The 560,357-nt window shown below is 43.2% G+C and overlaps 1 protein-coding gene and 1 pseudogene across 2 annotated transcripts in view; one reads left to right on the top strand and one right to left on the bottom strand.

Moving 5' to 3' along the window:
- Window positions 1–73,397: 73,397 nt before the first annotated feature.
- On the bottom strand, window positions 73,398–470,764 carry LOC311108674 (MAM domain-containing glycosylphosphatidylinositol anchor protein 2; the record flags this gene model as incomplete). The annotated part of the gene is made up of 18 exons (XM_084151384.1): window positions 73,398–73,486; window positions 74,863–74,962; window positions 75,091–75,221; window positions 86,170–86,331; window positions 114,877–115,032; window positions 120,984–121,004; window positions 131,296–131,473; window positions 135,756–135,904; window positions 148,253–148,522; window positions 193,652–193,945; window positions 217,612–217,849; window positions 217,911–218,002; window positions 233,285–233,554; window positions 233,995–234,127; window positions 249,765–249,961; window positions 321,034–321,208; window positions 341,874–342,013; window positions 470,692–470,764. The coding sequence occupies 18 exons, from the start codon at window positions 470,762–470,764 to the stop codon at window positions 73,398–73,400; spliced, it is 2,868 nt and encodes a 955-aa protein (XP_084007510.1).
- Window positions 470,765–553,384: 82,620 nt separating this feature from the next.
- LOC311108409 (putative nuclease HARBI1) overlaps window positions 553,385–560,357 on the top strand; it is a 7,822-nt pseudogene continuing 849 nt past the window's right edge. Inside the window, exons 1-3 of the transcript in view lie at window positions 553,385–553,497; window positions 553,653–553,816; window positions 560,288–560,357. The exon at window positions 560,288–560,357 is cut by the window's right edge and continues 849 nt beyond it. The product of the transcript in view is annotated as a putative nuclease HARBI1 (transcript). The remainder of the gene's footprint in view (window positions 553,498–553,652; window positions 553,817–560,287) is intronic.

Raw genomic sequence — 560,357 nt, 5'->3', positions numbered from 1 at the left:
CATAAACTCCTCCCAGTCCCAAATGAGTGGCAAAGCCTCTTAATAGATATGGCTAACTCAAAGGGTCTTCTCAAGTGTAGCCAAGACAACAGCGCATATGATACATTTCCTCTTGATATTGAAAACAAGTGAGGTAGAGCAAGGGGGGAGGCGGGATGAGAGGAGGAGAGAAAGAGAGGAAGAGCGAAGGAGATTGTCTGGGCTCTCTTATTGACTCTCTCCTCCCCCCGCCCCCTTTCTGTCTCTGTTTCGATCTCTCTGCCACCCCCTTTTCTTACTCTCTCTCTGTCATCCAGATGCTGTTCTCAGATCAGCCCATGTGTTTCTTTCTCTCCAGAGAGCCAGTCCCACTATTTTGTTATGTCTAAGAGAGCATGTGTTGTGCTGTGTGTGCTGGAGATGTGCTGTGTTGTGTTATGTGTTGTGGGGTGTATAATGTGAACGTCTGCTGTATGAATTGGTGATCCCAACGAGGGAGATGCATGTGTGCTATCTCTCTGTGTACTGTACATGTTTTCATATCTGTATGGAGTCACTATGTATGTTTACACGTGTGTATCCCTGTCCTGCTGTTTGTGTGATGATTTGCAATGGTGAATCGGAAATATGTAGTTCTGACTATGCTCTATAGTGGCGCAGTGGTCTAAGGCACTGCATCGCAGTGCTAACTGTGCCACTAGAGATCCTGGTTCGAATCCAGGCTCTGTCGCAGCCGGCCGCGACCGGGAGACTCATGGGCGGCGCACAATTGGCCCAGCGTCAGCCAGCGTAGGGGAGGGAATGGCCGGCAGGGATGTAGCTCAGTTGATAGAGCATGGCGTTTGCAATGCCAGGGTTGTGGGTTCGATTCCCACGGGGGGGCCAGTATAAAAATAAAAAAATGTATTCACTAACTGTAAGTTGCTCTGGATAAGAGCGTCTGCTAAAAATGACTAAAAAAGAGGTGGTCTAGTTCAGTGGAGGCTGCTAAGGGGGAGAACGGTTCATAATAATTGCCAGAATGGAGCAAATGGAATGGCATCAAACACCTGGAAGCCTTGTGTTTGATGTATTTGATACCATTCCACTGATTCCACTCCAGTCATTACCACAAGCCCGTTCTCCCCAATTAAGGTGCCACCAACCTCCTGTGGTCCAGTTACAACCAAATAGTTAACATTTACTTGACAATCCCTTGAAAACGGCACGCAGTTGTCAATGGGTCTCCTTGCCCCCCAGCAGGCATATCGAACGCTCTGCACCTTAGTGTGACGTTTTATTGATAATGACATGAATACATCCTCCAAGTTGCCATATGGACCAAAACAAATAGATGAATGACTACTGACTCACAGTATATGTTTGTCACTGGATGTTTGGCGTATTGTTACTTGGCAAGACACATAGTAAGACACATAGTAGAAAGGACAAAGCCTGTCAATACAACCACATATGGTTTATACAAATCAATATCTATAGTTGCCAAGTGGCCAACCTATAATAGGTACCCAGGAGGTAAACAACTAATCTAATTCAACTCGGTCTTCATTGATCAACACTGTTGCTATCCTGGTAACAAAATGACTTCCTCAAATCTCCATGCAACATCATCCACATGAAAGAAAGACCAGAATACCACAGTACTTACTAGATAATTATGTAGTAAACTGTAGAATACTATACTACACACTGTAGTATATCTCAATCATGTATAGTACTTACTACAAAATGTTGTAGCATACTGTAGAGTACTATACTAAATACTACAGTACACTACAGACCGCAAAAACACAACAGTAAATACTACAGTAATGTCCATTAAAACCCTACAGTTTGCAAAAACACTACAGTAAATACTATAGTATATACTACAGTATTTAATTTGCATATACCCTGCCCATTGCCCTCCCCCATATCTCAATTTGTGCCACCCATAAGTGAGAAACCTACATACCATGTATAGACCATATATTTTGTTCCCTACAGGTTATAGAAAAGAGCAGAAGACCATTCAGACCTCAGTCCTACCTACCTACCTACCTACCTACCTACCTACCTACAGGTTATGGAACATTTGCTCTTTTAGTATTTTGACCAGTAGGTTTCCTCACGGACAAAGCCCCCATTGCTATGTCAAAGATAATAAAACAAAAACAATACAGTAAATACTACAGTAATGTCTGCTAAAACACTACAGTAAATACTACAGTATACTACAGTCCCAAAAAACACTACAGTAAATATTACAGTATACTACAGTCCACAAAAACACTACTCTATATATTACTTTTTTTATTTCAGTATTTATATTATAGTAAAATGTAAATACTACAGTATACTACAGTCATGTCTGCAACACTACAGTAAATACTACATTATTCACTGTAGTGTTTTTGCAGACCATAGTATACTATAGTATTTTTTCATGTTGGCACCAACACATGTACTGTAGCTAATTAAACTCAAAGTCTGATGAATGCATACACATATGTACACTACATGACCAAAAGTATGTGGACACCTGCTCATCGAACATCTCATTCTAAAATCATGGGCATTAACATGGAGTTGGTCCCTCATTTGCTGCTATAACAGTCTCCACTCTTCTGGGAAGGCTTTCCACTAGATGTTGGAACATTGCTGCGGGACTTGCTTCCAGTCAGCCACAAGAGCATTAGTGAGGTCGGGCACCGATGTTGGGCAATTAGGACTGGCTCACAGTCTGCATTCCAATTCATCTCAAAGGTGTTCGATGGGGTTGAGGTCAGGGCTCTGTGCAGGCCAGTCAAGTTCCTCCACACCGATCTTGACAAACCGTTTCTGTATGGACCTCGCTTTGTGCTGATGTGGAAAATAATCACTATACTTTATTTAAAATCAATGTTCTTCCAGAGTTTTTGTAGAATCAAGAAAGACTTTATTACAATTCAACAAAGCCGAGCTGGTCTGCAGAGTAGCTCCCCTGTTCCTCTCCGCTCTCCGTCTATATAGTCCCATTCACACACATCCCAGCTCAAAGCCCCTCCCTCTTAGGTTCTCCTACCATTATCTTCAGTTTCCCACTCCCTACCGCTCCGCCCACTTCCTTAGTCTATGATAGGGCTATATTTGACTGTCATTCAGTTTAGAAACAATATTATTACAATCAATCACACCCTTGTCATGCAAAAACAATGATGTTCAGTTTTAAACTCTGTTCAACCCCGGCTCACCCTGGCTTGACCTGAAGATTGATTGTTGGACAGGTCCACACTCAATCTCTCAAACGTACACAAACCCACTCCTCTTCTTCCCTCCCGTCATGCTGTAATTACTCATGACTAGTCTAAACACTGTTAAACTCTGGCGCCGCACTTTGTTTGAGAAAAGATGCATTAGGCAACAGTCTGGTTTCAGTCTCTGATAAGGTAGGACAGCCATGGATTAGGTAAGAGCGAGCAATTCGACCCTAGGTCAGATCCCCATTTCACACATACACAAGCCCAGTGAAAGGAACCATTCAAGTTCTTGCCTAGCAACAGAGAATCCTCACTATATATTCGCCACGTCTGTGATTTAACTTTGGTTATTCAATAGTTTACTAAAAAATCTTCATCAGTGCACGGGGGCATTGTCATGCTGAAACAGGAAAGGGCCTTCCCCAAACTGTTGCCACAAAGTCACAGAATCGTCTAGAATGTCATTGTATGCTGTAGCGTTAAGATTTCCCTTCACTGGAACTAAGGGGCCTAGTCCGAACCATGAAAAACAGCTCCAGACCATTATTCCTCCACCAAACTTTACAGTTGGCACTACGCATTCGGGCAGGTAGCATTCTCCTGGCATCCGCCAAACCCAGATTCGTCCATTGGACTGCCAGATGGTGAAGCGTGATTCATCACTCCAGAGAACACGTTTCCGCTATTCAACAGTCCAATGGGGGCAAGCTTTACATCACTCCAGCCGACGCTTGGCATTGCACATGGTGATCTTAGGCTTGTTGCGGCTGCTCTTCCATGGAAACCCATTTCATGAAGCTCCCAACGAACAGTTATTGTGCTGACGTTGCTTCCACAGGCAGTTTGGAACTCGGTAGTGAGTGTTGCAACCAAGGACAGACGATTTTTACGCGCTTCAGCACTCGCCGATCCCGTTCTGTGAGCTTGTGTGGACTACCACTTCGTGGCTGAGCCGTTGTTGCTCCTAGATGTTTCCACTTCACAATAACAGCACTTACACTTGACCTGGGCAGCTCTAGCAGGGCGGGAATTTGACGAACTGACTTGTTGGAAAGGAGGCATCCTATGACGGTGCCACGTTGAAAGTCACTGAGCTCTTCAGTAAGGCCATTCTACTGCCAATGTTTGTCTATGGAGATTGCTTGAAATAGCCAAATCCACTCATTTGAAGGGGTGTCCACATACTTTTGAATAAATAGTGTACGTAAGGGCGCGCGCGCGCTCACACACACACACACACACACACACACACACACACACACACACACACACACACACACACACACACACACACACACACACACCACTCCAATAATCTGTTGTTGTCTGCTTTGGATAAAACCAATAATCTGATAGAGATTGAGAGAAAAAAAACCCTGATGGGTAAGACTATGACTATGAAGCACAGGGAGCCCGGCCAAACTTGCATATTTCACTCCGATATTTCATGCAATTCAAAGAGACCATAAATAATATCTAATGACAATCAATAGGTGTAATGTTGCATAATTATTGTTCAAATAAGATTAGTTGTTTTGCACTTTTACGTCCAATTGAACACAATTACAGTCGCTCAGCTTCTGGTTGATTTGGCGTCAGCCATGATTAATCATCTCAGAGCCCACAGTCACCAGGGCGGCTCACAACAGCTCAGCAAGGCATTGTGGGTTGCGACAGGGCGGAGTAGGCTTGGTTTCTGTGTACGGTTTCCACTCCCCTCCCTTTGGGTGAGGGGAACACCTGGCACAGCAATAGGCAGGAAAGAGAGAATGAGAGAAGGAAGGAGGGAAGGAACGAGGGAGGGAGGGTAGATGTTTTCTTTCGGCTGAGGGAGCATGCCAATGCTCCAGTACACTCACTCGCAACAGATTACACACAACAAAAACACACACACTCCTAAAACTCACAATACTCTACTATGTCTGACCTCAGTTTGACCCCTGGCCTGCATCTCAGTGTCATGTTCATAAAGTGTGTGTGCGTCTGTGTGTGTGTGTGTGATGCCTGTGGTGGTATCTTGAATGGGACGGTACATCAGTGAGACAAAGGTCCTGTTTCTCTGGGCTGCTAATCGTCTCACTCACCTTCACACAGCTCCTTAGGGAAGGAGGAATAGAGGGATAGAGGGAAGGAGGGATAGAGAGAAGGAGGAATAGAGGGATGGAGGGATAGAGGGATAGAGGGATAGAGGGATGGCGGGATAGAGGGATGGAGGGATAGAGGGATAGAGGGATAGAGGGATAGAGGGATAGAGGGATGGAGGGATGGGGGGATAGAGGGATGAGGGATAGAGGATAGAGGGATGGAGGGATGGAGGGATAGAGGGATAGAGGGATGGAGGGATGGAGGGATGGAGGGATAGAGAGAAGGAGGAATAGAGGGATGGAGGGATAGAGGGATAGAGGGATAGAGGGATGGAGGGATAGAGGGATGGAGGGATAGAGGGATGGAGGAATAGAGGGATAGAGGGATAGATGGATAGAGGGATAGAGGGATAGAGGGATAGAGGGATGGAGGGATAGAGGGATGAGGGATAGAGGGATGGAGGGATAGGGGGAAGATGGAATAGAGGGATGGAGGGATGGAGGGATGGAGGAATAGAGGGACGGAGGAATAGAGGGACGGAGGAATAGAGGGATGGAGGGATGGAGGGATAGAGGGAAGGAGGGATAGAGGGATGGAGGAATAGAGGGATGGAGGAATGGAGGGATGGAGGCATAGAGGGAAGGAGGGATAGAGGGATGGAGGAATAGAGGGATGGAGGGATGGAGGGATGGAGGGATGGAGGGATGGATGGATAGTGGGATGGAGGGATAGAGGGAAGATGGAATAGAGGGATGGAGGAATAGAGGGATGGAGGAATAGAGGGATGGAGGGATGGAGGGATAAAGGGATAGAGGGATAGAGGGATGGAGGGATAGAGGGAGAGAGGGAAGGAGGGGTGGAGGGATGGAGGGATGGAGGAATAGAGGGATAGAGGGATGGAGGGATGGAGGGATGGAGGGAAGATGGAATAGAGGGATGGAGGGATAGAGGGATGGAGGAATAGAGGGATGGAGGAATAGAGGGATGGAGGAATAGGGGGATGGAGGAATAGAGGGATGGAGGGATAGAGGGAAGGAGGGATGGAGGGATAAAGGGATAGAGGGATGGAGGGATGGAGGGATAGAGGGATAGAGGGATGGAGGGATAGAGGGAAGGAGGAATAGAGGGATGGCACAGAGGACTAGTCAAGGGGAAAGGCAGAGGGAAATCAGACTGTGAACGATTATAATAATAAAAGGAGAGAGAAAGACAGAGTAAAATGAGGAGAGGAGAGAAAAGGGAAGAAGAGAGGAGAGGAGGAAAGGGAGACTAGAATCATTGTGTCCTGTTGTGTCCCTGTGTTTAAATATGTTATATCTTACATTTAAAAAATATTCAATGACCACTAAGGAGTGTTATTCATTCAAACCTGCACCTCAGTGTGCGTGTGGCCCCGGGATATACCCCAAGTCAAGGCTGCTCCCTCTGTCTCTTTGAGGTGCTGGGTGTATGAATAAACCAGAAGGCCCCAAAATAGTCCTGAATTATTAAGAGGGCGAATGGCAAAGAGAAGCCTGATTATCGCCAGAGATCAGTCCACAGCCGACTACAACAAATCAGCCGTCCATGTGTCTTTGAGATGCAAACAACAAACAACATAGCATATTGTGCTGGTTTGCAGAATTGATCCCATTGTAAATTCCTTTGTTGTCCAGAGGATCTGGGTTAGTTATTGCTGGAACTGTTGTTGTTGTTCTTGAGAAGACCAGTGAAAGGCATAAACTGACGCACACCCAAAAATGTTTTGTAGAGTTTGTGGACTGGGGTGGTCTAGCAGTCAACCACTGCATGCCAGCATTGGTTAGAATCCAGCCCATTGCTTTTTCAACCAACATGTCCTTACTTTTCTTCTCTACCACTCTCTGTCCTATCCAATAAACAATCAAATACATAAGGAGTGGGACTACTCCACTGTACCAAAAAATTATTCCACCAGCTAATGTCTAGGTGACGATCCCAATCCTTTGTTAGTGGAAACGTGCAGCTACGTGTATGCTACTTTGGAGGTTTTAAATCATTTGGTGTTTGCATTCTGTAACGTCTGTCAAGAATGAAGTTCAAACAACCCATTTGTTTTTGTCAGAAGAACATTCTCTCTTCAGGGCCCTGAAAAGGATGAGTCTCATTGCCATTCAGTGAGTGTGTGTGTGCTGCTGTGTGTGTCGCTGTGTTTGTGCATGTGTATGAGTGTGTGCGTGTATACGTGTGTGTGTGTGTGCATGCTTGCATGTGTATGCACGCCTGCACGCTCATATGTGTGTGTGTGTGGGTGTGTGTGTGGGTGTGGGTGGGTGTGTGTGTGGGTGTGGGTGTGTGTGTGGGTGTGGGTGGGTGTGTTTGTATGATTGCCAGTACGGTCACCTCCATTGAAGCCCCAGAGCAGTGAGGGGATTGGGCCTGTCAAAGTGCTGCTGTTGGAAAATAATTTATTGTGCTGATATATTCCCAGGTAGGTTGTGTAGGGCTATGTGCCAATTTATCTCAAGGACTGAACCTTTCAGATTGCATTGGGCTCTATACTTCAGGACTCTGGACCCTCCAGCATTCAACAGCAACAACGCAAACAGAAACTATAGCTAGTCCATTTTCTACAGCACTGCTAAGGACCAGAAATGGCTCTGTGTGTAAAGCAACAATCCAAACATCTGTGATCCAGGAGCTGTTGTACTCAGCCGGATGAACCTATTGATTTTAACCAAGCTTTTCCTGTAGGACGGGCGTGAAATTTAAAGCACACAAAAAAAAGACCCAAAAAAAATTCCATTGCAGGAGAAAAGTACAAAACACACATTGAGGAAGAAGCTCAAAGGTTCCCAAACCCTTTGGACTGGAGAAACCGTACAAGCTTTAAACAGAGAAGCAAAATCTTTAAATCTCACCCCAGCTCCCCTCCATCCACTACTCACCTCACATCACCTTATCGACTCACCCCTGTCCCTGTCCTCCATACCCCCCTCTGACACCCCTCCACACAAACACACACACCCACACAAACCTTTCTTGAAAATTGCTTTCTCTGTCGTCTGAGCCACAGAGTGATGTCTCAGCACTGGCCTTTTGATCTGCAGGTAACCTGGGGATGTTTCTGGACCAACCACTGTGTCTAAAGGTTAGGGTTGAAGGTCAACAACTGTGTCTTAATGTTAGGGTTAAAGGTCAGGGGTTAAAAGTCATGCTGCTCCATGTCAGACACCATGACGGGACCTGACTGGACCTCCTTGGTGACTACATCCCTGGTGTTTGTTCAAGGGCGTCCAGAGGAAAGTGAATTAGGACTTCATAGTTTTTATCTTTATCTTTCTTTTTCACTCTTTGTTCCTCTCAGAGGTTCACTCTCTTTCCGGACTCCAGGCCCTTACTCTTTTTACCTGTCTCTCTCTACACCTCACCCCCAGTCTCTCTCTCTTTCCCTCCCTCCATCTCTTTTTCTCTCAGGGCCCTAGGCCCCCACAGAGCGGTAGTCCCCCCACAGAGCGGCAGCCCCCATCCCCCCCACCGTCCCCACAAGGCACCTCCACAAGAGTGTGAAATTTAATTGGACACCTGCACACAAATAGCACCAAAAATAGCCCTCCCTGTTTACAATGCTGCGAGGAAAGAGGTTGAGGGAGAGAGAGAGAGAGAGAGAGAGAGAGAGAGAGAGAGAGAGAGAGAGAGAGAGAGAGAGAGAGAGTGTTTCTTGTTTCTGCCCAGCCTTGCATGACAATGTAATACAAATCCAGCTTAAATTCATAACAGTGAATTGGAATTTCAAGTACTTTGTGTTGTCGGCACAAATCTCTAACACACGCTAATGTCTGCACAAATCTCTCACACCAGCATGAATCTTTCCAAATGTAGTTCACTGTGCGCCAGTGGCGTGTATTCATGAATGCCATAATTTTCCTTCAATTCGCTGAATCTATCTCACCGGAGAAATCATCCGAGTGAGGGAAACAGCGCCTCTCTGTCTCAGTAAGTGTAGCCCATGTATCTGATTCTGTCTGGACAAAAAGAGCATGACATGTTGATTGACTGATTGATTGATGCCAGCAAGCATTTGGCCTCCCTTGATAAAAAATAAAATAATAATTAGACAATCAGCGTTGAGCTGAGCTCAGCTGACGGTAGTCCTAGCGCAGCAAAACCAGCCCCCAAGGAAGGCCAGTTTGGATTTGGCTTAACACCAGTGTTGTGTTCGAGACCACCTAAAATGAGACCGATTCAAGACCAAGACCGGAGCAAATCGAGTCAGAGTCAAGACCAAGACCAGGGGGGTGGGGTGGGGTGTGGTGGGCGGGGGTGTGGTGGCGGTGAGACCGAGTCAAGAAAAGAGACTGGGAGGGGGACAAAGAGTCCGAGACAGAGTCAAGACCGAGACCAGAAAAATGCGGGTCCAATTCAAGACCATGATTGTAATTTTGTCAAATCACCACCATAATAAGAGCTCAAAATGTCCAGCATTTCTGTGTTCATATTTCAGAACAACATATGGATTCTTTAGACATTCAGAATAGTGATAAAATGCATGCTGAGGGAAATAGAGCCACAAATTATTACTAACCTGTCACGGGGGTCTATGTCGTCCAAGTATGACCAAGGCGCAGCGTGTCCAAGAAACATGACTTTATTAATTCAAAGTCTGGAACAAAACAACAAAACAAGACCGATACGTGAAGTCCTCTGCAACACTGACAGAACTTAGAACAAAAACCCACAATTCCCACAGGAAAACATTCAGAATAAATATGGCTCCCAATCAGAGATAACGAGCCGACAGCTGACACTCGTTACCTCCGATTGGGAGTCATAGACCAAACCTAGAAATGCAGCCAACAGAAAAGCAAACCTAGAAACAAAACCAAAACCCAACAAAACAAAATACACCCTGGCTCAAATACAAAAGTCCCAGAGCCAGAGTGTCACAGTACCCCCCCCTAAAGGTGCGCACTCCGGGCGCACCAGCATACAGTCTAGGGGAGGGTCTGGGTGGGCGTCTGTCCACGGTGGCGGTTCTGGCCCTGGTCGTGGTCCCCACCCCACCTTAGTCACTATCCGCTTCCGTAGCCTCCTCCACATGACCACCCCCCAACTAAACCCCACTGGATTAAGGGGCGGCACCGGACTAAGAGGCAGCACCAGGATAAGGGGCAGCACCGGGCTAAGGGACAGCACCGGGCTCAATGGCGGATCCTGGCTGGCTGGCTCTGGCGGGTCCTGGCTGGACGGCTCTGGCGGATCCTGGCTGGACGGCTCATGGCTGGCTGAAGGATCTGGCTGCTCATGGCTGGCTGACGGATCTGGCTGCTCATGGCTGGCCGACGGATCTGGCTGCTCATGGCTGGCCGACGGATCTGGCTGCTCATGGCTGGCCGACGGATCTGGCTGCTCATGGCTGGTTGACGGATCTGGCTGCTCATGGCTGGCTGACGGATCTGGCTGCTCATGGCTGGCCGACGGATCTGGCTGCTCATGGCTGGCCGACGGATCTGGCTGCTCATGGCTGGCCGACGGATCTGGCTGCTCATGGCTGGCCGACGGATCTGGCTGCTCATGGCTGGCCGACGGATCTGGCTGCTCATGGCTGGCCGACGGATCTGGCTGCTCATGGCTGGCTGATGGATCTGGCTGCTCATGGCTGGCTGACGGATCTGGCTGCTCATGGCTGGCTGACGGATCTGGCTGCTCATGGCTGGCCGACGGATCTGGCTGCTCATGGCTGGCTGACGGATCTGGCTGCTCATGTCTGGCGGAAGGCTCTGGCTGATCCAGTCTGGCGGAAGGCTCTGGCTGATCCTGTCTGGAGGAAGGCTCTAGCGGCTCCGGTCTGGCGGACGGCTCTGAAGGCTCATGGCAGACGGGCGGCTTTGCAGGCTCAGTCCAGACGGCCAGTTCAAGCGCCTTTGGGCAGACGGGCAGTTCAGGCCCCGTTGGGCAGACGGCAGACTCTGGCCGTCTGAGGCGCACCGTAGGCCTGGTGCGTGGTGCCGGAACTGGAGGTACCGGGCTGAGGACACGCATCTCAGGGCTAGTGCGGGGAGAAGCAACAGGGCATGCTGGACCCTGGGAACGCACATAAAGCCTAGTGCGGGGAGAAGGAACAGGGCATGCTGGACCCTGGGGACGCACATAAGGCCTAGTGCGGAGAGCAGCAACAGGACGCACAGGACTCGGGGAACACACAGGAGGCTTGGTGCGTGGTGTAGGCACTGGTGGTACTGAGCTGGAGCGAGGAGGTGGCGCCGGAAATACCGGACCGTGCAGGCTTACTGGCCCCCTTGAGCACTGAGCCTGCCCAACCTTACCCGGGTTGATGCTCCCCGTCGCCCGACCAGTACGGGGAGGTGGAATAACCCGCACCGGCCTATGTGGGCGAACCGGGAACACCATGCGTAAGGCTGGTGCCACGTACGCCGGCCCGAGAAGACGCACTGGTAGCCGGATGCGTTGGGCCGGCTTCATGACATCTGGCTCAATGCTCACTCTAACCCGGCCGATACGTGGAGCTGGAATGTACCGAACCGGGCTATGCCTGCGTACAGGAGACACCATGCGCTCTACTGCGTAACACGGTGTCTGCCCGTACTCTCGCTCTCCACGGTAAGTCCAGGGAGTAGGCGCAGGTCTCCTACCTGACTTCGCCACACTCCCTTTAAGCCCCCCCCCAAGAAATTTTTGGGTAGTACCCACGGGCTTCCAGCCTTGACTCCGTGCTGCCTCCTCATACCGCCTCCTCTCGGCTTTAGCTGCCTCCAGCTCTTCACGAGGGCGGCGATACTCTCCCGGTTGTGCCCAAGGACCCTTTCCAGCCAGTATCTCCTACCATGTCCATGAATCCTTTATAGGCGTCCATGAATCCTTAGGCGCAGGGTCCCGTTGCCGCTTGACACGCTGCTTGGTCCTATGATGGTGGGTTTTTCTGTCACGGGGGTCTATGTCGTCCAAGTATGACCAAGGCGCAGCGTGTCCAAGAAACATGACTTTATTAATTCAAAGTCTGGAACAAAACAACAAAACAAGACCGATACGTGAAGTCCTCTGCAACACTGACAGAACTTAGAACAAAAACCCACAATTCCCACAGGAAAACATTCAGAATAAATATGGCTCCCAATCAGAGATAACGAGCCGACAGCTGACACTCGTTACCTCCGATTGGGAGTCATAGACCAAACCTAGAAATGCAGCCAACAGAAAAGCAAACCTAGAAACAAAACCAAAACCCAACAAAACAAAATACACCCTGGCTCAAATACAAAAGTCCCAGAGCCAGAGTGTCACATAACCCAAACACAGTGGGGAACAATGGGCCTTTTACGCCTTCAGAAAAGGGCTAAGGATTTATAAAACAATAATAATAATAATAATAATAATAATAATAATAATAATAATAATATTTATTATTATTATATTATTATTGTTTTCAATGATTTTCTGATTGAATCTCTTCAGTTTTTGTTGGAAAGGTAAGGGTTAACACTGAAGAGAACTAAAGATCCATTCAGGATTTTTCTTTGCTGGTTTCTGGGGAGATACATCTAGCTAGCTAAATCAGCCATTGGTTAGGCCATCAGAAGCTAGATAAAGGCATGCAACTGTATTAGGGCAACTGTATTTGGAGTGACAGTGGAATCAACCAATCCCATTTTGACTTAATGGGTATATAAATATGTTATGTATCATTAAGGCAAATGTTGGGAAATGCCAAAGGTAAAATATAATAAACATGGTTGATATTTTATAATCCAGATGCATGCCTAAATAAGGAATATTTCCAATACAGTGTGTAACCGTGCTTTAATGAATGTATGTATATAATTTTTTAAGAAAGTGTCTGAGCCATGCCACCTATATAATGAGATAAGGGAAAGAGGCCTCATATGGAAAAGCGCCCATGGCCTTTTGGAGTAAACCACATGTGGCATCTAGACGTTGAAAGATAAGGGTAGAGTTAATAATTTGCCCTAAGGGGAGTAACTGTATATGCTATGAAAACATGATTGTGCACTTGTATTTGTATAAAAGGAGATCTTTGAGCCAAGGAGAGCCAGTTGTTCCATGGAGCAGCTTGGCTTTGTTACGCAATAATAAAGTATAATTTTTGGATTCACAAGCTCCAGTTTCTTGAGAGATATTTTTGAGTTGGCTACTTTTGAGTCAAATATTTCTACGACATAAATGGCGAGCTAGTCAGGAGTTGGAAACAGGGACCAGAGACGGTGGACATCTGCGGCTGTGAAAAAAGGCTTGGACGGACCAAACAAAGAAAGCGGCCGCTTTTTTGAAAAAGGTAAGCCAAGTTCTTACTTATATAGTATAAAGTTTGTGTGGTTCGAACCGGGGCCCGGCCTCAGCTGCAGAATACCAAGTAGAACCAGAAAATTAGAGACTGGGAGCTTTTGGATTTAAAAATACATGTCGATGTCACTCTGTTGTTCGTCTGAACCGTCTGTTCAAGTCATTTGATTCATTTGATTCATCCTGCTGATCGCTTTGTCTGGGTTGCTTTGGCATGGGCGGCTGTCCATCTGTTTGAATGATCAGATAATAAATTGGTCAAAGCCCTACAGATACCGCTCTAAACGTGTCGAGGAAGTGTATCGTTTAGAGGGCTGCTTAGGTAGGCAAAAATCCTGCGCAATACCGCTTTTTTCTGTGTCAAGGAAGTGTATCAGAAAAAAGGGCTGAATTTACAGGTCGCTTAGGAAAGCGTAAGATAGAAGTCCAGTAAGGTGTGTCGAGGAAGTGAATCCCCTAGAGGGCTACATAGGTAGATATAAATCCTGTATAAAATCGTCTTTCTTGTGTCGGGGAAGTGAATCAGAAAGTGTCGATCAGGTAAAAAGTTAGGTCATCTGGAGTAGGTGACACCATAAATTTGAGTTAACACCTGTCATCCTGAGTAGGTGAACGGGTTAAATAGCCACAAGGGCTTCAAATATAGAGAAAGTGTTAAATAAAGTAGGTCTGCTCATCATATATGGGTAAATGGTTTGCTTGGGCGGCTGTGAGTCATTGAACTGTCTGATTCATTTGGGCACAAGTGGCTGCTCATCTGTGTAAGTGAGAAAAATAAGAAATCCTGCAAGTAATAGACTTTTCTGTAAGGAAATATATTTGAGGTTGTTTGAAGCTTCTGACTGGTGGAGAAAGGGCATGCCCAATCTCGCATTAGGAAAGAGAATAATTAATGTTATGTGGATATACATTTACCAACTGAGTGGAAAATTCACATTACTAGGAGGGGTATGAGAAATCCTGTTGGAGGAACAGGTCACGTGTACCGGTGTGATCATATGACGTCTATGCATTGTATTTTGGTCAATCTTTCAGGGTGTGTTTCTGACATTATATTTGGAAACTTTAGAGGTGATGTAGGATTGTGATAAATTGACTACAGTAAAATAATAACTGGAATAGGGTTAACATTCCAAATTTGGGCCCTTTGATAGAATAAAATATTCCCGTAGGTTATACAAATAGTAATTAAGCGCGTTTGAGAACAACATTGTGTGAATGTGGAATGAGATTGGTATAATGGTGTAAATGAGTCGCACTCTGAAGTTTGAATGATGAGATATAGAGGTGTGTATGATAATTATATATAAGTTTGAATAATAAGCTTTTCATGTAAATTATATTTTGCCTGTCATAGAATTTTGTAAAATCTGTGAATAGTGACCAGCCTATACGATTCTGGGAGGATTCTATGACTGAGGGGAAGGACTTGGGTAATTAGTTGTTGTTCGTTCCGCTGAGACTAGATTATCATTAACTGATTTGTGGCAATAAAGAATCATTAGAAACATGAATGGTTTGGTTGATGTGAATATATTAGAATATAATTAATTTTATATGGCACCGCCATGCAAGATGTTATGAACACTTTGAGCCGATGGGAGAGAGGAGGTTTGCCCACACCTCCTCCAACAATACCACCACCCTCACCCATACCCATCGTTCCATCTCCGGAGTCCAGTGGGATTCGGCTCTCGCTCCCGAGGGCTTATGATGGCACCGCGGCCGGGTGTCAGCGTTTCCTGCTCCAAGTAGAACTCTACCTGGCAACCATTCACCCGGCGCCCTCGGGATACGAGAGCGTTTCCGCCCTCATCTCCTGTCTGTCCGGCAAGGCACTGGAGTGGGCCAACGCAGAGTGGAGGGGAATAGATGCCGCTACAGTCAGTTATGCAGAGTTCTCCCGCTGCTTCAGGGCGGTTTTCGGTCATCCCCCAGAGGGGAAAGCAGTGGGGGAGCGTCTGTTCCACCTCAGACAGGGGAAGAGGAGCGCGCAGGAATTCGCACTGGATTTCCGGACTCTGGCGGCCAATGCGGGATGGAATGAGAGGGCCCTCATCGACCACTATAGGTGCAGCCTATGGGAGGACGTTCTCCGAGAGTTGGCCTGCAGGGACACCAACCTAAGTTTCGATCAGCTGGTGGACATGTCGATTCGTCTGGATACCCTGTTGGCTACCCGCGGACGTCCGGAGCTGGGGCCGTCTATTCCATCCCCCAGCACCTCCGAGCCGAGCCCTATGGAGCTCGGAGGTGCTGGTGCTAGAGAGAGGAAGAGAGAGACCAGGAGAGAGGCCGTCCCCTGCACCAACTGTGGCCGCAGAGGACACACTGCGGTTCGGTGCTGGGGAGGGTCTCCTAGGGATCGAGGCAGCAGGCCACGCACTGATGAGTCATTCCAGGTGAGTAAGCGCCCAACTCACCCAGAGCTCTCTGTTGTCCACATGTGTATCCAAGTTGTGTTTCCCGAGGTTTCTTCTCACTCCCAGCATAAGGCGCTAGTCGATTCAGGTGCAGCTGGGAATTTTATTGATCGCAGTTTCTGTTATAAGTTAAGGATTCCCCTCAGACCAGTTGATGTGCCCTTCCCTATCCATGCCCTAGACAGCCGCCCTTTGGGGTCGGGATTGATTAGGGAGGTCACAGCGCCACTTAAGATGAAGATGCAGGGGGGTCATGAGGAGATTATACAGTTGTATTTGATTGACTCTCCTGCGTTTCCCGTGGTGTTGGGGCTTCCCTGGTTAATATCTCATGACCCCAACATTTCATGGCAACAGAGGGCTCTCAGGGAATGGTCTGATCAGTGTGTCGGGCGGTGTATAGGTGTTTCCGTAGGGGCAACAACGGTGGAAAGTCCGAACCAAATGCCCGCACTGCACATTCCTCCTGAGTATACAGATTTGGCACTCGTCTTCAGTAAGAAGAGGGCGACTCAATTACCACCTCATAGACAGGGGGATTGTGCGATAGACCTCCAGGCAGGCGCTGCACTTCCGCGTAGTCATGTGTATCCTCTGTCTCAAGAGGAGACGGCGGCTATGGAGACATACGTCACCGAATCTCTGGGACAGGGATACATACGGCGATCCACTTCTCCTGCGTCCTCTAGTTTATTTTTTGTGAAGAAGAAGGATGGGGGTTTGCGCCTGTGTATTGATTACCGTGGTCTCAATCAGATTACCATAAAATACATTTATCCTCTCCCTCTGATTGCGAGGATGACGGAGTCATTACACGGGGTGCGATTCTTCACAAAATTGGATCTCAGGAGCGCTTACAACTTGGTGCGCATTATTTTTATTTTTTTATTTTTTTCACCTTTATTTAACCAGGTAAGCCAGTTGAGAACAGGTTCTCATTTACAACTGCGACCTGGCCAAGATAAAGCAAAGTAGTGCAATAAAAACAACACAGAGTTACATATGGGGTAAAAAAAAAACATAAAGTCAGAAATACAACAGAAAATATATATACAGTGTGTGCAAATGTAGCAAGTTATGGAGGTAAGGCAATAAATAGGCTATAGTGCAGAATAATTACAATAGTATTAACACTGGAATGCTAGATGTGCAAGAGATGATGTGCAAATAGAGATACTGGGGTGCAAAAGAGCAAAATAAATAATAATATAGGGATGAGGTAGTTGGGTGGGCTAATTTCAGATGGGCTGTGTACAGGTGCAGTGATCGGTAAGGTGCTCTGACAACTGATGCTTAAAGTTATTGAGGGAGATAAGAGTCTCCAGCTTTAGAGATTTTTGCAATTCGTTCCAGTCATTGGCAGCAGAGAACTGGAAGGAATGGCGGCCAAAGGAGGTGTTGGCTTTGGGAATGACCAGTGAGATATACCTGCTGGAGCGCAGACTACGGGTGGGTGCTGCTATGGTGACCAATGAGCTAAGATAAGGCAGGGATTTGCCTAGCAGTGATTTATAGATGGCCTGGAGCCAGTGGGTTTGACGACGAACATGTAGTGAGGACCAGCCAACAAGAGCGTACAGGTCACAGTGGTGGGTAGTGTATGGGGCTTTGGAGACAAAACGGATGGCACTGTGATAGACTACATCCAATTTGCTGAGTAGAGTGTTGGAGGCTATTTTGTAAATGACATCGCCGAAGTCAAGGATCGGTAGGATAGTCAGTTTTACGAGGGCATGTTTGGCAGCATGAGTGAAGGAGGCTTTGTTGCGAAATAGGAAGCCGATTCTAGATTTAACTTTGGATTGGAGATTCTTTATGTGAGTCTGGAAGTTGAGTTTACAGTCTAACCAGACACCTAGATATTTGTAGTTGTCCACATACTCTAGGTCAGACCCGTCGAGAGTGGTGATTCTAGTCGGGTGGGCGGGTGCTAGCAGCGTTCGATTGAAAAGCATGCATTTAGTTTTACTAGTGTTTAAGAGCAGTTGAAGGCTACTGAAGGATTGTTGTATGGCATTGAAGCTCGTTTGGAGGTTTGTTAACACAGTGTCCAATGAAGGGCCAGATGTATACAAAATGGTGTCGTCTGCGTAGAGGTGGATCTGAGAGTCACCAGCAGCAAGAGCGACATCATTGATATACACGGAGAAAAGTGTCGGCCCAAGAATTGAACCCTGTGGCACCCCCATAGAGACTGCCATAGGTCCAGACAACAGGCCCTCCGATTTGACACACTGAACTCTATCTGAGAAGTAGTTGGTGAACCATGCAAGGCAGTCATTTGAGAAACCAAGGCTATTTAGTCTGCCAATAAGAATGCGGTGGTTGACAGAGTCGAAAGCCTTGGCCAGGTCGATGAAGACGGCTGCACAGTACTGTCTATTATCAATCGTGGTTATAATATTGTTTAGGACCTTGAGTGTGGCTGAAGTGCACCCGTGACCAGCTCGGAAACCGGATTGCATAGCGGAGAAGGTAGGGTGGTATTCGAAATGGTCGATGATCTGTTTGTTAACTTGGCTTTCGAATACTTTCGAAAGGCAGGGCAGGATGGATATAGGTCTGTAGCAGTTTGGATCTAGAGTGTCACCCCCTTTGAAGAGGGGGATGACCGCGGCAGCTTTCCAATCTCTGGGGATCTCAGACGTTATGAAAGAGAGGTTGAACAGACTAGTAATAGGGGTTGCGACAATTTCGGCGGCTAGTTTTAGAAAGAAAGGGTCCAGATTGTCTAGCCCAGCTGATTTGTAGGGGTCCAGATTTTGCAGCGCTTTCAAAACATCAGCTGTCTGAATTTGTGTGAAGGAGAAGCGGGGGGGGGCATGGGCAAGTTGCAGCAGAGGGTGCAGAGTTGGTGGCCGGGTTAGTGGTAGCCAGATGGAAAGCATGGCCAGCTGTAGCAAAATGCTTGTTGAAATTCTCGATTATTGTAGATTTATCGGTGGTGATAGTGTTTCCTAGCCTCAGTGCAGTGGGCAGCTGGGAGGAAGTGCTCTTATTCTTAATGGACTTTACAGTGTCCCAAAACTTTTTGGAGTTAGTGCTACAGGATGCAAATTTCTGTTTGAAAAAGTTAGCCTTTGCTTTCCTGACTGCTTGTGTATATTGGTTCCTAACTTCCCTGAAAAGTTGCATATCGCGGGGGCTATTTGATGCTAATGCTGTACGCCACAGGATGTTTTTGTGCTGGTCAAGGGCAGTCAAGTCTGAGGAGAACCAGGGGCTATATCGGTTCTTAGTTCTGTATTTTTTGAATGGGGCATGTTTATTTAAGATTGAGAGGAAATTATTTTTAAGGAACAACCAGGCATCCTCTACTGACGGAATGAGATCTATATCCATCCAGGATACCTGGGCCAGGTCAATTAGGAAGGCCTCCTCGCTAAAGTGTTTTAGGGAGCGTTTGACAGTGATGAGGGGTGGTCGTTTGACCGCGGACCCGTTACGGACGCAGGCAATAAGGCAGTGATCGCTGAGATCCTGGTTGAAGACAGCTGAGGTGTATTTAGAGGGTATGTTAGTCAGGATGATATCTATGAGGGTACCCATGTTTAAGGATTTAGGGTTGTACCTGGTAGGTTCGTTGATAATTTGCGTGAGGTTGAGGGCATCTAGCTTGGATTGTAGGATGGCTGGGGTATTAAGCATATCCCAATTTAGGTCACCAAGCAGTACAAACTCAGAGGATAAATGGGGGGCAATCAATTCACATATGGTGTCCAGGGCACAGCTGGGGGCTGAGGGGGGTCTGTAGCAAGCGGCAACAGTGAGAGACTTATTTCTGGAAAGGTGGATTTTTAGAAGTAGAAGCTCAAACTGTTTGGGTACAGACCTGGATAGTATGATAGAGCTCTGCAGGCTATCTCTACAGTAGATTGCAACTCCACCCCCTTTGGCAGTTCTATCTAGACGGAAAATGTTATAGTTGGGGATGGAAATTTCAGAATTTTGGGTGGCCTTCCTGAGCCAGGATTCAGACACTGCTAGAACATCAGGGTTGGCAGAGTGTGCTAACGCAGTGAATAACTCAAACTTAGGAAGTAGACTTCTGATATTTAAGTGCAAGAAACCAAGACTTTTGCGATTACAGAAGTCATCAAATGATAGCTCCTGGGGAGTAGGAGTGATACTGGGGGCTACAGGGCCTGGGTTAGCCTCTACATCACCAGAGGAACAGAGGAGGACTAGAATAAGGATACGGCTAAAGGCTTTAAGAACTGGTCTTCTAGTGCGTTGGGTACATAGAATAAAGGGGGCAGATTTCCGGGTGTTATAGAAAAGATTCAGGGCATTGTGTACAGACAAGGATATGGAAGGATATGAGTAAAGTGGAGGTAAACCTAAGCGTTGGGTAACAATGAAAGAGATAGTATCTCTAGAGGCATCAATTGAGTTGGTCTCTGAGTGTATGGGGGGAGGAACAAAGGAGCTAACTAAGGCAGGTTTAGCTAGGCTGGGGGGTCTACAGTGATATAGTACAATTAGAAATAACCGAAACAACAATAAACTAACCATGTTTGGGCTGAGGCTAAACATAAACAGGATGTAGTACCGTAAAAAGGAACAGTCCAGCAGATATCAGCTGTATAGCTGAGTTATCATAAGGTCCGGTGGTAAGAGGCCACGGCTAGCGTGTGCTACGTCCGTTTTGTTGTAGCCAGCTGGTAGCGATGAATCCGGAGTTAAAGGTCCAGTGATTCAGTGATTCTGGCGGAAAAACTGATATGTTCTGGGTCGATAACGCGCTGTGCAGACTGGCCGAATATCCGGTGATCAATGTCCAGTGATTAAAAATTAATCCCGCGGAAAAAAATCCAATATTCTGGGTGAAACACCGCTAGCTGTGGCTAATAGCAAGTAGCTAGTTCAGTAGCTAGTTCAGTTTAGTGAGTAAGAGGCCACGGATAACGTGTGCTAACGGGCCAGGGCTAGCAGATGGATGGAATCTTCGTGGTTAACGTCGTAACCACATCAGACGATTTCGTCGGCAGACCAGTCGTGTAGGATCGGCGGGGCTCCGTGTCAACACTAGGTGGTCCCGTCTGGTTGATAGAGAGGTAGATAGCCGGGAGAATGGGCCTAGCTCGGGATGATTAGCCAGACCACAGCGTCCGTTTTGTTGTAGCAAGCTGGTAGCGATGAATCCGGAGTTAAAGGTCCAGTGAATCAGGTGATTCCGGCGGAAAAACTGATATGTTCTGGGTCGATAACGCGCTGTGCAGACTGGCCGAATATCCGGTGATCAATGTCCAGTGATTAAAAATTAATCCCGCGGAAAAAATCCAATGATCTGGGTGAAACACCGCTAGCTGTGGCTAGTAGCAAGTAGCTAGTTAGCTGGCTAGCTAGTTTCAACTGGAGATTCTAGATAAAAGGTAAGTCAATAATAGAATCCGTTCCACATTGAGTGAGGCGGGTTGCAGGAAAGTATATTTTGTAGAAGGATGAAAAGTCTGATAGGGAAATATGTACGAAAAATACAAAACAACAGGGTATTTACAGGCTATTTACAGACACACAAGAGAAACAGGACTGCACTACTTCACCATCTTGGAACGATCGTGGTCATGGGGAGGGAGGGAGATTAATGGAAAACAGCATTTAGTACCACCTCGGGTCACTATGAGTATCTCGTCATGCCCTACGGGTTCATGAATGCTCCTTCAGTCTTCCAATCATTTGTGGACGAGATTTTCTGGGATTTGCATGGACAGGGTGTAGTGGTGTATATTGATGGCATTCTAATGTACTCCGCTACACGAGCCGAGCATGTGTCCCTGGTGCGTCGGGTGTTGGGTAGGCTGTTGGAGCATGACTTGTATGTGAAGGCGGAGAAATGCCTGTTTTTCCAGGAGTCCATCTCCTTCCTGGGACATTGGTTGTCCGCGTCAGGGGTGGAGATGGAGATTGACCGCGTTTCAGCCGTGCGTAATTGGCAGACTCCCACCACGGTTAAGGAGGTGCAGCAGTTTTTGGGTTTTGCCAATTACTACCGGAGGTTTATCCGGGGTTTTGGACAGGTAGCAGCTCCCATCACCTCCCTGCTAAAGGGGGGCCCGGTGCGTTTGCAGTGGTCGGCTGAGGCGGACAGGGCGTTTAGACATCTGAAGGACCTGTTCACCTCGGTTCCGGTGCTGGCACATCCGGACCCCTCTTTAGCGTTCCAAGTGGAGGTGGATGCGTCCGAGGCGGGGATTGGTGCTGTACTGTCTCAACGCTCGGGCACGCCTCCCAAACTCCGTCCCTGTGCCTTTTATTCTAAGAACCTCAGCTCAGAACGAAATTATGACGTGGGGGACAGGGAGCTGCTAGCGGTGTTTCAAGCCCTAAAGGTGTGGAGGCATTGGCTTGAGGGGGCTATACACCCTTTTCTCATTCTGACTGACCATCCTAACCTGGAGTACATCCGGGCAGCGAGGAGACTGAACCCTCGTCAGGCTAGGTGGGCCATGTTTCTTGCCCGGTTTGTATTTATGCTCACGTATATACCAGGGTCACAGAACGTGAAGGCAGACGCCCTGTCCCGGCGATATGACACAGAGGAGAGGTCCATTGAGCCCACTCCCATACATCCGGAGTCTTGTCTGGTGGCACCGGTGGTGTGGGAGGTCGATGCGGAGATCGAGCGGGCGTTACGTACAGACCCTACTCCTCCTGAGTGTCCAGAGGGGTGGAAGTACGTGCCACTCGAGATCCGTGATCGACTGATATATTGGGCTCACACGTCACTCTCCTCTGGTCATCCGGGTATAGGTCGAACGGTGCACTGCCTTAGCGGGAAGTACTGGTGGCCCACCTTGGCAAAGGACGTGAGGGTTTACGTTTCTTCCTGTTCGGTGTGTGCTCAGTGTAAGGCGCCTAGACACCTGCCCAGGGGGAAGTTACAACCTCTACCCGTTCCACAATGGCCATGGTCTCACATATCGGTGGACTTTGTCACGGACCTTCCCCCCTCCCAGGGGAATACCACGTTTCGTTGTGGATCGGTTTTCTAAGGCCTGCCGTCTCATTCCAATGCCAGGTCTCCCTACTGCCCTACAAACTGCTGAGGCCCTGTTTACACCTGTCTTCCAGCACTACGGGGTGCCTGAGGATATAGTGTCTGATCGGGGTCCCAAGTTCACCTCTAGAGTCTGGAGGGCGTTTATGGAACGTTTGGGGGTCTCGATTAGCCTTACCTCGGGTTTTCACTCTGAGAGTAATGGGCAGGTGGAGAGAGTAAACCAGGATGTGGGTAGGTTTCTGAGGTCCTATTGCCAGGACCGGCAGGAGGAGTGGTCGGGGTATATCCCCTGGACAGAGATAGCCCAAAACTCACTTCGCCACTCCTCCACTAATCTTACTCCTTTTCAGTGTGTGCTGGGGTATCAGCCGGTCCTGGCACCCTGGCATCAGAGCCAGATCGAGGCTCCTGCGGTGGATGAGTGGTTTCGGCGCTCGGAGGAGACATGGAACGCTGCGCATGTCCATCTGCAGCGGGCTATCAGTAGGCATAAGGCGAGCGCCGATCGCCACCGCAGTGAGGGTCCAGTTTATGTACCTGGAGATCGAGTCTGGCTCTCGACTCGAAAGCTGCCCCTTCGCCTGCCCTGCCGGAAGCTGGGTCGGCGGTTTGTGGGGCCATTTAAAGTCCTGAGGAGAATGAACGAGGTATGTTATAGGTTACAACTGCCCATAAATTACCGCATTAACCCCTCGTTCCATGTGTCTCTCCTCAGGCCAGTGGTAGCTGGTCCACTCCAGGAGAATGAGATACTGGAGGATCCTCCGCCACCCACTGGACATCGAGGGGGCTCCAGCGTACTCAGTCCATTCCATCGTGGATTCGAGACGTCGGATGGGGTTCTGCAGTATCTCGTGGAGTGGGAGGGGTACGGTCCGGAGGAACGGTGCTGGGTCCCTAGGAGGGACATCCTAGATCCCTCCCTCTTGACGGAGTTCCACCGGAGTCATCCGACTCGCCCCGCTCCGCGTCCTCCTGGCCGTCCCTGAGGCCGGGGTCAGCGCACGGCTGGAGCCGCGCGTCAAGAGGGGGGTACTGTCACGGATTCTGCCGAGGCTGCTCCTCCTCCTTGCTCGGGCAGGCTTCGGCGTTCGTCGTCTCCGGAGTACTAGCTACTGCCGATCGATGTTTCGGTGTTTGTTTTGTTTTGTCTTGAGTAGTTACACCTGTTGTCTATTATGTTTGATTGTATATCCTATAATTACCCTTGTCTTACGTTTGGTATTTGTGTGTTATTGTTTTGTGTCTAGGCGGTATCGGCATTGCTGTATTTCATATTGCGTATATGGTGTTTTTCCCTCCTGGTTCTGAGTTTTTTTTTTGTTCTTTGCTATTAGTAAAGTCTGCTAGTATCTCTGTGTCCTGCGCTTGACTTCCCTCGCCGCATACACATCGCACCTGACAAGAGCCTCCGTGACACAGAGAAGAGCAGTCTCAGTTGAATGACCAGTCTTGAAACCTGACTGGTTTGGATCAAGAAGGTCATTCTGAGAGAGATAGCAAGAGAGTTGGCTAAAGACGGCACGCTCAAGAGTTTTGGAGAGAAAAGAAAGAAGGGATACTGGTCTGTAGTTGTTGACATCGGAGGGATCGAGTGTAGGTTTTTTGAGAAGCGGTCAAGGATGTTGATGAGCGAGGTGAGGTAAGGGAGAAGGTCTCCGGAAATGGTCTGGAGAAGAGAGGAGGGGATAGGGTCAAGCGGGCAGGTTGTTGGGTGGCCGGCCGTTACAAGTCGCAAGATTTCATCTGGAGAGAGAGGGGAGAAAGAAGTCAAAGCATAGGGTAGGGCAGTGTGAGCAGGACCAGCAGTATCATTTGACTTAACAAACGAGGATCGGATGTCGTCAACCTTCTTTTCAAAATGGTTGACGAAGTCATCCACAGAGAGGGGGGGGGGGGGGGTAAGAGGATTCAGCAGGGAGGAGAAGGGGGGCAGTATTCTCAGGTTACGAGTCTCAATAACAGGGAATGTAGAGATAGAAGAGGAAAAAAGGAAGCAGCAGGTTTTCACACCAGGAAGAGGAGAACAATCACAGTTAGATATAGACTGTGATGGATGAACAAGAGTATGATGGGAAAAAGGATGTGGAGAAGACAAGTAATGAGGAGGATGAAGAACTTGAACAGTATGCTAACTCTGAACAAGAAACAGAAAGAGATCCAGAGGGGGATCCACTGATGACAACACTGTTCAGGACATCATTGATGGAAGCAATGCCAATGCCTGTCAGAAGCCAACTAGAAGATGTGGTGGGACTAACGGCAGAATCCCGCAAGGAATTCTGCGACCATATTATCCACGCAATGGAGAGAGATTCTGAGAAAACGGGGACAATTGCAGCTGGAAGAGATGACAAGAAAGGACAAAAAGAAAACACAAGCTACACCGTCAAGGAAGGTCAACAACCACTGCCCAGCAGCAAGGCCAAAGAGCTCCTACCTTACCAGTAGTGAATGTGTACACACAACAATCCCCTGGACAGTGGCAAAACCAGAATGGTGGACCAAGAAGACCAGGGGTCTGCTGGGGGTGCAGTAAATCAGGACATACAAGAAGTGATTGTCCTACCAAGCCGTGGTGGCCTAGGCAACCACAACAGGGTAATCGGCAAGGGAATGGGCTCACCTTGGCTGAATGGCAGCAGTCTTAGAACTTGTGGGAAGGACCAAATCAGGATAGCTAGAGAAGCATTTATTTTGGACTAGGGGACAGGATACAGCACTAACTTCTTGTGGGTTCTGGATTGATTACACAACAATTTATATTTTTACTAAAAACAATGTAACAGGTTGAAATGATTAGATTACTGGAAAGTGGTTATGGGTTTGTTATGTTATAGGTGTATATTCCACTTAATGAAACATGATAAATGTCTGCTGTGTCTTGGTTGGGAGTCTTTTCTGGGATTGATGGAAATCCCCTACAGAATGAATGATGAGGGAGATGTAGGAGACCCACGTCTCAAACAACATTTTAATAGATACTTGGGATGAAATATCACTGATTCCTTACACTGAGAAATTGACTGTATTTGTGGTTACGGAAAAGCCTTGGGGTTTAAATCTTATGGGACTTTATGTCGTTTTATGTGCACTGGATTTTGGAATTCATCGGGAAAGAGAGGAGTCACAAGTGATGTTCTTGAGGGTTTTCTGAGTAGGAGAATTAGGAGATGTGGGAATAGAGAGTGAAAATTTCGAATTTAGATTGTTTGGACTGGTTAGGAGGTATCAAAATGTAAACTAACTAAATGTGCACTTTTTCTTCCAGGAAAAAGGGGGGAGTGATTTTCTCTTTTCTTTGAAATACTTTCCGAGACTATAAATAGGGCCTGGCCATTTTTGTTTGTTTATAGTTTTACTATATGGTGTTTAAATAACCACAAACAACCCATTTAGTATGAAATGTTAGCTGTATAGGATTTTTATTTGTATTTTAGTTTTTTTCACGGGATGGAAGTGAAATATCTTAAAGGGGCTTTTATTTACTGAGGGATAAGTAAATACGTGTGATTTATTTTGAAAAGAGGACTTACTAAACACTCAGGATACAACATTTATTAAATGTTTTGATGGTTGTTAATGATTAGTCTACTATAGAATGAAACACTTATTTGAAGGGTTTGAATGACCTCTGACCTTTGTCCTGACTTTTAGTGTGATTTGATCACCCATACTGGAAAGCCGAGTGACATAGGATGATGAGTTTAAGGTAATTTATTATACCGAGTTAAGGGTAATTTATAATACTGATAATTATGAAGAAGTTTATAATTTGGCAATAATCCTATATATCATTCCAAACATGACAAGGATGAAGTGAGAGAACTAGTCCTGAATGAGGGATATTCCTTCAATAATCCCGTGGGATGCAATTAAATTAAGATATTATCAAAGGTTTCATTTATTATTTTGGTTTAACAGACAATGCTGTTGTTTTGTTTTTGAACGCATGAATCACGATGTGAGTCATGTGTTCAAAGGGGGGAGTACTGGTCGGAAGTACTGGTCACATGTTTGTTTTTTTGGTAAATATGCTAATTGTATTAAGTATATGAGGAGTAGTAATTTATGTGTTATGGGTTAGGATAAATGTTTTTTGTGATAGGAGGCAGGGTGTAGAGGCGGTCTGTCTATGAAATGAGTGGACAACAACAAGCTGGAAGCAGCTGTGCTTCATAATCTCAAGGCTTATCTTGACAGATGAGAGGACATAAGTAGCATACTGTGTCTCACCTAACCTAACAATGTTCTTAAGATTTTCTTTTCATGGGTGTAGATAACTCTGCCCAACTGAGTAGGAGAATCTGAGTATTTTCTGTGCCCTGGAGACTGTGATGGCAAAAGACTACAGAAGAAGGAGCTGGAAAGACCCTTTGTGGAGGGGCCTGTACCAGGTGTTGTTGGCTACCTCAATGATGGTAAAAGTGGGAGAGACCGATACTTAGATCCATGTTTCCCACTATAGGAGTGTTCCAACCCCAGGAGAGGAAGATGGCCCCCCATTGGGTAGCATTGTTGTCTTTTGTGTTTGTCTGTGCTTGTGTGTCTTTGCAGCAGTAACTCCGAGCTTCCCTATGGGTAGGCTGGTAGAAGGACACTTCGCAGACCGATGTCGATAGATTGAGAGGGACTCTGGCTGATCCGGAGACCCTAGTGACGGAAGAAGGTTAACAGCTAAAGTGACCATACATCGTCGTCCAGGTTACACCAACGGCGGTACGGATAGAGGGGAGCGTGACCTGGTATCATCTAAACCATTGTACCAGAGTGAGGGAACCGATGACTGAGAGATGAGAGAGCTGAGGATGCTGGCGAGAATCAGATGGGTCAGGATGGCAATTACTGATGAGCTACGTGTTCTTGCTGATTCCCTCGGCGGAGGGGCAGACCTTCGAGATCTTCGAGACCTTCGAGACCTTCTAGATATTCCAGATATTCCAGACATTCAAGACGCACCAGATATCCCCATCATTGATTTCTCTGCACTTGACTAGTTCCCTGAGAATAAGGGGAATGGGGTACTAATAACAGTAAAGAGCAGAAAAACAAGACATAGAAGGGATATAGACAGGATTCAAATGTATAGTCTTGCACAGGCAGGAACCATAACTAAAATGCAGGAAGGGATCACTATTAAAATACAAGGGTTAAAAGATTATTGGTGTGGGAGGAACCAGCACAAAGAGTATGGGGAAGTGTGACCTTAAGATAATGAAAGAAAGAGACAGGTGAATCATAGACATAAGGAGAACAGCCCAAGACTTAGATAAACAATTTGATGTAGTATTTAGTGTTAGATTTCCAGGGGGAAGTGTTATTGGAGTAGTTATTCCTTGGGAAAGTGCACTAAACCCAGTACATGTTAGAGCCATACCAAATACAGAAGAAAGGGAATGGAAGGAGCCGTTAAACAATGATTGGTATAGATGAGTACAATATATTCCATTACAATTAAATAAAGAAAATAGTCTAATATGCACCACATCTCCGTTTTAAATAATTAACAGTAGTTCAACATCTCCACAGTTACTAGGACTGTGCTATGATTCAACCACAACTTTTGTCATATAAGGAACTCGGAAAGACCATATTGGCCAGCAGAATGTTTGTAATATTTAGGAAGTCCTAAATATAAACAATTTTATAATCAACCAGGATGGGGAGAGAAGGGTAAGGAATTAGTGGTTAGAATAGGAACAAGGAAAAGGAAAACGCCAGAGTAATGTCAAATAGACTATGAGCAAATATATAGGAGTAGCACAATAAAACAATTGGGTTATAGAATTTAGAAGAATACAAGGGAGAATTTGAAATATGTGGCATTTATACAGATAACCTTTGGAATACAGGGACCCCTCAAGGATTTTTTTAATCAGGCAGCAGGATCAAGTATTAGAAATTGGCATTAAGAATGATTGGTTAAACATAATAACTTGTCATATAGTCAATGCTTATAGGGATGTTTTGGATTGGAAATGAACTCAACTAAATTGTTATGATTTGTCCTTTCTTGAGGTTGCGACGGATGGTGTCTTGATGCATAGCAGAGATAATTTGGTCCAGAACGGTGTGAACCTCAATAAAACAAAAGAAAAACCTCTACTCGGCTGAAGAGGAGCAACAAAGGCGTTGAAGATGTTCCTGTCCAGCATCACCTCTACCAGGAGACCTGAATCAGAACCAGCATCCAATCGAAGCAATCAACTGCCTTTTCTTTTCTCTTATGCCTTTTCTCTCAAGAGTGTGACAGGAGTCCATTTGGAGTGGGCATGAATAGAGATTTATTCAAATATAACATCTCTGATGGTGCTGGTATACTGGTTGGCAAATGGACAAAACAGAATGGGGGTAGAGGTGAGGTGGTTCAGGTGTGACATTGGAATTGGGATATTGCCATGGGGCAATCCAAGATGAGCTATGAAGCTATCTGAAGAACATAATGAAGACGCCAGAAGATTGAGTGCTAGTTAAGGTATTACGTTGATTAAGGAGGTATTATACACTGCTACATTTATAGTAATTTAGACTAGGAATGCATTAAGATACTGATCTGTTGTAATTCTCGTTATGAGGAAGTTAATGCTAGAATTATGATAATATAAATATACATTCTGCCAGTGTCAATATGTGCCAAGGTGATATTGATTATTTTGATTGTTATAATACTTGTGATATGGGTGAAAAGGGTTATGTAAGCTAAAGATGTTGACACCATTCTTAACATGTCCTAGATATTATTGTTAAGACAAAGTTGCATTTTTTGATGTGCTAGGATACTAACACATAAATGGGAAATGCTACAACTAAACAAAAGTGGGGAGCAATGTTTACAAAGAAATACATCCAGTTCAGGGAGCTCCAGGACAGTATGTTAATGAATATGGGAAACCTTGTAATGTTAAAGGAGGACCAGTTGCAACAGCGCGGCATTAGATCATTAGAACACATTCGCCAAAAGCCACAAAATACACCTGAATGGATTTCTGCAAATATGTAAACACCATGGGAGTCCTCTTACATTTGAGAACTTTACAGTTATATTGATCAAACATCCATGAAAAGGTAGGCTCTCTCTCCCTCAGTTATGCACATCAACAACAAGAAGATCAACAACTAATGCTAGCCAGAGCAAGATGAGCTAAAATCTAACGAAGGATCTTTAGATTAACCCTCTTAAAATTGCACTGATAAACGATGGGGAATTGTAGCCTCCTTGTCCTTCTGCAGCTTGCCTGCTAATGCATGCTTGTCCCAACCAAGCACCCAAGCTAACTGGCTAAAGTTGGCTAGCTTGCTAGGTAGCTACTTCTAGACACAAATGAGACAACACCTCACTCTGACCATTTTACTAGCCCTAGCAGAACTGGTTAGGCTGTTTACATGTTATCTAGGGCGTTCTTGACTAACTATTACAATTTTTGCCTACATTTACTGACACAGGTCACATTTAGCAAGTGTTGCACGTGTGTAAATTCATCAGTTGTTCTGCGCTCTGGCACACTCAGACGAGAGTGCTCTGAAATCGGAGTAGATAGCCAGAGGGAATTTGCGAACGCAAGAGAAATGCTAACTGGATAACAATTGTTTAAGTTCTTGCTAGCTAACCAAATGACACCTGCATCTCTAGCTGTGTATAGCCACCGAAAAACGATATGAAGGGAAAAAGTCAGTCACGTTATTACTGACCTTGCTAGTTTGATTGTATTGACATTCCCAGCCTTAGTTACATTTGTCAATTTTTGACCAGAATATTGAGTATTTGAAACTGAATTCCCAATGGAGGCAGGAAAAAATGTACCAGGCCAGCTGTGATTTACAACCTGATATCAAAAAAAATTGGACTACCAAGAAATGTATTGGTGAATTATATTAATCATGCATTGAACTGCATCCATCTATTCTGCCAACAATGCCTTAGTGTACGTTATGGAAAGTTTAGTCAAATAGAATATATATTTTTTAACTCTTATAAAGTTGGTTTTGTAGCATAAATCAGGAATTTGATATTTTTTATTGATATTTTGATTGTCTGTTTGTTTCATATCTGCAAAGTAGTTAAAACGCTGTCAGTTCCACTTTAAACTTTAGGTCACTGGTTACTTTGTGTGCTAAATGTGAAATGTTTTTTTGCAATGGGAAGTAAATGCTTAATGGTTGTGTTTTTGTATTTTTATGATTGGGACCAACTGGCTTATTATGTCAGAGTTTATGGACTGCTTATCCTTTAACATCATGCTGTGTGTGACTGCTGTCTTTCTATCTGCCCTATGCAGGGGTGTAGTGGTGCCTGGAGAAGTGGGTATACTCTAATTTTGCCAAAAAGTTCCCAAACAGCCCGCTCAGGAAAGGAAAGTCACCCTGTGTGAAAAATCATGTATTCCTATATTTTTAATGAGTTTTCCTATAGATTTTTAAGATGTTCACTCTCAAAAAGAAACTTTTTTTAATAGAAACAATAAAAAGATGTGATGGTCTGTGATTGTTAAGAAAATAACTGCCGGTCTCACAGTAATTGACCGTTAATTAACACAAACACATTTAGCATCTCCTGGCTTCCACACATAGCATACAAGCCATTGATGCAGTCCTTTGGAACATCTACATTTAAAAAAGTACAATAAATTCATGTAATATAGTCAGCTAGCTAAACAATGAACCGGCATAATCCCAACTCATACTACTACAAATACGAACATTGTCATAGCTGTAATATGAATCTGTAGGTAGCTAGAGCTAACAAACTAGGTTCAATGTTAGCTAGCTAACATTAGGCTACAACTAGCAATGCAAATGTTTTTCTGATTTGAATAATATTACTACACAGATCATGCACGTAACGTTAGCTAGCTAGCGAGCAAGCTAACGTTTGCTAGCTAACTAATAGTATGCTTTAACTTGCAATAAAAATGACTTTCTGACAAAATTAGAAGCTAATATCTGAAAATGTAGCTAGACTCTTACCCGTATACATGGATGAACGCTTCACGGCAGCGTTGTGTCAAGTCACTCTGGTTCACACTGACATTGGCATGTGCAGAAAGTAGCCCATCACTTGTCACATCTGATCTGTCAATAGCGCCTGCTAAATTCAGGGCATCAATGTTGTTGAGAAAATGTCACGCTCTGGCTCTGGGACTCTGTATGTTGAGCCAGGGTGTGTTCATTCATTGGGTGTATTTCTATGTTGGTATTTCTGTTGGGTTGTATTTCTTTGTTTGAAGGAGTGACTCCCAATCAGAGGTAACGAGTGTCAGCTGTTGGCTCGTTGTCTCTGATTGGGAGCCATATTTATACTGTCTGTTTTCACCTTGGGGTTGTGGGTTTTTGTTCCGTATTCAGTCTTTTTCACTGTGGACTTCACGTATCGTCATTGTTTGTTGTTTTGGCATTGAGTACTTTAAGTTAATAAAGTCATGTTCGCTCAACGCGCTGCGCTTTGGTCTCCCTCATTGGACGATCGTGACAGAAAAACCCACCGTACCAGGACCAAGCAGCGTGTCCAGGAGCCAAGGGTCTGGACATGGGAGGAGATGTTGGATGGTAAAGGGTCTTGGACTTGGGAGGAAATCCTGGATGGGATGGATCGCCGGCCATGGAGTAAAACAGTGGAGAGGCGACTGAGAGAGGAGCAACGGCGTCAGCAGGGCCATCGTCGGAAGGACGAAAGGCAACCCCAAAAAGTTTTTTGGGGGGGGCACATGGCTTGGGCGGCTGGGCAGCAGGAGGCTGCCACAGGGAGACGTGGAGAGAAGGCTACCGGATTACGGTAGCCATTGGCGAGTAGAGGGAGGGAAGTAGTTGAGGCACGGCGTGAGAGACTGAGGTGTGTTACCAGTCCGGTCCGGCCCGTTCCTGATCCCCGGTTAAGGCCAGTGGTGTGTGTTCCCAGTACGGACCGGCCTGTTCCTACTCCACGCACCAAGTCTACGGTGTGCGTCGCCAGCCCAGCCCGGCCTGTTCCTGCCTCTCGCACCAAACCTACGGTGTGCGTCGACAGCCCTGCCCGGCCTGTTCCTGCTCTACGCACCAAGTCTACGGTGTGCGTCGACAGCCCTGTCCGGCCCAGTCCTGCTCCCCGCACCAAGTCTACGGTGTGCGTCGACAGCCCTGCCCGGCCTGTTCCTGCTCTACGCACCAAGTCTACGGTGTGCGTCGACAGCCCAGTCCGGCCCGTTCCTGCTCCCAGCACCAAGTCTGTGGTGCGTTTCGTCAGCCCTGTCCGGCCCAGTCCTGCTCCCCGCACCAAGTCTGTGGTGCGTTTCGTCAGCCCTGTCCGGCCTGTTCCTGCTCCACGCACAAAGCCTACGGTGTGCGTCGCCAGCCCAGCCCGGCCTGTTCCTGCTCCACGCACCAAGCCTACGGTGTGCGTCGACAGCCCTGCCCGGCCTGTTCCTGCTCCCTGCACCAAGTCTACGGTGTGCGTCGACAGCCCTGCCCGGCCTGTTCCTGCTCCATGCACCAAGTCTACGGTGTGCGTCGACAGCCCAGTCCGGCCCGTTCCTGCTCCCCGCACCAAGTCTGTGGTGCGTTTCGTCAGCCCTGTCCGGCCCAGTCCTGCTCCCCGCACCAAGTCTGTGGTGCGTTTCGTCAGCCCTGTCCGGCCCGTTCCTGCTCCCCGCACCAAGTCTGTGGTGCGTTTCGTCAGCACTGTCCGGCCCGGTCCCGCTCTCCGCACCAAGTCAGGGGTGCGCTTCGTCAGCCCGGTCCAGCCCATTCCTGCTCCCCGCGCCAAGGCAGTGGTGCGCGTCGTCAGCCTGGTAAGGCCCGTTCGTCCTCCACGCACCAAGCCAGGGGTGCGTGTCGTCAGTCCGGCTCCGGCCAGCGGGGCTAGACAGGACCAGGGGTACTTTGGGGGGTTGGAGAGGAGGTGGGGATCAAGGCCGGAGCCAGAGCCACCGCCGAGGAGGTATGCCCGCCCAGCCCTCCCTTGTTTAGCCCGTATTGAGGCGCGGTCGCAGTCCGCGCCTTTAGGGGGGGGTACTGTCACGCTCTGGCTCTGGGACTCTGTATGTTGAGCCAGGGTGTGTTCATTCATTGGGTGTATTTCTATGTTGGTATTTCTGTTGGGTTGTATTTCTTTGTTTGAAGGAGTGACTCCCAATCAGAGGTAACGAGTGTCAGCTGTTGGCTCGTTGTCTCTGATTGGGAGCCATATTTATACTGTCTGTTTTCACCTTGGGGTTGTGGGTTTTTGTTCCGTATTCAGTCTTTGTCACTGTGGACTTCACGTATCGTCATTGTTTGTTGTTTTGGCATTGAGTACTTTAAGTTAATAAAGTCATGTTCGCTCAACGCGCTGCGCTTTGGTCTCCCTCATTGGACGATCGTGACAGAAAAGTAGCAAAACTTTTGTGGTTCTTGATGGCTAAAGTTATATCTTTCAGAAACAGCGCAGTAGAAAGGACTATCAACACATGCTAAACAACTCATGTTATAGACAGAAGCATGCTACATGGCAGACCAATCCAAAATCTCAACCAATCATGACTATTGGGAAGGTTCCTGTCTTTTAACGTGGCTAAACCAACTAGGCTCGTAATTTAACAATTGTATTAGTATTTATGGATGGAATACAAGTTTCTTATTAAGGCACATGAAAGTTTACATGTTCCAGAAGGCATTTCTGCCAAAAATAAAATTTGATAAAAAAGTAATGTTTACATTCAAATGCAGCTCCTGTGAAGTAGTAACTTGCGACATACGCCTAGTTTCCTGAAACGAGTCACAAATATTCCAAACATAGTCTGGGACAGTTGTGGGATGCGATAGATCCCAAATTAATACAACAACTAGCATCTAAAAAACGTTTTTACTCAATGAGGCTGACGCAACAGATCAGAACGTTTAGCTTAAAATAAACTATTAGGCTATTTCTTCACATTATACGCGCAGCAATGCGCACACGGCATTAGGCTATAAGCGCACATTTTCCATTAGCGGGAAAACACCATTAGCAAATGTGACTGCAAATGTGATTATGCATGTAATGCTTTTATTATAAAGGTTCATTTCTATGGTGAAAATTATCTTCCCACAACTTGAAACTCACTCGCTGCTTATGTATGCCAGTTAGGCTCTACACCCCTTGTAAAGCGGATTAATGTGCTTAATTTTAAGTTTAACTGGCATACAGAAGCAGTGAGTGGGGCAGGGGAAAAAATACATGTCATCTATACACTTAAATAGCGAATGGAGGATGTCAGGGGTGCTGAAGGTGGGTGTGGTGCAGGAATCAAGCGCAGGACGCAGAAACTAAGTCCAAAAGACTTTAGTGAAATATTCACGTAGTACACGAGCACAACAAGCCCGGAGGCAAAATAAAGGCGCACACAGGCGTCAAACAATAGGCGCACTAACATGTGCGAAAACCTCTCCAAAACAACGGAGGGAAACACGTAGCTCAAAACACCAAACAGAAGAGCAATCACACACACAACACCTGACACACACAACGAGAACTAAATAGGACACTAACGAGGACTAAGTAGACACAGGTGTACAACATCAAGACAAAACCAAACAAACATGAAACATAGATCGGTGGCAGCTAGTACTCCGGGGACGACGACCGCCGAAACCTGCCCGAACAAGAAGGAGGAGCAGCCTCGGCCGAAACTGTGACAGAGGATGCTTTTCCCGTGGTTCATTTTCATGCCAGCCAGGTAGGCTATACTCCTGTTGTAAAGAGAAGCAATGTGCTTAATATTTGAAAAGTTGAGAAATAAATATAGTAGGCATAGCCTATAGAAAGCTGATGGGATCCTCCTCTTTTTAATAGAGGCCATCCCTCGGTTTTCTCACGCAATTGCATAGCCTCTAGAAATGTTGCGCAACATGAGCTCATGGGCTCTCATGAAGTGTTTGATTAGATTTTCGAAGACATTTGCATTGATGTCAGAATGATTAGAGGGACAATAGAGTGCTGAGTACCAGGCAGTTAGCAAGTTTGGTAGGCTACTAATGACCATCAGCAGCATCAGAGTTTGGAGAAGCCTAGTTACTAGTCATGTGGAATTTGACTGCCTTCAAGACTCTTGACTGCCGGTGTGGCGGTAAGACGGTCACCGTAACAGCCCTAGTCTAAGTTTACAACAATGCTTAAACCACATCAATCTGACTGGGTGGGCCTGTCAGGGCCTGACTCCCTAGTGGGTGGGGCTGTGTCCACCCAGGTCCATCCATGTCTACGCCCATAATGCAAACAGCTCATGACGACAATTGCGCATCACAAATAGCTTACTAACCAACACTTCGGACTACATTTTTCCAATACCTGGTTTGCATACCCATTGTTCCCTTAGTTAGCATATACTGATAGATATCATAAATTGAAATGTCTTTCCTACCCTACCGGCTACCGATGTCATTCTTCTGTGAGCTGCTCCATGCCAAAACCAGTTGAGAGCTGCACACTTGCTGCCTGCAGATGATATTCCGCTGAAACTAGGCTGTGTGAATATATTTCACATGCTTTGCGATTGTGTAGGCTACTTAGTGCATGATTTCTCAATTGTACTACATAATTGATAAGTCGTATACCTCCACTACACTACTTTGAAACGCATCATTAGGGATTAAGAAGTGAGTATACGCAATGCCCACTGAAAAAAAGTGGGTATAACCTGCGTATACCCTCCACTACACCACTGGCCCTTTGTGTTATACAAAAAGTGCGCTGGTATTACGGTTGCTGTCCTTTCAGAATCACGAACCTGTCACACACTGAAGGCCTATAGGTTCGCCACTGGGCAAACATGCCTATAATAGATAAGGCTGTTAAGATATTAATGTTTCAAGAAAGGAGTGTAAAATAGTTGGGAAGAGATTTTTGACGTACCGATTCCATGGCATAGTGTTTATGAGTTGATACGCAAAACGACGCCGGATTCAAAACTTATAATTTTTCAATTTAAATTATTATATAAAATTCTTGCTACCAATAGAATGTTATTTATATGGAGGATACAATCTTCCCAGCTCTGCATATTTTGCTGCAAAGAGACAGAAACATTAGATCATTTTTTTTGGTACTGTCCATTTGTAGCTTGTTTTTGGACACAGGTCCAGGAATGGCTAAAGGATTGCAATATTTACCTGGAGCTAACCCTGCAGATAGCACTACTGGGTGATCTGAAAAGTCATAGTCAATCGATCAATAATTTAATAATACTTTTAGCAAAAATGTTTATCTTCAATTTACGATCTGTAGAAACAATGAGAATAAAAAGGTTCAGAACTTTTGTAAAACATCACAGTACAGTTGAAAAATATATGGTAAATAGAAATCCAATATGGATGGTGTTAAGAGATAGATGGGAGATGTTGAATGAAGCTGAAGGATGGGACTAATAACAACAACTAATAACAACAAGATAACTAATGTAAAGCATACTTTGTCCATAATAAGTATATAGGTTATAGGTTGAGAGCTTTTGTGAAAGAGCAGTTAGAAAAATATGGCATATAGAAGCAAACCAGATGGACATCATGCAAATGATCGGAGGATGTATGGATTTTTATATCTATGTATGTATATATATGTGTGTGTATGTGTGTGTATGTATGTGTATGTGTATATATATATATATATATATATATATATATATATATATATATATATATATATATATATATATATATATATGCGAGAGAAAAAAACACATGGGGGATTGTCAATTACATTGATGGAAGTTACAATCTATCTGAAATATTAAAGCTGATCTATCCCTTAAAAAAAGAAAAAAGAAAAAAGAAAAAAAGAAAGGAGTTTATATATTTGGCCTGGCGAAGCGGTTTTATGCGCTGACAGAATGGAAGCTGATAATTTTTTACTCCACTGGTCTGGGGAAGAAATTATGAGTCCTCACTTTCCGAGACCGAGTCAAGACCGACTACAAATGTATCTGACACCAAGACAAGACCGAGACACTCAATTTGTGGTCTCGAAACAGGACTCATACAACACTGCTTCATTCCAATCAAATCACATCAAAAGCAAAACATCATTGTCAGAAGAACGTGTCTGTTTCTGGTCTGCTTGTGTTGTTGTCCTGTAGTAGCTAGCTAGCTAAATCAACCCTTTCCCAAGCCATGGATGGAGATGGGGATTTGGACTTGTGGTTTTAATTCTCCGTACAGGCCAATGATTATACAGTGATTCTGATCCAAGCATAAATTCATACAGTATATGGTGCCATTGGCCTGAGATGATTGAAGTTCAATATGTAGCCTAGATGTAGACTAGTAGGCTCACGTTAACTAGCTAGCTAACTTAGCTGGTTCATTGTTGCCCATGAAAAGAAGTTAGGCTAGCAAGCCTTTTAGCCAGGTAGCCTATGAAAACAAAAACTAAAAGCATGTACTACTGTATGACAGAGTCATAGACCGTTTTGCCAACATGAAAGAGAGGAGGATGGCATTGGCATTCAACTACTCTACAAGTAGGGTGAGTCAACATGTTTTTTCTACTTAAAATACCATTTGAACAAATTCCGGACATGAAAAAAGTCCAGACTTTTAAAAAAATATTTTGTTTTCCTACCTTTTCAGGACATTAAGGTGAAATATTAAGGTCCAGATAATGTAGGAAAACAAGTACACACACACACACACACACACACACAAACAGAGAAGAATCAGTGCCATGGACAGCCATATGTTATTTAGCAACATTGATTGGACTAATTTGTTTTTGGTATCTTTAAGTTTTGTTTTCACTGTATTAGACTAAGTATTTATAGCCTAGTTGATTTAATGATGTTTAAATGTTTAAGTTGAAATGGTGCTGAAATAGCAGCGGGAGTGCCCCTGTTGTCTTTGTGCTGACTTGCGGTAACTCTATGGTTCTAAATCAGTAGTTGTTTAGTAAACTGTCGGAAACATTAACTTGCTTGACCATGTAGGTCATGTAACTGTTTGATACATGCAATATTTGCTTTTTATACAACGGGTGGGTCTAATCCTGAATGCTGTTTGATTAAAACCGCATTCCAGACGGTGTCTATTCCACAAGTTACCACCAGCTAAATCTATGATGTTAAAATGCCAGTTTACTCTGTTCCATCTGACTGTGCAATCCACTGTCTCATCAGCCCAGCCAGGCAATTTATAAACTTGGTCTCCACTATAAAAATCATGTAGACATGATCTCACATTTCCTTTAAACTAACATTTAGTTTTCAACAGCGGAGATCTGTATAAACCTTGCTGTCTCTCTCTTCAACATTTGCTACATTGTTTTAATATTCAAATTCGATCTCCAGTTGTCCCATAGTAATGAACGTGTCAGGAGTCGGGGCGAGGCAGACATGCAGGCAGCGTTTCTCAGCCAGTCGAAATTATGAATCAGCTGGCATCGTTTTTATGGATATATCCAAAGAAATGTCAATTGAAAAAGGTAAAACGAAATGAAGTGCAGCTAGTTTGCAGTCTTTCCAGCTTCAGTTTGAAGTGATTGTGTTAGCTGTGTTGTTGGCTAGCTCCTCTGAACAACAGTGTCCTGACGAGTGAGCACATTTTCTATGCCAGGCGAAGTTGTGCCTCATTAGCTCATTGTTATGGATGTATCCAAATAAATTTCACTAGAAAAAAGCTTAAACAAATGCAAATGCAGCTACTTTGCTGTTATTCTGGCTGCACTTTTTGATGTGACTGTAAGTTAGCCGTAGTTGGCTAGCTAGCAAGCAAGGGATAAGAACGTTGCCAGCCAGTATGGCAATGGAACATTTAGATGAACGACTGGGTCGCGTCCATAGATACAGAACAAAAAGACTGACAGACTGGGTCACGTCTCTAGCAACCGAACCAATAGAACAAACGACCAGCCGGCTTGGGTAGCAACCCTAGATTTGTGTCGGGACTATATCTTGTGGAAGGATGAAATAGTATGAATAAATTCATCAAAATAACTTTTTTAATGAAAATACGTCAATCATTATTTGAATATGTTGATAACCCGTTGTATAAAAGTGATAATGCCCTCGAAGCCAGTGTTTGGAGGATATATTGGCACGGTTTGCCGGACCTCGACTTCTTCTCGGGCCTAACAACACCCATGCCAATATATCCTCCAAACACCGGCTTCTCGGGCATTATCACTTAAGTGGACTTCACCAGACAGATGTTGCTCTCTGGTTTTGTGATGAAAGAAACTTATGTGTGGTTGAACTTATTCCGCCACTATGTGACTGTTGTCTTTTTGTTGTCTCTGCCTCATTATATATCATGGTGGCGTATGAACGAATGGGTTATAAAGCAAACAACACAATTATCACAACATAGGTTGTAATATGGCTGTTTTCCTGGCTTGGTTTCCCCAGTGACTTTACCCACGCACCGCTACTGCTGTGAACCTCTCTGAATTTTTTTTTAAATGCAGAGGAACAATACTAAAGATTAGTTTCAGTCATTTCATGAAATGGGGAATAGTGAATGACTGAACGACTGGGCCATTGGAGACATGTTGTTGAATCTCAATAGTCTAAAGAGGCTTCCTTTCCTTGTATGTGAACCAGCTCTCGTGATCGACTGGGTTGTCTGTCTACCACAATACTGCATTAGCCCGCTGAGCAAATCCCTTGGCATTTACCCGGGCAGCTAACAAGTCTTCATGTCTCAAGTCAATGGTCCCTTGTGTGATACAAGTCTGGTTCACCTTACCACCTCCGTTACACTGAAATGGATCCCCTCTGTCTGTGTGTCCACATGACCTAGTATTTACAGTTCCTCCTTATTGATTGGCCCTGGAGGCAGCATGGGCCCCAGTCTCACTCTCAACCAACCCAATATATATCTCCTCATCCCCCTAGGGACCCAGCATCACAACATAACAGAGCACAGCACACAATTAAAAATGTACACTTGACTGTGTTTAGCAGACAGCCAAAATAAAGTACATTTGGACAAAGTTTGAGGGTAAATACAAAGTTAGAGAGAATGAATAGCAGAGGAGTCGGTGGTTGGCTATAGTTTATACAGATAAATAGATACTGTAGATAGAAAGACGGATGGACAGACAGAAACACACACACACGTCGCAACCTCAGAGAGGTGTCTCAACAGTGTGTATCGTGTGTTTGACGTCATGCCTCTGGCAACATTTTCCACAACACATCTTCGGTTTCCAGACAGCCGTGTCCCACCTATATGACACTATATTAGCTATCTGAGGTCCTTGTGTGGTAGCACCTCCTCCCCAGGTGTTGATGTGTTTCAGGCTATGACTGGAACCTCAGACGCTGTGAAGTATAGAGAGCCACACTCTAGTCCCACAACACAACACATCAACACAACACGTAGGAATGTTTAAACTTACAGTCACCTAGTAAGCATAGGGCCTGAGAATAACACCATGAATAATAAGATGATTGCACTGCAATATGAGTTCAAATGAACAAAGGTTATCTTACATTGTGTATAAGATGCAGATTTGATAGGTGGACGTGCAATTTATAACTTTAAAGTTGTTTAATAAAACAACCGTTTTTTTCTTCTTCTTTTGTATTAAGATACAATATACTTTGTGGGAAAATTATCAAATTCTTTGACCAACATGATAAACTTGAACAAAAAAGCCATCATAGTATGACCCCCACAGAGCCGACGCCCCTCCCCCAAAGAAAAAGCAATCATAGCTGAAACAACAAAAACCACCACAACCACAATGTTGCATTCTAAAGGATAATATAATATTTACTTTCTGTCCTCTGCAGTCAGTTGAGGAACACAACAGTCCAAAACACCGTGGCACTGATACTGTACAAGATCGAAGAACCTGCATAGCGTAACTGGGAATCAGCAGAATATGCTAGAGAACTGACACAGGGACATTTTTCAATTGTGAGATTATATGTAAGCACTGACAAAATAAGCTGTTCAGATAGAGCGGCCTCCCCTAAGGTAATGCACTGGTGAGGTTTCTGAATTCTGAATCCATTCTGATGCTAATATTCTTCTAAAGGAAGCCTGGGTGTTCTACTGTAAAACTCTTTCCTCCGGATCTCCCTTCTGGTTCTAATTGACTTGTCTTTGAAGTGAGGGGAGTATGCTGGACTCCTTTGTTGTGGCATTGGCTTCAAAGGACACTCATGTGATGGGAAACATTGAGAGAAGAGAGGAAAATTACCGACTGGTTAGTTAGTTAAGACATCATCTGTTACCATGGAGTCATGGAGCTAGAAAAACAAAGGAAAGCAAACCCACTGGGCACAGACGTCAATTCAACGTCTATTCCACGTTGGTTCAACATAATTTCATTGATATTACATTGAAACAACGTTGATTCAACCAGTGTGTGTCCAGTGGGAACCCATGCTGATTTGACTACAGTACCAGGCAAAAGTCTGGACACACCTACTCATTCAAGGGTTTTCTATATTTTTACTATTTTCTACATTGTAGAATAATAGAGAAGATATCAAAATTATGAAATAACACATATGGAATCATGTAGTAACCAAAAAACTGTTAAACAAATCAAAATATATTTTATATTTGAGATTCTTCAAATAGCCACCCTTTGCCTTGATGACAGCTTTGCACACTCTTGGCAATCTCTCAACCAGCTTCACCTGAAATGCTTTTCCAACAGTCTTGAAGGTGTTCCCACATATGCTGAGCACTTGTTGGCTGATTTTCCTTCACTCAATTGGGTTGAGGTCGGGTGATTGTGGAGGCCAGGTCACTTCTTTGGTTACTACATGATTCCATATGTGTTATTTCATAGTTCTTCACAATTATTCTACAATGTAAAAAAATAGTAAAAATAAAGAAAAACCCTTAAATAAGTAGGTGTGTCCAAACTTTTGACTGGTAGTGTAAATCTGGATCCAAAAGTTGTCATACGCTACGCAGTGTATGTGATTTGACGCTCTCTACTCTCTCACTAAAATTCTTACTCTGTGTGATTTGGATTTAAGAGGTTACAAAACCCTTCTATGGATTATATGTCTATGGCCACAATGCAACAAGCTCTATATTTGGTGCGCATGCTGACCAAACCGTAGTCTTCCCCACTGTAGGCATACTGGTAACTGCCAAAATAATGGAAACACGAGTAAACGAGGGATTCAAAGTATATGTTATGGTGTGGGGTGCATTTTCCTGGTATGGTTTAGGTCCACTTGTAAAATCTATGCCAAGGCGCATTGAAGCTGTTCTGGCAGCTTGTGGTGGCCCAACACCCTTTTAAGCTTTTGGTGCTTAAGTTCTAAATACAGTGCATTCGGAACGTTTTCAGACCCCTTGACTATTTCCACATTTTGTTACGTTACAGCCTTCTTCTAAAATTGATTAAATAGTTCCCCCCCCCCCCCCCCCCTCATCAATCTACACACAATACCCCATAATGACAAAGCAAAAACAGATTTTTAGACATTTTTTCAAATGTATTAAAAATAAAACACTGAAATACCAAATGTACATAAGTATTCAGACCCTTTACTCAGTACTTTGTTGAAGCACCTTTGGCAGTGATTACAGCCTTGAGTCTTCTTGGGTATGACGCTACAAACTTGGCTCACCTGTATTTGGGGAGTTTCTCCCATTCTTTTCTGCAGATCCTCTCAAGCTCTGTCAGGTTGGATGGGGAGCATCGCTGCACAGCTATTTTCAGGTCTCTCCAGAGATGTTTGATCGGGTTCAAGTTGTGGCTCTGGCTGGGCCACTCAAGGACATTGAGACTTGTCCTGAAGCAACTCCTGCGTTGTCTTGGCTGTGTGCTTAGGGTCGTTGTCCTGTTGGAAGTTGAACCTTCGCCCCAGTCTGAGGTCCTGATCTCTCTGTACTTTGCTCCGTTCATCTTTCCCTTGATCCTGACTAGTCTCCCAGTCCCTGCCGCTGAAGAACATCCTCACAGCATAATGCTGCCACCACCATGCTTCACCGTAGGGATAGTGCAAGGTTTCCTCCAGACGTGACACTTGGCATTCAGGCCCAAGAGTTCAATCTTGGTCTCATCAGACCAGAGAATCTTGTTTCTCATGGCCTGAGAGTCTTTTAGGTGCCTTTTGGCAAACTCCAAGCGAGCTGTCATGTGCCTTTTACTGAGGAGTGGCTTCCGTCTGGCCACTATACCATAAAGGCCTGATTGGTAGAGTGCTGCAGAGATGGTTGTCCTTCTTGAAGGTTCTCCCATCTCCACAGAGGAACTCTGGATCTTTGTCAGAGTGACATCCCTGACCAAGGCCCTTCTACCCCGATTGCTCAGTTTGGCCAGGCGGCCAGCTCTAGGAAGAGTCTTGGTTGTTCCAAACTTCTTCCATTTAAGAATGATGGTGGCCACTGTGTTCTTGGGGACCTTCAAAGCTGCAAAAAAATGTTTGCTACCCTTCTCCAGATCTGCGCTTCGACACAATCCTGTCTTAGAGCTCTACGGACAATTCCTTCGACCTCATGGTTTGGTGTTTGCTCTGGCATGCACTCACAACTGTGGGGCCTTATATAGATAGGTGTGTGCCTTTCCAAATCATGTCCAATCAATTGAATTTACCACAGGTGGACTTTAATCAAGTTGTAGAAACAACTCAAGGATGATCAGTGGAAAAAGGATGCACCTGAGCTCAATTTCGAGTCTGAGCTCATTCCATGTATTTATTTCTGTCACTGGTGGGTGCCAGAAGGTCTGCGTGCCAAGATAGCTTGGGGGCCACTGGTGCTAATCTTAGAAGGAGTACGTGATGGAATATACTGACTAGGGTGCAACACGATACCATATAGGGTGATACTATTGTTGTTGTGAGTGACACTCAATAATGGTTGGCAACTGTTGGATGGAATTAGCTTGCAAAGCAATATATAAACTGAGAGATTTTGTATGCCTATCATTCAGATGACAATAGGCTACGCCCGTACTGCTTGTCATGTGAATCCGGTACTGTAATAATTAAATACTCTGAACCAACTCTCCATCTAAGTGTTTAACTATTCTCTTACATCCTGAGGTACTCGATACCAGAGGAAATCGTCATAACAGATTGGCGTCACGAACAGGATGCAGTTTACAGCCGAACTAACAGGTAAGCATACTATAATTTTTTGATTTATTAAAATTCTGCTTATCTGTGGTAAAGCTGAGCTGTAACAGACATTTAAAATGCATTTTTTTTTTGGGGGGGGGGAATAGATTAGTTGTATTCAAGTACGTAAACAGATGTAAGGAGAAATAACAAATTAGACAATGACATGGTGCTATGATTCTAAACAGGGTTTGTTCAGAGTATTGAGTAAAAAACAACAGAGGAGAAGGAGAGTGGGTTTAACAAGATTGGGCGTAGGGTATTTTAATGTGTACGACATTATAAAGATAGAGGTTTGAGTCCTTTAATGTGAAAAAAACATTATAAAGTTGTTAAGAGGTTCAAGTCCTCAACAAGACAAGATCGTAAAGTGTGATAAAGTGAGGTTTAAGTCCTTTGGTGTTGAATCATCATAAAGTGTGATAAATAGGTTTGAGTCCTGTGGTGTGTAAGAATCATCATAAAGTGTTAGATGTGTTAAGAGGTTCAAGTCCCCAACGATATTTGTTAAAGGTTAGAGTCCTTTGTAAAAGCCCTATAAGAGAATTAGTCCTTTGTGAATTACTCAAAATGGTCAGGAGAGAGAGAGAACAATAACTCATACTGCATAAAGAATCAGAGCAGATACAATTAAGCATGTTGAATCATGACACCAATGACAAAATAGGCAAACAAAATTTGAATAAAGATCAAGTTGGGGATATTATTCAAGTATTTGATTACTAATATTGCATGAACTAATAAAAGTAATGGATAGCCAACTTGGTAGACCAGTAACTGGAAAGACAGTCAACATTAAGATTAAATCAGAGCTTCATTTACCTTGAAGAGAGAGAAAGGAAATGACGAAATTATTACAGACAAATCCGCATTTAAAACAAGTCTCTTATAAAAGTAGTGAAAATCAGACAATGTGCGAATGGATGTTAAGTAAATTGTGATTTTTCAATGGGGAACCATATATCAGTGATTTATCAGCATGGACATATAATGAGGATCTTCAATAACAATTTTTTTAAAGGGATAAGTTACAGATAGCGCAAAAATACATAACGAAGTGAAGTAATTAAATGGAACAACATAGGCTATCTTATGAACAAAGAGCAGAAAGTAATTTTAATCTGAAGGGTGCATAATAAGTTATAGAAGTTTTTGATAATTTGATAGGAATTTGGACAATAAGCTTTGCTATAACATTATATTGTGGTTCCGTACATCAATGCCCCTCATATAATATCAAGGAGTGGTATGGAGAGTGTGAGGTTATTTTAAAGAGAGGCTTGACTTTGGCTTGACTTTGACAGGGTTTCCTGAAGGTTAGAGAACCGATGAGGATTCCATGACAGGAAGGTCAGTGTCCAGGAAAATGTTTTTATTTGTTTTTTTGGTTCTGCTGGGAGTATGTTTGAAGAAGTTGATTTGTGTCGATTGAGAATCATAAAAAAACACAAAGGGATTGTTTGATGTGAGTACCTAGGAGTTTTAACGTTCTATATGGATTATGTGAATATATGAAAATGGGATGAATTTTATGTGTGTGTAATCAATTACTAGAGAGGTGATAAGGTAATAATTCGAATAATATTTATATATTAACTTGCTCACCCAAACGTAGACGTACGTCAGGGGTGGGAAATAATAAATAAAGGTTTTCTGAGTTGGTGCCATTAATGGATCATTTGATAGAGATAAGGTTTAAGAAATGAACTGCCCATAAGGACTGGAATTTATAGACGTAACTTATAACATAGTACAAAGCCAATTTATGGTTTCAATTAAACTAATTATCATTGCGGAGCTAAGGGGATGACGTGAAGGAATTTCATTATGGATAAGATGTTAAGACGACAAACAATTGTCATTGGGCTATTTGTGGGATTTCTTTGTCATTTAAATAGCATTGGGATAATGGCATAGGGTAAAATCTGGGTTTCTGAGTGTAATTCAACTGTTGGTATGTGTTGCTTAGACAGATACTGCAGACAGTATTTGGTTTGGTGATGTAGAATGGACGATTTAGCAGCGTGTTTGGTTCAAATTGAAAGATTTACTTATGCCATCAGAATAGCGAGACAATTTCGAGGTGGTCATTTTTTGAGTTACTAGTTTAAACTACTGTGAATGGAGTCGTAATTTTAATAACTAAATTGAATATTAATACTATGGATACAAATTCAATATATGCTTGTCAACTACAGCAAGTGTTTGGTTTGGTACTTGTAGCCTACTTAGAAAGGACAGTTACCTAGATTTGCTGACTTCAAATAATGGCGGATTGGTGGTTTCATAAGAGCTGTGGCTATTTTCTTAGTTGATAACAGGGGAAAATAATAGTATAGTGCCGAAGCACAGGGAAGCGAGTGTCTTATCTTAATGGGAAGTGAAGCAAGGGGACAAACAGAATAAAAAGAGTATTAAAAAACACCAGGGATAAAAAAAAAGCAGTGTTGGAAAGAAGATACCATTAACTGAGGAATATAGAAACTTTTAGCTGAGATCACTACAGAAGTATTACTGACCCAATATCGTAACAGAGACACTGAACCAAACATGAAACTAAAACAGCAATCAAGGATTGTGAAAGTCATCAAGTTAGTTTTTAACCCTACCATAGAGGTAAATGCAGAACGCTGTTTGAGAATGGTTTTTATTTGTTGTCTGGAGAGTTTCCAGGTGTTTGTCTGCGGGTGTTAGCAACTGGGGCTCGCTGAACGTGAGAGAGCTGTAAGTGACATAATGGGTTAAGTTTGGTGTATTGGGATCACTGGTTGCTGCGGAAAAGGAGGAAGTCTAAGGGGGGTGAGTGTAACCGGTGTGAAATGGCTAGCTTCTTAGCGGTGCCAACTAGTAGCGTTTTGAGTGGTGACGTAACTCGCTCTGAGACCTTGAAGTAGTTGTTTGCCTTGCTCTGCAAGGGAAGCGGCTTTTGTGGAGCGATGGGTAATGGTGCTTCGAGGGTGACTGTTGTTGATGTGTGCAGAGAGTCCCTGGTTCAAGCCCATGTAGGGACGGAAGCAAAACTGTTACATTGATGCTGTTGACCCAGATCACTGGTTGAATTGATAAGATTATACGAAAGGGATTGTCCTACCAACCCATGGAGGCCTAGGATAACATAGTATTTAAAGTGGCATCCTTGTGAATAGATGTATTGTTTGTTTTGACTATAACTTAACAATTATTTGTCACCTCCTAAAGTAACGTTAGATGGAAAGACAGAGGTAGAGGATAATAGAGATTGTAGAGGGTTTCTGTGTTAAAAGGATAGTAGGTTAATTGGGAAATGAGAAATGTCGAATTGGATTATTTGAGTAGACTGGTATTAAAATAATGCCTTCTAGTAATTTGAATGCAAATAGGTTATTAGGTAGTAGTGGTGTAGAATTGACTAAGGCCATGATTTAGTAAGTGGGTGAAAGAGAGTCGTGCTCACTGGGCTATATCAGGATGTAAAGGATGCAGGGGGTAATGTGAAGCAGAGATCTGAATGGTTGAATAGGAAACGTTCTTTGACAATTTTTTATTATTATTATTATTCAATTATATAGTTTGCGTAACACCAGTGAGTTATGTAGACAGTTAATTAATTCTAAAAACGATAATCTGTTTCTGGTACGTTGAACAATGGGAGGTTGTTTTTACTATTACGCTGATGGGGAAGTAAACATTTTTTGTAAGTTCTGATCCACAAAGCTGATTTCCGCGACAATTTCGCTGTTTAAAAAAGTTTTCTTTAGCTAATAAGATGAAAACATTACTTCAAACTACTTTGGGTACCTTGTTAACATTTCAACAACATGAAATCCATGTCTTAAATGTTGCTACGTTTCGGAAATAGCAAAGAACTGTAATCTGCTTGACACATTAATGTTACTTACCTTACAGATCACAAAGTCAGGCTGGCATGTTTTTATTTTAAGCTGCCCTTCCCTTATCTACACTGAAATATTATTATTTCAGTAGTTCTCTATTATGGTAAAAACAAATATATCTCTTAAAGCTCATTAGTACACCCTTGTGTACAGTGCCCTCCACAATTATTGGCACCCCTGTTTAAGATGTGGTCGAGGACTTCCAAAAATTCTCATTTTTTTTAAACAACATAGAACCCAAATGCAAAAAAATAGAAAAATCCAACCTTTAATTTAAGTACATTACTTTGGTGTAAAAAAAAATAATCACACATTTAGAAAAAAAAATACTTGAAATCATGTGTCCCACAATTATTGGCACCCCTGATGTTAATACTTTGTACAACCCCCTTTTGCCAACAAGACAGCACTTAATCTCCTCCTATAACATTTCACAAGATTGGAGAACACAGAGAGAGGGATCTTTGACCATTCTTCTTTGCACAATCTTTCTAGATCATCCAGTGTCCTGGGTCCTCTCTTATGCACTCTCCTCTTTAGCTCGCCCCACAGGTTTTCGATTGGGTTGAGGTCTGGGGACTGAGATGGCCATGGGAGGACCTTGAGTTTGTGACTGCTGAACCATTTTTGTGTAAATTTTGCCACATGTTTTGGATCATTATCCTGCTGAAAGACCCAATGACGACCCATCTGCAGCTTTCTGGCAGAGGCCATCAGGTTTTTATTTAAAATGTCCTGGTAGTTCAAAGCGTTCATAATGCCATGCACCCTAACAAGGTTCCCAGGGCCTTTGGAAGAGAAACAGGCCCACAGCATCACAGATCCTCCACCATACTTCACGGTGGGCATGAGGTGCTTTTCGGCATACTCATCTTTTGTTTTACGCCAGACCCACTTAGAGTGTTTGTTGCCAAAAAGCTCAATCTTAGTCTCATCTGACCAAAGCACACGATCCCAGTTGAAGTCCCAGTGCCGCTTAGCAAACTCCAGACGTTTACGGTTGTGAGTGTTAGTGAGAAAAGGCTTTTTCCTTGCATGCCTCCCAAACAGCTTGTTGGCATGTAGAGAGCGTCTGATGGTTGTTTTGGAGACTTTGTGACCCCAAGATGCCACTCTTTGATGCAATTCTGTGACAGTGAGCTTAGGATTTTTTTTTACTTCTCTTACCATCCTCATCACTGTGCGTTGTGGCAAGATAAACTTGGGACCTCTTCCAGCCTTGTTTGTCACTGTTCCAGTTGTTTTAAACTTCTTAATGATTCCTCTGACTGTAGATACGGGCAAGTTAAGGCGAGTGGCTATTTTCTTGTAGCCATTGCCTGACTTATGAAGGTCGACACAAATCTGCCTTACTTGAATGGTGTGTTCTCTTGTCTTTGCCATGTTGACAAATGGGTAAGAGAATTAGGCCTCTGTGTCACGTCATATTTATACCCCAGGGAAACAGGAAGTCATGAATTACTAATTAAACGTTCCTAGATACCCTGACCAACTTTAGCAACTACAGAAAAATATATTTAAAAAAAAATCAATAAAAATTTTCAGCGGAATTGTTAGGGGTGCCAATAATTGTGGGACACATGATTTCAAGTTTTTTTTTTCTAAATGTGTGATTTTTTTTTTACCACCAAAGTAATGTACTTAAATAAAAGGTTGGATTTTTCTCTTTTTTTGCATTTGGGTTCTATGTTGTTTTAAAAAAAATTAGAATTTTTGGAAGTCCTCGACCACATCTTAAACAGGGGTGCCAATAATAGTGGAGGGCACTGTATATGTGTCTATTGTAGGACCTAGGATACAACAATAAATAATGTGGAACTAACAAATACCATCAAGGGATACCTTACAACTTACAATAATGAACACCTTGTGAAACAGCTGTGAAAACCGACCTGGAAATATTTTATATTTAAATATATAAAGTTTGATCTTGTTTTGGTACAGGTGTGTCATTAATTATTTTCACAGATGTTTTGTAGACACTCGCATGGCAATCATAGACTGAAATACTGAATTCTGGTGTGTGGAATATAGAGGAGGTGGTTGCTGTGTGGGTGGGAGGTTCTGCCTGTCACTTGTTCTCAACAGGCAGCCAGTCTCAGAAGGGGGACTTGAAGAGGGAGACTGCAAAGTCCAAGCACTGCTGCTCTCTTTGTTCTGAGTGTTTGAAGTGCAAGTGTTTTAGTTCATCTGTGTATCTCACATATTATGTGCCAAGTATAATAGAGCAAGAAAACATTATTATAAGTTAGATAATGACAACATGACAATAACAGTAGCTGTAGATGATGTAATGTAAAGTTGGAGGGTGGTTGGTAATGGAGGACATCAGGTCTGTCTGGGTGTTAGGCAGAACCCCTAGGTCCTGGAGAACAGGAGCAGAGTTAAAGGGAACAGGGTAGGAGACAGAGACGTAAACAAGCAAACACACAGGTAACAGGTAGATCAGGTATGTAAAAATACAGCTATTGAATGATTTTAATTTAAATTAAATGTTCAATTAGACATGCAATAATGTTAATGGCAGACATAAAAGAATGGATGCCTTTCTGTATTTTTTTTTATGTCAGTGGGGTTGATGAGGGAGACCCATGGGGCGGCGCACAACTGGCCCAGCGTCGTCCAGGGTAGGGGAGGGAATGGCCGGCAGGGATGTAGCTCAGTTGGTAGAGCATGGCGTTTGCAACGCCAGGGTTGTGGGTTCGATTCCCACGGGGGGCCAGTATGAAAAATTTAAAAAATAATAATAATAATGTATGCACTCACTAACTGTAAGTCGCTCTGGATAAGAGCGTCTGCTAAATGATAAAAATGTAAATGTAAAATGTAAGGGATGGTCCCTGGAAAAGATAATAGCGAGGGGAGTTGTGAGAGAAACTCCGGGTGGCGTCATGACCACTGGGGTCATACACCTTAACACCTTACCTGGCAGCGGAGGTTACTTAACGTGACCCAGTGGTTAGCCTTGAGATTTACTATCTGGAGAAACCCCTGGGCCAGTGTTGGTACTGCTGACAGCATGGCGATGCCGCCCACCACGAGGAGGCCTTCCATTCCTGGGTGCTACACCTGCAAAAGAGCTTGAGCATGATAATTTGTACAATTGTCTAACCAGGAGTGTGACGCAAGGATGACCGTTCCTGGTACCCGTCAAGGGACTTGCCCATGGCAGTCTTGAGGGTCTGGTTGGTCTGTTCATCCAATCCTGAAGGAGGGGGTAGGAAAGGGATATGTATTGACAATGGAAGATATTGAAATATGTCTAATTATGTACCATGGAAAAACAAAAACTAATTGTAAAAAAAACTCAAACAAACCATTGGTGAGAGAATATAACCTACAACATCCATACCTTGTTCTAGAGTTCACGACCTAGGTCACTCAAAATGACCTCAGGAGAACCATGGGTGTTGAAGATGTCCATCATCGCCTTGGAGATGGCCTCGCCAGTCTTGTCCTTGATGGGTATCATACAAAATGAAAATTATTTTTTGTTCCAAGCAATCTTTTTAATGGATTACAGAAGGGAATTTAGAGTTAAGCACATTCTCTTCCTTTAATGGGTATTGCCTCCACCCACTTGGTAAAGTAATCAGTTGTCGTCAGACACCAGCTGTTGCCAATCCTGGATATCGTGAAGGGTCTGATGAGGTCCACTCCTAACATTTAAAGTGTTAGAGAGAAGATTACTTTATTCTGACCCGCATTTGTGTCACACAGTATGCAGATTTTCATATTTGTAAGGATACTGACACACACACACACACATTCTATATATTGAACTCTGCTGTGGTCAAATAAAGCAGCCATTACTAAACAACTTATCAGCATTTTCATAATGACACTTACCGATCTTGTGCCATGGTGAAACAAATGATGGGCTTCAACTCCGGCGCCACAGTCTTCACCCTCTCAAACTTCTGGCAGGCTAGACAGGTACTGACCTTTGAGCACAAAGTGACAAATTGAAACATTGTGTGCTCTTTGATATGACATTAATTGAAATCATAATAATTTAAGATATAATAGAATGTGATTGATAAACAAAAGGTTATTTCACTTGCCCAGCTGTCCACATCCTTGACAATCCCACGCCAGAAGATGCAATCTCACTCCGAAATGGCCAGCATGCATCTCAGTCAGCATGGCCTACTTCTCCTCAATGAAAATCACCCTCCTGTGAGGCTGGCCATCCTTCCTCCGTAGGTACATGTGATTGCCTAACAAGATGGAAGACAAGAGTTGTTGAAATATTCAAGTCTAGGTAAATTTGCACTGCTGTCTTTCTCTCTCTGTTTCTCTCTCTGTTTCTCTCTCTGTTTCTCTCTCTGTTTCTCTCTCTGTTTCTCTCTCTGTATCTCTCTCTCTCTCTCTCTCTCTCTCTCTCTCTCTCTCTCTCTCTCTCTCTCTCTCTCTCTCTCTCTCTCTCTCCATCTCTCTCTCTCTCTGTCTTTCACTCTCTCACTTTCATCCTTTCTTTCTCACTTTCTTCCTCTCTCTCCACCTCTCTCTCTCTCTCTCTCTCTCTCTCTCTCTCTCTGTCTCTCTATGTCTGTCTCGCGAAGACACCTAGTTAAGGGCAGTTGGAATTACCATCATTTCTTACACATATCCATTTCATTGATCAGAGTTAACTTATAGCTAGATACCTCAATATGACAGACATATATCTAAATGTATAGCCCACGGGCCTGGGCCCAGGTGCTTCAGCCCCGGTAAGCCCCTGCATTAATCAGGCCCTGCTTGCAGCACAGTTGGTTTGAATCAACACTTGTTTAATGATAGATATATATTTTCAGAGCAGCAACACAATGTTCTGTACTTTGAAAGGGCATGAACTGTTACCTACCTGCAAAGATATTTGCAAAGATATGTCATCATTTGATGCTTTCACAGCTTGTATTTCATGTCCTACCTGATTCTCTTGAGAAGTCTGGAACTGTTTCCTCATACTTTCGGTATGAAAGTAGATACTTTTGGTGTAACAATCACACTTCCAGCTGTGTGCCTTCTGACTCTCTAATAGCAAGAGTTGGTCTCCATCAATAAGAGGCTTGAACGAGGGCATTTAAAGTCACTCCTCGTATCTGTCATCACTCACTAGTCTAAGCGGCATCACTATCGTCAATAAGACAGAGAGCAGGATGAGCAGAGTGTGTGGGTGGTTCTTTTTACAATGTGTAATCAGGACATGACTAATAGAAAAGGTCATTATTGCTTCTCCAACACTGTTAATGCTATGTGTTGTGAAAGACGTCAGCGTTAGACTGATGATCTAAAGGTCTCTGGTGTCATCGCTGTGGGTGTGACTGAGATACTAAACACATCTGATGACTAACCTCCCACAGAACACACACTACTGTATTACAGAGATGAAGTTGCCTATAAGTTAACCACAGATTCAAGATCAAATTACCAACATTTCAATCAAAACCTTAATCATTAGAGGCATGTACTGTAGAATACAGAGGTAGAATACTCTACCACAAACCACACAAGTCTTCCCTTGTGCTTTTAGGGTTGAACCATGAGAAGCACCTAACTACAGATCTAGGATTTCTCTGCCACCAATCCTGCTCATAACAATTTGATACATCAAACAATATCTGACCCTGGATCAGCGGTAAGAGGGCAAATTGTATCTTCTCAATGACATACAAAACAGATCTGATGAGTCTCTCTCGCCTACATTATAACTTTCTATCACATTACAGAGCACAGGGCCCATATTCACAAAGCATCTCATAGTAGGAGTGCTGATATACTGTAGGATGAGGTCCCCCCCCTGATTCATTACGATTTAAAAGGCTAAACTGATCCTAGATCAGCACTCCTAGTCAGTGGCGTATCCACAGGGTGGCCCAGGGTTGCCAGTAGCCACAACCCCCCCCTGAAATCTGATTGATCACCCCAGTGGCCCCCCAGAAATTCTGAGCTCTGATAGGTTGTCTCTGAATATATTGATAATTTTGACCAAGACGCGCACCGACAGCAAGACTCATCAATTTCACCGGAGATTAATCTATTACACCAGAGAAAGCATCTGAACGAGCGAAACAGCACCCCTCTGTCATAGTATGTGTAGCCCATTTACCTGATGCTGTCTGGCCAAAAAGAGTATAACATGTCATATTATTTTTGGCCCGACAGCATCAGATACCTGGGCTACAAATACTAAGACAGAGTGGCGCTGTTTGCCTCGCTCGGATGCTTTTTCTGGTGAAATAGATTCATCCTTTTGTGAACTGAAGGACAATTATGAAACACGGATATAATTTTTTATTGTTAACATTTTTACATGCCACTTTAACATAAATACTTTGTAGGCTGAATGTCATTACACTTATGGTGTTTGTAATAGTACCTTTCCATTCAAATGGCGGGTGCACTCTGCACAGTTCGAATGCTGGGCTTATTTAGGAGTAGACGAATGTGAGCAGGTAACCTATTTAATATACTTTTTGAAGTGATTTGTTTGATAAATCTTGGGCTCCCGAGTGGCGCAGCGGTCTAAGGCACTGCATCTCAGTGCTTGAGGCGTCACTACAGACCCTCTGGTTCGATTCCAGGCTGTATCACAACTGGCCGTGAATGGGAGTCCCATAGGGCGGCGCACAATTGGTCTGGGTTTGGCTGGTGTAGGCCATCATTGTAAATAGGAATTTGTTCTTAACTGAGTTATATAAGGTAAAATAAAAATAAAAAACAATAGTTGTGTTCATGACACATTAAACATTTTTACATTTACATTTTAGTCATTTAGCAGACGCTCTTATCCAGAGCGACTTACATATTTTTTTTTATACTGGCCCCCCGTGGGAATCGAACCCACAACCCTGGCGTTGCAAACGCCATGCTCTATCAACTGAGCTACATCCCTGCCGGCCATTCCCTCCCCTACCCTGGACGACGCTGGGCCAATTGTGCGCCGTGAGTCTCCCGGTCGCGGCCGGCGGTGACAGAGCCTGGATTCGAACCAGGATCTCTAGTGGCACAGTTAGCACTGCGATGCAGTGCCTTAGACCACTGCGCCACTCAGGAGTACCAAAAGGTAATACATTTTTACAGTTAAATTACATGTCTTTACTATAAAGCCCATAAATTACTTTCAAGACAAGACTACATAGGAGGTCCCGTGAAAAAAATTGAGACCCCCGAATGTCACAGTATAATTCATACTCTGGATGGCACTTTCAAGGGAATTTACTGCTGTATGCTAATACCCTTATATACTGTAACGAAATGGTGACTATCTTAACAATGGAACTCTAGTAGGCTCTTTGGTATCACATTAATTTATGTCAGTCTCATTAAGACTCTAGAACTGGCAGTGTACAAGCTTAACCCTTATTAACAGAGTACAACATAATACATGAACTGGCACTTTCACCCACGGTTGTCCAAACAGTGCTAATCAAAGGCTACGCCACCAACAAGCCACACCTCCAGATCCTCAAATAGGCTGCCGCTGCTACATTGCTCCACCTAAGGGGTCAGTCGTCCCCGACAACCCCGAAATCCAACACAATGTCCTGAAACTTGGACAGGGGTCTTCGGCGGTGGCGGTGTGATTGCCATCCTGACCTCAAGATGGGAGACTGCGGCGGTGGCTCCCTGGTGGCCGTGGAGACTCCCATTCTGACCTTGCCCCTCAAGTTAGGAAACCACTGCGTTGTCCGATGGTCCAGGGCTATGAGGAGGAGTAACCACTCTTTCCAATTCACGAGGTGAATGAGGTTGGTAAGGCACCAGACGATCTTGTCCAAGAGTCCGAAGCTGAATGCGGTAAACCACATCAGAACCTCTGCCCTAGTTCCCGCACAGCTTGCCGGGTAGCTTTCGAAGGTATGTCCACTGTGCCACTGATCACCTGCTGGGGCACACTCACCTCTTTAGCTGCTCCTTCTCATCTGGGGGAAGGATCTTTGTGGGGCTGTCTGTCACCAATTCCTGCCGAGTCACCTGCGGCTGCCATTGTCTTCTTCCACTTGTTGTGTCGTGAGGCCACAAGTTGACAACAATACATTCCATTCTAAGACTTACAGGTCCTTTTTATTGACAGGCCACTTGAGGGTCTATCACAAGACAAATAAACTGCCCCTTTATGACTCTGAATGGACTGAGGAGGACAAGAGAACAGACCCCCTTAATGACCCACATGTATGACAAAGGAACCCTTATTTTTCCAAACTCTCCTCAACAAAGAGGAAATGGCCCAAAAGAGCAAAAGGACATTTTTAAATACGTTTCGTCCCTGTATTAAAAACGGTTGGACTCATGACATATCGGTATAAATTGTGATACTTTTCCTCTCTTTTATTTTTATGCATTAAAAGTGTAATACGTGTTTTACTTTAATAGAAAGGTCCAGATTTTATCATGGTCATGGTCTAATGTTAGCTAAATTATGAAAAAAAAAAAGGGCAACATTTCTTTAAATTGACAATTCTGTTAGCATTTTCAAATCTGAGAATAAATAGAGCCGAATGTATTGATAAAAGTCACCTTGTCAGAGAGAGATTTACATGGTTGTCAACACGAAACACAGCCCATATTTTAAGTGTTTCTAAAATTCCCTATGGGAAAAATGAATGGTGGAAAAACGATTGGAATCATTTCCCTGTTTGACCGTCAATTATGGGTATTATGACACCTCCACTGTGGGGCTCTAGCCTCCTCATTTTCGAAGGTTGCTATGGGCACAGCTAAACAATGGAAATGATGGATTTGACTTCTGAATAAATTATTTGAAAGTGTACATTTAAATTCATTTTATTCAAGTTCTCTAAAGTTAGCTAGACCTAGTAGGCTAGTTCTGTTGTGATAATGACGTTAGTTGTGTTGTGTCAGAGTTAAGGCCAATAACTATACCGATACCTATAATGATAAACTATAAGCTACATCAATCAATCAATCAATTTTATTTTATATAGCCCTTCTTACATCAGCTAATATCTCGAAGTGCTGTACAGAAACCCAGCCTAAAACCCCAAACAGCTAGTAATGCAGGTGTAGAAGCACGGTGGCTAGGAAAAACTCCCTAGAAAGGCAAAACCTAGGAAGAAACCTAGAGAGGAACCAGGCTATGAGGGGTGGCCAGTCCTCTTCTGGCTGTGCCGGGTGGAGATTATAACAGAACCATGCCAAGATGTTCAAAAATGTTCATAAGTGACAAGCATGGTCAAATAATAATCAGGAATAAATCTCAGTTGGCTTTTCATAGCCGATCATTAAGAGTTGAAAACAGCAGGTCTGGGACAGGTAGGGGTTCCATAACCGCAGGCAGAACAGTTGAAACTGGAATAGCAGCAAGGCCAGGCGGACTGGGGACAGCAAGGAGTCACCACGGCCGGTAGTCCCGACGTATGGTCCTAGGGCTCAGGTCTCTCAGTTGGCTTTTCATAGCCGATCATTAAGAGTTGAAAACAGCAGGTCTGGGACAGGTAGGGGTTTCGTAGCCGCAGGCAGAACAGTTGAAACTGGAATAGCAGCAAGGCCAGGCGGACTGGGGACAGCAAGGTGTCATCATGCCCGGTAGTCCTGACGTATGGTCCTAGGGCTCAGGTTCTCAGAGAGAAAGAGAGAACGAGAGAATTAGAGAGAGCATACTTAAATTCACACAGGACACTGGATAAGACAGGAGAAGTACTCCAGGTATAACCAACTAACCCCAGCCCCCCGACACATAAACTACTGCAGCATAAATACTGGAGGCTGAGACAGGAGCGGTCCGGAGACACTGTGGCCCCATCCGAAGAAACCCCCGGACAGGGCCAAACAGGAAGGATATAACCCCACCCACTCCGCCAAAGCACAGCCCCCGCACCACTAGAGGGATATCCCCAACCACCAACTTACAATCCTGAGACAAGGCCGAGTATAGCCCACAGAGGTCTCCACCACAGCACAAACCAAGGGGGGGGGGCGCCAACCCAGACAGGAAGATCACGTCAGTAACTCAACCCACTCAAGTGACGCACCCCTCCCAGGGACGGCATGAAAGAGCACCAGCAAGCCAGTGACTCAGCCCCTGCAACAGGGAAAGAGGCAGAGAACCCCAGTGGAGAGGGGAACCGGCCTGGCAGAGACAGCAAGGGCTGTTCGTTACTCCAGCCTTTCCGTTCACCTTCACACTCCTGGGCCAGACTACACTCAATCATATGACCTACTGAAGAGATAAGTCTTCAGTAAAGACTTAAAGGTTGAGACCGAGTCTGCGTCTCTCACATGGGTAGGCAGACTGTTCCATAAAAATGGAGATCTATAGGAGAAAGCCCTGCCTCCCGCTGTTTGCTTAGAAATTCTAGGGACAATTAGGAGGCCTGCGTCTTGTGACCGTAGCGTACGTATTGGTATGTACGGCAGGACCAACTCGGAAAGATAGGTAGGAGCAAGCCCATGTAATGCTTTATAGGTTAACAGTAAAACCTTGAAATCAGCCCTTGCCTTAACAGGAAGCCAGTGTAGGGAAGCTAGCACTGGAGTAATATGATCAAATTTCTTGGTTCTAGTCAGGATTCTAGCAGCCGTATTTAGCACTAACTGAAGTTTATTTAGTGCTTTATCCGGGTAGCCGGAAAATAGAGCATTGCAGTAGTCTAACCTAGAAGTAACAAATGCATGGATTAATTTTTCTGCATCATTTTTGGACAGAAAATTTCTGATTTTTGCAATGTTACGTAGATGGAAAAAAGCTGTCCTTGAAACAGTCTTGATATGTTCGTCAAAAGAGAGATCAGGGTCAAGAGTAACGCCTAGGTCCTTCACAGTTTTATTTGAGACGACTTTACAACCATCAAGATGAATTGTCAGATTTAACAGAAGATCTCTTTGTTTCTTGGGACCTAGAACAAGCATCTCTGTTTTGTCCGAGTTTAAAAGTAAAAAGTTTTCAGCCATCCACTTCCTTATGTCTGAAACACAGGCTTCTAGCGAGGGCAATTTTGGGGCTTCACCATGCTTCATTGAAATGTACAGCTGTGTGTCATCCGCATAGCAGTGAAAGTTAACATTATGTTTTCGAATAATATCCCCAAGAGGTAAAATATATAGTGAAAACAATAGTGGTCCTAAAACGGAACCTTGAGGAACACCGAAATGTACAGTTGATTTGTCGGAGGACAGACCATTCACAGAGACAAACTGATATCTTTCCGACAGGTAGGATCTAAACCAGGCCAGAACTTGTCCGTGTAGACCAATTTGGGTTTCCAGTCTCTCCAAAAGAATGTGGTGATCGATGGTGTCAAAGGCAGCACTAAGGTCTAGTAGCACGAGGACAGATGCAGAGCCTCGGTCTGACGCCATTAAAAGGTCATTTACCACCTTCACAAGTGCAGTCTCAGTGCTATGATGGGGTCTAAAACCAGCATACATAACTATAAAACGTTGGTGAGTATCCACACTAGAGGAAAGTTTATCGTTCTACAGTCCTACAACTGACAATCAACTGATCAAGGCATCCTGACTGAACGCTGCCTATTAATAAGGTGATCACACAAGACCATTCATGAGGTCTCTAACGTACAGATACTGGTTCAGACCATTCAGTGCTTTCAGGGTGTGTTCACTGTCATAGTGACAACTGAAAATAATGTATGCCTAATGAAAAATAATATAGTAACCCATATTTAAATGTAGCAATTCAACAACAAACACCATTTAGCCTGTGCATTTTTTACAGCACATCATTGCCTCCTTCCTCAAGTGGTTTGCAAGAGATTTAAATGTTTCAACAATACAATTATTATTCCTGGGCTACAACAACACAGTGCAATGACAAATGTATTATTGTTATCAAGTGAATACACAATTATTTTCCATAGGCTGTAAAGAGCAGTGATGTACGCTATTTTGAATAACCGCTCACATGTCCTGTTTTGTATCATGCCGAAATAACAGCATAGGCCATTTGGATCAGTTTGGGTCTATTCTCGACAGTTTAGAAGGTCAAGAAAGGTACATTAGCAGGCCAGTCATATGGTGTAGGGCAGGCCTACTTTGTCAGGATGTAGCACGGTTTTAAGATAGGTCTACTATAGGAAAATATGGGCTTCTCCTTTTCAACTCCCCGCCCGTTAATACTGTAGCCTATTTTACATTAAGCAAGCAAGAGCAAGCGTGCATCTCTCCTCCAATAGGCTATTAGTAGGCTAAAGAAAATAAGACTAAATAAGTGTCCAACAAACTTTTGTAGTCTGGCTTTTTCTGGGACTCCACAATATTTAAAAGGTATAGCAATGGCAGCAGAGAGGCCAGGTGCGTAATTGCGCAACAGAATAATGAAGACAGGCTCGAGATGTAGCCTAAAGTTAAAGCGTATGCCTATTAACCCATAATTCATAAGCTCAATGTTAGGCTTAATACTGCAGTGTATCTAGTCTATTTACAAAGAGAAAGAAAAAAACGTTTTATCAGAGAACGAAATCACAGGTAGCTTACACTATCAGCGCTCCTGAGGCTGCGCTGTGTGCGGCTCGAAAAGCTCCCTATTGTTTACGCTTTTTAGGGACAAGAAATGTATCCTACTTAGGCTACAACAACACAATGTATTGAAAAATGTAATTATTGTTTTCAAGTGACTACAAAACTCTAGTCTAGGCTGAAACTGCAGTGAATAGCCTATGTCATTTGAATAAGCGCTCAAAATCCTGGTGTTTTGAATGCATATTTATTTCGAAATAACTGCATCCTGATTGGGCAACCATTTGGATCAGTTATGGGGGTTTTGTCGGCAGTTTAGCCTACAAGGTCCAGGCACATTAGCAGGACAGTAATATGATGTATTTTGTCATGATGTATCAGCTAACAGAAACATGCTAATGCAAGAATTTCTTGCGGCGCGCAACGCGTATATGAATAATGATAATGCGAGAGCACGGAAGAAGTTGTATCCATAATTTCCGCGTTTGGCTTCCGTGTTTTAAAAGTGTTCGAAAATGAGGTGGCTACCTCGCTCTCAATCAATATGACCATGTCATCAAGAGTCTGGTGAATGTAGGTACTTTTACATGTGATGAGGTGAGTATGGAAGTTCATTTTAGATTGACTTGTGGAGATTCTCACCTCAATAACTGTGTTAGTTTCCGTAAGCATATTCAATTGATCTGTATGGTTTTCCATGTTAATGATTGTACTGTATTACATTCGTACCTGGTATACTAAGACCACTGTAACTACCTCCTTTTCCAATTTATTTAGTTTAGTAACAAAAACCTTGAAGTTAATCTTTTTGCATTGAAGTCCTTAAATGAGTGATTGGATTCTTGAAGTCTGAGAACTCGACAACCTTTCAGAATGAGAATATAGAAATGTAATATTGATTGAGACTGCTGTTGATATAAATATTAATGGTATAATGGTTAATGATAACCATGGTAGAGTTAATTCAAGGGAGCTCTATAAAAATAATAATTAATGGTGCCCCACTTGATTAATTTGAATAGGATAACCAAATTAATTACGATAAATTAGATCAATTAATTATTCCAGTAATTAATCAATAAATTATCTTGAATATCCATAGAAAAAGTCACAACATACTGCTCCGAAGTTCCATCACAGTCTTTCATTTGAAGTTTCCACGTTCCAACATCTAGGCATGCTCCCACTTGACTGAGGAAATCCAACCATAGGATGCAGTCATCTTGGATATTGGCCAACCAGAACTCGTGCTACAATGAGACATTGCTGACTCTCACCGATAAGGACCTCCGGCCCTTCATGTCCGCAAGCTTCCTTGTCACAGTGTGAAGACATACCGAGGTATGGATCCAACCCGGAGGGGAAGGGCCCACTGTGTCTGGAAGAACACCAGGCCGAACAAGGGATATTGTGGAAACGGTGTCAGTAAACGCCTGGCAGGCCTCACCGCTGATGCTGCATGGAAGGTAGACCAACTTGCCCCAAATGACCAACTTGACGTTCCGGCTCAACGAGGCAGTCAGGGGACTGGAATGATGTTCCCCTCACTTCATCATCCCCGTGACATTTCACGTCGGCTCAGGGGCGGGCAAGGGCTGAGGTGGAGCTTCACAGTGGCGAGCGATGTGGCCTTTCTGGCCACAGCGGAAACAAATTATCCCAGGCTGGCGTTGACCTCTCGAAGTGGACCCCACGGTCGGTGTTCCACCTTGGCTTGACAGACCACCTCATCTGAGTCACTCTTGGACTCCACCTCTGTTTCGACCCGCCGTGTCCTTGGGGTAACCCGACTCTCTGGGCCCAAGACATTCTCCACTCTATTGGAGCCTCTCTGTTGTCAAGGCCCGGAAGAAGGCATGTAGGGCCAGTTCAGCCATGGCAAACAGGGGGTATTGTCTGGTGTAATAACCCATATCTGCAGCCAGGGCTCCACGGCTCTCACCTACATTTCTCTTGCGACCTGCTAACTTCTCCTGCATGCTCTTGCTGGAGTCTCTACTGCCAAACCTCTACCTCAAGGCGGTAGTAGTCCCTCTGCTGATCAGAGCTGAGGTCAAGTAGGGCCTGTAACGCATGCCCTTCCAGGAAAGGCAAGCTGCACAGCCATTTCCTCTTCAGCCCATCTATTCTGCCATGCAGCGAGCTGAAACTGGGCTAGCTAGGGTTCCTAGGGCGCCACCCCCCCGCACCTCATTCCTTTGACCACCACCATCTGGTCCAGATCCATCTCAAGGACAAAGAGGCACCTCACTTTCCTTCTTCTTCCAGGTGGCGAAGCTCCTGGTATGAGCCCTCAGGTGCTGGATCCATGGCCGACTTGTCTGTTGCTCCCAGGCGCCGCACATCATCCTTCCCCCACGTCCATGTGGGAGGGGTGCAGGGGGGGCCACTTCCCGCTGAGGCTCAGCTCCTGGAGCAGAATGCTCAGCTCCTCCTCTTCTTCTTCTTACTGCCCGGTCTTCTTCACGGTGTCATCCATCTCGTGAAGGCTTGGGTGTATAGCTATACCAATTCTGACACTCGAACCCAGGTCCAGCGACTGTCAAGCCAACACCTCTTGATGAGGTCCCTAGGTGTTGGGTTAAGGTTGCTACATTAATGTAGCGGCGGCAGCCTATTAGAGGATCTGGAGGTCTGGCTTGTTGGAGGCGATGCCTTGGGTTAGCTCTGTTTGGACAACCGTAGGTGAAAGTGTCATATTATGTTGTACTCTGTTAATAAAGGTTAGGCTTGTGCACTACCAGTTCTGCAGTCTTCATGAACTGACATAAGTGCAAGCGATAACAAAGAGCTAACTAGAGTTCCATTGTTAAGGCAGTCACCATTTCATTACATTGGTGTCAGAAGTGGGATGGAGCAAGGGCGGCCACCGGAGAGGCGTGTACACGTGAGGGACTTGGTATAGGGAATCGTGGAGACATGGTCTCCCGAAGGAAGGGGGTAATGTAGAGACAAACACCTAGCGACCTGTTGGTGTATTTGTTAAGGTATTGGCTTGACAGTCACTGGACCTGGATTCAAGACACGGTTGGTACTACCCCCCGAATTCGCTACAATACCTATTGAATATCTACACACCCCTTGCACAGTCTTCACATTTTGGTGCCTTAAAATTACATCTAAAAAGGGATTACATTATATATTTTTTCCTACAGATCTACACAATCTACTCCACATAGTGAAAGAAAGTTATAGAACATTTTGCAAAGGGTGTGTAGACTTTCACTAGTGACTGTAAAATCCTGACCTTAAAGGCAAACACTGTAACAAGACTTTTGGAATTGATTTATCATTTATTTGAACAGGGAAATGTACCAAACATAAGCTGAAGCATTCAATGCGTTGAATCATCATAATTATATTGAAAAAATGTTGTGGACACGCCACTGCTCCTACTCTGTCACGCTTTGTGAATACAAGCACAGATGTCTGTGTTGCTCATGCTGTCGGGCCCCGCTCTCTGATCAAAAGCCCTAGTTACGCGTGGTGACTCGTGGAGTGTCAGGGAGGCACGGGGGCCGCTGGCTACCTCTCCGACGGGACCGACTGTTTAATACTTCAGGCTGAAGTTTTGTGTCAACATGGCTGAGATTACATGGCTCCACATGAGACAGATTCATTTATGTCACATCACCCATGAGTGGAAAGGCAAGTCTTAGGGCCACGGGTTGAGAAAGAGAGAGTGTGTGTGTGTGTGTGTGTGTGTGTGTGTTTGAGTGACAGGATGTATGGAGAGTGTTGTGTCAGAACTCATAATGGAAAAAGTAATAATTATGGAGTTACTTTGAGACTGTTTAGGAACAGACTGTTGGTAAATTGAGATGCAGTTGATGAAGAAAGATGATGGGACCAACTTTAGCTATGCCGGTGGGTGTTTGTGGATTGTCTGTGTGACTTTGGCATACAAAACCAAACAGCTGTGTTTCATATTGTTGTTTGTGCACACTGTTCTAGTGGATGATCTTAAAGTTGATCTGCCTTTTTGACAACTTTGAAACCCATTTTAAAACACACATCAGGGGACAGACAAAACAACAAAAATATTCTGAGGCGACAAGAGCCCTAACTCACCTCAAATCGAATTCAAACTCCTAACTCCTGCCTTTCTTTTAGTTCTAATGGATATCCAAAAAGACGTTGACATGTCTAGGCTCGTCCTTAATCTCCTAAAATCACTCCCAACTGAATGCAAATGACAAAATTGCTTGCAAACGTAACACAAGCTGATGCCTGTTGATGGAAAACAGATCAAAATTGCCCTTCATAACATGTCAATACCGAGGTTGCATCAGACATGATCGTCTGGCTGCTGGGCTTGACTTTGACAGACAGCTGGTACGGCTGAATAGATTTGTTTTGACTGACGCAGCTAGCCCCCTTCAGAGGGACATTAGCGGCCCATTAACATTCCATGACATTTTCACATCCGCCCAGGAAGCCAACAGTAGCCATGTAAACAAAGCACTGTCGCGGTGCATCGCAAGGAGAGAGGGGAATATAATGTAATGTAAAATGGCATTGTTCGCAGGGATAAGATACCAGGTGCGCATTCTAATGTGGATCTACGGGGTCAATCTGTGGGCTGGGCTGAAACAGAGGAGAGAGAGAGCGAGAGAGCGAGAGAATGGAAAGTGCTTAGAATTTGAAAGGGCATATGCTACCAGGGGTTATCAGCAGGAGAAACAATATGAAATGTTTATGAGAGTAACTTATCATCTGGACAAAAAAGGTTTGTCACGCTATATGGAGGCCACGCAGGGGATAAAACAAGATCATAAAGGCGACAACGGTACCTTTACCTTTAGTAGCTTTAAAACACTGTGTGAAATAAATACTTTTTTTGCACTTTGAGTGCTTACCCATATGATACAACCTTGGTATTTAATACACTCCTGGATATAAATGTGCACCTGGCCCAGCTGTGTCCATCCATAAACCTAGGTATTTCCTGAGGCCTGAACCTGCTGCCAAAACTGGTTGAAACAACGCCATTACAAACACGTGATTTACACCACGTCATTTCAAACAGCATTGCCCACTGGGCTGTCTATACAGATTTGTTAGTACTGGAAACTGTAAGTGTATGCAATATATACATTATATATACAGTTGAAGTCGGAAGTTTACATACACTTAGGTTGGAGTCATTAAAACTTGTTTTTCAACCACTCCACAAATGTCTTGTTAGCAAACTATAGTTTTGGCAAGTCGGTTAGGACTTCTACTTTGTGCATGACACAAGTAATTTTTCCAAAAATTGTTTACAGTCACTTATAATTCACTGTATCACAATTCCATTGGGTCAGAACTTTACATACACTAAGTTGACTGTGCCCTTAAACAGCTTGGAAAATTCCAGAAAATGATGTCATGGCTTTAGAAGCTTCTGATAGGCTTTTGAGTCAATTGGAGGTGTACCTGTGGATGTATTTCAAGGCCTACCTTCAAAGGCAGTGCCTCTTTGCTTGACATCATGTGAAAATCAAAAGAAATCAGCCAAGACCTCAGAAATTTTTTTGGGGACCTCCACAAGTCGGGTTCATCCTTGGGAGCAATTTCCAAATGCCTGAAGGTACCACGTTCATCTGTACAAACAATAGTACACAAGTATAAACACCATGTGACCACGTAGCCGTCATACCGCTCAGGAAGGAGACGCGTTCTGTCTCCTAGAGATTAACGTACTTTGGTGCAAAAAGTGCAAATAAATCCCAGAACAACAGCAAATAACCTCGTGAAGATGCTGGAGGAAACAGGTACAAAAGTATCTATATCCACAATAAAACAAGTCCTATATCGACATAACCTGAAAGGCCGCTCAGCAAGGAAGAAGCCACTGCTCCAAAACCGCCATAAAAAAGCCAGACTACGGTTTGCAACTGCATATGGGGACAAAGATCGTACTTTTTGGAGAAATGTCCTCTGGTCTGATGAAACAAAAATAGAACTGTTTGGCCATAATGACCATCATTATGTTTGGAGGAAAAAGGTGGTGCTTGCAAGCCGAAGAACACCATCCCAACCGTGAAGCACGGGGGTGGCAGCATCATGCTGTGGGGGTGCTTTGCTGCAGGAGGGACTGGTGCACTTCACAAAATAGATGGCATCTTGAGGAAGGAAAATTATGTGGATATATTGAATCTCAAGACATCAGTCAGGAAGTTAAAGCTTGGTCGCAAATGGGTCTTCCAAATGGACAATGACCCCAAGCATACTTCCAAAGTTGTGGCAAAATGGCTTAAGGACAACAAAGTCAAGGTATTGGAGTGGCCATCACAAAGCCCTGACCTCAATCCTATAGAACATTTGTGGACAGAACTGAAAAAGGGTGTGCGAGCAAGGAGGTCTGCAAACCTGACTCAGTTACACCAGCTCTGTCAGGAGGAATGGGCCAAAATTTACCCAACTTATTGTGGGAAGCTTGTGGAAGGCTACCCGACACGTTTGACCCAAGTTAAACAATTTAAAGGCAATGCTACCAAATACAAATTGAGTGTATGTAAACTTCTGACCCACTTGGAATGTGATTCAATAAATAAAAGCTGAAATAAATCATTCTCTCTACTATTATTCTGACATTTCACATTCTTAAAATAAAGTGGTGATCCAAACTGACCTAAGACAGGGAATTTTTACTAGGATTAAATGTCAGGAATTGTGAAAAACTGAGTTTAAATGTATTTGGCTAAGGTGTATGTAAACTTCCGACTTCAACTGTATGAATCTGTGTTGGAAAATCTGCCCAAACAAACATGCTCTCTTTCTCTCTTTCTCTCTCTCTCTCTCTCTCTCTCTCTCTCATACACACACGCACATGAACACACGCGTGCACACACACGCACGTCCATAGCGGCCTGTAAATCTCAGGGCAGCCTGAGGGTAGCCTGGAGGCAGAGGGAGACGGATGTCAAACCCCTGCATCTCATAAAACAATAAAATGCTCTCCCGCTGTTCCTCCATGCAGGGCATCACACACAACAACAAAAGAATAGGCAAGATGCACTAGTTCTCACGAACAACCTGCCTTATGAGGACACGGCCAAGACATGTCTTATGAGGACCCGGCTAAAACATGTCTTATGGGCACACGGCCAAAATATGTCTTATGAGGACCCGGCTAAAACATGTCATATGGGGACTTGGTCTAAACATGTATTAGGGACACGGACAGAAGCTGTCTCATGACAAGACAACTTAATACAGATGTTTTTTTTAATTTACAATAATAAACTATTGTATGGAATCCCGTTATGTATGTTTCATATTATGTATGTACCGTGATGCTAAATGCACCTGAGCCTGTTTTATGAGGACATGTACTGTATTCATGATGAGAGTAGTTTCTCTACCCAACAGCAATGCTCTCTTTCTGTATACAACCACCCAAACACATCAGTGTAAACTATCTGACAGGAGATGCCTAAACAGGATTCCTGCAATTATAGAGAAAAAATGTTTTCCCCTGCATTTAACGTTAATTACGGTGGTGGGTTTTACACTGAATGACAAATTGAGGATGTGTGGTATTTAGACAGTTACATCATGAAGGACTTAGGACTTGGGGCGCTGTGGGCTAAAAACTTCTGTCTCTCATCCAAGTTCTCAGTTCATAGTAAGCATATTGTTATTATTTATCTCCCTCTTGCCTGTCTCTGAGGGCTGGAGGAAGAGTCGCCTGGCTAAACCCCAAGCAGCCACAGGCTAACCCCTCAGTGGTAGGCAGCTCCACAAAAAGAGCAGGGCCACTATGTGAAAAGAACAATTTGCACAGAACACGAAAGCTTTTTGTTTCCATTCCTTTGAGTTGAAGACAGGTGATCACTGGAGGAATAAAGTGGGCGTCTGCGAGACCACAAACTGACGGGACGAAGGTGTCAAGATCAAACCTGCGAGTCGTGGAGAGGAGAAGAGAGGACGTAAGGGGACTAATGACAACACAAATTGTGCTTATTCAGGAAGTTACACAAGGTATACAAACAGGCGTGCCTATCTCCCATCCCCAGAACAGGACTAATTCAACAACCCAAACATCAAATATATTTGTTCTTTATTTTAGCATTAGTTGCAGGTATGGCACAAAAAACTGGTGATAAATCCAAAGAAATACAGTGAAAAAGAAGCCTAATTAGCACAGAACAGAGAAGAATGACAGGTCGTTATTATTACAAGGTGTTGGCACAGTACAAGATGGGAAACATAATCGTTACACAGCTCTCAGAAACATCCCTTACAATAGAGAATTTCATCTCTTCAGTACTCTTCTGTAGCAATTCAATGGCTTCCTCTCCTCGTCTCCTTTCATCATTCTGCACTGAAAGGAAAACATGGTTACATGTTAAAAATTCCAAATTCAAATTCCCAAATATCTACCATGTTGCTTCCACTTATCCTAGGGTGTTTTTAGAGCAGTTGACGGACAGGAGACAAGAGGAGGAAGCAACTTCAGATTATTCAGATACACCACAAGGTCATAAACCGATTGTGACAGGAAGTGATGCAGGTAAGGGTTGCCACTTCCTGTGAAATGTTATATTATTGGGATGTAATAATATTAACACCTGGTGAAGAATGGCACAACGTGACAAAGCCCTTCTGTTATGATGGACAATAGTGGCTACAAAAATTCTCAAAGCTCAACATAACATAATTCCTTATTCAGGAAGTAAAGACAACATAGGTGCACTTTAGCACTTTTCTTATTCCAGCCTATCCCACAAAATCAAAACAATGCACATGGATATTAAACCAACATATACTTGGACTTGTTATTGAATTTCAAACTTGTACTTAGTTGTATGAGTACAATACAGCATGTGGTGGGATTGCCAAGTACAGTAATACGTCTTTGTCCAGGTCAGAATAAATCAATAAACAGGTTGGTTCCTCAATAACCTCCAAAACTTTTATAGCTTTCAACAACATGGGGCGCGGCAAAACGCTACGTATCATTTTCTGGAGATAAATAACTGTAACATATCTGTGACCCTGTCTTTTATAAAGGGCGTAGGTAGGCCTCGAAACAAATAATTATTATGGCACCCTCATTTTTTATTTACATTCAATATAATCTGGGCATAAAAAAGAAGAAGAAATGAAATAATTCCCTCCCCCCATGAACCCAACCAGACTCTACAGCATTGACAGTACATGTAAATGTTATAATGTCCTAGTAAAACGTACACAATATGAGAGGATGTTATTAATGCTCTATAACGGCCGCCTATCATTCTGCTCTGTTATGTAAGGTATTTTTTCTTTACATGTATCTGTTTCTTATCACACCTATTGTACACTGCATATGCCCGCACATATACACAACCAGCTCGGACCAAACCAGGCTTATATTTCTAGTACTATGTATTTTCAGCACAATACATTTTCTGTGCCAAAAGTCGCAACACCAACCAAATTACAATTCTTTACCAACCAAATTACTTGTCCTTTATTGTCTCATAAGACTCATTCTAAATCGTCTGGGACTGGTAGTTTTTCACATAATTTCTTTGCATTCATGTCTTTGGATGGGTAACAATGTATGAATGTCAATGTAATCGATGATTGTGTAAGATGTTTCTTGGGGTCTATAAGCCTGACTTTGTCTGAGCAGGCCACATACAGTATATGTGCCATATATACTGCATTTTATATGTCGAGAGCTTATATGTTGTGATTCCAGTTCTCCAACATAAAACACTGATCATAAACCTTTAAAATAGAGCTTCTTTACATTTACAAGCTATACAACTACCAAATAGGTTTAACTTATGTTTCAATCGTCGGGTTTTGATACTTCAGCAATGCAAGGGAGACAACAAGAAGATAAAAGGAAGTTAAAAGTCAGATAATTTTCCCAACAGAAAAATATAAGAAACAAGACCAACAAGTCCTGAAATGTTTTTTTTTATAACCAACAATGTACTGAATTTTTTCTCAATTTCTTTTAGTCTTTTTTACAATATGTTGTTTTTAAAAACCAGCTGGTTAAAGTAATGGAGGGTCTCAGGTAGCTCTTCCACAGTCAATCTTCACAGTTTGTGTAAAAGCAGAGAAACATTCTCGCTAGAGTAATAAAATATCAATATTATTATCATTATTCATATTTTTCTCACACATTGTTCGATGTAAATGGATGTGTGTGGGGGGCGAGGCGTACATTATTCCATCTAACGTAGAGCCTGCAGTCGCCATGTCCTACTCCCCTCCCTGTACAACACAATGTTTTATTTAACAATAGTTCTGTTCTTTTCTTTAAAAAAGTATGTTCGGAGGGGATGGAGTCGCTTTCGGAAAAAGAGCGATGCGATCGATAGCGAGTGTCTTTGTCCTCCTACAGTATGTGATCTCTGACTGTCTTTCTGAGAAGCTCCACAGCCCCTCCTCCCTTTGTAGTCCATCGTTTTTACCCCTCCTCTGCATTTTCACAAACTCCTTTTTTGAAACGGCCACAACTGCCTGGTTTGTGACAACTTGCAATAGTCCTGTGACCTATGCTGCTCGGTCTGCCTGACTTTCCTCCACCATCCTTTCCCTAAAACACACACTCACACATGCAGGCACACACACGACTTGAACTGAATCCCTCTGAGCAACTGTGCCGCCCACCAGCACTTATGGGTCAAAATAAACATGTTGAAAATAGCCCAACATGAGTGACAGCAGAGGGAACATCATCATCATCATTGGTGTGTTTGATGTTACCATTCAGGTTCACAATTCGGTCTGTTCTGTTTGTAATCGGAAGGCACTTTGTTTCATGGCAGAAAGTGGCTTCTGTTCCTCAGCTGCAGGGGTTGGCCTGCTGGCTGGTGGAGACCAGAGACACCTCTCTTCTCATCTGCCTTTCACCTTCCCCTCTGGTCTCCATCCTCTACTCCTCCTCACCACTCCTTCCCCTCTGGTCTCCATCCTCTACTCATCCTCACCACTCCTTCCCCTCTGGTCTCCATCCTCTACTCATCCTCACCACTCCTTCCCCTCTGGTCTCCATCCTCTACTTCTCTCATCCACTATGCCACTGCCTTCTTTCTTTCTTTCTTTCTTTCTTTCTTTCTTTCTTTCTTTCTTTCTTTCTTTCTTTCTTTCTTTCTTTCTTTCTTTCTTTCTTTCTTTCTTTCTTTCTTTCTTTCTGTCTTTCTTTCTTTCTTTCTTTCTTTCTTTCTTTCTTTCTTTCTTTCTTTCTTTCTTTCTTTCTTTCTTTCTTTCTTTCTTTCTTTCTTTCTTTCTGTCTTTCTGTCTTTCTGTCTGTCTGTCCATCTCCACCTACCTCTATCTGACTGCTACAGACCTCCACCTCCCTATATACCTAATCTGTCTTAACCCCAAAGCCCTTCCTACCCCTCTCCTCCTTTCTGCCCCACCCCTCTTCAACTCTGTCTCCTACCTCTCTCCTTCATCTAACCCAGATACCTTGGGCCTGCCTTCCTGGTCTCAGATACCTTGGACTAGTGAGCACAATGTTGTAAAATACTTAGGCAGCTACTGGGGAAGAAGGGAGAGGGATCTGGGATAGATAACTAAACGTTGTCTGAGTTTCTGTTTCCTACAGTACAGCACCAAGCCGAGAGAGAGACATGTCAAGGTGTGGAGGTCAGGTGAGGGTGGCTGGGCAGAGAGAAAAGTGTCCATGATGCGCATCAGGAGCAACTCAATGAAGATAAGATAAAACACAGAAAAGCTCAATTCCTCCACACCTTTCAATTTAAGTTTCCTAACTGACTGGCAAAATTGTCCTTGTGCTTTACAAATAGTTCTCCCACTGCGATAGTGAACACTCCCACTAAAGTTCAGGCGTCACAACACATTGCTTTGCTTCGCGCTCGTAAAAGTGCTCACAATCATGTGATTGGGGAACAATTTTCTGGAAAAGTTGTCTCTTAAAAAAATGCGCAAATCTTCTTTTATTACTATTTATGTAGTATTTTTTTTCCCTTTTTTTGATTTTCGGCCCTCGGTGGTGGTCTGTGCTTGGAGCACCTCGCTGCCGCCTTCTAAATGCATGAATCTTTGGTGATTGGATGCTGAGGGTACAAGAACACAGACGCCAGGGCCGAGGTCAGGCTGAGGCCGGACCGTTCGCCTCCGCCAGACGATGCAGGGCAGGGTCACCTTCGACCCCACAGGAAGGTCATCGCCAAGGTGACACTCAGCGGCCATATATGGGCGGATGTGGGCGGGGCTGAGGATCTGAGATCTAAAGGGGGGCGGAGACAGAGACAGAATTATAAGACGTTCAATAACATTTGATGTCATCATGACCCTGAAATCCCAATTTTGGCTTTCCTCCCAAAAATATCTCCAAAAAACAATATCCAGGTGAAGTCAAAATGATACATTATAAGACATTTTATTAAAACACATGCTTTTTCCATGGTGGCAGTGAGGATCATGTAAGATTCATGGTGAGCGATGGTAAATCCATTATACATGGAGAGAGTCAGAGTCTGTCCTCGACCTGGGTGACTAACTCTTTAACTACTAATTAAGTGATTAAACTGATCTGAATGATAATGGCACCAGATACACTGCAGACAAATGCACAGCACACTGTTGGACTCAGAAGTATAATGACTGGATATTGTTTAGTTTACTTTAGTTTATTAAGATATTCTTCCTGGATATTGCAACTGGAGATATGCTAGACATTGTACATTTTCTGTTTTACATAGTAGATTTTGAAATAGTGACCAGTCTATGCTCAAAATCATATTCATAGCTGCATCGTTATGAAGGTATTCATTTTACTAAAAAGCAATATCACATTAGAGAGGTCCGTTACAATTGTACATAAGTGTTTCCCTTTATTCAATTCCTACAAAAAACAAACACACATCCTTCAATCAGTTATCTCAAATAAAACTAACACGTTTATTTCCCGTTTTCCAATTTTCAGTGTAAATGAAAGCAGATGGGAAAAAAAGAAAAAAGAAATAAACGGAAAATGAAAATGACAAAAACGACAAACTACGCACGGCTACATTTCAAAGAAAAAAGGTTTGGTATATGTGTGTGTAACAGGTCCATTTAGAACAAAGCTTTAACCAGAGATCCTCTCCCTCCTGCAGTGAGGAACATAGTCCTCCTCCTCCTAACTTGCCAATATGGCCGCCTCGTCAATTGCAGGCCCGTTTTTCTATTTTCCCTCACTCTCTCGGTTTGTTCCCCTCATTCTGCAATTACAGTGCCCCACTCCCTGCGGTCTTTCGCTCGTTCAGTCGCTCCGTTCCATCGGGACTACTATCATTCATGTGATTACAGCCCCGTTGCTATGGCAACATCCCCAGGGTTTTCTTTATTACTAGAGAGAGACTAGCTGCCAGGTAGAAGTGCTCCTCCTCATAGGCAGAGAGAGAGAGCACAGATTACAATCAGCTTAATCTATCTACCCCCAAATCCTAACTGACTTCAGAACTGACCTTGGTTCAGCCTCTAGGAGCAACCCTAGGCACATTTCTAAGATGAGCTTACCCTCTCCCAAATCCTTATCTTATCCATCAGGGTGTTAAACATACAACTGTCCTTAGATCAGCAATTAGGGATAAACTCCTCCTTCTGTGTTTTTGTGCTTACTAATGGGGGGTAGATCTCGACACTCTCCCTCCTCAAGGGTGACGTCATCAATTGCGATGTCCCCCTCGATGCCTGGACCTCGGATACCCTCCAGCACCACCTGAGGTTGGAGAAAAAGAGAGAGATGGAGGGAAAGATAGAGAGACTTTAAGTTAGGATTCGTCCCATTACTGACTCCTGAATCATCCAATCACACAATCATCCAATCACATGTCCAATCTTACTCACCTGGAAAGAGGTGGTTGGGTGGATGCTGACTTTGGCTTGTTTCCAGCGGTCGCCTTGGTTACCACTCAGCGACCACGCAGGCCCCTCGGCCACTGCCTGACCCTTCTGTCTCAGGAAAGCGTTTAGGGTCCCTACAGATTAGAGAGCGACCACATGGTCACACACGGTCAAAAGCTGTCAGATATGGTCACACATGGTTAGGGTCAGATGCGGTCAAGTGTTGCCAATAAGCATCATCCATAATGTAATATTGCAGCGAGCTTTTCAGGGTCCCTAGAGGAAATAGACCACACGATCAGATATGGCCAGACACAGTCTGAAAGGTTCAGAAGGTCAAATCCTCCCAATAATCAGCTCAAGGGCTTTTACCGATTCCATATCACAGTATGAATCAGGATATTGTTTTTTCAACAGATGCTTAGGCCAACCCTTAACTTAAGTAACATCGACTGACAGATATTCAATATCATTATGGTCATTTAGCAGATACTTTTATCTCAAGTGACTTACAGCTAACACATGAAGACACAATCGAACCCACAACCCTTTTGTTAGTCCCATGCTTCAACCTATTGAGCCATCTTCTACACCACAATTAAACGCACAGCATGGCCCACTGGGGTGACTTTTCTCTGCTTGTGATCTTAACCTTGTTTGATACGTTACACGTATCAATGCTGCTAGTCCAGACTAGTAGTGTAACTGTCTTTACATTGGACCTGTGTACAGAAGGCTTTTAACACCATGACACTTCAATCAGATCGACAGCGTCATTGCATAACATTTTGTGTAGCTTCACAACTATACTGAATGCATGTATCTACCATCTACCATACAAGTTGATGCATACGTTGGATACATCCAACGTATATATCCACACAGAACGCACTGCAACTGCCTCTGCAACGCAATGCTGCAAGGCAAACGCAGCATTCCATTGGAAATGAATGTACTTCTGTTGTACCAAAATGAAATGACGCTGTCGATCTGATCAATGTGTGAAGGAATAATCTGCAGAGGAGCTGTAATGTTCAGTTGAGTTCTATTTAGTTATAAGGAATGGGTCAGCTTTCAACTGTTGCTGCTCATTTGAATTTTAACCTGTTTTCAATGCGTATAAATTATTGAAAAGTACAGACTTGAAGTTGTCGTTTTCTTAAACAATAATTATCTTTACTCCTAATAAGGAGGCAATACATTTGACTGCTTCCTAAACTCACAACTCCTCAATATTGAGCGGTTGACGGAGCACATACAGTGCCTTCAGAAAGTATTCACACCCCTTGACCTTTTTCAAATTTTGTTGTGTTACAGCCTGAATTTAAAATGGATTCAATTGAGATTGTTGGTCACTGGCCTACACACAATACCCCACAATGTCAAAGTGAAATTATGTTTTTAGAAATTGTTACAAATGTATTAAAAATGAAAAGCGGAAATGTCTTGAGTAAATAAGTATTCAAACCCTTTGTTATGGCAAGCCTAAACAAATTCAGTAAACATTTGCTTAACAAGTCACATAATAAGTTGCATGGACCTTGTGTGCAGTAATAGTGTTTAACATGTTTGAATGACACTCTGTATCCCACACATACAATTATCTGTAAGGTCCCCCAGTCGAGCAGTGAATTTCAAACACGATTCAACCACAAAGGGAGGTTTTCCAATGCCTTGCAAAGAAGGGCACCTATTCAAAAAGCAGAAATTGAATATCCCTTTGAGCATGTTGAAGTTAATAATTACAGATTAGATGGTGTATCAATACACCCAGTCACTAATAAGATACAGGCATCCTTCCTAACTCAGTTGCCAGAGAGGAAGGAAACCGCTCAGGGATTTCACCATGAGGCCAATGGTGACTTTAAAACAGTAACAGAGTTGAATGGCTGTGATAGAAAACTGAGGATAAATCAACAACATTGTAGGTTACTCCACAATACTAACCTAATTGACACAGTGAAAAGAAAGAAGCCTGTACAGAATACAAATATTCCAAAACATGCATCCTGTTTGCAACAAGCCACTGAAGTAATACTGCAAAAAAATATGGCAAAGCAATTCAGTTTTTGTCCAAATCCAATACAACACATTACTGAACATCACACTCCATATTTTCAAGCACAGTGGTGGCTGCATTATGGCATGTGTATGCTTGTAATCATTAAGGACTGGGGAGTTTTTCAGGATATAAAAAAAGATACAGAATAGAACTAAGCACAAGCAAAATGCTAGAGGAAAACCTGGGTTCAGTCTGTTTTCCACTAGACACTGGGAGATGAATTCACCTTTCAGCAGGACAATAACCTAAAACACAAGGCCGAATCTACACTGGAGATGCTTACCAAGAAGACTGTGTATGTTACTGAGTGGCCGAGTTACAATTTTGACTTAAATCTATTTGAAAATCTATGGCAAGACCTGAAAATGGTTGTCTAGCAATGATCAACAACCAATTTGACAAGGTTGAATAATTTTGAATAGAATAATGGGAAAATTTTAAAAAGTCCATGTGTGGAAAGATCTTACAGACTTACCCAGAAAGACTCACAGCTGTGATCACTGCTAAAGGTGCTTCTACAACGTATTGACTTGGGAGTATGAATACTTACACGACCAGTCAAAGGTTTTACAACACCTACTCATTCAAGGGTTTTTCTTTATGTAGAATTATCTACAATGTAGAATAATAGTGAAGAAATCAAAACCATGAAATAACACATATGGAATCATGTAGTAACCAAAAAGGTGTTAAACAAATCAAAATATATTTTATATTTGAGATTCTTCAAATAGCCACCCTTTGCCTTGATGACAGCTTTGCACACTCTTGGCACTCTCTCAACCAGCTTCACCTGGAATGCTTTTCCAACAGTCTTGAAGGAGTTCCCACATATGCTGAGCACTTGTTGGCTGCTTTTCCTTCACTCTGCGTTCCGACTCATCCCAAACCATCTCAATTTGGTTGAGGTTGGTGGGTTGTGGAGGCCAGGTCATCTGATGCAGCACTCCATCACTCTCCTTCTTGGTAAAATAGCCCTTAACACAGCCTGGAGGTGTGTTGGGTCATTGTCCTGTTGAAAAACAAATTATAGTCCCACAAAGCCCAAACCAGATGGGATGGCATATCGCTGCAGAATGCTGTGGTAGCCATGCTGGTTAATTGTGCCTTGAATTCTAAATAAATCACAGACAGTGTCACCAGCAAAGCACCCCCACTCCATAACACCTCCTCCTCCATGCTTTACGGTGGGAACTACACATGCGGAGATCATCCGTTCACCCACACCGCGTCTCACAAATGTCCACCGGTCTAATGTCCATTGCTCGTGTTTCTTGGCCCAAGCAAGTCTCTTCTTCTTATTGGTGTCCTTTAGTAGTGTTTTTTGTTGTTGCAGCAATTCGACCATGAAGGCCTGATTCACACAGTCTCCTCTGAACAGTTTATGTTGAGATGTGTTATTTACTTAAACTCTGTGAAGCATTTATTTGGGCTGCAATTTCTGAGGCTGGTAACTCTAATGAACTATCCTCTGCAGCAGAGGTAACTCTGGGTCTTCCATTCCTGTGGCGGTCCTCATGAAAGTCAGTTTCATCATAGCACTTGATGGTTTTTGTGTCTGCACTTGAAGAAACTTTCAAAGTTCTCGAAATTTTCCAGATTGACTGACCTTCATGTCTTAAGGTAATGATGGACTGTCATTTTGCTTTGCTTATTTGAGCTGTTCTTGCCATAATATGGACTTGGTCTTTACCAAATAGGGCTATCTGCACCCTCCCCCCCCCCTCATGAAGCTGGTTGAGAGAATGCCAAGAGTGTGCAAAGTTGTCATCAAGGGAAAGGGTGGCTATTTGAAGAATCTCAAATATAAAATACATTTTGATTTGTTTAACACTTTTTGGTTACTACATGATTCCATATGTGTTATTTCATAGTTTTGATGTCTTCACTATTAATCTATATGTAAAATAAAGAAAAATCCTTGAATGAGTAGGTGTTCTAAAACATTTGACCGGTAGTGTATGTAAATTAGATATTTCTGTATTTCATTTTCAATAAATTTGCTAACATTTCTAAAAACATGTTTTCACTTTGTTATAATGGGGTATTGTGCGTTTTTATTTAATTAATCCATTTTGAGTTCAGGCTGTAATGTGGAATACGTCACGGGGTATGAATACTTTCTGAAGGCACTGTAACTTGATCTGAAATGTCAGTTTAAGAGTGGAGGGTCTAACTGGTGTCTTGAGGTGGAATTCACTTCGAATTAATCTTTGCCTTCTGCATTCTAAATTACAAATCCCATGTCTTCTTCAGCATTCTCAGCAGAAAACTGGTTGTGAGTGGTGGCAAATGTTCACTGGGGGTCGTATGATTTGATACATCTATTATTAGGTTCTGCCAGGTGACGACGAATTATTCACAAACACATAATAATACAGTTTAATTATAACTAATGGCCGATAAGTGAAGAGAATTCTTATTTAAAAAACCAACAACTTCAAGTCGGTACTTTTCAATAATTTATACGCCTTGAGAACAGGTTTGAATTCAAATGAGTAGCAACAGTTGAAAGCTGACCCATTCCTTATAACTAAATAGAACATTACAGCTCCTCTGCAGATTATTCCTTCACACATTGATCAGATCGACAGCGTCATTGCGTTTTAGTACACTAGAAGTACATTCATTTCCAATGGAACGCTGTGTTTGCCTTGCAGCATTGCGTTGCAGAGGCAGTTGCAGTGCGTTCTGTGTGGATATATACGTTGGATGTACCCAACGTATGCATCAACTTGTATGGTAGACGGTAGATACATGCGTTCAGTATAGTGCATAAATACGCAAAATGGTACGCAATGACACTGTCTGTCTGATTGAGGCTTCATGGTGTTAAAAACCTCCTGTACACAGGTCCAATGCAAAGACTCAGTTACACTACTAGTCTGGACTAGCACCTTTGATACGTGTAATGCATCAAAGAAGGTTAAGATAACCAGCAGAGAAAAGTCAACACAATGTAGGCCCAATAAATAATATGGTCCTATTGTTATTAGACGCTATCATTGCAGAATATTGAATTATTACAGAATGTTGAAATATAGCAGTATAGTTGCTGGTGAAACCCTTGTAGTAGGCCAAAGAGACATGTGTTTGCTCCACAGCAAGGCTTCTCCTTAAGCACAGCAGGACTGTTACTCTGAGGCCTTGTTTAAGTAAAAGAAAGAGAGAGAGATAAAGAGACAGAGAGTGAGAAAGAGAGAGGGAGAGAGGTGTCTCATTAACGTACAGGTCACTATGTATGCTTCTGAGAGAGAGAGCTATATGTCTTGTCCTTTGTCCATTAGCTTCCTCATCAGCTTACCGTATGGCAAGGGTTCCCAAACATGTTTGGCCTGCGACCCTATTTCGATATAAAAAAAACTTTGCGACCCCACCATGTAAAAAAAAGTAATGTAATCAACGGCCAATGTTTACTTTTTTAATTGGGACTATGACAGTCTATTACAAATCAGTCTGACAGTACGTTTGACAGTATTTCAAGCTGAAGAAAGGATGGTTTGAAGTGACAAATGGTATTGGGAAGTTCAGAAGATCATCAGGCAATAATGTTGTATGATATTCTGTGTAGAAAAGAATATCATCATTGCTTATCTTTTCTCCCCGATCTGATTTAGTGCCTGGTCTTGTCAACTCTGTTCTAATGAGTCCCGTGGGGCATTGTAGAGGGCATTGAACACATACTGTACATGTTCCTGAGAGTCCTATCTTTCAGTGATGGGGTCATAATATGTTGTAGCTTAAACATTTCAAAAGATAGAGCCACATTTGTAGGAAGGAACAGAAACCCCACATGTGGTCGCGACCCCTAGTTTGGGAAACGCTGCTGTATGGTAAGTGTTTCACCACGACAGCACAATCTGCTCAATCTGGTGTGTCAAAGTGTTTTACATGGCAGAGGAGAGAGGAGAGGATGGTGGGTGTGTTGAGAAGTTTTACATGGCAGAGGAGAGAGGAGAGGAGAGGAGAGGAAGGGAGGGTGTGTTGAAGCGTTTACATGAGAGAGGAGAGGGATCTTGCTGAGATGGTCTCAGCCTGGCTGACAGTCTTTGAACTTCCTGCACTGTAATGTACTGTCCTGTAGGTAGTGTAGTGATGTCTCCTGTACTGTACTGTAGGTAGTGATAACCGTGTCATCGTGCTCAAAAGGGGGTTCTGATGGTGTCGATACCTGCTGTATGTTTTTGATAGGGCTACTCACAGCAATAAAATGGGGGAGTGTGTGTGTGTGCGCGTGTGTGTTACGAATGCAGCTCTCCAGCCAACTCCTGCATTCCCTACAAGCATATTTTGTCATCTCTGTCCGTGTATTTGGAGCTGTTGCAGACTAATATTGAAGAAACTTTGAAGTAACGTTTGTGTCTTCTTTCTTTCCAATAGTAACAAGTACAGCCTATATAATACAGATGAGCAATGTGCCACAATATTCCTTACTGACGTCACAGAACTGAATGTAGTGTATAAGGCTTTTAATGCGGTATTCTGAAGAAAAGGAGGAAAGGGATCGTTCTATTAATTCTCCATCCGTCCACTCCTAATAATTACCTTTGGGAGAATCTCTTTTCTATAGACTCACAACAGTAAACCCAAAAGGGATGAACAGTTTAATACAGGGTAGGATTAAATCCCCTATAACCACTGGACACTTCCCATTACATACACCTAGAGAGAGCTCAGCTCTATAGAGAGCTACACAAAGCACATATAGAATTAGCACTCCTAGCTAATAATATATGCCATTTAGCAGATGATTTTATCTGTTTCAAGTATGGGTGGTAGCAGGAATCGATCCCACTATACTAGCATTGCAAGAACCATGCTCTACCAACTGAGCCACAGAGGAGTACTAATGAATGAAATAGGCCTGATCCCCTGGCCGCTTTGCAGAGCTCCACATAAAACAGACTCTTTGGTGTGTGTGTGTGTGTGTGTGTGTATGTGTGTGTACTCTGGGACTTTAATCCCGTAAACAAACGTGACACCAGCTGCAAAGGCAAACTTTGAAGTGTGCTTCAGTAATTAGTTTTGACCTTCTCCCAGGTCGCTAGCATGAGTGTGAGCGAACTAACTCTTTATTAATTAAATCTGAACCGCTGATCTACAGAGCAGAGGCACACCTCTACTGTGAGTCACACAGCAAGTCCCTGGGAACAACACACAGAACAACAGTCAAGGTAACACAAATACCCACTTTTCGAGAGTGAATGTTTGTTCCTATGGATCTGCTGTAGTAAAGCATTACATTTAGGCTAAATATCAAAGCAACAAGGGTATGAATGGCTCCATTTGGCCCATGAAGCGTGTGTACATGCGAGTCACATACAAGGAATGTTGGTTGGAATGCAAACGGGACTCTTACATCAAGGTACCATCAATGAAGGCTTTCTAAAAGGCTTTCTAAAAGTGCTTAATAGACAGTTATAAATCAACATTCAAATTCCAAGTATCAAAAACTCCTAATATTTAATCAGTGGTAGTAAGTAGAAAATGTATCTCAACATTTCCTGGGTTCTGGATTTCAAACGAACATTCCACATTCCTTACCTGCAGAGAGAATAGAATTCCTCTCATAGAGAGGGAGAGAGAGAGCAAGAGAGAGAGAGAGGGAGGGAGAGAGAGAAGAGAGAGTGAGAGAGTTAGGAGAGAGTTAGGAGAGAGAGAGAGAGAGAGAGAGAGAGAGAGAGAGAGAGAGAGAGAGAGAGAGAGAGAGAGAGAGAGAGAGAGAGAGAGATACTAGCATAATACTAGCATCAAGGAGGAGGGAGGAAATGTCTGAGTGTGTCTCCAGCCCTTGACATGTGGCCCATTCATCATAACAGGCCTGGGCCCGGGCTATGGGCCTGAGCTACAACACAGACGGATGAGCGGGGGATGGAGGAGATGGAGAGGGGGGCTTGGCTGGCGATCAATCTGAGCAAATTGGAAATGTCACGGCCTACTCAACCCCGGCCGAGCGTTGGAGGATCTCTCATCTCCACACTGACCCCCCCCCCCCCCCCCACCTCCTTTCCTCCCTCTCTCCCCCTTCCTCCCACACTCCAGATGTTTGGAGCCAACCCCACATGGCCATCCCCACATGTCCATTCCACTAGGGTAGGCTAAGTATGTCGCTCTCCACAGGGAAGGTGTGTGTGTGTACGGTGCATTCGGAAAGTATTCAGAGCCCTTTACTTTTTCCACATTTTGTTACATTTATTCTAAAATGGATTAAGTAAGAATGTTCCTCATCAATCTACACACAATACCCCATAATGACGAAGCGAAAACAGTTTTTTTTTTAAATTTCTTTGCAAATGTATAAAAAAAACAAAACAGAAATACCTTATTTACAAACGTATTCAGATCCTTTGCTATGAGACTCGAAATGGAGCTCAGGTGCATCCTGTTTCCATTGATCATCCCTGAGATGTTTCTACAACTTGATTGGAGCACCTGTGGTAAATTAAATTGATTGGACATGATTTGGAAAGGCACCTAAAGGACTCTCAGACCATGGGAAACAAGATTCTCTGGTCTGATGAAACCAAGATTTAACTCTTTGGCCTGAATGCCAAGCGTCACGTCTGGAGGAAAGCTGGAACCATCCCTACAGTGAAGCATGGTGGTGGCAGCATCACGCTATGGGATCGAGGGAAAGATGAACGGAGCAAAGTACAGAGAGATCCTTGATGAAAACCTGCTCCGGAGCGCTCAGGACCTCAGACTGGGGCGAAGGTTCAACTTCCAACAGGACAACGACCCTAAGCACAAAAAGTTATTCAACAAAGTACTGAGTAAAGGGTCTGAATACTTATGTAAATGTAACCCTCTCACCAGGCTCAAATTTGACTCTCACGATATTACCTTACTTAGAATATCTGAACAGCATGAGATATTAGGTGAGAAGGACATCTCCAATAAGAATCCCTATAGTAAACTCACTAGGGTGATGACAACTAGGGTATTAACGTCAGATAAAATGATTATAGATTTGGTTATTATTATAAGGATATGCTTTCCCATGCATTAAATGTTACTGAAACAGTAATTTACTCCACCAATGCAATAGACCTAAGGTTCAATATCTATATTATTACATTTTCAATCTACCTCATCAAAATAAATACAAATAATAACTTTTTTCACAATACATGTCCAAATTACTTGCAAGCTTGCTTAAACCCTGGGTGCGCGTTGGAGCTAAAAAAAAAAATTACGACGTACATAAAGTCCCAAAGCACCCCACATTTGTAGTTACTCACTACTCGTAGATATTGCCTCAGCATAGTATAGCAGTTCCCTGCAGGTGTCCTCACAAGATCCACAGCAAACACAGCTATCAATGCAGCCAGTACTCCGTAGCAGCAACAGACATCCCGTGGAAACACGAACTTGTCGATTGTCCATAAGCAATTCTATCCAGGTCTCGCACGATGCTAGGCTAACCTCGAGGATGTCGAATGTCTCCACAATGCGAAGGCAGCTTCAGTCTCCACTAGGTCTTTCTTAACAAAATAATAACACACTCTCTTATAGAAAATAAAATCAGGATTTCCCTTCAAAACTCTGTAGGTATGTTTTTGTTCTCTCTTTGTCGTTTACTTTAGTTGTTTTTCTTCACCAACACCGATTACGTCTCTCCTCTCTCTTCTTTCAACGTTTCCCTCTACTTTTTCCCAGGCCTTTTTGTTAACCAGTCAACTCTCCCATTGGCCTCAACTTAACAAGCTACCTCATTGGTCAAAACTTTAATAAGATACGTTGGAAACTTAAACTTAAAAGTAAACCAACCTATTCACTTGTACATTAAAGAAACATTGCTTCAAAATAAATGCATTAACGACATTACAAATCAGGAGCAATTCGATCACCTTTTAAATCTAATACCAATTAATTATAACAAATAAACTCTATACTTGGTTTTAGCAACACATTTCAGTGTTTTATTTTGAATACATTTGTAAACATTTCTAAAAACCTGTTTTTGCTTTGTCATTATGGGGTATTGTGTGTAGATTGATGAGGGGAAAAAAACGATTGAATCCATTTTAGAATAAGGCTGTAACTCAACAAAATGTGGAAAAAGTCAAGGGTTCTGAATACTGAATGCACTGTATGTGCGCAAGTGTTTGCTTGTGTGTGTGTGTGTGTGTGTGTGTGTGTATGCGCATATGTCTGTAGCTAAATCAACCACATCGATCGTCTTGATGCGAACTCTAGCTCAGCCCTTTGTCAGATGGATTATACAGTAGCTAGCTAGCACCCTCAGTCTCAGTTCGCTCGCTTATGTGTTTGGTGCATGGCAATGTGGTTTGGCACTCACTTTAGAGCTCTTCACAGCAAACATATTTATCTCTGCAGGCTACCTTGGCGACACTCAGAGACAATGAGAAGGTAATGTAAGAGGTGTGGTACCCTACTCTATTATCAGTAGAGAGGAGACCAGTCCTATTTCCTCCCTCCCTCCCTTGCTGTTGCTAAGCTGCTGTAGTATACTACCTCCCTGGTGGACTGATAAGCTTCACTGTGGAGACTTGAGTTACAGTATACACACACACTCACAAATGTGGATGCACGCATGCAAACACACTGGAGTGTACAAGCCTGGGAGAGGATACTAGCTGGTACTAGCTGGCTTCACTGCAAGATATCCAATCTTACTCTCGACTCACACGCAGGCACACACACACACACACACTGATTGGGTCCAGTGTGAGGAGAATTTGGGAGCAGAGAATAAGTAGCAGAGTGCCTCTTCACTGGGAGAGAGGAAATGGTTGTAGACTGGGAAGCTTTCAGATAAACGTTTGCTCTCCCTATGATTCATGTATTGAGGAGAGAATACAGAGAATGCATATATCGGTAACAGGAACATGTCCTTGGTTTGTTTCTTGATGTTTTGTGTTGGAGGGAAAAAGACTGAGATAATAATAATAATATGCCATTTAGCAGATGCTTTTATCCAAAGCGACTTACAGTCATGCGTGCATAAATTTTTTGTGTATGGGTGGTCCCGGGGATCGAACCAATGTCCTTCTTACCGATGTGTTTGCCGTACATGTGGAAGAAGAAGCCGAAGCAGTATGCTGGGGGGTTTGCGATGCCATACGGGTTCTTTGGCACCACGTTGAAGAAGGGACTGACCAGCCTCGCCACCTCACCCTCCTTCCGGGGCCGGGACGTCTCGATGTACATGTAGAAACCTGTAGGATTGGGAGAACACAACACAATACACCAAATAACAAGGTTATTTACTACATGCCAAAGGTTACTCCCCATGTTATATATGGAGGTGTTCTGTATAACAGGCATGCTCTCCTGGGAGATATAGGGTGTGCACCCTCTGGCGTGAGTTGCAGATTGACAGAAAGTGTAGTCAACTTTGTTCTAAAGGCAGAAATAATCTGATTGGTTTAGGGCAGAACAAATTCGATTGGTTTCTAAAAGGTCAATAGGTGGAGTTGAACAGATGCACAACTTTTGAAAACAAGGTTTGAACTGAGAAAATTGTAAATAAAACTTTGAGTTACAAGTTGTAATGTTTTGAAATCATTATTGTGTTACAGTAGTCAGACAAATGTGACAATATCTCTAAGATACAGCTGGTCTCCTGACTTGAAGCAAAGAGTAAAATGTAGCAAGCTAGCAGCAACATGCTAAGCTAATCAGAGCAAGCTAGCTAGCTAGCTAAGCATTTAGCAACCTCTTAGCTACTCATGTTGAAATAATAAATAGAGCTAGCAAGCTAGGTGTCAAATATACAAATAAGTCAGCTAACATTTGCTTTATTGAAATGTTAAGTTGAATAAGCTATATGAACTTTAAAAAACAGGGATGGACAGTTATGCTGCCCCGGGGGCAGTAATGTAAAATGCTACGCTAAACAGAACTAGTTGGCTAACAGATAGCTATCTTGTACTAATGTTGAGTCATAGAATGAAGCTAGCTAGGTCTCAAATATGTCAGTAAATCAGCTCCCACTTAGTTTATCAAAATATTTAGTTGAATAAGCTATATAACCCAAAACATGTGAATGGACTGTTATGCTTCCCTGGGGGCATAAACGTAAAATGCTAAGCTAAATTTAACTTTTCTGAACAGAGGGCTACCTCCTACGGGCACACTTTATTTGGATAGTCCATCTGTAGATGCTCTACAGATGGTCATAATATCAACAAACTATCTGTTAATAAGCAACTTACTATCTGTTGATAAGCAACTTCTTGGTAAGGTTAGAGTTAGGGCTAGGGTAAGGGTTAAGTGTAGGGTTAAGGTTAGGGTTAGGGCTAGGGTTAGTAGATAGTTAGTTGAAATGTTACAGATAGTCTGTAGAGCATATACAGATGGACTATCCAAATAAATTGTTACCCCTACTAATGTTAAATTATAAAATAGAAATAGCTAGCAAGTTAGTTCTCAAATCTGCCAGTAGGTCAATTAATCTTTTCACACGTCAGTTCCAAATATCTCTAATGGTTGCCCCAGCATGAGTTGTTTTATGCACGTGATGTCAGAATGCACTGTTCCAAAATGTGATTGTTACGCAACAGGACAGTTAACACACGCTACCTGCTAATTATCTATAGGCTACTATAGGTTTCAATTTGTCAATTTCAAATTATTTTCTTACAAGTTTTATTTTCTAACAACAGTTTGAATTGAGGTGTGTTCCGGCTCCTCATTGATTCACATTAAAAGTAGCCCATTTCAGTGTTGATGACAATTTCTGTTTGAGGCTTTACTGAGCCAAACAAACTTCTGTCTTCGAGGAGAGCCCAAGCAGTTCTCCAGTGTTTCCGCAGATCAAGTATGCAGACATTTGTACAGTCTTGCACGAACTGGCACATTTTCTGTCTGGCGCTCACATTGCCTTCATTGTTGTTTTCCTTACAAATAATAACTTTGGACATGTGTGCGTTCCTATCAAAGTAAGTGCCTTATTTTCTGTATATCGTATTGTCGTTTCTACTGTAGCATACAATATGTATGTATGTATGTATGGAGCGTAACGTATTTACAGTTTTAGTCACAGTTTTATTCATTTTATTTACTGGTGACAAATAATGCATTCTGATTATTGCATAGGTTGTAATGGACACCTATGATGTGTGTAAAATACTTTTTTGAAGGTTGTACTGATTATAATTAGCTAATGCTAAGCTATTTGCCAGCTATGTGTGGCACCATGTTTGTTGGACGTTCTAAATATGCGTTCTAATCACACCTGTTTGAGTGTACACAACAGGGACCACTGTAGAAAAACCCGCTTTTTGGTACATGTGAAAAGGTTAACATTTGTTTTATTAAAAGTTTAGTTGAATAAGCGATATAAACTCAACAATTAGAACAGACTGTTTATGCTGCCCTTGGGGCAGACATTTTATTTTGGATCAAGATCACTTGGTGCCTTAAGGGTAGACTTCACGCACAAAAAGTAATACCAAATCTTAACTGCCCTTCGGGCAGCCATTTGAATTCACTGTTTAAATGCTTTCCCAGGGGTAGTATAAAGCAATCCTTCTACCCCCCTCCCACACCCCCCCATAAAAAAAGAGAAAAAAAGTGGTTGTCCCACTTGCTATCATAAGTTGAATGCACCAATTTTAAGTCGCTCTGGATAAGAGCGTCTGCTAAATGATATTCATGTAAATGTAAATGTAGTAATGTTAGTTTGGGTCAAAATCACTTGATGCCCTAAGATTAGACTTCAAGCACAAAAGGTAATACAAAAAAGTCAGTCATGGACTTATCTAAATTATATCCTATGGTTTTCTTTACCCAAACTAACATGAATGCCCCTGGAGCAGCATTTAAACAGTGCATTCCAGTTTCTAGTTTAAGTTTAATCTCTTACCACTTATTTTTGCTTCTTACATTTTTTCCATTTACTGGCATTTTTGAGACCTAGCTAGCTAGCTACCTCAATTCTACAATTCAGTAAGAGGTGGCTATCTGCTTAGCCAGCTAGTTCAGTTTAGCATTTTAGGTTTTTGCCTGTAGTGAAGCATAACAGTCCATTCCAATTTTTAAGTACATATAGCTTAATCAACTAAATATTTGTAATAAGTGGGAGCTGAGTTACTGGTATATTCGAGACCTAACTAGCTAGATAGCTCTATTCTATGACTCAACATTAGCAAGAGATAGCTATCTGCTAACCAAATAGCTAGTTTTAGCTTAGCATCTTACGTTGCTGCCCCCAGGGCAGCATATCTGTCCATCCCCATTTTTTAAAGTTCATATGAATTATTCAACATAACATTTAAATAAAGCAAATTACTCACTTGTTTGTTCGACACCTAGCTAGCTAGCTTTATTTATTAATTCAATTAGAGTAGCTAAGAGGTTTCTAAATGCTTAGCTAGCTAGCTTGCACTGATTAGCTTAGCATGTTGCTGCTAGCTCGCTTCAAGTCAGGAGACCAGTTGTATCTTAGAGATATTGTCACGTTTGTCTGACGACTGTAACACAATAATTATTTTTCTGCCTTTAGAACAAAATTGACTAAACTTTATGTCAACCTGCGCATGGGTAGGTCCCATTCACCAAGCTAATGTACAGTAAGCATGTCTGTTTGTTGGTGAACTAAAGTCACACATTATATCTCTCCAAATGTATCTGTCTATGTTCAGTCAAGTCAACCATTTTCAACACCCTTTCCCTAATAACTCCACACCCGACAGCAGGTGTCCTCAATGAAACTCACTCAGTGGACCCTGACCACATAAACCGTCATTCCCTACAAGCGTATTTTGGCATCTCTGTCCGTGTATTTGGAGTCTGTAGCATAGTATTACCTTGGCCCAGTGGTACAGAAAACAGGCTTCCACATGCTTCGGTTTGGCTGGCGCCTAGCCGAATGAGTGTGCTTGCATACTATTTGTCTGTCTTGAGATGTCGTAGCCAGTCTTTGTTGTCATTCAACTATATAGTCAGAATAGTTTTTGCAGAGGAGATCTTAGTTGTGCAATTTTACATCTAACTAAGATGTTTGGTGCAGTATTTGTCAATGAAAAAAATTGCATGAAAACTAGTCGTGTATCGTTGAATGACAACAAACACTTAACTCAATCTTTTTTTGTGTGCGCACGAACACCCGAAAAAAACCTTGCGAAAGACCAAAATGACCATAATATATGCACAAACTGTTTCGGATGGGAAGCATGTGGACGCCTTAAAACAACACCAGAGAGGTTTCTGCCAGGCTGTCTTCAGGAGCCAAGGAGTGCTTTCTGCTGGGCCTGACTAACAGCCACATGTTGCCATTAAATCACATAATGGAAACCATTGGTTGTGCTCTTTGTATTTAGTAAAAATCCCATTCTATAAGAATCACATGGAATATTGTTTAGGATATCCGATGTAATATTGTTTTATTAAGATCCCTGAAAAACGGAAATGAGTTACCTCTGGTTCGTTCAGCCATTCCTATGGTGAAAATTAATGGGGAAAGAATGTTTTTTGGGGATAAACCACCGAATATTAGGTCTGAGGTTAACACAGGCTTAGGAGATCTTATACATTTTGTTCTATGAGATAATATTAGTCAGTTAAAATTACCTGTATGTATTATGAAGCCTTAATGTGCTTTATGTTCTTGTTTTGATTACATAAATGCTTCAAAATTCTCAAAAAGTGACATTGGCTGATGAAGATTATCTCATAGAACAAAACATATAAGATCTCCTAAGCCTGTGTTTACCACAGACCTTATTTTCGGCATTTATTCAAAAACCCTCCATAAACCTGATTAATTTCCCCTTTGACCAACGAGCCATGACGGAGTTAGTGCCTACAAAAAGAAACCATTACTATTGCTCTCTATTGTGGCCTAAAAAGAGCACTACCACTTTCAGAAGTGCGCCCGATAATGTAGGAAATAAGGAAACGCCTCCTTCTCAAAACGCATTGGATGAGAAAGCCAGATGTCCCGCCCCTCTGACCTTCTCCTCCAATGGGTTTTGAGCGAGGAGAGAAGATGCGAGGAGAATAATTGAGATATCCAAAAGACACCGGGGCCGTGTCCAATACCCATACTTGTGAAAGCTTTATAGTATGTGACATTTCGAAAATCGAGTATACTGAAAATGACCAGATGTCATACTCATTTCAGTTTTGACAACAGCTGATTAATTAGATATGAGGATGCACTATGAAATTCTATGCACTCACTAACTGTAAGTCGCTCTGGATAAGAGCGTCTGCTAAAATTATGAAAATGAAAATGCACTACAGAAAACAACGAATAGCGGGTAACAACTCAATCGCACACGACACATTCTCAGTATACAAAAATATAACATTTTACAGTATTAGGTGGTGGGCCGAAGCCGAAAAACATGAAGTTGATCGATCCCCTTCGAGGGAGGAGCTGATTTTTTGTATATGATAGTAAAACATTCTTATGATGACTATAAAAATGTTGGCACCTTCAATTCTTGCACATTATCATAAAAAGTATATTTCAACACCCTGTCTGCTCAGGCAAATTTGCCGAACTGCAAATTTGTAAACACAGCCTCAAATTTAAAATAGAGCCGCTTTCTGTATTTGTGTGATGAGCTCCCAAAGACTGAAATAAGATACGTTTTTGAGTGCACTTGTCACACCCTGGCTCTGGGACTCTATATGTTGAGCCAGGGTGTGTATATTCTATGTGTTGTGTTTCTATGTCGGGAGTTCTAGTTGTTGTATTTCTATGTTGGCCAGAGTGGCTCCCAGTCAGAGGCAACGAGTGTCAGCTGTTGCTGGTTGTCTCTGATTGGGAGCCATATTTAAACAGTCTGTTTCCCTTAGTGTTTGTGGGATCTTGTTCCGTTTGGTTTGTTTCCGTGTCGGTTGTGTTAGACCGAGGACGTCACGTTTTCGTTTTGTTGTTTTGTTCGTGCATTCATTATATAAATAAAATATGTTTGCAACTAACGCTGCGCATTGGTTTACTCTCTACGACGATCGTGACAGAAGATCCCACCACTCCAGGACCAAGCAGCGTGTCCAGGAGCAGTCAGCCTGGACATGGGAGGAAGCGCCAGGAAAGGAGCTGGAGAGGGTGGCGATGGCCCAGGTGGGCAAAGGGTGGTCCTGGGAGGACATGCTCGGGGGAAGAGGGCCATGGGCTAAAATTAAGGCCCTGGCGAGAGAGGAGCAGCGGCGTCAACAGTGTCGTCGTCGGACGGACGAGAGGCAACCCCAAAAAATCTTTAGGGGGGAGCACACGGCATGGGCGACTGGGCAGCAGGAGGCTGCCACAGGGCGATTTGGGAGGTTAGCAGAGGAGGCCGCCAGGTTACGGGGGCCACTGGTCAAGGAAGGGAAGGAAGGTGTAGAGGCACGGCGAGAAATACTGGGGTGTGTTACCAGTCCGGTCCGGCCCGTTCCAGATCCCGGTGTAGGGCCAGTGGTGTGTGTCCCCAGTACGGTCCGGTCTGTTCCTGCTCCCCGCACCAAGTGTACGGTGCGCGTCGCCAGCCCGGCCCGGCCTGTTCCTGCTCCTCGCACCAAGTGTACGGTGCGCGTCGCCAGCCCGGCCCGGCCTGTTCCTGCTCCTCGCACCAAGTGTACAGTGCGCGTCGCCATCCCGGCCCGGCCTGTTCCTGCTCATCGCACCAAGTGTACGGTGCGCGTCGCCAGCCCGGCCCGGCCTGTTCCTGCCACTCGCACCAAGCCTACGGTGCGCGTCGCCAGCCCGGCCCGGCCTGTTCCTGCTCCTCGCACCAAGCCTACGGTGCGCGTCGCCAGCCCGGCCCGGCCTGTTCCTGCCACTCGCACCAAGCCTACGGTGCGCGTCGCCAGCCCGGCCCGGCCTGTTCCTGCCACTCGCACCAAGCCTACGGTGCGCGTCGCAAGCCCGGCCCGGCTTGTTCCTGCTCCTCGCACCAAGCCTACGGTGCGCGTCGCCAGCCCAGCCCGGCCTGTTCCTGCCACTCGCACCAAGCCTACAGTGCGCGTCGCCAGCCCAGCCCGGCCTGTTCCTGCTCCTCGCACCAAGCCTACGGTGCGCGTCGCCAGCCCAGCCCGGCCTGTTCCTGCTCCTCGCACCAAGCCTACGGTGCGCGTCACCAGTCCAGCCCGGCCTGTTCCTGCTCCTCGCACCAAGCCTACGGTGCGCGTCGCCAGCCCGGCCCGGCCTGTTCCTGCCACTCGCACCAAGCCTACGGTGCGCGTCGCCAGCCCGGCCCGGCCTGTTCCTGCCACTCGCACCAAGCCAGGGGTGCGAGTCGTCAGCCCGGTACGGCCCGTTCCTGCTCCACGCACCAAGCCAGGGGTGCGTATCGTCAGCCCGGTCCGGCCCGTTGCTGCTCCACGCACTAAGCCAGGGGTGCGCATCGTCAGCCCGGTCCGGCCCGTAGCTGCTCCACGCGCTAAGCCAGGGGTGCGCATCGTCAGCCCGGTCCGGCCCGTTGCTGCTCCACGCACCAAGCCAGGGGTGCGCATCGTCAGCCCGGTCCGGCCCGTTGCTGCTCCACGCACCAAGCCAGGGGTGCGCATCGTCAGTCCGGTCCGGCCCGTTCCTGCTCCACGCACCAAGCCAGGGGTGCGCATCGTCAGCCCGGTCCGGCCCGTTGCTGCTCCACGCACCAAGCCAGGGGTGTGCGTCGTCAGTCCGGCACAACCCGTGCCTGGGTCACTGGTGCCTGGTCAGGTACCGGTCAGCTGCTCCACACCGGAGCTGAAGCAATCCGCTCCTACGATGTCCAGTCCAGCTCCAGCCAGCGGGGCCAGACCGGACCAGGGGCGCTACGGGGGGATTATTGGAGGGTGGTGGTCAAGCCCGGAGCCGGAACCGCCTCCGAGGAGGAATGCCCACCCAGCCCTCCCCTGGTTTGTCTATGTTGAGGCGCGGTCGCAGTCCGCGCCTTTAGGGGGGGGTACTGTCACACCCTGGCTCTGGGACTCTATATGTTGAGCCAGGGTGTGTATATTCTATGTGTTGTGTTTCTATGTCGGGAGTTCTAGTTGTTGTATTTCTATGTTGGCCAGAGTGGCTCCCAATCAGAGGCAACGAGTGTCAGCTGTTGCTGGTTGTCTCTGATTGGGAGCCATATTTAAACAGTCTGTTTCCCTTAGTGTTTGTGGGATCTTGTTCCGTGTTGGTTTGTTTCCGTGTCGGTTGTGTTAGACCGAGGACGTCACGTTTTCGTTTTGTTGTTTTCTTCGTGCATTCATTATATAAATAAAATATGTTTGCAACTAACGCTGCGCATTGGTCTACTCTCTACGACGATCGTGACAGCACTTGAAAAATGCAGCATGCAATACAAATTGTCTTGATTGTATGAAGAGGTAACTCTGTTGACCATTTAGCCAATTTATTGAAAGGTAGCCAGTGTTACAGTTTGACTAGCCTAGCCAGCTACTGTAAATGTAAATTTTCCTGCTGAATTACATTTTTGAATCATGTTTTGGCATGATTATATGTCTCATTTCAAGTAACTTGCTGCAGGCTTAAAGAAACATTAAATCATATACTTTGCATAGAAACACAAATAAAAGCATGTAGATAGGTGTGTGTGTGGCATGTATGCTAGAATGGAGGTTTAAAAACTACAGCTGCATATGCATATTAGCCAGCACAGCATATCCAACACATACAGTTGAAGTCGGAAGTTTACATACACTTAGGTTGGAGTCATTAAAACTCGTTTTTCAACCACTCCACAAATTTCTTGTTAACAAACTATAGTTTTGGCAAGTCGGTTTGTGCATGACACAAGTCATTTTTCCAACAATTGTTTACAGACAGATTATTTCACTTATAATTCACTGTATCACAATTCCAGTGGGTCAGAAGTTTACATACACTAAGTTGACTGTGCCTTTAAACAGCTTGGGAAGTTTCAGAAAATGATGTCATGGCTTTAGAAGCTTCTGATAGGCTAATTGACATCATCTGAGTCAATTGGAGGTGTACCTGTGGATGTATTTCAAGGCCTACCTTCAAACTCAGTGCCTCTTTGCTTGACATCATGGGAAAATCAAAAGAAATCAGCCAAAACCTCAGAAAAAAAATTGTAGACCTCCACAAGTCTGGTTCATCCTTGGGAGCAATTTCCAAACGCCTGAAGGTACCACGTTCATCTGTACAAACAATTGTATGCAAGTATAAACACCATGTGACCACGTAGCCGTCATACCGCTCAGGAAGGAGACGCGTTCTGTCTCCTAGAGATGAACGTACTTTGGTGCGAAAAGTGCAAATCAATCCCAGAACAACAGCAAATAACCTCGTGAAGATGCTGGGAGAAACAGGTACAAAAGTATCTATATCCACAGTAAAACAAGTCCTATATTAACATAACCTGAAAGGCTGCTCAGCAAGGAAGAAGACACCGCTCCAAAACCGCCATAAAAAAAGCCAGACTACGGTTTGCAACAAAGATCATACTTTTTGGAGAAATGTCCTATGGTCTGATGAAACAAAAGTAGAACTGTTTGGCCATAATGACCATCGTCATGTTTGGAGGAAAAAAGGGGGTGGCTTGCAAGTCGAAGAACACCATCCAAACCGTGAAGCACGGGGGTGGCAGCATCATGCTGTGGGGGTGCTTCGCTGCAGGAGGGACTGGTGCACTTCATAAAATAGATGGCATCATGAGGAAGGAAAATTATTTGGATATATTGAAGCAACATCTCAAGACATCAGTCATGAAGTTAAAGCTTGGTCGCAAATGGGTCTTCCAAATGGACAATGACCCCAAGCATACTTCCAAAGTTGTGGCAAAATGGCCATCACAAAGCCCTGACCTCAATCCTATAGAACATTTGTGGGCAGAACTGAAAAAGCGTGTTCGAGCAAGGAGGCCTACAAACCTGACTCAGTTACACCATCTCTGTCAGGAGGAATGGGCCAAAATTCACCCAACTTATTGTGGAAAACTTGTGGAAGGCTACCCAAAACGTTTGACACAAGTTAAACAATTTAAAGGCAATGCTACCAAATACTAATTGAGTGTAGGTAAACTTCTGACCCACTGGGAATGTGATGAAAGAAATAAAAGCTGAAATTATTCATTCTCTCTACAATTATTCTGACATTTCACATTCTTAAAATATAGTGGTTATCCTAACTGACCTAAGACAGGGAATTTTTACTAGGATTAAATGTCAGGAATTTTATTTGGCTAAGGTGTATGTAAACTTCCGACTTCAACTGTATAGCATACCTAGCAATACAATCTTCTCTAAAAACAGCTGGGCAAAATTTATACAATGTGCTCTGCAATAAGATTACCAGAGTTTGATTTGTAAACCAGATGAGTTCTCAAATGTCAGCAGCTGCCCAATACCATGTTGGATGCATGGGAATATAAGGTATGGAGAATGATAATAATAATAATAATAATAATAATATGCCATTTAGCAGACGCTTTTATCCAAAGCGACTTACAGTCATGCGTGCATACATTTTTTGTGTATGGGTGGTCCCGGGGATCGAACCCACTACCTTGGCGTTACAAGCGCCGTGCTCTACCAGCTGAGCTACAGAGGACCACTGCAGGATTATAGAAAAAGCAGTTGGGAAATGAATGTTTGAGTTTCAAATACTAAATGTTTAGTGAATGTGAATATATTTAAGACATTTAAATGATTAGCCTAACTTTCCTACTAACCTTCTAAAAGTTGACGTGCCAAATTCTTCCCAATCCATTATTCTACTACTAACTATGACTGAGTGTGAGTCATGTTTTCTGTTTTCATGTTTTCTCACCATTTATTGAGTATGGAGACAAATAGCAAAGGTGTCTCAGGCAGTATTTGAAGTATCTAAATATAGTGTAACCTACCAATCTATAGAGCGAGAAGTACCATGAGGGGCACAATCTTACAACGTTGCAGTCCAAAAATAAGCACTTTACCAACTATGCCAGTAGAACTGTCATCAACACATGCTTCAGTATTCCCCCCTCTAGGAGAATTTGTGTGCCCAGGCCCCATAGGTGTATCGAAAGGATCCCACCCTGGTCACCAATGTAGCCAACGGATGTAGAGAGAGAGAATTGCCTTAGTGGAATGCAATCTTAAAATCATGTAGTCCAGAGACGAGATCTCTACCATCTATGACTAAAGCCTGGGCTCCTGATGGGGACAATATAATTATCATCACTGCATGTTACCATAGTAAAACATAATCTGTTCCTCACCTCGTCAAACGGATTCTATATTGAATTTAGTCTTTGAGATGCTCTAACAAGCATGTGTATCTGTACTTCGTGCTTTTCAACTCTAAAATGGACTAGACTGTGTAGACTGTATAAGACAAAAACCACAAAGAAAAGACAACAGGCAAATGCATATGTGGTCTCAATGTCTAATAGCGATGGTAGGGCTAGTTCAAACTGCAGTATGATGGTTCTCCTCACAGGTGAGTGAATCAGTTGAGCACATGCTTGGTGAATAGCACTTGGTTGATCTCTGGGAGCAGGACACAGGAGAGGAGAGCTGAATAGATTATGGGAGACAAAAGTGAGAGAGGATTGTAGTTTTTGAGGTAGAATTGAACATCCTGACAGACTAAAAAATTTAAACAACTAGGCTACTAGGATAAGGACAGAGGCAGGGTGCTCTGCATCCTATTCCAATTTAGGTACAGATTGGTTATATCACATTATCTGGTGTACAAAGATTTTTGGTATCCATTACTGGATGTTACCGGTTTGACTATACAAAATGCAGCCATAGATTCTTCAACTAACCTGGTATTGGTGATACTCTCTTCTTTCTGGAAAACAGTATATCTTATAAATGTTCATGTCCAGTTGCAGGTGGTTCTACAAACACCAGAGAAAACTCAGAAAGATTGTAAAATATAGTAAATCCTGTATAAGATAACTTTTTTTCCAGAATCGATAACGAAGAGAGTATCGTCAATACCAGGTCTGTTAAAGAATCTTTGGTGCCATTTTGTATAGGCAAACCTGTAACGTCCAATAACGGATACCAACAATCTTTGGTTATATCACATTATATGGTGTACAATATGTAGCTTACTCCAACTAGGCCTATTGACAGGGGTAATGTGGCATTTCTTATTTGTCAGTATGAATTAAATTAGTGAGTCCTGCCTTGATGACTGTATTAGCTTTACAATACTTGTTCTATACATTTTTGTAGTCTTACATTATTACTTGGAATAATGATAGATAATGCTCCCTGTCCCAGAATGACATTCTAGTGATAAAGCTATCTGCTCCTGCTGCTACCTAGCAACAGGTCTACTTGTTGAAGCTAGCTAGCTGCATTGATAAGGTTGCTGCGTTCTAAGTAAAGATATGAGTTATTTTACAGCTTGCATCGATGGTATCATATTTCTATAACTAAATAGATTACAAATATTAAAAACTCTTTACCCATAGCAGTTTGTCAGAGGGAGATCTCTTTCAAGCTGTCACCAGTTGTGTTTAGTACCTTAGATACGGAGAATGTGATTGGCAGACGTGATCAGCAGAGATGGTAACTGGATAGTACACAGGTTTTGATTGGTTTGCTGTTTAGTACTTGGCAGCGTTTGCCTGTCCAGCTAGCGAACATGAAAAAAATAGCAAGAATTGACATTGCCTACAAACAGAATTGTATTCAGAATAAATAAATATACACAATATGTAAAAACCAGCTCCTCCCTCGCCAGGTACTGATCATCTCAAAAACTAAAGCAGATACGATGCTTCGGCCCACCACCTACACTGTATATGTGAATTTTCTAAAATCTAGTATGCTTTAAATGCCAGGATGTTATACTCATTTTGGCTTTTCATCTAGTAGAATTCGCTGTACACTTTTCGGGAATTTCACAGCCACAATGCATTGGAGGAGTGGGGCTGCGAGTTTTCATAGCTAGATCTCTTCAAGTAAACAACAAAACAATTTGGAAGATGGCAAATAGTGAAGCTTCTGCGGTGGTGTTCAAATGTATGTTGTTTTTGTTCTCCTTAAAATGATAATGACTATTTCATCATTACATTACTTCTTTGAAAACAGATCTGCTGCCTGCCGCTTGCCGTGCCTTTAGCTAGCTACATGCTTTAGTAGGACTAGAATTTATAACTGTTCAAACTGTAACTTCATATTTAACATTAGCCTAGTCTGCTAAATGACGTAAATGTAAATGTTAGCTAGCTAGCAACCTATTGTAAATACAATGGTCTGATGACAATACTAGTCATTTAATTCAGTGGCGAACAAGGCAGGAGAAATGCCGCAAAAAAAAGGTTTTGAATAAGTCATGTGGCCATACTGCCACTCGCTATAGCTAACATTAGTAACGTGGTAGCCTACATTTCTGTTTTCCACAGTGGTGCTGGTCCCAAGACTATTTTTTTCTCATTCTCCTGATTTGTCAATTCGGTTTGTCTGTGTTGAGCTGATTATAATGTTCATGCTACGCAATATTAGTTTCTACCTGAATGGTTACAGCCTGCATGGGTCTAGCTAGTTTCAGTGCACATAACCTGTTATGGTGAAAGTAATGGGGAGCTGCACTCGTTACTGTTTCACATTGGCACTCCAATTTGATAAGATATGTGGCAGTCTACCTACACTACCGTTCAAAAGTTTGGGGTCACTTAGAAATGTGCTTGTTTTTGAAAGAAAAGCAATTTTTTTGTCCTTTAAAATAACATCAAATTGATCAGAAATACAGTGTAGACATTGTTAATGTTGTAAATGGCTATTGTAGCTGGAAACGGCTGCTTTTTAATGGAATATCTACATTGTCACGTTCGTCGAGGAGTGAAGGAGACCAAGGCGCAGCGAGTGAAAAGAACATGTTGACTTTATTTACTTAAAGCAACCAAAAACAACAAACCAAAGCGACGAATGTGAAGTCCAATAGTGACAAAGACTAAACAGGAACAAAAACCCACAACCCTCATGAGAACACAAACAGTTTAAATATGGCTCCCAATCAGAGATAACGAGCCGACAGCTGACACTCGTTACCTCCGATTGGGAGTCACACGACACCACAAATAACTCACCCAAAACACAACCAAACGAATACACCCTATACAACAAAACCCCACAACAAAACCCCACAAAACAAATACACCCTGGCTCAAATACAAAAGTCCCGGAGCCAGAGTGTCACAGTACCCCCCCCTAAAGGTGCGCACTCCGGGCGCACCAGCCTACAGTCTAGGGGAGGGTCTGGGTGGGCGTCTGTCCACGGTGGCGGTTCTGGCCCTGGTCGTGGTCCCCACCCCACCTTAGTCACCACCCGCTTCCCTAGCCTCCTCCACATGACCACCCTCCAACTTACCCCACCTGGATTTAGGGGCAGCACCGGGCTAAGGGACCGCACCTGGCTAAGGGGCAGCACCGGACTAAGGGACAGCATCGGGCTAAGGGACCGCACCTGGCTAAGGGGCAGCACCGGACTAAGGGACAGCATCGGGCTAAGGGACAGCCCCGGACTCAATGGTGGATCCTGGCTGGCTGGCTCTGGCGGATCCTGGCTGGACGGCTCTGGCGGATCCTGGCTGGACGGCTCATGGCTGGCTGAAAGATCTGGCTGCTCATGGCTGGCTGACGGATCTGGCTGCTCATGGCTGGCTGACGGATCTGGCTGCTCATGGCTGGCTGACGGATCTGGCTGCTCATGGCTGGCTGACGGATCTGGCTGCTCATGGCTGGCTGACGGATCTGGCTGCTCATGGCTGGCTGACGGATCTGGCTGCTCATGGCTGGCGGAAGGCTCTGGCTGATCCTGTCTGGCGGAAGGCTCTGGCTGATCCTGTCTGGCGGAAGGCTCTGGCTGATCCTGTCTGGCGGAAGGCTCTGGCTGATCCTGTCTGGCGGAAAGCTCTAGCGGCTCCGGTCTGGCGGACGGCTTTGAAGGCTCATGGCAGACGGGCGGCTTTGCAGGCTCAGTACAGATGGCCAGTTCAAGCGCCTTAGGGCAGACGGGCAGTTCAGGCCCCGTTGGGCAGACGGCAGACTCTGGCCGTCTGAGGCGCACCGTAGGCCTGGTGCGTGGTGCCGGAACTGGAGGTACCGGGCTGAGGACACGCATCTCAGGGCTAGTGCGGGGAGAAGCAACAGGGCATGCTGGACCCTGGGGACGCACATAAGGCCTAGTGCGGAGAGCAGGAACAGGGCATGCTGGACCCTGGGGACGCACATAAGGCCTAGTGCGGAGAGCAGCAACAGGACGCACAGGACTCGGGGGACACACTGGAGGCTTGGTGCGTGGTGTAGGCACTGGTGGGAAAAGGCTGGAGACACGCACCATACAGCTAGTGCGTGGAGGAGACACAGGGCTCTGCAGACGTACAGGAAGCCTAGTGCGTGGTGTAGGCCCTGGTGGTACTGGGCTGGAGCGGGGAGGTGGCGCCGGAAATACCGGACCGTGCAGGCTTACTGGCTCCCTTGAGCACTGAGCCTGACCAACCTTACCTGGGTTGATGCTCCCCGTCGCCCGACCAGTACGGGGAGGTGGAATAACCCGCACCGGCCTATGTGGGCGAACCGGGAACACCATGCGTAAGGCTGGTGCCATGTACGCCGGCCCGAGAAGACGCACTGGTAGCCGGATGCGTTGGGCCGGCTTCATGACATCTGGCTCAACGCTCACTCTAACCCGGCCGATACGTGGAGCTGGACTGTACCGAACCGGGCTATGCCTGCGTACAGGAGACACCATGCGCTCTACTGCGTAACACGGTGTCTGCCCGTACTCTCGCTCTCCACGGTAAGTCCAGGGAGTAGGCGCAGGTCTCCTACCTGACTTCGCCACACTCCCTTTTAGCCCCCCCCCAAGAAATTTTTGGGTAGTACCCACGGGCTTCCAGCCTTGACTCCGTGCTACCTCCTCATACCGCCTCCTCTCGGCTTTAGCTGCCTCCAGCTCTTCACGAGGGCGGCGATATTCTCCCGGTTGTGCCCAAGGACCCTTTCCATCCAGTATCTCCTCCCATGTCCATGAATCCTTGATAGGCGTCCATAAATCCTGTTGCCGCTTGACACGCTGCTTGGTCCTTTTAAGGTGGGTTTTTCTGTCACGTTCGTCGAGGAGTGAAGGAGACCAAGGCGCAGCGAGTGAAAAGAACATGTTGACTTTATTTACTTAAAGCAACCAAAAACAACAAACCAAAGCGACGAATGTGAAGTCCAATAGTGACAAAGACTAAACAGGAACAAAAACCCACAACCCTCATGAGAACACAAACAGTTTAAATATGGCTCCCAATCAGAGATAACGAGCCGACAGCTGACACTCGTTACCTCCGATTGGGAGTCACACGACACCACAAATAACTCACCCAAAACACAACCAAACGAATACACCCTATACAACAAAACCCCACAACAAAACCCCACAAAACAAATACACCCTGGCTCAAATACAAAAGTCCCGGAGCCAGAGTGTCACATACATAGGCGTACATAGGCCCATTATCAGCAACCATCAATCCTGTGTTCCAATGGCACGTTGTGTTTGCTAATCCAAGTTGATCATTTTAAAAGGCTAATTGATCATTAGAAAACCCTTTTGCAATTATGTTAGCACAGCTGAAAACTGTTGTGCTGATTAAAGAAGCAATAAAACTGGCCTTCTTGAGAATGGTTGAGTATCTGGAGCATCAGCAAATGTGGGTTCGATTACAGGCTCAAAATGGCCAGAAACAAATAACTTTCTTCTGAAACTCGTCAGTCTCTTCTTGTTCTGAGAAATGAAGGCTATTCCATGCGAGAAATTGTCAAGAAACTGAAGATCTCGTACAACGCTGTGTACAACTACCTTCACAGAACAGCGCAAACTGGCTCTAAACAGAACAGAACGATGAGTGGGAGGCCCCAGTGCACAACTGAGCAAGAGGACAAATATATTAGAGTGTCTAGTTTGAGAAACAAATGCCTCACAGGTCCTCAATTGGCAGCTTCATTAAATAGTACCAGCAAAACCAGTCTCAAAGTCAACAGTGAAGTGGTGACTCCGGGATGCTGACCTTATAGGCAGAGTTGCAAAGAAAAAGCCATATCTCAGACTGGCCAATAAAAATAAAAGATTAAGATGGGCAAAAGAACACAGACACTGGACTTGTTTGCAACTCTGCCTAGAAGGTCAGCATCCCAGAGTCGCCTCTTCACTGTTGACGTTGAGACTGGTGTTTTGCAGGTACTATTTAATGAAGCTGCCAGTTGAGGACCTGTGAGGCGTCTGTTTCTCAAACTAGACACTCATGTATTTGTCCTCTTGCTCAGTTGTGCACCGGGGCCTCCCACTCCTCTTTCTATTCTGGTTAGAGCCAGTTTGCGCTGTTCTGTGAAGGGAGTAGTACACAGCGTTGTGCGAGATCTTCAGTTTCTTGGCAATTTAATGGAATTTTTTTTTGCTTTTCTTTCGAAAACAAGGACATTTCTAAGTGACCCCAAACTTTTGAACATTAGTGTATCTACAGAAAGTTCACAAATAATACCATAATACCTTTTACAGGGCTTTACATGAAGTATGTTTGATGCTGAAAGCTATCCTTTTCCCAAATCTTCAGGAGTTCAAAGCGCCCCCCACCGGAGTCAGCACAGAGGGAGGGGAGGCCACAGCCACATCCTGGAAGTGGTATGCGGTGATGGATGAGGCTCTGGGGGGGTGCCACTGCATCACCCCACTGGTCATCATCTCCTCATCCTCCCTAAGTGCAGCTGTGGGCTCTACTCCCTTCCAGAAGGGTCCAGATGTGGATGGTGTAGAAGGAGTGTGAGAAGGAGGTGACTGCCAGGGAGGCGGTGGATGAATGGCATGACAATGGGCCTGAGGATGTCATCACGGTATCTCTGTGCATTCAAATTGCCATCGATAAAATGCAGTTGTGTTCGTTGTCCGTAGCTTATGCCTGCCCATACCATAACCCCACCGCCACCATGGGGCACTCTGTTCATAACGAAAACATCGGCAAACCGTTCGCCCACACAACGCCATACACGTGGTCTGCAGTTGTGAGGCTGGTACTGCCAAATTCTCTAAAATGACATTGGAGGTGGCTTATGGTAGAGAAATAACATTAAATCATCTGGCAACAGCTCTGGTGGACATTCCTGCATTCAGCATGCCAATTGCAACTGATTGGTCAACATACTGTAAATTGAGAAATGTTGTGACTAAACTTAACAAAAATAAGAATAAATTATATTACCAAATAAAGATTAATTACATAAACACAATGGAAAAAGACTTTGGAGTACCTTAAATGATATCATGGGCAGAAAACCCATATTAATCTCCGTCGTTCATTGCAGTTCATGGGTCATTTATAACAAAACCGTTCGATATTGCCAATAATTTCAATCACTATTTCACTAGTAAAGGAGTGTGCGTCCACAGGCGTGGAAGGAAGTAATTCCACTGCCTAAAAAATGTCAAGCACCCTTTGCTGGCTCTAACAAAAAGTGGTCAGATGACGCAGATGCTAAGCTACAGGACTGTTTTGCTAGCACAGACTGGAACATGTTCCGGGATTCTTCAGACAGCATTGAGGAGTACACCACATCAGTCACTGGCTTCATCAATAAGTGCATCGATGATGTCGTCCCCACAGTGACCGTACGTACATACCCCAACCAGAAGCCATGGATTACAGGAAACATCCGCACTGAGCTAAAGGGTAGAGCTGCCGCTTTCAAGGAACGGGACTCTAACCCGGACGCTTATAAGAAATCCCGCTATGCCCTCCGATGAACCATCAAACAGGCAAAGAGTCAATACAGGGCTAAGATTGAATCGTACTACACTGGCTCTGATGCTCGTCGGATGTAGCAGGGCTTGAAAACTATTACAGACTACAAAGGAAAGCACAGCCGCGAGCTGCCCAGTGACACAAGCCTACCAGACGAGCTAAACCACTTCTATGCTCGCTTCGAGGCAAGCAACACTGAAGCATGCATGAGAGCACCAGCTGTTCCGGATGACTATGTGATCACGCTCTCCGTAGCCGATATGAGTAAGACTTTTAAGCAGGTCAACATTCACAAGGCCGCAGGGCCAGACGGATTACCAGGACGTGTACTCTGAGCATGTGCTGACCAACTGGCAAGTGTCTTCACTGACATTTTCCACATGTCCCTGACTGAGTCTGTAATACCAACATGTTTCAAGCAGACCACCATAGTCCCCGTGCCCAAGGACTCTAAGATAACCTGCCTAAATGACTACCGACCCGTAGCACTGACGTCTGTAGCCATGAAGTGCTTTGAAAGGCTGGTCATGGCTCACATCAACAACATTATCCCAGAAACCCTAGACCCACTCCAATTTGCATACCGCCCCAACAGATCCACAGATGATGCAATCTCTATTGCACTCCACACTGCCCTTTCCCACCTGGACAAGAGGAACACCTACGTGAGAATGCTATTCATTGACTACAGCTCAGCATTCAACACCATAGTGCCCTCTAAGCTCATCACTAAGCTAAGGATCCTGGGACTAAACACCTCCCTCTGCAACTGGATCCTGGACTTCCTGACGGGCCGTCCCCAGGTGGTAAGGGTAGGTAACAACACATCTGCCACACTGATCCTCAACACGGGGGCCCCTCAGGGGTGTGTGCTCAGTCCCCTCCTGTACTCTCTGTTCACCCATGACTGCATGGCCAGGCACGACTCCAACACCATCATTAAGTTTGCCGACGACACAACAGTGGTAGGCCTGATCACCGACAACGATGAGACAGCCTATAGGGAGGAGGTCAGAGACCTGGCCGTGTGGTGCCAGGACAACAACCTCTCCCTCAACGTGACCAAGACAAAGGAGATGATTGTGGACTACAGGAAAAAAAAGAGGACTGAGCACGCCCCCATTCTCATCGACGGGGCTGTAGTGGAACAGGTTGAGAGCTTCAAGTTCCTTGGTGTCCACATCACCAACGAACTATCATGGTCCAAACACACCAAGACAGTCGTGAAGAGGGCACGACAAAGCCTATTCCCCCTCAGGAGACTGAAAAGATTTGGCATGGGTCCTCAGATCCTCAAAAAATTCTACAGCTGCACCATCGAGAGCATCCTGACTGGTTGCATCACCGCCTGGTATGGCAACTGCTTGGCCTCCGACCGCAAGGCACTACAGAGGGTAGTGCGTACGGCCCAGTACATCACTGGGGCCAAGCTTCCTGCCATCCAGGACCTCTATACCAGGCGGTGTCAGAGGAAGGCCCTCAAAATTGTCAAAGACTCCAGCCACCCTAGTCATAGACTGTTCTCCCTGCTACCGCACGGCAAGCGGTACCGGAGTGCCAAGTCTAGGTCCAAAAGACTTCTCAACAGCTTCTTCCCCCAAGCCATAAGACTCCTGAACAGCTAATCATGGCTACCCGGACTATTTGCACTGCCCCCCCACCCCATCCTTTTTACGCTGCTGCTACTCTGTTAATTATTTATGCATAGTCACTTTAACTCTACCCATATGTACATATTACTTCAACTATCTCAACTAGCCGGTGCCCCCGCACATTGACTCTGCACCGGTACCCCCCTGTATATATAGCCTCCCTACAGTTATTTTATTTTACTTCTGCTCTTTTTTTCTCAACAATTTTTTTGTTGTTGTTTTATTTTTAAAAATAAATGCACTGTTGGTTAAGGGCTGTAAGTAAGCATTTCACTGTAATGTCTGCACCTGTTGTATTCGGCGCATGTGACCAATAAAATTTGATTTGATTTGATTTGAACAACTGCCCAATCAGTTTGCTGCCTGTTCTTAGTAAACTGATGCAGAGGTTTGTGTTTGACCAAATATAATGCTATTCTTCAGAGAACAAGTTAACTACTGACTTTTAGCATGCATATAGAGAAGGGCACTCAACTTGTACTGCACTGACTCAGATGACTGATGATTGGTTAAAATAAATGGATAATAAGATGATGGAGCTGTATTGTTAGATTTCAGTGCAGCCTTTGATGTTATTGATCATAAATTGTTATTGAAAAAACTCAATTGCTATGGCTTTACATCACCTGCCATCACATGGTTGGAGAGTTATTTATCCAATAGAATCCAGAGTGTTCTTCAATGGAAAACTTCTCTAACATCAGCTATGTACAGTGCAATCTTACTCGAAGCTAGAATGACACAAAACTAGAATGACTATGTATGCGGATGATTCCACACTCTACATGGCAGCATCCAAAGCCAGTGAGCTCACTAAAATTCTAAATAAGGAGATACAGTCAGTACCAGAATGGGTGATTAATAATAAACTGGTTTTAAATACATCTAAAACTAAAAGCTTTGCATTTGGTTAAAAACATTTTCTAAGACCTAAACCTCAACTGGAGTTGTACTAAAGGGTGTTACCATTGAGCAAGTTGAGGAAGCTAAACTCCTAGTTATAACAGTGGATGGTCAATTATCATGGTCAAGTCATATTGACAAAGTTGTTGTGAAGATGGGGAGGGTATGTCTGCTATAAAAATATGTTCTGCATTTTTGACACCATCTTGTCCCATCTTGATTACTGTCCGGTAATATGGTCAAGTGCAGCAAAGAAAGACCTAGCAAAGCTGCAGCTGGATCAAAACAGAGCAGCACACCTTGCCCTTAACTGCACATATAGAAATAACATCAACAACATGCATACCAGTCTTTCCTGGTTGAGGGTTGACAAGAGATGAACTGCTTCTCTTCTAGTTTTTATGAGAAATATCAAATAACATTCAGCTCAGACACCCATACATACCCCACAAGACATGCCACCCGGGGTCTTTTCATAGTCCCCAAGTCCAAAACGAATTCACAGCAATGCACCATTTTATACAGAGCCATGATCGCATGGAGCTCCTTTCCATCTCCAATTATTCAAGCAAACAGCACAATTACCTTTAAAAATTGGTTAAAAAACAACTCCTGGAATAATAATAATATGCCATTTAACAACACTTTTATCCAAAGCGACTTACAGTCATGCGTGCATACATTTTTGTGTATGGGTGGTCCCGGGGATCTAACCCACTACCCTGGCGTTACAAGCGCCGTGCTCTACCAGGAATGACGGGGACTGTGAGGGAACACACACACAAACGCACACACAGACACACATTATTTTTAGTTGTATTATTTGTATAATGTTTTTGTTGTATTTGTATATTATTGCATTTTTTTATTTGTGTGACTTTCCTTGTCTATCAGTGTTTTGTTGCTTGTCGTGTTTTGTGTTTTTTTGGGGGACCCCAGGAAAAGTAATTGCTGCTTCTGCAAAAGCTAATGGGGATCCAAATAAACCAATAAGTATTTGAGTGCATGCATCCTCCAAAGATGGAGAGGGACAGTTCATGGCTTGATCAGAGGAAGGTGGTCAGAGAGATGGTTGATGAAGATGGAGTGGGGTGACGATCTTGTAGAGGGCTAGCTATTCTGGGAACCAGCCTGAGTTGTGTAGCCACTGGAGTTTTCCTTCACAATGTATGGCACCTACTTGGGTGATGCCTCAGAAGCTCTCTGGGCGCCAGAAAGCTTACCACACACAGTTTAGAGTAGTAGCCAGCCAGTCGTCCTCATTACGAGCCCTCTGCCTTAGCATTGCATTCCTCTACAGCATCTCCCATTCCTCTCAAGCATCAGGTGACTCTTCAATTGATACATGCTTAGGCCTATGGTTACCTCAAGGTTACTCCAAATACAATGTTCCAAATGCTAGCTACTTAGCTAGCTAGCGTTAGCCCAAAATAACAACTCTCCGACACTTCACTGTAGTGAAAGGTCACTGGGTGGGGCTACAGGCGATCCTTTCCGGTTCATATGAGAAGCCGTAACTGATGGTGCGTTCAAGACAACAAGTAATTCGGAAAAAACATGCTCCAACTGGGAAAAATCATTTTGAACGGTCATCCAACTCGGAAGTACAATCGGAAACTCAGGCATCATCCTAGAGCTCCGACTTCTTCGACCTGAAGATCACTGACGTCACAGTTTTTCCAAGTCTGAGCTTGCTTTGTTTCCGAGTTCCCAGTTGTCTTGTACGTCGTGGCCGTGGCATACTTCATACATTTTAATAAACAGTATGTGCTAAATAGTACATAGTACGATTAGTACACAGTATGCAGTTTAAGTAAGTAGTAGGCAAGCCAGATTTTGGACACGGCCCGGGTGAACCTCCGGGGTGCCAGTTTCAAAGATATAGAAGAATATGCACTCACTAACTGTAAGTCGCTCTGGATAAGAGCGTCTGCTAAATGACTAAAATGTAAATGTAAGAATACTGCATCCTGCCTTGATTTGGATGTTCTTTTGTGCACTGTGAACATGTTCCTGACATGTCAGATTATTTCCTTGTTGTGGATTACTAAACGGATAGCGGAGAAAGTTTCATGAGTGCGGACGCGCCTTCAAGACACCAGTGAGATCAGTTTTTCCTCAACGTTTTTGGAGATCATCCACGGCCGACTTATCTTTTCTTTATTGGGGGGAAATATTATTTGAATGCGCAAAGACTACGAACTGAACTGAATCAACTATAATGATTAATTTCAGTTTTGGGGTGCGTCTCAACTAAACTTCAGTAGCCTAACCGAACTTGAACTTAACCAAAACAAAAAGGTAATTTAAGGTTACGGGGTCATTGATGAGGTTTGTGGAATATTTGTGTTTATGAAAATTAGGCATTAAAATTATATTATTTGTGGGGGAGGGTTTTCTTATTATTTCTGAAGCATATAATTTGCGTTGGGAAAAGTGTTTGTGTTGGGTTTATTGAAACACTTATTATTGAATTGACAAATCACCTACTATGTTCCCATAGTTTTTCTTGCTATAAGTCTTCTTAAAAAGTATATTACAGTTGAAGTCGGAAGTTTACATAAACCTTATACAAGCCAAATACATTTAAACTCAGTTTTCACAATTCCTGACATTTAATCCTAGTATAAATTCCCTGTCTTAGGTCAGTTAGGGTCACCACTTTATTTTAAGAATGTGAAATGTCAGAATAATAGCAGAGAGAATTATTTATTTAAGCTTTTATTCCTTTCATCACATTCCCAGTGGGTCAGAAGTTTACATACACTCAATTAGTATTTGGTAGCTTTGCCTTTAAATTGTTTAACTTGGGTCAAACGTTTTGGGTAGCCTTCCACAAGCTTCCCAAAATAAGTTGGGTGAATTTTGGCCCATTCCTCCTGACAGAGCTGGTGTAACTGAGTCAGGTTGTGGGACTCCTTGCTCGCACACGCTTTTTCAGTTCTGCCCACACATTTTCTATAGGATTGAGGTCAGGGCTTTGTGATGGCCACTCCAATACCTTAACTTTGTTGTCCTTAAGCCATTTTGCCACAACTTTGGAAGTATGCTTGGGGTCATTGTCCATTTGGAAGACCCATTTGCGACCAAGCTTTAACTTCTTGACTGATGTCTTGAGATGTTGCTTCAATATATCCACATAATTTTCCTTCCTCATGATGCCATCTATTTTGTGAAGTGCACCAGTCCCTCCTGCAGCAAAGCACCCCCACAGCATGATGCTGCCACCCCCGTGCTTCACGTTTGGGATGGTGTTCTTCGGCATGCAAGCTACCCCATTTTTCCTCCAAACATAACGATGCTCATTATGGCCAAACAGTTCTATTTTTGTTTCATCAGACCAGAGGACATTTCTCAAAAAAGTAAGATCTTTGTCCCCGTGTGCAGTTGCAAACCGTAGTCTGGCTTTTTCTATGGCAGTTTTGGAGCAGTGGCTTCTTCCTTGCTGAGCGGCCATAACTGGAAACCCAGTTATGTCGATATAGGACTCGTTTTACTTTGGATATAGATACTTTTGTACCTGTTTCCTCCAGCATCTTCACAAGGTCCTTTGCTGTTGTTCTGGGATTGATTAGCACTTTTCGCACCAAAGTAAGTTCATCTCCAGGAGACAGAACGCGTCTCCTTCCTGAGCAGTATGACGGCTGCGTGGTCCCATGTTGTTTATACTTACGTACTATTGTTTGTACAGATGAACGTGGTACCTTCAGGCGTTTGGAAATTGCTCACAAGGATGAACCAGACTTGTGGAGGTCTACAATTCTTCTTCTGCGGTCTTGGCTGATTTATTTTGATTTTCCCATGATGTCAAGCAAAGAGGCACTGAGTTTGAAGTTAGGCCTTGAAATACATCCACAGGTACACCTCCAATTGACTTAAATTATGTCAATTAGCCTATCAGAAGCTTCTAAAGCCATGACATCATTTTCTGGAATTTTCCAAGCTGTTTAAAGGCACAGTCAACTTAGTGTATGTATACTTCTGACCCACTGAAATTGTGATACAGTGAATTATAATTAAAATAATCTGTCTGTAAACAATTGTCGGAAAAATTACTTGTGTCATGCACAAAGTAGATGTCCTAACCGACTTGCCTAAACTATAGTTTGCTAACAAGACATTTGTGGAGTGGTTGAAAAACGAGTTTTAATGACTCCAACCAAAGTGTATGTAAACTTCCGACTTCAACTGTAAATGTGATTGTTATAATGTAACAAGCCCTCAATATCCTATAATCCTTCATGAAAAAATAATGTGACAGAAACGGCGGCTCCATCCATGCAGCTAGTAGTGAAAGAGTAAAAGTAAATGTCCACTAAAGATCTATTTTCTCTCTAATAAGATTAACCAGACACAAACCAGAGGGCAGATAGGACAGACGAGATGGTCACGTCTCAAGGTAATCTGAAACCTTGATGGGAAACTAACCTTCTCACATGGTACGCATCTCATTCCAGACCCCATCTACAGTCCCACTTTGGGGCAGGGGAAGGTAGCTAGGACGGAGAACAAGCTTTCACACCCTCCAGTCAAAATCAAATTATTCTGTTGAATTTGACATCAGATAATTGCAGCCCCTTAGGACTGGTGGGCTGGTAATGAAATGCTGGACAGTTTCATCCCATTAGAGTGATTAAAGCCAATACATTATTTACTACTTCAGCTGATGTTGCTACTAGAGCTGTCTAATGCCTCTGCTGCATTCCAATAAAGACTAGATCACTGCTCACGCTCCCTCAGGACTGACACACACAGGACAACTAGCACAGTTTCTCACAGTGTGTGTGTGTGTGTGTATGTGACTGAGTAGTGTGACGTGTCTGGTGTGTCGGATTGAGTCACCATGGTGACCGGTGTGTGTGTGTGGTTCTCCTTCAGGCCATCCTTGATTGGCTGTGCCAGCAGGAAGTGACTTCCTCATTTTAAGATACAGTATTAGACTCAATCTGTCCTTCACTGTCACCAGTGGGAGGCCTTTTGATTATTTATTTTTTCGTTCTTTTTTCCAATCTCTTTTTGTTCTCTCAGTTTTTGTGAAGCAGCCATTCACAGAAATGATTCTCTCCACCACTAAAGAAAGATACATACTTTTGTTGGCTTGTGTTTCCAATATTTTTTCTATTCGTCCAAGTACATCTACAGTGGGGGAACAAAGTATTTAGTCAGCCACCAATTGTGCAAGTTCTCCCACTTAAAAAGATGAGAGAGGCCTGTAATTTTCATCATAGGTACACGCCAACTATGACAGACAAAATGACAAAAAATAATTCAGAAAATCACATTGTAGGATTTTTTATGAATTCATTTGCAAATTATGGTGGAAAATAAGTATTTGGTCAATAACAAAAGTTTCTCAATACTTTGTTATATACCCTTTGTTGGCAATGACACAGGTCAAACGTTTTCTGTAAGTCTTCACAAGGTTTTCACACACTGTTGCTGGTATTTTGGCCCATTCCTCCATGCAGATCTCCTCTAGAGCTGTCGCTGGGTAACACAGACTTTCAACTCCCTCCAAAGATTTTCTATGGGGTTGAGATCTGGAGACTGGCTAGGCCACTCCAGGTCCTTGAAATGCTTCTTACGAAGCCACTCCTTCGTTGCCCGGGCGTTGTGTTTGGGATCATTGTCATGCTGAAAGACCCAGCCACGTTTCATCTTCAATGCCCTTGCTGATGGAAGGAGGTTTTCACTCAAAATCTCACGATACATGGCCCCATTCATTCTTTCCTTTACACGGATCAGTCGTCCTGGTCCCTTTGCAGAAAAACAGCCCCAAAGCATGATGTTTCCACCCCCATGCTTCACAGTAGGTATGGTGTTCTTTGGATGCAACTCAGCATTCTTTGTCCTCCAAACACGGCGAGTTGAGTTTTTACCAAAAAGTTCTATTTTGGTTTCATCTGACCATATGACATTCTCCAAATCCTCTTCTGGATCATCCAAATGCACTCTAGCAAACTTCAGACGGGCCTGGACATGTACTGGCTTAAGCAGGGGGACACGTCTTGCACTGCAGGATTTGAGTCCCTGGCAGCGTAGTGTGTTAATGATGGTAGGCTTTGTTACTTTGGTCCCAGCTCTCTGCAGGTCATTCACTAGGTCCCCCCGTGTGGTTCTGGGATTTTTGCTCACCGTTCTTGTGATCATTTTGACCCCACGGGGTGAGATCTTGCGTGGAGCCCCAGATCGAGGGAGATTATCAGTGGTCTTGTATGTCTTCCATTTCCTAATAATTGCTCCCACAGTTGATTTCTTCAAACCAAGCTGCTTACCTATTGCAGATTCAGTCTTCCCAGCCTGGTGCAGGTCTACAATTTTGTTTCTGGTGTCCTTTGACAGCTCTTTGGTCTCGGCCATAGTGGAGTTTGGAGTGTGACTGTTTGAGGTTGTGGACAGGTGTCTTTTATACTGATAACAAGTTCAAACAGGTGCCATTAATACAGGTGACGAGTGGAGGACAGAGGAGCCTCTTAAAGAAGAAGTTACAGGTCTGTGAGAGCCAGAAATCTTGCTTGTTTGTAGGTGACCAAATACTTATTTTCCACCATAATTTGCAAATAAATTCATTAAAAATCCTACAATGTGATTTTCAGGAAAACATTTTCTCATTTTGTCTGTCATAGTTGACGTGTACCTATTATGAAAATTACAGGCCTCTCTCATCTTTTTAAGTGGGAGAACTTGCACAATTGGTGGCTGACTAAATACTTTTTTCCCCCACTGTATGTGTGCTATATTGAAACAATTTGCCTGTGTTTACGTTGTAAACTGCTGTATGTTACCTTTTTACTTAAACCAGAGAGAGAGAGAAGGGGGTGATAGAGAGAGAGAGAGAGATGGAGAGAAAGGGGGTTACACAGAGAGACAGACAGAGTGATGAGTACCATGAAAATGAGAGTGCTGAAGGTTGTTTATTGCATGTTCCATTGTGTTGATATTGACCCGTGTGTAGTGTGTGTTGTGAGTACAGTATCTGTGCTGAGTGGACTACCAGGGTCAAGACTAAAATAAGATTTCTAAAAGATCACATAGAAAGACAACCGTTCCAATATGCTGAAGCCACCTGGAGTGGTAGCTAACCAATTGCAAATTAGTGTAAATAATTCTAGCTAGTTATGCTGGCTAATGTAGTGAAATGTGGGGCAAAACAATTCCCTTATGACCTTCTTCGTTGCATTGAAGATTCCCAAACACAGTGCACCTAAGATCCTAATGACATCACAATCTTGGAGAAAAATCTGGCCTTAATGGCCATGTACTGTTATAATCTCCACCCGGCACATCCTGGTTGGCCACCCCTCAGCCTGGTTCCTCTCTAGGTTTCTTCCTAGGTTTCTGCCTTTCTAAGGAGTTTTTCCTAGCCACCTTGCTTCTACATCTGCATTGCTTGCTGTTTGGGGTTTTAGGCTGGGTTTCTGTATAGCACTTTGTGACATCTGCTGATGTAAAAAGGGCTTTATAAATACATTTGATTGATTGATTGAATAATACATAGCTGTGTCTTCCTTCCTGGTTGGCTCACCCTGTTTGGAACCGCTGCGGTCGTCGCTAGGCCCGGTGTTGGGCGTGTACTTGGTGTCACGGGTGGCGGCACTGTGTCTCGTCCAATCAAAGTCGTCATTCTTGTCCTGCGTGAACATACAGATGGGCTCCTCTTCGAAGCTGCAGTGGAACTCTCCTGAAGCACGGGTAAAAAAAACACTGTTATAGTCATCATAGAAATAGAAATACTAGAACCTCAACATATGTCTGGTTTTAAAGTAATAGATGAAAGCTGCAGTAACTCTCATGAAACACGGACAGAGAAACACTGTTATAGTCATAATACAGTCAAAATGTAGACATAAAAATGGAAATACTAGACAGAACCTACTCATGTTATCTCTATGGCTATAGTAGATCAAATCAAATTGTAATGGTCACGTGCTGAATACAACAGATGTAGACTTTACTGTGAAATGCTTACTTACGAGCCCATTCCCAACAATGCAGAGTTAAAAAGTAAGACAAATATTTGCTAAATAAAAAAGGAAATAGTAACACAATAAAATAACAAATGACCATGATGACATTGGCTACTGAACCATGAATGAATGGCGGTGGTACATTCTATAATGGGACCTGCTGTTGTATTCTTGTGTTGATCATGTGAATAAACACATGGGTCAATGGTTACTATTATGCATGTCTACCAATGACAGCAGTAAAGCTGAGTTCACCCAATGAATAGCTGACCATGAATCAATCTAGTGGTCCATGATTGACTGCTATGAATGGCTTCAGATAGCTGACCATGAATCAATCTAGTGGTCCATGATTGACTGCTATGAATGGCTTCAGATAGCTGACCATGAATCAATCTAGTGGACCATGATTGACTGCTATACAATGCATTCTATAAGACGACATACTGCTGAAGTTAATCATGTGAAAATCAACACGGGTCGATGCATGTGTTTCTAACAATGAGAGAGCTCTTAGCCTCGCAAAGCCACCTGATCCCGCGAGCTTACATTAAACGTTGCACTGATATCTGTGCAGCGTTTAATATAAGCTCGCAGGATCAGGTGGCTTTGCGAGGCTAAGAGCTATGGCTTGAGGAATGTAATCTCTGACCATGAACAACACTATTGAACCATGAATGGTGGCAGTGCATTATATAAGTAGAAATGATGTTGTACTACTGTTGAAAAACACATAGGTTGTGGATCAAGTGTGGCTATGGGAAGGCCTAAGGCTAGAGGTCAGAGGTTACTGTGAGGTAACCCCAACGGTACTCTCAAAGAGCTATGGCCGTCATCTCAAGGTTGAGAAGACACACATGGGAGCAGGAAGGCAGACAGGCATACAAATACACACACACACACACACACACTTAAGAGACCCCATTAAATCCATTTGCTAAGCCTAACACTAACACTTCTCGGAAATTCATATATAACTCACTATTATAATTATAATGGCGCCAGAGGGGATGCTGCCGTTTTACGGGCTTCTAACCAATTGTGCTATTTTGTGTGTTTTTTCGCATTGTTTGTACCTTATTTTGTACATTTTGCAATGTTTCTACTACTGTCTCTTATGACTGAAAATAGCTTCTGGATATCAGAACAGCGATTACTCACCTCAAACTGGATGAATATTTTTTCTTTAATGAGTCTGATGCAAAGGATATACTGTTGTTCCTGGACCAGGCCCAAATCCCCGTCGCATGAAGAGAAGACAGAGATACAGGGGCCGCAGATCTGGGTGCCTTGTGAGAATTAGTCGGCGAGTGGGTAACCCGCCTCTACCATCCGTCATATTGGCCAACGTGCAATCACTGGAGAATAAACTGGATGAGCTCTGTTCGAGACTATCCTACCAACGGGACATTAAAAACTGTAATGTTTTATGTTTCCCCGAGTCGTGGCTGAACGACGACATGGATAATATACAGTTGGCTGGTTTTTCCATGCATCGGCAAGACAGAACAGCTACCTCCGGTAAGAATTACAGGCAACAGAATTACAGGCAACATCTGCACCGAGCTAAAGCTGCCGCTTTCAAGGAGCGGGACACTAATCCGGACACTTGCCCTCAGAAATCCCGCTATGCCCTCAGACAAACCATCAAACAGGCAAAGTGTCAATACAGGACTAAGATTGAATCCTACTACACCGGCTCTGACACTCGTCGGATGTGGCAGGGCTTGCAAACTATTATGGACTACAAAGGGAAACCCAGCCGCGAGCTGCCCAGTGACGCGAGACTACCAGACGGGCTATATGCCTTTTATGCTCGCTTCAAGGCAAGCAACACTGAAGCATGCATGCATGAGAGCACCAGCTGTTCCGGACGACTGTGTGATCACGGTCTCCGTAGCCGATGTGAGCAAGACCTTTAAACAGGTCAACATGCACAAGGCCGCGGGGCCAGACGGATTACCAGGACGTGTACTCAGAACATGCGCGGACCAACTGGCAAGTGTCTTCACAGACATTTTCAACGTCTCCCTGACCGAGTCTGTAATACCTACATGTTTCAAGCAGACCACCATAGTCCCTGTACCCAAGAGCGCCAAAGTAACCTGCCTAAATGACTACCGCCTCGTAGCACTCACGTTGGTAGCCATGAAGTGCTTTGAAAGGCTGGTCATGGCTCACATCAACACCATCATCCCAGAAACCCTAGACCCACTCCAATTCGCATACCACCTCAAAAGATCCACAGATGACGCAATCTCAATGCTGTTCATTGACTACAGCTCAGCGTTCAACACCATAGTGCCCACAAAGCTCATCATTAAGCTAAGGACCCTGGGACTAAACACCTCCCTCTGCAACTGGATACTGGACTTCCTGGCGGGCCGCCCCCAGGTGGTAAGGATAGGCAACAACACATCTGCTACGCAGGGGTGCGTGCTTAGTCCCCTCTTGTACTCCCTGTTCACCCACGACTACGTGGCCAAGCACGACTCCAACACCATCATTAAGTTTGCTGACGACACAACGGTGGGAGGCCTGATCACCGACAATGATGAGACAGCCTATAGGGAGGAGGTCAGAGACCTCTCCCTCAACATGGACAAGACAAAGGAGCTAATTGCGGACTACAGGAAAAGGAGGGCCGAACACGCCCCCATTCACATCGACAGGGCTGTAGTGGAGCTGGTCGAGAGCTTCAAGTTCCTACAAACTGTCAAGGTCCAAACACACCAAGACAGTGGTGAAGGGGGCACAACAATGCCTATTCCCCTTCAGGAGACTGAAAATATTTGGCATGGGTCCCCAGATCCTCAAAAGGTTCTACAACTGCACCATCGAGAGTATCCTGACCGGTTGCATCACCGCCTGGTATGGCAACTGTTTGGCATCCGACCGTAAGGCGCTACAGAGGGTAATGCGTACGGCCCAGTACATCACTGGGGCCAAGCTTCCTGCCATCCAGGACCTCTATACTAGGCGGTGTCAGAGGAAGGCCCTACAAATTGTCAAAGACTCCAGTCACCCAAGTCATAGACTGTTCTCTCTGCTACCGCATGGCAAGCGGTACCGGAGTGCCAAGTCTAGGTAAAAAAGGCTCCTTAACAGCTTCTACCCCCAAGCAATAAGACTGCTGAACAGCTGAACAAATGGCTACCCTGACTATTTGCATTGTTGTTACTCGCCGTTTTATCTATGCATAGTCACTTTACCACTACCTACATGTACATACTACCTCAATTATCTCGACTAACCTGTACCCCCCCGCACATTGGCTCGGTACCGGTACCCCCTGTATATAGTCTCGTTATTATTATTGTATTGTGTTACTTTTTTTTTTACTTTCGTTTATTTAGTAAATATTTTCTTAACTCTATTTTCTTAAAACTGCATTGTTGATTAAGGGCTTGTAAGTAAGCATTTCACTGTAAGGTCTAAATCTGTTGTATTCGGCGCATGTGACAAATAAGATGTTATTTTATTTGATATGGAACAATATAATATGATATCAATACCATATAATCAGAAGACATTTAGAAACAGAACTCTACTCAAAGGGTGGGTAAAAAACTGCATTTAGATTCCGGATGCGGGCGCGTGCGATAAATATTCATAGATTTATTAAAAGGTAGCTGGGAGCAGTTTGGAGTGGCGACCTCGGTGGAGGCAGGAGCTAGACGCTTTACACATGTGGTGGAGAGAAGATGAGGAGGAGAGAGGGAGTGATGGAGAGAGAGAGAGAGAGGGGAGTGAGAGAGAAAGTGAGAGACACACACACACACACACACATACAGGGAGAGAGAGAGAGAGCGAGATAGTGTGTGGCCAAGCTAAGACAGCCAGAAAGGTGAGAGATGGGCCTCAGCTCTTGACTCCTCTCCCCTCCAGCCTTCAGGCATGCAGATCTAAATGGGGTTCTAGCCCCTAGCGTCTCGCTGGTAATGTCAATCCACTGTAAGCTAAACTAAATGGACCTGGGCCTTACTGGAGATAGACGGGGGATTAGGAGAGGAGTGGAGGGGAAACAATGTAGATGATGTGGAGGAGAAGGAGATGAAGGAAGAGGAAGAGATGGAAAAGGGGGAGGAGGAGGGGGAGGGGAGGATCAGAGAGGAGGATGAGGTATACAGATTAGATATGTAGTTTAGATAAGATTGGCTGCAATCTATAGGGGGTTTGATAATGATGCTAGTAATTATTATATTTGGGATTTGTATGTGGTAACGGCTGCTAACCCAACACATTAACACAATACACTTCTGCAAATGAGTGCTTGTGAAGTAGGGAGTAGGAAATGTGGAGTTTTCCTGTGATAAGATACTGTAGCTGGAATGTACATGGGACCTGATTATCACATAATGTGAGAACATTGGAAAGAACATATGAAATGCATTAACAAGCACTATACACATGCACGCACACACCCCGCAGGCACACACACACACCCTTCACCCCCTGCCCCCCCACACACACACACACACACAAACACACTGAAAATGACTATCTCTCCTCCACACATTGTTCCTATAGAATACTAAGCAGCTCTTCCCAGTGTAGTTACAGTGAGCTCCAAAAGTATTGGGACAGTGACACATTTTTTGTTGTTTTGGCTCCTTACTCCAGCACTTTAGATTTGAAATGATAATATGACTATGAGGTTAAAGTGCAGACTGTCAGCTTTAATTTAACAGTATTTTAATCCATATCGGGTGAACATTTAGAAATTACAGCACTTTTTGTACATTGTCCCCCCATTTTAAGGGACCAAAAGTATTGGGACAAATTCACTTATGTGTATTAAAGTAATAAAAAGGTAAGTATTTGTTCCCATATTCATAGCATGCAATGACTACATCAAGCTTTGTTGGATGCGTTTGCTGTTTGTTTTGGTTGTGTTTAAGATTATTTTCTGCCCAATAGAAATGAATGGTAAAAATGTGTCATTTTGGAGTCACTTTTACTGTAAATAAGAAAATAATATGTTTCTAAACACCTCTACACTAATGTCGATGCTACCATGATTATGGATAATCCTGAATGAATCGTGAATAATGATGATTGAGAAAGTTACAGATGCACAAGTCATACCCCCAAGACATGCTAACCTCTTACCATTGCAATAACAGGGCACAAAATAATCTGAAACACAACCAAAACAAATGCATCCAACAAATGTGTAGAGTCGCAAGCTTGATGTAGTCATTGCGTGCTATGAATTTGGGACCAAATACTTAACTTTTTACTACTTTAATACACATAGAGTATACGTGAATTTGTCCCAATACTTTTGGTCCCCTAAAATGTGGGGACTATGTACCAAAAGTGCTGTAATGTCGGTTCACCCGATATGGATGAAAATACCCTCAAATTAAAGCTGACAGTCTGTACTTTAACCTCATACTCATTGTATCATTTCAAATCCAAAGTGCTGGAGTACAGAGCCAAAACAAACACAAAATTGTCACTGTCCCAATACTTTCGGAGCTCACTGTATATAGAATATTACAGTAGAACTACTCCACAGGACTCTCCACAACCAACAAGTCTCCCTGCTGCTCCCAGGGCTGCTCAGCTCTGCCTAGTTCAGGTCTGAGGGATGTTCCTCATAATGTTCAGAAGCATGCTAAGTGATGTGACAGACTTAATAAATAAAGCTGTTACTTACTCAGGTGAGGGTTGACAGGAGCTGAAAAAACAAAATGGCAGAGCGAGAGAGAGAGAAAGATATTAGTAAACAATACAATAGTGTTCCATCACTTAAACAGCACTTTGCTGACTCAGACAATGGTTTGGGTTTTGTCCTTGATGTGTACTGAGTCACAATAGATCATAATGTCATAGTACACAAACAGTGTGTAATTTAACCTTATTAACAGAAAGATGTAATGACTGAAAATAAGAAGCAGCTGGTATACTTTGAAGTCTGTTTCCTGATGGCTATCATCTCAACTTCTAATGCCACATTTTCTCAGAGTACAATTAGCTGTAGAGTTTCAATCCCCCATTGGAAATGGAAATGTTAATCAACTTTTAAATGTCATAACTGATAAAGAAATCATCTCCAGTGCAGCAGAGACAATCATTATCAGAGTTAAAGATGGGAAGGGATCCAATAACAAATGAAAGACATTTGAAATAAAAGGGGATACAAATCTGAAATCTGTCCACACGCATGCACGTACACACGTACACACATACACGTACACACACACACACACAGACACACACATTTCCCCCTCCGTGCTATCTCTATCTACTGTGTGAGATTGGGATTACTAAGAATAGCCCGACCACATTAATGAGCTTATAAATAAAACAGATTATCACTATTACCCTTTATTTGTCTTGCTGATGTCTTTACCCAAGGTGACTTCCACTAACAAGTGCCCTAACCTAATTAAATACACTGCGAGGCATGTGAGGCACATAATGTGCCTCATCTCAATAATCTGTAGGAATACCCCTTGGTAGTGTTTGATAAGGGCCAGGAGTTTTGCCTGAATATGTGACGTGATGAGGAAAAATGTAGGGCCTTTTATAACTTTTAACTTGGGCCTAGTCCAGTATAGTGTTCCTATATTAAAATAGCTGTTAGGGTCATTATGCATTCTACCTACCTCTTCTCTGCCTAGCTTCATCAACATTCCTCATTGATCATTTAAGAGGGTTTAGCTCCGTGGCAAACACCGAAACGTCAAGGGTAAAAAAACTGTTTGTTTCAATATAAACCAGTTAGCCCTGCAGTAAATGTTTTGTGGAGTAAATACAATTTAAGCTGTCAGGAAGATGCATGACGTTTTAATGATCGATTCCTGTCCCTGTGAATAGATGTGATACATCAGCTTATCTGCAAAACTGTGTTACCTTTACCAACAATGATTTATGGACACAGCGACTCATGGAAGGAATTGATTTGAATCCACTCGATTAAAACAAGCAATAACAAATCATCCCCACAAAAAAAAACATGTGTAAAGGACTATTGGTTAAGAACTGAAGGGCTGGCTGGGTCTCTTATACACGGAGGCAAACTGAAAGGCCTGAGCGAACGTTATAGAATATGTAATCAAATACATTTTTCTGACTCATTGTTGCAATTTAGCTACAAGGACAGCTGTTTGTCAATCCATAACAAGAAAAGGGAGAAGAATGACAGGAAATAAGAGATAGTGGAACAGAGGAAAGAGGAGAGGAAGAGGGAGGGAGAGGATGATGGAATATAACTAAACGTGTCTGAAGTTGGAAAGAGGAAGGGGGAGGAAAGAGGAGAGAAGAGGAAAGGAGAGGGGGGGAAAGAGAAGAGACAAGAGGAGAGGATGATAAGAGAGGAGAAGAAAGGAGAAGAGAGGAGAGGACAGAAGAGGAGAGAATAAATGCAAGAAGGACGGTTTTAACCTTTATGGAAAGTTTCACACAACACCATCACTGTAGCATGATGTACTACAGTACCCATTAAGCCAAAATACGACCAAACGTGAAGGCAATTATTTTGTAAAGACTTCCATATTTCATTGAAACCAGTAGCCTATTTCTTTCATGTTCTATTGGTTTTAAAATCCACTTTCTTTCATTGTCCAGTAGCCAAAAGGCACAATTCTAGTGATATTAGCAACCCATGCTAGTTGTACATTTCTAAAGGATATTTTCATCACTGTCTCATGAAACCAGCGGTACGCTTTTGACAACAGTGTTTTCCTGCTAACTGCATTATGGAACGAACATTCACTCTTAGCCTACTGCCTTGTGCATTGCTGCACTTATAATGTGAAGACATAATAGTTTATCAACATTTTAAGCTAAACGTTCTGATCTGCTGCATCAGCATCATTGCTTTTTATAATTTTTTGATGTAGCCTAGGCCTACTGGTTGTATGAATTTGGGATCTATCATCCCACAAATGTCCCAGAGTTTGTTTGGAATAGGCTATTTATTTCACGCACAGAACAAGAAGCTGACCAATAGAAATGGTACATTCGTGCTGTGGGGATGTTTTTCATCGGCAGGGACTGGGAAACTGGTCAGAATGGAAGGAATGATGGATGGCGCTAAATACAGGGAAATTCTTGAGAGAAACCTGTTTCAGTCTTCCAGAGATTTGAGACTGGGACGGAGGTTCACCTTCCAGCAGGACAATGACCCTAAGCATACTGCTAAAGCAACACTTGAGTGGTTTAAGGGGAAACATTTAAATGTCTTGGAATGGCCTATTGAGAATCTGTGGTATGACTTAAAGATTGCTGTACACCAGCGGAACCCATCCAACTTGAAGGAGCTGGAACAGTTTTGCCTTGAAGAATGGGCAAAAATCCCAGTGGCAAGATATGCCAACCTTATAGAGACATACCCCAAGAGACTTGCAGCTGTAATTGTTGCAAAAGGTGGCTCTACAAAGTATTGACTTTGGGGGGGTGAATAGTTATGCACGCTCAAGTTTTCTGTTTTTGTGTCTTATTTCTTGTTTGTTTCTTCAAAGTGGTAGGCATGTTGTGTAAATCAAATGATACAAAAAAATCAATTTTATTTCCAGGTTGTAAGGCAACAAAATAGGAAAAATGCCAAGGAGCGTGAATACTTTCGCAAGCCACTGTACACATACACTAAATGACCAAAAGTATGTGGACACCTGCTCGTCGAACATACTACTAGATGTCTGCCAGTGCATCTTGTTTCAAATCCACCATGTTAACTGTGATACGATATGAGTTTATTGACCGCCACACACATTAGGGGCCCGGCCAGAATGCACGCACGCACGCACGAACACACGCACGCACACACACACACACACACACACACACACACACACACACACACACACACACACACACACACACACACACACACACACACACACACATACACACAGGGGCCGGCTAGGACACGCACGCACGCATGCACATGCACACACACACACACACACACAGAGAGACTTAATCTTGGCAGGCTGCCCTGTCCACTGGTCCGCTACTGTATTACAAAGCAGATCGTTCAATGGCAAGGCTCAAGGTCCCGATAGCCCAGAACAACCCGACTGCTCATAAACAGACAATCCCCAATCCCAACCACCGCTCTGCTCTCTCTCCAAAATTCACATCAATCACGTTTAAAGGGTCTGGTTTTGGAGAGCAGCCATCTCTTTCTGAGAAAAACTGTGACGGCATGTTCATGGCTCAAAACCACCCATCGGGTTAATCACTGTGAATTCCAGAAACTGCTTGAATCTCAAGGACAAAATAACTTTGGGATCACATCGGTGTGTCCATCATTTGAAGTGTTTTCTCTTTCTCACTTTTTTTCTGTCTTTCTGCTTCTGTCTCTCTATCTAGCTTTCTGTGGATGCATCCACAGGCCATCACTATTCTTCAATCTCCAGCATGTCTCCTGCGCCGAGAGAGGGAAGGAGAGGAGGAGAGAGGAGGAGAGAGAACAAATTGGCGAGAGTGACTTTAATCCCCTCACTCTGAGGTTCTGCGTGGATGACCTTAACAGCAGTAGTGTAAACTGCAGGGGATGGCTCAGCCTTGTCCCTGGACACAGTGACACAGACAGGAGACAAGTAAGAGAACAGAATCACACAACTGGCTTCCCAGTGACCCGCTGACCTGGGGTAGAGGGCGTTAGAGAGGTCACCCACAGCACAATGCTAGATATACTCACAGTCAGATTTAGTGAGGGTTTGATGCAAGGGGAAACATGATAGGGCAGACATTACATTTCAGCACAAAAGCAACCTATAATAGAGAGCCTTCGTTATACTGCCAATGTGTGTGACAGTAAGGTGGCCACCTACACATTAAATCTGTTTTGGAAGGGCTGTTGGAAAGCGAAAACTGAATTTCGATCAGCAAACAGCTGCTGACTTTGTCACAACAGCAGAATCCAAGAGAGTGTGGGAGAGTGGTGACACTGCCATTCTTCATACCCCAGCCAGCTTGGGACACTAAGCAGTTTTCACCAACAAACACACACAGCAAACCTGCTACCCTCTGATATTTGGCCCACATAGGAGGGATTGCTCATCCTGCCGTACTGTCAGACCCAAATCTGTGTACTAGACCATCATCATCATCATAATCATCATCGTCATAGTCAACATCATCATCACAGAAGACAATGATGAGCTAGGTCTAACTCAATCTAGGTCTACAGGAAATTGGTCTAATGTTGATCCATAGTCATTATCTTACTTTCCTGCAACTCAAAAACACTATGAAACATATGGCAAATTATATTTCCTATCAACTAGCTAACCTCAGGTAGTATAATAACAGTGTAATAATGACATATCTTTTCATCAGATTCTTGATGTCTCTGCTTTGATTACAGGATATGCCTAGGGATATCCACTCACTCATTAAACTCAGTTCCTCTATTTATTAGTTTGAAGAATCACATAAAGTATGAGAGTGATAATGATAGTAGCATGGTAATTCCAACAATATTTCATATGCCAGTCTCAAGTTTAAAGTTTTAATGTCACATGCACAAGTACAGTGAAATGTAGTTCTTGCAAACTCAAAACCCAACAATGCAATAAGCAATAACAATGTAATACTAGAAAAGAAAACACATGAGAAATAAGAAGAAATATGAAGAACACAATAAGTAAGTTAGCATACCATATACAGGGTCAGCTCCAATACCATATTTACAATGTGCAGGGATACTGGAGTGATGGAGGTAGATATGTATACATTTACATTTACATTTTAGTCATTTAGCAGACGCTCTTATCCAGAGCGACTTACAGTTAGTGAATGCATACATAATTATTTTTTTTCATACTGGCCCCCCGTGGGAAACGAACCCACATCCCGGCCGGCCAAACCCTCCCCTACCTTGGACGATGCTGGACCAATTGTGCGCCGCCCATGGGTATACAGGTAAGGGGACCAGGAACAGGATATACTGTAAGAGTAGCAGCATCTTGTATGTGAGTGGGTGTGCGTGTGTGTAGAGTCAGTATAAATGTATGTGCATATTATGTGTGAGTGAGCAGATGATGGAGTGAGTGTGTTTGTGAGTGTAAAGGGCCCTGTGAGTGTGCATAATAAAAGGTCAATAGGGATACAAGGTTAACTCAGATTGTTAGTGTTAGCTATTTATCAGTCTTATTGCTTGGGGATAGAAGCTGTTCAAGAGCCTGTTGGTGCCAGACTTGATGCTCCGGTACTGCTTGCGATTTTCCGGGCCTTCCTACCACACCGCCTGATATAGATGTTCTGGACGGCATGGAGCTCGGCCCCAGTGATGACCTGGGCTGTCTGCACCACCCTCTGTAGCGCCATGCGATCGAGGGCAGTGCTATTGCCATACCAGGCAGTGATGCAGCCAGTCAAAATGCTCTCAATGGTACAGCTGTAGAACCTTTTGAGGATTTGAGGGCCCATGCCAAACCTTTTCAACCTCCTGAGGGGGTAGAGGCGCTGTTGCGCATTCTTCACGACTGTGCGTGTGCGTTTGGGCCATGTTAAGTCTTTAGTGATTTGAACACCGAGGAACTTGAAGCTCTCGACCTGCTCCACTGCCGCCCTGTCGATGTGGATGGGGGCATGCTCCACTGCTCGCCCCCCCCCCCCCATTTCCTGTAGTCCACGATCAGCTCCCTGGTCTTACTGACGTTGAGGAAGAGGTTGTTGTTTTGGCACCACACTGCCAGGTCACTGACCTCCTCCTTTTAGGCTGACTCATCGTCGCCGGTGATCAGGCCTACCACCGTTGTGTCGTCAGCAAACTTGATAATGGTGTTGGAGTTGTGCGTGGCCGCGCAGTCGTGGGTGAACAGGGAGTACAGGAGGGGGACTAAGCACACATCCTCTGGGGTCGGTGACAGCCCTCACACCCGGCACGATGTTGTTGTTGTCAAAGATTGCATAAAATGCATTGAGTTCGTCTGGTAGAGAGGCATGGTTGGGCAGACCACGATTGGGTCTTCCTTTGTCATCCGTAATGGACTGTAGTCCTTGCCACATGCGGCAGGCATCGGCGCCTGTATAATATGATTCCACCTTATTCCTATATTGTCCTTTTGCTTGTTTGATGACTCTGAAGAGGTCATAGGGGGACTTCTTGGACTTATTCCTGTCCTCGGCTGTAGCATCAGGGTTGTCTACGATAGCTCTGTGTTCGGTAGCCCTGTCCTTTAGTTTAGCGCCAACCTCGGTGTTAATCCAGGGCTTTTGATTGGGGAAATCAATCCCTAGCATACAGCCTTTCCGCTAGCCTGCTAGCATGTGGTTGTGTAGTAGTGGGAGGTAATGCAGTCCTAGGCCCATTCCTTGGCCTAGGCTACAGTAATTAGCTATTTGCACAGTCACATGCACGCACACACACATACGGGCACACTGGGGCTTTGAGCCGCTCAGAGCTGCAGCAACAGCCTCTCACAGCTCTGATGAGCTGCAGTAAAATGGAATCATTCAAAACTTCAGCAGTCAGGCAGCAGATCATCTCAGGTTGTAGAACACAGCATCGCAGGCAGGCAGACGGTATGTGACAAGCTAGCAGCAAAGTCAGTGTCAGAGTGCTTCTCAATCACAGGTCCTATAGCTTAACTAGCTTTGCTAACAAACATCAGAAAGTATTCACACCCCTTAACATTTTCCACATTTTGTTGTGTTACAGCCTGACTTTAAAATTGATTAAATTGAGATTTTGTGTCACTGATCTACACACAATACCCCATAATGTCAAAGTGGAATTATGTTTTTAGAAATGTTTACAAATTAATTAAAAATGAAAAGCTGAAATCAATAAATATTCAACCCTTTAACAAATCACATAACAAGTTGCATGGACTCTTTCTGTGTACAATAATAGTGGTTAACATGATTGTTGAATGACTTCCCCATCTCTGTACCCCACACATACAATTATCTGTAAGATCCCTCAATTAAGTAGTGAATTTCAAGCACATATTCAACCACAGTCCAGGGAGGTTTTTCAAAGACCCGCAAAGAAGGGCACCGATTGGTACACTAAGTGACCAAAAGTATGTGGACACCTGCTTGTCGAACATCTCATTCAGAATCATGGGCATTAATATGGAGTTGGTCCCCCCTTTGTGCTATAACAGCCTCCACTCTTCTGGGAAGGCTTTCCACTAGATGTTGGAACACTGCTGCGGGGACATGCTTCCAATCAGCCACTTAGACAATTAGTGAGGTCGGGCACTGATGTTGGGCGATTAGGGCTGGCTCGCAGTCGGCGTTCCAATTCATCCCAAAGGTGTTCGATGGGGTTGAGGTCAGGGCTCTGTGCAGGCCAGTCAAGTTCTTCCACACAGATCTCGACAAACCATTTCTGTATGGACCTCGCTTTGTGCACGGAGGCATTGTCATGTTGAAACAGGAAAGGGCCTTCCCCAAACTGTTGCCACAAAGTTGGAAGCACAGAATCATCTACAATGTAATTGTATGCTGTAGCATTAAGATTTCCCTTCACTGGAACTAAGGGGCCTAGCCCAAACCATGAAAAACAGCCCCAGACCTTGATTCCTCCTCCACAAACTTACACTTGGCACTTTGCATTCAGGCAGGTAGCGTTCTCCTGGCATCCGCCAAACCCAGATTTGTCTGTCGAACTGCCAGATGGTGAAGCGTGATTCATCACTCCAGAGAACACGTTTCTACTGCTCCAGAGTCCAATGGCAGAGAGCCTTACACCACTCCAGCCGACACTTGGCATTGCGCATGGTGATCTTAGGCTTGTGTGCGGCAGCTCGGCCATGGAAACCCATTTCATGAAGAACAGTTATTGTGATGACATTGCTTCCATAGGCAGTTTGGAACTCGGTAGTGAGTGTTACAACCGAGGACAGATGATTTTTACGCGCTTCAGCACTCGGCGGTCCCGTTTTGTGAGCTTGTGTGGCCTACCACGTCACGGCTGAGCCGTTGTTGCTCCTAGAAGTTTCCACTTCACTATAACAGCACATACAGTTGACCGGGGCAGCTCTAGCAGGGCAGAAATTTGACAAACGGACTTGTTGGATAGGTGGCATCCTATGACGGTGCCACGTTGAAAGTCACTGCAGTAAGGCCATTCTACTGCCAATGTTTGTTTATGGAGATTGCATGGTTGTGTGCTCGATGTTATACACCTGTCAGCAACAGAATTCACTCATTTGAAAGGGTGTCCACATATTTCTGTATATATAGCGTAGATGTGTAAAAATGAAAAAGGCAGACACTGAATCTCCCTTTGAGCATGGTGAAGTTATTAATTAGGCTTTGGATGGTGTATCAATACACCCAGTCACTACAAAGATACAGGCATCCTTCCTAACTCAGTTGCCGGAAAGGAAAGAAACTGCTCAGGGATTTCACCATGAGGCCAATGGTGATTTTAAAACATTTACAGAGTTTAATAGTTGTGATATGAGAAAACTGAGGAAGGATCAACAATATTGTAGTTACTCCACAATACGACCCTAAATGACAGAGTGAAAAGAAGAAAGCATGTACAGAATAAAAATATTCCAAAACATGCATCCTGTTTGCAACAAGGCACTTAAGAAATTAACTTTTTGTCCTGAATACAAATCGTTATGTTTGTGGCAAATCCAACACAACACATCACTGAGTACCACTCTTCAAATTTTCAAGCATGGCAGTGGCTGCATCATGTTATGGGTATGCTTGTCATCGGCAAGGACTATGGAGTTTTTTTGTTTGTTGGATAAATAGAAACAGAATACAACTAAGCATAGGCAAAATCCTAGAGGAAAACCTGGTTGTCTGCTTTCCAATAGACACTGGGAGAAAAATTCACCTTTCAGCAGGAAAATAACCTATAACACAAGGCCAAATCTAGACTGGAATTGCTTACCAAGATGACATTGAATGTTCCTGAGTGGACTAGTTACAGTTTTGACTTAAATTGTCTTCAAAATCTATGACAAGACTTGAAAATGGCTTTCTAGCAATGATCAACAACCAACTTGACAGATTGAAGAATTTAAAAAAGAATAATGGGCAAATATTGTACAATCGAGGTGTGCAAAGACTTACCCAAAAAGACTATCTGCCAAATGTGTTTCTAATATGTATTGACTCAGGGGGATGAATACTTATAGATATATTAGTTTTTTATACTTCATTTTATTTAAAAAAAATGTTAGAATTGTTTTACCACTTTGACATTACAGAGTATTTTGTGAAGATCATTGACCAAAAATGACATCTAAATCCATTTGAATCCCATTTTAACACAACAAACTGTGGAAAAAGTCAAGGGGAGTGAATACTTTCTAAAGGCACTGTATGTGTTTTTGGCTCTCTGGGTTGGCATGCTAGCCAAGCTAGCTCCTGTAGCTCACTGTCAACATTTTATTTTAATTTGGGGTTAGCTAGTATAGATAGCCTAGCCAGCTACGATAGCTTCACTTGCTGTCAACAATCTAATGGATTTTGTCAGATCAATAAGTATGCACTTTATTATCTATCAGGGCACTGGATGATCTAGTCAATATCTTAATCAGTGACTATCTGCCCTGACAACTGACCTCTCTGTCTGTTAGCAACCTGCCTCGTCTTCCTGTTGTTAACAACCTCTTACTGTTACGCTGTGTTCAGAGGTCTAGTTGTCATGACTACATCATCACAGGATCATCACAGGATGACACACATACCTAATGAAGGATGTTACCCTGTAGCTGTAGCAGTAGTTCAGGACCACAGTAGGAGACCACTGACTTCATTCACACTTCACATTGAATATTTCTTGTCCTCATTTTCATATTTTTAGCTTAATCATCATACAATATACGCCTGCTTGGTGTTGTTACATTCCCAATCAAATCGACCAAATTCTAGTATCTTTCCCAAAATGTCTAGGAATATTCCTGGAATCAGAAGGAATTAGCAGAATATCCAGAATTCTCCAACCAGGATATCTGTAAATCCTGGGAATTAGGGGAAAATTACCGGAATTTGCAACCCGAAACATACAGAGACCGATCCAGTGGTTTACTCACCACTGTAGGTGATGATCCTGATGGTGGAGTCCCCCTCTCCGAAGCGTGTGATGGGGGTGAGGCGCACCTCGTAGGCTGCAGGCTTGATGAGCTCTGTCAGGTTGTGTGTGATCAGCTCTCCCTTGGTGATGGTTCCATCCACGGGGATCTCCTGCTCCCACCACCGCTGGAGCCCCGTCTGGATGGGAGGACACATTACAACAGAGTTAGAATTAGTGGAACGAACACACACACATGCATGAATCCAGGGGCATGCATACACGCACACGCACACGCACACACACACACACACACACATACACACACACACACACACACACACACACACACACACACACACACACAGTTCAAAGAACACTATGAGTCTCCCACATTCCGGTGATTCAAACCAGTGTTGCCTTCATAAACAGAGAAGAACAGTGAGTACAGGTTGAATCAGATTGAATTGGAATGAGTGTCCTGAATGTAGTCTATAAAGCTCTACAAGGAAGGGGGCATGACCAGTAGTGATGCATTCTCAAGACTTCATGCCTTTCCCTTCTCATCCTTATCAACAGCCTCTCATCAAACATGGTCATCTTTGAAGTTTCCCTCTAACCACAGTCCACATGTTTCTCTATCCATCGCATCACACAGACCGGGCCGCTATCTTAAAAGAGACTAACCGTAAACAGAATTTTCCATCACATCTTTATATGTTGCTCTCCCGTGAACCTGCTTTCAGGTGATGATCTAATTTAAGTCATCATCACACGGTCACTGCTATTCTTGCCTGGTGATACAATGGCAAAGTGGCTTTGAACCAGTGCGGAATTCAAAGAAGCAAAGTGATGCATTCCACATTCATTGGGAACCATCAAAGGGCTTGAACATGAGAGAGAACAAGGAAAAAGAGGGGTGTATTTTCTCCTATAGAGGATCAGTTAGGATAGCAGAGACCTGGAAAAGAGAATGGTAACAGCTTTTGCATCACAAATAGTCACCATATGCCATTGTGAATGAATGTTGCCAGGATAGAGAGAAAGGGAGAGTGAGACGAGAGAGAGAGAGAGAGAGAGAGAGAGAGAGAGAGAGAGAGAGAGAGAGAGAGAGAGAGAGAGAGAGAGAAGCGATGGATGAGTTTGTAAGGATGCGCTGTGTGTGTGTGTGTGTTCATGTGTGTGCATTTGTGGGTGTGTTTGGTAGGCCAGAGCCAATTAAGTAATTAACCAGTGTGTGTCTGCTCTGTAATTACCAAGTAAGAGTTAGGTTCACAGGTAAATAGCTCTGGTTTTGTCTGTTATTTATAATTGTAGACAGGCTGTAACAGTTTGCCCCAACCCTTTTAATTTCCACTGTACCACAGAGTCCAAAAGGCACCTCTGCTAATTGGCATGAATTGGAAGGGTTCGGAGATGAGTCTGATGAAGTGTGTGTGTGTGTGTGTGTGTGTGCATGAATGTGCGTCGCTGTGTATGTGTGCATATGAGTGCATGCGAGTATCCATGCATGTGTGTGTGTGAATGATTAAGTGTGTACAATGCTGTTAGGGGCAGATGGAGGCCTTAAATGCCAATCCTGGCTCCAGAACCACTTCGCCTCAAACTCTGACTGAACAAATGGAAGCTGATGACTCCATCTTTCCGTCATCAGGGAACAGAATAGTCTTTTAAATAGTTAATTAAATCTATAATTGCTATCTACAGAAGCCTTTTACTATTTTAATGTGATTTGCAACAGTGCATCTCTGTTCGACTTCTTTAGGTTTGGTGCTTCTGTTTTATTCTCCCATTAATGTTTGTTTGACTTGATGCAATTATCATTTTCTGCGTGTATCTCATTACCTTTCACTCGTAGTGTTTCTTCACAGGGAGTCAGACAGAGGCAGAGTGCCCTATCACATTTAAATTCACTTGACTGCAGCAACAGTTTGAGGGATTTTTATGGTACCTTTAAGAACCAGAGAAGTTGATCAAATGGAAGGGAGCATAGTGAAACATAGGACTAATCAAAATGGCTTTCAACATTAGGAGAGAGAGAGAGAGAGAGGGGGGGGGGGGAGACAGATTGGCTGCATGTAATTAGTCTGCTGCTATTGATCTGTGCTGCTCTTCGCCCCGCTCACTGATCCAACACTGACTGACAGATCAATTGACTGAGGAGGAGGAGGCGAGAGAGAGACAGAAAGAGAAGAGTAAGAAGGATAAGGCTGTCATTGCTTCCTCCTCCTCCCTCCCTCCCTCTCACTCTCCCTCTCTCTCTCGTTCCCTCTCTCCTCCTTACTCATTCATGTCCCATTGCTTTCTCAATCGCAAAGAGCGATGAAAACAGAACGCTCATTGTGGAAGTGGAAAAGAAAAAGGGTTCAATCATTTCTTGGCAGATTAAACATGAAGAGGCTCACCTTAAAGGTAAATGTTACCGATAGGCTCCCTCTTAACTCCCCTAAAGCATAACACCTCCTGTATCTAAGACAACAGCAGGTAGGGAGGCCCGGGATACACAGCCTAGTTGAGATGCACTCCACTACCTTGAGGTAGCCATGGGAGGAAAAAAAGTGGAAAGAAAATGAATTCCCGCAAACAATGATTTTCTGCTTGCCAGGTAGGAGATAAAAAAACAAAAGCAAGAGTGAGCAAACAGGCAGGACTATTTCCTTGCCTTTTCTTTTTCTCTCCAAACAACAGCAGAAGAGATTGTAATGTTAATGTGATTGCTGAATTATTGTGGGCCCAATTTAGCACCCGCGCAGAATTAATCTGTGAAACTGTGAAAAGGACCAGTTGAATTCCAGCGAAGGGAGAGTAAATGTGTCTTCCTGGCAAGGTCTCAAAAACCAGCCTGCCTGGAAGCAGGAAGCCGGCGTACCACGGCGAATGAACGAATCACGTGAATGCAACCAAATGTATTATCAAACAGGCCGACTGAGATCGTTGACAGATAAATCCTTGCGGTACACAAACAAGCCCGGTTTTAATGGGTTTTTCAAGCGTAAATTCAGGACGGGGTGTAGTAGGAAACAATTATGGAATTATACTATTTATCGGAAAAACTGATTAGAACTACAACTATTAGACTCTGTATTAGACTCACTCAGTTTGGGCAGAAATGTGAGGACGTCAGTTCAGAAGGCTTAACTGTCGCCTGTAATGCAGTGGTTCTGAATAAGAGCTTACACTTAACCAATAAAGGCTAACAAATACAATAGCATACAGCCCTGAAATCAATCTATAAATATTTCCCTGTAATCGTTGTGGTTATTGCGATCAAGGCTGCCATGATCAACATTCTCAGACCGTCAACAGACAGACAGGCCCATGCAGAGACCTACAGTAGCGTACATTTCTACATTATATTTCTGTATGTTCTGAAAGTCAATGCCTGCTGTGACCAATGGGAGGGTGCCACATTGTCACAGTAGGGGGTTATGGGTACAACGAAAGAGACCACATAAAGTGGCATCAAGCCTCAGCTTAATGACGCTACCAACATGTTAATGTAATACAATTGGGTGACGAAACAGTTGCTGTTGAAAAAGCTAGATGGGGGACTATTGTCTTTCACTATAATGTAGGAAGTGTCAGACAGTGAGAAAAGAGAGAAAAAGAGAGAGGAGGGATCACTACTCCCAAGTGGCGCAGTGGTCTAAGGCACTGCATCGCAGTGCTAGCTGTGCCACTAGAGATCCTGGTTCGAATCCAGGCTCTATCGTAGCTGGCCGTGACCGGGAGACCCATGGGGTGGCGCACAATTGGCCCAGCGTCGTCCAGGGTAGGGGAGGGAATGGCCTGCAGGGATGTAGCTCAGTTGGTAGAGCATGGCGTTTGCAACGCCAGGGTTGTGGGTTCGATTCCCACGGGGGGCCAGTATGAAAAATATATATAAAAAATAATAATGTATGCACTCACTAACTGTAAGTCGCTCTGGATAAGAGTGTCTGCTAAATGACTAAAATGTAAATGGATCAGCGGTAGAGGGAAGGAGAGAGAGATTTACATTCTTAAAGTAGCCTAGGCAAACCATAAATCAATGCTGACTGCCTGTCATCTGAAGCCTTTCCTTCATCTGCAGGTAAAAAGGACCAATGGCTGCCACTCCTTTCTCCACATGTTGTTCTCTCTCCACTGGGCCGATGGAGCAGTCCACGTGAACAATAACAAGCAAGCAATGCATAGAATATGGGTTGGGAATATCTACAGAGCCTCTAAGTCCCTGACTGGTTATTCTGATATTCCCTCTATCATGTCACTTTTCTGTCATATGTAAGGCCTTTTTACATCCAGGTTTAGGGTTAGAGTGCACACCCACATAATAATAATAATATGCCATTTAGCAGACGCTTTTAGTCAAAGCGACTTACAGTCATGTGCGCATACATTTTTACGTATGGGTGGTCCTGGCGATCGAACCCTCTACCCTGGCGTTACAAGCGCCATGCTCTACCAATTGAGCTACAGAGGACCACGCATGCACACACCTACCTGTCGTATGCCGAGGCGGTAGGCCACAATGCGGTCCACAGCGTTGGGGTTCATCTGGGTCCATTGCAGTTTGAAGCCGTAGACTGTAGGCCGGTTCTGCCACAGAGGACTGTACGTGTCGTAGTAGAACTCTGGGGGATATGCCTTCCCTGTAAACAAAAACCAACATTTAGGACTAATTCATCTTTGTTTTTGCAACTTCCATTTTTGTTCAGCTTTACATGTGGCATCAAGGTAGTAAGGGAACCAAGCCATATGTATCAGAGATACTGGATCAAGATAAATAAGAGGGTCACATGTGAATTGAAGTACAGGTTACCAAAATGCAAACATGTCATGTTGAGTATTTTTCCACAAAATGGCTGCAAGGCATCAACCAGAAGAGTTGCCTCCAGTAACGCTGCACTTTGCCTGTATTTACCACAGTTTGATGAGTCAAGGGTGTGAGATCTTTTGTACAGAAGTCTGTAATCTTTCTCAGGTATCTTGTCAATAAAGCTGTTTGATTTGATCGCCAGCCACATGGTCAGCTGTGTTATTGTCAGGACAGAAAAGTACTGTGTGTTCAGTAAGGTGTTCTAAAGTGGGCTGCTTGACATATTCAATATTTACAGAAGAGACGGAGAGCCAACAAAAAAATTGATTTCTCACAGGTCAAAGTAAACACACTAATACTAAAAAACAGCATTCAAGTGGAGATTCTCTGAAGACAGTCTAACATTCTTCTCCCTGAGACCACACAGGAAGCGGTTCATACAGTCGTACCTGTTGAAATTCAGTCTACTGAAGCGCACCAAAGAAGGGGAGGATTTCTAATAGCGATAGTCGAGACAGAGGCTAACGCTTACTCAAATAAAGCGATGCAGTGATCTGACAATATGAAGTTGAGACAGAGCAACTAGCTGAACTCTCCAGCAGCAAAGTCTATTAGAGCTGTCATGGTGGTTTATGTCATCAATGACTTATTAAGACTCTCTATGCAGACTCCCAGACACATTTAATGATCCCCAGAGTTAAGAGTTTAGCCCCGCAGGCTGGGGAGGGTCAATCTATCAGTACTCAGTCTGAAGAGTGTGAACCAATCAGTGGAGTTTATCCCCACAGGCTGGGAAGACCGCAGCTCCATCAGGTGTCTGCCTTCCAGAAGGGCCAACATAGTGGAAATGACTAAGGGACTGGGTCACTTATTTAAACAGAACAACAGGGTAAAAAGTTCACTGGGCAAATTTCTGGCTCTAAGACTAGTGTTAGGAACATAAGCATTTCACTACACCCACGATAACATCTGCACAATACAGCATGTGCACTCGATCAATATAATTTGACTTGATTTGTTGTCTTCTTCTGCATTCAACCCTTTCCATTTGGTTCAAATGAGCGAAGCTATTGTTTGAATTAGTTTTAAATTAGATTTATTCGACCAAGGAAGTGTATGGAAATGCTGTTCACCAGTCACGTAACAGTCAAGATAACTTTATCTGCAATATACATGGTTTAAAAGTGCATAATCCTTTTAAAAGTCTGGATATGAATAATTCAATTCTTTGCATGTTTAATTGCAAAACTCCTATTACAATATTAATGCCTGTGAAAAGGACAGTGGATGAGAGGAAATTGAAATGTTTAGGATGATCATAGAAACCTGATCTGAAGCTTGAACACAATGACTGCATACAGTACCATTTTTTTTTAACAAAGTCAATGAGAACTTGTTGAGTATATTCAACTTTTTTTTTACCTTTATTTTAGCAGGAAGCCCCATTGAGACCAAGGTCTCTTTTGCAAGGGAGCCCTATAACATAACTCAACAAATCTGCTTTAGCATCCAATCAATAAATTCAGAGGTTAAGCCTTCCACTTTTACAATCAATCAATTTAGATTGTGAAGATAGGACTTCTAAAACCCATCAACAAAATACTGATAAAAAGGATATATACTGCTTTGGGCGCAATAGACAATAAATCAGGTTAATGAAGCTTTGCATTTGTTTGGACAGCCAAGTAGAGATCACAAGCCTATACATGGATAAAGCTGTTTAAAATACAATATTCTAATCCATACAAAAAGACTAGTTCATTCATCAACAAGATAAAATAATTTCCGTAGAACAAGAGAATGAAATCCAATGGGGCTAGAGCGGAACAATATTTTGGGGAATGTGTTTTGGTATCTTTTCCATAAAAACCTGTTTGGAAACAGGAAGTGTAAACTAATGGATTTAAATGTGCTATTTATCATGCTCTTTGTATCACAGTTTAGAATTCGTTTTTTTGTGACATTTTAAAAATAATCCAGTCAATCCATGTTTTCACAATTCATGAGACACAAAAACAATTCATGGATTCCTAACCATCTCTTCTGTTCAGGGAAGTATATGCCATTTTGAGAATGTATTCCCAAAATTAGCTTGCAATTCTACAGTAGTCATCTTTCCAGTAAACACAATCGTAGAGAAAATATAAAGAACTGAATACAACACGATTATACCTGGCAGTTGTGAGCTGAGCCCATGCTGGGAAATGTTACAGAAACTCCCAGGGACAAGTCACTCTCTTTGTCACTCTCTTTGTCACTCTCTCTCTCTCTCTTGTCTCGCCAATTGAATTCCTCTGTTATTTATTCCATGTTTTGTAGACATGGGACTTTCAAAGGTCATACACTTGTCACAGAAAACCACTCCTGAAAGGACATCCTGTATATTAATGTAATATAAAAAGTCAGCGTTGCTCTGAGGGTCGAAAAACCTGTTTCTGTACAGGTTGTTGGGAAGAAAACAATAGCCCTTCTCCATCTCCCCATGTTGCTTTCGCTCTCTATATTTCTCTCTCTCTCTTTCTCTCGCTACCTCTACATCTCTCTCTCTCTCTCTACAATTGAAACAGACTGGAGCACGGAGCGACCAACCACAAAGCAAGCGAAGTCAAGCAACACAAATGACGCAAAACCAAAGTATTTTAATTACTAGAGGTCTATTTAGCTTTCAAAAGACGATTTACATTACATGCATGACTGGTATGTAATGAATGCAAGCATTTTCCCAAAGTCCATAATTTGGAGTGCATTATCAAGCTACTACATGAAGGAACACTGTAGTCAACAATGGACTACTACAACAAGCTACAAATCGCATATACCTACCTGTCACCACCACTACCCATTTGATTTAAATGTATTATAAACATAATTGTCTTTACCCCCCCTCTCATAGACAGAGATGTAGGATGTATTGTAGCTGAGGCTTCACATAAACACGCAACTGCTCCAGTCACAAGGGTCATATAGCAGCTGGACATATGCTAATGACCACGTAAAATGCATGAGATACAAAAGGCTGCTTTGGAGGGAAATCCTCCCAGTGTTTGCACTGGTGGTAACAAATACCCAATGACAGATTTGTTTTCCAGTGGCTTAACTGTACCCTATACTCAGTTTGGAGAGGGGTTCAAAGAAAACAGTTGCTCAAAGAAACGCATACAAATCTGTTTCCCCTCATGATGCTCAAACTGTGCTCCCCAAACATCACAGTGCTTTTGTCTAACAAATATGTCTAGACAGCAAACATTACAATGTTCCAGTCTGGCTTCTGATTACCAAGGGAAATGTGTGCTATAGAGATGGATGTATTATTAATATCAACTGAGCTATGGTTACACTTTCACAATTGCTATAATAACGGTTGGCTTGGTTTGGAGTAAAGACATATTTAGCTTAAATTTCACAATTTTTTGACATATAATAATGACACTATGCTGCTTATACATAAGCCTATCAGGCTATCATAAAGGATTACACGTCACATGACTATATATAACCTGTACAGTATGCTCCTGTCCTTCAGGGCTGACAGATTCCTATATAACTGATCGATAGATAACACTATTCATATGCTCCCTGTTGGTTTCTGCAGCACATCATGTCACTCATCATTGGCTATCCATCACTGTCAGACAGCTACACACAAAAAAATAATGGTTCTAGTATAGTACCAGATAGGGGTTCTTTGGCTTGTAACAATAGCGGAACACTTTTTGGTTCTATGTAGAACACCTTTTTGAAGGTTCTACAGATGTAGGATCTTAATTTGATCACTCGTTTGTTGCTGAGAATGTTCCTGCACAGCAGGATATCCAAACTTGTAGTGTATTCGAGGTTGTCCAAGGCGGTCCCGCTTTAAATGGCGTTCAGCTTATAAAGGCTTCATAAAGCCTTCACAATGCCTTCATAAGCACTACATCAATGTGTTACAAAGCATCTATAACCATATGTCATGCATTATAAAGGGTTCATAAATGTGGCATAACTGTGTGACATAATCACCCATGTCAAATGTGACATAACCCACTATGTCGAATATGATATGAACATGTGCTTTATAAAGGGTGACATGTTGTGCTGAAGGATGGCACACGCTTTTAAGTGAAGTCATGTTAGTCACATTACATCTAATCTCGCCGAAGGTCTGGTGGACCAACCATCAAACTTGGCCTTCATTAGTTAGGGTTAGGTTTAAAATAATTTTAAGAAGATAAATTGTAGAAATGGGCAGCTTTAGACATAATTATGTCTGTTAGGAAATGCCTTTGTCACACCATCTGGATAAGGCCAACTCCATTCAATTCATATTATTATATTCTCTTTCATTTACAAATTTCATGACGTGCCTATGAGACGTGGCTGTATCAGGGTGATTTTTATTTAGCTGAGCCTGGTAGCTAGCTAGCTAGCTAGTTAGCAATTGCTGTGAAGTCACAGAAATTATTTGAAATAACTATATAATCTAACTCAACACTTAACTACTACAAATACATTTTTATTTTAATAAATACAGGTTCACTTACTCATTTTTTTGCAGTCTAGTGGCACCACAAGTGTGCATTTGATTTGCGAACTCATCACATGTGCACTTACTGCGCTACAGAAACATCAAACACAGCTAATCAAACAAGAGTGCAAGGCATGCACACTGAATTAAAGGGCAACTACACTCAAAAATGTAAGTTTCCTAGATTTTTCACAGAACTCAAAAGTCATCCCCTGATGTAGTTTAAGCATTGTTGTGAACACAGAAAATCAAATGTTGTTGTTTTTCTATTAAAAAAGTGTGAAAAACTGGGGGAAAACCCCAAAACATTGGGCGAAATATGAAACCTGGAATAACAAAAAAACGGAGAAAACAGAACTAGGTAAAAACGGTAAAAAAAAAAAGATTTTAAAAGGCCCTACCATGACTGCACTTTAGAGTGTGTGTCATCCTGCAGCACAGCATTTTGAGGAAAGTTGAGGTCAGGTCCAATACTGACTATAAATGTTTTAGAGCAGTGGTGACCTGTCATTCAGGGCATTGAGCCCCACCTGTTTATCAAAGTATAATAATACAAAAAGAAGTTGGCCTGTTTTGCAGGTTATTTTGGCATTAATTCGTGTTACATATCAGTTTGCAAACAATATATATATAAAAAAAAAAAAAAAGTTAATAAAGCCGCATACAAACATGGTCTCTTTCTTGAGTAATGCAGCTCCAAAATGCAGGTGTTTCAGCCTAGTTCAGTGCTTTCTGTGGTGGAGGGGCAGCCAGCGAAAGCACAGAGCGTAGGCGTTGGTAGTCTTCTCTAGTTGCACCGGGATTGGCTCAGTGTTCTGTCACTCATGGGGACACTACGTCACTGCATAATCTACAGGGAGAGCTAGGCAGTTCAAGCCCCCTTGGGTGCTGCCATAGATTTACATTAGAAGTGCCCGTCCAAGAAGGCTCAAGGTCATTGGCCACAGATAAAATGACGTCAAATCACGTTATATCTACCGTAGCTTTCATTGGAATGATCATGTTGACATCATACTTTCAAAATCTTAGCTAGCAAGCTAGCTATCTAGATAAGCAGAATCACATGGACAATCTACTGGCAAATCCTTTTCAATCCTTATAGATAAAACGTATCGGTGCTCATCGGACATTGGACATAAACATTACACAACAAGTCGTAAATCGCAAACTCAACAATGAGTGGTTTGGAAGGAATCAGTGGCTAACTGCGAGCATCGCAAAGCTATCCCTATTTTGCTTCCCCTGCCTGCTATTCGGTGGAGAGGGTGTGTGGTCCAAGTCTGGGTTTAAGGATTTAAAACATCTGTCTGAAAGGGTTCAAGCTTAAAAGGATAAACATTCACACGCAACACCATGGGCCAGAAATGTTTGAATACATTGGTCATGCTGTCAATCCAGTATAGCTTCTGTTCAAAACAACTGGTAACTGGGAACTGGGAAATCTCCGACTTCCGACTTAAGTGCATTCAAGACAAGTGGGAACACTGAAAAAACGAGCTCCAACTGGGAAAACTCGGAATTCCAATTTGGGATCTCAGGCCTCTTTCTAGAGCTCTGACATCATGATTCAACATCATTTTTTTTTCAAGTTCCCAGTTGTCTTGAAAGCAGCATAAATCCAGAGCATGCCAGACTTTGATGACAAAGTTTGATGACAACTTTTGCCCACAAGAAGGACTGCCATGCCAGCTTCCTGTTCAAGTGAGCACAGCACAACAACGGTGAGTCCAGAAATATGTTGTGTATGCTTCTACATAAATTATGTAATATGCCAGGGAGATATGTATACTGTAGCTAAGAAAGTAATGCTAAGTGTATGTTGTGTAGTACGCTGTTAGTAGCCCATGTCTCACCCTTGGTCCCTCCCCCTCAGAACTTAGCCTACTGTTCTAACTTGGTATTGTAAAAGCTTTCATTGTCTGCTTATATGCCCCCGTTATTTATTCCTACGGTTCTAACTTTGTGTACAGGGAGAACACTGTAAGAATGGCCCATGTTCTGAATTCTGTCGCTGTCCATTTCAAAAGTGCTGAAGAAATAGTAATATTGACTATGTCTGTCTTAGCTCCTCATTAATGTCTTAATCGAAATTATGGCTTGCCTTTTAGCCACTCATCGTTCCCTTATGCCCTAGTTTGTACATCTCAATTGTTATATTGCTTATATTGGTCTATCTCATTAGTATCTTATTCATCATTTTAGGCAATGTTGGAATTATACATTTCATTGTTTTGCTTACTTTGTGTATTATAATTAGCTCATGTGCTTTTCTCCATGTGGAGGGGATACTATGTCATGTTGTTGGGTCTGTAACCATGTTTGTCAGTGAAAGATCAGTAATAGACCCATGTAATTCCAGTTGATATTGCAAGGGTTGTTTTGTTTGTGCAATGCGCTGTCTGAGCGTCGGTAAAAGTGTCTATAAAAGTGGATTCTCGTCATTGTATTTTCCTTCCTATTTAGACCACATAGGCCTAATAAAATAATTCAAAGGCTAACTGCGTCTCTCTGTCTCTCTACCCTCTCTCTGTGGTGACTTAAAGAAGAGTACATTTAAGGCCTCAAGATCTTGCTGAATTGATCTGATCTATCTGAATTTCTGTTGGTGTCACTTTTGAAGGTGCTGAACGAAGGCCTGCCTCGTCGCAGCTCGTTTGCTTGCACTTGCTTATACTTAGAGCTAAGTGTTAATGATATAAGAACAAACATGATGAATTTACTGAACATAAATATAATAATGTTTGTTTATGGTTCAAAACTCAAAACTCATGTCGCCATTCGGTATTATTGAAGGAGAATGCAGTTCTTATCGAGTTACACAAATCCATAAGGAGTCAGTAGAAACCATATTTATTTAAGCAAGTCAGCCATATCAGCTATGGTTTTTAAAAATGCTGTAAATGAGGCTGAATTAACTGTTTCGCTGCCAGGCGAGGCTCAGCTGATAGCCAGGTGTAGCGGTGGTAAGGATTCACTCCATGGTGCTGAAAGGAAAGCTCTGTATTGTTTAGTATTGTGTTGTGTAGTGGCTTTGCTGGCATGCATAAAACAAATTGTTTGAGTTTGCCCCACCAAGATTTACATGCGAAAATCGCCACTGTTTTAGAGTAATATAATACACACAATTTTGCAGACGCTTTTATCCAAAGCGACTTACAGTCATGCGTGCATACATTTTTATGTATGGGTGGTTCCAACAATCGAACCCACTATCCTGGCATTGCAATGCTCTACCAAGATGCATGGCAAGGTTATAAAAGCTTTGTAAAGCCTCAATTTAACATGATTTATAAAGCCTTTATTAAGCAGTGCTTATGCCACTCTTTATAAAGCACAGGTTTATGTCATATTTGACATAATGGGTTATGTCACATTTGACATTGGTGGTTATGTCACACAGTTATGCCATTTCTGAACCCTTTATAGAGCATGACATACGGTTATAGATGATTTGTGAAACATTTATGTAGTGTTTATGAACCATACAGGATTTTTTATTCTGGTTTAATAGCCATATTATATTATTAAAATTCCATAGAATTTCTTATTGTGTTTATTAACAAGTTGAATCAGGTTTCCTAGCTCTGGAACAGTTGTGGGTCCATGAGGAGAGAATTGAAAACTACTGACTTAGCCAACCTTCCTCAATTGACATAGGGCCATAGCTGAGTCTTTCACAAGACACCATCACTGGCCATAGTCATATATAACATTACATTTTACATTTACATTTTAGTCATTTAGCAGACACTCTTATCCAGAGCGACTTACAGTTAGTGAATACATATTTATTAAAATTTTTCATACTGGCCGCCCATGGGAATCGAACCCACAACCCTGGCGTTGCAAACGCCATGCTGTATCAACTGAGCTACATCCCAGTCGGCCACTCCCTCCAATACCCTAGACGACGCTGGGCCAATTGTGCACCGCCCATGAGTCTCCCGGTCGCGGCCGGCTACGACAGAGCCTGGATGTAATAGCATAACACAACAGATTGGATAAACTGGAATGACAGTCTCACTGACGGTTGCGCAAAAAGTGCTGTGAGCAAACCACGACCCCAAATATTCAAATGAGCCGCCGCCCCTACATTTTAATTATCATTAAAAGAGGAAAGAACCCTTTTTTGAACTGCAAAGAACAATTTAACCCTCCCGTTGTCCTAGGGTCAAAATGACCCGCCACTGTGTTGAACCAACTTTATTTAATTTTTATATTTTTTGGATCATTTGTGAGAAGGAGGCAGTGATACTTTCTTTAAAGTACTAACACACATGATTCAACTAATCAACTAATCATTAAACCTTGAATTACTGAAACAGATGTGTTAGTGTTGGGCTGTAACAAAAACCTGCACACTCTCACCAGGACCGAAGGACCCTAAAACCATGATTGAAGAACACTATCCTATCCTGCCAAGGCTCAGCGGTGGATATTAAACCCTTTGAAAATGCTGGTATGATAGTGTTGGGCTAAAATGAAAACCTGCACACCATGTGGTTCCGAAGGACCACAATTGAAGAGCAGCAGAGAAATAGTCCTATCCAGAGGATCTGAGTGGTGTATGCCAACCTGAGATGGAGGGCTGAGGTTCTCATTCTATCCTATCGTGCAAGGGTCTTGCCAGGGCTCAGGGGTGCAGATTAAACCCTCTGAAGACGCTGGCTGCCACTCTGCTCTGGCAGGATTGAAGGGCCATCTCATCTCAGTAAAGCCACAGCCACCAGATGCCCCCCCCCCCCCCCCAGCCTGGCACGCAAATACACACAAGCCTCCTGGCCTGGCCCCTGACAATCAGTGTGATAAAGTGTGTGTGTTTGCCCCTGAGCATGGCCTGCTGCCAGGCTTTGGAGTGTGTGTGTGTGTGTGTGTGTGTTTGTGTGTGTGTGTGTGGGCACGCCTGTATGTGCCCCCTGGCGTGATGACTGAGACCCTGGGTTTAATCAACCTACCCTGGCCTTCGGCCAATGGCCTTGATTGATACATTTTTACTGTACACAGACCTGATCTTCTCTCTCTCTCTCTCTCTCTCTCTCTCTCTCTCTCTCTCTCTCTCTCTCTCTCTCTCTCTCTCGCTGTAGTTTGGCATGCATAGCATTGCCTCAGAGTCTTCTGCCATTTCAGAGCTTACCTACACACTGAATGATTGACATGAGTTGAAGCTTTGTTGTTTCCCAATATGATATGCAAATGTTTCCTTCCTCAACAAACTGCTACACAAACTTTCCTCAGCCATCTTAAATATTTATATACGGGCTTAGTTTTGGTAAACAAGATGCCAACATTGCAGGATTCACATGAGTGGATTGGTCCTTGAAGGGTGAATCTATGCCAGGGAATTTGGACTGCTCTTAGGGCAACAAACACAGAGAACCAAAACAAACTTCATTTGAGGCGAATTAGTCAATCTTTGGATTAAGTTCTCATGTGATTACTTTCTCCACCACTGGCCTACTTGAGATCTCCTACACTGATCCAGTGTCTTGGCATTCAAGCTTTTGTGTCTGTCTCATCATAAACAGGTCAAGTACTTAACTCACTATCTGATCGCTAAACCCCAGCCGGTGCACAGTTTGAACAATATGCTGTTAATAAGGACATTATGCCATTATGTCTGGCCACCGTTGCAGACACGGAGAGGGATCGGACTAGCCTCATCTTTTCAGATGGTGATGGTGGTGGGGGGGATTAGGTGAGGCAGGGTGCATTGGAAGCTTGTGTTTTAGGATGGGAGGAGGGGGTGGTTAAGGGAGGGAGTAAAGGGAGGGATAGGGTACATTGGATTTCAAGCATAATCGTGGAGCCCAATGTGGATTTTCAGCTGTGCTCCCTCCTGGTCCCGGGGGCTGCTAACTAACTGAGCTGCCGTACCTTTGGCAGCAGACACATCCAGATGGTAGGAATCTGGAGCACTGGGATGGAGGGAGAGAGGGCTGTAGGGATGGAGGGAGAAAGGGATGGAGGAATGAAGGGAGAGAGGGATAGAGAGATGGAAGGGGGGCTGGAGGGATGGCTGGAGGAGGGAGAGATGGAGAGAGTGACATGGGAAGGGGTAGATGGATCAAGGGAGAGATGGATGGAGGGAGAATTGGATAGAGGATGGATGGATGGATGGAGGGCTGGAGGGAGGGATGAATGGTAGGAATCTGTGTGAACTGGAATGGAGGGATTGCTGTAGAGATGATGGAGGGAGGAAAGTAGGACGGGAGGGATGGAAGTAGAGAGCGAGGGAAGGAGGGATGTGAGTGATGGCACACGAGACCCGCTGAGAAAAGCAAACGGCCGGAGGGGATGATCTCCTCTCCTCCTTCACTCTACCTTCTCCTCAGGGGCTGGACTGATATATGACACACAGACCAGACACTGTCCATCTCTACCAGACGGAGGGAGGGAGGGAGAGAGACAAAGACAGAGAGAGAGAGAGAGAGAGAGAGAGAGAGAGAGAGAGAGAGAGAGAGAGAGAGAGAGACAAAGACAGAGAGAGAGAGAGAGAGAGAGAGAGAGAGAGAGAGGGAGGGAGAGAGAGAGAGAGGGAGGGAGAGAGAGAGGGAGGGAGAGAGCGAGCGAGCCGCAGGATCATGGCAAAGGTTTCTGTTTCCCAGACCTCCCATTAGGAACGGAGCGGTTCAGGACGGAGTCGTATTTGTCACTTTGATCCTCTGCCACTGTCCCCTGGCACTGTCTATTTCACTCTCTATCTTTTTCTCAACCTGTCTTTCTCTCTCTCTCTCTCTCTGCCGCTCCAAACTAATCTGGCCCTGTCATAAAACACAAGCGCTCTATGTGAGCGATGACACGGCCACTGACTGTTCCTCCTGCTATTTTCAGGCGCTCCACCACAAACATTGCAGCATGGCAATCTAAATATACATAGCCGGATGGGAATAACAATGAATTACCTAACAAATCTGTTTCCTGTATGAAGGATCGGGCCCCTCCTGTATAGTGCGAGCTGTCATTAGTAATCTAGAGAGCCACATCCCAAATGGCACCCTATTCATTACATAGTACACTACATTTGACCAGGACCCATAGAAGTAGTGCACTATATAGCGAATAGGGTGCCATTTGGGACACAATAGGGGATGTGTAAAAGTAGGTGTTAAGACTGACATGGATCTTATAGAAGACGTCTCTCACGTTCAAATTGACAATCTGTATTAGGCTGTTGCCTGTCTCGCCCACTCCTTTTCAATCAATTACCTTATGGTACACGTACTGCATCTACCTACCCGTCTGACAGGCAGGTTTCAATTTGCTACAGACATCATTCACATCATTCAACCATTAAGGATACATCCCTGGGAAGTTGAATTGCCATGACGGAGAATAGGGAAACCTCCTCCTGCTTCAGAACTCTGTTACAGAGAGGACGCATAGCAGATGGGGCACAACATGGCTGCTCGGCTACGTGTCAATCCAGGTGGGTTGGTTTAATTAACACAATGTGAAGGAAAGATGTAAGTTATACCTCATAAAATGTGAGGTGCTTTTAGATGTAGTGAAAGAGCCAATCTAAATTCTGTTCAGTATAACTAGCATACTTACATTGGACAAGTAAAGTCAGAATGCCACGCTACAAACCACATTGAGTGATGTCAGCGACTGAGAACAGGAAGTATCAAATTAAACTTTATTCAAACGCATTTAAAAACATCAAGTGTTCCTTACCTGTGACCAGGAAGGTGCAGCGCCCAGCGCCGGCCTCGTTGATGACATCACAGGTGTACTCCCCCCAGCCCTCGCGGTTGAGGCTTTTGACGGTGTACTCTGTCTCGTCGCTCTGGTCGAAGTGTCCAGCGTGGAGCAGGCGGTTCCCCAGCCGCCACTCGTAGCGCAGCACCCGGGAGGGGTGGGCACGCAGGACCCGGCAGTTCATCGCCACTGGCCGGCCCAGGCCCTGACGCATCTCTAACAACACAGGCTCCACCGACGGAGGGTCTGGGGCGGAGAGAGGAAGCAGTTAGACTAGTATAGGGTTAGGGTGTCCCAGGGAGAATAACAGAGGCTCAGTGAAATAAAAATAAAGAGCGTTAAAGATGTGAGATTGAGAGAAGTAGTCTTATTGAATTTTTCATTACACAGTGGGAGGGTCTTTGACTGAGAGTAAGTAGAAAGACTGCACTGTAAAAAAAATATATATGTTTTTATAGGAATTTACGGGCAGCTAGTTACCTGTAAGTTATTGTAAAAAAAAAGAAACAGTATGTTACTTTAAATTTAAAAAAACTTTGGTTTAACAGTACATTCCTGCAAAGTTTATAGTAATGTACTGTTAAACCAACATTTCTTTGGAATTTACGGTAACATACTGTACCTTTTTCTACAGTAGCTTACAGGTAACTGACTGCCAGTAAGTTAGTAAAAACAACAGGATTTTCTTTACAGTGTAGAGCTGGAAGGTGCAGTAACATCTCTCATTCTACCTTTTCAAGACTCGGGCTTAGAAGGGTTTGGGAGGGTTAAGGTTTGGGAGAGACACAGAGAGATGGATAGGAAGAGGAGACACTGGGGAAGGAAGGGAGAAAAACACTCAGAGTTAGAACAGGGACCTAGGAGAGCCAGACAGCGAGAGAGGGGGAAGTGTATAAGTGTCATTTACTCAGCTCACTGTGGGAGGCGATGGTAAGGACACAAACCCCTCAAGATTGCTTACAGGAAAGCTATTTTTCACAAGGGAGCTCTGTACTCTCATACTCAAAGTACATTTCGAGACCCAAAGATTGAAGGTCTGTGAGGGATAGCGCGTGAGAGAGATATATATAGAGAGAGATCGACAGAGAAAGAGAAAGAGGCACAACAAGAGAGAGAGAAAGAAAAAAAAAAAATATATATATATATAGAGAGAGAGAGAGAGAGAGAGAAAGAGAGAGAGAGAGAGAGAGAGAGAGAGAGAGAGAGAGAGAAAGGGGAAGAGGAAACTGAGGTAACAGAGTGGACTGTGTGTTACTTCAGCTAAAAGCACAGTTTATGTTAACTAATGAGAATTTGTCGTTGACACAATTGAAGAGTATCAAAAAACACTTAGGAAACGAGCTGATGATAATTAGCATATAGGAGTGTCGATATCCATCACTGATGGATGAGAAACCAAGAATAACAACAAATGATTAAGTTAATACACAGTAATCAACTAATCGGAAACAAAAAATAAACCAATGTTTAAAACAGAATCAATCACACGTGAACGGATTCTGGTAACTGAGATCCAGGATGACAAACTGCATCTGAAGAATCTCCAAAATGGGGAAAATAATATGAATTCATGAATAAGCTATTTGAGAATGAGACAGGCTGCGTCTCCTCTTCCACCAGACCAGACCTCTTCATGTTAATAATTCACTCAGACCATTCAAGGTAAGAGCCTGACTCTGCCCATGGCCCTGGTAGGTATTACAATCAGGAGAAGTGTGTGGGAGGGAGGTGTGTGTGTGTGTGTGTGTGTGTGTGTGTGTGTGTGTGTGTGTGTGTGTGTGTGTGTGTGAGAGAGAGAGAGAGAGAGAGAAAGAGAGACAGAGTGTGTGTGTGTGTGTTTGTGTGAGGTGAGAGAGGTGTGTGTGTGTATGTATGTATGTATGTATGTATGTGTCTGTCTGTGTGTGTGTGTGCGCACACGTGTGCACTTAAGTATGTTCATTTGTGTAGGAAGTGTTGTAAGCATGCGTGTGTGTGGTTATGACTAAATATATTCTCTCCTAAAGATGCTCTCACTTGACAATCTTCACGATCTCTATACAGATGTTTGACAGAAGTCACAGTGAGGTTTTAAAACAACACAGAGAGAGAGGACAGAAATTACACGCAAGAGGATTAATTGCCCAGAATTAGCATATGCCACAGTGTAGAGTAGAGCAGCTGTGCTGGTGCTGCTGTGGTGTTGCTGTGGTGTTGGTGTGGTGTTGGTGTGGTGTTGGTGTGGTGTGGGTGTGGTGTGGGTGTGGTGTTGCTGTGGTGTTGCTGTGGTGTGGGTGTGGTGTGGGTGTGGTGTTGGTGTGTAGCAGTTGCTCCGGGCCAGAGGTAGAGGAAGGGAGAGCTGAAACAGCAACATAAGGGATGAAGATGGTCATCCAAAAGGACATTTTGTTAATGTGGCCCCAGGCCCTGGTCATTAGCCTCTCAGAACCAAGGTTTTAATGATTTACTTATATGATACATTAAACAAAAACCAGAATAAGGACTAGCTGCCTGCTAAGTGCAAATGTAAAAATAATAACCTCACAAAGGATTATATGAACTAAAAAGAGGGAAAACATTTTATTGTGTTTGTTTAAGGTAAAAGAATAGAGCAGCATATGTAGTCTGGTGTTACTGTGTGTGTGTGTGTGTGTGTTAACTATCCTTGTGGAGACCAGAAGTCCCCACAAGAATAGTAAACAAACAAATATATGACCAACTTGGGAAATGTAGTCAGTCCCCACAAGGTCAAATGCTATTTCTAGGGGGCTTAGGGTTAAGGTTAGAATTAGTGTTAGGGTTAGAATTAGGTTTAGGGTTAGGAGTTAGGGTTAAGTTAAGGGTTAGGGTTAGGAGCTAGGGTTAGGTTTAGGGTTAGGTTTTGGGGTTAAGGTTAGGCTTAGGTTTAGGTGTGTGTGTGTGTGTGTGTGTGTGTGTGTGTGTGTGTGTGTGTGTGTGTGTACGGATGAGACAGATAACTCCTTTTATCTTGGCTCAATGAAAACAGAAAACAGCAAACCACTCCTCCCTTAAATGAGGCAGGCCTTTGCTTTTACCAAGCGGAACAACTAGCACAGTCTTAAAGGATGTCTGAACTGAATCTCCACTTATAATATTAAAATTGTAGGCTTGTGTACAATGGCTGCGAATCAGGCCCTATGCTCCTCAGCCTCGCTGAGTGGCACTAGACCAAATGAATATGGAAGTCATGGCAAATTGAATGAAAAAAGAAACGGTTTCTCCTTAGGTAAGGGAACATATTTTAACTACACATGGGCTCTATGCCCTTATGCCTCCAGTATGTCTCCAGTGGAACAGCTGCTTGGCAAGCTGTGTGCTTTGTGTAACAGTAAGGTGGATGGTGAGGTAGTGAGAGCGCTGGGTTGCTGTAATGTCCCTGTTTTGGGGAGTGGTATGAGGACGAACCATTGAGCTCAGTAGTAATCATCAGTCAGTGGATAGTGTGTGTGACAGTAATGTGTGTGTAGGAACACAGCAGTAAGGAGTACAGAGGGCCTCTCCTCGGCCTTTGACTCACCAACATCAGAGAAAGGAAGGGGACACAGCCTGCAAAAAAACACTACCTTAATTTACCTGGTCTGCCTTTGAGGTGAGAACTCCACTCCAGGACTGACAAAGACCCAGTATAGCTGCTGTCTGAGACCACATGGTTGAGTGTGTGTGTGTGTGTGTGTGCCGTGTGTGTGTGTGTGTCCGTCCATGTGGTATGTTGCTGGCAGACACTAGCCTACATGTACACTAATGACCAAAGGTATGTGGACACCTGCTCGTCGAACATCTCATTCCAAAATCATGGGCATTAATATGGAGATGGCCCCCCCGTTGCTGCTATAACAGCCTCCACTCTTCTGGGAAGGCTTTCCACTAGATGTTGGAACATTCCTGCGGGGAATTGCTTCAATTCAGCCACAAGAGCATTAGTGAGGTCGGGCACTGATATTGGGCGATTAGGCCTGGCTCGCAGTCGGCATTCCAATTCATCCCAAAGGTGTTCGATGGGGTTGAGGTCAGAGCTCTGTGCAGCCCAGTCAAGTTCTCCCACACCGATCTCGACAAAACATTTCTGTATGGACTTCGCCTTGTGCACAAGGGCATTGTCATGCTGAAAAAGGAAAGGGCCTTCCCCAAACTGTTGCCACGAAGTTGGAAGCACAGAATTGTCTACAATGTCATTGTATGCTGCAGCATTAAGATTTCCCTTCACTGGAACTAAGGGGCCTAGCCAGAACCATGAAAAACAGCCCCAGACCATCATTCCTCCTCCATCAAACTTTACAGTTGGCACTATGCATTTGGGCAGGTAGCATTTGCCAATCCCAGATTCGTCCGTGGGACTGCCAGATGGTGATGCGTGAGTCCAATGGCGGTGAGCTTTACACCACTCCAGCCGGTGCTTGGCATTGCGAATGGTGATCTTCAGCTTGAGTGCGGCTGCTCGGCCATGGAAACCCATTTCATGAAGCTCCCAACAAACAGTTATTGTGCTGACGTTGCTTCCAGAGGCAGTTTGGAACTCAGTAGTGAGTGTTACAACCGGGGACAGACGATATTTACGTGGTACGCGCTTCAGCACTCAGCGGTCCCGTTCTGTGAGCTTGTGTGGCCTACTACTTCACGGCTGAGCCGTTATTGCTCCTAGATGTTTCCACTTCACAATAGCAGCACTTACAGTTGACCGGGGCAGCTCTAGCAGGGCAGAAATTTGACAATTGACTTGTTGGAAAGGTGGCATCCTATATAGTGAACGTCACAAGTTTCACGAGGGGAAAACATCAGCGTTTGGATGTAATTTCCCTATAGACTCCGCAACATGCTTCCATCAGAGTAAGGATATACATCATATACATACACTCACCTACATATTTATTTGGACAGGGATGCACTTTTTTTTTTTTTTTCCCAGCATTTTGGATTTGAGATTAAAAGTTTCACAGTACAGAATGTCACCTTTATTTGAAGGTATTTTAATGTATATCTGTTTTTGCGTTTAGAAATGTGCAAATAAATACGTAGAGGAGTGTATATATAAATCCAGTGGACACATGGATGTATTTGTGTGTGGCATTCAGATTTAATTTCCCTCGACTCAGACTTCTGATGCTTCCATCAGGGAGTGACACAAAGTAGACACTAACCCAGCGGGCACACACACACGCTCACTGCTGGATACCACTTGTGTGTGTGTATGTGTGTTTATCCATGTGGTATGTTGTTAGGCAGACACCATTCCCTTTGTGTGTTAGGGTTCAAGGTTCACCAGTTCTCCCCATGTGGCACAGTCAACAGCATATTCTTGTCTCTCTCAATCTTGCCCTCCCTCGCTCTCTGCTCTCCCCCATCTCCCCCTCTCTGTCCGTCCCTTTCTCTTCCCTCACTCTCTCTCCCACCCTCCCTCCCTCTCTCCCCACCCCCCAGGCTGTGGGTGTTGCCTATCCCTCATGGCTCAGTAGAACTGGTGTGCTATTGGTTCTCCCCATCATCACCACCACTACATGGGTACAACACAGATTTATAATGTCTATTCCCCACCGTTCGAAACCAACGAGCCATACAGTACCATACAGACCTGTCACGTGTTTCCTCACTGCATTGACTTTCCACAGCCTGCAGGGAAACACGCAGGCAACACACAAAAATATAGGCCTTTTATCTAAAGAGAACTCAAGCGTTCTTATGTGTGCAACCTTTGGAAATCCAATGTGTTTTGATATTGCATTCTGATACAGGACCTAACAGTCATTAGCTAGTCAAACTGATGGCATATTTAACGATGAGTGCGATTGAACTATTCGTAATGAGTCTCTATGCTGTTGAATAATGCAGATTAGCAATGCTGCGTCGCTTGAATGCACCCCTCTTAGCTGCTTCCACTAAGACCAGAGATGAATGGAACAATGAACTTCCAACAGCAGGGCCTGCATTAGCATATTGTTATTCAACTTTTAGCAGTGGTGGAAAAAGTACCCAATTGTCATACTTGAGTAAAAGTAAAGGTACTTTAATAGAAAATTACTCGAGTAAAAGTGAAAGTCACCCAGTAAAATACTACTTGAGTAAAAGTCTAAAAGTATTTTGTTTTAAATATACAGTGAGGGAAAAAAGTATTTGATCCCCTGCTGATTTTGTACATTTGCCCACTGACAAAGAAATTATCCGTCTATAATTTTAATGGTAGGTTTATTTGAACAGTGAGAGACAGAATAACAACAAAAAAATCCAGAAAAACGCATGACAAAAATGTTATAAATTGATTTGCATTTTAATGAGGGAAATAAGTATTTGACCCCCTCCCAATCAGAAAGATTTCTGGCTCCCAGGTGTCTTTTATACAGGTAACGAGCTGAGATTAGGAGCACACTATTAAAGGGAATGCTCCTAATCTCAGTTTGTTACCTGTATAAAAGACACCTGTTCACAGAAGCAATCAATCAGATTCCAAACGATCCACCATGGCCAAGACCAAAGAGCTCTCCAAGGATGTCAGGGACAAGATTGTAAACCTACACAAGGCTGGAATGGGCTACAAGACCATCGCCAAGCAGCTTGGTGAGAAGGTGACAACAGTTGGTGCGATTATTCGACAACGGACTCGCTCAAGCTGTCGGGACTAACCCACAACGTTAATTAGACACGGACACGAACGATCTGCTTGGCGTGTTGACACACTGGTGGTTTGTTGTGGCCGAGTATTGGTGCTAAACCGTGTTGTTGGAGTCCGGCATGCTAGCTGGCTGTGGCGTCTTATGACTAGGTGCCCTGGACGATTTTCACGGAAGAATACTGTACCTAGTTAGCTAGCTGAATAAACTAAGTTAGTCTATTCCTAGAAAACATTGAACCGCTGTAGTTTACAACAATTATAGTTTCTGAGGTGGAAGTTGGGAGAGTTATATTTGGGTGTTGTGGTGAGGGAGGCCCCGCTCTCTCCTTTCCCAGATGTTTAGTTCATTTCATTCCGATCTCCTTTGCATTATTGTAGCCATTTTCTGCAGCCTGTCAACTATGCCTCTGTCTATCCCTGTTCTCTCCTCTCCGCACAGGCTATACAAACGCCTCACACCGTGTGGCTGCTGCCTCTCTAACCTGGTGGTCCCTGCACGCACCACCCACGTGGAGTTCCAGGTCTCAGGCAGCCTCTGGAACTGCCGTTCTGCTGCCAACAAGGCAGAGTTCATCTCAACCTATGCTACCCTCCAGTCCCTCGACTTCTTGGGGCTGACGGAAACATGGATTACCACTGAAAACACTGCTACTCCTACTGCTCTCTCCTCGTCTGACCATGTGTTCTCGCATACCCCGAGAGCATCTGGTCAGCGGGGTGGTGGCACAGGAATCCTCATCTCTCCCAAATGGACATTCTCTATTTTTCCCCTGACCCATCTGTCTATCTCCTCATTTGAATTCCATGCTGTCACAGTCACTAGCCCATTTAAGCTTAATATCCTTGTCATCTATCGCCCTCCAGGTTCCCTTGGAGAGTTCATCAATGAGCTTGACGCCTTGATAAGTTCCTTTCCTGAGGATGGCTCACCCCTCACAGTTCTGGGGGACTTCAACCTCCCTACGTCTACCTTTGACTCATTTCTCTCTGCCTCCTTCTTTCCACTCCTGTCCTCTTTTGACCTCACCCTCTCACCATCCCCCCCTACTCACAAGGCAGGCAATACGCTTGACCTCATCTTTACTAGATGCTGTTCTTCTACTAATCTCACTGCAACTCCCCTACATGTCTCCGACCACTACTTTGTATCCTTTTCTCTCTCGCTCCCCTCCAACACTACTCACTCTGCCCCTACTCAGATGGTAATGCGCCGTCACAACCTTCGCTCTCTCTCTCCCGCTACTCTCTCCTCTTCCATCCTATCATCTCTTCCCTCTGCTCAATCCTTCTCCCTCCAATCTCCTGATTCTGCCTCCTCAACCCTCCTCTCCTCCCTTTTTGCTTCCTTTGACTCTCTATGTCCCCTATCCTCCCGGCCGGCTCGGTCCTCCCCTCCAGCTCCGTGGCTTGATGACTCATTGCGAGCTCACAGAACAGGGCTCCGGGCAGCCGAGCGGAAATGGCGGAAAACTAGACTCCCTGCGGACCTGGCATCTTTTCACTCCCTCCTCTCTACATTTTCTTCATCTGTTTCTGCTGCTAAGGCCACTTTCTACCACTCTAAATTCCAAGCATCTGCCTCTAACCCTAGGAAGCTCTTTGCCACCTTCTCCTCCCTGCTGAATCCTCCTCCCCCTCCCCCCCCCCTCCTCCCTCTCTGTGGATGACTTCGTCAACCATTTTGAAAAGAAGGTTGACGACATCCGATCCTCGTTTGTTAAGTCAAATGACACTGCTGGTCCTGCTCACACTGCCCTACACTATGCTTTGACTTCTTTCTCCCCTCTCTCTCCAGATAAAATCTTGCGACTTGTGACGGCCGGTCGCCCAACAACCTGCCCGCTTGACCCTATCCCCTCCTCTCTTCTCCAGACCATCTCCGGTGACCTTCTCCCTTACCTCACCTCGCTGATCAACTCATCCTTGACCGCTGGCTATGTCCCTTCCGTCTTCAAGAGAGCGAGAGTTGCACCCCTTCTCAAAAAACCAACACTCGATCCCTCTGATGTCAACAACTACAGACCAGTATCCCTTCTTTCTTTTCTCTCCAAAACTATTGAGCGTGCCGTCTTTAGCCAACTCTCTTGCTATCTCTCTCAGAATGACCTTCTTGATCCAAAACAGTCAGGTTTCAAGACTGGTCATTCAACTGAGACTGCTCTTCTCTGTGTCACGGAGGCTCTCCGCACTGCTAAAGCTAACTCTCTCTCCTCTGCTCTTGTCCTTCTAGACCTGTCTGCTGCCTTTGATACTGTGAACCATCAGATTCTCCTCTCCACCCTCTCCGAGCTGGGCATCTCCGGCGCGGCTCACTCTTGGATTGCGTCCTACCTGACCGGTCGCTCCTACCAAGGGGCGTGGCGAGAAGCTGTCTCCGCACCACGTGCTCTCGCCACTGGTGTCCCCCAGGGCTCAGTTCTAGGCCCTCTCCTATTCTCGCTATACACCAAGTCACTTGGCTCTGTCATATCCTCACATGGCCTCTCCTATCATTGCTACGCAGATGACACACAACTAATCTTCTCCTTTCCCCCTTCTGATAACCAGGTGGTGAATCGCATCTCTGCATGTCTGGCAGACATATCAGTATGGATGATGGATCACCACCTCAAGCTGAACCTTGGCAAGACGGAGCTGCTCTTCTTCCCGGGGAAGGACTGCCCATTCCATGATCTCGCCATCACGGTTGACAACTCCATTGTGACCTCCTCCCAGAGTGCGAAGAGCCTTGGCGTGACCCTGGACAACACCCTGTCGTTCTCCGCTAACATCAAGGCGGTGACCCGATCCTGTAGGTTCATGCTCTACAACATTCGGAGAGTACGACCCTGCCTTACACAGGAAGCGGCACAGGTCCTAATCCAGGCACTTGTCATCTCCCGTCTGGATTACTGCAACTCGCTGTTGGCTGGGCTCCCTGCCTGTGCCATTAAACCCCTACAGCTCATCCAGAATGCCACAGCCCGTCTGGTGTTCAACCTTCCCAAGTTCTCTCACGCCACCCCGCTCCTCCGCACACTACACTGGATTCTAGTTGAAGCTTGCATCTGCTACAAGACCATGGTGCTTGCCTACAGAGCTGTGAGGGGAACGGCACCTCCGTACCTTCAGGCTCTGATTAGTCCCTACACCCAAACGAGGGCATTGCGTTCATCCACCTCTGGCCTGCTGGCTCCCCTACCTCTGCTGAAGCACAGTTCCCGCTCAGCCCAGTCAAAACTGTTCGCTGCTCTGGCACCCCAATGGTGGAACAAGCTCCCTCACGACGCCAGGACAGCGGAGTCACTCACCACCTTCCGGAGACATTTGAAACCCCACCTCTTTCAGGAACTCCTGGGATAGGTTAAAGTAATCCTTCTACCCCCCCCCCCCCCCCCCAACAAAAAGGTGAATGCACCAATTTGTAAGTCGCTCTGGATAAGAGCGTCTGCTAAATGACATAAATGTAAATGTAAATGTATTCGCAAATGGAAGAAACACAAAAGAACTGTCAATCTCCCTCGGCCTGGGACTCCATGCAAGATCACACCTCGTAGAGTTGCAATGATCATGAGAACGGTGAGGAATCAGCCCAGAACTACACGGGAGGATATTGTCAATGATCTCAAGGCAGCTGGGACCATAGTCACCAAGAAAACAAATGGTAACACACTATGCCGTGAAGGACTGAAATCCTGCAGCGCCTGCAAGGTCCCCCTGCTCAAGAAAGCACATATACAGGCCCGTCTGAAGTTTGCCAATGAACATCTGAATGATTCAGAGGAGAACTGGGTGAAAGTGTTGTGGTCAGATGAGACCAGAATCGAGCTCTTTGGCATCAACTCAACTCGCCGTGTTTGGAGGAGGAGGAATGCTGCCTATGACCCCAAGAACACCATCCCCACCGTCAAACATGGAGGTGGAAACATTATGCTTTGGGGGTGTTTTTCTGCTAAGGGGACAGGACAACTTCACTGGATCAAAGGGACGATGGATAAGGCCATGTACCGTCAAATCTTGGGTGAGAACCTCCTTCCCTCAGCCAGGGCATTGACAATGGGTCGTGGATGGGTATTCCAGCATGACAATGACCCAAAACACACGGCCAAGGCAACAAAGGAGTGGCTCAAGAAGAAGCACATTAAGGTCCTGGAGTGGCCTAGCCAGTCTCCAGACCTTAATCCCATAGAAAATCTGTGGAGGGAGCTGAAGGTTCGAGTTGCCAAACGTCAGGGTCGAAACGTTAATGACTTGGAGAAGATCTGCAAAGAGGAGTGGGACAAAATCCCTCCTGAGATGTGTGCAAACCTGGTGGCCAACTACAAGAAACGTCTGACCTCTGTGATTGCCAACAAGGGTTTTGCCACCAAGTACTAAGTCATGTTTTGCAGAGGGGATTTTTTTGTTGTTATTCTGTCTCTCACTGTATACCTAAATAGCAAACGTAAAAATATAAATAATTTCAAATTCTTTATATTAAGCAAACCAGACGGCACCATTTGCTTTTTTTTTTTTTTTTTTTTTAGATAGCCAGTGGCACACTCCAAGATTCAGACATCATTTACAAGCGAAGCAAGTGTATTTAGTGAGCGCCAGATCAGAGGTAGTAGGGATGACCAGGGATGTTCTCTTGAGAAGTGTGTTAATTTGACTATTTTCTTGTCCTGCTAAGCATTCAAAATGTAACGAGTACTTTTGGGTGTCAGGGAAAATGTATGGAGTAAAAAGTACATGATTTTCTTCAGGAATGTAGTGAAGTAAAAGTATAAGTTGTCAAAAATATAAATAGTAAAGTAAAGTACAGATACCCCAAAAAACTACTTAAGTAGTACTTTAAAAGTATTTTTACTTAAGTACTTTACACCACTGACTTTTTGAGAGGGATAATCTATTAATTAAAAAGTATAAAATGTATGCTAATTAATGTGGTAGTTGTCAGTATTTGAGACTGGTTTCATAGAATCACTAATAGGTTTACCTCTGTCATCAACTCACTGGTAAATTACCACAGAGTGAACAATGAGCCAGATACTTCACCGGATGTATAAATGTGAAGCATCCGGTTGGCGTTTCCACTCACTACCAAATGGTGATGAGAGGAAGCCTGTGGCCGGCTGTGGTAGAGATGGATTTTGGATGACATTCTGCTAATTTTGTCATTGATGAAACATATGATCTCCATACAGTTTTCTGTTTCCAAAACTAAAATCTGTAACAAACAGTGGACTGCCTTTTGTAGACTTTTGTACCCTTTCACAAAGTTTTAAAACATTGTGTGGTTTAGAAGGAATGCATGGGTGAAAGGAGTTATTGCACACACGCACTTCACAGAATAGGCGTTCCCTAACGGAACTATGCAAATAAATGCTAGAAAGCGCCAATAGGTTCTCACTAGCTCGTGTTTGGCTCTGCCCACCTCCACTTTGATTAATTTGCTCCCATTGGAAACAACACGCTCTGGTCTATCTTGGGTTAGTTATAAAAATCTTAGAAATTACTCTGTCCCAGCTTCCTGTTTACAACCAACACATCCGCTGACCTTTGCTGCTGACGCAATGCCATTCATTCAACACGGCTGGTCAATGCAATATTGTTCTAGAAAAATAGTTTATTAAAATGTACTGTTGTAGTTAGGCCTTGTTTTGTAATGTAATGTGTGGAGATTAATTTAGCGTTAGTAAGTGTGCCATTAGTTTAGGGGGTGATAAAATGATTCATATTAGAGTGTAGCCCCAGGGGCCGACATACTCGCCTTTATTGATGCAGAAAAGAAAGTTAATTAAAAACAATAATTGTATAATTCCGTGCATTTTTTTCTGACAAATCTATTTATCCCACTCTTCTGATGTATGTCAGTTAGAGCCACTGTTCCGCTCGGGGCGAGAATCACACAATAGCAGCGGGCGTAACGTAGTGGGGAGGAGAGGAGAGGACGTGAGAGACAGCAGAACGGGGACATGGATATTATAAGCATGGGCAGCTGCATTTACACTGCTTAGGGGCTGAGAGCAGAGGAGAGAGAGAGAGAGAGAGCAGAAGAGGGAGAGAGAAAGAATGAGAGAGAGAGGACTCAATTGTTCTAATCCTGACAGACAGCCGCCACCATCCAGCCAGGATACCTTTTATCCCTCTCTCTTTTTTTCTCTCTCTATCCCTCTCTTCTCTCCTCATACACTCAGGGATTCACAGAGTCAGTTTTAATAAGAACATTAGAGTTTCACAGCTGGAGATGTGATTTCTGCCCTTGCTTTGCGTTTCTATTAGAGCTAATACATATTTCCTGGATGCCGCGTCGAGACGAGGCCTCCCAATCCTTCCCTACCTCCCCTTCTGGCTTGGCCAGCTAGACGGCAGTGAACAGATGCAGATTTTTACATATCAAAGCTGTCGACTGGGCCCCACTTGGCGCCTTCCTTCACGCCTCTAATGCTCTTTGCTTCAGAGGACTGTACCTCGGCCCCTTGATCGAGTTACTAAACACGACGGCTTTGCAGATGGCACGCCACCAAAGGCGTGCTGCTGCTTTCTCTCTTCCTCGCTCACGCTGGGGTCTGGAAACGTAGGCGATTGGGTCGCTCTTACGCGGCGGGAGACAGGCCAAGAGAGAGAGAAGGAAGAAAGGAGAGGGAGAGTGATAGAAACAGAGAGAGAGAGAGATGGGGAGGGAAAGTGTCTGTACCACAGTAACATCTAAGACAGTACAGCATAAAGATAGGCAGAAACTGCTTCTCCAATAGAAATCCCGATCACACTTCTAGGCGATGTAATGGCGACATTGGCTAGCTTAGATCATGCGCAGAAACACGCCATCGGGTCCAATATTCGTCTCGCACCGAACTGCGCATGTGCAGGCCGTCAGATCAAAGACACTCCTTCCATATAAAGTTGTTTTTGGTGAAAATTAAAATGAGTCAGTTTGTCACTTTCACAAAGTAATAACATGTTAAACTACTGTTGGCTCAAATCTAGATTGTGCTTTTAGATTTTCAGTAAATTATCAACTAAGGAATAATTTTTCACTTCTCTAATTGACTTCTCAACCCCCAAACCCCAGCCTGGTCTGCTTGGTCTGTTTCGCAAGCGTTCCCAGAAGTCTTGCGATGTTGCACCTCTGGGTTTAAAAACTCTGTGGTAACATGTTGGCACTGTACAGCAGCCTGGATGGGAACTGAGTATATTACATCACTACATGACCAAAAGTATATGGACACCTGCTCGTCGAACATCTCATTCCAAAATCATAGGCATTAATATGGAGTTGGTCCCCCCTTTGCTGCAATACCAGCCACCACCCTCTTCTGGGAAGGCTTTCCACTAGATGTTGGAATATTGCTGCGGGGACTTGCTTCCATTCAGTCACAAGAGCATTAGTGAGGTCGGCACTGATGTTGGGCGATTAGGCCTGGCTCGCAGTCGGTGTTCCAATTCATCCCAAAGGTGTTCGATTGGATTGAGGTCAGGGCTCTGGGCAGGCCAATCAAGTTCTTCCACACCGATCTCGACAAACCATTACTGTATGGACCTCGCTTTGTGCACGGGGGCATTGTCATGCTGAAACAGGAAAGGGCCTTCCCCAAACTGTTGCCACAAATTTGGAAGCACAGAATCTTCTGAATGTAATTCTATGTTGTAGCGTTAAGCTGTCCCTTCACTCAAACTAACGGCCCATGAAAAACAGCCCCAGTTCTTGTGCTGACGTTGCTTCCAGAGGCAGTTTGGAACTTGGTAGTGAGTAATGCAACCGAGGACAGACAATTTTTATGCGCTATGCGTGTCAGCACTCGGCGGTCCCATTCTGTGAGCTTGTGTGGCCTACCACTTCGCGGCTGAGTGGTTTTTGCTCGTAGACGTTTCCACTTCACAATAACAGCACTTACAATTGACTGGGACAGCTCTAGCAGCGCAGAAATTTGATGAACTGACTTGCTGGAAAGGTGGCATCCTATGACGATGCCATGTTTTAAGTCCCCGAGCACTTCAGTAAGGCAATTCTACTGCCAATGTTTGTCTATGGAGATTGCATGTCTGTGTGCTTTATTTTATACACCTGTCAGCAACGGATGTGGCTCAAATAACCAAATCCACTAATTTGAAGGGGTGTCCACATATTGTTGTATATATTGTGTATAAGAAACCACACTGAATACACAACAGAAACACTAGTACATAACAGTTACAATCCAGCTGGATACAATGCATATGTACCGTACCTACAGTGCATTCGGAAAGCATTCAGACCCCTTGACTTTTTCCACATTTTGTTACGTTACAGCCTTATTCTAAAATTGATTAAATATCCCCCCACATCAATCTACACACAATACCCCATAATGACAATGCAAAAACAGGTTTTTCTAATTTTTTGTACATTCATTACAAATAAAAAACGGAAATATCGCATTTGCATAAGTATTCAGACACTTTACTCAGTACTTTGTTGAAGCACCTTTGGTAGCGATTAAAGCCTTGAGACTTCTTGGGTATGACACTACAAGCTTGGCACACCTGTATTTGGGGAGTTTCTCCCATTCTTCTCTGCAGATCCTCTCAAGCTCTATCAGGTTGGATGGGGAGAGTGGCTGCACAGCTGTTTTCAGGTCTCACCAGAGATGTTCCATCAGGTTCAAGTCCGGGCTCTGGCTGGGCCACTCAAGGACATTCAGAGACTTGTCCCGAAGCCACTGCTGCAGTGTCTTGGCTGTGTTCTTAGGGTCATTGTCCTGTTGGAAGGTGAACCTTCGCCCCAATCTGAGGTCCTGAGCAGGTTTTCATCAAGGATCTCTCTGTACTTTACGCCGTTCATCTTTCCCTCAATCCTGACTAGTCTCCCAGTCCCTGCTGCTGAAAAACATCCTCACAGCATTATGCTGCCACCACCATACTTCACTGTAGGGATGGTGCCAGGTTTCCTCTAGACGTGATGCTTGGCATGCAGGCCAAAGAGTTCAATCATTGTTTAATCAGACCTTGTTTCTCATGGTCTGAGTGTCTTTAGGTGTCTTTTGGCAAACTCCAAGCGGGCTTTCATGTGACTTTTACTGAGGAGTGGTTTCCGTCTGGCCACTCTACCATAAAGGCCTGATTGTTGGAGTGCTGAAAAGATGGTTGTCCTTCTGGAAGGTTCTCCCATCTCCACAGAGAAACTCTGGAGCTCTGTCAGAGTGACCATCGGGTTCTTGTTCACCTCCCTGACCAAGTCCCTTCTCCCTCGATTGCTCAGTTTGGCCGGGCGGCCAGCTCTAGGAAGAGTCTTGGTGGTTCCAAACTATTTCCATTTAAGAATAAGGGAGACCACTGTGTTCTTGGGGACCTTCAATGCTGCAGAAAACTCGACACAATCCTGTCTCGGAGCTCTACGGACAATTCCTTCGACCTCATGGTATGTTTTTTTGCTCTGACATGCACTGTCAACTGTGGGACCTTATATAGACATGTGTGTGCCTTTCCAAATCATGTCCAATCAATTGAATTTACCACAGCTGGACTCCAAACAAGTTGTAGGAACATCTCAAGGATGATCAATGGAAACAGGATGCACCTGAGCTCAATTTCGAGTATCAATTTCCTCATGTAGCAAGCAAAGTGTTTGTGTTGTCCAACCTACATGGATAGTAGGTGAGTCAGACAATATAGTTTTCATGCATCTAATTTCTATTCTGCCGCCTTTGTCTTAGCGGAGCCGGTGGCAGCCCGCCTCGGCCTCCTCACCTAATTGGCTGTCAAGTTCAAAAAAGTTAGGTGAATCAGGTCGTTCAAGGTGGATAAACAAACGGCAAGACCAAGAGGTGCAAAAAAAAGTATATAAAAAAGCTTTATCTGATCAAGCTCGTGCCAAATTACCGAAGATAACCACATCAGCAAAGCTCCCACCTTGTCCTCGACTGACGAAACACCATCACAGGTGGAAGCTAGTAGGCCTATTTATGCAGCAGCTAGCATTAGCAGCCTCCCAGTTCCGACAGAGACCTCACTGCCTGGGCCCGACAACGACGGTGGCCTTGCTCCTCCTCTTCTTCCCTCGAGAATGGTGACAGTTCCTCTAGTTAGAGTGCCAGCCATCCTTCTCCTCCTCCTCCACCCCCAGAAAACCAAGCTGACGACTGCCAGAGACGCAGCAGCGCTCATGAGAGCGACAGAGAAACACTGGTAAGCCTACGAGTGATGAGACAGATTGTGTCCGAGTTCCAATGTGTAGGCCTAATATAAATAGCCTACCAGATTTTTATTTTATTTTATTTTATTTTATTAGGATCTCTTTTAGTCCTCATTTGGACTAATCTTCCAGGAGTCCTTAAACATTAAAATACAATTTATGAAATGATCACATTTTCACATATAACACACTGTTACAAACAGACATAATACACTGACATATTGACCAGATAAATACTCTAACAGTCTGAAAAGATAGATTGATTCCTTCATCTACCATAGTCCTGCACAATCTTCAGATGTATTATATTTAAATGGTTCTAAAGTATTGTATGAATTTATATACTGAAAGGTTCCTGGTTTGCTCAGATAAATTATTCAATTTCTTTATTTCTCTAAATTGAAATGTTATTTAGACTATTTCTCTTTTCTCTCTGGATAAACACATAGATGGTGGACAATCTATTCCTAGTATTTACTGAATGTCTGTCTCTTACCAACTGAATACTGTTGTGAATGGAGTTTGGCCGTTTTAAATATTTTACATTGTGAAATAAAATAAGCATGTATTTTTTTTAAATTATCTTGTTAATTGATGACCAACCAAGAGCATTGTGCATGACTACAACAGAAGAACCAGATCTCCACCTTAAAACAATCCTTGCTGCTCTGTTTTGTGCAATCTGCAGCCTCCTAATTTCACTTGCTGATGCATTTCCCCAGACCACAGAACAGTAGTTCACCTGACTCCCAATTAATGATTGGGTTGTTTGCTTAAGAATCTATCCCGGTAAATATTTAGCTATCCTTTGTGATCATGCAAGCAGTTTTTATTTTATTTAATTTTTTACATAGATGAGTTATTTGAGATGACTGTGATAAGCAGTTGTCTAGCTGCACCCCTAGTAGTTTGGTTTCTGACACTTCCTCAATTTGTACTCCCCCATACTAAATTGTATCCCATGCTGTGTTGGCCTTTTCCTGGTAGAACAGACCAACATAACCTTGGATTTCTTGGTGTTCAAAACAGGTTTGTTCCGGCAAACCCAATCCCTGATATTTCCCAGATCTACCTGTAGAGCTTGCTGTACATGTTGAACCAATTGTCTTGCTGTATAAAATTGTAGTATCATCTGCAAATATAGTAGCTTGAGTTTCAGATAAGGCATAAGGAAGGTCGTTGGTATATATTAAGTAAAGAAGTGGCCCAAGGCAGCTTCCCTGGGGTATTCCACAGTTTAAAGCATGAGGGGAAGAAAACGACCCATTGATATAGGTGGACTGTTTCCTGTCAGTTAGATATGACTGTACCCAATTCAATGCTGCATCCGTAAACCCATCATGCAATAATTTTGTCAAAATTATTTTATGATCCACTAAATCAAATGCTGCACTAAAATCTAAAAATAGTACACCCACAAACCTGCCATTATCCATAGCATTGAGCCACTGGTCAGTCATGTCAACCAATGCAGTGGTAGTGGAATGGTTTTTGCGATAAGCATGCTGATTGGCTGTGATCAGATCATAATTTTCCTTGTACTCTCATATTTGTCTACTTACAATACCCTCCAATATCTTACTGAGTGAAGGGAATAGACTAATTGGTCGACTATTGGCAGGAGTAATGGGTTCTTTGCTGTCTTTCGGGATTGGACACAGTTTAGCATGCTTCCATACATTTGGAAATGTCCCCTTTTCCAGTGACCAATTAAATATGTATTTCAGTGGAGTCTGGGGAGCAGCATACGAAATAAAATATTGTCCATAAGATCATAACCTGTAGATTTAACATTGGGTAATGACTTCAATAGGTTTAACACCTCCTCTACTGACACCATTTGTAGACTAAAAGAGCAGGTTTTTTTGCTCATAATATGACCATCAATCCATTGGACAATAGCTTGTTTGGAAGAATGGGTGTTTACATTATCGCGCAGTGAATGTATTTTCTTTGAAAAAAAATCAGCAAAATGATTGGCAATATCAGCTGGTTTTGTTGTTGTTCTCCCATCAGCCTCCACACTAGATGGGCATGATGAGAAAGATGTACCAAGTAAGCCCTTAACTGTATTCCATACCTTTTTTGAATCATTTTTACAATCAATAAAAGCATTTTTATCTAATAACATTTTGTTCTCACGATTTAATTTAACTGCATAATTGCGTAGTGTTCTATCATTCTGTTTGATCAATTTCTAGTTTTGATTTGGCTGCTAAGACTTTTACCATATTTCTTTGAGAAAATGCCTCACCCATCAATCCATGAAGATGGACGAGCCCCAACTGTACTATTTCTTACTGGGGCATGATGGTCCATTACCTCAGTGAGCAAATCAATAAAACATTCTGTAGCATGATTTAAATCCTCCTCTAGATAAATCAGCTCCCAGGGTACAGCAGCCAAATCATTTTGAAATAGCTCATGATTAAATGTTTAAAAATGTATCTTGACCACAATCCTTGGGGGTTTCTTTGGAACCTTGGTGTTCATGGTAATGGTCACAATATTATGGTCTGTCCAGCAAAGGTATATTACAGAAGATCAGATCAATGCACGTGTCCGAACGGTGACCTAACTTAGTTGATGATCTAGTAGTTTCATTAACCATTTCAAACCACAGCTCTCGGCATATCTCATTAATTTAGTAATATTTGAATTATTATGATCCTTACAATTTATATTAAAATCACCCAATATAAATACATCTCTGTCACTATCTGTGGCCTGGTCAAACCCAGTGCATAAGTCATCCAGATAGAACACCTTAGAGCTAGGAGGTCTATACACACATCCTCTAGATAAACATCCTCTAGGAAACCTGTCACCATTTTGTTCTTACGATTTAATTTAACTGCATAATTGCGTAGTGTTCTATAATTCTGTTTATCAATTTCTAGTTTTGATTTGGCTGCTAAGACTTTTGCCATATTTCTTTGAGAAAATGCCTCACCCATCAATCCATGGAGATGGACGAGCCCCAACTGTACTCTTTCTTACTGGGGCATGATGGTCCATTACCTCAGTGATCAAATCAATAAAACATTCTGTAGCATGATTTAAATCATCCTCTAGATAAATCAGCTCCCAGGGTACAGCAGCCAAATCATTTTGAAATAGCTCATGATTAAATGTTTTAAAATGTATCTTGACCACAATCCTTGGGGGTTTCTTTGGAACCTTGGTGTTCATGGTTATGGTCACAATATTACGGTCTGTCCAGCAAAGGTATATTACAGAAGATCAGATCAATGCACGTGTCCGAACGGTGACCTAACTTAGTTGATGATCTAGTAGTTTCATTAACCATTTGTTTCAAACCACAGCTCTCGGCATATCTCATTAATTTAGTTATATTTGAATTATTATGATCCTTCCAATTTATATTAAAATCACCCAAGACAAATACATCTCTGTCACTATCTGTGGCCTGGTCAAACCCAGTGCATAAGTCATCCAGATAGAACACCTTAGAGCTAGGAGGTCTATACACACATCCTACAAATATGGGTGGCTGGTGAGGCAGATGTACTTGAGCCCATAGTGCCTCTATTTGACATATATTAAGGTCATCCCTCCTCTTAAAAGGTATATGATTCTGAATGTACAGTGCTACACCCACACCATTCCTATTCCTGTCCCTTCTAAGTAGACTATATCCATGAATGTTAATTTGCCCATCATTTACAGAATATTATTTATGTTGACCAAGTTAAAAACCTCATGTATTTTATTAGGAAGCATACATACACTAACCTGAGCTACAGTACCAGTCAAAAGATTGGACACACCTACTCATTCAAGAGTTTTTCTTTATTTTTACTATTTTCTACATTGTAGAATAATAGTGAAGACATCAAAACTATGATATAACACATATGGAATCATGTAGTAACCAAAAAAGTGTTAAACAAATCAAAATATATGTTATATTTGAGATTCTTCAAATAGCCACCCTTTGCCTTGATGACAGCTTTGCACAGTCTTGGCATTCTCTCAACCAGCTTAATGAGGAATGCTTTTCCAACAGTCTTGAAGGAGTTCCCACATATACTGAGCACTTGTTGGCTGCTTTTCCTTCACTCTGCGGTCCGACTCATCCCAAACCATCTTAATTGGGTTGAGGTCGGGGGATTGTTGAGGCCAGGTCATCTGATGCAGCACTCCATCACTCTCCTTCTTGGTAAAATAGCCCTTACACAGCCTGGAGGTGTGTTGGGTCACTGTCCTGTTGAAAAACAAATGATAGTCCCACTAAGCCCAAACCAGATGGGATTCCGTATCACTGCAGAATGCTGTGGTAGCCATGCTGATTAGGTGTCCCATGAATTCTACATAAATCACAGACAGTGTCACCAGCAAAGCACCCCCACACCATAACACCTCCTCCTCCATGCTTTACGGTGGGAAATACACATGCAGAGATCATCAGTTCACCCACACTGCATCTCACAAAGACACAGCGGTTGGAAACAAAAATCTCCAATTTGGACTCCAGACCAAAGGACACAATTCCACCGATCTAATATCCATTGCTCGTGTTTCTTGGCCCAAGCAAGTATCTTCTTCTTATTGGTGTCCTTTAGTAGTGGTTTCTTTGCAGCAATTCGACCATGAAGAACTGATTCACACAGTCTCCTCTGTACAGTTGATGTTGAGATGTGTCTGTTACTTGAACTCTGTGAAGCATTTATTTGTGCTGCAATTTCTGAGGCTGGTAACTCTAATGAACTTATCCTCTGCAGCAGAGGTAACTCTGGATCTTCCATTCCTGTCGCGGTGCTCATGAGAGCCAGTTTCATCATAGCGCTTGATGGTATTTGCAACATCACTTGAAGAAACTGTCAAAGTTATTGAAATGTTCCATATTGACTTACCTTCATGTCTTAAAGTAATGATGGACTGTTGTTTCTCTTTGCTTATTTGAGCTGTTCTTGCCATAATATGGACTTGGTCTTTTACCAAATAGGGCTATCTTCGGTATACCCCCCTTACCTTGTCACAACACAACTGATTGGCTCAAATGCATTAAGAAGGAAATCAGTTCCACAAATTAACTTTTAAGAAGGCACACCTGTTAATTGAGTGTGCAAAGCTGTCATCAAGGCAAAGGGTGGCTATTTGAATACTCTCAAATATAAAATATATTTTGATTTGTTTAACAATTTTTGGGTTACTACATGATTCCATATGTGTATTTAATAGTTTTAATGTCTTCACAATTATTCTACTATGAAAAAAATTGTACAAATTAAGAAAACCCTTGAATGAGTAGGTGTGTCCAAACGTTTGACTGGTAGTGTACATGCAACCCTTTCCTTGTCAAGTGAAGATCAATAGAGCATGTATTCGTTATAGTTGAAGTTGTCATGATACGTTACAACACATAAACTCAGATTTGAACACTGGATTAAAATAGCCAGGGAGTTACTCTAGAGTCCCGATACAGTTGCCCGTTGATGTCAAGTTTATCCATCACCAAGGAGGCTCGTTGATTCAGGCAACGCTTTTCTTTCATGATGGGATACCGTTTTTTCTCCTTTCATTGATCTCTGTGGGGAAGTGATAATTCATTCCAAAATCAGTATTTCTGAGTTCTCTACCCCTGCTCTTTGCCATTTACTTTAGCTTAAAATGTTCAAAACATGCAATAATAGCCCCTGGCCTATTCCCAGAGGCCTTACCCATTCTATGGACTCTGGAAAACGGGTCTATGGACCAGATAAATACTGTATACAGTATATAGCTATAGATAGGCTTGTAGGCGAAACTGCATTGTCTGCATAATGAAACAATCCCTAGTAAGCTATTGTTTTGACGGTTGACTGTTTGTATTATTTGACATTAATAGACTGGTTTTACACAGCACAAACATTCTATCCAAGCTGCGAGAGAGGTAGGCTATAGGCCTACAGGACAGTTGTATATTCAAAATAAAATCTATTGGTTACTGATTAGTTTGCTGTTGCATAGAAAATTAATTTTACAATCTGCAATGTTTGAATTTCCCACTTTAATTATTGAACAAGTAAATACATTATGAATAAAGAGAAAATGTCCTCCGGCTTTGATTTTAAATGGCTATCCTCCTCAGACTCTACAAACGAATAACTGCATACAGATACATAAAAGGTTTCATATATTCAAACAAAACATAAAAGGCAGCCGCGTAGAAGTCACAATTTCAGAACCATGGACAACGATCGGTAGTCTATACTTTGTGAGTAGCTGACACATTCGTTTTTTTTGGGGGGGGCAAACTCCGACTTTGTGGCGGGGTCTAGAGAAACTGCGCTATGCCAGTGTATTTAGTACTCTGTGACTGGTATAAAGGGCCATGAAAATACACACTGACATGATGATTGATTTATCAATGCTTAACCTCTAATAACTGGCTTCATTATAAACACTGCTTCGAGAATTTGGTGCTGAAGAATATCGTTTTCTGAGATACCACTCATTGAACCCAAACGTGTGTGTGTGCGTAAGCAGTGACTTCAGACATGTATTTTAGTCCTAATCTTTACCTGACTGATTCCTAGCCTCCTCTCTCCATCCACTTCAGCTCTATCCATTTCAGACCTCCATCAGTGTATCACTAACACCTCTTAAAGCAGCCCTTATCCACCTTTACTGGTCACCATGGAAACGTGGACACACACCTACATCAACATAGCTTTTTGACCAGTAGGTCTGTGCAGCCTCAGCCTCAGGATGTGTATCAAATGGCATCCTAATCCCTACACCCTTAGGAAAAAGGGTTCCAAAAGGGTTCTTTGCAAGGCAAAGGGTTCTAGCTAGCACCAAAAAGGGTTCCCTATATGGAGACAAACCAAAGAATGGTTCTTCTTAGCACCTTTTTTTGTAAGAGTGTATAGTGCACTACTTTTGGCCAGGCTCAGTATAAGGAATAGGGAGCCAATTGGGACATAGGCAGTCTATTTCCTGAATATTCCTTCCCTCACTCCTGAGAGTGGCCTGAGTTTTCTTCTACTGCCATGGTGGTGGTTGTTCAAAGGTTACAACTACTCAAGGGAAAAAACATGTTGTTGTTTCTAGTTTTACTTTTGACTCAGAGTGAAGATGGACCTTCAGGGCGTAGGGATACTTTTCACTGAGGGAATATGTATTTAGTCTCTTAGGATGTAACTGAGGAAATGGTATTGAGACACCTTTTCTTATATAAAATTTTAGACTGTAGGTTTTTAGTATTCAGATTATATTCAGTTACTGGCACAGGCAATTTGAATGTATTAGCCGGCGGTATGACTCATGTAATAATAGGGAGGGATGATGATTAATTCAGAGGAGAATGGTTCAATTTACCATCTTATTGGCTAGATGAGTTTGTGTTCCATGGTGAACATTCTAATCGAAATGGCTTTGGAGATAGTTCAGAGCGTTTTGTTTGAATATATGAAACCTTATATGTTTTGTTTGAATACATAAAAACTTTTATGTTTTGTTTGAAAATATGAAACCTTTTATGTAACTGTATGCAGTTATTCATTTGTAGAGTCTGAGGAGGATAGCCATTTCAAATGGCCGGAGGACATTTTCTCTTTATTCATATCCTCTTAGAGGAACAAAATTCAAATGTTTCCATGGTATGGACACATCTTTATAGGGTAGTTTAATCTTTGTTCTATCTGTATGTTTTCCTGATGAAGAGAAGCAGCATGGCACGTTTTCTCTTCTGCAAGCACAGGCAAGCCTGCTTAACAGATATTTTCATCAATGCGATTGATTGTGGAGGGATGCTAAAAAGCTTCTGGACAGGCCTTTGAGTTAGTGCCCGCTTGTTATCTTGTTTGCTTTTATTCCAGATCTAATTGTGCTACGATAAGACAAACGCTGCCGCTGCCTTACGATGCGAAGGCAGGCTGGATCATCATGACCTATCGCTCCTGGTGGGAGTAAATTGCTCTCTGCTGAAAGAAGAAGAATGGAGGGAAGAGGAGCTGCAGCCATCCATATCTTCCTCTGAAAGAATAGAAGAAGCAGAAGAAAGAGAGTGCAGGAGTGGGCCAGACCAGGTAGGCATTCAGAATGTGTGATTGACTCTGATGCCTGATTTGAATCACCTGAGCGAACCACAGGGAATTTGTTCTAGCTCAGCACCAACACACCTACTTCGAAACGTGGCTACATGACTTTTCAGAATATGCTGTATTCAATAAATATCTGCTTCTTCCCATAACATTGCAAATGCTGTGTGAGGCACAATATTCACCTAAACTCTCTTTGCCTCCCCACTCATTGCATTGCAGCTGCCTGTGTGTGAGGCCTGGGGATCTACAGTGTTGTTGTAGAGCGGGGTTCCCCAATAGGTGGCCCGCGGGCGGGTGATTTTATTTCTACCCAAAAGTTTTCTGAGCAAAACATAAATAAAGTGCATATATACAGTGCATTCGTAAAGTATTCAGACACCTTCCCCTTTTCCACATTTTGTTACGTTACAGCCTTATTCTAAAATTGATTAAATAATAATGTTCCTCAATCTACACACTATACCCCATAATTACATTTTTGCAAATGTATTAGAAATAAAAAACATAAATACCTTAATTACATAAGTATTCAGACCATTTGCTATGAGATTCGAAATTGAGCTCAGGTGCATCCTGTTTCCATTGATCATCCTTGAGATGTTTCTACAACTTGATTGGAGTCCACCTGTGGTCAATTCAATTGATTGGACATGAATTGGAAAGCACACACCTGTCTATATAAGGTCCCACTGCTGACAGTGCATGTCAGAGCAAAAAACCAAGCCATGAGAAAGAAGGAATTGCCCGTAGAGCTCCGAGACAGGATTGTTTCGAGGCACAGATCTGGAGAAGGGTACCAAAAACGTTCTGCAGCATTGAAGGTCCCCAAGAACACACTGGCCTCCATCTTTCTTAAATCAAAGAAGTTTGGAACAACCAAGACTCTTCCTAGAGCTGGCTGCCTTGCCAAACTGAGCAATTGGGGGAGAAGGGCCTTGGTCAGGGAGGTGACCAAGAACCCGATGGTCACTCTGACAGAGCTCCAGAGTTCCTCTGTGGAGTTGGGAGAACCTTCCACAAGGACAACCATCTCTACAGCATTCCACCAATCAGGCCTTTATGGTAGTGTGGGTCAGAGCCACTACTCTGTAAAAGACACATGACAGCCCACTTGGAGTTTGCCAAAAGGCACGTAAAGGACTCTCAAACCATGAGAAACAAGATTGTCTGTTTTGATGAAGCCAAGATTGAACTCTTTGGCCTGAATGCCAAGCATCACGTCTGGAGGAAACCTGGCACCATCCCTATAGTGAAGCATGGTGGTGGCAGCATAATGCTGTGGGGATTTTTTTCAGCGTTAGTCAGGATCGAGGCAATGATAAACGGAGCAAAGTACTGAGAGATCCTTGATGAAACCCTGCTCCAGAGCACTCAGGACCTCAGACTGGGGCGAAGGTTCATCTTCCAACAGGACAACGACCCTAAGCACACAGCCAAAACAATGCAGGAGTTGCTTCGGGACAAGTCTCTGAATATCCTTGAGTGGCCCAGCCAGAGCCCGGACTTGAACCCGATCGAACATCTCTGGAGAGAACTGAAAATAGCTGTGCAGCAACGTTCCCCATCCAACCTGACAGAGCTTGAGAGGATCTGCAGAGAAGAATGGGAGAAACTCCCCAAATACAGGTGTGCCAAACTTGTTGCGTCATACCCAAGAAGACTCTAGGCTTTAATCGATGCCAAAGGTGCTTCAACAAAGTACTGAGTAAAGGGTCTGAATAATTACGTAAATGTGATATTTCAGTTTTTTATTTTTAATACATTTGCTAAAATTTATAAAAACCTGTTTTTGCTTTGCCATTATGGGGTATTGTGTGTAGATTGATGAGTGAAAACATTTTTACAAATCTTTTTTTGAATAAGGCTGTAACGTAACAAAATGTGGAAAAAGTCAAGGGGTCTGAACACTTTCCGAACGCACTTTATACTGAACAAAAACGTAAACGCATCCTGTAAAGTGTTGGTCTTATGTTTCATGAGCTGAAATAAAAGATCAAGAAATGTTCCATCTGCACAAAAAGCTTACTCCTCTCAAATTATGTGAACAAATTCGTTTACATTCCTGTTAGTGAGCATTTCTCCATTGCCAAATAATCCATCCACCTGACAGGAGTGGCATATCAAAAAGCTGATTAAACAGCATGATCATTACACAGGTGCACCTTGTGCTGGGGACAATAAAATGCCACTCTAAACTGTGCAGCTTTGTCACACAACACACAACAGATGTGTCAAGTTTTGAGGGAGCATGCAATTGGCATGCTGACTGCAGGAATGTCCACCAGAGCTGTTGCCATAAGCTGTCTCCAACGTCATTTTAGAGAATTGGGCAGTACGTCCAACCGGCCTCACAACTGCAGACCACGTGTATGGCGTTGTGTGGGTGAGCGGTTTGCTGATGTCAACATTGTGAACAGAGTGCTCCATGTTGGCGGTGGGGTTATGGTATGTGCAGGCATAAGCTACGAACAACGAACACAATTGCATTTTATCAACGGCAATTTGAATGCACAGATACCATGACGAGATCCTGAGGCCCATTTTCGTGACATTCATCCGCTGCCATCACGTCATGTTTCAGCATGATAATGCACTGCCCCATGTCGCAAGGATCTGTACACATTCCTGTAAGCTGAAAATGTCCCAGTTCTTCCATGGCCTGCATACTACCAGACATGTCACCCATTGAGCGTGCTTGGGATGCTCTGGATCGACGTGTATGACAGCGTGTTCCAGTTCCCGCCAATATCCAGCAACTTCGCACAGCCACTGAAGAGGAGATGGACAGCATTCCACAGGCCACAATCAACAGCCTGATCAACTCTATGAGAAGGAGATGTGTTGCGCTGCATGAAGCAAATGGTGGTCACACCAGATACTGACTAGTGTTCTGATCCACGCCCCTACTTTTTTTTTTAAAGGTATCTGTAACCAACAGATGCTTATCTGTATTCCCAGTCATGTGAAATCCATAGATTAGGGCCTAATGAATATATTTCAATTGACTGATTTCCTAATATGAACTGTAATTCAGTAAAATTTTTCAAATTGTTGCATGTTCTGTTTATATTTTTGTTCAGTATAATTTTTGTTGTTGGACATTAGTAAATTCATCAGGAAATCAGCTCAAAGTGATTTTAATTTAGGACATTTCCAAGTATTCCCACGCATAAATAGATAGGCATATGTGATTGTATCCCAATGTAGGCTAATCAAGGTTTGAAACGATTATATTTTTGTCAAATACTATATCTCTTTGGGATTCTTGCGGTTCATTTGCAGTGTACAAATGTTTTATAACTACGTTCCGGCCCCAAGACCATCCGGAAAAATTGTCCCACGGCTGAATGTAATTGAGGACCCCTGTTGTAGAGAGTGAGCTGAGGTGAATTATCTTCTTAGCGGCTAAATCCTTTGGTTACCGTTTTAGCAGCTGCATTGATGCGGAGCCGAGTCCAACCGCTAACCTTTGATATGTGTTGTCTGTCATCAGCGTTATAATCACAATCAATTCTGGGAGAATTGACTGTTTAGTTTTCAAAGCACATCAGAACTTCATTAATGTTCCTCACAGAGCCCACTAATTAATTACTTAACTCAGATGTGATGGCCATACCAAAATAATACCTGAAAAAAAGGAACAAAAATTAAATGTCCCCTCTTCCCCAATAACTGTGGTCACTTGAGTTCCTACTCCATTATACTTCAATTATAGTCATGTTGTGATTGATTATTTGTTCCATAAAGGGTTATTTTGGTGTGCTCCATATACACACCTAGGGCAGGTTTCCTGGTTTTGGACTAAGGAGCACTTTCAATAGAAAATCTCCTGTTTGTGATCATCTGGTCAGTGAGTATTTTCTTGGCTTTAGAGGGAATAAATATCTGCGTTTTCATTGGAACATGTGAGGGCCAAACTAACTAACTAACTGGGCCATGTGAGAAAACAATGGGGATTCGAGCCATGAACATTTTAAAGCACCAATAACAATAGAATTTATGGCACACAGTCACAGAATCAACCCTTTCCCTAAGTTTTCCTATTTCCTATAATCACTTGCCAGAGAAACCTTATGCATTCACCCGGCGCCATGCATGGTTTACTTTCATTTCCCTTATTCCCTCCTTCTTTTCTCTACTTTCTCCTGAAAAACGTCCATCTATGTGAATGAGTGACACTGCTTTGAATCCCAGTCTTTGATTTTAAATATTCCATTCAAATCTACATTAATGAATACAAAATGAATACTAGCGGGAATAGATTAGCCTTCTGCTAATTAGCCGTTAAGCCATTTTTGAATGTCACATCTTTAGGAGGAGTGGGGTTTCAATGGAAGGGAGTAAGGGGCTGTTCTGAAGCCTGCTGTGAATGTGTATGTGCATGTGCGTGCGTGTGTGTGTGTATGTGTGTGGATGGGTGCCTGCCTGTCTGAAAGTGAGGGTGCAAAAAATATATATATATTCACAGTGGGAATCCATATTTATGAACAGAACACAACTATTTTTCTTAGGTTCTGCCACAATACATTATATTGAAATCGAGTACTGGAATGAAAATATAATATATTTTTAGAACAAAAGGCCAGAAAGAAATGTGTGCAATACCTAATTTATCATAACCATTACAGATAACAAATCCTAATTGCTAAATTGCCCAATATATATATTCAGTCAATAAAAAAACAAGTGCCATTTAAGATTGATTTATTGAAACCGCAATATCAACTGGTTATATTATATCGTGGAACACAATCTTCAAAAATGCATTAATCTCAGCAGTGGCACTTGCTTGTAGAAGCCTATGGCTTTTGTTAATTTAGTCCTTCTCACAGTAAAGACACATCGATTCTATGGTAAATAAAACATAATGTAATATAACACTATAAAGTAGAACAGAATATTTATCCAAATGAAAAAATGTGGCAGTGCGAAGTGACACGCATCTCGCGTCTGGTGCAATTATTCTCAAAGAGTGATAATTTGAAACGGGCTCAATTTTGCGAGTTGAAATACATTTTTTTAGAGTTACAAACCAAAATCTGTCTACTTTCGATATGCAGACGTTCGATGTAGTTTATTCTGCCTGTTCTTTGGACTTTTCTAAATGGACAATTCCACATTGAACACTGCATGGTGATGAATTACGGACACAACATCTGTTTGGTGAGTAGGCCTAATGATTCTGATGAAAATACGCTCTTTGTCTTTGTCAAACAAATGTTTTTGCATATTTTCTGTGTGGAACCTGTTTATGTTTAGGGTGGTTATAGCCTAGACTTAGGCTAAGCTATTATAAATGGCACTAGCAGTTCGCAAAGTAGCCAAAGCGGAAAATAGACTGGATGCAATTATTCCAGAACTTTATCTCGTTGTTGGAACACATATATTTCCCTACTTCAATCAACCAGTCCATTTTCAATTTGTGATAAAATTGTTGTCATTTAGGAAGGAATGTAGCTTGTGTATCCCATTACTTAGATACATTTTATAAGCATTTCTTTCTGTAGGCCTAATGGGAGCTTGTGTGCGCACTCAGGACGCATGTATAGAGGGAGCAGTCAGAATGCAATTGAGTAAGTGAGACACAGAGGGAAAAGGGAATTTAGAGAGAAGAACTGCGTGATGCTTAGCTTGGTTTGTTGTGCCCCGGAAATGCACATGTAGGCCTATGGAACACTAGATTCAAAGCAAATGAACCTTGTCTTCAAGCCAAAATTGTTAGTATTCAAAACACATTCCACCAAATAGTTTTACAGTATCTCTGGTTAAAGATTGAGTTTTGACGTCCGTCAAGACTCATACCCATCCCTACCTCCAACATGCACTTTTTTGTTTGTTTGAAGCGCTGTCACAGTGTCACCATGAAAATATTTAAAACGTGTCTCAGCAACATAAATATTTGATGCAACGAGGGTAGAAATGGCTTATTTGGTCGATATGACTTACCAAGCAAAGCAGAGCTGTTTTATCATGTTACAACTATCCTGTTTGCATAGGCACATACAGACACAGTTTGGCTACGTTGTAAATGCAAAGCGGCCATGGTGCGCTCTCATATGGGGTTCAGCCTGGACTGTTACTTTCTACTTTTGTAAGAAAGCAATTCACTGTTGTATTCAGCACATGTGGCAAATAGAATTTGATTGGATATAATTGAATGAAAACATTTTAATAATGTGATTTAACCTATTGATGTTGGGGGGAAAAATATGGCAAAAATGCAGAATGGTGTTAAAAGCCTGTAAACAGCTTGGGGATAAAAAATTTCTCTCACATATTTACTCATGTAATATTAGGCCTAGCCTAGGGGAGAGCCAGGGCGAAAGTAACACACCCATTTTCTCAGATAAGACAGAACCTAGAATGACGTAGTGAAGTCTGCAAAAAACAGCCACGTTTGACCATGTTTCTCCGGGTTATCAACAAAAAGTTGTAGCTCAATTGGTAGAGCATGGCGCTTGTAACGCCAGGGTAGTGGATTCGATCCCCGTGACCACCCATACGTAAAAATGTATGCGCACATGACTGTAAGTCGCTTTGGATAAAAGCGTCTGCTAAATGGCATATTATTATTAGAAATGTAAGTTTAAAAAAATGCCCCGGAAGTTTTTTTTTCGGTTGTAGAGTTGTGTTTAGTTCTTTAAGGTTCCAAACATACAGTATGCCATTTTTCTTAACCCATCTAGTGACTAAATGACAGCATAGGTTCCAAGTATCATGAGTGTTAGCCTGGGAGAATTTACAGGAGAGACAGGTGGGACGAAAGTAACACAATGTTAACTGATGACCTGGAATAAAATAAACGTTTCAGCACTGGCCATTGTCTCCTCTAGTTCATATTACTTTTATAATGTTAGCAAAATATCAACAAGTGAAAATTATATATGATATCATTAGAATTATGCCTTAATCAATTGACCTGATGGATCAGCTTCTCACATAAGCTTTTATCGACAGGTTAGTGGTTAAAAAGATATATCTTTATGATTCTGGGGGTTAATTACCTTGTGTCAAGCCATGGAAATGTGATAAGCCTGATGAGTTTGCCTTTTGTGAAGAGAATAAAAACGTTTAATCTATCAAGACACGTGGAGCACACTTGATTGGTAGGGCTAAGCAAGAATAGTCATTGAAAATGGTGAGAAACATTTCCTACTACCTTCCCATTAAAAGTGAGATGAGAAAATTATGGTTAATATAGATATTATGTGATCCATTTTAGTCTGATTAATATTGTAAGGCAAAACATCGCAGTGCTAACTGTGCCACTAGAGATCCTGGTTCGAATCCAGGCTCTGTCGCAGCCGGCCGCGACCGGGAGACTCATGGGCGGCGCACAATTGGCCCAGGGTAGGGGAAGGAATGGCCGGCAGGGATGTAGCTCAGTTGATAGAGCATGGCGTTTGCAACGCCAGGGTTGTGGGTTCGATTCCCACGGGGGGCCAGTATAAAAAAAAAAAAAAATGTATTCACTAACTGTAAGTCGCTCTGGATAAGAGCGTCTGCTAAATGACTAAAATGTAAATGTATTGCGATGTTGATGCATTGTTCATTTCGAAACTATAGCATAAATAATTCAAATCAACACAAACATTAAATGGTAGTTGATAGTGCATTTGTGACTAGTTTCAGGAAACTAGGCATATGTCGCACATCACTACTTCACAGGATAGGCATTTGAACATATATATATTCTTTTTTTATCAAAATGAGTTTTCTGGCAGAAATGCCTTCTGGAACATGTGAACTTTCTTGTGTCTTAATAACAAACTTGTATGCCATCTGTAAATACGAATAAAATTGTTAAATTATGACCCTACAAGGTTTATCCATGGAGAAAGACAGGAACCTTCCCACTAGCCATGATTGGCTGAGATAATGGATGGGCTGGACATGCTGAGAGATGAGTTCAGATTGGCCATGTAGCACACTTTTGTCTATAACATGAACTGCTTAGTATGTGTAGGTAATCCATTCTAAAGCAGCTTTTTTGAAAGATATCATGAAGAACTGCATAAGTGTTGCTAAGGCTTTCCACCTTCTGGAGGACTGAGTTTTGAATTCAGTGGAATGCTGGAGGAAATTGAGGAAATTCTGGCGTTTGATTGCAAAAGCAGAGGGAGTTGAAAATAGAACAAAGAAGGCGGTTGTATAAAACACCTGGCATCCTTGACAAAGAAGGATAAGTGTTCATCCATATATCCGGGTAAGAGAGTCTAGCTAGCTACATTTTCAGATATTATACGTTTCTAATTTTGTCAAAAAGTAATTTTAATTGCAAGTTAAAGCATACTGTTAGCTAGCTAGCTAACATTGAACCTAGCTAGTTGGTTAGCTTTAGCTACCTGTAGATTCATGCAGGGTAGTAATGTTATGAGTTGGGATTATGGTTAATTGTTCAGCTAGCTAGATAGCTACATGTCTAAACAAAAGACTCCACTACCATTTCACTGTACCGTTTACACATTCTGTATCCTGTGCATGTGACAAATACAGTTTTTATGTGAAATATTTTATTTGATATAGTGTGCGTTTACCAGAGACGATAATTTGAAGACCAACATGACCTTCACCAAAGTCAAATTAGAAAAGAACGTTAGGCCAGCAAGACAGTGTCCAAGTTCTAAAATTCTCCGGTAGAATGCCCTGCTTTTATTTCGTCACACTCACAACCGTAAGCTATTTTCTGTAATTAGCTCGCCATTAACTTGTAAATAATGATCTTGTTGTGAATTGATTTTCCTGTAATAAATAATACAAATTAGCTAAAGTTAAGACGTTGTCAGCTACAGTGCATTTGGAAAGTATTCAGACCCCTTTTTTTTTTACGTTACAGCCTTATTCCAAAATGGATTAAATTGTTGTTGTTTTTCTCACCAATCTACACACAATACCCCACAATGAAAAAGCAAAAACAGGTTTTTAGAAATTTTTGCAAATGTATTCAAAATAAAAAACTGAAATATCACATGGATTAAATTGTACTTTATTGAAGCACCTTTGGAAGTGATTACAGCCTCGAGTCTTCTTGGGTATGACGCTACAAGCTTGGCACACCTGTATTTGGGGAGTTTCTCCCATTCTTCTCTACATATCCTCTCAAGCTCTGTCAGGTTAGATGGGGAGCGTCGCTGCACAGCTATTTTAAGGTCTCTCCAGAGATGTTAGATCGGGTTCAAATCTGAGCTCTGGCTGGGCCACTCAAAGACATTCAGAGACTTGTCCCGAAGCCACTCCTGCGTTGTCTTGGCTGTGTGCTTAGGGTCTTTGTCCTGTTGGAAGGTAAACCTTTGTCACAGTCTGAGGTCCTGAGCACTCTGGAGCAGGGTTTCATCAAGGATCTCTCTGTACTTTGCTCCATTCATCTTTCCCTCGATCCTGACTAGTCTCCCAGTCCCTGCCACTCTGTCAGAGTGACCTCCATGACCAAGGCCCTTCTCCCCCGATTGCTCAGTTTGGCCAGGCTAGGAAGAGTCTTGGTGGTTCCAAACTTCTTCCATTTAGGAATGATGGAGGCCACTGTGTTCTTTGGGACCTTCAATAATGCAGAAATGTTTTAGTACCCTTCCCCAGATCTGTGCCTCAACACAATCCTGTCTTGGAGCTCTACAGACAATTCCTTCGACCTCATGGCTTGGTTTTGCTCTGACATGCACTGTCAACTGTGGGACCTTATATAGACAGGTGTGTGCCTTTGCAAATCATGTCCAATCAATTGAATTTACCACAGGTGGACTCCAATCAAGTTGTAGAAACATCTCAAGGATGATCAATGGAAACAGGATGCACCTGAGCTCAATTTTGAGTCTAATAGCAAAGGGTCTGAATACTTATGTAAATAAGTTATTTCCGATTTTTTTGTAAATAAATTTGCAAACATTTCTAAAAAACTGTTTTCGCTTCGTCATTATGGGGTATTGTGTGTAGATAAAAATAAATAAAATAATAATACTTTTTAGAATAAGGCTGTAACGTAAGAAAATGAGGAAAAAGTCAAGGGGTCTGAATACTTTCCAATTGCACTGTATATGATATGGTCATTATTTGAACTGGCTAGCCAGCTAACTTAACATTAGCTAGTTAGCTAACAAGCTAGAAAATAACCAATATATTGTTTAGAGAGTTGCTTTTAACTCTCTGGTTTGTTATATTGAAATATATAAAATTAATTGGCAAATACATTACTCTTACTGAATTTCCACGTGGGCGAGGATATTGGAAATTTAATCAAAGCCTATTGGATGATAACTTGTTTTTAACTAGGACAGAGGAATTGATAACTGATTTTTTTCCAGCATAACATACATTTAAATTCAGTTTTTCACAGTTCATGACATTTAATCCTAGTAAACTTTCCCTGTCTTAGGTCAGTTAGGATCACCACTTTATTTGAAGAATGTGAAATGTCAGAATAATAGTAGAGATAATTATTTATTTCAGCTTTTATATCTTTCATCACATTCCCAGTGTGTCAGAAGTTTACATACACTCAATTAGTATTTGGTAGCATTACCTTTAAATTGTTTAACTTGGGTCAAACGTTTCAGGTAGCCTTCCACAAGCTTCCCACAATAAGTTGGGTGAATTTTAGCCCATTCCTCCTGACAGAGCTGGTGTAACTGAGTCAGGTTTGTAGGCCTCCTTGCTCGCACATGCTTTTTCAGTTCTGCCCACACATTTTCTATAGGATTGAGGTCAGGGCTTTGTGATGGCCACTCCAATACCTTGACTTTGTTTTCCTTAAGCCATTTTGCCACAACTTTGGATGTATGCTTGGGGTCATTGTCCATTTGGAAGACCCATTTGCGACGAAGCTTTAACTTCCTGACTGATGTCTTGAGATGTTGCTTCAATATATCCACATAATTTTCCTTCCTCATGATGCCATCTATTTTGTGAAGTGCACCAGTCCCTCCTGCAGCAAAGCACCCCCACAACATGATGCTGCCACCCCCGTGCTTCACGGTTGGGATGGTGTTCTTCGGCTTGCAAGCTACTACCTTTTTAGTCGATATAGTACTCGTTTTACTGTGGATCTAGATACTTTTGTACCTGTTTCCTCAAGCATCTTCACAAGGTCCAAAGTACTTTCATCTCTAGGAGACAGATTGTGTCTCCTTTCTGAGCCGTATGACGGCTGCGTGGTCCCATGGTGTTTATATTTGCGTACTATTGTTGGTACAGATGTACAGATGGATGTGGTACCTTCAGGCGTTTGGAAAGGTTGAACCAGACTTGTGGAGGTCTACAATTCTTTTTCTGAGGTCTTGGCTGATTTCTTTTGATTTTCCCATGATGTCAAGCAAAGAGGCACTCAGTTTGAAGGTAGGCCTTGAAATACATCCACAGGTACACCTCCAATTGACTCAAATGATGTCAATTAGCCTATCAGAAGCTTCTATAGCCATGACATCATTTTCTGGAATTTTCCAAGCTGTTTAAAGGCTCTGTCAACTTAGTGTATGTAAACTTCTGACCCACTGGAATTGTGATACAGTGAATTATAAGTGAAATAATCTGTCTGTAAACAATTGTTGGAAAAATTACTTGTGTCATGCACAAAGTATATGTCCTAACCGACTTGCCAAAACTATAGTTTGTTAAGAATAATTTTATGGAGTTGTTGAAAAACAAGTTTTAATGACTCCAACCTAAGTGTATGTAAACGTCCGACTTCAACTGTAGGAACAGCAAACATACACTTATTGTATGGGACACTTTTAAATGTGCTTTTAGAGGCCATGCAATTCAGTACTCATCTCGAAAACAAAAGCACTTTAGGTCAAAAGAGTCCATACTAACAAAGGAAATAGAAAGTTTAATGGAACAGATAGATAGCAATAAAAACTGTAACATAGAGCCTCAGAATAAATTAGAGGAAAAACAAAAATAAATTTAGAAACTTCTTCAAGAAAGATCAAGTGTAATATTTTATAAAAATAAAGCAAACTGGATGGAATATGGGGAAAAATGCACAAAATTATTTTGTAATCTTCAACATAGAAATGCTACCAAAAAGAATTTACTGAAACTGGTTACAAATGACGGAGTCACCCATGATTCACCAAATTATGTTTTGAAGAAGGAAGCAACGTCGCACAATTGGCCCAGCATCGTCCGGGTTTGGCCGGTGTAGGCCGTCGTTGTATATAAGAATTTGTTCTTAATTGACTTGCCTAGTTAAATAAAGAAAAAAAAAACAAAAAAAAAGTATATATACAGTGGGGAAAAAAAGTATTTAGTCAGCCACCAATTGTGCAAGTTCTCCCACTTAAAAAGATGAGAGAGGCCTGTAATTTTCATCATAGGTACATGTCAACTATGACAGACAAAATGAGATTTTGTTTCTCCAGAAAATCACATTGTAGGATTTTTTATGAATTTATTTGCAAATTATGGTGGAAAATAAGTATTTGGTCAATAACAAAAGTTTCTCAATACTTTGTTATATACCCCTTGTTGGCAATGACACAGGTCAAACGTTTTCTGTAAGTCTTCACAAGGTTTTCACACACTGTTGCTGGTATTTTGGCCCATTCCTCCATGCAGATCTCCTCTAGAGCAGTGATGTTTTGGGGCTGTCGCTGGGCAACACGGACTTTCAACTCCCTCCAAAGATTTTCTATGGGGTTGAGATCTGGGGACTGGCTAGGCCACTCCAGGACCTTGAAATGCTTCTTACGAAGCCACTCCTTCGTTGCCCGGGAGGTGTGTTTGGGATCATTGTCATGCTAAAAGACCCAGCCACGTTTCATCTTCAATGCCCTTGCTGATGGAAGGAGGTTTTCACTCAAAATCTCACGATACATGGCCCCATTCATTCTTTCCTTTACACGGATCAGTCGTCCTGGTCCCTTTGCAGAAAAACAGCCCCAAAGCATGAAGTTTCCACCCCCATGCTTCACAGTAGGTATGGTGTTCTTTGGATGCAACTCAGCATTCTTTGTCCTCCAAACACGATGAGTTGAGTTTTTACCAAAAAGTTATATTTTGGTTTCATCTGACCATATGACATTCTCCCAATCCTCTTCTGGATCATCCAAATGCACTCTAGCAAACTTCAGACGGGCCTGGACATGTACTGGCTTAAGCAGGGGGACACGTCTGGCAATGCAGGATTTGAGTCCCTGGCGGAGTAGTGTGTTACTGATGGTAGGCTTTGTTACTTTGGTCCCAGCTCTCTGCAGGTCATTCACTAGGTCCCCCCGTGTGGTTCTGGGATTTTTGCTCACCGTTCTTGTGATCATTTTGACCCCACGGGGTGAGATCTTGCGTGGAGCCCCAGATCGAGGGAGATTATCAGTGGTCTTGTATGTCTTCCATTTCCTAATAATTGCTCCCACAGTTGATTTCTTCAAACCAAGCTGCTTACCTATTGCAGATTCAGTCTTCCCAGCCTGGTGCAGGTCTACAATTTTGTTTCTGGTGTCCTTTGACAGCTCTTTGGTCTTGACCATAGTGGAGTTTGGAGTGTGACTGTTTGAGGTTGTGGACAGGTGTCTTTTATACTGATAACAAGTTCAAACAGGTGCCATTAATACAGGCAATGAGTGGAAGACAGAGGAGCCTCTTATAGAAGAAGTTACAGGTCTATGAGAGCCAGAAATCTTGCTTGTTTGTAGGTGACCAAATACTTATTTCCCACCATAATTTGCAAATAAATTCATTAAAAATCCTACAATGTGATTTTCTGGATTTTTTTCTCTCAATTTGTCTGTCATAGTTGACGTGTACCTATGATGGAAATGACAGGCCTCTCTCATCTTTTTAAGTGGGAGAACTTGCACAATTGGTGGCTGACTAAATACTTTTTTCCCCCACTGTATATATAGAGATTGGAAGTGATGCAGACAATTACATTGATGGAAGTTACAATCTATCTGCAATATTAAAGCTGATCTACCCCCTAAAAAATATATATATATATATATATATTTATATATATTAATAATAAAACAATACAAAATAAAAAACATTTTTAAACGATTTATTTATTGGTTTACAATACACCAGTTAGGCTATTTTGGACCACCATACTGCTGATGTCATGCAGCCTGTCGTTTTAGTGTCTATACTTTTTCATAATGACAATGACAAGTTTGATGTCGGACGACAATAGAATGTTCATGATGTCACTGCGACAACTGTATACAGACATCGATAGATGTAGTATAAACCAGCCTTTAGTCTTGAAATCTTTGGATAAACTCACTGTTTATTCAATGTAAAAAACACAATTTAAAATGTTGCTACATAAGACCTAATCGAGCCGGTCGGTCACATTTGTTGAAAGTAACGAGCATTAAAAACCAGAAACATGGGGATAAGATAGATATTGGGCCTCAGCTGTTACTTCCATCTCAAGGCTTTGTTACTTCTGCCCCGCCGGCAGGTACAAAAGTAATGTTGCGGCAGTTCTGTTCTCCGTCTATTAATGTAAACTCATTTACCATAGAAATTAAATTACAGTTGCTAATGGTAGAGGACATACAGTGGGGAGAACAAGTATTTGATACACTGCCGATTTTGCAGGTTTTCCTACTTACAAAGCATGTAGAGGTCTGTAATTTTTATCATAGGTACACTTCAACTGTGAGAGACGGAATCTAAAACAAAAATCCAGAAAATCACATTGTATGATTTTTAAGTAATTAATTTGCATTTTATTGCATGACATAAGTATTTGATCACCTACCAACCAGTAAGAATTCCGTCTCTCACAGACCTGTTAGTTTTTCTTTAAGAAGCCCTCCTGTTCTCCACTCATTACCTGTATTAACTGCACCTGTTTGAACTCGTTACCTGTATAAAAGACACCTGTCCACACACTCAATCAAACAGACTCCAACCTCTCCACAATGGCCAAGACGAGAGAGCTGTGTAAGGACATTAGGGATAAAATTGTAGACCTGCACAAGGCTTGGATGGGCTGCAGGACAATAGGCAAGCAGCTTGGTGAGAAGGCAACAACTGTTGGCGCAATTATTAGAAAATGGAAGAAGTTCAAGATGACGGTCAATCACCCTCGGTCTGGGGCTCCATGCAAGATCTCACCTCGTGGGGCATCAATGATCATGAGGAAGGTGAGGGATCAGCCCAGAACTACACGGCAGGACCTGGTCAATGACCTGAAGAGAGCTGGGACCACAGTCTCAAAGAAAACCATTAGTAACACACTACGCCGTCATGGATTAAAATCCTGCAGCGCACGCAAGGTCCCCCTGCTCAAGCCAGCACATGTCCAGGCCCGTCTGAAGTTTGCCAATGACCATCTGGATGATCCAGAGGAGGAATGGGAGAAGGTCATGTGGTCTGATGAGACAAAAATAGAGCTTTTTGGTCTAAACTCCACTCGCCATGTTTGGAGGAAGAAGAAGGATGAGTACAACCCCAAGAACACCATCCCAACCGTGAAGCATGGAGGTGGAAACATCATTCTTTGGGGTTGCTTTTCTGCAAAGGGGACAGGACGACTGCACCATATTGAGGGGAGGATGGATGGGGCCATGTATCGCGAGATCTTGGCCAACAATCTCCTTCCCTCAGTAAGAGCATTGAAGATGGGTCGTAGCTGGGTCTTCCTGCATGACAACGACCCGAAACACACCGCCAGGGCACCTAAGCAGTGGCTCCGTAATAAGCATCTCAAGGTCCTGGAGTGGCCTAGCCAGTCTCCAGACCTGAACCCAATAGAACATCTTTGGAGGGAGCTGAAAGTCCGTATTGCCCAGCGACAGCCCCGAAACCTGAAGGATCTGGAGAAGGTCTGTATGGAGCAGTGGGCCAAAATCCCTGCTGCAGTGTGTGCAAACCTGGTCAAGACCTAGAGGAAACGTATGATCTCTGTAATTGCAAACAAAGGTTTCTGTACCAAATATTAAGTTCTGCTTTTCTGATGTATCAAATACTTATGTCATGCAATAAAATGCAATTTAATTACTTTAAAATCATACAATGTGATTTTCTGGATTTTTGTTTTAGATTCCGTCTCTCACAGTTGAAGTGTACCTATGATAAAAATTACAGACCTCTACATGCTTTGTAAGTAGGAAAACCTGAAAAATCGGCAGTGTATCAAATACTTGTTCTCCCCACTGTATATATAAGTTGTTTGTAATAAAATATGGTCTCTCTAGCACTACCAATTCCTGAGTAATTAGGAAAAAAACAAAAGATGTTACCCTCCGTCCTGGTTCTCCCCTACTGATTATTTCTCAGTATCTATACTGAACAAAAATATAAACACAACATGCAACAATTTCAGTTACAGTTCAATTTAAATACATGTATTAGGCCCTAATCTATGGATTTCACATGACTGGGAATACAGATATGCATCTGTTGGTCACAACCTTAAAAAAGAAAATTAGGGGCGTGGATCAGAAAACCAATCAGTATCTGGTGTGACCACCATTTGCCTCATGCAGCGCGACACATCTCCTTTGCATAGAGTTGATCAGGCTGTTGATTGTGGCCTGTGGAATGTTGTCCCACTCCTCCTTAATGGCTGTGCGAAGTTGCTGGATATTGGTGGAAACTGGAACACGCTGTCGTACAAGTCGATCCAGAGCATCCAAACATGCTCGATGGGTGACATGTCTAGCAGAGCATATGAGCGGAGTTGAGCGGTTGGAAATCCCGCTCATTCCTCATGGAGCGGTGCCTGCGCTCCGCTCTGGCGCTGCATTTTCTTTTCCAACGCTCCGCTAAAAACCGCTCTGCGCTCACAGGAAATAAAACTGCCTCTCCAAATTCACTCCATTCATTAAAATCACAATTTAACCAACACCCATCTATTTTTGTGACGACCTGGACCTACCATTTGGTTTTTAAGTATTGAAACCAAACCATATGGATTTGAATTAAAAGTATTTGAATAAACATAAAAAGGTGAATGTAAGAAGCGCACATCATTTCATATAGGCTACATGTCATATTAAACAGCATATAAACACTCTAAATTGGTTAGGAGCCAGACAGGGAGCCTAAGAAGGAATATAAATTAATTATTTAGGCTATATTATTTCAATTATTTCAAGCCTACAAAGAAATACATTGTGAAGCATTTGCGAGTGCGAGGCAATAGGCTACAAAAACATAAAGAGCTCAGCATTTAAACAACATTTTGTTGTATTAAATCATTATAGTCCATAAATTGTGCATATAGGTGTGACTTACTTAGAATGAAATACAAATTAAACAAAAGATGACTTATTCGTGCCTTTGAATTTATTTGTAGAAATCATTTTTAGAAACACGAGTTTGGCCAGTCTGTGGCTTCAGGCTCAACCGATGGTGCCTGGAGAGCCGGCCAGCATCGAAGAATACCCTCTCCACACTTGCAGAGCCACTCTTGCCAGGCTGGGCAGAGATGCAGAGTTGTTTTATAAATTTTTCTATAGGTAGGCCTAAAGGATTTTAGGCTACATATGCCAGGCCTATTGGGCCAAAATCAATTATGGCCTAATGTATAGATAATAGAAGAAAAATGAATGAAAATAGATCTGATTTTTAGTTTATAATTACTTTGCTACAATGAAACACTTAGTTATTTTCCCACCTCGTTCCTTCTTTTAGCATGTGCACGCAGTAAGTACACCATCATGCTTTTGGGATACGTGTCTTTTCAGATTCCACAATAATTATTTAGTTGTGGACACTACATCACCCCACTCCCTCTCTTGCTCTTGGTCCTCATCTTCGTAAGTCACCTTGATTTAGCACCTGTGTGTTTTATCAGTTTCTTTATGAAAATATTTAGCGAACCCCATGACAGTAGCTAAAGCAAGGGGCTATAACAGCACACAAGTAGACTACAAATGCATGCTGGGCCGGGCATGCCCTGAGCTCGTGAAGTGAGTGCTACTGGCCTGAGCTCGTGAAGTGAGTGCTACTGGAGCGCTACTAGTGAAATTAGAGCGGGCGAGAAGGCCGACACTCCAGCCTTTGGGAATCTCGCTCCACGCTCCAGACATACTTTGATGAGGTAATGGCTGCGGATGAATGGCATAACAATGGGCCTCAGGATCTCGTCACAGTATCTCTGTGCATTCAAATTTTTATTGATAAAATGCAATTTATCATTGATAAAATGTCCGTAGCTTTTGCCGGCCCATACCATAACCACACCACCACCATGGGGCACTCTGTTCACAACGTTGACATCAGCAAACCACTCACCCACACAACACCATACACATGGCCTGCGGTTGGACGTACTGACAAATTCTCTAAAACGACGTTGGAGGTGGATTATGGTAGAGAAATGAACATTCAATTCTCTGGCAACAGCTCTGGTGGACATTCCTGCAGTCAGCATGCCAATGGCACGCTCCTTCAAAAATGGAGACATCTGTGGCATTGTGTTGTGTGACAAAACTGCACATTTAAGAGTGGCCTTTTATTGTCCACAGCACAAGTTGCACCTGTGTAATGACCATTCTGTTTAACCAGCTTCTTGATATGCCACACTTGTCAGGTGGATGGAGAAATGCTCACTAACAGGGATGAAAACAAATTTGTGCACAAAATTTGAGAGAAAGAAGCTTTTTGTGCATTTTATTTTAGCACATGAAACATGAGACCAACACTTTACATGTTGCTTTTATATTTTTGTTTAGTATACTTGTGAGCTACTCATTGACAGCCCGCAAGCTACCGGACATGCAGTTTTCTGCAAAGTTGCAAACTTTGGTAGGCTGATGGAAGGTTACTGTATGTCAGTGGGAGAATCTCAATTGCATACTCCTCGTGCCCTCTCTCCTTCTAAAACTCCATTGGATGAGAAAGCCAGAGGTCCCTCCCTACTGACCTTCTCCTCCAATGGGTTTTGAGAAGGAGGCGAGGAGAGAGGACATGAGCAAATGAGATTCTACCAGAGGCTGTGATACAGCGAAGCCTAATCAGACATGCCCGTGCTTATCATACTTCTCACAGGCAAAGTGAAATGACAAAATTAGCTTGTGGTGCACGCCTCTCAAATGAGAGTGCATCGGACACTACCCTGTGTGCATCGGTCATGAAACAACGATACAACAGCACAACCAAATGTTATTGTGCAGGTGCCTACTAATTTTAAACACCAGTGGTGCAACCCTACTTAAGTAGTTTTTTTGGGTATCTGTACTGTACTTTACTTTACTATTCATATTTTTGACTACTTTTACATTTACTTCACTACATTCCTAAAGAAAATATTGTTATTTTTACTCCATACATTTTCCCTGACAACCAAAAGTACTCGTTACATTTTGAATTCTTAGCAGGACAGGAAAATTGTCAAATTAACACACTTATCAAGAGAACATGTGGTCATCCCTACTGCCTCTGGCCTGGTGGAATCACTAAACACACATGCATCTTTTGTAAATAATGTCTGAGTGTTGGATTGTGCCCCTGGCTATCCATACATTTTAAGAACAAGAAACTGGTGCCGTCTGCTTTTCTTAATATAAGGAATTTTAAATGATTTATACTTTTCCTTTTCCTTTTGATACTTAAGTATATTTTAGCAATTACATTTACTTTTGATACTTAAGTATATTTAAAACCAAATACTTTTAGACTTTTACTCAAGTAGTATTTTACTGGGTGACTTTCACTTTTACTTGAGTAACTTTCTATTAAGGTATCTTTACTTTTACTCAAGTATGACAATTGGGTACTTTTTCCACCACTGGGTGCAACGAGAGCTTTCTAGCTGCACTGAACCAAAACAGTGGTGTGCGGGAGGGAAGCAAAACTTTCCAGTCCGCAAAACCATTCATTTTGAGGAGACAGGGGGAGGGGGTGCAAAATGGAAAAAGATTTTGCATCTTCAAAGTGGTAGGCATGTTGTGTAAATCAAATGATACAAACCCCCCAAAAATCAATTTTAATTCCAGGTTGTAAGGCAACAAAATAGGAAAAATGCCAAGGGGGGTGAATACTTTCGCAAGCCACTGTAATATATAATATGGACCTATCTATTTTAATACAGACTAGCTCAAAACATTACTAATCACTGAAAATGACAAATTGCCCAATGGATCATGATCCTTTTTTGGTAAAAAGTGGGGGTGCAAAAACATACATTTGCCTCAATATTTTGAAAGTGGGGATGCATCTGCTCCATTTTCCCCATTGCTCAGGCGCATATGTGTGTGTGCATATATCTGTGTCTTGACAGTGCAGCTATAGAGGATGGGACTAATTTTAAACCCTTTCCTTCAAAGGAACATTGGATGGCTGTGGAGAGGATGAGGGGAGTGGAGAGAGAGAGAAAGAAAGAAAGCGGGATGAGATCCATTGAGGCTGCTGTAATGCTCTGTTACACACAATGTAGGTGCACATAAGCACATACACAATTACACATTGAGTGTGGTCTGGTCTGAAGGAGGCTATTGAGACAAGACAAATAGATAGACCTACCACAAAACTGATCACACATACTCCAGACACAATATTCAAACACCCAAACACAAAACATACACAAAAGAAACAACCACCCAAAGACCCCCAAACAAACATAAACAGACATCCTCCACACAACCCCACCAACACGACCCTACTCCACACAAACCCCCAGACTCAAACCATTACCCACTACTCACATTGTACGATGAGCTCCACCACAGCTTCCCTGGGCTTCACATTAAACCCGTTGAACTGGCTGGTCTGGCAGCGGTAAGAGCCGGTCATCTCTCTGGACACATTGACGATTCGCAGCACCCCATCGTAGCTCTCAGCCTGCAGGCTCCCATCCGGCATGGGCACCTCTTTATCGGCCCGAGACCACAGGATAATGGGCTTGGGCTTCCCTGAAACCAGACACTCGAGCTCCACCGTGTCGCCCTCCCGAACCACCAGGGGGCTCTTACCCCGTGGCACTGTCAGGTTGGGGGGAACTAAGAAAGAGAAAAACAGAGGAGGAACTGATATGGGGCTCTAGAAAGTCGGTTGGCGGGGTAATGGGGAATGGTCGACGGGGTAGAGAGGGAGGGATGGGAATGCGAATGAGCATCCATACACACATTGCTAGTATGAGTTGAGTTGCGTCTCGGCCACACACACTGCTAGTATGGCGAAACATGCCACGGAGAGAGTTGGAGCGATGGCCGTTAGCTTGGATCAAAGTAGGTAGGGAATAGTATGAAAATTCACCAAGCATGGTGATCAGCAGAGAAAGGGTAAAATGTAAGTAAGCAATGTTAAAACAATGGACAATGCAATGAAGAGCTGACGCACAAACAGACGTCATGAAGGTCAAAGAGAGGAATCAATAACTAAAATGCATCAGAAATCTGATAGTTTTGCTTCCAATAAAATCAGACTTAAGAAGTCAGGTCTTGTTCTCTACTACTGCTAGAACAAGAGACTCTGAAGACATAAGGCAAAATAGGGGAACTTCAACCACAAATCTCAGTTATTATCACCACCATGACCATAACCATGATCATCATCATCCCCACCATCACCATGACTATCATCATCATCATAAATAATTAAGTTTAGTTTTCCAGGTAAGCCAGGTGAGCACAACTTCTCATGAAAAGTCCCAACCTGACTTTAAAGGTAGACTCAGTAAAATGACGTTGCCATGAGCAACACTGCAGATATATGCAAGACTTCACTCTCACACAGTCACACACAATATCTGTGCATGTGCACGGGTTCGCTTCAGGGCACCAAAACAAGGGGTTGTAACCAAAATTATTTTCCAATAATTTCGTTCTGAACAGAACCATTCTTTTTTTTGTTCCTGTCCACTGTTCCGACCAGCAAAATAAAGTTCTGAACCGGTTCGAGCCCCCAAAAAGTACTGGTTTATATCATTCCTTTCTGTTCCTTTTTAAACCTCTGAAATATACAGTACCAGTCAAAAGTTTGGACACACCTACTCATTCATTATTTTTACTATTTTCTACATTGTAGAATAATAGTGAAGACATCAAAACTATGAAATAACACATATGGAATCATGTATTAACCAAAAATCAAAATATATTTTATATTTGAGATTCTTCAAAGTAGCCATCCTTTGCCTCGATGACAGCTTTGCACACTCTTGGCATTCTCTCAACCAGCTTCATGAGGTAGTCATCTGGAATGCATTTAAATTAACAGGTGTGCCTTGTTAAAAGTTAATTTGTGGAATTTATTTTCTTCTTAATGCGTTTGAGCCAATCAGTTGTGTTACGACAAAGTAGGGGTGGTATACAGAAGATAGCCCTATTTGGTAAAAGTCCATATTATGGCAAGAACTGCTCAAATAAGCAAAGAAAAACGACAGTCCATCATTACTTTAAGACATGAAGGTCAGTCAATACGGAACATTTCAAGAACTTTGAAAGTCTCAAGTGCCGTCTCAAAAACCATCAAGCGCTATGATGAAACTGGCTCTCATGAGGACCGCCAAAGGAAAGGAAGACCCAGAGTTACCTCTGCTGCAGAGGATACGTTCATTACAGTTAACTGCACCTCAGATTGCAGCCCAAATAAATGATTCACAGAGTTCAAGTAACAGACACATCTCAACATCAACTTCTCAGAGGAGACTGCGTGAATCAGGCCTTTATAGTCGAATTGCTGCAAAGAAAGCACTACTAAAGAACACCAATAATAGGAAGAGACTTGCTTGGGCCAAGCAACATGAGCAATGGACATTAGACTGGTGGAAATCTGTCCTTTGGTCTGATGAGTCCAAATGTGAGATTTTTGGTTCCAACCGCTGTGTCTTTGTGAGACGCAGAGTAGGTGAACGGATCTCTGCATGTGTGGTTTCCACCATGAAGCATGGAGGAGGAGGTGTGATGGTGTGGGGATGCTTTGCTGGTGACACTGTCAGTGATTTATTTCAAGGCACACTTAGCCAGTATGGGTACCACAGCATTCTGCAGCTATACGCCATTTCATCTGGTTTGTGCTTAGTGGGACTATCATTTGTTTTTCAACAGGACAATGACCCCAAACTCACCTCCAGGCTGTGTAAGGGCTATTTGACCAAGAAGGAGAGTGATGGAGTGCTGCATCAAATGACCTGGCCTCCACAATCACTCGAATTGAGATGGTTTGGGATGAGTTGTACCGCAAAGTGAAGGAAAAGCAGCCAACAAGTGCTCAGCATATGTGGGAACTCCTTCAAGACTGTTGGAAATGCATTCCTCATGAAGATGGTTGAGAGAATGCCAAGACTGTGCAAAGCTGTCATCAAGGCAAAGGGTGGCTACTTTGAAGAATCTCAAATATAAAATATATTTTGATTTGTTTAACAATTTTTTGGTTACTACATGATTCCATATGTGTTATTTCATAGTTTTGATGTCTTCACTATTATTCTACAATGTAGAAAATAGTAAAAATAAAGAAAAACCCTTGAATGAGTAGGTGTGTCCATACTTTTGACAGGTACTGTATATTTTTGTACATTTACAGTGAGGGAAAAAAGTATGATCCCCTGCTGATTTTGTAAGTTTGCCCACTGACAAAGACATGATCAGTCTATAATTTTAATGGTAGGTTTATTTGACAGTGAGAGACAGAATAACAACAGAAAAATCCAGAAAAACACATGTCAAAAATGTTATAAATTGATTTGCATTTTAATGACTTAGTACTTGGTGGCAAAACCCTTGTTGGCAATCACAGAGGTCAGATGTTTCTTGTAGTTGGTCAGCAGGTTTGCACACATCTCAGGAGGGATTTCGTCTCACTCCTCTTTGCAGATCTTCTCCAAGTCATTAACGTTTCAACCCTAACGTTTGGCAACTCGAACCTTCAGCTCCCTCCACAGATTTTCTATGGGATTAAGGTCTGGAGACTGGCTAGGCCACTCCAGGACCTTAATGTGCTTCTTCTTGAGCCACTCTTTTGTTGCCATGGCCGTGTGTTTTGGGTCATTGTCCTGCTGGAATACCCATCCACGACCCATTTTCAATGCCCTGGCTGAGGGAAGGAGGTTCTCACCCAAGACTTGACGGTACATGGCCCCGTCCATCGTCCCTTTGATGCGGTGAAGTTGTCCTGTCCCCTTAGCAGAAAAACACCCCCAAAGCATAATGTTTCCACCTCCATGTTTGACGGTGGGGATGGTGTTCTTGGGGTCATAGGCAGCATTCCTCTTCCTCCAAACACGGCGAGTTGATGCCAAAGAGCTCCATTTTGGTCTCATCTGACCACAACACTTTCACCCAGTTCTCCTCTGAATCATTCAGATGTTCATTGGCAAACCTCAGACGGCCCTGTATATGTATTTTCTTGAGCAGGGGGACCTTGCGGGCGCTGCAGGATTTTAGTCCTTCACGGCGTAGTGGTGACTATGGTCCCAGCTGCCTTGAGATCATTGACAAGATCCTCCCGTGTAGTTCTGGGCTGATTCCTCACTGTTCTCATGATCATTGCAACTCCACGAGGTGAGATCTTGCATGGAGCCCCAGGCCAAGGGAGATTGACAGTTCTTTTGTGTTTCTTCCATTTGCGAATAATCACCTTCTCACCAAGCTGCTTGGCGATGGTCTTGTAGCCCATTCCAGCCTTGTGTAGGTCTACAATCTTGTCCCTGACATCCTTGGAGAGCTCTTTGGTCTTGGCCATGGTGGAGAGTTTGGAATCTGATTGATTGATTGCTTCTGTGAACAGGTGTCTTTTATACAGGTAACAAACTGAGATTAGGAGCACTCCCTTTAAGAGTGTGCTCCTAATCTCAGCTCGTTACCTGTATAAAAGACACCTGGGAGCCAGAAATCTTTCTGATTGAGAGGGGTCAAATACTTATTTCCCTCATTAAAATGCAAATCAATTTATAACATTTTTGACATGCATTTTTCTGGATTTGTTTGTTGTTATTCTGTCTCTCACTGTTCAAATAAACCTACCATTAAAATTATAGACTGATAATTTCTTTGTCAATGTACAAAATCAGCAGGGGATCAAATACGTTTTTCCCTCACTGTAGCTCAACATTAAATTACTTAACCAATCAATGTGGATAGAGCAGCTTGCTGCGGAGTGTATTGGAACGTTGTTAAGAGCATGTTTTATTTTGCAGTAACAGCATGGTTTAATCGTAATGAAAGACAAACACACACACTGTGCTGCCAGTCAAAGTGTAGGGCGCGAGATGTAACTGAAATTTTGAGTGTGAGGAGAGAGCGAGAGGATGCAGGATGCTTGCCTTGAAGCGCTGGGCATCTTGTTATAACATGCATTTTCTGAATTAGGCCCACGGAATTATACCTACGGAGAAGTAGCTTATATGGAAGAACTTTGAATGTCTTTTTGTAGTTATTAAATCCAATGTGAAACGTGATAGCTATAGCATCCTTAACTAGGACTGAAAAAGTAAATACATTCTTCTCTAATTAAACATCTCTCCCTAATTTCTGAATTACACTTGTAATGTCGTCAGTAGGCTACCATAACCTATGCTTCAGATGGAAGGGGCATGTAGCCTACACACACGCACACCCACTGGCAAAGATTTCCAGCTAGCAGGCAGATGCTGGAATACGTTTCTGAGTGACAGAGTGAGGGCTTTGCATAGGCGCTTTGTTGCGATTTTTGTGTGACTGGAAAAATAATCCCAGAATGTAAAATAACGGTTCTGTTCCGGAACAGTATAGATCACTTTTGTTTTCGGCTCGGGTTCTGTTCCTCAAATAATTTCGTTATTTATTTTCAGTTATTTTCCCTGAACCAGTTCCATCCCTTGACCAAAACAGCAGAGAAGTTGAGCCTCACACTTCAACACACTTAGTTGGCCCGGAAATTGACCCATTATGCTGTTTGCTTTCTGCATCTACATCATATCGTTGAGTCTACCTTTAAGCACAACAACAACAAATCTAGGTCAAACAAGACCCAGAAAATCTGATCCCACACACAGTTAAGGCTTCTCCTAAACTCTGTGGATACAAACCATTCAACAAAATGTTATTCCTGAACTCTCTATATCCGGTGATGGATGCAGAACCATTAGCAGGGTCACACAACAAAGTTTGTCCCTTTAAATACAGTGAGGGATAAAAGTATTTGATCCCCTGCTGATTTTGTACGTTTGCCCACTGACAAAGAAATGATCAGTCTATAATTTTAATGGTGTGTGTGTGTGTGTGTGTGTGTGTGTGTGTGTGTGTGTGTGCGCGTGCGTGCGTGCGTTGTGTGTACGTACTGTACATGCGCACGTGCGTTTGTGTCCTGGGGCTGAGGATAAAATACATTGGCACTGGCAGGTTGGATTCATGGGGTAATCTAGTGGGCTGGACACAGTAAACTTGTTTAATTAAAAAACCTGTGTGTGTGCGTGCGTCTAAACTCAGAGACAGATTTGCAGCTCTGTTCCAAATAAACAATGCAATCAACACCAACCAGTCATGAAATCATACCCCCCAAAAAAACAGACATCACACCAAAGCTCCAGCTCCTGACTTCAACACAACCCTCAATGGACTCAAATGATGTTGAAAATCCACCCAAACAATTGAAGCAATCTTGAAATGCCACATCCAATAAATATGTATGATGATGATAGTGATGAAATAACAGGCAATCTGACCCAGAAAGAATGAAATCACTTTTTTTCGGACCCCATTTTCTCTACGTGATGTTCGGTCTTAACCTAAAGACGAGCAAATAAAACACCTGTTTCACCATGTCTTCTTAAATGACAAGACAGATGGGTACAATGAATATGGTACTTAACTAGTAAATGTCTATAAAACCACTATAGACACAACACATATATCAGTCGCTAATGAACAATTTAACCAACATTTAACTACATCCATTACTTGTTTTTCAGGCATTTGTATGGTCACTAGGGAGATTACTGCAACAATGGGAAGTAAAAAATGAGTAACCGCCATGAATGGGACAAGATGGACCAGAGCCATTTTCTCACTATCTCTAGTGATCACATAACACCAATCCATGAAACACTTTCATAGCATATTGTCCCCTTTTGCTAATGTTACCTAGGTCTAAACAACAGTCCTGAATATCCAGTGTGGTAATTCAGCCACATATTTGGCCAACAGGCCATTCGAGTTTCAACATGATGCATATTCTCTGAGTTTCCATCCTAACATAAAGGCAGTCTTTCCATGTCTCTCTAGCCCAGTGGGCAGTTACAACTGCTGGATTGTGCTCTTGGCTGGAGAATGCCATCGTGATGAAACCATGTGTAGCTGCTGCTGCCATTGTCCTTGTGTGGCAACACACACAATCTCTCTGTCGCTGGTTAGTGTGTGTGTGACAGTTAAGAAGCACACGCACGCACACATGTGCACACACAAACATCTTGAACCGTGTGTGCCTGCTGAGGTGTGTGTGCTTGCGTGCATGTGCAAGGTGTGTTTGTGTGTAAGGGTTAATTTCCCCACAGACCCTCAGTGCCAGGCAGTGCCGGACCCTCTGTTTGTACCCCAGGCAGGCTGTGCCTTCCAGGGATCCGCCACTACCACCACAACAGACACCTGACCATGTGAGCTGACTGCCAATATGGAATGTTCGGTGCTTGTTATTTTTATACAGCTCAGGCATATATGTGTGAGAGAGAGAGAGAGAGAGAGAGAGAGAGAGAGAGAGAGAGAGAGAGAGAGAGAGAGAGAGAGAGAGAGAGAGAGAGAGAGAGAGAGAGAGAGAGAGAGAGAGAGAGAGAGAGAGAGAGAGAGAGAGAGAGAGAGAGAGAGAGAGAGAGAGAGAGAGAGAGAGAGAGAGAGAGAGAGAGAGAGAGAGAGAGAGAGAGAGAGAGAGAGAGAGAGAGAGAGAGAGAGAGAGAGAGAGAGAGAGAGAGAGAGAGAGAGAGAGAGAGAGAGAGAGAGAGAGAGAGAGAGAGAGAGAGAGAGAGAGAGAGAGAGAGAGAGAGAGAGAGAGAGAGAGTGTGTGAGTGTTGGCTCTAAGCCAGTGAGTTGACTGCTCTGTGACAGTGCTCTCTGTGGAGCCACTCCTCTGATCTTCACCCCTGTAGGGACAGTGTGTGTGTTTTTGTTTGTGTGTGTTGGCCTTCAGGAATATACTGTGTCTGTCCTGCGGGGGCTCAAAAGGGCTTAGCAGGCTGACAGACTGCGAGGGCACAGGGGGGAAAGTAACACCACTCATAGGCACTGACGCGCCACACACAGGGGCATTCCTCCAGGCCTAGATTGTATGTGTGTGTGTGTGTGTGTGCTTGGGTGAGTAAGTGCGAGGGTGCGTTCATGTTTGTATGTGTGTGTGCTCACGCACCCGCGTGCATGTGTGTGAGCCCTGATGCCTATAGCAGTGCTTTCTTCTCCCAACAAACCTCACAGTGAACATCACTGAAAGGTTTGTGGTCTGGCCATATGATTGTCACCATTGCAAATTATATTCTCCACAGCCATGATGATTGGCATTTCACAGACAGGGGCTCATGACAGCCTCCTCCATCATTGAAAGAGGCTTTATTTTTATGGTTACACTTAGAGACTATTTTACAACAATAAAATATGATCTTTTAGAAGAGGATTTCATTAAGCTGACGTACAATATACAGTTCATTAAGTACAAGTCAAGGAAGCTGAAGCAACCGCAATAGAGTGTGTACAGTTGGTTGAATCGACAGAAAAAATACAAACGAAATACAGTGACTCAACTCAGCCTTCAGTGAGTCAATGTGGAAAACCAAACTCACAACTACCAACTGACCCACGGCAACCACAACACCGGCCTGCTCATTAGGTTGGATTAGGGGGCCGCCTACAGCGGCAGATTTGTGAGGGTGTCATTTTTTTTTGCTAAACTGATCAAGACGCACCTGCAACAAAACAATAAAACCTAACATAATTCTGGCAAAAAACAATTACAATTTTTCTCAACCATTGGTGTATGTGCTTTTTAGGTGAGCGCTGATGCCATCCTATGATAAGCAGTGCCCATTTTGCCAAAGGCAGGGACGCAACATATTGATCTTGTCATTTCCTAGCAAGCCTCTCGAGGGTGCTGTTGGAGAGAAGCTTCACTGTGGTGCTCCACCAACATTCCGTATTTTCTTTTTATCTAACATAAATCATGTAGCAGAAAGCATTCAGACCCCTTCAAATTTGTTTTTGTTACGTTACAACCTTATTCTAAAATTGATTAAATAAATAAAAATCCTCATCAATCTACACAACATTTTTAGAAATGTTTGCAAATGTATTAAGAATGAAAAACAGAAATACCTTATTTAGATAATTATTCAGACCCTTTGCTATGAGACTCGAAATTGAGCTCAGGTGCATCCAGTTTCCATTTTTTTCCCTACAACTTGATTGGAGTTCACCTGTGGTAAATTCAATTGATTGGACATGATTTGGAAAGGCACACACCTGTCTATATAAGGTCCCACAGGTGACAATGCATGTCAGAGCAAAAAACCAAGCCATGAGAAAGAAGGAATTGTCCGTAGAGCTCCGAGACAGGATTGTGTTGAAGCAGAGATCTGGGGAAGGGTACCAAAACATGTCTGCAGTATTGAAGGTCCCGAAGAACACAGTGGCCTCCATCATTCTTAAATGGAAGAAGTTTGGAACCACCAAGACTCTTCCTAGAACTTGCTGCCCGGCCAAACTGAGCAATCGGGGGAGAAGGGCCTTGGTCAGGGAGGTGACCAAGAACCCGATGGTCACTCTGACAGAGCTCCAGAGTTCCTCTGTGGAGATGGGAGAACCTTCCAGAAGGACAACCATCTCTGCAGCACTCCACCAATCAGGCCTTTATGGTAGAGTGGCCAGACTGAAGCCACTCCTCAGTAAAAGGCACATGACAGCCCGCTTGGAGTCTGCCAAAAGGCACCTATAGGACTCTCAGACCATGAGAAACAAGATTCTCTGGTCTGACGAAGCCAAGATTGAACTCTTTGGCCTGAATGCCAAGTCTGCAGGAAATCTAGCACCATCCCTACGGTGAAGCATTGTGGTGGCAGCGTCATGCTGTGGGGCTTTTTTTCAGCGGCAGGTACTCAGAGACTAGTCAGGATCGAGGGAAAGATGAACGGAGCAAAGTACAGAGAGATCCTTGATGAAACCCTGCTCCAGAGCGCTCAGGACCTCAGACTGGGGCGAAGGTTCACCTTCCAACAGGACAACGACCCTAAGCACACAGCCAAGACAACACAGGAGTGGCTTCGGGACAAGTCTCTGAATGTCCTTGAGTGGCCCAGCCAGACCCCAGACTTGAACCTGATCGAACATCTCTGGAGAGACCTGAAAATAGCTGTGCAGCAACACTCCCCATCCAACCTGACAGAGCTTGAGAGGATCTGCAGAGAAGAATGGGAGAAACTCCCCAAATACAGGTGTGCTAAGTTTGTCGCGTCATACCCAAGAAGACTCTAGGCTGTAATCACTGCCAAAGGTGCTTCCACAAAGTAGTGAGTAAAGGGTCTGAATACTTACGTAAATGTGATTTGTCAGTTGTTGTTTTTATATACACTACCGTTCAAAAATTTGGGGTCACTTAGAAATTTCCTTGTTTTCGAAAGAAAAGCAATTTCTTTGTCCATTAAAATATAATCAAATTGATCAGAAATACAGTGTAGACATTGTTAATGTTGTAAATGGCTATTGTACCTGGAAACAGCTGCTTTTTAATGGAATATCTACATAGGCATACAGAGGCCCATTATCAGCAACCATCAGTCCTGTGTTCCAATGGCACGTTGTGTTTGCTAATCCAAGTTTATCATTTTAAAAGACTAATTGATCATTAGAAAAACCTTTTCCAATTATGTTAGCACAGCTGAAAACTGTTGTGCTGATTAAAGAAGCAATAAAACTGGCCTTCTTGAGACTAGTTGAGTATCTGGAGCATCAGCAATTGTGGGTTCGATTACAGGCTCAAAATGGCCAGAAACAAATAACTTTCTTCTGAAACTCGTCAGTCTATTCTTGTTCTGAGAAATGAAGGCTATTTCTTGCGAGAAAGCAACTGAAGATCTCGTACAATGCTGTGTACTACTCCCTTCACAGAACAGCGCAAACTGGCTCTAACCAGAATAGAAAGAGGAGTGGGAGGCCCCGGTGCACAACTAAGCAAGAGGACAAATACATTAGAGTGTCTAGTTTGAGAAACAGACGCCTCACAGGTCCTCAACTGGCAGCTCAGACTAGCCAATAAAAAGGAAAGATTAAGATGTGTAGTCTGAGATATGGCTTTTTCTTTGCAACTCTGGCTAGAAGGTCAGCATCCCGGAGTTGCCTCTTCACTGTTGATGTTGAGACTGGTGTTTTGTGGGTACTATGTAATGAAGCTGCCAGTTGAGGACCTGTTTTCTTTCGAAAACAAGGACATTTCTAAGTGACCCCAAACTTTTGAACAGTAGTGTACATAGTTTTTGCTTTGTCATTATGGGGTATTGTGTGTAGATTGATAATTAAAAAAATTGAATTTAATCAATTATAGAATAAGGCTGTAATGTAACAAAATGTGGAAAAAGTGAAGGGGTCTGAATACTTTCTAAATGCACTGATAGGATATGATAGAAAGAGTATGTGGCCTTTTCTGTAGCCTGGAGACGGAAAATGTTTACATCAAGCAGATTTCTCCGATCAAATAGCCTAACCTAAATGGCGCCCAATCAAAATGTGCTGACATGTTAACAAACAACATATCCTAAAAACAGGACAGGTCAAAGTAAAATGGACAACATGGTATGGACAATCAGGCTACTCACAACTGGTGTCCAGGAGTTTTATCCCGTGGGATAAATTGTCATGATCTGTAGTTTCACGTTTGTATCCTTAAATTTTTTTACGAGCTGATCATAGCGAAAAAGAAAATACTTCTGCATTTCCCGCTTTGTAAACACATTGCAAATAGGCTCAGGATAACTCCTCCTGATAAAGTTCGGTAGCTATTCAGAGCTAGCCAAATTGATTAGTCACAGGAATCAGGACTAATAAAGCCAATGCAACACCTGTTTTACATACGGTGGGCCTACCATGGATGGACATTCATAATATGCCATTGCGGGCCGACATGGTAGGCTACACCCAGTAAGCATGGACAGACGTCGACGTCTTTTTGACTTTTTTTGGGGGTGTTTTACAGATCGAAGGCCTACCACATAGATGGGCATTCCTAAAATGTTATTTCAGGGGACACTGTAGGCCAGGGATGGGATCTCCAGTCCTCTGGGGCCTGATTGGTGTCACACTTTTGCCCCAGCCCAGCTAACACATCTGACACCAATAATCATCTAATCATGATCTTCAGTTTAGAATGCAATTAGTTTCATCAGCTGTGTTCACTAGGGTGGGGAAAAAGTGTTACACCATTCCGGCCCCGAGGACTGGAGTTGCCCATCCCTGCTGTAGGCTACACCTCAGTAAGCACGGACCGACGCTGATACCTTTTGGTCATATTTTTTGCAGTCTGGACCGGCCTTGATTTCCACTTCTATGGAAAAAATAATTGGTCCGCTCCGGACCAAATCTGAACCAATCATAGACATCTATGTTCGGTTTATATTTTGTACAGTTTGGACCAGCCTTGATTTGACCCAAATATAGACTACTATAAATTACATATTTTCAACTTTCATTCAGATCCAAAAATGAACCTGACTTCAACGTCTGGAAAGATATGTATTTTAGAAATCTTTTCAACGTCATTTTGCTTACTGGGGATATTTTTTGTCTCCCCTAGGGCGGCAGAATGGCCAGGACTGGCCCTGAACAGGTAACTGAAGGAATCATGAGTCAACGTGAATGTGCCATCCAGGATTCTTTTATCAGGCTCAGTGAGCCGGACTGAAGGCCTAGAGCAGAGCGCCACACAGTTCACATCACATCAGCAACGCCTGCAGCGGCAGCCATGACAGTTCACTACAGTCACCAGATAACACAGCCACTGGGATGATCAGAATCTCTCACTTCCTGTTAGTCCTGACGAGAGGGATGGACGGATGGACGGTTGAACTAAGGACATGAAGACACAGAGAGAAAAAGAGCGAGAGAGAGAGAGAGAGAGAGAGAGAGAGAGAGAGAGAGAGAGAGAGAGAGAGAGAGAGAGAGAGAGAGAGAGAGAGAGAGAGAGAGGTTTATCCTTGCTAGATAACTCATATTTAGCTCTCCACTGTTTATTTTATATTCATATCACTGTGTCTAACTTTCATTTTATTGGAAGAGATATCAAACCCTGATTCGGGTTTAGATTTGAGGTAAACGTTGGACGGTTGAACTGAGAATAAGGAGACTAGACAACAGAGAGAGGGACCAGAGCTAGAGCTAGATAATAGAAATTACATTTCAAAAGTGGTCTCCAGCCATGATTCTGGCTAAAGGTTAGTGTTTGGTTTTAAAGAGTGACTGCCCCTAAAAAACAACTAATCCCTTTGAAAACAGCCTATGTGGCATCGATATGAGTCAGAAAAATGTATTCTAGTGTCAGAATTGACTAAAAGTTTAAATAGGATAATTCTGGTCATAAAGTCAGTCTCGTCTAAAACGGAGTTTGGAACCTCAGTGCGTCACAACGAGTAAATTAAGGTTGTGTTTGGATTGCAATTATGTCAACAAATCATGGCCCCTTTTGCCAAGCTCCACATGCAAATCGCCCTTCCGCTCAGTTCGCTTCCATTCATTGAATGGGGCTCCATTGTTTCATCGCCCCCAACCAACGCGTTCAAAGGATCACAGACGTTTTAGACTGAAAAGCCCCATACGAATTGACCATGCAATACATGCTTCCAGCAGGATGCACAGCCAACAACTATGGTTTGCATGCCCTGCCGAAGGACCCTATCAAGCGGAATAGGTGGTTGGAATTTGTTGGTCCCCAGTGGTGTGAGTATACCGGTAGCTAGACCATAGACTGTTGGTTATGTATCTGGTTTGTATATTTTGATAATCTTTATCTTTAGCTACTAGCTGGCTAACGTTAGCCTACCTCAATACAACTCAGATTTGGCTTATAAACACGATAGCATTTCAAAAGAAGGCAAATAATTAGGGGGAAAACCATTTGTCATGATTGTGATGTCACCAGATTGACTTTAGATGCAGTATAAGCAAAGTTTTTTTTAAACTAACCCAAGACAGACCAGAGCCTGTCATTTACAATGGGAGCAAATTAATCATAGTGGGCAGAAAACGCAAGGAGGTGGGCAGAGCCAAGAACGAACTAGTGAGATCCTACTCCTTCTAAACAATGCAATGTTTTGAAACTTTGGCAAAGGGTCAATTCTATTTGTTAAAAGATTCTAGTTTTGGAAACAGAAAACTGTATGGAGATCAAATGTTTCAACGATGAGAAAGTTTGCAGAATGTTGGTCAAAATCTATATCGCTCCATCTTCTCCCACTGTGCTTCCTCTCATCACCATATTGGTAGTGAGTGGAAAGTGAGTGGAAACACCAACCAGATGCTTCACATTTACACATCCAGTGAAATATCTGTCTCATTGTTCTATCTGTGTTATAACTTTAGCCAGCTGAGTAAGATTGAGGGGACCACTGTATTTTAGCTAGCTTACATTAGCATTGCTAGTTATTTTGGACAAACTTTGCTAGTAACGGCAACATTGACATCTCTCTACTCATAATATGGCAAAGTTGTTTCTTACAAATTATTTACATTTTAGTCATTTAGCAGACACTCTTATCCAGAGCGACTTACAGAAGTGCGTGCATACACTTTCATACTATTTTCACAGTTTGTCAGGCAAGACTTCAGAATAAAAATGTGTCATGCGACACAAGTACCCTTGTGACACCTCCTCTGTTGTTGCCAGAGTCTCCCTAGACTCCTATGAAAAAGAAACGCAATCATTAGGCCTCTGATAGTGACCCGAGTTACTATCCTGATGACACAGATGGCTTCATCAACAACGACAGGTAATGTGTGTTATGTGAAATACTCGGCTTGATAAAAGTAGGCTAATTCCCAAGCCAAGCAGATGCAACTAGTTGAGTCATTTTGGTTGTGAAGTGCATTAGCAAAAAACATTGTCCTTTCTTTAGAATAAAATGCAATAGACCACTTGGCAGTGTATTATATCACCCTGTCACAGGCCCTCCCAGTCAACACCACCCCATAAGAATGTCTGCTGCAGTTGTTCGAGAGATGTCCAGTTTGCAGCCGAACATACAGCATAGAGACCAACAAGGGAGCCCTCATCAGCATTATGCAGAAATGCCCTCACTGTGAGCATTCCTATGAATGGAACAGTCAGCCACATGTTGGCAAGTATCCGGCCAGCAACCTTCACCTGTCAGCGGCAACAGCTTTCACAGGCTCATCATTTGTACAAATTCAGAAGGTAACCCACTTTATTACTTTGATACATTTGATAACCCAATTGTGAAATACAATTTATATGTAAACGGACATTATTTGTTGCTTATTTTCTACTTCTTTGATGCATATAATGTCCAGGGTGTAACATAGCCTGGTGGAACCAGCCTGATCTCTGTGTTCACCTTTCTAGTTCACTTCACATTTAATGATATCTGAAGTGAAATATAAAGGGGAATGCAGCGATCAGGTTGGTTCCACCAGGCTAATCATAACCACCATTGATATTGTAATCAGTGCTCTATGTGTGTGTGACCGACCAGTGTCTTTGATAAGGGGCCAGGAGCTGATCTACGCTGCTATGACCATCAATGGGGGTCAGGCAAAGACCTCGCCTCCAGCCTCACATCTTGCCTTGCTCAGAATTAGAATAGAATTAGGTAGGTTTAGTCTGACTTCAACATAGTACCTGTTTGTGTGTCAGATATTACCTATCCTAACTGACACTAGTAATGGAACAGTGACAATGTGTGTATGTGTTCACATAAACATGTATGGTGCCAGCACATAGAGACTTGCAAGATAATGTGATGAAGTCCAGACTGACAGACAGGCTTGATACTGATGTCTCTGAATTGAAAGAGACCTGGCACTCAGTATAACACTTTTCCTAGACACAACTTTTACTTGTATTGTATTTGTATTATTATTGAATTTAATGGTATTAGTTAATATGGGGAGGGAGAAACCCTGTGTATTCTGCATCAGGATCAGCAAACTTCTGTTGTATACGGGACACCACACAGGAAGGTATGACCACTCTGATATGTTTGCCAAGGTAGCCCCATTACCACCAGACAAAAATGCTGATAGGCACAGTATCTGTACTGGCTTGGAATGCCAATGGAAGATGAAATGTGGACATTGTTATATTAGCAGAACACTGCTTCTATGGTATTATGTAAAGGGTTGTTTATTCTACATGGACCTGTTACTACATTTGACTGTTATCAAGACACTTAGTTTAGAATATCTACATAAATTCAGCAATTGCATTCTTCTCATATTACTCTGTAGGCTACTGACCTATTCAAAGCTTCCTCTGGCATCACACCATACATATGCCTGTAGTTATTGAACTCAACCTGCAGGAGGTTTGTTTGTTGTGACTGAGTGGGGGGAAACAGCTCGGGGCAAGGTTCTGACAGATTGGTGATGGTAAGGACACACCCAAGAAACACTCACATCAAACCACACCCCGAAGCCAACTCACGTTTGGTTTCTGTCATGGCCGCCAGCATTTCTTGAGCAGAAAGCCAAAAAACAAGGCCAAATCAGTGGGTGCAGTTCCCATTTAAGCGAGTGTGGTGGGGCTGAATTAAGTAGAGAAGGGTCCCAGAGAGTAATGTTACCCGAGTCAGATATCTCAAATTAAATAAAACAAATTTGAGGTGGTCTCCAAGTCTAACGATGCTTCTGGAAGGCCAGTGGCTCTTACCAGTGTTTATTATTAATACAGCTTGGTGCCTTATTTTGAATCAATTCAGCCCTTTCATTGATTTTTATTAAGTGAAGTTATTCATTTGGTTGGAAAGCCACCGTGTGCTATTGGGTATCCCAGGTGTGGAAATGGCTGATGATTGAGAAACTGCTTATCAGGAGCAGATTCATTAATTAAACATGGAAGAGAGGGAGGTGATTTTCTATCCCCAAAATTATTATTGTTAATCAATTACTACATGGCTCGGGCTGAGCTAGGAGCTAGGATGAAAACCAGTGGAGCTTGTAGCTCTCTGGGACTGGATTGGAGACCACTGGGAGTATGATGTGGAATTAGAAATATTTGTATCCCATCGCTAATAGGCAAGGTGTTCTATTTTGTGTGTGTGCAACCACAGGTGTAATGCTACTACAATGTTCTGATTATGACCAATGTACCACTGGTTTTAATTAGTAGCTCAATGGGATTTAAAGACAGAGTGAAGAAGGATAGGGCTAACTGAAAGCAGGTTTGTCTATTCTCCTACTATTCCAAAATACTTTATCTTGTGCAATCCACTGATAAAGTTCAGTACATACTAGTTTCGATGAGGAATCTGTTTCAGTCAAAGTGAAGGAGGATAGGAATAAGGACAGTTAGGTTGATTAAGGGCATGCCAAGGACGCCACCATAGGTTAGTCTGAGTGTCTCATCGCTGTTTAGTCAGTGACCAATCAAAACATGTAGAGGTAAGATAGCTAACTAGATATGAATGGTCAACAATTTAGCTATGGATGGCTTTAGCAGCTAGTAGCCTAGTTGTCTAGCATGCTACATTTACATTTTACATTTTAGTCATTTAGCAGACGCTCTTATCCAGAGCGACTTACAGTTAGTGAGTGCATATATCTTTCATACTGGCCCCCCGTGGGAATCGAACCCACAACCCTGGCGTTGCAAATGCCATGCTCTACCAACTGAGCTACACAGGATGCTAGCATGCTAATGTTAGCTAGCTATACTTGCAGCTAAGTTAGCTAGCTAGCTACATGACTAACCACCACCCAATTGTAATACCCGTTATTGTGGCTAGCAGTGTCACTATGTGTGGTGGTGGCTAGATAGCTAGCTAGCCATGTAAGTTATGTAAGTTATCTGGGCTAGCTAACAACATTAGCTAGGCTAACGTCAGTAAGTGAACTAGCTAGCTAGCTAACGTTAGCTTGCTTGGTCATCACATATTTAAATAGACCTAGCTAGGAATTTTAGTTATGTACTATGTTTGTCAAAATTAGGATAACGTTAATCTAAAAGCCAGACTCAGTCTCAGATAGAATAGGTAAATTTGTATTCTTCTTTAGCTAACTATATTTGGTTAGATCACTCAGATGAAGTATGAAAGCATAGAATATCCAAATGTCACATAATTCAATCACATAAAATGCATGTTTGGTGGGTAAAACTACTATAACTGGGGTCTGGGGCCTAAACTTTACATAAGCATTCATAACACCTTTATGAAGCAGTTCATTACACATTAATGAGAGTTGAAGTAGGCCTATCATTCATTACATTCACTTTCATGATTGATGTATTCATTCAACATCATTGTCTCTCACAAGTAATGATTGGTCTACACATCATTCTCATTTTATTGTGTGTGTTTTTAAAGTGAGGAAGAATAATAGATGGGCTTGTTTAAATTAATTAACCTTGCACATAACCGTGTGAGTCTACAAAAACTCACTTCAGCTCTGTATCTGAGAATAACAAGTATGGAAAGTCTGTGTTTGGGCTATTGTAATGTCAGTGATATGATGAACTAAGTGGCCACATAAAGCAATGCAGAAATATTACATTATTTGTATGTTGTGTATTTGCCACTATGCAGGTTTGGTCTACCTGAAGCATAATCTTGATACAATGACAGAGGTCGAGACAGAGCAACAGAGGCATCATTCATCTGATAAAAATGATTTCTTCTCAACACTAATGCCTAAAAGGTCACAAGGTACAGGGGAGCTGGATGGGTACCTTGCCTGTGTGTCAGACAAAATGGAGTTGCTTCATTCCTTTCCATACATAAAGAACCTGTCTCTCAAACTGAACACAGGCCTGCCTGCCTCTGCAGCCTGTAAGTGTCTTTTTAGCTGTGTTGGACTGCTCTTCACTGCAAAGACTCGATTCACTTTGAAAATCAGCTTCTGCTGAAACTGAACAGCAAGTTCAGAGAGAAGTGAAGGCGTTAAAACAGAACTCCTTTGTTTTTGCTGAAGGGACACTACATAACTGAATGTACTCTGTACATGTAGCCTATAGTTTATCAATCTATTGCAACATCTATAGACCCTTTTCTATTTTAGGGGGTCTCAATGGTTTGCTCATTCAATTTAGTTAATTATCAAGGTCAATGTTTTTATTTTAAAAGTAACTACATTACTTTTACTTTTTAAATGAGCTACTTTTTACTTTTACATGAGTTGTTTTTTACATCAGTAGTTTTACTTCTACTTGAGTAAATTGTACTATAGTAACAGTAATTATACTTCAGTAGGATATTTCAGTACTTTTTCCACCTCTGCTATTAACTAATTTACTGCCAGGTGATGTCACCAGGCATGCCAAAGCTCCATCCCACCAAAACAGGCTGACATTTCAGGCATTATTGTCAAACAGCTCTTACACTAAAAGGGCATTATCATATAAAAAAATAAAATAATAATCACAGTATTATTCCAACCTCATAGTGTGAAAATATATACAAAACACAGGAAAATCAGGTTTTAGACTGCAGTAGGCCTTTTAAGGGGGACACTAAAGTGAAGATTAATTGCATTTTACCTCATAGCATGAAAATGGAGGCGCCCTCCTCTTTTCCTCTGTTCCTCTTTTCTTTTTGTCAGTCTTTTAATCCTGTTGGTATTGGATGGGGAATTATGGGCTCTCGTTTGGATTCTGCTCATGAATAAACCATTAACTGTGCAATCTCAGGGTGCCCAAAAGAAAAAAAAGACTTTGCTAGTTAATGAGTGTGCGATGATTGTAAATATTAGCGCTATTTTGTGAGGGGGAAACTAATGAAAGCTGTGGGTATAAAAGTGTAGTTAAAAGTACAGTAGAGTAGGAATATTCCCTCTCTGTGTTGTAGATAATGAGTGTTGGGCTTGGCTGGTGCTGGGGGACTAGGACTGGAGTAGGCTATTAGAGGCTGGGGTGGGCTGGCAGGGGTGGTTAAGCATGACTAGGGCTGGACCTGGGATAGACTGAGCTGTGCTAGGTTTAGTTGGACCGGCCTGGGTCCGCGCTTGGCTGTGAGAGAGTTTCACAGTGTTCAGGATTGAGATACTTTAGACTCCATCTCTATCCGAACACTTCTAGGGCGTGTGGCCCCATCTCTTTCCAAATACTTCAACAGCGTGAGGCCCCATCTTTTTTAAAACACTTCCCATGGCGTGTGGCCCTGGCAGAGCTGCAGTGTAATCTGCTCTAAATGATTATATTAAGAGACAGTAATTACCACTAGTCTCTCTCTCCCTTCTGGAGAACAGCAGAAACAGCTTAGTTAGCCCAAACAGACCACCAGCCAGGACCGAGACTAACCACTCAGTGCACAGAAGCACCATTGCCTAATAGGCTAATAAACTGCTGCATCATTGGTTAACAACAACATAGCAACAGTCAGGATACAAAACAAAGAGACACACCCATTTTCAATTGACAATCTGTAGAAACAATGAGAATAGAAAGGTTCAGAACTATTGTAAAACATCACACTACAGCTGAAAAATATATGGCAAATAGAAATCCAATATGGATGGTGTTAAGAGATAGATGGGTGGTGTTGAATGGAGTTGAAGGATGGAACTAATAACAACTAACAACAACTAATAACAACAAGATAGCTAATAATGTAAGCATACTGTGTCCATAATAAGTATATAGGTTATAGGTTGAGAGCTTTTGTGAAAGAGCACAGCATATAGAAGCAAACCGGATGGACATCATGAAAATGATCGGCGAGGATGAGGGTAGAGGAAGTTCAGGAGTAAAAACAAACAAAATATAATTATTGTAAAATTGACTGTGTCCATAAAATGTATATAGTATGTATAAGCTGGAAGTAGAGGCCTAAGCATTGTTGTTCACTAGTTTACTCCAATTAGGGAAGGGGTGGTGAGGTTGGAAAGTAATGTGCAAGTTCTCCCACTTAAAAAGATGAGAGAGGCCTGTAATTTTCATCATAGGTACACGTCAACTATGACAGACAAAATGAGAAGAAAAAAAATCCAGAAAATCACATTGTAGGACTTTTAATGAATTTATTTGCAAATTATGGTGGAAAATAAGTATTTGGTCACCTACAAACAAGCAAGATTTCTGGCTCTCACAGACCTGTAACTTCTTCTTTAAGAGGCTCCTGTGTCCTCCACTCGTTACCTGTATTAATGGCACCTGTTTGAACTTGTTATCAGTATAAAAAACACCTGTCCACAACCTCAAACAGTCACACTCCAAACTCCACTATGGCCAAGACCAAAGAGCTGTCAAAGGACACCAGAAACTAAATTGTAGACCTGCACCAGGCTGGGAAGACTGAATCTGCAATAGGTAAGCAGCTTGGTTTGAAGAAATCAACTGTGGGAGCAATTATTAGGAAATGGAAGACATACAAGACCACTGATAATCTCCCTCGATCTGGGGCTCCACGCAAGATCTCACCCCGTGGGGCCAAATGATCACAAGAACGGTGAGCAAAAATCCCAGAACCACACGGGGGGACCTAGTGAATGACCTGCAGAGAGCTGGGACCAAAGTAACAAAGCCTACCATCAGTAACACACTACGCCGCCAGGGACTCAAATCCTGCAGTGCAAGGCGTGTCCCCCTGCTTAAGCCAGTACATGTCCAGGCCCGTCTGAAGTTTGCTAGAGTGCATTTGGATGATCCAGAAGAGGATTGGGAGAATGTCATATGGTCAGATGAAACCAAAATAGAACTTTTTGGTAAAAACTCAACTCGTCGTGTTTGGAGGACAAAGAATGCTGAGTTGCATCCAAAGAACACCATACCTACTGTGAAGCATGGGGGTGTAAACATCATGCTTTGGGGCTGTTTTTCTGCAAAGGGACCAGGACGACTGATCTGTGTAAAGGAAAGAATGAATGGGGCCATGTATCGTGAGATTTTGAGTGAAAACCTCCTTCTATCAGCAAGGGCATTGAAGATGAAACGTGGCTGGGTCTTTCAGCATGACAATGATCCCAAACACACCGCCCGGGCAACGAAGGAGTGGCTTCGTAAGAAGCATTTCAAGGTCCTGGAGTGGCCTAGCCAGTCTCCAGATCTCAACCCCATAGAAAATCTTTGGAGGGAGTTGAAAGTCCGTGTTGCCCAGCGACAGCCCCAAAACATCACTGCTCTAGAGGAGATCTGCATGGAGGAATGGGCCAAAATACCAGCAACAGTGTGTGAAATCCTTGTGAAGACTTACAGAAAACGTTTGACCTGTGTCATTGCCAACAAAGGGTATATAACAAAGTATTGAGAAACTTTTGTTATTGACCAAATACTTATTTTCCACCATAATTTGCAAATAAATTCATTAAAAATCCTACAATGTGATTTTCAGGATTTTCTTTTCTCATTTTGTCTGTCATAGTTGACGTGTACCTATGATGAAAATTACAGGCCTGTCTCATCTTTTTAAGTGGGAGAACTTGCACAATTGGTGGCTGACTAAATACTTTTTTTCCCCACTGTATGTATGTGTATATGTGTGTGTGTATATATATATATATATATATATATATATATATATATATATATATATATATATATATATATATATATATATATATATATATATATATATATTTGCGAGAAGAAAAAAATAAAACATATGGGGGATTGGAAGTGTTGCAGACAATTACATTGATGGAAGTTACAATCTATCTGCAACATTAAAGCTGATCTACACCCTAAAAAAATAAAAAGAGACACCATTTTCTCTCTACACAGTGATCATACTACTTCAGAACATCTCAATGTAGTCCTCAAAGAAAGCTACAGAAGGGCAATGACGAAAGCAGTACACAATAGAATAATATGTTTGTTTTTTCCTCTACCTGTACATGATTCACTGTGTCTTCACACAACTCTTTCATCGTATTAAACATCATCCAACCACCGCAACTTAAAACAACCTCCACCTTAAAAAACAAGCACGCTAAAAAACAATCCCATCCAAGCACAAAAGGCCCTTTCATATTATATGATAATCATAAAGACAGGTATTTCCTTTGTGTTTCTCTCTTCTTCTCTCAGACAGCAGCAGTGATGGTTCACATTAAAGAGTGTGTTTCTGCGTCGGTGGGTCTCGGCCAGGCACACACACACACACACACACACACGCACACACACACAGACACACTCCAAACGGAAAGGATGCACTACTTAGTAGATATTGAGGAAACAAACTGGACAGGTACGATTGATCCCACTGTTTTATAGCATGGGGGATTATCAAAGGATTCTTTTACGGTAATTATGCACGAAGGTCGACAACAGGCTTTCATGTTGCTGCAGTGAATGGCAGCAGGGTGTGCTGTCACAGAGTGTGTGTAGTAAAGAGAGAGAGGAGGCTTGCCATAGCTACACACACACACACACACACACACACACACACACACACACACACAAACACACAAACACACAAACACAAACACACACACTTATCAGGAAGCCACCATCCCCTGGCGCCTTTCAAACACACCAAATCGGCAGCCAGCAAACTCTGAATGTTTCTTCAAGAACACAACCACCTCCCTTTGGTCATTCCAATCTCGGAGCGACAACGGTCAAGATGAGAGACTGCATGATTGTATGGCAGAGGGATTCCAAGTGGAAATTCCCAATCAGAGCACCTCTCTTCTGCGGGACGTTATCGATCAGGTCCCGTCCGCTAGCAAAGGAGATGAGCAATGGGGTAATGGGAGGCGGCACAACACAGCAGGATGGGAGGTCATTGATTGACCTCTAAGTAGTGATGACACATGATATCCCCCTCCCGACCCAGTGTGATCACTTCTCCTCTCTAACCCATAGCTCTCTTCTCCTCCTTATCTCCTACCATTCTTTTCCTAACCACTACCAATACAAACTTCTGCCCTTTTATTTTCCTACTATATCGATGGTACCCTCCACAAACTCACTGTGTTGGGTATGTGCTGTATATCTTCAGGTTATTCTCTTGTAATGAAGCCACCATTCTAAATCACCAGAACATCCTTATCTAAAGTCTCCCAGAGATATGATGCATGTAGTGAATGTATGTCATGTTAGTCACACAAATGGTAGTAGCAGCAGCCAATTAGATGAAAGGAGGGAATGGATTTAGTTTTAGAGCATGGCTACATCCCAAATGGCACCCTATTCCCTATTTAGTGCACTACTTTTGATCAGAGCCCGGGTCAAAAGTAATACACTATATAGGGAATATGGTGATATTTGGGAGGAAGCCCTAAATTGAGTTTGGGTACCAGGCAGTAGGATTGGATGTTTGGTTCAGATTAGTTTCGGGCAGGAAATAGGTCACATTGTGGAAACACTACCACATGCCAATTGAATAGGGGCAAATTCAATAGGTTACCATTTTATGTGTTTGTGTGAAATAGAGGAATTCTGAAAGTTTATTTCTCTAGAGTGTGTATGTTTCAGCAGAAGTGAACATTTCTTTTGCTGTGTGTGTGTGTGTGTGTGTGTGTGTATAGTCTTGAAATGCTGATGTGTGTGTGTTATCGCTGAGTGTGGGGAAGTGTATAGCTATATCTCCTGCTCTGACATAGCGGTGTGTGAGACTCACCAGTAGTGGAGGAGATGTTGACGTCTATGCTGATCTCAGGTATGCCCCCTCCCTTCAGCGCAGCCACACAGGTGTAGGTGCCAAAGTCAGTGAACTTCAGGTCGATGATGTCCAGGTTAGTGGTGCCTGGGGAAATGTCAGGGTCCGTCTGGGTGATCACCATTCGCTCAGAGCTCCGCATGGCGCGCCCGTTCTTCAGCCAACCAAATGTCAGCTCCTCGGGGGGCGTGGCCTCCACCTGGAAGGAGTGGATAGTTGAGTATGCGTGTGAAAAGGGGATGGTGTGTGTGTGTTCATACCTGGCAGGAGATCTTGACCTCGCGGCCAATTTGGATGTTGTCGTCGTTGTGGTAGGGGTCAGGGGTGATCCAGAAACGCCCCTTCTTCAGCGCTGTGGAGAGAACATACAGACAGACACACCAAACATTTTGAGAAGTGCAATCCATGTGTGTGTTTAAGTGGCAGCCACAGGAGTGATTGCGCATTGCCCTTTATTTGGCACTGTAGACAGAAGATACACTTAAAGGTGTTTTTCTGCTATTTGCAGAACAATAATGGAGAAAATGGTTCTGTCCAATTGTTTAGAAGGGAAATGTGTATGTATGCTTTTCCCCAACCTCTTGAGACAACAAACACAACAGCTGAGAGGTTAGAGGCAGCATGGGGTCAGCAACAGTGCAAAACTTTTTTAAAGGGTTCAGTAAATGCTTCGGAAATTGATTTTGAATGGGATGTCAAATTGTAGAGTAGCAAACTGCTGGCTGATCAGATTGAAATACAGTATGTTTGTCTGAGATTCACTTCATCCAGTCACAGTCTGTCTGAGATGTGATTCATCCAATCACACAAGTGTTGCATTCATTGATTGGAGAGGAAGTCATTACACGTACAAACACACACACACACACACACACAACTACACACACACAGAAAGCAGAACATTTGAGAAATATCAATGGAAAGATACTTATTGCTAATCCAGTTTAGTTTTCAAACACCGTCATCAAACCCAGCTCTTCAGAGCGAAAAGAAGAGCGGGCTGATTTCATTATAATCTATGTTGCATTGTTTCCCAACGCTGCTGCTGTACAATTCATCTCGTCTGCACACACAAAGAAATGACGGCGCTACAGAAATCTTTTCATCTAGCAATTCCCTGGCGACATTATCATATTCAGTTTGGCGAAAAATGAAAATAAAAACAAAACCTGCATGTCAGATTTAAACACAGGAAATGGAATGTGCAAAACATTGCGATGCTGGAGCCAAGCAGAGGGAAGAAGGAGGGGGGGGGGGGGGGGGGTAAGTGTGTGTGTCAGAGCTGTGTGTAAGTTGACTATGCAAACAATTTGGAATTGTAATGTTTCTTACAAAAATAAGTAGTGATGCAGTCAGTCTCTCCTCAACTCTTAGCCAAGAGACACTGGCATGCATAGTATTTATATTAGCCATCTGATTACAATGAAGGGCAAGACGTGCCACTCTGTTCTGGGCCAGCTGCAGCTAAACTAGGTCTTTCCTTGCAGCACTTGACCACACGACTGGACAATAATCAAGATAAGGCAAAACTAGATCCTGTAGGACTTGCTTTTTGGAGTGTGGTGTCAAAAAAAGCAGAACATCTCTTTATTACAGACAGACCTCTCCCCATCTTTACAACCATTAAATATATATGTTTTGACCATGACAGTTTACAATCTAAGGTAACACCAAGTAATTTAGTCTCCTCAACTTGTTCAACAGCCACACCATTCATTACCAGATTCAGCTGAGGTCTAGAACTTAGGAAATTATTTGTACCAAATACAATGCTCTTAGTATTAGAGACATTCAGGACCAGTTTATTACTGGCCACCCATTCCAAAACAGACTGCAACTCTTTGTTAAGGGTTACAGTGACTTCATTAGCTGTGGTTGCTGATGCGTATATGGTTGAATCATCAGCCTACATTGACACACATACTTTGTTTAATGCCAGTGGCAGGTCATAGGTAAAAATAGAAAACAGTAGAGGGCCTAGAGAGCTGCCCTGCGGTACACCACACTTTGCATGTTTGACTTTAGAGAAGAAGCTTCCATTAAATAAAAACCTCTGAGTTCTATTAGATAGATAGCTCTGAATCTACAATATAGCAGAGGTTGGTTCATGTCAGGGTAGGTTCCTGCAAGGCTTAGATCACTGTTAATTTATCTTCACACATTTGGTTTTGTGACATACTGTACTTTTCTCTCCGAAGCAGCTTTAGGACTGTAACAAGTATATAAATAATTTTGAAGTGGTGCTGAATCACAATATAGTGTAGGTGTTCGACTAAAGTGTATGCGTTCGACTATAGTGTAGGCGAACACTCTTTCGATATTATAGATAATATTGTTCAAGATTAGTTGCGTATGTAATTACATGCCTGTTGATATTGAAAAAGTGGTGCTGAATCACGATATATCCATGGATTGACAGTGACCTTCACAATTCAAATATCAGGTATTAACGAAAAGCCACATCACCGCTCTGTCTGTACGCTCTCAATAGAACAGCCTAGTATGTCATCATGTTTGAAAAGCAATTTTCCTGAGAGGTAATATAATACAGTACAGTAATACTATTGGACGTATTTACACAATGGTGGAAGCAGTATACAACCACTTGAACCAGAGTACAGATTGGTTCCAACCATATAAATAGTAAATATAATCACATAGAGGTACTGTATGGGGAATCAGTGAATGAAATGGTTTAGAGTGGTTACTACCAGTGTACCTTAACAGTGTGAAAGGCTCTTTTGTGTTGCCTCTGTGTACAGCATTCCATTAACACTAGTACACAGACTGTATCCTAGGGGATGGACTACTATAATCCATTCAGATCCCAATTAGTGTGCGTGTTGTTGTGTGTGTGTGTGTGTGTGTGTGTGTGTGTGTGCGTGCATGTGTGTCACAAAGGTGTCAGTGTACAAACATTGGATTAAGACAGTAACAATCCACTCTACCGTAGTTAACTGTCTAGTGTGAATACTCTGACACTGTCAGGTCAAGTTCAACACAGTGTGGACTGCCTACCCTCCTGAAAACATACTGTCCACCAAACCACCAACCCTTCCACCCAAACTCTACACACATTCCTCAAGCAAGGAGACAGGAGACACAGGCAAGCAAGCATGCACGCACGCACGTACACACACACCTCTATACAACAACAACAATCATTACAAAGGCCCAGTGAATCTTTAACGTGGGCCCTGCCCGGAAACAGAACTTTTCCATTTACTGTTGGAGGTAACCGAGGCTGACCTCAGTTGTCAGTTGAACGGTCTTTCCTCCAACACATTGGTGCAGCTGGCTTTCGGGTTAAGCGGGCAGGTGTTAAGGAGCGCGGTTAGGCGGGTCATGTTTCGGAGGACGCATGACTCGACCTTCACCTCCCGAGCCCGTTGGAGAGACAAGATCGAAATTGGGGAGAAGAAGATATATATATCTGGGACATTTAAATTAGTATGATATGTTACGTTATGTATGGTATGTATTAATTTGTGGATGTCCATCATCCATTTCGTATGATATGTTGTGAATTACAATTCGTATGATATGGTACGAATTTGCAATACGTATGATATGTTACGAATTACAATTTGTTGGGTAACATTAGCTAGGCTAAGGGTTAGGGGTTAGGGTTAAGAGTTAGGTTAAAGGGTTAAGGTTAGGGTTAGGGTTAGCTAACATGCTAAGTAGTTGCAAAGTAGCTAAAAAGTAGGAAGTAGTTGCAAAGTGGCTTCCGGTTGAGTGATGTAGAAAGAAGTCGCACGAGGTCTATCCTTCGACAACTTTTTGTAAATAATCTTCATTTTCACCTAAATTCATACTTCTCATGACCGCAAACATTATTTTTATTACCCAGTAAAAGAGTGTACCTAAGTTAGCATGAGCAAACCAGTCACACGCTTTGGAAAATCGACATTCCACCAAATCAACTTCAGCTAAAATGGCTACCATCCCACCTTCATTGAAGGCTTCAATAGCCACTCCGGGCGATACGGCTAACACGATAACACTGGAGATCCTTGTCAGAGAGCTAGCGAAATCACGTGAAAGTTTGGCAGCAGAATTCATCGAACTGCTGAATAACTCACTGGCGGCTGCTCTGGCTCCAATTCAGGCAACCGTGGAAACCATCCATGGTTCTGTGACATCTCACACTACCACACTGGCCGAAGTTGAGGCTGGGCTGTCGGGCCACAGCGACCAACTCACTACGTTGGAAACCAGGCTTGACGATGTGGCCGCCGCCAACAAGTCGCTGCAACTACAAGTGGATGATTTTATTTCATGTTCAAAACTCAAAAATATCAGTGTGATTGGACTGCCAGAGGATTCTGAGACAGGATCTCCAACCCTGTTCATGGCGGAGCTGTTCAAGAAGGTTTTGGGTGCTGAGGCTTTTCCCAATCTTCCTGAACTCGATAGAGCCCACCGCAGCCTTGCACCGAAAAGGAGCTCGTCCTTCGGTGGGCAAGGGAACACGGCGACGTCACTTTCCAATACCACAAGATCAAGTTCTACCAGGATTTCACTTCTAGCCTGGCGAAGAAATAGGCTGCATTCAACGACATCAAGTCCACTCTGTACAAGAAGGGAATCTGCTTTGGGCTGATTTATCCTGCCCGTCTCCGTGTCAACTTTAACGGTGAGGTCAATTTTTTCGAAACTCCTGAAGAAGCTGAGTTCTTCTACCGACAGCGCATAGATTGAATGCCTGGATTGGGATGATTTCTCAACTGTCTGTATTATGTGAGTAACGTTAGTCCTAGTGACTGTGTGGACACTAGGCTACAAACATCTATGGCTATCTATCGATCCGTTTCTCGTTAAATAATCCTATGCTAAAGCTTGCTTGCTACAGTAGGTATGTTTGAGGCAGCACATAACTAGTTTGTGTTGTTGACAATGACATACTATGCTGTCTCACTGCTGTTTAAACTTTCATTTGATCTTGTTTAGTTTCTTAACAGAAGACAATCACTGTTAAAAGCGCAGCATTTTGATTTATTTATTTTTACTAAGGCTTTGAACTTGCTGCTCCACTTATGGCAATCTATAGCCCACATGGTAGTTTGGCCGCCTTTAGGTCATTTCGGATACTAATGTTACTCGCTAGTTAGACACTGATCCTGTCTACCGAAATTTGTGTATATACAGTACCAGTCAAAAGTTTGGACACACCTACTCATTCCAGGGTTTTTCTTTATTTTTACTATTTTCTACATTGTAGAATAATAGTGAAGACATCAAAACTATGAAAAAACACATATGGAATCATGTAGTAACCAAAAAAGTGTTAAACAAATCAAAACATATATTATATTTGAGATTCTTCATATAGCCACCCTTTGCCTTGATGACAGCTTTGCACACTCTTGGCATTCTCTCAACCAGCTTCATGAGGTAGTCACCTGGAATGCATTTAAATTAACAGGTGTGCCTTGTTAAACGTTAATTTGTGGAATTTCTTTACTTCTTAATGCGTTTGAGACAATCAGTTGTGTTGTGACAAGGTAGGGGGAGTATGCAGAAGATAACCCTATTTGGTAAAAGACCATGTCCCTATTATGGCAAGAACAGCTCAAATAAGCAAAGATAAATGACAGTCCATCATTACTTTAAGACATAAAGGTCAGTCAATATGGAAAATGTCAAGAATTTTGAAAGTTTCTTCAAGTGCAGTCGCAAAAACCATCAAGCCCTATGATGAAACTGGCTCTCATGAGGACTGCCACAGGAGAGGATAAGTTCATTAGAGTTACCAGCCTCAGAAATTGCAGCCCAAATAAGTTCAAGTAATAGACACATCTCAACATCAACTGTTAAATAATAATAATAATATGCCATTTAGCAGACGCTTTTATCCAAAGCGACTTACAGGCATGTGTGCATACATTTTTACATATGGGTGGTCCCGGGGATCGAACCCACTACCCTGGCGTTACAAGCGCCGTGCTCTGTGTGAATCAGGCCTTCATGGTTGAATTACTGCAAAGAAACCACTACTAAATGACACCAATAAGAAGAAGAGACCTGCTTGGGCCAAGAAACACAAGCAATGGACAAATTTGAGTGTCTTTGTGGGTGAACTGATTATCTCTGCATGTGTATTTCCCACCGTAAAGCAAGGAGGAGGAGGTGTTATGTTGTGGGGGTGTTTTGCTGATGACACTGTCTGTGATTTATTTAGAATTCAAGGCACACTTAACCAGCATGGCTACCACAGCATTCTGCAGCGATATGCCATCCCATCTGGTTTGGGTTGCTGAAGGTGAAGCTGAATGCCAAGAGAATGAATACTGATATCGCATTTCTTCAAGAAATGCACCTACGTGTTAACGACCATACTAGATTGCGTAAAGCATGGGTTGGACAGGTTTTTCATTCTAATACGCCATCCCATCTGGTTTGGGTTAAGTGGGACTATCATTTGTTTTTCAACAGGACAATGACCCAACACACCTCCAGGCTGTGTAAGGGCTATTTGACCAAGAAGGAGAGTGAAGGAGTGCTGCATCAGATGCCCTGGCCTCCACAATCCCCTGACCTCAACACAGTTGAGATGATTTGGGATGAGTCGGACCGCAGAGTGAAGGAAAAGCAGCCAACAAGTGCCTCAGCATATGTGGGAACTCCTTCAAGACTGTTGGAAAAGCATTCCAGGTGAAGCTGAATGCCAAGAGAATGCCAAGAGTGTGCAAAGCTGTCATCAAGGCAAAGGGTGGCTATTTGAAGAATATAAAATATAAAATATTTTTTTGTTTACTACATGATTCCATATGTGTTATTTCATAGTTTTGATGTCTTAACTATTATTCTATAATGTAAAAAATAGTAAAAAATAAAGAAAAACCCTTGAATGAGTTGGTGTGTCCAAACGTCTGACTGGTAGTGTATACATTTTTCATTGGAGGTGTGCTTGATGTATACCGTTTTTTTTTTTATTGTCTTTTTTATTCTTTTTTTATGGACATTCTGAACCACTGTGGTTTATGTTGGCCTTAATTGGTGATGTTGGTCACTGATGGTTGTAAGGTTCTGTATTTATTTTCTTAGTCAACCTTGTGTTCTTGAACGTAGCCCTGTCTTTCATTTTTGTTCATTGATTTCACCTGTGTTAGTTACTCACCTGGTCTCATCAGCTCCTTATTTAGTTCAGTTTATTCTGTTTGTGCCTTGTGAGGTATTGTTCGTTTTGACTCTACTAAGCCTTTTCCTAGCTCATTTGTGAGAACCAGTTATAGCCTTCAGTCCTAGTTTTGATTCACCTGCCTGTTTGCCTACCTGTGTATGACCATTGCCTGCCTGTGACCACGATTCCGAAATAAACACTTGCCGCGCTCTGCGCGTGAATCTACTCTTCCAATTTTACTTGTTTAATTGTTGAACTAGCTGAAGAGTTTAGACCCATGGTTCGTTTGCTTAATTGTACATATCCAAAATGCTAGTTATCCATTTGTAACAATTTACCAAGACAGGGGCTGACCCTTTTCATAGCATACTAGTTAATTTCAAATGTTTCTCATTACTCAGCCCTGTGGCGACACCTAGTGGACTACATTCATATTATGGCCATTGAAATGCCACCAATCGCTGTTAACATTTTGCAATAACTGAAGCTGAAGGTTAAACTCTTTGTTTAAAGTGTGACCGAAACCCAGATTGTGCACTTGCCTACTGCCATATTTTTTTTACTTTATTTCAAGGGCGTATGTAACTTCTTCCCTAGGTCGGTTTGACCTCACCGCACATGTTTTGGGTAATCAACGGATGATGAGTAAGAGAGAATTCCTGCTGCTTGTCTCGTTCATAAAGACGAGTTTAGGATTAGTATTTTAATTTTATTTTTGTGTATGTTGGGGGGGTTGGTATGTTGACATTATCCGTAGATTCTTGTGCTCTGTTTCTGTTTAGAGTTTTTTTTAAATGTTTTTTTCAAGCTGCTCCTCTCTCAATCTCTCTTTTCCTCTTTCTTTTTAATTTGACTTCTCCTCTTATAAGGATTAATGTCTAGTTCAACAACAAGTCAGGATGGTATTTTGGGGCTTCAAGTCAGACTGGGGCAAATTAAGCGCTCCAGAGTATTTTCACATCTGAAGAGCCTGAATACTGATATCGCATTTATTCAAGAAACGCACCTACGTGTTAACGACCATACCAGATTGCGTAAAGCATGGGTTGGACAGGTGTTTAATTATAATTTTAACGGCAAAGTCAGGGGAACAGAAATAGTGATTCACAAACAAGTACAGTTTTCACCCTCACAGATAATTTCAGATCCTGGAGGATGTTATACAATAGGTAGTGGCACCCTCTTATAGACCCCTGTAGTACTTGCGAATGTTTACGCCCCTAACTGGGATGACACTAGATTTATTACATCTCTTTTAGCCTCTCTCCCTAATCTTCTGTGGCTTTAATTCAACCAACATAGATGTATTTATTATAACAAATAAAAATGATGACACCTCCCCCTCTCTTTTTTGGGAGACTTTCAAAGCTGTATTACGGGGAAAGATAATTTCTTACAATGCTCATTATGTCAAACAAAGACAACTGAAACGTCAAGAACTGGTGGACTCAATCCTGGCAATAGACCGCCAATATTCAACTTCACCATCCCTTGAATTATACGCAGAGAAGCTGAAACTTCAAACTCAATTTAATCTGCTTTCCGCTGATAAAGCAGAGTTTCTGTTGCAACAAACAAAGGGGACATACTACGAATATGGTGACAAGGCCAGCAGCCTTTTGGCACACCAACTTAAATGCCAGTCAGCATCTCATCTTATCTCTCAGGTATATGACTCTTCCCGTAATCTTACAAGTGATCCCGTAATATGAATTCAACTTTTGTGTGATTTTATTCTAACCTCTACAAATTCAAACCCCCATCAAATAATACGGCTATGGACAACTTTTTAGATAACTTGGATGTTCCATCCATTGATATGGACATGAGTAAAGTTCTGGATAACCCTCTGCATCTAGATGAGATAACAAAATGTCTAAAGTCAATGCAAAGTGGCAAGGCCCCAGGCCCTGATGGCTTCCCTGTCAATTTATATACAATTCTCAGATCAACTCGCCACACTACTATTAGATATGTTCACCGACTCGTTAGCACAGGGCTCTCTCCCCTCGACGCTAACTCAAACCTCCATCTCACTTATACTCCAGAAAGATAAAGATCCGGTGGAATGTGGTGGATATCGGCTCATTTCACTTTTGAACGCTTATGTTAAACTATTATCTAAGGTTCTAGCATGCTGGTTGTAACCCTGCCTTCAGGATGTCATATCTGATGGTCAAACAGGCTTCATCAAAGGGCGCAACTGTTTTCCAGACCCCAAAATTGTTGTTTCTCTTGATGAGGAGGTTTTCGACCAAGTGGAGTGGTTTTGGTACCAATTTCATCTCATGGATACGTCTGCTCTATTCTGCTCCTACAGCTAGGGTACACATCACCTCTCAACATTCTAAATACTTCCCCCTATCCAGAGGGACCCGTCAAGGGTGTCCTATGTCTCCGCTCCTTTTTGCACTTGCGATAACATTTTTATTCACTTTGAGAGGTTGTACTGATAACTTTTTTTTACAGTACGTGGTCCTCTGTAGCTCAGCTGGTAGAGCACGGCACTTGTAACGCCAAGGTAGTGGGTTTGATCCCCGGGACCACCCATACACAAAAATGTATGCACGCATGACTGTAAGTCGCTTTGGATAAATGCGTCTGCTAAATGGCATATTAGTATTATTATAGGTGTCTTCTTTTTTTAAAGCCCATAACCATGTGTGTGAGCTGTATACTTTTGTTTCAAAGTAGATTTGTTTAAGACTACCAAGAAACACTCTGTGTGACCCTGATTTAGCCCACTGCAGTAGTTAAAAGCATTTGAGTACCGTGAGCACCGAGGCAAAAAATGAAAGTTAATGTGCACAAACACACATTCACCATTCATTATTAATGATATGGCCTTTGGAAGTTGGTTTTCTCTTCACCGCTCTGAACATTTCTGTCTAGAACCAGGGACCTGGTTGTACGTGAGAGGAAAAAATAATCAATAAATACTGTATCCAGTAAGACTTTCCTTTTAAAGCTCTTTACTCGAAGCTGTGCTCTACAGAAATATTTTCTACTCAATGGAAGGAACCGTTTAAACACTTATAACACCACTATACCACGCATTTTTTTATTCTTCTATGATCTAAAGAGGTTACACTTATAACATTGTAGCTAGGGCACTGATGAATAGGATATTTTCTAGTTACCTGGATTCTATTTACCTCTATGAATATGAATCATGACGCAACTCCAGCATGTTTTGTTGAGCCAAAGTGCATGTGCCTGTAGAGAGAGTGTAATATTCTCCTTGGCTTTAAGACATTAGTTGTGTGTGTGTGTGTGTGTGTGTGTGTGTGTGTGTGTGTGTGTGTGTGTATGTAAAGTGTGTGTAATAGTCTCCATGGTGATACAGTAGCTGTGGTGAATAATAATGGGTGGCCTGTAACATGAATAGGTAGATAATGACACAAAGAGAGAAGTCTCTTTTGGGGTTTGGTCCATAGAGGACTCTAGTCACACGGCTGGATTACAATACCCCCTCATGGGAGCTGCTTAGCTAATGGGGGGCCACATGCCCCTGATGCGGTCACAATGACACAATTACAGGCACATACACACACACACACACACACACACACAAATTCACACACACAGACAGACAGACACACACACACACACTATCCCCGACCCCTCCTCTTTTAAGACTGGCTGACAAGATGGCACTGACACCTGTATCTCTCTAACCCCCAGTCTCTCTCTAACCCCCAGTCTCTCTCCCTCTTTCAGTCTGTCCATCTCTCCTTTGGCACCACACGGTGGCCTCCATCCACCATTCATCTCTCCCACTGGTAATCAGCAGGTCTAGCTTAGCGGTCCTCTAAGGGCCAGATGGCTCTCTCTCCTCTACTTTACCTACCTCCTCTCGGGGACATTAGTCAAGGGTAAAGATATACAGGGGCCCCAGACCCCCGCAAACACACACACACACACACACACATTCAACCCCAGACCCCGACCACACACACACCCCTCTCTGATTATCATCACACCATGCCTCCACACGTTAACGCTCACACACACACTGACCCATGCCAATGTTTGGACGTGGCGAGTGACAGGCCGTTGTGCTGTATATTACCTTGTGGTTGACCTCTACTGAACTTGACATGTTCAGTCACAGGCCAGCAGGACGCACACACACACACACACACACACGCACACACACAAACAACCGCACACACACACACACTGACAAATAGCCACAGTCCTGACAGCCGCTGCCCAACTCTCCAGTCTGTCTGCCAGGCCCATTCACCCAGACCATTACATTTGCCATTTATAAATGGAAATGTATGCAGCTCCGGACCAGAATGTATTCCAGAGCAAATTTGAGTCATTCACATATTGATTTACATGCTAACAGCCAGGTTGTTACAAATCACATCATGAGGGGTTTGTTTTTCCCTAACAATTCCCAACAACAGCCTAAATAACATCAGCAGACAGGCTCACTATGAAACCCATTTCAGCTTTTCTCTGTTATTAATAACACAGAATCCCCTCACAGAGAGTGTAGAGCCTGTGTGTGTTGTGGAGGGGTTGCCTGTGTGTGTTCGCTGACTGAAATGGCTGATGTCTCATTTGGAGTCATCTGGAAGGAAGGAAGTCCTGGAGGAATTGTCAGGAGAGACGACGAGACAACAACAGAACAGCAGAACATTGTTTGATTCTGAATGTTTGATACCTCCAACACCACTAATTTCTCCACATCACACACCCGCAAAGCACACTGTTTTAAGAACGCACAGGGAGGAAACGTAGGTACAGTACTAGGAAATGAAGGTACATTACTACGAAACGTAGGTATGGTACTAGGAAACGTAGGTACAGTAATAGGAAACGTAGGTAGAGTACTAGGAAACGTAGGTACAGTACTAGGAAACATAGGTACAGTACTAGAAAACGTAGATACAGTCCTAGGTAACGTAGGTACAATACTAGGAAACGTAGGTACAGTACTAGGTGTGTAAATGGTGGTTGTGGGGGAAAAGGAAATGAACGCAAGCCAATTGTCTCTAAGACGTTCCTTTCACTGCATGCTGTCGCTTCACGTTTGATACACCCGTGTAGTGAACAATTCACAGACAGACAGACATAGTTACACACACCCAGCACACACATACATGCAAGCACACAAACACTAAAACAAACCTTGCAGCGAACACATTCTCTAACAAATTGACTTAGTGTTAACAGAGGCAGAGAATATCTCTCATTGTCCAGGTCATCGTGTCACTAAAGTATCCTTTTGTTGCCAAACATTGGGCTCCGGGCAGCTGGGCCCCGGGCAGCTGAGCGGAAATAAAGGTAAACTAGACTCCATGCGGACCTGTCATCTTTCCACTCCCTCCTCTCTACATTCTCTTCCTCCGTTTCTGCTGCTAAAGCCACTTTCTACCACTCTAAATGTCAAGCCTCTGCGTCTAACCCTAGGAAGCTCTTTGCCACCTTCTCCTCCCTGCTGAATCCTCCTCCTCCTCCCCCTCCCTCCTCCCTCTCTGTGGATGACTTCATCAACCATTTTGAAAAGAAGGTTGACAACATCTGATGCTCATTTATTAAGTCAAATGACACCGCTGGTCCTGCTCACACTGCCCTACCTTATGCTTTGACTTCTTTCTCCCCTCTCTCTCCAGATGAAATCTTGCGACTTGTGACGGCCGGCCGCCCAACAACCTGCCCGCTTGACCCTATCCCCTCCTCTCTTCTCCAGACCATTTCCGGAGACCTTCTCCCTTACCTCACCTCGCTCATCAACTCATCCTTGTCCGCTGGCTATGTCCCTTCCATCTTCAAGAAAGCGAGAGTTGCACCCCTCCTCAAAATACCTACACTCGATCCCTCCGATGTCAACAACTACAGACCAGTATCCCTTCTTTCTTTTCTCTCCAAAACTCTTGAGCGTGCCGTCTATAGCCAACTCTCCTGCTATCTCTCTCAGAATGACCTTCTTGATCCTAACCAGTCAGGTTTCAAGACTGGTCATTCAACTGAGACTGCTCTTCTCTGTGTCACGGAGGCTCTACGCACTGCTAAAGCTAACTCTCTCTCCTCTGCTCTCATCCTTCTAGACCTATCCGCTGCCTTTGATAATGTGAACCATCAGATCCTCCACTCCACCCTCTCCGAGTTGGGCATCTCCGGCACGGCTCACTCTTGGATTGCGTCCTACCTGACAGGTCGCTCCTACCAGGTGGCGTGGCGAGAATCTGTCTCTGCATCACGTGCTCTCACCACTGGTGTCCCCCAGGGCTCAGTTCTAGGCCCTCTCCTATTCTCTCTATACACCAAGTCACTTGGCTCTGTCATATCCTCACATGGTCTCTCCTATCATTGCTACGAACACGACACACAATTAATCTTCTGATAACCAGGTGGCGAATCGCATCTCTGCATGTCTGGCAGACATATCAGTGTGGATGTCGGATCACCACCTCAAGCTGAACCTTGGCAAGACGGAGCTACTCTTCCTCCAGGGGAAGGACTGCCCGGTCCATGATCTCGCCATCACGGTTGACAACTCTGTTCTGTCCTCCTCCCAGAGTGCAAAGAGCCTTGGCGTGACCCTGGACAACACCCTGTCGTTCTCCGCTAACATCAAAGCGGTGACCCGATCCTGTAGGTTCATGCTCTACAACATTCGCAGAGTACGACCCTACCTTACACAGGAAGCGGCACAAGTCCTAATCCAGGCACTTGTCATCTCCTGTCTGGATTACTGCAACTCGCTGTTGGCTGGGCTCCCTGCCTGTGCCATTAAACCCCTACAACTCATCCAGAACGCTGCAGCCCGTCTGGTGTTCAACCTTCCCAAGTTCTCTCATGTCACCCCGCTCCTCCGCACACTCCACTGGCTTCCAGTTGAAGCTTGCATCTGCTACAAGACCATGGTGCTTGCCTACGGAGCTGTGAGGGGAACGGCACCTCCTTACCTTCAGGCTCTGATCATTCGCTACACCCAAACGAGGGCATTGCGTTCTTCCACCTCTGGCCTGCTGGCCCCCCTACCTCTGCGGAAGCACAGTTCCCGCTTAGCCCAGTCAAAACTGTTTGCTGGAACAAGCTCCCTAACGACGCCAGGACAGCGGAGTCACTGACCACCTTCCGGAGACACTTGAAACCCTACCTCTTTAAGGAATACCTGGGATAGTATAAAAGTAATCTTTCTTTCTGTAGCAGGGGCAAGCCAAACACACACACACACACACACACAACACTGTAGGAGGGGGCGAGCCAAATGGCGAGCCAGCCTGACTGGTGGGACAGCATGGGCAGAAACGCCACCATCTGCTGACGACAGATCTGTGGAAAACACAGACAGTCCCTTTGGCAACACCCGCATGAGAGGGCTTCTCAAGGACTAGGGGTGTGATCAACAAAAAGACACACAAACACAAACATGTGTACACACATATACATACTTTAAACATACAGTAACACACATACCGTGTAATTTCTGTTCACATACACACACACACACACACACATATGCACACACACAAAAATATGCATGCTCATACACACACACGTGCACGCGCACACACCCACACCACCACTATCCTAACCAGCTGTCATATTCAGCATGTCCAAATGAACTGTGCTAAGTGCTTGTCCTACTTCACTGAGTTCATCCCAGTTTCTCCGGCAACACAGTCTTCCACTCAACTCACCACAGAACTCGAGACTCACACTATATAAATCAAACATTGAAATGTCTCATCCTACTATACGGCCAGAAAACCAATGGGTCCTCTAAAGGCAAGTCTATAATTTTTGGCTGCTCCATGTGTCAATTACCTTGAGGGAAAGAGCCTTGGACACTAAATCCTTAACCCATTGGCTAATCCCAAAGGCAAGTCTACAATTATTTGCTTCTTCATGTGTCAATTACCTTGAGGGGAAGAGACTTGGACACTAAGTCCTCATCCCAGTTGATTGGCAAACAGCCTGCAGTGCCTTCAGCTTGACTGCCATGGCTTAATGACTCTAATTGGCCGTTAATAAGTATATTTAATGAGTGGTTTCACATGCATTCCCATGCTATTGGCTTTACCCTACCGTCTACTGCACAGAAGTCATAACACTGTATGGAATATGTTGATATACTCTATGTGTCTCCAACTATAGCGCCATGTGTTGTAGGATCATGCAGGCAATACAGCTTTCCTAATGCAACATCCATAATGAGATATGTCAATTGTAGTAAAATGATGCTTACATACTGTAGTAACTCTGTTGTAGCGAAAGAAAGTAGTAACCATATTCATAACCATTCCTGTCACTTGAATGTTGAAAATTGGATTAGCTCATAAAGAAATAGCCCATGAGTAGCCTAAGCGGGACTAGAATCTCTGACCTTGCGTCTGTCAGTCCATTACATACTGTAAGTAATTATACCTAGAGGTCTGAACCTCTTGACAAGGCTGACAGTGCTGTTCTAAGGATTCTACAATATGCGTCTTGTATACTCCACCTACAACAAACACCCACTCCTGCTCCCCTCTCCCTTCTCACCTCTGACCACTATTGTGGTAGACTTCTTGGCTGGGTTGCCCACGTTGTTACTGGCCACACAGCTGTAGACCCCAGCCTCGTCTGAGGTGATGGCCGGTAGGGTGAGTGTTCCACCCTTCACCACGCTCTTCTCAGGCAGGCTGTCAGAGCCGCTGACCCAGCTCAGCGTTGGGTTGGGCTCCCCACCCGTAGTGATACACACGAGGGACACCGTCTGGCCAGGGTTCACCACGATGGGATCCTCCACCAGCAGCTTGATGGAGGGAGACGCTGGAGAGGAAGAAGAAGAGGATGGAGGTTTTCTGTTTTCTTATCAACTTTATGGTGCATGTCTTGTTGGTGAGTTTGAAGACGAACTTGTCTTGTTGGTGCATTTGAAGACTAACCTGTCTTGTTGGTACATTTGAAGAGTAACCTGTCTTGTTGGTACATTTGAAGACTAACCTGTCTTGTTGGTGCGTTTGAAAACGAGGTTATGGTACTAACCTGTTTTGTTGGTGAGTTTGAAGACTAACCTGTCTTGTTGGTGAGTTTGAAGACGAACCTGTCTTGTTGGTGCATTTGAAGATTAACCTGTCTTGTTGGTGCGTTTGAAAACAATGTTATGGTACTAACCTGTTTTGTTGGTGAGTTTGAAGACTAACCTGTCTTGTTGGTGAGTTTGAAGACAATGTTACTAACCCGTTTTGTTGATGAGTTTGAAGACTAACCTGTCTTATTGGTGAGTTTGAAGACGATGTTTCGGTCGGAAATGCCACAGACATTCCTAACAGAAGCGATGCAGCTGTAGTTGGCGTAGTCCTGAGGACGAAGGTTCTTCAGCTTCAAGATTTTCGTCTCCCCCTGCAGCTCAGATACACAACCACAACAACACTAGTGTGCAAATGTGTGCGAATAGAATTAACACAATAATAAACACACTTCATTAAGTATCTCCACTTCATTCAAGGCTTGCAAAATACTGGAAACTTTCCCAAAGTTCACAGAGGTTTTCAGAATATGTTGAAATGTTGAAACCCAATGCCATTCACATTTATTGTAAATCATGAAACAAGGAAGAAATCTGCACGTTTTCAAATATAACACAGAGTTCATGAAGTTCACTGTAAAACAAGTCATCATAACACATCAAAGCTTTTCTTTATTTAATCTGGTGCCAAACCACTGTGCAAATCACACCATGGATCACACAACGTGGTCGACATGCTACACCACTCCACATCGGACAGCAGGGATCTTTTAGTTTCAATGTGTGTATCTCTTTGGTTGACTCCTCCACCACCACCACACAGTAGCCTGACAGACAGAGAAAGTGACTCCAGGGTCATTCCATCTCATTTCAGCAAGCCATGGCACCCACCATCTCAGATTGTTCTGAAATAATTTCTGTGGTTAGAAACAGGTTAGCATTCCTACAACAATATTTTGTTGAAATGTAATTTGATCTCTGAGAAATTAAGCTAATTGATTGCACCCAAATTGGCCAATTTAATCTATAGGATTCATATAATATTCAATAAATATAGTACCTAAAATCAGATTTGGACTAAACTTTTTTTCTAACTATAGCTAGGTTTCCATCCAATTGGTGACAGATTTTCATGTGAATATTCTAAAATGTGCATTAAGAAAATAAACAACATGACCAAAAGTATGTGGACACCTGTTCGTCGAACATCTCATTCCAAAATCATGGGCATTAATATGGAGTTGGTCCCCCCTTTGCTGCTATAACAGCCTCCACTCTTCTGGGAAGACTTTCCACTAGATGTTGGAACATTGCAACAAGAGCATTAGTGAGGACACTAATGTTGGGCCAAAGGTGTTCAATGGGGTTGAGGTCAGGGCTCTGTGCAGGCCAGTCAAGATCTTCCACACCGATCAAGACAAACCATTTCTGTATGGACCTCGCTTTGTGCACAGGGGCATTGTCATGCTGAAACAGGAAAGGGCCTTCCCCAAACTGTTTCCACAAAGTTGGAAGCACAGCGCTAAGATTTCCCTTCACTGGAACTAAGGGGCCTAGCCCAAACCATGAAAAACAGCCCCAGACCATTATTCCTTCTCTACCAAACGTAAGAGTTGGCACTATGCATTCGGGCAGGGAGCGTTCTCCTGGCATCCACCAAACCCAGATATTGACCGTTGGATTGCCAGATGGTGAAGTGTGATTTTTCACTCCAGAGAACGCGTTTCCACTGCTCCAGAATCCAATGGCGGCGAGCTTTACAACACTCCAGCCGACGCTTGGCATTGTGCTGACGTTGCTTCCAGAGGCAGTTTGGAACTCGGTAGTGAGTGTTGCAACCGACGACAGAAGATTTGTACGCGCTACAAATCATGGGTTGCTGTCATACCTTGTCCATGAACTATCCCTTTAACATTGAGGGGGGGGGATTCTTTAACACTAGAACTGCTAAAGCAGTCATTTTGATTGCTCATTAATGTATTTTATTTTTAAAGTCATGCCTCTCTCCATCCTTGACTTTTCCTAAATAAGTCTATAAAACACACTGCCGTTGTAAAAAATGTAATATCACAAACAGAACTGGAGTTATAACCAGTTTTAGGAGGGCATGTCATTATTTGAATGGTTTTCCCCCGTTGCTCCTCCTTCTCCGGACAGTAGGGATCTGCTCCACTCAATCTCCCGACATTGGAAAGTGCAGTGCCCAGTTGATAATCAACCTGATAATTGCCTCAAAACTGAACATAAACTATAACAAACTAATTTTACACATAACAACAGATTAAATAAAAGGAAGTAAAGTATGATGGGGGAGAAAGGGGGAGAATATGTGAGTTGATGAGCGAGGGGAAGCGAACGATGCATATTTATGTAATCACTGATTGTCAATAAAGAACAGGGCGGGCCATTCTATTGTATTGGTATATTCTAATTATAATCTCCAAATGGTATGTACCCTATATCAGTCCACCAAATCAAAGCAGTTTTATCAGTCTACTCTGGCCTACTTGGAGTACACAGTGAGATGTGCGTAATGTACAATGGCAAGAAGACCAAGACAAATGGATGCACATGCTGCGTTAGCGCTGCTACAAGAGCGGAATGAAAATGACTCAGATGGTGGGGAATAAATAAATCACGATATCTCTGATGATTACTCTTCGGATTCTGAGCCTCGGCCTGAATAACCTACACCTCCGAGACCTAAGCGCAAAAAATCCAGAACAGTGCGCACTGAGCAGGTGCCTGCTCCACCACCAAAGGAAACAGTGAGACAGGAGAGAGGAAGGGACTGCACCGTTTAGATAGAACAAGCTGGTGACAATGCTATTGGCCGATTATCAACACAAAATGTCATCACCGAGAGAGCAGGCCCTACATCTCAAGCAAAAAACAACATCAGCAACGCACTCACCAGCTTTCGTTGTTTATGTTACATGAACATGCTACAGCATGTCAGGGACAGTCAGGGACTGTACTGTAACAGAGGTGTACAGGGAGCAAGGAGACACTGCCTGGGATCTGTCTCTGTTGATGAGCTGGAAGCGTTCATTTTAATCATGTATGTCCGTGGAGCATTCGGTGGAAAGAGCATGTATATGCAGCATGGTGAGCTTCTAGTCAGACATGTATGGGATACCATTCTTTGGAGAAACAATGTCATAGGATACCTTCAGAGAGATCATGTGTTACCTCCGTTTTGATGACAAAGAAATGAGAATGCGACGCCTGGAGACGTTTGGAAGACGTTTGTACAGAACAGCATTGCATGTTACAAACCAGCAGAGAACATCACTGTTGATGAACAATTGTTCCCAACAAAGCTTGTTGTGGCTTTACGCAATACATTGAGAATAAATCCGACAAGTTTGGAATTAAGTTTTGGTTAGCCACTGACGTCAACACCAAGTACATGCTGAATGACTTTCCGTATCTGGGAAAACATCCACATTGGGAAGCAGGTGAGCGAGTGTTGGAGAATGTGGTGATGAGGATTGTGGAACCTTACCTTGGCAAGGGGAGAAAAGTCACCATGGACAATTTTTCACTGTCATTGGTGAACAAGTTGCTGGCAAATAAAACAAGCCTACTCGGGATAACCGTTAAATGAAATCCAATTTATACCAATGCGTGAAAGCAAGAGCTGATAATAATTGACTATTTTTTACTGCTCATATTGACACTTATATTCATTATAATACCATTATTGTTTTTGTGCTGATTTTCACAATTTATCAAGCACACTGGGAGCTTATAATGATGTTTAGGCTACTGTTTTCACCATTTGACAGCGTATGGTTGGGTTTTTTGTAAAAAAAGAAATATTGTTATAAAAATAAGCTGTTACCATGTTCCAACACATATACTTTCTGTTTCGTAGTTGTAACGAAGGCACTTTATGAATGAAATTGATTGAACACTTGTGTTTTTGTTTTGTTTTTACATATAGCCTACACTAACATAAACTAATTTTAAATTGTATGTTGTTATTTTAAATGAAAAAATAATATATATATTAATGTTACCTAAATTCTAAAACACAACCAAATGATTATTTGAGTGATAGCATATATGAAATGTATTAAATACACTGTTAGAATGTTGCAGTCAGAATGAGCTCATTAGCTTGAAGGGGGATCCCTCGAGGCCCAGTGGTTCTAGTGTTAAAAAAGAAATAATCTGGAACAGCACCATCTAATGGTCAAAACCTGGTAACATCAAGATGTAGGATCGGACATAAACATAATTTCAATTACTAATTTCTATGAACAGGGGGAAAAAAACATCACCAAATTCACTGGGAATACATTACATAGGATAAAGAAACAGTACTCTGAGCCGCAGCTCCATACTACTTGTCAGACATAGACATGCTGGGGTAGGATTGGGTCCAAGGGTGGCTTTCGACTATTTATTTGGATTCCTCATGTCTAACTCATTGTTAGAAACAAGTTTGGCCCAAATTGTATGTTAGGTACCACATTGCCAATCAATTAGCTTAATTTCTCAGAGATGTAATTATATTTCAACAAAATAATGTTGCAGGAATGCTACTCTTATCTGTTTCTAACAATCTGAGATGGTGGGTGTCTAAATTCTGTTTCTTCTGCTTTTTGAGGTGGAACTACCCTCCACAAAGGCCACGCTAGAGCCCTGTGATCGGATGTGATGAGAGTCTTTGATCTCCTTCCTCTCCACCAGGGGGTCAGTTTAGGACTTCAGTCAGCCTGGCACATCAGTCCTCACATGCCACAATCATAGTCCTCACAAATCCCAGTCACAGTCCCCACAAACCCTAATCACTCATCTCTTTCATTCCCCCCAATGATCATCATCATCATATTGCATGGCGTTTATATGTTAATTGTATTTGATTGGGGATGGACTCAGTCTGTGGTTACAGTCGTATTACCTCCTCCTCTCTGGTTTTGGCTGTTAGCGGAAGATGTGTTTGGTGGGAATGATGATTCAGAGGCCAGTTTAACCAGGGTTGGGGATTACATTTTTTAAAAACCTGTAATCTGTTACGTTACCAGCTAAAATATTGTAATCAGATTACAGATACTTTTGAAAAACTTGATGATTACTTCGAGGATTACTTTTACATTCAGCAAGGATGTTTTTTGTTGTAGACGCTTCTCTGTTTTCTCAATGACATTCAAATCAGCATTGAAAAGAGGCAGAAGTTTGTTCCACCTGTCTGAGTCTGACCACAAGTCAGAGACCAATTTGATGACACACCAAATGTGTTTGATGGATCACGTGAAAAGAGCAGAAATAGACTGTTACAGGCTACAGTCCAAGCTATGTCTTCCAAGCTATGTCTTCCAATGGTGCGACTGCTGTCAGCATCCAAAGATTATCCAACTTGAATAAACGCTTGGAGGTAAGGATGACAGCAGTGGTGTAGTCTACGGCAATACGGATATCACTTATTATTGATATCTACAAAGCGCATTGATGTGAATCACACTGCTGCTCTCTCATTTAGCTATTTGCACCTTACCGTTGTTGTGGATGGCTGTTCACAAATCTAAATGTGCATTTGAACCCAATAATGGTTTAATTCAAGAAGTTTAAGCTGCCTATCAATCATTGTTTTTGAAACCAGTGGACAGCCAGTGAAAAATGAGCTCTTGCCACAGCTGCATAGTGCTGATCCCAGCCTATGGAATAAAAGTGTGGCTTTTATTGCTCAATCTAATTCATGCTGATAAAATAAATAAATCCATAGGCCTAATGGACACATACTCAAACTCGCACACTTTTGATAGACTTAAAGAGGCAGTCTGTAGTTGCTACATCCGATTTTGGACTTATAAATTATATACACTACCATCAAAAGTTTTAGAACACCTACTCACTCAAGGGCTTTTCTTTATTTTTACTATTTTCTACATTGTAGAATTATACATAAAAAAACTATGAAATAACACATATGGAACCATGTAGTAACCAAAAAAGTGTTAAACAAATCAACATATATTTGAGATTTGAGATTCTTCAAATAGCCACCCTTTGCCTTGATGACAGCTTTGCACACTCTTGGCATTCTCTCAACCAGCTTCATGAGGTAGTCACCTGGAATGCATTTCAATTAACAGGTGTGCCTTCTTAAAAATTTGTGGAATTGTTTTCCTTCTTAATGCATTTGAGCCAATCAGTTGTTTTGTGACAAGGTAGGGATGGTATACAGAACATAGCCCTATTTGGTAAAAGACCAAGTCCCTATTATGGCAAGAACAGTTCAAATTAGAAAAGAGAAATGACAGTCCATAATTACTTTAAGACATGAAGGCTAGTCAATACGGAAATTGTCAACAACTTTGAAAGCTTTTATTTTTTAATTTTTTGTCATTTAGCAGGAGCAATTAGGTTTAAGTGCCTTGCTCAAGGGCACATCGACAGGTTTTTCACCTAGTCGGCTCGGGGATTAGAACCAGCGACCTTTTGGTTACTGGCACAATGCTCTTAACCACTAAGCTACCTTTGCGGTCGCAAAAACCATCAAGCGCTATGATGAAACTGGCTTTCATGTGGACCGCCACAGGAATGGAAGACACAGAGTTACCTCTGCTGCAGAGGATAAGTTCATTAGAGTTACCAGCCTCATAAATTGCAGCCCAAATAAATGCTTCACAGAATTCAAGTAACAGACACATCTCAACATCAACTGTTCAGAGGAGACTGTGTGAATCAGGCCCTCATGGTTGAATTTCTGCAAAAAAAAACACTACTAAAGGACACCAATAAGAAGAAGAGACTTGCTTGGGCCAAGAAACATGAGCAATGGACATTAGACTGGTGGAAATGTGTCCTTTGGTCTGGAGTCCTATTGGAGATATTTGGTTCCAACCGCCTTGTCTTTGTGAGACGCGGTGTGGGTGAACGGATGATCTCCACATGTGTATTTCCCAATGCAAAGCATGGAGGAGAAGGTGTTATGGTGTGGGGGTGCTTTGCTGATGACACTGTCTTTGATTTATTTAGAATTCAAGGCACACTTAACCAGCATGGCTACCACAGCGTTCTGCAGCGATACGCCATCCCACCTGGTTTGGGCTTAGTGGGACTATGACTTGTTTTTCAACAGGACAATGACCCAACACACCTCCAGGCTGTGTAAGGGCTATTTGACCAAGAAGGAGAGTGATGGAGTGCTGCATCAGATGACCTGGCCTACACAATCCCCCGACCTCAACCAAATTGAGATGGTTTGGAATGAGTTCGACCGCAGAGTGAAAGAAAAGCAGCCAAGAAGTCCTCAGCATATGTGGGAACTCCTTCAAGACTGTTGGAAAAGCATTCCAGGTGAAGCTGGTTGAGAGAATGCCAAGAGTGTGCAAAGCTGTCATCAAGGAAAAGGGTGGCTATTTGACGAATCTCAAATATAAAATATATTTTGATTTGTTTAACACTTTTTTGGTTACTACATGATTCCATATGTGTTATTTCATAGTTTTGATGTCTTCACTACTCATGGGCGGCGCACAATTGGCCCAGCATCGTCCAGGGTAGGGGAGGGAATGGCCGTCAGGGATGTAGCTCAGTTGATAGAGCATGGCGTTTGCAACGCCAGGGTTGTGGGTTCGATTCCCACGGGGGGCCAGTATAAAAAAATAATAATGTATTCACTAACTGTAAGTCGCTCTGGATAAGAGCGTCTGCTAAATGACTAAAATGTAAATGTTCACTATTATTCTACAATGTAGAAAATAGTAAAAATAAAGAAAAACACTTGAATAAGTATGACAACAAAATCATTAACAACAGAGTAGTATGCTGGCTAATAAATCCTTTGTTTTGGGATTATGCTCAGGAAAAACAATTTGGCTAATCTATACTTCCATATTTCCAAGTCCTATTCTTGAAGATCAAGGGGAATATAACATGTATTGGAATGACTGGAATTCTGATATACTTTTTTTATGTAAAGATATCATTTAATCGTATTGTTATATGTAGTAGTGTAACTGCCTCTGTCGCCAGTTTATTTCATGTATTAGCATTTTAGTTTATTTTATGTATTTGCACTTTTTATTATTTAATTTCTTCTGAATTGTACGTTTACAGCAAGACGGAACTAATTATGGTTCCGCCCGAGTGTTGTCACCCGAGCGCCTTTAGCGACGCACCGAGGAAACTTTACCGCAAAAAGCGAATTATTTTTCCACTGTTATCGTGTTTAAGTGCATACTTACAAAGAAAGTATACAGAAGAAGATAAAGGACATTTAAAAGGATGTTTAGCACCTCTGTGTGATAAGCAGCAATGAGGTTTGTTGACTATTTATTTTGCTATGAGGGTGTTTGTGTTTACGTGCGTCATTTTTTGGTGTAAAATATACATAAAGTGTCTAGCTGTATGAGCTTGATTATAACGCCAGATGTGTGAGACATGCATATGGCATTATTTTGTTAATGTATTTTTTCTTTCTTTAAACCAGTTCTCACGGGTTGACCAGCATTAAAGCCCTATATTCAAATCAAGACCTCTTGCCTCATGCCTGTCACTGGAGGAGCTATAGTGAGAACTCATCTGCTCTGCATGAGTAGACGAGGAAGACAGTACCAAAGAGCCGTGATCCATGGACAAGAAGGGACATCTCTACATCCAAGAGTGTGCATCTGCTCCTGACATTTACACAGCCGCAGCATCCACAGAAGAATCCAGGCGCCTACCATGAATCCAGCTGATGCAAAGAAGCTTAAACTATTTCCCACAAGAGACTGACACATTTTTGCCTTCATATTCATACGGTATAGTTGTGTGTATGTTTAAGTGTTAACTAAGCTACAACCAAGAGACTGAATTTTGCATTTCATAGAACAACGTGATATTGATTTGTGTGAAGTAGATGTGAATATGTTCTAAAAAATTATATTAGTGGTAAAAATAGTATAAATGTGAATAGCTAATGGGAGCTGAATCACTTAGCTACAGGCCAAACTAGATTTAACCCAAATTTAAGTACACCAAGTAACAATGTCAGAGCCTAGTCTTACCTCTGGGAGAAAGCAGGTTAATGTAGGTGAAAGTATAGAGCAGCAGTGCATAGACATGCAACCACAGGCTACTAAAGGTACAAGAGCTAATGACCACACTTCCTCACAAGAACCACGAAGAAGCCAAAGAGACCGAAAGTTAACAGAAAAGGGCCAAGAACTGTACAATGAGCAAATAAGAAGATTTGCTCACCGTTTCACTGTGAGCTATGAGGAGTGGAAGGCTATTGCTAAAGACGCCAAGCAAGCTTTGAGTGGACAATGCTCAAACAACCTGCTACATGAACACATAAGCAAAATAAGTGCTGCCTCAGAGAATCTGAACATTGCTTATGATGAGTTAAGGCGCATAGACAACCCTGACCATGACACACGTCGCAGAATTGACACCTGTGATGCAGTAACCAGGAAGATCATCCAAACTGCAAAAGATCGTTTGGAGACAGCAGATAACGGTGGAGGAGATGAACAACGAGGCAACAGGGCGACATCGTCTATATTCAAGTCTGTAGCCTCAGACAAGATAAGTATCAAATCCCAATGCACTAAGTCCTCTCATGCTCAAAGCAGCTCCAGACATTCAAGTCAGATTTCTGTTAGCAGACAAGATGCCGCTGCTGAAGTTGCTGCCAATGAAGCTACTCTAGAAGTACTACTAGAACAAGAGTGTTGCATTGAGGAATTGGAAAGGCTTGAAGCTGAAGCTGCAGAGAGACAAAAGGTGCTAGATGCAAAGCGGAGACAACTGGAGCGACTAGAGACAGTTAAAAAGTTAAAGGCTGCTAAGGCACGTCAGCGAGTGTATGATCAGAGTGAGTGCTCAGATAAAGAAATAAGCAGTCTACTCCATCAAAGTGTCTGTATGAAGGAAAAGGAAGAAGTTAAACATGAAAATAATCTGTTGCAGCACCATTCTTCACCACAAGACCGGGCACATTCAAAGCAGGATGACAGCACAGCAGCTCTTGTTAGAGCACTTGCAGAGTCCATCAGTGCAGGTCGTCTTCCTATACCTGAACCAACAATATTCAATGGCGACCCACTCAGATTCAATGACTGGAAGGTTTCATTTCAGACACTCATTGATCGGAAAAACATTCCAGCCGAAGAAAATATATATTACTTGCGAAAGTATGTGGGTGGACCTGCTAAAAAGGCTATAGAGAGCTACTTCCTGCTTGGTTCAGAGTCAGCCTATCACGCAGCATGGAGGATTCTCGAGGAAAGATATGGAAATCCATTCCTCATAGCCAAAGCATTCAGAGATAAGCTGGAGGCATGGCCCAAGATAAGCTCCAAAGGCAGTATCGAACTTCAAGAGTTTGCTGATTTTCTTCGGAGCTGTGAGGCTGCTATGACTCAGATCAGAGGCCTCGAAGTACTTAATGACTGCAATGAGAACCAGAAGTTACTTGCAAAGCTTCCAGACTGGCTGACCTCGAGATGGAACAGAAAGGTCATAGAAGTGGAGGAAGAAAGTCACACATTCCCAAGCTTCCAGCAGTTTGTAAAGTTTCTCACACGTGAAGCTAAGATTGCAAATAACCCAATAACATCTCTCCATGCTCTGAAACCTGCTGAAGGTGAGCAGATCAAGGTTTTAAAGAACAGAGCTCTCGGAGCAAAGGTACTAGCAACTAACTCAGATGAAAAAGCTTCCTCCACAAGCTGTGTTTTTTGTGAGAAGTCAGGTCACAGTCTACACAAGTGTTGGAAATGTATGAATAAAACCATCTCTGAGCGAGTCAAGTTTGTTCAAGGGATGAAGTTGTGCTTTGGCTGTCTGAAGCCTGGCCATCGCTCAAAGGAGTGTGAAAATAGAAGGATCTGTGATACTTGTGAGAAAGGACATCCAACCTGCCTACACGATAATCGCAGCAAAGAAAGAGGAATGTCAACAAGGACTGATGGAGAAATGGAGAGTGACAAGTCAAGAGAAGGAACGACAGATCGTTCACAAGAGAGGGTGACAAAACCACCAAGCGAGGTAACATCTAACAGAGTTATCCAGAATGTTAAAGGCACCCATACATCCTCAGTCATTCCTGTGTGGTTGTCCACTACAAGTAAGCCAAATCATGAAGTTCTTGTGTACGCTCTTCTCGATACACAGAGTGACACGACCTTCATCCTTGAAGAGACAGCAAAGGTGCTTCACACTAAAAATGAACCAGTCCAGTTAAAGCTCTCCACAATAGCTTCAAGAAATACAGTGGTGCCTAGCAGAAGGCTGACTGATCTACAAATAAGAGGATTCTACTCCGATAAGATAATCTACCTGCCAGTAACTTACTCAAGAGAATTCATCCCTGCAAACAGAGATCATATTCCCACACCAGAGACTGCCAAGGCATGGTCTCATCTTGAGCACATTGCAGATGAAATTGCTCCTCTGCAGAGCTGTGACATCGGCCTACTAATTGGCTACAACTGTCCTCAAGCTCTTGTACCAAGACAAGTGGTTGCTGGAGAAGAAAATGAGCCCTTTGCTCAGAGAACAGACTTGGGTTGGAGTGTAGTCGGCTATGGCAACCCATGTCTTGACTTTGGAGATGCCTTTGGAATAAGCCATCAAGTCATTGTGAAGCAAGTGACATCAGTTCTTCCAAATCTCCCAAACGAAGTGCACTATGTCTGTAGAACACAGATCAAAGAAGTAGTCCTTCCAACAGACGTCATCAAGGTGTTGGAATCTGATTTTGTAGAAAGGGCTTCAGAAGATGAACACCTTTCTCAAGAGGATCTCCAGTTCATGTCAATTATGGAGAGTGGCATCAGACTCAAGGATGATGGGCACTATGAAATGCCACTTCCCTTCAAGAAAGGAAGACCAAACTTACCAGATAACAAGGTATGTGGCATCCACCGTCTCAGATGTCTGGAGAAGAAGTTAAAGGGAAATGAGCAGTACTGCAGAGACTATAAGACCTTTATGGATGAGACAATAGCTTCAGAAGACAACCCAGCTGACCACGCCTCAAGGGGTGTCACAGCAGAACAACTCACATATTTTAACTGGTTCACAGGTCCAGACCTTCTTTGGCTAAAAGAGCTACCAACTGGAGTTGTCATGGTGGGAGAGATCGAGAGCAGTGACCCAGAGGTCAAGAAAGCTCAGGTTCATGACACTCAGGCAGAAGAAGCAAAAACAATTTTAGATCGTCTACACAAGTTCTCAGACTGGGCAAGAATGGTGAAGGCTGTTGCCAGACTCAAGCGCTGTGCTAAGAAAATCAAAGGTCTCAAGCCAAAGTCCTGTGAGGCCTCGAACTTGGAGGAAAGGAAAGAGGCGGAGCTGACCATAATCAAGATGGTCCAGGAAGCAACTCTCTCTCAAGAAATTCAACGCCTTAGACATCATAAGGAGACAAAGGTCAAAGACAAAGCCAACCAGTTGCACAAACTATGTCCGTTCCTGGATGATCAAGGTGTAATCAGAGTAGGAGGCCGCTTAGCTAATGCTGCCCTACATCCACATGTGAGGCATCCAGCAGTACTTCCTAGAGACAGTCATGTTTCTGCATTGCTCGTCAAGCACTATCATGAGAGAGTGTACCATCAAGGTCGAGGAATGACTATAAATGAACTCCGATCCAATGGCGTATGGATCCTGGGTTGCAGCAAGCTTGTTTCATCCCATATTCACAAGTGCACAAGTTGCAGAAGGTTCCGAAGATGCACAGAGCAACAAAGGATGGCAGACCTTCCAGAAGAGCGGATGGAAACAACTGCTCCATTCACTTACTGTGGAATGGACTGCTTCGGACCATTTCACATTAAGGAAGGAAGAAAGGAGCTAAAGCGTTATGGGCTGTTGCTCACCTGCATGTGTTCAAGAGGAGTTCACATTGAAGCACTTGATGACTTGACCTCAGATGCCTTTATCAATGCTCTGCGTTCATTCATCGCCATTCGTGGATCAGTAAGGCAGATAAGGTGTGATCAAGGGACAAACTTTGTCGGAGCAAGGCGTGAGTTCATTGAAGCACTGAAAGAGATGGATCAAGAAGAGCTCAAAGATTTGGGCTGCGAGATCATCATGAACACCCCTGCCTCAAGTCATATGGAGTCTGGGAAAGACAAATCCGCACAACAGAAGTGTCCTGGCGTCCATTCTAGAACAGTCGTCCAGACAACTTGACTCCTCTTCCCTACGAACATTTCTATATGAGGTTATGGTGGTTGTGAATAGCAGACCTCTAACCACTGATCATCTGAACGATTCTACCAGTCCAGAGCCCTTGACACCAAACCACATCTTGACCATGAAATCCACAATCATTCTCCCTCCTCCTGGAAAGTTTGTCAAGGAGGATCTCTACCTCCGCAAAAGATGGCGCAGAGTTCAACTCTTAACCAACAACTTTTGGGTACGATGGAAAAAGGAGTATCTCCTGAATCTCCAACACAGACAGAAGTGGACCAAAGATCGCAGAAATGCAAAGGTCGGTGACATTGTTCTGTTACAAGATGCTGCCACACCACAAAACCAATGGAAGCTAGCAAGAGTCATCGAGGTGTATCCTGGAAGTGATGAAAGAGTGAGGAGACTCAAGTTACTCATCAGTGACTCCTCCCTGGATGGAAGAGGAAAGCGTACAGCCAAACCTGTTTACCTGGAGAGACCCATTCAGAAAACAGTTACATTGCTAGAAGCAGACTGATGGTTCTATCATACACTCACACACAGTTTATTAGTTGTTTATTAGGACAGAGTTTCATTTAATTTATTCATGCAGTAGGTTTGTCTCCAAGTTTTAAGAAATCACATGTGATTTGGTGGGAGTGTAACTGCCTCTGTCGCCAGTTTATTTCATGTATTAGCACTTTAGTTTATTTCATGTATTTGCACTTTTTATTATTTAATTTCTTCTGAATTGTACGTTTACAGCAAGACGGAACTAATTATTGGTTCCGCCCGAGTGTTGTCACCCGAGCGCCTTTAGCGACGCACCGAGGAAACTTTACCGCAAAAAGCAAATTATTTTTCCACTGTTATCGTGTTTAAGTGCATACTTACAAAGAAAGTATACAGAAGAAGATAAAGGACATTTAAAAGGATGTTTAGCACCTCTGTGTGATAAGCAGCAATGAGGTTTGTTGACTATTTATTTTGCTATGAGGGTGTTTGTGTTTACGTGCGTCATTTTTTGGTGTAAAATATACATAAAGTGTCTAGCTGTATGAGCTTGATTATAACGCCAGATGTGTGAGACATGCATATGGCATTATTTTGTTAATGTATTTTTTCTTTCTTTAAACCAGTTCTCACGGGTTGACCAGCATTAAAGCCCTGTATTCAAATCAAGACCTCTTGCCTCATGCCTGTCACTGGAGGAGCTACAAGTATAAAGTGATGGGTTAGAAGGATCCTACATAACCAACCCATAAAGTAAAATTTAACATCCATATATGGCCAGCTATGTAAGATTTAACATTGATTTATCCTGTAATAGATGTAATTCAATTGGTAACATACATTTTTGTCTCCTTCTAATGCCTCTTAAGGGGAAAGTAATCTAAAAGTAACTGAATGTAATCAGATTACGATACTGAGTTTGGGTAATCCAAAAGTTACTTTACTGATTACAATTTTGGACAGGTAACTAGTAACTGTAACGGATTACATTTAGAAAGTAACGTATCCAAGCCTGAGTTTAACATAGTGGGAGACAAATAGGAATACAAATATATTTGGAAGACAAGGGGGTTGGAGGAAGGAATGGAGTAGGTGGGAGAGATGTAAGGGATTGGTGAGAGGGATGGACAAGGATATGAAAGAGGTTGATGAAAAGGATGGAGAAAAGACATTTGGAGGGATGGATGGATGAAAGATGGATGAAAGATGAAGGGTTGTGTGAGAGATGTAACAGATTGGAGGGAACCATGAAAAGAGGGATGAAGGAGTAAAGGATAGAAAGAGAAGGAGGGGCTGTAAGAGAGAGGGTTGGATGGAGGAATTAATCAAAGCGATTTACAGGAGCAATTAGGGTTAAGTGCCTTGCTCAAGGGCACATCAACAATCGGCTTGGCGATTCGAACAAGCGACCTTTCAGTTACTTGCCCAATGCTCTTAACCGCTAGGCTACCTGCCGCCCCCAGAGGTGAATGAATGGATGAAGAAACTGCTTGATTGCCGGTCTGGGTGCACAGACACAGCTGTGTGATCAACACACACACGCCAGAAAAGTTTCCACCACCGACCTCAACAAGACCTGGTCACCATGGTCTAAAATGACCTCCCAACACAAGTTAACACCATCCCCCTTTCCTCTCCACCCCTAACACAATCCCTCTCTCCTCTCCTCCTAACCTTCGCCCGAGAGAAACGGTAAGCTGGTATTTAACAATGGGGAAAACACACGGTGATTTTAAACGCATCCCTTGATCTTTCTGTTCTTCTCGTGCTTGCCACAGGGAATAAGGCAGGGAAGAGGGAGAGAAGGGAGATGAGGAGGGAAGAGAGGAGGAGGAGGAGGAGGTGGAGGAGGAGGAGGGAGCCCTCAATGAAAGTGTGTCACTTTCTGGCTAATTACCGGGCCACATTCCCATGCTGGGTTTGAAATGCCACGCCTGTGTTTTATCTCTGCTCAGTACAAACGCTTGTTGGGCTGAGGGAAGGAAGAAGGAGGGAGGGAAGAGAGAGAAGGGAAGATGAGAGAAGAGGACAGAGAAAAGAAGAGGTGGACTAGGAGGGGAGAGGAAAATGAGGGAACTGGAGACTCAGAATGGCAGCCAACCTCAGGCTCGCTTGCTTGTATCATCTCTGATAGTGCACTCTGTTGCTCTCTCCCCTACCTCTTTCTGTCTCTCTCTCTTTCTTTCATTCTCATTCCCTCTTTTTCCCTCTCTCTTTCCCATAGAAGTCTCTGGGGACACCCTTATTTATATAAGTATATTTCAGCACACCCAGGGGTCACCCCACCCAGAGTCTATAGTATATTGAGATCTCTACATTGACCCCACCCTGATATACAGTAAGTGTAGTATATTGCCTCCCCCTTACCTGTGTGAAGAATGGTTCGTAGATCTCCACTCCCTTGTCGGAACCCTGTGAGAGGACATCTCGTCCGCGGTGCCAGCTGTAGCGGACTGGGGGATTGGAGTTGGCCACGCAGCGCAGGAACACTGTCCTCTCGTAATAGAACTGCTCTTTGGCCTCTCCTACACTCTGGTGCACCGTCACTAAAGGGTCATCCAGGTCTGGAGACAGAGAGGAACAGAGGAAGAGGAGAGGTAAATCCATTGATGAATTCATGAATCAATGAATGAATCAATCCATCAATCGTGCAAGTAATGAATCCATTGAGAAATCAATTGAGTGGCTAGCTAACCAATATGACATTTGGATTATTAACACGGATATCATACTTTATTGTATTTCAATGACCCCAATTACTCTTTTAGGACAAAAGGGTAGAGTACAATCAATTAATTGGTCGATAAGGCAAGTAATCAATCCAATAAATAATCAATCAAATGGCTTCATTATCATAAACAAGAAAGACACATTCAACACAAATATAGTCGTTTTGCAGATATGTCACCTGCAGGCAGCCTGATAGAGTTGAAAAGTGAGGTAAAGAGTAAGACAAGCTCGACAGAGGTCCAAATACACACGCACGCACACGCACACACAGACTCTCAGATCTCCTGCCTCCACATGAACTCCAGGATCAATACATCCCCTCGACTTTCCTAATCAATGAGCTAGCATGCACAGCCTTCAAAGTGAAAGTACTGTAAGACAGACATGGGAAAGGTCCGCAAAAAATCTCGAATATCCTCCGCAAACACTTCCCTGATGCCTATCACTCTTTAAGATACTATTTAATTGCCCTCTTGTCCCTAACAGGAGATCAGTAAATTAATATCTCTGTTTCCTCATCCCCATTTCCCAACACATCAGAGCGAAGTTTTCCCCGTCTGTCTGACAGTTAGCTATTTGAGCAAAGCGCTCGCGGTTTATTAAATGGATTCAAAGTTAATAATCTAACTCGCCTGACGATTAAAGCCTTGGCAAATAAGTGTTCATCATAACTCTGTCTGTCTTTTAGCATGCTAATGCTCACCTTTTTAAGATCATGTCCATTTGCACAGTCAAATAAACTAAAAGGGGGCTAGTCCATTTCCCCTTTTCATCTCCCTCTGAGATGCAATCAGTTCTCAATGCAAGCGAACAGGCAATTTAAATGGAATTGATTAAGGAAAAACCAAGTTATCCCATCATGCTAAAATACCCTAAATGATTACGGATGACGTTCTGTGCTTATCTCTCAATCTCAATCTCCATGTACAACTATTTTCATTCCACTGTTAAACATTTGCTGAGAAAACGATATTAGGCATTGAATTGGAGCGGTTAATCAATGGATGCATGCCTTGAATTCAGACTGCCAGTATCGTCCTCCCTCTGAGTTACGCCCCAGGACCTATTTAGGGAGCATACTGGCCGCACCGTACACATACGCATGCACGCACACGCAGGAGTGCACACAGGCAAACACATACACCAGGGGGTTTTCAGGAACAAAAAGGGGCTTTGGTGGTGGGTGTGGCAGGGGGCGTGGTAGGGGGCGCGGTCGGACGTCGGCCCGGGCTACATTTGAGGCCCCTATATTGGCTCTGTAATAATTGTTAAGCAAATTTCACCATGGAGCTCAAATACATTATTGCAGTTTTAAAGCACATTTTCTGCAATTCTACACTTTTTGCCATGCAGCTGAGATAAATGGTGGCAGTTTTAAACCAAATTTCCTGCGATTCTGCATATTCTTCCATGAAGCTGAGAGAACATTTTGCAGTTTAAAAGCTAGTTTCCTGCAATTCTATGTATTTTGCCATGGCTAATGCTGTGTTCCTTTGACTCAAACATAATAACAAAAGTAATACTGCTAAATTCATTGTTTTTTTTGGTGATAGTTTTCAACGATTATATTATTTTACAAAAATATATAGATCCATTATCTTTTCTACATACTTTATATAGGGTTTTAGTCATTTAAGTTTACACTAAAAGCGTTTTTCCATCCCGAAAATGAATTAACCCAAAAAATATGAATATTGTTATTTGTTTTTTACACTGTTTGGACTTAGGCGACTCAACAAAAAAAAACGCTTAGGCGGCCCACCCAAGGAATACAGTGGCAGAAAAATCTCTGCACACACGTGCGGACCACAATGCTTATTCCTCAGTTACATGCTCTGGCCTACAGCACCTTAATCAAACCCCAGCAGTGGTCAATACTTCATCCAAAAGCCATTACATTACTCTGTTTGTGTGTGTGTGTGTGTGTGTGTGTGTGTGTGTGTGTGTATGTGTGTGTCATTACATTACAGAGGCTCAGCTCAGGTATGGGCAGCAATTATCTCTGGGAGGAGAGAGACTGACAGCCATGCGGAGGAAAAGACAGAGCGATTGACTGGAGATGTTTTGGCTGTGCACATTGCTCTAAATAAATATACTGTTTCATTATGGAGAAGAAGGGAGGATGGTGTTGGTGTGTGTGTTTGTGTGTGTGTGTGTGTATGTGGGGTGTGTATTCACACGTGTGTGGTATGCAAGCTTGTGTGTGCGTGTATGTGTGTTTGTGTATGAATCCCACATCTTATCTCCAGCTCTTCCCTGGTTCCCCTACTCTCTGCCTGATTCAGACACTCAATTTGTGGAGTGTGACGGAAAGGCAGTGATTCAGAAGGAGCCGTATCGTATCTACCCTGGGATGGATACACGTGTTTCTGAATGCACAACCTGATTGGGGCTTGTCAACTATCCTGTTTGTGAGAGTGGGGGCAGCTAGTAGGTGTGTGTGTGTGTGTGTGTGTGTGTGTGTGTGTGTGTGTGTGTGTGTGTGTGTGTGTGTGTGTGTGTGTGTGTGTGTGTGTGTGTGTGTGCGTGTGCTATGGACAATTTGGGAGGGGAGGTGGGACTATTTATAGTCAAATGTATGCACGGAGGAAGTGGATTGATGCTAGGAGCACAGTGTGGAGAGATAAATATGGAAATATGGAAATGTACGCACTGGATAAAAATTTGATGAATTTCAAACAAAATTCCACCTTCACCATCCGTCCTCTCTCTCTCTGCTGTGAGGATGTTACTTCGCATGTTGCTCTTGTGCAATTACCTTTAAGAGTCACGCTTAATGTACAGAGCCCAGAGGAGGTGTATGTGTATGTGTGTGTGTGCGTGTGTGTGTTAACGGGTGGTTCCCAGGCAAATAAATATGTCCATGTACTGTACAGCTCAATGCTCCGTGGCACCAAGTTAACCTTTTATTATGTCACCGGCCGCTCTCACTCCCACCAAGCACACAGTCATGACCAGAGAGTCACAACACAATGTTGAGATCTTCCCGTTTCAGACGTGAGAGAGAGAGAGAGAGAGAGAGAGAGAGAGAGAGAGAGAGAGAGAGAGAGAGAGAGAGAGAGAGAGAGAGAGAGAGAGAGAGAGAGAGAGAGAGAGAGAGAGAGAGAGAGAGAGAGAGAGAGAGAGAGAGAGAGAGAGAGAGAGAGAGAGAGAGAGAGAGAGAGAGAGAGAGAGAGAGAGAGAGAGAGAGAGAGAGAGAGAGAGAGAGAGAGAGAGAGAGAGAGAGAGAGAAGGTGGTGGCATGTCAAATCGTTTACTCATATCGTTTACTCTATGCGTCATACAAACTCTTCTGCAGGCAGGGAACATGGAGAATGTTAATGATGGCGGTTCTCTAGTGGAAGTGCACATTATAGTATAAGGATGCTAGTGTATACTCTTCATGCTTCATGCTTTCACGATTGTCTGGTTGATTTCATCAGTACTACAGTCCAGTAGATTACTTTGGTAATACAGCCATTGAGAAATTAGAACACAGACATTGGGTGCTAGCTATTCATGATGAATAGGAAAAACGATTCTCCTTCCCGAAATATTGTGTTTGACAAATGGGCTGACTGTCACGGTTTCGGCCGAGGCTGCCTCTCTCCCTTGTTCGGGCAGGTTTCGGCGTTCGTCGTCTCCGGAATTCTAGCTGCCACCGTTGTATGTTCCATGTTTCCTGTTTGATTAGTTTTGTCTGTTAGCCACACCTGTCTTGTGTTATGTCTCATTAAGCACCCTATTTAGTTTCCTTGTTGTTAGTGTAGTGTTGTGTGTAATTGTTTCGTGTCAGGTGTTTGTGCGTTACCCGTGTTTCGGTACGCCAGTAACGATTAGCTTCCTCCTCGGTTGAGGAGAGTTTTTGCGCCCTGTGTTTGTGCGCTCGTGTTTGACGCCTGTGTGCGTCTGTTTGGCCTCAGGCCGTTTTTGGATTATTTTGCTCTCTAGTAAAGTCTTGTTGGACTGTACATCTGCTTCTGCGCCTGATTCCACACCACACCATTTAAACATCGTGACAGAATTACACACCCGACATGGAATCAGCAGGAGCCGAAGCAGCCCCGACGAGACTGGAGGTCCAGGTCCGGGAACAACAGGACCAGATACAGCAGATGGGGACCGCCCTGCAGGAGGTGATCACCACGCTCCGAGGCTGGGGAGCGCCTCCACCACCTCCCTCACTGCCAGCACCATCGGCCAGTCCGCCCATCCCAGCGCCAGAACCCCGAGGAATCCGACTCTCTCTCCCGAGGGCCTACGAAGGAACCGCGGCTGGGTGTCAGGGATTCCTCCTCCAGGTGGAGCTATACCTGGCCACCGTACACCCGGCACCCTCGGGGCATGAGAGCGTGTCCGCCCTGATCTCCTGCCTGTCCGGGAAGGCGTTGGAATGGGTCTTCCTCCGGCAGGGGAGGAGGAGTGCCCAAGAATTCGCTCTCGAATTCCGTACTCTAGCGGCAGATGCAGGGTGGAATGAGCGGGCCCTCGTCGATCTATACAGATGTAGCCTACGAGAGGACGTCCGTCGGGAGCTGGCTTGTAGGGACACCAGTCTCTCTTTCGACCAGCTGGTCGACATGTCCATCAGGCTGGATAACCTATTGGCCACCCGCGGTCGTCCTGAGAGGGGTCCGTCCATTTCACCCTCCAGCGCCTCCGAGCCGTGTCCTATGGAGCTCGGGGGCGCTGGCGCTAGAGAGAGGAGGAGTCGGTTGGTTAGGGGGTCCATCCACTGCACCAACTGTGGTCGGGGAGGACACACCGCGGCTAGGTGCTGGGGATGGCCTCCTAGGGAGGATGACGACAGGTCCCGCACTGGGGATTCCCTCCAGGTGAGTAGGCGCCCCACTCACCCAGAGCTCACTGTTGCCCATTTTTGGATGCCTGTGCGTTTTCCACAGGTAGCACCTCATTCCCAGCATAAGGCGCTGGTAGATTCAGGCGCGGCTGGGAATTTTATTGATAAAAAGTTTTGTTTAGCGTTAGGGATTCCCCTTATTCCTGTTGATGTTCCTTTCCCCGTTCATGCCCTAGATAGTCGTCCGTTGGGTACGGGCTTAATCAGGGAGGTCACGGCGCCACTTAGGATGTGTGCGCAGGGGAATCATCAGGAGATGATTCAGCTGTTCCTGATTGACTCTCCTGCGTATCCGGTGGTGCTGGGCATGCCCTGGTTGAGTACCCATAACCCAGCTATTTCGTGGCAGGAGAGGGCTCTGATGGAGTGGTCTGCTCAGTGTGTGGGTAGATGTTTGGGCGTTTCCGTAGGGGCTACCTCGGTGGAGAGTCCAAACCAGGTGCCCGCATTGCACGTTCCCCCTGAGTATGGGGATTTGGCTATTGCGTTTAGTAAGGCGAGGGCGACGCGGTTGCCACCCCATAGGCAGGGAGATTGTGCGATAGACCTCCAGGCAGGAGCTGCGCTCCCACGGAGCCATGTGTATCCTCTGTCTCAGGAGGAGAAGAAAGCTATGGAGATTTACATAGACGAATCTCTGAGACAAGGATACATACGGCCTTCCACTTCCCCTGCGTCCTTGAGTTTCTTTTTTGTGAAGAAAAAGGATGGTGGTTTGCGCCCGTGCATCGATTACCGTGGTCTCAATCAGATTACGGTGAAGTACAGAGTCGTTGCATGGGGCGCGTTTCTTCACGAAATTAGATCTCAGGAGCGCGTACAACTTGGTGCGCATCAGGGAGGGTGATGAATGGAAGACAGCCTTTAGTACCACCTCGGGCCATTACGAGTATCTGGTCATGCCATACGGGTTGATGAACGCTCCGTCAGTTTTCCAATCATTCGTGGATGAGATCTTCAGGGACATGCAGGGGCAGGGGGTGGTTGTGTACATTGATGACATTCTCGTGTACTCGCCTACCCGTGTCGAGCATGTGGCCCTGGTGCGTAGAGTGTTGCGGAGGCTGGTGGAGCACGACCTGTATGTGAAGGCAGAGAAGTGTCTGTTTTTCCAGGAGTCGGTCTCCTTTTTGGGTTATCAGTTGTCTGCGTCAGGGGTGAAGATGGAGGGAGACCGGGTGTCGGCCGTGCGTAATTGGCAAACACCAACCACTGTGAAAGAGGTGCAGCAGTTTTTGGGGTTTGCAAATTACTACAGGAGGTTTATCCGGGGTTTTGGACAGGTGGCAGCTCCCATCACGTCTCTGTTGAAGGAGGGTCCGGTGCGTCTGCAGTGGTCGGCCGAGGCGGACAGGGCGTTTGGGAGGCTGAAGGACCTGTTTACCTCGGCCCCGGTGCTGGCGCATCCGGATCCCTCTTTGCCGTTCCAGGTAGAGGTGGACGCGTCAGAGGCCGGTTTAGGAGCCGTGCTTTCACAACGGTCTGGCGCGCCACCTAAACTCCGCCCCTGTGCTTTTTATTCTAAGAAGCTCAGTCCGGCGGAGCGGAACTATGACGTAGGGGACAGGGAGCTGTTAGCCGTGGTACAGGCTCTAAAGGTGTGGAGGCACTGGCTTGAGGGGGCTCAACACCCTTTCCTCATTTTGACGGACCACCGTAACCTGGAGTACATCCGGGCGGCGAGGAGGCTGAACCCTCGCCAGGCAAGATGGAGTATGTTCTTGACCAGGTTTACTTTTAAAATCACGTACATCCCTGGGTCACAGAATGGCAAGGCAGATGCGCTGTCTCGGCGGTATGACACGGAGGAGAGGTCCGTGGAGCCCACTCCCATACTGCCTGAGTCGTGTCTGGTGGCACCGGTAGTGTGGGAGGTCGATACTGAACTCGAGCGGGCGTTACGCACCGACCCTAGTCCACCACAGTGCCCGGAGGGTCGGAAGTACGTTCCGCTCGAGGTTCGGGATCGATTGATCTATTGGGCTCACACGTCACCCTCCTCTGGACATCCGGGTATCGGCCGGACAGTGCACTGTCTTAGTGCCAAGTACTGGTGGCCCACGGTGGCAAGGGATGTGAGGGTTTATGTTTCCTCCTGCTCGGTGTGCGCCCAGTGTAAGGCGCCTAGACATCTGCCTAGGGGTAAGTTGCTACCCCTGCCCGTTCCACAACGACCATGGTCCCACCTCTCTGTGGACTTTATAACAGACCTTCCCCTCTCCCAAGGGAATACTACTATCCTGGTCGTTGTGGACCGGTTCTCTAAGGCCTGTCGTTTGCTCCCCATGCCGGGTCTTCCTACTGCCCTACAAACTGCCGAGGCACTGTTCACCCATGTGTTCCGGCACTACGGGGTACCCGAGGACATTGTGGCTGATCGGGGTCCCCAATTCACCTCCAGAGTCTGGAGAGCGTTTATGGAGCGGTTGGGGGTCTCGGTGAGCCTCACCTCGGGGTACCACCCGGAGAGTAATGGGCAGGTGGAACGCGTAAACCAGGATGTGGGTAGGTTTCTCAGAACATACTGCCAGGACCGGCCGGAGGAGTGGTCAAGGTACGTTCCCTGGGCCGAGATGGCCCAGAATTCCCTACGCCATTCCTCCACTAACCTAACTCCATTTCAATGTGTGTTAGGTTACCAGCCGGTTCTGGCACCCTGGCAGCAGAGCCAGATCGAGGCTCCTGCGGTGGATGAGTGGGCGCGGCGCTCGGAGGAGACTTGGAACGCTGCACACGTCCACCTGCAGCGGGCCCTCCGACGTCAGAAGGCGAGCGCTGATCTCCACCGCAGTGAGGCACCGGTGTACGCACCTGGTGATCGAGTCTGGCTCTCTACCAGAAACCTGCCCCTCCGCCTGCCCTGTCGGAAACTGGGTCGGCGGTTTGTAGGGCCATTTAAAGTCCTGAGAAGGTTGAACGAGGTATGTTATAGATTACAGCTACCTGTGGAGTATAAGTGTATTAACCCCTCGTTCCATGTGTCCCTTCTCAGGCCGGTGGTAGCGGGCCCGCTCCAAGAAAATGAGATAGGGGAGACTCCCCCGCCCCCATTGGACATCGAGGGGGCACCGGCGTACTCCGTGAGGTCCATCTTGGATTCGAGACGTCGGATGGGGGGTCTCCAGTATCTAGTGGAGTGGGAGGGGTACGGTCCGGAGGAGCGGTGCTGGGTGCCGAGGAGAGACATTTTGGACCCGTCGCTCCTGACGGAATTCCATCGGGGGTATCCGACGCGCCCTGCTCCACGTCCTCCGGGTCGTCCCCAAGGCCGGAGTCGGCGCACGTCTGGAGCCGCGCGTCAAGGGGGGGGTACTGTCACGGTTTCGGCCGAGGCTGCCTCTCTCCCTTGTTCGGGCAGGTTTCGGCGTTCGTCGTCTCCGGAATTCTAGCTGCCACCGTTGTATGTTCCATGTTTCCTGTTTGATTAGTTTTGTCTGTTAGCCACACCTTTCTTGTGTTATGTCTCATTAAGCACCCTATTTAGTTTCCTTGTTGTTAGTGTAGTGTTGTGTGTAATTGTTTCGTGTCAGGTGTTTGTGCGTTACCCGTGTTTCGGTACGCCAGTAACGATTAGCTTCCTCCTCGGTTGAGGAGAGTTTTTGCGCCCTGTGTTTGTGCGCTCGTGTTTGACGCCTGTGTGCGTCTGTTTGGCCTCAGGCCGTTTTTGGATTATTTTGCTCTCTAGTAAAGTCTTGTTGGACTGTACATCTGCTTCTGCGCCTGATTCCACACCACACCATTTAAACATCGTGACACTGACGAGTGGTTTGAATTAAAAGAGAAAGCACAAAGAATAAAGCAGATCATTATCACTTCAAAACATGAAACACATTTTCTTTTATGTCCATTCTCCTGAAGAGACACACACATCTCTCTATTCCCCTGTCACTTTCTCCCTCCCCAGCTCTTTTTCCCTCTCGAGCAATTCAATTTCAATTTAAGGGCTTTATTGGCATGGGAAACATATGTTTACATTGCCAAAGCAAGTGAAATAGATAATAACAAAAGTGAAATAAACAATAACAAATTAACAGTAAACATTACACTCACAAAAAGTTCCAAAAGAATACAGACATTTCAAATGTCATATTATGTCTATATACAGTGTTGTAAGGATGTGCAAATAGTTGAGAGGTCAAATAAACTGTTTAGGTGTTCTACTGCCAAGTTTACACATTCACTATTACAGTGAAACGTTTTGTCCAGGAAGTTGTCTAAAAGGGCTTGAATTTGTTGTTGCCTAATTGTTTTTTGGTAGGTTTCTACACTACTTTCCTTCCATCTATAGCATATCTTAATATTATTCAGTTCCTTTGTCTTTGATGCCTCATGATTGAGTATTGCTCTGCTCAAGTAGACTGTGATTTTGCTGTGATCTGATAGGGGTGTCAGTGGGCTGACTGTGAATGCTCTGAGAGACTCTAAATTGAGGTCAGTGATAAAGTAGTCTACAGTGCTACTTCGAAGAGATGAGCTATAGGTGTACCTCGAAGCCTACCATTAACTATGTACATACCCAGCGTGCGACAGAGCTGCAGGAGTTGTGACCCGTTTTTGTTGGTTATGTTGTCATAGTTGTGCCTAGGGGGGCATATATGGAAGGGAATGCTGTCACCTCCAGGTATGTGTTTGTCCCCTTGTGTGCTGAGGGTGTCAGGTTATTGTCCAGTTCTGGCATTTAGGTCGCCACAGACTAGTACATGTCCCTGGGCCTGGAAGTGATTGATTTCCCCCTCCAGCATGGAGAAGCTGTCTTCATTCAAGTATGGGGATTCTAGTGGGGGGATATAGGTAGCACACAGGAGGACATTTGTCTCTATTGAGATAATTTCCTTTTGAATTTCTAGCCAAATGTAAAATTGTCCTATTTTGATTAATTTAATAGAGTGAGTTAGGTCTGCTCTATACCAAATTAGCATACCCCCTGAGTCCCTTCCCTGTTTCACACCTGGTAGTTTTGTGGATGGAACTACCAGCTCTCTGTAAACTAGAGGGCAACCAGTGGGTCCATCTCCTCTATACCATGTTTCTTGTAGGATGACAATGTCTGTATTTCTGATTTATTTGATGAAGTCCAGGTTCCTGCTCTTTAGGCCAAAGGCAGATTAACTCAGGCCTTGGATATTCCATGATGAGATAGTGAAGGCTTTGTGCTCCATAAAGTGTCCAATGTTGTTAGTTGTGTGGTTTGGCCTCAGACCAGTAAGTGTGAGCAGAGCCTGCTGAGCATCTGGTACATGCCATTGGCTTGGGCTAGTGTAAGAGTGGGGGTTGGGCCTGTTTGCCTGCTCACGGCCTGGGTGTATGTGTGACTTTCATGTTGAGGCCCTCTTAGCGGGAATGGTGGGCCTTGGGGGTGGGTAGGAGAGGCATAGCTCTGATCTGAGGGGGCCTAAATGGGGTGTGGGCATGGTTGACTTGGGGAGGTGTTGATTGGTTGGGGTGGGGGTGTGGACGTGGCTGGTGGTGCTGCGGTCTGGATGTAGGTCCTCTCGGCGTGGGTCCTTTATGTGTAGGTCCGGGGGGGGGGGCACTGCTATCCTTTAGCGTCCGGGCGAAGGTGGGCACTGCTGCCTTGTATAGGTGGACCTAGTCGTAAAGGCTGTTCAAGTCCAGGGTGGAGTGGTGGGCCAGGTAGACATTTGGTTTTGAGGCACAGTCACGGGAAATACTTGCGTTTACCTGTTGTATGGTAGCAGGGTGGAGTTAACCACTTGTGCGTTGGGGAACGTAGAATAAGCTTTTTCAATCACTCCCTTGAGTGCTGTGGCCACCCTTTCCTGCTGTGTTCTCAGGTCGTTTGTGCCTGTGTGTATTATTATGTCGCTGGGTGACCCTAGTTGGTCCTCAGACAGAAGATCTAGAGTGCGCTGGGTGTTTGGACACCAGAATTTAGACACTGTGTGTTTGGGAAAAAGTTTATTTTCTTGTATGTATTTCCCGTTTGAGTCCATAAGGAGTACAATATATGGCTTGTGTTTGTCCTCAGTGGGTGTGGGGGGGTCATCAGGAGGGCTATCAGGGTGGCTGACAGGGGGGGGGGGGGGGTGCTCAGAGGGGGTGGGATCCCCTGGGCTTGGGGTTCTTCATTTGTTTGTCCGGCTGTGATGTCGAGGGTATGGTCAGGGTCTGGGGTGGACTGTTCTGCTGTGGTGTCAAGACTTCGGTCAAGATCTGAGGTGGGCTGTTCTGCTGGATTCTCTGTGGGGGTGGCCAGCTCTCTAATGGGTTGTTCTCTGTCATCAGACATCTTTCTCACCTTCTCCTCCAGCACTCTAATCCTCTCCTCTAGTGCTCTGTTCTTCTCCTGCTCCTGCTCATTCTCCTGTTGATGTTGTCTCATCACAGTTCAGAGTGCAGATATGTCTCTCTCCGGGTCTGGAGTGTGATCACCTGCTGTTCCAGCTCCACCTGCCTTACCTCCAGTTGGGTAAATGTATCCTTCATTTCAATGAGGGAGTAGTACTCTGTGCTGGGAGGTTGACTTTCCGCTTGAGGTTGCTCGTCTGTGGGGTTATATAATGAAGAGGTCTGCTCTGACCCACTCGGGGTGGGGGTATCTTTCTCAAGGGAGAGCTTCTCCTGCAGTGCTATTTCTTTGATTAGGTGAAAGTCCAGCTGAAACTGTTTGGGATTGCCCTGTACCAATACTGTTCCAGACTTGTAGAGATTTATATTGGCTGACTCAGAGTCCTCGTTGTCTAATATTCTGAGTTTCCACCCATCGCTTAACATTTACATTACATTTTAGTCATTTAGCAGACGCTCTTATCCAGAGCGACTTACAGGAGCAATTAGGGTTAAGTGCCTTGCTCAAGGGCACATTTACGTCATTTAGCAGACGCTCTTATCCAGAGCGACTCACAAATTGGTGCGTTCACCCTATAGCCAGTGGGATAACCACTTTACAATTTTTTTTTTTTTGGGGGGGGGGGGGGGGGGGGGGGGTAGAAGGATTACTTTATCCTATCCCAGGTATTCCTTAAAGAGGTGGGGTTTCAAATGTCTCCGGAAGGTGGTGAGTGACTCCGCTGTCCTGGCGTTGTGAGGGAGCTTGTTCCACCATTGGGGTGCCAGAGCAGCGAACAGTTTTGACTGGGCTGAGCGGGAACTATGCTTCCGCAGAGGAAGGGGAGCCAGCAAGCCAGAGGTGGATGAACGCAATGCCCTCGTTTGGGTGTAGGGACTGATCAGAGCCCGAAGGTACAGAGGTGCCGTTCCCCTCACTGCTCCATAGGCAAGCACCATGGTCTTGTAGCGGATGCGAGCTTCAACTGGAAGCCAGTGGAGTGTGCGGAGGAGGGGGGTGACGTGAGAGAACTTGGGAAGGTTGAACACCAGACGGGCTGCGGCATTCTGGATGAGTTGTAGGGGTTTAATGGCACAGGCAGGGAGGCCAGCCAACAGCGAGTTGCAGTAGTCCAGACGGGAGATGACAAGTGCCTGGATTAGGACCTGTGCCGCTTCCTGTGTAAGGCAGGGTCGTACTCTCCGGATGTTGTAGAGCATGAACCTGCAGGAGCTTAACAGAGTAGTGTGTTGATATAGCACTCTGCATTGCCAGGGGATGGTCTGTGTGGAAGATTGAGTTGCTTATGTTCCCATTTTTATAATAGTCAGCAAAAAGTGTTTTTTGATTTTCCATAAGGAGGTTCCTTTTGTACTCTTTTCGTGCCTTATCGTTTTTTACATCCTCTGAGCAGCGGGAGGGAGCTTCAAATGCCTCTGCATTTGGGTGGGGTAGGCTGTGGAACTCTCCTGCCATTGTTGGGCTCAAGGGCTTTGACGCCTCTCGCTTCACACCTCAGTGAAAATTGAAGTTGCGGTCAGCTTGGTAGCCTTAACTTAGCCTTCAGTCCGTATAAAGTAAAATATATAATTGTAGTGTATTTTTCTTATTGGTTGTAAAAGTAGCTTCAGACTAAACATTACTCACTCAGTTCCAGGTTGGATGGTGTTTTCAGGTTTCTGTTGTTTGTTTGGCAGAGCATTTGCTGTATAGATTGGATCTCTGGTAGTAGGAATCCTTCCAGGTAATTTTGTCCAAAATCAAGTTGTAAGTTTGGAGTTTTTATTTGGGGTGAAGGTTATGTTGTGGTGGGTAGTATCCTGTGTATGTTCTTGCCAAAAAATCCAAGTTTATCTAACTCTGAATCTATCTTTTTGTAAAAACATGCTGGAAAATGCGGGAGCTCATCAGCTCTCCCTCCCTCCTTCTCTCTATTTAATCTACAACAGTCATTTGGAAGGGTGAGAGAGAGATAGAGAGAAAGAGAGAGAGCGAGAGATCAGAACACCCATGAGGCTTTAAGTCCGTCAGCCCATCGTGTCAGAGGGCTGTGGATTAATTTCACCCTGTTGCCGTGGCACTAATCATTTACCCCAGGTTGATTACAATGCGGCGCCAATCGACCTCCCTCAAACTGTTGTGTTTATCCTTCCACGGGTAGAAATAGTCTCATTATGTCTAAGATAAGCTATTTGCTTTCAATCTCTGCTAAGAGAAAGGGAAGGAGAAAGGAGGGGGAATGGGGGGAAGGGGGAAACTTGCAAATTGCAGGCATCCAGATGCCGGGTTAATGAGGTGGTAGATCCAGTGGCTGTCTACTGCAATCATTCCCTCAGTATGGGGCGGAGCGTCCTCTGCTCTCATTGCAAGGGGATATTTTGGTGGATGGTGGAGAGAGAGAGAGTCGTGGATGAGTGTTATCAGTGAGAGCAGCTATTACCTGGCAAAAAGCCCTAACGCTCTGGAGCAGGGCCTCTTCCCTCCCCCTCTCTCCCATTCTTTAACATTGAGGCCTAAAAGCAGCTCCTAAAAGTGCTTAGCTACCCTTCTTTAAAGGTCCAATGCAGCCATTTTTAATTCAATATCAAATCACTTCTGGGTAACAATTAAGTACCTTACTGTGATTGTTTTAAATTAAAATGGCAAAAAAAATGAAAAAATAAGCTTCTTAGCAAAGAGAAGTTCCCATCTCTTTTATGGATCTGCTGTGAGTATGCAGCCTAAACAGATAAATAAATGTGGTCAGAGACCTACTTGAGCAGCACCGCCCCCTCAAGATTCTGAGCCTGCCTGGCAGGGTTGGTCCTACAAAGCCAGAGCCCCCTGATGGGAGAGCATAATATACAAGGAAATTCTCAAAGCTGCTAATGAGAACCTTGACGACCTTTTACCTAGCCGGTGGGGATTCCGGTTGGGTACGCCCACCCAGGTAGTGGCAGTGCTGGCTACACTGGCTGCAGTAACCCATGGGGAGGGGGTCACACTCTGACAATCAGAGAGGGGGTTTATCATTGTGGCCCAGGTGGCACAAAATAATCAAAGGTCTGACCGCACGGAGATGCTTGGGAAAATGGTTACAACAGGGGATCAGAGTGTTTGTGTCTCAGGTGAAGAGGGTGGATCTGATCTCCATCACCTAGGACTTGACATAGATTAAGTAGATTAATCAAATCTCACATTGTTATCAATTTCTGCTCAATCTGCATGCTTTCTCAATCAGCTTTAACTGTATGTGCACTCGTAGATCAGGTTATTTCTCGAGTTGGGCTCTGGGATATAACAGCCGTTGAGTATCTGATTTTATGGTGGATTGTGGAGGAGGGGGGTTGAGTGTGTTGGAGTATGTGAGTATGTGCGTGTGTGCTTGTCTGGCATCTGTTGTGGGGGGGTGGGGATGTTGGGGGGGAGGGGGGGGGGGGGTGTATGGGATGGACCACAGGAATTATTTGCTAGGATAATAATTGCTTGTCAATGAATTAAATGTATTACAATGGCAATCCGGGTTATATGTTAGAATCCTACACGTGAACTGCCGACATTATTACGCATATTAAGTGATAATGATGGAAAATAGGATATGCATAATTTTTTTTAAATAGTTATATAGATATATATATAGAGAGAGAGGTGAAAGCATTGGAAATGCTTTTGGCGGTTAATCTGCTTCTGTTTTGTGGGTGGCACTGTGTGCTGTTTTCGATGGATGGGTCCTGGCCTCTCGGGGCCTTAGGGATCCGGAGGGACGTGGGTGGGATGCTGATCACTGGGATGACGGCTCAACTTGGGATGGGGAGGGGCTTTAGCGGGGGAATTAGTGGAGAACAATTGAAGGGTTACTCCGTAGCAATGCAAATATCACGGTACAGCTATATGGACACTCAATCATTACGGTATTTTTTATTGGTAAATTTACAAACATATATAATGATAAATAGACTTGAAACTTGTATCTCATTATGGTGTATGGTGAAATAAATATAGCCAGTTATAATTGTAATGGCTTAGCTTTTAATAACAAAAGAAGAACAATATTTACATGGCTCAAAGAGAAGGAATATAATATCTATTGTATACAGGAAACTCATTCAACAATTCGAGATGAAGTAGCGTGGAAAAAAGAATGGGGGGGGGGGGGGGGGGGGGGGGAAATATACTTCTCCCATGGGCAAAGAAATTCAAAAGGGGTGATGATATTAATTAATAGTAATTTCGATCCGAATGTGCAAATTCTCCAAATAGATACGCAAGCTAGATGGATTATTTTAAATATGTTATTGGACCATAAACATATATGGCTCATTAACCTTTACGGACCAAATAATGATGATCCACAATGCTTTGACAATATATATAATAAATTATCAACCCTGCAAGCAATTCAAGACAATATTATTATGGTGGGGGATTATAATACTGTTATAAATAGCTCAATAGACCGTAAAGGAAATCACACCACAAACAATCACCCACATGCTCTTAAGGAAATTGTGAATGTCATGGATACATTAGAACTAGTAGATATATGGAGGCTTAAATATACTGACCTAGTGAGATATACATGGCGGAGACTGAATCAAGCTAGTCGTCTTGACTTCTTTCTTATCTCATTCTCGTTGGCACCAAAAGTAAAAAAAAAGTGTTGATAGGGGACAGAATGCGGTCGGACCATCATATAATACGCATATACAGTGGGGAGAACAAGTATTTGATACACTGCCAATTTTGAAGGTTTTCCTACTTACAAAGCATGTAGAGGTCTGTCATTTTTATCATAGGTACACTTCAACTGTGAGAGACGGAATCTAAAACAAAAATCCAGAAAATCACATTGTTTAAGTAATTAATTAGCATTTTATTGCATGACATAAGTATTTGATCACCTACCAACCAGTAAGAATTCCGGCTCTCACAGACCTGTTAGTTTTTCTTTAAGAAGCCCTCCTGTTCTCCACTCATTACCTGTATTAACTGCACCTGTTTGAACTCGTTACCTGTATAAAAGACACCTGTGCACACACTCAATCAAACAGACTCCAACCTCTCCACAATGGCCAAGACCAGAGAGCTGTGTAAGGACATCAGGGATAAAATGGTAGACCTGCACAAGGCTGGAAAGGCTACAGGACAATAGGCAAGCAGCTTGGTGAGAAGGCAACAACTGTTGGCGCAATTATTAGAAAATTGAAGAAGTTCAAGATGACGGTCAATCACCCTCGGTCTGGGGCTCCATGCAAGATCTCACCTCGTGGGGCATCAATGATCATGAGGAAGGTGAGGGATCAGCCCAGAACTACACGGCAGGACCTGGTCAATGACCTGAAGAGAGCTGGGACCACAGTCTCAAAGAAAACAATTAGTAACACACTACGCCGTCATGGATTAAAATCCTGCAGCGCATGCAAGGTCCCCCTGCTCAAGCCAGTGCATGTCCAGGCCCGTCTGAAGTTTGCCAATCACCATCTGGATGATCCAGAGGAGGAATGGGAGAAGGTCATATGGTCTGATGAGACAAAAATAGAGCTTTTTGGTCTAAACTCCATTCTCCATGTTTGGAGGAAGAAGAAGGATGAGTACAACCCCAAGAACACCATCCAAACCGTGAAGCATGGAGGTGGAAACATCATTCTTTGGGGTTGCTTTTCTGCAAAGGGGACAGGACGACTGCACCGTATTGAGGGGAGGATGGATGGGGCCATTTTTCGCGAGATCTTGGCCAACAACCTCCTTCCCTCAGTAAGAGCATTGAAGATGGGTCGTGGCTGGGTCTTCCAGCATGACAACGACCCGAAACACACAGCCAGGGCAACTAAGGAGTGGCTCCGTAAGAAGCATCTCAAGGTCCTGGAGTGGCCTAGCCAGTCTCCAGACCTGAACCCAATAGAACATCTTTGGAGGGAGCTGAAAGTCCGTATTGCCCAGCGACAGCCCCGAAACCTGAAGGATCTGGAGAAGGTCTGTATGGAGGAGTGGGCCAAAATCCCTGCTGCAGTGTGTGCAAAACTTGGTCAAGACCTACAGGAAACGTATGATCTCTGTAATTGCAAACAAAGGTTTCTGTACCAAATATTAAGTTCTGCTTTTCTGATGTATCAAATACTTATGTCATGCAATAAAATGCAAATTAATTACTTAAAAATCATACAATGTGATTTTCTGGATTTTTGGATTCTGTCTCTCACAGTTGAAGTGTACCTATGATAAAAATTACAGACCTCTACATACTTTGTAAGTAGGAAAACCTGCAAAATCGGCAGTGTATCAAATACTTGTTCTCCCCACTGTACATTACTCTTACTGAATTTCCACGTGGGCGAGGATATTGGAAATTTAATCAAAGCCTATTGGATGATAATTTATTTATAATTAGAAAAAAGGAATTTATAACTGACTTTTTCCAACATAACATAGGTACAGCAAATCCCCTTATTGTATGGGACACCTTTAAATGTGCCTTTAGAGGCCATGCAATTCAGTACTCATCTCGAAAACAAAAGCAATTTAGGTCAAAAGAGTTTATACTAAGAAAGGAAATAGAAAGTGTAAAAGAACAGATAGATGGCAATAAAAACTGTAACATAGAGGCTCAGAATAAATTAGAAGAAAAACAAAAAGAAATGGAGAAACTTATTCAAGAAAGATCAAGTGTAATATATTATGAAACTGGTTACAATTGACGGAGTCACCCATAATTCACCAAATTATATTTTGAAGGAAGAAACAAAGTACTTTAAGCATACAGTGGGGAAAAAAAATATTTAGTCAGCCACCAATTGTGCAAGTTCTCCCACTTAAAAAGATGAGAGAGGCCTGTAATTTTCATCATAAGGACACGTCAACTATGACAGACAAAATGAGGAAAAATAATCCAGAAAATCACATTGTAGGATTTTTTATGAATTTATTTGCAAATTATGGTGGAAAATAAGTATTTGGTCAATAACAAAAGTTTCTCAATACTTTGTTATATACCCTTTGTTGGCAATGACACAGGTCAAACGTTTTCTGTAAGTCTTCACAAGGTTTTCACACACTGCTGCTGGTATTTTGGCCCATTCCTCCATGCAGATCTCCTCTAGAGCAGTGATGTTTTGGGGCTGTCGCTGGGCAACACGGACTTTCAACTCCCTCCAAAGATTTTCTATGGGGTTGAGATCTGGAGACTCCAGGACCTTGAAATGCTTCTTACGAAGCCACTCCTTCGTTGCCCGGGCGGTGTGTTTGGGATCATTGTCATGCTGAAAGACCCAGCCACGTTTCATCTTCAATGCCCTTGCTGATGGAAGGAGGTTTTCACTCAAAATCTCACGATACATGGCCCCATTCATTCTTTCCTTTACACGGATCAGTCGTCCTGGTCCCTTTGCAGAAAAACAGCCCCAAAGTATGATGTTTTCACTCCCATGCTTCACAGTAGGTATGGTGTTCTTTGGATGCAACTCAGCATTCTTTGTCCTCCAAACACGACGAGTTGAGTTTTTACCAAAAAGTTATATTTTGGTTTCATCTGACCATATGACATTCTCCCAATCCTCTTCTGGATGCACTCTAGCAAACTTCAGACGGGCCTGGACATGTACTGGCTTAAGCAGGGGGACACGTCTAGCACTGCAGGATTTGAGTCCCTGGCGGCGTAGTGTGTTACTGATGTTAGGCTTTGTTACTTTGGTCCCAGCTCTCTGCAGGTCATTCACTAGGTCCCCCCGTGTGGTTCTGGGATTTTTGCTCACCGTTCTTGTGATCATTTTGACCCCACGGGGTGAGATCTTGCGTGGAGCCCCAGATCGAGGGAGATTATCAGTGGTCTTGAATGTCTTCCATTTCCTAATAATTGCTCCCACAGTTGATTTCTTCAAACCAAGCTGCTTACCTATTACAGAGTCAGTCTTCCCAGCCTGGTGCAGGTCTACAATTTTGTTTCTGGTGTCATTTGACAGCTCTTTGGTCTTGGCCATAGTGGAGTTTGGAGTGTGACTGTTTGAGGTTGTGGACAGGTGTCTTTTATACTGAAAACAAGTTCAAACAGGTGCCATTAATACAGGTAACGAGTGGAGGACAGAGGAGCCTCTTAAAGAAGAAGTTACAGGTCTGTGAGAGCCAGAAATCTTGCTTGTTTGTAGGTGACCAAATACTTTTTTTCCACCATAATTTGCAAATAAATTCATTAAAAATCCTACAATGTGTTTTTCTGGATTTTCTTTTCTCAATTTGTCTGTCATAGTTGACGTGTACCTATGATGAAAATTACAGGCCTCTCTCATCTTTTTAAGTGGGAGAACTTGCACAATTGGTGGCTGACTAAATACTTTTTTTCCCCACTGTATGTTTTCCTTTCAGTCGCCTCCATCTCCTCTAACTGAAGATAATTGTAGAGATGTTTTTTCTATTGATAATGTCAAATTAACAGCCACACAGAAAGACTCATGTTACGGTGAAATTACAGAGGAGGAACTTCTGGATGCAATTAAAGACTTTAAGTCTGGGAAAACTCCAGGGTTGGATGGCATACCAGTCGAGGTATACCAAACCTTTTTTGATATACTAAGAGGACCGTTATTAGCATTTTTTAACCACTCCTATGTAAATGGTAGATTATCTGACACTCAAGAAGAAGGTCTGATCTCATTATTACTGAAACAGGATACAAGTGGAAAATATAAATATCCAGTCCGTTTACAAAATTAGAGGCCCCTTACACTTCAGTGTTGTGATGCAAAAATTCTAGCAAAATGTATAGCGCATAGAATTAAAAAGTTATTGTCGGATATTATTCATTATAATCAGACAGGTTTTTTTTACATGGAAGATACATTGGAGATAATATAAGGCAAGTATTGGAAACAATAGAACACTATGGAAAATATGGGAAACCAGGCCTGCTATTATTAGCAGACTTCGAAAAGGCATTTGGGGTTTATATATAAATGCCTGGAGCATTTCAATTTTGGAGAATCTCTTATAAAATGGGTCAAAATCATGTATAGTAACCCTAGGTGTAAAATAGTAAATAATGGCTATTTCTCAGAAAGTTTTTAACTGTCAAGAGGAGTGAAACAAGGTTGTCCACTATCGGCATATCTATTTATTGTAGCCATCGAGATGTTAGCTATTAAAATCAGATCCAATAATAATATCAGAGGATTAGAAATCCAGGGCTTAAAAACAAAGGTGTCATTGTACGCTGATGATTCATGTTTTCTTTTAAATCCACAACTAGAATCCCTCCACAGCCTCATAGAGGATCTAGATACATTTTCTAACCTCTCTGGATTACAACCAAATTATGACAAATGTACTATATTACGTATTGGATCACTAAAAAATACTATTTTTACATTACCATGTAGTTTACCAATAAAATGGTCTGATGGTGATGTGGATATACTCGGAATACATATCCCAAAGGAAATAAATGATCTCACTTCAATACATTTTAATAGAAAGTTAGCAAAAATAGATAAGATCTTACTACCATGGAAAGGAAAATACCTGTCAATTTGTGGAAAAATCACCCTGATTAACTCTTTAGTATTATTCCAGTTTACCTATTTGCTTATGATCATGCCTACGCCTAGCGAACAGTTTTTTAAATTATTTGAGAAAAAAATATTCAATTTTATTTGGAACGGCAAGCCAGAAAAAATTAAAAGGGCATATTTATATAATTAATATGAATTCGGAGGACAGAAATTATTGAATATTAAAGCATTAGACCTATCACTAAAAGCTTCAGTCATACAAAAGTTATACTTAAATCCGAACTGGTTCTCAAGCAAATTAGTAAGATTGTCTCACCCAATGTTCAAGAAAGGCCTTTTTCCCTTTATTCAGATTACAACAACTCATTTGCAGTTATTTGAAAAGGAAATCATCTCCCAAATATCACTATTTCTAAAACAAGCCATAGAAAGTTGGTTGCAATTTCAATTTAATCCTCCAGAAACGACAGAACAAATAATGCAATAAATATTGTGGTTAAATTCAAATATACTAATTGACAAAAAAACTTTATTTTTTGACAGAATGTTTAAAAAAGGTATAATCTTCGTAAATGATATCATCGGTAGGACTGGTGGAGTTATGTCGCACATGCAGCTAACAAAAACATATAGAAATGTCTGCTCTACTCAAAATTACAACCAAATAATTGCAGCCTTACCGCAAAAGTGGAAGAGGAAAGTGGAAGTGGGAGAAAGTAAGGAACTTGTCTGTCGGCCTTGCATTAAAGAACATACAGTGGGGAAAAAAAGTATTTAGTCAGCCACCAATTGTGCAAGTTGTCCCACTTAAAAAGATGAGAGAGGCCTGTAATTTTCATCATAGGTAAACGTCAACAATGACAGACAAAATGACAAATAAAAATCCAGAAAATCACATTGTAGGATTTTTAATGAATTTATTTGCAAATTATGGTGGAAAATAAGTATTTGGTCAAGAACAAACGTTTCTCAATACTTTGTTATATACCCTTTGTTGGCAATGACACAGGTCAAACGTTTTCTGTAAGTCTTCACAAGGTTTTCACACACTGTTGCTGGTATTTTGGCCCATTCCTCCATGCAGATCTCCTCTAGAGCAGTGATGTTTTGGGGCTGTCGCTGGGCAACACAGACTTTCAACTCCCTCCAAAGATTTTCTATGGGGTTGAGATCTGGAGACTGGCTAGGCCACTCCAGGACCTTGAAATGCTTCTTACGAAGCCACTCCTTCGTTGCCCAGGCGGTGTGTTTGGGATCATTGTCATGCTGAAAGACCCAGCCACGTTTCATCTTCAATGCCCTTGCTGATGGAAGGAGGTTTTCACTCAAAATCTCATGATACATGGCCCCATTCATTCTTTCCTTTACACGGATCAGTCGTCCTGGTCCCTTTGCAGAAAAACAGCCCCAAAGCATGATGTTTCCACCCCCATGCTTCACAGTAGGTATGGTGTTCTTTGGATGCAACTCATCATTCTTTGTCCTCCAAACACGACGAGTTTAGTTTTTACCAAAAAGTTCTATTTTGGTTTCATCTGACCATATGACATTCTCCCAATCCTCTTCTGGATCATCCAAATGCACTCTAGCAAACTTCAGACGGGCCTGGACATGTACTAGCTTAAGCTGGGGGACACGTCTGGCACTGCAGGATTTGAGTCCCTGGCGGCGTAGTGTGTTACTGATGGTAGGCTTTGTTACTTTGGTCCCAGCTCTCTGCAGGTCATTCACTAGGTCCCCCCGTGTGTTTCTGGGATTTTTGCTCACCATTCTTGTGATAATTTTGACCCCACAGGGTGAGATCTTGCGTGGAGACCAGATCGAGGGTGATTATCAGTGGTCTTGTATGTCTTCAATTTCCTAATAATTGCTCACACAGTTGATTTCTTCAAACCAAGCTGCTTACCTATTGCAGATTCAGTCTTCCCAGCCTGGTGCAGGTCTACAATTTTGTTTCTGGTGTCCTTTGGCAGCTCTTTGGTCTTGTCCATAGTGGAGTTTGGAGTGTGACTGTTTGAGGTTGTGGACAGGTGTCTTTTATACTGATAACAAGTTCAAACAGGTGCCATTAATACAGGTAACGAGTGGAGGACAGAGGAGCCTCTTAAAGAAGAAGTTACAGGTCTGTGAGAGCCAGAAATCCTGCTTGTTTGTAGGTGACCAAATACTTATTTTCCACCATAATTTGCAAATAAATTCATTAAAAATCCTACAATGTGATTTTCTGGGAAAAAAATTCTCAATTTGTCTGTCATAGTTGACGTGTACCTATGATGAAAATGACAGGCCTCTCTAATCTTTTTAAGTGGGAGAACTTGCACAATTGATGGCTGACTAAATACTTTTTTTCCCCACTGTAATTGGTTAAGGAAAACTTTGATAAATAAAAAAGTATATCAGTTTCACTTAAGGACCAAAGGATTGACAGCCGTCCCATATAGATTGCAAAATAGTTGTGAAGAGATTTTTGACGTACCGATCCCATGGCATAGTGTTTATGAACTGACACGCAAAACGACACCGGATTCAAAAATTTGAATCTTTCAATTTAAATTATTATATAAAATTCTTGTTACCAATATAATGATATTTATATGGGGGATACAATCTTCCTAGCTCTGCAGATTTTGCTGTGAAGAGACATTTGTTTTGGTTCTGTCCATTTGTAGCTTGTTTTTGGACACAGGTCCAGGAATGGCTAAAGGATTGCAATATTTACCTGGAGTTAACCTTGCAGATAGCATTACTGGGTGATCTGAAAAGTCATAGCCAATCAATCAATAATATAATAATACTTTTAGCAAAAATGTTTATTTTTAATTCACAATCTGTAGAAACAATGAGAATAGAAAGGTTCAGAACTTTTGTAAAACATCACAGTACGGTTGAAAAATGGGACTAATAACAAATAACAACAAATAATAACAAAGATAGCTAATAATGTAAGCATACTGTGTCCATAATAAGTATATAGGTTGTATGTTGGGAGCTTTTGGGAAAGAGCACAGTTAGAAAGATATGGCATATAGAAGCAAACCGGATGGACATCATGAAAATGATCGGAGAGGTTGAGAGTAGAAGAAGTTCAGGAGCAAAAAAAAAAAAAATATATATATATATACTAGAATTATTGTAAAATTAACTGTGTCCATAAGGTGTAGATAGTAAGTATAGACAGGAAGTAGAGGCCTGGGCATTGTTGTTCACTAATTTACTCCAAGTAGGGAAAGGATGGCGGGGTTGAAAAGTAATAAAGGGGAGTATATACAGTGGGGGAAAAAAGTATTTAGTCAGCCACCAATTGTGCAAGTTCTCCCACTTAAAAAGATGAGAGAGGCCTGTAATTTTCATCATAGGTACACGTCAACTATGACAGACAAAATGAGAAAAAAATTCCAGAAAATCACATTGTAGGATTTTTAATGAATTAATTTGCAAATTATGGTGGAAAATAAGTATTTGGTCAATAACAAAAGTTTCTCAATACTTTGTTATATACCCTTTGTTGGCAATGACACAGGTCAAACGTTTTCTGTAAGTCTTCACAAGGTTTTCAACACACTGTTGATGGTATTTTGGCCCATTCCTCCATGCAGATCTCCTCTATAGCAGTGATGTTTTGGGGCTGTCACTGGGCAACACGGACTTTCAACTCCCTCCAAAGATTTTCTATGGGGTTGAGATTTGGAGACTGGCTAGGTCACTCCAGGACCTTGAAATGATTCTTACGAAGCCACTCCTTCGTTGCCCGGGCGGTGTGTTTGGGATCATTGTCATGCTGAAAGACCCAGCCCCGTTTCATCTTCAATGCCCTTGCTGATGGAAGGAGGTTTTCACTAAAAATGTCACGATACATGGCCCCATTCATTCTTTCCTTTACACGGATCAGTCGTCCTGGTCCCTTTGCAGAAAAACAGCCCCAAAGCATGATGTTTCCACCCCCATGCTTCACAGTAGGTATGGTGTTCTTTGGATGCAACTCAGCATTCTTTGTCCTCCAAACACGACGAGTTGAGTTTTTACCAAAAAGTTATATTTTGGTTTCATCTGACCATATGACATTCTCCCAATCCTCTTCTGGATCATCCAAATGCACTCTAGCAAACTTCAGACGGGCCTGGACATGTACTGGCTTAAGCAGGGGGACACGTCTGGCACTGCAGGATTTGAGTCCCTGGCGGCGTAGTGTGTTACTGATGGTAGGCTTTGTGACTTTGGTCCCAGCTCTCTGCAGGTCATTCACTAGGTCCCCCCGTGTGGTTCTGGGATTTTTGCTCACCGTTCTTGTGATCATTTTGACCCCACGGGGTGAGATCTTGCGTGGAGCCCCAGATCGAGGGAGATTATCAGTGGTCTTGTATGTCTTCCATTTCCTAATAATTGCTCCCACAGTTGATTTCTTCAAACCAAGCTGCTTACCTATTGCAGATTCAGTCTTCCCAGCCTGGTGCAGGTCTACAATTTTGTTTCTGGTGTCCTTTGACAGCTCTTTGGTCTTGGCCATAGTGGAGTTTGGAGTGTGACTGTTTGAGGTTGTGGACAGGTGTCTTTTTTCTGATAACAAGTTCAAACAGGTGCCATTAATACAGGTAACGAGTGGAGGACAGAGGAGCCTCTTAAAGAAGAAGTTACAGGTCTGTGAGAGCCAGAAATCTTGCTTGTTTGTAGGTGACCAAATACTTATTTTCCACCATAATTTGCAAATAAATTCATTAAAAATCCTTCAATGTGATTTTCTGGATTTTTTTTTCTAAATTTGTCTGTCATAGTTGACGTGTACCTATGATGAAAATTACAGGCCTCTCTCATCTTTTTAAGTGGGAGAACTTGTACAATTGGTGGCTGACTAAATACTTTTTTCCCCCACTGTATATAAAAAACATGGGGGATTGGAAGTGATGCAGACAATTACATTGATAGAAGATACTATCTATCTGCAATATTTAGCTGATCCATCCCCCAATAAATAAATAAAAATATATATAAAAAAAAAAAATGCATGGCTTGGCTGTGTGCTCGATTTTATACACCTGTCAGCAACTGGTGTGACTGAAATAGCCGAAACAACTAATTTGAAGGGGTGTCCACATACCTTTGGCCATGTAGTGTATTTAACTGCCTTTGAATGGGGTATGGTAGTAGGTGCTAGGTGCACCGTTTTACATTTTTACATTTTAGTAATTTAGCAGACGCTCTTATCCAGAGCGACTTACAGTTAGTTTTGTGTCAAGAACTGCAACGCTGCTGGGTTTTTCACATTCAACAGTTTCCTGTGTGTATCAAGATTTTTTTTTTTTGAGTGGGGAGGGTAAAACTGAGTGGGGAGGGTAAAACAAAAAACTAGCTGTTATTGGCAGAGAGGTTTGGAACTCTCCTTCTTATTGGTCTATTAATAGCTTTACCCTCCCCACTCAGTTTTACCCTCCCCACTGTTAATAGACTAATAAGAAAGAGAGTTCCAAACCTCTGCCAATAACAGCTAGTTTTCAGTGCAGTCAAACATGTGATTTTCCTGTATTCTATATACACTGAGTGCACAAAACATTAAGAACACCTTCCTAGTATTGAGTTGCACCCCTCCCCCCCTCAGAACAGCCTAAATTTGTCGGAGCATGGCCTCTACAAACTGTCGAAAGCTTTCCACAGGGATGCTGGCCCATGTTGACTCCAATGCTTCTCACAGTTGTGTCAATTTGTCTGGATGTCCTTTGGGTGGTGGACCATTCTTGATACACACAGGAAACTGTTGAATGTGAAAAACCCAGCAGCGTTGCAGTTCTTGACACAAAACTAACTGTAAGTCGCTCTGGATAAGAGCGTCTGCTAAATTACTAAAATGTAAAAATGTAAAACGGTGCACCTAGCACCTACTACCATACCCCATTCAAAGGCACTTAAATACACTACATGGCCAAAGGTATGTGGACACCCCTTCAAATTAGTTGGTTCGGCTATTTCAGTCGCACCAGTTGCTGACAGGTGTATAAAATCAAGCACACAGCCATGCACTCTCCATAGACAAACATTGGCAGTAGAATGGCCCATACTGAAGAGCTCAGTGACTTTCAACGTGGCACTGTCATAGGATGCCACCTTTCCAACAAGTCAGTTTGTCAAATATCTGCGCTGGTAGAGCTGCCCCGGTCAACTGTAAGTGCTGTTATTGTGAAATGGAAAAGTCTAGTAGCAACAACGGCTCAGCCGCAAAGTGGTAGGCGACACAAGCTCACAGAACGGGACCGCCGAGTGCTGAAGCGCATAGCGTGTAAAAATCGTCTGTTCTCGGTTGCAGCACTCACTACCGAGTACCAAACTGCCTCTGGAAGCAACGTCAGCACAATAACTGTTAGTCGGGAGCTTCTTGAAATGGGTTTCCAAGGCCGAGCAGCCGCACACAAGCCTAAGATCACCATGCGCAATGCCAAGCGTCGGCTGGAGTGTTGGAAACGCGTTCTCTGGAGTGATGAATCACACTTCATCATCTGGTAGTCCGACGGACAAATCTGGGTTTGGCGGATGCAAGGAGAGCGCTACCTGCCCGAATGCATAGTGCCAACTGTAAAGTTTGTTGATACTACTGCACTGTTTGTTAGATACTACTGCACTGTTGGAGCTAGGAACACAAGCATTTCCCTACACCCGCAATAACATCTGCTAAATATGTGTATGTGACCAATACAATTGTATTTTATTTTATTTGCTCTTGTGGCTGAATGGAAGCAAGTCCCCGCAGCAATGTTCCAACATCTAGTGGAAAGCCTTCCCAGAAGAGTAGAGGCTGTTATAGCAGCAACTCCATATACAGTTTAAGTCAGAAGTTTACATACACTTAGGTTGGAGTCATTAAAACTCGTTTTTCAACCACTCCACAAATTTCTTGTTAACAAACTATAGTTTTGGCAAGTCGGTTAGGACATCTACTTTGTGCATGACACAAGTAATTTTTCCAACAATTGTTTATAGACAGATTATTTCACTTTCAATTCACTGTATCACAATTCCAGTTGGTCAGAAGTTTACATACACTAAATTGACTGTGCCTTTTAAACAGCTTGGAAAATTCCAGAAAATGATGTCATGGTGTTAGGAGCTTCTGATAGGCTAATTGACATCATTTGAGTCAATTGGAGGTGTACCTGTGGATGTATTTCAAGGCCTACCTTCAAACTCAGTGCCTCTTTGCTTGACATCAAAAGAAAGACCCCAGAAAAAAATGTGTTGACCTCCACAAGTCTGGTTCATCCTTGTGAGCAATTTCCAAATGCTTGAAGGTACCACGTTCATCTGTACAAACACTAGTACGCAAGTATAAACACCATAGGACCACGCAGCCGTCATACCGCTCAGGAAGGAGACGTGTTCTGTCTCCTAGAGATTAACATACAAATCAATCCCAGAGCAACAGCAAAGGACCTTGTGAAGATGCTGAGGAAACAGGTACAAAAGTATCTATATCCACAGTAAAACAAGTCCTATCTCGACATAACCTGAAAGACCGCTCAGCAAGGAAGAAGCCACTGCTCCAAAACCGCCATAAAAAAGCCAGACTACGGTTTGCAACTGCACATGGGGACAAAGATCATACTTTTTGGAGAAATGTCCTCTGGTCTGGTTAAACAAAAATAGAACTGTTAGGCCATCATGACCATCGTTATGTTTGGAGGAAAAAGGGTGTTGCTTGCAAGCTGAAGAACACCATCCCAAGCGTGAAGCACGAGGGTGGCAGAATCATGCTGTGGGTGTGCTTTGCTGCAGGAGGGACTGGTGCACTTCACAAAATAGATGGCATCATGAGGAAGGAAAATTATGTGTATATATTCAAACAAGTTAAAGCTTGGTCGCAAATGGGCCTTCCAAATGGACAATGACCCCAAGCATACTTCCAAAGTTGTGGCAAAATGGCTTAAGGACAACAAAGTCAAGGTATTGGAGTGGCCATCACAAAGCCCTGACCTCAATCCTATAGAACATTTGTGGGCATAACTGAAAAAGTGTGTGCGAGCAATGAAGCCTACAAACCTGACTCAGTTACACCAGCTCTGTCAGGAGGAATGGGCCAAAATTCACCTAACTTACTAAGCTTGTGGAAGGCTACCCGTAGAAGTTTGACCCAAGTTAAACAATTTAAATGCAATGCTACCAAATACTAATTGAGTGTATGTAAACTTATGACCCACTGGGAATGTGATGAAAGAAATAAAAGCTGAAATAAATAATCAACTATTATTCTGACATTTCACATTCTTAAAATAAAGTGGTGTTCCTAACTGACCTAAGACAGGGAATTATTACTAGGATTAAATGTCAGGAATTGTTGAGTTTAAATGTATTTGGCTAAGATGTATGTAAACCTCCAACTTCAACTGTAAATGCCCATGATTTTGGAATGAGATGTTCGACGAAAAGGTGTCCACATACTTTTGGTCATGTAGTGTACTTCTTTATCTTGCCATTCACCGTCAGAATGGCACACATACACAATCCATGTCTCAATTGTCACAAGGCTTAAAAATCCTTCTTTAACCTGTCTCCTCCCCTTCATCTACACTGATTGAAGTGGATTTAACAATTTACATCAATAAGGGATCAGACTCACCTGGATTCACCTGGTCAGTCTATGTCATGGACTGAGCAGGTGTCCTTAATGTTTTGTACACGCAGTGTATATTTCCACACTATGAGGTTGGAATAATATTGTGAAATTGTGAAAATTATCATAATTCCCCTTTAGTGTAAAAAGAGCTGTTTGAAAAGACAGCCTGAAATTTCTGCCTGTTTTGGTGGGATGAAGTTTCTTTTTTTTAAATGGTAGAAAAATAAATAAAAATGAGTTAATAGACCTGATAGGGTGGCCGTGCCAGGCCCAGAAAACAACAACAACAACATTATTACTACAAAAATACTCCCCAGCAACCCAATTTGGCCCATCCAAATTTCTGCAGGCCCACCCACCAATGAATTTCTGCCTACTGGGAGATATCTTATGTGTCCCACTGTTTATATTGTGTTTCACACCTCTATGGCAGACCGTGTCCAAATAATATTGTTCATTATGATCTAAAAAGCAAAACTGCTCCTAGATCAGCACTCTTACTCTGAGATGCTTTGCGGACCGAGGTGAGCTTGCTGCTCTCTCTCACCTGGCAGGTTGTGAAGGGCCAGTTTACAATCCCCCTGGCCTGCTGTGTTCAGTGGGGGAGAGAAACCTACTGAAGGAGTTAGACATTTACAGAGTTTGTCATTGAGAAAGGGCTGTGAAATGGTGTGCCAGTATTGATCCCTTTATATTCCTTTATTGTATTCGCAACAGAGAGGATGATGACATTTGGGAGCAAACCACCCCCCAGCGAGCGCCCCCCACCGGTCAAGGTCTTCACCCTCCACTGCCAGATCCACAACCCCCACTGCTGTCTCTAATGCTGTCTCTACTGATGGTTCAAGCTCCACCACTACACCACTCTACTCCTCTTCCACCACCCCCACTGCAGGCCCTGGCTCCATTCCCCTCTCAGCCAGTTCATCTAGAGGTGGGGGGGGGGGGGGCAAGGGAGACACCTAGGCCTCAACAGAAAAGAGGGAGGAGCTGAGGTAGGGGCACTAGAACCAGCACTGGAACCAGCACAACATAGGGAGATGAACCTGAGGACAGATGTCATAAAGTAATTATGTGGAGCCAGTACCACCCAGGTTCAGACCCAAATTACCTGTAGTCCCACAGTTGGACAGTACATACACCACCTCCCAGCTGTTTCAGCTCTACTTCACCACCTCTGTGCTGGGGACACTAGTTTCTAATACCAACAAGTTTGGGGACAAGAAGCAGAAGGGGAGAAGATGCACTGGAAACATGTCGCCATGGGCGAAATGCTCTTGCACATTTCCTTGGTGATATACATGGGACTGGCAAAGGTATCAAGATTAGTTGACTAGTGGAGCAAGTCCCCGCCTCCATCATGCGTGAAAAACATTTCTTGGCCATCAACCGTATTCTTCACATGAGTGAACCACAAAAGGATGTGGAGAATGACAAGAAGAAGGGGACTGCAGGGTATGATCGTTTCGTAAGAGTCAAGCCTTGTTACATTTATAATAATCTGTTTTAGTAAATGTTCTTGCAAATAGTTCTTATTAATGTGGGACCAATACCTTTTTTGTCTTTTTAATGTGTAATAGCAGTGGAATTACCCCATTCGGACACTTTGGAGAGGTTGAAAGGACACTTGGATGTCCTCTGGATGTCCCCTGACACCACCAGAATGTTTGAGAGAGGTTGATATTGTAGAAATTGTGTTTTTATAGTGACAAATAACTTTTAGGCCAATTCAATGTGTAAGAACAGTGGAATTACCTAATTTACATACTTAGGACACTTTGGAGAGCTTGAGGGGACACTTGGAGATGTCCCTTGACCACACCTGACAATACAGTTTTTTCCCCAGAAGTTTGTAACTTGTTGTGGAAGCCATCTGATGTGTTAACAGCTATTTTCACCAATAATTGACTTATGGCTTGTCCATGAAAGATGACTTTCAAAAAACGGTTACTTTGTGTGTTTTTGATCTTGTGTGATCTCAACTGTGCTATTCCTATCTACTGTATGTTTTGACCATGTCCTTATAATCTCCCAGGTGTTTTCTTTTCAATGATACCAAGTTGCATGTCCTTATCATATAACTGCTCATTAAAAGCAGTTACTTTTGGGTATGTCTATTTAGGCGAAAATCCAAAATTTTGCCATTACATTTAAGAGGTTTAATAAAAAAGAAATTCCATCCCACCAAAACAGGCTGAAATTTCAGGCTGTCTTTTCAAACAACTCTTACACTAAAAGGGAATTATCATAATTTTCACAATGTCACAGTATTTTTCCAACCTCATAGTGGGGAAATGTAAAACACTGCACTGGGCCTTTAATAAATTGGAAGAAAAAGAGGGGAAAAATAGGTTTCTGGTGGCCGCAAAAGTGACGTGTCGCTCTGTGAAGGGAAGATGGATGATTTCAGACATTAAGACTGGCTGGTGAAATTGTAACCCGAGCAAGAACAAGATTAAGTGTCTGTTCGAGGTAAGTTGGAGTGAACGGAAGGGACTTTGTCTAACCGAAGTCAGAATATATTTAGTTGATAGCTGTTTGCAAATGAAACCCACTACCTCGGCGAAACACAAACACAAAAAACGATTGAATGAAATCACAGGGTAAATGTATCGGAGAAGATATGTTACATTCATCAGAACATTACAGCAATTCAAGAGAAGTGTCGGCTAAATGAGTAACTATACATTAAGGCTGATGTTGTAACATGCATTTCCTTTCATGGCATTGAGAAAGTGAACAAAAAATAAGCAATGAAACATAAAAATAAAGTGTACACGCGTTACAATTTGCTGAATGAGGTAGTTTTGTTCCATTGCTCATTCATATATCGTAGCTTAGTATGCTCTATTTGTGAGATACATTACCTTCTCTCCTACCCAGGTCCGCTTATCGAATACCTGTATCCACCAAGCCATTTACTATACACAATATTATATCCCATAATTCCTTTCCCACCATCTCACTGCTGCTCTCAGTGTTATGTGGTGACCCCTATCACCTGGTCCATAGCTATACTCTGTAATAACTAGCTGTATATCTATAATAGACCACTGGCTCTATACAACGCTGTGATTGTGTAAGGGGGAAGGGAGAACATCCATCCACACACGCCTTTCCAATGATGGCGCCTGTGTGAAAGAGATATCTCTGTCTCGTTCGGCGAACTGAATATCATTCTCCAGGACAGCAGATATTGGTTCTAGTGAATTATGCCCTCCACCATTCTCAACGCTGACTGTCAGGGAGAAGGAGAATAAGAATAACCCTTTCAGATATGGGAGAAATGCGAAGACAAGTGCAATGTGTTTGTTTGTGTGTGTGTGTGTTTGTGCAAAGTAAAAGAAATGAGCGAGAGCCGAGGATAGGTAAGCGCATTCAATAGCTTTGATATTTGTGTGAAAGAGTCTAACACACAACTCTCCCACAGTGGATAGAGAGAGAGAGAGAGAGAGAGAGAGACAGACAGACAGATTTAAAAAATGAGAGAGAGTGAAATAGACAGCGTCAGGGGATAGTGGCTTGACACTACAACTGCCTGGTATTTCAGCCTATAAGTACCCAATAGAGAACGCTGCCAGGCGTCCCTTTAGCATATACATCAGATGCATATCAACCCACAAGTTGCGCAAACGCAAGCACCAATGCTTGATAAATTGTGCATGAACTATTGTAAATGATTAATTGCATGAAGAAATATTGTTGGAAATATATGAATAAAAAAAATAGTTTAGAGTCAAGGATATGTTTTGTATAATTCTACAAAGTCCTAGAAAAAATGTAGACATATAGCCTATTTTCGTTTACCTTACAATAAAAACATTACATTTGATTAACTTTATTTGTACAATAATTCACCTGTGCACCCGGCTGGTTATATTATTATTATCTTTTTTGTTTCTACTTTGTCAAAATAAGCTGTAACTGGACTTACTCTATTACTAGTAGAATCTATTAAGATCCCAGAATTTTTCCATATACACAAAAAGCTTATTTCTCTCAGATTTTGTGCACAAATTTGTTTACATCCCTGTTAGTGAGCATTTCTACTTTGCCAAAATAATCCATCCCTCTGACAGGTGTGGCATATCAAGAAGCTGATTAAACAGCATGATCATTACACAGGTGCACCTTGTGCTAGGGACAATAAAAGGCCATTCTAAAATGTGCTGTTTTGTCACACAACACAATACCACAGATGTCTCAAGTTTTGAGGGAGCGTGAAATTGGCATGCTGACTGCAGGAAAGTCCACCAGAGCTGTTGCCAGAGAATTGAATGCCCATTTCTCTACCATAAGCCACCTCCAACGTCGTTTTAGATAATTTGGCAATTCGTCCAACCGGCCTCACAACGCCAGCCCAAGACCTCCACATCCGGCTTTTTCACCTGCGGGATCATCTGAGACCAGCCAGCCGGACAGCTGAGGAGTATTTCTGTCTGTAAGAAAGCCCTTTTGTGGGGAAAAAAATCATTCTGATTGGCTGGGCCTGGCTCCCCAGTGTGTGGGCCTGGCTCCCAATTGGGTGGGCATATGCCTTCCCAGGCCCACCCATGGCTGTGGCCCTGCTCAGTCATGTGAAATACATAGATTTAGGCCTAATTTATTTATTTCAATTGAGTGATTTACTCAAGCGGTTGCTTGGCATGGTCTCTCAGAAAAAGTACATTCCATACTTATCAGACCAAAATGACTCCTTTCCGCCGTATGCCCCGTGGACATACAAGACAAAGGAGATGATTGTGGACTACAGGAAAAAAAAGAGGACTGAGCACGCCCCCATTCTCATCGACGGGGCTGTAGTGGAACAGGTTGAGAGCTTCAAGTTCCTTGGTTTCCACATCACCAACGAACTATCATGGTCCAAACACAAAAAGACAGTCGTGAAGAGGGCATGACAAAGCCTATTCCCCCTCAGGAGACTGAAAAGATTTGGCATGGGTCCTCAGATCCTCAAAAAATTCTACAGCTGCACCATCGAGAGCATCCTGACTGGTTGCATCACCGCCTAGTATGGCAACAGCTTGGCCTCCGACCGCAAGGCACTACAGAGGGTAGTGCGTACGGCCCAGTACATCACTGGGGCCAAGATTCCTGCCATCCAGGACCTCTATACCAGGCGGTGTCAGAGGAAGGCCCTCAAAATTGTCAAAGACTCCAGCCACCCTAGTCATAGACTGTTCTCTCTGCTACCGCACGGCAAGCGGTACCGGAGTGCCAAGTCTAGGTCCAAAAGACTTCTCAACAGCTTCTACCCCCAAGCCATAAGACTCCTGAACAGCTAATCATGGCTACCCAGACTATTTGCACTGCCCCCCCACCCCATCCTTTTACGCTGCTGCTACTCTGTTAATTATTTATGCATAGTCACTTTAACTCTACCCACATGTACATATTACTTCAACTACCTCAACTAACCGGTGCCCCCGCACATTGACTCTGCACCGGTACCCCCCTGTATATATAGCCTCCCTACTGTTATTTTATTTTACTTCTGCTCTTTTTTTCTCAACACTTTTTTAGTTGTTGTTTTATTTTTACTTTTTTTGTTGAAAATAAATGCACTGTTGGTTAAGGGCTGTAAGTAAGCATTTCACTGTAATGTCTGCACCTGTTGTATTCGGCGCATGTGGCCAATAAAATTTTATTGGATTTGATTTGAGAGTGCAATAAATGCTTTGAGTTCATCCATAGACATGTCCCATGTACTGTTTCCTTTTCTGTGTGCATGAGCAACAGTACAATCTCTGATGTGCTGCAACATCTGCATGTCACATAAACTCGTCACTCTTTTCTACCCAAACTGTGCCATCCCTCCCAGACTCCTGTCTCACCGTGGCAGTTGGGATCACCTTCTCAGTTGGCTCTGTTCTTGTTTTTCTGCGGCGAGACTCAGGCATCGAAGGCTCGAAGTCAACATCAGAATCAGATGAAGACTTCATCAGCAACGTCGATTTCAAGCTCAATATCCGATCCTCCATCCGACTCCAACTCATCTAAATTCTGCAGCATTTGCAATGCTGTCAGTGCGTCCATTCGCTTGGTTCGGCTTGCCATTGTGAACTACACACATTGTATGTTGTACTCAGTGTCTGATTTGAATCTCTGAGTGGAGATTATATAGACTACCATTTCTAGCCTTTCATAATAAAATATTTAGATCGCCCACAACGCCCACAATTCTTCATCATCATTACACTATTGTTCTAAATTCAATCATCCTCTTCACCCTCATCATTCAGATCAATCAAATTCAATCGCCCTCTTTACCCTCCTCATCATTCAGTTCATTGAAGTCACATGCACCATTATCCGTTTCTATCTAGTTTATATCACCCATTCACCCATTGAGACAGAATAGCATATTTAAATGTTAAGTTTATTATGTTACTAGTTTTTGCTTAGTAGCCAGAGCAATGCTGCCGCGCGAGTGGTCATGTGCTGAATTCATGGACAGCACGGATATTGTTGGAAAAGGTGAAATTTGGAAATAGAGCTGCACCCCTTTAATTTTTTGAGTTATTTGACAAAGGTAAGTGTCATAGAAACTGCATAATATGCTCTTTCTGATACTATATAGAAATCAAAATGTTTTACCTGCATGTGACTCTGAAGGAGGATTTGATAAAGTCATGCTCCTTTCCCTGCATCTGTCAATTACAAGATGCACTCATCTCTTCATGTTCAGTTTGACAACTGATAGGCCTAATATTGTCACTCATCAAATTATTGCCAATTTAATATTGTCTTTAGACTAACTCTTATTATGTGTGAAATTCATTTCGGTATAGTTTAGGTGTAGTTTCGATAGGCCGGCTGTGCAGGTTGAATGACATTGTTTGTTTCCCGCTCATCAACTTGGATTGAGTCAAGGATATGTTTTGCAGGCCTACTCGTTTCACTTACAATAGAAACCGGAAAATTATAAGAAATTATTTATATGAACAGCATGACGTGAAATGGAACTGTTAAATTATATGCAATGTCTATATCTGTCTCTCTGCTCTCTGCATGATTAATCATCAACCCTCAGGGTGGGGACATAGAGCCCATCTCAGTATGGAGCGCAGTTCACGAAGCATGTAGATACACTACCAGTCAAAATTTGGGACACACCTACTCATTCAAGGGTTTTTCTTGATTTTTAATATTTTTGACATTGTAGAATAATAGTGAAGACATCAAAACTATGAAATAACACATATGGAATCATGTACTAACCAAAAAAGTGTTAAAGAAATTAAAATGTGTTACATATTTGAGATTTTTCATATAGCCACCCTTTGCCTTGACAGCTTTGCCACTCTTGGTATCCTCTCAACCAGCTTCACCTGGAATGCTTTTCCAACCGTCTATATGCTGAGCACTTATTGGCTGCTTTTCCTTCACTCTGCGGTCCGACTCATCCCAAACCATCTCAATTGGGTTGAGGTCGGGGGATTGTGGAGGCCAGGTCATCTGATGCAGCACTGCATCACTCTCCTTCTTGGTAGCCTGGAGGTGTGTTGGGTCATTGTCCTGTTGAAAAACAAATTATAGTCCCACAAAGCCCAAACCAGATGGGATGGCGTATCGCTGCAGAATGCTGTGGTAGCCATGGTGGTTAAGTGTGCCTTGAATGCTAAATAAATCACAGACAGTATCACCAGCAAAGCACCCACAAACATAACACCTCCTCTTCCATGCTTTAAGGTGGAAAATACCCATGCAGAGATCATCTGTTCACCCACACCGCATCTCAGAAAGTGGTTGGAACCAAAAATCTCCAAATTGGTCACCTGACCAAAGGAAACATTTCCACCGGTCTGATGTCCATTGCTCGTGTTTCTTGACTCAAGCAGGTCTCTTATTATTGGTGTCCTTTAGTAGTGGTTTCCTTGCAGCAATTTGACCATGAAGGCCTGATTCACACAGTCACCTCTGAACAGTTGATGTTGAGATGTGTCTGTTACTTGAACTCTGTGAAGCATTTATTTTGCTGCAATTTCTGAGGCTGGTAACTCTAATGAACTTATCCTCTGCAGCAGAGGTAACTCTGTGTCTTCCATTCCTGTGGCGGTCCTCATAAAAGCCAGTTTCATCATAGCGCTTGATGGTTTTTACGACCGCACTTGAAGAAACTTTCAAAGTTATTGACATTTTCCGTATTGACTGACCTTCATGTCTTAAAGTAATGATGGACTGTTGTTTCACTTTGCTTATTTGAGCTGTTCTTGCAATAATATGGACTTGGTATTTTACCAAATAGGACTATGTTCTGTATAACATCCCTACCTTGTCACAAAACAACTGATTGGCTCAAATGCATTAAGAAGGAAAGAAATTCCACACATTTTTAAGAAGGCACACCTGTTAATTGAAATGCATTCCAGGTGACTACCTCAAGAAGCTGGTTGAGAGAATGCCAAGAGTGTGCAAAGCTGTCATCAAGGCAAAGGGTGGCTATTTAAAGAATCTCAAATATAAAATATATTTTGATTTGATTAGTTTAACACTTTCTTGGTTACTACATGATTCCATATGTGTTATTTCGTAGTTTTGATGTCTTCGCTATTATTCATCCATGTAGAAAATAGTAAAAATAAAGAAAAACCCTGGAATGAGTAGGTGTGTCCAAACTTTTGACTGGAACTGTACCATCTCGTCATGGTAACTATTTTTTTTGTGACAGATAGGACCTACGTTTGCTCCAGCATAGCCTATGCTACAGTAATATAAGGACCGAATGCGCATCTAATTTACACATCTCCATCTGGCTTATTTTTTCATTGTAAAGATGTAGATTTTTTATGTGCAGATGCAGAGTTTTAAAACAGCCTATCACTCAAATATTGTTGCTTTAAATCAGTGCACACGCAAGAGCTCTCTCGCAGTCTTTTTCAATTCCATTGCATCCAAAATAGATAATCCTGTTCAAGATTGATATAGGCATACAGTGTGGTTTAAAAGTATTTAGTCAGCCACCAATTGTGCAAGTTCTCCCACTTAAAGAGATGAGAGAGGCCTGTAATTTTCATCATAGGTACACGTCAACTATGACAGACAAATTGAGAGAAAAAAATCCAGAAAGTCACATTGTATGATTTTTTATGAATTTATTTGCAAATTATGGTGGAAAATAAGTATTTGGTCACCTACAAACAAGCAAGATTTCTGGCTCTCACAGACCTGTAATTTCTTCTTTAAGAGGCTCCTCTGTCCTCCACTCGTTACCTGTATTAATGGCACCTGTTTGAACTTGTTATCAGTATAAAAGACACCTGTCCACAACCTCAAACAGTCACACTCCAAACTCCACTATGGCCAAGACCAAAGAGCTGTCAAAGGACACCAGAAACAAAATTGTAAACCTGCACCAGGCTGGGAAGACTGAATCTGCAATAGGTAAGCAGCTTGGTTTGAAGAAATCAACTGTTGGAGCAATTATTAGGGAATGGAAGACATACAAGACCACTGATAATCTCCCTCGATATGGGGCTCCACGCAAGATCTCACCCTGTGGGGTCAAAATGATCACAAGAACGGTGAGCAAAAATCCCAGAACCACACGGGGGGACCTAGTGAATGACCTGCAGAGAGCTGGGACCAAAGTAACAAAGCCTACCGACACGGGGGGACCTAGTGAATGACCTGCAGAGAGCTGGGACCAAAGTAACAAAGCCTACCATCAGTAACACACTACGCCGCCGGGACTCAAATCCTGCAGTGCCAGACGTGTCCCCCTGCAGTGCCAGTACTTGTCCAGGCCCGTCTGAAGTTTGCTAGAGTGCATTTGGATGATCCAGAAGAGGATTGGGAGAATGTCATATGGTCAGATGAAACCAAAATAGAACTTTTTGGTAAGAACTCAACTCGTCGTGTTTGGAGGACAAAGAATGCTGAGTTGCATCCAAAGAACACCATACCTACTGTGAAGCATGGGGGTGGAAACATCATGCTTTGGGGCTGTTTTTCTGCAAAGGGACCAGGACGACTGATCCATGTAAAGGAAAGAATGAATGGGGCCATGTATTGTGAGATTTTGAGTGAAAACCTCCTTCCATCAGCAAGGGCATTGAAGATGAAACGTGGCTGGGTCTTTCAGCATGACAATGATCCCAAACACACCGCCCGGGCAACGAAGGAGTGGCTTCGTAAGAAGCATTTCAAGGTCCTGGAGTGGCCTAGCCAGTCTCCAGATCTCAACCCCATAGAAAATCTTTGGAGGGAGTTGAAAGTCCGTGTTGCCCAGCGACAGCCCCAAAACATCACTGCTCTAGAGGAGATCTGCATGGAGGAATGGGCCAAAATACCAGCAACAGTGTGTGAAAACCTTGTGAAGACTTACAGAAAACATTTGACCTGTGTCATTGCCAACAAAGGGTATTTAACAAAGTATTGAGAAACTTTTGTTATTGACCAAATACTTATTTTCCACCATAATTTGCAAATAAATTCATAAAAAATCCTACAATGTGATTTTCTGGATTTCTTTTTCTCATTTTGTCTGTCATAGTTGACGTGTACCTATGATGAAAATTACAGGCCTCTCTCATCTTTTTAAGTGGGAGAACTTGCACAATTGGTGGCTGACTAAAGTCGGAAGTTTACATACACCTTAGCTAATTCCCAACATTTAATCCTAGTAAAGATTCCCGGTCTTACGTCAGTTAGGATCACCACTTCAATTTAAGAATGTCGATATAGGACTTGTTTTCCTGTGGATATAGATACTTTTGTACCTGTTTCCTCCAGCATCTTCACAAGGTCCTTTGCTGTTGTTCTGGGATTGATTTGCACTTTTCGCACCAAAGTACGTTCATCTCTAGGAGACAGAACGCGTCTCCTTCCTGAGCAGTATAACGGCTGCGTGGTCCCATGGTGTTTATACTTGCGTACTATTGTTTGTACAGATGAACGTGGTACCTTCAGTCATTTGGAAATTGCTCCCAAGGATGAACCAGACTTGTGGAGGTCTACAATTCTTTTTCTGAGGTCTTGGCTGATTTCTTTTGATTTTCCCATGATGTCAAGCAAAGAGGCACTGAGTTTGAAGGTAGGCCTTGAAATACTTCCACAGGTACACTTCCAATTGACTCAAATGATGTCAGTTAGCCTAATAGAAGCTTCTAAAGCCATGACATCATTTTCTGGAATTTTCCAAGCTGTTTAAAGGCACAGTCAACTTAGTGTATGTAAACTTCTGACCCACTGGAATTGTCATACAGTGAATTATAAGTGAAATAATCTGTCTGTAAACAATTGTTGGAAAAATTACTTGTGCCATGCACAAAGTATATGTCTTAACCGACTTTCCAAAACTATTGTTTGTTAACAAGAAATTTGTGGAGTGGTTGAAAAACAAGTTTTAATGACTCCAACCTAAGTGTATGTAAACTTCCGACTTCAACTGTATATAGATGTCCTAGCCTCCCTCTTTTATACATTCAATGCAGTATTAGCCTTATATTTATCTAATGATTGATGGGTTATGCATTATAAGCTTCTAACTTATAGCATCTGTCTCTTGCGCAATATGCACGTACCTGTGCTCCGCTGGCCACTCTCCTCAAAAAACGCTCCTTAGCTCTTGAAGTCCCATGCAGGAAAATCGAGACTAGAATAGCTCGCTGGACTTTCTTTGCTATAGCATTTCTTATACCAATAGATTATTCAAAGAGGGATGCAAGCTCTTGTTTGCTGAATGTTAAATACAGTAGCCAATAGAACTCACAGGTAGTTTGAAAGAAGAGTGAACGCGCGATGGCCGTAGGCTATTGCAGTTATTTATTCAAACCCATAACCATTCAATCTTCGTGAACAGAAGTGAAAGCCGTTTGCATCTAATTCTAGTCCTATATTATGCAAGCATATCATTAGAAGGATGAAGATAAGGACAAAAAAACGTATTTCATTTAACTGTTGAAAGCGAGGAAGGAATGAAGCAACAATAGAGAGAGAATGAGGAGGTAGGCTATAACATTAGGGGAAATATTATGAAAGCTATATATGAGTCAGCCTACTAATTATACAAATAGGCCCTATTATTTTTCAAAATAAAAATCAAATTCGCTAGCCTATACTTGTAACTTTGTAGGCTGCATGTGCTGCACCAAAATTGCATGTTCTCTCCCAACTTGATCATGGTTAGAACGAGATGCGTAATTCCAGTCCATATAATACAGTATAATTCAATACAGTACAGTAATACAGATCACACTCAAAAAGATTAGCCTACTGGAGCTTGTTTAATTTATTTACCCAAGAGAGCATATAGCTAGCTACATCTATGGGCTTTTATGTCTTTCTGTCGTGCGTAATGTGCAGTAGCCTATATCATATATGTATAGGATAACAGCACAATCATTTGGGCATTTTTGGGCTTGGGCTCATAAAATGTCTTTAATGTAGGGCTCATAAATGTATTTAATATATGGCTCATCAGGCTCAGGTAGCATCAGGCCTGAATTTTTGATCAAATCTCTAATCAAATCTAGACATAGGCCTATTTATATGCTTTATATGCTTTTGAATTACACTTCCGGTTTTGGCGGGAAATACCGGGTTACCCGGGAGAAAAGTGATTTATTCTCGGGATGGAACATTTGTAAAATACCAGGAAAATATTCAACCCTAGTACCAACCTATTACAGCACAAAGTTTGGAATAGGTGTAAAAATGTCATGAGCCTCTCACTCCACCGGGTTACCACCTTATTTTCTTCCACTCTGCTCACCACTCTCTCTACTCAGCCTAACTAGCTCCACCTGTCCCTGCTCTGCTCTGCTCTAATTACTCTGCCAGCTGCGCTGCATTACCCACTACCTCTCCCAGTATTTAAGGCCCTGTCTTTCAGCTCTCCGGTGTCAGATCGTCTGCAAAGCTCACACCCGGAACCTGTTTGCTCGCGCTTCTGGCTCACCCTGGTTTTGTGACCCCGGACCTGCCTGATTTTTGGATACTCGTCTGCCCCAGGAGATCCAGACCTGCTTCTGCCATTACGACTCCTGACTACTCTTCAATCCCGGTAACTCTGACCAGCCTTCTGCCTTGCTACTACGTATTTTGGATTTCCCTTGAACTGTACTGCTGCCTTGTTTCATTCCGCCCTGTTGTGTCTGTGTCTCCCCTCCCCCAGGACTTCTGGACCACCCACCACCGGCTTCATAGGACGCATCGCTGCCACTGGGGGGGCACAGACCCAGCACATTGGACGGGATCCCTGTTACCCCTGGAGCCTTCATTCACTCCCTACTTCCCTTTTCCCTTAAGTTTAATAAACTTTCTGGTGTGACGCAATTGTGGTCCTCTGGTCGTCTGTCGGAACCGTGACAGTACGATCTGACCATTATGGACTCAGCGCACACTTTCCCCGACATGGAAACCGATGAGCATGAGCAGCAGTTCCAGCAGCAGCAACAACAACTCGCCATGATCATTCAACTCCTCACCAACCTGACCCCAGCCAGTCAGCCCACCAGCCCTGCCCCCGAGTTACCTGCCCCGGTCATTGCAGCCGCTGCTCCGGAACCCAAGATTGGAAACCCCGAGCGGTTCAACGGCGATTCAACCCAGGTCCGGCCATTCCTGACTAGCTGCCGACTTCAGTTCTCCTTGCAGCCAAGGACCTTCGCCACGGAGGGGGCTAAAGTTGGGTATGCCATCACTCACCTGACGGGCCGAGCTCGACTCTGGGGAACAGCAGAGTTCGAACGTCAAACCCCCGCATGTGCAACCTTCGACCTGTTTGCTGAGGAGATGCTGAAGGTGTTTGACCTGGATTCACCAACCGCAGAGGCGTCTCGTGAACTGTTCAGTATTCGACAAGGCAGACGTACAGTCGCAGACCATTCCATCGACTTCCGAACCCTGGCTAGACGAAGTTCTTGAAACACACCATCGTTGGTGGACGCGTTCTTCCATAGTTTGGCTGACTATATCAAGGACGAGTTGGTCTCCCATGAACTGCCTTCCACTCTTGATGAAGCCATCGCACTGACTGTCAGGATCGACAGAAGGATACAGACCCGTCGTCGTGAGAGGGGGCGCCAAGGTCCACCTACTACCGGCATTCGGAGAGATCCGACTGGGCTCCTGTCATCTACTGCCACTCACCCAGGTCAGCTTGATCAGTCTGAGCCTATGGAGATTGGGCGAGCCTCTCTCACTCCTGCAGAGCGCCAGCGACGCTTCACCTCAAACCTCTGCCTCTATTGTGGAGGTGATGGACATCGTGTGGTAACCTGCCCTTTAAAGGGCCGAAGCTCACCGGGCATAGGGGGAGTCCGGTTGAGTTCAATGACCATCCAGTCCTCCGACCGCAAACCCCTGCTGCAAGTTCACCTCCGCCTCTCTGACTCAACTCACACCCTGGCTGCTCTGGTGGATTCTGGCGCCGAAGCCAACATAATGGACATCAAGCTGGCACGCCAACTGGGACTGGAGAACCTCCGTTTGACACCTCCTATTCCTGCCCGGGCACTGGACGGACACTTACTCGGATCGGTCACTCATGTCACGGCCCCGGTCTCGATGGGTCTGTCCGGAAACCATCAAGAAACTATCCAGTTTCACCTGCTCCCCTCTCCAGGCCAACCCCTCATCCTGGGTTACCCATGGCTCCGCCGGCACAACCCTCAGCTCGACTGGGTGACCGGGGTGATCAGGGAGTGGGGAGAGGACTGCCACCGAACCTGCCTGCTTGCTGCCGCACTACCCCCTCGGTCAGTACCTACTAACTCCGCTCCTGACCTCTCCAATGTCCCAGAATGCTACCATGGTCTCAGAGAGGTGTTTAACAAAGCAAGAGCCACATCTCTGCCCCCTCACCGACCGTACGACTGTGCCATCGACCTCCTCCCTGGAACAGCCCCTCCAAAGGGTCGTCTTTATTCGTTGTCTGCTCCTGAAAGAAAGTCCATGGAGGACTACATCAATGGCTCTCTGTCCGCAGGATTAATCCGTTCATCTTCATCTCCTGCTGGTGCTGGCTTCTTCTTTGTGGGGAAGAAGGACGGATCTCTTCGCCCCTGCATCGACTACAGGGGACTCAACGACATCACAGTGAAGAACCGTTACCCTCTGCCTCTGCTCACCTCTGCCTTTGAGTTGCTCCAGGGAGCCACTGTTTTTACCAAGTTGGATCTCAGAAACGCTTACCACCTAGTGCGGATCCGGGAGGGAGATGAATGGAAAACCGCATTCAATACACCAACAGGCCACTACGAGTATCTGGTTATGCCTTTTGGCCTCACCAATGCTCCTGCTGTGTTCCAGGCTCTAGTGAATGATGTACTGCGGGACATGTTAAACAAGTTTGTCTTCGTTTACCTGGATGACATCTTAATCTACTCCAGAAACCTGTCTGAACACACCCGCCATGTCCAGCAAGTCCTTCATCGTCTTCTGGAGAATTCCCTCTACGCCAAGGCAGAGAAATGTGAGTTTCACGTCAAGACAGTGGCCTTCCTGGGGTACATAGTGGCAGAGGGAAGTATCCAAATGGATCCTGCCAAAGTATCAGCAGTCACTTCATGGCCAGTTCCGGAGAACAGAAAGAAGCTGCAACAGTTTCTGGGGTTTGCTAACTTCTATAGAAAGTTTATCCGGAACTACAGTACCGTTGCTGCCCCTCTCACTGCTCTAACCAGCACCAAGCAACCCTTCACCTGGACCCCAGCAGCCGACAAAGCCTTCAGTACCCTCAAGGTGAGGTTCACCTCCGCTCCCATCCTCCAGATGCCTGATGTGGACCGGCAATTCATTGTGGAGGTGGACGCCTCGGATGTGGGAGTTGGTGCTGTGATTTCTCAGTGGGCTGCGGAGGATAGGAAGCTCCATCCCTGTGCCTTTTTCTCACGTCGGTTGTCCCCCTCTGAGTGCAATTACGACATAGGGAACCGTGAGCTGCTGGCTGTGAAGCTTGCCTTGGAGGAGTGGCGTCACTGGCTGGAGGGGTCCACCATTCCATTTCTCGTTTGGACCGATCATAAGAACTTGGAGTACATCCGCACGGCCAAACGGTTGAACTCCAGGCAGTCCCGCTGGGCCCTGTTCTTCACCAGGTTTAATTTCACTCTGTCATACCGGCCTGGATCACGCAACACCAAGCCAGACGCCCTCTCCCGTCAATTCCAGAAGGATGACACCCCCTCCAAGGACCCTGTGTCGATTCTGCCAAGTCCCTGCATCGTTGCAGCTCTGACCTGGGCTGTTGAGGAACAGGTGCTGGAGGCTCTCCGTAACCAGCCAGGTCCCAGCACTTGCCCAGCTGACCGCCTTTTTGTCCCCGAAGACCTGAGGTCCCAGGTCGTTCAGTGGGGACATGACTCCCGCCTAGCTTGTCACCCTGGCTCCACCCGCACTTACAACCTGCTCGCCCAGAGGTTCTGGTGGCCCTCTCTGAGGAAGGATGTACGGGAATTCGTCCAAGCCTGCCCCATCTGCAACCAACACAAGTCGTCCTGCCAGCCCCCAGCCGGATTGCTGCAGCCCCTGCCTGTGCCCAGACGTCCCTGGTCTCACATCGCCCTTGACTTTGTCACGGGGCTGCCCCCTTCAAGTGGCATGACCGTCATTCTCACCATTGTTGACCGTTTCAGCAAGATGGCACACTTCATTCCCCTCCCCAAGCTCCCAACCGCCAAGGAGACCGCCCAGGTGGTCCTGGAACACGTCTTCCGGATCCACGGACTGCCAAAGGATGTAGTTTCTGACCGTGGTCCACAATTCTCCTCCGCTTTTTGGAAGGAGTTCTGTCACCTGCTGGGAGCCACAGTCAGTCTGACTTCCGGATTCCATCCCCAATCCAATGGGCAGTCAGAGCGGGCTAATCAGGAGCTCGAGAAGGCACTGCGATGCATGACTTCACGCAACCCCCACTCCTGGTCGCAGCAATTGACATGGGTGGAGTACGCACACAATTCTCTGACCTGCTCTGCCATCGGTATGTCCCCTTTCCAATGTGTTTATGGATACCAGCCTCCTCTATTTGCCAGCCAGGAAGAGGAGGTTACTTGCCCATCTGCACTTGCTTTTGCCCGTCGTTGTCGCCGCACCTGGTCACAAGCCCGAGCCACACTCCTCAGATCCGTTGCCAGCTACACTACCGGGGCCAACCGTCGGAGAATTCCTGCTCCCACCTACCATGTTGGTCAAAGGGTGTGGTTGTCATCGAGGAACCTGCCACTCAGGGTGGAGTCGCAGAAGCTGGCACCTCGGTTCATTGGCCCATTCCCTATCATAAGAGTGATTAGCCCAACTGCTGTCCGGCTCCAACTGCCTAATTCCCTGAGGGTGCACCCCACTTTCCATGTGTCTAAGATTAAGCCCATCCATGAGAGTCCGCTGGTCCCTGCTGCGCCTTGTCCTCCTCCTCCACGGCTCGTCGATGGTGGTCTGGTTTACACCGTCCGCCGCCTGCTTCGGTCCAGACGGAGGGGTAGGGGTCTCCAGTACCTCATTGACTGGGAGGGCTATGGACCTGAGGAAAGGACCTGGGTGCCAGCTAGTCGGATTGTGGATAGGACTCTCATCACCGCTTTCCACCAACGGCATCCTGATCAACCTGCAATCCGTAGGGGCCGCCCCAGAGGGGTCCCTAACCGTCCTGCCCGCTCGGCTTCCTGTCCTGTGCCTGATCCTGTCTCGGGACCTGTCCCATCTCCCGACCACGGCCCTCCGGCTTCCTCCGAGGATGAGGACGTTCACTCGGACCGTTCGGAGGAGTTCTAGCCCTCCTCCGGCTCCCCTCCTCCCGCCCGGCGTGGTGTTGCTCTTGGGACTTCTGGGGCCGTCCCTTGGGGGGGGGGTTCTGTCATGAGCCTCTCACTCCACCGGGTTACCACCTTATTTTCTTCCACTCTGCTCACCACTCTCTCTACTCAGCCTAACTAGCTCCACCTGTCCCTGCTCTGCTCTGCTCTAATTACTCTGCCAGCTGCGCTGCATTACCCACTACCTCTCCCAGTATTTAAGGCCCTGTCTTTCAGCTCTCCGGTGTCAGATCGTCTGCAAAGCTCACACCCGGAACCTGTTTGCTCGCGCTTCTGGCTCACCCTGGTTTTGTGACCCCGGACCTGCCTGATTTTTGGATACTCGTCTGCCCCAGGAGATCCAGACCTGCTTCTGCCATTACGACTCCTGACTACTCTTCAATCCCGGTAACTCTGACCAGCCTTCTGCCTTGCTACTACGTATTTTGGATTTCCCTTGAACTGTACTGCTGCCTTGTTTCATTCCGCCCTGTTGTGTCTGTGTCTCCCCCCCCCCAGGACTTCTGGACCACCCACCACCGGCTTCATAGGACGCATCGCTGCCACTGGGGGGGGCACAGACCCAGCACATTGGACGGGATCCCTGTTACCCCTGGAGCCTTCATTCACTCCCTACTTCCCTTTTCCCTTAAGTTTAATAAACTTTCTGGTGTGACGCAATTGTGGTCCTCTGGTCGTCTGTCGGAACCGTGACAAAAAAATAAAAATAAAACTGGTAAAAAGGCTCTAAATACTTTTCTGTTTGTGATTTCAAAATTTGGACAAATGAGCAGTGTAAAATATAAACATTTAGGAAAAGTCAGGGAAGGAGCAGGACATAGCTTTTTTTTTTTTACAAAATCAAACGTCAGTGGCCGTTGGCCTATGGCGGTTCTAGTGTTAAGAGGCAGAGGATCAAAGTAACAAATACTTCTCAAATACTTCTTCATCCTGAGCAAGACAGACAGACAGACAGACAGACACAGACAGACAGACAGATGGACGGAATGACAGACAGACAGACAGACAGAGCGAGCGAGAGAGAGCATAGAGGGAAATAAAGAGAGAGTGACAGACATACACACATATAAACACTCTCATTGTTTGCAGTGAGCGCTGAGCGCTGAGCTATGTGAAAAGTGTACGGATCTCTCTGGATAGTAATTATGGTAATGTGCACATGGCCTCTGTTCCATTATAAATTTAAATGTTATGATGATGATGCTAGACTGTGTGGTCTATCCCAGTTTCAGTGTGGGCTATAACCATAAAGGAAGCCTTCTGAAATCCCCTGGGCTGGCAATCTGCTCCCGGATGGAAATGTCAATGGCATTATATTGAATATTCAGGAAGTAGACAGTGGGCACATTCCAAATGGCACCCTATTCCCTATATAGTGCGCTACTTTTGACCAGGGCCCATAGGGCTCTGGTCAAAAGTAGTGCACTATATTGAGTGGGCCCTGGTCAAAGTAGTGCACTATATAGGGAAAAGGTTGCCATTTGGGACACATACAGTGTTATCATCATAAACTTCATGTTCAAGGGGATATGAAATTGGAATAATACCTACTGATGTGTTGTGTGACACCTGGCAAAGATTTATTAACAACGATGTGAATTTACAATGCCATTTATGAACCGAATGAACCTCATTAACTTTGTGAATGGCCAATGTGATTTGTATTCAGGATTTATAAATACCAACAAATTAATAGCGATGTTTCTGTCTGATTTTATGCAGCTCCGCTATAATTGCAATGAAGGAGAGACCTTCTATGCAGTTTACCCTTTCAAATAAAACACTACCCTTTTGTAAGGTCGTGACCCAGATTTTGTGTGAGTGTGTGTACGAATAACTTTCCCAGCTAGAGTAAAGTGTGTGTGTGTATGTACGTGTGTGTATTTGTGAATGCCTGTGTGCATTTTTCTCCTTACGTATACAGAGGTTGGGTTACAGGGGCCAGTTGGGTTGAAGTTCAGAAGGGCACCCTGACACTTCTGCCATGTTTGCTGTTTGGAACGCTGTCCTAATGCTTGTAACAAACACACACACACACACACACACACACACACACACACACACACACACACACACACACTGTTTGGCATGCTGTCTTGCTGCCTCGTAACAACCTCTGAATTACTCAATCAGCATCTCAACATCCCTCTTTTCACCTGAAAGACAGCTTTGCTGATGCAGGAAGGGATGGAGGGAGGGAGAGAGGGAGGGAGGGTAGGAGGGAGAGAAGGAAAGAGTAGGACAACTCTCTCTCTCACTCTCTCTGCCTCTCCTCTCCCTCTCTCACCTCATCTGCCTCCCTCATGTCATTGGAGTATGATGACACTATCCCTTACCACTGACCTAAAAGTTAGAATTGAAAGAGAGTAAGCTGATCCTAGATCTTTACATAGAGTTAACTGCTACCTGCAGCCTCTTCATTAACAGGAGGTGAGCTGTGCATTAATGTCTATGGGAACACATCACACATCATAGTCATCAGCACTGGTTAGATGTAATTAGAACCAATGACTGTGCTGATGCAGGTGTACACGATGGAGCGTTAGGTAATGTACTGCTCATGGTGTTTTAGTGGCAGCACTGAAATGAATTTAGAGGGCAGTCACACCGTTAACATTGGAAGGTTTATTCTGTTACACAGCAGGATAAAGGCACTAGTCTCTAAAGACTAGACATATAAAGTGCGCACTAGTCTATGTAGATTAGAATTAATCAAATGTGTTCTGGTCCGTATAACATTATGAAGCGTGTACTAGTCACTAGACCAGACCAAATGTGTCTAATGCATGTGCATACCTGATTAGATAAAACTGTAACTTAGTTGCTGCTATTGTATAGGTGCACAGACAGTGCATCCACAAGGTCTTAGTGAATTAGCTCTTAAGAATTGAATTTAAAAGTTCAAACTCCAGTTAAAGGTTAAAACTCCAGTCATAGCCTATGTTTCATCTACCCAATCTAAACAGTCTCAGCTCTCAGCTAGCATCCTGCAGTGTAATAACTTAACAGGCTCTGCTCTGTTGTACTCTGTGCTGTAACTCTGGGAGCTGGATCATCGGTTCAGGGTGGCTCATTCTACTTAGAGCTACTCATCTCTATCTTCCACAGTGATGGGTGCTGCTCTCATTCGATTAGGCTGTCTTTTTGGGGGTGTTGGGGGTGTGAGTTTGTTAAAGTGTGTGTGTGGAAGAGAGAGTTAATGAGTGTGTTTGTGCATGCGTGCTTATGTGTATGTGAGTGAGAGAGTTATTAATGAGTGTGTGTGCTTGTGTGGATGACTGTGTGGACGTGTGTGTGCGATGGATGGTGGGTTAGATGACAGCGGCCCCCTCTCTTCCTCCCAGTGATGGAGATGGGGGAATAGTGAGCCCCAATAGAGATGTGTTAGGGGGGGGGTTATGGAGACACACACACCCCTACACTGGGGGTAATTAATCTCCTCTTCATCGTCTCAGGGAGACAGAGGCGTCTGCCTCGGCCCATCTCTTCTCCCATTAATCTCACCACAAACCCATCCCTGTTCTGTTCTGTTCTCTACGCGGAATAACAACACCCACTCATCCATTGGCTTTGTACAAGACGATCCAAGCCACAATCCTACAACTAAACTCAAGGGTACATGTACAGTAGATTACCTTCATAAACAACCCTTCTGTTAAAAATGCTCCAATAAGAATTCTAGGAGGAAGCATATTTGTACCATTCCTTTCCATTGTTGTCCTCTCAATCCTGGTCTCCTGGTCTCTTTAGGTAACACATGGCCAGTGAGTCATCTGTCTCATGTCTATTTCAACAGATAAGTCTTCTATCATGTCAACACCCCTGTATTGACTTCTACATTTCAACCACATTCATGAGTCCCCATTCATGGCCTTTATGGTTCTCCAGAGACCTCTTCAGTCAACAATACTACATGTCCCTTTAGCAATAGCACACCAAGCACTGTGTAAATAAACCCTTATCGATCATCAATGATGGTGTTGTGATGATTTGGGCTTATCTTTATGTTGGCCAGAATCTAGCTATGGATATTAAATGATAAATCATACTGTATTTTCCAATGACTTTTTTATGCTTCATGTACTTCAATGTCTATTTGTAGCCAAAAAACACACTGTTAATTGGGACAAGCTCTATTGTGTATGTACAGTCTATTGTATGTTCTAAGTTTCATATGGAGAATGGGATGGACAATGTATTTACAGACAACAGATTAGGTTCACTGAAATCAAACTACAATACTTTCCTAAACCAAATGACTTATAGACAGCAATGTGGCTTGTTTACTGCTTGTAATACGATTATAAGGGTCATTAGAAGTAGTACAGGAAGGACAAAAGTAGTGCACTATAAAGAGAATAGGGTGCCATTTGGGACAGAAACAGTGTCTGCATGGACAGCAGCAGAGGGTTCCTGTAGTACCCTGATTAAAGGTCCTCCTCCCTAGATCCTCAGAGGAGGAAGACCTTGAGACATTAATGGCCAGTCGTGAACTGGCCTTACCTCCATTAACTACGGCAGCAAACATTTACATAATGTACACATAATGTTCATAATGTGCTGATTCATCCTGTGCTGATTCTAACAGGCCTCAGATAACTCACCACGGCCTGGATCTCAGCATTCATCACGCCAGGGCATTTACATCAAAAACCACTTTGAGGCCAAATACATCTCTGTCTCGACATACATACATCATCTGAATGGATCAAAATATCTCCCCCAATTAATACAATATATTAATAGTTGATATGATGTCGTAGGTGTTTTTGTGAATCAATAAGAGTGGGATGGTAAGTAACATGACATCATAACTTTGAGTGATATTATTCTGTGGGGTTTCTTTATGCTGTGAAGGAAATCCTTCAGAGTCACAGTTGTGTCATCCCCCAAAGGGTCAATGAGCTTTGTAGGAAGAAACCCAATACAGTTGAAGTCAGAAGTTTACATACACTTAGGTTGGAGTCATTAAAACTTGTTTTTCAACCACTCCACACATTTCTAGTTAACAAACTATAGTTTTGGCAAGTCGGTTAGGACGTCTACTTTGTGCATGACACAAGTAATTTTTCCAACAATTGTTTGCAGACAGATTATTTCACTTATAATTCACTGTATCACAATTCCAGTGGGTCAGAAGTTTACATACACTAAGTTGTCTGTGCCTTTAAACAGCTTGGAGAATTCCAGAAAATGATGTCATGGCTTTAGAAGCTTCTGATAAATAATATAATAACAATATGCCATTTAGCAGACACTTTTATCCAAAGCGACTTACAATCATCCGTGCATATTATTATTTTTTTTGTGTATGGTGTTTGTGTATGATAGGCTAATTGACATAATTTGAGTCAATTGGAGGTGTACCTGTGGATGTATTTCAAGGCCTACCTTCAAACTCAGTGCCTCTTTGCTTGACATCATGGGAAAATCAAAAGAAATCAGCCAAGGGAAAATAAATTGTAGACCTCCACAAGTCTGGTTCATCCTTGGGAGCAATTTCCAAACGCCTGAAGGTACCACGTTCATCTGTACAAACAATAGTACGCAAGTATAAACACCATGGGACCATGCAGCCGTTATACTGCTCAGGAAGGAGACGCATTCTGTCTCCTAGAGATTAACGTACTTTGGTGCGAAAAGTGCAAATCAATCCCAAAACAACAGCAAAGGACCTTGTGAAGATGCTGGAGGAAACAGGTACAAAAGTATCTATATCCACAGTAAAACGAGTCCCATATCAACATAACCTGAAAGGCCGCTCAGCAAGGAAGAAGCCACTGCTCCAAAACCGCCATAAAAAAGCCAGACTACGGTTTGCAACTGCATATTGGGACAAAGATCGTACTTTTTGGAGAAATGTCCTCTGGTCTGATGAAACAAAAATAGAACTGTTTGGCCATAATGACCATTGTTATGTTTGGAGGAAAAATGGTGGGTCTTGCAAACCGAAGAATACAATCCCAACCGTGAAGCACGGGGGTGGCAGCATCATGCTGTGGGGGTGCTTTGCTGCAAGAGGTACTGGTGCACTTCACAAAATAGATGGCATCATGAGGAAGGAGAATGATGTGGATATATTGAAGCAACATCTCAAGACATCAGTCAGGAAGTTAAAGCTTTGTCGCAAATGGGTCTTCCAAAGTTGTGGCAAAATGGCTTAAGGACAACAAAGTCAAGGTATTGGAGTGGCCATCACAAAGCCCTGACCTCAATCCTATAGAAAATGTGTTGGCAGAACTGAAAAAGCGTGTGCGAGCAAGGAGGCCTACAAACCTGTCTCAGTTACACCAGCTCTGTCAGGAGGAATGGGCCTAAATTCATCCAACTTATTGTAGGAAGCTTGTGGAAGGCTGCCCGAAACGTTTGACCCAAGTTAAACAATTTAAAGGCAGTGCTACCAAATACTAATTGAGTGTATGTAAACTTCTGACCCACAGGGAATGTGATGAATGAAATAAAAGCTGAAATAAATCATTCGCTCTACTATTATTCTGACATTTCACATTCTTAAAATGAAGTGGTGATCCTAACTGACCTAAGACAGGGAATTTGTACTATGATTAAATGTCAGGAATTGTGAAAAACAGAGTTAAAATGTATTTGGCTAAGGTGTATGTAAATTTCCGACTTCAACTCTATATGACATACTTAGTCTTCCACAAGTGGGCTTGGCAGTGAGTTGGACAGCTGATGATGACATTGTCTTCCATTCTCCATACTAACTCCCCCTATTGAACACACACACGCACGCACACGTACACACACACACAGGCTCTCAGATCTCCTGCCTCCACATGAACTCCAGGATCAATACATCCCCTGGAGATCCCCCTCCCACAAACACTACACACAGACACACTACAATCTGCATATACACACACATTATACCATACATTAGCCTCCCACAGACATAGAACAGGGGGCATGATAGAGTGTAAATACCAATAACACAGGGCTTGAGAGCATGGACTGATATACATTTATGCCACTTAGCAGACGTTATTATCCAAAGCTACTTACAGTGCAGCGAGTTCATACAATTAAGTATGTGTATGTGATCCCTGTGGGAATTGAACCCACAACCTGCCTGATCCCCGTGGGAATTGAACCCACAACCTGCCTGCATAATGTCTCAGTGAAATCCATCAGATGATCTGGCTCTGCATCTATCATAGTGGAGGCCCCTTTATCCATTCCTCTTCTGCCCCCACTTCAAATCAAAATCAAATCAACTTTTATTGGTCGCGTACACATATTTAGCAGATGTCATCGTGGGTGTTGCGAAATGCTTATGTTCCTAGCTCGAACATTGCAGTAATACCTGACAATACAAAACAATACACGCAAATACAGTACCAAAAATAGAAAGGAATTAAGAAATATATAAATATTAGAACGAGTAATGTCAGAGTCCGGGATATAAATATATATGTATATGCTGGTATGTATAGACATTATGGGAAGTATATGAATATAAAAGGTGTGTTCAGTGGTAGTTATATAGGATAGGCCTTGACTAGAATACAGTATATACAGTGAAGGAAAAAACTATTTGATCCCCTGCTGATTTTGTACGTTTTGCCACTGAAAAATAAATGATCAGTCTATAATTTTAATAGTAGGTTTATTTGAACAGTGAGAGACAGAATAACAACAAAACAATCCAGAAAAACGCATGTCAAAAATGTTATGAATTGTTTAACATTTTAATGAGGGAAATAAGTATTTGACCCCCTCTCAATCAGAAAGATTTCTGGCTCCCAGCTATATTTTATACAGGTAACGAGCTGAGATTAGGGGCAAACTCTTAAAAGGAGTGCTCCTAATCTCAGTTTGTTACCTGTATAAAAGACACCTGTCCACAGAAGCAATCAATCAATCAGATTCCAAACTCTCCACCATGGCCAAGACCAAAGAGCTCTCCAAGGCTGGAATGGGCTACAAGACCATCGCCAAGCAGCTTGGTGAGAAGGTGACAACAGTTGGTGCGATTATTCGCAAATGGAAGAAACACAAAATAACTGTCAATCTCCCTCGGTCTGGGGCTCCATGCAAGATCTCACCTCGTGGAGTTGCAATGATCATGAGAACAGTGAGGAATCAGCCCAGAACTACACGGGAGGATCTTGTCAATGATCTCAAGGTAGCTGGGACCATAGTCACCAAGAAAACAATTGGTAACACATTACGCCGTGAAGGATTGAAATCCTGCAGCGCCCGCAAGGTCCCCCTGCTCAAGAAAGCACATATACAGGCCCGTCTGAAGTTTGCCAATGAACATCTGAATGATTCAGAGGAGAACTGGGTGAAAGTGTTGTGGTCAGATGAGACCAAAATTGAGCTCTTTGGCATCAACTCCACTCGCCGTGTTTGGAGGAGGAGGAATGCTGCCTATGACCCCAAGAACACCATCCCCACCGTCAAACATGGAGGTGGAAACATTATGCTTTGGGGGTGTTTTTCTGCTAAGGGGACAGGGCAACTCCTCCGCATCAAAGGGACGATGGACGGGGCCATGTACCGTCAAATCTTGGGTGAGAACTTCCTTCCCTCAGCCAGGGCATTGAAAATGGGTCGTGGATGGGTATTCCAGCATGACAATGACCGAAAACACACGGCCAAGGCAACAAAGGAGTGGCTCAAGAAGAGGCACATTAAGGTCCTGGAGTGGCCTAGCCAGTCTCCAGACCTTAATCCCATAGAAAATCTGTGGAGGGAGCTGAAGGTTCGAGTTGCCAAACATCAGCCTTGAAACCTTAATGACTTGGAGAAGATCTGCTGGGACAAAATCCCTCCTGATTTTGGTGGCCAACTACAAGAAAAGTCTGACCTCTGTGATTGCCAACAAGGGTTTTGCCACCAAGTACTAAGTCATGTTTTGCAGAGGGGTCAAATACTTATTTCCCTCATTAAAATGCAAATAAATTAATAAAATTTTTGTTCAAATAAACCTACCATTAAAATTATAGACTGATCATGTCTTTGTCAGTGGGCAAATGTACAAAATCAGCAGGGGATCAAATACTTTTTTCCCTCACTGTACATATGAAGTGGGTAAAACAGTATGTAAGCATTATTAAAGGGACCAGTGTTCAATGACTATGTACATAGGACAGCAGTCTCTAAGGTGCAGGGTTGAGTACTGGGTGGTAGCTGGCTAGTAACAGTGACTAAAGTTCATAGAGAGATAAAAGCTGTTTTTCAGTCCCTTGGCCCCAGCTTTGATGCACCTGTATTGTCTCTGCCTTCTAGACAGTAGCGGGGTGAACAGGCCTGTGACACCGGGTGCTGTCCCCAATTCTTCGTTATGTACACAGTAACCCAAGCATCCCTGCAGTAGGACGGACAGTAAATTGACTCCCGATGAGATAGGAAGCAGCAAACCTCCTGACCGGCGGAGATCTAAACCCCGCCGCAGGCCATGCCGCTAAACAAACACTGTCCCTGACTCACAGATGAACTCAACTCCACTCTACTCCGATGCTGGACGCTAGGTAAACATAAAACAGAGACAGCTCTTCTACGGCGTTGGGCACACTCACTGTTCTGTCTGTGTGCTGTGTGTTAGCCTACACAGCAGAGGAGGCATATGTGTCATGATGTCTTAAGCCTTTGACATGTGTGTCTGAGTCAGGACCTCTGAGTGTGATCATGCATAACCATTGGCTTGGCTTGAGCTCTATTGCTAGCAGCTCTAATGTTATTCTCTCAACACTGTGTTTCTGCTAAACTCTCTGGCCCACTGCATGAGAGATAAGGAATATGGAGTGAGCAAGACCTTGCATGTGAAATTAAATCAAGCAAGATGCTATTCAGATGTATTCTTTGGAGGAGAGGAGTTTAGTGAAAGAGAAAAGAAAACCATCAAGAAGACACAGGTGAGCCACATCAGAAAAGAAAGGCTTGAAAGAAAGAAAGGCTTGAAGACAGGCTTGAAAGGAGAAAGGCTTGAAAGAAAGAAAGGCTTGAAGAAAGGCTTGAAAGATGTCAGTCACAAACTTCAGATGCTTCACAGATAGCTCCATAATAGCTAATGCTAGCTAGTGAGCTAATATTAGCATCAGCTGCTAGCATGTTGTTAGCAGATGTACGAATAGCAGAAAGTAGCTTTTCAAAACAAAAGCTTTTTAGCTTTAATGGTTGTTCCTTAAAGTGCTGAGCTTAAGATCTGTCTTTTATCAACCGCACTCTGTGCAGAATTGGATTTGGCCAGCTCGAGATACAACCATCCTGCCAGCATTTTCAATTTGTTGGCCAAAATGAAATAACTTCTGGTGTTACACAAACATAATTAATTTCAGCTCCGAGACCAATGATAATCTAGGCCTACACGTTGCATTATTAAATAACTTTTCTAAGTAACAGTAATTTCTGGTTGTAGTAACATTTTGAGGCTGAGACATTAAGAAGGCTGTTAAAGATTAGCAATGGGTTGTTTTTGGAACTGTCAGAAGGTGATTTACAAAGTGTCACTAAATGGTGGGTGACTCATAGGGCCACTGAAGCCTCCAGTGTAAAAATAATCAATTTGATAATTTGCCCAAAGTGTCCTAAAACCACCACCATGGTCACATTGGTGGTATATAACGTCGACTCCTGACAAGTGTGCTTCGGATAAGTGCAAACTCAATTTAAGTGCACTAAAGTTTTCCAGTCTCGATTCAAGTACATGCTCTTTAAATTCTCCTGATAAATGCATGGGCACATGTGAAGAACATGAGTCTTTTGTACTTCGTTGGAGTCCATTGTACTCTGCCAGTTCTTTTCACATCATAAATGTATAACATTGAAGTCCACCTGCCGATTAAGTCATTTAAACCAGCTATAAGCCCCTGCTGAAACACTATAGGCATTTGTCTGCTAGGTATGTCAATGCAGCCTCAGACACAGCAATATAGGGCATAGAGCCCAGATGAAATAAACAACTTTGTAATAAAAAGACCCTTCTAGGAAGTGAAGAAGAAGAGGCTCAAGGCTTCTCAGGAAAAGCAAAACTACCAATCGATCAATGGTTCTTTATTAACTTCTGAGTGGGCATCTATTCCTGCAGACCTCACAATGGACAAACACATCTTCTGAGGTGTCAGCAGGTAGAAATGCGTGCTCGTGGGTATTTTAAATGAGTTACTGTTGGGCATGCTAGGCCTGCTAGGGCTAAATCAGCTCCTCTGCACTGCAGAGGTAACTTTACCATTACCCCATCATGCAGTTGTCTGTCTCTCTGAGTTAGTATAACGATGCTAAAGGTAGACAAGGCACCTTCCTTCCTTCTTTGATTTAATTTATTTTCTAACCTGGGCAACACATTTAGAGAATTCTCCCTTTCTCTCTTTCCTTCCTTCATTTCATTTCATTCCGCGTCTATTGGAAATTCTGAGTCATGGCCACTCCAGCAGTCTCTTTAGAAGGGGAATGGTTAGGAGAGGAGTGCACGTTGATTTTATAACTATGCATGTATGAATAAATAAATCTGGAAGTACCTTTATTTACACTTAACATTTTAAAGAAGCCCCCTGAGCCCTGTACTACAAATGTAGCATGAGGAGCTTGCGAGGTAACTTTGGTCAACTCTGAGTTCAACTCAGGATAACCGATACCACGAAAGTGGCTTTCCTTTTAGCCAGGTACATTTCTATGGCTAACTTCAATATCCTGAATAAGGTGGTCTGAGCCGCGAGTTGAGGGCCAATGAAATCAGATTCCCTCCCTCTCGCAAAGATTGCGTCATCATCCCTTTCACTTGAGGAAGACGACTGATTAAATATTTTATTAATCAAAAGTGTTTTGTGTGTAAAATAATAGTAATGTTAAAATACCTATCACATTACACATTTAGTAATGATACAACTTTTGTATGATTTCATCGATATTGGGAAAAACGTGCTTGTGCATTGATAAACACACCAAAGCACACCAAAGACGGCATTAATAATAAGTAATATAATAAAGACGGCACTTCTAAAAGCCTATTCCACTCCATAGCCTGCTGAAATTGCAAGAAAGCTTTTATTTCATTTTGATTTTGGCACAAATGAAAATGTGTCACTGACTCGACCATGGATTATTGATTGATTGTCTCAATAAAGAGTTTGCCGTTCGACTAGCCACGTGAGCATTGCACGCGCAGTTACAAGCATGCTAGAGTAAGCGGCAGGCTGACAAACAATATCCACCGTCATAGTACGGATGAAGCCTGAGCTGGAATGTGAAGCTAACTGCAGCTGGCTAGCTTTAGAAAACCCTGAGTAGATCTAGCTTGCTTCGTAGTATACCTCTCTGGTTTCAGAAGGACTGGGGAGGAAAAGCAATAAATGTTTTTTTTTAAAGAACAGAAGAAAATACTTTGCTGTAGAAACAAGATATTCAACCCACCATTGAAATTCACATTGAAATGCAGGCCCTCCTAAAGTCCTGTCTCTCTCATTTTACATTGACATTTTCTCTCTCATATTTGTATCGTCCCTCAAGCATAATAGAAGTGTCCATCCTAAATAGCGGTTACATTTCTGGGTAGTCTAAATGCATTGGTATGAATAAAGACACACCGGTGCAACATCTGAAAAACAGACAGTCAACACAATTTTTCAAGGTGTTATTGTTGAGCCATGGTGCCCAAACAGCAATTTTAATGCTAATTAAAAAGCAAGGCTGCAAAGCACTAAAAATACCGAAAGCTGCAAAAGAGGCCCATCAATTAAATTCACCCCTGGGGGACAGCTATAACATTTCTCTGGAGAAATCCAGTGTGTTTCTGCTGGATGTGCAATACAACATTCAGCTAATGAAGTACACATGCACTACAAGGCCAGAGACAAGGGCGTCCACATAACACTTTAAATGCTGCTACTGTTTTAATAATGTCCTATAAAGCCCTGTTTTAAGGCTCTACAATATGAAGGACATAGCATTACATATGTAACAGGGAGAAGATGGCTGCCGTTTTACAGCCCTCTAACCAATTGTACTATTATGTGTGTTTTTCCGCGTTATTTGTAATTTATTTTGTACATAATGTTTATGCCATCGTCTCTTATAACCAAAGAGAGCTTCTGGATATCAGGACAGCGATTACTCACCTCGCGTTGGACGAACACTTTTTCTTCAACGAGGCGTTCGCGAAGGATATTCTACAGACTCCGGACAAGGCCCAGATCCCCGTCATTCGCGTGAGGAAGAGACGGCGATATCGTGGACGTAGGTCGGGGTGCCTTGTAAGGATCCGACGGCGAACGAGTAAACTGCCTCTCCCATCAATCCTATTAGCCAACGTTCAAGCTTTGGAGAATAAAATGGACGATTTAAGATTACGGTTATCCTACCAACGGGACATTAAAAACTGTAATATCTTATGTTTCACGGAGTCGTGGCTGAATGACAACAATGACAACATTCAGCTAGCAGGCTATACGCTACATCGGCAGGACAGAACGGCAGACTCGGGTAAGACGAGGGGTGGCGGTCTCTGTATTTTTGTAAACAACAGCTGGTGCACAAAATCAAATACTAAGGAAGTCTCAAGGTTTTGCTCGCCTGAGGTAGAGTATCTTATGATAAGCTGTAGACCACACTATTTACCAAGAGAGTTTTCATCTATACTTTTCATAGCTGTCTATTTACCACCACAAACCAATGCTGGCATTAAGATTGCACTGAATGAGTTGTACAAGGCCATTAATCAACAGGAAAACGCTCATCCAGATGCAGCGCTCCTAGTAGCAGGGGACTTTAATGCAGGGAAACTTAAATCCGTTCTACCTCATTTCTACCAGCATGTTAAATGTGCAACCAGAGGGGAAAAAACTCTAGACCACCTTTACTCCACACACAGAGACGCATACAAAGCTCTCCCTCGCCCTCCATTTGGCAAATCTGACCATAACTCTATCCTCCTGATTCCTGCTTATAAGCAAAAACTGAAGCAGGAAGCACCAGTGACTCGGCTAATAAAAAAGTGGTCAGATGACGCAGATGCTAAGCTACAGGACTGTTTTGCTAGCACAGACTGGAACATGTTCCGGGATTCTTCAGACAGCATTGAGGAGTACACCACATCAGTCACTGGCTTCATCAATAAGTGCATCGATGATGTCGTCCCCACAGTGACCGTACGTACATACCCCAACCAGAAGCCATGGATTACAGGAAACATCCGCACTGAGCTAAAGGGTAGAGCTGCCGCTTTCAAGGAACGGGACTCTAACCCGGACGCTTATAAGAAATCCCGCTATGACCTCCGACGAACCATCAAACAGGCAAAGAGTCAATACAGGTCTAAGATTGAATCATACTACACTGGCTCTGACGCTCGTCGGATGTGGCAGGGCTTGAAAACTATTACAGACTACAAAGGGAAGCACAGCCGCGAGCTGCCCAGTGACACAAGCCTACCAGACGAGCTAAACCACTTCTATGCTCGCTTCGAGGCAAGCAACACTGAAGCATGCATGAGAGCACCAGCTGTTCCGGACGACTATGTGATCACGCTCTCCGTAGCCGATGTGAGTAAGACTTTTAAGCAGGTCAACATTCACAAGGCCGCAGGGCCAGACGGATTACCAGGACGTGTACTCCGAGCATGTGCTGACCAACTGGCAAGTGTCTTCACTGACATTTTCAACATGTCCCTGACTGAGTCTGTAATACCAACATGTTTCAAGCAGACCACCATAGTCCCCGTGCCCAAGAACTCTAAGATAACCTGCCTAAATGACTACCGACCCGTGGCACTGACGTCTGTAGCCATGAAGTGCTTTGAAAGACTGGTCATGGCTCACATCAACAGCATAATCCCAGAAACCCTAGACCCACTCCAATTTGCATACCGCCCCAACAGATCCACAGACGATGCAATCTCTATCGCACTCCACACTGCCCTTTCCCACCTGGACAAGAGGAACACCTACGTGAGAATGCTATTCATTGACTACAGCTCAGCATTCAACACCATAGTGCCCTCAAAGCTCATCACTAAGCTAAGGATCCTGGGACTAAACACCTCCCTCTGCAACTGGATCCTGGACTTCCTGACGGGCCGCCCCCAGGTGGTAAGGGTAGGTAACAACACATCTGCCACACTGATCCTCAACACGGGGGCCCCTCAGGGGTGCGTGCTCAGTCCCCTCCTGTACTCTCTGTTCACCCATGACTGCATGGCCAGGCACGACTCCAACACCATCATTAAGTTTGCCGACGACACAACAGTGGTAGGCCTGATCACCGACAACGATGAGACAGCCTATAGGGAGGAGGTCAGAGATCTGGCCGTGTGGTGCCAGGACAACAACCTCTCCCTCAACGTGACCAAGACAAAGGAGATGATTGTGGACTACAGGAAAAAAAAGAGGACTGAGCACGCCCCCATTCTCATCGACGGGGCTGTAGTGGAACAGGTTGAGAGCTTCAAGTTCCTTGGTGTCCACATCACCAACGAACTATCATGGTCCAAACACACCAAGACAGTCGTGAAGAGGGCACGACAAAGCCTATTCCCCCTCAGGAGACTAAAAAGATTTGGCATGGGTCCTCAGATCCTCAAAAAATTCTACAGCTGCACCATCGAGAGCATCCTGACTGGTTGCATCACCGCCTGGTATGGCAACTGCTTGGCCTCTGACCGCAAGGCACTACAGAGGGTAGTGCGTACGGCCCAGTACATCACTGGGGCAAAGCTCCCTGCCATCCAGGACCTCTATACCAGGCGGTGTCAGAGGAAGGCCCTCAAAATTGTCAAAGACTCCAGTCACCCTAGTCATAGACTGTTCTCTCTGCTACCGCACGGCAAGCGGTACCGGAGTGCCAAGTCTAGGTCCAAAAGACTTCTCAACAGCTTCTACCCCCAAGCCATAAGACTCCTGAACAGCTAATCATGGCTACCCGGACTATTTGCACTGCCCCCCCACCCCATCCTTTTTACGCTGCTGCTACTCTGTTAAGTATTTATGCATAGTCACTTTAACTCTACCCACATGTACATATTACCTCAACTACCTCAACTAGCCGGTGCCCCCGCACATTGACTATGCAACGGTACCCCCCTGTATATATAGCCTCCCTACTGTCACTTTATTCTATTGTATATATAGCCTCCCTACTGTCACTTTATTTTTTACTTCTGCTCTTTTTTTCTCAACACTTTTTTTGTTGTTGTTTTATTCTTACTTTTTTGTTTAAAATAAATGCACTGTTGGTTAAGGGCTGTAAGTAAGCATTTCACTGTAATGTCTGCACCTGTTGTATTCGGCGCATGTGACCAATAAAATTTGATTTGATTTGATTTGATTTGGGGTATGAAGAGTTTACAAGATGAGATGATGATCAATTCAAGCTTGAAAGGCTAAAGTACTTGAAAGTACTGCACAATGTCTTTGACAATTGATAGTCCCTTTTAATCCCCTTCCATTGGACACAGAGTTTTTCTGGAGAGCACAACTCAGGACCTCAGTGGACAGGGAGCCAACTGGGGAGAGCATTGGATGACGTCATTGGTTGAATGATGGTCTGAATGTCACAGCTGATGTGTCTGATAGGCTCAGCATCCCTCCCACAGTGCCTATTCAGCCAATTCAGGATTCATCCTCTTATAAACTGTAAACAATGCCATGGCAAAGGCTGTTGCGGTGACTGTGTTACAGCCACACCGGCAGTCGTGAGTCATGACTGCAGTAAAATTCTACATGACCGTTGAGTCACGGTAATCTCCTTTTATGCACTCTGGACATGCAATAGTAGTAGCCTACCCAACTCGCTAACGATCATCAGGTCGCTAATGGCCTGGTACTCAGGGCTCTATTGTCACTCTAACCACTCTGACATCAATGCAAATGCAATCGAAAATCACATCAAATCAAATAAATGTTTTTGGGTCACATGTGCCGAATACAACAGGTGTAGACCTTACAGTGAAATGCTTACTTACAAGCCCTTAACCAACAATGCAGTTTTAAGACAAATAAGTGTTAAATGTAAAAAAAATTGTTTAAATAAAAAAAAATTAAAGAGCAGCAGTAAAATAACAGTAGCGAGGCTATATACAGGGGGTACCAGTACAGAGTCAGTGTGCGGGGGCACAGGTTAGTCGAGGTAATTTAGGTAATATGTACATGTAGGTAGAGTTAAAGTGACTATGATAATAAACAGAGAGTAGAAGCAGTGTAAAAGATTCACTGGTGCTTCCTGCTTTAGTTTTTGCTTGTAAGCAGGAATCAGGAGTTATGGTCAGATTTCCTCGCCAAATGGAGGGCAAGGAAGAGCTTTGTACGCGTCTCTGTGTGTGGAGTAAAGGTGGTCTACAGTTTTTTTCCCCTCTGGTTGCACATTTAACATGCTGGTAGAAATTAGGTAAAATGGATTTAAGTTTCCCTGCATTAAAGTCCCCGGCCACTAGGAGCGCCGCCTCTGGATGAGCGTTTTCCTGTTTGCTTATGGCCTTATACAGCACACTGAGTGCGGTCTTAGTGCCAGCATCGGTTTGTGGTGGTAAATAGACAGGTACAAAAAATATTGATGAAAACTCTCTTGGTAAATAATGTGGTCTACAGCTTATCATGAGATCCTCTACCTCAGGCGAGCAAAACCTTGAGACTTCCTTAATATTAGATTTTGTGCACCAGCTGTTGTTTACAAATATACACAGACTGCCGCCCCTTGTCTTACCGGAGGCAGCTGTTCTATCTTGCCGTTGCAGTGTATATCCCGCCAGCTGTATGTTATCCATATCGTCGTTCAGCCACGACTCAGTGAAACATAAGATATTACAGTTTGTAATGTCCCGTTGGTAGGATATCTGTGATCTTAGTTAGTCTATTTTGTTATCCAATGATTGTACGTTGGCTAGTAGGACTGATGGTAGAGACAGATTACGCACTCGCCGTCGGATCATTACAAGGCACCCCGACCTACGTCCCTGATATCTCTGTCTCTTTCTCATGCGAATGACGGGGATTTGGGCCTTGTCGGGTGTCTGACCAAAATCCTTTGCGTCCGACTCATTAAAGAAAAAACCTTAGTCCAGTACGAGGTGAGTAATCGCTGTCCTGATATCCAGAAGCTCATTTCGGTCATAAGAGATGGTGGCAGAAACATTATGTACAAAATAAGTTACAAATAACGCGAAAAAACACACACAATAGCACAATTGGTTAGGAGCCCATAAAACGGCAGGCATCTCCTCCGGTGCCATTCAAACACTTATCATCTAAACAGTATGTGCTTTTAAAGCTCACCTCACTGCGATTGATCAATTTGAAGAGAGAAGTTAAAAAATAGGTTGAATCCGAGTGGAAAACATTCATTGTGGATGTTGTTTCAAAGCCTAACACAACGAAATGGACAGCGCTTTCTAAGGTGATGATTAATTCAAAACATTAATATGCATATTAGAGCTTATGTATAAGCATAGGACTATATATGAGCCCAAGCCCGAAAAAAACCCTGAATTAAAATAATGATTGTACCGTTATACAATACATAGCCTAGCACATATTATGCATCACAAATACTGATTTAAGATATCTTTGATCTTTGGTACATAATTGGTCTAGCCTAAATTAAACAAATTCAGATTTAGCCTACAATTATAGTGAATTTGTTTTAGATATTGAATAGCCTAGTAATAGGGTATTTTTTTTATATTTTCATAATTAATAGACTGACACATTACCTTTAGCTACAGAATATCTCACCACTGTGAGTTTCTATGTCCTCCCCTCTCTCCTTCATTTCTTTCTCCAGCTCACAGAGAGAGAGGCTGTCAACAGTTTAATGAAATAGGTTTTGTTGTGAAAACATGTTACTATCGATGTTCCTGAATAGATTTCACTTGGTTTCCCAAATTAAGCACTGGGTAGCCCATAGCCCATAGCATACAGAGTTTGGGCAGAATATCACCTGTGGTGCAACGAAATTACCGGAGTAGCCTACCCAACATGAGTGAATAACTTACCCGCTGGAAAGTGGCCTCCATTCGCTATTACAGTGCATACGGATGTCATGTCTTTTTTGTCTTGCCCCTGTTCTTGCCCATTTGATAATTTTACATATTAGTAAAGACAAGATTAAATTGAGAATAGTCTGATGGGTGAAAATATGATCACGTGATGAGAGAACAGCGTGTGCAGCCTGAGGCAAGGAACAAAGCGCAAGCAATAGCCTATAGTCGCATCATGCAGCCCATATATCTTTTGACTTCTAAGGCATTCTAAGGTTTGTATAATTCACAACTAAAGTTGACAAATAACTCTAAATCTAGCATATAGGACCTGTTTCAAATGATCACTTTTATGCTCAACATAGCCACTTCATATGCGTGAACTCTCGCTCCTGAATGGGAAAAATATCCATTCTATTTTATTCAGCTAAGTTCAATTACATTCTTCTTACTATAAAATCATATAATATAAAATAATGGCACAGGATTTATAAGCATACAGTGAGGGAAAAAAGTATTTGATCCCCTGCTGATTTTGTACGTTTGCCCTCTGACAAAGACATGATCAGTCTATAATTTTAATGGTAGGTTTATTTGAACAGTGAGAGACAGAATAACAACAAAAAAATCCAGAAAAACGCATGTCAAAAATGGTATGAATTGATTTGCATTTGAATGAGGGACATTTGTTGTAGTTGGCCACCAGGTTTGCACACATCTCAGGAGGGATTTTGTCCCACTCCTCTTTGCAGATCTTCTCCAAGTCATTAAGGTTTCGAGGCTGACGTTTGGCAACCCGAACCTTCTGCTCCCTCCACAGATTTCTATGGGATTAAGGTCTGGAGACTGGCTAGGCCACTCCAGGACCTTAATGTGCTTCTTCTTGAGCAACTCCTTTGTTGCCTTGGCCGTGTGTTTTGGGTCATTGTCATGCTGGAATACCCATCCACGACCCATTTTCAATGCCCTGGCTGAGGGAAGGAGGTTCTCACCCAAGATTTGACGGTACATGGCCCCGTCCATCGTCCCTTTGATGCGGTGAAGTTGTCCTGTCCCCTTAGCAGAAAAACACCCCCAAAGCATAATGTTTCCACCTCCATGTTTGACGGTGGGGATGGTGTTCTTGGGGTCATAGGCAGCATTCCTCCTCCTCCAAACACGGCGAGTTGATCTGATGCCAAAGAGCTCGATTTTGTTCTCATCTGACCACAACACTTTCACCCAGTTCTCCTCTGAATCATTCAGATGTTCATTGGCAAACTTCAGACGGGGCTGTATATGTGCTTTCTTGAGCAGGGGGACCTTGCGGGCGCTGCAGGATTTCAGTCCTTCACGGCGTAGTGTGTTACCAATTGTTTTCTTGGTGACTATGGTCCCAGCTGCCTTGAGATCATTGACAAGATCCTCCCGTGTAGTTCCGGGCTGATTCCTCACCATTCTCATGATCATTGCAACTCCACGAGGTGAGATCTTGCATGGAGCCCCAGGCCGAGGGAGATTGACAGTTCTTTTGTGTTTCTTCCATTTGCGAATAATCACACCAACTGTTGTCACCTTCTCACCAAGCTGCTTGGCGATGGTCTTGTAGCCCATTCCAGCCTTGTGTAGGTCTACAATCTTGTCCCTGACTTCCTTGGAGAGCTCTTTGGTCTTGGCCATGGTGGAGAGTTTGGAATCTGATTGATTGATTGCTTCTGTGGACAGGTGTCTTTTATACAGGTAACAAGCTGAGATTAGGAGCACTCCCTTTAAGAGTGTGCTCCTAATCTCAGCTCGTTAACTGTATAAAAAACACCTGGGAGCCAGAAATCTTTCTGATTGAGAGTGGGTCAAATACTTATTTCCCTCATTAAAATGCAAATCAATTCATAACATTTTTGACATGCGTTTTTCTGGATTTTTGTTGTTGTTATCCTGTCTCTCACTGTTCAAATAAACCTACCATTAAAATGATAGACTGATCATTTCTTTGTCAGTGGGCAAACGTACAAAATCAGCAGGGGATCAAATACTTTTCCCCCTCACTGTATCTTGTCAGCTAAATGAACAAGCCTACAGCCTATGGTATGGCGCATAGTAGGATAACATACAGTAGGCCAACTCATATTCTGTTCTTCTGAAATACATTTTCTTCAAATCATAATGTTACTTTAGACCTGACTAACATAAATAATATATTTATTGTGATGGTGTATATTCAATTGATTGATGTTCCAAAGGCGCACATCAGAGGCTTATTTAACCAGGTAAGCCAGTTGAAAACAAGTTCTCATTTACAACTGCGACCTGGCCAAGATAAAGCAAAGCAGTGCGATAAAAATAACAACACAGAGTTACATATGGGGTAAAATAAAACATAAAGTCAAAAATACAACAGAAAATATATATACAGTGTGTGCAAATGTAGCAAGTTATGGAGGTAAGGCAATAAATAGGCTATAGTGCAAAATAATTACAATTAGTATTAACACTGGAGTGATAGATGTGCAAGAGATGATGTGCAAATAGAGATAATGGGGTGAAAATTAGCAAAATAAATAACAATATGGGGATGAAGTAGTTGGGTGGGCTAATTTCAGATGGGCTGTGTACAGGTGCAGTGATCGGTAAGGTGCTCTGACAACAGATGCTTCAGAGATTTTTGCAATTCGTTCCAGTCATTGGCAGCAGAGAACTGGAAGGAATGGCGGCCAAAGGAGGTGTTGGCTTTGGGGATGACCAGTGAGATATACCTGCTGGAGTGCATACTACGGGTGGGTGTTGCTATGGTGACCAATGAGCTAAGATAAGGCGGGGATTTGCCTAGCAGTGATTTATAGATGGCCTGGAGCCAGTGAGTTTGGCGACGAATATGTAGTGAGGACCAGCCAACAAGAGCGTACAGGTCACAGTGGTGGGTAGTATATGGGGCTTTGGTGACAAAACGGATGGCACTGTGATAGACTACATCCAATTTGCTGAGTAGAGTGTTGGAGGCTATTTTGTAAATGACATCGCCGAAGTCAAGGATCGGTAGGATAGTCAGTTTTACGAGGGCATGTTTGGCAGCATGAGTGAAGGAGGCTTTGTTGCGAAATAGGAAGCCGATTCTAGATTTAACTTTGGATTGGAGATTCTTAATGTGAGTCTGGAAGGAGAGTTTACAGTCTAACCAGACACCTAGGTATTTGTAGTTGTCCACATACTCTAGGTCAGACCCGTCGAGAGTAGAGATTCTAGTCGGGTGGGCGGGTGCCAGCAGCGTTCGATTGAAGAGCATGCATTTAGTTTTACTAGTGTTTCAGAGCAGTTGGAGGCTACTGAAGGAGTGTTGTATGGCATTGAAGCTTGTTTGGAGGTTTGTTAACACAGTGTCCAATGAAGGGCCAGATGTATACAAAATGGTGTCGTCTGCATAGAGGTGGATCTGAGAGTCACCAGCAGCAAGAGCGACATCATTGATATACAAAAGAGTCGGCCCAAGAATTGAACCCTGTGGCACCCCCATAGAGACTGCCATAGGTCCAGACAACAGGCCCTCCGATTTGACACATTGAACTCTATCTGAGAAGTAGTTGGTGAACCAGGCGAGGCAGTCATCTGAGAAACCAATGCTATTTAGTCTGCCAATAAGAATGCGGTGGTTGACAGAGTCGAAAGCCTTGGCCAGGTCGATGAAGACGGCTGAACAGTACTGTCTATTATCGATTGCGGTTATAATATCGTTTAGGACCTTGTATGCTGCTTGTATGAGTGGAGCCTGGAGATGATAAACATGCTTATGTTAAAAATCGGTCAATTACCGTGACACCAGCAGTCTTTTGCATGACAATAACCTTCTGACAAAATCTCATGAACGTCACAGCCTTAGCCATGGCAACCCAGAGAGCCGCTGGTCAACTTTATTACTCATACTGTTATCAAGCTAAAACAGTGACACTGGGATGTTAGTCACTGTCCATCCAGGGTCTGTTGTATGTCTCAATAGTTTACAGTTAACAGTGTGGAAGAACTGGACAGGAGAAAGCAAATGTCCAGTAGACATCCACCACAAAGCCAATATGGCAGTCCAGTGCAGAGGAAGGAAAGGAGACAAGGAGAGAGAGAAAGCCTCTTCTTCCAAGTTCCAAGCTTTCTAAACATCCACCATTCCACAGCCCCTGCTCAAGTCAGTACTGATAAACAGGTACAAGGGCTGAGAGCCACACAGACACCCAGGGACCAGAAGGAGAGAGAGAGAGAGCAAGCAGAGAAAGAGCCTCGGCAGCGGTGAGGCTAACAACCAGCCACGCGTCGTGACAGATCGACAGGAGTCACAGGCAGATGGAGCAGAGGCTTTAGATGTCAGACGAAAGCGGTTCCTCTTACTTTGGTAACCCCTACCTGACCAAGGAGAAGAGAAGAGAGGAGAGGCAAAAGCAGAGGACGAGAAAGAGGCAGAGGCCGACGAGAGGTGGAGAGGAGAGACAGAGACAGCACTGCAGACTGCTCTGTGTTCTGCCACAGAGAGAGTTTGAGAAGAGGAGAACACAGGCCAAAAGGTTAATCACTGGCGATGATGTTACGGAAGGGAAAGTGCTGGTTTTATATGCTTGTGTCACAGAGTGGTGGATCTGGGGAGGTTCTGGCTGGGAGCCATACAATGTTTGCTTGTCTAGGGTTCAGATGAGACCAACCGTCCTCCATTTAAGCGCACGTCTGAGGACTTGTGAGTTGCAGCTGAAGTAGGTGCCCCATACAACTCCAATCAGACCTCATTATTGTTTAATGGCTAGGTTGGCTAGGGTGGAAGCTACTGGATTGGGTTGTTTATACTGTTGTCTACTGTACAGATCTTCTCTTTAATGAGAATGACAGATCTATAAGACATATTTCTATGTGTATTTGGTCAGGTCGCCCAAAAAGTTACATAAAATGAAACAAGAACAGTATACTAACTAGCCACGTTGAATTTGATGCAATGTTATTGTGTTGAGAAAGTACATTGAAATAACGAGAAAACAATGTTGACCCAACCACTGTGTCTGAAGGTAATGTACAGTACTTACAGTAGACGTCGACCCGTATGGACTTGATGGCTGGGGAGCCCAAGCCGTTCTCAGCCTTGCAGTAGTAGCGTCCTCCCTGGTGTCTCTGGATCTTGGAGATGTGCAGCGTCTCGTTAAACACGCTGGAGTCCTGGAAGCGGTCCGACACGCTGCCTGCTGTCTTGGTCCATCGGATCTGGGTAGAACACATGGTTAGTTAGATTACTTACTTGACATAAAGCCCTTGGCTTCTTTAAGGTACATAGGCCACTGATCAATGTCTTCCATGGTTATTAAAAGAGTAGTTGTGGCACAAGTACTGGATATAAAGAAAAGATAAAGAAATAGCAACGAAAAGAAAGCGAATGTCTGCTCACTGTTTGCTGAAATTGTTTAAATCTTCTAGCTAGCTAGAGATACAACGTTTGGAACCCATCCTGGTCTTTATCATGTTACTGGGCATTGTTAACCTCCATCAGCCCTACCAATTTCATCTTCTTATTACAACCACACCTTATCACCCAATATATTGTGTCTGACTCTTACCATTCTCTCTCTCTCTCTCTCTCTCTCTCTCTCTCTCTCTCTCTCTCTCTCTCTCTCTCTCTCTCTCTCTCTCTCTCCTGTCCTCATTAAAGCCCTGACAGGTGGTGCAGGGCCATGCCCGAGGCTGACAGAGACAGAACCACTGAACACGGTGGTTAATGAATCTACTGTATCTTCCTAAACTACTGCTACATCACACTACAGACATACACAGTTACAACATACACACACACACACACACACACACACACGTACATGTACAAGAATGTATGCACGTAAACACATGCCCATACACACATGCACATGCATGCACACACACACACACACACACAGAAACACAGAAACACACACTGGCCTTGCTTTGCCTACAAAGCCAACACTTATCTAATAATAAATAATATAATACACCATTTAGCAGACGCTTTTATCCAAAGCGACTTACAGTCATGTGTGCATACATTTTTACGTATGGGTGGTCCCGGGGATCGAACCCACAACCCTGGCGTTACAAGCGCCATGCTCTACCAATTGAGCTACAGAGGACCACACTGCTGTCTGAGTGAGCAGAAGGGGAGCAGCAGTGCATTTGCTAGTGATAGCATCGCATTGGAGACTGATAGCATCCCATTTGATGGAGAAAGCATTGGATATTATCACACAAGGCTTGGGATTGGGTGGTATCAGAGAAATAGCTGTTATGTTGTATTGAACGTGGGTCTTTTTTGTTTGTTTTTGTTTTTTGGGGGGTAGATCAGCTTTAATATTGCAGATAGATTGTAACTTCCATCAATGTAATTGTCTGCATCACTTCCAATCCCCCATATGTTTTTTTTCTCACAAATATATATACAGTGCCTAGCAAAAGTATTCATTCCCCTTGCCGTTTTTCCTATTTTGTTGCATTACAAACTGTAATTTAAATGGATATGTATTTGGATATCATCTAATGGACATACACGAAATAGTCCAAATTGGTGAAGTCAAATTAAAAAAATAACTTGTTTAAAACAAATCTAAAAAATAAATAACGGAAAAGTGGTGCGTGCACATGTATTCACCTCCTTTGCTATGAAGCTCCTAAATGAGATCTGGTGCAACCAATTACCTTCAGAAGTCACATAATTAGTTAAATAAAGTCCACCTGTGTGCAATCTAAGTGTCACATGATCTGTCACATGATCTCAGTATTTATACACCTGTTCTGAAAGGCCCCAGAGTCTGCAACACCACTAAGCAAGGGGCACCACCAAGCAAGTGGCACCATGAAGACCAAGGAGCTCTCCAAACAGGTCAGGGACAAAGTTGTGGAGAAGTACAGATCAGGGTTGGGTTATAAAAAAAATATCAGAAACTTTGAACATCCCACGGAGCACCATTAAATCCATTATAAAAAAATTGAAAGAATATGGCACCACAACAAATCTGCCAACAGAGGGCCGCCCACCAAAACTCACGGACCAGGTAAGGAGGGCATTAATCAGAGAGGCGACAAAGAGACCAAAGATAACCCTGAAGGAGCTGCAAAGCTCCACAGCGGAAATTTGAGTATTTGTCCATAGGACCACTTTAAGCCGTACACTCCACAGAGCTGGGGATTACGGAAGAGTGGCCAGAAAAAAAGCAAACACGTTTGGTGTTCACCAAAAGGCATGTGGGAGACTCCCCACACATATGGAAGAAGGTACTCTGGTCAGATGAGACTAAAGTTTAGCTTTTTGTCCATCAAGGAAAACGCTATGTCTGGCGCAAACCCAACACCTCTCATCACCCAGAGAACACCAGTGAAACATGGTGGTGGCAGCATCATGCTGTGGGGATGTTTTTCATCGGCAGGGACTGGGAAACTGGTCAGAATTTAAGAAATAATGGATAGCACTCGAGTTGTTTAAGGGGAAACATTTAAATGTCTTGGAATGGCCTAGTCAAAGCCCAGACCTGAATAGTTATGCACGTTTAAGTTTTCAGTTTTTTTGTCTTATTTCTTGTTTGTTTCACAAGAAAAAATATTTGGATCTTCAAAGTGGTAGGCATGTTGTGTAAATCAAATGATACAACCCCCCCAAAAATCAATTTTAATTCCAGGTTGTAAGGCAACAAAATAGGAAAAATGCCAAGGGGGTGAATACTTTCACATATACACATATACACATATACATACATACACATACATTTAAACATCCACCAATGCCGAAGCCAGCACGAACAAGGAGAGGAGGCAGCTTCGGAGGAAGTCGTGACATATGTTCAACTTCCACCCTGGGATATGGCTGTAGTCAAAGGGCTTTCAGTTATTATATACAGTAAAAGTCAAAAGTTTGGACAAACCTACTCATTCAAGGGTTTTTCTTTATTTGTACTATTTTCTACATTGTAGAATAATAGTGAAGACATCATAACTATGAAATAACACATATGGAATCATGTAGTAACCAGAAAAGTGTTAAACGAATCAAAATATATTTTATATTTGAGATTTTTCAAAGTAGAATCACTCTGCGATCCAACTCATCCCAAACCCATTTGTCTTTGTGTGTGATTGTTTATTGTGGAGGAGAGAGAAGCTCGGTGGAGCTCCGTGTATTTTGTATCGCCAGGAATATTCCCTGTGTGCCTTTTCCAGTACTGTTATTCTGTGATTCACCCTCCTGCGCCTGACTCCTTCAAAATCACCTCATCACAGAATCAAACACCCAAACATGGAGTCAGCAGGGAAAGGAGCACCTGCCTGGATTCGTGGCACGGGTCCGGGAGCATTCGACTATGCTAACCAGCTTGGGAGAAGCGATGGATCGGGTTCTCCAGGTCATCCAATGCCTGGAGAGGAGAGGACCCGATCTTTCGGGACCAGCTGAGTGACCGGATCCAGCCACCCACACCCCAGCACCCAGAGGGATTCATATATCTCGACCACGGCATTTTGACAGGACAGCTGCCCTCTGCCAGGGATTCCTCCTACAAATGGATTTATACTTCTCGACCATCAGCCCAGCTCCATCGGAGCGGAAGAAGGTGTCCGCTCTCGTCTCCTGCCTCTCGGGGAAAGCCCTGGAGTGGGCCAACGTGGCCTGGAGTGAAGGAGGAGCCGCGTTGGACAACTTCCTCCGAAGCTGCCTCTTCTCTTTGTTCGGGCAGGCTTCGGCGTTCGTCGTCACCGGCCTTCTAGCCACTGCCGCTCCTCATCTCATCATTACATTTGTTTTGTCTTGTTTATTACACACACCTGGTTCATATCCCCTCATCAGTACCTGTACAAGTGTTCCCTCTGCCCCCTTGTCTTTGAGTGTAATTGTTTATTGCGGAGGAGAGAGAAGCTCGGTGGAGCTCCGTGTATTTTGTATTGCTGGGTTATTTTCCCTGTGTGCCTTGTTGGTTCCAGTATGCCTGTTTTGTGTGTGTTTTTACGCATTTCTGCATAAACCTGTGCTTCAGAATAAATCCTGTTATTCTGTGATTTACCCTCCTGCGCCTGTCTCCATCAAAATCCTCTCATCACAGGTATGACGCTACAAACTTGGCACACCTGTATTTGGGGAGTTTCTCCCATTCTTCTTTGCAGATCCTCTCAAGCTCTGTCAGGTTTGATGTGGAGCGTCGCTGCACAGCTATTTTCAGGTCTCTCTAGAGATGTTCGATTGGGTTGAATTCCGAGCTCTGGCTGGGCCACTCAAGGACATTCAGAGACTTGTCCCGAAGCCACTCCTGCATTGTCTTGGCGGTTTACCTTCCAACAGGTCCTGAGCGCTCTGGAGCAGGTTTTCATCAAGGATCTCTCTGTACTTTAATCAGTTAATCTTTCCCTCGATCCTGACTAGTCTCCCAGTCCTTGCCACTGAAAAACATCCCAACAGAATGATGCTGCCACCACCATGCTTCACCATAGGGATGGTGCCAGGTTTCCTCCAGACGTAACGTTTGGCATTCAGGCCATGGATTTCAATCTTGTTTCTCATGGTCTAAGAGTCCTTGAAGTGCCTTTTGGCAAACTCCAAGCGGGCTGTCATGTGCCTTTTACTGAGGTGAGGCTTCCGTCTGGCCACTCTACCATAAAGGCCTGATTGGTGGAGTGCTGCAGAGATGGTTGTCCTTCTGGAAGGTCCTCCCATCTCCACAGACGAACTCTAGAGCGCTGTCAGAATGAACATCGGGTTCTTGGTCACCTCCCTGACCAATGCCCTTCTCCCTCGATTGCTCAGTTTGGCCAGGCTGCCAGCTCTAGGAAGAGTCTTGGTGACTCCAAAATTCTTCCATTTAAGAATGATGGATGCCACTGTGCTCTTGGGGACCTTCAATGCTGCAGAATGTTTTTGGTACCCTTCCCCAGATAAGAGCCTCAACACAATCCCGTCTCAGAGCTCTACGGACAATTCCTTCGACCTTATGGCATGCTTTTTGCTCCGACATGCACTGTCAACTGTGGGACCAAATATAGACAGATGTACAGTTGAAGTCGGAAGTTCTAAACTCAGTTTTTCACAAATCCTGACATTTCATCCTAGTAAAAATTCCGTCTTAGGTCAGTTACGATCACCACTATATTTTAAGAACGTGAAATTTCAGAATAATAGTAGAGAGAATGATTTATTTCAGCTTTTATTTATTTCATCACATTCCCAGTAGGTCAGAAGTTTACATACCCTCAATTTGTATTTGGTAGCATTGCCTTTAAATTGTTTAACTTGGGTCAAACATTTCAGGAAGCCTTCCACAAGCTTCCCACAATAAGTTGGGTAAATTTTGGCCCATTCCTCCTGACAGACCTGGCTTAACTGAGTCAGGTTTGTCGGCCTCCTTGCTCGCACACGCGTTTTCAGTTCTGCCCACGCATTTTCTATAGAATTGAGGTCAGGGCTTTGTGATGGCCACTCCAATACCTTGACTTTGTTGCCCTTAAGCCATTTTGCCACAACTTTGGAAGTATGCTTGGGGTCATTGTCCATTTGGAAGACCCATTTGCGACCAAGCTTTAACTTCCTGACTGATGTCTTGAGATGTTGCTTCAATATATCCACATCATTTTCCTTCCTCATGATGCCATCTAGTTTGTGAAGTGCACCAGTCCCTCCTGCAGCAAAGCACCCCTACAGCATGATGCTGCCACCCCCGTGCTTCACGGTTGGGATGGTGTTCTTAGGCTTGCAAGCAACCCCCTTTTTCCTCCAAACATAACGATGGTCATGATGGCCAAACAGTTCTATTTTTGTTTCATCAGACCAGAGGACATTTCTCAGAAAAGTACGATCTTCGTCCCAATGTGCAGTTGCAAACCGTAGTCTGGCTATTTTATGGCGGTATTGGAGCAGTGGCTTCTTCCTTGCTGAGCGGCCTTTCAGGTTATGTCGATATAGGACTCGTTTCACTGTGGATATAGATACTTTTGTACCTGTTTCCTCCAGCATCTTCACAAGGTCCTTTGCTGTTGTTCTGGGATTGATTTGCACTTTTCACACCAAAGTACGTTAATCTCTAGAAGACAGAACCCGTCTCCTTCCTGAGCGGTATGACGGCTGCGTGGTCCCATGGTGTTTATACTTACTCATTATACTCAAATGATGTCAATTAGCCTATCAGAATTTTCAAAGCCATTACATAATTTTCTGGAATTTTTCAAGCTCTTTAAAGGCACAGTCAACTTAGTGTATGTAAACCTCTGACCCACTGGAATTGTGATACAGTGAATTATAAGTGAATTAATCTGTCTGTAAAAAATGGTTGGAAAAATTACTTGTGTCATGCACAAAGTAGATGTCCTAACCGACTTGCCAAAACTATAGTTTATTAACAAGAAATTTGTGGAGTGGTTGAAAAATGAGTTTTAATGACTCCAACCTAAGTGTATGTAAACTTCCGACTTCAACTGTAAATACTTCACAGAGTTCAAGTAACAGAAACATCTCAACATCAACAGAGAGAGAGAGAGAGAAAGAGAGAGAGAAAGAGAGAGAGAGAGAGAGAGAGAGAGAGAGAGAGAGAGAGAGAGAGAGAGAGAGAGAGAGAGAGAGAGAGAGAGAGAGAGAGAATGCAGCATATCGTATCATTATCACCCCCCTTTTGTGAGCAGAGACAGAGAGAAGAGTTTTCAGATGGAGCCATGGAGTTTATTATTAGCCTGACAAGAGCCCAGTTGTTCATAGTGGGGGAGGAACCAACTAACTAGCCCCAGTCTCTGTACATCACATAAACTAGCCAGAATCTCTACGTTGCATTAAACGGAACTATAACTCACAGATCCGACCTCAAGCGCACACACACAACCAAACAAACACACAAACACACAGGGGCGACCTCTTCTATGCACAAGACTTTCATACTGACTTAATGTGGTTATATTAACGTCAAAACTAAAGTGCTTTGGAAAGAAGAATGTATATCTGAAAGTAGATACAGAAGCACTGAAGCAAAAAAAACGCTCAACTCAGCAAGCGATCAATGGTGAAGCCCGCAAGCCTAAGTCACTAAACCCTGAGTACATTTGTTCCCTATTATACCAGTTAAGGACAGCATCAGTTTAAAAAAATAAACTCTCAGAAGTTAAATAAGTTATAAGCATAGATTAGATTGAGCCAAAGTTTCTCTCTGACTTCTCATGACGCTGTCCTTTCTTCTTTCCTCTCCTCCACATCATGCAAACACAAAGAGAGAGAGAGACAGAGAGAGAGAGAGAGAGAGAGAGAGAGAGAGAGAGAGAGAGAGAGAGAGAGAGAGAGAGAGAGAGACAGAGAGACAGAGAGAGAGAGAGAGAGAGAGAGCTTATGAAGACCTCAGCGGAATTCAATATTCTCCCAGCTTATATCCTCCCATTCATTTACTCTCCATTGCCATTTGTGTAAAGAGCTTTTGAGTTCCAGCACAGCTCCAATATCAATGTGTATTGTTCGAGTGACACTAAGAAGTGGATATTATTATCCAGGCTCTGTCGTAGCCGGCCTCGACCGGGAGACCCATGGGGCGGCGCACAATTGGCCCAGCGTCGTCCAGGGTAGGGGAGGAAATGGCCGGCAGGGATGTAGCTCAGTTGGTAGAGCATGGCGTTTGCAACGCCAGGGTTGTGGGTTAAATTCCCACGGAGGGCCAGTATTAAAAAAAAGTTATAAAAAAAATAATGTATGCACTCACTAACTGTAAGTCGCTCTGGATACGAGCGTCTGCTAAATGACTAAAATGTAAAAAAAAAAAATATTCAAATAGCCTCCGTGGTTTTCAAAGGGAAAGTGCTACTGTTTGTTTCACATGGCTGTAGACCACATTATCTGACTGACTGGGAGGCTTTGGAAGTTTTTCCTGGAGCCCCACAGCCATTTTACTCTCCTGTCTTTGCCTTGCGTACTTCGTCTGGGTGCTAGAGATTGTATGTCTGGGTGGGTGCTATGTATACCCACCGGGGGATTCTATAAGAGTAAGATTATGCCTGGGAGTACAGTTTGACGCTCTTCTCTCTTCTTGCCCTAAGACACACATTGGAGATATGAGAGGAGGAGATAAGTTGGGCAATACACGCTATTATAATAAGATGAGGTTCAATTTTTGCGTATACCAATGTAGTTCTTTCAAATAATGTACGGAGGGTAGTGTCTGGGTTAAGGGTTAAGCATTGACTTAGACAGGCCAAAATCTAGTGCCAAAACCCCTAAAATCATGAATATTTCTGTTTACTGTTCTAGTCTGCTCTATCACTTGTTTGTGAGCCACAAAATACAGTGAGGGAAAAAAGTATTTGATCCCTGCTGATTTTGTACGTTTGCCCACTGACAAAGACATGATCAGTCTAAAATTTTAATGGTAGATTTATTTGAACAGTGAGAGACAGAATAACAACAACAAAATCAAGAAAAAAGCATGTCAAAAATGTTATAAATTGATTTGCATTTTAATGAGGGAAATAAGTATTTGACCCTTCTGCAAAACATGACTTAGTACTTGGTGGCAAAACCCTTGTTGGCAATCACAGAGGTCAGACGTTTCTAGTAGTTGGCCACCAGGTTTGCAGGAGGGATTTTGTCCCACTCCTCTTTGCAGATCTTCTCCAAGTCATTAAGGTTTCGAGGCTGACGTTTGGCAACTCGAACGTTCAGCTCCCTCCCTCCACAGATTTTCTATGGGATTAAGGTCTGGAGACTGGCTAGGCCACTCCAGGAGGGAATTTGTCCCACTCCTCTTTGCAGATCTTCTCCAAGTCATTAAGGTTTCGAGGCTGACGTTTGGCAACTCGAACGTTCAGCTCCCTCCACAGATTTTCTATGGGATTAAGGTCTGGAGACTGGCTAGGCCACTCCAGGACCTTGATGTGCTTCTTCTTGAGCCACTCCTTTGTTGCCTTGGCCGTGTGTTTTGGGTCATTGTCATGCTGGAATTGACGGTGGGGATGGTGTTCTTGGGGTCATAGGCAGCATTCCTCCTCCTCCAAACATGGCGAGTTGAGTTGATGCCAAAAAGCTCAATTTTGGTCTCATCCTACCACAACACTTTCACCCAATTCTCCTCTGAATCATTCAGATGTTCATTGGCAAACTTCAGACGGGCCTGTATATGTGCTTTCTTGAGCAGGGGGACCTTGCGGGTGCTGCAGGATTTCAGTCCTTCACGGCGTAGTGTGTTACCAATCGTTTTCTTGGTGACTATGGTCCCAGCTGCCTTGAGATCATTGACAAGATCCTCCCGTGTAGTTCTGGGCTGATTCCTCAACGTTCTCATGATCATTGCAACTCCCCGAGGTGAGAACTTGCATGGAGCCCCAGGCCGAGGGAGATTGACAGTTCTTTTGTGTTTCTTCCATTTGCGAATAATCGCACCAACTGTTGTCACCTTCTCACCAAGCTGCTTGGCGATAGTCTTGTAGCCCATTCCAGCCTTGTGTAGGTCTACAATCTTGTCCCTGACATCCTTGGAGAGCTCTTTGGTCTTGGCCATGGTGGAGAGTTTGGAATCTGTTTGATTGATTGCTTCTGTGGACAGGTGTCTTTTATACAGGTAACAAACTGAGATTAGGAGCACTCCCTTTAAGAGTGTGCTCCTAATCTCAGCTCGTTACCTGTATAAAAGACACCTTGGAGCCAGAAATCTTTCTGATTGAGAGGGGGTCAAATACTTATTTCCCTCATTAAAATGCAAATCAATTTATAACATTTTTGACATGCGTTTTTCTGGATTTTGTTGTTGTTATTCTGTCTCTCACTGTTCAAATAAGCCTACCATTTAAATTATAGACTGATCATTTCTTTGTCAGTGGGCAAACGTACAAAATCAGCAGGGGATCAAATACTTTGGATCAAATACTTTTTTCCCTCACTGTATTACAAATAGGCCTACGTCTTGTATACATTTTATTTCCATACAGTTCAAAAGGTCACACAGGCGTGAAATGGCTCCATCCTCTGAATCCCATTCTTCAGACTACAACACACAGAGACGGGGAGGTCAGGAGTTCAATCTTTACATATCCACCATAATGAAAGAGCATTAGAAAACATGAAATTGTTTAGTTTACAAGCAGGGAAGAAGAATTGAGCAAAAGTCATTACAATAATAATGCTATTCTCCCTGTAAGTCAGTCAGTCAGTCTTGTCTTTGGCATTCTGATACAAAGATCAACATTTGCTTGTATGGAAAGTTGCTCCTCTGCTTGGATCTGAATCCAACATAAACTCCAGTGATGGACAACACAGTCACGCTGTGTCCCCCCTGCTCTCTGTCCTAACTTTTGACTGTTTTCTAATTGCTTACCATCTTTGAGCTCTGGAGGGGGTCCGAGGGAGGTCAAATGAGGTCTCTGTGCAGCCAAGTGTGGCCAAGTATGACAATAGAATGATGACCAGAGAAAAACAGGCACGGGTACATTTCACAGACTTACGGGATAAATAGTGTGACTCCATGGCACCCGATTTTATTTTGCACATACAGATGTAGGATCTTAATTAGATCACCCTTTTGCAGGAACATTTTCTGGGATGCAGGAAATGTTAAACTTGTAGTGTATTTGAGGTTTAAAAAGGCTTCTGAAGTTTAGAATTTCCACTTAATTGTCCATTAATTATAATCCATATAATAATTAAAATGTTATGTTGCTGCAGGATTATCTTTCTGCTGTAGCAAACTGGCTCAAATTAAGATCCAACATCTGTAGGGAATACTGTACATTTCAACTAAGACTCAAAGGTCTGGGGAATTGGAAATGATGAAGACAATTACATTGATGGAAACTACAATCTATCTGCAATATTAAAGCTGATCTACCCCCTAAACAATTTTTACAAATAAAATAAAGACTCAAAGGTCTGAATCACAAAATGTACAGACAAAGAATAAACAGGTATCCAATCATGAACAATGAGAGACGAAGATCCAACTATCCAACCATCCAAGTGATGACATTTCATGAAGGGTGAAATGTCTGAATCACAAATACCAAAGACTATACAGAAAGTTCCACAGGCCTGCAGTAGTCCTAACATTAAGCAATACAGTTGCATTGTAAAATGTTGCAATTTTAGGTCTCCCTAAATGAAGAATTCTCTGTAAAGCCTCTGGTTATTGATGACTCACATTGGGATTCATAGGACTCAAATAAAACTATCTGTACCATAGCCCAGGGATAATGGGGGTAGCTAGGATCAAAATCCACTCCAGGCCACAACAAACCCCTGGATAAACTACAGTATCTCTACAGTAGCTACAGTTCAAGTCGGAAGTTTACATACACTTAGGACAGAGTCATTAAAACTCGTTTTTCAACCACTCCACACATTTCTTGTTAACAAACTATAGTTTTGGCAAGTCGGTTAGGACATCTACTTTATGCATGACACATGTAATTTTCCAACAATTGTTTACAGACAGATTATTTCACTTATAATTCACTGTATCACAATTCCAGTGGGTCAGAAGTATACATACACTAAGTTGACTGTGCCTTTAAACAGCTTGGTAAATTCCAGAAAATAATGTCATGGCTTTAGAAGCTTCTGATAGGCTAATTGACATCATTTGAGTCAATTGGAGGTGTACCTGTGGATGTATTTCAAGGCCTACCTTCAAACTCAGTGCCTCTTTGCTTGACATCATGGGAAAATCAAAAGAAATCAGCCAAGACCTCAGAAAAACAATTGTAGACCTCCACAAGCCTGGTTAATCCTTGGGAGCTAATTCCAAACGCCTGAAGGTACCACGTTCATCTGTACAAACAATAGTACGCAAGTATAAACACCATGGGACCACGCAGCTGTCATACCGCTCAGGAACGAGACGCGTTCTGTCTCCTAGAGATTAACGTCTTTGGTGCGAAAAGTGCAAATCAATCCCAGAACAACAGCAAAGGACCTTGTGAAGATGCTGGAGGAAAAAAGCACAAAGTATCTATATCCACAGTAAAACGAGTCATATATCGACATAACCTGAAAGGCCGCTCAGCAAGGAAGAATCCACTGCTCCAATACCGCCATAAAAAAGACAGACTACGGTTTGCAACTGCACATGGGGACAAAGATTGTACTTTTCTGAGAAATGTCCTCTGGTCTGATGAAACAAAAATAGAACTGTTTGGCCATAATGACCATTGTTATGTTTGGAGGAAAAAGGGGGTGCTTGCAAGCCGAAGAACCACATCCCAACCGTGAAGCACGGGGGTGGCAGCATCATGCTGTGGGGATACTTTGCTGCAGGAGGGACTGGTGCACTTCACAAAATAGATGGCATCATGAGGAAGGAAATTGATGTGGATATATTGAAGCAACATCTCAAGACATCAGTCAGGAAGGTAAAGCTTGGTCGCAAATGGTTCTTCCAAATGGACAATGACCCCAAGCATACTTCCAAAGTTGTGGCAAAATGGCTTAAGGACAACAAAGTCAAGGTATTGGAGTGGCCATCACAAAGCCCTGACCTCAAACCTATAGAACATTTGTGGGCAGAACTGAAAATGCGTGTGCGAGCAAGGAGGCCTACAAACCTGACTCAGTTACACCAGCTCTGTCAGGAGGAATGGGCCAAAATTCACCCAACTTATTGTGGGAAGCTTGTGGAAGGCTACCCGAAACGTTTGACCCAAGTTAAACAATTTAAAGGCAATGCTACCAAATACTAATTGAGTTTATGTAAATTACAGACCCACTGGGAATGTGATGAAATAAATAAAAGATGAAATAAATCATTCTCTCTACTATTATTCTGACATTTCACATTCTTAAAATAAAGTGGTGATCCTAACTGACCTAAGACAGGGCATTTTTAATAGGATTAAATTAATTGTGAAAAACTGAGTTTAAATGTATTTGGCTAAGGTGTATGTACATTTCCGACTTCAACTGTATATCCTTCCTTGAGTATACAGTACTGTACAGTATCCCAGAATAATATGGGGCAGCTATAGCCACACTCCCCACTCCAGCGCCCAAACTACAGTATCTCTACAGTAGCTATATTCTTCCATAGCATTTGGCCCCCAAGCACCTATGCTATAGCCTGCTAGACGCTCATGACTCTATCCGGCTAATTTATACCCCCTGACCCTCTCACCCGCCTGTCTGAACTAGACCCAGCTGATAATTGAAACAAAAATGGGGGATGTTGGGTGGTGTGTGTGGGTGTGTGTGTGTGTGTGTGGGTGTGTGTGTGTGTGCCTGCATGCCTGCGTGTTTGCTCAGCAGTGTAGCTGGTGTATAGTCTGTCTGTGTCCTCAAACACAGTGTGTGTGTACAGAGTGGAGGCAGGCCAGAGAAAGATGGCTTTATAACGGGAATTACATTGCACATTGGCTAACGTGTCATCCAAAAATGTTTTATTTTGAATATGGCTATCTATAAAAGTGATTGTGTCAAATCATTATACACACTTTTAATATGGTGAATGCCAATCGATAAACATTTTAACATTGACTTAACTTTTCAACATAACTTAGATTCCAGTGGGATAGTTGCTATGTATATTGCTGCCAAATGTATTGATGCTCATAATAAATAGGCTTATAACTGCATCTCTTTCGAGTACTTTGGGTACTTCCAGGCTTTGTTTCTAAAAGCAAGGCCTTATAATATGCATTCCTTACAGGATCCATTCAAACTGATGCTCTGGTTGTTGATACAGAATGTCCTTCTGCACAATAACTGTACCCCTACATAGTGCAGAATATGTGAATGTAAGAATGATAGCTTCTGTATGTGTGATAGACAGTAAAGTGCATGACTGTGTCCCAAATTGCACGCTATTCCCTACATAGTGCAGTAATTTTGACCAGAGCCCTGTCGTGCCCTCTTTACAACAAAGCCAACATGCTGTCTGGAACATTAATCTATTCATCTTCCAATCTAACATCCCTTTTAGCTGACAGTCTGTACCCATGTAATTCATTCCTCAGAACGCAATTCCTGTTGAAGAGCTAAATAGAGTTAAAGTAATAGTCCTGTATCCAAACAGTATCTACAGTAGCCTTCAACAATGGGGAAGGAAGACTATTGGAATGATGCATCATAGCAGCGAGTGAGAGAGAGAGAGAGAGAGAGAGAGAGAGAGAGAGAGAGAGAGAGAGAGAGAGAGAGAGAGAGAGAGAGAGAGAGAGAGAGAGAGAGAGAGAGAGAGAGAGAAGAGAGAGGCAGTCAGTCAGTGTACCTGGCTTCCCCTGAGATTTTAATCAACACCTCCAGTATCACTCCGCATCTCGCAATCTCTTTCCCCCTAGAGCCCTGTCTCACAAGTCCTTCCCATGACCTTTGACCCCTCAATGGGAACCTGCCCTAGCAATGCTCCTGTCTGCCTTCCTGCCAACAGGTCCAATCTTGACAGGCATCCCATAATAGGAGGCTAAGGTGTGTCACTGTTGTGAGGTTAGCAGTGTGTGTGTACGTGTTTCTGTGTGTTTATGTGTGTTTGTCTGTGTGTGTGTGTGTTTGTGTGTGTGTGTGTGTGTGTGTGAGTGTGTGTGTCTGTGTGTGTGTGTCTGTGTGTGTGTGTGTGTGTGTGTATGGTTTTATTATTAGACCGTCTTTATTTTCCTGGCGGGGAGGCGGGCGTGGGACGGAGCGCGCATGCTGAGAGAAACTTCCGCCTGGTTGGACTAGAGCCAAAGCCTCCATCAGTGGGAGGGCCTGAGGGGGTTGTGGGTAATTTAGAGAGAGTTGGATCTTGATAGACATGAAAATAATTAATCGCTGGTGAAAATTGCCAACGATGGCCCAGTTTAGGTCGCGGTTGGCCATTCGCTTTGTGTGGTACTTTTGCTATAACTGGCTCGTGCAAGTCTCAGTCTCAGTAAGGGTATTACCCAGGGAGCTGGTAGTTCTTACTTACGGAGAAACACAAGGTCTGTCTGGTAATGGGGACATGTCATCTTTGTGTGTATGCTTATAATAAAGTAGTGCAGGAATTGTTGACATGACTTTATAGAGATTACCTTCAATGACACATGTCACAATGACGATTAGACTTCAATGTCAAGTGAGGTCCATAGGGATCAGTGGTTTGGTGGATAGTGGTAGTTGTGGGTTCAATTCCACATATACTTTTATTTGGTAACACTTTACTTGACACCTAGCGTCATAACATGTTATGACACGGTCGTAACCATGTCATAATATGTCATAACAGCTGTCATAACCTGTAATAATATAATCATAACACTGTCATGACCCATATACTTACACCTGTTGTGACATACAATATATTGTGTTACTTTATGGCAGGTTAGTAAAATGTATTTTTTCCTGCCAAGAAGTTTCCTTTTGTTTGAAAGTTTGTTTCTTAAATCCTTTGTTGTTGTAATGAATTATTTACTGTCATGTATTTTTCATCATATTTTAAAGAACTTGTAGAAAATACACTTTATGACACTGTCAAAAAGCATTATGATCATCCTGTGTCACTTTACATGGACTAAGAAAATACACTTTATGACACTGTCAAGAAGCATTATAACCATCAGAATCATGTAAGCTAGATAGGCATATCACGTACATGCCCTTATATCAGTCATCAGTCAAAAAGAGGGTGTCTTGTTCTGTTCCTGAAATCTGCTCCTGCATTCATCCCAGTCATCAGCAACAGAGCATTGGGGTAGGTTTCTGTCTGACATCAATGTGTGCGCAATTGTAATGATAATAAAATATGGTACATTTCAGAAAATGTCATATAACATAAGAAATACTGTTGACAAGTAGGCTATGGTGTAATGGTATGTTTTGTGGGTTTTGACACTCTTATGTACAGTACCAGTAAAACGTTTGGACACACCTAATCATTCAAGGGTTTTTCTTTTTCTACTATTTTCTACATTGTAGAATAATAGTGAAGACATCAAAACTATGAAATAACACATATGTAATCATGTAGTAACCAAAAAAGTGTTTAACAAATCAAAACATATTTTATTTTTGAGATTCTTCAAAGCAGCCACGCTTTGCCTTGATGACAGCTTTGCACACTCTTGGCATTCTCTCAATCAGCTTCATGAGGTAGTCACCTGGAATGCATTTCAATTAACAGGTGTGCCTTGTTAAAAGTTAATTTGTGGAATTTATTTCCTTCATAATGCGTTTGAGCCAATCAGTTGTGTTGTGACAAGGTAGGGGTGGTATACAGAAGATAGTCCTATTTGGTAAAATACAAAGTCCATATTATTGCAAGAACAGCTCAAATAAGCAAAGAGAAACAACAGTCCATCATTACTTTAAGACATGAAGGTCAGTCAATCCGGAAAATGTAAAGAACTTTGAATGTTTATTCATGTGCAGTCGCAAAAACCATCAAGCATTTTGATGAAACTAGCTCTCATGATGACCGCCACAGGAAAGGAAGACCCAGAGTTACCTCTGCAGCAGAGGAGAAGATCATTAGAGCTACCAGCCTCAGATTGCAGCCCAAATAAATGCTTCACAGAGTTCAAGTAACAGACACATCTCAACATCAACTGTTCAGAGGAGACTGCGTGAATTAGGCCTTCATGGTCAAATTGCTGCAAAGAAACAACTACTAAAGGACCCTAATAATAAGAAGAGACTTGCTTGGGCCAAGAAACACGAGCAATGGACATAGAACTGGTGGAAATCTGTCCACTGATCTGATGAGTCCAAATTTGAGATTTTTGTTTCCAACCGCCGTGTCTTTGTGAGACAAAGAGTAGGTGAACAGATGATCTCTGCATGTGTGGTTCCCACCGTGAAGCATGGAGGAGGTGGTGTGAGGGTGTGGGGGTGCTTTGCTGGTGACACTGTTGGTGATTTATTTAGAATTCAAGGCACACTTAACCACATGGCTACCACATTCTGCAGCGATATGCCATCCCATTTGGTTTGCGCTTAGTGGGACTATCATTTGTTTTCCAACAGGACAATGACCCAAAACATACCTCCAGGCTGTGTAAGGGCTATTTGACCAAGAAGGAGAGTGATGGAGTGCTGCATCAGATGACCTGGCCTCCACAATCACCCGACCTCAACCCAATTGAGATGGTTTGGGATGAGTTGAAACGCAGAGTGAAGGAAAAGCAGCCAACAAGTGCTCTGCATATGTGGGAACTCCTTCAAGACTGTTGGAAAAGCATTCCTCATGAAGCTGGTTGAGAGAATGCCAAGAGTGTGCAAAGCTGCCATTAAGGCAAAAGTTGGCTACTTTGAAGAATCTCAAATATAACATGTATTTTGATTTGTTTAACACTTTTTTGGTTACTACATATTCCATATGTGTTATTTCATAGCTTTGATGTCTTCACTATTATTCTACAATGTAGAAAATAGTCAAAATAAAGAAAAACCCTTGAATGAGTAGGTGTGTCCAAACTTTCGACTGGTACTGTAGGTGTCATAACCAGCCATAAAATAATGGAATATACTGTATGTCACAACAGGTCTAAATATATGTGTCATGGCAGTGTTATGATCAAATTATTGACAGGTTATGACAATGGATGTCAACTGTTATGACATATTATGACATGGTTATGACCGTGTCATAACGTGTTATGATGCTAGGTGTCAAGTAAAGTGTTACCTTATAGGTAGTATGTGAGTTAACTATAAGTTGCTTTTCATAACACTGCTAACTTCAAGAAGAATAGAAGAATACTTTATTGTCCACTTTCCTTTCAGATAGCAGAAATTCTTTGTTTTGCTTTCAACCCAACCCATGCAATTAAAAAATACTATTACATAAGGGTTCCCCTACCTCCTGGTCAAAACTATATATTTCTTTTCTTTCTTGTCTAAAAACTACATATAAACTTTGGTTAGAATAGTGGCGTATTCAGGGCCATGGATCTGCTCCTCTCTTGGAGGAGGAACAAGTTGAGTTAAATTAGCATGCAGAATAAGAAACGGCAGAACTTTAAGGAAGATGAGAAGAAGAAGGAGGGGAAAAACAATGCCACCCCGAGGCTAAGATTATTTTTTCCTTTTAATGGAAAGATCAACCATTATTATTCACTTACAACTATACTTGATGAGGACTGACACCCCTTATGTTTTACCAACAGCCTCGGGACTAGTACACTAGTACAGACTACCCCCAAATAACCCCCTCTTCTTCCCATCTACTCTATAGCATGAGTCCCGACAACCCCCTTCACCCACCCCAGAACCACCAGAGACCCAGGCTGCTCCATCCAGAATGACAGCCCTGTTCCTCCCCTGCCATGGGATCTGACTGGGGCTCATAATGACTCACTTTCAAAGGAAATCCTGCCTCTCCTGTTACTGCCATGTAGCCCTTTGATCGCTCTCTTTCTCTCCCCCCATATCTCTCTCTCCTTCTCTGTTGTTATCCTTCTCGCTCTCTTTCTGTCTCTCTCTCCCTGTCTCTCTCTCTCTCACTTTTTTCAAAACATTTAATTAAGAGGATGGAAGTCAAGACGGAGGAAAGAACAAGTTGTCGCCATGGATGAGAGCAGAAGATGAATCGCGTGTCGAGTGTCTCACTAATTTAAGTGTCCCTCACCTTTTCAAAGGGAATATAAAAACCAATAGCCTTCTCTGCATCTGCATCAACAGGACAGGACGTGTACAAAATAATCGTAAATACATAGATCAAAGTGGAATTATATATGAATTAATGTAAATGGCAGTCGATCCCATTCCCAGAAACAAATTAAATTAGTCTAATCAAGCAATTTAATACAGCGCTGGACACATAGTACTCACGTAGTACTTCTTAATTGATGGACACGTAGTATTTATTTATTTGTGTCTGAATGTATTGCTTCCTCGTTGCAGAGCTGACATGATTCATGTTTTACATGATAGAGAATCATGTCTGTTCTACATACTATATTTCTATCTGAACGTTCTGTAACATTGCACTCATCTGAATGAACCCTTGATGTCTCATTGTGGGTGGGAATAAGCATGTGATTGAAGATGTCAAGACCTCAACACTTTAACTGGTTGGAATCACAGAGCTAAATCACAGAGAGCATGGGATGAAAAGCTCTTTGTTAGGATGCTAATGACCCATTCTGCTCTCTCTCCTCTTTAGTCTGCACTCACATCACACAGCAATGTTGTTTCCTGTTTTTATTTATTTATTTACTTGCATTGCAATGTTGAGTTGGCAGACGTGGTTGCTGTTTTGTCTTCACACTTCTCATTAGATCTGCCAGCTTTTAATTAGGAATTTGCAGGTGCACAATACAATACGGAGCAACAATAATTGGGGGATTAATTTTATAAGCCGGTTTAGTGGGGAGACGTGGAGTGAGAGCTCTGTGGCGCTGATACCAGTGGAGGCTCCTCAGAGGAGGGGGAGGACGATTTTACGCAGTGAATTTCATCAAATTAAAATAGTGAAACATTAAAAAAGTTATCATTTTTAGATAAAACTATATTAAATATATTCACGTCACCAAATAACTGATTAAAACACATTGTTTTTCAATGGTCTACAGTAGCCTCAACAGCACACAGTTACACAGTAATTATTAGGACTTCCGGAGGACGTCCTCCAACCTATCAGAGCTCTTGCAGTATGAACTGACATGTGGTCCATCCAATCAAAGGATCAGATAATTAATCTAGTACTGAAAGAATAAACTACAGCTAGCTAGCACAGCAGTGCATAAAGTGTGGTAAGTAGTTGACTCAAAGAGAAAAATACAATAGTTGAACAGTTTTGAACAAATGTATTTTTTCTAAAATTAAGGAGAAGCAGCAGAGAGAGAGAGAGAGAGAGAGATTTTTCTTCTTCTTAGTTTACCTTTCATTTACTTAGCTAATGTAGCTAATTTAGCCTACCCAACAACCTGACTCAAACAGAGAGGAATGCTATTTATGTTAGCTAGCTGGCTAAGGCTATCCAACACTGTAACTCTTCCAAGTCAAGGTAAACTTTCGGTTTTATTAATTTATTGCCACCAGCGCCCACCGGTGTAACTGCTAAAATGCTTGCATTGTACACTGCGTAATTGTACACATGATTTGGATTGTGGTTTTACTAACGCGTTAGTTCTAGTTTGTTGACTATAACGTTAATATGGTGACAATGATGTAGGCTGTTTAACATTAGCGGTTATGGTATGAAGGTTTGGCTTGAAGAGGTTTTTGCGCCTGGTCACAGCTGTTGTATTGTGCACTGATGTCAACAGGTGAAGGGAAAAGGTGAGAGGAGGAGAGCGCCGAGATGCAAGAAGGAATCATTCAATGAGCAAAGTGATGATAATGTATGTGGCTGCTATGAAAGTGAACTGTGTGCGGGTGATCAGGGGTATATTCATTCTGCCGATTCTATTGCAAAATGTTTCTTAAACGGAAGCAGAAGAAAAGAAAAGGGGATGGACCTACCTACATTTGTCCAATAGAAACTGTCATTTTAGAGAGTGGTGGGTGTTTGGACTAATAATTACACTCCAGATCAGCTAGATGTAGGCAAGAGTGTGCAAGGTGGTATTAAATATGTCACTTTCTGGCACCTTGATTACTCCAATTTGTCTCTCGACCTGTGCAGCTACGTTATAAACTTTTATTTGTAGGCTAGGTTTTAACAACCTAATGATGGGTATAAGGCAAATTCAAGTATCATGTAGTAGCCTAAACCTATCGATGTTACATTGAGCTGGGTGAATGGAATATGAATGACAGTCATCCAATATGCTGTAATATAAATAATTGTATGCTCATATCAATAAATAAAATCATCCTCCCTAATCTTAAACGGCACCGACCGAGTCTAAGAGTATCTAAAGTGGACTGGATATCTTCTGAACTGGGTTCCAAAGTTTTCATAGTTCAGAAAGAGAGTGGTGGGTGCAGTGATAAGTTAGTGTCCTGATTGGCTGTACAGAGTGATTGGCAGGTGCAGTGAAAAGTTAGCATCCTGATTGGCTATACAGAGTGATTGGCCGGTGGACTGACCTGTGGCCGTGGGTGTCCTGTGACCAGACAGGTGAGTTCCAGGGTCTCTCCCTCCCGGATGGTGTACACCCTCTCCGTGTGACGCTCCTCCTCCACGTTACACGCGTGGCCCGAGTGCACGATGCGGACCGTAGGGGGTGCTGTAGAGGACAAACAGAACAGTTAGTAAATCCCAATCGTTACAAGCACAAAGTCAAAGCTGCAACGTCGAAATTCATTCACACAATTTGCATTGGAGATCATATATGTATAACTGATGAATTAAATTGTGTGAAGAAATTAGTGAAGAAACAACATTTTATTTAATGATTTGCACTTCCCCTCAGCTTGGCCCAGTGATGACCATGTTATGATACACACAATCCAATATATGTGGGGTCTGGGGCCTGATTTTCCACAGTCATGGGTTCTGCTTTATTTTGAGGATTATGGTTCAATTGAACAGCATCTGCAGGTATCATGTATCCCGTCAACACTCAACATGCCTATTCATCTTTATTTGTCAGCATTGCAGGTAGTCTGTCCTCTCATTAAACATCAAAACACCTACAAACAAACCAAAGAAAAAACCTATTTAAGATAAATACCATATATAATTTGTAACAAGGTTTTTGGGAGAAGTACCCCATGCAATCCCTCTCTCTACAGTAGGTCCTGCACGTCCAGTTGTAACTCCACTACTCCACAGCGCGTCCATCCCCATGTAATTACAGCACAGGTGTGAGATGTTTTTCTCTCCATTCTTTACGCTCTGCCGACCATGCTGATATTTATGAGGACTGATGCTGCCCGCGGTTCACCCCTGTGTAGAGAGAGAGAGGGAGAGAGAGAGAGAGAGAGAGAGAGAGAGAGAGAGAGAGAGAGAGAGAGAGAGAGAGAGAGAGAGAGAGAGAGAGAGAGAGAGAGAGAGAGAGAGAGATGTCTCCTCTACCTCAGCAAAGGAGAGACGGTGGGCGAGCCTGGGGGTGCACGCTAGGCCCACTGGGTCGTGAATGATGGGGTCGGATTAATTTCACCCCTAGAGGCTGATCATAGGTCTGTGTATGTGTTTCTCCCTCGAATGGTTTAGATTAGACCGTGGAAGGTAAGCTGAACTCAAATCTGTGCAGTTTGGGTAAAAGGAGTCTCGTCATTAGTCGCTTCAGGGCATGAGCAGTGAACAAGACTAGGGTAAAAGGAAAAATGTAGTAAAATCCGATGGGAACATACAGTCCCTTTCACTGTATCAGTGTGGTGTCCTGTTCCAAAACACTCAGTAGACTCACACCCTGAAGCAGAGATCCACATTCGTCCCCAGATCTTTCCGGTCTCACAACACGCTAATAAGCCTAGCGATTATGTGTGTGTGTGTGTATGTATGTGCGTGTGTGTGTTTATATGGGTTTGTGTGTGTGCATGTGTGTGTTGTGCACGTCTGTGTGCACGCGTGTGTAGCAACAATCCTCCTGTAGGCTGCACTGGGACTCCCAGACACAGTGCATCTGCACGCGCTAACCCGAGACGCTAACCACACGCCCCCCTCTTACTGCACTACTGTGACTATTCACTGTTTGTCCTCTACTCAGCTAGTTAGCGTTTAGCATTTAGCTCTCAAACTGCTACGTAGATTGATTAATACTGAGACTTATGCTAACAACAAATGTTAACTAGTCATCCACATGGACAGAGCCTGTAGTGGGTCTCTCCATTAGGGGAGAAATCCGCCAGCAGTATATTCCAGAGGGGGAATAGAGGATTGAAAGCCCTGGCTGGGGAGAGAAAAGCTTCACACACGGCTGCCACTTAAAACAAAGGAGGCTTAGGATAAGACCCTAGGACGCCAGGCAACATGGTGCTAATGCAATTTACTCCAATAAGACAGTATCTCTACAACATGCTTTCAGGCCTGAGACCAGCACAGAGCAGCAGAGGGGGAAACTGGAGAAACACCCGTAATGAATGATCCTCAGAGATACAGTAAGTGCACCCAGACACGTGCACATACACACAAACACACACAAACACAAAAAGATGACGCACATTAACTAATAAAAAGCTTACGCACACACACAAGTACACACACAGACACAAGCGCAGATGCATGCACACACACACCAATCAATTGCTCACTGCTCCCATAGGCACACACAGCACACTTGACACTTATGTAGGGCACTACAGCACGTGCAGTTGTCTTTCCATGGAAAATAACTTCCTAAATATGATAGGCTATTAGTTTAGGCTCCGACATTGACTGGAAATAAATATTCATAACACATTTATTTGTGTCTGCCTACAAATTGTCTGGCTCCTAAATTATACAAGATTATTTCGAAACGGTTGTCTTTCTGTTTTGTAGGCTATTCATTATCTATTGTAATAAAAGCTCCTATGTCGCAATAGTCACAAACTCTAACAGCCTAATTCTTGCTTTTACATTCAGTAGCCAACCTTTATTCTCTTTTGTTGGGCGAGATCAAGTGCACCTATGTGTGGTCTCAATTAAATAGCCTGTAGACTAGGCTATATGGGTGTAGAAGCACGGTGCAGTTATATTTAACTTCCTAAATATGATATACTATAGTTTAGACTCTGACATTGACTGGAAATATTTATGCTTAGACTCCGACATTTACTGAAAATATGTATAACACATGTAGGCCTATTTTACTCTGCTTGCAAATCATCCCGCTCCTAAAAGTTATGCAAATGTAGGTCAAGTCAAGTAAGTGTCCACTCTCGTATATTTCGCCCCAACTCTACTCTCTTTCAAACTACGTCTACCCTAATGGCTGATATAGCCCAATAATACCGATAGCATAATGAGCCATGTGAGAATCTGTGTTCTTTTTTTTTTCTTAGGCTATTTTTGCGCATTTTGATCTTGACTAGGTTGGCAATATTGCTGGGACAGAGGCTGCAAAGCGAGCTGCGTCGCATACACCTAAAATAACATTGCAGGACTGCGGTTGGGTTCGGGACCAGTTGTTGCGGGGGCAGGTGGGAGATGGACAAGAAGCCAGCAAGAGCGGGCGGGGGTGTGGTATGAAAAGCAGCGAGAGAGAGATGAAGAAATCAGTCCCATGTGCAGACCTCTACTGTGTGTCTCTCAGGCTGGCTGTAGTGTCAGAGCTCCCTCCCTCACACACACACACACACACCATAGCCCGGGGGAGTGTGGATGTGCTATAAATTAAATCACTTCCCCTGCTGTGAGTGGGTAGGGAGAATGTGTGTGTGTGTGTGTGTGTGTGTGTGTGTGTGTATCCATACTAGCAGGGTCCCACCGGACAGACAGCCTGGCCCTCCATGTCCCTAGCTGACAGAGGGGAGACGGGACAGCTTTATTCACAGAGAGCCAATGAAGAGATTAAATGTGATTTGGCTAAAGCAGGCCTGTCACCATGGCCCTGGACTGGCAGAGACAGAAAGGCATAGAGAGAGGCAGAGGGGGTTCTTGGCAGGGACAGAGACTCTACATTTGACAAACAAATTAATGTGAAAAAAGCTCAAACAGCTGGGTCTTGGTGACGCTAGGCTTAATGTCTTCAGACCAACCCCTTAAGACCATTAAACATGTTCTGCGCGATTGGTGAGTGTGTGAGTGAGATAAACAGAAAGAGAGAATCGTGCACAAGGGAACAATAACAGTATGCAAAGCCTAGTTTCTCTTTGTATCTGTTATCCCACCCAGAGTCATTATCAGGAGGCCGCCAGGCCCAAGATCCAGGACCACCACTGTAGAAGCTAAGCTGACGTCAGAACTAGAGATTGGTAAATCAAGGCAAAGATTACATCATAAATGAGCACAGCAATAACATCCTTATGATTCAGGCTTGGATGTATTCTAAAACAAAACCTTATGTAGTCTCATTCTAGGTGAACAACGTCTCATTACAGGTGAACACATGAATGGATAATAAGGGAAAAAAACACAGATGATCCACCAATGGTTGAAACACTGTTACATTAAAACTCGGGGATCATCTAACAGTGCACATGTAATTCCATTTGTATTCGCCATTTTGTACACCCGGCACTATTGAAATCTGCTTGTATGTGTACAAACACTACCAGTAACAACAGAAAGACACTAACTCATATGGATGACACAACATTGGGTTGACTGTTCAGCACATATAGACACTATTACATCACTGTCATCAAGTAAACCTTGACCTGACTTGAGTTGATCACTGTCCCTCAGCATGAGTTGCCAGCAGCCATTGATCACACCCGTTAATGCACTCACATGCACTTCTGTCCCTAAACTGTTGTTGTAAATGACCCTTACAACATCAATACCTCAGCATGTCATCAGTATTCCATCAGCAGAGATCATCTAGGAAGAGGACTGTGAGAGACCAGCTGTGGAAGAAGACCAGGGTTGAATACATAAATTCAGCAAAAAAAGAAACGTCCTCTCACTGTCAACTGCGTTTATTTTCAGCAAACTTAACATGTGTAAATATTTGTATGAACATAACAAGATTCAACAACTGAGACATAAACTGAACAAGTTCCACAGACTTGTGACTAACAGAAATTGAATAATGTGTCCCTGAACAAAGGGGGGGTCAAAAGTAACAGTCAGTATCTGGTGTGGCCACCAGCTGCATTAAGTACTGCAGTGCATCTCCTCCTCATGGACTGCAACAGATTTGCCAGTTCTTGCTGTGAGATGTTACCCCACTCTTCCACCAAGGCACCTGCAACTTCCCGGACATTTCTGGGGGGAATGGCCCTAGCCCTCACTCTCCGATCCAACAGGTCCCAGATGTGCTCAATGGGATTGAGATCCGGGCTCTTCACTGGCCATGGCAGAACACTGACATTCCTGTCTTGCATGAAATCACGCACAGAATGAGCAGTATGGCTGGTGGCATTGTCATGCTGGAGAGTCATGTCAGGATGAGCCTGCAGGAAGGGTACCACATGAGAGAGGAGGATGTCTTCCCTGTAACGCCCAGCGTTGAGATTGCCTGCAATGACAACAAGCTCAGTCTGATGATGCTGTGACACACTGCCCCAGACCATGACGGACCCTCCACCTCCAAATCGATCCCGCTCCAGAGTACAGGCCTCGGTGTAACGCTCATTCCTTCGACGATAAACACGAATCCGACTATCACCCCTGGTGAGACAAAACCGCGACTCGTCAGTGAAGAGCACTTTTTGCCAGTCCTGTCTGGTCCAGCGACGGTGGGTTTGTGCCCATAGGCGACGTTGTTGCCAGTGATGTCTGGTGACAACAGGCTTACAACAGGCCTACAAGCCCTCAGTCCAGCCTCTCTCAGCCTATTGCGGACAGTCTGAGCACTGATGGAGGGATTGTGCGTTCCTGGTGCAACTCGGGCAGTTGTTGTTGCCATCCTGTACCTGTCCCGCAAGTGTGATGTTCGGATGTACCGATCCTGTGCAGGTGTTGTTACACGTGGTCTGCCACTGCGAGCACGATCCGCTGTCCGTCCTGTCTCACTGTAGCGCTGTCTTAGGCGTCTCACAGTACGGACATTGCAATTTATTGCCCTGGCCACATCTGCAGTCCTCATGCCTCTTTGCAGCATGGCACGTTCACACAGATGAGCAGGGACCCTGGGCATCTTTATTTTGGTATTTTTTAGAGTCAGTAGAAAGGCCTCTTTAGTGTACTAAGTTTTCATAACTGTAACCTTAATTGCCTACCGTCTGTGACCTGTTAGTGTCTTAACGACCGTTCCACAGATGCATGTTCATTAATTGTTTATGGCTCATTGAACAAGCATGGGAAATAGTGCTCAAACCCTTAACAATGAAGATCTGTGAAGTTATTTGGATTTGTACGAATTATCTTTGAAAGACAGGGTCCTGAGTTTATCTGTATGTGTATCAAAAACCTTCATATACTTGATGTACACTTGATTTAGCTTGTGTGGAATAGTCCCAAAAATGCAAGCTCTGCCAATCCTGCACAGGAGTGAAGTGAACTCAAGCCCAGCTCAAAGTCTTTCAAAGTATAAAACAGGCAGCTACAGTAGTGCCACAGAAGCACTGAGAAGCTGTGCCCTGTCAGTGCCGCTGTCCATGGTGCTGGAGCAGAGGTGCTGAAACTTCTATATATTGTTATAAAGAATGTGATGATATTCTCATGTGGACTGCCAGCCTTGCTACTACAGCACCACTGACAGGCTGACTTCTGTATTATTGCCCCTGTCCATGGTGCTGAAGCTGAGTTGCTGAAACTCCTTGTCCCATAGAGAAGCTTAATGTCGCTGTATTGACAAGTCTTTAACAGCCGTACCTATCCAAAAATCATTCCACATTCCTCTACTGTTTCTTTCTAACCGACAGCAGCTGAATTTGGGGGAGTTCTTTGTGCTATTGGAATGCTGCTGAATGCTCTATTGGAAACATATTGATTGACTGAAGTAGTCCTGTAGAGGGGACACCGGTGTGTGGCACCCTGCAGTGTTCATTGTTTGATTGCGATGCCACATATGCACATATACGCACAGACACACACACAAACATACACAATCATGCCACATAATCATTCCCAATTTATGTTTGCACTGAGTGAATATCACTATTTACAGATGGATTATTGTACAGAACCAAAATCCCACATTTTATCACATGAAGACAGTCATTATCACCAAACTGGTAGAGCACGGCGCTTGTAACGCCAAGGTAGTGGGTTCGATCCCCGGGACCACCCATACACAAAAATGTATGCACGCATGACTGTAAGTCGCTTTGGATAAAAGCGTCTGCTAAATGGCATATTATTATTATTATTGTAATCACAAAACAAAGGTCTATTTTATGTGTTATGGGGCCATGAAATGGTAACAATAGAGACATTGTAAACATTGTATACTCTATCTTTATAATCGGATTACACACCCTTCCTTACGTCGATACATGTTTACGTCCCAATTATAAGAGGTGTATAAACGTGTAATTTATATTGCTATTCAGGCTAGGCCTTATGACTTAACAGTGCCTACCATCTCATGGTAGTGATTATTAAGAATGCTTGTTTTACTGAGGTATATGGCTGTACAGAGTCTACTGACACATCTATAAACTAGAAATTACAAACACACACACACAAACACAAACACAAACACACACACACACACACACACAAACACACACACAAACACACACATAAACACACTCAATATAGGATTGTTCCAGTTGACTAAACCTCAGTGGGTTTTTCCCCTCTATCCTGTTCTCCAGTCTCTATGTCTGTGGTGCCACATTGGCATGGCAGCCCTGTTGAGCCCACTTGATTTCCCTAAACAACCCTAATCGGGCATCTGTAGGGGAGGATAAAGCCCAGATTGGCTGGAACCAGGCAGCAGCTCTCTTACGATAGGCTAGTTCCAACCAGCCCTGCAGAAAGATCACTCCAGATTGAAGTCGAAAATTGATGTTTTTGCAGGTCCCCAGGACGTCGGGAGAAGTCATCAAAACCGTCCACTAAAGAAAATACAAACTCAAAACAAGTGCCTGGAGCTGGGATTGAACCTGCAGTCTATGGAGCAAAAGCTCACTGGTTAGACCACTGCGCCATCTTTCCACAATGAGGTAGCAGGACCAGTTTTAATTAATGGCTTAACTTAAACGTGGAGTTGTTTTTCTGTTTTAACCCTATCCCAAAACGTATCCTTAACTTAACCAATCAGAATGAATGCCTGAACTTAATTTACACTATTCCAAACCTTAATCCTTAACATAACCAATCGGAATTAATGCCTGAACTGTTAACCAATCTGAATTAATGCCTGAACTTCACCCTAGAGTGGTTTCTGTTTTAAACCTATTCCGAACCTTAACTTAACCCATTAGGAATTAATGCCTTAAGTTAACCGTAGAGTTGTTTCTGTGAGCCTAAATCGTCTGGAGCTCATGTGGGAGCTGTGTACCTAAATACAGAACATCGGGAGATGAAGTCAGTTTACTAGTCAAAAATAGACGTGTTGTTCCAAGGACGTCAAGAAATTACGTGAGACTGTGATATCTTGTTGAGCCCTTGGATGATTGGCTATAGCAAGCGAGAAGCTTCCTTTATGGTTGGCGACCGCCAGCCAGGAGCCAGGAAGAGCTTGTTGAGAATGGAATAGCTATCTGGCAATCCTTGGAGGATTGGGTGTCGCCGGCCAACAAACTCTTGGGTGATTGGCTGCTGTGACCCTGGAGCTAACTGATCATCATATCAATGGCCACAGTACAGGCTGACTGCTGGAGTTGCCTGCTGGCAGGCTTATTTAGGGCTATCCATAACCCTGCCGTCCAGTGGGGAGCTGTTTACGCCATCAATAACTCTTGCATTTGGGGAGCTGTGCTGCTAAGCCCAGCCAGCAAGCCCTAACACTTCATTATTCTTGCCCAGGAAGAGATGGGTTTACAGGGCTCTCTCACCATGCTAGGCCCCTAGATATGCCTGGTGTTGGAAGACTAGTACTACTAACATGTACTGAGAAAATGTCATTCTGGGCTGTGTTTACTAAGCCTATCAAAATGAAACAGGAGTGGGGGGAAAAAAAGGAAAACATCACATGCTCTCCATTATTTCTGCTTCATTTGTAAGGGTACATTTCTCCATCCACCTCAATTGGTAGAGCATGGCGCTTGTAACACCAGGGTAGTGGGTTCAATCCCAGGGACCACCCTTACGTAAAAATGTATGCACACATGACTGTAAGTCGCTTGGGATAAAAGCGTCTGCTAAATGGCATATTATATTACTATAATACACTGAACAAAAATATAAATGCAACATGCAACAATTTCAAATATTTTACTGAGCTACATTTCACATAAGGAAATCAGTCAATTAAAATAAATTCATTAGGCCCTACGACTGGGAATACGGATATGCATATTTTGGTCACAGATACCTTTAAAAAAATGTAGGGGTGTGGATCTGAAAACTAGTCAGTATCTGGTGTGTTCCACCATTTGCCTCATGCAGCATGACACATCTCCAACGCATAGAGTTGATCAGGCTGTTGATTGTGGTCTGTGGAATGTTGTCCCACTACTTTTCAATGGCTGTGCGAAGTTGCTGGATATTGGTGGGAATTGGAACACGCTGTCGTACACGTCGATCCAGAACATCCCAAACATGCTCAATGGGTGACATGTCTGGTGAGTATGCAGGCCATGGAAGAACTGGGACATTTTCAGCTTCCAAGAATTGTGACATGGGGCCACGCATTATCATGCTGTAGTTTATGCCTGCCCATACCATAATACCACCGTCACCATTGGCACTCTGTTGACAACGTTGACATCAGCATACAGCTCGCACACACGACGCCATACATGCTGTCTGCCATCTGCACGGTACAGATGAATCAGTGAAGAGCACACTTTTCCAGCGTGCCAGTGGCCATCGAAGTCAGTTATGACGCCGAACTGCAGTCAGGTAGACGAGCGCGCAGATGAGCTTCCCTGAGACGGTTTCTGACAGTTTGTGCAGAAATTATTCGGTTGTGCAAACCCACAGTTTCATCAGCTGTCTGGCTGGCTGGTCTCAGACAATCCCGCAAGTGAAGAAGCCGGATGTGTATGTCCTGGGCTGGTTATGGTTGTGAGGCTGGTTGGACATACTGCCAAATTCTCGAAAACGTAGTTGGAGGCGACTTATGGTAGAGAAATTAACATTCAATTCTCTGGCAACAGCTCTGGTGGACATTCCTGCAGTCAGCATGCCAATTGCACGCTCCCTCAAATCTTGAGACATCTGTGGCATTGTGTTGTGTGACAAAACTACACATTTTAGAGGGGCCTTTTATTGTCTGTGTACCTGTGTAATGCCCATGCTGTTTAATCAGTTTCTTGATATGCCACACCTGTCAGGTGGGTGGATTATCTTGGCAAAGGAGAAATGAGAGAAATAAGCTTTTTGTTGTATGGAACATTTCTGGGATATTTTATTTCAGCTCATGAAACATGGGACCAACACTTTACATGTTGTGTTTATACTTTTGTTCAGTATACATTGATAAGCACACCAAAGCACATCAAAGACGGCAGTAACGAAACATAATAAAATAAAAACTGTCACGGATCCCCCGGTACTGCTGCTCATTCCGTTCACCAGCTTCGGAGGTCTAAGTCACCGGCCTTCAAGGCGTCACTGACCTGATTCATTACCACCAACCCTCGACTATCTTGTCTCATTACGCACACCAGGTTCCCATTCCCCCTGATTAGTATGTGTATATGTGTGACCTCTGTTCCCCATTGTCCTTGTCGATTATTGTCCCATGTCCGTTAGTCTCGTGAGTACATCGTGTATTGTGCTCTTGTTATTACAGGTCTCGTCCCGTGGGTTTACACCTCGCTCTTTTGTTTGGGTTACAACCCTGTTTTATATACAGTGAGGGAAAAAGTATTTGACCCCATGCTCATTTTGTATGTTTGCTCACTGACAAAGAAATTATCAGTCTATAATTTTAATGGTAGGTTTATTTGAACAGTGAGAGACAGAATAACAACAACAAAATCCAAAAATGTTATAAATTGTTTTGTATTTTAATGAGGGAAATAAGTATTTGACCCCCTCTCAATCAGAAAGATTTCTGGCTCCCAGGTGTCTTTTATACAGGTAACGAGCTGAGATTAGGAGCACACTCTTAAAGGGAGTGCTCCTAATCTCAGCTTGTTAACTGTATAAAAGACAACTGTCCACAGAAGCAATCAATCAATCAGATTCCAAACTCTCCACCATGGCCAAGACCAATGAGCTCTCCAAGGATGTCAGGGACAAGATTGTAGACCTACACAAGGCTGGAATGGGCTACAAGACCATCGCCAAGCAGCTTGGTGAGGAGGTGACAACAGTTGGTGTGATTATTCGCAAATGGAAGAAACACAAAAGAACTGTCAATCTCCCTCGGCCTGGGGCTCCATGCAAGATCTCACCTCGTGGAGTTGCAATGATCATGAGAACGGTGAGGAATCAGCCCAGAACTACACGGGAGGATCTTGTCAATGATCTCAAGGCAGCTTGGACCATAGTCACCAAGAAAACAATTGGTAACACACTACGCCGTGAAGGACTGAAATCCTGCAGCGCCCGCAAGGTCCCCCTGCTCAAGAAAGCACATATACATGCCCGTCTGAAGTTTGCCAATGAACATCTGAATGATTCAGAGGAGAACTGGGTGAAAGTGTTGTGGTCAGATGAGACCAAAATGGAGCTCTTTGGCAAAAACTCAACTTGCCGTGTTTGGAAGAGGAGGAATGCTGTCTATGGCCCCAAGAACACCATCCCCACCGTCAAACATGGAGGTGGAAACATTATGCTTTGGGGGTGTTTTTCTGCTAAGGGGACAGGACAACTTTACCACATCAAAGGGACGATGGACGGGCCATGTACCGTCAAATCTTGGTTGAGAACCTCCTTCCCTCAGCCAGGGCATTGAAAATGGGTCGTGGATGGGTATTCCAGCATGACAATGACCCAAAGCACACGGCCAAGGCAACAAAGGAGTGGCTCAAGAAGAAGCACATTAAGGTCCTGGAGTGGCCTAGACAGTCTCCAGACCTTAATGCCATAGAAAATCTGTGGAGGGAGCTGAAGGTTCGAGTTGCCAAACGTCAGCCTCGAAACCTTAATGACTTGGAGAAGATCTGCAAAGAGGAGTGGGACAAAATCCCTCCTGAGATGTGTGCAAACCTGGTAGCCAAATACAAGAAACGTCTGACCTCTGTGATTGCAAACAAGGGTTTTTCCACCAAGTGCTAAGTCATGTTTTGCAGAGGGGTCAAATACTTATTTCCCTCATTAAAATGCAAATCAATTTATAACATTTTTGACATGCGTTTTTCTGGATTTTTTTGTTGTTATTCTGTCTCTCACTGTTCAAATAAACCTACCATTAAAATTATAGACTGATAATTTCTTTGTCAGTGGGCAAACGTACAAAATCAGCAGGGGATCAAATACTTTTTTCCCTCACTGTTTATTTTGGGCTTCGTCCCCGTTGTTTTTCATGACGTACATTGTGTTCGCTGTAGTAATACAAACCCCTAATACGTATTCCTGCATCTGTCTTCTAATCATTATACAATGTGACAGAATAATCGACCCATAAAAATGGAGACAGCGGGAAAGGCAGAGCTGGCGCCCATCGTAGAGACAGTCCAGCATCACGAGGACTCCAGACTTGGCAACGCCATGGACAGCGTGCTGGCAACCATCCTGGGATAGGCTGTACCCTCGCCTACCTGACTGAGAAGCACTGGTGGCCCACCTTGGCTAGGGACGTCCGGGTTTACGTCTCTTCCTGCTCCATCTGTGCCCAGTCTAAGACACCCAGACACCTCCCTTATGGAAAGCTCCTTCCCCTGCCGGTTCCACAACAACCATGTTCTTACCTCTCAGTGGACTTTGTCACAGACCTTCTCCCCTCCCAGGGGAACACCACCGTTCTCGTCGTTGTGGACTCGTTTTCCAAAGCTTGTCGCCTCCTTCCTCTGCCTGAGCTCCCGTCGGCCATGCAAACCGCGGAGGCTCTTTTTACGCATGTCTTCCAGCACTACGGGATCCCGGAGGACATTGTGTCAGACCGTGGTCCTCAGTTCACCTCACGCATATGGAAAGCGTTCATGGAACGCCTGGGGGTCATGGTCAGTCTCACCTCCGGGTACCGTCCTCAAGCTAATGGGCAGGTGGAGAGGGTCAACTTATATATACGTGTCTGTTTTGGGCTTCATCCCCGTCGTTTTTCATGACGTTCATTGTGTTGGGTAGAGTAATAAAAAAAACTAAAACATGTTCCTGCGCCTGTCTTCTAATCAGTATACAACGTGACAAAAACTGCACAAATTTGAACGTGGCACTTACTCGCCCATGGATTAATGGTTCAGCATTGTCTCAATGTATAGTTCAGCATTCGACTAGCCATGTGCCACATGCACTCGCAGTTACAAGCCTGCTAGAGTTAGCTTCAAGCTGACGAGCAATATCCACCGTCGTAGTATGGATTAAGACTGAGCTGGAATGTGAAGCTAACTGAAGCTGGCTAGCTTGAGTAGATCTAGCTTCAATCATAGTATACCCCTCTGGTCTCATGCCTATTGGACTGTGTTTCGGAGGAACGCAATACAGTAAGTAAACCTTCACACTAATATATCTATTAAACGGTAACAATCAGCCACACGCTCCCCCTGGCACTCTCTCCCATTCAACACCACTACACTTACTGTAAATGTTAAACCCATTGTATAATAGTCCATTAACTGAAGCGATATTATTCATTGACGGTCGTTCTTGTCTGGCTGGCTAGCCTGCCTATCTGCCCACACACTGTCACAGATTCAAACACAGTCAGACCCAGACATAATCAACAAGATAAGAGGTCTGTTAAATGAGACCAGGCTAGTAGGGAGTATGTTCTGGTTGTGTCTCATTCCAGGATATATTCCCCTCTCATCTTCTCTTGCTTATTCCCCATCTTGCTTATTCTCATTTGCAGATCTGATATGGCTGGATGGGTGAATCTATTACCAATCCTATCTACGTCTATCAAAGATATGACTTAGAGTAAATCAGGACAATTGGGAGTGAAGTAAACATCTTTCTGGAACAAGACACAGCCCTACAGCTCTGTTGAGGGACCTGCAAGTAAGGATTTCGCTGCATCGTTTACACCTGCTGTAACCTGTGTATGTGTCGAATAAACTTTGATTTGATTTGTTATGAAAGTGGCTGTAAAGGTCGACAGGGCCAACTACTGTCTCTGTACACACAGACATTTAGAGCCGAGGACAAACCCTTTCTGTGGCCAGATCTACACAGGGGCGTAATTAAATAAGATCTACTTTCTACTGGAAGGCATTACTAATGGAGAATTGGGGAATGGATGGGCCATACATCATAGAGGTATTATTCCTGCTGTGTGCCAACTCTCAAACGCAAATTGGATTATCTGCACAGCTAGCTGGGTTATCCGATTGTGAAACACATACACACACACAGCAAATCTTGGAAACACACACACTGAGCAAACCTAGTTAAGCGTGTACCACACACAAACACACACACACACTGCAATCTCTTAATTTCCCCTATCATAAAGTCCACAGTAATGTGATTTATGACAGAGGGAAAGATCATACAAACAGTACTGTGATGAAATCTCTGCTTTAAGCCCTTGGCCTTGACTTGGTATGACTCTATATCACGCTGGACTGTAAAGCTTTTTGTTGTGTTGTGAATTCAGAAAACATCCGTCTTATGCCTGTAAACATTCTATTGGAACCTTCTGATTTACGATTCTACAATTAAATAAAATCGGAATATACAGTACATCAAACAAATCAAACAAATGAAGCATGAGATGGCTTACAGTTTGTACAGTTAATTGCTTCCCTGCATCCAATAAATACAATAAATAAGTATGCTTGTTCAGACACGTCAGCACACTCCATCACTGCAATATCAAGCATTTTGCTGCACCTGCTTCAGCATCTGCTTATCTGTGTACGCGACAAATAAACTTTGATTTGATGTGTTCATTACACAGAACATTACAGCTAGCCACTAATTGAGCACTAATGGTTGTTGAAAACAACATGGCTAAGATGGATCCATCTTGGTAAGCCTGCCTGTCACAACCAATGCAAAGCAAACATGTGAGCTAGAATAGTCAATGTAGAAGTCTCTGCAAACCGGTCACTAGCACTTTCCGTCTGCGCACTGACAGTTACGTGTAGTAGGGTGATTATGTGTGATACTGAACGCTTGGAAAGTAGTTAAAAAGTGTGCAAGCAGGTTGTTAGGTGGGGTGGTAGATGGGCGTAAACCACTGTGTGCAATTCCCAGTTACACTTTTGCTTCCTGATTTAGTCTTTATTTTACCCTCGCTTTTAACAGTTGTTTTAACTCTCCCTAACCTTTCTTAAACCACTCGCATTTACCCTTATTTCGCCGCGTTGTGGCCACCTTTCGCCTTGTGGGAAGACAGGTTGAAATGTTTTTATATTGTGTGGTACCATCCGTAATGGTATGATGTAGTGTTGGTCTCTGCATACATTAAGCAGACCCTCACTAAGAGGCCTAATGGTATCTGCATCCTTAAGACTTCATGAACATACACTACATGACCAAAGGTATGTGGACACCTGCTCATCGAACATCTCATTCCAAAATCATGGGAATTAATATGGATTTGGTCCCTCCTTTGCTGATATAACAGCCTCCACTCATCTGGGAAGGCTTTCCACTAGATGTTGGAACATTGCTGCGGGGAATTGCTTCCATTCAGCCACAAGAGCATTAGTGAGGTCAGGCACTAATGTTGGGCGATTAGGCCTGGCTCACAGTCTGCGTTCCAATTAATCCCAAAGGTGTTCTATGGGGTTGAGGTCAGGGCTCTGTGCAGGCCAGTCAAGTTCTTCCACACCGATCTCGACAAACCATTTCTGTATGGACCTTGCTTTGTTCCCGGGGACATTGTCATGCTGTAACAGAAAATGGCCTTCCCCAAACTGTTGCCACAAAGTTGGAAGCACAGAATCGTTTAGAATGTAATTTTATGCTAAGATTTCCCTTCACGGGTACTAACGGGCCTAGCCTGAAACCATGAAAAACAGCCCCAGACCATTATTCTTCATCCACCAAACTTTACAGTTGGAACTATGCATTGGGGCAGGTAGCGTTCTCCTGGCATCCGCCAAACCCAGATTAGTCCGTCGCACTGCCAGGTGGTGAAGCGTGATTCATCACTCCAGAGAACGCGTTTCCACTGCTCTAGAGTCCAATGGTGGAGAGCTTTACACCCCTCCAGCCGACGCTTGGCATTGTGCATGGTGATCTTATGCTTGTGTACAGCTGCTCGGCCATGGAAACCCATTTCATGAAGCTCCCAATGAACAGTTATTGTGTCTCGGACAGAATAAAACAAAATGCTCTGAGACCAGGTTGAGTTAAGATACACTATATATACAAAGGTATGTGGACACCCCTTCAAATTAGTTTATTTGGCTATTTCAGCCACACCCGTTGCTGACAGGTGTATACAATTGAGCACACAGCCATGCAACCAAGGACTTTTTAACTGACCGCCCACAGAGGGTCCTCATGGATGGGGCCCTCTCTGATGAACTGACCCTAAACACAGGGGCGCCCCAGGGGTGTGTCCTTCCACCGTTGTTGTTCTCTATCTACACTAATGAGATGAAGATCCAAGGAAACAATGTGAGCCTTTTCAAGGCTCTGGTAGGACTCTTTTTTAAAGATGCTACGTCAGATGGGGACAGCTATTTTTAACAGACCAACAACCTTCAAGAATTATGCCGGTCTAGTGCCCTCCACATCAATGTGGAAAAGACAAAGGAGCTGATCATCAATGGCAACAACCTGCCAATGTCCCAACCACTCTCTCTGAACGACCAACCAGTGGAGGCGTTTGAGTGTTTCAAATACCTAGGGACACAAATTGATAACAAGCTGAGTTTTACAGACAATGCAGACTGTATTTTTTTTAAGCAAGCCAGCCCCAGTTTTTATTCAGGAAATTGAAGGGGTTTGGGGTCAGCCAGGATGTTCTGGAGAGGGTGTACAGCAGCTTGGTGGAGAGCATCCTCACGTTCAATATGACAGTCTGGTATGGTAATCTGAGTGTGAGGAGCAAAAGCAAACTGACCAGAATGGTAAACACAGCCAGCAAAGTAATTGGTCAACCACAGGCACATTTGAGCAGTCTGCTCCACAAGGCAACCAAAAAGAAGGCACTGGCTGTCATTGGCGACCCATCCCACCCTCTACACCCTCAGTTTGAGAGGCTTCCCTATGGCCAGCGCTTCAGAATGCCCACCATGCAACAATTTCAAAGATTTTACTGAGTTACAGTTGCAAGAAGGAAATCAGTCAATTGAAATAAATTCATTAGCCCTAATTTATGGATTTCACATGACTGGGCAGGGGCACTGAGGAGCCAGGCCCGGCCAATCAGAATGAGTTTTTCCCCACAAAAGGGCTTTATTACAGACAGAAATACTCCTCAGTACGATTCAGCAGGTGAAGAAGCCGGATGTGGAGATCCTGGGCTGGCGTGGTTATACGTGGTCTGCGGTTGTGAAGACGGTTGGACATACTGCCAAATTCTCTAAAACTAAGTTGGAGGTGGCTTATGGTAGAGAAATTAACATTAAATTATCTGGCAACAGCTCTGTTTGACATTCCTGCAGTCAGCATGCCAATTGCACGCTCCCTCAAAACTTGAGATATCTGTGGCGTTGTGTTGTGTGTTACAGGAAGGAGTCGCAGTTCCGGAGCGACCCACTAGGTGTCATCCTCCGACAACCTTAGGCACCTCCTTACTCACAGTCTGGACTAATCATTATCCTATTGGTGTCACCTGTGTATGTATGCCCTCACTTCCCTGTGTTCCCTTGCTCAGTTTTCTCTGCTAGTTTCTCTATGCTCAGCAGTACTAATCAGTGTCTGATCGGAGAAGTATGTACAGGTACTCGAGAAGTGTTCTCCCTGTTTCTTTATTATTTCAGTCATAGTTACTATTTCGTATTTTGGCTGACAGTCTGTTTTTGGAGACCTATTTACTCCACCTTTCTTTTATCTTGTTAAGTCTGTTGTTTTGTATCCTGGCTTCGGGACCACCAGTAAAGATCCTTGTTTCACCATCTCTGCCTACTGCCTACTGTCTATCCTGCACCGCACCTGGGTCACACCTCACACCAACCCTTACAGTTGTGTGACAAAACTGCACATTTTAGAGTCGCTTTTTATTGTCCCCAGCACAAGGTGCACCTGTGTAAGGATCAATCTGTTTAATCAGCTTCTTGATATGCCACACCTGTCAGGTGGATGAATTATCTTGGCAAAGGAGAAATGCTCACTAACAGGGATGTAAACAAATTTGTGCACAAAAGCTTGTCGTGCATATGGAACATTTCTGGGATCTTTGATTTCAGCTCATAAAACATGAGACCAACACTTCACATGTTCCGTTTATATTTTAGTTCAGTATATAAAGCTCATTAAAACATATTCACTAGAGGCTACTACTTTCTCCTTAGTAGATGCTCTATATACTGTAGAAGCTAAGTATAGTCGCTGTGTATATTAGGCAGCCTGTGTACCCTAAGAGGTCTAATGTACCCTAATTTATGTACCGACAGTCTTTGGCGTAAAGCTCTATAGCCCTTTCCTGCAGTCAAATCAATGGTTCAAAACTATTTATTTTTGAGGTCATATGGGCTTATTTTATTGTATGGAAGTTTGTGTGTCAAAACATTCCAATCACATGGGTAATAAAACAATTATTTAATATTTAAAGTGGAACTGAGAGTGTTTTAGCAACATGAGATCGTATTAAAATATGTTCATAGACACCCACAGGAAGAATACAACTTTTTTTTGTACATTTTCTGAAAACCAAGCACTTAGATATGGTCATTTTCACATTTTTATAAAATCATAGAATGTTTGGAAATTATGTAGAGTAAGGCATTTGTGAAAATTCTATATCAATATAGAGTGGGAAAGCGGCTGTGCGTTTGGACAATTAATAGACACTGCAGCAAATAAAACCAAATAAAAACCTCTGTCTCTCTATGCAGACCGGTGTGCCATAGCCAATCAGAGCTACAGTAGGCCTTTATGCAAATAAGCCATTTGCAACACTGGCCTGTCATCATTCACTTTGGACTGGACTGTGTGTTTACATGCAGTAGCAACAGCGCAACTTTAGATAATTAGAACATATTCGCCAAATGCCACAAAATACACCTGAATGGATTTCTACAAATATGTAAATACCATGGGAGTCCTATTACATTTGGGAACTTTACAGTCCTAATGATCAACAACCATGAAAAGGTAGGCTATCTCGTCCTCAGTTATGCACATCAACAACAACAAGATTAACTAATGCTAGCCAGAGCGAGATAAACAAAAAAGCTAGTTGGCCATCAGAATTGCACTGATAAACGATGGGGAATAGTAGCCTGCTCATCCTTCTGCAGTTTGCCTGCCAATGCATGATTGTCCCAACCCACGTTTTGACAACTGAAAAGGAACTTGCCTGCCCACCCATTTGATCGATGCCAAATACATTTGATTGACAACTAAGGGTGCGTTCGTAAATTGCCTCCAGTGTGTCCGAGTGCGCTCTGGGTCATTCGTAAATTCAGAGCATTGTCAGATTGTCTGTTCATAAATTCAGAGCGTTTCGCTCTCCAAGCACTCAGAGCGCACACTGCACTATTGACACAGGCAGTCAGTCAAGCACCCAAGCTAACTGGCTAAAGTTGGCTAGCTTGCTAGCTACTTCCAGACACAAATGAAAACACCTCACTCTGGCCATTTTACTCACACTTGCAGAGCTGGTTAGGCTGTTTGCATGTTATTTAGAGCGTTGGTGACTGTAACTGTGCTGCTGGCAACAATTTAATTACTTTTTTTGCTGACGTTTACTAACACTGGTCATATTCAGCGGGTGTTGCGCATTCGTAAATTCATCAGCTATTTTGCGCTCTGGCACACTCAGATGAGAGTGCTCTGAAATCGGAAAAGATAGCCAGAGTGAATTTACGAATGCAAGAGATATGCTAATTGGATAACAGTCGTTCAAGTTCAGCATAGCTAGCTAGCTAGCAAATCGATTCACATTTCTGGCTAGCTAACCAAATGACACCTGCATCTCTAGCTGTAGCCACCGAAAAATGATGAGGGGAAAAAGTTGGTCACTCACTCACTCCTCCAATGACATGACATCCTCCAAGCAGCAAGCTAGGTAGCTAGCTAACGTTAGGCTCCGTGTTTTTGGCTTGCTAACGTTAGGCTCCACTAGCTAGCTAATGTTAGGCTCTGTGTTTCTAGCTTGCTAAATAAATAGCTACATGAATAGATATGCTAGCTTATTAGCCACGTGTAGCTCAGTTGGTAGAGCATGGCTTTTGTAATGCCAGGGTTGTAGGTTTGATTCCCACTAAAATGTAAAACATTTTTTAAATGTTATGACTGACTTGTGATCATTGCCCTTGCTAGTTTGATTGTATAGACATTCCCAGCCTTAGTTACATTTGTCCGTTTTTGTCCAAAAATATTGAGTCATTGAAACTGAAACGAATGGGTGGAGGCAGAAAACAATGTACAAGGCCAGCTGAGATTTACAACCTGATAGCAATATTTTTTGGACTACCAAGAAATGTAAAACACTGTCAGTTCCACTTTAATATGTAGCACTGAGAGGAAAACATCAACAAAAGAAAGGTGCAGTTGGATGACACAGGGCTGCAGTCCAATGAACTGAAGACACGCACGTGCGCTCGGGCGTACACACACACACACACACACACACACACACACACACACACACACACACACACACACACACACACACACACACACACACACACACACACACACACACACACACACACACAGGGTCTTGAGTATAGCTAATATAAATTTTTCTCCATAGATGCGGGAAGGCAAGTGTTCTACTAAACTCCATGACCCTGCAGAGAAATGTGTTTAGTCGCTTGGACTCAGCTGCCCAACTCTTTACTCACTTGGTCTCATCTGCCCAACTCTCACTCTATTTTCTGCTTTGAAATCCCACGCCGGGCTATTGTACATTACACCCCCAGTGAATCACTCGCTGCATTTTTACAGGGGAAGGAGAGATGGAGGTAGAGAGAACGGGGAAGAGATGGGAAGAGGAGTGTTAGAGAGAGCATTAGAGAGAGTGGGGAAAAGAGTAAGAGGGAGAGATAGAACAGAGAGAGCGACAAAGGAGGGATGGAGACAGCGAAGGGGTTGAAGACAGTGCAGAAAGTGGAAGGATGGAGAAGTTGGATTTGAGACGAGGAGAATCGAAACCACAGAGTTGCATCGGCGACTTCACATTAGCCAGATTTCAATGCATGATCTGATATTTTACTCCCTATGATGTATGAATTCACTGAGAATTACATCTGTGCATGTATTTGTACAGTGTTTGGCCTTAGAGTCATCTAACGAGGCGAAGGCACATGTTCTTTTTAACCACGGTTTCCCGCAATTCTTTAATTTGAGTGCAGAGCAGATAATTTTCAAATTATTTATTTTCGGTGAGTAAATTAAAAACATGACATCGAGGGGACATAGTATTTTTTTACCTAAGGGCAAGGTTGGACTCAATTCAGAATTCTTGAATTTGAATGGAATTTTGCAATTAATTTGAATTTGAATGAAAGGAAATAGAATTGAATTCAGTGAAAGTCAATTAAATTCAAATGCCTCTTCTATGTTATAATAGGTGTAGTCTATACACCTTGCACATAAAACATCAAACATGTCGTTATATACATGCATATAAAATATTGTAGAAACAATAGATTTTCAGGACAAACTCTTAAAATGAATGATCAAGGAAAACAAAACATGCATACGAATATTCTAAGTTATTATATTTAATTAATCACTTAAATTTTTTTCAATATGGGGATTTCCCAGAATGCATTAGTTTACAGTGCCTTGCAAAATTATTCACCCCCCTTTGCAATTTTCTTATTTTGTTGCATTACAACCTGTAATTTAAATTGATTTATATTTGGATTTCATGTAATGGACATACACAAAGTAGTCCAAATTGGTTTCAAAAAAAATAAATAAAAAAATAACGGTAAAGTGGTCCGTGCATATGTATTCACCCCCTTTGCTATGAAGCCCCTAAATAAGATCTGGTGCAACCAATTACCATTCAGAAGTCACATAATTAGTTAAATAAAGTCCACCTGTGTGCAATCTAAGTGTCACATGATCTGTCACATGATCTCAGTATATATACACCTGTTCTGAAAGGCCCCAGAGTCTGCAACACCACTAAGCAAGGGGCACCACCAAGCAAGCGGCACCATGAAGAACAAGGAGCTCTCCAAACAGGTCAGGGACAAAGTTGTGGAGAAGTACAGATCAGGGTTGGGTTATAAAAAAATATCAGAAACTTTGAACATCCCACGGAGCACCATTAAATCCATTATTCAAAAATGGAAAGAATATGGCACCACAGCATACCTGCCAAGAGAGGGCCGCCCACCAAAACTCACGGACCAGGCAAGGAGGACATTTATCAGAGAGGCAACAAAGAGACCAAAGATAACCCTGAAGGAGCTGCAAAGCTCCACAGTGGAGATTGGAGTATCTGTCCTTAGGACCACTTTAAGCGGTACACTCAACAGAGCTGGGCTTTACGGAAGAGTGGCCAGAAAAAAGCCATTGCTTAAAGAAAGAAAGAAGAAAACACGTTTGGTGTTCGCCAAAAGCCATGTGGAAGCCACTCCGAGAACAACATCCCCACAGTGAAGCATGGTGGTGGCAGCATCATTCTGTGGGGATGTTTTTCATCGGCATGGACTGGGAAACTGGTCAGAATTGAAGGAATAATGGATGGCACTAAATACAGGGAAATGCTTCAGGAAAACCTGTTTCAGTCTTCCAGAGTTTTGAGACTGGGAAGGCGGTTGACCTTCCAGCAGGACAATGACCCTAAGCATACTGCTAAAGCAACACCCGAGTGGTTTAAGGGGAAACATTTAAATGTCTTGGAATGGCCTAGTCAAAGTACAGACCTCAATCCAACTGAGAATCTGTGGTATGACTTAAAGATTGCTGTACACCAGCGGGACCCATCCAACTTGAAGGAGCTGGAGCAGTTTTGCCTTGAAGAATGGGCAATAATCCCAGTGGCTAGATGTGCCAAGTTTATAGAGACATACCCCAAGAGACTTGCAGCTGTAATTGCTGCAAAAGGTGGCTCTACAAAGTATTGACTTGTTTGTTTCACAACAAAAAATATTTTGCATCTTCAAAGTGGTAGGACCCTGAGGCCTTCAAAAAGAAGCCAAACAAATTAAATGATTGGTGGAAATAAAATTGGTTATTCTAAGCAATAAGGTTAAAAGAGTACAGTATATGAACATCAGAGGGGCTTACCATGAAAAACTTCCAAAAGGACTAATTCTAGGCAGAAAGGAGTTGGAGCACTCAACAAAAAAAGCAGAGATTGAGTTCTTTTAGCTCACTTTAATCCATTGTACAAAATGACAACAGGTGACTGCCGTGAACATGAGTTGAATGGGAGTCAATTCCAAAATCCTAACTCTGCCTTAGAGAGAGGTTAAATTATGTATTTCTCAGAAAACAGGACACGCTATACATCCTCAAACTCAAGTCAAAATAGACTTCCCTAAATTGTTAGATTTACCAAATATAGAAAAAAAATATTAAACTGTCAAGCAATGGTGTCCCATGCTACCAATGGTGGATGGGGACACTGAGCAGTGACATGACACAGATTTGGCAATTAAAGGCATTATGGTATTTGTTTACTATGTTGCATCATAATCAATCAATCAATCAATCAATTTTATTTTATATAGCCCTTCTTACATCAGTTAATATCTCGAAGTGCTGTACAGAAACCCAGCCTAAAACCCCAAACAGCTAGTAATGCAGGTGTAGAAGCACGGTGGCTAGGAAAAACTCCCTAGAAAGGCGAAAACCTAGGAAGAAACCTAGAGAGGAACCAGGCTATGAGGGGTGGCCAGTCCTCTTCTGGCTGTGCCGGGTGAAGATTATAACAGAACCATGCCAAGATGTTCAAAAATGTTCATAAGTGACAAGCATGGTCAAATAATAATCAGGAATAAATCTCAGTTGGCTTTTCATAGCCGATCATTAAGAGTTGAAAACAGCAGGTCTGGGACAGGTAGGGGTTCCATAACCGCAGGCAGAACAGTTGAAACTGGAATAGCAGCAAGGCCAGGCGGACTGGGGACAGCAAGGAGTCACCACGGCCGGTAGTCCCGACGTATGGTCCTAGGGCTCAGGTCTCTCAGTTGGCTTTTCATAGCCGATCATTAAGAGTTGAAAACAGCAGGTCTGGGACAGGTAGGGGTTTCGTAACCGCAGGCAGAACAGTTGAAACTGGAATAGCAGCAAGGCCAGGCGGACTGGGGACAGCAAGGTGTCATCATGCCCGGTAGTCCTGACGTATGGTCCTAGGGCTCAGGTTCTCAGAGAGAAAGAGAGAACGAGAGAATTAGAGAGAGCATACTTAAATTCACACAGGACACTGGATAAGACAGGAGAAGTACTCCAGGTATAACCAACTAACCCCAGCCCCCCGACACATAAACTACTGCAGCATAAATACTGGAGGCTGAGACAGGAGCGGTCCGGAGACACTGTGGCCCCATCCGAAGAAACCCCCGGACAGGGCCAAACAGGAAGGATATAACCCCACCCACTCTGCCAAAGCACAGCCCCCGCACCACTAGAGGGATATCCTCAACCACCAACTTACAATCCTGAGACAAGGCCGAGTATAGCCCACAGAGGTCTCCACCACAGCACAAACCAAGGGGGGGCGCCAACCCAGACAGGAAGATCACGTCAGTAACTCAACCCACTCAAGTGACGCACCCCTCCCAGGGACGGCATGAAAGAGCACCAGCAAGCCAGTGACTCAGCCCCTGCAACAGGGTTAGAGGCAGAGAACCCCAGTGGAGAGGGGAACCGGCCTGGCAGAGACAGCAAGGGCTGTTCGTTGCTCCAGAGCCTTTCCGTTCACCTTCACACTCCTGGGCCAGACTACACTCAATCATATGACCTACTGAAGAGATAAGTCTTCAGTAAAGACTTAAAGGTTGAGACCGAGTCTGCGTCTCTCACATGGGTAGGCAGACTGTTCCATAAAAATGGAGATCTATAGGAGAAAGCCCTGCCTCCCGCTGTTTGCTTAGAAATTCTAGGGACAATTAGGAGGCCTGCGTCTTGTGACCGTAGCGTACGTATTGGTATGTACGGCAGGACCAACTCGGAAAGATAGGTAGGAGCAAGCCCATGTAACGCTTTATAGGTTAACAGTAAAACCTTGAAATCAGCCCTTGCCTTAACAGGAAGCCAGTGTAGGGAAGCTAGCACTGGAGTAATATGATCAAATTTCTTGGTTCTAGTCAGGATTCTAGCAGCCGTATTTAGCACTAACTGAAGTTTATTTAGTGCTTTATCCGGGTAGCCGGAAAATAGAGCATTGCAGTAGTCTAACCTAGAAGTAACAAATGCATGGATTAATTTTTCTGCATCATTTTTGGACAGAAAATTTCTGATTTTTGCAATGTTACGTAGATGGAAAAAAGCTGTCCTTGAAACAGTCTTGATATGTTCGTCAAAAGAGAGATCAGGGTCAAGAGTAACGCCGAGGTCCTTCACAGTTTTATTTGAGACGACTTTACAACCATCAAGATGAATTGTCAGATTTAACAGAAGATCTCTTTGTTTCTTGGGACCTAGAACAAGCATCTCTGTTTTGTCCGAGTTTAAAAGTAAAAAGTTTTCAGCCATCCACTTCCTTATGTCTGAAACACAGGCTTCTAGCGAGGGCAATTTTGGGGCTTCACCATGTTTCATTGAAATGTACAGCTGTGTGTCATCCGCATAGCAGTGAAAGTTAACATTATGTTTTCGAATAACATCCCCAAGAGGTAAAATATATAGTGAAAACAATAGTGGTCCTAAAACGGAACCTTGAGGAACACCGAAATGTACAGTTGATTTGTCGGAGGACAGACCATTCACAGAGACAAACTGATATCTTTCCGACAGGTAAGATCTAAACCAGGCCAGAACTTGTCCGTGTAGACCAATTTGGGTTTCCAGTCTCTCCAAAAGAATGTGGTGATCGATGGTGTCAAAGGCAGCACTAAGGTCTAGTAGCACGAGGACAGATGCAGAACCTCGGTCTGACGCCATTAAAAGGTCATTTACCACCTTCACAAGTGCAGTCTCAGTGCTATGATGGGGTCTAAAACCAGACTGAAGCATTTCGTATACATTGTTTGTCTTCAGAAAGGCAGTGAGTTGCTGCGCAACAGCTTTTTCTAAAATTTTTGAGAGGAATGGAAGATTCGATATAGGCCGATAGTTTTTTATATTTTCCGGGTCAAGGTTTGGCTTTTTCAAGAGAGGCTTTATCACTGCCACTTTTAGTGAGTTTGGTACACATCCGGTGGATAGAGAGCTGTTTATTATGTTCAACATAGGAGGGCCAAGCACAGGAAGCAGCTCCTTCAGCAGTTTAGTAGGAATAGGATCCAGTATGCAGCTTGAAGGTTTAGAGGCCATGATTATTTTCATCATTGTGTCAAGAGATATAGTACTAAAACACTTAAGTGTCTCTCCCGATCCCAGGCCCTCGCAGAGCTGTGCAGATCCAGGACAGCTAAGCCCTGGAGGAATACGCAGATTCAAAGAGGAGTCCGTAATTTGCTTTCTAATGGTCATGATCTTTTCCTCAAAGAAGTTCATGAATTTATTACTGCTGAAGTGAAAGCCATCCTCTCTTGGGGAATGCTGCTTTTTAGTTAGCTTTGCAACAGTATCAAAAAGAAATTTTGGATTATTCTTATTTTCCTCGATTAAGTTGGAAAAGTAGGATGATCGAGCAGCAGTGAGGGCTCTTCGGTACTGCACGGTACTGTCTTTCCAAGCTAGTCGGAAGACTTCCAGTTTGGTGTGGCGCCATTTCCGTTCCAATTTCCTGGAAGCTTGCTTCAAAGCTCGGGTATTTTCTGTATACCAGGGAGCTAGTTTCTTATGACAAATGTTTTTCGTTTTTAGGGGTGCAACTGCATCTAGGGTATTGCGCAAGGTTAAATTGAGTTCCTCAGTTAAGTGGTTAACTGATTTTTGTCCTCTGACGTCCTTGGGTAGGCAGAAGGAGTCTGGAAGGGCATCAAGGAATTTTTGTGTTGTCTGAGAATTTATAGCACGACTTTTGATGCTCCTTGGTTGGGGTCTGAGCAGATTATTTGTTGCGATTGCAAACGTAATAAAATGGTGGTCCGATAGTCCAGGATTTTGTGGAAAAACATTAAGATCTACAACATTTATTCCATGGGACAAAACTAGGTCCAGAGTATGACTGTGGCAGTGAGTAGGTCCAGAGACATGTTGGACAAAACCCACTGAGTCGATGATGGCTCCGAAAGACTTTTGGAGTGGGTCTGTGGACTTCTCCATGTGAATATTAAAATCACCAAAAATTAGAATATGATCTGCTATGACTACAAGGTCTGATAGGAATTCAGGAAACTCAGAGAGGAACGCTGTATATGGCCCAGGAGGCCTGTAAACAGTAGCTATAAAAAGTGATTGAGTAGGCTGCATAGATTTCATGACTAGAAGCTCAAAAGATGAAAACGCCATTTTTTTTTTTGTAAATTGAAATTTGCTATCGTAAATGTTAGCAACACCTCCGCCTTTGCGGGATGCACGGGGAATATGGTCACTAGTGTAACCAGGAGGTGAGGCCTCATTTAACACAGCAAATTCATCAGGCTTAAGCCATGTTTCAGTCAGGCCAATCACATCAAGATTATGATCAGTGATTAGTTCATTGACTATGACTGCCTTTGAAGTGAGGGATCTAACATTAAGTAACCCTATTTTGAGATGTGAGGTATCACGATCTCTTTCAATAATGGCAGGAATGGAGGAGGTCTTTATCCTAATAAGATTGCTAGGGTGAACACCGCCATGTTTAGTTTTGCCCAACCTAGGTCGAGGCACAGACACAGTCTCAATGGGTATGGCTGAGCTGACTACACTGACTATGCTATTGGCAGACTCCACTAAGCTGGCAGGTTGGCTAACAGCCTGCTGCCTGGCCTGCACCCTATTTCATAACACCCTATATCATAACAGCTCCATAAGTCAGTTCATAAGGCTTCCTGGACAGTCTTTAACTTCGGTATAACATGTTTATGTCCAGCATGGCTTCCTTACCTGAGGCGGTTTAATACACCAGCAAGGCCTGCAGGGGCATTCAGTGGTGTGTCTGGTCTAATGAGAGGTGGTCTGTACAGCAGTCAATGGCCTCTGATCTGTGATGTCAGAGCTAATCAGATAGCCAACCATATAACCACCGCCACCACTATCTGTCTGTCTGTCTGTCTGCAGCCGTGGCTCCTCTCCCACCCACCATGTTATTATTAACCTAGACCAGTCTACCTGCCTCTCCTCAAACATTACAAGCTACAACACACAGGTCACAGCTAGCAGCTCTCCCACCATCTATGCCTTAAAGGCCCAGTGCAGTCAAAAACGTGATTTTAATAATACTGTGAAATTGTGAAAATTATGATAATGCCCTTTTAGTCTAAGAGCTGTTTGAAGAGACTGCCTGAAATTTCAGCTTGCTTGGTGGGATGGAGTTTTGGCCTGCCTGGTGATATCACCAGGCGGTAAATTAGTTAATAGACCAATAACAAAGAGAGTTCCAAACCTCTCTGCCAATAACAGCTAGTTTTCAGTTCCCCATCCCCCCCCCCCAACTCAGACCACTACCAGACAGCTGTTAATTGAAAACAATCAGAGTAAGGTACTTAATTCTTACCCAGAAATGATTTGATATTGTGATAAAAACGTCTGTATTGGACCTTTAATACCCAGCCATATACAATTAAAATGTTCTTGCCACAACGTAACGCTAACATCTTATCCAGACCAGGCTGTGTCCCAAATAGTACCCTACTGGGCTGCAAATGGTCAAAAGTAATGCAATACACAGATAATAGGGTGTCATTTGGGGCGCAGCCAAGCACTTGAGACAGTCTGAACATGGCGGAGGTTGAGACCTGCAGAACAAACCCTCTCCACTCAGGAGTAGAATTGAAACAAAAATATCAAAGGGCCTCTTTTCCTTCCTCGTTATGCCAGATGTTGCAGATGTCTGAGGTATAAATACAAAGGTGAAGTGTTTGTATTGTAATACAGGCTGAATAGATAAGCCAACCAGTCCCCTTCCTGAACAAGGGTCTGAATTAAATAAATGTTAATGCAAGTGGGGTGAATATAAAAGCATTTCAGTCAGAATGTGTTTGTGCTTTCATGGGCAGATCTAGAGCCGCAGAGCCGAGCCAGGCGGAGCAGAGCGGCCTTGTTTGATATTACAATCTGTGACCTGCGTCTGCTTCCAACGCCTCTCAGGGGTTGGCAAAAAGTCAACCGTTAAGTGCCCCTTGTGCGCGAGACAGAAGAAGGGGTCAGAAAAACAAGTGAATTCTGTACATAATCTTAACTCTAAAGAATAACAGTGGAGTAGAAGAAAGGGAAACAGAAGGTCTTTGTCATTGGCCTACAGTTCCTGCTGGGGACGATTAGCAGGGAGAGAGATTGACGAAGTACCAACACTCGCATGTGTTGTCATTATTATTATCAGCTAGCTTTCACAGACACTCACACAGTCACACAGCTTGTCCCGTCTCTGCTAGCTACTTTGACACTCAAACTGACTTCGCTGCGGCAACAGTAGCCGACAGAGACTAGGAATAGCAGACGACATGGCAACTAGCTGTTGTCAACAGCTTGTCAAATCTCATCTATACGGTCTCAAAGCATTGCGCTACATGACATCACTATCGGGCCGACGCGCTGTTAAATCTAGATGATGACATTTCTTAAATGGCAAAGCAAGACGGGGAGACACTGTACGATGACGCAACATGTCTGATTATAATATGTCTGCCACTAAGAGAAATTATATGATTAAAGCAGTGTTTGTAAATGTGTAAATCAAAGAGGGAGGTATTAGTTAGAATCACCTAGATATCTCTCTCCTGGGTGGCTGGCTGCTGAACGTACAGTATGTCACCTCCTGAGGAACAGTGGCTGTCGAGTGTGATGGGAAACCATTGGTGACAGAATCAAACATGGGTGTGAGGCAGAGGGAGAGAAAGCAATTGGGTACTCATTTGAGAGGTTAGGGATGCTGTTTGTTTCTTTCTTTCGTTTTCTCTTTCCTTCTCTCTTTTCCTCTCTCTCTATCTCTGTAGGTGAGAGAGAGATAGTGAGGTTAAGATGAAGAAAGAGTGAGGATAGATGGAAAGAGGGAGAGTGAGGGGGTGAATGAGCAAGAGAGAAAAAGAGACAGACTAGAGCGGAAGTGAGAGAAAAAATATTGTGGGGATAGAGGGACATGAGAAATCAAAGGAAATAAATAGAAACAAATGGAGAGATGGAGAGAGAGAGATGGAGAGAAACACAGCCCCCTGTGCCCTGTGAGAGTGACTCACATCATTTCTCGATAAAGACGTCTGCATGCTTCCCAGCTGAAACAGTTGGGAAGAGTTTATGCATATATTATACCAACTTTTTTAAATGTTTTTGTTAATTTTGGACTTTGGTAAGAGTTTTTTCGGTTGTTCGGGCACACAACGTGTTTTCTTGAGGCAAGCAGAATTCGGTAGCTGAAGTCGGTAGCCGAAGTCTACGCCCCTTTGTCGGTGATTGGTCAACAGTAGGGATTATTCAATAGTCTTTGTTGTCATTCAACGAGAGACGACTCGTTTTCATGCAGATTTTTTCATTGAGAAATACTGCACCAAACATCTTAGTTAGATGTAAAATTCCATGACTAAGATCTCCTCTGCAAAAACGTCAAAATTAATGACCGATTTCTTGAGTTATTGTAGATTAATTCTGACTATTTTGAGGAAGTGTATACTTGCTACCATGGGCGGTGTGTTCAATAGGGCGATATGGGCGACGCACTGCCAAACGGGAAAAGGAAGGGATTTTTTTTCTAATCAATTATATCATGGCAACAGTAGTTCAGTGTTCACGTCTGATCTGCCAGCCACTAAATGTCCAATCAGGCTAAAGTCGTGCTTCAAATGTCCCCGCCCGTTTTGGGGCGATTTCAGTCAGGTTGAAAATCGCCCAGAAGTCTCTCATAGCCTCTAATGTAATTTTTTTTTTTTTCAAATTTCTGAGCTTTCAATACATTCTCTATGGGTGTCTGAGGGCTTGCACTTACGCGCTTTCGTCATACGTAACGTAACGTAACCATGAACGGCAGACAGCAACGCTTGGACAGCGACTGGTGTAACCGACATGCACCATCTTTCAGAAAAGATTAAGAAAAATGAGCTGTCAAAGACCCACATTGATAGCTGTTTGAGATTGTCTGCTTTGGTGAGAGTGAATATTGCCACTCAACTGGATGAGGGATACAGGCTAGCTGTCCGCCGCCACAACGATGAGGTTAGCAACAGCAGAGTCGTGAACACTGTCTACGAGAATCGAGACGACCTCATAGAATGTTTTGAAGCCATCCGGACGGGTTCATTGGGTTCATTTGACCAGCCCACCGTACCAGAAGCTACAGAATAAGGACATCGATGCTGTCTTTATCAAACGTGCCCTCGACAGCTTCGCAAGCAGTGTGCAGGCCATAAGGTAAGATAAAGATTAAACAATATCATTCGATCTTTCTCAAAGCAGAGCTTTATTTGAAAATGTATGCATGAAAGGAGACTGCATTTGTGTTTGAAATTACATTATTGTCATTATATATGGCCAGTGGTGTAATCTATCTTATTTTATATACTATGTGTATAAAGAGTGGTGCTCATAAGTGTATGAACACATTCTAAAGCTGACTAAAAAGAGGAATAAAAAAATAAAAAAATCATCTTTTGGAAATTGATCTTAATGACTTAATTAAAAAAGTTGGAAAATCCAACCTTTAAGGACACCAATTTTCTTTTCTTTTTTATTCCTATTTTTAGTCAACTTTAGCATGGGATCATAAGCTTATGAGCACCACTGTATACTGTGCTGAACATCCAGGCTATGTGAGACACAAAGGCTAACTTAAACACTAAAGACTTTATGCATCCCTGCCCATTTTAAGTGGAACTGAAGTATTTGTACTATACATGGATACATTGCATATACCTGTGCATCACATAGACAACAATACTGTACAAAGCCAACAAACACATTGGTCTGTTTGCCTTCAGGGACTCCTCTCAACAGCAGCTGCAAGAAGCAACAGGAGCCAAAAGACCCAGAACAGCTTTGAGAGAAGAGGAGAAGCAGAGGCTGTCTGAAGAGGTCTGCAACACCATCCTGGATCACACCAAAGAAAGGTTCTCTTTCTCTGGCCACCTTGTGAGTGCTACCTTACTGCAAGCAGACATGTTTGAAAGGTACTGCCATTCAAAAAAATAAAAAATCTGTTCATGTTCATTTTTACAAATCTATACAATTGGCCAGAATATGGTTGTTCATATTTACAAATCTATACAATTGGCCAGAATATGGTTGTTCATTTTTACAAAGCCATACATATTGTTTATGCAGTGTTGAGGAATGTGAAAGAACACCCTTGATTATTTTTACTGTGATAACTTATTTTGCTTTTGTAAGCCAACACTTTTGAGATCAGTCAATAAATGCTTCTGGTATTGACTTATATGCTGCCCCTGTCTTCATGTTGTTGCTGGACATATCTTTTTAAAAATGTGTGTAGGTCACCTAAATCATCAGAAAAATTGCCCCTCCTGAGAATTTTTTCAGGAGCCGCCACTGCTTGCTACGCCATCTCAAAATGGACAAACAGTACTATTTCCGCTTTTTTCTTGTTTTTCAAGGGAAAGTCTTTTAAGGTAGTATGCAAGCACACTTGTTCGTTCACCTAGCCGACTTCGGCTAGCCACCTGCCGAACTGAAGCATGCTGACGCCTTAAGGCTTGACTCCTTCCTCCACCTCTTCGCTCCCTCCCTTCCTTCCGCTCTCCCTTCCTCCATAGCTGGTCCCTCCTGTGGGGTCGAGGGGGCGTACAACCCCCTCCATTCTCCCACCTTGACACCTCCTAAGTAATGGCCCCTGTCCCGCCCTCCCGCCTCAATTAACTCTGTAAAAGTCATGATTAATCAAACAGCCGAGTCAGCCAGACAGCAGTTCCTTTCACTGTCTCAATCAGACATCTCATTCTGCCATAGCAGAGTAGGAAGACTCAAACCTTTTGAGTCTTCCTACTCAGCAAAGGACCTTGTGAAGATGTTGGAGGAAACAGGTACAAAAGTATCTATATGCACAGTAAAACGAGTCCTATCTTGACATAACCTGAATGGCCGCTCAGCAAGGAAGAAGCAACTGCTCCAAAACCGCCATAAAAAAGCCAGACTACAGTTTGCAACTGCACAAAGATCATACTTTTTGGAGAAATGTCCTCTGGTCTGATGAAACACAAATAGAACTGTTGGGCCATAATAACCATTGTTATGTTTGGAGGAAAAAGGGGGGTCTTGCAAGCCGAAGAACACCATCACAAACGTGAAGCACGGGGGTGGCAGCATCATGCTGTGGGGGTGGTTTGCTGCAGGAGGGACTGGTGCACTTCACAAAATAGATGGCATCATGAGGAAGGAAAATTATGTGGATATATTGAAGCAACATCTCAAGACATCAGTCAGGAAGTTAAAGCTTGGTCGCAAATGGGTCTTCAAAATGGACAATGACCCCAAGCATACTTCCAAAGTTGTGGCAAAATGGCTTAAGGACAACAAAGTCAAGGTATTGGAGTGGCCATCACAAAGCCCTGACCTCAAACCTATAGAACATTTGTGGGCAGAACTGAAAAGGTGTGTGTGAGCAAGGAGGCCTACAAACCTGACTCAGTTACACCAGCTCTGTCAGGAGGAATGGGCCAAAATTCACCCAACTTATTGTGGGAAGCTTGTGGAAGGCTACCCGAAACGTTTGACCCAAGTTAAACAATTTAAAGGCAATGCTACCAAATACTAATTGAGTGTATGTAAACTTCTGACCCACTGGGAATGTGATGAAAGAAATAAAAGCTAAAATAAATCATTCTCTCTACTATTATTCTGACATTTCACATTCTTAAAATAATGTGGTGATCCTAACTGACCTAAGACAGGGAATTTGTACTAGGATTAAATGTCAGGAATTGTGAAAAACTGAGTGTAAATGGAATTGGCTAAGGTGTATGTAAACTTCCGACTTCAACTGTATGTACTGCGTTATCCAATTCGTGCAACATGTTACGAATTTGTTGTGCTTAAGATCCCAGAGTGCATCTTTAATAGATATACTGCTCTTCTCTGTGTCACGGAGGCTCTCCACACTGCTAAAGCTAACTCTCTCTCCTCTGCTCTTGTCGTTCTAGACCTGTCTGCTGCCTTTGATACTGTAAACAATCAGATCCTGCTCTCCACCCTCTCCGAGTTGGGCATCTCCGGCGTGGCTCACTCTTGGATTGCGTCCTACCTGACCGGTCGCTCCTACCAAGTGGCGTGGCGAGAATCTGTCTCCGCACCACGTGCTCTCACCACTGGTGTCCCCCAGGGCTCAGTTCTAGGCCCTCTCCTATTCTCGCTATACACCAAGTCACTTGGCTCTGTCATATCTTCACATGGCCTCTCCTTTCATTGCTACACAGACGACACACAACTAATCTTCTCCTTTCCCCCTTCTGATAACCAGGTGGCGAATCGCATCTCTGCATGTCTGGCAGACATATCAGTGTGGATGACGGATCACCACCTCAAGCTGAACCTCGGCAAGACGGAGCTGCTCTTCCTCCCGGGGAGGGACTGCCCGTTCCATGATCTCGCCATCACGGTTGACAACGCCGTTGTGGCCTCCTCCCAGAGTGCAAAGAGCCTTGGCGTGACCCTGGACAACACCCTGTCGTTATCCGCTAACATCAAGGCGGTGACCCGATCCTGTAGGTTCATGATCTACAACATTCGGAGGCACAGGTCCTAATCCAGGCACTTGTAATCTCCCGTCTGGATTACTGCAACTCGCTGTTGGCTGGGCTCCCTGCCTGTGCCAATAAACCCCTACAACTCATCCAGAATGCCGCAGCCCGTCTGGTGTTCAACCTTCCCAAGTTCTCTCACGTCACCCCGCTCCTCCGCACACTCCACTGGCTTCCAGTTGAAGCTCGCATCTGCTACAAGACCATGGTGCTTGCCTACGGAGCTGTGAGGGGAACGGCACCTCTGTACCTTCAGGATCTGATCAGTCCCTACACCCAAACAAGGGCATTCCGTTCATCCACCTCTGGCCTGCTGGCCCCCCTATCTCTGCGGAAATACAGTTCCCGCTCAGCCCAGTCAAAACTGTTCGCTGCTCTGGCACCCCAATGGTGGAACAAGCTCCCTCACGACGCCAGGACAGCGGAGTCACTCACCACCTTCCGGAGACACTTGAAACCCCACCTCTTTAAGGAATACCTGGGAAAGGATAAAGTAATCCTTCTACCCCTCCTTACCCCACCCCCCCCCCCCCAAAAAACAACAACAACATATTGTAAAGAGGTTATCCCACTGGCTATAAGGTGAATGCACCAATTTGTAAGTCGCTCTGGATAAGAGCGTCTGCTAAATGACATAAATGTAAATGTAAATATACAACTCCCCATATACAGTGAGGGAAAAAAGTATTTGATCCCCTGCTGATTTTGTACGTTTGCCCACTGACAAAGGAATGATCAGTCTATAGTTTTAAAGGTAGGTTTATTTGAACAGTGAGAGACAGAATAACAACAACAAAATCCAGAAAAACGCATTTAGTATTTGACCCGCTCTCAATCAGAAAGATTTCTGGCTCCCAGGTGTCTTTTGTACAGGTAACGAGCTGAGATTAGGAGCACACTCTTAAAGGGAGTGCTCCTAATCTCAGCGTGTTACCTTTATAAAAGACACCTATCCACAAAAGCAATCAATCAATCAGATTCCAAACTCTCCACCATGGCCAAGACCAATGAGCTCTCCAAGGATGTCAGAGACAAGATTGTAGATCTACACAAGGCTGGAATGGGCTACAAGACCATTGCCAAGCAGCTTGGTGGGAAGGTGACAACAGTTGGTGCGATTATTTGCAAATGGAAGAAACACAAAATAACTGTCAATCTCCCTCGGCCTGGGGCTCCATGCAAGATCTCACCTCGTGGAGATGCAATCAACATCAGAACGGTGAGGAATCAGTCCAGACTACACGGGAGGATCTTGTCAATGATCTCAAGGCAGCTGGGACCATAGTCACCAAGAAAACAATTGGTAACACACTAAGCCGTGAAGGACTGAAATCCTGCAGCGACCGCAAGGTCCCCCTGCTCAAGAAAGCACATATACATGCCCGTCTGAAGTTTGCCAATGAACATCTGAATGATTCAGAGGAGAACTGGGTGAAAGTGTTGTGGTCAGATGAGACCAAAATCGAGCTCTTTGGCATCAACTCAACTTGCCGTGTTTGGAGGAGGAGGAATGCTGCCTATGACTCCAAGAACACCATCCCCACTGTCAAACATGGAGGTGGAAACATTATGCTTTGGGGGTGTTTTTCTGCTAAGGGGACAGGACAACTTCACAGCGTCAAAGGGACGATGGACAGGGCCATGTACCGTCAAATCTTGGGTGAGAACCTCCTTCCCTCAGCCAGGGCATTGAAAATGGGTCGTGGATGGGTATTCCAGCATGACAATGACCCAAAACACACGGCCAAGGCAACAAAGGAGTGGCTCAAGAAGAAGCACATTAAGGTCCTGGAGTGGCCTAGTGACAAAATCCCTCCTGAGTGGGACAAAATCCCTCCTGAGATGTGAAAACCTGGTGGCCAACTACAAGAAACTTCTGACCTCTGTGATTGCTAACAAGGGTTTTGCCACCAAGTACTAAGTCATGTTTTGCAGAGGGGTCAAATACGTATTTCCCTCATTAAAATGCAAATCAATTCATAACATTTTTGACATGCATTTTTCTGGATTTTTTTGTTGTTATTCTGTCTCTCACTGTTCAAATAAACCTACCATTAAAATTATAGACTGATCATGTCTTTGGCAAACGTACCAAATCAGCAGGGGATCAAATACTTTTTTCCCTCTGTCACGCCCTGACCTATAGAACTCTAGTTAGTTTGGTCAGGGTGTGCATGTTTAGTTCTAGGTTGTTGTATATCTATGTTTAGATTCTAGTTGTTATACTTCTATGTTTGGCCGGCTACTATTCCCAATCAGAGGCAGCTGTCGCTCGTTGTCTCTGATTGGGGATCATACTTAAGTAGCCTGGTTGCAGTCCTTGTTTGTGGGATCTTGTTCCGTGTAGGCTGGTTGTTGTATAGCCCATAGGACTTTCACGTCACGTCACGTTACGTAGTTTTGTTGTTTTGTATGTTTATTCTATATAATAAACATGTACGCTTTTCACGCTGCACCTTGGTCCGACCCGTCTCTCAACGTGCGTGACACCCTCACTGTATAAGCACACAGTGAGCGCTGGGAATCCCAAAGTTGGGACATTAATTTAATGTGTTGAACACAATAAATAACTAAATAACCGAACACAATAAATAACCATTCAGCTCGCTAATGCTCCGGGACTGCTAGGGCCGATGTGGATGGATATTGTTCCCTTTAATCTAAATGCGTATTTATTTATTTTAAATCTATTTGGTTATAACATAATGTTCCTAGAAGGACAATGTGTCCCTGTAGAGATACATTGTGCATTTAAGATATTTTTTACTCAATATAGTTGTATATGGCACCAATTAAAGACATCATTAATTCAGTAGAGTGTTGCTTGCAGGGGAATGTGAGAAATAAAACATATGACAAACAAACAGCATAGAGAATAAAGACAGGGAAAGGGTACAACAACAAAGGAGAAGGGTCAAAAGTCCTTCAGCAGTTCTGTTGTACTACATTGAAAAAGTAATTTCTTTGAAATGACTTTGATTGCGCTAGTTCTGCTGTCCTCTGATCCTACTTCTCCAGACAGTGGGACATTCAATTGGTTTTTGTTGAGTGAGCTGCATGGCTGGATGCTGGAACACACAACTGTGTCTGTGTCCAGCTAGGCGATGCGTGTCTGTCTGTAGGCTGGGGCAAAAGGAAAGTACACTGTCCACAAGAGTCTGCTAAATCAAATCTAAGGTAAAACGGTCTATATTAGACTAGACGGAATAGGGCCGTTAAGAATTCTACTATACTGGTGTTGCTGCTATCTGATGAGCGATGGGGATATTGGTGATGATGGTGATGATAGTAAAGATGATGATGATGATGATGACAATGATGATGATGAATGGTTTTGATTGTTACAGTAACCGTGGAACAGTTTTCTTTAGAATTAGAAGAACCTCATCACCAAGCACTGTTGCCTCGCCGCTAACCTTGTCCCCAGGCTATTGCTCACAGCACATATAAAGCAAGGCTGGGATATCTACGATTCAAAGTTGGCATTAGTGGGAGTGACCATAGAATTCTATTTGAGTGACCTACTGAGTAGTATTTGTCATCATTTAATTTTAGCGAATCACACAACTGCGAGGCGTGGGGAGGGTTTGGGGGGGAATTGTTGTGGGAGATGATGATTGGTTGGTAGTTAGATTAAGCGGATTAAGCCAATGCGCCGGGAGTTTCTCCCGGTCTTTCTCACTCTGTATTGGCTAAAAAAGATCACGTTTTTATTTTTGTACTTTTATCCCCCAATTGGTAGTTACAGTCTTGTCCAATCGCCGCAACTCCCGTATGGACTCGGGAGAAGGCCATGCGTCCTCCGAAACATGACCCTGCCAAGCCGCACTGCTTCTTGACACACCGCTCGCTTAACCCGGAAGCCAGCCGCACCAATGTGTCGGAGGAAACACCGTACAGCTGGTGACAGAAGTCAGCGTGCATGCGTCCGGCCCGCCACAAGGAGTCGCTAGAGCGCGATGGGACATGGACATCCCGGCCGGCCAAACCCTCCCCTAACCCGGACGACGCTGGGCCAATTGTGCGCTGCCTCATGAGTCTCCCTGGTCGCGGCCGGCTACGACACAGCCTGGGATCGAACCCGGGTCTGTAGTGACGTCGTAGACCGCTGCGCCACTCGGGAGGCCCGTACAAAGACCAAGTTTGATGTGTTGGTCCACCAGACTCTTTACGCATTTGGGCAGACACTACCGTCTAGGACGAGATTATCTCGCTGCTGTCTTCTTTCTGTTGTGACATCTAACCTTCTCTTCACAATAACTGTCTGGAGACCTAACATGTATCCTTTGTAGTTTGACCTCGGAAGTCATTTGGACAAATTTATCTAAAGTGTGTGTGTTTGTGTGTGTGTGTTTGTGCGTGCGCCCGTGCCCTTGTGTGCGAGTATGCACATGAATACGTGTGTGTATTGAAGTGTTCAGTATAAGTGTTGGCTCTACTTTCTTCACACTCCTTTGGACAGTGATGATATTTGCTTGTCGCTTTGCAAATCATCTCTGAATATTGTGCAGGGAGTCCAATAAAACCTTGACAATTTATTGTTAAAACGAGAGGCCACCTGGATCTTTAATTTAAAGACCCTTGCTCCCTTCAGTCTCAACGTAGACTTTGATCTGAAGCCATTCTTGCGATGCTTGTGTTTTTGCTATCCATTGTAAATGTTTGTTGGCCTGTGTAGCCAAATTGTATCTATGATCGTATGTTATCCATTCACGCTTTTTTATATTTTATATTTATATCTGTAAATCAACCAATGAAATCAAGCCACTCCCGGCCATGATTACAGAAACCTGTGTGTGTCCTTTCAAAGTATATAAATTAGTGTTTGTCATTATACCCTGATGAAGACAGCTTGTCTGTCGAAACGTTGGTTATAAAATTATTGCATCTGAGCTCCTAGAGTGTGAGGCTCTCATGTTATTTTTCAAGTGAAACAAAAACAAACCAGTCAAGTTTGAAAACATACAAAACAAGGTTTGTTGAATGGAAAATCACGATTTCCTATATTTCTTGAATGTTTTCCCCAACACAGCAAATTCACATGACCAAGTTACAGGCATCTGTGTCCTCCTGTTCAATCTGATGCTTTCTGTTGAGATGAATTGAACTTCTCACTAGTTTGTTTGGGTCTGAAAGTTCAATTTTGGGGAGTAATCACCCTAATATTTGTCATGGGAGGCTATATTTTCAATGTCTTAACACTAGAACCGCTGGGCCTCGATGGACCCCCCTTCGAGCTAAAGAGCAGTTATTCTGACTGCTACATTCTAACAGTGTAATTCATATATTTAATATATGCTATTGCAAAAAATAATCATTCGGTTATGTTTATGAAGGCCTTGGGCAAAATTTGAATAAGATTTGTATTTTATTTCAAATAACGCAATAGCATTTTCATTGGTTTATGTTATTGTAGAACATTTTTAAAAAAGGCCAGAATTCAAGTGTTCAATAAAAATGTTTAGTGGAGTGCCTTTGTTACAACTATGAAACAGAAAGCATATGCGTTGGAACATGGTAAAAGCTTATTATTAAAACAACAAAATAAAAATAAAACTACCCCGACCACCAAGACACACGGTCAAAAGAACGGTCAAATGATGAAAACATCAGTAGCCTAAACATAATTATAAGTGGCAAGTGGCCTTGATAAATAGTGAAACTCGGTACAAAAGCAATAAAGATATTATAATGAAGTGTAGATATGACAGCAGTCATAAATAGTCATTTATTGTCAGCTTGTGTGCATCTTCGCGCAACGGCATCAGTTTAATTTAATTTAGCTCTTATCCCTTGTCCTACAGTTTATACAATTTTTGTAACTTTCACTTGCTTGAAACACTTTGACATACCTTTGTTTGGCTGTAGTGTGTAATAGTCTCCAGTTTTCTCTTTGTGTTGTCGTTGTCTTGTCATTATGCCGTACCGTTGTTCCACAACGGCTCCCATCTCACTTTGTTCATGGTGCCAGACTTGTTTTCTTTGCAAACAACTTGTTCGCCAATGACAATGGGTGAAGAAATTGTCCATGGTGACATTGTTCCCCCTGCCAACATAAGGTTCCACAAGCCTCATCACCACATTCTCTGACACTGGCGCCTGCTGCCCAATGTGGATATTTTCCCAGATATTGAAAGCCGTTCAGCATGTTCAATTACGCACGCTCTCACTGTGTAGCCTACTCCAAGTAGGCCAGAGTAGACTGATAAGACTGCTTTGATTTGGTGGGCTGATATAGAGTACATACCATTTTAAGATTAGGCCATGGATCAATACAATAGAATGGCCCGCCCTGTTTTTCATTCACAATTGGTGATACATAAATGTACATCGTCCGCTTCCCCTTGCTCATCAACTCACCCATTCACCCTCTTTCTCCTCATCATACTTGATTTAATGTTAAATTAGTTTCGGTATAGTTTAGGTTCAGTTTTGAGGCAATTGTCAGGGTGATTATTAGCGGGGCACTGCATTTTAAACTGTCTGAAGAAGGAGCGGAGCAGGCCCTAATGTTGGAAGAAGGAGGGGCAAGGGGGGAAAACCATTCAAAGAAATTACATTCCTTCCTAAAACTGGTTATAACTCCAGTTCTGTTTGTAATATTAAGCTTATGACAATGGCGGTGTGTTCTACAGTGAATTTGGAAAGTATTCAGACCCCTTCCCTTTTTCTGAATGCCAAGCGTCCCGTCTGGAGGAAGCCTGGCACCATCCCTACAGTGAAGCATGGTGGTGGCAGCATCATCCTGTGGGGATGTTTTTCAGCGGCAGGACTGGGAGACTCGTCAGGTTCGAGGGAAAGATGAACGGATGAAAGTACAGAGAGATCCTTGATGAAAACCTACTCCATAGTGCTCAGGACCTCTGACTGGGGCGAAGGTTCATCTTCCAACAGGACAATGACCCTAAGAACACAGCCAAGTCAATGCAGGAGTGGCTTTGGGACAAGTCTCTGAATGTCCTTGAGTGGCCCAGCCAGAGACCGGACTTGAACCCGATCTAACATCTCTGGAGAGACCTGAAAATAGCTGTGCAGTGATGCTCCCCATCAAACTTGACAGAGCTTGAGAGGATCTGCAGAGAAGAATGGGAGAAACTCCCCTAATACAGGTGTGTCAGACTTGTAGCGTCATACCCAAGAAGACTTGAGGCTGTAATCGCTGCCAAAGGTGCTTCAACAAAGTACTGAGTAAAGGGTCTGAATACTTATGTAAATGTGATAGGAAAAATGGCAAAGGGGATGAATACTTTTGCAAGTCACTGTCTGTGGACCCAAAGCATAAAGAGAAGACGAGATTGATTCATGCCTATAGGCACGTGTATAAGGGTACAATAAAGTGTCCGATACAATCAACAAATAACTGTTTTTATATATTGTCATACATATATTTCTATATGCAATTCATCCTTTATATTTGTTCATTCACTTGTGCTTTTGTTTAGGAGTACAGCAAATACAGTGCCTTGCAAAAGTATTCATCCCCATTGGTGTTTTTCCTATTTTTTTGGATTACAACCTGCAATTTAAATGGATTTTTATTTGGATTTCATGTAATGGACATACACAAAATTGGTGAAGTGAAATGAAAACAATAACTTGTTTCAAAAAATTCTAAAGAAGTGTTAGGTATTTACCCCCTTTGCTATAAAGCCCCAAAATAAGAACTGGTGCAACAAATTACCTTCAGAAGTCACATAATTAGTTAAATAAAGTCCACCTGTGTGCAATCTAAGTGTCACATGATCTGTCACATGATCTCAGTATATATACACCTGTTCTGAAAGGCCCCAGAGTCTGCAACACCACTAAGCAAGGGACACCACCAAGCAAGCAGCACCATGAAGACATAGGAGCTCACCAAACAGGTCAGGGACAAAGTTGTGGAGAAGTACAGATCAGGGTTGGGTTATTAAAAAAAGATCAGAAACTTTGAACATCCCACGGAGCACCATTAAGTCCATTATTAAAAAATGGAAAGAATAGGGCACCACAACAAAGTTGCCAAGAGAGGGCCGCCCACCAAAGCTCACGGACCAGGCAAGGAGGGCATTAATCAGAGAAGCAACAAAGAGACCAAAGATAACCCTGAAGGAGCTGCATTGCTCCACAGCCGGAGATTGGAGTATCTGTCCATAGGAACTCTTTAAGCTGTACACTCCACAGAGCTGGGCTTTACAGAAGAGTGGCCAGAAAAAAAACATTGCTTAAAGAAAAAAAATAGCAAACACGTTTGGTGTTAGCTGAAAGCAATGTGGGAGACTCCCCAAACATTTGGAAGAAGGTACTCTGGTCAGATGAGCCTAAAATTGAGCTTTTTGGCCATCAAGGAAAATGTATGGCGCAAACCCAACACCTCTCATCATCCCGAGAACACCATCCCCACAGTGAAGCATGGTGGTGGCAGCATCATGCTTTGGGGATGTTTTTCATCGGCAGGGACTGGGAAACTGGTCAGAATTGAAGGAATGATGGCGCTAAATACAGGGAAATTCTTCAGGGAAACCTGTTTCAGTCTTCCAGACATTTGAGACTGGGACGGAGGTTGACCTTCCAGCAGGACAATGACCCTAAGCATACTGCTAAAGCAACCCTCGAGTGGTTTATGGGGAAACATTTAAATGTCTTGGAATGGCCTAGTCAAAGCCCAGACCTCAATCCAATTGAGAATCTGTGGTATGACTTAAAGATTGCTGTACACCAGAGGAACCCATCCAACTTGAAGGAGCTGGAGCAGTTTTGCCTTGAAGAATGGCAAAAATCCCAGTGACTAGATGTGCCAAGCTAATAGAGACATACCCCAAGAGACTTGCTGCTGTAATTGCTGCAAAAAGTGGCTCTAAAAAGTATAGACTTTGGGGGGGTGAATAGTTATGCACGCTCAAGTTTACTGTTTTTTTGTCTTATTTCTTGTTTGTTTCACAAGAAAAAATATTTTGCATCTTCAAAGTGGTAGGCATGTTGTGTAAATCAAATGATACAAATTCATCAATTTTAATTCCAGGTTGTAAGGCAACAAAATAGGAAAAATGCCAAGAGGGGTGAATACTTTCGCAAGCCACTGTACTTTCACATGCGCACCTTGCTGGTTATATTATTATTATATTTTTAGTTTCTACTTTGTAAAAATAAGATGTAACTGGACTTTTAATTACTATAACTCTATTACTATTCAAATCTACAAACTGTAAATGTTTTATTGTAAGGGAAACTAAAATAGGCTATAGGCCTACATTTTTCTAGGACTTTCTAGAATTATACAAAACATATTCTATTTTAATTATTTACATATTTCCACAAATATTTCTTCTTGCAATTAATCCTTTACAATAGTTTATGAAGTACACTGAACAAAAAAAGAAATGCAACATGCAACAATTTAAAAGATTTTACTGAGTTACAGTTCATATATGGAAATCAGTCAGTATAAATACATTCATTAGGCCCTAATCTATGGATTTCACTTCACTGGGCAGGGGCGCAGTCATGGGTGGGCCTGGGAGGGCATTATCCTACCCACTGGGGAGCCAGGCCCAGCCAATCAGAATGAGTTTCCCCCACAAAAGGCTTTATTGCAGACAGAAATACTCCTCAGCACCCCCTCCCCTCTCAGACGATCCCGCAGGTGAAGAAGCCGTATGTAAGTCCTGGGGTGGCGTGGTTACACGTGGTCTGCGGTTGTGAGGCCAGTTGGACGTACTGCCACATTTTCTAAAACGACATAAGTCGCCTCGACATATGGTAGAGAAATTAACTTTCAATTCTCTGGCAACAGATCTGGTGGACATTCCTGCAGTCCGCATGAAAATTGCATGCTCCCTCAAAACTTGAGACAAAACTTGTGGTATTGTGTTGTGCTACAAAACAGCACATTTTAGAGTGGCCTTTTATTGTCCCCAGCACAAGGTGAAATAAGCTTTTTGTGCGTATGGAACATTTCTGGGATCTTTTATTTCAGCTCATGAAACATGGGACCAACACTTTACATGTTGCGTTTATATTTTTGTTCAGTATATTTATCAAGTGTTGGTGCTTATGTTTGCACACCTTGTGGGTTGATATGCATCTGATGCATATGTTGAAGGGGACACCCGGCAACGTTCTTAACGTTCTCTAGCGGGTACTTACATGCTGAAAGGCCAGGCGGTTCTAATGTTAAAGGAAAATCACGGTTTTAACTGCACTGCCCCTTTAATGTATTCCTATCACGGATCTGCCATACATCAAAAGAAGATTCCATGGCGAAAGCTTTGTGTATAAAATAGCTGTCAACTGTCTCTGTGTTTATACTTTTCATAAGCGACCATGACCAATTTCTATACAGCGTATCAATCGTGCATTTACGATGCTGCCGCCGGCATTTTCAGTCAGTCGACGGCTGGCAGATGGCCTATGAATCAGGCTAAGAGGCAGATTTATCCTCCATTGGTTGACAGAGTTTTATGTTCATATGTGGCCCAATAGGGAAGTGCAGTCATTCCATTTAATCAGAAATATTTCAGGCTTATATTTTCCATACAGAAATATCTTACATATGGAATATGTATGTCCAAACCCAAGCCCAGTACTACTACATGGAAGTGATTGAAATACTTTTTAAAATCTCCATAACCAACCTGACATAGCGTGTGCCAGTACGATACCTTATGCGGTGAGAGGGTCATGGGAGCATGAAATTGAACAGTGTTACCCTGCACTGTACTGAGAGGAAAAAAGGGGGAGAGAGGGGGGAGAGAGAGAGTGACAGGAGAGTGAGAGAGCGAGAGAGAGAGGAGAAAGACTGTCCCCCTGAGTTTCCTGTCACTTCCATGCAGTAGCGCTGCAAGATTATTCTAGATCCAATAGTGTGTGTGTGTGTGTGTACACGTCAACTGCTGAGACACTGATACTTTGACCTCCGTTGAGAGCACAGCATATATTCCAACACCGACAAACACATTAAAAAAAAGATATATGGTCTGCAACCTCCAAAGTCCAACAGAGAGAAAACTGTCTGTGCCCACCATCAAGAAACTATAGCCCTTTTTCTGCACTTCTCCTTACTTAAGGTGCAGATTCAGCCACAGTCTTTTCTCACCTTTGCCACATATTTCTAAACACTGACTCAGCCATAAAGATTTATATACTACACATAGCAACAGTAACCAAGGTCTAACCTACATCACATATTTGACACACAGGAGGTGGGTGGCACCTTAATTGGGAAGAACGGGCTCCTGGTAATTAGTGGAATGGTATCAAATACATCAAACACAAGGTTTCCAGGTGTTTGATGCCATTCCATGTGCTTTGTTAAGGCCATTATTATGAGTCGTTCTCCCCTCAGCAGCCTCCTGTGATTTGACAGGCTATACAATCCATAGCTATAAGGCGAAACAACTTAATAAAACATATATTTGTCTATGGCTGACTGAAACTACATAATAAACTCCAACTTAGACAAACAGTTTATACTGTAGTCCAGCACACTGTGTAGTAAAACCGCAACATTTTGTAAGAGGTATTAAAAAACTGTTGCTCTGTGAAGTGTAAAATGGAGAGGTTTCTGGAGCGCACAAGGGGAGAGGAGAGAGGAGCAGAGAGGAGAGGAGTGTGGGTCGCTGAGGTAATTTAGTTCTGATGGTGAAGCGCTATCGCAAAAAAAGCCAAGGGGGAAGAGGGGGCCAATGCATCACACCGAGTCTTTGTCCGGAGTCGGCTCTTATGATTGATCACCTCACACGGCGCTTTAATTTAAAGTCAATGGCTTCTATAGATACCTGTCAGACTGGAGCGTCCCCTAATGCCTTCCCTACTGCAGAACAACCCTTGTTACCTCAGTTCCTCTCTTTAGAAACCAACCCAATGCCAAACAGAGATTTAGCTGGGGCCAGGTCAGTAGAGGAACAAATGAAGGAGAAAAGAAAGGAGGGAATCCGTGTAATCTTTCATCTGAGCTGTTTCTTTTTGACAGGTATGACAGAAAGCATGAGGAGTCCGGAGGTGATTTGTTTAGAGATGGATTGGGAACAGGTACAGAGTACAATTCTATGGAAAACAAGGAAAGAAAAGGGGAATTTTCTCTTAGGATCCATAATTTCTCACAAATGACTATTCTGCCATTAAAATCTTCTATAATAATGTACTCTACCTTCCATAACACCAGTGGCCTTCCCAAAAGGTTCATACCTTTTCACATTATAGGTAAAAGGTGTTAAACTGGCAGACTCAGGGTCATGGATTCACATCCCAAGTAGCTATATTGGTGTCAGAAATGGGATGGCGCTGCTGTAAATACTCCAGTATCAATCACCTGCTGCCCAAATTACAATGCCCTTTCTATACTTGAACATATGCATCTATTTTACAGAAACTTTAATATTGAGACATAAAAGATGAGAAATGACTCAGTGGTAAAACAATTTCTTAGATTAAAAGTCCTACACCTTTTCTTTAATACTTTAGGTATTAGAGCTGGTAGCTGCACTCACAGATAAACGCTTGGGAGACCACACCCTTGAAATTATTCTTATCTCTTGGCAATTACAATTTATTTTGGTGAAGAACACGCGGGGTCATCTAAATCATCTAAAACAGGACTGAAGGTGTCACGGAATTAATTGGGGGCCATCTTCATCGGTTATTTGCGATAATAAAATTGAACGTTCCATTTTCAACCGTTATTATTTAATTGTGTCATTGGGGGAAAATCAGGTGTTTTATTCACGTTCATTCCAAAGGAATGAGAGCTCTTTAAAGATAATGACCGTTATATAAAATGCTGCGCTCCCCAAAAAAAAAGCCTGATTCTGTCAAATGAAATATTTGATGAAAATCTGACCTCAAATAAGATGCAATCATATCACAAAATATTAAAGTTAAATTAACAAGTAATTTGAAATTATATACAAAAATCCATTCAAACTGTTATATAGGGTCGTGTTTAGTAGGCATGAAATGGGACAAAACGTCTTGAAAAGCAGGATGTAGGCTACTACCCACCTAACCTGTCCAACAAGAATGTTTTGCATTTCGTGCCTACTGATCACTTCCTACTGACCCACATCCACCTTAGAGGCTCAGTTAGGAAAAAGTTTAGAAAATGAAACTGAAAAAAAATAACACTAATTTGCTGCCACAACTACTTCTAAGACCCCCTCCAACCTCCCTGATGTAGAGAAGTCTTTGGAAGTTTTGTAGAAGCTCATTTCAGTTCCCAGCAGGGGAGGGTGTCACCTGTAACCAGATACTGTGTCAAGCCGCTAGCAGGCAGCCCACACAGACACACACTCACTCACGCACACACCTCACCCCCCTCTTCTTCCCATTAGCTCTAGAAGTGCAGAGGCGGTAATTTTGACTGCATAATGTATTTAAAATTGAAATACACTATATGACCAAAGGTATGTGGACACCTGCTTGTCGAACATCTCATTCCAAAATCATGGTCATTAAACCCTCCCGTTGTCCTAGGGTCAAAATGACCCGCCACTGTGTTGAACCAACTTTATTTAATTTTTATATTTTTGGGATCATTTGTGAGAAGGAGGCAGTGAGACTTTAGAGAAAGTATCACTGCCTCCTTCTCACAAATTATCCAAAAAATATACAAATTAAATAAAGTTGGTTCAACACAGTGGCGGGTCATTTTGACCCTAGGACAACAGGAGGGTTAACAGCCTCCACATTTGGAAGCATAGATTCATCTAGAATGTCATTGTATGCTGTAGCGTTCAGATTTCCCTTCACTGGAACTAAGAGGCCTAGCCTGAACCATGAAAAACAGCCCCAGACCATTATTCCTCATCCACCAAACTTTACAGTTTGCACTATGCATTGGGACAGGTAGCATTCTCCTGGCATCTGCCAAACCCATAGTCGTCCATCGGACTGCCAGATGGTGAAGCGTGATTCATCACTCCAGAGAACGCGTTTCCACTGCTCCAGAGTCCAATGACGGCGAGCTTTACACTACTCCAGCTGACGCTTGTCATTGCGCATGGTGATCTTAGTCTTGTGTGCGTCTGCTCAGCCATGGAAACCCATTTCATTATGCTCCCGATGAACAGTTATTGTGCTGACGTTGTTTCCAGAGGCAGTTTGGAACTCGGTAGTGAGTGTTACAACTGAGGACAAATGATTTTAACGCGATACGTGATTCAGCACTCGGCGGTCCCGTTCTGTGAGCTTGTTTGGCCTACCACTTTGCGGCTGAGCCGTTGTTGCTCCTAGACGTTTTCACTTACAGCACTTACAGTTGACCGGGGCAGCTCTAGCAGGGCAGAAGTTTGACGAACTGACTTGTTGCAGAGGTGGCATCCTATGACGGTGCCACGTTGAAAGTCACTGAGCTCTTCAGTAAGGCCATTCTACTGCCAGTGTTTGTCTTTGGAGATTGCATGGCTGTGTGCTCGATTTTATACACCTGTCAGCAACGGGTGTGGCTGAAATAGCCGAATCCACTAATTTGAAGGGGTGTCCACATATGTTTGTATATATGACTGCAATTTTGAAAGTCATGCAACCCACCTTCCTTTCCTTTTCTAAAAAGTATATTTAACACATTTATGTTGTTTGAATTTCGATATCAGAAATTGTGTTATAACAGAAATTATGTTATAAACAGTTTTAAGAGGACAAGTAATTTTTTTCCCGGAGCACCAAAAAGTGACTTTTTCAAATCTACAAATATTTGTCACGCCCTGATAGAGAGAACTCTCGTTGGTTGAGTCAGGGTGTGAGTTTTCTGTTGAGATCTATGTTAGTGTATTTCTATGTGGTAGATCTAGGTTGTGTTTCTATGTTTGGCCGGGTGTGATTCCCAATCAGAGACAGCTGTTGCTCATTGTCTCTGATTGGGGATCATACTTAGGTAGCCTGGTTGCCTACCTTAGTTGTGGGATCTTGTTCTGTTTAGGCTTGTATGTGTATAGCCTGAGGACTTCACGTTACGTTGTTTCTTGTTTTGTTTTATGTTTATTGAGTTAATAAACATGTACGCTTTTCACGCTGCACCTTGGTCTGACCCGTCTCTCAACGATCGTGACAATATTAGACTGTAAGAATGTTGCAGTCAAAATGGCTGCTCATTGGCGTAGTAACTGGGGTAACGAGGCCCGGCAGTTGAAGTGTCAATGAATATTTCCACTTTACTCTAAGCCCTAATGTGGTGCCCACAGGCGTTTCAAGGTGTAAGGTCTTAGTCTGAAAACTAAGCTGGTCTAGCTAGGTCCATGACCAGCAAAAACATTTACATTTCACTACAATCATTATAGGTAAACAACTTACAATTTCCTGAATAGCCAATTGTGTTCTATGTAGGCAGATGTAACCTGTCAGTATTTCTCAACCCTAGGTGTGTCTACATGTGGATAAGCGAGAGAGGGACAGCACACAGAGAGCTACCATAGCAGAGATCAGGCAGTATGCTTCGCGGGGCACAGGACAGGCCACTGAGGAGCTCTGTGTTTGCAGACACACTCAGTCAGCCCCCGTGGTCTGATTATCAATGAGCCTCTGTAACCAGAGATGGGCCAGTCACTCTGCTACGCTGGAGGACTGTGGTGTCTGTGTGCATTGGCTTTTGATCCAGCCCAACACTATTTATTGATTTATACAGGTAATATCCCATTGATATAAACAAATACTTGGTCACACTTCATTTGGATAATCTGGATAGTTCATCTGTAGATGCGCTACAGATGGTCATACTATCAACAAACTATCTGTTGATAAGCAGCTGCTTGCTAAGATTACTGTTAAGGTTAGGTTTAGAATAAGGGTTAGGGTAAGGGTTAAGATTAAGGTTAGGGTTAGGGTTAGGATAAGGGTTAAGGTTAGGGTTAGGGTTAATAGACAGTTAGTTGAAATGTTACTGATAGTCTGTAGAATAAGGGTTAGGGTAAGGGTTAAGATTAAGGTTAGGGTTAGGGCTAGGATAAGGGTTAAGGTTAAGGTTAAGGTTAGGGTAAGGGTTAAGGTTAAGGTTAGGGTTAGAGGTTAGTAGATAGTTAGTTGAAATATTACAGATCAGTCTGTAGAGCATCTACAAATGGACTATCCAAATGACAAAGATATGTTTCTGAGAGGGGTCAGTCATTGACCCTACATAGGTAAACATCTCCCTTTTCCCCTCTGTCCATGTTAAGACCAGACATGACGCATGACTTACAAGGCAATAAACTGATGACACTGAGTAGACTAAAGGACAATAAGACAATACATCCAGAGGAAATTGGAGGAGGAACATGCCTCCATTTTGTCCATTCCACACACAGTAAACTGTGTCTGATTGCAAGAGTGCACATGCATTTGTTCATGTGTAAGTAAGTATGTGCGAGTTCATCCAGTTCTTCAATATGTGCATGAGTGTTTTATGAATGTGTGTTTTATGAATGTGTGTGTGTGTGTGTGTGTGTGTGTGTGTGTGTGTGTTTGTGTGTGTATGTGCGCGTGTGTGCGTGTGTGTGATCTTCCGAGCCACCCAGAGTATTGTGTTTGGACAAAATCCATTTCCCCCAGTAAGTGAGATACGTGATCGTGCCCTGGTCAGCCAACCATACCGTACCATAACCATAGCGCTCAGAGGGACTACATCACTGTCCAGTCAGAAAAAATACCTCAAAGGTCATTACAACCCAGAGAAGTCAAAGGGGAATCTGAATGGTACCATACACTGGTTGGGTTCAATTCCCATAAACTGAAATTCCAACTCCAATTTTGGTAATTAATTTCGAAAATTGACATTGAAATATCAGTTTATATCCTGAATTGAAATTATATTGAACCTCATCATACAACATTTTAATCTAAAGTACAGTATACTCTATGAAAGGGACTTATTGTCATTCACTTGCAGTGGACTTAGCAACAAGACCTGCTAGCGACAAGCAAAACAGAACAGTGTCTCCATAGGTGTCTCCATAGGTGTCTCCAACAATGACGTGACGTCAACACTGACGTATTTGTTTTCAGTGTTGGCTGCTCAAGTGAAAACATACTGTGACAAAGAAAGAAGTGCAGAGCTACCATGGCAACACCTCTCAACTGGCTGAAATTGCCTAATAAGCACAAGGAGTAGAACATTTGTATGAAAGCTTGAACAACGCAGTGGAAGAGTGAAATGTGTCAGCAAAACAACCTTGAGCAACCTTTACTTTCTTTGGAAAAATATCAACAAGTAAAATGAGGTGACGAGACATTTTAATATGTTTGTATGTGTGTAATATTATTTATGTTTTGAGATCATGTTTACTACCATTGTGCATTAGCATGTTCAGTTTATTGTCAATATACATGTTGTACTTGAGATCCGCACCATAATCCGCCCCTACTCTAGATTTACCACTATGCCATGCTATCCCACTCCACACACTGGGATCCGCCTCAACTACGCCATGGACAATAGGCCTCTTCCTAATGGTGCTTACACAGAGCAAAGGCATCATCCCTGAAATACGAAAATGTGAAAATCAATCATGGATGACAGCTCATGTGGATGATTTATCAGGGGGATGATGGAGGGATGAGGAGGATGGGAGATATGGAGGGGAGTAGAGGAGAAGGGGATGAAATGTCAATAACCCAGTCGTTCAGCATTTCCTGCATGAATAATGTTGTTTCACCTCTAGATCTCCAGCCAGTTGACTCCTCTTCATAGGTTTTAATGAGCATATGCATCTGCTTCTTTCACTGGACTGAGTCCAGTATTGTATTGGTTGATGCATTTGATTGAGCTTGCCTGGCTCAATGGAACCAATGGAATAGTCCCAAAAGTGCAAATCCCACCGATCTAGCATTTTGGAGCACAAGATAAATCTTGTTTCAAGAGTCTTAAGGTGCCATACATGAGAAATCCACAACAATGATGTCCAGTACAGAGCACAGGAACAGAAACATTCCAATAAAGCACTTATAACATGCTCGAGGTAGCAGATCTAATGGAATGATTTGTGTCGTGAAATTGTAACTGTAAAAAGTAGTTGCTGTCGAAGAATGTTTGACATGTTATGTCATGAGTATTCAGTGTTGTTTACATCCCTGTTAGTGAGCATTTCTCCTTTGCAAAGATAATCCATCCACCTGTCAGGTGTGGCATATCAAGAAGCTGATTAAACACAATGATCATGACACAGGTGAACCTTGTGCTGAGGACAATAAAAGGCCACTCTAAAATGTGCAGTTTTGTCACACAACACAATGCCACAGATGTCTCAAGTTTTGAGGAAGCGTGCAAATGGCATGCTGACTGCAGGAATGTCCACCTGAGCTGTTGCCAGATGATTGAATGTTCATTTCTCTACCATAAGCCACCTCCAACGTTGTTTTAGAGAATTTGGCAGTACGTCCAATAGGCCTCACAACCGCAGACCACGTGTATGGCGTTGTGTGGGCAAGCAGTTTGCTGATGTCGATGTTATGAACAGAGTGCCCTGCCCCTTGGTGGCGGTGGGGTTATTGTATGGGCAGGCATAAGCTACGGACAATGAACACAATTGCATTTTATCGATGGCAATTTGAATGGACAGAGATACCGTGATGAGATCCTGAGGCCCATTGTTGTGCCATTCATCTGTCACCATCACCTCATGTTTCAGCATGATAATGCACGGCGCCATGTTGCAAGAAGCTGTACATTATTCCTGGAAGCTGAACATTTCCCAGTTCTTCCATGGCCTGCATACTCACCAGACATGTCACCCATGAGCATGTTTGGGATGCTCTGGATCGTTGTGTACGACAGCGTGTTCCAGTTCCCACCAATATCCAGAAACTTCGCACAGCCATTAAAGACAATTGGGACAACATTCCACAGGCCACAATCAACAGCCTGATCAACCCTATGCGAAGGAGATGTGTCGCGCCACATAAGGAAAATGGTGGTCACACCACATACTGACTGGTTATCTGATCCATACCCTAACTTTTCTTTTAAAGGTATTTGTGACCAGCAGATGCATATCTGTATTCCCAGTCATGTGAAATCCATATGTTAGGCCCTAAGGAATTTATTTATATTGACTGATTTCCTTATATGAACTGTAACTCAGTAAAATCATTGAACTTGTTGCATGTTGCGTTTATGTTTTTGTTCAGTATAATTTTGTCTGGGCAATCTAATAAAAACACTAAGGTAAGTTTTCTTTCACCCCACCCTTCATTCTCTCTCTCTCTCTCTCTCTCTCTCTCTCTCTCTCTCTCTCTCTCTCTCTCTCTCTCTCTCTCTCTCTCTCTCTCTCTCTCTCTCTCTCTCTCTCTCTCTCTCTCTCTCTGACTTTCTCTTTCTATCTATCTCTCTCTCCCTCTAGCGGAGTGGCCATGATGATTTATAAGAGATCTGTGGTAGCCGTAGCGGATCTCAGTATGCGATGAGCGAAAGGCACCTTGGGCAATTTTATGATCCTTGACAAACCGTCCAGGATCATTTCAGTATGCCTGTGTCACTGCATATTAATAATGGTCTCCCTCTCATCTGATGCAGATGCCGCCATCGCTACCAACGCCACAGCCACCTGACGCACCTTCAAAGGAGATCATTTCATCTTCTCCCCACTGGTCCCCAGGTGCCGATGGCGTGGACGTCGCATAAGGCAGCCACCCGCACCTCTCTGATTCAGAGCGGTTTGGTTAAATGCGGAACACACATGTCGGTTGAATGCATTCAGTTATGCAACTGACTAAGTATCCTCTTTCTCTTTCCTCTCTATGTATCCCCTATATAGTTCTCTCTCTCTCCCTCTCTCTATCTATTCTGTCTCTCGCCCATCCCTCTCTCCCTGTCTGTCTGTCTGCCCCCCCCCCCTCTCATTCTCTCTATAACTGCTAATTCTTAAAACTGAGAGCCCATTGAAGAGACACCTTGCCTTGTTGGCTTATATTGTTGCATCATGTCTTTGGGAGAGATAAACCAGGAAGTAATATGCAGAGAGGAGGATCCAGGATTCAGAACGCAACCCAGGCAGATAAACATGGAGATGAGAGTAAATAAGACTTTTATTAAACTATTGAAATGGTTGTTTGAGCGGTGAGCTCTCGCGAGGCCTCTTTATTGGAGGATTATTGTCTTTTATTATTCCTGGGTTAACCGTTGAAGTTTGATACCGGGGAACTAAGCACCTCCTTGAGGTTGAATCAAATTACCTTTTTTCTCAGTGTTTCTCTCGTTCCCTTTCTTTTTTCTCGGCCTGTGAACAAATGATAGAGGCAAGGCAGGGTGCTCCTTAGTGAGCTGCTTCTGCCCCCTTCATCTCAGACACATTTCATTCTCTTTCAACAGCAGAAACCCTGTGGTTATGTAGACAAATGAGGAGTCTGAACTGGTTCAGGACAGCATGGAGAGAGAGAAATAAACAGCATAAAGGTCTGTATAGTAACGCCTAGTGATCACTGCCGATGTTATGTTATACAATTTGAATTGCTTTCGTACATTAAACATACAAATCTGAAATGAGCATTAGGCCCGTAAATGCCATACCACAGTGATCGATCTGTCTTTTTTGGGATCGAGTTGATCTGTCAAAATGTAGCCAATCACAAACTTCCTAATCTTGTCCACCATTGGTTATCTCTCTCTGTGGCAATTGAGCCTGGTGAAGAGGTTACAAACTTTCCAAAACAGTTCTACAGTCAAACACAGATGATGTCAGCTGTTTTGACTGTAAGAGAATGTCCCTTACAATAATCGTAAATTGCTGAGATCATGAATGTCCTTTTTGTCCCAGTAACATTCCAGCTCATAACAAGATGAGAGATGAAATAGCTACACTTTATGAATGTCCTATACTTGAAGAGTTTCATTCCAAAGCGCTATGCTATATATATATATACATTTTCTGAAATGTTGGTAAATTAGCTTTTATTGTTTATAGAAATTATGAAAGCGATTGGTGTGTTTTATCACAATCTAATCAAGGCATGGGGTTGTTCAATGACAAATAATCATGTTTTTCTGCTAAATGCTATATATCCGCCTCACTCTCAGATAATTAAGTAGTACTGCTAGGTCCTACACAGTCAAATGTAATAAATAACTACACTGAACAACAACAAAAAATGCTACATGTAAAGTGTGGGTCCAATGTTTCATGAGCTGAAATAAAAGAGCCCAGAAATTTTCCATACGAACAAAAAGCTTATTTCTCTCAAATTGTGTGCACAAATTTGTTTACATCCCTGTTACTGAGCATTTCTCCTTTCCCAAGATAATCCATCCACCTAACTGGTGAGGCATATCGAGAAGCTGATTAAACAGCATGATCAATACACAGGTGCACCTTGTGCTGGGGACAATAAAAGGCCACTTTAAAATGTGCAGATTTGTCACACAACACAATGCCACAGATGTCTCAAGATTTGAGGGAGCGTGCAATTGGCATGCTGACTGCAGGAATGTCCACCAGAGCTGTTGCCAGAGAATTGAATGTTCATTTCTCTACCATATGCCAATTCCAACGTTGTTTTAGAGAATGTGGTAGAACGTCCAACCGGCCTTACATCCGCAGACCACATGTAACCAAATCAGCCCAAGACATCCACATCCGGCTTCTTCACCTGCGGGATCATCTGAGTCCAGCCACCCGGACAGCTGAGGAAGCTGTGGGTTTGTACAACCAAAGAATTTCTGCGCAAACTGTCTGAAACAATCTCAGGGAAGTTATGTTGGCGAGTGGTTTGCTGATGTCAATGTTGTGAACAGAGTGCCCTGCCCCATGGTGGCAGTGGGGTTATTGTACGGGCAGGCATAAGCTACGGACAATAAACACAATTGCATTTTATTGATGGCAATTTGAATGCACAGAGATACCGTGATGAGATCCTGAGGCCCAATGTCGTGCCATTCATCCGCCACCATCACCTCATGTTTCAGCATGATAATACATGGCCCCATGTCGCAAGGATCTGTACACAATTCCTGGAAGCTGAAAATGTCACAGTTCTTCCATGGCCTACATACTCACCAGACATGTCACCCATTGAGCATGTTTGGGATGCTCTGGATCAACGTGTACGACAGCGTGTTCCAGTTCCCGCCAATATCCAGCAACTTAGCACAGCCATTGAAGAGGATTGGGACGTGTGTCGTGCTGCATGAGGAAAATGGTGGTCACACCACATACTGACTGGTTTAATGATCCATGCCCATACTTTTTTTTAAGGTATTTGTGACCAACAGATTTATTTCAATTGACTGATTTCCTTATATGAACTGTAATAAAGAACTATACAAATGATACATTTGTGACATCAATATGTTCTATTTATTTGTATTTTTAATAGTAATATGAGATCTGTATGTAAAACATTGACATTTGACATTTTAGTCATTTAGCAGATGCTCTTATCCAGAACGACTTACAGTAATTGCATTCATCTTAAAATAGCTTGGTGAGACAACCACATATCCAGTGCTGGAAAAAGTACCCAGTTGTTATACTTGAATAAAAGTAAAGATACCTTAATAGAAAATGACTGAAGTAAAATTGAAAGTGACCTAGTAAAATACTACTTGTGTAAAAGTCCAAGTATTTAATTTTAATTATACTTAAGTATCAAAAGAAAATGTAATTGCAAAAATATATTTAAGTATCAAAAGTTAAAGTTAAAGTATAAATCATTTTAAGATTCCTTATATTAAGCAAACCAGACGGCACGATTGTATTTTTTATTTGTTATTTACGGATAGCCAGGGGCACACTCCAACACTCAGACATAATTTACAAATGAAGCATTTGTGTTTAGTGATTCCGCCAGATCAGAGGCAGTAGGGATGACCAGGGATGTTCTCTTGATAAGTTTGTGAATTGGACCCTTTTCCTGTCCTGCTAAGCATTCGAAATGTAATGAGTACTTTTGGGTTTATGGAGTAAAAAGTACATTATTTTATTAAGGAATGTAGTGGAGTAAAAGTTGTCAAAAATATATATAGTAAAGTAAAGTATAGATACCCCATAAAACACTTAAGTAGTACTTTCAATATTTTTTTTTTACTTTAGTACTTTACACCACTGCACATATCACAGTCAAATATACAGGATATGAACATTCCATTCCAGCTAAACAATGGATATATAGCGTTTTGGAAAAACACATTTTCAAACACATCTAAAATCTATGAATAAAATAATCTGAGAACAGTAATATTTTACACACACAGCAATAATTTCTGATAAAAAACTCAAATGTGGAAAAATTGGTGGATACCCAGCAAACCAAAATTGTTTCTGTGAAAGTTCCCAGAACATTTGTTAGGTCGTGGCAAATGTTATCATAACATAGAAACTGTCCAGATGTGCTGATGATTATAGAATGTTTGTTTAAAACATTCACCTGATGTTGCAAGAATGTTACCAGAACACATTTAATCTGTTCTTTAAAGGTTCCCAGAATGTTTCTTTAGGTTATGGAAACATTGTTTGGGATATGACAAGAGATATGTTCCCAAAACACTGAAACTGTCCAGTTGTGCTGACATTCAAATAATGTTTGTATCAGGGTGCACAAAACATTCATTTGATGTTGCAAGAATGTTGACAGAACAGCCTTGCTGAGTTCTTTAAAGGTTCCCAGAACATTTAATTAAGTTATGGGAGTTGTCATTCACACAATGTTGTACAATGTTCCACAATTTCCAAATAAGGCAGTTTTTATGACGTTCATAGCATATTTGTTTTAGGTTTAACATAATATTCCATTGATGTTCACACAATATACATTTGACCTTATCTTGGAGGTCCTCAGAACATTTCAAGAACATTTAGAAAATGATATATTTAAGTTTTACCTAACGTTACCACATTCTCAGCATGCAAATTTGTAGCTCCTTAAAGCACAAGAAAACTGATTGGAATACATCCCCATTATGTTTCTCTCCAGATTTTCTGAGAATTAACATTTGAGGACTGTTTTGTAGGTGATACAAGCTAGGTTTCCATCCAATTGGCGACAGATTTTCATGTGAATATGATAAAATCTTCATAAATAAAATATGCAAATGTTCCCCAAAGAGATGTGTTTCCATCAAATTGACTTGTTGCGGATAAAGGTCTGTGTGTGATGACATAGTGCACTTAAAAATTACTTTTGCGGTTAAATTCGAATTAAAAATAGAAGTTAAATGAGTTTCCATCGCATTTTCAACTGTACTGATGGTTTTGTCACTAAAAATGTTGCGTTATATAGCGAATGTGCCCACTCTGGTCTCGGCACGTGCGTCCTAGCCAACAGCTTGCAGATACAGTGCGGGTATAGCCTACATGATTACATTATTATGGACAAAAGAGCAAGATTATTTTAATTTGTCAAATGGCAGGCAAACATCAGTCACCAGAATAAGACTGTCGATATTTATTGGAAAGGAGCATCAAGCTTATCACTTTGCACTTTCATCACCCTATGAAATCCATCATAATTTATTTAATCTGTAGCCTAATAAACTTCCTGAATCGTAGTGGGAGGACCACACAGTATGTCATTGTGTGACTCCAAGTTTACTTCGATATGATGGTTATGAGCATAAAATATTTCCACAACCATTTCTCGCATAATACATTTCACAGACACAAAAATATCCCACATTGTCTAGCAAGTATACCGCCAAATTTGCTGTTTACATCAGGCCTGTCGTGATATTTTTGATCCAACATGTACTTTACACGCATAAAAAGGCTGAATGGAAACCAGGAAATGGAGACACACAGCGTTTTCATTTAATTCATAGGACATTTGAACAACATTTAATCATACAAATACGATCATATTTTTTACACTTCATATGTTGACAATCTGCACATTATTACATTCATAGAACATTTACATTTTAGTCATTTAGCAGACGCTCTTATCCAGAGCAACTTACAGTTAGTGAGTGCATACATTTTTCATACTGGCCCCCAGTGGGAATCAAACCCACAACCCTGGCGTTGCAAGCGCCATGCTCTACATTTGAACAGCATTTAGTCATAAAACACAACAATATTTTTTATTTACACTTTATATGTTCACAATCTGCACGTAGGGTTTGAACAGCAAGATGGCGCCGACAGACATGGCAGTGCTTCTAGCTCCTAAGCAACTTTGCAGTATTTTTTTGTGTGTTATTTCTTACATTATTAGCCCAGAATGTTTTTTGTGTTATTACATACAGACGGAAATAACATTTGGATATCAGAGCGGCGGTAACTCACTAGCATTACGACCAGGAATATGACTTTCCCGAATTTGATCCTTTGTTTGTACCCCCCAGGGCAATTGAACTTTTTCCCAGAGGCTGCTCCAAGATGCCGCCGGCGGAGAAGAGGTATTCGGAGTGGACTTCTATTCTGACTCAGGAGGTGGGCGCACCATGCACCGCTTCTGAGTATATTACTCGCTAATGTTCAGTCTCTGGACAATAAAGTAGACGAGCTCAGGGCGAGGATCTCTTTCCAGAGAGACATCAAGGACTGTAACATACTATGTTTCACGGAATCATGGCTCTCTCGGGATACACTGTCCCCGTCCATACAGCCAGCTGGGTTCTCACTTCATCGCGCAGACAGGAATAAAGAACTCTCCGGGAAGAAGAAAGGCAGGGGTGTATGTTTCATGATTAACTGCTCATGGTGTGATTGTGATAACATACAAAACTCAAGTCCTTTTGTTCACCCAACCTAGAATACCTCACAATCAAATGCCGACCGTATTACCTCCCAAGATAATTATCTTTGGTTATAGTCACAGCCGTGTGTATTCCTCCTCAAGCCGATACCACGACGGTCCTCAAGGAACTACACTGGACTATGTGCAAACTGGAAACCACATATCCTGACTGGGATATGTTCCGGGTAGCCTCTGAGAATAACATTGATGTTTACACCGACACGGTGACTAAGTTCATCAGGAAGTGTATAGGGGATGTTGTACCCACTGTGACTATTAACAACCTACCCAAACCAGAAAACTGAAAGCGCGAACCACCGCATTTAACCATGGCAAGGTGACTGGGAATATGGTTGAATTCAAACAGTGTAGTTATTCCCTCCATATGGCAATCAAACAGGCAAAACGTCAGTACAGAGAAAAAGTGAAGTCGCAATTCAATGGCTCAGACACGAGACATATGTGGCAGGATCTACAGACAATCATGGATTACAAAGGGAAAACCAGCCACGTGGCGGACACCGACGTCTTGCTCCCAGACAAGCTAAACACCTTCTTCGCCCGCTTTGAGGATAACACAGTGCCACCGACGCGGCCCGCTCCCAAGGAATGTGGGATCTCGTTCTCCGTGGCCGACGTGAGTAAGACATTTAAGCGTGTTAACCCTCTCAAGGCTGCCAGCCCAGACGGCATGCGCAGACCAGCTGGCTGGAGTGTTTACGGAAATATTCAATCTCTGCCTATCCCAGTCTGCTGTCCCCACTTGCTTCAAGACGTCCACCATTGTTCCTGTACCCAAGAAAGCAAAGGTAACTGAACTAAATGACTATCGCCCCGTAGCACTCACTTCTGTCATCAGTAAGTGCTTAGAGAGGCTAGTTAAGGATCATATCACCTCTACCTTACCTGACACCCTAGACCCACTTCAATTTGCTTACCACCCCAATAGATCCACAGACGATGCAATCGCCATCACACTGCACACTGCCCTATCCCATCTGGACAAGAGGAATACCTATGTCAGAATGCAGTTCAATGACTATAGCTCCGCCTTCAACACCATAGTACCCTCCAAGTTCATCATTAAGCTCGAGGCCCTGGGTCTGAACCCCGCCCTGTGCAACTGGGTCCTGGACTTCCTCACGGGCCGCCCCCAGGTGGTGAAGTTAGGAAACAACATGGGTGCGTGCTCAGCCCCCTCCTGTACTCCCTGTTCACCCATGACTGCGTGGCCACGCACGCCTCCAACTCAATCATCAAGTTTGCAGACGACACAACAGTTGTAGGCCTGATTACCAACAATGACGAGACAGCCTACAGGGAGGAGGTGAGGTGGTGCCAGGAAATAACCTCCCCCTCTACATCAACAAAACAAAGGAGCTGATCGTGGACTTCAGGAAACAGCAGAGGGAGCACCCCCCTATCCACACCGACAGGACCGCAGTGGAGAAGGTGGAAAGCTTCATGTTCCTCGGCATACACATCACTGACAATCTGAAATGGTACACCCACACAGACAGTGTGGTGAAGAAGGCTGAATAAATTTGGCTAGGCCCCTAAGACCCTCACAAACTTTTACAGATGCTCAATTGAGAGCATGCTGTCGGGCTGTATCACCGCCTGGTACGGCGGGGCTCTCCAGAGGGTGGTGCGGTCTGCCCAATGCATCACCAGGGGTACACTGCCTGCCCTCCAGGACACCTACAGCATCCGATGTCACAGGAACGCCAAAAAGATAATCAAGGACATACACAACCCGAGCCACGGCCTGTTCACTATCATCCAGAAGGTGAGGTCAGTACAGGTGCATCAAAGCTGGGACCGAGAGACTGAAAAACAGTTTCTATCTCAAGGCCATTAGACTGTTCAATAACCACCACTAGCCGGCTACCACCCGGTTACTCAACCCTGCACCTTAGAGGCTGCTACCCTATATACATAGACATGGAATCACCGGCCACTTTAATAAGGGAACACTAGTCACTTTAATAACGTTTACATACTGCTTTACTCATCTCATATGTATATACTGTACTCTATTCTACTGTATTTTAGTCAATGCCACTCTGACATTGCTTGTCCTAATATTTATATATTTCTTAATTCCATAATTTTACTTTTAGATGTATGTATTGTTGCGAATTGTTAGATACTACTGCACTGTTGGAGCTAGGAACACAAGCATTTTGCTACACCCTCAATAACATCTGCTAAATACAGTGGGGAGAACAAGTATTTGATACACTGCCGATTTTGCAGGTTTTCCTACTTACAAAGCATGTAGAGGTCTGTAATTTTTATCATAGGTACACTTCAACTGTGAGAGACGGAATCTAAAACAAAAATCCAGAAAATCACATTGTATGATTTTTAAGTAATTAATTTGCATTTTATTGCATGACATAAGTATTTGATCACCTACCAACCAGTAAGAATTCCGGCTCTCACAGACCTATTAGTTTTTCTTTAAGAAGCCCTCCTGTTCTCCACTCATTACCTGTATCAACTGCACCTGTTTGAACTCGTTACCTGTATAAAAGACACCTGTCCACACACTCAATCAAACAGACTCCAACCTCTCCACAATGGCCAAGACCAGAGAGCTGTGTAAGGACATCAGGGATAAAATTGTAGACCTGCACAAGGCTGTGATGGGCTACAGGACAATAGGCAAGCAGCTTGGTGAGAAGGCAACAACTGTTGGCACAATTATTAGAAAATGGAAGAAGTTCAAGATGACGGTCAATCACCCTCGGTCTGGGGCTCCATGCAAGATCTCACCTCGTGGGGCATCAATGATCATGAGGAAGGTGAGGGATCAGCCCAGAACTACACGGCAGGACCTGGTCAATGACCTGAAGAGAGCTGGGACCACAGTCTCAAAGAAAACCATTAGTAACACACTACGCCGTCATGGATTAAAATCCTGCAGCGCACGCAAGGTCCCCCTGCTCAAGCCAGCGCATGTCCAGGCCAGTCTGAACTTTGCCAATGACCATCTGGATGATCCAGAGGAGGAATGGGAGAAGGTCATGTGGTCTGATGAGACAAAAATAGAGCTTTTTGGTCTAAACTCCACTCGCCGTGTTTGGAGGAAGAAGAAGGATGAGTACAACCCCAAGAACATCATCCCAACCGTGAAGCATGGAGGTGGAAACATCATTCTTTGGGGATGCTTTTCTGCAAAGGGGACAGGACGACTGCACCGTATTGAGGGGAGGATGGATGGGGCCATGTATCGCGAGATCTTGGCCAACAACCTCCTTCCCTCAGTAAGAGCATTGAAGATGGGTCGTGGCTGGGTCTTCCAGCATGACAACGACCCGAAACACACAGCCAGGGCAACTAAGAAGTGGCTCCGTAAGAAGCATCTCAAGGTCCTGGAGTGGCCTAGCCAGTCTCCAGACCTGAACCCAATAGAAAATCTTTGGAGGGAGCTGAAAGTCCGTATTGCCCAGCGACAGCCCCGAAACCTGAAGGATCTGGAGAAGGTCTGTATGGAGGAGTGGGCCAAAATCCCTGCTGCAGTGTGTGCAAACCTGGTCAAGACCTACAGGAAACGTATGATCTCTGTAATTGCAAACAAAGGTTTCTGTACCAAATATTAAGTTCTGCTTTTCTGATGTATCAAATACTTATGTCATGCAATAAAATGCAAATTATTTACTTAAAAATCATACAATGTGATTTTCTGGATTTTTGTTTTAGATTCCGTCTCTCACAGTTGAAGTGTACTTATGATAAAATTACAGACCTCTACATGCTTTGTAAGTAGGAAAACCTGCAAAATCGGCAGTGTATCAAATACCCACTGTATGTGTATGTGACCAATAAAATGTGATTTGATTTGATTTTAAGGTTTGGTTCCCAAGCCAAGTCTTTTATCCTCTGTGCCACCAGGGATTCTCTGTTACAGTTTTTTTTCCCCCAGTACATAACCATGGCAGTATGGTCAATCAGGAATTCCATGCTTCCTTTTTAGCGTTCTTAGACATAACTGACCCAGGGAAAGACTGGTAGCTGGGTTATTGACCATCACTTCACCCATCCTCTTTATATGCTGTGTACATTTGGGCCCATATTTACAAGGTATCCAAGACTATGAGTGCTGATCTAGGATCACTTTGCTTTTCAGATCATGAAATATAAGACAGGGGGACCATATCAAGCGTCGTAAAATAGGAATTATATCGGGTGCTTTTTAAAAAGTTGAACAGTCAATTGTTATAAAAAAAAGTATTCTGGGAATGTTCTTGTAACATCTGGTGAATGTTTTTTGCACCCTAAAAGAAACTTTGTATAATCATCTGCACAAATGGACAGTTTATGTGTTTTGGGAACATATATTTTGTGATGTCCCCACAGTGTTCCCACTAGACTGTTCCCACAACCTAGTGAAACATTCTGGGAACCTTTAAAGAACAGACTAAATGTGTTCTGGGAACGTTCTTGCAACCCCAGGCTAATGTTGTATACAAACATTGTATAATCATGAGCATGACTGGACAGTTTTTATGATATGAGAACATTTGCCGCATCCTAACAAATGTTCTGGGAACTTTCAATTTTGGTTTGCTGGGAAAACATTACTGGTACATTGTGTTATTACATTACCTGGAAACCTTTCGGGGAACGTTCTGTGGTGGTTGTTACAGATGTTATGCACAACATTTTTGTGAATGTTAAGAGAACATTCCAATAATATTTCATTTAAAACATAAAAAACATTATTTTAATGTTTTTGGGACGTTATCACCCTAATGTTGGATAAAACCCTATCTAGAACTTAATGGGAATCTTAGCTAATGTTCTGGGAATGTTCCCGGTTTGTTGTGTATAGAGTTTTGGAAATACACTTTTTATTTGTCTTCTGTGTTCTCCTCTGTCCTTTTGTACAGTGTCATCTACGTTCATACATGTACAGCTTACTGTATTTGTTCTTTTTCTGAAAGCAATGGATATTATTTTTTATATGATTAACGATCTAAGTATAATACCCTTTATGAAAAATGAATATTTTGGTTGTGAAGGGATGAGCCCCTAACCACAGATAAAGCACTCCACAAAATGAGAGAAACAGAAAGAGTCATCTTTTAGGAATACAGTATAAAGAAAATAGTCCCATTGTATTCCAGACCATTTGGATTAAGCACACAGTTTAACTAAAAAGATTTACAAATATCCCACGAAGAGGTTTACTGTATACTATAGTTTACAGACTATTTATTATCCTAGCTTCCACCTTTATTCCATCCTGTATGTACAGTAATCTATATCCAATGAGACCTGAGTAAAAGGACCAATCTGGCTCACATCGGCTTAATCTGCACCTCTACTGTGTGATAGGGAATTGACTAATGGGCTGTGAGCTAGAGACAGCCTCCCGTGCCTGCCTGCCTGCTACTGCTAGCGCCCTGGGCTCTCTATACTAACTGTACAGCACAGCACTGGCAAGGCAAGATCAGGCTACATTGAGCTTGCATTGAGCTACACTGAGCAGGCTACACAGGCTACGGTTTAGTTACTGTATGCCACAGCACTGGCAAGGCAGGACCAGACTACACAGTCAACGGTTGTATTGATGTATAGAGGTTGTGGTCAAACCATGTTGGAACAAAATCTATACAGACAGGGCCAGCACCGGACGGGCTACACAAAATAGACTGACACAGAGGAGGACCAGGGTACTCAGGACATGGTTGGCACTACAGAGGCAAGCATGGGTACGGTCTCTGCTTTGGTCTCTGGTGGATCTTGTTTGCTAAGCCACCTGGTTATATCATGACCAACTGCATTCCATTGTGACTGGACAGTGAGCTAAGAGCTAGGCAGCCAGTCACCTACAGACTACTGTATACTGTACAACAGAGTTATCTTAGCCACAGACAGTCTGTACAACTACAAAAAAGCCTGACCTTTGAACTCTGTAGCTCTCCAGGACCAGGGTTGAATAACACTGCTGTGCACTGATGTATGGAGGGAGGATGTATAGTACTACTCATCAATTCTGGTGCTAAAGAGCTACATAAACCAACTTTGTGCACATTCACGGCAGTCCAAACCCATTGCATGTATCTGGAGTAAAAAAAAAAGATTTTTAAAAAAGCCTGCATTTTGGGTCTCATGCCGACAGTGAGCTGCGCCCCCAGGAAGATCCTCTCTCTCGGCGTGGGCGGCGGTTTAATGACCTCATCAACATGGTCGTCGCCCATTCGATCAGTGTGAAATGGCCCTTCAACATGTACAGCAAGCCTGTTAATGGGAAAACAAATGGAGCAAGAGCATGTTCACTTGTATCACATCCTCTGTGCGGGGGCTGTGTGTGTGTGTGTGTGTGTGTGTGTGTGTGTGTGTGTGTGTGTGTGTGTTTGTGTGTGTGTGTGTGTGTGTGTGTGTGTATGTGTGTGTGTGTGTGTGATTGTAGTGGTATGTGTGTGTGTGTGTGTGTGTGTGTGTGTGTGTGTGTGTGTGTGTGTGTGTGTGTGTGTGTGTGTGTGTGTGTGTGTGATTGTAGTGGTATGTGTGCATGCTTGACTGAATGTAATAAGTGTTCAGTTTGAATGCACTTGTAGTAATGTGCTCTACAGTATTCACCCCTAATCCTCTTGTTACAGTAAAACTTGTCAGTTTTCAAGCGGTCGGTGACCTAATCCCTGCTTTCTGTCTGTTGGGTTTCTCCTTCTCACTGTCCTCTGTCACCTCCTGCCATGCATATCGGTGTGTGTGTGTTTTTGTGTTGGTGCGTGTGTGAGTGTGTGTGTGTGCGTCATGTGTGTGTAGGAAGTGAGAGGGAGAAAGCCAAAGCTGTCAACACAGGTTATCTCAACACTATGCCTCCTCCTCCGCCACCTCTGCCTGGCTAGGGATCCCCACTTACCCAGAAACCATAGCTGAGTCTTTTGCAACCTCCCCCACAAAACCAGGTCACGGTTGATCCGGTGAGAAATAAAAGAGTGTAGAGAAGGAGGAAGAACGACAGATCTTTCTCCCCATCCCCCTCCCTCCTTGCTCTCCTCAGGAGTGTGAGTCAGCAGGAGGTCGGTCCAACGGGCTGAGGGACGCCTGCAGCACACACACACATACACACACCATGCTCACACACACTCACACACATTGCTGATGTTCATGAGGTGACATCAGTTCCCCATTGGCCTCGGCAGCAGGAAGAGACTGTCTCGCTCCCAAGAGGCGGATCCCAGTGTGTGTGTGTGTGCGTGTGCACAGCGTGCATGTGTATGTATCCCTAATTCTCCACTGGAGCGTGGCTGCACTTGCAACGAACGGCAATCACACTGATCAAACTCCCCAAACGAGGCGTCCTCATCCTCAGTGTAAAGGAACCTCTTTGTGACCTTCTCTATGTCAAGCATTATTAATATCACTTCCTAGTTAAGGAGAGGGCCTGGTGGTGACACTAAGACACCATTGCGTATTTTACATTTTACATTTTAGTCATTTAGCAGACGCTCTTATCCAGAGCGACTAACAGTTAGTGAGTGCATACATGTTTTTTTTGTTTTTTGTTTTTTTCATATGAACCCACATGTGTAATATATGTGTAATATGCCATTTAGCAGACGCTTTTATCCAAAGCGACTTACAGTCATGCGTGCATACATTTTACATATGGGTGGGGGAATCGAACCCACTACCCTGGCTTTACAAGCGCCACGCTCTACCAACTGAGCTACAAAGGACCACAGCTGTTGGGACTGATGCATGCTCAATTCTGAGGATGTTAAACCCACAAGTTAACAAAAGTGGTGGAAACATGTTACGAGAGAACCTCACAAGAATACATTTACAGCATCATAGACAAGTAAAAATGCACAAAATTCTCACTTTTCTTTCACGTTAAGAAAAAACTTTGATTTGTCTCCTGGTGTCTGGCCCAATTGAACAGTGTTCAGACATGGTGAATTCTGCAGAGGTCTCTTCTTTTAGAATCAAAGTGGACTTCAAACAAAAGTACACTAAAAGCTTTCGCATTGGAAGCAGTGACACAGGAAACGACTAGTTTCACATTCGCAGCCATCACTGGCTAACACACCTATACTGCAGAGAGGGGTCCGTTCACACATGTGACATGCAGCCAGGCAGACAGGCAGCCAGTCTATCAATCAATTTTATTTTATATTGCCCTTCTTACATCAGCTAATATCTCGAAGTGCTGTACAGAAACCCAGCCTAAAACCCCAAACAGCTAGTAATGCAGGTGTAGAAGCACGGTGGCTAGGAAAAACTCCCTAGAAAGGCGAAAACCTAGGAAGAAACCTAGAGAGGAACCAGGCTATGAGGGGTGGCCAGTCCTCTTCTGGCTGTGCCGGGTGGAGATTATAACAGAACCATGCCAAGATGTTCAAAAATGTTCATAAGTGACAAGCATGGTCAAATAATAATCAGGAATAAATCTCAGTTGGCTTTTCATAGCCGATCATTAAGAGTTGAAAACAGCAGGTCTGGGACAGGTAGGGGTTCCATAACCGCAGGCAGAACAGTTGAAACTGGAATAGCAGCAAGGCCAGGCGGACTGGGGACAGCAAGGAGTCACCACGGCCGGTAGTCCCGACGTATGGTCCTAGGGCTCAGGTCTCTCAGTTGGCTTTTCATAGCCGATCATTAAGAGTTGAAAACAGCAGGTCTGGGACAGGTAGGGGTTTCGTAGCCGCAGGCAGAACAGTTGAAACTGGAATAGCAGCAAGGCCAGGCGGACTGGGGACAGCAAGGTGTCATCATGCCCGGTAGTCCTGACGTATGGTCCTAGGGCTCAGGTTCTCAGAGAGAAAGAGAGAATGAGAGAATTAGAGAGAGCATACTTAAATTCACACAGGACACTGGATAAGACAGGAGAAGTACTCCAGGTATAACCAACTAACCCCAGCCCCCCGACACATAAACTACTGCAGCATAAATACTGGAGGCTGAGACAGGAGCGGTCCGGAGACACTGTGGCCCCATCCGAAGAAACCCCCGGACAGGGCCAAACAGGAAGGATATAACCCCACCCACTCCGCCAAAGCACAGCCCCCGCACCACTAGAGGGATATCCCCAACCACCAACTTACAATCCTGAGACAAGGCCGAGTATAGCCCACAGAGGTCTCCACCACAGCACAAACCAAGGGGGGGGCGCCAACCCAGACAGGAAGATCACGTCAGTAACTCAACCCACTCAAGTGACGCACCCCTCCCAGGGACGGCATGAAAGAGCACCAGCAAGTCTAAGTGATCACGATGAAGCACGAAGGCTTCGTCCCAAATGGCACCCTATTCCTTATATAGTGCACTACTTTTGATGGGTTCTGGTCAAAAGTAGTGCACTATGTAGTGAATAGGGTGCATTTTGGGATGTAGCCCTATACTGCATAGGGGACACATTTAGATGTGTGACATGCAGGCAGACATGCAGGCGGTCTAAGTCAGGGTTTCCCAAACTCGGTCCTTGGTTTTTGCCCTAGCATCTGATTATTTGAATCAGATGTGTAGTGCTAGGGCAAAAACCAAGGACCGAGTTTGGGAAACCCTGGTCTAAGTGAACTGGGAATTTCTGCTCTACACTCTCAGGTTTGAATGACAATGGAGTTTTCCTCCATATCCCTACACTGATTCAGTGAGGTTGACAAGGGCAGGTGGGCGAGATGTGAGGAGAGGAGAGGGGATCAAATACACAACATGCCTTGCTTCATACATATACATGAGTACATACCGTATATACAGTACACACTGTACATCAAGTACATTATGCATACATTGTTTAAATAGCAAATACAGTATGCAATCACACACACCCATACTCTGAATCTAAACCACAACATTTTATTTTAACAAGATACTGTACACTGTGACCCCACTGCCAATAACAAAAGCACTACAAAGCCAAATGCCTCGCATACAAGTCATTACCTCCATTGCCACTGTTTACTTGTGTATTACTATTATACATTCCAATCTGCACTCTTAATAAAGGCCAACCTCTCTCTCAGTTTGTGTCTCAAATGGTATCCTATTCCCTATATAGTGCACAACTTTTGACCAGAGCCCTATGGTCCCTGGTCAAAACTAGTGCACTACATAGGGAATAGGGTGCAATTTGGGACTCACTTTCTGGTGCTCCAGTGAGAGATCTAGTAGAGAGGACAGAAACACGAAGACCATGGTGTAAGCCAGTGTAGAGAATCATCCTTCCTCTGGGTTGGGGGGTGATCCAGGGAGTCATGGAGGGATTCATAGAGCTGCTAGTCCCCCGCCTGCCCGGGGCTACAGGGGAGTTTTAGGTGGCCGTTCACACATCCAATTACCTTGGCAGCATCACGCCAATCCACCGAGGATATACACATATGCTGCTACACCGACACACACACACTGATGCACTGAGAATACACACACATACACTTTTGAGCAGAAAAACTGTTGAATCACAGCTGTTGTGCCAAATGTGTTGTCCATCAGTTGAACACCTTAAGTATGTACAGGGCCGTAGAAAGTGTTACCTCCCCACACCTTATTCAGCACACACATCTAATCAGTAAACCAAACACATAGTGAACCAAAACTAATTTAAGACATAGCTTCCCGGGTATACAGTACTGGGAATAATATTAATAGATTCCAAACTTGTAATCATTTCCCCTCCCTCCCTCCCTCATCACAGGAGCTATTGAAGCCTTAGGAAATCATTTTGCAGGTAATACTGTTGGAGAGATTTTCTGGTATTTATCTCATTATCACAGACTCTTCATTTCCTAAAACGTACAAGTCGATGACGAGAAGGTCGCTAGCACCATTACTGCAACACACAAATAATACACAGTCACATTGTAGCTGGGAAATGAGCTAAAGGAAAGGAACTACACATTAGTGGTGGAAGGAGTGAGTTACCATATAATACAATCATTAACAGTTTTTACTACTTACATTTACATTTACATTACATTTCAGCCATTTAGCAGACGCTCTTATCCAGAGTGACTTACAGTTAGTGAGTGCATACATTATTATTATTATTATTATGATTATTTTAATTTTTTACTTACATTTACTTACTTTTTTTTACTTACATTGTTACTTTACAGTAAAAAGGTAGCCAATAAAGCTGCACATACACTGGACATTTACAGCACAACCCAACACTACCAACTACAACCAGTAAACCTAAGCTCAATGGAAGCTACTTCACTTCTAGATATAAACCCTTTCCAACTGTTTTGGACAGAGGATAGGTAATTGGTGAAACAAAGCCAGAACCAGCCAATCTGGACCAGCCTCCAAAAGCCAAGCATCCCTTGGATTTAGGAGTGGAGGCTACAGGCTAGCTTTCCAAAAGGAGGCCAGCGCCATTCACTGAGGCTCCAGTACTGGGCCCCTGAGGACTCAGCTTTGAACATGGCCCACAGGCTGCCAGTTACATATTCCAGACACTCCTGGAGGAGACAGATTGAGGGAGATGGAGAGGGAGACAGAGGAGAGAAAGGGAGATTAGGGAAAGAGAGAGGGAGAGAGACTGAGATAGAGGAAGAGATGGAGAGGAAGAGTGAGGAGAGAGGAGATAGAGGGAGAAAGAGAGAGTCAGACCTCCCTGTGAAAAGACAAGGGTGACGTTGACAATGACTGTCACTCCCTGATGTTATCAGTGTGTGTGTGTGTGGGGGGGTGTACTAAAGGGAGGTTTGCGGTGGGCAGCTGTCATAGACACTAAGATGTTGCTGTTGACAGGTCTCTACTCCTCTCTAGTCCAGTCAGTGAAAACACTCAATTTTGGAGGCTCTCTTTTTCTGTCTCTCATTCGCTCTCTTTCCAACTCTCCTACTGTCTATCAACCTTGTATCAATGTAGCTATTCTATCGCTCTCTTACTCTCAGTCTGTTTCTCTGTTGTCACCTCCATGACATAATTGTTGTTTTGTATTATTCTCTCTCTCTATCTCTCTCTCTCTCTCTCTCTCTCTCTCTCTCTCTCTCTCTCTCTCTCTCTCTCAATTCAATTTAAATTTAAGGGCTTTATTGGAATGGGAAACATATGTTTAGTGAAATAGACAATAAACAAAAGCGAAATAAACAATATTTTGTTTTTACAGTAAACATTAGTCTCTCTCGCTCCCTCTCCCCCTATCTGCCCCCTCCCCCCTGCCCCCCTTCTCTCTTCCCCTCTCTCCAGTCCTGCTGACGTACAGGTTTATGACCCAGTGTAGCTGTGCTCTCTCACTGTGCATAGTGACTCACAGCACAGCCTGGTGAATATGCTAATAGCCCTGATGAAACAATAGCCAGACACAAAGCAGTTAACACCAACACGACAGAGAGAGCGGTGGCTATAACACTTATGGTGCATAACAAATGAACCCTATAAACTATATAGTGCACAACTTTTAACCAGGGCCCATGGGTAAAGTAACGCACTATGTAGGGAATAGGGTGCCATTTGGATGTAACCTTACACTTCAATGAATTCACTTTTCTTACAATATTACAATACACAAGGTCTAACCTAGTCCCGGGGTAATTGGTAGATCCGTCTGGTGGACGAGTCTAAACAAGGTCCAACAGTATATTGTGGATTAATTCACCACTAAGTGAATGGAATTCTAAAGACAAGTGTAGCAATACAGAAGAGTATAGGCATAATACATATTGAAGCATGGTTACCTACCAAGAGAACATTATTTCCTGCTCTCTATCTCCAGACCATGTTGTCCGACTACTAGTGCTGAGCTATTAACCAAAATGTCTGTTATTTTTCGTTTTTAAAACAGTTAATTGACCGATGACAGTTCAATTATTTGAATTCCATTTCGTTCGGTTTTTTTCTTCTGTGAGCTCAATGCAGACGTTGGACAGTTTCTGTAGAGATAAATCAGATCAAGCCTGAACTGTGCGATGTAGTAGGGAGTTGTAGTCTCCAACAGGCCAATATTCTACATAGTTTAGAGCAGAAACATGGTAATTAACTACAATGACCATAATCCATTGCGCACCTACTTGTCCAGTCTGCGTGTTGCTTTTACGCCTGCTATGTTAGGTTAGTGTGGGCCAGACACTGTGAGAAGAGACAGAATGCGCGATCTAGGGATAGAGAGCAGTTGCTTCACCAGGTATTTCTACCTGAAAATACATGATCTAAGTGATTGCAGCCGACATCTAAGTGATTACTGCAGCCCTCATCCTCCACATACAACACCCGTTCTGCCAGTCACATTCTGTTAAAGGTCCCCAAAGCACACACATCCCTGGGTCGCTCCACTTTCCAGTTCGCTGCAGCTAGTGACTGGAACGAGCTGCAAAAAAAGACTAAATCATGGACACTCTTACTGACAGTTGTGGCTGCTTCGCATGATGTATTGTTGTCTCTACCTTCATACCCTTTGTGCTGTTGTCCGTGCCCATGCTGCTACCATGTTGTGCTGCTGCCATGTTGTGTTGCTACCATGTTGTTTTCATGTTGGGTTGCTACCTTGCTGTGTTGTCGTGTGTTGCTGCCATGCTATGTTGTTGTCTTAGGTCTCTCTTTATGTAGTGTTGTGTTGTCTCTCTTGTTGTGATGTGTGTTTGGTCCTACAGTGGGGAAAAAAGTATTTAGTCAGCCACCAATTGTGCAAGTTCTCCCACTTAAAAAGATGAGAGAGGCCTGTAATTTTCATCATAGGTACACGTCAACAATGACAGACAAATTGAGTAAAAAAAATCTAGAAAATAACATTGTAAGATTTTTTATGATTTTATTTGCAAATTATGGTGGAAAATAAGTATTTGGTCACCTACAAACAAGCAAGATTTCTGGCTCTCACAGACCTGTAACTTCTTCTTTAAGAGGCTCCTCTGTCCTCCACTCGTTACCTGTATTAATGGCACCTGTTTGAACTTGTTATCAGTAAAAAAGACACCTGTCCACAACCTCAAACAGTCACACTCCAAACTCCACTATGGCCAAGACCAAAGAGCTGTCAAAGGACACCAGAAACTAAATTGTAGACTTGCACCAGGCTGGGAAGACTGAATCTGCAATAGGTAAGCAGCTTGGTTTGAAGAAATCAACTGTGGGAGCAATTATTAGGAAATGGAAGACATACAAGACCACTGATAATCTCCCTCGATCTGGGGCTCCACGCAAGATCTCACCCCGTGGGGTCAAAATGATCACAAGAACGGTGAGCAAAAATCCCAGAACCACACGGGGGGACCTAGTGAATGACCTGCAGAGAGCTGGGACCAAAGTAACAAAGCCTACCATCAGTAACACACTACGCCGCCAGGGACTCAAATCCTGCAGTGCAAGACGTGTCCCCCTGCTTAAGCTAGTACATGTCCAGGCCCGTCTGAAGTTTGCTAGAGTGCATTTGGATGTTCCAGAAGAGGATTGGGAGAATGTCATATGGTCAGATGAAACCAAAATAGAACTTTTTGGTAAAAACTCAACTCGTCGTGTTTGGAGGACAAAGAATGCTGAGTTGCATCCAAAGAACACTATACCTACTGTGAAACATGGGGGTGGAAACATCATGCTTTGGGGCTGTTTTTCTGCAAAGGGACCAGGACGACTGATCCGTGTAAAGGAAAGAATGAATGGGGCCATGTATCGTGAGATTTTGAGTGAAAACCTCCTTCCATCAGCAAGGGCATTGAAGATGAAACGTGGCTGGGTCTTTCAGCATGACAATGATCCCAAACACACCGCCCGGGCAACGAAGGAGTGGCTTCGTAAGAAGCATTTCAAGGTCCTGGAGTGGCCTAGCCAGTCTCCAGATCTCAACCCCATAGAAAATCTTTGGAGGGAGTTGAAAGTCCGTGTTGCCCAGCGACAGCCCCAAAACATCACTGCTCTAGAGGAGATCTGCATGGAGGAATGGGCCAAAATACCAGCAACAGTGTGTGAAAACCTTGTGAAGACTTACAGAAAACGTTTGACCTGTGTCATTGCCAACAAAGGGTATATAACAAAGTATTGAGAAACTTTTGTTATTGACCAAATACTTATTTTCCACCATAATTTGCAAATAAATTCATTAAAAATCCTACAATGTGATTTTCTGGATTTCTTTTTCTCATTTTGTCTGTCATAGTTGACGTATACCTATGATGAAAAGTACAGGCCTCTCTCATCTTTTTAAGTGGGAGAACTTGCACAATTGGTGGCTCACTAAATACTTTTTTCCCCCACTCTATATTTATATTTTTATATATATTTATATATATTATTTTTTCTTTAATCCCAGCCCCCGTCCCCGCAGGAGGCTTTTTGCATTTTGGTAGGCCGTCATTGTAAATAAGAATTTGTTCTTAACTGACTTGCCTAGTTAAATAAAGAATTTCTAGTTGGTATTCAGCAGTCATATATGTATGCCTTATGTACTTTGAAGAACTACTAAAATTGTGATTTTGTCAGACAGCATAGGCAACAGCTCTACAGAGATGATGATGACTTGAAATGAAATCATAAAGTCATCAAATAAAAGAAATGTAATATACACAACTAAAATATTTGATTAAAGTAAAGTAATGTGAATAAATGATGGTTAATAAGTGATGACAATTGAGAGCATCCTGTCGGGCTGTATCACCGCCTGGTACGGCAACTGCACCGCCCGCAACCGCAAGGCTCTCCAGAGGGTGGTGCGGTCTGCACAATGCATTACTGGGGGCAAACTACCCGCCCTCTAGGACACCTACAGCACCCGATGTCACAGGAAGGCCAAAAAGATCATCAAGGACATCAACCACCCGAGCCACTGCCTGTTCACCCCGCTATCCTCCAGAAGACAATGTCAGTACAGGTGCATAAAAGCTGGGACCGAGAGACTGAAAAACAGCTTCTATCTCAAGGCCATCAGACTGTTAAACTGCCATCACTAGCACATTAGAGGCTGCTGCCTATAGACATAGACAAGAAATCACTGGCCACTTTAAGAAATGGAAACACTAGCCACTTTAATAATGTTTACATATCTGCATTACTCATCTCACGGGTATATACTGTATTCTATACTATTCTACTGTATCTTAGTCCATGCCGCTCTAACATCGCTCGTCCATATACAGTTGAAGTCGGAAGTTTACATACACTTAGGTAGTAGTCATTAAAACTAGTTTTTCAACCACTCCACACATTTCTTGGTAATAAACTATACTTTTGGCAAGTCGGTTAGGACATCTACTTTGTGCATGACACAAGTATATTTTCCAACAATTCTTTACAGACAGATTATTTCACTTATAATTCACTGTATCACAATTCCAGTGGGTCAGAAGTTTACATACACTAAGTTGACTGTGCCTTTAAACAGCTTGGAAAATTCCAGAAAATGATGTCATGGCTTTAGAAGCTTCTGATAGGCTAATTGACATAATTTGAGTCAATTGGAGGTGTACCTGTGGATGTATTTCAAGGCATACTTTCAAACTCAGTGCCTCTTTGCTTGACATCATGTGAAAATCAAAATAAATCAGCCAAGACCTCAGAACAAAATTTGTAGACCTCCACAAGTCTGGTTCATCCTTGGGAGCAATTTCCAAACACCTGAAGGTACCACGTTCATCTGTACAAACAATAGTACGCAAGTATAAACACCATGGGACCATGCAGCCGTCATACAGCTCAGGAAGGAGACGTGTTCTGTCTCCTAGAGATGAACGTACTGTGGTGCGAAAAGTGCAAATCAATCCCAAAACAACAGCAAAGGACCTTGTGAGGATGCTGGAGGAAACAGGTACAAAAGTATCTATATCCACAGTAAAACAAGTCCTATATTGACATAACCTGAAAGGCCGCTCAGCAAGGAAGAAGCCACTGCTCCAAAACCGCCATAAAAAAAGCCAGACTACTGTTTGCAACTGCACATGAGGACAAAGATTGTATTTTTTGGAGAAATGTCCTCTGGTCTGGTGAAACAAAAATAGAACTGTTTGGCCATAATGAGCATCGTTATGTTTGGAGGAAAAAGGGGGTCGCTTGCAAGCCGAAGAACACCATCCCAACCATGAAGCACGGTGGTGGCAGCATCATGCTGTGGGTGTGCTTTGCTGCAGGAGGGACTGGTCCACTTCACAAAATAGATGGCATCATGAGGAAGGAAAATTATGTGGATATGGTGAAGCAACATCTCAAGACATCAGTCAGGAAGTTAACACTTGGTCACAAATGGGTCTTCCAAATGTACAATTACCCCAAGCATACTTCCAAAGTTGTGGCAAAATGGCTTAAGGACAATAATGTAAAGGTATTGGAGTGGCCATCACAAAGCCCTGACCTCAATCCTATAGAAAATGTGTGGGCAGAACTGAAAAAGCGTGTGCGAGCAAGGAGGCCTACAAACCTGACTCAGTCACACAAGCTCGGTCAGGAGGAATGGGCCAAAATTCACCCAACTTATTGTGGGAAGCTTGTGGAAGGCTACCCGAAACGTTTGACCCAAGTTAAACAATTTAAAGGCAATGCTATCAAATACTAATTGAGTGTACGTAAACTTCTGACCCACTGGGAATGTGATGAAATAAATAAAAGCTGAAGTAAATCATTCTCTCTACTATTATTCTGCCATTTCACATTCTTAAATAAGTGGTGTAAACTTCCGACTTCAACTGTACATACGGTATACTGTAGATCATGCTTGATTACGTCGGAAGGAGCCACTGCCGAAATATGGTGTACATGTTCAAAGCAGTATACAATATACAGTACATACAGAATGGGGATGTCTCCAGAGAAATGGGTTTATCCTCCTCTGACCCTTTCTTCCAATTTTCGCCTAAAATGAAAACCCAAATCTAACTGCCTGTAGCTCAGGACCTGAAGCAAGGATTTGAAAGTATTTGAAAGCCAAGTTAACAAACAGACCACCGACCATTTCGAATACCACCGTAACTTCTCCGCTATGCAATCCGGTTTCCGAGCTGGTCATGGGTGCACTTCAGCCACGCTCAAGGTCATAAACGATATTATAACCGCGATTGATAATAGACAGTACTGTGCAGCCGTCTTCATCGACCTGGCCAAGGCTTTCGACTCTGTCAACCACCGCATTCTTATTGGCAGACTAAATAGCCTTGGTTTCTCAAATGACTGCCTCGCCTGGTTCACCAACTACTTCTCAGATAGAGTTCAGTGTGTCAAATCGGAGGGCCTGTTGTCTGGACCTATGGCAGTCTCTATGGGGGTGCCACAGGGTTCAATTCTTGGGCCGACACTTTTCTCCGTGTATATCAATGATGTCGCTCTTGCTGCTGGTGACTCTCAGATCCACCTCTACGCAGACGACAACATTTTGTATACATCTGGCCCTTCATTGGACACTGTGTTAACAAACCTCCAAACGAGCTTCAATGCCATACAACACTCCTTCAGTAGCCTCCAACTGCTCTTAAACACTAGTAAAACTAAATGCATGCTTTTCAATCGAACGCTGCTGGCACCCGCCCACCCGACTAGAATCACCACTCTCGACGGGTCTGACCTAGAGTATGTGGACAACTACAAATACCTAGGTGTCTGGTTAGACTGTAAACTCTCCTTCCAGACTCACATAAAGAATCTCCAATCCAAAGTTAAATCTAGAATCGGCTTCCTATTTCGCAACAAAGCCTCCTTCACTCATGCTGCCAAACATGCCCTCGTAAAACTGACTATCCTACCGATCCTTGACTTCGGCGATGTCATTTACAAAATAGCCTCCAACACTCTACTCAGCAAATTGGATGTAGTCTATCACAGTGCCATCCGTTTTGTCTCCAAAGCCCCATACACTACCCACCACTGTGACCTGTACGCTCTTGTTGGCTGGTCCTCACTACATGTTCGTCGTCAAACCCACTGGCTCCAGGCCATCTATAAATCACTGCTAGGCAAATCCCCGCCTTATCTTAGCTCATTGGTCACCATAGCAGCACCCACCCGTAGTCTGCGCTCCAGCAGGTATATCTCACTGGTCATTCCCAAAGCCAACACCTCCTTTGGCCGCCATTCCTTCCAGTTCTCTGCTGCCAATGACTGGAACGAATTGCAAAAATCTCGGAAGCTGGAGACTCTTATCTCCCTCACTAACTTTAAGCATCAGTTGTCAGAGCACCTTACCGATCACTGCACCTGTACACAGCCCATCTGAAATTAGCCCACCCAACTACCTCATCCCTATATTGTTATTTATTTTGCTCTTTTGCACCCCAGTATCTCTATTTGCACATAATCTCTTGCACATCTAGCATTCCAGTGTTAATACTATTGTAATTATTTTGCACTATAGCCTATTTATTGCCTTACCTCCATAACTTGCTACATTTGCACACACTGTATATATATTTTCTGTTGTATTTTTGACTTTATGTTTTTTTACCCCATATGTAACTCTGTGTTGTTTTTATCGCACTGCTTTGCTTTATCTTGGCCAGGTCGCAGTTGTAAATGAGAACTTGTTCTCAACTGGCTTACCTGGTTAAATAAAGGTGAAATAATTTTTTTTTTTTTTAAAGGATATGCATATTCTTGATACCATTTCAAGGGAAACACTGAAGTTTGTGGAAATGTGAAATTAATGTAGGAGAATATAACACATTAGATCTGCTAAAAGATAATACAAACAAGAAAAACTTGCGTTTTTTATTTTTCAATTTTTTTTATCATCTTTGAAATGCAAGAGAAAGGCCACAATATGATATTGAAGTTTAGGGGCAATTCAGATTGTGTGCAATGTTTCAGATTGATCCAGTGAAGCATTGCAATTCTGGACTATTTTTTATCAAGTCTGCCCAAATGTGCCGAATTGGTTAATTGATACATTTTCAAGTACATAACTATAGAGAACATACAAAAATGATATGGTAATACAAAATATAAGTTTACACACTCCCAGGAATGTCATTCATGATGGATCATTAGCTTATACACTAACTTTCACACATTTAGATGGCCGGACGGGTTGGGTGTGGAGCCAGAGACAGCAGGGGTTCAAACTGTAGAACTGTAGTTCCTACATTTGAATATAAAAATGGATTTTATCAAACAAAACTATGCTACATTTTGTCTCTGGGACACTTAGGATGACAAATCAGAGCAAGATTACTGAATGTAAGTACATGATTTACCTTCAGAGGTGAATGTATCAAACCAGTTGCCGTGATACGTTTTTTGTGTTTGTGCACTCTCCTCAAACAATAGCATGATATTTTTTCACTGTAATAGCTACTGTAAATTGGACAGTGCAGTTATATTATCAATAATTTAAGCTTTCTGCCCATATAAGACATGTCTATGTCCTGGAAAGTTTGCTGTTACTTACAACAGTCCTGCTAATCACATTAGCGCACGTTAGCTCAACCGTCCCGTATACGGGACACCGATCCCGTAGAGGTTAAATGGGAGGGGTTTTTCCAGGGTTCAAAGTCAACATTCCTATTTGATGGGTGCAAAATGACAATATGCAACATTCCATTGTTTGGGAATAGGAAGTATGGGAAGCATGCATGACATCATATAATACATCATAATGATACAAAACTGACACAAATTGCACAGTGAGGAATGCCAAAAATGAGTAGGATGATTATCAAAATTATACAAGACATCTTGACTTCTTACCAATTTCTATGTTTGTATTAACATATAATATTCTCTGTTCCATTACAGATATTCACATTCTGTACCAGTTTAATAAAATGCATGGTGTAACAAATGAATATGACTCTTGTTAAGATAATCCTGTACACATCATTCTATTCACTGTAGTATTCTGTTGTCGTTTTTGTTCCGGGGTTGATATGATATTGATCTGAAATAAATCATTCTCTCCACTATTATTCTGACATTTCACATTCTTAAAATAAAGTAGTGATCCTAACTGACCTAAGACAGGGAATTTTTACTAGGATTAAATGTCAGGAATTGTGGAAAACTGAGTTTAAATGTATTTGGCTAAGGTGTATGTAAACTTCTGACTTCAACTGTATGTACAGAAATGGGCATTCACTACCATAATGGGGCTTTTATTAATTGTTTATTCTGTAATGTTTCACTATTCAACCCACATACTGCATAGTGCATTTAATCTTTAAAAAAATGATTGAAACCAAATCGAAAACTGTGATTATTTTTTAATAATAGAACTGAAACCGAACCAACCTCAAAAAGCACTAATCGCTCAGCACTACTGACTACCTCTGTCTCCCTATTTCTCATTGCTATTCACACATTGGCATTCAAATATCAGCAGCCATTCAATACTGCTGTCTGCCTACGACCAGCCTTGAAACCATGGTCTGTATGTTTGTCTGTTCACATGGGGGGGCCTCGTTTTGTAAGTATTTTCCCTTCCGCCTGAGCAGAAAGAGGAAGAAAAGAAACAGCCCACGCATTCTGCTAGCAGTCATCCTCTATCATCCGGTAACAAAATGTATTGCTTAAATCACATCTGATTTTGTTCCTCTCCCTATTCACAACAAAATATCATATTAAATATTAATACCAAGCTGTAGATGGGAGCTGAACACATTCTTATGTTCTTTTGGGTAAGCTATTGTGTTATCAAATCAAACAAAACATCTAATAAAAGTGTATATGTCACATGCTTCGTAAACAACAAGTGTAGACTAACACTGAAATGCTTATTTGCGGGTCCTTTTCCAACAATGCAGAGTTAAAGATAAAGATAAAATACATCAAATAAAAATAGAGATAGTGTCACAAGGAATAAATACACAGTGAATAACGAATAACAATACCAAATACAAATAACATGGCTATATACAGGGAGTACCAGTACTGAGTCAATGTGCAGGGGTACGAGGTAATTGAGGTAGCTATATACATATAGGTTGGGGGTAAAGTGACTAGTTAACAGGATAGCAATTTTTCTCCTGTTATGTCAATCACTGATAGTCACTCAATTAGCCATGTCAGCTACAGTGGGGGAAAAAATTATTTAGTCAGCCACCAATTGTGCAAGTTCTCCCACTTAAAAAGATGAGAGAGGCCTGTAATTTTCATCATAGGTACACGTCAACTATGACAGACAAATTGAGGGAAAACAAAATCCAGAGAATCACATTGTATGATTTTTAAGGAATTTATTTGCAAATTATGGTGGAAAATAAGTATTTGGTCACCTACAAACAAGCAAGATTTCTGGCTCTCACAGACCTGTAACTTCTTCTTTAAGAGGCTCCTCTGTCCTCCACTCGTTACCTGTATTAATGGCACCTGTTTGAACTTGTTATCAGTATAAAAGACACCTGTCCACAACCTCAAACAGTCACACTTCAAACTCCACTATGGCCAAGACCAAAGAGCTGTCAAAGGACACCAGAAACAAAATTGTAGACCTGCACCAGGCTGGGAAGACTGAATCTGCAATAGGTAAGCAGCTTGGTTTGAAGAAATCAACTGTGGGAGCAATTATTAGGAAATGGAACACATACAAGACCACTGATAATCTCCCTCGATCTGGGGCTCCACGCAAGATCTCACCCCGTGGGGTCAAAATGATCACAAGAACGGTGAGCAAAAATCCCAGAACCACACGGGGGGACCTAGTGAATGACCTGCAGAGAGCTGGGACCAAAGTAACAAAGCCTACCATCAGTAACACACTACGCCGCCAGGGACTCAAATCCTGCAGTGCGAGACGTGTCCCCCTGCTTAAGCCAGTACATGTCCAGGCCCGTCTGAAGTTTGCTAGAGTGCATTTGGATGATCCAGAAGAGGATTGGGAGAATGTCATATGTTCAGATGAAACCAAAATATAACTTTTTGGTAAAAACTCAACTCGTCGTGTTTGGAGGACAAAGAATGATGAGTTGCATCCAAAGAACATCATACCTACTGTGAAGCATTGGGGTGGAAACATCATGCTTTGGGGCTGTTTTTCTGCAAAGGGACCAGGACGACTGATCCGTGTAAAGGAAAGAATGAATGGGGCCATGTATCATGAGATTTTGAGTGAAAACCTCCTTCCATCAGCAAGGGCATTGAAGATGAAACGTGGCTGGGTCTTTCAGCATGACAATGATCCCAAACACACTGCCCGGGCAACGAAGGAGTGGCTTCGTAAGAAGCATTTCAAGGTCCTGGAGTGGCCTAGCCAGTCTCCAGATCTCAACCCCATAGAAAATCTTTGGAGGGAGTTGAAAGTCCGTGTTGCCCAGCGACAGCCCCAAAACATCACTGCTCTAGAGGAGATCTGCATGGAGGAATGGGCCAAAATACCAGCAACAGTGTGTGAAAACCTTGTGAAGACTTACAGGAAACGTTTGACCTGTGTCATTGCCAACAAAGGGTATATAACAAAGTATTGAGAAACTTTTGTTATTGACCAAATACTTATGTTCCACCATAATTTGCAAATAAAGTCATAAAAAATCATACAATGTGATTTTCTGGATTTTTTTTCTTCTAATTTTGTCTGTCATAGTTGACGTGTACCTATGATGAAAATTACAGGCCTCTCTCATCTTTTTAAGTGGGAGAACTTGCACAATTGGTGGCTGACTAAATACTTGTTTTTCCCACTGTAACAATTTTTAGATTGGTAAATTAGTCTAGCCAGCTATCTAAACTTGTAGTAATCATGGTCGAAAACCGACCGGTCATGCAGGGTACGTGCCCAGGGGCCCTGACATCCAGGGGGCCCACATTGATTTTGTTAGTCACACTCACTCAGACATCATTAACATGGCATAAGTCATGGCAAAATGTGTAGAAATACTAGAATCACTAAAATGTCTTGCCCGCGAGGTTGTCACTAAAATGTCTTGCCCGCGAGGTGAGGGGCAACCAAATCTCGCTTAGGGTCCCCAAAAGGCTAGAGCCGGCCCTGGAGTAAGTGCAAGAGAGTTAGTTCAAAAAAGGTAAATGCAGGTAGCCATTTCATGATCTACTGTATTTAGAAGCCTTGTTTAGCAATCTTATGGCTTGGGGGTAGAAGCTGTTCAGGGTCCTGTTGGTTCCAGACATTGTGCACTGGTATCGCTTGCCGTGCAGTAGCAGAGAGAACAATCTATGGCTTGGGTTGCTGGAGTCTTTGACAATTTCTTGGGCCTTCCTCTGACATATATTCCTCTGGTATAGAGGTCCTGGATGGCAGGCAGCTCTGTATTATTATACATTTATCAATATCGCTACAGAGACATCAAACCCTTTGGTAAGGATTTTGTATTGGAACAATAAAACTTAACTAGGTTTCTTATACTGTGCATAAGCATCATGACACCGTACGTATGTTAACCATATACAGTGTGTTCGGAAAGTATTCAGACCCCTTGAAATTTTCCACATTTTGTTACGTTACAGCCTTATTCTAAAATTGATTAAATAAATAAAAATGATCATCAATCTACACACAGTATCCCATACTTCTTATCATTAAAGATATTCTAACTTACAGTGGCTTGCGAAAGTATTCACCCCCCTTGGCATTTTTCCTATTTTGTTGCCTTACAACCTGGAATTAAAATGGATTTTTTGGGAATTTGTATCATTTGATTTACACAACATGCCTACCACTTTGAAGATGCAAAATATTTTTTATTGTGAAACAAACAAGAAATAAGACAAAAGAAACAGAAAACTTGAGCGTGCATAACTATTCACCCCCCCCAAAGTCGAGACTTTGTAGAGCCACCTTTTGCAGCAATTGCAGCAGCAAGTCTCTTGGGGTATGTCTCTATAAGCTTGGCACATCTAGTCACTGGGATTTTTGCCCATTCTTCAAGGCAAAACTGCTCCAGCTCCTTCAAGTTGGATGGGTTCCACTGGTGTACAGCAATCTTTAAGTCATACCACAGATTCTCAATTGGATTAAGGTCTGGGCTTTGACTAGGCCATTCCAAGACATTTAAATGTTTCCCCATAAACCACTCGAGTGTTGCTTTAGCAGTATGCTTAGGGTCATTGTCCTGCTGGAAGGTCAACCTCCGTCTCTGTCTCAAATCTCTGGAAGACTGAAACAGGTTTCCCTGAAGAATTTCCCTGTATTTAGCAGCATCCATCATTCCTTCAATTCTGACCAGTTTCCCAGTCCCTGCCGATGAAAAACATCCCCAAAGCATGATGCTTCACTGTGGGGATGGTGTTCTCGGGGTGATGAGAGGTGTTGGGTTTGTGCCAGACATAGCGTTTACCTTGATAGCCAAAAAGCTCAATTTTAGTCTCATCTGACCAGAGTACCTTCTTCCATTTGTTTGGGGAGTCTCCCCCATGGCTTTTGGCGAACACCAAACGTGTTTGCTTATTTTTTTCTTTAAGCAATGGCTTTTTTCTGGCCACTCTTACGTAAAGCCCAGCTCTGTGGAGTGTATAATGGAGACTAGTCATATAATAATGGATTTAATGATGGAGACTAGTCATCAAATAATGGATTTAATGATGCTCCATGGGATGTTCAACGTTTCTGATTTTTTTAATAACCCAACCTTGATCTGTACTTCTCCACAACTTTGTCTCTGACCTGTTTGGAGAGCTCCTTGGTCTTCTTGGTGCCGCTTGCTTGGTGGTGCCCCTTGCTTAGTGGTGTTGCAGACTCTGGGACTTTCTGAACAGGTGTACATATATTGAGATCATGTGATAAATCATGTGACACTTTTATTTTATATTTTTATTTTATTTATTTTGTTTCTCTTTTTTTTTCTTTTTTTTCTGGGGGGGGGGGGGGGGGGGGATCAGCTTAATATTGCAGATATATTGTATCTTCTATCAATGTAATTGTCTGCATCACTTCCAATCCCCCATGATTTTTATATATATACTCCCCTTTATTACTTTTCAACCCCGCCATCCTTTCCATACTTGGTGTAAATTAGTGAACAACAATGCCCAGGCCTCTACTTCCGGTCTATACTTACTATCTACACCTTATGGACAGAGTTAATTTTACAATAATTCTATTATATATATATATATATATATATATATATATATATATATATATATATATATATATATATATTGCTGGCAGATCAATTTGCGGCCAAGTTTCAGCCTCCTGGCAGAGGCAACCAGGTTTTTGGCAAAAATGTCCTGGTCCTTCATGTTCATGATGCCGTTGACCTTAACCTAACAAAATCTATTTTGTTTTAGTATAACATAATATAATTTTCCAAATGTTTTGAGCATACAATATAGCTCAGTATTTGTATTAATTATTTTATACAGTCTTTTTTGCTCATCTTTATCAATAATTTTGGACCTGACTGTATGTAGCGCTAGACACTCATGGGAGGATCTGGGACCCTGTGACAAATCCTGAATCCTGCTTCCTATTTCTGAGTGACTGTTGGATGTGTGGAGGAACCAACAAAAGAATGAATGCCTTGATAAATCACACAACGAACACTCCATGAATATTTCTGTCTCTCTGTCTACATCACAAAGCGGTGCCCTACATAAACGATATACACAGATACCACACTGTGAGCTGTGTTAGCGAATCTGCCACAGTGCAGCATGTCTCCTGTGTGTGTGTGTTTGCCATTCTGTTGCATCTCTCTGAGTAATGGGGAGAGAGCGAGTGAGAGAGAGAAGGAAACAGAAAGAAAGAAAAGAAGAGAGAGAAACAGAGAGAAAGAGAGAGAGAGGGATGTGGTTGCAGTGTACAGCCCCCCTGCCGTCTGAGCTCTTTATCATTGGGGTTTGAAGCGAGCAGACTACTGAAGGCGTCACTGTCAACACGCTTACCTCACCACTGTTCCTGCTTGTCAGAGCTACTTAAACATTACTCGTTACAGAGATAAGTAGCCCTCTTCCTCGTCCTCCAGTTGCCTCCCTAAGGATGACATGGAGGTGATTTCTGAAGAGTCTCTCCCTCTGCCGCTCTCTTTTTCTCGTCCCGCTGTCTTTCGCTCTCTATCTCTTACTCCATCTCTCTCTTGCTTTCTCAAAATCTGTCTTTCTGTCCTCTCCGTTCCTCTCCATTCCTCTCCGTTCCTCTCCGTTCCTCTCCGTTCCTCTCCCTCTGTTCCTTTCCCTCTCTGTCTCTCTCTCTCTCTCTCTATTTTACTCTAGCTCTCCCCCTTACTCTCTCAAAATCAATTTGTCTCTTATCTCTTTGTTCTTCTCTCTCTCCCGGCACTCTCTTGTGCTCATACACACGTGTGAGGCTGCTGCTGCGAGGAGCTTTCAGGCTGCAATCACTTCACATTTGTTTCAGCGATTAATTATCTGGCATTCAACAGCGAGAGAGAGCCTCGTAGAGAGACAGAAAGAAAGAGGGTGAGAGAGAAAGTAACTGGGGGGGAGGCAACGAAGGGAAGTCAGGGGAGGTGAGAATAGGAATGTGGTGCCTAGCATAGTGTCGCCATGACAACAGACATCACTTCACAGAAGCAGCACTTAGAATGTCTCTGTGGGCCGGAAGAGTTACACAGTCAGTCAAAGGCTGTGTGGCGCCGCGTCAGCCGACCAATCCTATCACTGTGTTTCTCCAGCGTCACTAAAAGGGTGCCATGTGTTCCTGTTACATTAGCTTAGCTACCTCCAGAGATCAACTCTCTTTCAATTTGTATGTGTAAGTGTTTGAATGCAGTCCCTGCCAGTTCAGGTTAACACAGATAAATACTGTAGCCACATTAACGGGGGCATTAGAGTGATTTCAATATAAAACAAGCTACTATCATCATGTTCATAGTTCATAACATGCCTACATAAACTAGCCCGCATTTACAATTCTATGTGATCTGCACTTTTCATCAAGAGCATTCGGAAAGTATTCAGACCCCTTGACTTCTTCCACATTTTGTTACGTTACAGCCTTATTCTGAAATGGATTTTCAGGTCCCTCCAGAGATGTTCGATCAGGTTCAAGTCCGGTCTCTGGCTGGGCCACTCAAGGACATTCAGAGACTTGTCCCGAAGCCACTCCTGTGTTGTCTTGGCTGTGTGCTTAGGGTGAACCTTTTCCCCAGTCTGAGGTCCTGAGTGGTCTGGAGCAGGTTTTCATCAAGGATCTCTCTGTACTACGTTCATCTTTCCCTCGATCCTGACTAGTCTCCCACTCCCTGCAGCTGAAAACATCCCCACAGCAAGATGCTGCCACCACCATGCTTCACCGTAGGGATGGTGCCAGGTTTCCTCCAGACGTGACGCTTGGCATTCAGGCCAAAGAGTTCAATCTTGGTTTCATCAGACCAGAGAATCTTGTTTCTCATGGTCTGAGAGTCCTTTAGGTGCCTTTTGGCAAACTCCAAGTGGGCTGTCATGTGCCTTTTACTGAGGAGTGGCTTCCGTCTGGCCACTCTACCATAAAGGCCTGATTAGAGGAGTTCTGCAGAGATGCTTGTCCTTTTGGAAGGTTCTCCCATCTCCACAGAGGAACTCTGGAACTCTGTCAGAGTGACCATCGGGTTCTTGATTCACCCTGATTACTCAGTTTGGCACGGCGGCCAGCTCTAGGAAGAGTCTTGGTGGTTCTAAATGTCTTCCATTTAAGAATGACGGAGGCCACATTGTTCTTGGGGACCTTTAATGCTGCAGAAATGTTGTTGTACCCTTCTCTAGATCTGTGCCGCGACACAATCCTGTCTCGGAGCTCTACGGACAATTCCTTCGACCTCATGGCTTGGTTTTTGCTCTGACATGCACTGTCAACTGTGGGACCTTATATAGACAGGTGTGTGCCTTTCCAAATCATGTCCAATCAATTGAATTTACAACAGGTGGACTCTAATCAAGTTGTAGAAAAATGTCAAGGATGATCAATGGAAACAGGATGCACCTGAGCTCAATTTCGAGTTTCATTGCAAAGGGTCTGAATACTTATGTAAATAAGGTATTTAAGTTGTAGTTTTATTAATTTTTTTGAGAAAAAAAATCTAAAAAACTGTTTTCGCTTTGTCATTATGGGGTATTGATGAGGAAAATTTTTCATTTAATCAATTTTAGAAAAAGGCTGTAATGTAACAACATTTGGAAAAAGTCAAGGGGTCTGAATACTTTCCGAATGCACTGTACATCTAGTCAGGTTATAGCTGAGTGGAAAACTGTCCAGCTCACAAACTAGCACTTTATGGTTATATCATAAGTTAAACATTAGACAACAGCTTTCTTCTAGTGCTGTCAAAGTATTTGGGAATTTTTCAAACCGTACATTTTTTTAGCCAAAAGTCTGTGTTTCCGCACAAACCCTTTTCAGCGCAACACGCAACGCACTCGCACTGTGTAAAATGGCCTGTTTCCGAATGTGTACATTTAAGTCAAAATATCTTTAATGATAAATAGTAAAAGCTCAGTATTGAGAAGTCAAAATAAAAACTGAGCTGGACCAGTCTTGATTAGTCGGCTCTGGAAGGTCATGGATCTTTACACATGCTAATAACCTCTAACACCTTGTCTATTGTACTCATATCACGCCTCAGTTCAGCGCAGCAGGCAATCTACTCCAAACATTTATTTAGTAGGACAATAACCTAGTTTATACATTTTAAAAAATGTAAGAATGACTATAAAGTTAATGGAGTCTATTTCATACAATCATCAATTAAAGGTCCAATATCAAATCATACTTCAATTCAAACTTTATTTGAAGTACATTCAAAATAGCAACACACTTAAAACAATAAATCAAAAAAACAATCATGCCAATAAAAGAGATCAAAGGTTGTCAAAGAACATAAAACACAAAGGCATCATTGATAAAAGGCCAAGCTAAAAAGGCTGGTTGACAAATGGGATTTTAACCCCTTTATAAAATGTACCATCAAACGTTTTTTACCACTACAATTTAAGAAATAAACGAATGCCTAAAAAGCAGCCCTGTTTGAAACTGGTAATACCACAGTTACTGTCTCTGTAGTCCTGGCAAACTGCACTTTAAACCGGCAATATGCACAGCTCTTCAAAATTCTCTGAACTGGAATAAACTGTGCCTCTGATACAGATTTCAATGCCTTGCCCCAAACCTCAACAGGGGGCTTGAAATTATATTGATTCGGATGTTTCAAGAAACAATTTACACGAGCCATGGCATGAAGAATGCGTGTGTTTTCATGTGCTGGACCAACAAGCACATCACAAGAGAACAACTGTGTTACTATGCCTGGTGTTAGCTCTACATCTGGTTGAGCGCGTGGTAGGCCCCTCTGTCTGTCAGTGGCAAACCACTTTGCAAGTACACAAAGCAAAAACATGAGCAAAAACGTATACTTTGATCAGTGCTTATAACCTCTCCCAGCATGTCTACCTTATCACATTGTTCTGTCAGCTGTACAATGGTGAGATCCTTGTTTGGATACATTAATGACATTCCAGATCATTCCTATCTTCACTTGCTATGACAAACATCCGTTTAAAGGGCAGGCAAATAATGTCTGAGCTCACTGCAAATTCAACACTGGTCAGATCCTTATTCTCACTCTGATCAATGGCATGTAAGTACTTGGTACAATCAGGACCTACATGTATGTTATCTCTCATGACCGCCTGAAAACAAGGTCCTCATATCATCAATGTCAGTTGGCAAGACCTTGCTCTTCACCTCCTGGGCAGTTAACCTTTCTCATTTACTGAACTGAGATGCTGTGATTGCTGGTCTTCTGTTTACCTATGAAACCATTTGCTCGCTCAAATGGAAAGCACCAGAAACCATATGCTGGACCATAGTCCAAAATAATTTCTTCAAGTAGCTATGGAGGTGCATATTTGGTGTGCAATACTGTTTTCCATACGACCTTGCAAAGCTCTCAAATAACTGCTGCATGTGGCAATGAGCCTCTCCAACTCGCTCCATTGTGACACATATTTTCCATAAAGCAAGAACAGGAGAGACAGAGAGGCAGACGAGCAGATGAGCTCCCGCATTATTCAGCATGTTTTTACAAGTTAGATAAACTTGGATTTTTTCGGCAGGGACATATACAGGATACTACCCTCCACAACATAACCTTCACTCCAAATCAAAAATCCAAACCTACAACCAGATTTTGGACAAAATTACCTGGAAGGATTCCTACTGCCAAATATTCTTATTTCCAAGCTATAAAGAAAATGCTCTGGCAAACAAACAACAGAAACCTGAAAACACCATCCAACCTGGAACTGAGTGAGTAATGATTAGTCTGAAGTTACTTTTAAAGCCAATAAGTAAAATATAAGCAAACACGTTTGGTGTTTGCCGAAAGCAATGTGGGAGATTCCCCAAACAAGAAGGTACTCTGGTCAGATGAGACTAAAATTGAGCTTTTTGGCCATCAAGGAAAATGCTATGTACAGTTGAAGTCGGAAGTTTACATACAGTGGGGAGAACAAGTATTTGATACACTGCCGATTTTGCAGGTTTTCCTACTTACAAAGCATGTAGAGGTCTGTAATTTTTTATCATAGGTACACTTCAACTGTGAGAGACGGAATCTAAAACAAAAATCCAGAAAATCACATTGTATGATTTTTAAGTAATTAATTTGCATTTTATTGCATGACATAAGTATTTGATACATCAGAAAAGCAGAACTTAATATTTGGTACAGAAACCTTTGTTTGCAATTACAGAGATCATACATTTCCTGTAGGTCTTGACCAGGTTTGCACACACTGCAGCAGGGATTTTGGCCCACTCCTCCATACAGACCTTCTCCAGATCCTTCAGGTTTCGGGGCTGTCGCTGGGCAATACGGACTTTCAGCTCCCTCCAAAGATTTTCTATTGGGTTCAGGTCTGGACACTGGCTAGGCCACTCCAGGACCTTGAGATGCTTCTTACAGAGCCACTCCTTAGTTGCCCTGGCTGTGTGTTTCGGGTCGTTGTCATGCTGGAAGACCCAGCCACGACCCATCTTCAATGCTCTTACTGAGGGAAGGAGGTTGTTGGCCAAGATCTCGCGATACATGGCCCCATCCATCCTCCCCTCAATACGGTGCAGTCGTCCTGTCCCCTTTGCAGAAAAGCATTCCCAAAGAATGATGTTTCCACCTCCATGCTTCACGGTTGGGATGGTGTTCTTGGGGTTGTACTCATCCTTCTTCTTCCTCCAAACACGGCGAGTGGAGTTTAGACCAAAAAGCTCTATTTTTGTCTCATCAGACCACATGACCTTCTCCCATTCCTCCTCTGGATCATCCAGATGGTCATTGGCAAACTTCAGACGGGCCTGGACATGCGCTGGCTTGAGCAGGGGGACCTTGCGTGCGCTGCAGGATTTTAATCCATGATGGCGTAGTGTGTTACTAATGGTTTTCTTTGAGACTGTGGTCCAAGCTCTCTTCAGGTCATTGACCAGGTCCTGCCGTGTAGTTCTGAGCTGATCCCTCACCTTCCTCATGATCATTGATGCGCCACGAGGTGAGATCTTGCATGGAGCCTCAGACTGAGGGTGATTGACCGTCATCTTGAACTTCTTCATTTTCTAATAATTGCGCCAACAGTTGTTGCCTTCTCACCAAGCTGCTTGCCTATTGTCCTGTAGCCCATCCCAGCCTTGTGCAGGTCTACAATTTTATCCCTGATGTCCTTACACAGCTCTTTGGTCTTGGCCATTGTGGAGAGGTTGGAGTCTGTTTGATTGAGTGTGTGGACAGGTGTCTTTTATACAGGTAACGAGTTCAAACAGGTGCAGTTAATACAGGTAAAGAGTGGAGAACAGGAGGGCTTCTTAAAGAAAAACTAACAGGTCTGTGAGAGCCGGAATTCTTACTGGTTGGTAGGTGATCAAATACTTATGTCATGCAATAAAATGCAAATTAATTACTTAAAAATCATACAATGTGATTTTCTGGATTTTTGTTTTAGATTCAGTCTCTCACAGTTGAAGTGTACCTATGATAAAAATTACAGACATCTACATGCTTTGCAAGTAGGAAAACCTGCAAAATTGGCAGTGTATCAAATACTTGTTCTCCCCACTGTATACCTTAGCCAAATACATTTAAACTCAGTTTTTCACAATTCCTGACTTTTAATCCTAGTAAAAAAATCCCTGTCTTAGGTCAGTTAGGATCACCACTTTATTTTAAGATGGTGAAATGTCAGAATAATAATAGAGAGAATGATTTATTTCAGCTTTTACTATTTTCATCACATTCCCAGTGGGTCAGAAGTTTACATACACTCAATTAGTATTTGGTGGCATTGCCTTTAAATTGTTTAACTTGGGTCAAACGTTTCGGGTAGCCTTCCACAAGCTTCCCACAATAAGTTGGGTGAATTTTGACCCATTCCTCCTGACCGAGCTTGACTGAGTCAGGTTTGTAGGCCTCCATGCTCGCACACACTTTTTCAGTTCTGCCCACAAATTTTCTATAGGATTGAGGTCAGGGTTTTGTGATGGCCACTCCAATACCTTGACTTTGTTGTCCTTAAGCCATTTTGCCACAACTTTGGAAGTATGCTTGGGGTCATTGTCCATTTAGAAGACCCATTTGCGACACAGCTTTAACTTCCTGACTGACGTCTTGAGATGTTGCTTCAATATATCCACACAATTTTCCTTCCTCATGATGCCATCTATTTTGAGAAGTGCACCATTTTGTGAAGTGCACCCTCCTGTAGCAAAGCACCCCCACAGCATGATGCTGCCACCCCGTGCTTCACGGTTGTGATGGTGTTCTTTGGCTTGCAAGCGTCCCCCTTTTCCCTCCAAACATTACGATGGTCATTATGGCCAAACAGTTATATTTTTGATTCATCAGACCAGAGGACATTTCTCCAAAAAGTACAATCTTTGTCCCCATGTCAGTTGCAAACTGTACTCTGGCTTTTTTATGGCGGTTTTGGAGCAGTGGCTTCTTCCTTGCTGAGCGGCCTTTCAGGTTATGTCGATATAGGACTCGTTTTACTGTGGATATAGATGCTTTTGTACCTGTTTCCTCCAGCATCTTCACAAGGTCCTTTGCTGTTGTACTGGGATTGATTTGCACGTTTCGCACCAAAGTACGTTCATCTCTAGGAGACAGAACACGTCTCATTCCTGAGCGGTATGACGACTGCGTGGTCAAATGGTGTTTATACTTGCGTACTATTGTTTGTACAGATGAACGTGGTACCTTCAGGCGTTTGGAAATTGCTCCCAAGGATGAACCAGACTTCTGGAGGTCTACAATTTTTTTTCTGAGGTCTTCTGAGGTCTTTTTTCATTTTCCCATGATGTCAAGCAAAGAGGCACTGAATTTGTAGGTAGGCCTTGAAATACATCCACAGGTACACCTCCAATTGACTCAAATGATGTCAATTAGCCTATCAGAAGCTTCTAAAGCTATGACATCATTTTCTGGAATTTTCCAAGCTGTTTAAAGGCACACTCAACTTAGTGTATATAAACTTCTGACCCACTGGAATTGTGATACAGTGATCTATAAGTGAAATATGGTGCTTGCAACGCCAGGGTTGTGGGTTCGTTTCCCACGGGGGGGCAGTATGAAAATGTATGCACTCACTAACTGTAAGTCGCTCTGGATATGAGCGTCTGCTAAATGACTAAAATGTAAATGTAAATGTAAATAATTTGTCTGTAAACAATTGTTGGAAAAATTACTTGTATCATGCACAAAGTAGATGTTCTAACCGACTTGACAAAACTATAGTTTGTTAACAAGAAGTTTGTGGAGTGGTTGAAAAACAAGTTTTAATGATTCCAACATAAGTGTATGTAAACTTCCGACTTCAACTGTACATACAATTATATATTTCACTTTATAAGGACTGAATGCTAAGTGAAGGCTACCAAGCTTAACTTAGACTACCAAACAGATCTGACTGCTACTTCAATTAGCACTGTGGTGTGAAGTATGAGGTGTCAAAGCCCTTGAGCCCAACAATGGCAGGATAGTTTTAAAGCCTACCCCACCCAATTGCAGAGGCCTTTGAAGCCCCCTCCTGCTGGCACAGGTCATTACAATACAGTACCCCCTGGATTCAACTCTATTTTCAACTGATATGCAGCCAGGACACTTCAATTGTAAATTACCTCAATAAGAAACAATATTTATGCTTTGATAACATCTGAAGATATCTTCCTCGCAATCTCCAAAATACAACAGCCACAGGACAACTTTGTTTGGACGTAGCTAGCTGGGATCTTCTACAAGGAATCTGCCTAACAAAAAAGTTTCTCCCAAGTGGGTGTGACACCTACTCCCATTGCCTGCTGCACTGCTTCTTGGATTCCACCTGGTGATCTGTTCACCGTCTGCCATGTCTCCCCCTGTCTGGTACAGGTACCCCCGTCACACTCCCCCCTCTCTCCCGAGCTTTCACTCGCCCTGGCCCATCTACTGTTGCTAGCCCCAATTCTGACTTGTGCTCTGATATCTGCTTCACTGATTTCTGCACTCGTAAAAGCCTGGGTTTTCTGCACGTTAACACAAGAAGCTTATTACCTAATATTGATCAATTGAAAGTGTGGGTTCACAGCTCCAATCCAGATGTGTTTGTCATTACTGAGACGTGGTTAAGAAAGACTGTTTTGAACACTGATGTTAACTTTTCTGGTTATAACCTTTTTCGGCAAGACAGATCTTCCAAAGTTAGTGGACTATCAATCTTTACCAAGGAACACCTTCAGTGCTCGGTTGTCTCCAGTAAGTCTGTCCCCAAACAATTTGATTTGCTGGTTTTAAGCATTAAACTTTCAAAAAGCTCTTTGTTGACTGTTGCTGGGTGTTATCGTCCACCATCAGCACCGACCTGTACCCTATCTGCCCTAAGCTCTCTCCTGGCCCCTTACACTAAGTCTGAATTTGTCCTGCTAGGTGACCTAAACTGGGACATGCTTAAACCACCTGTACAAGTCCTAAAGCAATGGGACTCTCTAAATCTTTCTCAGATTATTACCAACCCCACAAACACCCAGAAAAGGCTACTCTCCTTGATGTTATCCTCACAAATAATCCTGATAGGTATCAGTCTGGTGTTTTCTGTAATGACCTTAGTGATCACTGTTTTACAGCCTGTGTTCGTAATGGCTACTCAGTGAAACGACCTGTCCTGATTTGAGCAAGCCTTCTTTCATAAATTGGTATAGAATCAGCTTTATCCCCTCTGTCGAAGATGCTTGGACCTTCTTTTTTGATATTTTCAGTGGTATTGTTAACAAACACACCCCCATAACGAAAATTCGTTTTAAAAACAGGTTCAGCCCCTGGTTCGACCGTGATCTGGCAGTGTTACTCCACCTCAAGAATTCCATTTGGCGAAAGGCTCGGCACACGGTCACTCAGGCTGACTAGCTCTCGTTCAGGCAAATGAGAAATAAGTACACTCAGGCTATCCGGAAGGCTAAAGCTAGTTACTTTAAGGAGCAGTTCTCTCTCTGTGGGTCTAACCCCAAGAAGTTCTGGAAAACAGTTAAAGACCTGGAGAATAAACCCTCCTCCTCACAGCTGCCCATGTCCCTTAATGTTGATGATGTGGTTATTAGTTGATAAGAGCACATGGGTGAACTCTTTAATAACCACTTCATTAAGTCAAGATTCCTATTTGACTCAGCCATGCCTCCTTGCCCATTCAACATTTCCTCCTCTCCCAGCCCTTCTAATGTGACTAGCCCCAATGCTCCTCCCTCTTTTTCCCCTGTCCCGCTACAAAGTTTCTCCCTGCAGGCGGTCACTGAGTCCGAGGTGCCAAATCAGCTCCTTAAACTTGACACCAAAAAACCATCTGGGTCAGATGGTTTAGACCCTTTCTTCTTTAAGGTTGCAGCCCCTATCATCGCCACCCTGTCTCTGACAATTTTAACCTGTTTCTCCTCTCTGGGGAGGTTCCCATTGCTTGGAAGGCAGCCACGGTGTGTCCTTTATTTAAAAGGGGAGATCAAGCTGATCCTAACTGTTATAGGCCAATTTCTATTTTGCCCTGTTTATCAAAAGTGTTGGAAAAACTTGTCAATATATAGCTGACTGGCTTTCTTGATGTCTATAGTATTCTCTCTGGTATGCAATCTGGTTTCCGTTCAGGTTATGAATGTGTCACTGCAACCTTAAAGGTCCTAAATGGTGTCACCATTGCCCTTGATTCTAAGCAATGTTGTGCCGCTATTTTTATTGACTTGGCCAAAGCTTTTGATACGGTAGACCATTCCATCCTTGTCGTCCGGCTAAGGAGTATTGGTGTCTCTGAGGGGTCTTTGGCCTGGTTTGCTAACTACCTCTCTCAAAGAGTGCAGTGTATAAAGTCAGAACATTTGCTATCTTAGCCACTGCCTATCACCAAGGGAGTACTCCAAGGCTCGATCCTAGGACCCACACTCTTCTCAATTTACATCAACAATAAAGCTCAGGCAGTAGGAAGCTCTCTCATTCATTTATAAGCAGATGATACAGTCTTATACTCAGCTGGCCCCTCCCCGGATTTTGTGTTAAACGCTCTACAACAAAGCTTTCTTAGTGTCCAACAAGCTTTCTCTGCCATTAACCTTGTTCTGAACACCTCCAAAACAAAGGTCATGTGGTTTGGTAAGAAGAATGCCCCTCTCCCCACCGGTGTGATTACTACCTCTGAGGGTTTAGAGCTTGTGGTAGTCACCTCATACAAGTACTTGGGAGTATGGCTAGACAGTATACTGTCCTTCTCTTAGCACATATCAAAGCTGCAAGCTAAGGTTAAATCTAGACTTGGTTTCCTCTATCGTAATCACTCCTTTTTCACCCCAGCTGCCAAACAAACCCTGATTCAGATGACCATCCTACCCATGCTAGGTTACGGAGACGTAATTTATAGATTGGCAGGTAAGGGTGCTCTCGAGCAGCTAGATGTTCTTTACCATTTGGCCATCAGATTTGCCACCAATGCTCCTTATAGGGCACATTACTGCACTCTATACTCATCTGTAAACTGGTCATCTCTGTATACCCGTCGCAAGACCCACAGGTTGATGCTTATTTACAAACCCTCTTAGGCATCAGTCCCCCTATCTGAGATACCTACTGCAGCCCTCATCCTCCACATACAACACCCGTTCTGCCAGTCACATTCTGTTAAAGGTCCCCAAAGCACACACATCCCTGGTCGCTCCTCTTTCCAGTTCGCTGCAGCTAGTGACTGGAACGAGCTGCAAAAAACACTCAAACTGGACAGTTTTATCTCCATCTCTTTATTCAAAGACTCAATCATGGACACTCTTACTGACAGTTGTGGCTGCTTTGCGTGATGTATTGTTGTCTCTACCTTCTTGCCCTTTGTGCTGTTGTCTGTGCCCAATAATGTTTGTACCATGTCTTGTGCTGCTACCATGTTGTGCTGCTCCCATGTTGTGTTGCTACCATATTGTTTTTGTCTTGTTTTGTATGCTTTGTACAAAATAATAAAATGCAGGACGACAGGATCTTTACAAACATAGCTCTTTATTAGCTAGCTATAACTGGCATGTTCATGTGTCTCCGGCCATGATCATCTTTAGAATGACCTCACCACCTGGGTGGTCTTAACCAATCATAGCACAGTATGATATGACGGTAGAATGCATCCAATTACAATTCAGTATGCTGACACATATGAATATTACATCCCCCTTCTTTAAAAAAAAAGAAAAAATATGTAGAACAATAAAGCATTTCTTTTGAATACATGCTCTGTAGTTTCAACTCGAGGTAAGTAACCATTTATACTGCACCAACTGCATCAACATAACAGACTGAAACAATGATTCAGCATACTGTTACTTTTAGAACAAATATTTCTCAGCAACTCAGCTTTTCACTGTAGCAATGACATCTCAACATATCAAACAAATACAATACCAAAGCATTTCAAGTTAACTTTCAATAACAAGTTTACAGTCCGGAACTCTTTTAGAGCAGCAATCCCCCTACACCCTTTGACATTTCACAGGTCTAGGACAGCTCTAGGCTTGACCTCTCTTCCTGACCTTGTGTGATATGAAGCTGAGTATGCTTCTGTGTCAGTCAACAGTTCTTGTGGTGTTGCAGGTAAGTATGGTGTATGTTGTGTTGTGTGTGTTTTTAGTCCATCCCGTTCTCTTTCAGGGGAACAGTTCATCTCGTCAGTGTGTTGTTCTTCTGTGTTCAGTAGGTGAAGACGATTGCGGCGGTACACCGCTCCTTCTGCGGTGCGAACGTGATATGAACGTTCAGTGTCAGCTGGTTGGATGATGACTGCTGGCTTCCAGTAGCCATGCTCCTGGATTCTAACTGACTCTCCGTCGTTCAGTGGTGGCAGTGGTCTGGCTGACCTGTCGTAGTATCGCTTTTGCTGTTGTTGTCTCTGTGCACGTTTTGCATGCATTTCCTTGTAGCTGACGACCTCAGGTTGCAGCTGCTGGTTGGTGCTGGGAAGGCTTCAGCGAAGTCTGCGGCTCATCAACAGCTGGGCTGGTGATTTGAAGTTGTCAACTGGAGTGTTGCGGTATTCAAGGAGACTGAGGTAGGGGTCTCTCTTGTCTGATTTTGCTTTGTCCATGAGTGATTTAGCAATCTGCACAGATTTTTCAGCAAGGCCATTACTTTGAGGGTAATGTGGGCTTCTGGTGACGTGTGTGAACTCCCATGCTTTTGTGAAGGATTCAAACTCATTTGATTTGTAACAGGGCCCATTGTCAGATATTAAAAACTCTACAATGCCATGCCTGGCAAAGGCTGCTTTCAGCTTGTGTATCACAGCTGCAGATGTGGTGCTGTGAAGCTTGTCAAGTTCGAAGTATCTGCTCTAGTAGTCCACTGTTATAATGTAGTCCTCGTTGTTCTAGGTGAACAGATCGGTTGCCACGACCTGCTAGGGTCGGTCTGGGATACGGTAAGGTAACATTGGCTCTTTGGTGTTTGAGGGGCGTCGTTCAAGACAGGTGGGGCATTTACCAACCATGTCCTCTATTTGTTTGCACATTCCGGGCCAAAACAAAATGTCCCGTGCTCTCTGTTTGCACTTTTCCATGCCCATGTGTCGAGCATGGATCTTTGTCAAAATCTCTTCTCTGAGACTGGTAGGAATGATGATTTTCTCTCCTTTGAAAATGATTCTGTTGATCTGTGATAGTTCGTCACGATGGTTCCAGAACTCTGAGACGCTCTGAGGGCATTTTCTCCTCTCCTCAGGCCATCCTGACTGTATGACTTTCCTCAGCTGTGAGTTGTGTGTCTTTTTCTGTTTCTGCTCGGATCTCCTTCAGTTATGTGTCACTAACTGATAAGTTGCTGTACACAGTGTGCACCTGCATGTCCATGCCTTCACTGAGGCTGCTGTCCTTGTAGGTAAGAAACTTCCTGGAGAGTGTGTCTGCGACAGGGATGTCTTTGCCTGGGCGGTGAGTGATTGTGAAGTCTTATTTTTGTAGTTGAAGGATCATTCTCTGTAGCCTTGGCGGGGCTGCGGCTAACAGTTTCCTCATGATTGACTTGAGGGGCTTGTGGTCTGATTCCACAATGACTTGTCGTCCATAGACATACTGATGGAATCGCTTACATCCGAACAGAATGGCGTACAGCTCCTTTTCGATTTGAGCGTAGTTGATTTCACAGTCTGTGAGAGATTTGGAAGCGTAACCGATGGGTTTTCCTTCTTGCAGTAGCACTGCCCCTAGTCCATACTTCGACGCGTCCACCTGGAGTCTGAGCTCTTTGTTGGGGTCGTAGTAGACAAGGATTGGTCCTGGTTCTCTCGTGATCAAGTCTTTCATTTTCTGGAAAGCGATGTTGTGTTGCTTGTCCCAGAGGAACTCGCTGGACTGCTTTAGCAGCTGACGCAGGGGTGCATTAGCATTGGAGAGACTGGGTGCGAACTTGGCTAAGTAGTTGACCATGCCAAGCACTGTTTCCAGCTCTGCACGGTTCTTTGGTGGCTCCATTTCCTTTATGGCTGAGATCTTCTGCGGATCTGGCTTGATTCCATTCGCTGTGAGAAGATGTCCGAAGTAGCTGACCTCTGTATCGCCGACTGTGCTCTTCTCGGGGTTGAGCCGGACTCCTCTCTCACGGGACCTTTGCAGCATCGTGATGAGATTTCTGTCGTGTTCCTCTTTGGTTCGACCATAGACAAGGATGTCGTCCACAATTGCCACAAATCCGTCGAGGCCTTCATACATCTCGTCGATCTTTCGCTGAAACTCGTCTTGGGCTGAGATAATCCCAAAAGGCAGGCGACGGAACCTGTAGCGTCCAAACGGTGTGTTGAACGTTGTGACCTTAGATTACTCTTCTGTGAGCTTGATAGCCCAGTAGCCTGATCTGGCGTCCATGACACTGAAGTAGCGTGCGCCCGCTAGCTTGTGTGTGATGCCATCTAGCGTCGGTAAGGGGTAATGGGGCGTTTGATAGCCTTGTTCAAGTCTCTTGGGTCGAGACATACTCTGAGCTTGCCTGTGCGTGGTTTCTCCACCGCCACTAACGCGTTGACCCAATCCGTCGGTTCTGTAACCTTGGTGACGATGTCAGATTGCTCCATGCTCTCCGACTCTTTCTTCAGACGGGCGCGGAGAGCAAGTGGAATCTTTCGCGGTGGATAGACCACAGGGGTTGCATCTGGGTCAAGGTGAATGATACATTCTCCTGGGAATAGTCCTATTCCTGTAAAAACATCAGCAAACTCCTCCATGACATTCTCTATCTCTACTGGTGCTGTCACTGATAAAACTAGCTTGATGAGGTCCATGTCTAAACATGCTTTAAGACGTAGCACTGCAGGTGCTCGAGTGTCAACAACGTAAAAGTCCAACATCATGTCCCTTTCCTTGTATTTGCATTTGAAAGTGCATGTGCCTTTTACTGGGAGCTGTTCACCACCATAACCAGTCAGTCTGCGCGTGGTGGGCTGTAGCTCGCACTCAGATGTCAAGCTTCTGTACTTATTCAGAGGAATAATGTTTACTTGTGCACCAGTGTCTAGTTAGAATTTTAGCTCTGTCTCAATGTCAGCAAAGGCTTGCTCTGTCTCTGATTTCTGACTTTTCTGTGTCACTGAATCAATAAACAGTTCATCAGCATTTGACTCTTTGATTGACATTTCATCTTCACTCACTGTATGTACTGTTTTTCCACGGTAAGCTCTGCACACTTTTGCAAAGTGATTCCATTTTCCACATTTAGTACACTGTTTGCCTTTAGCTGGGCAATTCCCCTGTTCGCCATGAACTTTGTATCCACAATATCCACATGTTTTGGGGCGTTTGGAGTCTGTGTCGCTCTGTTTTGGAGTTCTGTCTCTCTCCGTTCTGAAACATGCTCTCTGGGCACCGGAGGTGTGCTTTGATGTCTGCCTGACTGCGTGCACTGCTTGTTCACGTGATGCGCTCGTGCTGCCGCCCCAAATGGTTTTCATCTGAACCTGTGCTAGCTCGTGAGATCTGGCTATGTCGATAGCTTTGTCCAGCGTTAGCTCAGATCCAACATTCAAAAGTTCTCTCTCACTCGCGGTGAGTGTATTCCAAATACAATACGGTCCCTGACCATCTCATCCTTGTTTGCATAATCACAGTCTTTCACAAGCAGACGCAGCTCAGTGACAAACTGTTCAAACGATTCGCTAGCGCCTTGTACTTTCTCATGGAATTTGTACCTAGCGAAAATGGCATTGGTCTTTGGCACAACATATGCTTCAAAACGCTCGTAGTATGTTTTCAGTACCTTTGATTCAGCCTCGGTAAGTGTCCATGTGTTGTAAATGTCTCTCCCTTTTTCACCGATCCAGAGGAGCAGGTAGCTGCACTTCTCCTCTTTCCTTCAGAGGACCCGAGAATATTAGCTCCACATGCTGTTTGAACTTACGTCATGTATCGGGTAGATTTGTAGACCCCCAATCCATTCGAAGTGAAGGAACTCCAGCAAAATCCATCTTTTAGTCCTTTTACTCTGACACCATGTCTTGTTTTGTATGCTTTGTACAAAATAATAAAATGCAGGACGACAGGATCTTTATAAACGTAGCTCTTTATTAACTAGCTATAACTGGCATGTTCATGTGTTTCCGGCCATGATCATCTTTAGAATGACCTCACCACCTGGGTGGTCTTAACCAATCATAGCATAGTATGATATGACGGTAGAATACATCCAATTACAATTCAGTATGCTGACACATATGAATATTACAGTTTTCATGTTGGGTTGCTACCTTGCTGTGTTGTCGTATGTTGCTGCGATGCTATGTTGTTGTCTTAGGTCTCTCTTTATGTAGTGTTGTGTTGTCTCTCTTGTTGTGATGTGTGTTTGGTCCTATATTTACATACACTACCAGTCAAAAGTTTTAGAACATCTACTCATTCAAGGGTTTTTCTTAATTTTTACTATTTTCTACATTGTAGAATAATATTGAAGACATCAACACTATGAAATAACACATATGGTATAATGTAGTAACATAAAAAGTGTTAAACAAATCCAAATATATTTTATATTTGAGAGTATTCAAATAGCCACCCTTTGCCTTGATGACAGCTTTGCACACTCTTGGCATTCTCTCAACCAGCTTCATGAGGTCGTTACCTGGAATGCATTTGAATTAACAAGTGTGCCTTGTTAAACGATAATTTGTGGAATTTATTTCCTTCTTAATGCATTTGAGCCAATCAGTTGTGTTGTGACAAGGTAGGGGTGGTATACAGAAGATAGCCCTATTTGGTAAAAGACCAAGTCCATATTATTGCAACAGCTCAAATAAGCAAAAATAAATGACAGTCCATCATTACTTTAAGACATGAAGGTCAGTCAATAGGGTACATTTCAAGAACTTTGAAAGTTTCTTCAAGTGCAGTCGCAAAAATCATCAAGCGCTATGATGAAACTAGATCTCATGAGGACCGCCACAGGAAAGGAAGACCCAGAGTTACCTCTGCTGTAGAGGATAAGTTCATTAGAGTTACCAGCCTTAGAAATTGCAGCACAAATAAATGCTTCAGAGAGTTCAAGTAACAGACACATCACAACATCAACTGTTCAGAGGAGACTGTGTGAATCATGGTCGAATTGCTGCAAAGAAACCACTACCAAAGGACACCAATAAGAAGAAGAGACTTGCTTGGGCCAAGAAACACGAGCAATGGACATTACACCGGGGAAATTTGTCCTTTGGTCTGGAGTCCAAATTGGAGATTTTTGGTTCCAACCGCCGTGTCTTTGTGAGACGCGGTTTGGGTGAACAGACGATCTCTGCATGTGTATTTCCCACTGTAAAGCATGGAGGAGGAGGTGTTATGGTGTGGGGGTGCTTTGCTGGTGACACTGTCTGTGATTTATTTAGAATTCAAGGCAAACTTAACCAGCATGGCTACCACAGCATTCTGAAGCAATACGCCATCCCATTTGGTTTGGGCTTAGTGGGACTAAGTCCCCTGTAGCTAAGTTGGTAGAGCATGGTGCTTGCAACACCAGGGTTGTGGGTTCGTTTCCCATGGGGGGCCTGTATGAAAATATATGCACTCACTAACTGTTGCTCTGGATAAGAGAGTCTGATAAAAGACTAAAATGTCAATGTAAAAATGACTATCATTTGTTTTTCAACAGGACAATGACCCAACACACCTCCAGGCTTTTTAAGGGTTATTTTACCAAGAAGGAGAGTGATGGAGTGCTGCATCAGATGACCTGGCCTCCACAATCCCTCGACCTCAACCAAATTGAGATGGTTTGGGATGAGTCGGACCGTAGAGTTAAGGAAAAGTGCTCAGCATATGTCAAATCAAATCAAATCAAATTGTATTTGTCACATACACGTGTTTAGCAGATGATATTGCGGGTGTAGCGAAATGATTTTGCTTCTAGCTCCGACAGTGCAGTAATATCTAACAGGTAATATCTAACAATTTCACAACATATTCCCAATATACACACATCTAGTAAGGAATAGAATTTAAGCATATATACATATATGGACAAGCAATGACAGAGCGGCATGGACTAAGATACAGTAGAATATTATAGAATAGAATACAATATATACATATGAGATGAGTAGTGCAAGATATGTAAACATTATTAAAATGGCCAGTGATTTCAATAGGCAGTAGCAGCCTCTAATGTGCTAGTGATGGCTATTTAACAGTCTGATGGCCTTGAGATAGAAGCTGTTTTTCATTCTCTCTGTCCCAGCTTTGATGCACCTGTACTGACTTCACTTTCTGGATGATAGGGGGGTGAACAGGCAATGGCTCGGGTGGTTGATCTCCCTGATTATCTTTTTGGCCTTCCTGTGACATCGGGTGCTGTAGGTGTCTTGGAGGGCGGGTAGTTTGCCCCCGGTAATGCGTTCGGCAGACCGCACCACCCTCTGGAGAACCCTGCGGTTGCGGGCGGTGCAGGTATTTTCCTGGCATCACTCTCCCAGAGCCCCCACCTCATCCCTGTAGGTGGTTTCATCATTGTTGGTAATCAAGCCTACTACTGTTGTGTTGTCTGCAAACTTTATGATTGAGTTGGAGGCGTGCTTGGCCACGCAGTCATTGGTGAACAGAGAGTACAGGAGGGGGCTGAGCACGCACCCTTGTGGGGCCCCAGTGTTAAGGATCAGCAAAGTGGATATGTTGTTTCCTACCTTCACCACCTGGGGGCGGCCCGTCAGGAAGTTAAGGACCCAGTTGCACAGGGCAGGGTTCAGACCCAGGGCCTCGTGCTTAATGATGAGCTTGGAGGGTACTATGGTGTTGAATGCTGAGCTATAGTCAATGAACAGCATTCTTACATAGGTATTCCTCTTGTCCAGATGGGATAGGGCAGTGTGCAGTGTGATGGCGATTGCATCGTCTGTGGATCTATTGGTGCGGAAAGCAAATTGGGTCTAGGGTGACAGGTAAGGTAGAGGTGATATGATCCTTGATTAGTCTCTCAAAGCACTTCATGATGACAGAGGTGAGTGCTACGGGGCGATAGTCATTTAGTTCAGTTACCTTTGCTTTCTTGGGTACAGGAACATCTTGGCCATCTTGAAGCATGTCGGGACAGCAGACTGAAAAGGGAGAGATTGAATATGTCTGTAAACACACCAGCCAGCTTGTCTGCATATGCTCTGAGGACGCGGCTAGGGATGCTGTCTCGCCCGGCAGCCTTGCAGGGGTTTACATGCTTAAATGTCTTACTCACGTCGGCCATGGAGAAGGAGAGGCCACAGTCCTTGGTAGTGGGCCTCATCGGTGGCACTGTGATATCCTCAAAGCGGGCGAAGAAGGTGTTTAGTTTGTCTGGAAGCGAGAAGCCAGTGTCGGCGACGTGGTTGGTTTTCCTTTTGTTGTCCGTGATTGTCTGTAGACCCTGCCACATACGTCTCATGTCTGAGCCGTTGAATTGCGACTCCACTTTGTCTGTATACTGATGTTTTGCCAGTTTAATTGCCTTGCGGAGTGAGTAGCTACACTGTTTGTATTCTGCCATATTTCCAGTCACCTTGCCATGGTTAAATGCGGTGGGACCTCCTTCAGGACAGTTGGAAATGCATTCCGCATTCCAAGTGAAGCTGGTTGAGAGAATGCCAAGAGTGTGCCAAGAGTGTTCTTCATGTCTCAGGAAAAACTGTCCGCACAACACCCATGTACTGTCTGCTGGTCAGTCAGCTGAGATTAAGGTACACAGATGGAAAGTGGAGCATGGCAGATTTTGAAGGTGAATAGTCCCATAAAGATAAATAAATGGTGTAACAATGGTGAGGTGTGAGTTTCAGGATAACTTAATGGCATGTCAAATTAAATCAAGCTTTATTTATACAGCACATTTCAGACATGGAATGCTTCAAAGGATACTATTTTTAAAAACAATGAAAATAAAAACTGAAAAAGTGAACGATTATAAAGCACCCTAAGGAAAAGCAAAGCTAAAAAGGTGTGTTTTAAGATCTATTTTAAATATTTCCACAGTTTCGGCCCCCCTCAGGTTCTTTGGCAGGTTATTCCAGAGGCTGGGGGCATAATAACTAAAGGCTGCCTCTCCATGCCTCTTGGTCCTAGGCTTTGGGATACTGTAGTTAAAAGGCCAGTGCCAGAGGGGCTGAGGGACCTACTGGGTACGTAACTTAAAAGCATGTCTGACATGTATTGGGGTGCAAAATGTTGGATTGATTTAAAAACCTTTAAATTAATTCTAAAACTCACAGGCAGCCAGTGCAGAGACCTTAAAACCGGTGTAATGTGTGCTCTCCGTCTGATCTTGGTCAGTAGCCGTGCTGCAGCATTCTGTATGTTTTGCACTTGACTAATGGCTTTCTTGGATAGACCAGACAGGAGAGCATTACAGTAGTCAAGCCTGCTTGTAATAAAAGCATGGATGAGTCTCTCTGTATCAGCCTGAGAGAGAAACGGACGCACCTTGGCAATATTCCTCAGGTTGTAAAAAGCTATTTTGGTCACATTCCTAATGTGTGGTTCTAAATTGAGTTCAGCATCTAAAATAACACCTGGTGTTTTATCTTTATTGCCCGTGAATTCAAATGTGCAGCCAGATTCTCTCTCTGTGCTTAGGCTCCAACAATAAGTACCTCGGTATTGTCTTGATTTAGCTGGAGGAAGTTGTTAGCCATCCAAGTATTTAAATCACTAATACAGTCTAATAATTTATCCGTGGAGCTATAATCCTCTGGTGAAACAGAAATGTCAAGTTGTGTATTGTCTGCGTAGCAGTGAAAATCAATAATGGGCTTTCTGATAATGCTGCCAAGGGGTAACATATATAAACTGAACAGTACAGGACCCAAAATCGAACCTTGTGGAACGTCAAATTTGATATGTATTTTCTCTGAGTTATGTTTACCAAGGGTGACAAAAAACTCTAGACCGGTTAAATAGGTCCTAAACCAGTTTAGAACTGGACTGGAGAGGCCAACACACCTCTCCAGTCTGTCCAGAAGGACATCATGGTCAACAGTGTTGAATGCAGCACTTAAATCCTAGAGTACAAGGACAGAGAGCTGTTTAGCATTTGTGTTGGCGCTCAGATCATTTACCACTTTAATTAAGGCTGTCTCTGTGCTGTGGTGGACCCGAAAACCAGATTGGAATTTGTAAAAAATACAATTGGCACTTAAAAAATCATTTAGCTGTTTGAAAACCAATTTCTGTGTGGTAGACTAGGGCACATATCATCAAACTTCTCATCAGGTCTTGCTTGTCTGATACCCAGCCTAATGTTTGTTATCTTATTGCTGAAATATGCCGCAAACTCATCACATTTAGATGTGGAGGAAAGTTCACGGGGGTAGGATTTATCAGGCCATCAATGGTCGAGAAGAGCACTCTCAAATTATTCTGATTATTAGTGATCAAGTTAGAAAAATGAGCCCACCTGGCATTTCTAATTGCCTTGTTATGAATACCAAGTTGCTCTCTCAGAATATCATAATGGACCTGCAACTTTGACTTTCTCCACTTCCGCTCTGCCTTTCTGAAATGTCTCTTTAATTTATTACTTTCCTCACTCATCTAAGGGGCTCTCCATTTGGATGTGGCCTTTTTCAACTTTACTGGAGCTATGGCATCAATGGTTGCCCTTAATTTGCTATGAAAGTTATCAACTAAATCTTTTTTTTTTTTTTTTTTTATCATCACAAGAAGAAGACAGAATAGGTGATGGAGTATTGTTCATACGCTCAAAAAGATCTTTAGCAACTTCAGAGGTTAGATAGCGTTTCTGAATAATGCATTCAGTATTACCCTGTGCTATGGGCAACAAGGTATTGAAAAATACACAGTGGTGATCAGATAAAGCAACATCAACAATAGAGGATATGTCAATAGAAAGCCCCTTGGTAATAACCAGGTCCAGAGTATGGCCGTGGTTATGGGTGGGCCCAGTAACATGTTGGATAAAGCCCATAGAGCTCAAAATATTAATACATTCTTTGGCCTTGGAGTCAGTCTGTCACGATCGTTTACAGACGGGACGGACCAAGGCGCAGCGTGATATGCATACATGTTTATTTATATTGAATAAACACCACGACAAAACAACAAATGAAACGAAACGTGAAGTCCAAGGTAGACAAACAACATACCTCACACGGAACAAGATCCCACAACTAACTAGTGCCAAAAGGCTGCCTAAGTATGGTCCCCAATTAGAGACAACGAGCGACAGCTGCCTCTGATTGGGAACCACACCGGCCAACATAGATCTAGAAATACTAGATTCACAACATAGAACAAATACAACACTAAACATACACACCCTGACTCAACATATACGAGTCCCTTGAGTCAGGGCGTGACACAGTCTCTTTGTTAACATGAATATTAAAATTGCCCAACACAATGATTTTATCATAGTTCTCAAGGACAATAGACAATAGTTTAGAAAAATCAGTAAAGAAAGTGGTTCAGTGCTTTGGTGGCCTATACAGGGTTATGGCCAGCACTGGTGGCTGACATTTAAACAGTATAGCATGATGCTCAAAAGACCCAAAGTTGCCAAATGAAATGTCCTTACAGCTGAGAGCATTAGCAAAAAAGAGGCTGTCCCCCCACCCTTTCCCCTTTTCTAATAGTGTATGAAAATCTGTAGTCCGGGGAGAGGCTTCAATATAAGCGGCACTACAGTCGCTTATATTGAAACATGCAATCAACTTTGCACTCAGTAATGAGGTCATTCACGAGAAAGGTTTTACTAGTGATTGTTCTAACATTTCAAAGTGCCATATTCAACTAGTGTGGGCCACTCTGACCCTGGGGCATCTGCCTAGCGGTAACCAATGGAATAACAACCTAATTATTAACATTACAACCACGTTTTCTGACAGTCTCCAATCTATCAGAATGGTAGGAGATGACAGTTTGTATAAACTCACTAGAAAGTGGAGTTAAAGGAACATAAATTATGTTACTCGCAATAACCATAGTGTCATTTCTATAGGATTTGATATTGTTTCCAAGTCCTCTGTTGCTTATTCTGATAGGGAGAACTGGAGCACTACCAGACTCTGCCTGTCAGTCTCTAAAACATTCTGCGATGTTGCTGGAAATAATCCTTGAACCCCTGCGGTTGGGGTGAATCCCGTCTCTTTTAAAAAGTGCTGGTTGCTCCCACAGTAAATCACAGTTGTCACAAAAAGAGACATTCTTGTCATTGCAAAGTTTCTTCAGGTACTCGTTTAGGGTCGGCTGAAACGCTCCAAACCCCTTCGGTAGCAAGGGGATAAGAGATAATTATTCTCTTCCCTGCGCTAGCAAGGTTTTTTTTAAAAAGTTATTCAGATAGCCTAAAACGAAGATAGTTAAAACCTACGTGAGTGACGATGGTGTCAATATTGGAGTAGTTGGGCAGAGAGTTGATGTCATGGACATGGGCTCCTGGGTGACAGTGGAGCTTGGTCGGTCCACAGACCGTAGGCAGGCCAAAATCTCTCACCATTGAGCTGCCCACAATGATGTCTCAGGCTGGACACATTGGCAGTCAGGATCTCTGGAATCCACCGAATGTTGTTAACAGCCCATGGTTCCCCTTATCCAACAGTCAGTGGAGAAACAAGCTTTTGAGTGTTCAGAGATACACTACATGACCAAAAGTATGTGGACACCTGCTCGTCAAACATGTAATTCCAAAATCATGGGCATTAATATGGAGTTGATCCCCCCTTTGCTGCTATAACAGCCTCCACTCTTCTGAGAAGGCTTTTCACTAGATGTTGGAAGATTGCTGTGGGGAATTGCTTCCAGTCAGCCACAAGAGCATTAGTGAGGATGGGCACTGATGTTGGACGATTAGGACTGGCTCGCAGTCGGCGTTCCAATTCATCCCAAAGCTGTTCGATGGGGTTGAGGTCAGGGCTCTGTGCAGGCCAGTCAAGTTCCTCCACACTGATCTCGACAACCATTTCGGTATGGACCTCGTATTCTTTTCACTGGGGCATTGTCATGCTGAAACAGGAAAGGGCCTTCAACAAATTGTTGCCACAAACTTGGAAGCATAGATTCGTCTAGAATGTCATTGTATGCTGTAGCGTTAAGATTCCCCTTCACTGGAACTAAGGGGCCTAGCAGGATCCATGAAAAACAGCCCCAGACCATTATTCCTCCTCCACCAAACTTTAGAGTTGGCACTATGCATTCGGGTAGGTAGCGTTCTCCTGGTATCCGCCAAACCCAGATTTGGCCGTTGGACTGCCAGATGGTGAAGCGTGATTCATCACTCCAGAGAACGCGTTTCCACTGCTCCAGAGTCCAATGGCGACGAGCTTTATACCACTCCAGCTGACGCTTGGCATTGTGCTGACGTTGCTTCCAGAGGCCGTTTGGAACTCGGTAGTGAGTGTTGCAACAGACGATTTGTACGCGCTACGCGCTTCAGCACTCGGAGGTCCCGTTCTGTGAGCTTGTGTGGCCTACCACTTCGCGGCTGAGCCGTTGTTGCTCCTAGACGTTAACACTTCATAATAACAGCACTTACAGTTGACCGGGGCAGCTCTAGCAGGGCAGAAGTTTGATGAACTGACTTGTTGGAAAGGTGGCATCCTATGACGGTATTTCAGTAAGGCCATTCTACTGCCAATGTTTGTCTATGGAGATTGCATGGCTGTGTGCTCGATTTTTACACCTGTCAGCAACAGGTGTGGCTGAAATAGCCGAATCCACTAATTTTGAAGGGGTGTCCACATACTTTTGCATATGTAGTTTAAAACACCTAGGTTCTTATGACTGGCATGGAACTGGCAAGAGTCTTCAGAGGTGTAAGGATAATTAGGAGTCTGAAACTAGGGTATTGGGTGAAGTGTCTGTGCTGTCAGCGGTGTTGCCAATTTAGTGAGTTTGTCGCTGTATTTAGCACGTTTTCAGACCCCTCCAGCGACTTTTATTGGTAAAAGAGTCAAGCAACAAATGCTGTTACTTTTCAGGCTGCCTTTGGGGAGTTTTGACACCGAGGGTTTCTATGGTTTTGATAGCATTTAATGACTTTTCCCACAAAATTCTGCCGCAAAAGAGAGTGGGAGAAGTCTGTGCAACAGAAGTCACAGCAACAGCGCGCACACACAGGCAGAGAAGCACAAAAGGAGGGGGTGCATAGGTGGAGTATGAGTTTCAAGTTTGGGGAAGCTAATTTTACACCATAAAAATGCACCTGTATAATAAAGCATTCCATGGATCATCGCATTTGCAGACTTATGTAAGAAAGCCTACTATTCATAATATGATGAGTAGATTAGATAATCATAATTTAGGCTAATAATATAACTCAATCACTGGCTGAGCGTGTCTAGCGTAGAGTAGGCCTAGGCCAGGGTTTCCCAAACTCGGTCCTGGCCCCCCCGGGTGCACAGGTTGGGAAACCCTGGCCTAGCCTATAGGCCAGGGATGGGCAACTCTAGTCCTCGGGCGCCTGATTCCTGTCACACTTTTGCCCCAGCCCCAGCTAACACACATGACTCCAATAATCAACTAATCATGATCTTCAGTTTAGAATGCAATTAGTCGAATCAGCTGTGTTTGCTAGAGATGGGGAAAAAGTGTGACACCACTCCGGCCAGGGTGGTTCCCAATCAGAGGCAGCTGTTTCTTGTTGTCTCTGATTGGGGACCATACTTAGGCAGCATGTTTGGCACTAGTCATTGTGGGATCTTGTTCCGTATGGTTTGTTCTGGTGTTAACCTAGGACTTCACGTATCGTTTGGTTTGTTGTTTTTGTTCGTGTGTGTTAAGTACGTTAATTAAATAAAATGTATGCTTACCACGCTGCGCCTTAGTCCGTCACTTCCTTGAACGATCGTGACAGAAGATCCCACCAAAAGAGGACCAAGCAGCGTGTCCAGGAGCAAATGCCGGAGGTTACGTTAGTAGATGTCCTCCTCGGTTGGGGGAGAATCACGGAGGAGGAGGCCATCCGTTACCGGAGGGCGATGAAAGAAAATGCCCAGGCAGGAGAGGAGAAACGGCGCCAACCGTACCGACGACGGACACCCGAGAGGCAACCCCAAGAAAAAAAATTTGGGGGGGGCACACGGCGTGGACGACGGGGCAGCAGGAGGCAGCGACAGGGCGTATCTGCAGACTAGGAGGGGAGGCCACCAGGTTACGGGGGCTATTGGTCCAGAGGGAGCAGGAGTTAATTGGTCAGAGGGAGGAGCTACAGGAGGCGTTAAGGGAGAAGGAGAGTGTAGAGGCACGGCGAGAGGAGCTGGTTAGGCAGCAGAGGGAGCGGAGGTTTATAAGGAAACCCAGTTCCGCTCCTCGCACCAAGCAAGTGGTGTGTGTCACCAGTCCGGTCCGGCCCGTTCCTGATCCCCGCACTAAGCCAGTGGTGCGTGTTCCCAGTACGGCTCGACCCATTCCTGCTTCCCGCACAAGGCCAGTGATGTGTGTTCCCAGTACGGTCCGGCCCGTTCCTGCTCCCCACACTAAGTTAGTGGTGCGTGTTCCCAGTACGGCCCGACTCGTTCCTGCTCCTCGCACTAAGCCAGTGGTGCGTGTTCCCAGTCCGGCCCGGCCCGTGCCTGCTCCCCGCACCAAGCCAGTGGTGCGTATCCACAGTCCGGCCCGGCCCGTTCCGGCTCCCCGCACAAAGCCAATGGTGCGTGTTCCCAGTCCAGCCCGGCCTGTTCCTGCTCCCCGCACCAAGCCAATGGTGCGTGTTCCCAGTCCAGCCCGGCCTGTTCCTGCTCCCCGCACCAAGCCAATGGTGCGTGTTCCCAGTCCAGCCCGGCCTGTTCCTGCTCCCCGCACCAAGCCAGTGGTGTGCGTCGTCAGCCCGGTCCGGCCTGTTCCTGCTCCCCGCACCAAGCTAGTGGTGCGCGTCGTCAGCCCGGTCCGGCCTGTTCCTGCTCCCCGCACCAAGCCAGGGGTGCGCGTCGTCGGCCCGATCCGGCCTGTGCCTGTCCCTCGCACCAAGCCAGTGGTGCGCGTCGCCAGCCCGGTCCGGCCCGTTCCTGCTCCCCGCACCAAGCCAGTGGTGTGCGTCGCCAGCCCGGTCCGGCCTGTTCCTGTCCCTCGCACTAAGCCAGTTGTGCGCGTCGTCAGCCCGGTCCGGCCCGTTCCTGCTCCCCGCACCAAGCCAGTGGTGCGTGTCGTCAGCCCGGTCCGGCCCGTTCCTGCTCCCCGCAGCAAGCCAGTGGTGCGCGTCGTCAGCCCGGTCCGGCCCGTTCCTGCTCCCCGCACCAAGCCAGTGGTGCGTGTGTCCAGTCCGGCACGGCCCGTGCCTGTTCCACCGGTGCCTGGTCCGGCACCGGTCAGCTGCTCCACTCCAGAGCCTGAGCAATCCGCTCCACCGGTGTCCAGTCCAGCTCCAGTCAGCGGGACCAGACCAGGGGCGCAACGGGGAGGTGGAGAAAAGGTGGTGGTCACGCCCGTAGCCGGATCCGCCTCCGAGGCGGAATGCCCACCCAGCCCCTACCCTCTTGTGTTTGTGTGGCGCGGTCGCAGTCCGCGCCTTTGGGGGGGGGGGGGGGGTACTGTCACGCCCTGGCTCTGGGGACTCTTAAATGTTGAGCCAGGGTGTGTAGTGTCTATGTTGTATTTTCTATGTTGTTGATCTAGATCGTGTAGATCTATGTTGGCCAGGGTGGTTCCCAATCAGAGGCAGCTGTTTCTCGTTGTCTCTGATTGGGGACCATACTTAGGCAGCATGTTTGGCACTAGTCATTGTGGGATCTTGTTCCGTATGGTTTGTTCTGGTGTTAACCTAGGACTTCACGTATCGTTTGGTTTGTTGTTTTTGTTTGTGTGTGTTAAGTACGTTAATTAAATAAAATGTACGCTTACCACGCTGCGCCTTGGTCCGTCACTTCCTTGAACGATCGTGACATATAGGCTATATCAGATATGTTTCTCCTTTCTTTGCACTGGAAAAATGTGGCCTTTTATAAACACATTTCATGCAATTGTACTACAGTTTATATGACTGGAGATATTAGCAGAATCTTTTTTAATACGACAAATTACAAGGTAGCCTACTCTGCTGACACTGACAAACAGATCAACAAAACAACATTGTCCATATAATAGGCCTACGAGAAGGGGAGACACAAATAGAATATGACGTCCATCTAAACTAGAGGTGAAAATGATTGTCCAAAACCAAACTTTTAAGTGGCACTGACCCAACAATGAAAAAGAGTGAATATGCACAGTGTGCACTCACCGGGGATATTGTCGATGCTCTCCGCTGGTGGCAATAAGATAGGCTATACTGTTGTTCACTCAATTAAGTTGAGTATTTGTATAACCAAAATACTTTTAATTGTCTCTTTACAACAATAACCATTTGCTTTTCAAACTATGTTTTCACACAATTGTATTTTGAAAAATTGCGATATGACTGTCTGGGCCTCTCTACTTTTCACTGACAGTCGCAACTCAACAATCATGTATTTGGTATTTGCTGTGCGTATTTGTTGCGCGCGCTGCCTTTCCTTCCGACTGTAGGCAATGCGATTTAAAACAATTCACAACTTATTTTTTTTAAAGAAGCTAATTATCCTCTGTGGCCAAATCATGCTTTAGTAGCCTCATTTGAATAATGTTATTTATTTATGTGTAGACAGGAGTAGGCTAATTTGCCTATATACTGTAGATTGGCTGTTACCTAGCTCCTGTTTTTCCAACATGAAACAGAGGGAACTCTCCAAAGACTGGGTCTTGTGGGGGGTGGCATTCTGTATGAGTAACTTCCACATCAGATGAGGGACTAGCAGCAATTAGATCTGTACTGGTTCTACTCTCAGGTATGAACTGGTCACTTTCTGGTGCCTGCTTTCCAAGCACTGCAGAGCACAGTAGTCTCCTAAGACTAGGTCCTATGAGAGCTGCATTCTGTGTGAGTAAGTTTGCCAGTATGAGAGAGAGTAGTAGCAATCTGAGGGCCCACCCAGGGGTATATGTCCACCACTCCACTGCTCCAAAGTGTCTCTCTGCTGTACAGAATATGGGTTGTGTGCTAGTAGAGTGTACAGAGAAAGAAGGGAGCGAGATAACGACAAATAGAAATGGAGAGATAGAGAGGGATAACGACAAAGAGGGATAACGACAAAGAGGGATAACAACAGAGAGAGATAGATTGAGAGAGGGAGGGAGAGAGGATAGAGAGAGTTCTCTGGTGTCTCATTATGGTGGGAAATGTGAGGGTCCCGATCCAAGAGCATTGATGAAGGACTCTTTGGAGGAGGCTTCTGAGAACCAACAAAGACGGCTTTAGTTTCACTGGCAGAATGCATTTGCATAGCTTAGAAGCCAAAGCGTCTGAACCAAGCCTCATGAAAAGAAACCCCAGGAATCACAGGGACTTCAATGGCAACGCAAGAGAGGGAAAGAAGCGGTGGGGACTTAGGGTTCTATAGGGTTCTATAGCCTCTGTGGAGCAATGGAGAGACATGATCAGGAGCATCTCAGAGCTCCCAAGGCAGTTGTCTGTCAGAGACAGTGATGCAAAGTGAACAAACTGAAGGCGTTGTCTCCAGATGAAGATCCTACTTTCACTTTAACTCACAGTTACAGTATCATCATATCATAACGAGGCATGGTCCTCAAAACAAGACGAAAACAATCCTTGTTCCTCTCCCTTATTTCATGTTATCATTTAGACCAGTGGTCGATCTTTAAGGCATTCCTAGTCGATCACCAAACATTTCTGTAGAAAAGCCAACGTCTTGTGCTGTTGGCAGTAGGTGCACTTGATTCAGAAGCCCTGCGCACAAGGTAGCCAAAGTGTTCCCATTTTGAACCAATTCATTTGTCTGAAGGGACAAACTCCACCTACCCGGTGGACCAGGAGAGCTGTGGCTAAATCAAGTGCGCCTACTGCTCTGGCCAATCTGATAGCTCAAATCACTGTGCATACAGCTTCCACGACCCCACAGCAAACTAACCTATGTGAGATTTCATAACTTTAAAAACCATGACCAGAGAGAGACTGTGAAAGAATACAGCAAAGAGCTGCTGTTTTTATGAGTGAGTTCATGTTTAAGTTTTAATTCAACACTTTTACAAAACATAAAATGTGCATCTCCCTACTTTCACTCGAGCTGCAGCTGCAATGAATGAGTAGGCAAGTGTATCGATAGGTCTGCGTTTTTATTATTAGAAGCTAATCATGTCTATTTTAATATCGAGGAATATTTAACTTTCTCTGGTCATAAGAACAACACACATTTATGCATGAGGCAGAAATAATGCGATGCGATTCGAGTTTCGCCATTAGGTGGAAGACGGTGTCCCCTCTCCCTGGTCAGTCTCACCGGAGGAAAGGAGAGAGCATGGACTGTGAGAGGTGGACCCTCTGCTGCTCTCTCCCTCCCTCCGCTAAGACTGACCATCAGATACAGGTACCATCATTCCAGCAAAATAAAAAAAGCTAATTATTAGCAAATTATTTATATTTATGCTCAGCTGTGCTTCCCTTGCAAGTGATACAACTGGCTGTCAGCCAATCAGCATTCAGGGATTGAACCCCCCAGCCATTATAAACTGGGTGGTTTGAGCCCTAAATGCTGATTGGCTGAAAGCCGTGGTATATCAGACCGTGTACCATGGGTATGACAAAATATTAGTTTTTACTGTTTTAATTACATTGGTAACCAGTTTATAATAGCAATAAGGCACCTCAAGGGTTTGTGGCATATGGCCAATATACCATGGCTAATGGCTGTATCTAGCCTAAGTTCCTTTCATGGGCAACGATTAGCCAGCTAGTTAACATTAGCCTACATATTGAACTTCCATCCTCTCAGGCAAGAGGGACAATGTTAGAATTTATGGTTGGATCAGAATTGCCATTATAATCATTGGCCAGTACGGAGAATTAAGTAAAACCAAATTAAAAAGTCAAAATCCCTATCTCCACCCATGGCTAATTTAGGAAAGGGCCAATTTTCGCTAGCTAGCTAGCCACCAGTGGACAACAACACAATGAGATGCAACAATTCAAAAAATGTTCTGTCAATGACATTTGTCTTTTAGATGTGATGGGATTGCTGTGAAGCCAAATCCAAACTGGCTTTTTTTGACACTTTTTTTGGTGCACTAGGACAATTAACAGTTGAGCTCACTCAGTTTAGCTCAACGCTGATTGGCTATTATTGTATACTTTTTTATCAAGGGAGGCCAAATGCTCGCTGGCTTCCCTTGCATTCAATGCTACGGGCGGCAACAATATCATATTATTTTTGACAAGACAGCATCAGATAGATTGCCTACACATACAGAGACAGAGGGGTGCTGTTTCACTTGCTTGAAAATTATGTGATGGCCAGGGCTCTAAATGTAAAAACTGGTGCTATCAACTTTAATCTCTATGTGATTAGCATGACTGTTGTAAGTAACAGCAAACTTTCCAGGACATAGACATGTCTTATATGGGCAGAAATCTTAAATTCTTGTTAATCTAACTGCACTGTCCAATTTACAGTAGCTATTACAGTGATAAAATACCATGCTATTGTTTGAGGAGAGTGAAAAACAACAAAACACTTATCATGGCAACTGGTTTGGTACATTCACCTCTGAAGGTAAATAATGTACTTACATTCAGTAATCTTGCTCTGATTTGTCATCATAAGGGTCCCAGAGATAAAATGTAGCATAGTTTTGTTTGATGAAATCAATTTTTAAATTCAAATGTAGGAACTGGGTTCAACAGAACCCCTGATGTCTCTGGCTCCACACCCACCCCGCCCGGCCATCTAGATGTATGAAAGTTAGTGTATAAGCTGATGATCCATCATGCATGACATTCCTGGGAGTGTGTAAACTTACATTTTGTATTACCATATCATTTTTGTATGTTCTCTATAGTTACAGTGAGGGAAAAAAGTATTTGATCCCCTGCTGATTTTGTACGTTTGCCCACTGACAAAGAAATGATCAGTCTATAGTTTTAATGGTAGGTTTATTTGAACAGTGAGAGACAGAATAACAACAAAAAAATCCAGAAGAACGCATGTCAAAAATGTTATAAATTGATTTGCATTTGAATGAGGGAAATAAGTATTTGACCCCCTCTCAATTAGAAAGATTTCTGGCTCCCAGGTGTCTTTTATACAGGTAACGAGCTGAGATTAGGAGCACACTCTTAAAGGGAGTGCTCCTAATCTCAACTTGTTACCTGTATAAAAGACACCTGTCCACAGAAGCAATCAATCAATCAGATTCCAAACTCTCCACCATGGCCAAGACCAAGGGGCTCGCCAAGGATGTCAGGGACAAGATTGTAGACCTACACAAGGCTCGAATGGGCTACAAGACCATCGCCAAGCAGCTTGGTGAGAAGGTGACAACAGTTGGTGCGATTATTCGCAAATGGAAGAAACACAAAAGAACTGTCAATCTCCCTCGGCCTGGGGCTCCATGCAAGATCTCACCTCGTGGAGTTGCAATGATCATGAGAACGATGAGGAATCAGGTCAGAACTACACGGGAGGATCTTGTCAATGATCTCAAGGCAGCTGGGACCATAGTCACCAAGAAAACAATTGGTAACACACTACGCCGTGAAGGACTGAAATCCTGCAGCGCCTGCAAGGTCCCCCTGCTCAAGAAAGCACATATACAGGGCCATCTGAAGTTTGCCATCACAAAGGAGGAGAACTGGGTGAAAGTGTTGTGGTCAGATGAGACCAAAATCGAGCTCTTTGGCATCAACTCAACTCGCCGTGTTTGGAGGAGGAGGAATGCTGCCTATGACCCCAAGAACACCATCCCCACCGTCAAACATGGAGGTGGAAACATTATGCTTTGGGGGTGTTTTTCTGCTAAGGGGACAGGACAACTTCACTGCATCAAAGGGATGATGGACGGTGCCATGTACCGTCATATCTTGGGTGAGAACCTCCTTCCCTAAGCCAGGGCATTGAAAATGGGTCGTGGATGGGTATTCCAGCATGACAATGACCCAAAACACACAGCCAAGGCAACAAAGGAGTGGCTCAAGAAGAAGCACATTAAGGACCTGGAGTGGCCTAGCCAGTCTCCAGACCTTAATCCCATAGAAAACCTGTGGAGGGAGCTGAAGGTTTGAGTTGCCAAACGTCAGCCTCGAAACCTTAATGACTTGGAGGAGATCTGCAAAGAGGAATGGGACAAAATCCCTCCTGAGATGTGTGCAAACCTGGTGGCCAACTACAGGAAACGTCTGACCTCTGTGATTGCCAACAAGGGTTTTGCCACCAAGTACTAAGTCATGTTTTGCAGAGGGGTCAAATACTTATTTCCCCCATTAAAATGCAAATCAATTTATAACATTTTTGACATGCATTTTTCTGGATTTTTTTGTTGTTATTCTGTCTCTCACTGTTCAAATAAACCTACCATTAAAATTATAGACTGATAATTTCTTTGTCAGTGGGCAAACGTACAAAATCAGCAGGGGATCAAATACTTTTTTCCCTCACTGTATATATTCTTAAATTCTATTCCTTACTAGATTTGTGTGTATTGGGTATATGTTGTGAAATTGTTAGATATTACTTGTTAGATATTACTGCACTGTCGGAGCTAGAAGCACAACCATTTCGCTACACCAGCAATAACATCTGCGAAACACGTGTATGTGACAAATACAATTTGATTTGATTTGATTTGACATATGCTGAGCACTTTTCCTTAACTCTGCGGTCCGACTCATCCCAAACCATCTCAATTTGGTTGAGGTCGGGGGATTGTGGAGGCCAGGTCATCTGATGCAGCACTCCATCACTCTCCTTCTTGGTAAAATAACCCTTAAAAAGCCTGGAGGTGTGTTGGGTCATTGTCCTGTTGAAAAACAACTGATCATGTCTTTGTCAGTGGGCAAACGTACAAAATCAGCAGGGGATCAAATACTTTTTTCCCTCACTGTATGTACTTGAAAATGTATCAATTGACCAATTTGGCACATTTGGGCAGACTTGATACAAAATAGTCCAGTATTGCAATGCTTCACTGGATCAATCTGGAACTTTGCACACACACTGCTGCTGGCTAGTGTCCAAAATCTAAATTGCGCCTAAACTGCAATATTATATTATGGCCTTTCTCTTGCATTTCATAGATGATGAAAAAAATATATTGTTTTGTTTGTATTATCTTTTACCAGATCTAATGTGTTATATTCTCCTACATAAATTTCATATTTCCACACATTTCAAAGTGTTTCCTTTCAAATGGTATCAAGAATATGCATATCTTTGCTTCAGGTCCTGAGCTACAGGCAGTTAGATTTGAGTATGTCATTTTAGGCGAAAATTGAAAAAAAGGGTCCGATCCTTAAGAGGTTAAAAAGTTAGGACCACCACATTAAATTTAGGAGCATTTTTTTTAAATTAATTGAGTTACAGCCTATATTGGGCCTATATGAATTCCAGCTACTTTTGAAGCACATGTTGTGCCCTAGAAACTAATATGTAACATTGTAAAGACATTAGTTTATTATAAAATACATATTGTTGATAGGAATACCTGTCATTGAAATTACAAAGTCATTTGTGAAATATTAGGTTTCTACATTGTGTAAAATCACTACTTTCCTATTGAGATGCATTGAAAATTGTACACTGTCTCTTTAAAAATGTCAGGTTTGTGATGAAGACATGCAATAGCTCTGTTATACATTCTTTGCTATGATCATTGATCTCCTGAAGAAGCTATCGCTTTTCCTTTCTTTCCATTCCCCCAAATGTTTGGATATACTGGTAAAGTTACCAGGTTGTTATCTAATGTGGTAACATGACTAAACAAAGTGTAAAGAAATGGTTAACGGCGCGAGAGTAGTTCTAGAATGGGCCCACGACATGGTTTATGAATGTAGAATGTGGTCTCGGCGATCCGCTATAGGTAGATACAAATGTTGCTCCGGTAATATGGGTCAGATCTTTTGAAGTGGTTGGGCTAGAAGCAAGACGTTTTCTCTGAAGTAAAGGTGCACTCACTTTTTTTCAATAGGGCATTCTGAAAGAACGGTACGGTGAAGGCTTATCATTACAACAATTATTATCTGGGAGATTGTATTCCTAGGAGCACAGTGCTCCCAACATAATGTGACCAAATTGATCGTACTTTAGAGCCCTAATGATGGCACAATAGCTAAATACACTTACAAGGACTTGTCCTAGCTGTGTGTGAAATTAGGTGCCTCTATCACAAAAGACACAATTCCCCTCAAAATTGACGCTGGTCTAAGAGGCAAAATAAGCAAGAGAGAAAAAGACTGAAACTGAGAGCGAGAGAGGGAGAGTGAGAGAGAAGGGGATGTAGTGGGGGGGTGAGGGGGGGGGGGGGAGGGGGTGAAACAGCAGTAGTACTTGTAGTGAATGTCTTTTTATACCTCTGTGGCCTGCAGCCTTAGAGCTCTGACCAGCCTTCATCAGCCCTCAATTATGATTCTGGCAGAGCCATTTCATCATCTCCGACTGCTACAAGATCATATCGACCCCGAAACAAAAACGACAACAGAATACTACAGTGAATAGAATGATGTGTACAGTATTATCTTAACAAGAGTCATATTCATTTGTTACACCATGCATTTTATTAAACTGGTACAGAATGTGAATAACTGTAATGGAACAGAGAATATTATATATTAATACAAACATAGAAATTGGTAAGAAGTCAAGATGTCTTGTATAATTTAGATAATCATCCTACTCATTTTTGGCATTCCTCACTGTGCAATTTGTGTCAGTTTTGCATCATTATGATGTATTATGATGTCATGCATGCTTCCCATACTTCTTATTCCCAAACAATGGAATATTGCATATTGTCATTTTGCACCCATCAAATATGAATGTTGACTTTGAACCCCAGAAAAAAACCTCCAATTTAGCCATCCCCATTCTGTATGTACTGTATATTGTATACTGCTTTGAACATGTACCACATATTTCGGCAGAGGCTCCATCCGACATAATCAAGCATGATCTACAGTATACTGTACAGTTGAAGTCAGAAGTTTACATACACCTTAGCCAAATACATTTAAACTCAGTTTTTCACAATTCCTGACATTTAATCCTAGTAAAGATTCCCTGTCTTAGGTCAGTTAGGATCACCACTTTATTTTAAGAATGTGAAATGTCAGAATAAAAGTAGAGAGAATTATTTATTTCAGCTTTTATTTCTTTCATCACATTCCCAGTGGGTCAAAAGTTTACATACACTCAATTAGTATTTGATAGCATTGCCTTTAAATTGTTTAACTTGGTTCAAACATTTCTGGTAGCCTTCCACAAGCTTCCCACAATAAGTTGGGTGGATTTTGGCCCTTTCCTCCAGACAGAGCTGGTGTAACTGAGTCAGGTTTGTAGGCCTCCTTGCTCGCACACGCTTTTTTAGTTCTGCCCACACTTTTTCTATAGGATTGAGGTCAGGGCTTTGTGATGGCCACTCCAATACCTTGACTTTGTTGTCGTTAAGCCATTTTGCCACAACTTTGGAAGTATGCTTGGGGTCATTGTCCATTTGGAAGACCCATTTGCAACCAAGCTTTAACTTCCTGACTGATGTCTTGAGATGTTGCTTCAATATATCCACATCATTTTCCTTCCTCATGAAGCCATATGTGAAGTGCACCAGTCCCTCCTGCAGCAAAGCACCCCCACAGCATGATGCTGCCACCCCTGTGCTTCACGGTTGGGATGGTGTTCTTCAGCTTGCAAGCAACCCCTTTATTCCAAACTTGTGGATGTCTACAATTTCTTTTTCTGAGGTCTTGGCTGATTTCTTTTGATTTTCCCATGATGTCAAGCAAAGAGGCACTGAGTTTGAAGGTAGGCCTTGAAATACATCCACAGGTACACCTCCAATTGAATCAAATTATGTCAATTAGCCTATCAGAAGCTTCTAAAGACATGACATCATTTTCTGGAATGTTCCAAGCTGTTTGAAGGCACAGTCAACTTAGTGTATGTATACTTCTGTCCCACTGGAATTGTGATACAGTGAATTATAAGTGAAATAATCTGTCTATAAACAATTGTTGGAAAAATTACTTGTGTCATGCACAAAGTAGACGTCCTAACCGACTTGCCAAACTATAGATTGTTAACAAGAAATTTGTGGAGTGTTTGAAAAACGAGTTTTAATGACTCCAACCTAATTGTATGTAAACTTCCGACTTCAACTGTATGCGTTAGTTCACATCGCATGAAGTCTTTGCCACAAGCTAATGCTCTGATGTAGTATATGCTCTCTCTCTCTCTCTCTCTCTCTCTCTCTCTCTCTCTCTCTCTCTCTCTCTCTCTCTCTCTCTCTCTCTCTCTCTCTCTCTCTCTCTCTCTCTCTCTCTCACTCACTTTCTCTTGAAGGCATCATTACCCAATGGGGGATGTCACTATAAATGAGCACATCCACTCTGCCCCTACACATAGAAAGCCACTGAACCACAAGCCCTAGCAGACAGATGTGTAGAAAGCCCTGGGAAGATGGACAGAGAAAGCACACACTTTCTTCTCCTCTTTCCTATCTTTGCTGAAAGAGACCACAAACAATTTCATCTGTTCCTCTCTCTCTTTCTTCAACCGAGGGCTGCTGTTCAGTGCTGACACCAATTAGCAGGCCTGTAGTTTTACAGAGGAAGTCGCCCTGTGCACCGTAAGGAGCATTACGGGACATGATTTATTTAATGAGTGCCTGTTGATGTACATAAGTATGGCATATGCTATGAGGCAATAGCTTTGATATGGTATGCGTTTGATTAATTCTGATGGTAAGCGAGAGATCGCTTGTGTTTCTCTGGGATTAGGTAATTGGCCTAATGGCATATTGACAGTGTTATACCTTGAATAGTGAATAGGCCTTGAATATGCCTTTATACTGTAATATTAGGGCTGCAAAATCAATCGAATTCACATCGATATCGCAATATTGACATGTGCAATATCCATAAGAGATCCATAAGAGACACAAGAGATTCCTATCGCATGCAATATTTTGAAATGCCACTCAGTCGCATGTAACGTTTTTGCAGTTTACTCCGGGGGTTTTTCTCCTCTTGTGGCTGCTTCACACACACACACACACACACACACACACACACACACACACACACACCAAGCCCCGCCCTCTCACTCAAGCTGTGCAGTTCCTCCTGCTCACTGTTAGATCCACTTTAAACCCCTTACACTCGTGGGAATTGGCCTATATCGATAGGGCTAAATTGAAATGTTTCTTACAAAAGAAATATGGAAAGCATATGGATAACTATAGTAGCAATTTAAAGGGAACAGTTTGGAGATTATGGGAAAATTATTAGACTAAAAGTGAGGACACAACAGTTCACCTGACACAAGACTGAATCCAAACATTACACTGTTGATTTTATGTGCATTTTACATTAACTGTACTTTTCCTCACATTTGTTGATAACAAAATCTGAAATTACTCTGGATACATTCAGTAACATGATAAGAATATTTGTGGAACATTTGGGCTAGGTGCAAAATAAGACAAAACAATTACAAGGGTTTGAATGAGAGGTCTAACTGCTGTTTCCAAGTGACCACACACCTCTCCAAAGTGTACACAGTTCCTAAGTAATTTCAATGCACTTTAATGACTCTAAGAAGAGTCAAGGTGCTTTTTTGAGCTCTCCTAGCTCTGCCGTTGAGGAACTAGAGCAAGCACACTTGTTTTGTTTGGAATCCAGCCCTGCATCCCCGCCTTTAATAATAATAATAATAATATGCCATTTAGCAGACGCTTTTGTCCAAAGCGACTTACAGTCATGCGTGCAATTACTGTTGGTGTTTACTGTTGGTGTTTACGCAATCCAATAATGGTCCTTTATAAAAGTAGGCATAATTTGAAAGCTTGTTCTATTGCCAACACTACTAGCTAAATTATTAAATACGATCTTATAGTGTAAGGCTTTCACGAGGCAATTCATCTTTTAAAAATACATAGAGTCCTCGTAATTTACAGCATTTCCCTCAACTCAGACAACAAAAAATGTGCATAAGTTGCCCAATTAACGGGAGGGATGGGGGCAACATCTTGTCACGCACGGTGCTCAAGTTCAAAACGGCTGTCAGTCAAAACCCATACAGTGCTGTGAAGAGGAGACCCTGAGCTCCGACATCATGTATAGCGTGTTACTGTACAGCCACTGCATTCCAATTTAGGCGCTTTTCAGTGTCCAAATCTGCCATTTTCAACCCGTATACAGGTATGAGTGTAAAGGGCTATGTTTGCATGCTGTTCTGTCAAATGCAGTCAACATATTGTTCCAAACATTAGGTAAAATGCAGTCAACAGATTGTTCCAAACATTAGATAAAATGCAGTCAACAGATTGTTCCCAACATCAGGTAAAACAAACAATAATGATGCTGCTTTCCACTTTGCTTTTGAATGTATGATTCTATTTATATGATTCTAACAGTTCACCCAAGTGTTTTGATCTATATTGCAAGTCAAATCGCAATATTCAGTAAAAAAATCGCAATTATACTGCTGAAATGTCCACCAGAGCTGTTGCCAGAGAATGGATTTCTCTACCATAAGCCACCTCCAACAACGTTTAGAGAATTTGGCAGTACATTACATTTTAGTCATTTAGCAGACGCTCTTATCCAGAGCGACTTTCAATTAGTGAGTGCATACATTTTTCATACTGGCCCCCCATGGGAAACGAACCCACAACCCTTGCGTTGCAAGCGCCATGCTCTACCAACTGAGCTACAGGAGGGCCAACCTCCAACATCCAACCGGCCTCACAAAACCGCAGACCACATGTATCCATGCCAGCCCAGGACCTCCACATCCGGCTTCTTCACCTGCGGGATCATCTGAGACCAGCCACCCGGACAACTGATGAAATTGTGGGTTTGCACAACCAAAGAATTTCTGCACAAACTGTCAGAAACTGTCTCTGGGAAGCTCATCTGCGTGCTCGTTGTCCTCACCAGGGTCTTGACCTGACTGCAGTTTGGCGTCGTAACCGACTTCAGTGGGCAAATGCACACCTTTGATGGCCACTGGCATGCTGGAGAAGTGTGCTCTTCACAGATTAATCCCGGTTTCAACTATACCGGACAGATGGCAGACAGCGTGTACAGGATTGTGTGGGCGAGCGGTTTGCTGATGTCAACGGTAGGAACAGAGTGCCCCATGGAGGCGGTGGGGTTATGGTATGGGCAGGCATAACGAACACAATTGCATTCTATCGATGACCATTTGAATGCACAGAGATACCGTGACGAGATCCTGAGGGCCATTGTGATGCCATTCATCTCCTGCCATCACCTCATGTTTCAGCATGATAATGCATGGCCCCATGTCGCAAGGATCTGTACACAATTCCTGGAAGCTGAAAATGTCCCAGTTCTTCCATGGCCTGCATACTGACCAGACATGTCTCCCATTGAGCATGTTTGTGACGCTCTGGATCGACGTGTACGACAGTGTGTTCCAGTTCCCGACAATATCCAGCAACTTTGCACAGTCATTCATAGAGGAGTGGGACAACATTCAGGCCACAATCAACAGCCTGATCAACTCTATGCGAAGGAGATGTGTCGAGCTGCATGAAGAAAATGGTGGTCACACCAGCTACTGACTGGTTTTCTGAATCACGACCCTACTTTTATTTTTTTTAAGGTATCTGTATTCCCAGTCATGTGAAATCTATAGATTAGGGCCTAATGCATTTATTTCAATTGACTGATTTCCTTATATGAACTGTAACTCAGTAAAATCTTTGAAATTGTTGCATGTTGCGTTTATATTTTGTTCAGTGTAGATGTTATGCCCATATCGTGAAGCCTTATGTAATATCTGGTTAAAACACATTTGCAAATGTGACAAGAAAAGAAGCCAATATGCCAATCCCTGGCAGTGTGTGGGACACTTCCAGACCATGTCATAGCTGAGTGCAAGATAATTGTATGTACAAGCATAAAGCATCTCACTAAATATATATGTGAACATATACGCCAGTGCATATGATATACAGTGATAAGGTATACTCTATATGCCTGCTTGGTAATGTAATGTATTACATCCCCATCACCAATCTCTATTGAACCTCTCAGTCTGACCAACCCCCTCTGGCTCTGGAAAATGCCACCAGTACATAGCATGCCTGCTTGGTACTAAAGCATCACCACCAGTATTGCCAGTCTTGAACCCTGGGTCTGACCAGAGCTTTCTCTCTGGTCTACAATCTTCTCTCAGGTCATTGCCACTGGTAGCAACAGCTGCAGGTCAATGCTGTCTGTCCCCATGTCTCCAGCTCGGAGGTGAGGTGGCTCCACTGGCTCCTATGATTCATATTATTACCACATAGCAGTGAGAGCACCACTGCTGTCAACACACATGACTATTCAGCCCAGGCAGCATCAGTCAGTGCCACTGTTTGCACACTCCTGTCCAACTGGGCAAAAACTGGTTGAATCAACGTTGTTTCCACGTCATTTCAACCAGAAAATGATATGTGAATCAACGTGGAAAACTGATTGGATTTCCAAAAAGTCATCTAGGTAAGGGAATTTCGTCTTTTTTTCACCCAACTTTTAACCTAAATGACAATGAAATGTTTTGTTGATTTCACGTTGAATTCACGTTAGTTGACAACTCAACCAAATGTAAATCAAAACTAAAAGTTGAACTGATGTCTGTGCCCAGTGTTGTGTGTGTGTGTGTGTGTGTGTGTGTGTGTGTGTGTGTGTGTGTGTGTGTGTGTGTGTGTGTGTGTGTGTGTGTGTGTGTGTGAGAAAGAGAGAGAGAGAGAGAGAGTTTCATAGAGAACTCGTGCCTCTCTCACCTATAAAATGGCATTTAACTCCCCGTGCAACATCAGCACTATATGATTCTATGGAAAAAGCATGGGAGTGTATGTGTATATAGGCTTTGTTGCCAGGTAGATGTACGGTTGCAATTATTTTACAAGGTCATGATCACGTTTATTGCAACCCGTGGGAGGAAGAGGCACACTTACCGTATACTCCTTGGCAACGGATGCCCTCCAGAGACAGCGTCAGGAGCCCCAAAACAGAGATTATTAGGTCCATCCTTTACGTTAATCTCAACATATCCAGCTCTCAAAGGCGAGAAGTCCTTTCCGGGGCGAGGAAGGAGGTTGGCGAGGCGGAACTCGCGTGCATAGATAGATCACCGAACACCGCTGCCGCTCCAACCGCGCACTGATTAATGTATGTTCTGAATGCGTTGCGCCTTGAATTTATGAACGCAGAAGGCAAAAAGGCGCGTTTTCACCTCAATGCACTGTCTCAATAAATCAAGGGCTGACGAATTCACTTGAAAAAGCGGTGTGCTGCTCGTATAGTGTGCCAATGGATGTCTTGGTGGTTCTGTAGCAAACAGAAAGCCAGGGAAGAGAGTCAGAGTAGAGCAAAATAGTACCGCCCTAACCTACAGACAGTCAGTGATAATAGTGGACGAACTAGGATGGTTCAGGTAGGTGGGACACAAGAATGATGTAGACTATATTCGGTCCCGTCCGTCACGTTAGTGCTGATCCTCTGGGCTCCTCACTGAGTGGTCACACTGATGCTCCTGGCTGCGGACTGGTTGAGAAGATAACCAGGGACATGGCTCCTCAGCGGTTCCAGCAGTTGTCATGTCTTAATCCGGGTCTGTTTAGATATAATCAATGAACTGCCATTTGAAAAGCGCTGCCATTTAAAATCACAACTATATTCTCTGTAATTTGCTGCTCGGGGAAAAAACGGTTACCTGCTGCTACAAGCCGTTGAGTTCTAGAACCTCGATTATGCTTCTGGTTGTTGTGCTCACTCACTGCTCCATCAGCACTGCATCTCGACGTCGTGCGCGAGTCATCTCCAGTGGGGATGTTGATGTAGAGGAGGGTGAGTCCGGTTTAGGGAGAGGGGTGTGGGGGTGAGGGGGGGTTTGGGGAGAGGTGGGTGCACCAGATTCCCGGGATGATTCCGGAATAGAATAAAATGAGGAGCTTCTCGTCGTTTCTCTTCCCACTTTATAGGATAATGGTATTTTACCGGCTGGATTGGCGGCTATGGGGTGAGTTGAGCATCAGTCAAGCTGCGCAATACGTGGTGCGCTGATTCGGAGACCGAGCGGCACTGCAACCGGTCTCTCGCTACGTCAAGGAGTGCGTGACTTCGAGCCTTCATCTGTATGGAAGGCTACGCGTAGCGTCAGGCGAGGCGTGTGTGTGAGCGCAGCTGCTGGATTGAGACAGAGAGAAAGAGAGAGCGAGATTTATTGGAATTCAGTAGAGATAACATATCACTACAATCAACAGAAACCACCTCGAGATGCCCGGTCATATTCCGACATGTCTATTCGCTTCTCTATAGTCAAGGCGCTTTCGTTGATTGTTGTTGTCTTCAGTTGATTGGCAGTAGGCTACAATTGGGCTACTGATGTAACTCTTAGAATTGAAATGGGTCTACAGGGGTCTCATATATGTGATAACTAACTATTCACTCTACTTTTCTGCTGCGAGGAGAGGCAGGAGGAGAGGACCACAACCCAAAAACACCTGAATGTGCACGGGCGCGCGCGCTCACACGCACGCACGCAGGCACACACACACACATAAACACACACACACACACACACACACATGCTCTCAATTCAATTCAAAGGGCTTTATTGGCATGGGAAACATATGTTTACGTTGCCAAAGCAAGTGAAATAGAAATAGATAATAAACAAAAGTGAAATGAACAATCAAAATTAACAGTAAACATTACACTCAGTTTCAGAGGAATAGAGACATTTCAAATGTCATATTATGGCTATGTACAGTGTTATAACAATGTGCAAATAGTTAAGTACACAAGGGAAAATAAATAAACATGGGATGTATTATTATTTTCCAGGAGCAATTAGGGTTAAGTTCCTTGCTCAAGGGCATATTGACAGATTTTTCACCTACTCGGCTCGGGGATTAGAACCAGCAACCTTTCGGTTACTGGCACAACGCTCTTAACCACTAAGCTACCTGCCGCTACCTACTTTGGTGTTTGTTCTTCACTGGTTGCCCTTTTCTTGTGGCAACAGGTCACAAATCAAATCAAATCAATCAATCAATATTTAGCAGATGTTATTGCAGGTGTAGCGAAATGCTTGTGTTCCTAGCTCCAACAGTGCAGTAGTATCTAACAATTCACAACTTACACAAATCTCAAAGTAAAATAATGGAATTAAGAAATATATATATATATATATATATATATATATATATATATATATATATATATATATATATATATGTTAGGAGGAGCAATTACAGAGTGGCATACAGTAGAATACAGTATATACATATGAAATGAGTAAAACAGTATGTAAACATTATTATTTGTATTTGTGGTCCTGGCAACTGGACCTTTTTTGGAACACCATTATTTTTATCTTACTGAGATTTAATGTCAGGGCCCAGGCATGACAGAATCTGTGCAGAAGATCTAGGTGCTACTGTGGAGCCTCCTTGGTTGTGGACAGAAGCACCAGATAATCAGCAAACAGCAGACATTTGACTTCAGATTCTAGTAAGGTGAGGCCGGGTGCTGCAGACTGCTTTCATGCCCTCGCCAATTCGTTGAAACACACTATATATACAAAAGTATGTGGACACCCCTTCTAATTAGAGGATTTGGCTATTTCAGCCACACCCGTTGCTGACAGGTGTATAAAATCGAGTACATAGCCATGCAATCTCCATAGACAAACATTGGCAGTAGAATGGCCTTACTGAAGAGCTCAGTAATAGTTTGTCAAGATCAGTGTGGAAGAACTTCACTGGCCTGCACATTGCCCTGACCTCAACCTCATCGAACATCTTTGTGATAAATTGGAATGCCAACCGTGAGCCAGGCCTAAACGCCCAACATCAGTGCCCGACTAATGCTTCTGTGGCTGAGTCGAAGCAAGTCCCCACAGCAATGTTCCAACATCTAGTGGAAAGCCTTCCCAGAAGAGTGGAGGCTGTTATAGCAGCAAAGGGGGGACCAACTCCATATTAATGCCCATGATTTTGGGATGAGATGTTCGACAAGCAGGTGTCCACATACTTTTGGTAAGGTAGTGTATATGTTGAAGAGGGTGGGGCTCAAGCTGCATCCCTGTCTCACCCCACGACCCTGTGGAAAGAAATGTGTGTGTTTTTGGCAATTTTAACTGCGGACTTGTTGTTTGTGTACATGGATTTTATAATGTTGTATGTTTTTCACCCAACACCACTTTCCATCAATTTGTATAGCAGACCTTCATGCCAAATTGAATCAAAAGCTTGTTTTAACTCAACAAAGCAATAAAGGATTGCCTTTGTTTTTGTTTGTTTGTTTGTCAATTAGGGTGTGCAGGGTGAATACGTAGTCTGTCGTACGGTAATTTGGTAAAAAGCCAATTTGACATTTGCTCAGTACATTGTTTTCACTGAGGAAATGTACGAGTCTACTGTTAATGATAATGCAGAGGATTTTCCCAAGGTTGCTATTGATGCATATCCAATGGTAGTTATTGGGGTCAAATTTGTTTCCACTTTTGTGCATTGAGGTGATCAGTCCTTCGTTCCATATATTGGTGAAAAGGCCAGAGCTGAGGATGATGTTAAAGAGTTTAAGTAAAGCCAATTGGAATTTGTGGGCTGTATATTCTATAATTTCATTTCAGATACTCCACAGGCCTTTTTGGGTTGGAGTGTTTGTCATTTTTCCTGTAGTTCATTCAATGTAATTGGAGAATCCAGTGGTTCCTGGTAGTCAATAAATAGCTGATTCCAAGATTTGCAATTTATCATGTATATGTTTTTGCTGTTTGTTCTTTGTTATAGAGACAAAAAGATTGGAGAAGTGATTTATCCATACATCTCCGTTTTCGATAGATAACTCTTCGTGTTGTTGTTTGTTTAGTGTGTTCCAATTTTCCCAGAAGTGGTTGGATTCTATGGATTCTTCAATTACATTGAGATGATTTCTGATGTGCTGTTCCTTCTTTTTCCATAGTGTAATTCTGTATTGTTTTAGTGATTCACCATAGTGAAGGCGTAGACTCAGGTTTTATGGGTCTCTATGTTTTTGGTTGGATAGGTTTCTCAATTTCTTTCTTAGGTTTTTGCATTCTTCATCAAACCTTTTGTCATTGTTTTTAATTTTGTTAGGTTGTCTGCTGTTTAGGCTTTATACTGCCAAGTTTACACCATCACTATTACAGTGACATTTTTTATCCAGGAAGTTATCTAAAAGGAATTGAATTTGTTGTTGCCTAATTGTTTTTTGGTAGGCGTCTACACTACTTTCCTTCCATCTATAGCATTTCTTAATATTGTGCAATTCCTTTGGCTTTGATGCCTCATGATTGAGTATTGCTCTGTTCAAGTAGACTGTGATTTTGCTGTGATCTGATAGGGGTGTCAGACTGTGAACGGTCTGAGAGACTCTGGGTTGAGGTCAGTGATAAAGTAACTTACAGTACTACTGCCAAGGGATGAGCTGTAGGTGTACCTACCATAGGAGCCTCCATTGACTATGTACAGACCCAGCGTGCGACAGAGCTGCAGGAGTTGTGACCCGTTTTTGCTGGTTGTTTTGCCATAGTTGTGTCTAGGGGGCCATATTTGGGAGCAAATACTGTCACCTCCAGGTAGGTGTTTGTCCCCCTGTGTGCTGAGAGTGTCAGGTTCTTGTCCAGTTCTGGCATTTAAGTCACCACAGACAAGTAAATGTCCCTGGGCCTGAAAATGGTTGATCTCCCCCTCTAGGATGGAGAAGCTGTCATCGATATAAGTAGCACCAGTGGCGATTTTAGCATGTAAATCTTGGTGGGGCAAACCATTTTTTTGTGTGGTATGATGCATGCCAGCAAAGCAACTACACAACACAACACAACACTAAACAATACTTTAATTGCACTATAACGGTGACAAACGGTGCCCACAAACTGTTAGGGCCTATATAAAGCTGTCCCAAAAGCAGAGTCCCAACAGCAGTCCCATCACCTTAACAATGCTACACCTGGCTATCAGCGGAGCCTTGTCTGGCAGCGAAACAGTTAATTCAGTCTTATTTACTGCCTTAAAAAAAATCATAGCTGATGTGGCTGACTTGCTTACACAAATGTGGTTTCTGCTGACAATTGAGATGTACAAACTATGGCATAAGGGGACGACAAGCAGATAAGAGGCAATCCGTAATTTCGATTAAGACATTAATGAGCGAGCTAGGACGTATGTAGTCAATATAACTATTTGTTCAGCACTTTTTAAATGTACAGCGACAGAATTCAGAATATGGGCAGTTCTTACAGTGTTCTTCCTGTACACCAAGTCAGAACCGTAGGATAAATAAAGGGGGCATATAAGCAGAAAATGAAAGCTCTTACAATATTCGATGATTACATTTCTCTAAAACAGGTTATAGACTACTTTTATTTATTTTTTTATTTCACCTTTATTTAACCAGGTAAGCCAGTTGAGAACAGGTTCTCATTTACAACTGCGACCTGGCCAAGATAAAGCATAGTAGTGCAATAAAAAAATAAAACAACACAGAGTTACATATGGGGTAAAAAACATAAAGTCAGAAATACAACAGAAAATATATATACAGTGTGTGCAAATGTAGCAAGTTATGGAGGTAAGGCAATAAATAGGCTATAGTGCAGAATAATTACAATAGTATTAACACTGGAATGCTAGATGTGCAAGAGATTATGTGCAAATAGAGATACTGGGGTGCAAAAGAGCAAAATAAATAACAATATAGGGATGAGGTAGTTGGGTGGGCTAATTTCAGATGGGCTGTGTACAGGTGCAGTGATTGGTAAGGTGCTCTGACAACTGATGCTTAAAGTTATTAAGGGAGATAAGAGTCTCCAGCTTCAGAGATTTTTGCAATTCGTTCCAGTCATTGGCAGCAGAGAACTGGAAGGAATGGCGGCCAAAGGAGGTGTTGGCTTTGGGAATGACCAGTGAGATATACCTGCTGGAGCGCAGACTACGGGTGGGTGCTGCTATGGTGACCAATGAGCTAAGATAAGGCGGGGATTTGCCTAGCAGTGATTTATAGATGGCCTGGAGCCAGTGGGTTTGACGACGAACATGTAGTGAGGACCAGCCAACAAGAGCGTACAGGTCACAGTGGTGGGTAGTGTATGGGGCTTTGGAGACAAAACGGATGGCACTGTGATAGACTACATCCAATTTGCTGAGTAGAGTGTTGGAGGCTATTTTGTAAATGACATCGCCGAAGTCAAGGATCGGTAGGATAGTCAGTTTTACGAGGGCATGTTTGGCAGCATGAGTGAAGGAGGCTTTGTTGCGAAATAGGAAGCCGATTCTAGATTTAACTTTGGATTGGAGATTCTTTATGAGAGTCTGGAAGTTGAGTTTACAGTCTAACCAGACACCTAGGTATTTGTAGTTGTCCACATACTCTAGGTCAGACCCGTCGAGAGTGGTGATTCTAGTCGGGTGGGCGGGTGCCAGCAGCGTTCGATTGAAAAGCATGCATTTAGTTTTACTAGTGTTTAAGAGCAGTTGGAGGCTACTGAAGGATTGTTGTATGGCATTGAAGCTCATTTGGAGGTTTGTTAACACAGTGTCCAATGAAGGGCCAGATGTATACAAAATGGTGTCGTCTGCGTAGAGGTGGATCTGAGAGTCACCAGCAGCAAGAGCGACATCATTGATATACACGGAGAAAAGTGTCGGCCCAAGAAGGTCACCAAGCAGTATCCCAATTTAGGTCACCAAGCAGTACAAACTCTGAGGATAAATGGGGGGAAATCAATTCACATATGGTGTCCAGGGCACAGCTGGGGGCTGAGGGGGGTCTGTAGCAAGCGGCAACAGTGAGAGACTTATTTCTGGAAAGGTGGATTTTTAGAAGTAGAAGCTCAAACTGTTTGGGCACAGACCTGGATAGTATGATAGAGCTCTGCAGGCTATCTCTACAGTAGATTGCAACTCCACCCCCTTTGGCAGTTCTATCTAGACGGAAAATGTTATAGTTGGGGATGGAAATTTCAGAATTTTTGGTGGCCTTCCTGAGCCAGGATTCAGACACTGCTAGAACATCAGGGTTGGCAGAGTGTGCTAACGCAGTGAATAACTCAAACTTAGGAAGTAGACTTCTGATATTTATGTGCAAGAAACCAAGACTTTTGCGATTACAGAAGTCATCAAATGATAGCGCCTGGGGAGTAGGAGTGATACTGAGGGCTGCAGGGCCTGGGTTAGCCTCTACATCACCAGAGGAACAGAGGAGGACTAGAATAAGGATACGGCTAAAGGCTTTAAGAACTGGTCTTCTAGTGCGTTGGGTACATAGAATAAAGGGGGCAGATTTCCGGGTGTTATAGAAAAGATTCAGGGCATTATGTACAGACAAGGATATGGAAGGATATGAGTAAAGTGGAGGTAACCCTAAGCGTTGGGTAACAATGAAAGAGATAGCATCGCTAGAGTCATCAATTGAGTCGGTCTCCGCGTGTATAGGGGGAGGTGCAAAGGAGCTATCTAAGGCAGGTTTAGCTAGGCTGGGGGGTCTACAGTGATATAGTACAATTAGAAATAACCGAAACAACAATAAACTAACCATGTTTGGGCTGAGGCTAAACATAAACAGGATGTAGTACCGTAAAAAGGAACAGTCCAGCAGATATCAGCTGTATAGCTGAGTTATCATAAGGTCCGGTGGTGAAGCACTAGTAAGAGGCCACGGCTAGCGTGTGCTAGCGGGCCAGGGCTAGCAGATGGATGGAATCTTCGTGGTTAACGTCGTAACCACATCAGACGATTTCGTCGGCAGACCAGTCATGTAGGATCGGCGGGGCTCCGTGTCAACACTAGGTGGTCCCGTCCGGTTGACAGAGAGGTAGATAGCCGGGAGATGGGCGATGGGCCTAGCTCAGGATGATTAGCCAGACCACAGCGTCCGTTTTGTTGTAGCTGGCTGGTGGTAGCTAGCTGGTAGCGATGAATCCGGAGTTAAAGGTCCAGTGATTCAGTGATTCCGGCGGAAAAACTGATATGTTCTGGGTCGATAACGCGCTGTGCAGACTGGCCGAATATCCGGTGATCAATGTCCAGTGATTAAAATTAATCCCGCGGGAAAAATATCCAATGTTCTGGGTGAAACACCACTAGCTGTGGCTAATAGCAAGTAGCTAGTTCAGTAGCTAGTTCAGTTTAGTGAGTAAGAGGCCACGGCTAGCGTGTGCTAGCGGGCCAGGGCTAGCAGATGGATGGAATCTTCGTGGTTAACGTCGTAACCACATCAGACGATTTCGTCGGCAGACCAGTCGTGTCAACACTAGGTGGTCCCGTCCGGGGGGGCTCCGTGTCAACACTAGGTGGTCCCGTCCGGTTGACAGAGAGGTAGATAGCCGGGAGATGGGTGATGGGCCTAGCTCAGGATGATTAGCCAGACCACAGCGTCCGTTTTGTTGTAGCTTGCTGGTGGTAGCTAGCTGGTAGCGATGAATCCGGAGTTAAAGGTCCAGTGATTCAGTGATTCCGGCGGAAAAACTGATATGTTCTGGGTCGATAACGCGCTGTGCAGACTGGCCGAACATCCGGTGATCAATGTCCAGTGATTAAAATTAATCCCGCAGAAAAAAATCCAATGTTCTGGGTGAAACACCGCTAGCTGTGGCTAATAGCAAATAGCAAGTAGCTAGTTAGCTGGCTAGCTAGTTTCAACTGGAGATTCTAGATTCTAGATAAAGGTAAGTCAATAATAGAATCCGTTCCACATTGAGTGAGGCGGGTTGCAGGAAAGTATATCTTGTAGAAGGATGAAAAGTCTGATAGGGAAATATGTACGAAAAAATAGGGTATTTACAGGCTATTTACAGACAGACGATAAAAACACAACTGCACTACTACGCCATCTTGGAATGCATCATTCAACTACATGTGCTCTACCAAGTCAGAACAGTAGGCAAAATTAAGAGGGGAAAATAGACCAAATTATTAGGGTGAGGCACATGGGCTACTAACAGCTTACTACACAACATACACCTAGTATTACTTTCTTAGCTACAGTATACATATCTCCCTGACATATTACATAATTCATGCAGCAATATACAATACATTTTTGGACTCACCTTGTTGTTCTGTGCTCCCTTGAACAGGAAGGTGGCTCGGCGGTCCTTCGTGGGCAAATGTTGTCATCAAACTTTGTCATCAAAGTCTGGCGTTCTCTGGATTTATGGTGCTTTCAAGACAACTGGGAACTCGGAAGAAAACAAGGTCGAATCATGATGAGGTCAGTGAACTTCAGGTCGTAGCTCTAGAAAGAGGCCCGAGTTCCCAACTTACAATTCCAAGTTGGATGACTGTTCAAAACGTATTTTCCCAGTCGGAGCTAGTTTTTTCCCGAGTTCCCAGTTGTCTTGAACTCGCAGAAGTCAGATTTCCCAGTTCCGAGTTAACAGTTGTTTTGAGCAGGGCAGAAATCATGCTGGATTGACAGCATGGCCAATGTTGAATGTTTATAAGTTTAAGCTTGGAAAAGAGACCCTTAAACCCAGACTTGGGACCACACAGCCACTCCACTGAATAGCAGGCTAGTGATTGCTTTGCAATGCTTGCAGTTAGCCACTGATTCCTTTCAAACCACTCATTGTTGAATTTGCGATTTCCAACTTGTTGTGTAATATTTATTTCCAATGGCTGATGGGTTTTATCTATCATTTCTCTTCATTATTTCTTTTCATATAACAAGGATTAAAAATAATTTGCAAGTAGATTCTCGACTTGGATTCTGATGGCGCGGGATAAGATGGCTGCCCTTTTACAGCCCTCTAACCAATTGTACTATTATGTGTGTTTTTTCACGTTATTTGTAATTTATTCTGTACGTAACGTTTCTGCCATCGTCTCTTATAACCAAAAAGAGCTTCTGGATATCAGGACAGCGATTACTCACCTCGTATTGGACAAAGATTTTTTTTTCAACGAGTCGGGCGCGAAGGAAATCCTACAGACACCCGACAAGGCCCAAATCCCTGTCATTCGCAGGAGAAAGAGACGGAGATATCGTGGACGTAGGTCGGGTTGCCTTGTAAGGATCCGACGGCGAGCGAGTAAACTGCCTCTTCCATCAATCCTATTAGCCAATGTTCAATCATTTGAAAATAAATTAGATGACCTAATATTACGGTTATCCTACCAACGGGACATTAAAAACTGTAATATCTTATGTTTCACAGAGTCGTGGCTGAACGACGACATGGACAACATACAGCTGACGGGATATACGCTACATCGGCAGGATAGAACGGCTGACTCCAGTAAGACAAGGAGTGGCGGTCTGTGTATATTTGTAAACAACAGCTGGTGCACAAAATCAAATACTAAGGAAGTCTCGAGGTTTTGCTCGCCTGAGGTGGAGTATCTAATGATAAGCTGTAGACCACACGATTTACCAATTTTTATAGCTGTCTATTTACCACCACAAACCAATGCTGGCATTAAGATTGCACTCAATGAGCTGTATAAGGCCATAACTAAACAGGAAAACGCTCATCCAGAGGCAGCACTCCTAGTGGCCGGAGACTTTAATGCAGGGAAACTTACATCCGTTCTACCTAATTTCTACCAGCATGTTAAATGTGCAACCAGAAGAAGAAAAACTCTAGACCACCTGTACTCCACACACAGAGACGCATACAAAGCTCTCCCTCGCCCTCCATTTGGCAAATCTGACCATAACTCTATCCTCCTGATTCCTGCTTATAAGCAAAAACTAAAGCAGGAAGCACCAGTGACTCGGTTAATAGAAAAGTGGTCAGATGACGCAGATGCTAAGCTACAGGACTGTTTTGCTAGCACAGACTGGAACATGTTCCGGGATTCTTCAGATAGCATTGAGGAGTACACCACATCAGTCACTGGCTTCATCATTAAGTGCATCAATGACGTCGTCCCCACAGTGACCGTACGTACATACCCCAACCAGAAGCCATGGATTACAGGCAACATCCGCACTGAGCTAAAGGGTAGAGCTGCCGCTTTCAAGGAGTGGGACTCTAAACCAGACGCTTATAAGAAATCCTGCTATGCCCTCAGACGAACCATCAAACAGGCAAAGAGTCAATACAGGACTAAGATTGAATCATACTACACCGGCTCTGACGCTCGTCGGATGTGGCAGGGCTTGAAAACTATTACAGACTACAAAGGGAAGCACACCCGGGAGCTGCCCAGTGACACAAGCCTACCAGACGAGGTAAACCACTTCTATGCTTGCTTCGAGGCAAGCAATACTGAAGCATGCATGAGAGCACCAGCTGTTCCGGATGACTAGGTGATCACGCTCTCCGTAGCCGATGTGAGTAAGACTTTTAAGCAGGTCAACATTCACAAGGCTGCAGTGCCAGACGAATTACCAGGACGTATACTCCGAGCATGTGCTGACCAACTGGCAAGTGTCTTCACTGACATTTTCAACATGTCCCTGACTGAGTCTGTAATACCAACATGTTTCAAGCAGACCACCTGCCTAAGATAACCTGCCTAAATGACTACCGACCCGTAGCACTGACGTCTGTAGCCATGAAGTGCTTTGAAAGGCTGGTCATTGCTCACATCAACACCATTATCCCAGAAACCCTAGACCCACTCCAATTTGCATACCGCCCCAACAGATCCACAGATGATGCAATCTCTATTGCACTCCACACTGCCCTTTCCCACCTGGACAAGAGGAACACCTACGTGAGAATGCTATTAATTGAGTACAGCTCAGCGTTCAACACCATAGTGCCCTCAAAGCTCATCACTAAGCTGAGGATCCTGGGACTAAACACCTCCTTCTGCAACTGGATCAAGGACTTCCTGACGGGCCGCCCCCAGGTGGTAATGGTAGGTAATAACACATCTGCCACGCTGATCCTCAACACGGCGGCCCCTCAGGGGTGCGTGCTCCGTCCCCTCCAGTACTCCCTGTTCATCCATGACTGCATGGCCAGGCACGACTCTAACACCATCATTAAGTTTGCCGACGACACAACAGTGGTAGACCTAATCACAGACAACGATGAGACAGCCTATAGGGAGGAGGTCAGTGACCTGGTAGTGTGGTGCCAGGATAACAACCTCTCCCTCAACGTGACCAAGACAAAGGAGATGATTGTGGTCTACAGGAAAAAAATAAAGAGGATTGAGCACGCCCCCATTCTCATCGACGGGGCTGTAGTGGAACAGGTTGAGATCTTCAAGTTCCTTGGAGTCCACATCACCAATGAACTATCATGGTCCAAACACACCAAGACAGTTGTGAAGAGGGCATGACAAAGCCTATTCTACCTCAGGAGACTGAAAAGATTTGGCATGGGTCCTCAGATCCTCAAAAAATAATACAGCTGCACCATCGAGTGAATCCTGACTGGTTTCATCACCGCCTGGTATGGCAACTGCTCAGCCTCCAACCGCAAGGCACTGCAGAGGGTAGTGCGTACAGCCCAGTACATCACTGGGGCCAAGCTTCCTGCCATCCAGGACCTCTATACCAGGCGGTGTCAGAGGAAGGCCCTCAAAATTGTCAAAGACTCCAGCCACCCTATTCATAGACTGTTCTCTCTGCTACCGCATGGCAAGCGGTACCGGAGCGCCAAATCTAGGTCCAAAAGGCTTCTCAACAGCTTCTACCCCCAAGCCATAAGACTCCTGAACAGCTAATCATGGCTACCAGGACTATTTGCACTGCCCCCCCACCCCCACCCCCACCCCATCTTTTTACGCTGCTGCTACTCTGTTAATTATTTATGCATAGTCACTTTAACTCTACCCACATGTACATATTACCTCAACTACCTCAACTAGCCGGTGCCCCCGCATATTGACTCTGCACCGGTATCCCCCTGTGTATAGCCTCCCTACTGTTATTTTATTTTACTTCTGCTCTTTTTTTCTCAACACTTTTTAGTTGTTGTTTTATTTTACTTTTTTATAAAAAAATAAATGCAATGTTGTTTAAGGGCTGTAAGTAAGCATTTCACGGTAATGTCTACACCTTTTGTATTCGGCGCATGTGGCAAATAAAATGTGATTTGATTTGATTTGACTTGATTCATGATGATGACTGATAGCTAAGATTTTGAAAGTATGATGTTGACGTGATCAGTCCAATCAAAGCTACAGTAGATATAACATGATTTGACGTCATTTTATCTGTGGCCATCTGTGGATGGGCACTTCTAATGTAACTATATGGCAGCACCCAAGGGGCTTGCATTTTCAAGTTCTACCCTTAGATTTTGCGGTGACGTAGTGTCCTCATGAGTGACAGAACACTGAGCCAATCACGGTGCAACTAGAGAACATTACCAACCCCTACGCTGCGTATTTTCCGCTGGCTGCCCCACCACCACAGAAGGCACTGAGCTAGGCTGAAAGACCTGCATTTTGGAGCTGCCTTACTCAAGAAAGCAAAAAAGAGACCATGTTTGAATGCAGATTTATTAACTCAATTATTTGTTATAAATTTTTTCATTGTTTGCAAACTGATATGTGACACGGATTAATGCCAAAATAACATGCAAAACAGGCAACCCCCCATGTACAGTCGTGGTCAAGTATTGGTCTTCACAAAGTTTGCTGCTTCAGTGATTTTAGATATTTTTGTCAGATGTTACTATGGTATACTGAAGTATAATTACAAGCATTCCATAAGTGTCAAAGGCTTTTATTGACAATTACATTAAGTTTATGCAGTGTTGACCCATCTTTTTCAAGACCTCTGCAATCCTCCCTGGCATGCTGCCAATTAACTTCCGGGCCACATCCTGACTAATGGCAGCCCATTCTTGCATAATCAATGCTTGGAGTTTGTCAGAATTTGTGGGTTTTTGTTTGTCCACCCGCCTCTTGAGGATTGACCACAAGTTCTATATGGGATTAAGGTCTGGGGAGTTTCCTGGTCATGGACACAAAATGTCGATGTTTTGTTCCCCGAGCCACTTAGTTATCACTTTTGCCTAATGCAAGGTGCTCCATTATGCTGGAAAAGGCATTGGTCGTCACCAAACTGTTCCTGGATGGTTGGGAGAAGTTGCTCTCTGAGGATATGTTGGTACCATTCTTTATTCATGGCTGTGTTCTTAGGCAAAATTGTGAGTGAGCCCACTCCCTTAGCTGAGAAGCAACCCCACACATGAATGGTCTCAGGATGCTTTACTGTGTTTTCCGGATGCCCCGAACAATAAGAAAGGGAATTCATCAGATAAAATGACTTTACCCCAGTCCTCAGCAGTCCAATCCCTGTAAATTTGGAAGAATATCAGTCTGTCCCTGATGTTTAATCCTGGAGAGAAGTGGCTTCTTTGTTGCCCTTCTTGACACCAGGCCATCCTCCAAAAGTCTTCACCTCACTGTGCGTGCAGATGCACTCACACCTGCCTGCTGCCATTCCTGAGCAAGCTCTGCACTGGTGGTGCCCCGATCCCGCAGCTGAATCAACGTTAGGAGACGGTCCTGGTGCTTGCTGGACTTTTTTGGGCATCCTGACGCCTTCTTCACAACAATTGAACCTCTCTCCTTGAAGTTCTTGATGATCCGATAAATGGTTGATTTAGGTGCAATCTTACTAGCAGCAATATCCTTGCCTGTGAAGCCCTTTTTGTGCAAAGCAATGATGACGGCACGTGTTTCCTTGCAGGTAACCATGGTTAACAGAGGATGAACAATGATTTCAAGCACCACCCTCCTTATAAAGCTTCCAGTCTGTTATTCTAACTCAATCAGCATGACAGAGTGATCTCCAGCCTTGTCCTCGTCAACACTCTCACCTGTGTTAACGAGAGAATCACTGACATGATGGCAGCTGGTCCTTTTGTGGCAGGACTGAAATGTAGTGGAAATGTTTTTGGGGGATTAAGTTCATTTTCATGGCAAAGAGGGACTTTGCAATTAATTGCAATTCATCTGATCACTCTTCATGAAATTCTGGAGAATATGCAAAATGCCATCATCAAAACTGAGGCAGCAGACTTTGTGAAAGTTAGTGTTTGTGTCATTCTCAAAACATTTGACCACGACTGTACAATGTTCCTGTTTTGACTAATTTTAACAGCTCTCTCTCTCTCTCTCTCTCTCTCTCTCTCTCTCTCTCTCTCTCTCTCTCTCTCTCTCTCTCTCTCTCTCTCTCTCTCTCTCTCTCTCTCTCTCTCTCTCTCTCTCTCTCTCTCTCTCTCTCTCTCTCTCTCCTCTCTCTCTCTCTCATCATCATCATCATCGATGGAGGGCAAAATGAATGTAGCCTATGTTGATGGAGATGAACTTGTCACCCCTGACTTAACTGTTTTATGTACTCAAACATGTTCTCAGAGCAGAAATGATTATAATTGGTTTCGTCAGGTCCCCAATGAAAATGGAGAGGAGGCTAGAATACCAAACTGAGAGCAGGCGGGGAGTAGACCAGTGGCGGCTCCTGAAAAAATTCTCAGGGGGGGCAATTTTTCTGATGATTTAGGTGACCTACACACATTTTTTAAAAGATATGTCCAGCAACAACATGAAGACAGGGGCAGCATATAAGTCAATACCAGAAGCATTTATTGACTGATCTCAAAAGTGTTGGCTTACAAAATCAAAATAAGTTATCACAGTAAAAATAATCAAGGGTGTTCTTTCACATTCCTCAACACTGCATAAACAATATGCATTTCCATAAACAAATGAAATATCAGCTGAAAATACAGCATCTTGGTATTTGTTCAGATTGCAGGATCAACAAGAGCTTTTACCACATTTTTTGCCTCATGGTTGAATTGGAAATATGTGCACCTGAGCATAATTCACAACAAGTAAGCAGGAGCTTTTGATAGAGGCTACTGAAAACATTGATGCAAGTTATTGGTAATAAGACATTTTTATAGACTTCCATATTCTGCCCTCTTGTATAGATTTGTGAAAATGAACAGTGATAGACATTTTGCCTGAAAACAGAATTTGAAAGTAATTTCTAGAAATGGTAAACACAGCTATCTGTATGGCTTTGTAAAAATGAACAACCATATTCTGGCCAATTGTATAGATTTGTAAATATGAACAACCATATTCTGGCCAATTGTATAGATTTGTAAAAATTAACATGAACAGATATTTTTTTTTTTTACTTTTTTTTAAATGAAAAATAACTATTTTAAACAACATCAACTGTGAACTGATTTGGGCGTGTGTGTGTTAAAGAGACAGACAGGGAGGGACAAAGAGAGAGAGAGGCTACATTACTTGTACTGAAACTGTTCTCTTCTCTGTTTCAATACAGCAAAGCGTTCAATGACTTTCTCATTGAAATCAGGCATGCTGAGGACTAGTTCCCTCTCCATGGAAAGCATGGCCAGTGCATTCAGACTTTCCTGGCCCATTGAATTTAGCAGGAATGTCTTAACTCGTGTCAAAGTTGAGAAACATCTCTCAACTTCAGCTGTTGTCATGGGAGTAGTTATGAGGATGTTCAACAGAGTCACAGTCTCAGAGAACGTATCCTGGAGGTTGTAGCTCATGAGAACCTGGTACAGTGCCAGTGCACCACAGCATCCCTTGAATTCAGGATTCTCATAGATCAGAGATAGTTCTGTCTTGAGCTTTGCCTTGCTCAGCATGGGGTATGCATTCACAGTGGCATTCAGAGCCTCATCAGGAAATGAATGGCAGTACCTTTCAAACATGTCTGCTTGCAGTAAGGTAGCACTCACAAGGTGGCCAGAGAAAGAGAACCTTTCTTTGGTGTGATCCAGGATGGTGTTGCAGACCTCTTCAGACAGCCTCTGCTTCTCCTCTTCTCTCAAAGCTGTTCTGGGTCTTTTGGCTCCTGTTGCTTCTTGCAGCTGCTGTTGAGAGGAGTCCCTGAAGGCAAACAGACCAATGTGTTTGTTGGCTTTGTACAGTATTGTTGTCTATGTGATGCACAGGTATATGCAATGTATCCATGTATAGTACAAATACTTCAGTTCCACTTAAAATGGGCAGGGATGCATAAAGTCTTTAGTGTTTAAGTTAGCCTTTGTGTCTCACATAGCCTGGATGTTCAGCACAGTATACAGTGGTGCTCATAAGCTTATGATCCCATGCTAAAGTTGACTAAAAAGAGGAATAAAAAATAAAAGAAAATTGGTGTCCTTAAAGGTTGGATTTTCCAACTTTTTTAATTAAGTCATTAAGATCAATTTCCAAAAGATGATTTTTTTATTTTTTTATTCCTCTTTTTAGTCAACTTTAGAATGTGTTCATACACTTATGAGCACCACTGTACAGTACACATAGTATATAAAATAAGCTAGATTACACCACTGGCCATATATAATGAGAATAATGTAATTTCAAACACAAATGCAGTCTCCTTTCATGCATACATTTTCAAATAAAGCTCTGCTTTGAGAAAGATCGAATGATATTGTTTAATCTTACCTTATGGCATGCACACTGCTTGTTAAGCTGTCGAGGGCACGTTTGATAAAGACAGCATCGATGTCCTTCTTCTGTAGCTTCTGGTACAGAATGTCGACGTGGGGCATGATTTTGTGAAAAAGCCGCAGGAAAAAAATAAAATCTTCATCATGTAGCATCCTCACGTAGCCAGATGCCTCTCTCACGGTGGGCTGGTAGCAGAAAACTGCATTAGCTACATCGCAGCCTGCTAGCCAGATTTTTCGTTCATACCAATTTTTGGAAAATCCTCGGGTGTAGGACTTTCCCCCTTTAGTAGAAACCTGTTGAATTATTAAATTTGGTCTGGGAGGTCCTAATTGTTTCGTTGCCAATTTATCTTGATTTGTTCGCCGACAAAAAGGAACTTCTTTCAAAGAGACAATCGAGTTGCACTGAAGGCTAGCCATTTTGACAGTAGTAGTGAATTGATTGATGAGGCTACCCGCTCTTTTCTTAGTTACGTTCATGGTTATGTTACGTATGACGAAAACGCGTAAGTGCAAGCCCTCAGAAACCCATAGAGATTGTATTGAAAGCTCTGATATTTGAAAAAAATTGATTTTACATTAGAGGCTATGAGAGACATCTGGGCGATTTTCAACCTGACTGAAATCGCCCCAAAACGGGCGGGGACATTTGAAGCACGACTTTAGCCTGATTGGACATTTAGTGGCAGATCAGACGTCTAGATTAGAACACTGATAACTACTGTTGCCGTGCCGTGATATAATTGATTAGAAAAAAAATCCCTTTCTTTTCCCGTTTGGCAGTGCGTCGCCCATATCGCCCTAATGAACACACCGCCCCTGGAGTAGACGTGTCATGTGACTGTATTCTGAAAAAATCTGTGTGAGCAGCAAGAAAGCAAAACAAGGTACGTTGAATATAATAATATGCCATTTAGCAGACACTCTTATCCAAAGCGACTTACTTGCAAAAGTATTCATCCCCTTGGCATTTTCACTATTTTGTTGCATTAGAACCTGTAATTTAAATGGATTTTTATTTGGATTTCTTGTAATGGACACACACAAAATTGGTGAAGTGAAATGAAAAAAATAACTTGTTTCAAATAATTCTAAAAAATAAATAACGGAAAAGTGGTGCGTGCATATGTATTCACCCCCTTTGCTATGAAGCCCCAAAATAAGATCTGGTGCAACCAATTACCTTCAGAAGTCACATAATTAGTTAAATAAAGTCCACCTGTGTGCAATCTAAGTGTCACATGATCTGTCACATGATCTCAGTATATATACACCTGTTCTGAAAGGCCACAGAGTCTGCAACACCACTAAGCAAGGGGCACCACCAAGCAAGGGGCACCATGAAGATAAAGGAGCTCTCCAAACAGGTCAGGGACAAAGTTGAGGAGAAGTACAGATCAGGGTTGGGTTCTAAAAAAATATCAGAAACTTTGAACATCCCACGGAGCACCATTAAATAAATTATAAAAAAATCAAAAGAATATGGCACCACAACAAACCAAGAGAGGGCCGCCCACCAAAACTCACAGACCAGGCAAGGAGGGCATTAATCAGAGAGGCAACAAAGAGACCAAAGATAACCCTGAAGGAGCTGCAAAGCTCCACAGCCGGAGATTGGAGTATCTGTCCATAGGACCACTTTAAGCCATACACTCCACAGAGCTGAGCTTTACGGAAGAGTGGCCAGAAAAAAGCCATTGCTTAAAGAAGAAAATAACACCCTCCCCACAGTGAAGCATGGTGGTAGCAGCATCATGCTGTGGGGATGGTTTTCATCGGCAGGGACTGGGAAACTGGTCAGAATTGAAGGAATGATGGATGCCGCTAAATAAAGGGAAATTCTTCAGGGAAACCTGTTTCAGTCTTCCAGAGATTTGAGACTGGGACAGAGGTTCACCTTCCAGCAGGACAATGACCCTAAGCATACTGCTAAAGCAACACTCGATTGGTTTAAGGGGAAACATTTGAATGTCTTGGAATTGCCTAGTCAAAGCCCAGACCTCAATCCAATTGAGAATATGTGGTATGACTTAAAGATTGCTGTACATCAGCGGAACCCATCCAACTTGAAGGAGCTAGAGCAGTTTTGCCTTGAAGAATGGGCAAAAATCCCAGTGGCTAGATGTGCCAAGCTTATAGAGACATACCACAAGAGACTTGCAGCAGTAAGGGGGGGCTATATAGTTATGCACGCTCATGTTTTCTGTTTTCTTGTCTTATTTCTTGTTTGTTTCACAATAAAAAATATTTTGCATCTTCAAAGTGGTAGGCATGTTGTGTAAATCAAATGATACAACCCCCCCCCCAAAATCCATTTTAATTCCAGGCTGTAAGGCAACAAAATAGGAACAATGCCAAGGTGGGTGAATACTTTCTCAAGCCACTGTAGCTAGCAAGTTCTTCATTTTGCACATTAATGTCCTGTTTCCAGCTAGTCTAAATAATTGTAAATTGTAAATACTACATGTGATGCAAGCTAAAGTTAGTTAGCTAAAATTGTTTTTTCTAGCTAATGTTAGCTAGCCAACAGTTTAGCCTTTAGTTAGCTTGCTAGTAAACAATTGAAGCCTGCAGACTAACTAGCCAGATAAATATGCTGCTGTTCTAGTAGTAGCAGCATTAATGAACAGGGAGCGCTGCTGCTATTGGAACAGAACTGTGTTAAACACAGTAGATTTTGCTGCTCTAAGAGCAGTTTGAGTCAACTGTGTTGCATGCCCGGTTAAAGGAAGCGGGTTCTTTTTAGTTCTTGCAAAGAGAAACTCAACAGTATAAAGCATTAACATCACGAAGACGGTTTATTTCCAACATGACAGCGGATACAACATAGCCTGTTCCAAGCTGAGGCATCTGCACCCGCTCAAAGGTAGAACACTTGAATACTCTGGCCAACAACCAATGAGGGCCTGCCAATTAAGCTATCAATCAGATACATATTTCCAATATCACATACTCAACACGTGCATACCGTTTTAACCAGATGTGCATGATAACATGCTAATAACATGCTGCTTATATCTCAAACACTACAGCTCCTCCTCTGTAAACTTCAACTAGGTTTGAGAACCTTACTCTCTTCTTGTTTTACAAAAACAAACACAACTCCTGAGTACATAAGCCATTTACAGTATTTTAACATTTCCTTTTACAGGTAACAGGATTATTCAGAATAAATTATTACACATTTCTTTACTGACATCTTTTATTTTTTCTATTTTTTTACAGTCTTCTTCCAGTAGTCCTTTTACAAGTCCAGCTTCTGTGGTGGGCATTTGTTATTGACAGGATGGGGTCTCAGAACAACATTCTGAGTCTGTGGTGGAGGCATCTCAACTGCTTTAGCAGCTGTGATCTGAGGCATATTGATCTTATTGTCCATCTCAATGTCCATATCAATGTCATCAACATCATAGTCCCAAGATCCACCTACATAAAGAGAACCATCTCCCTGTGCAAGAGCATCGCCTTGTCTCCTTGGCTTGATGTTCAACATCTGATTCACATGTCTTTTCACACAGTTAGCCTCAACATTAACCATGTATGTGACAGGACCCAGGACCTTAGTTATCACACCATTCAACCATTTTTCTCCTCCCCTGTAATTCTTTACCAAGACCTCTTGATGAACAGAGAAGGATCTGACCTTCTGTGGTTTGTCACTGTTGACTTGTGATCCATCAGTCTGTATACTCGGCGAGAACTGTGATTTGACATGGGACAGTCGTGTACGAACCTGTCTCTTTAAGAACAGCTCTGCTGGTGTTTTGTGTGTACTACAGTGGAGGCTGGTGGGAGGAGCAATAGGACGGGCTCATTGTAATGGCTGGAATGGAGTTGATGGAACGGTATCAAACACATCAAACATATGGAAACCACATGTTTGACTCTGTTCCAATAATTATATTCCAGCCATTACAATGAACCTGTCCTCCTATAGCTCCTCCCATCAGCCACCACCGGTGTACTAGTATGTGGTGTGTTGCGGTAGCCATATAAGAAGTTAGCAACACAATGATGTAACGTCATACCACCTACTGCTCTGTTCTCAGCTAGCGACTTCTTAAGATTTTGCACTAGCCTTTCAGCTAACCCATTTGAAGCTGGGTGATATGCAGGTGACGTGGTATGCTTAATACTAATTTTAAGAACGTTTTCATTTCACACAAAGTGAATTGCGGGCCATTATCTGTGACTACTTCTTGGGGCAGACCATAGGAAGCAAACAGATTTCTGAGTACTTCAACAGTTTTAGCTGAAGTAGGACTCTGCATGTGTACAATTTCTGGCCATCTAGCATAAGCATCCATAACAACCAAAAACATTTCCATGTATGTACTGGCACTTTTGCAGGCATGCTATACTGCTTCTTGCATGTGTCACTGACTTACTTCAGTTTCAATATTTTCATCAAGAGTAGGCCACCAGAGAAGACTTCTAACTAAGGATTTTATCTTAACTATACCCCAATGACTCTCATGTAGTTCTGCCAATAGTCTGCTTTGCAGGCTTTGTGGAATCACCACCCTGTAACCCCAAAGAATACAGTCATCCTCAATTGTAAGTTCAAACTTTCTTTTGACATAAGGTTTAAAGACTTTGTTTGGTAGATGGTTTGGCCAACCTGACATTACATACTGCTTAACCATTTTCAATACAGGATCTTTCTCAGTTTCGAGTGCTATATCTTTAGTAGTGATTGGCAAGTCATCAATAAATGATACTCTACACACTGGATTAGGTGTAGGACCCCTACAATCACTCAGTGGGAGTCTGGACAATGCGTCTGCATTGCCATGCTGCTCTGATGGTTTGTACTGTATCTCATACGTGTAAGCTGCTCAAATCAAAGACCCTCGTTGCATTCTAGCTGCTGCAAGTGTTGGGACACCTACCTTAGGATCAAGAATCTTAAGAAGAGGCTTATGGTCTGTCAACAAGGTAAATTTGCTACCATACAGATACTCATAAAATGTCATAACTCCAAATACTAGTCCTAATGCTTCTTTCTCTATTTGAGAATAGTTTCTTTCTGTTTTGGTAAGCATCCTAGAGGCAAATCCTATAGGTTTCTCAGAACCTTCATTTTGTGAGAAATCACTGCACAGAAACCTACCGGTGAAGCATCACAGGCTAGTATGAGCGGTAGCTCCGGGTTGTAGTGAACTAACACCTGGCTAGTAAATAGATGTGTCTTAGCTTCCTCTAAAGCACTTTGGCTTTTCTGTGACCATTCCCATTTTACATCTCTCTGCAGTAGAGCGGTCATAGGCTTAATTATGGTAGACCGATTTGGAATGAATTTGCCATAATAGTTAAGTAACGAAAGAAAAGAACTGAGCTCAGTGGTGTTTGTAGGAATGGGAGCCTTCTCAATAGCTTCAGTTTTCAGTTTCATGGTTTTAGTCCCCCTGCATCGATCACATGCCTTAGAAAGGCTACGCTGTACTGGAAGAAATAACATTTCTCTATTTTAACCTTCAGATTGCAGACTTTCAGTCTTTTTAGCACTTCTTCAAGATTTCTCATGGGCTTTTGTGTGTCACGCCCTGTGATAAGTATATCATCAAGATAGCAGATTATCCTATCTATACCTTGTAGGATCTGATCCATCATTTTCAGAAAAACAGCTGGAGCGCAGGCAACACCATAAGGAAGCCTGTTGACCTTAAACAACCCCTTACTGTTGAAGTCGGACGTTTACATACACCTTAGCCAAATACATTTAACCTCCGTTTTTCACAATTCCTGACATTTAATCCTAGTAAAAATTCCCTGTCTTAGATCAGTTAGGATCACCACTTTATTTTAAGAATGTGAAATGTCAGAATAATAGTAGAGAGAATGATTTATTTCAGCTTTTATTTCTTACATCACATTCCCAGTGGGGTCAGAAGTTTACATACACTCAATTAGTATTTGGTAGCATTGCCTTTAAATTGTTTAACTTGGGTCAAACATTTCGGGTAGCCTTCCACAAGCTTCCCACAATAAGTTGGGTGAATTTTGGCACATTCCACCTGACAGAGCTGTTGTAACTGAGTCAAGTTTATAGGCCTCCTTGCTCGCACACACTTTTTCAGTTCTGCTCACACATTTTCTATAGGATTAAGGTCAGGGATTTGTGATGGCCACTCCAATACCTTGACTTTGTTGTCCTTAAGCCATTTTGCCACAACTTTGGAAGTATGCTTGGGGTCATTGTCCATTTGGAAGACCCATTTGCAACCAAGCTTTAACTTCCTGACTGATGTCTTGAGATGTTGCGTCAATATATCAACATAATTGTCCTTCTTCATGATGCCATCTATTTTGTGAAGTGCACCAGTCCCTCCTGCAGCAAAGCACCCCCACAGCATGATGCTGCCAACCCCGTGCTTCACAGTTGGGATGGTGTTCTTCAGCTTGCAAGATCCCTCTTTTTCCTCCAAACATAACGATGGTCATTATGGCCAAACAGTTCTATTTTTGTTTCATCAGACCAGAGGACATTTCTCCAAAAGGTACGATCTTTGTCCCCATGTGCAGTTGCAAACCGTAGTCTGGCTTTGGAGCAGTGGCTTCTTCCTTGCTGAGCGGCCTTTCAGGTTATGTCGATATTGGACTCGTTTTACTATGGATATAGATACTTCCTGAGCGGTATGACGGCTGCGTGGTCCTAGGTGTTTATACTTGCGTACTATTGTTTGTACAGATGAACGTGGTACCTTCAGGCGTTTGGAAATTGCTCCCAAGGATGAACCAGACTTGTGGAGGTCTACAAATATGAGGTCTTGGCTGATTTCTTTTGATTTTCCCATGATGTCAAGCAAAGAGGCACTGGGTTTGAAGGTAGGCCTTGAAATACATCCACAGGTACACCTCCAATTGACTCAAATGATGTCAATTAGCCTATCAGAGGCTTCTAAAGCCATGACATAATTTTCTAGAATTTTCCAAGCTGTTTAAAGGCACAGTCAACTTAGTGTATGTAAACTTCTGACCCACTGGAATTGTGATACAGTGAATTATAAGTGATATAATCTGTCTGTAAACAATTGTTGGAAAAATGTAGATGTCCTAACCGACTTGCCAAAACTATAGTTTGTTAACAAGACATTTGTGGAGTGGTTGAAAAACAAGTTTTAATGACTCCAACCTAAGTGTATGTAAACGTCCGACTTCAACTGTATGTGTATTAATGGTGAGATAGCTCTCCTCTTACTGTACCTAATGGTATGCCTGTGGCAAATCCAGCATTGTGAACTTCTTGTGCAGAAAGCTTAAATCCTTGTTAATCTAACTGCACTGTCCAATTTACAGTAGCTATTACAGTGAAAAAAATACCATGCTATTGTTTGAGGAGAGTGCACAACAACAAAAAACGAATCACGGCAACTGGTTTGATACATTCACCTCTGAAGGTAAATAATGCAAATTCAGTAATCTTGCTCTGAATTGTCATCCTGAGGGTCCCAGAGATAAAATGTAGTATCGTTTTGTTTGATAAAATCAATTTTTATATTCAAATGTAGGAACTGGGTTCTACAGTTTGAACCCCTGATGTCTCTGGCTCCACACCCACCCCGCCCGGACATCTAGATGTGTGAAAGTTAGTGTATAAGCTAATGATCCATCATGAATGACATTCCTGGGAGTGTGTAAACTTACATTTTGAATTACCATAACATTTTTGTATGTTCTCTATAGTTATGTGCTTGAAAATCAATCAGTTGACCAATTCGGCACATTTGGGCAGACTTGATACAAAACAGTCCAGTATTGCAATGCTTCACTGGATCAATCTGAAACTTTGCACACACACTGCTGCCATCTAGTCGCCAAAATCTAAATTGCGCCAAATCTGCAAAATTGAATTTTGGCCTTTCTCTTGCATTTCAAAGATGATGAAAAATATATATTTGGAAAACGCATGTTTTTGTATTATCTTTTACCTGATCTAATGTGTTATATTCTCCTACATTAATTTCATAATAACACAAACTTCAATGTTTTTCCTTTCAAATGGTCTCAAGAATATGCATATCCTTACTACAGGCAGTTAGATTTGGGTGTCATTTTAGGCGAAAATTGAAAAAAAGGGTCAGATCCTTAAGAGGTTAACTTGAGTATGGACCCCTTCTGACTCCAACTTGACTAGCTGTTTTTCAACAGCTTTTCTAAGTGCATATGGCACTGGGCGAGGCTTGCAGAACTGACAGTGGCTTGCGAAAATATTCACCCCCCTTGGCATTTTTCCTATTTTGTTGCCTTACAACCTGGAATTAAAATTGATTTTTTGGGGGTTTGTATCATTTGATTTACACAACATGCCTACCACTTTGAAGATGCAAAATATTTTTTCTTGTGAAACAAACAAGAAATAAGACAAAAAAAACAGAAACTTGAGCGTGCATAACAATTCAACCCCCCCCCAGTCTCTTGGGGTATGTCTCTATAAGCTTGGCACATCTAGGTCACTGGGATTATTGCCCATTCTTCAAGGCAAAACTGCTCCAGCTCCTTCAAGTTGGATGGGTTCCACTGGGGTACAATTGGATTGAGGTCTGGGCTTTGACTAGGCCATTCCAAGACATTTAAATGTTTCCCCATAAACCACTCAAGTGTTGCTTTAGCAGTATGCTTAGGGTCATTGTCCTGCTGGAAGGTCAACCTCCGTCCCAGTCTCAAATCTCTGGAAGACTGAAACAGGTTTCCCTCAAGAATTTCCCTGTATTTAGCGCCATCCATCATTCCTTCAATTCTGACCAGTTTCCCAGTCCCTGCCGATGAAAACCATTCCCACAGCATGATGCTGCCACCACCATGCTTCACTGTGGGGATGGTGTTCTCGGGGTGATGAGAGGTGTTGAGTTTGCGCCATACATAGCATTTTCCTTGAAGGACAGAAAGCTCAATTTTAGTCTCATCTGACCAGAGTACCTTCTTCCATATGTTTGGGGAGTCTCCCACATGGCTTTTGGCGAACACCAAACGTGTTTATTTGTTTATCACTTTTCTTGGTTACTACATTATTCCATATGTGTTTTTTTCATAGTTTTGATGTCTTCACTATTATTCTGCAATGTAAAAAATAGTAAAAATAAAGAAAAACCCTGGAATGAGTAGGTATGTCCAAACTTTTGACTTGTACTGTATATAAATGATATAGGTTGTAATGGCTGTAATGGAATAAATGGAACGGTATCAAACATATGTAAACAACGTTTGACTCCGTTCCTTTAATTCCATTCCAGCCATTACATTGAGCCTGTCCTCCTATAGCTCCTGCCACCAGCCTCCATATATATATATATATATATATATATATATAAACACAAGTTACTGCTATAGAGATTAAGAAGATGTCGGTGAGTTTTCAGTGCTTTGCAGTGTACTAATCTCTTTGCCCCAGTGCACTCCTCCCCTGGTGGTGGTGGCCAACATCGATGTGAAGACGGAGGTGTGTGCTGCCAGCATACCTACTGTTAGATTAATTTGTATTTTAAGAATAATGACTAAAGGATTTCACCCCAAATACAGCATAAATGTTAGAATTATCATGTAGTGTCAACCCACTAACAGAGGGGGCGGTACTAAACATTCAAGGGTGAAGGGGAAGGCGGAAACTGTTTAGAAAAGCCACCTAAAGGTGGGTGGAGTCAAGTTCAGGAGGTATAAAATGGAGTGTATGTGTTTTTGGCGTCAGAGCTCTAAAATCCTTCTTCGTGGTTATGGACCTTGAATCATTTATGATTAAAACCAGAGCCTTACAACCTCTGGTAATGATTCAAGCTTAGGTTGAATTAGAGATAGAAATTCACATGACACCTACCACCATGGGCGTGGTGGCAGGAATCCTGGTCCAAAATGTCCTAAAGTAAGATTTGAATTACATTTGTTTGGATCTGAGCCCTGGGTTCCGCACCAAGCGGAAGAAACCTGACTAAAACAGGGAGACTACCTGAACTTCTCCAATAAGAAATATTTTTTTGGGGTTTTCTGTGAAATGTTTTGCTACAGTTTGCCCTAATGAATACGACCCATAGCAGGGTTTCCTATGAATATATCCTAACAGTGGTTTGTGGTCCTCTAACAGGTACCTGTTGAAGTTTGGCACTGTCAGCCACTACCTGGGTTACAACACTGTGCAGGATTTCTTCCCCACTATGGCCATGAAGGTCAACACAACATGTAATGACCTCCACTGCAGGGAAAAGCAGGACGACTATAAGGTAACCAAGGCTCTTTCCTCTTTGTCTCTGCCAGTCTCTGTGTTTCCTCTCGCTGTTATTTTTTGTACTTTTACCCCCCAATTGGTAGTTACAGTCTTGTCCCATCACTACAACTCCCCTACGGACTCGGGAGAGGTGAAGGTTGAGAGCCATGCATCCTCGAAACCACAACCCTGTCAAGCCGCACTGCTTCTTGACACACTGCTTAACCCAGCCGCACCAATGTGTCAGAGGAAACACCATCCAGCTGGCAACCAAAGTCAGCTTGCAGGCGCCCGGCCCACCACAAGGAGTCGCTAGAGCATGATGGGACAAGGAAATCCCAGCCGGCCAAACTCTCCCCCAACCCAGACGACGCTGGGCCAATTGTGCGCCGCCTCATGGGTCTCCCAGTCACAGCCGGCTGTGACACAGCCTGGGATCGAACCCGGGTCTGTAGTAATGCCTCAAGCACTACGATGCAGTGCCTTAGACTGCTGCGCCACTCTGGAGGCTCTCTCTTCCTCTTTGTCTCTTTATCTCTCTCTCTTTATCTCTCTCTACCTCGCCCATCATGACCTGGGTTGTGTGAGGGGATGTATATATAAGTATAGTTGTAATTCACAGTGTTGTGTGCTTTGTGGCCCACAGAAAAAAAGAGGCGTAGCAGCAGAAACATTTTGTAGAGGAGGTAGTGGATTAGCTAGAGCTTTGATATTGTCTCAGTGTACTGTCCATAGTAAGATTACTGACCTATGTTTTTGCTCTGTCAGGTATTGTGCTGGCGTCAGAGGTGACTGATTAGGATCTCCAGACAGCCTCAGGCCCCGTCCCCGTCCTCCCAGAATGCATCACTGTGGCCTACACCATCCCTGAGAAGGTCAGTACCAAACAAACCTTTTAAGAATACTGCAGTATTTGTATGGTGAGCACAGACAAGCCAAGTAACCATGTATCAGTGGAGGCGGGTGACGGCTCATAGTAATGGCTTGAATGGATTGAATGAAAGGGTATCAAACATATGGAAATCATGTGCTTGATACCGTTCCAATGCTACAGTGTCTTCAGAAAGTATTCATACCCCTTAACGTATTCCACATTTTGTTGTGTGACAGCCTGAATTTGAAATGAATTAAATAGAGATGTTTTGTCACTACACACAATACCCCATAATGTCAAAGTGGAATTATGTTTTTAGAGATTTTTAGAAATTAATAAAAAATGAAAATCTGAAAAGTATTCAATCCATTTGTTATGGCAAGCCTAAATAAGTTCAGAAGTACAAATTTGCTTAACAAATCACATAAGTTGCATAAGTTGCATGGACTCACTCTGTGTGCAATATATATATTTTTTTATGACTACCTCATCTCTGTAACCCAAACATACAATTATCTGTAAGGTCCCTCAGTCGAGCAGTGAATTTCAAACACATATTCAACCACAAAGACCAGGGAGGTTTTCCAATGATTCGCAAAGAAGGACACCTATTGGTAGATGGGCAAAAAATAAAAAAGCAGACATTGAATATCCCTTTGAGCATGGTGAAGTTTATGAATTACACTTTGGATGGTGTATCAATGCACCCAGTCACTACATAAATACAGGTGTCCTTCCTAGCTCAGTTGCCAGAAAGGAGGGAAACCGCATGAGGCCAATGGTGACTTTAAAGCAGTTATGGAGTTTAATGGCTCTGATAGGAGAAAACTGAGGATGGATCAACAACATTGTAGTTACTCCACAATACTAACCTAATTGATAGAGTGAAAAGAAGGAAGCCTCTACAGAATAAAAATATACCAAAACATGCATCTTGTTTGCAACAAGGCACTAAAGTAATACTGCCAAAAATGTGGCAAAGCAATTAACTTTTTGTCCTGAATACAAAGTGTTATGTTTGGGGCAAATCCAATACAACACATTACTGAGTACCACTCTTCATATTTTCAAGCATAGTGATGGCTGCATCGTGTTTTGGGTATGCTTGTAATAGTTAAGGACTGGGACGATTTTCAGGATAAACAATTAACGGAATAGTGATAAGCACAGGCAAAATCCTAGAGGAAAACCTGGTTAAGTCTGCTTTCCACCAGACCCTGGGAGATGAATTCACCTTTCAGCAGGAAAAAACCTAAAACACAAGGCCAAATCTAAACTGGAGTTGCTTACCAAGAAGACAGTGAATGTTCCTGAGTGGCCAAGTTACAGTTTTGACTTACATCTACTTGAAAATATATGGCAAGACCTGAAAATGGTAGAAGAATTTTGAAAAAAATGAACAACTGTTGTACAATCCAGGTGTGCAAAGCTCTTCGAGACTTACTCAGAAAGACTCATAGCTGTAATCGCTGACGAAGGTGCTTCTACAAAGTATTGACTTAGGGGTGTGATTGCTTATGTAAATGAGATATTTCTGTATTTCATTTTCAATACATTTGCAAACATTTCTAAAAACGTTTTCACTTTGTCATTATGGGGTATTGTGTATAGATGTTCTTCTCAGGAATAAAGAATGCGAACCCTGGGTGACCCTCAATTGTAATTCCTTGATTCCTCATGTTATTATTATTTCAATTTCAATTTATCAGAGGGGTGCACCCTCAGCACCTCTACATCCCGCAGCTATGCCCACTGGATGAGTGTCGAGACTGGGATTTCCCACACACACCAGAGACGGCTCTGCCTCTTTGATCTCCATGGCTCGCTTGTAGAGCTCTGCTTCTTTCACAAAGTTCCCCTCCTCATAGCTGTGGGAAAGAGAGGGAGGAGGGAGGAGAGGAAGATGGACAGAGAAGAGAGAAAACAAGGTTCATAAAGAGATATGGGGTTGATGACAATGATGATAAAACTAGTCGTTCAGCTCATAGTACTGTACAGTATGTATTAACAATAAGATGGTATGTGTGTTTGCATCCATGTATGTGTGTGTGCATTCACCTGATTACAGCTAGGTTCTTCAGCGTATCTCTGACCTGTGGGTGTGAGCGTTTCAGACTGTCCTCATACACTCTCAGAGCCTGTTCATACAGGGGTAGCGCCTCACTGTGCTTCTGTCAGACAAACAATAACACACAGTCAGACCAATGTCCAGACAGAATCTTAGAGAAACAGTCTGGATTTCCATTTGAAATATAACTAGGCTGGGAAATCAATTCAAATCAAACCATACACATCTGTATGCTTTCTAGCAGTTCCTGTGACGAGGTGTGAATGAAGGAGTCAGGCGCAGGAGGTAAAATACCGAAGTCCAGAGTTTATTCCGTTTACTTAAATCAAACGCTCAAAGTGTCAAACGAAACTATTACAAGGGAAAACATCCACCTTGGCATAAACACAGTGAATAGTAGCTCAACCGAGCTACACGCTCTCACAACAAACAATCACTCACAAAGACAAGGGGAACAGAGGGAACACTTATACACATACTAATTAGGAGAATGAGCACCAGGTGTGTGTGATTGACAAGACATGACAAGTGGAGTGATGAGAATGGGATCGGCAGTAGCTAGTACTCTGGTGACGACGAACGTCGAAGCCTGCCCGAACCAGGAGGGGGGGCAGCCTCGGCGGAAGTTATGACAGTTCCCATCTTTCCCTAGTATGCATGCAGCAGACCTGGGTTTCAAATATGTGAAAAATCATTTCAAACACTTTATCTGCCAACATGAAAAAATACTATAGTATACTATCGTATAAATACTATAGTATTCACTGTAGCGTTTTTTTGCAGACTTTACTGTAGCATACTGTAGTTTATACAGTTAACTATAGTATAAATACTGTAGTAAATTAAAACTGTAGTATATACTATAGTACTTAATGTCGTGTTTTTGCAGATGGTAGTATACTGTAGCATTTACTACAGTGTTTTTGCGGCCATTACTGTATTATTTACTGTAGTGTTATTGTTTTATTATCTTTGACATAGAAGGGGAGGCTTTCTCCTTAAGGAGAAAAATGTTCTATAACCTGTAGGTAGGTAGGACTTGGGTCTGAATGGATAGTTCAGAGCTTCTGCTATTTTCTATAACCTGTAGGGAACACAATATATGGTCTATACTTGGCATGCAGGTTTCTAAAAAGGAGCGTTTCCGTTTCTAAAAGGATGGATTTGCGTGTTTTGGTAGCCTTTTTTTTATTATTATTTTTATTTTCTTATTTTTTTTATATTTTTTTATTTAATTTTAATTTTTTTCTTTTTTTGGGGGAGGGGGAATGGATCAGCTTAATATTGCAGATAGATTGTATCTTCTATCAATGTAATTGTCTGCATCACTTCCAATCCCCCATGTTTTTATTTATTTTTATATATATATTCCCCTTTATTACTTTTCAACCCCACCATCCTTTCCCTACTTGGAGTAAATTAGTGAACAACAACGCCTAGGCCTCTACTTCCGGTCTATACTTACTATCTACACCTTATGGACAGAGTTAATTTTACAATAATTCTATTATATATATATATATATATATATATATATTTTTTTTATTTATTTATTTTTTTTTTGCTCCTGAACTTCTTCTACTCTCAACCTCTCCGATCATTTTCATGATGTCCATCCGGTTTGCTTCTAAATGCCATATCTTTCTAACTGTGCTCTTTCCCAAAAGCTCCCAACATACAACCTATATACTTATTATGGACACAGTATGCTTACATTATTAGCTATCTTTGTTATTATTTGTTGTTATTTGTTATTAGTCCCATCCTTCAACTCTATTCAATACCTCCCATCTATCTCTTAACACCATCCATATAGGATTTCTATTTGCCATATATATTTCAACCGTACTGTGATGTTTTACAAAAGTTCTGAACCTTTCTATTCTCATTGCTTCTACAGATTGTGAATTAAAAATAAACATTTTTGCTAAAAGTATTATTATATTATTGATTGATTGACTATGACTTTTCAGATCACCCAGTAATGCTATCTGCAAGGTTAGTTCCAGGTAAATATTGCAATCCTTTAGCCATTCCTGGACCTGTGTCCAAAAACAAGCTACAAATGGACAGAACCAAAACAAATGATCTAATGATTCTGTCTCTTCACAGCAAAATCTGCAGAGCTGGGAAGATTGTATCCCCCATATAAATAACATTCTATTGGTAGCAAGAATTTTATATAATAATTTAAATTGAAAGATTCTAATTTTTGAATCCGGTGTCGTTTTGCGTGTCAGTTCATAAACACTATGCCATGGGATCGGTACGTCAAAGATCTCTTCCCAACTATTTTGCAATCTATATGGGACGGCTGTCAATCCTTTGGTCCTTAAGTCAAACTGATATACTTTTTTATTTATCACAGTTTTCCTTAACCAATTATGTTCTTTAATGCAAGGCCGACAGACAAGTTCCTTACTTTCTCCCCCTTCAACTTTCGTCTTCCACTTTTGCGGTAAGGCTGCAATTATTTGGTTGTAATTTTGGGTAGAGCAGACATTTCCATATGTTTTTGTTAGCTGCATGTGCGACATAACTCCACCAGTTCTACCGATGATATCATTTACGAAGATTATACCTTTTTTAAACATTCTGTCAAAAAATTAGTATATTTGAATGTAACCACAATATTTGTTGCATTATTTGTTCTGTCGTTTCTGGAGGATTAAATTGAAATTGCAACCAACTTTCTATGGCTTGTTTTAGAAATAGTGACATTTGGGAGATTATTTCCTTTTCAAATAACTGAAAGTGAGAGGTTGTAATCTGAATAAAGGGAAAAAGGCCTTTCTTGAACATTGGGTGAGACAATCTTACTAATTTGCTTGAGAACCAGTTCGGATTTAAATATAACTTTTGGATGACTGAAGATTTTAGTGATAGGTCTAATGCTTTAATATTTAATAATTTCTGTCCTCCGAATTCATATTCATTATATAAATATGCTCTTTTAATTTTGTCTGGCTTGCCGTTCCAAATAAAATTGAATATTTTTTTCTCATATAATTTAAAAAACTGTTTGCTAGGCGTAGGCAAGACCATAAGCAAATAGGTAAACTGGGATAATACTAAAGAGTTAATCAGGGTGATTTTTCCACAAATTGACAGGTATTTTCCTTTCCATGGTAGTAAGATCTTATCTATTTTTGCTAACTTTCTATTAAAATTTATTGAAGTGAGATCATTTATTTCCTTTGGGATATGTATTCTGAGTATATCCACATCACCATCAGACCATTTTATTGGTAAACTACATGGTAATGTAAAAATTGTATTTTTTATTGATCCAATACGTAATATAGTACATTTGTCATAATTTGGTTTTAATCCAGAGAGGTTAGAAAATGTATCTAGATCCTCTATGAGGCTGTGGAGGGATTCTAGTTGTGGATCTAAAAGAAAACATGAATCATCTGCGTACAATGACACCTTTGTTTTTAAGCCCTGTATTTCTAATCCTCTGATATTATTATTGGATCTGATTTTAATAGCTAACATCTCGATGGCCACAATAAATAGATATGCCGATAGTGGACAACCTTGTTTCACTCCTCTTGACAGTTTAAAACTTTCTGAGAAATAGCCATTATTTACTATTTTACACCTAGGGTTACTATACATGATTTTGACCCATTTTATAAGAGATTCTCCAAAATTGAAATGCTCCAGGCATTTATATATAAACCCCAGTCGAACTTTATCAAATGCCTTTTCGAAGTCTGCTATGAATAGCAGGCCTGGTTTCCCATATTTTCCATAGTGTTCTATTGTTTCCAATACTTGCCTGATATTATCTCGAATGTATCTTCCATGTAAAAAACCTGTCTGATTAGAATGAATAATATTCGACAATACCTTTTTAATTCTATGCGCTATACATTTTGCTAGGATTTTTGCATCACAACACTGAAGTGTAAGGGGCCTCCAATTTTGTAAATGGACTGGATCTTTATATTTTCCACTTGTATCCTGTTTCAGTAATAATGAGATCAGACCTTCTTCTTGAGTGTCAGATAATCTACCATTTACATAGGAGTGGTTAAAACATGCTAATAACGGTCCTCTTAGTATATCAAAAAAGGTTTGGTATACCTCGATTGGTATGCCATCCAACCCTGGAGTTTTCCCGGACTTAAAGTCTTTAATTGCATCCAGAAGTTCCTCCTCTGTAATTTCACCTTCACATGAGTCTTTCTGTGTGGCTGTTAATTTGACATTATCAATAGAAAAAAATCTCTACAATTAGCTTCAGTTAGAGGAGATGGAGGCGACTGAAAAGAAAACATATGCTTAAAGTACTTTGTTTCTTCCTTCAAAATATCATTTGGTGAATTATGGGTGACTCCGTCAATTGTAACGAGTTTCATTAAGTTCTTTTTGGTAGCATTCCTATGTTGAAGATTAAAAAAGAATTTTGTGCATTTTTCCCCATATTCCATCCAGTTTGCTTTATTTTTATAATATATTACACTTGATCTTTCTTGAATAAGTTTTTCCATTTCTTTTTGTTTTTCCTCTAATTTATTCGGAGCCTCTATGTTACAGTTTTTATTGCCATCTATCTGTTTTGGGAGCCTTTGTTTATGTTTTTCCGGCACCTCCATACTGCACAACGAGGATGAGGAAGTGTATCGCTGGTTGGGGTAAGTTTCTAAAAAAACTGTCTGTACACTTCTATAACATGCCATTTACATGGTTGTAAAAAAGAGAACTTGTCATTTAAAATGTTGGCCTAATAAGATTATATACAACAGCCCTGTGATGGTTTGGTTAGAAACGTCGCAGCTCAACCTACCCAGCTTTTATAGAGCATAGCCAGGTGTTTCAGGGTGTAGGCCAGAGAAGGGTGGTCAGAGGACAGGGCTCTCATCCTGACGTCCAGGGCTCTCTCATACATCTCTTCAGTCTCGTACTCCCTCCTCTCAATGTGGATCGCAGCTTGGTTGTTGAGGGACTGGGCACAGTCCGGGTGGTCCTGCCACAACACACGCTGACACATCTCCAGAGAACTGGTCAGGAACACCTTGGCTGCCCTGGAAAAGACAGTAGGGAGGGACACCATTAACACCAGAACATGATCCAAAACATGAGTGAGTGGAAATCAGAAAATCATGTGGTAAAAAACATTGGTGACACTTTCCATGGAGCTTCTATCATGTGGCCTACGTGACAATCAATGTCAAGCACACACCACTGTTAATTACAACTGTACTTGGTCATATACGTCCCCTCACACACCCCAGGTCATGATGGGCGAGGGAGAGGCAGGGAGAGAGAGAGATAAAGAGACAAAGAGGATAAAAAAAAGAGAGAGAGACAGGAAAACACAGAGACTGGCAGAGACAGAAACAGAGAGAGAGAGAGCCTTGGTTAGTTTATAGTCGTCCTGCTGTTCCCTGCAGTGGCGGTCATCACATGTGGTGTTGGCCTTCATGGCCATAGTGGGGAAGAAGTCCTGCATAGCATTGTAGCCCAGGTAGTGGCTGACCGTGCCAAACTTCAACAGGTACCTGTTAGAGGACCACAAACCACTGTAAGGATATATTCATAGGAAACTCTGTATGGGTCGTATTCATTAGGGATAACCGTAGCAAAACATTTCACAAAAAACAAAAAAAAAGTATTTCTTATTGGAGAAGTTCAGGTAGTCTCCCTGTTTTAGTCAGGTTTCTTCCGCTTGGTGCGGAACCCAGGGCTCAGATCAAACTAATGTAATTCAGATCTTACTTTAGGACATTTTGGACCAGGATTCCTGCCACCACGCCAATGGTGGTAGGTATGCTGGCAGCACACACCCCTGTCTTCACATCAATGTTGGCCACCACCACCAGGGGAGGAGTGCACTGGGACAAAGAGATTAGTACACTGCAAAGCACTGAAAACTCACCGACATCTTCTTAATCTCTATAGCAGTAACTTGTGTTTATATATATATATATATATGGAGGCTGGTGGCAGGAGCTAGAGGAAGACGGGCTCAATGTAATGGCTGGAATGGAATTAAATGAACGGAGTCAAACGTGGTTTACATATGTTTGATACTGTTCCATTTATTCCATTACAGCCATTACAGCCTATATAAGTTATATACAGTACAAGTAACAGAAAACAAAAACAAGTGTTTCTTATTGGACAAGTTCAGGTTGTGTCTCCCTACTTTAGTCAGTTTTCTTCCGTTTGGTGCCTAATGAACATGACCCAGGGATCAGCTCAGATCCAAACCAATGTTATTCAGAGAGAACAAGAAGAGAACATTTTGGAGCAGGATCCCTGCCACCACGCCCATGGTGGTCCTCTGTAGCTCAGCTGGTAGAGCACAGCGCTTGTAACGCCAAGGTAGTGGGTTCGATCCCCGGGACCACCCATACACAAAAATGTAGGGGGGATTTAAATATGAAACAATTATCATGGGTTGCTAATATGACTAGGATAATACCTTTGGATGCTAGACAATGAAAGAACAGGAGAAAGCATACAATGCCTTCGGAAAGTGTTCAGACCCCTTGACTTTTTCCACATTTTGTTACGTTACAGCCTTATTCTAAAATGGATTTAAAAAAATAATCATCATCAATCTACACACAATACCCCATAATGACAAAGCGAAAACAGGCTGTTAGAATTTTTTTGCAATTGTAGAAAAAATAAAAAACAGAAATACTATATTTACATAAGTATTCAGACCCTTTGATATAAGACTAGAAATTGAGCTCAGGTGCATCCTGTTTCCATTGATCATCCTTGAGATGTTTCTACAACATGATTGGAGTCCACTTGTGGTAAATTAATTTGATTGGACATGATTTGGAAAGGCACACACCTGTCTATATAAGGTCCCACCTTTGACAGTGCATGTTGGAGCAAAAACCAAGCAATGAGGTCGAAGGAATTGTCCGTAGAGCTCTGTGACAGGATTGTGTCGAGGCACAGATCTGGGGAAGGGTACCAACACATTTCTGCAGCATTGAAGGTCCCCAAGAACACAGTGGCCTCCATCATTCCTAAATGGAAGAAGTTTGGAACCACCAAGACTCTTCCTAGAGCTGGCCACCCGGCCAAACTGAGCAATCGGGGGAGAAGGGCCTTGGTCAGGAAGGTGACCAAGAACCCGATGGTCACTCTGACAGAGCTCTAGAGTTCCTTTGTGGAGATGGGAGAACCTTCCAGAAGGACAGCCATCTCTGCAGCACTCCACCAATCAGGCCTTTATGGCAGAGTGACCAGACGGAAGCCACTCCTCAGTAAAAGGCACGACAGCCCACTTGGAGTTTGCCAAAAGGCAACTAAAGACTCTCAGACCATGAGAAACAAGATTCTCTGGTCTGATGAAATCAAGATTGAACTCTTTGACCTGAATGTCAAGCGTCACGTCTGTAGGAAATCTGGCACCATCCCTACGGTGAAGCATGGTGGTGGCAGCATCATGCTGTGGGGATGTTTTTCTGTGGTAGGGAGACTAGTCAGGATCGTGACAAAGATGAATGGAGCAAAGTACAGAGAGATTCTTGATGAAAACTTGCTCCAGAGTGCTCAGGTCCTCACACTGGGGCGAAGGCTCACCTTCCAACAGGACAATGACCCTAAGCACACAGCCAAGACAACGCAGGAGTGGCTTCGGGACAAGTGTATGAATGTCCTTGAGTGCCCAACCTGAGCTCGGACTTGAACCCGAATAAACATCTCTGGAGAGATCTGAAAATAGCTGTGCATCAACACTCCCCATCCAACCTGACAGAGCTTGAGAGGATCTGCAGAGAAGAATGGGAGAAACTCCACAAATACAGGTGTGCCAAGCTTGTAGAGTCATAACCAAGAAGACTCGAGGCTGTAATTGCTGCCAAAGGTGATTCAACAAAGTACTGAGTAAAGGGTCTAAATACCTCTGTAAATCTGATATTTCCTTCTGTTTTTTTTATTTAATAAATTAGCAAACATTTCTAGAAACCTTTTTTTGCAATGTTATTATGGGGTATTGTGTGTAGATTGATTAGTAAAAACCCCAATGTAATACATTTTAGAATAAGTCTGTAACCTAACAAAATATTTTCCGAAAGCACTGTATGAGTACGTCTTCATAAGAATAATTGCCTCCACGTTTCTATGGTGGGATTTTCGATATAGGCTACTTTAAAGCAAGGTAAGACATGCCTCATAATATGAAGTAAAACGTCCAGGTTTCAAACAATTAAGGAATTCGAAATTAAATGTTAAGTTCAGTGCCTTCAGAAAGTATTCACACCCCTTTACTTTTTCGACTAAATTCAAAATTGATTAAATTGTCATTTTTTTCATTGGCCTACACACAATACCCCATTAAGTGGAATTATGTTTTTCATCTCTGTACCACACATACAATTATCTGTAAAGTCCCTCAGTCAAGCAGTGAATTTCAAACACAGATTCAACCACAAAGACCAGGGAGATTTTCCAATGCCTCGCAAAGACGGACACCTATTGGTAGATGGGTAAAAAAAAAAAGCAGACGTTGAATATCCCTGTGAGCATAGTGAAGTTATTAATTACACTTTGTATGGTGTATCAAGTCACACCCAGTCACTGCAAAGATACAGGCGTCCTTCCTAACTCAGTTGCCGGAGAGGAAGGAAACCGCTCAGGGATTTCACCATAAGGCCAATGGTGACTTTAAAACAGTTACATATTTTATGGCTGTGATAGGAGAAAACTGAGGATGGATAAACAAGATTGTAGTTACTCTACTATACTAACCTAATTGACAGAGTTAAAAGAAGGAAGCCTATACAGTATACAACTATTCCATAACATTCATCCGGTTTGCAACAAGGCACTAAAGTAATACTGCAAAAATGTGGTAAAGCAATTCATGTAAATATATACAGTGGGGAAAAAAAGTATTTAGTCAGCCACCAATTGTGCAAGTTCTCCCACTTAAAAAGATGAGAGAGGCCTGTAATTTTCATCATAGGTACACGTCAACTATGACAGACAAAATGAGGGAAAAAAATCCAGAAAATCACATTGTAGGATCTTTAATGAATTTATTTGCAAATTATGGTGGAAAATAAGTATTTGGTCAATAACAAAAGTTTCTCAATACTTTGTTATATACCCTTTGTTGGAAATGACACAGGTCAAACGTTTTCTGTAAGTCTTCACAAGGTTTTCACACACTGTTGCTGGTATTTTGGCCCATTCCTCCATGCAGATCTCCTCTAGAGCAGTGATGTTTTGGGGCTGTCGCTGGGCAACATGGACTTTCAACTCCCTCCAAAGATTTTCTATGGGGTTGAGATCTGGAGACTGGCTAGGCCACTCCAGGACCTTGAAATGCTTCTTACGAAGCCACTCCTTCGTTGCCCGGGCAGTGTGTTTGGGATCATTGTCATGCTGAAAGACCCAGCCACGTTTCATCTTCAATGCCCTTGCTGATGGAAGGAGGTTTTCACTCAAAATCTCACGATACATGGCCCCATTCATTCTTTCCTTTACACGGATCAGTCGTCCTGGTCCCTTTGCAGAAAAACAGCCCCAAAGCATGATGTTTCCACCCCCATGCTTCACAGTAGGTATGGTGTTCTTTGGATGCAACTCATCATTCTTTGTCCTCCAAACACGACGAGTTGAGTTTTTACCAAAAAGTTCTATTTTGGTTTCATCTGACCATATGACATTCTCCCAATCCTCTTCTGGATCATCCAAATGCACTCTAGCAAACTTCAGATGGGCCTGGACATGTACTGGCTTAAGCAGGGGGACACGTCTGTCACTGCAGGATTTGAGTCCCTGGCGGCGTAGTGTGTTACTGATGGTAGGCTTTGTTACTTTGGTCCCAGCTCTCTGCAGGTCATTCACTAGGTCCCCCCGTGTGGTTCTGGGATTTTAGTTCACCGTTCTTGTGATCATTTTGACCCCACGGGGTGAGATCTTGCGTGGAGCCCCAGATCGAGGGAGATTATCAGTGGTCTTGTATGTCTTCCATTTCCTAATAATTGCTCCCACAGTTGATTTCTTCAAACCAAGCTGCTTACCTATTGCAGATTCAGTCTTCCCAGCCTGGTGCAGGTCTACAATTTTGTTTCTGGTGTCCTTTGACAGCTCTTTGGTCTTGGCCATAGTGGAGTTTGGAGTGTGACTGTTTGAGGTTGTGGACAGGTGTCTTTTATACTGATAACAAGTTCAAACAGGTGCCATTAATACAGGTAACGAGTGGAGGACAGAGGAGCATCTTAAAGAAGAAGTTAAAGGTCTGTGAGAGCCAGAAATCTTGCTTGTTTGTAGGTGACCAAATACTTATTTTCCACCATAATTTGCAAATAAATTCATTAAAAATCCTACAATGTGATTTTCTGGAATTCTTTTTCTCAATTTGTCTGTCATAGTTGACGTGTACCTATGATGAAAATTACAGGCCTCTCTCATCTTTTTAAGTGGGAGAACTTGCACAATTGGTGGCTGACTAAATACTTTTTTTGAGATGAGAGAGGCCTGTAATTTTGAAAATTACAATTTTCATCATAGGTACACGTCAACTATGACAGACAAAATGAGAAAAAAAAATCCAGAAAATCACATTGTAGGATTTTTTATGAATTTATTTGCAAATTATGGTGGAAAATAAGTATTTGGTCACCTACAAACAAGCAAGATTTCTGGCTCTCACAGACCTGTAACTTCTTCTTTAAGAGGCTCCTCTGTCCTCCACTCGTTACCTGTATTAATGGCACCTGTTTGAACTTGTTATCAGTATAAAATACACCTGTCCACAACCTCAAACAGTCACACTCCAAACTCCACTATGGTCAATACCAAAGAGCTGTCAAAGGACACCAGAAACAAAATTGTAGACCTGCACCAGGCTGGGAAGACTGAATCTGCAATAGGTAAGCAGCTTGGTTTGAAGAAATCAACTGTGGGAGCAATTATTAGGAAATGGAAGACATACAAGACCACTGATAATCTCCCTCGATCTGGGGCTCCACGCAAGATCTCACCCCGTGGGGTCAAAATGATCACAAGAACGGTGAGCAAAAATCCCAGAACCACACGGGGGGACCTAGTGAATGACCTGCAGAGAGCTGGGACCAAAGTAACAAAGCCTACCATCAGTAACACACTACTCCGCCAGGGACTCAAATCCTGCATTGCCAGACGTGTCCCCCTGCTTAAGCCAGTACATGTCCAGGCCCGTCTGAAGTTTGCTAGAGTGCATTTGGATGATCCAGAAGAGGATTGGGAGAATGTCATATGGTCAGATGAAACCAAAATATAACTTTTTGGTAAAAACTCAACTCATCGTGTTTGGAGGACAAAGAATGCTGAGTTGCATCCAAAGAACACCATACCTACTGTGAAGCATGGGGGTGGAAACTTCATGCTTTGGGGCTGTTTTTCTGCAAAGGGACCAGGACGACTGATCCGTGTAAAGGAAAGAATGAATGGGGCCATGTATCGTGAGATTTTGAGTGAAAACCTCCTTCCATCAGCAAGGGCATTGAAGATGAAACGTGGCTGGGTCTTTTAGCATGACAATGATCCCAAACACACCTCCCGGGCAACGAAGGAGTGGCTTCGTAAGAAGCATTTCAAGGTCCTGGAGTGACCTAGCCAGTCTCCAGATCTCAACCCCATAGAAAATCTTTGGAGGGAGTTGAAAGTCCGTGTTGCCCAGCGACAGCCCCAAAACATCACTGCTATAGAGGAGATCTGCATGGAGGAATGGGCCAAAATACCATCAACAGTGTGTTGAAAACCTTGTGAAGACTTACAGAAAACGTTTGACCTGTGTCATTGCCAACAAAGGGTATATAACAAAGTATTGAGAAACTTTTGTTATTGACCAAATACTTATTTTCCACCATAATTTGCAAATTAATTCATTAAAAATCCTACAATGTGATTTTCTGGAATTTTTTTCTCATTTTGTCTGTCATAGTTGACGTGTACCTATGATGAAAATTACAGGCCTCTCTCATCTTTTTAAGTGGGAGAACTTGCACAATTGGTGGCTGACTAAATACTTTTTTCCCCACTGTATATACACACACACGTATATATAGTAGGTACACCACCCCATTCACGAAAATGGTTCTCTCTTACAGACAGTTTGTCAGGTGGCTGTGGCTTGCTTTATAAAGCAGGCAGACACGCATCGAGGCACTCAGTTATTGTTCAATTGAACGTTAGCATGGGCAAAACGAGTGACCTAAGGCCTGATTGTCGGTGCCAGTCATGCCGGTTCCAGTACTTCAGAAACATCCGGACTCCTGGGCTTTTCACGCATGCCAGTGTCTAGAGTTTACCGAGAATGCTTTGACAAACAAAAAACATTCAGTCAGTGGCAGTCCTGTGGGCGAAAACAGCTCGTTGATGGGAGAGGTCGAAGGACAATTGCAAAAATCGTTCAAGCTAGCAGGAGGGCCAAAAACAGGAAAATAATGGAGCAGTACTACAGTGGTGTGCAGAACGGCATCTCGTAACACAAAACCTGTCGGTCCTTGTCACGGATGGGCAATTGCAGCAGATGACCACACTGGGTTCCACTCCTATCAGCTAAAAACAAGAAGAAGCGGCTCTAGTGGGAACACGATCACCAACACAGGACAATTGAGGAGTGGAAAAACATTGTCCCTTGAGACCAATTGAGCAACATTTGAATGCTACACCTTGTAGAATCCATGCCCCGAAGAATTCAGGCTGTTCTGGAGGCAAAGGGGGGTCCGACCCGGTACTAGATTTGTGTACCTAATAACCTGGCCACTGAGTGTATATTTGTGGGTTTTATTTATTTTATTGAAATGATGGTAAAGGAGAGGGAAAAGAAGACATGAACAGTAGGACAGGTTGCCAGAGAAGGGCAGTTGGTCGGATTCGAACTGATGCAGGCTCTAGTAGACTAGGCCATACATGTGTGCCAGGGTCTGCGGCACTAACCACACAGGCCACCAAATCTTGTGTTACGAGTCTACAGACATTTATTTAGAATAAATAGAAAACAACTGCTTATAGCGTAAGTGTGTGTGTTGTGACATACTGTGAAGCAGGCGGTCTCCAATTGGTATGATGAGCTGGATGTGTCCAGGCACTGCATTCTCTCTCACACCTGACTCCATCCAGATCTGACCCAGCTCGTTACACGCCTAGGAGCAAAAAGACAACCCAACATACATCATCTGATCTTCACCAATTCAATCATTAATGTTTTACAGTTAAGCAAAAAGTGATATGTTAGTACTGAAGTCAGAGATTATTTTAAGTGCATTTCACATGGGTCACAAGTACACACATCATTAAAAGGGAATAAAAGAATGTGGGAAAATGGGGAAAAAGGAATATGGATTACTGACTGTGTTGAGGCCAGTACTGACAGTTCTGCTCTTAGAGCAGTGGAAGACCAAGTTGACTCAAACTGCTCTTAGAGCAGCAAAATCTAGTTGACAGATAATTTATTAAATACTAAATGTGATGCAAGCTAAAGTTAGCTAGCTAAACTGTGTTTTAGTAAAACACATTTTAGCTAACTAACTTAAGTTTAAACTTGAAATAGTTGTAAAGTTTAATAGTTTATCCCCTCTTCATGTTTTTCTATAGTATGCAGCTCTTTAGGGGATATACAGCACTTTATTGTTTAGCGCTGATTCACCTTAACATCTTCAATCCACTTCAAGTTGTGGTTTTACGCTTCAACATGTCAGGGATTAGGCCTCATCTCACACATTAATAAGCCGCTCAATAGTTTGTTAAGTTATGCAACAGCCATACCAGAAATGGACTATGTTATCCGTGAGAAATGTACAATGTTGAGGAAAGCTCAGATAAATTGAAGAAATTGTCTGATTTAGTATGGAAGAGCTGGAAATGTATCTTGAATTCAACACAAATATCCAAGTGATTAAACCAATCTGTCAATTTGAGATTAAAAAGGTGCCCAGTGGAGCTAGATAGTCACAGTGTGAAAAACAGGGAAGACTTGTTCTTCTTTTTCAAGTGAAAATTTGCTTTGTTTTATCTCAACGAGGCCTCTTCAGCAGAAGTGTGTGTTGTTATTATGTAATCTAAAGTCCCCATCTGTGTGTGTGTGTGCATGCATCTCTGTCTGTGTGTCTGTAAAAGCCTATATGACATGTTCTCCTGTTTGAGGTTGATATTAATACCCCATCTGTTAACCAAATATAATTTTGTCTTCTGTATGTACCTTAGAATGATCCATCCAATATGGACGCCTGCACCTGGGGGGCCACAAGGGACCCTGCAGACTTTAACTCCCCATTTGTCTACTGTTGATCAGACACCCTCCAGGTCCACTCACTCCTCTTCACCGGTGAATCATAATGGATCCTTTCATATCCACGTGTCCGCCCCTCTCATAATGACCATATGAGATGGATGGAGCTGCAGTTGCACTATACTGGGGATGGATCAGTGGAGAGTGCTTCCATGTCCATTTAACATCATTTAAAGGCTCATAGATGTGATGGCTTCTCCCTGGAGAGTCCCAGTGGAGGCTGTATTGGATTTTAGTGGTGATATAAGGCTGTAAGGCACAGACATAGAAGATATCTTAAGGTTTGGGGAGCTCATTTGTTTTCTTTTTATACACTTCCCACTGGGCACACACAGGTTGAATCAATGTTGTTTCCACGTCATTTCAATTAAATTACGTTGAACCAATGTGGAATAGATGTTGAATTGACGTCTGTGCCAAGTTGGTAGGGCGTATGGAGTTCATTCCTGTGTTTGTAGCAGATGGCTAGCTTGTTGATGGCTTATTGTCAAATATGCCTGACTTGTTCACCTTTGTTACAGGTAGAATTGTACAGTTAACTGGTGAGAAAACAGCCCAAACCCTCCTGAAAATGATTTAGTTAAAAGTCCTTAATGGAGAGAATGTTGCTATTGCACATAACAGCCATACTAGAACCCCATGACTACAATCCTTTTTAGTTCTATGGTAATGGGGTCGGAGCTGATAAGAAAATGCAACAAGGTGCAGACAAAATAATTGTAACTTGAGAAAGTTGCACAATTTAGGCTATATTACAGTAATCCCAAACACTGTATTTATTGCATGACTGAACCAACAATTCAGTTTCGGCACACACACACACACACACACACACACACACACACCACACACACACACACACAGACGGACAATTTATGATAATAAACACATGAAGCTATTGGAGGTTATTGTATTCCAACATGCAGGCAGGATTTTGCATCCAATGGCATTACAACACACATTAACAAATCCAGGACAGAACACCATGTATTCTTTCCATTCCATTGCTTCCAAAATGCTGTCCTATAATAGCCACCTGTGGCAACAGTAGTTTGAGTTCCACCGCCATGCTCGGAGCTCGTGCACAGCGATGGTGCCGAACAACAAAGCCCATCTCCAGTCTCGTCAGGGTACAGTAATGAACACAGCCCCGGATCTGTTTGCCTTTGTGCCGCTCCCTGTTGCTCCATTTAAATTGTCAACATCACTGCTCAAATGTGGCATTTGAAGCGAATGATTTCTTTGAACTTCTATCTGTTCAACAAGGGAGTCTTTGTTCGACGCCCACCAGGGGAGTTGTGAGATAGGCACATGACAGAGTCCCCAAACGTCGGGATTCAAAGCAGCACTTTGATGGCTCAAACACTCTACCATTACCTTTCTCCTCTAGGAAGACCATAGGAGACATATTTAACATAGAGACACCAAGGCTTCTAGGCCCATATGGAGTGGAGTGGCTAGGCAGGGCTCCTAGGAGGTGCTGCATGTTATACATTTTTTTGCATGTACTGGAAATTGTACAGTTTGTCCATGGCTCACTGAATGGGGCAACTCAGAATGCTTAGAACTCTGGAGATTCATCGGACAGGCCTGAACGTTCCACAGCGGGTCTTTAGGAAGGAAGGTTCTCTCAGTAAAAATAGGACGCCTCGGCAGAGAAAACTGGGATTTGGGTGAATAAAAGTTGCAACCCAGAATTTGATTTAGTTGCGTGTTGTTGTGGTTCATTTTTGTGCACACACATAGTTTACTTGGCCTGACAGCAAGATTTGGTTTTGGTCTGCCACAAGTGTTAGCCCACTGAGTTAAAGCACACAGGAACTAAGGCAAATCTTTAGGTCTCAGGCAAGATTATTTAATGGGTCGTTCCACGTAATGGGTGCCTTTTATATTTGAAGTAGAAATTATGCACCAATATTGCATTTTAAAATCCTGTTATATTAAATGAAGTGCACTTTAATATAGACCACATGGATAATTCAATAAATCTGATTTTATATAAAGTACGAATATTCTGCATTTTGAAATGTCCCTTCGTCAACCCTGTGTCACTTCTAGGAAGATTTCAACCAACTTAATCCAAAGATTCTCCAAGTTTCACCATCAGGCCTAGTTATTTTGCTGCTTTGACAAAGTCATTTCTGAAGATGATTATTTACATTCATGTGATTAGTGATGCATTTACAGTACGTCTGTCCCTCAACCATGTAATAAAAACCATTTACCCCTTTAATATAATGGACCATTCCACCAAGTTAAATGATTCACAGCAGGTGACATCGTTTGGATCCTCTGAACAGCATAGTGAGAAAGGAAAACTTGAATTTGATATGACTTTCATTATGTGTGGAACATACAATGTATACAGTATAATTCCTTATTTCATGAAAACCATGTGGTCCCATGCTCTTCACCACATGAGGAGTAATGGCCAATCTTCACCTAAAACCTCAACCCTGTTATCTTCAAACCTGTTAGAGGCCCAGTGGTAACTGTATAGGTTTAATATTATATGTGAGTTTATTTGTACAAGGGATACTTGATCAATGAGAAAAGGTTGGATTTCTCTCAAACATGCTTTTAAATAATAGTTAGGCACTTACATGTGCATGTAACAGGGTTGACAGACAGTGTAGTACGCGTTCAGATAAAATGCTCTTAGTTCATAGGATTTTGAGGCCTGATATGGGGAAATTTGTTTTTCAGTAGGCTAAACATATCCTCCATGCAATTAAATGTTGAAGGAATAGATGTTTTAAAGATAATTTCTTAAGAGTTTGCATTTCCAAAATGCATGTGGAATGACCCTAATATTGAATGAAAACGAAATGATAACTTTGGGTACAGTGCCTAAACTAGTGCCTAAGTATTCACCACATTTATCATTACAATAAAATATGAGAAAAGTTCAAGGGGTGAATACATATAGGCACTGTATGCGATTCCATAATAGACCGTTGTTGACACTTTCATCAGTGGCTAAGTGCAGTTCTCCATCTGAATCAAAAGCACTGGGGCTTTTTCATGTCAAGGTTAATTCAAACGCTCTGTGATGATGCTGATACTTTGAAAACTACAAATGCATTTTTAAACAAATGCATTCTTTTAAATGCTATACATTTCGGCTATGCATTTACATTCTATGCTCTCACCATTCAGTGTGATACTATCACCACTCTGTTTTCCACCATGCTGTGAGACTGAAAGACATGCCTGTGCCTGACTGTAGAAACAACATGTGGTTATGGCAGGCATGACTTGTGTCTTTTCTACAAACGTTCCCTCCAACACACATCTCTCTCTTTTTATCTCTCTCCTGGCCCCGATAGGCATATCACATACACCTCTCTCTTTCCCCTGATAGCTGTTCAGTCACCCTTCTTTCTTTCTTTCTCTCTCTTTCTCTCCTCGATAGCATCACAGTCCCTCTCTCTCTTTGTCTCCCTCCCTCTCTCTGTCTCGCTCTCTCCCACCCCATCTCCATCTCTTCAACCTGGTTAGCATTTCAGACACACTCAGTATTCATGTCAGCAGAGGAGCTGTCAGCAGCATTTACACACATTACCAGGGTGAAAAAAGGTAGGTTGAGGTACAATGATGTGCAGTGGTTCATGACAGTTGGTATCAAGATGCTGTCAGAATCCAAACAGTTGCCCCTTTGTGATAGTCCCTCAGAGATATGGGCTTGGTCTCTAAGGCAGGCTGAATTGTCAATGGATTCAATGAGTCATTGAGTTAAATGGCGGGCCGACTCAGAGGAAATATAGTGCAACGTTTTCTGTACAGTCAATGTTTAAACTTGTCTCTGCTCACTGGAGTGAGGTGTTGAACAGTGTTGTAGCTGAAACTGTAATATGATATCTAGCGGCGTGTATTCATGGATGCTAAGGAAAGCCAGGCTTCCCCAAAAGATTGACCAAGAAAAAAATTAAATAAACATAAAATAATGTATCTTTCGTCTCTATGTTTCATAATTTTCCTTCAATTTGAAAGAGGCTGAATGTATCTCACAGGAGAAAGCATCCGAGCGAGCAAAACAGCGCCCCTCTGTCTCTCTACATGTAGGCCATCTATCTGATGCTGTCTGGTCCAAACGAGTATGACATTGTTGCAGCCCGTAGTATTGAAGGCAAGGGAAGCCAGCGAGCATCTGGCCTCCCTTGATAAAGTAAACTGAGCTCAACTGTGAATGGTCCTGGCACACCAAAAAAAAGTGTCAAGGGAAGCCAGCTTGGATTTGGCATTACTCCTATCAAATCCCATTAAGAGCATACGTCATCGACAGAAAAACTTTAATTGTTGCATCTCCTTGTGTTGTTGTCCTCCGGTGGCTAGCTAGCTAAAATTGGCCCATTTCCTAAATTAGCCATGGATGGAAATAGGGTTTGGACTTCTGGTTTTACTTAAATCTCCGTACTGGCCAATGATTATAATGGCAATTCTGATCCAACCATTAATTCATACATTGCTGTGGCCCTGGCCTGAGAAGATAGAAGTTCAATATGTAGCTATCAATATGTAGTTAGATGTAGAAGGCTAATGTAAACTAGCTAACGTTACCCATGAATGGAAGTTAGGCTAGCGAGCATTTTAGCCAGTCTAGAACAACAAAAAATAAAAGCGTGTACTGTATGACAGAGCGATGACAGAGACCATTTCGTCAACATGAAAGGGAGGAGGATGGGATTGGCGTTTCTCTACAAGTAGGGTGAGTCAACATGTTTTTCTACTTGCATGAACGCGCACACACACACACGCACACAGAAATCAGAACCATGGACAGCCACATCATATTTAGGGGGGCGCTTGGCTTCCCCAGTGATTTTACCCACGCACCGCTACTGATGATATCCACATTAATCAAGGTGCTAAATTAACACTTCCTTCTCAAACCAATGACAACTCCTGTGATTCATATGATGTTAATAATTCAGTAAGCCTAACTGATATATTCATGACCCCAAGGACCTACTGATGTGGTAATTGATTCTGTCCCAAGTGATTTGATCAGCTTAGTATGGCATGTTGACTCAGTTACAAATGTATGAGGTCTAAGATTATTTTGTGAATTGAATGACTATACACCTACTGTATAGGAAATCTAAATCCTATCCTGATAAAGGCATTAAATGTCCAGTGCACTATATTTCCAAACTATTATATTTTAGTCATTTAGCAGACGCTCTTATCCAGAGCGACTTACAGCAGCAAGTAGGGTTAAGTGCCTTGCTCAAGGGCACATCAACATATTTTTCACCTAGTCAGCTCAGGGATTCGAATCAGCGACCTTTCGGTTACTAGCCCAATGTGCTTAACCGCTAGGCTACCTGCCGCCCCACTATGAGGTTGGAATAATACTGTGAAATTGTGGAAATTATGATAATGCCCCTTTAGTGTAAGAGCTGTTTGAAAAGACCGCCTGACGTTTTAGCCTGTTTTGGTGGGATGGCGCTTTGGCCTGCCTGGTGACATCACCAGGTGGTGAATTAGTTAATAGACCAATAAGAAAGAGAGTTCCAAACCTCTCTGCCAATAACAGCTAGAAATTATTTGATATGGAGGTAGAAACGGCTGCATTTTCACAGTATTATTCCAACTTCATAGTGTGGGAATACAGTATATAATACTCAGGAAAATCATGTTTTTGGCTGCACTAGGCCTTTAAATATAATGTCAAAATGTATCTTTCAGCCTAAATAGACATACCCAAAATTAATTATTTATCATGTGAGGGCCATAAACAATACAGAGTAATTGTGATACCGCCAGAAATATTAAAATCTCCCTTTTCTGCAACAAATTGTCATAAATTGCTGAGGTGTATAAAAAATGTACGCACTCACTAACTGTGAGTCACTCTGGATAAGAGCGTCTGCTAAATGACTAAAATGTCAAATGTAATGTAAAATGTGTAGTCACTTTTGAGGACACAAGCTCAAGTACACAGTACAAATATGATACAAATATGAAAAAAAAATTCCCTATTCAACAATAGCAGGAAAATTGGGATCAAAATGATTGAAAAGCTTTCTAAATATATGAACAATCAAATGATAAAAAACGTACTATAATATTTTACCTTTCTTATAACAATAAAATAAATATGATCATACTTAGTGACAGTACAAAATTGCCAGCATTTCATTTAACTGACGACAGACAATTTTCTGCCCATTATCCTCTGAGCGACGCAGACAAAAGCCTGTTAACTCATTACAACAGCTATAAGCATGAAGTCCCTCTGTGACCAAGAGAAAGTGGTCTTGTGTCAATTCTACGAAAATATTTTGTATTTTTTCATGTTGAGCTCTAAAACCACCTGAGAACATCACAGCGAGATGATACTGCTTTTGCTGCAATCGATAGGCTCTCCCATTTCATATGCCATATTGTAAGCAGAGATGCAGGTTCAAAGCCAGAGGATATCAAGTACTACAGGCAATGTGTTGATAGAACTTTGGTAGAGTTTTCCTTTGTAGAGTTTTCCTTTGTCTGGATAGGCCAGAAAAGTATCAAATGAGTGCAAATGAGGTGTCATATTTCACATACTGCATCTCAGACACTCTGTGTACAAAAATGTAGGTCGGAATGGCCCAGAACCGCTCAAAGTCCATTAAATAGGGGACTTAACGTTTAAAAGTAAACTGTTGTCCTTTTTCGTCGTACCTGAGCAAGCATTGGTTGCATTTTCGAGTAAATCACAAAATTTGTTTGAAGCGAACGATTTTCAAACTCTTACTCTTGTTTGTTTGTGTACCTGTGTGAAATGTCGGAATCAAATAAAATTTGATTGGTCGCATACACATATTTATCAGATTAATTGCGGGTGTAGCGAAATGCTTGTGTTCCTAGCTCCAACTGTGTAGTAATATCTAACAATTCACAACAATACACATACATCTAAAAGTAAAAGAATGGAATTAAGAAATATATAAATATTAGGAGAGAAATGTCGGAGTCCGGAGTATACAGTCATTCGGAAAGTATTTAGACCCCTTGACTTTTTCCACATTTTGTTACGTTACAGCCTTATTCTAAAATGGATAAAATTGTTTTTTTCTCACTCATCAATCTACACACAATACCCCCTAATGACAAAGCAAAAACAGGTTTTTAGAAATGTTTGCTAATTTATTAAAAATAAACAACTGAAATATCACATTTACATAGGTATTCATAGCCTTTGCTATGAGACTCGAAATTGAGCTCAGGCACTTCCTATTTCCATTGATCATCCTTGAGATGTTTCCACTCCGCCAGGGCCCTCACCTCCTCCCTGAAGGCTGTCTCGTCATTGTTGGCAATCAGGCCTACTACTGTTGTGTTGTCTGCAAACTTGATGATTGAGTTGGAGGTGTGCGTGGCCACGCATTCATGGTTGAACAGGGAATACAGGAGGGGGCTGTGAACGCACCCAATGAAATGCATTATTACACAGGTATTCCTCTTGTCCAGATGGGATAGGGCAGTGTGCAGTGCGATGGTGATTGCATCGTCTGTGGATCTATTGGGGCGGTATGCAAATTGAGTGGGTCTAGGGTGTCAGGTAAGGACGGAGGTCATATGATCCTTAACTAGCCTCTCAAAGCACTTCATGATGACAGAAGTGAGTGCTAAGGGGTGATAGTCATTTAGTTCAGTTACCTTTGCTTTATTGGGTACAGGAACAATGGTGGACATCTTGAAGCAAGTGGGGACAGCAGACTGGGATAGGGAGAGATTGAATATGTCCTTAAACACTCCAGCCAGCTGGTCTGTGCATGCTCTGAGGGCACGGCTAGAGATGCCGTGGGCCGGCAGCCTTGGGAGGTTAAACACACTTAAATGTCTTACTCACATCGGCCATGGAGAATGAGAGCCCACAGTCCTCGGGAGCGGCCCGCGTCGGTGGCATTGTGGTATCCTCAAAGCGGGTGAAGAAGGTGTTTAGCTTGTCCGGGAGCAAGACGTCAGTTTCCATGACGTGGCTGGTTTTCCCTTTGTAATCCGTGATAATTTGGAGTCCCAGCCACATACGTCTCGTATCTGAGCCGTTGAATTGCGACTCCACTTTGTCTCTGTACTGACGTTTTGCCTGTTTTGTTGCCTTATGGAGGGCATAACTGCACTGTTTGTATTCAACCATATTCCCAGTCACCTTGCCGTGGTTAAATGCGGTGGTTCACGCTTTCTGTTTTGCACGAATGCTGCCATCTTTCCACGGTTTTTGGTTTGGGTAGGTTTTAATAGTCACAGTAGGAACAACATCCCCTATACACTTCCTGAGGAACTCAGTCACCATGTCAGTGTATACGTCAATGTTATTCTCAGAGGCAACCCAGAACATATCCCAGTCCACATGATCAAAACAATCTTGAAGCATGGATTCTGATTGTTCAGACCATCGTTGAATAGACCTTAGCACAGGTACTTCCTGTTTGAGTTTCTGCCTAAAGGAAGGGAGGAGCAGAAGGGAGTCGTGATCTGATTTGCCGAAGGGAGGGCGGGGGAGGGCCTTGTCGCAATCCTGGAAGGCAGCGTATCAATTGTTGAGAGTTTTTGAAGTGCGAGTACTACAAGCAATGTGTTGATAGAACTTTGGTAGAGTTTTCCTCAGATTTGCTTTGTTAATGTCCCCAGCTACAATAAATGCAGCCTCAGGATATGTGGTTTCCATTATACTGAGAACCCAGCTTGCTGTATGGACGGGGACAGCTTTCCCGGAGAGAGCTATGATTCCATGAAACAGAGTATGTTACAGTCCCTAATGTCTCTCTGGAAGGAGATCCTCGCCCTGAGCTTGTCTATTTTATTGTCCAGGGACTGAACATTAGCGAGTAATTTACTCGAAAGCGGTGGATGGTGCGCACGCCTCCTGAGTCGAGCTACAAGTCCACTCCGAATACCTCTTCCCGCCGACGGCATCTTGGAGCAGCGTCTGGGATAACTTCAGTTGCATTGGGGGGTACGAACAAAGGATCCAATTCGGGAAAGTCATATTTCTGGTTGGAATGCTGGTGAGTTATCGCCGCTCTGATATCCAAAAGTTATTTCTGGCTGTATGTAATCACACAAAAAATGTTCTAAGCTAATAATGTAAGAAATAACACAAAAAAATTATAATACCGCAAAGTTGCACAGGAGCTAGAAGCAGAGCTGCCATGTCTGTCGGCGCCATCTTGTTGTTGAATTGTAGAATAATAGTGAAGACATCAAAACTATGAAATAACACATATGGAATCATGTAGTAACCAAAAAAGTGTTAAACAAATAAAAAAATATTTAATATTTGAGATTTTTCAAATAGCCACCCTTTGCCTTGATGACAGCTTTGCACACATTTGGCTTTCTCTCAACCAGCTTAATGAGGTAGTCACCTGGAATGCATTTCAATTAACAGGTGAGCCTTCTTAAAAGTTAATTTGTGGAATTAATGCATTTAATGCATTTGAGCCAATCAGTTGTGTTGTGACAAGTAGGGGTGGTATGCAGAAGATAGCCATTTTTGGTAAAAGACCAAGTCCATATTATGTCAAGAACAGCTCAAATAAGCAAAAATAAATGACAGTCCATCATTACTTTAATCAGGAAAATGTCAAGAACTTTGCAAGTTTCTTCAAGTGCAGTCGCAAAACCATCAAGCGCTATGATGGACCGCCACAGGAAAGGAAGACACAGAGTTACCTCTGCTGCAGAGGATAAGTTCATTAGAGTTACCAGCCTCAGAAATTGCAGCCCAAATAAATGCTTCACAGAGTTCAAGTAACAGACACATCTCACCATCAACTCTTCAGAGGAGTCTGCGTGAATCAGGCCTTCATGGTCGAATTGCTGCAAAGAAACCACTACTAAAGGACACCAATAATAAGAAGAGACTTGCTTGGGCCAAGAAACACGAGCAATGGATATTAGACCGGTGGAAATCTGTCCTTTGGTCTGATGAATCCAAATTTGAGATTTTTGGTTCCAACCGCCGTGTCTTTGTGAGATGTAGAGTAGGTGAACGGATGATCTCCCCATGTGTGGTTCCCACCGTGAAGCATGGAGAAGGAGGTGTGATGGTGTGGGGGTGCTTTGCTGGTGACACTGTCTGTGATTTATTTAGAATTCAAGGCACACTTAACCAGCATGGCTACCACAGCATTCTGCAGCGATACGCCATCCCATCTGATTTGCGCTTAGTCGGACTATCATTTGTTTTTCAACAGGACACACTTCCAGGCTGTGTAAGTGCTATTTGACCAAGAAGGAGAGTTATGGAGTGCTGCATCAGATGACCTGGGGCCTCATGTACAAAGACTTGCGTTGAATTCATACTAAAACATTGCGTACGGACAAAGCCATAAATGTGCGTACGCACCAAAAAAATCTGATGTATGAATCTCTGCGTACGCAGCATTCCACATACATTCTCTTTGTACATCCCAATCAACGCGAAATTGAGCGCACATGCACGAGCACCACACCACACCCTGTCTCCTCCCTCAATTAAATCAATTTAAATATGGTAATTAGTCCAATTTGGCAAAAGAAACCTGCAAGAACATGGCTAAAGCAAGCAAGAAACGAAATTTCACTGAAAACGAATTAGAGGTGCTACTATCAGAGGTAGAAACAAGAAAAAATATTTTATTTGGAAATCTGTCCTCTGGAATTAATAACAAAAGAAAGAAAAAAGAGTGGGCGAGTTTGTCTGATGCCGTCAACGCGGTGGGATCTGAGAGTCGCACCGTAAATGAACTGAAGAAGAAATGGTCAGACATAAAGGTGGAAGTTAAGCGGAGAACTGCTGCGCACCGACAAAGTGTGGGCAGAACAGGCGGTGGTACAGGGACCGATGAACTTGCACCCTTTGATCAGAGAGTTGCCTCTATTGTAGGAGACACGTTAATCTCTGGAATCGTATCCGCTGATGTAGGAGACTCGGATATACTACAGGACTGCCAGCAAGGTGACTCAGATTTATTTCCTTAACTTTGATATACATAGCCAGCCACCGTTTAATTTTAAAATGCATGCAATATAGCAAAAGGTACACCAGAGATTTCACGTATCCACTGCTTTTATTGCAAATGCGTGTACCCATTAATAAGGAACAGACTCAAATTACTGTTAAGATGTGCCTGTGTTTAATTGGACTTAGGAACCGCAGGAACGTCCACTGGCACGCACTCAGAGTCCGCACCACCTGAGCAGCCAGAGCCCATTCAGTCCAGCGTCTCCCGTGTCTCTAATGTTCCCCCCAGTGCTGAAGCCCGTCCATCTGGCCGTGTCTTGACGCATGCTGTTCTGGAGTCACAACAACAAATTGTTAGGGCCATTGAAGAAATGAACAGTCACCTTAAAAATGTCACTGACGCACTCACAGAAATAAGCCATTCATTAAAAGAATTGGTCAAAAAATGAACTTTGTGTCTGAGTACCATTTATATTGTCGCAATTACACGTTGACGGGCCTGAATGGCTTGTTGATTGTGCTGCACATATACTGGTCCTGGGTCAGGGTCATCTGGCGGTGCCCCCACCTCACCAAGGGGTATGCCATGCCTGTGCGCGACATTGTGCAGCACTCCACAGGCCAGTATGATGCGGCAAACCTTGTCAGGGCGGTATAACAGCATCCCCCCGGTCCTGTCAAGGCAGCGCCACCGACATTTCAGCTGCCCAATCGCCCGCTCCACAACTGACCGAGTGCGGGAATGGGCATCATTGTATCTGCGCTCTCGGTCAGTTTGTGGGTTGGTGAGGGGGGTTAACAGCCACGTCTTTAGTGGATAACCACTGTCTCCTGATGGGCAGTAATAATAATTACAGACACAAACATTTTACTTTTAGATAGAACCATACATTTAAATGCATAACTTACCAAGTAGCCACCCATCGCGCACCCTGCCAGCTTGGAGTCTCATCCCAACCATGCTGTTTGTAAGGATATATGAATCATGGGTTGACCCAGGCCACCTTGCCACAATATTTGTTAGGCGCATTTGTGCATCACATATAATCTGCACATTTATTGAATGGAAATGTTTCCGATTCACATATGCAAATTCGTCTTCAGATGACGCCTTTATAGCAATATGTGTGCAGTCGATCGCTCCGATTACATTAGGAAAACCGGCTATCGCTGCAAATTGCGCTTTGATGTTTGGCTGGTCACCTGCATCGTATGGGAACGTTATATACCTGGTAGACAAGCGGATGATGCCGTCCCATACAGGTGGCATTGCACGGCTCAAACACGACTGGCTTATTCCTGAGCGGTCTGCCAGTTCTCTTTGGAAAGAACCGGTTGCTAGGAAACCAAGTGTAGTAAGCACCTGTAAAGGAACGGGTAATGCGTGGCTCCTCACTGTCTCTCTTTCCAAATTCGGACCCAACTCAGCGCAGAGCTCCAAGAGTATAGCCCTTGGAAATCTGAAACGGCTGATGAGCCAGTCATCGTCGTGGGCCAGAAAATCACCGTGGTCCCTAAAAACTCGTTCTCTCCGGATTTGTCCATTGAAAATGTCTTCTAATAAAGCCAAAGCTGCCATTGCTAGACGGGTTGTATCAATTTTCACATCCTTTATATATGTTCTTACTTAATTGCATAATTAATAGAATATTCTAATAAGACTCGTGTGACAATAATATGGCAAATCATTTATCAATTACAAATTATAAGCAATATCTGGCAGGTGCGATAGAACAGTTCGTAGTGTAATGTTTGCCACTTCACTTTATTGCCTCTATGAGTCGCCAACGGACAAACATCACAAAAATGTACGTACGCCAGGCCTGAAGTTTACGTGGAAGAACGCACATTCTTACGTTAATTTCACTGTTAGTACATCTGACCGTGAACGTGAAAGCTGGCGTACGCCGTATTTTCGTGCGTACGCAAGATTGATACATGAGGCCCCTGGTCTCCACAATCACCCTACCTCAACCCAATTGAGATGGTTTGGGATGAGTTCGACCACAGAGTGAAGGAAAAGCAGCCAACAAGTGCTCAGAATATGTGGGAACTCCTTTAATAGTGTTGGAAAAGCATTCCAGGCGATGCTGGTTGAGAGAATGCCAAGAGTGTGCAAAGCTGTCATTAAGGCAAAGGGTGGCTACTTTGAAGAATCTCAAATATAAAATATATTTTGATTTGTTTAACACTTTCTTGGTTACTACATAATTTCAAATGTGTTATTTCATATTTTTTATGTCTTCACTATTATTCTACAATGTAGAAAATAGTAAAAATAAAGAAAAACCCTTGAATGAGTAGGCGTGTCCAAACTTTTGACTGGTACTGTAGATACTTAATGTAAATTAAATAAAACGCAGAAACTTCTAAATCAGTTATATTAATTTGCATTGTAATTATTAGTCATTTGTGCTGTGTGTGATTCTGCGTGAATGGTCTGATTGTGAAAATGAGCTCTTTTCTAAAGCCTTATTGAGGCCGGGAGCAATAGCAGAAAGCAATGAAGTATGGGGTAAAGCGGTGTATGTGGATAAAATATAAATGCTGCTTCATTCTACCAGGGCAGAGCTTGCCATCGATATACACCCAATGAAATATAAAATATAGGTCCACAGTCACTTTCAGCTGAGCTGTGAGCGAACAAATGAATTAATTATGAAGGATGAATATTGCATATTGGTCTGAAAATTGTCGTTTCGTCTGCATCATACGCAAACAAGATTAGATTTACATGACAAGATATTTACCTCTGCAGAGCAAATAACTCTAATCAGCCAGCAATATATACTGTGTGGTACTACATGACTGATCTGAGTTAAACTAGTTCAAATCCCGAAATTGAAAAAACAGGGGAAACTATTTTTAAAAATATACAGTGGGATCCAAAATTACTGACGCCCTTGATAAAGATGAGCAAAAATGACTGTATAAAATAAATAATTCAAATACTGAGCTTGGGAAGGATCTTAGACCATTCCTCCATACAGAATCCTGCCAGATTCTTGATATCCTTTGCCTGCGCTTATAGACTGCCCTCTTCAATTCAAACCACAGGTTTTCAATGGGTTTCAAGTCCAGAGACTGAGATGGCCTTTGCAAAATGTTGATTTTGTGGCCAATTAACAATTTCTTTGTTGATTTTGATGTGTGCTTGGGGTTATTTTCTTGCTGGAAGATCCACTTGTGGCCAAGTTTCAGCCTCCTGGCAGAAGCAACCAGGTTTTTGGCTAAAATGTCCTGGTACTGGGTAAAGTTAATGACGCAGTTGACCTTAACAAGGGCCCCAGAACCAGTGGAAGCGAAATAACCCCATAACATCAAAGATCCTCCACCATATTTTACAGTAGGTATGGGGTTATTTTCTGCTTATGCGTTTCTAATTTCGACGCCAAACCCACCACTTGTGTGCATGGCCAAAGAGCTCTATTTTCATGTCATCTGACTAAAGCACCGGTTTCAATCCACCCTAGTCATAGACTGTTCTCTTTGCTACCGTACGGCAAGCGGTACCGGAGTGCCAAGTCTAGGTCCAAAAGGCTTCTTAACAGCTTCTACCCCCAAGCCATAAGACTCCTGAACAGCTAATCATGGCTACCTTGATTATTTGCATTGCCGGACCCCACTGTACATGTCTGCAGGATGGATATATACAAAATTGTTTAGACTGGATATTTAATTGGTGAATTTTGTGTGGGGTATTGTGCACTATGTATTTCAATGTAACATGCTGTAATGTAAATGTTTATGTGCTTGTATGTGCCTGACATCACCAATTAAGTTCCCACAGGAAAAATAAAAGTTAACTTATAAAAGTCCAAGTCTAAAGTACTTTAGTTCATAAGCTGTGGTTTATCTTCTAGATAGACAACCCTGAAGACAGTCAACCTACTGCGCCTTATGTTTATTTTATCCTCTGGTTGATAAACGTTGCTTGTCTTGCACCATCACACTCTGTCATGCCCTGATTTTCAACCAGCATCCAATTCTGTTGTCGCTGTCTTTGAAAAGTAATGTACTGGTAAAACATGGCTTTGAACAAGACACACACACACACACACGCGCGCGCACACACACACACACTCTCTCTCACACACACTCACTCACACACACACACACACACACACACACACACACACAGAGAGCTATACTCTAACCATTGGCTTTTCTGTTCTGTGCTCTCTCTGCCCCAGTTGAGGGGTAATAATGGGTTTCGCAACCTATTGCTCTCTGTGGCCATTATAGTTTGCACCTGGCGTATGCTTCCACATATGAATAAATAAGAAAGATGTGAATCATTGAAATTAAATACTGAAGCCTTACTTTATGTGCGTTACAAAAACATCACACTAATATCGTACTGACATCAATGCATGAGTCAAGTGAAAGTTTGAGTTATGCCCGGCGATGACTCTTCAAATACAGTGAACTATAAGACATCTCAGAGTTTGTCAGGGATGATTAGAATTCAACGTTATTGATCAGGACTTTTAATTCAGGGTTGTAGGTTAAAACAAAGGCTGTCGATGTGTGACCTTTTAAATATTAATAAAACAGAAATTGTTATTGCTGACACTATTCCCAGGTGTATGCCCACTTCCGGGCTGGCTTATTCATATTTAATAACAGTGAAACAACGTCAGGACTATAGGGACAATCAACCCATACCTAAAATTCCACTTTTCAGGAGTTACTGGCTTACGTATTGTGATGTTGCAGGTTATCCTACCATGTGGGTATAGTATTACACAGTTGAAGTTGGAAGTTTACATACACTTAGGTTGGAGTCATTAAAACTCATTTTTCAACCACTACACAAATTTCTTGATTACAAACTATAGTTTTGTCAAGTCTGTTAGGACATCTACTTTGTGCATGACACAAGTAATTTTTACAACAATTGTTTACAGACAGATTATTTCACTTATAATTCACTGTATCACAATTCCAGTGGGTCAGAAGTTTACATACACTAAGTTTACATACACTGTGGGGGTGCTTTGCTACAGGAGGGACTAGTGCACTTCACAAAATAAATGGCATCATGAGGATGGAACATTTTGTGGATATAATGAAGCAACATCTCAAGACATCAGTCAGGAAGTTAAAGCTTGGTCGCAAATGGGTCTTCCAAATGGTCAATGATCTCAAGCATACTTCCAAAGTTGTGGCAAAATGGCTTAAGGACAACAAAGTCAAGGTATTGGAGTGGCCATCACAAAGCCCTGACCTCAATCCTATAGAAAATATGTGGGCAGAACTGAAAAAGCGTGTGCGAGCAAGGAGGCCTACAAACCTGACTCAGTTACAAGAGCTCTGTCAGGAGGAATGGGCCAAAATTCACCCAACTTATTGTGGGAAGCTTGTGGAAGTCTACCCGAAAACGTTTGACCCAAGTTAAACAATTTAAAGGCAATGCTACCAAATACTAATTGAGTGTATGTAAACTTCTGACCCACTGGGAATGTGATGAAAGAAATAAAAGCTGAAATACATCATTCTCTCTACTATTATTCTGATATTTCACATTCTTAAAATAAAGTTGTTTAAATGTATTTGGCTAAGGTGTATGTAAACTTCCGACTTCAACTGTATATACATACTAATTAATATGCAGTGGAAAACCTCACCTTTCATCAAACAGGAGTGCTTTTGGTCTGTGGGGTTAGACAATTCTTTATAGCTGTACTTGATGCAGTGTGTTTTCCAGTTTCACCTCCATCAAACACACAGGCTCAGGGGAGCGACTGACGGAAAGAACCAAAATATTTATAATATATCTAGTGAGGAAGAGCCTTGGGGGATGCTCTCTCTGCGGTGTGTCATAGGGTTTTAGAGATTATCCGTGGAGCTGTAGGCTGACTGGATGGTGTTTGACAGATATGGATGTGGAAAACTCTTACCTGAAGACTTCGGCTGTCTCAAAACTGTAAACTGACACCTTGTTCAGTTCCTCAAACCCACTTTTCACTCCACTGCTACAACTGTTATAATGTATACTGCAGAGCTCACCAACTCAATCAGACTACTAGTCAAAACTCAGTAGAGTCAGCTAAGGATGTGCACTTATCACTATGGCTGAGGTTGAGTGAAAACCGAAAGAAAGTGGACAAAGTGCTGCGAAATAGAGTAAAATCATTAGCAATTTTAGTAAAGCTACAGTCAGGTGTGCTTTTGGGAACAATGTCAACTCACTCTGTACACTTCTGTCACCACGTTAAAGATTCATAATGTTTTACAAGGAGCAGATGCCCAGACAGTACATTACTGAACTTTAGTGCAGAACTGTACTCTAAGTTCTTACTGTCTTTTTTTGCACTCTCTCCCTCCTCTCCCGGAGGACCTGAGTCCTAGGACCATGCCTCAGGACTACCTGGCCTGATGACTCCTTGCTGTCCCCAGTCCACCTGGTCGTGCTGCTGCTCCAGTTTCAACTCTTATGCCTGCGGCTATGGAACCCTGACCTGTTCACCGGACGTGCTACCTTGTCCCAGACCTGCTGTTTTCAACACTCGCTCTCTACCGCACCTGCTATTTCAACCTCTAAATGCCCGGCTATGAAAAGCCAAGTGACATTTACTCCTGATGTACTGACCTGTTGCAACCTCCACAACCACTGTGATTATTATTTGACCCTGCTGGTCATCTATGAACGTTTGAACATCTTGGAGAAAAATCTGGCCTTAATGGCACAGACAGAAGGGGACTGGCCACCCCTCAGAGCCTGGTTCTTCTCTAAGTTTCTTCATAGGTTTCTGCCTTTCTAGGGAGTTTTTCCTAGCCACCGTGCTTCTACTTCTGCATTGCTTGCTGTTTGGGGTTTTAGGCTGGGTTTCTGTATAGCACTTTGTGACATCTGCTGATGTAAAAGGTCTTTATAAATGAATTTGATTGATTGATTCTCCTAGTTTAATGGTTTGAATTCGACAGAAGTTTAGACAAAATTATTAAACCAGTTCATACATATTTATTCATAACACGTCATACTTCACCACCGTCAACAGAACTGATGCCCTTCTCACCTCTTCTAAGCGCATGAGTGAGATCTACTTGCCTGGCTGGTGACTTTGTTTTGTACAAGACCTGTCATTTTGTCATCACCACAACCGATTTCAACGATGGCCCTTGCAACGTAAACGGTGTAGAATGTTTGGACATGTAAAGAGTGTCTGCAAGCGGATGAATCCGACATGTAGAAGTTGTGGAAAATAAGTTCATGGTGTAGCTGTGAAGTGTTGCAACTGTGGTGGAAAGCGTGAAGCCACATGAGGTTGTCAAAGTCATGGCCATCCTGACGATTTCATATGAAGAGCCTGTCAAAAAGGGTACTCTTGAGGGGACAAAAGGTACTCTTGAGGACTCCATGGTGTTGGGAAGGCCTTTAACCTCTACGGTATCGGTGTCCCGTATACGGGACGGTTGAGCTAACATGCGCTAATGTGATTAGCATGACTGTTGTAAGTAACAGCAAACTTTCCAGTACATAGACATGTCTTATATGGGCAGAAAGCTTAAATTCTTGTTAATCTAATTGCACTGTCCAATTTACAGTAGCTATTACAGTGAAAAAATACCATGCTATTGTTTGAGGAGAGTGCACAACTACAAAAAACATATTTGATACATTCACCTCTGAAGGTAAATAATATTTGTACATTCAGTAATCTTGCTCTGATTTGTCATCCTAAGGGTCCCAGAGATAAAATGTGGCATAGTTTTGTTTGATAAAATCAATTTTTATATTCAAATGTTGGAACTGGGTTCTACAGTTTGAAACACTCCTGTCTCTGGCTCCACACCCACCCCGCCCGGCCATCTAGATGTGTGAAAGTAAGTGTATAAGCTAATGATCCATCGTGTATGACATTCCGAATGTGTAAACTTACATTTTGTATTGCAATATAATTTGTGTATGTTCTCTATAGTTATGTACTTGAAAATGTATCAATTGACCAATTCGGCACATTTGGGCAGAGTTGATACAAAATTGTCCAGTATTGCAAAGCTTCACTGGATCAATCTGAAACTTTGCACACACACGGCTGCCATCTAGTGGCCAACATCTAAATTGCAATGCTACATAAATGTGAAAGAAGCGTTAGCACACCTGGCCTGAGCAATGCTTGGAGACACCATGTTTCCCAGTGTTTCCATTTCCAAGAAGGTAAAACTCAGGTGTGATGTGGCCAATTCTAACTAACCACATGGTTAGAGACGTATTATACTAGGGAATGTTAAACACTAACAAGATAACAACAAATAGGGCTAAAAGAAATGGGCGCTTACTGTACATTTACATATTAGTCATTTAGCATACACTCTTATCCAGAGCGACTTACAGTTAGTGCATTCATCTTACGATAGCTAGGTGGGACAACCACATATCACAGGCATAGAAAGTGCATTTTTCCTCAGTAACGTACAGTGAGGGAAAAAAGTATTTGATCCCCTGCTGATTTTGTACTTTTGCCCACTGACAAAGAAATGATCAGTCTATCATTTTAATGGTAGGTTTATTTGAACAGTGAGAGACAGAATAATAACAACAAAATCCAGAAAAACGCATGTCAAAAATGTTAGAAATTGATTTGCATTTTAATGAGGGAAATTATAGACTGATCATGTCTTTGTCAGTGGGCAAACATACAAAATCAGCAGGGGATCAAATACTTTTTTCCTTCACTGTATATCCCCTGTCGCAGGCTGAAACGGAGGCTATGAGACATACGTCTCCGAGTCCCTGCATCAGGGGTTCATACGTCCCTCCACTTCGCCCACCTCCTTGAGTTTCTTTTTCATGAAGAAGAAAGACGGAGGTCTGCGCCCTTGCATTGTTTACCATGCACTTAATCAAACTTCCATTCGCTACAGCTACCTTCTACACCTCATCTCCTCTGTTATCAAATCAATGCATGGGGCGTGCTTCTTCACAAAATTAGATCTACGGAGCGAGTAAAACCTGGTGCGTGTTCGGGAAGGGGACGAGTGGAAGACAGCATTCAGTACAACCACAGGGCATTATGAATACCTGGTGATGCCGTACGGGTTGATGTTGCTCCATCAGTCTTCCAGTCCTTTGTGAACGAGGTGTTTCGGGACAAGCTGGGTCGCGGTGTGGTGGTCTACATCGATGACATTCTGGTGTATTCTGCTACGCGCATCGAGCATGTGTCTCTGGTTCGCAAAGTGCTGGGCCGACTGTTGGAGAATGACCTATATGCCAAGGCAGAAAAGTGTCTGTTCTTCCAACAGTCCGTCTCCTTCCTCTGATACCACATCTCCACCTCAGGTGTGGAGATGGAGGGAGACCGCATTTCCGCCGTGCGGAATTGGCCCACCCCAACCACGGTGAAGGAGGTGCAGCGCGTCATTGGCTTTGCCAATTACGATCAGAGGTTTATCCAGGGCTTTGGCAAGGTCGCAACTCCCATCCCCTCTCTGTTGAATGGTGGGCCGTCCCGGCTCCGCTGGTCTGCTGAGGCTGACAGGGCTTTCAGTAACCTGAAGGTTCTGTTCACCTCAGCCCAGGTACTGGCCCATCCTGATCCATCATTGCCGTTTGTGGTGGAGGTGGATGCGTCCGAGGTAGGGGTAGGCGCTGTCCTACTCCAACGCTCGGGCACGCCACCCAAGCTCCGCCCCTGTGCCTTCTTCTCGAAGAAGCTCAGCCCAGCGGAGCAGAACTACGATGTTGCTGATCGGGAGCTGTTGGCTGTGGTCAGAGCCCTGACCGCGTGGAGGCACTGGCTCGAGGGGGCGGAACACCCTTTCCTCGTCTGGACTGACCACCGTAACCTGGATTACATCTGTGCAGCGAGGAGGCTGAATCCTCGCCAGGCCAGGTGGGCCTTGTTCTTCACCAGGTTTGATTTCAAGTTGTCATACATACCAGGTACTAAGAACGTGAAGGCAAACGCGCTGTCACAGCTGTACAACACAGAGGAGAGGCCCATAGACAACACCCCCATACTCCCGGCATCCCTCATTGTGGCGCCGGTAGTGTTGGCGGTGGACGCGGACATAGAGCGGGCGTTACGCACAGAGCCATCTCCACCTCAGTGCCCAGCTGGCCTGCAGTACGTGCCATCTCTTGTCTGTGACCGTCTTATCTATTGGGCACACACGTCTCCGCAGGCCCAATAGATAAGGGGGGCCTTCAGTACCTCATGGAGTGGGAGGGGTACGGTCCGGAGGAGCAGTGCTGGGTCCCGGTGAGGGATATCCTCGATCCCTCCCTCGTCACCACCAGCCTTCTAGCTACTGCCGCTCCTCATCTCATCATTCCATTTGTTTTGTCTTGTTTATTACACACAACTGGTTCATATCCCCTCATTAGTACCTGTATAAGTGTTCCCTCTGCCTACCTGTCTTTGTGTGTGATTAGTTATTGTGGAGGTGACTCTAGCTCGGTAGAGCTACTTTGTATTTTGTATCGCCGGGATATTCAACCGTGTGCCTTGTTTTACGCAAATGTCTGCATACCGCTGTGTTCCTGAATAAACCATATATTCTGTGATTTACCCTCCTGCGCCTGACTCCGTCCAAAATCACCCACTACAAAGGCATACAGGTTAAGGCGTAGGGTAGTTCTGTGTGAGTGAGACCAGTGGACTCAATAGGCTGAGTGAATGAGTAGCGGATGTCGTTAACCTTTTTTTCAAAGTGGTTGACAAAGTCGTCCACAGAGAGGGAGGAGGGAGGGGGAAGGGGTGGAGGATTGAGAAGGTGGAAAAGGGTTTCATAGGCTTAGAGGCTGAAGCTTGAAATGTAAAGTGGGAGAAAGTGGCTTTAGCAGCAGATACAGAGGAAGAGAAGGTAGAGAGGAGGGAGCGAAAGGATGATAGGTCCTCCGAAAGTTTACTTTTCCTCCATTTTCACTCAGCTGCCAGCAGCCCTGTTCTGTAAGCTCACAATGAGTCAGTCAGACACGGAGCAGGAGGGGAGGGCAGAGCCGGCTGGGAGGAAAGGGGACAGTGCGAGTCATAAGATGCGGAAAGGGAGGAGAGTAGGGTTGAAGAGGCAGAATCAGGAGACAGGAGGGAGAAGGATTTAGCAGAAGGGAGAGAGGATAGGATAGAAGAGGAGAGAGTAGTGGGAGAGAGAGAGCAAAGATTGCGACGGCGCATGACCATCTGGGTAGGGGCTGAGTGGTTAGGGTCTCCCGAGTGGCGCAGTGGTCTAAGGCCACTAGAGATCCTGGTTCGAATCCAGGCTCTGTCGTAGCCGGCCGTGACCAGGAGACCCATGGGGTGGCGCACAAGTCGTCCAGGGTAGGGGAGGGAATGGCCGGCAGGGATGTAGCTCAGTTGGTAGAGCATGGTGTTTACAACGCCAGGGTTGTGGGTTCGATTCCCATGGGGGCCAGAATGAAAAATAAAAAAAACATTTAAAAATAAATGTATGCACTTACTAACTGTAAGTCGCTCTGAATAAGAGCGTCTGCTAAATGACTAAAATGTAAATGTAAAATGGTTGGAGGAAAGGGAGACAGAAAAGGAAACAAAGTAGTGATCAGAGGGGGGTTGCAGTGAGATTAGTAGTCGAGCAGCCTCTAGTAAAGATGAGGTCAACCGTATTGCCTGTCTTGTGAGTTGGAGGGGATTGGGAAAGGGTGAGGTCAAAAGAGGCAAGGAGGGGAAAGAGAGAGTTGGAAAGAAATGAATTGAACACAGACCTCGGGAGGTTGAAGTCGCCAAGTACGAAGAGCGGTGAGCCATTGTCAGGAGCTTGTCAAGCTCATACACTGATGAAGATACACGCCTTGCCTGACTTGGTCTGACGTGTGTGTGTGTGTGTGTGTGTCCACATTGCAGGTGTGTCCTGGGGGAGACCAGCAAAGCAGAACTGTAGTGAGTGGATCAGACTGAGGGGTTCTAATTACTGTGTGACACGGGCCAGATCCTGCTTCCCTCAGCACTGCTGACCCTGCTGATGATCCTAATGGGCCCGGGGGTGCCAGGAGGATAGGAAGGGGGGTGTAATAAATAGATAATCACATCTGTCTCTCTACCTCTCTCAACCATTCTTTCTCTCTTCCCCTCAATACCTCTCCACCATCTACCTCTCCATCTTTATCTCTCCACATCTGATGAAGGTTTCTGAAGATTGGGTTATTATAAAGTGCAGAAGCATGACTAAGCAGTAATACACTTTTAGAAAAAGGCTTCCAAAGGGTTCTTCGGCTGTCCCCATAGGAGAACAGGTATAACCCTTTTTGGTTCCAGGTAGAACTATTTTGGGTTTCATGTAGAACCCTCTGGCGAAAGAGTTTTACATTTACATTTGAGTCATTTAGCAGACGCTCTTAGTGACTTACAGAGTGCATACATTTTCATACTGGCCCCCCGTGGGAAACGAACCCACAACCCTGGCGTTGCAAGCGCCATGCTCTACCAACTGAGCTACACGGGGACATGGAAACCAATAGGGTTCTACCTGGAACCAAAACGGTTCTGCCTGGAACCAAAAAGGGTTATTGAATGGGTTCTCCTATGGGGACAGCCGGAGAACCCTTTTAGGTTCTAGATAGCATCTTTTTTTTTCTAAGAGTGTACTGTAGGAATGTCTCAAGGTAGACACAGCAATGACAGCAGGGAGACTTCCTAAACAGCGGGGGCGACTTCCTGGTTTCAAACAATCAAAACAACAACAAAAGATTGACTGACTGACTGAAGGACGAACTGACAGACCAACTGAAATGAGTGAGTGAAGAACCCTTTGTCTCCACCTCTCCTCTCCTCAGGGCCGGCTCTAGCCTGTCATGCCAAATAGTGTCCACCTGCCAAAAAGTGTCCCCCCACCCCAACGGTGTGATGACCTAATGCGTGGAATTTTGGAGATCATTACAGCCAAAATGACATTCTTTTCATTCCTACTATGTAAACAAAGCTGATTTCTGCTACAATTTTGCTGCTTAAACAAGTTTTGTTTAGCTAATGTAGGGCAGCCCAGGCCCCGAAGTGATTCTTCTTATCAACTGTATGCAAGAATTTTCTCTGTTGTCTTAGGAATTCAGCATTCTCTGTGTGTATCTTGCCAACCCCCATTGTAACACCTCTGAGAAGCAGATGTTCTGTTGTGATTACATCATGCAGGTCTGATATCTGATTGGAGGTTAACTTTACAGTAATGCTTTTGGTCTACAACTCAGATTCTCAAACCAAACAACTCAGATGTTGTAAAAGGGTCTTAGACTCATTGTCTATCTTTCTTTTTTGTTCCAGAACTGCTGTTGTGAGATTATTTCTTTCTTTCTTTCTTGAGAATTCCATTCTCAAACATTTCTTGATTGCCTATTACTGTAAGTCAACTATAGTCTCTTGCATATTGCTAAATAATCTTTATGGAGTCAGATAAACATTTTAATAGGCTAATTGTTTAGTCTTATTATGTGTTGCATGTGAGGTGTATTTATAATATACTTATATGATAAATATCACTTCACTGCAGAGCTTTGGAGAGGTTTAATTTAAAAAATACTGTCTTATATGATGCAGTGATTTTTGATATACAGATCTGGAAAAAATTAAGAGACCACTGCACATTTTTCTTAAATCAGCATCTCTACATGTATGACAGCCATTCCATTCCAGTGTCTGTTGAATTCCAACACAGGCACACTTCAATCTACTGAATTAGGTACTGATTAGGTGATCACCTGAACCAAATCTTATTTAACGAGGAAAAGTATAAAAACCACTGCTGTGGTCATCACTATCCTCTTGCAAAAGGACCAGCTGGATGGCAAAAACTGTGCATATAGTACCTCAAAAGTAATATTAATCAAAAAATAACTATTGACCATGCCAAAAGAGTTGAAAAGGAAAGTTTTTAGTGAGGAAAAGAATGGTTAAATTCTGGCTTTACTGGCAGAAGGATACAGTGAGCGTCAGGTTGCTTCCATCCTTAAAATTTCAAAGACGGTGGTTCATAAGAACAAGGTCAAGCAGCAGACATTGGGGACAACAAAGCTACAGACCGGCAGAGGGCGAAAAAGACTCTCTACTGACCGGGATGACAGCCAACTCATTCGAATGTCACTCAACAACCGTAGGATGACATCAAGTGACCTACAAAAAGAATGGCAAACGGCAGCTGGGGTGAAGTGCACGGCGAGGACGGTTCGAAACAGGCTCCTAGGGGCAGGGCTGAAGTCGTGCAAAGCTAGAAAAAAGCCCTTCATCAATGAGAAGAAAAGAAGAGCCAGGCTGAGGTTTGCAAAAGACCATAAGGATTGGACAATAGAGGACTGGAGTAAGGTAATCTTCTCTGATGAGTCCAATTTTCAGCTTTGCCCAACACCTGGTCGTCTAATGGTTAGACGGAGACCTGAAGAGGCCTACAAGCCACAGTGTCTCGCACCCACTGTGAAATTTGGTGGAGGATCGGTGATGATCTGGGGGTGCTTCAGCAAGGCTGGAATCGGGCAGATTTGTCTTTGTGAAGGACGCATGAATCAAGCCACGTACAAGGTTGTCCTGGAAGAAAACTTGCTTTATTTTGTTTTTTCCAGCAGGACAATGCGCCATGCCACACAGCCAGGTCAATCAAGGTGTGGATGGAGGACCACCAAATCAAGACCCTGTCATGGCCAGCCAAATCTCCAGACCTGAACCCCATTGAAAACTTCTGGAATGTGATCAAGAGGAAGATGGATGGTCACAAGCCATCAAACAAAGCCGAGCTGCTTGAATTTTTGCACCAGGAGTGGCATAAAGTCACCCAACATCAATGTGAAAGACTGGTGGAGACATGCCAAGATGTATGAAAGCTGTGATTGAAAATCTGGGTTATTCCACCAAATATTGATTTCTGAACTCTTCCTAAGTTAAAACATTAGTATTGTGTTGTTTAAAAATGAACATGAACTTATTTTCTTCGCATTATTCGAAGTCTGACAACACTGCATCTTTTTTGTTATTTTGACCAGTTGTCATTTTCTGCAAAAACATGCTCTAAATGACAATATCTTTATTTGGAATTTGGGAGAAATGTGGTCAGTAGTTTATAGAATAAAACAAAAATGTTAATTTCACCCAAACACATACCTATAAATAGTAAAACCAGAGAAACATATTTTTGCAGTGGTCTCTTAATTTTTTCCAGAGCTGTATTTTATATTAATCTGACTGATTTGATAAAACCACATCTGAAGTTGCTATTTACCAATCCAGTCAGATAAACAGACTATTTTATGATCATTGAAGTGTGAATTAGTCTGTGATTTTGTGATGTACCTTCAGTTGTGTGTTTTGCTTTACAAAGAAGAATGGAGCCTTCCTATCTAGCTTGCTTGCAGGAAGGTGTACCCTAAGCACATTTGCATGTCTAAAGCAGAACACAATGCTAAAAGCAAAAATGACACTTCTGACGTGATGCTGCTAGGACCATGAACTGCTGGTCTGAAGATTGTCTTCAGTGACCACAGCGCTGGCCATCCGGTTTTGAACACTTCTGTCTGATGCAGAATCAGATGTGTTCAAGGGCGGATGATATACGGCAGCCCCCGAAGTGACTCTTCTAATCAACTGTATGCAAGAATTTCCTCTGTGTTGTCTCGCCAACCCTTATTGTCACACCTCTGAGAAGCAGAGGTTCTGTTGTGATTGCATCATGTAGGACTGATATCTGATTGGAGGTTAACTTTACAGTAATGCTTTTGGTCAACAACTCAGATTTTGAATCAAAACAACTCAGATGTTATACAAGGTCTTAGATTCCTTGTCTCTCTCTCTTTTTTGTTCTTGAACTGCTGTGGTGAGATTTTATTTTGTTCTTTCTTTCTTTCATTCTTTCTTTCTTTCTTTCTTTCTTTCTTTCTTTCTTTCTTTCTTTCTTTCTTTCGTTCTTTCTTTCTTTCTTTCTTTCTTTCTTTCTTTCTTTCTTTCTCTTTCTTTCTTTCTTTCTTTCTTTCTTTCTTTCTTTCTTTCTTTCTTTCTTTCTTTCTTTCTTTCTTTCTTTCTTTCTTTCTTTCTTTCTTTCTTTCTTTCTTTCTTTCTTTCTTTCTTTCTTTCTTTCCCATGAGCTATGAACCATGGCTCAAGCCATGGTTTCTTTGTCTCTCTCTTGCTCTCTGATCATGCTTAGAATAATGCCTTATAATGCTTGTTAATGCTTTGTAACTTAAGCTTTATGCCTTTTATGTGAATCCATTCATTTTACAATGTATTAAATATACTTGTATTTAGAATTCAATTCTCAGACATTTCTTGATTGCCTATTACTGTAATTCAACTATAGTATCTTGCATATTGCTAAATAATCTTTATGGAGTCAGATAAACATTTTAATAGGCTAATTGTTTAGTCTTATTATGATTCGCATGTGAGGTGTATACAGCAGTGGAAGCTGCTGAGGGGAGGACGGCTCATAATAATGGCTGGAACAGAGCAAATGGAATGGCATCAAACACATAGAAATCATGTGTTTGATACCATTCCACTCATTCCGCTCGAGCCATTACCACGAGCCCGTCTTTCCCAGTTAAGGTGCCACCAACCTCCTGTGATATACAGTATAATATACTTATATGATAAATATTACTTCACTATACTAATAAGATGAAAACATTACTTCAAACCACTTCTGGGTATATTTTTAACAATTCAACAGCATGAAATCCATGTCTTAAACGTGGCCACGTTGAGGAAAAAGCAAAGACAACCTGTAATCTGCTTGACACATTAATGTTACTTACCTTACAGATCACAAAGTCAGCTAGTTTCCACTCCATTCATATGTAATCAGTTTGATTTATACACTGGCTTGTATGGCTGGCATGTTTTTATTTTGAGCTGCCCACCACTTGTCTTGTCTAGTCTACACTGAAATAATATTATTTCAGTAGTCCTCAATTTGTTCTATCTCGTATAGCTCATTAGTACACCCTTGTGGTTGAATATATATATGTACCTACTGTAGGTCCTAGGACACAACAATTACATAACAATTAATCATGTTGAACTAACAAATACCATCAAGCGATACATGAAAGAGAGCGACCCGGCTCTACGTATTTTACTGGTTTGTGACTCTCTGACACCGCCCCCGGTTAGAGGGGAATAAAGCAGCCCAAGAGTTAACACACACAGGAACTTTAATCACACACAGGCAAAGATGAACATGGGGATGTACATGGGTATGGTTCTGTAATGGACAGAAACAGAGAGATAATAAATATGCTATACAGGAGATAAATACACTGACCTGAATAAACATTTGCAAAGAACGATAGAATGAGATATGGGATAGAACAACAAGGACTGTATCTAATAATGACCTAATAACCATGTATTACATAGTAACACCAGATTAATGACTAGCATATACTGGCAATAGCACAGTAAGGATAATGGCAAGGACTGTATATTATACAAATAGTAGGCTATTGCACAGCAACACATAAGAGCAAAGACTCATCATTGCAGACAATATCAGTAGTAACATAATAATAATAGCAATGAGAACTACATAGAATACCGCTACTCTACATACTGCAATGATAACAACAGCGACAGCAACTTACTTTGTAGTCACGCATCCCATGCACATACAGTACCAGTTGGACATACCTACTCATTCAAGGGTTTTTCTTTATTTTTACTATTTTCTACATTCTAGAATAATAGTGAAGACATCAAAACTATGAAATAACAAATATGGCATCATGTAGTAACCAAAAAAGTGTTAAACAAATCCAAATATATTTTATATTTTATATTCTTCAAAGTAGCCACCTGTTACAGGAGGGGGTCAGAGTTCCGGAGCGACCCACTAGGTGTCATCCTTTGACAACCTTAGGCATCTCCTCACTCACAGTCGGGACTAATCAACATCCTATTGGTGTCACCTGTGTCTATCTGTTTACATGTGTATTTATGCCCTCACATGCCTGTGTTCCCTTGCTAAGTTTTCTCTGCTAGTTTATCTATGTTCAGCAATACTACTCTGTGTCTGATCGGAGACCATTCGAGTCATTGCAGGAAGCCCGGGTCTTCACCGTGCTGGACTTAAGTAATGCCTACAACCTGGTGAGGATTCGGGAGGGGGACGAGTGGAAGATGCCTTTTAACACACCCAGTGGGCATTACGAGTACCAAGTCATACGGTTCGGTCAAGCCAACGCGCCTGCGGTGTTCCAGGCTTTGGTCAATGACGTGCTTCGGGACGTCCTCAACTACATCGTCTTTCTTGTATTTGGATGACATCCTAATATTTTCGAATGACATGAGTGAACACCAGCAGCACGTTTGGCAGGTCCTCAACGCCTTCTCTGTCACCAGCTCTACGCCAAGGCGGAGAAGTGTGTGTTCCACACAGAGACAGTCTCCTTTCTGGGGTTCATCGTCACCCAGGGGGACCTACGGATGGACCCAGCCAAGGTCAGCGCGGTACTGGATTGGCCCCAGCCCTCATCCCTCAAGCAACTACAACCGTTTTTAGGGTTTGTTAATTTTTATAGGCAATTTATTCACAATTTTAGCTCCCTAGCTGCTCCCATGACAGCCCTCACCCAGACGAGCGTACGCTCCTTTGCCTGGACCCTGGAAGCGGGGAACGCATTTGATGTGCTTAAGTGGCGCTTTAAATCGGCCCCGGTCCTCGGGCATCCTGATCCATCCCTGCCGTTCATTGTGGAGGTGGATGCTTCAGACATTGCGGTGGGAGCAATCCTGTCCTAGCGGTTCCTCACGGATTGTAAGACTCACCCCTGCATGTTTTTCTCCCGTCGGCTGTCCCCGGCGGAGCGGAATTACGACATGGGGAACCGTGAGCTGCTAGCAGTCAAGCTCACCCTGGGGGAGTGGGTGCATTGGTTAGAAGGGGCCGCCCATCCACTCGTCATATGGACTGACCACAAGAACTTAGCCTACTTTCAGGGGGCCAAGAGGCTCAACTCGAACCAGGCCAGGTGGGCATTGTTCTTCACCAGATTCCGGTTCACCATCTCATACCGTCCAGGGTCGAGGAACACCAAGCCTGACACGCTCTCCCGGCAGTTCGACCCTGTGGACCTGGTGGAGAGTGACAACCCCATTGTCCCCAACGCTCTGATTGCTGCCCCAGTTTCGTGGGGAATTGATAGGCTGGTCAGAGCAGCGCTACGGCAGGAGCCCGATCCGGGCGGAGGTCCATCGGGGAGGATGTACATACCCAAGACTGCGTGCTCGCGACTGCTTCAGTGGGCGCACGCGTCTGACCTCACCAGCCATCTGGGGGGCGCCAGGATGTTGGAGTTCCTGCGTAGGAGGTTCTGGTGGCCATCTGTTGAGGGGGATACGCGTGCCTTCGCGGCTGCTTGCCCGGTGTGCGCGCGCACAAAGAGCTCACGTCATCCCGCGGCAGGGCTGCTCCGACCCCTGCCTATCCCCAAGAGCCCCTGGTCCCACATCTCACTGGATTTCATTTCCGCCCTACCCCCCTCTGATGGATACACAGTCATCTTGGTCGTTGTGGACCGGTTCTCGAAGGTCGCCCACTTCATTCCCCTTTCCAAACTCCCGTCGGCCCGGGAGACGGCTAAGTTGGTGGTGCAGCACTTTTTCCGGGTCCCTGCCCTTCCCCAAGATGTGGTGTCGGATCGGGGCCGTCAGTTCGACTCCAGGTTCTGGAAGGCGTTCACCACCTGCCTCGGCACCTCCATCACCTTGTCTTCCGGCTTCCATCCCCAGTCGAACGGGCAGACAGAGCGCGTTAACCAGGATCTGGAGGGGGTGCTGAGGTGATACGCCTCCAGCAACCCAGCTACGTGGAGTCAGCGACTGGTGTGGGCGGAGTACGCCCACAACACCCTTCTCTGCTCGTCCACCAGCCTGTCCCCCTTCCAGTGCCAATATGGGTACCAACCCCCCCTATTCCCCGAGCAAGAGGAGGAGGCGGCGGTCCCATCGGTTCAGGCCAACATAAGTCGCTGTCGCCGCACCTGGAGGCAGGTACAGTATGGGCGGTGCTTAAGCGGACCTCGGTCAGGTCTCAACATCAGGCCAACCGCAGGCGTCGCCCGGCCCCAGTCTTTCACCCGGGACAGGGGGTGTGGCTCTCCACGGGATCTTCCCCTCTGCGTGGAATCCAGGAAGCTGTCCCCCCGTTCGGCGGGCCATTCAGAGTGGTCCGGCGAGTCAACCCAGTGGCCTACTGCCTGCAACTTCCCCCCACCATGCGGGCACATCCCACATTCCATGGGTCCCTCCTCAAGCCCATCGCCACCTGTCCCCTGGCTCCCCCTCCTCATCCTGTTCCCTGGCTACGCCTCGTCGGAGACCAGCCGGCTTTTACCTGGACTGCCGGCGGGTGGGGAGGGGTCTCCAATTTCTGGTGGACTGGGAGGGTTATGGGCCGGAGGAGCAGTCCTGTGTGCCCAGGAGGGACATTCTGGACCCAGGGCTGATAACAACATTCCGTCGCCTCCACCCAGAGGTGCCGTGGTGAACAGCTGGGGCCGTTTGTTGGGGGGGTGTCGCAGTTCCGGAGCGACCCACTAGGTGTCATCCTCCGACAACCGTAGGCACCTCCTCACTCATAGTCGGGACTAATTATCATCCTATTAGTGTCACCTGTGTCTATCTGTTCACCTGTGTATTCATGCCCTCACTTCCCTGTGTTCCCTTGCTCAGTGTTCTCTGCTAGTTTCTCTATGTCCAGCAGTTCTACTCAGTGTCTGATCGGAGACCTATGTACAGGTAGCCAATCAGGGCCTGGAGAGATTGCATGGCTAAAGCATGCACAGGGGTGAGACACATAGCTATTGTCTGATTGGCTGAAGCCATTAGCTGGAGGAGATATTGATCTCTCAGGTGAGGGGGAGAAAGGGTGAGGATGGGTGAGAGTCAGACAGCGCGGCTCCAGAAACCAAATAAACAAATGCTCACACAAACAGTCATATAGCGTCCTGTAGTGCCCTCGGCAGATGGGTTCTGTAACATATACGTTAACAATTTACAACAGTCAACACCTTGTGAAACAGCTGTGAAAACCAGCCTGGCAATATTTAACATTTTAACATATCAACTCTGATATTTTTATGGTTCTGTGACCAGTACTGAGGATAGGAAGAGGCAGGATGCAGACGCAGGAATAATCAAGGTCAAGGTATACTCAAACAATGACAAAGAGAAATAACAAAGAGAGAGTACATGACACGAAGCAAAAACAATCACACACAACATATTACAGAACAGTCCAGGGCTAAATAGGGGTGGTGATGAGATGATGAGATGCAGGTGCGCTGGTGGTGATTCGGGTGCGTTGGGTTACCATTCCAGTGTTGCCGAGGTGGTGCGCTCAGACCGGTGGCTCAGTATACTGGCAAATCAGCGCGCCGGAGGGGAGCAACGGGAGGAGACGTGACAGGTACAGGTATTTCATAAATTTATTTTTCACCGATTTTTAATACGTTCACATGGCAATCATAGACTGGAGGTGGGTGCTGTTTGGGTGGGTGGTTCTGTCACTTGTTCTAAACAGGCAGCCAGTCTCGGAAGGAGGACTTGAAGAGGGAGACTGTGGCACTGCTGCTCTCTTTGTTCTGAGTGTTTGCAGTGCTGGTGTTTTAAAATAATCTATTTATCTCACATATTATGTGTTCAGTATGATACGTCAAGTAACCCTTCTTAGCAGATAATGACAACATGACAATAACCATAGCTGTAGATGATGTAATGTAAAGTTGGAGGGTGGTTGGTAATGGAGGACATCAGGTCTGTCTGGGTGTTAGGCAGAACCCCTAGGTCCTGGAGAACAGGAGCAGAGTTAAAGGGAACAGGGTAGGAGACAGAGACGTAAACAAGCAAACACACAGGTTACAGGTATATAAAAATACAGTTATTGTTTGATTAGACATGCAATAATATTAATGGAAGACATAGAAAAGAAAGAAAGGATACCTGTCTGTATTTTTTGACGTCAGATGGGTTGATCAGTGCGGTAAGGAATGGAAGGAGGTTTCCAGAGATGGAGAAGGGAGGAGGGGATGGGATGAGTGGGCAGATTGTTGGGTAATCAGACAACACTAGATGCAGAAGTTGGGGTCCCCACATTTTAGTGGCCCCCCTCTAAAATGGAGAGAAAACATTTAGATTTAAAATTCATTTCCTGCAATTCCACACATTGCGAAGAGAAAATGTTGCAGTTTTAAAGAAAGCTTTCTGCAATTCTATTCATTTTGCCATTGGCAGAGAGAAGAATGTTGCAGCTTTACAGCTACTTTTCTTCAATTCTACCCATTTTGTCATGGGGTGGAGCAACATCTTTGCTGTTTTAAAGCAAATTCTCTGCAATTCTACACATTTTGAAATGACTTATGCCATGTTTACAAAATATCAATGTGAGACTAACTAACAAAATCAATGGGACCACTGGGCACGTGCCCTGCGTGCCCAGTCGGTATTCGGACATGATTATTACAAGTTCAGATAGCCTCGAGTCTTCTTGGGTATGACACTACAAGCTTGGCACACCTGTATTTGGGGTGTTTCTCCCATTCTTCTCTGCAGATCCTCTCAAGCTCTGTCAGGTTGGATGGGGAGCGTCGCTGCACAGCTGTTTTCAGGTCTCTCCGAAGATGTTCGATCGGGTTCAAGTCCGGGCTCTGGCTGGGCCACTCAAGGACATTCAGAGATTTGTCAAGAAGCCACTCCTGTGTTGTCTTGGCTGTGTGCTTAGGGCCGTTGTCCTGTTGGAAGGTGAACCTTTGCCCCAGTCTGAGGTCCTGAGCGCTTTGGAGCAGGTTTTCATCAAGGAGCTCTCTGTACTTTGCTCCGTTCATCTTTCCCTCGATCCTGACTAATAATAATAATAATAATAATATGCCATTTAGCAGACGCTTTTATCCAAAGCGACTTACAGTCATGCGTGCATACATTTTTCGTGTATGGGTGGTCCCGGGGATCGAACCCAGCTCCCAGTCACTGCCGCTGAAAAACATCCCCACAGCATGATGCTGCCACCACCATGCCTCACTGTAGAGATGGTGCCAGGTTTCCTCCAGACGTGACGCTTGGCATTCAGGCCAAAGAGTTCAATCTTGCTTTCATCAGACCAGAGAATCTTGTTTCTCATGGTCTGAGAGTCCTTTAGGTGACTTTTGGCAAACTCCAAGTGGGCTATCATGTGTCTTTTACTGACGTGTGGCTTCCGTCTGGCCACTCTGCCATAAAGGCCTGATTGCTGGAGCGCTGTAAAGATGGTTGTCCTTCTGGAAGGTTCTCCCATCTTCACAGAGGAACTCTGGAGCTCCATCGGGTTCGTGGTCACCTCCCTGACCAAGACCCTTCTCCTCCAACTGCTCAGTTTGGCTGGGCGGCCAGTCTCGGTGGTTCCAATCTTCTTCCAATGCTGCAGAAATGTTTTGGTACCCTTCCTCAGATCTGTGCCTCGACGCAATCCTGTCTTGGAGCTCTACGGACAATTCCTTCGACATCATGGCTTGGATTTTGCTCTGACATGCACTGTCAGCTGTGGGACTTTATATAGACAGGTGTGGGCCTTTGCAAATCATGTCCAATCAATCAAGTTGTAGAATCTCAAGGATGATCAATGGAAACAGGATGCACCTGAGCTCAATTTCGAATCTCATAGCAAAGGGTCTGAATACTTATGTAAATAAGGTATTTCTGTTTTTTATTTTTAATACATTTAGAAACAATTCTAAAAACCCGTTTTTGCTTTGTCAATATGGGGTATTGTATGTAGATTGATGAAGATTTGTATCTATTTGATCCATTTTAGAATAAGGCTGTAACATAACAAAATGTGGAAAAGGTCAAGGGGTCTGAATACTTTCTGAATGCACTGTATGTATTACAGGTAATTAATGTTTACGGGACTTCAGAAATTCTACAGACTTTGTGCGCAACAGAAAATCAGCATTCCCCAAATCCAGAGGTTGTGAGTTCAAATCCCAGGTGGGGTCATATCGAAAAGTCAATACCAAGTGGTCATGTCAAACGTAATCATATTGTCATTGATTAAAGATTTTTACACTTTTTTTAGCTGAACCTCCTACCACTTACCTTAAAATCCCCATATAATGTCATTAATGTACTTATAATGGTTTGGGACACATGGGAACATCACGTGACAAAATACTCTAGGGGATCATGACACAACGTCCCAAGAATGTTCAGGGGACCTTCAGGGGACCATAACACAACAACCCAAGAACGTCCTAAAAACGTCCTTAGTGACGTCCCAGGGACAAACTAGGAACTAGACAAAACCTCCAGGGGACCATGACAGAATATCCCAAGAACATTCAGGGGACCTTGAGAGGACCATGACACAATGTCCCAAGAAAGTCTTACAGTTTTTGCCCATTGCTTACACACTAAAACCGAATGCTTAGACCAAAGCCTCAATACCTAAACTTCTTGTAGCATACCTTAAACACAGTGTAACCATAGCTTAAACACAATGTCAACTTTGCACTTTGTTTGCAATTCTGTAACACACTTATTGCGAAACACTACACACGTTTTCTTACATTAGACACTTTGTTAAAAAAATAATAATCACCTGTTATCATTGGGAAAACACTCTGTTCAAATTGCAAAACTCATCTGGCAATTGTATGCACTTACATACACACCTGAAAACACTTGCACAGAAAACAGAACACCAATTAGTCTGAGCCTTAGCAATACAAATAGGCCTCAGGTAAGCCATTTTTAGAACTTTGCAAGCATGGAGGCAATGAGAGTCAGAGTAAGAGGAGGACAAAGAGAGAGAGGAGTCGGATGTGGAAGAGGACGTGGAAGAGGACGAGGACCAGTGCGGAGACGTATATCAGATGACATCAGGGCTACTCTGGTGGACCATGTGATAAATCATGGCCTGTGCATGAGGGAGGCTAGGCAAAGAGTCCACCCTAACCTCTGTCGCTACACAGTAGCATCGATAATAAGGACATTCCGACTGGAGAACAGGTATATCTTCAAGTTTCTACTCCAGACTTTACCTACTGTATGTGTCACATGATTCTGTATCATATTACAGTATTACTGTACTAACTATACTATACAAAAATGGGTAGTGCTGTGAAGTACTGTATATGTAAAGGAATACCATCGTGATGTTGCAGTACTGTGTACAGTTTGAAAGTACAGTATGTGAAAAATAACCTAACCAATGACATCTTGTGGTGGCATTTTCTACAGAATGGTTGGGCGATCTCCTCAAGGTGGAAGGGAACGGCTCTTCACTCAACAACAAGAGCTTGCCATCATTGAAATGGTGCGAGAAAATAATGCAATCCGACATCGTGAGTTGCAACAACGCATAATTGCGAATAGAAATGAATTCAACAATATCAACAGGGTCAGCATTTCTACACTAAGTCGCATCCTACAGAAACATAACTTCAGAATGAAGCAGCTGTACAGGGTGCCATTTGAGAGGAACAGTGTCAGGGTCAAGGATCTGCGCCATGATTATGTGCAGGTATGTGTCACTTTACTTTACATACTATATATTGTGATGTGGGAATGAGGGTTTATGCTGCCACCTGCCCTGCCTGTAGCTTGTAGTTTTTGTCTATACTCACCCAACCCAGCCCCTACTTGTGTGAAAATATAGACATTGTAGTTACTGTATGTGTTTTCAGTAACACTATTCAATATTTTCTGTTACAGACAGTTCTGGAGTTTGATGCCGCCGAACTGCCGCATGAGTTCATCTACGTGGATGAGGCAGGCTTCAATCTGGCCAAAACCAGGCGTCGGGGCCGTAACGTAGTTGGACAAAGGGCTGTTGTAAATGTCCCTGGGCAGCGTGGGGGAAATATAACCTTGTGTGCTGCAATTAGTGTCCAAGGAGTCCTGCATCATCATGCCACTCTAGGTCCCTACAATACAGGACAGATCATTGCATTTCTAGATGCACTACATGCAGATGTGCAGGACAGACCACAGCAGCCCAAGTTTGTTGTCATCTGGGATAATGTTAGTTTCCACCGGGCTGCTCTGGTCCGAGATTGGTTCAACAACCATAATAATTTCACAGTTTTATACCTGCCCCCTTACAGCCCCTTTCTAAATGCAATCGATGAATTCTTTTCAGCGTGGCGGTGGAAAGTATATGATCGGCAACCACATGCCCGCATGACTCTTCTGCAAGCAATGGAAGAGGCATGTGGAGACATTGAGGTGGGATCAATCCAAGGGTGGATTCGGCACACAAGGCGATATTTTCCCCGATGCCTAGCCCGCGAGGACATCGCCTGTGATGTTGACGAGGTCTTGTGGCCAGATCCGAACAGAAGGCGTGATCCATAAGCCCCCCCCGCCCCCCACCACACACACGCACACACACACGCACGCACACACACACAAAACAAGTATATGTCTTTTCCCCCAATAGCAATTTATCCAGTAATTGTTTGTTTTTTTTTACTTTTGTTTTGTTGCTAAATTTGATGTTAAGAATTTCTGTAAGAATGTTAGTTTTTTTGTAAAAACGTTTTTGTAAATACTGTTTGATTACTGCAGAAATTCTACTTTTGAGTTTTACAGAAGACAATGACAATAAAATGACAATAAAAATAGAAACACAAAGACTGCAGTGTTTTATATAAAGCCCATCAGTGTGTTGCTGGTGATATGAAAGAGTAATTCAAATGTTGCTTGTGTGTATGGTTTTGTTGCAAGAATTTCATTTTTAGAAAGGAGTGTAAAGTTTTGATTGCAGTGTTTCATTTTGGCATATATGTGAGTTGTTAATCTCCAAGTGCTATGTCTGATTGGCTTGTGTGTTGAGTTTTGACATAATGAGCCAAATTCTGCAAAAAGTGTGTAAGCAATAGGCAAAAACTGTAAAAACCAGGATAAAAAAACATGTCCCCCAGAGAACGTTCCGTTGGGACCATCATGCAACGTCCTAATGATTGGTAAAATGAAAGTCCTGAGAACGTCATAAAAAGGTCCTGACATGGTCCTCAGTGATGTCCTGGGAACTTACAGGGAACTGCACAAAGGTGCCCCAGAGAACGTTCCCTTGGGACCTTCACTCTTAGAACGTTCTCAGAACGTCAGTGGGATAACGTAGCATCGAAACCCTTAAGGGACCTAATGGGAACATCGCCGAATGTCCTCAGGACGTCCCCTGTTTGCTGGGCTCTCCTCTCATGCCATCCCTAATCCTCCCCTCCCCTGTCTACTCCTCCCCTGCCCTTCCCTCCTCTCCTCTGTCCTCTCAGAGTTCTCTCAGTCTCCAGTGTGCTGGTGGTGGAACGTGTATCACTCTCAGCCAGGCCAGCTGACTCTCCATTGGAGGGAAAGACTTACAGTGACAGCATGGGTGGCCAGCCAACACTAACTGTCAAGGCTCAGAGTCCTGCCAGACAGCCAGCAGTGAGAAGCTGTGAGCATTCCAGTCTAGTTAAGATGATTAGGTTCACTCTAAGATATTTTGATTCTTTGTATCCTCATTAGATGTTACTTTAACATCAGCCATACTCTTTTCTGGGGTCCACACATAACATGACGAAACAATCATACACATATATCTGACATGAGATTCTCTCTGCACTGATCTGTCAAGTATTATTATTAGGAAGGAAATCGATACGTTTCTCAGATCAAATGAAGTCAAGTCTCCCATCCTGTCATTACAGCTGAGGTGTTATATGAAGATGTCTTGGTTCGTTAAGCTTCAGAATGTAGGCTGGAAGGCCTTACTCATTTTATTTTTTTAATTAGGCTTTTAATATTTTATTAAAGACTGTAGGTCTCTATCTTTTTTACCACTGTGGGTTTTACTAATTACAAGAGGTGGGTAGCCTTGAAGGTTTAAAAAGTGTTGGTCTCTCTCTCTCTTTCTATTTCTTATTCTCTCGTCATCCCCTAAGTCTCTCATTCTATCTCACTCTGTGGATTTTGGTCACACTTCTATCTCTTTTCCTCTCTCTTTCTCTCTCCTATATATTTCCCTTGTATCTCTCCACTCTCTCTTCCTTTCTCTGTTTCTCCCTGTCTCTCTCCCCGCTCCACTCCCTGTGTCCAGCCTTACTCTTTCCCTCTCTCGCTCCCTCCCTCCCTCCCTCTCTCTTTCCCCACCCCCCTCTCCCTCTCTCCCTCCTTCCCTCTCTCTGTATGTAAATTGTAAAGTCTTTGTAAAGTCTTTTTTGGGTTGGTAATGTCTTTTTCATTATGTGGCCCCAGTAAGACTGGCTGTCGCTATTTGCGTCGGCTAATGGGGATCCTAATACATCAAAATCAAAATCTCTCTCTGAGGAGTAGTGAGGCTGAGAAGACATTACATGCACCATGTATTTGCCAGATGTTATTGCTTACACGCTGCTAATTTGATAAGGTGCTGTGACAATGTCATTAACTTCAAGGAAATCTGACTCCCTCTCTCTTTCCCAGAGCCGGATGAAAACAGAAGAAAAAGGGTGAATCAGATTCCGGAAGGCTATAACAATTTGTGAGATGAGAAAGGAGCCCATCACAGTTGGATTATAAAGCGCTTTAGCAGTAGACAGGCCAGAACCATTATCCTGTAGACCAGGGGTGTCAAACGTACGGCCCGCGGGCCGGATCAGGCCCGCAAACGGGTTTAATCCGGCCCGCGAGATGATTTTGAAAAAAAGAAAATAAAAAAAATTGTTTTTTGTTTTGTTTTTTTTAGTATAAAAATGCGCTGCAATTTTTAAATAAAATAAACTGCTGTTCCAATTGCGTCCACTGGATGGCGCAATAGCAATTGTGTTAAGCAAGCAAACTGTTTATACCGGGGCAGAGCAAGTAGGTCAAGCACGTGCAGCCAATGAGCTACTTTGTTTTGCCCGCGATATTTATTACGGCTTCTACTTTTAACATTATGTGCTTTGGCACCTTCATTGCCCCAATATGTCTATGTCAAAAAAGAGAAAAGTGGACGCAGAGTGCAGAGTGTTCAAGAAAAATGGTCATCCTATTTAATCACGGAATTGAATGGGAAAGCTGTATGTTTGGTGTGTTCAGAGCATGTTGCAGTGCTGAAAGAATATAACCTTCGTCGCCACTATGTGAGTCTTCATGCCGACAAATATTACAACTTTCAAGGACAGCGGAGATGAGAGAAGGTGAATGAACTGTTGGCGGGTCTGAAGAAACAGCAGTCTGTGTTTACTCACAGCCGAGACATCAGTGACGCTGCAGTGAAACCTAGCTACCTCATTGCTAATGAAATCGCAGTGGCTTCAAAACCATTTAGTGAGGGTGAATTTGTAAAAACATGCATGATGAAGGCAGCGGAGATTGTGTGCCCTGAAAAGCGGCAGGCTTTTGCAAATATCAGCCTGACAAGAAACACAGTTGCAGACAGGATTTCCGATCTTTCAGTGGATTTGGACAGCCAGTTGAAGCAAAAAGTAAAGTCATTTATTGCGTTTTCGGTTGCAATTGATGAAAGCACGGACATTACAGATGTTGCACAACTGGCCATTTTTTCATCCGCGGAGTTGATGACACATTGACCGTCACCGAGGAGTTCGTGGAGTTGGTGCCGATGACAGATACAACGACAGCAGCTGATATTTTTACCGCACTCGTCGGCGCGCTGGACAGGGTCGGAGTGGACTGGTCCCGCGCTGTCAGCCTGGCTACAGATGGTGCGCCCTCAATGATCGGGAAAAAAGCAGGCGTTGTGACAAAGTTCAGAGAGAAAGTGCAATCTGCAAATGGAGGACGTGATTTTTTGACTTTTCACTGTATTTTGCACCAGGAGGCTTTGTGTTTGTGTTGCAAGTCATTAAAGATGGATAACGTCATGAAGGTGGTCATCCAAACTGTTAATTTCATCCGATCCAGAAGCCTGAATCACCGTCAGTTTGACAGCCTTCTCAGAGAGAAAGACCACATCTATGGCCTGCCATACCACACTGAGGTAAGATGGTTAAGCCGAGGTGCTGTGCTGAGGCGTTTCTTTGATTTACGAGAAGAAATTGAACAGTTCATGGAAGAAAAGTGCAAATCAGTGTTAGAATTTCATTCCGCAGAATGGATGCCGGACCTTGCATTTATGGTGGATGTTACAGAGCACCTGAATAACTTGAACAAACAGCTGCAAGGGCGCAACAAAGTTGTCACGCAGTATTATGACAGCATACGTTCTTTCAAGTTGAAGCTGTCATTGTGGGAGACGCAACTTGCCGGTGGTGATGCAGCTCACTTCCCCTGTCTGAAAAATGTGTGCGCGACCCAACATGTGGCAGACATGAAGCGGTTCAAAGATAAAATAACTGGACTGTTACGGGAGTTTGAGCAACGCTTTCAGATTTATGTTTATATGTTTTTGTGTTGATGTGCTATTGTTTTTAATTGATTTTATTTGTATATTTAACATATTCTTGACTCTGTGGTTCTTGCACTTGTTTGGGGAACAGGATTTCATTATTTTTATCTACATTTCTGCCTGAGAAATGACACCCTGATATAGTTCTGTGATCTGTGATATACTTCTGTGAATCACTGAGGCATTGTGTGTTTGTGTGTTCTTTGTCCTCAGAACTTTCAAATAACTTGAGGTGTTTTATGATTAATAGTGATGTTGTGCTTTTGGACACTGTCCTCAGGCTCCAGCTTTATGTTTATATGTTTTTATGTTGATGTGCTATTGTTTTTAATTGATTTTATTTTATTTGTATATTTAACCTATTCTTGACTGTGGTTCTTGCACTTGTTTGGGGAACAGGATTTCATTTTTTTATCTAAATTTCTGCCTGAGAAATGACACCCTGATATAGTTCTGTGATCTGTGAAACAGTTCTGTTAATCACTGAGGCATTGTGTGTTTGTGTGTTCTTTTTCTTTAGAATTTTCAAATAAACTTGAGGTGTTTTATGATTAATAGTGATGTTGTGCTTGTACTATTTTGGACACACTGTCCTCAGGCTCCAGCTTTATGTTGTATGTTGATCGTATTAAAACAAAGAAAACAATCTGAAGTTGTTGTTTTTAAGTTATATATACCATGATTTTTCCGGTCCGTCCCACTTGGGAATAGATTTTCCTCCATGTGGCCCCTGAGCTAAAATGAGTTTGACACCCCTGCTGTAGACTAATGAGTTATGTTCAACGCATGATACCTACAGCATGGGCTAAATAAAAATGACAGGGTTGCCTGTCTGTCCATTACTGAGCCAAGGATTGTTTTTCATTTTTATGGCTTACACTAGTAATATCACTACCCTTCCAAGTTGAAGGATATCACAGTGGTAGGATTAGAATTAGCTGGTCGTGTGAATTAGGATTACCTTGTGGTGCAATATCAGATATATCAAGAATTTATTCCATTTCCTCTTACAAAGGTAGAAGGCTCAAGTATTCAGTACACTGGCACTGAGCCTTGGAAATGGGGCCTTTGTCGAGAGTCCCACTTTCAAAGTCACACTGTAGGCTACTATAAATAGTGTTACAGTGGTGGAAGAAGACGAGAGGTGATAGCACCCGTCGACCGTATTACGGGTGTATTGAATTATGCTCTGTGGCCACCGAGTAAAGGTGAACCGACGTAATCCTGTTTGCAGCTTCATGTAGAATCACTACCTCAAGATAGGGAAGTTTCACAGATAAGGTTTTATCTTTTCATTTCTACAGTGCCATCAGCGAGGAATTGCTCTTTGCATGTTAGCTTTTCATTTTAAATTGTATAATTTACATAATGTACACAAATACCCTCTCTCTCTCTCTCTCTCTCTCTCTCTCTCTCTCTCTCTCTCTCTCTCTCTCTCTCTCTCTAATATACAGTGGGGGAAAAAAGTATTTAGTCAGCCACCAATTGTGCAAGTTCTCCCACTTAAAAAGATGAGAGAGGCCTGTAATTTTCATCATAGGTACACGTCAACTATGACAGACAAATTGAGGAAAAAATATCCAGAAAATCATATTGTAGGATTTTTAATGAATTTATTCGCAAATTATGGTGGAAAATAAGTATTTGGTCACCTACAAACAAGCAAGATTTCTGGCTCTCACAGACCTGTAACTTCTTCTTTAAGAGGCTCCTCTGTCCTCCACTCGTTACCTGTATTAATGGCACCTGTTTGAACGTGTTATCAGTATAAAAGACACCTGTCCACAACCTCAAACAGTCACACTCCAAACTCCACTATGGCCAAGACCAAAGAGCTGTCAAAGGACACCAGAAACAAAATTGTAGACCTGCACCAGGCTGGGAAGACTGAATCTGCAATAGGTAAGCAGCTTGATTTGAAGAAATCAACTGTGGGAGCAATTATTAGGAAATGGAAGACATACAAGACCACTGATAATCTCCCTCGATCTGGGGCTCCACGCAAGATCTCACCCCATGGGGTCAAAATGATCACAAGAACGGTGAGCCAAAATCCCAGAACCACACGGGGGGACCTAGTGAATGACCTGCAGAGAGCTGGGACCAAAGTAACAAAGCTTACTATCAGTAACACACTACGCCGCCAGGGACTCAAATCCTGCAGTGCGAGACGTGTCCCCCCTGCTTAAGCCAGTACATGTCCAGGCCCATCTGAAGTTTGCTAGAGTGCTTTTGGATGATCCAGAAGAGGATTGGGAGAATGTCATATGGTCAGATGAAACCAAAATAGAACTTTTTGGTAAAAACTCAACTCGTCGTGTTTGGAGGACAAAGAATGCTGAGTTGCATCCAAAGAACACCATACCTACTGTGAAGCATGGGGGTGGAAACATCATGCTTTGGGGCTGTTTTTCTGCAAAGGGACCAGGACGACTGATCTGTGTAAAGGAAAGAATGAATGGGGCCATGTATCGTGAGATTTTGAGTGAAAACCTCCTTCCATCAGCAAGGGCATTGAAGATGAAACGTGGCTGGGTCTTTCAGCATGGCAATGATCCCAAACACACCGCCCGGGCAACGAAGGAGTGGCTTCGTAAGAAGCATTTCAAGGTCCTGTAGTGGCCTAGCCAGTCTCCAGATCTTAACCCCATAGAAAACAGTGACTCACTGTCTGTAGGAGCGATCCACTTTCGTGAATGGGGTGGTGTACCTAATAAACTGTATATGAACATTCCATTCCAGCTAAATAATTGATATACACTGAGTGTACAAAACATTAGGAACTCTTTCCATGACATAGACTGACCAGCTGAATCCAGGTGAAAGCTATGATCCCTTATTGATGTCACTTCAATCAGTGTAGATGAAGGCGAGGAGACAGAGTCTATTGGTGGACACATGCGTCAATCTAACATAATAAACAAAATCCCCATCCAGATCTGTCAGTTTAAGCTAGAGATATCCGTTTTTTTGCATGGGCTGCATCTCAATCCCGAGCTTTCTTATATCTCCTAGATATAGGACAGACACTTCAATACCTTATTCCTTATGATCTATATTTGGACTGTTTTTTTTTGCCATTTATGAATGACTTATTCAATGCGTTTCTATGGGCTCTAGTTGTAAAGGCTAAATTCAATATTTTATCAAAAACATTTTCATATTGTTTTATACCTAAAGGGTCCTAAAATTCTAAATCAAATAGCTAAATGATCCAAGGTTTGACCATTTCAAACAATTCCATATGTTATCTTAGTAGGCTTAATCGCGGACACAGAGTAAGCCTAATCCTAGACTAAATTGCACTTTTTAACTGGACTAACTAAAATTGCATTTTTCAGACATGGTTTAAAATAGTATCAGACTTGCACTAGTCTAGATTAAAAAGTCTGATTTCCAGAAGGATGATTAGAGTTAATCTAGATATAAGTGAAGGCTTAAATTAAACCTGGCAGAGGCAGGTTTAACTTCAGATTAATGGATGTTGGCCCCCAGGTTGACCTTGCCAATGGAGGAAAACTGATTACCTGGACTATTTCAATGATGATCAAAGAGCACCACCAAGGTCAGACAGAAGGGCGGTTATAGACCAGATCAACCCACTGAACGATTTTGATTAAATCAA

The sequence above is a fragment of the Coregonus lavaretus genome (assembly GCF_964263955.1).
Source record: "Coregonus lavaretus genome assembly, chromosome: 33".
NCBI lineage: Eukaryota > Metazoa > Chordata > Actinopteri > Salmoniformes > Salmonidae > Coregonus > Coregonus lavaretus.
Note: the sequence above shows the minus strand (reverse complement) of the source record. Positions and strands in the feature narration are given on the sequence as shown.